Source organism: Lycorma delicatula, chromosome 4 (genome assembly GCF_047948215.1).
Source record: "Lycorma delicatula isolate Av1 chromosome 4, ASM4794821v1, whole genome shotgun sequence".
In the NCBI taxonomy this organism is placed as follows: Eukaryota; Metazoa; Arthropoda; class Insecta; order Hemiptera; family Fulgoridae; genus Lycorma; species Lycorma delicatula.
In genome coordinates, this window is record NC_134458.1 from 3392397 (window position 1) to 3851789 (window position 459393).

General features: G+C 33.5%; 2 protein-coding genes across 2 annotated transcripts; both read right to left on the minus strand.

Moving 5' to 3' along the window:
• Positions 1–386: 386 nt before the first annotated feature.
• Positions 387–281098, minus strand: FASN3 (Fatty acid synthase 3). The gene is made up of 38 exons (XM_075362162.1): positions 280995–281098; positions 273052–273250; positions 267960–268112; positions 263623–263796; positions 259068–259268; positions 234421–234659; positions 231942–232172; positions 223829–224026; positions 213827–213961; positions 203573–203803; positions 202521–202710; positions 198795–199024; positions 186958–187259; positions 184377–184638; positions 173916–174024; positions 169146–169406; positions 152123–152302; positions 148677–148831; positions 145593–145760; positions 144432–144578; positions 142596–142745; positions 139231–139433; positions 131944–132195; positions 120251–120374; positions 109666–109842; positions 103765–103944; positions 102995–103193; positions 72657–72837; positions 56140–56285; positions 52074–52321; positions 36307–36631; positions 29712–29867; positions 28041–28247; positions 22563–22739; positions 15421–15539; positions 12958–13215; positions 1643–1888; positions 387–678 (listed from the first exon to the last, which is right to left on the minus strand). The coding sequence occupies exons 2-38, from the start codon at positions 273248–273250 to the stop codon at positions 493–495; spliced, it is 7299 nt and encodes a 2432-aa protein (XP_075218277.1). The 5' UTR covers positions 280995–281098; the 3' UTR covers positions 387–492.
• Positions 281099–346538: 65440 nt separating this feature from the next.
• Hem (Nck associated protein 1 Hem) lies at positions 346539–453152 on the minus strand. Its single transcript, XM_075362164.1, has 23 exons — positions 452815–453152; positions 443889–443993; positions 442248–442391; positions 435522–435664; positions 430524–430685; positions 427650–427765; positions 426201–426411; positions 424828–424924; positions 421789–421951; positions 420040–420213; positions 405741–405945; positions 398377–398509; positions 395775–395894; positions 390897–391033; positions 387378–387625; positions 378231–378333; positions 368014–368242; positions 364674–364767; positions 361734–361888; positions 359231–359315; positions 353202–353425; positions 350951–351040; positions 346539–349112 (listed from the first exon to the last, which is right to left on the minus strand). Exons 1-23 carry the CDS (start codon positions 452923–452925, stop codon positions 348999–349001), a joined length of 3363 nt encoding a protein of 1120 aa, XP_075218279.1. The 5' UTR covers positions 452926–453152; the 3' UTR covers positions 346539–348998.
• Positions 453153–459393: the final 6241 nt, after the last annotated feature.

A 459393-nucleotide genomic window follows, 5' to 3' on the forward strand; every position in this document is an offset into this window, starting at 1 on the left:
TACTACTATAGTAATGAAATGTTCTGGTAATTTATTACAAATAAAATTATTTATGCCTAATATTTTGTTCAAGATGTACATGAAGTAACTTATTTATTTATTTCTTGAAAGTATATATTTTTTTCAAGTATGTTAAACTAAGGTTTTGCTATAAATAAACAGTAACAATGACATTATACAAAAGTATATAAAATAAGTTTACTATAGACTATGTTATGATTTTCTTTGATGTGGCGTAGTTATTTACGAAAATTATTTTTAAATAGCATGTACGCATTACTTTTGTTGCAACCAGAAGCACGTGTTCTGCATGCTGGGATATAGGAGTGGAGTAGAGGCAGCTTGTAGGGAAAACGTATCTTTTAGATTTTATATACAATACAGTATAAAATAACTGATTTCTTATTAAATTAGTTTAATGATTGGATTTCCATTATTACAGTGGTAGTATTATATTACAAACTGATCTAAAAAAAAAAAAAATTATCAGGATCATAAGTGTTTAATTTGTTGATGAAGAGACGCTATACAATCAGTAGCCTTTGACATGATTTCTTTCTTAAATCCTACAGATTCATCATCAATTAGATTATTTATAAGTTCTGCAGTCTTTTTGTTATCCAAAATTGAGACGTGATTGCCTTCCACAAATATTACTGGTACTGGTAAAAGAGTGTACTATAATAAGAAAAAAAAATTAATAGTTAAATACTACACATATATAATTTGAATACAAAATGAATTTAAATTTTGTTTGATCAGGTTTTGAATTTTTCATGAAAAATAAGTTTCTATAATATGATCTATGTAAAAGTTTTAGATTATATGCTCATATAATGATAAAAAAAAATTTATTAATAGATTTTAGTAGTAAAAAAAAAAAATTCACCATTTTATTAAAGTCATCACTATCATGTGGTTATGTCCGCATAGTATAGAATAATAAGTTGTGTTTACAAAACATTTTATTCTACACTAAAATGTGGAATACACACATTAGTGGTTGGTGTGTTTGTATCATATATATTCAAACGTAAATAATTATTTAAAAATAACAGTTGCTGAGTTACTTAATCTTATTATTAATACTAACATTATTTAAGATATGAATTTTTTTATGAACAGATCTGTTAAAACAGCATTCAAAAATAATATTGAAATGAGTACCTTCTGTCTATCTGTTACATACCATAACCCATCTCTTGTGGGTAGTCTGCCATGACCCCTAGCCATTCCTGAAAACAGCACAGTCATCTTCAGGAATAACAGGCACTGGACACTTGTCTTTTGTTTATTATTTTTGTACAGTCTCAGGTCAACCATTTCTGAGATGTGTGGTTAATTGAAACCCAACCACCAAAGAACACTGGTATTCAAATCCATGATCAAGTATTCAAATCCGTATAAATGTAACTGCCTTTACTAGGATTTGAACCTTAGAGTTCTCGACTTTAAAATCAGCTGATTTGCGAAGACGCGTTCACCATTAGACCAACCCGGTTGGTTAAGTTAAGAAATATCTAAATTTAGTTATATCTCTATCTATATCCTACAGTCATGGGTTATTTTAGTATTCTTTTACAAACAATTTTATCTTTGTATTATTACTACTAAAACCAAAAAAAATAAAAACATTTTTTACCTTCGATAATTCATAATCTTCTTCCATATTCACAGCAATATCAGAAGGCCTTATTAAAGTGATTTGAGATTTTATGGATTTACATTTAATTCCTTCATATGTAAGTATAGATTTTACTCTATGATATACAGCATTCATAAGAAGTTTTTGATACTTTTTGCTGTATTTTGTGTTATCTGGACCATTGTCGATCAGGAAGTCCAATCTTGATTTCCAGTCAGGGAGATTTTTTAATGCTTCCTTCAGCTACAAAAAAATTTAAACATATAACAGTAAAAAAAACAAAATTTCACAGGCACAAGGGGTGTGTGATAACACCCCTTTAAAGTGCCTGATGAATCAGCAGCTAAATAAAAATTCACTGGGTAGAAGATGGGTAAATGATCTACAAATTTGGCTTGTACTAAATTTGTCTTAAAAAGCTATTTGCTAATAGGGTTATAATAATTAAGCAGAATAGTCACTGATTTATAGCTGTTGATTAGTAGTTTACTTTTTTAAAAGACAAAAATATTTTAACTGATTTTTAGAATGATGGTAGTCCTAACTAAATCTAACTATAAATAACTAAGGGGGAAGCCTCCCCTCACCTCTTCTTTGTCTCTTCACTATTTTCATAATTTTTTTAATTAGAAATTAAGTAAGGCACTTTATTGTGTGCAATTAATATATTTTACATCATTATTGGTTAACATCACATAAGTAAAAATAATAAATCTACATGATAGGTGTAAAGTCATAATATACACATATAATAACACAAAACAACATTGTCACAAACTAATACCAAAATTACAGTTATAACATACACTATTTCCAAACATACTCCAGTAGCATATTAAAAATAAAGCACAACTAAAGATAATTTCTATAAGATCTAACAAATTTTACATTTATTATCCTTACTTGAGTATCTGGAAAATGATGAAGAAGATGGATAACTATCACTCATCAGACAGATGTTCACTTATTGAACAATAGAATCTGCCCACCAAAAGCCCCACGAAACTCTCCTAAATCCTTTCTGATTAACTTCAGTTTCGTATGTGGCAGCAGATTATTATAAAGATAAAATCCAGCATTACAAATTATAAAAATATAATTTTATTCATTAATATAAGATTGTAAAGAGGGTTGTCTGAAAAGTTTTGAGCTTAACATAGAAAGACATATTTTTTCTGTCAAATATAGTTTTATTTTTCAACAAAGTCTCCTTCCAAATCGATACATATTTTCCAGTGATGCTCTGACCTCTTTAACAATTCCAAATTGTAGCTGGCATGTTTCTCTGCAGTATAGATGTTTACATCTGCAATAACCTCCTAGTCTGATGAAAATCTCGTTCCTCCAAGTGAAACTTTAAGGTTAGGAAACAAGAAAGTCACTTGGGGTCAGATCTGGTGAATACAGTGAATGGTCAACCAATTCAAAGTGCAATTCATGAATTTTAGCCAAGGCGACCATTGAAGTGTGAGCAGGCGCATGTCCTGATGGAAAAGCACTTTCTTCTTCAATCGTTTTTTGCAATTTCTGCCTTCAGCTTGTCAAGTAATGATGTGTAATACTGTCCCATTAGTGTTTTTGAAGATAATCGATAAACAAAATCCTGTTGCTGTCCCAAAAAATAGTCGTCATCACCTTCCCGACTGATGGAACTGTCTTCGCCTTTTTCGGAGCAGGTTCACTCTTTCCAGTTCATATTTTGACTGTTTTGTCTCAGGAGTGTAGTGGTGGATCCACGTCTCATCTGCAGTATGAATCGATGCAAAAAATCTGACTTGCTTTGCTTAAACTGCTCCAACAGGGCCTTGGAAATGTTCACTCAAATGTGTTTTTGGTACAAAGTGAGCAAACATGTGGATTGCTCATTATATCTAATTCTTCAGTTAATATATGACAAACATGTTCTTTCGATATGCCCATAGCCTCTGCTATTTCTTTAACCTTAATTCGTCAGTCATCCAGTACCATTTGGTGAACTTTTCCAATGATATCAGTTGTGGTTACAGTTTTTGGCCATCCTGAACCCTCATTATCTACCAACCTGTGTTTGAATTCAGCTGCTCATCTTTTCATGGTGGCAAATGATGGGACAGAGTCCCCATAAACAGCGTCCAACTTGTTTTTAATTTATTGCCTTTTAAACGCAAGTATTTAATCATGGCTCGATATTCAATTTTTTCCATTTTCACAAAAACATTCTCAATAACTTACTCAAACGATTTTCAAATAAAAACTGAGCATCCAAAATGGCTGAAATTTTAGTGAGTACCTTTCAACGCATGCACAAATACATTCCCTAACTTTTGTTGACGAGTACTGCAATCTTCATGTTGAGGCTCAAACCTTTTCAGACAACCCTCGTACTTTTTTAATTTTATTATTATAAAGATATAGTCTGGTACACATTTATAGGTGGATGTTCTGTGCTTTGGATAGGATAGGACATTATGCTGAGTGTTATAAATATGAAAGTCAGAGGTGTTTCAGTTATGATAGCTTATCTTCAATATAGTATGGAAAATAGAAGTGTGAGGATTTTAAAATAGCTAAAAGAACTCTTGCATGAATCACCAGGTTTCAGTTGGCAAACCATGGGAATATTTTTTTTAATAATAAATATATTTTTGCTATCAACAGAATTCCTCCTCTATGAATCATGAGACCTTGCCGTTGGTGAGGGGGCTTGAGTGCTCAGTGATACAGAGTAGCTGGACCGAAGGTGCAACCATATCGGAAAAGTAACTGTTGAGAGCCAGACTAAGGAATGATTCCTGAAAGAGGGCAGCAGCTCTTTCAGTAGTTGTTAGGGACGTGATTCAGAACGACTTAAACGGCCATATAAACATCACTCAGTCCTCTGAGTACTGCGCAGCTGAAAGCAATGGAAAACTACAGCTGCTTTCTTTCCAAGAAAATGTAGCTCTCTGCTTTTTCATATAACAATGATGGAGGCGCCTTCCTTGGTAAAATATTCCGGAGGTAAACTAGTCCCCCGTTTGGATCTCCGGGTGGGGACTACTAAGGAAGGCGTCACCAGAAAATTAAAAAATAACATTCTACGAGTCGGAGCGTGGAATGTTAGAAGTTTAAAAAAGGTTGGTAGGCTAGAAAGTTTAAAGCGGGAAATGGATAGGATAAATGTAGATGTAGTAGGAATTAGTGAGGTTCGGTAGGAAGAGGAAAACGACTTTTGGTTAGGTGATTTTAAAATAATTAACTCAGCTTCAAATAATGGGTAGGCAGGAGTAGGTTTCGTAATGAACAAGAAGATAGGGAAGAGAGTAGAGTATTTCAAAATGCATAGCGATAGAATCATTGTAATAAGGATAAAATCAAAACCTAAACCGACAACGATTGTTAACATCTATATGCCTACAAGTGCCCATGGTGATGATGAGGTAGAGTGTGTATACGAAGAGATTGATTTAGCAATTAAACACGTAAAAGGAGATGAAAATTTAATAATAGTTGAAGATTGGAATGCAAGCATTGGAAAAGGCAAGGACGGAAATATAGTGGGTGAATACGGGCTGGGCAAAAGGAATGAAAGAGGGGACAGACTTATAGAGTTTTGCACGAAGTATAATTTAGTAATTGCCAACACCCAATTTAAAAATCATAATAGAAGAATATACACTTGGAAAAAGTCAGGCGATACTGCAAGGTATCAGATAGATTATATCATGGTTAAGCAAGATTTAGAAATCAAAATAGGCGAGGAAGCGATTGATAGATTATACAAACTGGTGTGTAATACTTATGAAAAAGGGGAACTTCCGTCAGACTTAAAAAAAAGTGTTATAGTCATGATACCAAAGAAAGCAGGGGCAGATAAATGTGAAGAATACAGAACAATTAGTTTAACTAGTCATGCATCAAAAATCTTAATTAAAATTCTATACAGAAGAATTGAGAGGAGAGTGGAAGAAGTGTTAAGAGAAGACCAATTTGGTTTCAGGAAAAGTATTGGGACAAGGGAAGCAAATCAGATTAGTAGTAGAAGGAAGATTAAAGAAAAACAAACCAACATACTTGGCGTTTAAAGACCTAGAAAAGGCATTCGATAACGTAGAGTGGAATAAAATGTTCAGCATTTAAAAAAAATTAGGGTTCAAATACAGAGATAGAAGAACAATTGCTAACATGTACAGGAACCAAACAGCAACAGTGGTAATTGAAGAACATAAGGAAGAACCCGTAATAAGAAAGGGAGTTCGACAAGGATGTTCCCTATCCCCGTTACTTTTTAATCTTTACATGGAACTGATGTTAAAGAACAATTTAGATTCGGAGTAACAGTACAAGGTGAAAAGATAAAGATGCTATGATTTGCTGATGATATAGTAATTCTAGCTGAGAGTAAAAAGGATTTAGAAGAAACAATGAATGGCATAGATAAAGTCCTATACAAGAACTATCACATGAAAATAAACAAGAACAAAACAAAAGTAATGAAATGTATTAGTAATAACAAAGATGGACCACTGAATGTGAAAATAGGAGGAGAAAAGATTATGGAGGTAGAAGAATTTTGTTATTTGGGAAGTAGAATTACTAAAGATGGACGAAGCAGGAGCGATATAAAATGCCGAATAGCACAAGCGAAACGAGCCTTCAGTCAGAAATATAATTTGTTTACATCAAAAATTAATTTAAATGCCAGGAAAAGGTTTTTGAAAGTATGTTTGGAGTATTGCTTTATATGGAAGTGAAACTTGGACGATCGGAGTATCTGAGAAGAAGCTTTTGAAATGTGGTGCTATAGGAGAATGTTAAAAATCAGATGCATGGATAAAGTGACAAATGAAGAGGTATTGCGGCAAATAGATGAAGAAAGAAGCATTTGGAAAAATATAGCAAAAAGAAGAGACTGTTTTACAGACCACATCTTAAGGCATCCTGGAATAGTCACTTTGATATTCGAGGAACAGCTAGGTGGGAAAAATCGTGCAGGCAGGCAACGTTTGGAATATGTAAAACAAATTGTTAGGGATGTAGGATGTAGGGGGTATACCGAAATAAAACGACTAGCACTAGATAGGCATCTTAGAGAGCTGCATCAAACCAGTCAAATGACTGAAGACAAAAAAAAATCAACAGAATTACCCCAAAAAATAACTCCGTAATTTAAAAGGGAATATACATAAGCGTAATACACCATCAACAGATGATCAACCTGTTCATTATATAGGATAGTGTAAGTAGAACAAAAAAGGCTTACTTAGATGACGAGACTAAACCTCACCCTTCCAAGTGTATTTTCAATCATGAGACCCAGAAAATCAGCAGAGCTTGAAAGTTTCAAGGCATCCGTAATGGAGTGTAAGTAACTTTTCCATGATTCAAATGAAACCTTATATGATTTATTGAAATTAAATGGCAAATCATTAGCCAGAAACCATTTATTCATTCTAATAAGATCCCTACTCACTAAATTATATAGATTAGAATAAGTTAAATTTGTAAAAGCCATCGTGGTATGATTAGAAAACATAATCGGCCTCAACAGATGCATCGAGTTTGGCAAGTCATTTACATAAATCAGAAATAAAGAAATAATATTTTTTATACATTTTGGCATTCCTCAGGACCTGAAAATCAATCCCTGAGGAATGCCATCAGGTACCAATTCATAGGTGCTAATACTGTTTAATAACCTGACATGAACACTCTGCCAATGGGTCTTTTAAGTAGGACTTAAGCAGAGTAAAAGCAGCTCCACAAACACCATAGAATATAAGCTTACAGAGAAGCAGTTCATGATTCCTGCCTTTGGTAAGTTACAGAAGACACAAAGAGCCAGGTGTGACTCATTAAGAGCATCAACAATATTTGTTAACAATTCATTCTCTTCTTTAATAGTATTCTTACCTTTATTGGGTATAAACCAAATTGGGTATGATGCAACAAACTATTATTTTCAAAGTAATAGAGTAGCTGGGAAACTATAGCCTTCTCAAAGACCTTTGATAATGCAGGAAGAATCACAATTGGGTGATAATTGTTTAAATCAAATTCCAAACCTTTTGAAAACTGGAATTATGTTAGCAAATTTGATCAAATCTAGAAAGATTCCTGTTTTAAATGATAAATTAATCAGACACCTTAACGGAGCATCTAAATTTACTTATCATTCAAAGAACACTGTCAATTGTATTGACAGATCCATTGTATTGTTCATCTTTAAACTGCATAACATTTGTGTCCAAGAATGCATGTATTTAATATGTATGGTGGATCGTTCATGAGATTTAATCATTCACTAATCAATTGGAAAAACCTTTATATGTTAAAAAATTGTTGTCAGAGGAAAATAACTTGCAGTAAAAACAAAATATTTTCTTGAACATTTGGAATACACAATCCATCTTCTGTTTTGCTTGTCTCCATTTGTCATTGTTCTCATATAATATGTTGCGGAAAAACATCTCTTGTCTAGATCTTTTGGAAAATCATTTGAAGTTGAAATACAAGGTGGACCACATTGAACAATTAATGTTCTCATAGGATGATTTAATATTTTTGGTTACATGGCTGGGTCATCAATTGTAAATAATTCATCTATTTCCTTTTCCTTTTGCGATCCACTTTCATGTTTTCCAGTTGTGATTGTTTGGCATTCACAAGATGATATATCAGGTTCTTCATGTTCTCTACTTATTTCAACAGATACTTCTTTGTTTTGTATTACTGGCAATTCTTGTTATCAACATCAACAGTATTCTTCACGGAAATAGATGAAATAATTGGAGATTTCTTTATACATTTATTTAAAGAATTATTTTGTTCTTTAGCTGCTTCTTTATCATGTTTTTTTTTTTAAGTTTTTCATATCCACTAGGATATTTCCTTCCGCAGTCTCTTTCATGGCTAGTCAGTCTAGGATTAAATAGCAAACAGATTACAAAATAATTTAACTAGAGTAGTAATATCAGTCTTAGTCACGAATACACAGTACCAACTACACTACATCACTAGAATGGAAGCAGAAACAGATCGGAACGTTTTTACATCAATGCTCAACATATTAAAAGTAGCAACTCAATTAAATGGCTAAATGTGTCTGTCGTAACTAGTAGATATGTACACATGGATAATGCCACACACTGCAGCATCTGCACCTGCGCAAACAGGTGTCAATCCTAGACAGAGATGTACAGACAAAATATCAACTCAACTCTCCGAATGCATGGGATGGGGCCCTATGCTGTCGTACAGTTCATTAACCCATCACGCCAGCCCTGATTTGATGGCTTTAAGGTGTGTGCAATAGATAAACTTCAGACATTTCTTTAAAGATCTCAAGAGAAACATTGGCAGTAGGAAGATATTTTAAGAGAGAACTTGCCTTGTTTATATCTGGCATCACATTAATAGTCTTACATAGTTTCTTAAATGTTGATTTAAAGAATCCAAAAGAGTGCCAATTACATCATCAATAGGCAAGATTTCCAAGAATTCATTACTGCTTTTCGAGATAACTGTCCACTTCCTCATCATTCTTTATTATTATAATACTTATAATTTGCTAAATTAATACATTTTTAAAATAACGTTTTTGTAAACAGTTACATACTTCTAAATAGAAACATCGGCAGACACCCTAAACCATTGCATGCAACTCCCCCTTCCTCACACCTTACACCTGGATCCCAGTCATTAACCAGCCCTTATCCTCATTTTTTTCATTATATTTCTTTTTAGTATTTGGAAGGGTAATATAGTTTTTAGAATTTCAAAAAAGTCTTTATAGGTGGTATCTCCTCTGATCGAAAAGTCAGTCAATATAGCGTTCCAGATTTCCTGATGCAATAACCCTCCAAGTGTATCAGTATAATTCTTGGAGAAAGGTCTTATAGTTCTTACATTCAACTGTGTCTGAATGGTTTATTTAACCCTTGGTCATCTATGGGAAAAACAGCATATTATGCTGTGTGATCAGAAAGACCATTCTGATCATGCTAAGAGTTTTTCCCAAGTCAAGGCTGACAAAGAAGTTATTAATACAAGTACGAGATTTTACTGTAATTCTTGTTGGATCAATAAATACTGGGGACCGAAGGTAAGAGTCCAATATATCCAGTAACCTATGTTTATTAGAGGATGAAAAGAATCCTAATAACTCCTTCAATTTTCTATAAACGTTTTCAAAAGCAAATTTTGTATTAACTGGGGATCTGTATAAGCATTTAAAATTATTACCTTGAAAGTTCTAACTTGGACCAGCAACATTCAAAATATCTTTCTGTATATGATTTTTCACACACTGTTAAACATTCCACCAAGGCAAAATCAGTTCATGAGATGCACACTTCATTTCTTATAGCTTAATTTCTACTATAATTGGCAACCAGCCTTGGTAAACTCTCCAAGAACAAATTTACCTCGTCAATCTTAGTGGACTGAGTAACATCCCTTACATTTAAGTGAAGGATATGTAGATAACCCCTCCTTATAATGGAATAAATTAAAGTAAATAAGTACATTTAATTGTCATTTATATAATGAACTGAATTCATAGCTTTAATGATGTAAGAAATTAAGAATTTTTTTCAGTTGGATACATTTATTGAATTAGAAAGCCTATCCCAACAAAAGTAATACATTTTTAGGGTATGAATTAAAAATAATTAAATTGTAATATTTGATCTGAAGGTGTTTTATGAGCATGAGCCTACCACTCACAACTGTGGCAAAAGTAGAGAACAATTCCTGCGGTACAGATTAAAAGTAATTATGATCCTGGGTTGAGTTTCAGTTGAATTTGTTTGCGGTTAGTAGTTAGTATAATGTATGGGCTAAATTATCCAAGAATATCAGATGGAGATTAATAAAGAAGCGGTGAAATAATCAACTTAGGAACTATAATGTGATATTAAATGGGAAATTCATTATCATATTTTTATGATGAAATTATCCTAATATTTTTATATGTTTGTTTGCAAATTTTTACCTACCACAATATTGTCATAGATGGTAGGCATTGAAACATTTTTTTTATAACCTCTTATGCTGCAGTACAATATCAATACTATTTAATTACAGTAACATTAAAAATAAACATTGTAGCAGATAATTGCTATAATACAACATAATAATGTAGACTCAATGGCGTAATGATCAGTCTGGATAGATGACACCATATTAACTTGAGGTTATCAATAATGTTCTATTTTTTATTTATAATTAAAATACATTTGATCTTTTAATCTTGTACATTTTTTTGCTGAATAACATCCAAGATATTAGATACTGTACAGAACTCTTAAATAAAAATTATGGACAGCATTGCATCCTAAACTATCTTTGGAAACTGGGTTTTAACTGATTTTCATTCTTTCATACATTATCCTGACACGATACAATTTGTTTACTGACCCCTGATTAGAACACCAAGTTTATCAGTCTTATCCCTTTCAATAATAAAGAGGACATGCAGGGTTTGCTCTTTCATAATACTAGTATTTAGTTAACACAAATTAAAGATGTAAACAAATAAAAATAATAAATATTTAAACTTGAACCAGCCCATAAATAAGAAAGAAAGAACAATACTTGAATAAAAACTGCAGTAATAATACCATATAGTAGATTATAAGGGGTAGTGAACTGTAAAACACCTTGAATTACACTACAATATTTTGTGTGCAGCCTATATATTAAGGCATATTTTGTGCATATAATATTTTTGGTGTTGATAAACATGTTTTTTCCACACAGTAATTTTGAAAATATTTATGTATAAATGTAATAACTAAATCTGATGTCCTTATAAACTGTTTAATGAAATTATTTTGAATAATTACAGCAATAAAGTGGATATAATACTTAAACTGAAACTAATAGTCAAAGTAAAGATTTTTGCAAAGGTGAAAATGGCATTATTATATTAACAATAATATGTAAATGCACTATCTAGCTGTATGACTCACTCTGGTTAAGTTGTATAGCATACAGATTTTTACTTCTGTTAACTGGGTTCAATTACAGCAACTGAATGATGATGAAGTACGTAAGTTGTTTTCAGATAAGTATTACCCACAAATAATATTCATAAAACAAATTGATCATTTAAACAAAGTTTCTTGAATGTGTTACAGAACTGTGGAATTTTAAAATTATTTTATGTGACAGAATATCTTATTTTTAATAGACTCAAAATAAAATATGACATTAATCTCAAGAAATACTTGAGATTCTTCACAATAATGATAAAAAATGAAATTAGATTGGAACAATTAGGAAAAAATTACCGATTAAATAAAATATTTATTAATCATCCTAAGCAGTTTATAATTATGACAGTTTGAGTCTGTATAATATTGAGAGTAATATCAGACTGTTACATTGACTGCTTATTTGATACAGTAAGACTTGAGATTTGTATCATATAATTTGATCAGCTACATTCAATTTATGATCATACGCAAAATTTTCTTTAGTTTTGAATTTTTACTTATTTTTTTATAATAATTTTTATTATTACTACAGCATTAATATCGAATGAAACTAAATACTATTTAAAATGTGTTTACTATAGTTTACAATTGGAGTTCAAAACAGAAGATGGTTTAAGAATTAAAAGATATCTTTTCAGTGATGAGGTCTCTTATATTACTCTATTCAGTTTGCTCATTTATTAATACTTTAATTATAAAATAAAGTGGATGCTGTGATTAAATTATTTTAAAAGCTCTTATGTAATGTATATTATAGAAATAAATAATTAAAAAAAAAAAAACTAAAATATATAATACTTTTATTAGGTTTTTCATGTGTAATTAGTTATTAGGTGTAGTGTATAAATTTGTATATTTTAATTCTAGGTTTTTTCTTTATTTTATTATTTTAAATGATGGTGGTTTTTTTAGTGTTGCTATTATTAATTGATGAAAAGTTTTTATGTGACCAATTATAACATTTTCAAATAAATTTGAAGATAATAGATCTGTACATAATCCAATACAGTTATACAGAAGAAACTTCTTTCCACATAAACACTCTTTACTATTTTAAATTCTGGTTATGTTTGAAAAAATACCTCATAAATAAACATTTTTTTAAAAGTTGAAATCACTGAGAAATAAACTGCTCTTAATTTTCAATGAATTTTTTTTGTTTTAGTCAAAGAAAAAATAATTCAAGTGGCTTCCATTTATGTGCTGTGGGTTCCCATTTTAGTAATGGCTTATTCTGTGCTAATTATTTTAATACTGAAAAGCTTTTTCCATTAGAAAAAGATTTCTGCTTGATAAATGGCTGGTTTAAAAAGCTTTTACTATTTATGTATTAACGTACGTGTAATTTCTTACCTCTGTTGTATCATGAGGGTGGATTAGAGCAACAAATCTTAATAGTAATTGTACTTGAAGATTAATCTCAGAAGTATTATTTTGGAGTGATTCAGTTGTTAATACCTTCAAGAAATCCGGTGAACTGTCAACAAGGATTGTTTTACCTGAATAACCCCTTTTTTCTAAAAGAAGTAATAACTCCATTGCTACCATACCACCAAAAGAGTAGCCAATTAAATTAAAGGTTTTCTTTGTTTTCAAGTATTGTAGAATATGCTGAAAAGTATACAACTATCATTAGTAAGCATATTTTATACAATCATAATTTCAGTATAGCAGTTGTTACCTCTAATAAACAACAGTACTGTTTAACACAATGGCCTGATCAAGAGATCAGACCATAAATCCCCTTCGGCCAAATTGAATGCCATTGATTTGAGTGAATAAAAAAACAGTTAGGTAATCTTTTTCATCAGTTTTTTACTACTGAAAGTTCAAAATTCTTTACTCAAGTCTGTAATAAGTCTACATGTAAATTCACCTCATCCCTGACTGTAAATATGACCACAGCTCATACCAGCAAATAGAATAAACATATGATACATTATTTTACTTAAATTAATCTTTTTAAGATACATATTATTCCTCTGTACTGTTAAATTATATTTTTAATTCTATAATTATAACCATCTAGAACAGAATATTGAGATTAGACACAGAAAAAAAAATAATTTTGTCATGAAAGTAGTTTTGCAGAATCTCACACCCTCAGTCATGACTGAAATATTTAATTAAATAGGATATTAAAAATGTTAAATATTTATGAGGATGTGGGGATCTCGCAAATGTATTTTCATGATAAAATTAAGGTAAGGTATGTCTTATCTCAGTATTCTGTACTAGGTGGTTTATATTAATAAAATTTAAAATATACAATACATTATCAATACATCTATTGCTGGAAATACACTAATCACACTCTCAAATAAAAATTTAAATAAAGAACAATGACTAGCTGTACAACTCAAATGTTTCTATGGCAGGCTACAGAAACTCTTCAATATTGTCTTTTTGTAACTGATCATTGATTTATATGCATATAACAATTGTACATGAAATTCCAAACTCATTACTGTCGGTCATATAATTCAGTAGAATATAGTTTCCCAATAAAACATGCACAAGCATATTATTAGCTATATTTAACAAGTAAATTATACAGATTTGAATTTTATACTGTGCGGGTTACCTAAAAGTTACAAATGTACAAAATTGTGTAGATTATCATGTTACATGTACTGTATTGTTTCTACCAAAATAGTAGCTCAAAATTTTCAATTTTCAGAGTGTCTCACAGATTTATTTCATCAGTGTCAAATGAGAAAATCAATATGAATATTTCACAATGCCACTTTATTCTATCAATCTCCCAAAAAATGTGACGAAAGAATTTCTCATATCAATTTTGAAATGTGGTGGTTGTCTTGTTGAAAGTAACACTCTTCCTTCAACAACGATTTGTTAATTGCTGGCATAACATTGTTTTGCAACACAAATAGGTATGACAACATCTATGAAAATCAAAGAAAAACTGTCTTTCTTCTGTGGAAGATAAGAAGTACCATAATTTATATTCCTTATAGATTAATTGTACGCTTTTACTACAAATGGACTTTCACTGGCCTATTACTTACAGTTATGTTGATTAACAGTATAATCATCTAAAAGTGACTTCATCAGATCAATCAATTAAGCCTTGAAAAGGGTCTCTTCCTTTACAAGATGTCATGTAATAACCCTTCACAAAACTGATGCCACCAGTGGCATCAATTTGGATCATCCTCATTTACTGAATGTAGAAGACATGAAATATGCAGTATTTAATGTCAAAAACTTCAATAAACACTAGATTAGCACACAATAGCCTCATGAGAACATCATTGTACAGATTTCTTCAGGAAATGAGTTAATGTACGTAACATTACTACAACACTTTCCAATTTTTTGAGAATTTTTTCGGTCTTCTACTCCAACCCTTTTCATATTTTGCACAGTTCAATTTACCTCAAAGTGATCACATATAATCTTGAAATCACTGCCCATGTTGTTACTAAATCTAAAGGTTTTATAATTTAAACAAAAATGAATAATGCCATTATCTTCGAACCTTCATATCAGTTTTAAAATATGGAACTTTTTCAGTAAAAATATGAGTCCTCTTTCCAGTAACACTTTAGAATTCACTTAAATGGCATTACTGTCAAATAAAGTACAGTTGTACTATTGTATGTTGGAAAACAGAACAAAGAAACAAAACAACTAAATAAAACGGGTAAACACAGAGGCTGTAATAATATTATTTGTTGTAGCATCTTATGCATACATATTTTACTGGGAATATAAATGTATTGTGATACCATAAACTACATAAAAATATAGAGAATTGTCTTATCTGAAAGAGTAATATCACTTTTAACTTACAGGCAGCAGTGATTCAGCTAAATCACCAACAGTGTCAAAAGCAACTTCGTAATTAAACTGTAAACAGAGAGCTTGCGAAAACAAATTCTTTGCTAATGATTCCATTACTGATGAAACACCTAGAAAAGATTGAAAAAATTTAAATAATTACTTACAGCCGCAGTCTTATACAACGAAATATGCTAGAACCTGTTTTAAACTATTCTCTAGTTAAATATCAAGAATGAATTGCTATCCAGGGTTACTTCTTATAAAACAATCAAATAAACATTCTGTAATGCTTAACAGAATATATTGAGTTTTTTTTGTTAAAATTAATTAATCAGTAATAATCCCTTTTTTCTTTTGTTATTTCCATTCAGTGCTTTTGGAAAACCTCTGCTTCATCAGAATAATGAATGACTTTTTTCTTATGATATTCATTGATTTGTATAATTCTCTATAAGTCTCAGATATCTACATCGGCTTTCTTGATGTGGGGCTTCTAGGAAACTGTGTTGTTTATTTGTGAATTGAATATAACTGCATTTAGTTACATTGGCCCATAGTCAGGCAAAGATATTTGTTAATTAGAGCTTGGTCTCAGTGTGGTGGTCAAAACTTCCAACACCAGTCAGTGTTGAGGAGCCATTAGCATCAAAATATAACTGTTTCTACCAAGCGTTGAACTGCAAGGCATACAGTTCTCTTTAAAAATAGTAGAGAATCTAGGAAATGTCTTTAAGATCTGAAATTCAATGAAGGGAAAATTCTTATATTCACCTCCATGTGGTAGAGGGGAGGCACAGACTTTATATATTTACAGTTCTAGTATATACAAGTGGCTAACAAATGAATGGACCAAGTTACTGCCGGTAGTAGGAGTTCTTCCATTACAAGTACCAATGGCCTCCTCAGAGTAAAGATGAATGGTAGTGGGTACTGGGCACTCTATTCCTTTGGGGGTGGGAAATTGCCCCAAAAAGTAGAGGAACTTTTTCAGGAAGTTAACAGTATTAGAATAGAGAAGGCAGAATAAAACTACTGTATTAAAGATCCTAGTGACAATTCCTTGCATTACAGTATGATGCTGGATTTTTCTTTTACATGTTCTGGAGTTAGCTTCTCATTCATATTACTAGGAGAAACAACAAATAGGTTAAAGGTCTGATTGTGTTTAGGAACCTGGAATATCAAGAGTTTTTTACAAAGTGGAAAGTTAGAGACGCTCAATAGGGAAATGAAGATAAGCAGTATATATTCATACTGAGTGAAGTAAGGTGGGAGGGACAGGGTGAAGTGAAGACTGGAGAAGTTATTCTACTCTGGAAGAAAGAAAGAAAGAGAGAAAAAGATGTGGCAATAGTTATGAGGAATAAATTAGTAAAACATATGTAGAAAGTATAATATATAAATAATAGATTAATACTGTTTAGGATTGGAATGTTACCAAAAGATTTAGTCATAGTACAAGTATATATGCCAACATCAAAAAATGAAGATGTTGAAGAGTATTGTATGAGAGTATTGAAGATGTAATAAAATCAGTAAAGGACTCCCATAAGGTGCTGGTGGGAGACTGGAGTACTGTGGTCGGAGAAGATGAAGAGGTGTGATAGGAAAATTTGGCATAGGGATAAGGAATGGAAAGGAAATCAGATTAGTAGAATTTTACTATTAGAACAAATTATTTATAACTCACACTTTGTTCAAAAATCATAGAAGGAAATATATGTGGATATTCCCTGGGACAGTGTATGCTATCAGATAGACCATATCTTAGTAGATAAAAGATATAGGAATGCTGTTAAGAAAGCTAATCTGATGCAGATATTAATCATTTGTACTACTATGAGTATCATGTAATACTTGATGAAATTGAGAATAGCTTTAAAGGAAGTGAGAACAGTGAGGAGACCTGGATAAAAATAAAAAAGGCCATAGTAAAACAGCAAAGGAAGAAGCAGGCAATAATGAGAGAAATAGAGCCAAAACAACAGAAATGCTTAAAAAATGGAAGAAAAAATGCAGTTTAAGAATAAGGGAGGAGAAAATGAAACAATTAAACAATGAATTAAGGAGGGAAACACAAAAAGCTAGGGAAAGGTGGTTGAAGGAAGAATGCAATGCTATTGAGGATCTAGAAAAGAAATGAGAGTACAATATGATGTACAGGAAGGTGAAGAGCATTACATGGGATAAATGGAAAGGGGATGGTAAAATAATTCATGAGGAGAAAGAGGAAGATGGAAGGAATACATGGAGGACTTGTATATGACAAGAGAGAAACCTGAGGAAAAGGAATGCTGAAGAGGCTAAAGGACTACTGATATTACAATATGAAGTAGAGAAAGCAATTAAAGAAATGAAGAATAAAAATCAAGTGGAGTAGGTGAACTTCCCATAAAATTTTATAAATGCTTAAAGGAGGAAGGAGTGGAAAAAATAGTTGAAATGTGTATTAGGATATAAAGTATGGGAGAATGGCCTGAGGACTGTAAAAAACACTAATGATACCTATTCTAAAGAAAACTTGTACCAGAAAATGTATAGAACACACTACAATAAGTTTAACAGCTCATGCTGCTAAAATAGTGCTAAACTGGAGATTGGTAAGAATAATGAAGGAGAATGCAGGAGAGGAACAGTTTAGCTTCAGGAAAGGGAAAGGAACTAGATGTCATTATGCTACTAAGGATGGTTGGAAAGAGATGTTTAGAGAGAGGAAGAGGAACAATTCTGTGTTTCATTGATTTAGAGTAGGCATTTTGAAGAGTTAAATGAAAGAAAATAATGGGATTTTTAAAGTGAAAAAAGTAAAATGGAAAGAAAGAAGGTTAATTAAAGAATTATATGTTCAACAAACAGTAGAGATGAAAGTAAGTAAGAAAATGGTTAGGACATGTGGTTAGGAGTGTAATCTTGACAACTGCTCTAGAAGGATCAGTTGAAGGAGAAAGGAAGTGAGGAAGAAGAACGATAAAATTAATAGATAGATGAATATTGGAAACTACAAAGGGATAAAAGAGAAGGATTAGGAAAGGGATGGATGGAGACAGTGGCATAAGAGACCTGCAGCCAGGCAGAACAGTAGATGATAATGTGAAGGTGTATAGTTAATCTAGTATTTAACTATATGTGCTGCTTTGGCACAAATATGATGATATTTGTAGTATTTATACACAAATCCAATAACTTTAAATACAGTAACGTTAAATATAATTCATTAAATAATCAGCAAAAACAATAAAAATAGTACAACTACTAGTGAGTATTATCAGCTACAAAACTTTGTACCAGACAAAACTACGTTACAGTCAGTGATAACTATTATTTACAAGAAAGTTTACAGCCAATCCTTCATCATATTATGAACCCCCCCCCCCATGCCATCCCATATTTCTAAGTTATTTTGTCATTTTTTAAGTATTTCACTTATATTTTATGCCTGTAAAAAAACAATAATCCATAGTATATGCAGAGATGGCATAGGACTTAACTATACACTATTATGTGTCATCTATATAATTTATATTGAGATCATAAACCATGCTCTGTATGAGAAACCATTCATTAATTCTAACTGTTTATCTCCCTCTATGAATCATGAGACCTTGCTGATGATGAGGGGGCTTGAGTATTCAGTGATACAAAGTAGCTGGACCGAAGGTGCAACCAAATTGGAGAGATATCTGTTGAGAGTCAGACTAAGGAATGATTCCTGAAAGAGAGCAGCAGCTCTTTCAGTAGTGGTTAAGGGCATAGGTCAGGAAGACTTAAACACCAATATCAACATCACTCAATCTTCTGAGTACTGTGCAGCTGAAAGCAAAAGAAAATTACAGCTGTTTTTTTCCAAGAAAAAATAGCTCTCTGCATTTTCATGTAACAAAGATTGAGGCACCTTCCTTGGCAAAATATTCTGGAGGTAGACCCCAGAAGTTTTTATATTAAATCCCTTGTTCGGATCTCCAAATGGACTGTTAAGGAAGGCGTCACCAGAAAATTAAAAAATAACATTCTACTAGTTGGAGCGTGAAATTTAGAAGTTTAGAAAAGGTTGGTAGGTTTGAAAGTTTAAAGCGGGAAATGGATAGGATAAATGTAGATGTAGTAGGAATTAGTGAGGTTCGGTAGGAAGAGGAAAACGACTTTTGGTTAGGTGATTTTAAAATAATTAACTCAGCTTCAAATAATGGGCAGGCAGGAGTAGGTTTCATAATGAACAAGAAGATAGGGAAGAGAGTAGAGTATTTCAAAATGCATAGCGATAGAATCATTGTAATAAGGATAAAATCAAAACCTAAACTGACAACAATTGTTAACGTCTATATTCTAGAATTTTGTGGTACATAAATTGAAATCTAATAATGTGTTAAATAAATATGGCACAGTGATTTATAATACGTAAGAAAAGTTGATAGAAAGGTGGAATATATTGAAGAGTTATATGGAGGAAATGAATTAGAAACTTGTGTTATATAGGAAGAAGAAGAAGTTGAAAAGGATGAAATGGGAGGTACAATACTGAGATCTGAGTTTAATAGAGCATTAAATGATTTGAATGGCAGAAAGGCTCCTGGACTACACAGGATACCTGAAGTACTACGCAGTGCAGGTGAGGAAGCAATAGATAGATTATGCAAACTGTTGTGTAATATTTATGAAAAAGGGGAAGTTCCATCAGATTTCAAAAAGAATGTTATTGTCATGATACCAAATTAAGCAGGAGCAGATGAATGTCAAGAATACAGAACAATTAGCTTAACTCATGCATCAAAATTCTTAACTAGAACTCTGTACGGAAGAATTGAGAGATGATTGGAAGAACTGTTAGGAAAAGATCAATTTGGTTTCAGGAAAGGTATAGGGACAAGAAAAATCAAATTTTAGCACTCAGATTAATAGTAGAAGGAAGATTAAAGAAAAACAAACCAACATACATGGAATTTATAGACGTAGAAAAGGCATTTGATATTGTAGACTGGAATAAAATATTCAGCATTTAAAAAAATTTAGGGTTCAAGTATAGAGCTAGAAGAACAATTACTTACATTTACAGGAACCAAACAGCAACAGTAATAATTGAAGAGCATAAGAAAGAAGCAGTAATAAAAAAGGGAGTCCAACAAGGATGTTCCCTATCAGAGTACCTGAGAAGAAAAGTTAGAAGCTTTTGAAATGTGGTGTTGTAGGAGAATGTTAAAAATTAGATGGCTGGATAAAGTGACAAATGAAGAGGTGTTGCAGCAAATTGATGAAGAAAGAACCATTTGGAATAATATAGCAAAAAGAAGAGACTGTTTTACAGACCACATCTTAAGGCATCCTGGAATAGTCACTTTGATATTCGAGGGACAGGTAAGTGGGAAAAATTGTGCAGGCAGGCAACGTTCGGAAATGTAAAACAAATTGTTAGGATGTATAATGTAGGGGGTGGTATACCAAAATGAAATGACTGGCACTAGATAGGGATCCTTGGAGAGCTGCATCAAACCAGTCAAATGACTGAAGACAAAAAAAGATTGTTTATAATTTAAATGGCTTTATGGGTTATTTTTTGTTTTAACCCTGCACGGAAAATTAAATGCATCCAAGCAGAATAAATATAAAAAATATATTCAAAACTTCTGATGAAACTGTTTAGATAAGCCACAAGAATACCTCATTTGTTACTATGGAGCTGCGTTCAAAGATTGATATATTTTACCGTTTATTCCAGTTATATTTATATATACTTCAAAGAATTCATTATTTGTTATCATATATAAGAAACTATCACATGATAAAATTCCTAGTCATTCTAGGGTATAAACAAATGAGAGTGAAAGAAAACATCATGTTTAAAGGTTCGATAAACCTATTTAGATTAGATAATCTACCCATCGGGTTGGTCTAGTGGTTAACGCGTCTTCCCAAATCAGCTGATTTGGAAGTCGAGAGTTACAGCGTTCAAATCCTAGTAAAGCCAGTTATTTTTACACGGATTTGAATACTAGATCGTGGATACCGGTGTTCTTTGGTTGGGTTTCAATTAACCACACATCTCAGGAATGGTCGAACTGAGAATGTACAAGACTACACTTCATTTACACTCATACATATCATCCTCATTCATCCTCTGAAGAATTATCTAAACGGTAGTTACCGGAGGCTAAACAGGAAAAAGAGAGAGAGATTAGATAATCTAAATAATGGAAGAATGATTAAAGATATAACTAACCAAATTGAATTGAAAACATTACTTAATTGGAATACTAAGCACTTGAAAAGTCTTGTAATACTTCAAGGAGTTCAGTCTCATGCAAAGCTAAAATGGTAACGACTGCTGAACATGCCTGTGATAATTTTGCTGATGATTATTGTTCTAATTCTCCTCCTGTGACTGTTAATAAACTGGTTGTCAACCACATGATCTGATTGTCCAAGAAATCTAAATTTATCAATAATTTCAAGATAAAATTTAAGGGAATTACACAGAGGAACTCAAGAAAATTCCAATATAATTACACTTTCTCTTGTAATGTTCCTGTGATATTATTGACATTTATAGAAACCTAACCTCAGTACTAAAACCAGATATATTTGGAAGTATTTTTACAGTTAAAATATTTTTTTTTAATTGTAAGATTTTTTGTACAAAATTAAGGAGGTATGAAAAAATAGAGCAAATTACATAGAGGTCAAAAAATATAAAATAAAGCAGAGTAACCAATTAAATAAATGTAAAACAGAAATAAAAGAATAAATAACTTATTTTTTTAAAAAATTCATTACTAGTAATTGTATAATGATGTATACAAAATTGATGTTTTTTTTCAAAATGGTGGGAGGGTAACATGATGTGATAAAAAGCCCTCTCAAAAGTTATTTCATTTATTATACAACTGTTTAAAATTTTTTAAAATGACAGAATTATTAATCTTCAAATATTATTCAGTTCTAGTAGCTGTCAGTTTAGTTCGTTCAGTACTTTCCTGGTTAACAGGACTTTCCTGTTAATTCCAAACTTAACAGAAGAAATTTAAACTATTTACACCAAGATGGATATAGACACCAAGGAATACACTTAGAATATTTATTATTAATGAATAATTAGATAAAACTAATTCAACATTTATTTAATCATTAAGTGTAAGAAATACAGAGTAATTTTATCTCACCTTCTATTCCAGGAATCATAAATACTGTTTCATATACAGTTGTAATTTCTTCAGTCACTGAACTGTTCGCCAATGATGGCAATCTGACAACTGGTTTTCCAGCTACAAGTTCATCTCCAATCATTCGCAAAAGGTGAGTCATTCCTTGATGAGGCAGTTCATTCTCTACTTTTTCACCTGTGATACAATAGTTCAAATAACATGACAACACTTTACTTGCTACTATTCTATCAGAACTTATGTAATAAGTATACTTTAAAATTTAGATAACAATGCACCATTTGTTGCACTATTTGTGGTATATATAATACTGGTCAATATAAAATTTGGAACTGAAGAGGGAGTAGGTATTTTATATGTTATTTTACATGTTGAATCTGAATATGTATTCCAAAACAACCCATTACATAATGTTTTTAAGTTACAACCTCTTAAATTTATTTGTTCCATAATTTGTGGAACAAACAATACAAATAAGTTAATACATCTGTAAATTTGCTTATTCACATATGATTTATATTGTGATGCATGCTGCAGACTTATATTTGATACACAACAATTGATTAATATCATTTCATTGTCAAGCCAGACATGTACAGACGTCAGTGAGTCAAGTAATGTGTAATTCAACATGATGAAATTTTCTTCAGTGTGAGTTCAGCTCTTGTTCTTTAGTTGTGGCAGTGGTTTTATCATAAAAATATTATAAAGATTTCTATACAGAACAATTTTGTTATTATTTTATTGAACATCAAGATTTGTTAAGTTGTGTGTGTTTCACGCTGTGTTTTATTGCACTCCATGGTGAAACAATTTTATGAGGTATTTTAAGTAATTAAGGATTTATAAATTAAAACTTAATTATTTTTATAATTAAGTATTTATGTAATATCTCAGTTTACTTTCATTCATTAAAACATTTTGAATTGCACAATGAATAAAAATCAGGCTTGTAAAAATTCTCCAAATATTTTTTGTTATGGTTGCAGAGAATTCACCATGAAAATTCAATGAAAACCAGTATTGAATCTGCTGAAAACTGCTTACAAATATTATTTTGACTGTCCCTTGGGAGACCAAGATAATTCCTGGGCTCCACATGTAGCATGCATCAAGTGCTACGTTAAACCAAGTGTTTGTTCAGCTATGAGACTGGTACTTCATAGTGTTGATTTACCGATTCTGATCACTCTGACTTCTTGGAAAGAAATTTCTGATTCCCCAGAAGGCTTGACTGATGAATCCTCAACGTCAATAGATATTAATTACATTCCAGAAGAATCAAATACTGAATCTCACCTCATCATACAAGCAGAGCAGAGGAACCTAATTCGTGACTTGTACTTGACACAACTTGCAGAACTCCTGGGTACACGTCTCAAAGAATGGAATTTATTAAACAGGATACCAAAATTTCAGTGTATAGAAATTGAAACGAAAATTTATTGAAATACTTTAGAAGAGATGGTTTAATTTGTTCCTGCCATGATTTTAGGGGGCTAATCTCTGAACTGGACATTGAATATGTTATTCATGATCAGCATTTATTTATAGACTCATCAAAAAGGAGCTTAAAGGCAGTGTTGTTGCATAATTTGAACAAGTTTTCTTCTATACCAGTAGCACATGTAGGAATGAAAGAAACATGAAAGTATGTCAAAAATCTAAAAAGTTATTAAGTATGATGAACACTCATTCGTGGAGAATCATCGCTGACCTGAAAGCAATAGGGCTTCTTCTCGGTCCAGAGTGGATTTACAAAATATATGTTTCTTGTGTTTGAGGGATAGTCGGGCTACAGATAAACACTTTGCAGTTAAAGACTGGCCAACAAGAAATCAGTTTATCCCAGGAAAGGAAAATGTTGTCAATATTTCCCTTTTTGAGTACAGTTTTAGTGACTGATGTTACTCTTCTCATTGGCACATCAGCTGATGTTATTATTGGTAATTTTTTTGTGTCAGGTAGACATGTATTAAAATATGGTGGGATAATGGACTGAATTTTAAATGTATCAGTTCTTTTAGTATATCACTGCTGAGTATTTTTATATTTCATAATGTTCAAATGTGTTAAGATTTTTTTTTTTAATATTTATGTTAGCGTTTGGGAAGTCACTGTGCAGTATGCTTTAGAATTACGTGGTGCATTCTGTACTTTCTGTGTTAGGTTGGTTGCCCTTTGGGTTTGTTAGGCAGTTTTAGTAATAAACCAAGACATCAGTTGTTGAATTGTGATAGATGTACTTCGTTTCATTTTGTGTTGTTTTGTTTATTGGAGTCAGCAGTTGTTAGTTGTGAGAAACATAATACTTCTTTCGGTAGAGGAATGCATTTTTCTTGTTGAGCACATCTTTCATGAAGGTGACAAGCATACTGATTTAGTGGAGCACAAATTTTCTGAAAAGTTTCTAAATGCTCCTATTCTTCACCACAATGCAGTTAACACTCTTATCAAAAAATTTCAAGCAACAGGCTCTGTTAAAGATGATAATCGAGGTGGAAGACCAGCTAAACTAAAAGAACAGAAACTGCTTGATAATTCGGATGCTATGGCTGAAAGTCCATTAAAGTCAATGTGTAAGTAAGCACAGAAGCAAGATATCAGACTTGGCCGTACATAAAGATTTAAGAAAAGAACTGAAACTATTCTCCTACAAAGTAATGTGTGTTAAAAAACTGAAACCTATAGATCATGTCAAAAGACTACATTATTGTCACTGGTTTAAATATTTTATTGACCAAAACTCTGTAGATATCCTCAACATTCCTTTTTTTACAAATGAAGCGGTTTTATCTGGAATGGTTTATTAATTCACAAAATATACGACTATGGTCAATAACTAATCCCTATGAATTACATGAACAATCTTTACACGAAACAAAAATTGGAGTCTGGGTCAGTGTGAGGAGAACATGAATTGTGGGTCCAATCTTTTCTGAAAATACAGTTATAGTGATTGTCACTGTGATGTTCTAAAAAAATTTATTAGTCAGTTAACAGAAGTGGAAATCAATCATGGTTGGTTCCAACATGATGGTGCCACAACAGATCAATGATTTTTTTACGAAATGTCTTCAGTGAACAAATCATTTTGAGGGGTTTGTGGTCATATGATCACCCAATATGACTCCTCCAGATTAATTTCTATGGGCGGCAGAAAACAAGCAGTGTATGCAACAGACTATGCACGATTGACGAACTATAAACCACAATAGTGGCACACATACAAGACATTCCAGTATATCAATGGTTAAAGTGTTTGTAAACAAATTGAAATGTGTGCTATGTTGTAATGAAGTTGGAGGAGGTCATTTTCAACACCTTTTATAAACTATTCCAGTTAATATAATAACCATTTTTATAAAACAATGAAATACAAAGTAATAATTAAGAGTTTTGTCATTACACTTCTGTAATTCTAGTGTACAGCAACTTTCTGAATGCTCTGTAGAATATCAAAATTGTTGCCGATTTCAATGAATTTATGATTTACATATATGAGATTGATAGCAACAACTTATTTGCTTCCTTTTGTTTACTCTTCTTAAAGCCACATTGTATCTACACATTTTAAGTTTGTGAGCTGTTTTCTTGAGTCTTTGTTTATGCGAAGAATGCTCTGTTTAGTTTTATTTTTATTTATTTTGTATGAGTGTGCCAATCAGTTTGCTGCTAAATCCATTCAAGTATGTTAGGTATTTTATAATGTTGAAGACAAAATGGATATGTCATGTATTCTATAGATTGTACTTCTAAAAACAGATAGCTATGGGAGGTAAAGTGCTTGTGGTGTGAATAAAGTGTCTGTCACGATTGGGTTCTGTAAACTTTGAAACTGCATTTTTGTGGTAGCTTTTAGTGATGGTGAGGTAAAAAATGTTCATTATGTTTCTATTCAGCTACATTGTTTTATCTGTGATGTATTTTGTTTATGTATGTTAATAGTTATTCTCATTGTACTGCATCACCTTGATACAATAAGATTGTATCATCATCATTATTTTGTGAGTGTGTTTCTTTGTTTATATGTGTGTTTATTTCATGAATTATAGATTTCTAAATTTCTGAAGGATGTTGAAATTAGGAGCAAAACCCTTATCTCTAAGAAATAATCATTAGTAAGAAATACCACTTCTTACTAATGAAACACTTACTGATTTTGGAAGCAGAGTCATACCTTAAAGGTGTAAACAGTTAGTTGAAATGTCATCATTTGATAAAAGAACCCCTAAAAAATATAGTTCCTTACTTCAATGTGTTGAATGTGGAACTCCTCAGAAGTGTCTTCAGTTCTTTACTCTTCTTAGTATTTGTAAAATACCACCCTCAAAATACCACTCCTCTCACTGTTATTATCCTCTTTGCAGATGATACAACTGTATCTGTGTTAGAAGATTTTACAGGATTAGAAAATCCTGTTAGGAGTTAAATAATTTTGCATCAGATGGATTGTATCTATCTTTAAATATGAATAAAACCACTGTAATTAATACTTGAGAAGCATCTCAAGTATTAATTACATGGATAGTGTTTCCAGTAATGATAATAGTAATAATTTTGTTGCCCAAGGATACAATTTCTGGATGTCTTGTTAGTTGATAAATATTTGTGTGATGATTAAATTGAGTTCTTTTGACATAAAACCAAACCATACTGTTTTGATTAACATATAAAAGATATACTAGATTAACTTAATAAAACATAAAACTTGTCATATTATTAAATGTTATTATGCATATATATATATATATATATATGTATATATATATTCTGATCTAACATAATATACCTCAAGCCTTCTTCAGAAAGTCAAAATAACGGCTACTAATTAGATAAAGCTGAATGTTTTCCACAGTTGTTTAATACTTACTTAAATATGTACTGACAAATATTTAGCAATTAATGCCTTTAAAATTGTCATTTTATTGTGTAATGATTTTATTTACTTATTCTTTGTGTAGTATATCATTATTATGTAAAATAGTTCTTTTTTATAAATTGTGAACTATAAACACTTTAATTTCTTTAAAATTTTGCATTTTGTAATGACACTGATTACAGTTCCATTTTTTATAGTTTCTTTTGAACTTTGCAGGCAAACGCTGGAGCATTCCTCATTGTTATCCAAGCAAAACTACCATCCCTGATGTCACTTACACAATGTATACGTGTATTATGAACTGATCAAAGTATTTTTTTATTTAAGGGTATTCATAGAAAGGCTACCAGGTCATATGTAATAATTATTTTGGAATACAAACTAATTTTTCTTTTTAATGATGGTTAGTACAGTTACTATTTCTGTAATGTGCCATAGTTATTCAAGTAAGTGCTAAAAATTTTATCAAATTAAATTTGGAGTCTTGAATGACAATCCAAAGTTTAGATGACGATGAAATCTGCTTGTTTTAACATTGTAAGCTATCAAACTAGCTTATAGAATAACTAGACATAAAAAGACATTAAAATGTGTACCTGACTTGGAAGGCTTTGATTCATTACTTTCTGATGCTTTAGCGACATCCTGAAGTTTAGAAAATGTCATTCCTCTGATATCCTGTGGTGTTAAAAATACTTCAAATTCTCTTTCCAGTGTCTGTTTGATTTCTACAGCCATCATTGAATCCATTCCTAGTTCTGCTAGAGTAGAATGAAGACTCACAGTCTTCAAATCTCTTAAACCTAAATGATAAGAAGTCACACAAATACAATCAGGAAAAAATTAGAAACCCTCCATTTTAATTTTAAATGGCATCAGCAACAACTGAACATATATTTATTTATACAACTAGAAAATACATGATTGGTTGTTAAGTGGCTCACTTATAAATATTTTTTGTATTTTTTTAATAAATTTGAAGTGGAGATTTTAAACAAATTACTCAAAAAAAATTCAATTAAGTGTGTAACTTTGTACTTGGGTCAAAATTCTAATAAGCACTTACCATTGTGACTTGAAAGAAACTATTTTTTTTTTTTATTTGACTGCAAAATTAGTTTTCAATGTTAACACACACTGTGCAGTAAAATTTAAACATGAAAGCCAGAAAGAGAAAGAATACAAGCTTTTACAATGCTTTACAAAGAAACAATGAAAATTAAATATCTTGAAATGATGAGGTTTCATGACATATTAGAGAAGAGATAAGTTTATGGTTGAATCTTGAAAAAAGAAAGTAGAGTCCAGCAGATCACATCAGCAATTAAAAAGAAGGTATGCTGTATGAAAAAGTCCTATCAAAATAATATAATAAAAAAATGTGCAGTTGAAATAGTTTATCTTGAGACAAACTAATTTTTCTAATAACTGCAGTTCCAAACTATAATGACTGACTGTCAAGGAAATGTAAATATTAAAAAAAATGTAGAAAAAGAAAATAACAGAAAAAAGTAAATGATGATAAAAGTTTTGTTTTTTCAAACTGAATCCCTAGTCTGTTCAATAACATTAGTTTTGGACTTCTCAGTTTATATAGTGATATGTTATGTTTTTGCCTATGATATTCACTTTAAAAAGTAAAATTTAGCAATGATAAATTACACAGTGACATTTGATTTCATTAAATGTGGATGCTATCCTCACAAATCAGATGAAATGATAATCAACATTGAAAACTACATTCACATAATTCCTGAAGAAACATTAAAGAAGGTTTTAATCAACATAAATTATGAGTTCAATTGAGGTGTATGACAGGCGTTTTCAATGTTTATCTATAAACATTTAAGTAACATTTTTAAAATGATCAATTCTTAAAGAAATAGGCTATAAAAGTCATTAATTCTTTGTTAAAAATAATGATATGTAGTCTAATTGGATCATGTTACTTTTTGGTCGACTATAACTTTGAAGGGTAAAGTTTAATTATTATTGATATCAGAAATGTAGAACAAAATATTGTTCTGAATAATATCATTAACTACCTAAATAAATCATTAATTGCATTAAATAGACATTTTATTAAACATCTATTCTTGCAACTTTCACCAGCAATTGAGATGCAGTAAAATAATAGGAAAATTTATAACATAAGGTGCTCAAATAATAATAATAATAATTATGACCAAATAATAGTAATTTTTTTGAGAAATACAATGATTGTAGATGTGTGATCAATAAAAAAATAATTAAATATTACAAATTACCTAGTATACTGACAACAGTGTCAACAATGTTTCCAGCACTGCCACCACCACTACGTTTTTCAGCAACTATCATACTTGCGACCACTGCATCATCTCCTTTGAGGAAAACATCAAGTAATTCCAAACAACTGGTTATTCGTTGCTGTAATGTTCCACCTACAAGGTTAAATAAAATTTCTGGTAGATAAGACATCCACTTTCTAAAATATTATAAATAATCAGAAATAAAACATTATTATTACAGAAAAATGGCAGATAGAAAGAGCCATAATTTTCTATGTATGATTTTGAGAATTATTGATTCCAATCTGTACTGTAGCACGGAGATGCTAACACAACGAAGGAACAAAAGATAGCGATGTCTATGTGGCTTATTATTTTTGAATGAACATCTCTAGACATAAAATACAATAACTAGTTCAGAGATTTAGCCACAAAACTTTTTATATCATGAAACAATCAAACAATAAATAAAAACTAATAATTTACTAAGAATTTGGCACTGTTGGTATTAATACAATTGTATAAAATAAAGTTCCGCTTACCAACAATTTTAAAAGTACATATTCAAGTATTTTTGGAGCTGTTACTCCATCATCAGGGATTTCTCCAAAGATGTTAATTCAAATTCAAATCTATAATTGTATTTAAATTAAAACTGTTACATTCATAATAGTCGGTTGTCAAAAAATAAAATTAAATTGTACATCAATAAGATTGTAATTAATTAAGTCGTATAAATATTAAGAACATGATGTTACGGTCTTATTGAAGTACAATTTAATTTTATATGGTAACAATTAATTACATTAATTGACAACCCGAAAAAAAGAATGAATTTTGCTGAAAAGAAAATTAAAATCTGCTCACCCGTTCGCTTGGTAGGTGCGAAAAACGTTTTTGGGTAGTACTTTTTTTAAATCTCAGTCTAACAAAAATAACTATAAAATTACATGATATTACTTCTTAAAATATTTGAAATAAACATAATCTGTGGTTATAACAGTGAAAATTATTTTTTTAAATTCCAACACAAAATTTCGCCCTTAAATATTTACAAGGATTGAAAACTTATTTTTTTTAAAATGAGGCGATGTAGCTTGTTTTTTTTTTTTTTTTAGGGTGAAAAACGGTTGAACGTTATCATCGCCCGGAAAATAAATAAATAGATAAATAAATAAAAATAATTCAAGGTTTTTAGATAAAATTAAAACTTAAAACTACTATCACAGAAAAAAATCCGGAATGGGTGTAAAAGGCCCATTCTCGGATAACAAAACCACTAATATGTAACTTAAAACTATGTTAAAAACTATCACATTAAAAATAAATAAAACTTAAAACTAAAAAAGGAGATAAAACTTAAAACTATTACGTTTACAGTCTTACAACTAATATCACAAAAATCTTACAACTAATATCACAGACGAATTTAAAAAAAAAAAACAAAAAAATATGAATATATATATAGAAAAAAAAAAAAAAAAAAAATCCGATAGGGAGTGTAAAAGGCTCCCTACTCGGATAACAAAAACAATACATAGGACAATACATACAATTACGAAAGAATACATACTTATTAAATTTTTTGCATTAACCCTATACTACGTAAAAACACAAACATCCGGTTTAAAACCTCTCCATCGTCACGCAAGACACCACGGATGTTACTAGGTAGTTCAAACCCACGACGCAATGCCGCACAACACATGCAGTCCACGAGTATGCGGCGCACAGTCACGCGGCAGCCGCATCCCGCGCACAGAGGTGGCTGTCCCCCCGCAAACAGGCACCCGCGTGCGACCCTCGCGCGTACCATCCGCAATCGACAGAGAACCACTTCCCCACGCCGGGGCCCTCCGCATGAGGAGCCCCACGGCAACACAGAATCCTCAACCTGACGGAGCCCACCATCAACGGCAGCCGTCCAATCACCCGGCCACCTTGTTCCACACAGTCAATGAAATCAGAAGTAGCAACCCGGGCGGCGAAAGGAGGCCGGCCACACGCCTCCCCGGCAGCGGAATCCGCACGCTCACCACCCGGAACCCCCACGCGGCCAGGGACCCAGCAAAAACCCAACTCTGTGCTGCGACCACTCAACCCAGCGACCGCGCTGCAAACTTCAATGACGACAGGATGCCCGGAACAAAGGTTTTCCAAGGCTTGGAGAGCACCACACGAGTCACCGCAAATAAGAATCCCTCCACATTCAGGGCCAATGATGTTCAGAGCCCCATCCACAGCGCACAGTTCAGCGGTAAACACACTCGCAACACCGGGCAGACCAAACATATAAGCCCTCCCACTAACAACAAATGCACACCCAACCGCATCACCCTGCCCCGATCCATCAGTGCATACAACCGCGTCCGGCCCCATCCCGGAGAGAACACACTGAAACACCTGCTGAAAGACAACAGACGGCGCTGACTGCCTATTGCATGCGGTCAGGTCAAAATCAAAATTCATAAGGTTCATTCTCCACGGAGGACATGAGCAAGGACACACAGGAAAGAATGACGGCTTGTCAACATCTACATGCTGCAGCAGACGCCAGGCACGGACACCCACCGGCGCAGCACGACCCGGACGGTCCCCACACTTTCCCAGACTAGGACCTCCAAAGACCGACTCAAGAGCCGGGCGACTTGGCTGTCCTCCGAGACGAGCAAAATACGACAACAAAAGCTGGTCTCGTCCATCCCAAAGTGACGGCTCACCACAGTCCACCAGCAAGCCCGCGACAGGACCAGATCCAAACGCGCCCGCGGCAAGCCGAAGGAAAACATGATGCACACCATCCAGCATCCCAAGCACGGCCCGACGAGCCGATGAGGAGGCCACACAACCGCAATCCAAACAGGAGCGAACAAAGGAATAGCAAAAACGCATCATACATGATCCATCGGCTCCCCAGCCGGTGCCAGCAAGGACTCGCACCATATCCAGAATCCTGGAACATCCCGCCCTCAACTCCCCCAAATGCCCGACCCAAGTAAGACGGCCATCAAAAATCAAACCCAAAAACCTAACGCAAGCAGAGACAGCAACAGTCTCACCGTTCAGAAAAACCCGCGGAACAGAAGTGCTTCGCAGCCGAGAAAAAACCACACATCCCGCTCCCTCGGACGAAAATGTGAAACCAGCAATCCCGGACCAAGCCTCAAGGTGATATACAGTGCTCTGCAGTAGTCTCTCCGCTGCAGGTGCCGAACGGCCCGCAATGCAGACAGCAAAGTCGCCAGCAAACAGAGAGCATGAGACAGGAGCCCGAACACATCCGGCAATACCATCCATGGCTACAGAAAATAAGGTGGCACCCAACACACTACCTTGGGGCACTCCATTCTCCAAGATGACACCATCCGAGAGCGAATCATCCACACGAACACGAGCCGCTCGGCGATTCAAGAATCCCCGGACAAAAGCAAGCATACCGCCCCCGACCCCCCGAGAGTGTCAAGAACACCACGCCGCCAGGCTGCGTCACACGCCCTTCTCACATCGAAGAAGACAGCGACGAGGCGCCGCCGACCCAGGAAAGCGCCCTGCACGGCTGCCTCCAGCGACACTAAACGGTCAACAGAAGATCGTCCCTGTCGAAACTCCTCATGGCTTTCTGTCTCCGGAGGAGACAGAAAGCCATGCCCCTCCAAGCACCATGCAAGTCTGCGGTTCACCACTCTCTCCACCATCCCACACAAAAGATGTAGCTTGTGGCACATCATTGGAAGGCCCTTTGAATGACAAGTAATTTGGTACAAATAAAATAAAAATTGGTTCACTGGTATTGAAGTTATTAAAATGTTTTTTTTTATTTAGTTTTTTTTAGGTTATGTTGGGATACAATGTTACTGACCCGAAGCATTAGGTCTGAAATCGTCTGTTCTTATTAAAAATATGGGTTTTAGGTTTCTCCAGCATTGAAAAAACGAACCAGTAAACAAAGCATTATAACATCAGTTAAACATACGAAGAAACAATAATAAGGTACCTACTTCTTTGCTGGCAGGTTATAATTTTTTTTTGTCAATTATTGAGATCTTAGTTTCTATGGTAAATTTTTGCAAATTGTTTTCTTTTTATAGAAATAATTTTTCGACAACATTGGATCTGGATCTTTTAATTGAATCATTTCTTCACATAATCTAATCCTTCTATCAACATCATCCTCATTCAGTTCTTGACGCAGTTGAATTTTTTTACGAAAACATTTCTTCAGTTTTAATATAGTGAAAACAGAAACATAAGAAACCCTAGTTTCACGGGATATTTTACGAATTAAGCTCTAAGGATTTGCTACTACATTTCCCAAGATTTCAACCAAAGTTAATTCGTCTAAAACCTGTTGTCCTGCCGTTTCTTATGACAGATCCCGTTTCTTGGAAGTTTTTTACAAGTTTTACAATGTAAGAGTGTGAAACAATTTTATTTGGATGCCGTTCATTAAACCCTTGAGCAGTTCTAGCAAAAATTTACCATAGAAACTAAGATGAAACACAAGCTACATCGTCTCATTAAAAAAAAATAAGTTTTCAACCCTTGAAAATCTTGAAAACATTTAAGGGCGAAATTTTGTGTTGGTAATTTAAAAAATAATTTTCACAGTTATAACCAACCACAGATTATGATTATTTAAAATTTTTTAAGAAATAATATCATGTAATTTTATAGTTATATAAAATAGTTATAGCTATATAGTTTTATAGTTAGTTGGACGGAAATTTAAAAAAAGTACTACCCGAAAACGTTTTTCGCACCTACCGAGCGAACGGGTGAGCAGATTTTAATTTTCTTTTCACCAAAATTCATAATTTTTTTCGGGTTGACATTAATTGTTACCATTGCTATTTAAGATTTTTTACTTCGGGTAGGTTTAGTGGAGAAGGTGGGTTCCACCCCTTTCAAAATAATTTTAAAAAGGTTCCCCCTGAGAATGGTATACATGCCTGCAAACAGAAATTCAATGGGACTGATAGCTGTTGAATAATAAATGTGGTAACTTTTCAAATGATCACCAGATATATATATATATATATATATATACATTTTTTTTCTTATCTATTTTATTCTTTTTTTTTTGAGAAAAATTGCTAGACTGAATAATAAAAAAGAAAAAATTAGTTTATCATAGTTGCATTTTAAAATTTAGAAACAACTTTTGGGGCACAGTATCAATCTATGCTAAATATGAAACATACATTTGTATAAGTAGATTTTTGTATCACTAACTTTACTGATCATTCCATGTTTATACACATTTAAAACTGTTATGCATATAAAAGCTTTAAACTTAAGATAGAATGAAGATATTCATGACATCAGAATAAAGAATAATAACTATATTCAAATCAAACCACATAGCTTAAATATGTTTTAAAAGATCTCATCAAATATGAGGGTTAAATTAATACAAAGTTTCTAAATTTATTGAAAGGCTACATAAAGGAAAATAAACTTTAATCTCTAGCCTGACTATAATATACAAGTTTTATACATAAAAATATTCTCTTATCATCTCATTTTGTTCATTGAAAAGGTAGTTAATTTTATTCAGAAAACTTTTGTTAAAAGCATAATTTTCTATAGTAAAAATATGAAAATAATCTGAAGTAGTTAAATCTCTACATAGTACACAATGTTCTGCCAGTAAAATTTATTTAAATAACAAAAGAAATAAAACAAATGTTAAATTAAAGATTTTCAGTCAATTGAATTATGTTTTCTACAAAATCATGTAGTTTAAAGTTATGAAATGTTGAAAAACACTATTAAAAAAAAAATAAAAAATAAAATATTAAAGTGTTCAAAGAAATATTAGCAAATGGGTGTATAACAATTAAAAATACTGTTGGTAGTAAGTAATAACTAAAATAAAAATAGATGATATGCGTTCCACATCTGAAAGAAGACTTACACCATGATGACTTTAGAAAAAGGAGAAGGTGAAAGGAAACAAGATGTGTGTGCTGAAATGCATTAAATTATTTATGTTAGGAAAATCATGCAAGTGGAATAAATAAGTGGCTGGAAGATCATTAAAATAAATTTTTACTGAATGTATTACATTAAACTGATGGATTCTTATTCTTAAAACTTAGTATTACTCATGCTATAAATAGGCACTAGGTCTAAGATGTATGATTACATTCTACTTCTAAATTTCTTTGATACTTTCTGTCTTTTTGTGATACACATAGCATGCTTCACTACAACTCACTAGTATGTCTGTAGTTTTTCAACAAAAGGAAGGGAGATTGAACAGGATTACACAAGATATGTTATGTACACCCGCTATTTAATGAGTAAAAAATTAGAATGGTACTAAATTATGAAACAGTGATTTCCCTGGGATAATTTCTACCACAGGAGGCACTGATTCCAAGAATATTTTGAAACTACCTTGTATCACTAGTCAACAGGGAGAAAAGTATACTGCAGTCTATAACTCAGAAAATCCAGAAGCATAAAATATTAAGTGATTCCCCAGTAAAATGTGAATAAGTATTTAAAAGGATTTTTAATAAATATTTAAAGCTTTTGGTGATTCCTTAAATAAATTTTCTACTGTATTATTAATACTTATAATTACCTATTACAAGTTCAAAATTATCTTCTTGCATTTCAGCAACTAGGCCAACATCTCCGATTGCACCCCACTGAATTGCCACAGCTGGTAAATTATCACTACGACGTAATTCACACACACGTTCCATTACTGAATTAGACATACCATAATTAGTTTGACCAGCATTTCCTCTACCACAACTGACACTAGAAAATACTACAAATTGTTGCAGATTCGGACATAATACTCTCGATAATTTATCCAGATGTATCGTTGCACATGCTTTTGGACCTGCTGATATGACAAAATCAGTTTCTGTCAGATTTTCAAACAAACCATCCTTTAAGACCTGGAATACATATATTGTTATTACGATCATAAATATTTATACAGTAATTTTCTATACATATATATTTTTACACTTATAGAACCGACACATTGAATATATAGACAGATTTATTTTTATACATTTTTAAAAATGATTCTACAATAAAACATTTTTTAATCAAAACTATTTTTATCCTTAATTATTTTTTTAAACTAAGCAGCCCCATGGTTTTAAAATGAAAATATTCAACATTTTTTAACAAAAGGAAATATTCATAACTTAAGAGCAACAGGGTGGATAATTGGTATCAATCAACCAGGGTATTCAAATAGCTTCTACACCTCAAATTATAAATTAAGTAAAGAATTGTACAGGCTATAGTATAAAGCTTATATAAAAAAAAATAGAAATTACTACCCACAGCATCACTGATATACACGCAGATGAGCAAAATCTACTTTTAGGATCATATTAAATTACTTTAGGATATTATTTTTTTTTGTTGCAATTATAGGGGTATCAACTACTTTGGTCATTAGCCCCTTTCCACACCAAAAAAAGAGAAAATATTTCTTTCTCTTCCTCGATAAACCACTAGCAACATAATAAGCAGACTAGTTTTGTCAAAACAGATCATCTAAAAATAGATTTGTTAAAAGGTTATTAAAACCCCAAAGAGAAACACAAAATGACAAGGGTGTAAAGGGCTCTTGCCACTTAAAAACACTCAACATTTTTAACAAACCTCGTCGATTCTATCAAAATCATATAGTTATTAAAAACTCATTCTTTCATTAAATTCATCATAATCTTGTAAAACTCTTCCTATTCTTATCGCCTAGGTTTGCCCTTAGGCTATCCTTTATTCTTCTTCTTTCCATCTTTCTGAAGGTTTCGATGCTAAATTCCAAGGTGTCTGAGGCCTTGGAGATGGAATCTTCTAATCCGCTGCAGTAAATTACAGAGGATGTCTTGCTGCCGGTATCTGATATTGGCTCCAATGGTGCAGTCAGCAGTGCATCTGAGTCAAGACTCGATGCACTTACTGCTAAGGCATGTGGAGCAGCTGAAATGCTCACCCTCTCATTTAAAGGCTTCTGTGCCTTTGGTGGGTCCATTGCTGGCAAGGTCAAAGTTCTCTTACAGCTTAATTTATCTAACAGCTATATTAATTTATCTTTTATGTTATCTAACAGCTTAATTCCTGGCTTCACAGATGCCTTAATGGGCATTTTCTCAATTTGCACTTTTGCATGTGTTGCTTTTGATTCAGGTTTCGTCTGTGTTTCAATCTCATTTTCTTTCTTTTTCCCACGGGTTGAAGACTCATTGCTAGTTTGTACAGAATATTTTTCTTTCGAAGCATCTCCTTCCTTTGACGTCGGATTAGGACTACTTTTCCTGGATGTTCGACTCTTCAATTTGTCATTAATGATACGTTTGATCATCTTAGCCAATGCTGCTGCTAATTCTGAGAGTATGTCCTTTGATTTAAAGGAAGCTGCAAGACTGGCCACAACTTGTGTGCATGATGCAATTTTTGGCGTTCTGCCAAACACAATTTTCCTTGTATCAAAATAGCTAAGTATTGTCTTGACCTCTTGTACAGCTATTTCTTGTTTGAAAATCAGACAGATCCTACATTTTGCAGCGTGGTGCCCATGACAGTTGACACAGACATGAGGATCACTGCATGGGTCATCAGGATGTAATGGTGAACCACATACACAGATTTGCTTCCTTGTACAACATGCTGCTGTTCTGATGTCCAAAGTAACAAACAGGAGTTGGGATAAACGAATGTACATCCAACATCTGAAATCTAGCTTTTATCTTCTCTGGACACTTTGGCTTACTAAAAGTTAACATGTACGATGCAGAGGGTTCTTCTTCAGAGGGACTTCTCCGTTGCATCAAATGTTTAAGTGATGACATGCAAAAACTCCTTGTTCCTTTGGATGTAGATGTTTACCAAGGCATTTACATAGATGGCATCCCAACGAGGCCTGGCTTATTACTGTGAGATGTTATCAGTTAGAGGGTAAAAAGACGACATCCGGTAAATCCCATCAGGGGTAGGAACGGTGAGGAGATGGTGTGGCGACTGGAATCGTCACAATTCCGGAGGTGGGTGTCTTCCTTTTCGGGGATTGGGATATTCCTTTGGATATTACACTCTGATCCCTTGGATGTGTCTAGAGTGACTGTGGCTTTACAGGCTGATATTCAGTGATTTTTGAACTTGTGGGTCGAGTGTACACCTTCCAAGGCTCGAGTCTTGCTGAGTGTTGAACTGTAGTTACGGTTTGCGCCAACTAATTTAGACGAATCACTGTCCTCTCACAGATACACAGTGTTAAGGCGATTATATGGACCTGCATCCGCTTCACAGCGGCGAAGATGTGGCAACGACTTCTGGTTATAAGTCCCTGTGACAAGGAGGTCTAACAGGGGATCACCCCTGTTAGAGTTCGTAATCTGTGGTGGTGTGTTTTACGTTCCGGTCTAATAGCGGCGAAGAGGTACTAAGTGCGACAGGAGGATAAAGGTTTCCGGCTACCCGTGCCTCGCTGTTTCGCTGTCGCACTTGTGGGCTTGCCCAAATTTTAGTAGAAGGAAGACAGCGAGAATTTATAGTTTAGTTAGTTAGGCTAGAACCCACAGGGTTGGTCTAGTGGTGAACGTGTCTTCCCAAATCAGCTGATTTGGAAGTCGGGAGTTCCAGCGTTCAAGTCCTAGTAAAGTCAGTTATTTTTACACTGATTTGAACACTAGATCGTGGATATCGGTGTTCTTTGGTGGTTGGATTTCAATTGACCACACACCTCGGGAATGGTCAAACTGAGACTGTACAAGACTACACTTCATTTACACTCTTACATATCATCCTCATTTATCCTTTGAAGTAATACCTGAACGGTAATTCCCGGAGGCTAAACAGGAAAAAGAAAGAAGAACTTAGTCAGGCTGGGGTATCTCCGGCCATGACAGACTTCGAAGTTAGGAAGTCCAGGCGGAAGAGGAGGGCGGAATGTTTTCCTTCCATCTCCTCAACTTCAGAAGGGTTCTATTTGGGTGTAGGGTCACCAAACCGGGGTTGAGAAACCTACATTGGTAGATGAAAAAGGCCAATGGCAGACCTAGCAGTTCTGTCCCAATAGTTCAGGCGGCACAAAACAGTTTAGAAAATCTTCTAACTTTTGTATAGAACCCCCGCAGCATCAACGCAGGAGTAAGGAGTCGATTTCTCCCTAGACTTTGACAGTTTCAAGATGTTCTATCTGTTTTGGTAGAAGGTTTCGAGAGTTTGGCTTCCAAGCCCGAGATCGTCAAAGTGGTTCAGGCACCCGTTCCGGCCCCAGCACAACCGAGGCGCTATGCCAAAGTTGTGTGAAGCTAGCCTAGGAAAGAAGCAACCAGAGGTTATATTTGTAAACAAAGTTGAGGGATCTACTAAGATTAGTAGGCAACTCAAGGAGGACTTCCAAGTTGCCCTTCGTGGCAACAGGAAGAACTTAAAGATTAAGGAAATCAAAGAGACCAACAAAGATCTGGTAATGGTTGCAAATGATAGGGAGACTGTCCGAGTCTCCCGCAGTTAAACAACTGGAGATTGAAATTAGATCGCAAGAGAAAACGTAGGCCCCGAGTCACTCTATATGACATTGACCAACGGCTATTCGATGAGGGGGTTCTGTCCCGTATCCGGCAACAAACACCGATTTGGATGAGGTCTCTTTTAAGCAGTTGTGTAGTATGCTCTTCAAGACAGGCAAGCGTGATGCCCAGCAGTATCACGGAATTTTCTAACTAGGCGCTGGTCTCTTTAAAAGGTTTGTTTCAGAGGGAAGGTTGTATGTTTATTTCACATCCTACCGTATCAAGAAGTATATTGACGTGCAGAGCTGCTTCAAGTGTTGTCGCTTTGCCTATAGGGCCAAATTCTGTAAGTACGCGTAGGTCAACGCGCACTGTGGCGAGGAGGGCCAGAAGCGTGAGGATTGTTCGCAAAAGACTGAGACTCCCACCTGCGTTAACTGTAAAAGGTTACGCACAGAATACAGGCACTCGGTCAACAGTATGGACTGTAGCTGTTATTTACGTGGGGTAGAATTGTATTTCAATTTCCTGGATGGCGTGGTTTGTTTAATTGATTGTTTTGTGCTTGTGTTGTTCAAGTAGAGTAAGGTGATCAATGGAGTCTCACTGCTGTTTTTCTGCAGCACCCGTTTATTGGTAAGGTTGATCTGCCAGGTTACGCGGCTGGAATAAATTGTTCATTGGATATGGCAGTAAGTCAGTCATTCTGTGCAGAAAATCATTAGATAGTTCAGTTGTTGATGCAATTGCCAAATCGCTTCTTTGGCAATGGATAAAAGCGGGGAATTCGTTGTAGAGCTCACGTCCCTGTTCATCAAGGGTGCTTTCTGCGCAGGATGATGGACGACCTACATTTCTAATATTCAGGCTTCGGTCTGAATGATCTTTGTGAGAGAACCTGGCGGAAAGAGTTTCTCCTGCGGTTATTAAAACCTCTGTTCATTCTACTCTATGAGGCACTAGTGGCTAGCTTCCTTTGTTTCTTGCCTTGCGTTGATTTGCTGAGAGGGTTGATTTTTTTAGCGTAGTACTCGAGTTGCTAGGGAGCCGTCTAGGCAGTTGATTGGCTCGAGGTAGACGCATTTGGCATCGAGCCCCGGTTAGATTAATCTAAAGTCATCAGCAGAGGTCGTGTATTATTCACGCTCCCGAGACGGGCCTTATGGTGTTAGCTGCAGCAACCTGCGATGCTACTGCGTATTGGGAAGGTGAAAGCATTGACCTTTTTCCCGTTAATGGACCAGATCAGGGTAAGTAAATATCACGGGGGACTCTGCGATGGAGCTGCGTGGGAGACAGTATGTATGTTCTCAACTCTCTGGCAGACCAGACTAGAAGTTCAGTTAAAGTAAAGTAGATTTGTTTATTGTAAACAAATTAAATTAAGGGCAAAAATAGGTCTACATTACTGTTGTTGTGAACAACAAATTTTGTGTGGTATGAGTTTTTGTGCTGAATTAGGCTCGTATCTACAAAGTTATAACATTTATGTCATATTTAGCTTGTTAATATAGTACTGAACAGGCGCGGGGTTCGCGCTTCCGTGAACACGGCTAGCTAGTTCTGATAGCAACAAAGTAGGCCATAAGATGTCCGAAAGAATCCTGCAGCGATAGTAAAGGCTGAGCGTTAAATTACTGATGTAAATGTTTACCGAGGCATTTGCATCGGTGGCATCCCAACAGTGACCGGCTGATGACTGTGAGTTATGAGAGGGCAAAAAGACGACCACCGGTAAAGCCAATCATGGCTGTGAGTGGGAGGGGGGAGGTGATAACTGAAATGCCACGAGGCGGGTGGCTTCCCTTATGGGGGTTGGAATGTTTCTGAAGTTCCTATACGATTTACTCTTTTGTTAAGTTTAGCAAATCCCTGTACACGACTTCACCCTTTGAGGTGTTCAAGGTATTACGAGGAGCAATCTCAATGTCCAAGACTTCAATCTTGTTGGCTTTGGTAGCCTTAACGACTGAACGTCGTTGACAATTTCTACAAAGTTTTTCTTGTCTCTTCAACTGGTCCTCCATCATCATCGTGATCACGAAAGGGCTAATCTTCGAGATATAGCCGTCTTTCCTCTTGATTACTAAATATTATGGTACCGAAGAGTAGCGGATTTCTTCGGTCGAAACTTGGTAGTTTCCTTCTTCTTTTCCAGATTTCTGAATTTTTCATTATCGCTGAATTCTAACTCTTCCTCCTCTTCGCTAGCAAAGACATAGGGTCTCTAAGACGAGAGTTTTACGCGAGCCCTCTGCCACGGAACTTGTGAAAGTAGAAGATTCCATAAACGTATGTTTCACCAGTCAATATGCTACAAGGTACGGGCGGAAAGACGGTTGGGCGCGCCTGGGATCATATATCCTGCCTGGGTTCCCCCAGTCAACCGCCTTCCACAGATTTAACCGGGCTGGGGAGTCAGGTATTGCCTGACTCACGATACCGACATCCTAGGGCTCGCAAGTAGCAGCCCACCCTCAACCCGGTTCCACATCCGAGAAGAGGGATGAGCACTCCCCGTCCGCACTCCTTCCAGTGCCGGCAAAAACAAATCACGATCATATCTCCCGCCCTCGCTGCAAACAGCGAAACCAAAAAGTACAACTACATCCAGCTCGGACAGTTCAAGTAAATCCTTGGGCAGAAACCTGGGCAAAACCATTGCTCAAATACCGAAGTACCGTGACGATGCCCGCCCCGAAGTTATGCGCAGATGTTTTCGTATGGACGTGGGGTTGGATTTATTCTGACTCATTATTATTATTATTTTTTGTTTATTTTATTTTTTGATACAGTGGGCATCGATTACTGTGGTTATTAGTCCTTTTTGCAAACTAAAAATTCTCCACTTTCATGAAAATAAGTGACTAGGTCAAAAGATCAGACCTGTCAAGGAGATCATCTGGAAAAACAGACTTATTATAAAACTTTAAAACCCCAGAAAAACACAAGATGACAAGGGTCGTCAGGAGGACAAGAAATGTCGTCAAATCTATCAAAAGCGGGTGTAAAGGTCCCGCAGTTATTAAAAACACATTCTTACAGAAATTTGTCATCAACACTAAAACATAAAAAAAAAACTCTCAGATAAAAAGTAACGTCAATAAATAATGTTAAGAAATAATAGTCGCTTCAATAAACCGCTTATCCTAAGAAACGATCATTTTCTTTTATTTTTTTTCATTAAACGATAATTCAATTGCCAAATTTCCGGTTAGTTTTAGCACTATTCTGAAGTCTCTGTATAACGTGCATTCTTCTATTATATGTTTCACTGTAAGGTATGTGTCGCAGCTTTCACAAATTGGTCTCAGTTCTCCTGCTAGAACGTAGGGTGTAGTAAGTTTAGTATGAACTACTCAAAGTCTTGCAACGGTTACTTGTTCTCGACGTGTTAGAGCATTTCTGTTTTAATGAGAAATGGGGTATTCTTAATAGAATTAAGCTTAGTTGTAAGTGCATCCCACTTCTTTATCCACTCCTTTCTTATGACCTGTGTGATGTAGTTTTTAAGGCCATCTAGTCGAACTAAAGTAATGTCGACTTGTTTGCTGTTTGCCGCTTGTTTGTCCGATTTATCAGCTACTTCATTACCAGGAATACCGGCGTGGCCAAGTATCTATATCAAGATGCACTGTTTACCGTTATCTTTGAGATTTTTAATTCCTGTAAATATTTCTTCAACATGTGCATCATGCTTGAACACATTCCTTAAAGCAATGATAGCACTTAAAGAATCAGAGAAGAGAAGCACTCTCTTCTCGTTGTAATGCAATACGAAAAGAGCTTGCTGAATAGCATATAACTCTACTGTATAGACACTGACTTTTTTAGATAGTCCCAAAAAGTGGGATTCGCCATATACTACTTAGGAGCTTCCAACGCCGTTCTCGGTCTTCAACCAATCGGTGAATACATGTTTGTAACTTTTATATTCTGAAATTAGCTCGAAAATCATTTTGAATACAAACGTTGGGTAATCCCTGTTCTATCTTTTTCTTCAAGTAGATGCTGCTCTCCACCGTTGACATAAACCACTATGGGACGTCTCTTTTGGAAACTGACAGAACTTCTGGCAAATTAAAACCACAGTTTCCACAGATCTCTATTCTTCTTATCCCAGCAGGTCTGGGAAGGGTGGGTTTTTTCGATACTGTTCAATCAATCAATTTTCGATACTGTATAAAAAAAGAAACAAAATTTATACAACTTGGGAAAGCCAAGACATGAGCTGCGTTTCTTAGAATTATTTTCCTTCTGTAATTCAACGGCAAAACTCCGACTTCTGACAAAATACTGTCAATCGGGCTTGTGCAGAAGGCTCTTGTAACATGCGTGGTTCTTGTATTATGGATCACGTCGAGTTTCTTTAGATGAGACTTTTGTAGAGCCAAATGCTATTGATCCGTAGTCTATTATAGATTGGACTAATACTTGTAAAGTTTCAACAATACTTCTTTATCAGAGCCCCAATTCAAGTTTGACAAACACTTGATGACATTTAGGGCTTTCTGACACTTCGTTTCTAGTTCCGTAATGTGTGCCTTGCATGAAAGGTATCTTCCATGTGAGACCCTAAGAAACAAACTGTTTCTTTATATTCAATAATGCTGTTATCCATGGTCAAAACGATTTTTTCTCAGTTGATTTTTTACTGGTGAAGGGACATGACAAACCCGTTAAACTCTGCAAGGTGGAGCGATATGCTTCGGGCTCTGGAGCATTCGTTCCACGTGCCTCCATATATCTTCAGAATGATGGACGCATACCTGAGGAACCACGGTCTCATGTACGAGACTTCGGTAAGCTAACGTCGACCCCAAACTTTGAAACGCCATCTACGACGGCCTGCTGAAGCTGGAGATGCCGGAAGGGTTGACCTTGGTTGGGTACGCCTACGACGTTGCGCTACTTGTTGCAGAACGCGACGTGGAGCCCGCCCAACTGAGGCTCAGCAGACTGATGCGATGCACAGGATCAGCGCCTGACTGTACGACCATGATCTGTTTCTAACCCTCAGCAAGTCGGAGAACGTGATTCTAACAAAGAAGCGTATTGACACCCTCCGATCCTTGCTGGTCGGAGTATTTCGGTATGATGTTTGACCGGAAACTCAGCTTTGCTGAGCAGCTAAGGAGAGCCGTCGCAAAGCCGATAGGACATCGGAGCACTGAGCCCTCACAAAGTGGTTGCGATGATGCTCCTGATCTGAGTAGCTGTGAGTGTCTGTCTTGATTCGTTGGGGGTATTCTCAAGCCCAAGAAAGGTGACCTGGATATTCCTGAGCCAGGTGCAAACTAGGTCGCGGCCTTCCCAGTTAGGATAGGAAGACTCGACCTGAAGTAATATGTAAAACAGTTTCGGGCCAACAGTTACGGGGTTTGAACACGTAAGCCGGTGGTGTTTATCACCACGCTTAGTCCGCTCATGCTGTTAGGTAAGCTCTAGGAGCTATTTAGGATATTGGTCGTTAAACTGTTTCAGGCTCAGTTGCCGTTTGTGGCACAGACATTCGGTCTGAGATGCGATAAGGAAGAGCGAAAAGTATAAATGGGAGACCCTCCAGAACAAGTTGATGAAGAACCCTGGAGAATGGGCTATAAGCTCGTGATGCGACAACTGGGAACATGACATCCAAATTCGCCAATGACACCAAAGCCCATGCAGAACATCGTGGATACACTTTTTTCCACCCAAAACAGGACAAATGAACTGACAACTATAGCAGACCTTGATGACATACTACTCTTCATAGAGGGGGAACTCAGGGAAGCAGTGAGGCAAGCAAAACAAGAAAGCGCTAGGCCTGGATGACATTCCCATAGAGGCGCTTAAATTTGTAGTGTGACACAACTCACCTGTGCTCTTTAGAATGCATAATGAGTGCTCTTCCCAAAGAGCTGGAAGATTCAAAGACTCGTACTGTTAAGCAAGGGAAAGGGAGGGCCACTTACATTATCGAGTTATCGACTCCTCTATATGCTTAATACTGCTGGGAAATTACTAGAGAGCCTCTTGAAATGAAGACTAGTAGTGATCCAGAACCCAGGGATCTCTTAGAGACAATATGGATTCAGAAGAGGCCACTCAACCGTTAACGCGATTGAAGAGGTTGTGAAAACGATCCTAGAGGCACAGAGCGGCAATCAGCATCATAGGAAGTCAACTCTATTGGTTATGCTCCATGTTAAAAATGCCTTTAACTCTGTTAGATGAACCGATATGATGGTAGCTCTGGGGAAAAATTCAGAGTATCACAATACCTGATATGAATGATAGACCTTAGCCAAAGAAAATTGGTGTACCAAACACGGAGGGATCTTTCTGGAAAGATATCACTGTGGGGGCCGCACAAGGGTCTATACTGGGCCCAGATCTGTGGAATGTGGTATATGTTGGGATCCTCCACATGGAGTTACCGCAAGACACATTCCTAATAGGATATGCGGATGATATAGCTGCTATAATAGTCGCACAGGATACAGAAGAAATTCAGATGAAACTAAACTAGCTAATGTGGAGAGTGGTATTATGGATGGAAGAACATGGCAACTGGCTATGGAAAAGACAAAGATGGTTCTACTCATCAGACAATGGATCCCAACCAATACTAAATGGAGAGGGCAGAAAGATCAAATACAAAAGCGGTTGAGTACCTGGGAGTCAGACTTGACACTAAGCTGACATTTGGAAATCAACTCAGGTCCGTCACAACTAAACCAACAAAGATATCAACAGCACTAAGCCACTTCATGGCAAATACTGGTGGATCCACACAGAGCAGAAGGTTACTAATAACCATCACCCACTCCATACTATTGTATGGTAGCGAAATATGCGCAGAGGCAATACAGAAGAAAACCTATAGGAGTCATATGACATCTGTGCAGAAGATGGAAGCGGTTGTACCATTGTACCGTACAGTGTCAGAACCAGCAACAGTGGAAATAGCGGATGTGATCCCAATTGACCTGCTGGCACTGGAGAGGACAGAGGTATATCTAAAGAGGATCGAAGAACTGAAAGATCAGCTCAGGCAACTGACCAGGATTAAGGCCATGAAGAACTGGCAAGAGAGATAGAATAATGAGAAGAGGGGCAGATAGACTGCTAGGCTGGTGGAGTACCTGGACAGTTGGTACAACCGTGAATTTGGCAAGGTATACACAGATATTTTAATAAATATCTTTTTAAGATGGACAAAAGCAATAATCCTGGGTGCCCATACGGCGATGCGAGATAAAATGACGCTGAGCACACATTTTCTTCTTTCAGAAGAAAGATCAAATACAAAAGCGGTTGAGTACCTGGGAGTCAGACTTGACACTAAGCTGACATTTGGAAATCAACTCAGGTCCGTCACAACTAAACCAACAAAGATATCAACAGCACTAAGCCACTTCATGGCAAATACTGGTGGATCCACACAGAGCAGAAGGTTACTAATAACCATCACCCACTCCATACTATTGTATGGTAGCGAAATATGCGCAGAGGCAATACAGAAGAAAACCTATAGGAGTCATATGACATCTGTGCAGAAGATGGAAGCGGTTGTACCATTGTACCGTACAGTGTCAGAACCAGCAACAGTGGAAATAGCGGATGTGATCCCAATTGACCTGCTGGCACTGGAGAGGACAGAGGTATATCTAAAGAGGATCGAAGAACTGAAAGATCAGCTCAGGCAACTGACCAGGATTAAGGCCATGAAGAACTGGCAAGAGAGATAGAATAATGAGAAGAGGGGCAGATAGACTGCTAGGCTGGTGGAGTACCTGGACAGTTGGTACAACCGTGAATTTGGCAAGGTATACACAGATATTTTAATAAATATCTTTTTAAGATGGACAAAAGCAATAATCCTGGGTGCCCATACGGCGATGCGAGATAAAATGACGCTGAGCACACATTTTCTTCTTTCAGAAGAAAGATCAAATACAAAAGCGGTTGAGTACCTGGGAGTCAGACTTGACACTAAGCTGACATTTGGAAATCAACTCAGGTCCGTCACAACTAAACCAACAAAGATATCAACAGCACTAAGCCACTTCATGGCAAATACTGGTGGATCCACACAGAGCAGAAGGTTACTAATAACCATCACCCACTCCATACTATTGTATGGTAGCGAAATATGCGCAGAGGCAATACAGAAGAAAACCTATAGGAGTCATATGACATCTGTGCAGAAGATGGAAGCGGTTGTACCATTGTACCGTACAGTGTCAGAACCAGCAACAGTGGAAATAGCGGATGTGATCCCAATTGACCTGCTGGCACTGGAGAGGACAGAGGTATATCTAAAGAGGATCGAAGAACTGAAAGATCAGCTCAGGCAACTGACCAGGATTAAGGCCATGAAGAACTGGCAAGAGAGATAGAATAATGAGAAGAGGGGCAGATAGACTGCTAGGCTGGTGGAGTACCTGGACAGTTGGTACAACCGTGAATTTGGCAAGGTATACACAGATATTTTAATAAATATCTTTTTAAGATGGACAAAAGCAATAATCCTGGGTGCCCATACGGCGATGCGAGATAAAATGACGCTGAGCACACATTTTTTGAATGCAATACACGGAGTAAAGTAAAGTAAAGTAAAATAATTACAGTCTTAAGTAATATTGCTGAAAACAAAACCAATAATTAAATCTTGTAATCTGATCAATATGTAATAATATACTTTTAAAATCAATGCAAGACAAATTATAAAAATAAAAAACTAGATTACAAGATAAAAACTAGATGTGATTAAAGTCCATATTAATTATAATTATAAACATAATTTTTGTTTTCTAACATGCAATACATGATTTTAATTTTTTTTTTGATACTGAAAATGAATATGAACTCAGAATCTTTCTATCACCCACCATTTTTGAAAAATTTTTAAATATTAATTAAAGGATTTTTTTTTTCATTTTTCAATGTATAGTTAGCATTTTAAGCACCTATATTGTATTTTGTTAGCTCATTTTTTATTGTTTAACTTTGTTAACATAATTTATAAGGCATAAATAAACAATACTAGACAAAAAATTAAATCATATCACAGTCACATATTATGACATTATATCTAATACTGAAGAGTGAGCTTTCATTGATGAGATTAAACATGTCTGTGCAAGTCAAAGCATATAGCTGAAAATACAGCTGTGTTGTTTGTATTAAGCACTGGATTTAGGAATGAATTAATTTTGTTTAGTCTTATTGCTGACTTAAGTTTGTTAACAGTGCAGAATCATAATGCCTCAAAATTGTATAAATGATGTGAATGCCTTTTGTTATGTATGTGATGAGTTTACCGTAAAATAAAATAGAAAAAACATTACAACTTTAATTAAAAAAGCATATCATTTGTACTTTCAGTGTAAAATTGGTGATCACAATAAGACGTTGGCTTCTCATATAGTATGCACTAATTGTTCTGTATATTTAAGAGGATAGCCGAAAGGTACACAAGAGGCTTTGCCATTTGGTGTACCTATGGTTTGGCGTGAACCAAAGGATCATGCAACCGATTGTTACTTTTGTTTGTGTCTGGAATTACAAAAAATCTAAATGTACTGCAAAATATCCTTAATTGCAATCTGCAATCAGGCCTGAATAATTTCACACAGTGAAATTATTCCAGTTCCTGAATCCCCTGTGAATGTATGTTTTGAAAGCATCAATAAAGAATCAGGCAGTACTGAAGAAGACAACAATGATTTTGATTTGGAATTATCTTCCAATAAGCCACATCTTATATCAGAAAGTGAATTAAATGACTTGATTTAAGTTTATTAACCATTCAAGCTGAACTGTTAGAATCAAGACTGCAAGTTGGAAGTTACTTAAAAAAAATACAAAAACTTTGGGCTTTTGAAGCCAACAAAAAGAACTTTCTTTCTCAGTACTTTATTGATGAAAAATAATTTGGTTTATTGCACAAATATTGATGAGCTTATGTTGCACTTAAGATACGTTCATAAACATGAGAATTGGCGCCTTCTCATAGTCCAAGTATAGTTTAAAAGTTGTTTTACTACACAATGGTAACAAATATCCTTTTATACCAATCACTTATGGTATTAATTTGAAAGAGACAAACGATGTGATGAAAAACGTTCTTGAAAAAATAAATTATAAAAAATTAGCTGGAACATATGTAGTGATATGAAAGTTATACTATTTTTTAGGCATGCAGTTAGGCTATACTAAGTACAAGTGTTTTCTTTGCGAATGGGACAGCCAAGCTAGGGATAAACATTATGTTAGGAGGAAACGAGACAACTTAACTCCAATTGGGAAAAATATTATTCATGAGCCCTTAGTTGAACCCAAACAAATATTTTTACCCCCTTTCCATATCAAGTTAGGACTAATGAAAAATTTTGTGAAAGCAATGAAGAAGGATAGTCCTCGATTTTTGTACATCAGGCTGAAGTTTCCGAACGTAAGTGAAGGAAAAATTAAAGAAGGAATATTTGTTGGTCCTCATATAAGAGAGCTGTTCAAAGATGATGCATTTAACTCTGTTAAATAATGTAGAAAGTGCAGCTTGGCTTCATTTAAAGACATTTGTAAAGATTTTATTGGCAAACAAAAATCTGACAATTACCATGATATTGTTAATCAACTTCTTACTTCATACAGAGCTATGGAATGTAATATGTCTTTGAAAATACATTTCCTCCATTCACATCTGGATTTTTTCCGGACCAACCTCAGAGATGTAAGTAACGATTACTGTTGGACATTAATTCAGGATTTGCCTGAGGCTATTTGTAAAAGAAATGCATCAGTGAATTCATTCTAACACAAGTGTGGCCATGCAAAATTATAAATTTTACAGATTTTAACTATATATATATATATATATATATATATATATATATATATATTTTTTTTTTGAAGTATAATTTATTTAAAACTAAGGGTGATAGAAAAGTTTTATTACAGGCTTACAGACCTGAAATGAATGTAAAAAAGAAATTCAAGAAATGATATCACACTTACAGAAACATTAAAAAAATGTTTTTTGTCAGTGGGTGTTATTTAAATATAAACACATGAAATAAATAAAAGGCAAATACATTAAATACAAAAAATACTATAAAATAATTCACAATTTAGAAGGCGATATTGATAATTACTTTTGAAAACTATTATTGAAAATTATTAATTCAAACATAGAATCTATAGACACAATCAGGTTATATGACATCATGAACTTAGTAAATTATTAAAAAAGATTAAAATTAAAACATCTAATATAGAGACATTTTATCAAAACGGTTTCATATTTAATCAATTTATTGTGAAAGATACAAATAAGGAATTAAAAAAAACTATAGATTTGTCTGCTTAAATGGTAAATACCTAGTTTTTCTTTTTGTTAAGAAATTATCGTAAATATAGTGCTGTACTTAACAAATACAGTATATAACAGGGAATTTTTCTTTCTATAACTATGAAAATCTGAAGTGTCTTGAAATCAGATGATGTGGTGGTTTGTCAGGGAATATTAAGTACAAACATTACAGCAGTGAATGCTACAATATTATCCTTTGTGATTTGCAATATTTATAAATAATAAAATAATTTTCAGATAAAAATATCTAGTGGTTTAGAGAAGTGCAACATTGCAATACACAAAGCAAACATCTTGCAACAGCAGTTGTCTCATGCTATAATTTTGATTTTGAAGACTGACAGTTTTTTGGAAATTTTCTGAAAACTAGATTAATGGCAATATATGATTAGCATATTACACAAATTATTCTTAATTTAAATATTTTGAAAAGATGGGGAAAATACTTGTAACAGTTATACATCTGTAGGCATAAATTGGCAAAATCACAGACAGATAACTTACAACAGCTAAATTAAATATTCCAGCCACCGGTCCAAAACTGTTACTATCTTTAAGCAGATTTTTTACTCCTTCTTCAGTTGTAATATCCTCAGTTGAAATCTTAACAGTCACACCATAAGATTCCCATAATCGAATTCTCATCGCCTGGTAGCCAGTCTTGACTCCTGTTCTTGATGCCAACACTAGCTTTTTAGCACCACGTAATATCATCCAATCTGCTAATTCCAAACCAAATCCTCCTAAACCACCTGAAATTGAAGGCAATTAAAATACAACTAATGGACTATTAAAGTATGAAGAATATTAATCATATCTAGAATGAAATAAAACAAAACTAACCTGAAATGGAAAACCTAAAATTGCACTGCATTGAAAATAGGCTCCCATGAAGTGAAAATTTTTATGATTCAAGAACAATATGAAAATAAATATTCCTGAGCAACTTTGCAGAATTATCTAAAAAATATTTTTTTATAGGGGTCTGGGTTCTATTTTGATGAATTTGTTATAAATTAAAGATACTTGAAATTAAAGAAAGATCTTACATTTATAAATATTTTTTTCATTAAAAGAAATTTTAACATTAAGCTCTCTGATACTGTTGAAGGAAGAAAATTTATATAGTTCTTAAAAATTGTTTAGTGTCAGGGCTATTTTTTATAAATGAGCCATATTTATAAATGATTCAGAGTAAAATAATTTGAAGGAGATTACCAGTGTGATTAATATGGTATTACATTAAATGATGATGTTGATACTAATTGTTTACAATGGCTCATTCTTTCTAGAAAAAATAAATTTATCACAGTAATATGATTTAACAAATAGTCTTTATTAATGACTATTAATATTTATTTACTGATATAGTCATTTCAGTTACTATTTTTGCAGCGGAATAATCCAGATAAGAGTCAGTATCTGACTCGTTCTGATTTTCATGCTAATACCATTGCTGATTTGGTCTTTAGTTTTATTTCTGCTTTTTCTGATAAAGAGGTATATTGTTTATGTTGTCCTTCATAAACATTGCTTTTTTGTGAATTGTTAGTAAAGATTAAAAATGCCTTGTAGTTGTGTAAATCATTTTAACAACTTTTGCTATGTATGTGGCAAATTAACTTTTAAATCTCAAAGAAGGAATATTATTCTTTCAGTAATAAAATCATGAGCTTTATTTTGGGTGAAAATAGGAGATCAGGATGAGTCTTGGGCCCAATACATCTGAACAGCTATAAATTTAGTGTAACTTTACTAAGTAGCTGACTAAGGAAACAGACAAACCCTTTTCAGTATGACATACACCTTTTGCTGTTCGTATGATGTAGAGAAAGCCCAAGAACCACTTAGCAGATTTTTATATGACAAAATTTATATTTTATAAATAATATTTTATAATATAATTTATATTTTTATATGAAAAAATTAAAGACATCAAATGTAAATTCAAGAAATCTGTAGAGTATTCCAGTCTTCCTTCAGCAATAAGATCTATTTCACACAGTGAAGATTCACCTATTCTGGTTCCATCAAAAACATGGAGCTTTGGAAAAAAAGTTGACGATGAAGAAGACTAGAGTGATTTAGAAAGTAATGAGAAAGAAGAGGATTCAGATTTCTAAGGTTAGAACACTAAATCTCACAAGATTACTCAAGCGGAACTTAATGGACTTAATTTGTCTAAAATACAATCAGAGTTGCTGGTTTCAAGGTTACAAGGCTGGAAACCTCCTTGAAAGTAGTATTAAAATATGTTTTTTCCATGTTACGCAGCAAGAATTTTAGCACCTGTTCTCCTTACAAGATAATAAAGTGTACTGCAATAATCTAAATTTTTTATTAAATTTATTAGGCAGCATCACAATCTTACACAATTGAGATTGTTTATTGATTCTTCTAAAACGAGTATGAAAGCCGTCTTTCTTTACAAAGAAATAAGAAACCATCAATTCCTGTTGTTTATTCAGCACAAGTAAAGCAGTCATAAGACAATATGAAATTTTGACTGATGATGACACAGTATGAAAAGAGTATTCTTGTCACATATGTGAAGATCTAAAGATGATTTAATGGAGGCTATTTTATTAGGACTGCAGCTTGATTATACTAAGTGCTATTATTTTTTATGTGAGTGAGGAAATAAACATAGGAAAAACAACTATATTAAAAAGGACTAACCAAAGAAAGAACACTCATAGCTGGGCAAAATAATGTTACTTGACAAAATCTTGTGAATATAAAGAATATTCATCTTATACAGGAAACTTGGTTTGATGAAAAATCTTGTCAAAGCAATGGATCATAATGACAGATTTTTTTATATCTTAAGAGCAAGTTTCCCAGGATTAGTGAGGCAAAAATCAAAGAAGGAATATTTATTGGACCACAGCTATATAATGCCTCTGTATAATGCTAATGAAGGAATCAGAATCTCAGAAAGCAGCATGCATATTACTTCAAAATATTTTTAAATCATTCCTAGGCAAAAAGGGGACAGAGCTATGTATAAATTGTGAGTGAAATTTTTGAAAACTATAAACATCTGGGATGCAATAACTCTAAAAATACACATATTGCATTCACATTTTTACTTTTTCCTCATCTAACACTGAGAATAATAGTGATGAGTACGATGAATGCTTTCACCGGCATATATTAATTACAGAAACACACTACCAGGGAAGCTGGAAGCCAGGGGAGCTGGAATATGATTACCAATTACTGATGGAGACTGTAAAGGGACATTCCAGAGTTTGAATACACAAGCCCTTACTAAAGTAAAGCAGATGTTAGGAATGATAATATCAAATTATAATCCACATAATTTCTTTTAAAAAAAAAGGTCAGGTTTTCTTTAAATCCATGTTATTAAAAATCTATGCCCTCCATTCAATTTTGGTTTGAAGATTTGAACTTAGCGCAAAAAATACTAGACACACCTTATTGAGTGAGTGCATGAATAGAAAAAAAAAATTTGTAAATCAGTGTATTTAATTTAACTATATTTGGATAGATACTATCTAGATGTAATCTAGATATAAATTACATCTGGATAGATATAATTATTTTAAAATCTGTAAAAAGATATTTTTTGAAAATAATTAAGTAGTTTTAAAATTTTACATTTTAATAATTATGAATTATGTTTTAGTGCATTTGGATTTGTTTTGTTTAACTGAAGATACTTAACAGTTCCTAAATGAATAGTTGATAATTAAAATTAATTAACATAAATTTGATACGACACATCATTACATCATGAACCTCCTGTTTATTTATTAAAAGGCACAAGCACTCAGAATTTTAATACAGAAAACTTTATTTACCTCAGTAACAGTCAACTGTATTATAGCAGTGAATGAGTGTTTATCATAGCAGAGGTTTCTCATAGTTTGGTAGAAAGGTTATTTAGATACAATAACATAAAATATTATATTTTCTTTATTTCTAGAAGAAAAAAATGGATTCTCACATCTAAAAATACTTATTAATATGTATTTCATAAACCCATACATTTGGATATGTATGCTTGTAATTATTTTGCAGTTGTGTAAAAATCATCAGAATAAAATTATTCTTACACATTTTTCATATTAACTGATATTATTTAAATAAAACTTTTTCCTGCTACTTATATGAAAAAATTAATTTTAAAATACTTACTTTGGTGACAATTTGAGTAATAGTGTGTGATAACCAATATTTCACGTTACCCATTTTTGCATTAAATAACCTTCACTGTATTTTACAAAAAAATAAAAGAAATTGGAATAAAATATTTAACTTATTTCAGTTTTAGTATTAACATAAACATTCTTTTATTTGAAAAGAAGTTGTAAACAATAAGAACAGTTTCATTCAGTTTTTAATTTAAAAAAATTCTGTGACAGAAGACTTAAAATTCGATATCTGTTAATATAAAAGGTGAAAGAAGACTTCACAGATTAAATTCATGGATGCTAATACCATCTGTGCTTTATTTGTGAGAACTATTCAATGACCTTCATAAAAATTATACAAGCTGTGTGACTTATTGGTAGCAGTTAATGTTAACCATGATATCACTGACCAATTATGATGTAAGAGCTCTTTGTATCACAATGAAAGTAAGGTTTTGCATCAAAAAGACAAGGTTTTGGCTGTAAACTTTTCTGAGGTTCTTCCTCACGTATCTGAATAAGCACTTTACCAATGTGCTTTCCTGCTGCCATGTATCTAGAAAACAGACAACAATAACAAATCAAATCAATGTTTAAATGCATAATGAACATGCACATACACACACACATACATGTAGTTGCCTCAGCGAATCTTTCCTTTCTTTTTCCTGTTTAGCCTCCGGTAATTACCTTTCAGATATTACTTCAGAGAATTAACGAGGATGATATGTATGAATGTAAATGAAGTGTAGTCTTGTACAGTCTCAGTTCGACTATTGCTAAGATAACTGAAACCCAACCACCAAAGAGCACCAGTATCGATGATCTAGTATTCAAATCCGTGTAAAAATAACTGATTTTACTAGGACTTGAATGCTGAAACTCTTGACTTCCAAATCAGCTGATTTGGGAAGACCCGTTCACCGCTAGATCAAGTCGGTAGGTTACCTCAGCGAATCTACGAGCTTGTGACATCACATTATTGTTTTCCAAAACATTATTTTTGTGGGTAATTATTATTTTTATTTCATTTTTCAACTTACAAACAATATGGGCTCCAAAACAATACATTTATGTTGTTGTACATTCAATTATTTCCACTTGAGTTGATTGCTTGTATAAAAATTCTTAATGATTCAATCTCGTAAACAATAACAATTCCTTAACCAATGACTAATGCTCTGATTGGTATTATGTATAAGCTTATAAAAATTTATACATGCAGTTAGAAATGAAGTCTTTCTAACATTAGTGATAACACAACATTCTCTTTCACAAATTTTGGAAAACTAATTACGGAGGAAATTAATTTCATGAATGAAGATGACTGGAAACCCTATTGTGAAAAACTAAAAAAATATTGAAAAAGAGTATGAAAAACTGGAACCACTGATAGATGAAATGACAGAACATTATGTTATATGTGTATACTCTGATAGTGAAAGTGAAAATGAAAGTAACAGTGATAGTGATTCATTTAGCGAGGATGGTGAACTTGCTAGAAGTTTGAATTAGATGCATGAAGAAAATTAAGTAAGCTGTTTTTTGTTTATTATTTAAAATTAATAATTTAGTACAAATAAAGGTTATAAAAGAATTAATTACGTATTGTTTCTAATTAGTAAATGTAAATATGTACCGTGTACAATATGAAATAAGTAATACTTCGATTTGATAAGCAGAATTTATGTTTTCAGGCCGTGTAGTAATACACAGCTGTTCGTGATGTTACAAGCTCGTATATTGGCGGGGTCTAGATACATATACACACATTTTTCAAACACAGTCTACCACTGTACTATATTGTTTAAATAATGCTATTTTTTATTTAAGAGTAATACAAAATCCAATTAGATATAGATGAGAACCTAGCATAAAAATATTTTTTTCAAAGAATCATTCTATTGATTTTATGTAGAAACACAAACCCAAAAAAATTACAATGAAATTGTAAACTGTAGGTAAGAGTCTCGCAGATACCATTTCACCTGTTCAAAAAACAAAAATTTCTGTAATATAAATAAAATTGTTTTTAACAAAATGATACTAATATAAAAAAAGGTAAGACACTACATTTCTATTATCAAAATCTGTTATTAATTTAGAATTTTCTTTAAAAAAAAATACATGTTAAATATATGTAATAGAAAATAGATATACAAGGATAGATAATAAACAATGTTTAAGCATTCTGTATAATAAGCAAAAAATAAAAAAAAGTTTTCATTGTAAAAAGTTAAATGTTTAGAATGAAAATGTACTTTTTTGTTTATTAATTCTTATAATGAATGATTTTTATCCTTAAATATAAAATTATTCCCATGATTACCCATATCTTTTCCTTTATTTATGTATTTTAACACATTCATGGAATTTCTAATTTCAAAATTTCAGTTTCATTTTTATTAACTGTTTGGAAATGTTGGATAAATTTGTTTTGTTGTTCTTCAAAGCACTGTAATGCTGATTATCTTTTCTTTGAATATGTAACTGCATTTATTAAATTTCTATGCATTATTCTGTATTCCTTAGTTATGTATTTAAGGATTATTATTTAATGTAAGGGTCTGTGTGTATTCCATAAGATGAACTAAAATATTCTTTTTTCGTTATCATTTGCTTTAAATATTGCATCATATACACATAATTTATCACATCAAAATTTGTTAATTTAAGTGCAGTTTTATTATTAAAATTAAGATTAATTTGGTTTTTTTTTTATGTTTGAAGTGTTGATAAATTTTATGTTTGTAACAATTTTATTCTTTATTTGGTAATTTTATTTACGTGAAAATGGTATTTGTAACTAACAGTATTTATGTGAAAGAAGTTGTTAACAGTATTGTAAAGTACAACAATTGTTATTTAAAACGGAAATTATTTTTTTCCACTCTAAAATTTGCAATCTGTGAATCATTAATCTAATAGCAGAATGTTAATTTACAATTTATGATTAGAATTTTTATCACTCTTAGATGATTTTCCAGATAAATTAAATTTTATTTAATTATTATTTTTTTAAATTTTGAAGTCTAAATAATAAGCTGATTTTCATCTTCAGTTTGATAAGTATATTTTGATTAAATCTTTGTAATAGATTAAGTGTAGAATTTTGTTAATTATTAAAATTTTCATTGCATATTATTAAGATATCATCGACTACCTTATTATACAGAAGGTTAACATTTTTATAAAAGCATACTTATTCTAGAGTCCTACCAGGCTGATTTTAATGATTTTTAGTTTGTTTGAAACGTTTTTTTAGTGTTTTTTCAGAAATTCTTAGGTCTGTCTTTTCAAAAAATTCTACTGGAAAACGGCTAAAGCCTACTAATTCCTTAACTATCCAAGATATTGAATTAGGACCTTTTTTTAATTGATTCCTCTCCCAGAAAATTAGAGACTTTTAGTATCAAAATATAAGTGTGTGAAATTTGTCATAAAATTTCTTAAACAGTGTCTTAAATCAGTAATGGCTGTTCCTGTTCCTACTTATAAAATTAAATAATCTTCGTAAATTGTATGGACCCTTTTATACTTTACTGTACCAATCAATTCCCACTGTTACAGCCAACTTTACTGATGCAGATGTCCCTCGGGGCATCTGCATCGGTGGCATCTCTGCGGGGCCTGAGCTGAACGCTGTGGTGTGCAATCAGTTTGAGGGCGAGAAGATGTTCTCCGTTAAAGCCACTACTGGCTAGGAACGGAGGGGGTGGTGTAGCGACCGGTCACGCTACAATGCGGGATCTTCTCCCCTCGGAGGAATCAAGATGTTACAGCCAACTGATGAGTTTCATAAGGGAACTAGGACTAAATTTTGTTGTTGCGATCAACATGTATGGTGGGGTATGTTGTGTTTATTGTGCCTTGAATTACAAGACATTCACGAAATTGGCTCATAAGTAGAACTAGGCGCAGGGTTCGCGCTTCCATGAGCTTGGTTCGCTAGTTCAGAGGGAGACGATGTAGGACATTCAAGATGTCTGGACGAAGCCTACAGCGAAGGCAATAAGCTGAGTTATTAAATCACCGATGCAAATGTCTACCGAGGCATTTACATCGGCGGCATCCCAATGAGGCCAAGCTTATTACTATGAGATGTAAAATGTCAGAGGACGATAGATGACTCCCGTTAAAGCTCAACAAGGCAAGGAACAGGGGGAGGGTGTTGTGGCGACCAGAACGTCACTAGGCAGGTGTCTTCCCCTACAGGGTTGGGATGTTACAGCCAACTGGTCAAGTTAATGTTAAGCCAGAGATCAAGCTGTACAGTTGTTTGTTCATTTACTTACTTTTTACTTGTATATCATATATAATATATAAATACATTTACTTTGTATTAAAAAGGAAATCAGTTCTCTGAAATTTTTTTTATCTATTCCTTTAAATACATATTTTTTAATCATAAGAAACAATTTTTTTTCAGAACTACTTTACTAAAAATACTTTAATCTTAATCTTTTTTAGCCAAGGCTTCTTTTCAGAATTTCTTTATCTATACTTAACCCCTTTCTTTATATTAAACTGTCAAGAGTGCAAAATTCCAAATGATTATGATTATAATGATTACACAGGTCAACAGTGTAAAAGTTGTTTGAAATTAATAACTGATTCTTATAGATTTTTGTGTGCTGGTTTCAGGAAAAATAGTCAAACAATTCAATCACGTACCATTTTTTCACTAAATCAATTTTTTAAATATTCTCAAAATTGATAATAATATATTTTATTTATAAAATGGTGAATAAAAAATTAGGCCTGTGTTAAATTTTTTGATATTTTATTATTAGTTTGGTTATGTGTAATGAATACAAGTAGTGTTCATAATTTTGGTTTGATACAGTAAGATGAGTGACTAATAAGATGTAATATGATTAATCAGAGTGACTTCATGAGTAATTTTTTTCTATTAGCTAAGTTGACTCACTCATTCCTACTCCCCTTCACTCGACTGAAATAAAAATTAATCAGTTGCAATCAGAACGTTGTGTTGAAAGGTTTTGCTAGTGTTAAATAGTTTTCTAAACCGTCTATAGTGTTTTAGTTTTCCTTCATTTTTTGAAATTATTTTATTTGTGCAGTCCTAGTGTTTTTATAATTCAAAATGACTTTGAGGGGTTGTCTTAATTCACCTAATAACGTCTGTCACATTTGTGGGAAGTTTGTGGTGAAGAAAAAGCAAAGAAATATTACAGACTTTGTTAAGAAAGTGTACTAGGCCCATTCTGGGGTAAAACTTGGTGACCAAGATAAAACGTGGGCCCCTCATAAAGTTTGTTATATTTGTATGGAACAGCTATACAAATGGACAAAAGGTAAGAAAAAGTCTTTTTGGTTTGGAGTACCAGTGGTCTGGAGAGAACCAGAAAATCACAGTGATGATTGCTACTTTTGTTCTTGTGATGTACAAGGGATCAGTTTAAAAAATAAGAAAGAAATTGTGTAACCAAATTGTTATTTGGCAATATGCGCTGTACCTCACAGTCCTGGTGTACCTATACCTTCAGTTCCAGAAAAACTAGAAGATATACGGAACAACTTCAAAACTGAATCGCAGGATGATAATGATAATATGATGTTGATTTTATTTCTGGTAGTTCCGAACCACAACTTTTTCCACAGCATGAACTGAATGACTTGGTCAGAGATTTAAGTCTTCCTAAAAATTCAGCAGAACTTTAAGGATCTAGATTAAAAGGAAAAAACTTACTCGCCCTTGGCACTTCTATCTCATGGTACAGAAACAGAGAAAAGTCTTTACTCCGTACTTTTCTGAAAATGGAAGATTAATTTATTGTAACAATGTTCCTGGTGCAATGGTGGAGTTGAACATAAAGTATGAGGTGAATGAATGGAGGCTGTTCATTGACTTGTCCAAAAGAAGCCTCAAAGCTGTTATTCTTCATAATGGCAACAAATATGCTTCAGTGCTGGTAGGATACTCCAAGTATTTGAAAGAATACTACAAGAATTTAGAATTAGTTCTATCTAAACTGAAATGTTGCAATCATGAATGGATAATATGTGGTGACCTAAAAGTAATTTCTATGCTTCTTGGGCAACAGGGAGGATATACCAAATATCCCTGCTTCTTGTGTGAATGGGATAGCCAAGATAAGAAGAACATTGGGCCAAAAAAGAATGGCCACGTAGAGTATTATTAGAACCTGGGAGCAAAAATATAATATGGAAAAATTTGTTTGATCCACGGAAAGTCCACCTACCTCCACTTCACATCAAACTGGGATTGATGAAACAGTTTATAAAGGCTCTATCTAAAGAAGGAGAGTGTTTTAAATACATATGCCATAAGTTTCCAGACCGGTCAGAAGCCAAAGTGAAAGAAGTCATTTTCACTGGTCCAGATATTCGTAAACTTTTTAAAGATAAAGTATTTCCAACCAAAATGGAGAACACTGAAACAGAAGAATGGAAACCATTTAAAGAAGTTGTAGAGAAATTTCTTGGGAACAATAAGGACTCAAATTTTAAGTGTATATTGGAAAACATACTAATGAAATTCCAAGACTTGGGTTGTTCGATGAGCTTGAAGGTACATTTTCTGCATTCTCATATTGATAACTTCCCCAAAAATCTTGATGCTGTAAGTGAATAACAGGGTGAAAGATTTCACCAAGATGTAAAGGAAATAGAATGCAGATATCAGGGAAGGTGCAATGTAAACATAATTGCAGACTGCTATTGGTGCATCCATAGAGATGATCCGCAAGCTGATTACAACAGAAAATGTGCCCTGAGAAGTGTTGAAAGGAAAAGAAAAAGACAGTACAAGTCTTCATAGAGGTAAGAAAATGTACAAAAACCCTTTCTTTAATTCCTATCAATTTTTTATAAACAAAATTTTCCACGCGGAATACATATACAATACATCGCTTTTCCATTTTCTTTTTTTATTATTGTGAAAATTTCTTATGTTATAGAAAAAAATGGTGGCCAAATTTGAAATCAGTGCACAAAATAAGTTAAAAATCAGTTATCAGATTACAAACAACTTTCAAATTCCTTAATTTTGTTGACCTGTCTTATTAATTATTAATGATTATAATTACCCATTATCTGAGTGAAACCAATCGCTTACTGTTTTCAGACAAAATCTTTACAAAATACATTATATATAAAATAATCTTTTAGTGTGTACAACTGATTTGTAAACAACTGTTTAATAAATTATGCATGTTTAGAAACAATAAAAACCAAAAGATATTTGAAAACCCATAACAAAATAAAAAAAAAACTATAAAAAACTAGTAATGTAAAAACGAAAATATAAAAAAAGGTAGAAATATGTCAAATAGAATCCATGTCCCTTTCTCTGGGAGGAAAGTCATCCTGGAAATATTTCCAAATTCTGCATATTAATGAAAAACGTTTCCAACAAACGTCTTTTGGAGCCTGTTGACTTCTTGTGTGATGGGTTTTATTGCTAGTTTGTTATATTAAAAAAAAAACTTTAAAAAAGTTATTAAATTTTTTATGAATTATCTCGTAATCAAATTTGTTTATAAATATTTCAGAAAATATTTATAAAAGAAAATTATCTATAGCTAAACTTCTGTTTGTTTATAAGTGATATTATTAAAAGAAAAATAAATCTGTTTTATTATAGGGTTTAAAATTATAATAATTTCTCATAATATTTTATTTATTTAAAAAAAAAATTGTTTCTTAATTCTAGTGTTTATTTAGTTGGAATGGTATTAAAAATTTCTTTAATATCATAAAATATGTATTCAAATTTATAAGTAATTTTTTTATTTTGGTTATTATTACTTCAATTGAATGTTTTAAAATAATGTATTAATTTCAAATTTTGCCCAATATCATTCCCATAAAAATGGATGGTGTGTGAGTGTTTGTTTGATGCATGTGCTCACAGTTTTATTTTAGCTGCTATTGTCACAGAGCAGATCACGTGGTACGCTCGTGATCTGCGTATGACGCTCATGGCTGCGCGCAGCGCACGACCGATTCATTCGTTCGAACGATTTATACTTCTTGATACGAAGAATTTATCTAAAATTATATTTTTGTTTTGAGGATAAAAAAAGGGATAAATCATGTAACATTTTCACAGCCAGCCATAGGCTCGCCTTTTTTCAAGTTCGTTCATAATTTTGTAATCAGTAACTTCTACAAAATAACCAAATTTTAATGGTTATCCTTTATTGTGAATTTTATGTACCTCTTGGAATTCAGGAATCTTTTGGGTAATTATTTTCATCTTGATTAAAATTTTTCTATTTTACTTTTTACTATTTTTGTGATAAAAGTACTGTATTTATTTCTAGAATCAGATGTTATTTCTTTAAAATTGTATTTTCTCAACCTTTATTAACACTATTATTATTATTATTATGTAATTATCAATTACTAATGCAATGCCTCTGAATCTTGATAAAATATCTATTATGACCTGTACTAGAAATACACTACTAATAAAATACCAACCAAAAAATATGTTGTCTTGAAACAATTTATGACTTAGGCATTACCTCAACTTTAAGCTTTTGTTTACACAACATGTAGACAGCATAACATCTAACGTGTGAGGGATTTGGCCTGCTTTTATGGGCAAGTTGTAACTTTCAGTGAATGAACACAATCTGTTATCTTTATCAAACCATTATTTGACCAGTATTAGAATATTGTTTAGTGATGGAACTGAAATAGAGAGTTCACTTATCCGAAAATTGAAGCTGTGCAAAGGAAATTTATTTGGAATCTATGGCAGCAAAGCCTAAGTAGACACCAAAGTTCATATGCAGCAGAATATAGTAAACTGGGCATTGTGTCCCTGGAATGAAGGAGGAAAATTAAAGATGTTGCGTACATTTATAAGGGAATATATGGACTTATTGATGTTGAAATCTCAGGTACAGGCATGCTTGCTAAATAATAGCAAGCATTATTTATTTAAATTTTCAAACGGAAACATCTTACCTCCAATGACTAGATTTATTGTAAGCCTTAACTTGGTTAATAATAGCAGAATAGATGTATTTCGTGAAAATCAAATTTCTTTAATCACTGATACCATGTGCAAGAGGAGACTAGAATTCTTTGGACATATCATGAGGATGCAAGACTCAAGACGTCTGAAACAGTACAGTATCGACTTGACTCAAAAAAACCAAGACAGGATGCAGATGGATCAGAGAAATAAGAGAGGATCTGAAGGAAAATGGCCTTACACCTGAAGACACCACAGATAAAATTAAACAAGAAAATCAAGAACAAAAACATTCAGAGGAAGGCCCAAACAGTCCCATTGAAGAGACTTGGATAATGGACTGACTAAAGTGATCCTATGCACTCATAAAAGATAATAATAATAATAATAATTAATAGTTCATTATTATATGTTGTTAATAATTATTTCTGTTTTAAAATATTTACTTTTATACTTGGCATTACTATTTAATTTATTTTAGATGTTATTTATTTTATGATGTTCCCCTCTATGAATCATGATACCTTGCTAATGGTAAAGAAGCTTGAGTGTTCAGTGATAGCAGCTGGACCATAGGTACAACTATATCAGAGTGGTATCTGTTGACAGCCAGTCTAAGGAATGATTATGAAAGAGGGCAGAGCTCTTTCAGTAGCAGTTAAGGGCATAGGTCAGGAAGATTTCAACAGCCATATCAACATCACTCAATCTTCTGAGTACTGTGCAGCTAAAAACAATGAAAAACTAAAGCTGTTTTTTTTCCAAAAAAAATGTAGTTTCTTCGTTTTCATATGTTAGTAGGAATTAGCAAGGTTCGGTGGAAGAGGAAAACGACTTTTGATCAGGAGATTTTAGAATAATTAACTCACCATTAAATAAAGGGCAGACAGGAGTAGGATTCATAATGAAAAAGAAGAAAGGGAAGAGAGTAGAATATTTCAAAAAGCTTAATGATCATTGTAATCATTGTAATTAGGATAATTGAATCATTGTATCATTGAATCATTGAATCATTGTAATTAGGATAAAATCAAAACCTAAGCACACAATTGTTATTGTCTACATGCCCGTGATGATGATGAGGTAGAGTGTGCATACGAAGAATTGATGAAGCAGTTAAACACATAAAAGGAGATGAAAATTTAATAATAGTTGGAGATTGGAATGCAAGCATTGGAAAAGACAAGGAAGGAAATATTGTAGGTGAATAAGGGCTGGGCAAAAGAAATGAAAGAGGAAACCAACTTATTGAGTTTTGCACGAAGATAATTTAGTAATTGCCAACACCCAGTTTAAAAATCATAATAGAAGATATATACATGGAAAAAGCAGGGTGATACAGCAAGATATCAGATAGATTATATCATGGTTAAGCAAAGATTTAGAAATCAACTCATCGACTGCAAACCATATCCAGGAGCAGACATTGACAGGAACCATAATTTAGTAATAATGAAATATAGAATGGGGTTTAAAAATCTGAAGAAAAGGTGTCAGATGAATCGGTGGAATTTAGAGAAGCTTGAGGAAGAGGAGAAAGAATATTTTTGAGGAGGACATTGCAAGAGGTCTGAGTAAAAAAGATAAGGTAGAAAATATAGAAGAACGGGAGAATGTTATAAAGGAAATTTTTAAATCAGCAGAAGCAAACTTAGGCAGAACAAAGAGAACTGGTAGAAAACCTTGGACATCAGAGGACATCATAGGCGGGACATCATAGTATTGAAGAGTTATATCAAGGAAATTAATTAGAAACTGGTGTATAGAGGATGTCAAAGAGGATGAAATGGGAGATACAATACTGAGATCTGAATTTAATAGAGCATTAAAGGATTTGAATGGGAAAAAGGTTCCTGGGATAGACTGGATGCCTGCAGAATTACTGCTCAGCGCAGCTAAGGAAGTGATAGATAGATTATACAAACTGGTGTGTAGTATTTACAAAAAAGGGGAAGTTCTGTCAGACTTCAAAAAGAGTGTTATTGTCATGATACCATTTGATAACGTAGACTGGAATAAAATGTTCAGCATTTAAAAAAATTTAGGGTTCAAGAATAGAGATAGAAGAACACTAACATCTAACAAGAACACTTTTGTTTTGTTCTTGTTTATTTTCATACGATAGTTCTTGTGTAGGACTTCATCTATGCCATTCATTGTTTCTTCTAAATCCTTTTTACTCTCGGCTAGAATTACTATATCATCAGCAAATCGTAGCATCTTTATCTTTTCACCTTGTACTGTTACTCCGAATCTAAATTGTTCTTTAACATCATTAACTGCTAGTTCCATGTAAAGATTAAAAAGTAACGGAGATAGGGAACATCCTTGTCGAACTCCCTTTCTTATTACGGCTTCTTCCTTATGTTCTTCATAAGGAAGAAGCCGTTGCTGTTTGGTTCCTGTACATGTTAGCAATCGTTCTTCTATCTCTGTATTTGAACCTTAATTTTTTAAAAAAATGCTGAACATTTTATTCCAGTCTACGTTATCGAATGCCTTTTCTAGGTCTATAAATGTCAAGTATGTTTTTCTTTAATCTTCCTTCTACTATTAATCTGAGGCCTAAAATTGCTTCCCTTGTCCCTATACTTTTCCTGAAACCAAATTGGTCTTTTCCTAACACTTCTTCCATTCTCCTCTCAATTTTCCTGTATATAATTCTAGTTAAGATTTTTGATGCATGACTAGTTAAACTAATTGTTGTGTATTCTTCACATTTATCTGTTCCTGCTTTCTTTGGTATCATGACTATAACACTTTTTTTGAAATCTGATGGAACTTCCTCTTTTTCATAAATATTACACACCAGTTTGTATAATCTATCCATTGCTTTCTCACCTGCACTGCGCAGTAATTATGCATGTATTCCGGCTATTCCAGGAGCCTTTCTGCCATTCAACTCTTTTAATGCTCTCTTAAATTCAGATCACAGTATTTTTTTTCTCCTTTCATCCTCTTAGACTTCCTATTCTTCCTCTATAACACCATTTTCTAATTCATTTCTTCCATATAACTCTTCAATATATTCCACACACCTATTGATGTTTCGTTTCGTATTATAAATCAGTGTACCATCATTGTTTAATACACTATTCAATTTTAATTTATGTACCCCAAAATTTTCCTTAACTTTCCTGTATGCTCCGTCTATTTTACCAATGTTCATTTCTCTTTCCATTTCTGAACACTATTCTTTAATCCATTCTTCTTCTGCTAGTTTGCACTTTCTGTTTATAGTATTTATTAATTGTCGATAGTTCTTTTTACTTTCTTCATCACTAGCATTCTTATATTTTCTACGTTCATCCATCAGCTGCAATATATCGTCTGAAACCCAAGGTTTTCTACCAGTTCTTTTTGTTCCGCCTAAGTTCACTTCTGCTGATTTAAGAATTTCCTTTTTAACATTCTTCCATTTTTCTTCTTCTACATTTTCTATCTTATCTTTTTTACTCAGACCTCTTGCGATTTCCTCCTCAAAAATCTTCTTTACCCTCTTCCTCAAGCTTCTCTAAATTCCACCGATTCATCTGACACCTTTTCTTCAGGTTTTTAAACCCCAATCTACATTTCATTATCACTAGATTATGGTCGCTATCAATGTCTGCTCCAGGGTAAGTGTTTTGCAGTCAACGAATTGATTTCTAAATCTTTGCTTAACCATGATATAATCTATCTGATACCTTGTAGTATCTCCTGGCGTTTTCCAAGTGTATATTCTGCTATTATGATTTTTAAACTGGGTGTTGGCAAGTAGTAAATTATACTTCATGCAAAACTCTATAAGTTGTTCCCCTCTTTTATTCGTTTTGCCCAGCCCGTATTTACCCACTATATTTCCTTCCTTGCCTTTTCCAATGCTTGCATTCCAATCTCCAACTATTATTAAATTTTCATCTCCTTTTACGTGTTTAATTGCTTCATCAATTTCATCGTATACACACTCTTCCTCATCATCATCATGGGTGCTTGTAGGCATATAGACATTAACAATCATTGTCAATTTAGGTTTTGATTTTATCCTTATTACAATGATTCTATCGGTATGCATTTTGAAATACTCTACCCTCTTCCCTATGTTCTTGTTCATTACGAAAACTACTCCTGCCTGCCCATTATTTGAAGCTGAGTTAATTATTCTAAAATCACCTGACCAAAAGTCGTTTTCTTCTTCCAATCGAACCTCACTAATTCCTACTACATCTACATTTATCCTATCCATTTCCCTCTTTAAATTTGCTAACCTACCAACCTTTTTTAAACTTCTAACATTCCACATTCCGACTCGTAGAATGTTATTTTTTAATTTTCTGGTAACCCCTTCCTTAGCAGTCCCTACCTGGAGATCCAAACGGGGGACTAGTTTACCTCTGCAATATTTTACCTAGGAAGGTGCCTCCATTGCTATATGAAAATGCAGAGAGCTACATTTTCTTGGAAAAAAAGCAGTTGTAGTTTTCCACTGCTTTCAACTGTGCACTACTCAGAGGACTGAGTGCTGTTGATATGGCCGTTTAAGTCGTACTGACCTACGCCCTTTACAACTACTGAAAGAGCTGCTGCCCTCTTTCAGGAATCACTCCTTAGTCTGGCTCTCAACAGATACCTCTCCAATATGGTTGCACCTTCGGTCCAGCTACTCTGTATCACTGAGCTCTCAAGACCCCTCACCAACGGCAAGGTCTCATGATTCATAGAGGGAGCATAGAGGGAGAAACAAATAGATGGAAAAAATTCTGCAGGCAGGCAACATTTAGAATGTGTAAAACAAATTGTTAGGGATGTTGGATGTAAGGGGTATACTGAAATAAAATGACTGGCATTAGATCTTGGAGCCATACCAAACCAGTCAAATGATGAAGACAAAAAAAAAAATCAGGTATAATTTTCATACACTTTTTGACTACGTGTAATTTGCACTGGCTGTTTATTTTAAATATTGATAACGTCAATTTTACAGTTTCTGTAGGTTTCCAATAGGATAGTGGCACATTAAGGATTTTCCTTTACCATTCTGTTACACTTACTCTTACACTTAGCTAAGACTTCGCGCTTCCAAGTTTGTAGATTAGATACATCCATGAAGACAGCAGTTAGCTATAAGGGGTAAGAGGACATCCATAAAAAGAATTATTATAGTTTTTTTTTTAGAATGTTGATTGAGAATGTCTGAATGGGAACCTTCTTTATTTTATTGAGGATATTAAAAATATAATTTTGTATGAATTTCTTATGTCTCATTCCTTTTTCCAATTTGGTGGCAAAAATAACTTTTTTTAAACTGCAACACCCTTATTTTTAATGCAACTTTTTTGGGTAAAAATATAATTTTAAAACACTTTCATTCATGAAAACTTATTTCTACACCTAACCCTTAAAGTGTTAAAGCTAATTTAAAAATTGATGTCTGTTTAAATTTGTTACTTATTAGACGCAAGGAGAAAATTTTATTTTGTGTATCTTGTGAAATCTTAATGAAAACATAATATCATAGAATATTATATCTTTTCAAATACTTTTAAATCTTAAATTATGAAACTAAATTTTTGGCCATAAATAAGGTGAAAATCACTATTTCACATGAAGTAAAAATTAAGACCGAGACCACTACTTTATAAATGTATTTATTCATAATTGTATTAAAGTGCCTTTTAAATGTGTACATTTCAATAAAAATAGTCTTAATAAAGAAAGTGGAAATCATCACAAAAATAAAATAATAAATTTAATTACTTTAAAATTAAATCAAGAAGAAAATGAGTTGTTAAATATTGGATATAAAAAATTATTTTAACACAAACATAACAGGTTGAAAAAGAAAATATAATACATTTTACATATATAATAGTCAGTCTCCTTAATACGGAATAAGAAAACTGATGATTCTGAAACTACATAAGTTGTAATTTTACAGGATTTGGTTAAACTAAGAGAAAATGTTATAATAGTAACTTTTTTAATTGTATCTGAAAGCCTGTTTACCTATTTACTTTAATCATCATCATTAACAACAAAGAACTTGTTTTCAGCTGTGATTGGCCTAAGTCTAAACATGACACATATTATTTCATACTGCACACCTATTAAATTTTTCTTATTTGTTAGGCTTTAAGAAAAATAGAAATTAAAATACAACTTAGAAGTAATCTCACATAGAATTAGCCATCTGGTGGAAAGGTGGGCACAATTCTACTTATATCAATCTATTAAATGGTACAATAATTTCAGTAACTGATAATTAGCTCTTACATCAAATTTCTAAACTATGAGTTCTAGTTTCAAGAGTTATATTAATAACAGATGAAATTATAAAAAGTCTTTATCTAATTAGTTATAAGAGTGATAATGAATATACGAGGGTTATTTTTTTCAAGGTACGATCAGTCGCGAAATTAAAACCCGCGCAAAAATCGGATGAAGCTTTGCATATGTGTTGCGCAGCATCTCTAGTATGGCCTTCAATCACGCCGCGTCATTTCGTTTAGTTCTGAACACGCAGCTAGCACGAAAACATGTCTACAACAATAGCATCTCCCGCCAAGTGTGAAGTGCGTGCCGTAATTCGATTTCTTTAGGCTGAGGAGTGTAATGCGGCTGAAATTCATCGACGAATAAGTAATGTATTCGGTGAAACTTCAGTGAGTGACAGCAAAGTGCGACAATGGTGCAGGAACTTTAAAGCAGGACGTACAGATGTTCATGATGCAGGCGGTCAGGGAAGGAAGCGAGTGCCAATCGATGATCTCGTTGAGCGAATGGTTCACAATTTCTGTATTGAGTGATTCGTTTCCTGAAATTTCAAGGTCAGCTCTCTACACCATTGTGAGTGAGAGACTTCAGTACCGCAAACTGTGTGCGAGATGGGTTCCCAAGATGCTGTCCGACCATCACAAAACAATGAGAATGGATGCCTCCCTAACGTTTCTCCAGCGCTAGCACAATGAAGGAGAAAATTTTTTTTATCAAAATTGTCACAGGGGACGAGACATGGTCCATTTCGAAACTGAAGAAATAAAAGAACAATCCAAACAGTGGATGCATTCTCATTCTCCCAGTAAACGAAAGAAGTTCAAGCGAACCTTCTCCAACAGAAAGTTAATGGCTACTGTGTTCTGGGACCGGAATGGAGTTCTCTTGGTGGAATTCATGGAACGTGGCACGACCATCACTGCAGCCTCATACTGCGTGACTCTTCAACGTCTACAATGGGCGATTCAGAATAAGCGGAGAGAAATGTTGTCATCAGGCACACTGCAGCTGTAACAAAGAAGCTCCTGCAGCATTTTCGTTGGGAAGTGTTTGTTTGATTACCCACCATACAGCCCGGACTCGGCTCCATCCGATTTTCACCTCTTTGCTCACATGTAACGCAGGCTAGGAGCACAAAATTTTGGCACAGACATTGAGCTGCAGACCAGCGTAGAAACATGGCTGAAAACAGGTGGCTCCGTTCTATGACGAGGGTATTGGAAAGTTGTACCACGCTACGACAAATGTCTAAATCGTAGTGGCGACTAAGCAGAGAAATAGCGTAACTATGTAAGTGCTTGTTACAAATAAAAAAAATGTATTTTCACTGTGGTTTTAATTTCGTGACCGATCGGACCTTGCAAAAAAAATAACCCTCGTAAAATAAATAAAACACTTACTCTAAGTAAGTGACACTTACTTAGACACTTGTAAGTAACACTTACTCTAAGTGTATGCCACTTAGAATGTATGAATATAAAATAAATATCAACTCCAAAAAGTACAAGTCCATTAACTAAATGAGTGCAGATGATGTTAATACTTAAATATATTGCCAACAACAAAAGTAAATGACAGCAATTAATATGAAACTATTACAATCATAGCTAATTAATAATCACTGTATCCTTTTTTATTCAGTCACATGAAAGAAAGTAAAGTTATATCCTATGAAATAGACAGAAAGCAATAAAATTTTACCTGAATGCTTGCTGCACCTCATTTGTAGGAAAAACTGTTCTTGTAAGGGGTTTGATTCCCCCAGTTTTCATATTATCTTTAAAAAGAGTATGAAATCGTTTTTTTTCCTCAGCAGAAGCAAAGAACATATTATCCAACAACACACCATGAAAACTCGTTTCTTTTAAGAAAGTTTCCATACCTGTGATAATAATAATAATAATAATAATAATAGTAATAATAATAATAATAATAATAATAATAATAATAATAATAATAATAATAATAATTATAATAATAATAATAATAATAATAATAATAATAATAATAATAATAATAATAATAATGCCCTGAGGTAGATAATCCCCACGTCCGGAACACAACATCCACGTTCCACGTCCAGGGCGGCAACAGCTGTACTCACGTACATTACATATAGCTAGCTAACGGGGTTCCGAGTGTTGTTTCTCGGATGTGCTTTTTTCGGCCGATTTTCAACTACAGGCCGAATTACAGGACTGGATTTCGCGGCCACCTGCAGATACGAAATTCTTAATGATTATGGAAATGGATTGATACTACCTTTAGAGCTGGCGATGTGGCGGCCACGGTCGAAGTTATTTGCAGGTGTAACGGAGACCTTTCGCTGTCCACATGCCCCCCGCGATGGCAAGCATGTAGTGTTAAGGTGCCCATGCTGTTCGGGGCATGGGAGCCCTGAAAGCCTCGGTGTGTAAGGGCCTGGAGTCAGTGCAGAGACTGCGCATCCGCTCTCTGCCAGGACATATGCCGGTTCCACCGGAGTACTGGAACGGACCTCTAGGGTTAGTAGCCCTGGAGTGGGGATGTACCCCGGCGGCTAGCCTTACTACAGAAGGGATCAACCGTTCATGAATATTGAACAACCAAACGTGGCAGAGGGTTCACGTAAACACCCTCGTCTAGAACCAACCGTTTCGCCTGAGGCAAAACGGAGAAACAGCGCAGAATCTATGAAAATTGAAGTTGAGGCTAGGAAAAGCTTGCAAAAAGCTTTCTTAAAAAGCAACGTCCCAAAGCCAAAATACTTAGTTATCACAAAAGAAGACGGTAATTTCTTGAAGGTGAGTCCATTCCTCATTGCTCGAGAAATAACAAAATGTGCTGGAGGCCCTGTTAAGAAAATTAGAAAAACTTTCACGGGACTTCATGTAGAGACTGTAAATGATATGTAGTCTCAGAAGATCCTAGGGCTGAAAAAAATTGGAGAATTGGCTGTACGTGTTGATCCCCACGGCACGCTCAACACCTCAAGGGGTGTTGTGGTCTGTCGGGATCTTCTTAACTGTACGGAGCAGGAAATTGTAGAAAAATTAGCACCGCAGGGAGTATTAGAATGTCGGAGGTTGAACATGAGAAGGAATGGCGAAGTCCTACCTTCAGCATCCCATGTTCTTACATTTAACCAGTCTACTTTGCCGGAGAAGATAAGAGCGGGCATACATCGGTTGGATGTGCGGGCATTTGTCCCGCAACCAATGCGATGCTTTAAGTGCTAACGCTTTGGACACACCGCTGTTAGGTGTGAGAGGCCGCAAATATACGTGTGCGGTGATGAAGTTCATGAAGGAGAGCCATGTAAGGAGTCTCCTACTTGTATAAACTGCAGAGGACAGCATTCCTGTAGATCCAGGAACTGTCCTGTATACAAAGTCGAAGTAGTTGTGCAGGAAGTAAAAACCCTGCAAAAGGTCAGCTACTTTGAAGCAAAGAAGATCGTAAACGCCCGCAGACCTAGAGCATCAACAACCTATGCTCAGGCTGCGGCTGCTGTTCCTGCTCATGCTCTAGTGGCTGTTGATGTGCCATCAACAAGGTGCAAGTTTGTTGATCAACAAACTTGCACCTACCTTGGCTGGCTTAATTGAGAGGATCATTGAAAATAAAATGAAGCCTCTCAGCACTAAAGAATCTGTTAAGCCAAGAATAATTGTACAGCCTCCTGAAGACACATCTCCAAAACAGAAAGTCGCTCCAGTACAGAAGAAAACAGACACTAAACCTGAAATTCAAGTCCGTCTTAGTGAGATTCTAGTTGATGAAAAGAAAGTGACAGCTACAGAGTCTGTTATGGAGGCTCCCAAGCCTCCTGTAACTGAAGTGGCCTCTAAGCCTCAGAGGCCACAAAAAATTTCACAGGGGGGACGAGTGTCCCCCTTCCACAGGCGGTGACCGGTGCGACCCCCGTGTCTGGGGTCGGCCAGGTTGCTGCCCCACAATCGGCGCCTGTAACCGGTGCCGATCCATGCCCGTCGTCGTCGGCGGCTTCGGTGGTCTCCGATTCGGAGACCGGAAGCTTTACGGGCGACGACCTTCTCCACAAACACGATGCTGTTCGTAAGATGGAGAAGAAAAGGAAAAAAGGGTGGCCGAAAGGCAAACCCAGACAATAATTTAATTAAAAATTAGCGAGTCGATTGTACAATGGAACATCAATGGATGTTTTTCAAACATCCGTGAGCTCCAACGCTTGGTACATGATGTAGACCCGATTTGTATATGTCTGCAAGAAACGCATTTCCGCCGAAATGAAAATTTTAAATTAAAAGGATTCGATATATTTCGGCGAGATCAACCGCCAAATGTAAGAGTTAGAGGTGGAGTAGCCATTTTAACATCGACCAGCGCTACCACCGAAGCGGTTGTTCTAAACACAAACCTACAAGCGGTCGCCGTTAGAATGAAGCGTCCGCTTCAGGTCACTGTCTGCAGCATATACTTGCCGAATTTTGATTGCAATAAGGATGACATAGCAAGACTAATTTCTGAGCTTCACCCACCTGTTTTACTGGTGGGTGACTTTAATACTCATAATTCTCTTTGGGGATCGGATCGAGTAGATCCCCGCGGAAGAGAACTGGAAAGGTTCCTGATGAATTCAGAACTTATTCTTTTAAACGACGGGTCAGGAACCTTTTTCAATGCCAGAGATGGATCGAAGTCCTGTATAGATCTTGCTCTAATAAGCGGATCGATAGCACCGAGGTACAGCTTCCATGTCTTAGACGATTTGCATGGAAGCGATCATTTTCCGGTGCAAATTGTAACTGATGTTACAAGGAAAATATATCCCATCTCTAAAAGATGGTTGTTTAAAAAGGCAGATTGAACGAGCTTCACAGCTAGAACGATACTCCCTGAAACAACTGGAGTTATCGGGGACGATGTCGACGCCATAACAAATGCAATACTTGAGTCGGCATCGAGATTCATTCCCAAAATATCTGGGAAACTTACGAAGAAACCCGTTCCATGATGGAACGATGAAATAAGTGAAGCTATAAAAAGAAAGAAAAAGGCGTATAACGCCTTTAAGAAGCGTCCTAGCATAGAAAATCTTGTTGCCTTTAAGAAATACAGGGCGTATGCAAAACATTTTATGATAGATTCAAAGAAACGATCCTGGCAGCAATACGTGTCATCCATCGACAAAACCACTACTGCATCAGATGTTTGGAGGAAAGTGAAGGCGATTTGTGGGCGTAATAATTTTGCTCCCATAACTAGCCTTCAAGATGAAGATGAAATAAAAGACACTCCATATGAAATTGCAGAGCTATTATCCAATCACTTCGAAAAGGCCAGCAGAACGGCCAACTACGAAGAAGATTTTCGTACCAAAAAAGAACAACTTGAAGGTCTACTAAACTTCAGAACTGAGTATAATTATTCATATAATGTATCATTTAAAATGGAAGAATTCGCGAAAGCGTTGGAAAAATCAGGCAACACAGCTGCTGGTCCGGATGAAATCCATTATAATATGATCAGGCAGCTGAATACCACTGCAAAACGCAGATTATTAGAACTTTATAATCAAATATGGTGGGATGGAATGTACCCGCAGCAGTGGAAAAAAGCTCATGTTGTTCCAGTACCAAATAAAAATAAAAATTTAACAGATCCCAATAGCTGTCGTCCTATTTCCTTGATGTGCGCTATGGGAAAAATATTTGAAAAAATGATTAATAATCGACTCGTCTGGGTTTTGGAAAAAGGAAACCTGATATCACCGTATCAAGCAGGTTTTCGGCAATACCATTCTACCACTGATCAAATGATCAACTTAGAGGACGTTATATATAACAGCTTTATTACAAGGAAACATTGTGTCGGAGTATTCTTTGATCTTCAGAAGGCTTTCGATATGACCTGGCGTCATGGTATAATGCTCCAGATACATGAATGGGGCATTCGTGGCAATCTGCCAGTCTTACTGAGCAACTACATGAATGACCGTACTTTCCAAGTACGAGTCAATAATGAATATTCATCTGTAAGAATTTTGGAAAATGGCATACCACAAGGTTCGCCGTTGAGCGGTACCTTGTTTACCATCGCCATTAATAAATTGATATTAGCCATTCCAGCAGAAATCAGCAAAAGCGTCTATGTTGATGATTTGGCAATTGTGTATGCCAGCAACAAGACTGCTATGGTGAAGTACAAATTGCAACGAGCGATCAACGCTCTAAATGAAGTTGCAAGGAATAACGGATTCCAATTCTCACCAGAAAAAACGTGCTGTGTACACTTTTGTAGGAAGAGAATTCCTCATCAAAGTCCTGCGTTAATAATTGATGATAATCCAATACAATATAAAGACAACGTAAGATATTTAGGACTAGTATTGGATAAATCCCTTACATGGAGATTACATATACAGGACTTGAGTGATAGATGCAAAAGAGCCCTAAACATTATTAAATGTTTATCGAACTTAAATTGGGGCTCAGACAAAGAGATATTATTGAGATTGTATAAAGCATTGGTTCAATCTAAACTAGACTACGGTTGTATCGTATATTCATCCGCTAGAAAGTCGCACTTAAGAAAGTTAGACGTAATTCATAATAGCGGAATAAGATATGCAACAGGCTCTTTCCGCACAAGTCCGGCGGCTAGTCTGATGTCTGAAGCCGGAATAATGCCACTACAATATAGAAGAGAGATCCTTTTACTAAGATACGCAGCAAATATATGGGCTTATCCTGCCCGTATAAATAATAAACTTTTCAACAACCATCCTATGGCTGCATTATACCAACGTCGTGCTACCTATTCCAGACCAGCCGGAATTAAGTACCACGAACTAAGAAGTAAATACGAAATTGCCATTCCAGATACATTAGCAATTTCTACTAGAGAAATACCGCCATGGCTCTTGCCAGCGGTAAATACAAGGTTGGACCTCTCTCAAGGAGAAATAAAAAAGAAACCAGCAGTGATCATCCAACAGGAATTTTTGGCAACCGTCAGTAGTTACGAAGAACATGTTAGAATTTATACTGACGGTTCTAAAATCGAACATGGTGTTGGATGCTCCATATATGTAAATGGAGAAGCCCATTTTTGGAAACTGCCAGATGTAGCCATTGTCTACACGGCAGAACTTACTGCAATTCAGCAAGCTCTACGCTCCACTGAACACTATTGCGAAGAGAGAGTACTAATATGTTCCGATTCTTTAAGTGCACTTGTCGCAACTCGGAACAAGAACATTAAGGATGTCCTAATTGCAAACATCCTGTCCATTTTATACGTTCTAAATCAACGAGGACAGCGATGCGTATTTGTATGGACTCCAGGGCATGCTGGTATTACAGGTAATGATAGCGCAGACGAAGCTGCCAGAAAGGCAACAGTCTGCGATGATTTGGATGCATTTCCTGTAAGAGTGGCAGATGTTAAAAACCGTCTAACAAACATAGTAAAAAACAAGTGGAATGCTGAATGGAGGAGTTTAACTACAAAACTAAACTCAGTAAAAACTTCTCCATATAAATGGAAAAGCGACTTTAAGTTGACTCGTCGTGAACAAGTAGCGGTGACCAGACTTAGAATCGGTCACACGCGATTAACAAATTCATATTTGTTAACCGGCGAAGTGAGACCAATGTGCGTGTTTGTAATAAAACACTGACAATCAAGCATCTAATAGAAGAGTGTACCATATATGAGGACCTCAGAAAAAGGTTCTGTCTTAGAAATAATATTACTGGTGATCTGGATAAGGGAAATGAAGAAAATATAGTTGAATTTTTACATGCCAGTGGACTTCTTAGAAGTCTGTAAAAGTGAAAAATTTAAAGCTGTGTTAAAGAATCTTTAAGAGGTAGTTTCATTTAAATGTGGAAGTCTCGAAGCGTGGCACGTGTAGTAACGGGAGGTAGCCCTCTTGCCTAGGCCATTTTGGCTCACCTGCATTCAAGAGCAGTGAGTCGGGGTGTGTCCGATGATGGCATGGGGGACCCTCAAGGGTGGATTGAGGACGCGAGGCTATGGGTATGCGCGGTGCATGCCTGTAGCCTGTTTATAAGAAGGATTCAACTGCCACGGCTCCCTGGCGCGACTGATATACTGCTCAACGGCGGTTCTGGTCGCCCCGAGGGTGCTTAAACAAACTATAAACGAGACTCGTAGAAGAAAGAAAGAAAGATATGGTATTGATAAGTTGAATTTTTAATTTCATGGTCTTTTGAGAACCTTATCTCAAATTTTAATATCGGGGCCCTTTACACCCCGTAAGTGTTGTGTGTTGTACTTGTCTTTTGTGTCTTAATGTTTTGTGTAGTTTGTGCTTTTAAATAAAATGTAAGGGCCCTTTACACCCTTACGTATGACGATCCAGATGGTGATACAAATTTCTTTTAAAGAATGTGACGAGGGCTAATGACCTTAGCAGTCGATGCCCGTAAAAATTCAGATAAAAAAAAGTAATAATAATAATGATGGTGGTGGTGGTGGTGCTAGTAATAATAATAATAATGCCCTACGGTAGATAATCCTCACATCCGGAACAAAACATCTACATTCCACATCCAGAGCAGAAACAGCTGTATATATATATATACTATTCATAATGCTGACTAATGGGGCTCCGAGTGTTTTCCCTCGCAGATGGAATTTTCTTTGGCCTGATTCCACCTACAGGCCGTAATACAAGGACTGGATTTTCAGCAGCTGTAGGTATGGAAAATTTAATGATTAAAGAAATGGATTCACACCACCTTTAGAGCTGGTGATGTGGCAGCCAGGGTTGAAGTGATTGCAGGAATAACGGAGGCCCTTCCGCTGTCCACATGTCCCCCGCGATATCAAGCATGTAATTAGGGTGCAAATGTATGTCGGTGCATGAGAGCCCTGAAAATTTTTGTGTCTAGGAGCTTGGAGTCTGTGCAGAGACTGTACATCCACTCTCTGTCAGAACATATGCCGTTTCTAACGGAGTACTGGACTGGACCTCCAGGGTTGGTAGCCCTGGAGTGGGGGTGTACCCTGCCGGCTAGCCTTGCTACAGAAAGGGATTGAACATCATGTAAATTGAAGAATCAACAAACATGACTGAGGGTTCATGAACACCCTCATCTTGATCCATCCGTTTTGCCTGAAGAAAAACGGAGGAAGAGTTATGAGATCGCAAAATTAGAGAAAGAGGTTAAAGGTATACAGAGAGCTCTGTACAAGAACAGTTTTTGTAAACCAAAATATTTGGTTATTAGTAGAGAAGAAGATAATTTTTCAAGGATAACGTCCTTTCCTTATCGCTCGGGAGATAAATAATTATGTTCGAAGCCCAGTAAAGGAAATCCATAAAATTTTTAACGGACTTCATGTAGAGATGGTTAATGACAACCAGTCACAGAAGATCCTTGGGCTAAAGAGGATAGGTGAGTTTGCTGTACGAGTTGATCCTTACAGCTCCCTCAAGAACTCAAAGGGTGTTGTGGTTTGTCGGGATCTACTCAATTGCACGGAGCAGGAAATTGTAGAAGTGTTGAGACCTCAAAAAGGGATTGAATGCCGAAGGCTGAACATGAGAAGGAACGGAAAAGTTATTCCATCTGCCTCTCATCTCTTTACTTCAACAAACCAGCCCTACTGGAGAACGTGCGTACAGGAATACACAGATTGGATGTGCGGGCTTTTGTGCCGCAACCGATGAGATGTTTCGGGTGTAAATGTTTTGGCCACACTGCTACTTGGTGCGAAAGGCCACATATATGCATGTGTGGTGAGGAAATTTATGAAGGAGAACCATGCAAGGATGGCTCCTGCATGAACCGTAAAGGACAATACTCATGTAGATCGAGGAATTGTCTTGTTTACAAAGATGAGGTAGCTGTGCAGGAAGACAAAACCCTGCAGAAGGTTAGCTACACCGAGCCGAAGAAGATTGTAAATGCCCGCAAGCCTAGAGCAGCAACAACTTATGCTCAGACTGCGGCTGCAGTTCCAGCTCCAACTGCTGTTGATGCACACCAACTTCTCAGAAAACTTACGCTTACATTGGCCACTATGATTGAGAGAATAATTGATAATAGAATGAAGTCTCTCACTCATAAGGAATTTATAAAGCCTATGATAAAGATACAGCCTCCAGCTAATACATCGACTATAAGCAAAAGCGCATCCTAATAGAAAAAGACAGCTGGTAAACCAGCAGTTCCAGCGAATCTGCACAACATTTTAGATGATGGTGGGAAAAAAGTGGTTGCTTTAGGTCTTCTAAGGATGCTCCCAAGCCTCCTCCATCTGAGGTGGTCTCCAGACCACAGAGATCACCAAAAATCACAAAGAGGGGCTTTTTTCCCACCTGTCTGAGGCGGTCCTGTTGCGGGGGTCTCCCAGGTTCCCGCCTCACAATCGGCGCCTAAACCAAGCGCCGACCCATGTCCGTTGTCGTCCACGACTTCGATGGTCTCCAATTCGGAGGCCTGGAGCTATACGGGACATGACATTCTTAACGAACACGAAGCTGTTCATAAAATGGAAAAGAAGAGGAAAAAAGGATGGCCGAAAGGCAAACCAAGAGATAAAATAATTGAAAAAATTAGCTAGTCGATAATTCAATGGAACATCAATGGATGTTTGTCAAACATCCATGAGCTTCTACGCTTGGTATATGATGTAGACCTAATTTGTATATGCCTGCAAGAAATACATTTATGCCGAAATGAAAATTTCCAATTAAGAAGATACCATACATTTCGGTGAGATCAACCTCCAAATATGAGTTTGAGGTGGAGTAGCCATATTAACATCGAGTAGAGCTACCACCGAAGCGGCTGAAATAAACACAAATCTTCAATCAGAATGAAGCGTCTGCTGCAAATCACTATCTGCAGCATATACCTGCCGAATTTTCAGTGGAAGGAAGATGAAATAACAAGTTTAATTGCTCAGCTTCCCCCACCAATACAACTAGTGGGAAACTTTAATACACACAATTCTTTTTGGTGGTCGGCTCGAGTAGATCCCCGTGGAAGAAAATTGGAAAAGTTCCTATTAAATTCTAATTTCATTACCTTAAATGACAGTTCAGGATCTTTTTGCAATGCTAGAGATGGATCGACGTATTGTATAGATTATGTTTAGCAATTATAAGCGCATCGATAGCACCGAGGTACTCTTTCCAAGATTTAGAGATCTGTATGGAAGCGATCACTTCCCGGTACAAATTGTAACTGACGTTACAAGGAAAATATATCCATCTCCAAAAGATGGATGTTTTATAAGGCAGATTGGACGAGCTTCATAGGTAGAACGATACTCACCGAAACAACTGGAGTGATCGAAGCCGATGTCGATGCTATAGCTAACGCCATATTTGAGTCGGCATCCAAATATATTCCCAGAACATCCGAGAAACCCAAGAAGCGACCCGTTCCGTAGTGGAACGATGAAATAAGCGAAGCTATTAAAAGAAAGAAAACAGCATATATTGCTTTTAAGAAACGTCTAACATTAGAAAATCTAATTGCCTTTAGAAAATACAGAGCGTATGCAAACATTTTTGATAGATGCGAAAAAACGATCCTGGCAGCAATACGTGTCTTCCATTAATAGAAGTATGACTGCATCAGACGTTTGGAAGAAAGTGAGGGCGATTTGTGGGCGTACAAACTTTACTCCCAAAACTAGCCTTCAATATGAAGATGAAATTAGAGATACTCCAAACGAAATTGCAGGGGTACTAGCCAATCATTTCGAAAAAGCCAGCAAAACGGCTAACTACGATGAATATTTTAAAACGAAAAAACAGAACTTGAGGATCTACTAAATTTCAGAACTGAAATAAATTAATCATATAATGTACCTTTCAAAATAGATGAACTTATGAAAGCGTTGGAGAAAGCCGGCAACACAGCTGCTGGTCCGGATGAAATTCATTACGACATGATCAGGCAGCTGAATACCTCTGCCAAACGTAGATAGTTAGAACTATATAATCAGATATGGCGGGATGGAATGTTCCCGGAGCAGTGAAAAAAAAACACATATTTATTCCAGTTCCAAAGAAATATAAACATCTAACAGATCCCAATCGTTACCGTCCTATTTCTTTGACGTGCGCTATGGGAAAAATATTTGAAAAAAATGATAAATAATCGACTCGTATGGATTTTAAAAAAAGAAAATTTCTTACCCTCTTATCAAGCAGGTTTCAGGCAATACCACTCAACTACTAATAAATTTATTAATTTAGAGAACATAATATATAACAGCTTCATCACAAGAAAACATTGTGTCAGAGTCTTCTTTGACCTGAAGGCATTCGATATGACCTGGCGTTATGGAATAATGCTTCAATTACATGAATGGGGCATTCGCGGCAATCTGCCAGTATTACTCAGCAACTACTGCACGCGGCCGACTGTCGCCTTACACTATTTGGTTACACCAGCTGCGTATTACTCAGCAATTATATGAATGAACGTACTTTTCAAGTACGGGTCAACAACGAATATTCAACAGAAAAAAATATTGGAAAATGGCATATCACGAGGCTCGCCGTTGAGCGGTACCGTGTTCACGATCACCATTAATAAATTGAAATTAGCCGTTCCAACAGAAATCAGCAAAGGTGTTGCCGATAATCTGGCAATTGTATATGCCAGCAACACGACAGCTATGATGAAGTACAAATTGCAACGTGCGATAAACGCTCTTAACGATGTAGCGAGGAATAATGGTTTCAAGTTTTCACCAGAGAAAATGTGCTGTGTACACTTCTGTAGGAAGAGAATTCCTCACCGAAGTCCTGTTTTGACCATCGACGACCATCCAATAAAATACAAGGATAATGTGCGATTTTTAGGTCTATTACTACATAAATTCCTTACATGGGGATTACATATACAGGACTTGATGCAAGAAAGCTCTAAACATTATTATATGTTTATCCAACATCAATTGGGGCTCAGATAAAGAAATACTACTGAGGCTATATAAAGCATTGGTTCAATTGAAACTCGACTACGGATGTATTGCATATTCATCCACTAGAAAGTCGCATTTATGAAAGTTAGAGGTAATAAATAACAGTAGAATAAGATATTCCACAAGCGCATTCCGTACAAGTCCGGCGAATCGTCTAATGTCAGAAACTGGAATAATGCCACTACATTGTAGAAGAGAGATCCTATTGCTAAGATATGCGGCAAATATATGGGCCTTTCCTACTCATATAAACAATAAAACTTTTAACAGTCATCCTTTGGCTGCATTTACGAACATCCTGCTACTTATTCCAAACCAGCCGGATAACGGTATCACGAATTAACAAGAAGATATGAAATTGCTTTATCAGAGACATTAGCAAGTTCTACAAGAGAAATACGGCCATGACTCATACCAGCGGTAAACGCAAGATTGGATCTCTACCAAGAAAAAAAAATAAAAGAGAAGCCAACAGGAATTTTTATTAACCGTTAAAGTTTTGAAGATTACATAAACATTTATATTGACGGTCTAAAGCCGAACATGGTGTTGGATGATCCATATATGCAAATGGAGAAGCCCATTTTTGGAAACTGCCAGATATGGCAGTTTATTGTTTATACAGCAGAACTTATTGCCATACAGCAATCTCTTCGCTGCTCTGAACATTTCTGCGAAGAGAGAGTGCTTATATGTTCCGACTCGTTAAGTGCACTTGCTGCAATTAAAAACAAGAACATTAAGGACGTCCTTATTGCAATCATACTGTCCATTTTATACGTTTAAAATCGACGAGGATAGCGATGTGTATTTTTATGGACTCCAGGGCATGCTGTTGCTGTTATTGCAAGAAATGAAAGCGCAGACGAAGCTGCCAGAACGGCAAGTCTGTGATAATTTGGATATAATTCTTGTACGAGTGGCCGATGTCAAACATTTTCTAACCAGTACAACAAGAAACAGATGGAGTAATGAATGGAAGAGATTAAATTCGAAACTAAACGCAGTTAAAATGGAAGAGCGAGATGAAGCTGACTCGTGGAGAACATATGGCGGTGACCAGACTTAGAATCGGTCACACACCAATAACAAATTCATATTTGTTAACCGACGAAGAAAGACCAATGTGCGGTGGTTGTAATGAAGTATTTACAGTCAAGCATCTAATGGAAGAGTGTACCATATATGAAGACCTCAGAAAGAGGTCTAAGAAATAGTATTGCTGCTGATTTGGAAAATGGAAATGAAGAAAAAATAGTTGCATATCTGCACACCAGTGGACTATTAACAAGTCTATAAGTAAATTCAAGTTGTGTTAAGAAGTCTCTAAGTGAAGTAGTTTAACTCTATGGATAAGAATTAAGAAAGCGGATTTGAATCGTGGAACGTATAGGGCAGGGAGCTAACCTTCTTTCCTAGGACGCCCGGGCTCGCCTGCATGCAAGAGTGGGGGAGTCAGGGCGTATCCGATGATGGCATGGGGGACCCTCAAGGGTGGATGGTGGGCGCGGGGCAAAAGGTATGCGCAAGGAATGCCTAGAGCCAGGTAGGTCAGGACCGGGAAGGGTACCCTTCCGACTACGGGTTCTTTGGCTGTTCTGAACAGGTGGTCGAATTGCTCTTATGACGTGGGGGGACCTCGTTGGGTTAAGTCCTACGGGACAATTTATAGAGGGGGGTAGTCTACTGCCAAGGTATCCTGAGGCGAATGATGTAATGCTTAACGGCGTTTCCGGTTGAATTGGGGGTATTTAAAAAAAAAAAAAGAAAATGGAAAAACGAGTGTTGGTATTGTCAAGACATTCTTTTTTATTTTTGTTTTATTTTTTTTCCATTTTAACATCAGGACCTTTACATACTGTAAGTGTTCTCAGTGTTTTTAATATATGATTATTTAAATGTACTGTGTTGTCAATTTTTGTGTTTTTAAATTAAATGTAAGGGTCCTTTACACCCTTACATATGACGAACCTCTTAGAGGAACCACCGTGAAAAGGCGGGACGAGGGTTTGTGTATGATAAACCAGGCCAGGAGCCTCTACATCGGGTGAGCCAACAGGGAACTCCCACAAATGATTGCAGGCCTTTATTGCTAGGTCATTAAAAAAAAAAAGTGCGCGTAGTCTCATATTGAGCGTAAAGTTGTTAAAGTTCATAAATGTATAGTCATACGGTTGTTATTCTTTTTGACCAAAATTAAATCAATTTTATTTCCTCCAATATAACACCCATACTAGTGCTTAACAAATAATTAAATATTTAGTTGGGTTGTATTTTATTCAAATCAAATGTAAAAATACAGGAACCGATATTAATTTAATCTACCCCATTATAATATCCGACAATAGTATAGATATAGATAAAATCGAATGTCCTAACGAGTGCTTAATAGCAATTGAACACATGGTTTTGTTGTATTATACTCCAAAGGTGTCCTCAACAGGAAATAGATAAGAGGCTGCTACCTAACCGGACCCTTTTCATTGTCTACGGTTAAGTTAGTGAAAGTCTTCAGTTAAATAACACAAAATAAAATAAAATATCTTTAAACCTTTTATACCAAATCCATTGACTTGGTATTTTGTTGATTCCAACCTAATTTAATAGTCACTATTAATAACGGAAACGTATCTTACCTGACCAGTGTTAACTACTAGTAAACTACTTAATTATTCAAAGTGATAAATGAAATAAATTGTTAACTTTCAAATTTTATTGGAAATATCTGAATCTAAGCCCATACTATCCTAATTAATATTTTTCAACATTATTAGGGTTTTTTGCGCACGCGCGAGCGGGAACGTTAAGAGCGATTTTGCCGCGCTTCATAAAAATTTAATAAGTAGGTAGGTTGAAACATGAGAGGTTTGTCATACTGTCCTGTACGAGGTCTGTTATATCTTTTTTGCAATGCAGAACATGCCTCTTTTTTATGTCTGTTTCAGGTGAACCAGCACAATGACGATGTCCACGCGATCCCACAAAACCCTTCCCGGACACACGTGTTTCTGAAAGCTTCCTCCAAATACTAGGGTTCCCACGGAAGGCAAATTCCTGTTTGACCGAAAGGCTCTAGCACCGAAACGACTACAGAGGACGGAATGAAGGGGAATATTGCCGGAAGTACAAAGAACATATACGCTTAGTATCCCCGTATCAGCCCCAGTCAATTGTTTCTCATTGGTCTAAGGGACCAGAACGCAAATACGAAATCCGTCCATACATAAAATAAAACAGATAAAATCTATAACCGCCACAAAACAGATGGATAACCCGCCAGATAAAATAGAAAGACAGAGCAGCAAGGGACATATTTGTCCAAGTTCTGCAATTAGTAGGGAAAAAACAAACTCCCGCTATCCTTGCGTTCCGACGAACCTGATGGTGATTTAAACTCCTTTTAAAGAATATGACGAGAGCTAATGGCCTTAGAAGTCGATACCCGTATAAAAACGTATGAGAAGTTACTGTTTAGCAACCACATTAGGCAAGTAGCGGTGGACGCCGTCTCTATTATGCACAAGCTTAGGAGGATTGCTCGAAAGGATTACGGACTGTCGGGCCGTCATTTCTACACGGTGTATCGAGGTGTCTTCGAAAATATGACCTCTTACGCGGCGTCCGTTTGAGCGCATAGGTTAGAAAGAAATCGAACACTTATTCAAAATTTAAGGAATGCCCGGCGCAGAGCCTTAATTGTATGCACTGATGTTTTTAAAATAACCTCCTACGAGATTACCACCGTATTGGGAAAGGCTCTCCCAATCGATTTAGTGGTGAAAGTTAGAGCGGCCATGTGGAAGTTGCGAAGAGGCAGGGAGCCGAAGTATTTGGGATGCAGTTTCGAGCCATGCCTTTACCGGAGCGTAAACGGTGATCGCAATGCACCGGTTCTAAATTTCAAACAGTTGCTTATCTTCCGCCTGCGGAGGAGGCTTTACAGCCTTGCGATGGAAGCATGACAGCAAGAATGGCACGCCGCGACTAAGGGAAGATCCTTGTATAAGTTTATATAGGATTTGGGGGGATGGTACGTCTCTCCATCTTTTTAAGAGCAACGGGAGCCCGAGTGCTCTCCAACCATGTAAATTTAAACCAATATTTGTTTTGGTTCCGCCTGGCAGCTGATGAGCTGTGCGTCTGCGGGGAGATCCAGTCGAACGAACACACGATGTTCAACTGCCCAGCTTCTCGTGGGGGGGGGGGAACTCAGACTACCCTGGAACTTAGAGGTCAAGGGGAAAATTGGCCACTCACAAGCGGCGAGTCAATGTGGCGAAAGCCACATTGTCGGACCGTGAGGTAGTTCCTTGAACCGACATCAGTAGTTTACCTAAGGGAAAAGACTCCTACCGCGCTACAGTAGGAAGCTAACCGAGAGATATGGCTCTGGCTACCAGCCAGATTAAGGCTTCAAACGTTTTAATGGTGGACAGGTACTTGCTGCCATTCAGCGGCCTAGGCGTAGCAGCGAATTGCTGTCTTTGACGAGATAAATTTAATTATTGATAGTGATATATGTTTTAGTAGTTCACGGGGTGCGCCTACCCATTTTAGTGATACATGACAAGTGAGCTGTGGGACACGCAAGCGAGTGGTGTATGGTACCACGCTTTTAGGTTAGCTCTAGGAGCTAGTTAGGACGCTGGTCGCTAAACTGTTTGAGGCTCAGTAGCCGTTTGTGGTACAGACATTCGGTCTCGGGGTGGTGCCGAGAGAAATGCCACAAGCAAACCGATCCCTGGTAGGATTCAGAACTTGTCTGTAGTTAATGATTACGCGAGTGAACATCGGTAATCGTTTTTGATTTGGTAGGTGGGCTGCACGATGTCTGCAGGGGGTACGTCTCTGTTCAGCAGAGGCGTTTCTTCCACAGGCGGGTGGATTGGTCCAAGTTTTCTACCATTTTTGCGGCCAGGCTACGGTTTTTTGGTCGAAGTTTGGACGAGCTCCCGTAAGAAGACCCGGCAGAGAGTGTTCAGTTTCATGTCCTCCTTATTATTTATAAACAAACTATGTAACTGTTTTCTTCTTACTTACGTCAGGCACACAGATACGTTAATCAAGTGTAGTTCAACAGCTGTTTTATAATATATATATTTCTTCTTGATAATGCTATTGTAAAAGTACTTTTCATTTAAGTTGTTATTAAAGTAAATGTTTCCCTCTTCTAAAATTTTACAGTAAAATCATTCTCTTTAAAAATGTATTAAAGAAAGTTCAATAAAATATGTCTTAAAGGTTAAATCAATGTTATTTAAAATGCAACTTAAAAATATGAATCTAAATAAATACTTCAAATATAAATATTGTACATGTATATACTGATTAATCTCAATAATATGAAACAAATGTAGCTACGAATATAATAATAAAATAAATAGTTATATATAAATCTGTAATAAAATGTATATATAATAAAAATATAATTGAATACATTAACAAAGTATTTATTGAAGATATTATTGATCCAGTGGCATAAGTTTTGAAAACTGGAAGGTGCAATTAGGCACGCTTATTCAAACAGAGGGTTTTTTCTTCTGCGATAGTTGAAGCCGCTGACAATTCCATTCCCCGAGGTACGGGTCAAGATAGAGTTGCCGGTTAGTGATCTTGGAACTTGACTACGATGAAGCGGACGTGTACCGGCTCAGGAGAGCCGCACAACGTGGGGATGATCCTGATAGGCATGCAGGATATATATCCTGCATGCCTATCGTCGGACAAGGACCGAGTATTTTCATAAGGTTAGGTCTTCTAAGCGTGATTCTTGGCGCTCTTTTGTACAACAGCAGGGAAGTAGGGATCCATGGGATGTCGTTTACACAGTTCTCGGGCATAAAAAAAAGACATTCTTCTGTCGGCTGTCTCGACCCAGGATGGAGTTATAATAGATAAAGATCGTGTCCTCAATCTTCTGATGAACGATCTGCTTTCTGATGATATTGAGGTTAATAAAACCTCATATCATCGACGTGACCGAAGGGAAGTCACAGGTTTTTGCTCTGAAATTCAGTCTTCTGAGATTACTGAGGCGGAGGTCCGTCAAGTGATCTGTAGCTTGGTTAGGAATAAAGCCCCGGTTATGATTGTATCATGGTGGAACTCCTTGTTCGCACGTTGCCAGTGATTCTTGGTCCATTAACTAGGATTTTTAACAAAATGCTTTTCGCTGGATATTTCCCAGCTTGTTAGAAAAGCGGTGAGTTGAAACTGGTCTTCGCAAGTGTTGACAAGAACCCCGCTGTAAGTTCTTCTTATCGGCCTCTGACGCTCTTGCCTGTTATAGGTAAGATTTTCGAGAAGGTCCTGTACCTCCGCATTAATAATAGACTGACATCTAATCGTTTGCTTATGGACAACCAGTATGGTCTTCGCCCTGGCAAGGGCACAGAGGACGCTATTCTTGGGGTGCAGTAAGTGCAATATGTACTCGGCGACTTTTTGGACATATCCGGGGACTTCAATAACTTGTGGTGGTTCTCTGCGTTATATCAATTACATCAGTTTGGTTGCACGCAAAATGAAATAGAGACTCTCGCAAGCTATTTCAGCAACAGAACCGTCGTCCTTCTTCACGACGGTAAGGAAATAGGAAAGGACCTGTCAAAAGTTTGCCCACACGGCAGTGTTCTCGGTCCCATCGTCTGGATTGTCGAATTTGACTATCTGATAAGGTTGAGGTTGCCCGGCGGCTGCCGCATCTTCGTTTATGCCGACGATGGGCTGCTGCTAGTCAAGGGAAACTTGCGAAACGAAATAGAGTTCAGAGCGACCCAGGCATTTTTAAGTACTAATGTTATGAAGTCTTCAGCATAAGATGGGTTTCAATGTAGAAAAAACCACTATGATGTTTCTGAAAGGTCGTCTAGCCGCGACTCGTCTTCCGTGAGTTGTGATAGCGGCATTCCCATCAGGTATGTTACCATTTAGAAGTGTCTGGGTATAATCCTCGATGAGAGACTTAAACTCAAAGAACACCTTTAGTTTGTCACAAGGAAAACTTTGTTTTGGTTCCGCCTGGTAGCTGACGAGCTGTGCGTCTGCGGAGAGGTCCAGTCAAATGAACACCTGATGTTTGATTGCCCTGCTCTTGGGGGGGGGGGGGGGGGGTCAGAGACCGGGCCACCCTGGAAAAATTGGCCACTCACGAGCGGCGAGTCAATATGGCGAGAGTCGCATTGTCGGACCTCGAGGGAGTTTCTTGATGTGGTTGCTTTGTTCAACTGACATCAGTAGTTTACCTAAGGGAAAAGACTCCTACCGCACTGCTGTGGGAAGGTAACCTAGCGGTATATATGGCTGACCACCAACCAATTAAGGCTCCAAGCGCTTTAATATGGTGGACAGGTACCTGCTGGCTTTCAGCGACCTAGGCGTGGCAGTGAATTGCTGTCTAGTCGAAATAAATTTTAATTTATGGATATCATACATATTTTTAGTAGTTGACGGGGTGCGCCTACCCATTTTAGCAAATATATGACAAGTGAGCAGTTGGGACAAGTAAGCCGGTGGTGTAAGGCACCGCGCGTAGTCCACTCACGCTGTCAGGTAAGCTCTAGGAGCTATTTAGGATACTGGTCGCTTAACTGTTCGAGGCTCAGTTGCCGTCTGTGGCACAAACATTCGGTCTTATGCTTTAGGGCGACCAAATGGAGTGTGGTGGGAGAAATGCCAAGGAACCCAATGCGCAATACCCCACTCCACCGCCCAGGAGTTAAAGTCCCCAGCTGCTACCACCACCCCAACGGCGGCAGCAAGGACAAAATCCTCCAGTACGTTAACCTTTCGGCGAAAGTCCGCTATCAAGTTATTTGGGGTGAGGTAACAACTAATAAACGTCATATGTGTCTCCACACATATGACGTATGACATATGACACATCCAATAAACTTGGATGTGTCTCCAAGTTCGTCTTATCTCCGAACTTGGGCTCTGCTGCGAACGGAATCCAAATCACGGCAATCCCGAGCGAGTCCTGGAGCCATTAAAAATCGTCACGCTCCCGGTACTGCTCGCAGATCAGCATCAAGTTGGCCTCTCTGTTCCTGGCTAGCTGTAGCAGCAGGTCATCTCCTGTTGAGATTGGCCTGCAGAACGTTGAACATTGTAACGAAGCCTTCTCTTCACCTGCTCCAGGGCTTCCTGGAAGACCTGACCCTTTCTTGTTCCGGATGCGTGGGCCAGCTGCGAGGCCTTCACGCCTTTTTCTAGGCAGAGTATGCACTGAGAAGGCGGAACACTCCTTGGCCTTGTGCTCCCCTCTCCCGTACTTATGGCAGAGCCGGCTTCTGTTGCGTCCTTACATTCAGGAGCCAGATGCTCATACCCATGGCACCTGAAACAACGAGAGACCTGTGCCCTAGACCTAATCTGGCAGTACACCAGCCAATCCTTATCTTGGATTGACTGAGTAATCTGTCAGCAGCTTTCTCTCCAATCTCTGATATTGCTACCCTCTGTACCCTGGCATTAGCATTGGTAAAGCTAACCCGGCAATCTCTTATATCTCCTAGATTTCTTCTCAGTGCTGCTTCCATATCTTCCTTATCTGTGATGCAATCTAGATCCCGGATCTCCAGGTTCTTCCGCGGTTCCAGATTGCGGACTACGGCACCTTCTCCAAGTACAGCCTTTAGGGCAGTACTAAAGGTCTGTTTGTTTCTCTGGTGGCGCTTCCGAGCTCAATCAGAACATCTCCCGCTCTGGTCTTTCTTATTGTCACTACTTCCGTCTCAGTTTTCTCCAGTTTCATCCCCTTCCCGATTTTACTGAGAGTTTCATCATAAGTCTTCTCCTCGGCCTTTTTTATGACGATTGCTTCTTTTTGATTCCCCTTTTTCTTGTTTTTGCTTTTGCTGCTCTGGGTGCTGCCTCTAGGAGGTTTTGGTTGTTCCTTTGCAACCTTCTTATCTTCAGAGCTCTGCCTCTCCTTTTTGCCCTTCTTACTTTCCACGAGTGTCCACGGTTCCACTTGTGGATGGTTTGAGGTTAGAAGGGTACCTGTTTGAGTACCGCTTGTGGGTGGTAGGTTAGGTTTTTAGTGGTAGGGGTTCTTTCTTACCACCAGAATCCCTTTTCTTCTTCAGTGCTCTGAAGAAGTTTCTACGGCTCTACAGTGCTCGTAGAAGCAACCACAGCAGCTCTCATGCAATTGATTCTTCTTTCCGCCTCGAAATTATCTAGTAAGGTAGAAAGCTTAGCAAATCCGTTCTTTATTTCCATGTATAAGTTTTTTGGTTGCTTGTAAACGGTGACCAAGTTCATAACAACTGCCTTGCATCTTTGGAGATGTTCTGCAGCTCCTCCTTCCAAGATGTTTCCGGAAGAAAAGTCCATGTTTTGGCTGTTCACCATCGCTTCGTACCCAAGAAATTATAATTTAATTTAACTAGCTTACCCGAGAAATTGTAATAAAATTTAATTTAATTACTTTAGAAAGTTTAAAAAATAAAAAAATAATTCTAAAAAACACAAAAGCACTTTTTAAAAAAAATATTACAAAGTTAAAAGTTCCAATTTAATTTATTAAACTTTAATTATTAGTTTATTTATTTAATGCTTATTAACTTATATCTAATTTAATTTATGTTATTTATATTAATTTTGTAATTAAATAGCTTGCTTTGTTATTGGGTAAATTTATTTAGTTCAATTATTTAATAAAATAATAAGGGAAATGAAAGAAAAAAGAGGTATTAATGCTTGAAAGAAATCACGTAGTATCTGTATATAATGAAAAAAAAAAAATTCTTTTGATGTAGAAAGGGGCTAATGACCAAAGTAGTCGATGCCCTTAAAACCTCAAAGAAAAGAAAATGCTCCGAACAAAATCCAACCCAACGTCCGTAAAATAACACCTACGCATACGTCCAAGGTTGGCAGTGGAATACGGGATTGGTGGACCCGAGCTGTCCGAGGTGGTTGGGGTTGTGCTTCTCGGCTTCACTATTTGCAGTTGTGGCGGTAGATATGATCATGACCTGTTTAGCCGACGCTGGGCGGAATGTAGATGGGGAGTGATCATCCCTCTTCCCGGTTGTGGAGCCGGGTTGAGAGTGAGCTGATGCGAGCAAAATTTTGGCAGAGCAAACTCTGCCAAACTCTTGCGCTGCTGTATATCAGTCACTTCGGCCCTTGACAGGGACTGTCCCATGGATAAGGTATTGGAGCCGTACTGCTAGATGCAATACTTTGGATGTTGGTATAGTGGGTCAGGCAGTACATGACTGTCTCGTCTGGGTTAAATCTGTGAGAGGCGGCTGATTGGAGGGACCCAGGCAGAATCTATGATCCGGGGCAAGTCCAACTGTCTCTTCGCCTGCACCTTGAAATATATTGACTGGTGACACTTCTTTTTCTACAGCTTCTGTGGCAGGGGGTACACATGCCACATGTCTCTACCTTAGTACTGTAGAGACTTTGTCTAAGCAAGCTTAGTGAAGAAAGAGTGTAAAGTTATGAATATAGAGAACACGATTTGAACAAAATTTTGACCCAAAGAATAATGGAATGATTCCAAAATATTTGGTGATCAGGAGAAAAGAAGAGGATTTCTCAAAGACCAGCTCTTTCATGGTAGCTGGAAGTATCACGGAAGCTGCTAAAGGACCGGTTAAAAAGACTAGAAAAGTTGCTCTTGGATTGTTTGTGGAAACCGTCAACAACGTTCAATCATCACGACTACTCAATGCCAAGAAGATGGGAGTCTTTGACCTTGAGGCTGTACCTCATAGTAACCTCAAAGGGTGCTCCCCTGTGGATACCTTGAAGGGTGTAGTCATTCGCAGGGATTTCTTGAACTGCACAGAAGAGCAGTACGTAGAAGAACTTCATGAACAAGGAATTGTCATGTGTTGTTGAATAAACGCACAACACAGTGTAGAAGTTCTACCCTGTGCGTTGCATATTTTAACTTTTAATAAGCCAAAGTCCAGAGAAAATAAAGGCTGGATTCCACAGGTTGGATGTACGCCCGTTTATGCCGACTCCTTTGTGGTGCTTTGGATATCGGAGATTCAAACACACAGCTGTACATTGCACAAGGAAACAGATCTGTTTGTGATGAGCCATTATGTTCTAATGACTCTGGCAGGAATCTACCTGTCTGTGTCCAAGGGATGTAATCTCTGAACTATCACCAGCTGTAGTGAACATGGTCGACCATATCATCAATGATAAATTGAAAAGTCGACCAGTTACGGAAACTAATCCAAAGAGGATATAAAAAAACAGATGTCTTCAAACAAATGTCTATTACAGAACCAAGGAATGAGCCTTCAACCAGTCAAAAGGTGAAGGAAAGTGAAGCTAAACTACAGAAGAAGTCTGAAAATTATGCACTGATTGTAAAATATGAAATAATGAAAATACAGGAATTTAGCAAAGAAGATGATATGATCATTGGAAAAGTGACTGTGTACAAGTATCAATGTACAAGTACCAAGCTTTCAGGGAACCCTCCCTGAAAGCTTGGAGGCCTCTAAAAGAAAGGGTAAGCTCTTTAGCAGTCCTAAACATTTTATCAGTGAGTACATCAACATTAGACTCTGATGCTATGCTCACCACATCATCTATGTCAGCATATATGATGACAACAGTAAGTTATCCTGCAAGATCTACTGTGGAGGATCAGAAGATTCTATCTCTAAAGCGTAAGACACCCAAGAAACAGAGCTGGAGGCTGTCAGGAGGATGAAGAAAAGAATGAAAAAAGGATGGTCTAAAGACCATCTATTGCAAGGAAATAGATGGTATCATTGAAATTTTTATAAGTTTTTTGACAAATTTTCATTAAGGATGAGTTTTTAAGAATTATGGGATACTTACACCTGTGTTTGTGAGATATGACAAGATTTCTTTCATAAGGAAATATGTTTTTAAGTGGCAAGGACTCTACACACCCTATCATCTTCTGTTTGTTTTGTTGGGTTTTAATATACAGTGACAAGTCTACCTCTGAATGATCAGTTTGACAAGACTAGTCTTCTGACTAGGTTGCTAGTTATTTTATCAGAAAAGAAAAGAATTTTTTTTTTGTTTGGGAAAAGGGCTGGCTAATGACCACAGAAATTGATGCCTGTAACCCCCAAAAAACTCTTATGGTCTGCATATCGCCTCTTACAACCATCCATTGAAAATTAAATTCTGGGAAACTGAAATGACCTTAACAAGGAGAAAAGTGCAACAGAACAGTGTACACCTTTATGTTCCACCAATTTTTTTTTTTTTTTTTTGTCTTCAGTCATTTGACTGGTTTGATGCAGCTCTCCAAGATTCCCTATCTAGTGCTAGTCGTTTCATTTCAGTATACCCTGTACATCCTACATCCCCAACAATTTGTTTTACATACTCCAAACGTGGCCTGCCTACACAATTTTTCCCTTCTACCTGTCCTTCCAATATTAAAGCGACTATTCCAGGATGCCTTAGTATGTGGCCTATAAGTCTGTCTCTTCTTTTAACTATATTTTTCCAAATGCTTCTTTCTTCATCTATTTGCCACAATACCTCTTCATTTGTCACTTTATCCACCCATCTGATTTTTAACATTCTCCTATAGCACCACATTTCAAAAGCTTCTAATCTTTTCTTCTCAGATACTCCGATTGTCCAAGTTTCACTTCCATATAAAGCGACACTCCAAACATACACTTTCAAAAATCTTTTCCTGACATTTAAATTAATTTTTGATGTAAACAAATTATATTTCTTACTGAAGGCTCGTTTAGCTTGTGCTATTCGGCATTTTATATCGCTCCTGCTTCGTCCATCTTTAGTAATTTTACTTCCCAAATAACAAAATTCTTCTACCTCCATAATCTTTTCTCCTCCTATTTTCACATTCAGCGGTCCATCTGTGTTATTTCTACTACATTTCATTACTATTGTTTTGTTCTTGTTTATTTTCATGCGATAGTTCTTGCGTAGGACTTCATCTATGCCGTTCATTGTTTCTTCTAAATCCTTTTTACTCTCGGCTAGAATTACTATATCATCAGCAAATCGTAGCATCTTTATCTTTTCACCTTGTACTGTTACTCCGAATCTAAATTGTTCTTTAACATCATTAACTGCTAGTTCCATGTAAAGATTAAAAAGTAACGGAGATAGGGAACATCCTTGTCGGACTCCCTTTCTTATTAGGGCTTCTTTCTTATGTTCTTCAATTGTTATTGTTGCTGTTTGGTTCCTGTACATGTTAGCAATTGTTCTTCTATCTCTGTATTTGAACCCTAATTTTTTTAAAATGCTGAACATTTTATTCCAGTCCACGTTATCAAAAGCCTTTTCTAGGTCTATAAACGCCAAGTATGTTGGTTTGTTTTTCTTTAATCTTCCTTCTACTATTAATCTGAGGCCTAAAATTGCTTCCCTTGTCCCTATACTTTTCTTGAAACCAAATTGGTCTTCTCCTAACACTTCTTCCACTCTCCTCTCAATTCTTCTGTATAAAATTCTAGTTAATATTTGATGCATGACTAGTTAAACTAATTGTTCTGTATTCTTCACATTTATCTGCCCCTGCTTTCTTTGGTATCATAACTATAACACTTTTTTTGAAGTCTGATGGAAATTCCCCATTTTCATAAATATTACACACCAGTTTGTATAATCTATCAATCGCTTCCTCACCTGCACTGCGCAGTAATTCTACAGGTATTCCGTCTATTCCAGGAGCCTTTCTGCCATTTAAATCTTTTAATGCTCTCTTAAATTCAGATCTCAGTATTGTTTCTCCCATTTCATACTCTTCAACTTCCTCTTCTTCCTCTATAACACCATTTTCTAATTCATTTCCTCCGTATAACTCTTCAATATATTCCACCCATCTATCGACTTTACCTTTCGTATTATATATTGGTGTACCATCTTTGTTTAACACATTATTAGATTTTAATTTATGTACCCCAAAATTTTCCTTAACTTTCCTGTATGCTCCATCTATTTTACCAATGTTCATTTCTCTTTCCACTTCTGAACACTTTTCTTTAATCCACTCTTCTTTCACCAGTTTGCACTTCCTGTTTATAGCATTTCTTAATTTCCGATAGTTCCTTTTACTTTCTTCATCACTAGCATTCTTATATTTTCTACGTTCATCCATCAGCTGCAATATATCGTCTGAAACCCAAGGTTTTCTACCGGTTCTCTTTATTCCGCCTAAGTTTGCTTCTGCTGATTTAAGAATTTCCTTTTTAACATTCTCCCATTCTTCTTCTACATTTTCTACCTTATATTTTTTAATCAGACCTCTTGCGATGTCCTCCTCAAAAATCTTCTTTACCTCCTCTTCCTCAAGCTTCTCTAAATTCCACCGATTCATCTGACACCTTTTCTTCAGGTTTTTAAACCCCAATCTGCATTTCATTATCACCAAATTATGGTCGCTATCAATGTCTGCTCCAGGGTAAGTTTTGCAGTCAACGAGTTGATTTCTAAATCTTTGCTTAACCATGATATAATCTATCTGATACCTTCCAGTATCGCCTGGCTTTTTCCAAGTGTATATTCTTCTATTATGATTTTTAAATTGGGTGTTGGCAATTACTAAATTATACTTCGTGCAAAATTCTATAAGTCGGTCCCCTCTTTCATTCCTTTTGCCCAGCCCGTATTCATCCACTATATTTCCTTCCTTGCCTTTTCCAATGCTTGCATTCCAATCTCCAACTATTATTAAATTTTCATCTCCTTTTACGTGTTTAATTGCTTCATCAATCTCTTCATATACACACTCTACCTCATCATCATCATCATGGGCGCTTGTAGGCATATAGACGTTAACAATCGTTGTCGGTTTAGGTTTTGATTTTATCCTTATTACAATGATTCTATCGCTATGCGTCTTGAAATACTCCACTCTCCTCCCTATCTTCTTGTTCATCATGAAACCTACTCCTGCCTGCCCATTATTTGACGCTGAGTTAATTGCTCTAAAATCACCTGACCAAAAGTCGCCTTCCTCTTCCCACCGAACCTCACTAATTCCTACTATATCCACATTTGTCCTACCCATTTCCCTTTTTAAATTTTCTAGCCTACCAACCTTTTTCAAGCTTCTAACATTCCACGCTCCGACTCGTAGAATGTTATTTTTTAATTTTCTGGTGACCCCTTCCTTAGTAGTCCCCACCCGGAGATCCGAACGGGGGACTATTTTACCTCCGGAATATTTTACCAAGGAAGGCGCCTCCATTATTGCTATGTGAAAATGCAGAGAGCCACATTTTCTTAGAAAAAAAGCAGCAGTAGTTTTCCATTGCTTTCAGCTGCGCAGTACTCAGAGGACTGAGTGATGTTGATACGGCCGTTTAAGTCGTCCTGACTCACGCCCCTAACAACTACTGAAAGAGCTGCTGCCCTCTTTCAGGAATCATTCCTTAGTCTGGCTCTCAACAGATACCTCTCCCAAGATACCTTCGGTCCAGCTACTCTGTATCCCTGAGCACTCAAGCCCCCTCACCAACGGCAAGGTCTCATGATTCATAGAGGAGGCCACCAATAATAATAATAATAAACAAATTCGTGTAAAACAGACAAGCAGTCAGTAATCATTGCAAAATAAAAAATAATAACCATAGATAATAACAATTATTTCTTGAACATGGTACCACTGATATGTTAATTAATTAAATAATATTAACAATTTATAAAATCCACCTTACCAGCACATTGAGATAAGCTCTAGATCTTTTGGCTTACTTGTAAGCCACCATCAGGAGTTAAAAATATTACATTAAAGTCAAAAATTAAAAAAAAAATCATAGGTTAAAATGTATAAACAGTCATGACTGTCCGGTCCTAATAGTGTACTGAAGAAATATATATATATATATATATATATATACTCTGGTGGATTAAAATAAATCAAACAGAACCATCTCATTGAGGAGATAATTATTAGATTACATTATTATTAATTTATATTTATATTTAGTATGTTTTTAAATAATATATCATCTTTAAATCATTTGTGTTCATTTCACCAAGAAAACGTGTAAATTGTCCCAGTACTGTGTGCAATTTAGATTTGTTTGACATGGATGATTTGAGGCGTTTAATGAATAAATTTTATGTAACCGAAAAATGGGTTCCTACTGTGAAGAGAATTATGCAAAAAACCCGTGAAAGTGAAATTAATTTCAAAGGGAATGAAAGATCTTTAAGGAGAATATTAAGTAAAATGGGATTTAGATGGAATACAAACAGAAGACAACCAGAAAATACTAATAGAACGTCATGACATTAAAATGCAAAGAATGAAATTTCTCTGTTTCGCAAAGAAGGAAGAACAATTGTATACACAGATAAAACCTACATTCACAGTAGTCATGCGACACCAAAATCATGGATAGACACAACAAACTTTCATGAGGGACTGAAAACACCAGTATCCAAGGGCTCACTATTAGTAATTGTTCATGTCAGCTGTAATAAAGGATTGATTAACAATGCTTTACTTATGTATGAGTCAAATAAGAAAGGAGATTATCGAAAATCAATGGGTTCTGAATTGTACACAAAATGATTATGGGAGACGTGTATTCCCAACTTGCCTCCTTGGTTGGTCATTGTACTAGATAATGCATTGTATCACAATATACTGCTACAACAGCAGCCAAATTCTAACTCTTTAAAAAGCGATATGATAAAGTGGTTAGCTGAACAACAAATTAACTGTTCTCCTGCTATGACAAAGACTGAATTATACGATATTATAAAATTACAAAGAAAATCAAAAGAAATTTCTAATAATGGCATTTTTGAAAATTATGGTCACACAATTCTACGGTTGCCAATTTATCACCCTGACTTAAATGCCATTGAAATGATTTGGAGTAAAGTGAAAGGGCAAGTAGCTAAAATAAATACAACTTTTAACATGTTGGACGTTCTTAAGTTAGCTGAAGAGGAATTTTATAAAGTGTCTGCAGCTGAGTGGAGCAATGTCTGCGAGCATGTTGTCAATGTTGAAAAAAAAATACATTGAAGATGAACATTTATATGATGTGCACATCGACAATTTTGTGATAAATGTGAATTCAGAATCGGACACGAGCTCTTTAAAATCTACCTACAACGACTTTGGAATTTGCAAGCTATAGCAGTAAAGTGAGTAGAAAAAATAATTATTTAAAGTAATTTAAAATAATAATATTAATTGGGATTCTAAACTAGTTTTAATTAAATAGCATCATATGTATTTTTGGTTATAAATATCATTTATATTAAACTGAAAATGTTTTCAATAGCATCATATGTATTTTTGGTTATAAATATCATTTATATTAAACTGAAAATGTTTTCAGTCAAATACAATGCCAAATGTTTGCTGATTGCTAGTATCTTTTGTGCCAACTTACGTGGCGATAGTTCTGGAAGTGTAGTCTCTATTATAAATCTATATTTTGCAGTATTCAAACACTGGTCTAACCATTGACTTTTACATATAAAGGATCGATCAAACATCTTAAAACAAATGACCAACCCATAGAAGCAGTCCAAGGTTTCTCCTTGCTTTGGGTGCTGTTCATAAAACGCATTCATTAAGTGACAGTTTGCAGTCAAATAAAACACCTAAGTCCATTACTTCTCTATGTATTTGACACTGACCAACCTCATACAAATGTTTATCAATTTCTTTCTGGAATGACACCCCTAGAATGTCTAGGAATGTCTTTTCTAGACTGAGGGGCTTCTATTAACAGACAACTGATGTATTCTATTATTATTACTCTGAAAAATGAATTGATCACTTATACATTAGTGCAAATTTTGACATCACCCACAAGCAAAAGAAGAAATAAAAATGACGATGACATTTGTGTAAGGAATGAAAAACAGAGGATCCAAATTAGAATTCTGAGACACCAGATGGAGCAGACAGCAGATGGATTTTAGAAATTCTACCCAACACCTTTAATTTAAACATCTGCTTAAATATGTAAAATTTTAACCAACTTAACATAGTACCTTATCAAAATGAGCAATTTTTTGCTGAAGTAAATCATGAGGTACCTTTTCAAGGGCCTTCTGAAGGTCAAAATATACAACATCAACTTGTTTCCTACTTCCTTTGAACTTAGGCTTATGAATGATAATATTTCATTAAAACTACTTTAGACTTTATGACAGCTGGCAGTAAGCTTCCTGGCTGTTGAGGCGGTCGGCTTGTCAAATGTAAGTGATGAGGCTCAAAGTAGTGACTCGCACAGGCACAAGTGCACACGCATATGAGACAGAATCACCCTCTGTGTACGGCACCACTCTGTCCACACACTACATTGCCTGCTGTCACCCTCTACAACAGGTGTATGTATAGCCAGCTGATTGTACACTTACTGACGTCACATGCTTGCTGGCAAATGACATGTTGTGCTACAACTGATCTGCTGCAATTATAGTGCTTACTACTTTGAAAAGGACATGTTTTCCATATTTTATTTTGTAAATGGTATGATAATACCATCAACAATGGGTTGATAATATGTGTAAAATTTATTTTTTGAAAAAAATCATATTTTTACCCAAATTGCAGCCCTGGGTCTGGGCCCATGCCTAAATTCAGCCGAGCTGGTGGGGGCACCATATTTGAAAATCATGCTAATAAAGCATGGTAGACTGCAACATGCTGTTCCTTTCATCTCTCTGATAATTCATTCACAAAAGTTAGTAGAAATGGTTTCATATTCTAGTCTTTTTTAATGTAGTAATGAAACTTAAGAGCAGGAATATTGATCTCAGTAAACAAATTATTTCTTAGGAACTGAATACTGTAGCACTTTCAGAACAGTAGCAACATTTAATTGCAGGGAGGGGTACAGGGACTTCTTGGATGTAGGGTACTTTAAAAGAGCTTTTACTGCATTTGATATAATCTAAAATAATGCTGCCTTTTAAATATTACACTATATTTTACATAAACATTTTTTAAGAATCAAATATGCCAATTTTTAAAACAACATTTATATTTAATTATCTAGACTTAATTTACTTTACTCTCTTTACTGAATATTTAATATTTTATATCTCAAGTATGGACTCAGTTCCTTATCATAAACACTAATTGCAAAGCAAAGTTAAATGAAACATACCTAAAGGATTATTATTAGCCATGTCAAATTTTCCGATTTCAAGAAACCGTCCTCCTGTAGCTAAGCAGCGTACAGAAGCTTGCAACTTCTCTTCAGCTAATGAATTCAATACTAAATCGACTCCACGACCACCAGTTTCTTTCATTATTAACTGTTCAAATGATGTATCCCTGGAGTTACCGATATGCTTTTCTGAAATCTTCATAACAAACAAGACATAGCAGAAATTGAACTAAATATTTCTGAGACATTAAAACATTTTAACATAAAGAAATTACATATTGATAAATATGGTTACAAAACCTTACCTTTACTTAAATCATACAAAAAAAAGATTCTTTTCTTAATAAAAGAGAGAACCAAATTAGCTATTAAAATAAAAATATAACTATAAACACAGCTGACATAAAAATACAGATGTGATTTTTATAAGGGCTGTGGATGATATGGACATATATTATTATATATATATATGGACATGTATAGTAAACAGAAGATAATTTCAGTAATGATTTATTTTGCACAGATTTCCTTGGTAATGATAAGAATTATGGAATTAAAACTGCTGCCATTTTTTTTTTTTAATTTTGTAACTAACCAAAATATAAATAAATTCACATGTATACTAATTTTTCTACTAAATTCACATACATTATGTAGATTTATTTCAGTCTACAACAACTGTCAGTTTCAAAATATGACAAAACTTATTTCATGAGATAGAATTAAAATTCATATTTAACATAAGTTTGTGTTATACTTGTGATTACCTGAGGAAAGTGTTTGCGAATGAATTCGACTTTTTCAGGAGTCCCAACTGTTGTGAAGACAGTACAACCAGCATGTAGGGCCAGGTTAATAGCTGCCTGTCCTACACCTCCACTGCCAGCATGAATAAGAATACTTTCTCCTTTTTTCATTCGACCACAAACTATGAGTGCCCATAATGCCTATAAAAAACAATAATCAATCAATAAAATTAATCACATATTCTGTAGCTAATTTATATATGTAGAAATGGAAGAGCACATCATGCATTAATGCCATTTTTTCAGCAAAAGTACATAATCTTTCATATGTATATAATTTTGATACACGGTTTAGAAACATTTGCACAGACAAAAATCATCTGCTGTTATACAAACGTGGTTTGTAATATGTAAAGTAAACATTGATTCAGTAAAACTAGTTTTTTTTCTCAACTCATATTTTATTCACAGAAACACACACACACACACACACACACACACACACACATATATATATATATGTATATATACACACACACAAAAGATTCATTTAGTGAAAAATTCCCAATATTGAGGTACAGGACTTTACTCAAACAGAAAAAACTATTCCTGAAATAGGTACATTCTTACACTAAATGATGCTCACAATGAAGCAAAGTTTTAAAGCCTTACTTTCACAGATCTTAAGATATATAGACAGGTTTGCTCCTCATGCAGCAGCTCATTAGATAAAAGGGCATAAATAAAAGCTTCAGAAAAATGTTTGAAATGAGCCCAAATATAAAAATTTCTCATCAAATAAAACTTACCAGATTGCAGATAGTAAAAGTGAATGTGATCTAGATTACCAAATCCATTGGGTTAGTATTCCATCTTCAACACAATGAAAGTATTTGTCTTTCAAAATGAGAGCAACTATAGGCATCATAAAAAATGCACAGTGTCATACAGTTCTGAGAATTATTTTATAAATTTCAGATTAATGTTGCAATTTTTTTATCATAAAGCAGAGCAGAATGTAATTTCTAAAAAAGCCTAATATCTTGGCATTACTGGCGTAATATAAAAATGGAACTCTCTGACAACTGAAGTATGGAAAGAACTATCTGTTGAATTAAAATCTGAAATATGACTCTCAATTTAGACTAAAATCCTATTATTTAAGCGATCATCAAGTGATACAAAAGTTATCTTACAGAATATTGTTTTGAAAGAGATCAATTTCATCTCATGATAAAATAAGTTAGTGTAACATCTTATCAAATCAAAAAAAAAAAAATATTCAAAAGAAGTTAAATAAATGTCTTAATGACTGTTACTAAAAGCAAAAAGTGAAAATTTATACCAAATACAGGACAAGGCACAAGTGCAGTTTGTCAGTAAGCAGTGTAGATTAATGTTCATTAATTTTAACTTTGGGTGAGCTGCACTGCACAACTGTCAACAAGGTGTACAATGTTTCCATTTTCGACAGATCTTTAGCCTATTTTCTGAGTTCATCTTCAAAAAAAAAACACAAAGTAATCTTTTGAAGCTTCCTACTAGTACATTTTTATTTTTAAAACTAAAAGACTTTTTTACATAAATAAAAAAAAAAAATAATCCTACATTTATTCTATTAAAAAAAGTTTACTATGAAGTATTATATGATCATCTAAGATCTGGCCAAATTTTTCATATCAGATCACTTGTTATATCAATATCCATGCCTTTTGCTTTACCACAAATTTTTACAAAGGAAATCAGATGTTGACGATTTTCTTTATAGTGTATAGACAAAATTTTTCTTTTGAGCTACAATTCTTCACGATTATAAAAAAAATATAGGCCTATGAAAAAGTGTAGAATGCCAAATGCAATTTATATTAAACTTATACAGCACAGAAAAGATTATAACTTATTAATACAAGCAAACAATAACACTAACAACAAAAGAGATGAGACGACAACATGTGAGGAGCTTGATTTCAAAAGTGAACTTATCCACTAAACATAATTTTTCAGGAGATGCAAAATACCTCTCCTCCTGCAGTAGCCTCTCTCCTGCAAAGTACCTCAGAGCTGTGTGGTTATTTTTAATTTATATTTATCTTAAGATATAAGTTTATGGCAACTATTTCAGACTCTGATTTCATTTAAAAAAATATTAATTGGTTTCAAAGTTTTCAATAAAAAATGTGCTGTTTGCTGTTTGTGGCACAGACATTCGATTTGTGACCAAATGGAGTGGTGGCAGGAGAAATGCCGAGCAAACCACTCTTAATAGTAGTAAGTAGTTGAAAACACAAAAATGACGATTTGTGGATCTGTTCAGTTTTGAAATCAAGCTTGTCAAGTACATTGAAATGGGTATTAATACCATTGATCATTTATTGTAGAGATCCTCAGTGCAAGTTTAATGCACCTATGTAAATTGGTATGATCGTACAAGTGTGTTCAAACAATGGGCAGTGGCCTGTACATTATATTTCTTATGAAATCTATACCCACTTCAACTCTCTGATCTCTATAATTTCATGTAAAAGCACTGTTTACAATAAATTACATTAAAATTTTAATACATTTAAACGCAAAATTTCTGAGTAGTTTTTAATGAAAAAACATTACATCCAAGTTAACATAACAGATAAGACTATTACAACCAAATTCCACTGTAAATATATCACAGAGAACCTCAAGGGAACATTTTTAAATGCATAATGTATGAAGTTTGAATTGTGTTACTATTGTTATTAGTGAGAGTATAATTACTTGCTATAACTGTTTTTTTAAAAATGGAAATCTAGAAAAAAAATAAATCTGACATCTCAGTATTAGTCAGTACATCTTATGACTGGCATAAACATCAAAACAGCCAAAATATTATTTAAAAGAAGGTTTGTCTACATCATAGTTGTCCAAGTGAAGCCTTTTGACAAACTTTTTAGCAAGCTGTTTTACAAAACTTACATTGTGAAAATCTGAAAATTTTTTTCTTGAATAAAAATTATTTCATGATGGATGATTACACTATGAATAATTTCAGTACATCGTTAATCTTTATGTTATTATTTCTGTCTTCTACTTATATACATGTAACAATAGAAGTTATAAGTATACTTATCACATTCATTTAAAAAAGTAGGGATATTATTTAGTAATAATTCCTTTTATACCATTGTAATGTTTTGTTTTTATCTCAGCTTATAAAATAACTTAAATTCATGTTAAAACAAGAAAATGTTATCCAAAAAGATTTTTTACATAAAAGCTTTTAATACAAAAATAAAAAATTACATCCATTATTCATATTTTCATGTTTCAAATATTACTCTTCGTTTACTAATGTGAGGTACAGTTATTGCTAACTGAAACAGGAAAATTAGGTTTATAAAACTTTTTATGATTTTTGTTGCACTTCATAAATAACTATTTAACTCTGTATTGGAATAAATTTCAAAAGTAGAAATTGAAATAAGTCATTCTTCAGAAGAATAATCTTTGTTTTCCTAGAAGGCAGCTTACTAAAGCTTCTTATTAAAAACTGTTGTTTAACAACAAATGATTAACTTGCTCAGGCATTTTATATAAAAATGAACACAACATTTATAAAGTGTAACACATCAAACTCCTAGCATTTCCATTTCTTTAGTGTTCGTCAGTAGTTTAATTAGTTTAGTACTGCAATATTGCAACTCCATATCAGTAATTCTTTTGTAACTTACTTATAAATGAACACAACATTTATAAAGTGTAACACATCAAACTCCTAGCATTTCCATTTCTTTAGTGTTCGTCAGTAGTTTAATTAGTTTAGTACTGCAATATTGCATCTCCATATCAGTAATTCTTTTGTAACTTACTTCTGGGCTGGCAAGGACTATGTAATAACATCAACCCCAATTATCATTTATATAGCCAGTAAAACACATTTTTTTAAAGAATATGAGATATTTAACAATAAATTAGAAAATCAATTTCTCATCTGAAAGATCTTGAACCACATAGCTGAAGAGATATGCTATAAGTATGAAGTATTCCAGAAGTTAGGCTGGAGTGAAGATCTGAAAAAAAAACTGTAATCAATAACGCTGGAGCTATGTGAACAAGAGTAGTATGATTGCTATAACTGGCTAAAAAAAAAAAAAATAAATAAAATGGAATATCAATCATATATCCATTATAATGAAGTCAGTAAGAAATAATTCTGACAGAATGATGTAATTAAGTTCTCCTTGTTTGATATACTAGTTTATTAATGGATAGTAATGAATATGTAAATAAGTTATTGTGTAAACCTTAGAAAGTTCTTTTTGCAGCTGCAAGAAAAGAATAAAAGAAAGGTAATATAAGATAGAAAAATTAGGTAAGTATTTGTGGCTGGGTATGGAAGCCAGAATTAAAGTTGGGAAAGATGACAGAAACTCTGCTACTGTACGTTCTAAAGATCCTAAAAAAACAAAAAAACAAAAAAAAAGTAATAAGAATAATTCATCATATACTGGGGAATATCATGAGAGGAGAAGGATTGAATAAAACATTTTTGGAAAGATCAGTAGAAGGTGCAAACAAGAGAGATCAGAAAAGATTATAGATGATTCAAAAAGATATGGGGGGTATTGAGATCTTAAAAGTTTAGCTTGTAATAGAGGAGAATGGAGATGGACAAGATGAACGGGACCTGTCTAAGAACATATAACTGTAGATTATGACTATGAATAAGTTTAATAATCTTGTAAGAGAGGGATTGTCAAGAACCATCACCAGTTGAAGAGCCCCCAAATTGAAATTAGCTTTTTATCTTCAAATCTTAGAAAATTTTTAGGTAAAAGCTGTATGAGATTTAATTCTAGTCCTTATAAATTTTCTATCAAGTAAAAAAACCAAAAACTTATTAAAGAAAAAAAATTTTTCCTTTTTTTGCCAATTTTTCATTGAAATGAGGTACTTAAACAAAGCGTTATCCAGTCTGTGTTACTTTTCAGTGAAACAAAAACTCAATAAATTTGAGACTGATTATTAGAGGCTGTTATTATTTAAACAGAAAAAAAAAATTCTTCAAAATCCATGAAAGTACTCTCTTTTACATTAACCATGAATCAAATAAAAACCAAATAATTGTAAGGGTATGAAAAATATGGCAAACTATATTCTTTTAGGTCAAATGGTTTGATAACAACCAAAAGATCTCTGAGAATAGCATCTGGAAAACAAAACTATCTGCTGAATTAAGAATCAGATCCTACTGATTAAAGTTGTACTTAATAAATGTTTCTTTATAGAAAAAGGAGTCTTCTTTAAACTTCTTAATTTTCTCTCATTCTAGTAGGAACTATTCAAAACCTAATCTAGAAACTGATTTTCTCTCCTTAATACAAGATCTCCTTTCTGTAATAATGCAACGTGACACTAATAGACTAAAATTTAAATTAAAAAAATTTCAGTACTCAAATGGACTAAAATTTACCATAATATGTAAATTGTAATAAATAACTAAAAATCAATAACTAATCGTAACTTTATAAAACTAAAAGACAACCTAAGCATAGCCAAATATATGTGCTAGAAATCCAATCCCATTCAACTTAGACAAGCAATTTTCTGGTAAAAAGTGAATATAAATTTCAAACTTTCCTTTTAAACAGATATAGATATTTTATTATATGTAGAATAACTTGTAACACCCTGAGCCCAGTACACAGACCGTGCTACAGTACTTAGTGGTCAGCAGCTTAAATATGTAAAATTTATAAAAGCAGAATAACAAGTAAATAGACATATTAATTACATATATTTTAATTAATTATGTATAATAATTTTATTACATTCTTGTTCACTAATTGAAATTATTATAACTCAACAGAGTACAACAGACTTCTTGATGTTACATACTGAATTAATACCCACAATTAATCACTGATAACAACAGATGAAATTACTTACAGTTCCATAAACTATAGGGACAGTAGCAGCATCTTCTAATGTCCAATCATCTGGTATATCCCACATTAAAAGTTTATCTCCCAGTACCACAGAACTAATAGCTTTGCTTGTTAACAGTCCCATAACCCGTCTTCCAGTAGAATCTTTACCAGAATACTCTATTCCTTGTACACATTCCTGAAACAAAATAGCATTATAGAATTGTTTTTTTTTCTAATTTGCAACCACTATCTTTCATTTATTTGCTTTTTGGTTACATATAAATTTTACTTACAGTAGATATCTATGGTGATATATATTTTCTACAGTAGGTTTTGCAATTAGATAAAAACTGACCTGAATAGAACGTTTTTTTTTGGAATAACCTGTTCTAGTTTACTAATTCATGTTTTTTCGGGGTCAGTTATTATTAATGTTTTTGTATTTAACATGAAGTTGAAGTCCTATAAAACAAATAAGCTTTTATCAAGAAATCAGTTCCTAGGAAAGATGGTAAACTGCTTCCTTACAATCTGATGGTTCTGAAACACCTGGAAAGTCTCATGGAATAGCATTCTGAAAATTGTTGAATGTTACAAAGTAATATAAAATGTCAGCAGCCAAAACAATGTTTAATAAACTGGTTTCTGTAGATCACTGAAGTTAAATGACACTGGATGTAGATAAAGCATTGACATTTATTAGTGGCTAAAAATATAAATAAATAAAATAAGAAGTTCTGTTTTATTAGTTTACACATAATAATTAATTTTTTCAGTTAAAAACAGAAGATTTTGTTTGTGGACAAAATTAGGTTACAGCATTTGATATTTGAGGTTTGGTCTACTTCAAATTAATTATTGAGCAGCTTCTGCTAGACATATAACTTTACTGTTACGTATATCTCTCATACAACCTTATATCTCATTTGAAGTGTAGTGAGATATGAGATTTTCACACCATGGGAAACCAGTTTGTGTTGTGTGACATCACACTGTCTCACAACACAAATTTGAAGAAAGTTATTCAGTAGTAAAAATTATATTGAGTTACACCATCCTTAATAAATGATTGTAATTACTTTGGAATACATTTACTGATAGGTACTTTAAAAAAGGATATTTTATTTAAATGGATATGAATGGTAGAAGTTTAATAAATTTAATATTACTCAATTTAACTTGTTTTATCTTATTACATGAGTGTTTTCACATGGCAATACTATTTCTTCAAATAAATCACAAGATTCATGCATGCATTTAGACTATAAAAAAAAAATATATATATATATTTTGTGTATATACACAGATTGAATTTAAAGAAATAATTCTAATGTAAGAATAACCTAGTTCAGAAATTTTGAAAAAAATATGAAATTTGTTCATTTAAAAGATAATATTTTATGTATATGGTTTTATTAATGTCATTTTTGTTATAACAAATATAACAATTTGCTTACTGCTAGTTTATCAGTGACTAACTGCAACAATGAAGAATGAAATATAGTTAAAGTTAAAGTACAAATGTTACATTTTAATGTAATAGATAGTCTTTTAATTTAAATTTACTTTTAATTTATGTTTTATAACTATTTAACTCATAAAAGAGTTATATTAAAGATTATTAATGTACAGTTAAATAGATGTTTTATTCTGATCGGTACATAATAATAATAATTTACACATATATACATTAGGAACAGGTAGATATGCTAATAGACAACTGAAAAAAGGAACTACCCTAGCATTTGTGTGGATGGATCAAGGGAAACTGCAGTAAAACATTTATCAGAGCAGCATCACATAATACTTTATTTAAAAAAAGATATATCTATATATATCTTAATCAATCTTAAGAGCGTATTATTATTATTATTATCTTTTATGACCACATAGGATCACTTTAGTCAGTTTATCCAAGTCTCTTTGATGGGACTATTTGGGTCTTGCAATCCTCCTTTTTATATGTTTTGTATGTAAAAGTATATATAAAATATATTTATACTATACATATATATATATAATTATTAAAATATAAACACATGAGATAAGATTTAAAATAAAGACATGAAAATACTAATCACATAAAGTAACTATGAACCTTTTTCAAGCTTATATATGCAGTGATTCAGGAGGAAAGGGAGATAATTTGGAAACTGATTCTAGAGCATGATTTAAGGAAAAGTTTACAAACATACGTCCGAGCATTGTTATCAAGTTAAGGCTAGTGAAAAAATTTGTCCAGATTTCAATTCTCCAGCTGAAATAAGGTCATACTGAAATTTTTAAGGCATTATACAAGAAGTAAAGAAGATTGTTTCTCATGTTTTTTCACCTGAAAAATCTAATAAAACAGATCCCAGAAATGTATATCCTGTAGTTTTCATGATATCTAATATAAAACAGAAAAAATCGGTGATGAAAAACACTTTTTTTTTAATGTTTTTAGTACAATAACTTTGTTTAATGGCTAATAAATGCATAAATTTTATTATGAAAGCTTAAAGAGAATCTAATTCTGAGAAAACTGATCTAATAAAATCTATGAAAAACAAAAAAAATATCAACTGTTATTATTAAAAACAAAACTCAGAAAAATATTATGAATTTGTAAAAATCAAATACAGCTGTTTTTAGTACATTGGTACTAAAAATGTGAGAATGCTACACTTCCCAACACTCATGTTTCATCTGAACATCAACCACATGGTACATGGTGATGAAAGGGAAAACATTCTTCAGGTTGCACAGCTTAGTCCTGCAATGAGCACGTGAAGAGATTCTACAGGACTCAACATTCCACGGAGTACAATATGGAGGACATTACATGCTCATAGATTGAGCCCTTATCATGAGTTAACAATAATTACCACTTAATTCCTTTCGTTTTATATTCAGACAAAGCTAATTTTATCCGTAACGGCATATACAACACACGGAATTCACGTCGGTGGTCTAAAAAACACCCACATTCTGTAGTTGAATTAAATTTCCAACAACAATTTTCAGTGAATATTTGGTATGGCATGAGCGACAACCAATTAATAGGTCCTTTCATAGTAGAACAACTTGTCACAGGGAGAAGTTATCTTGAAATTTTAAACAATGAATTTCTTACAGTGCTTGAAAATCTCTCATTAGTGAAACGAATTTAAATCTACTATCAACTTGGGGAGCACCAATACATTTCATAAAGCAAGACAATTCTTAGTTAAAAACTTTACTGGTAGATGAACTGGGCATAGAGGGCTGGTAAATTGGCCTCCCTCCTAGATCACTGGACCATACTCCCATAGATTACTTATGGGGATGGATGAAATGCGAGGTATAGAAGCAAAAGGTAGACACATGTAATGAACTGATCAATCACATTCTCAATACTGTTGCCCTCATCAAGGAACTCAAAGATATCATTAGGTTGGTGGCAGATGATATATCTCGCCAAACTGTTCATTTGATGCTATTGAGCATTACCTGGACAGTTTAATAGTGGAAGTAGGTGGACAGTTGGCAAAAACCATCTTGGTAGAAGGCAATTTCAATGCAAAAAATCCACTGTGGGGTGGAATGGTGAGTGACTGCCATGAGGTGGTCACTCACTGTTTCACCCCACAGCCTCTATGAAGCGATGGATGGGGCGGGAGTCACCTGCCTTAATCAAGGTGATGCCCCTACTTTCAACAGAGGTGAGTCTGCCTTCTACATTGTTGTAACATTTTTGAGACCCAGGAGACCAAGTGTTAACCACAAGTGGGAAGTTCTGGAGGACAAGATGCTGTCAGATCACAATGCTATTTAGTGTGCCATCAGTCTTTCAAGAGGGGCAACAGAAGGCTCCTCATCATGTAGTCAGTCAGGAGGTTTTGGCTTCCTTCCAGGCCAACCTCCTGGCACATCTCAGCGATATTAACCATACGGACCGTGAAAGTCTCTCGAGCATCGTAGTTGATACATTCAAGGAGACTCAACCGAGCGGTCAGGCAGCCTACCATAGGAAATGGGCCTATTGGTGGACTGCCGTGGTCGATAGGCTAAAACGATCTTGCATGAACGCAGGTGTAGACTGCAGAGGGCTAATAGGAGGGATGATATCGAACTCGTATCTATTGGCGGGGCAAGCTCAAAAGGACTAGGCAGGATCTGAAGTACGAGATCTCCAGGACCAAACGGCAGAAGTGGAGGGAACTCTGCAATGCCTTCGATGAGGATATATTGGGAGACGGTTACAAAGTTGTTACCAAATAATCTGGTAGGCGTCTTCTCGTAGTCGACAGGATTACTCTATTGGTTGCGCGGAGGCTCTATTTCCTAAATGTGGTGAGACAAACCGCGAGGAAATAGTTGCCATTGACATCCCTTTCGTTACCAGATAAGAACTCGTGATGGCCAGTTGTAATATGCGCGGTAAGAGCCCTGGATTAGACGTTGTGCCCTGGGAGGCGGTCGAGCTTGTTGTAAAACTCGCTCCGTGGTGCATGGTTGATGCATTCATCTACGCCATCATTCGGGAATGTTTTCCAAACTACTGAAGATCCGTCCCGCTTGTGCTCCTCAGGAAGGAGGGGAGAAAACGCAGCGAACCAGCATCCTTTAGGCCGATCAGCTTGCTCAATTACCTGAGTAATCTTTTTAAGAGGGTGGTGGTTAACAGGCTCAACCAAGAGCTAGAGGCAACTGGCGGTCTTACCGACCTCCAATTTGGCTTCCATAAGGGCAGGTAAACTGAAGATGCCATACACATAGTCATGACTAACATCCGGGAGACGTATCAAAGGTATATGGGTTTGATTTCAAGGGTGATCCTGTTTGATGTAAAAAAGGTGTTTAACAGTGTACCGTGGGGCACGATATTCCGGACACTGAAGAGTCATGGCGTCAGTCTATATCTAAGAAGGATAATCCAGTGTTACCTCTCCCAAAGATCAGGAACGGGTACTTCCGCCGAGGGAGAAGGAAGGATCAGGATGAGTTGTGGTGTTCCATAGGGTTCAGTGTTGGGGCCAACACTGTGGAATATCGCATATGATGAAGTCCTATTCGTCGTGCTTCCCGTTGGGACAACCGGGTTCGTCGACAATTTGGCACTCGTTGTGACGGCGAAGTCGGAGCGGGTGGTGATGGACACTGAGAACGAGGCGATAAACATTATTGTCTCGCACCTACAGGAGATCGAGCTTCAGCTTTCGCCGGAGAAGACCCAAATGGTCGTAGTCTTGGGTAGACGTAAGCTGAGCTCGACTTCATTTAGGATCGGTGCCACGGTAGTTCACTCTACCTTTGCAGTGAAATACCTCGGGGAGTTAATAGATAAGAACGCCAAGTTTCAGAGGCACTTAGAAGAAGTGTCGGTCAAAGCCCAAAAAACGGCTGCCACGGTCGGTCGGATAATCGCCAACATCGTGGGGCCTCGCACATCGAAGCGGAGGGTCTTGTCTCAGGTGGTGCTCTCGAAAGTACTGTATGGAGCCCCAGTCAGGCCCTTAGCGCTGCAGAGGGGGAGAGCGCATGGACAATTTTTAGCAAGGTGTACAGGGCTGGCTCCCTTTGAGTATGTTGCGGGTACAGGACCGTGTAAGGTGATGCCGCCGGCGTAGTGGCCGGAATTGTGTCCCTGGATCTCCTCGTTCGGAAGAGAGGAGTTGTACAGGGGATTGGGTAAGGCGGATGCAGAGCCATTGCTTGTCCGTAGGTGGCAGGAGAGATGGGATCAGTCGACGAAAGGTAGATATTTCAGGATCAGTCTGTAGGACCTACAGACTGATTCCGGACCTCCATAGATGGCTGTGCTGAAATCACGGGGAATTAGGGTATGAGTTGACTCAGTTCCTTACCGGTCACGTATTTTTCAAGGCATACTTATGTGCACGGATGCTGAGACCGTCCGTACATTCCGATTACTGCGGGGAGGAGGACACCGCAGAATAAACGGTGTTCGTGTGCAATCGGTTTCTGCAGCAAAGGAAATAATTCAGGAAAAACTTTGGTGTGCTTACTCCAGAGAACATCAAAGGGACTATGCTTCAGACCGAACGATCATGGGACGCATTGTCCACGATGCTAATTAAGATCATCCGAACCATGTTGACGGAAGATTTCCAGGGGTAAATAACTACATCTGAGTCTCTCTTGGAGAATGCTTCCGGCCCCAAGAGGTCGAAGTTAAAAAAAAATGCAGGAACCCAACAAGTTGGACATGGGGCCAGCAATGGAGGCACGGATGGGAACAAGAAACATGAGGTGCTGTGATAATACCGTAAGATGGGCCCAGCATCCCATGTAGTAGAGGGAGAGGGGTTTTAGTGGGTAGGCCCGAAAGGGAGAGTCCCACACTACTATGAGGTATGAGACCAAATAGTGCCTTGGTGACAGAAAGTGATGTAAGGATATGAGTGGGAAAGTGCATCGATGTGTCAATGGTGGAATTTTCAAAGATATATTGTAAATTAATACAGTATAAACTACAATAAGTAATTTTTTAAGTAATCTAAAAGTATTTTAATTTTTCAAAGGTTTAAATTCATTATACTAAAAACACCTGTTTTTAATTTTTTTAAATTCATAACATTAATCTGTTAAGTTTTATTCGATTTTGTTTTTAACAATAAAAGTTACATTTTTTGTTTCTTTTTTATAGACTTTGTTAATCAATTTTCTCAGAATTAAGTTCTCTACAAGTTTTGATAAAAACTTACTTAAAAATTTATCCATTTATTAGTCATTTAACAGTTATTGTACTTCAAATCTAAAAAAACTTCTTTTTGTCACCAAATATTTCTTTTTTACATTTGATATCATGAAAACTAGGCAGATACAGTTCTGAGGCAACATGTTTTATTTATTTTTTTATATGAAAAAACATAAAAAAGCATCCTTATACACAGTTCTCAACTTAAAAAAGATACCATCACTCAGTCGTTTCTATTAAATGCTTATATTGATGTGAGATGGGTAAAATAATGTGGAAGATATTGGTATGACGAGCTAGAATGGAGAGGACTCCTTATTGCCTGCACATTTGAGTATTGCCAGTCTGTGTCAAGAATCGGGTATTGAACAAGGTTGCATAGTCGTCGTTGTTTGTTAAAATGTGGTTAACTGTTGAAGAATGTGTGTTCATGTTGGAAACTTCTTTAGAGGCAAAATCTCATATTGTGTATTGGTGAAAGTTCAGGGAGAAGTTTGAAAAGAAAGCACCAGTGTAAAGTGTTATTCAGAAATTAGTTAAACAATTTCGTGAAACAGGTTCAGTGTTAGACTATACATGTGTCCAACACAAGTCAGTTTTAATGATGCAGGCCATACAGGATATTAAAGTAGCAAGCAGTTATCTATATCAAAGAAATGATATCTGTATCAAATGGAGGTTTTTCCATGAGCTAAATAATGCTGATTATGCTAAAAGGGTTCACCATTGTCAATGGTTCAAGAACTTCATTAGAGACAATGTTATAGCATTTTAAACACATTTTTTTCACACATGAAGTGTGGTTTCACCTTGGTGGGTATGTTAATAGTCAGAACTACCAGACCTGGGGTACTGAAAATCCACAAATTTTCTTTGAATCTCCTCTATACCCACAAAAAATAGGCGTGTGGTGTACGATTTCAAGGTGATGAGTAACAGGACTCTTGTTTTTTGAAAAAAGTGGATGCTCCAGTCTCTCAAGAAATTATCTAACAGTTCATAGCCTTACTGTATGAAGATGAGTGTGTCGCAACAGGAGAGCGCCACTTACCATACAGTTCACTCAACTTTGGAGATGCTATAGGATTTTTTCAGTGGAAGAATCATTTAAAGGATTGTGGGCACCAAGATACCCTGATGTGACTGGTCCAGACTTCTTTCTGTGTGGTTCCTTAAAAGAAATCGTTTATAGGAGTGATCTACGCACCCTGCAGGAATTGAAGATAAACATTACCAGTGCCATCTAGGAAACAGATAGCGTACAGCTAACAAGACTAGCTAAGAACATGTTCAAACATGTTGACAATTGCATATAAGTGGATGGACATCATTTTCAATGTTTTCTGTAAATTAAGTAAATGTTTGCTTATAGACTAAACTAAGTGATGGGAGCTCTTTTAAGTTGAACATTCTGTATAAAACCTTAAAAATTTCAGTATGACCTTATCCACTGTGGTAACTGAAATCTGGGCAAGATTTTTCACTATCTGTAACTCGATAACAAAGTGTTTTTAGATGTATGTTTATATGAACTTTTTTTCTTAATTCAAGCTCTAGAATCAATTACCAAATTACTTCCCTTTCCTCCTGAATCATTCTATACATATAAGTAGACATAATTAATCACAAAGGAATTAAAACTGCTGTGCAATATTGCATTCAAACCAACAGAAAAACACAGCAATTGCTCTCAAAAAGCAGTTCTTAATAATATTTTTATCACTATATCTTCTACATAAGGAAGCTACAGTGTTTTATTGTAGTTGGTTGTTAACTGAGGTGCAAGTGCACTAGTCAGAGTTGCTGTCATGAGAGTGATGATGTTCACTATACAGCCTATCTATATAATGAATAAAGTGAGTGATTGCAAACCTGAATATTTACTCCATTTCAGTGTGCTTGGCATCCTGATGCATGGCAGTATTTTTGTCTCAATGAAGATGGCAAAGGGAAAGGAAAAGGAAACCACTTCAGTCCTTACTTTCTTAAGTAAACCTGGTCCAGGATGCTTGCTATCCTGAGAATGCCAATTTGAGGAATGACTTCTTTCCCATGTTAGATTGCCTTACAACCTTTTTGTTTACGTCATCTATCATACATATATAGTGGTTGACTGAGTTTTTAATAAAGGAAAACTTCTGTATTCATTAATTTCACTCTTTCTTTTTAACAACTTATCCAAGTTTATAAACAGTGATGCTTTTGAATTGCTGTCATTTAACTGTTTATTAACTTTAAAAAATAGTTTTGATATACTAAATGGAAAAGGAGAAATAATGTTTTTAATGACCCATTATCACCATGACGTCTATAATTCTGGTGAGAGTAAAGATAAAAGTCCGAATTTAACAAACAAATAACATATTTTACAAAATTATTTTGCCAAACTAAAACTGAGAAGTTGTATTCGCAAAAAAAGTGTAAAAACTGTGTTTTTCTGAAAGTATAAATGATTAATTTCTTGTTGTGTAGACTAGTTTTGAATAAAATAATGCCAAACAAAATAGTTTTAATCTGGTATATGTTATGTATATTTTGTAACGGTTACAAAGTCATAACACCTCAAACTCAGATGTCTTGTTAGCCAGACCAATGTTGTTTTATTTTGCACCTTTGTATGTTGCTGTGTGTATGGTTTTTCTTTGGTTTTTCAGCAAAATTAAATTATTATTTAAGCCGCAGTGCAGCAATAATTCCTTGTGGTGATCAGGCAATAATAAACTTCTTGTAGTTTGCTCTAGAGATCTTAATTTTCTTCCTGTCAAACTGTTTGCCACAAATAGAATACAAATTGAAAATGTTTTTCAGATTATGCACAAGGTACATATCCTATTTTTTCAATAATTTGGTGTTTGGTCAGGAAGACTAAATGCAATTAAGGTATGTTTAATTAAGAAAATAATAAAAAAAAGAAATGAAATAATAAATTATAATACTTCTGTAACAAATAGAATTTCTCATTCATGCTTTAATAATCAGTTAATAGATCAATTTTATTATTCTCATATAAAGATCAGGCAAAAAATGAAATCAATAATTTTTTTTGAGTTCTCTTTTTCCTGTAAAATATAACCTAACTTAATATTTTTCCCAAAAATGTTTCTCAACAAAGCAATCAATTTGTTGGATTACAACATCATAAAATCGATTATTTTAAAGAAAAGGTGATTAGATAAGAAGTATTTCAGATTTTTATAGCCTCTACGGACAATGCAAACATATATGTTGGATGTTTGTCTGTGTGGGTTTATTCGTGGTGAGATTGGAGGATGTTTACGATGTATTATTGAAGAATCATGTGTTTGGGGGCATCATCTATAATTTTGTGTGTAGGAAGAATTTCATGCATCTATTTGTACTAGAAATTATTTCAGTAAAAATACTGAATATAAAGTTTGTGTGTGTGTGTTTTGTTGCACATGTAGAGTCTAGATATTCAACAACAATATTAAAAAATTAAAGTATATTTTTCAAAAAATACAGAAGAATGAAATATCTTATAGAATTAAAGATTGGCTGTTTTTTTTTGGTTTACCTTACGTGTACCTGGATTCCTTTCTTCTGTTAGCTGACATATGCTAAACACAGCATAAGTAAGTTTTGTAAGATTTTAACAAATTTACAAGTATGAAAAGTGAAATATTCTATTAAGTACTGTGAATAAAAATGAACTGATAAAATGGGAAGTGTTTTGTGTGTACTACAGTCTAGGATGAACTGGTTTGCTGAGAAGATTAAACAGGGTACATATAAAATTGGAACCAATCTTATTTTACCAAATTTTTATGAAAAGTGTAACATCCTCTGTATTCATTGATATTGTTGAATATATAATATTAAATACGCATAACAATACAGTTGGTTAATATGTCTGATAAACTTATATTTTAAAAGAATTATTACAGAATAATAACCAACCAACCTGATCGATTCTTCCCCTAACCATAATTTCATTTGCCAATTTTCCAGTAGCAGTCATTATATCACGAAAATTTAAAGCTGAATAATAAACTGATACAAGAACTTTACTTTGGGGAAGACATGTTCTGAAATAAAGAGATAGAATAAAAATGTTAATTTCAGTGGAAGGTCACATCATTATTTATTACTGTTTGCAAGACTCTAAGCTGAATAAAAGTAAAGTAATTTTGGTACCTTAATTTAATTTCTTATGTAACTAATTCACTTATTTTACTGAGAGATCTTACAACAGCAAAGGCATAAGTATTAATTTATACAAATATATATACGTATATGCATATATATTTGTATAAATTATATAAATATATATATATATATATATATATATATATATATATATATATATATATATATATAAAACCTCATATATCATCATATTGTTGTTAAATAGAAACACTAATCTAACTTAAAAACTACACATTAGTGCATTTGCACTAATTTTAATGTTAATTAAACTAAATAGTTTAATCCTTGAAAAAGTTAATTATTTTATTAACTTAATGTTTATACATGTTTTTATCAATGAGTAGCTTGGATTTTTATTGAACAATAAATATGCCTCTGAGGACAGAGGCAATAGATCTAAATATGCACTCTTCACACTCGCAAGAAGGAAATAAATAGTATATTATGTATGTTTATATGTTGCTTAGATGTATTTATCATCTTACATTCAGACTAATTAGACAAAAGTATAAAAAAACAAAGTACACATAATAAAACTTCTATTAACTGACATCTCCCAACTATAAACAACTCTAAACAGCAGGCAGTTTTGTATTTCCAATCTCTAAGAATAGGGGTTTAAATAAAATATTTTAAACAGTCTTCATTCAGATCCATGAACAAAAATTAATATGACAAAGATCATTTGTCAATTTTAATAATTATGCTTTATGAAAATACACGCGCTGTAATTGAACTGATAATATTTTTAATCAGTCTTATGTTTTCATCTCATGTGTTTTTTACCTGAAGATGCTATCTATGGAAAACAGTGAATGATATGGCTTACTTGATGTAATACATGACTATATAATACATTGATAACATGAATTATTTGCACTAAAACATTTGATAACATGAGTTACCAAACATTTGTACTCAAATGAAATTAAAATTTTTTTATAAAGCAGGGTTTCTTAAAGAAATGTAATTTCTGTGTAAACATAGTGAATGACATCAATGCTTATAAATGGGGTATGTATAAAGTTGCAACATAGAAGCAAACATGTTTGCTAACATTGACAGAAATGTCTGTATAAAAAAAATATTTATTTTAAGTTCACTAGATCAACATAACCATGAAAATAGTGACTGGAGTTTGCAGATGAAATTATGATAACGGACTGCTGTTAAATTAATTTGCTAAATGAAGTAATTCATTTATCATTCAATAAATGATAGGATCATTTACTGAAGTAAACTGACATATTTTAACTCTAAAAAGTAATTGGAACCGAAAAAGCCAAACCCAGTATAAAGACAATGATTAATATGATGTTTTATTTCTCAAATAAAAAATGATTCATTTTTTTTTCACCATAATGAAAGAAATGAATCGGGAAAAAATAAAAAATAAAATTCCACCAGAGGATTGTTAACATAGCTAATATAAGTTTAAATAGAAATAAATATGAACTGCTAAATAATGGATTAAAACATAAAATAAAAAAAATTCCAACGTCGAAAATATAGTTGAACAAGACATTATAGATAAGGGACGCAAGACATTTAGCAGCAGAATTAATAAAAAAATCAATTAAAAAAGTAACCACCAAAAACGAAATATATGTAAAAAGAGAAATATAAAAAAGAAAATAATGCTCTAATTACAAAAGCAGATAAAGAAAATGCAGTAGTTATCATTAAAAAGGAAGATTTTATAAATAAGACGCAATAGAAAATAAAAATAAAATTGAAATATATTAGAAAGTAATTATAGAAAATGACTACAAGTATATTAACATGAATCCGAGTATACCAGTTATGAGAACACAGGTTAAAATTCACAAAGAGAATTTACCGAAAAGGTCTATAATAAATTACATGAATGCGCCAGCATATAAATTAGCAAAACATTTAGCAAATACATTTAAAGATGTAAGGATATTGAAAATCAGTGCACAGTAAAAAATATAATCGAAGTCACAGAAAAATAAAAAAAATATAAGAATAACGAAAGACTGCAGGGTTTCATGTCACATGTCCTACCTAACAGAAGTTAATTTTGGCACGTAAAAATCCAATTTGATTGATTGGCCTAAAACAGCATTAAAAGAAAATAAACAGATTTTATAAAAGAAATTAAATGAGGAAAGATAAATAATAACTTGAAAATAGAAATTATTAAAACTTTAGAAACAATTCTTCAACAAAACCAACTTAAATTTAATAATAAAATATATAAAACGAAGGATGGATTAGGCATGGGCAACCCACTATCAGCGATACTGAGCAAAGTATTCCTACAGAATATGGAAGAAGAAAATATACCAGATCTCATGAAAAAGTACAATTGTTTAGAAGATATTACGTGGATGACACTCTATTAGTAATTAATACATTTTTTTTTGAGGTCGAAAAACGCCTACGCGTTATCATCGCCCGGATTTAAAAAAAAAAAAAATAAATAAAAGAAATTAAAGCTAATCTAAAAGATAAATAAAACTTACAACTAATATCACAGATAAAATCTAAAATAAAACCAAAAGTAAACAGAATTTAACAAAGTCCGAGATGGGTGTAAAGGCCCCATTCTCGGATAACAAAAACACTAACAAGAAATCTAAAAAACATAAAAGCTCTAACATAAAACTTTAAACTAGGTTAAAAACTAAAATAAAATTAAATAAAACTTAAAACTAATACAAACTATATAATAAAAAATTAAAACTAAGTTAAAAACAAAAATTAAAAAAAGTGAAATAAAACTTAAAACTAATATCATTAAAAACTTACAACAAATATCATTGAAAATCTTACAACTAATATCACAGACGGAGTCTTTAAAACATAAAAGCAAAAATAATAAAAAAAGTATATAAAATTTAACCAATTCCGATAGAGAGTGTAAAAGGCCCCTACTCGGATAACAAAATCAAAAACACAGAACCACAAAAATAAAAAAAATAAAAAACAAACTTATTAAAAACTCTTCCAACACACAAAATATACGCGACAATTCTTTGTCGCATTCTTTGACAATTTTTTGTATTAACCCAGCAAGTAATTAATAAAGAAAGACATAATAGTGAACAAAAGATTCCAGAAGAAATGAACAAATTTCAACAAACATTAAAAATACGATTGAAGAATAGAGAGACGAAACTAGTAGTTTTTTTATTCCTAAAAATAAAAAGAAATAAGAATAATCTAGATTTTCAAATGTATAGAAAGAGACTTACATAGATAACATCATAACTTACGATTTGAATCACCCAATGGAACATAAATTAGCGGCATTTAGATAAAGCTAGACTACATAAATTTCTATTAAAGAAACCGGAATATAAAATAAAGTTAAACAATATTTTTATATAGCAGAAAATAACAGGTATAAAAGACAAATGATAAAAAAAACGAATAAAAACACAAGCCTGCGATGGTTGTGGTTTATAGTTTTTGATAATTTATTCTTACGTATTTTGTAGCTGTGAATCCGAAAATTAACTTAATTTTTTTCCATCACGTCAGGAGTTTTCGCAAATCGCAAATTTCAAAATTTGTAAAAAATTGAAAAACTGCGAAAATGTGATACAATAAAATAGATATAAAAGGTTTTCTTTTTTTAATAAATTAATATAATATATTATTTTTTGGCTTATACTAAGCATTCTTATAGCTAAAACGTTGAGTGGTCTGAAGAGGAGGGCGGGGGGTGTCATTATTCTCCTTTTTTCGAAAAATTTGGAAGAAAATCTGTTTCTCTGTACCTGAACCGGGAAAATTAAGTGAAGAACCTGCTGCTAGCAGGTTCTTCTCTTTAAGCCTCGAATCAAGCAATTCTGAATTTTCTTTGATCAGATGTGTCTCGAACCGAATCGTTTACTTCATACTGTGAATAAAGCTCTGGTGCACAGCTATCTCCGGGTGCGTACTCCTCGATATTATCTTCATTTAAATCACTTATGGAACCGTCTATTTCAGGTAAATTTTCTGGTGGAATTAGCACTGGTACGTCTGGATCATGAGGAACCGGGCGTAAAGCTGATGGCATATTTGGATAGACGATTCTTTTTTTATTCTTCAAATTGAAACCGCGAACATCAGTCGAACAAAAGTAACAATCATTGGTGTGATTCGTGGCTCTCGCCACACCATTGCAACTCCAAACCTGAACGCTTCTTATTCACCCTTTGACCACCGTCTAAGTCATTCAACACATGAGTAGCAAACTTAGTGGGGCGCCCAAGTTTTGTCTTGATTTCCTATTTTCACTCCGAAATACGTAAGGTACACTTGTCGAACGAAACTTGTTATCTCATTTTTGCCTTTACACCATTAACTAACAAAAATGTAACAAAAAAATCTGCAGAATTTTTGCAGCGACTTGAAGCCGGTTTGAAAACGGAAAGATTGCTTTATGGCCTGAAAATGTATTTTCCACCGACAAAAACGCGTTTGATCACGGAGGACGGAAAAACTCGATTTACGCACGCTGATGAAACAGCACTGAAAGTAGTTGCACGGTGCATAAAAGGTGCGGATAGCTGCCAATAAATATGTCACATCTTGTTAAGTCTTGTCACAACCTTTCGGCCAAGCTCTCCCACCGCACCGTCACGTCATCTTCAACCCCTCCCATCCATTACTTAGACCACTCAACTGTTCAGCTATAAGAATGCATAGTATAAGCCAAAAAAGTGAATGTATTATATTAATTTATTATAAAAAAAAATATTTTTTTGTCTATTTTACAGTATCACATTTTTGCAATTTTTCAACTGTTACAAATTTTGAAATCTGCGATTATCGAAAAATTCTGACGTGATGGAAAAAATGGACGTTATTTTCGGATTTAGCGCAAAAAATACATAGGAATCAATTATCAAAATTTAAAAATACATTGCACATTCCAAATTTTGCAGGCTTGTGAAATAAAATAAAAGAAATGAAATTAAAACTACAAAAGATAAAGGTGCCTGTAAATAGAGTAAATTAATATTTACTGGAAAAGAAATTTGTCCAATTAAACAATTTTTTACTAAATAATACATAAAAAATGACTAGAAATACAAATAATACACAAAAAGTATTTTTAATTGTAATATAGAAGAAAAAGATATTTACAACGGTAATGGTATATACAAAATGAAATGTAAATGCAATGCAACATATATGGACAAACTGGAAGATAATTGAAATTAAGATATAATAAGCACATGAGATCTTTTAAAAATCAAAATCAAGATTCTAATTATGCAGCGCATTTAATAAAAGGACACACCCCAATGAAAATGGAAGAATCAATAAAATTAATTAACAATTGTATTAAAGGAAGAAAAATGAAAATTTTAGAAAGCCTTCTGTAACAAGAGTAAATTATTATGTAGTAAAAGTCTAGGCTGAGAGTTAAGGAAGAGGTTAGCCAAGTGTTATGAATGGAGTGTTGTTATACGGAAGTGAAGCATAGATGGTGAAGAAGAAGAGAGAGAGAAAGAGACAGAGAGAGGGACTGGATCATTGCTTTTGAGATAGGGATATGGAGAAGGATGGAGAAAGTAAAATGGAGGATGAAGTGAGAAATGAAGAAAATAAAAGAAGAAAGAGCACTTGTGCCGTAAATCCACAAAAGAAAAGGAAATCGGTTAGAATATGTGGTTAGATGAAGTGAAATGTTGACAACTACATCAGAAGGATCAGTAGAAGGAGAAAGGAAATAAGGAAGAAGTACAAAGTTAATAGATGAGGTGAAGACTGCAAACTATAAGGGGACAAAGGAAAGGAGTGGGACAGAAATGGATGGAGACAGAGGTGGCTTAAGGGACCTGCCACCAGTCAGAACACCAGATGATGATTGATCATTAAATTTATAAAATGAACAATTTTGCTGTTAATATAGCTTGGTTGAATGTACTAAAATTATTGTTTTTGGTAGTGCAATAAATATAAATTTAAATAAGTTTAAATCAAACTTTAAATAACTAATATATTTCTCATATTTCCCTAAACCGACATAATTTTGAAATTATAGTACTCCATTAATTATATATTTGTTGCCATTTTTTATTCTCTATATTTTTCCAATTGTAAGGGATTTAAATTTTTTGATATTGATTATTTCAAATATTGATGTATTTCATTCTTGAAATGTATTTTCCCTAATGCGATTAGTATAAATATATTTCTGTTTATTGTATTTAGATAATTGTAAATGTTCCTGATTTTGTTTTTAATTCTGTTTGTCTTTCTTGTGTAGAATATTTTACAATTTTCTCTCCAAATTCTATTTCATAAATATATGTTTATTAGAAATATTAAAATTGATCTATTATTAATTATTTTTAAAATTTGTTATTGTTAATTTTAAAAGCAAAAGGATTTTTATAATTAGTTAAATGATCTTTAAAGATTTATACACGTATGATTATAACTTAAAGAAATATAAAAATTATTTTTGGTCTCTTTTAATGCGGTTTCAATTTTACTATTATGTTCAAAATTACATTTATTAGTTTAGGGTCTATTAACTGTACAACAAACAGTTAATTTTTTGGTGGTGTGGATGTATTTAATTATTATTAATTGTTTATACAGAAATTACCCAAATACATCATATATTGCTTTCTCTGATCTTCCTCTCAGATTCAAAACTATCAATTGACTTATTTTTCTTCAGTGATGATTTTGTTGCCCATGATGACTAGTATTGAAAATTATACAACACAATTAATTTTAATAACAAACTCGACTTTAAACACCAAGAAATTGATCGTAGTGTTTTATTTTTAACTAAACTCATCTTATAGTACCTAAGTTTAAATTTTATATTTTATCATCAAAATTATTTATTCGATTATTACTGGTGGCTTTCAATTCTTGCAATATGACTTTCATAAGTTATTCTAAGTCCTATGCTATTGGAACATGAGAGGCTCTGAAACCAAAAAGTGTATAATTTTTGGAAGATCCTCTCTCCTAGTATACTTTCTTAATTGGTAAGCGAGATTACGACTTTTAATAAAGTCAATGATCCGGGGTAGAAGAATTATAAATTTAGTTATGTAAAGTAGCCTAAAAGTTGAGGGTGTACAGATTAATCTGTTCTTCAAAAAAGATTTCATCTTCAATAGTAAATACAAACTGATATTTTTGACCAACTTTTTTAGGATTGTGTAGCAGAAAATTTTCTTTTCCCGTCTGTGTATTTTGCTGTTCATAAAAATTATACCTGAGCCAAACAAAATTAATTTTTTTCATTAACTGATGAAAAATATTTTTGATCATAACATTTTCTATACTTTCTGTACAGGATAACAGGGGCAGAGGAGCCCGAAATCCACAGGGCTATACACAGTCAAAATCCTGCGTTGAATATGGCTGTCAAGGACTTCTTCAAGGGGTCAGGGTGATCTGGCAGTTGGGTAGCAAGAGACCCCAAAGGGCCACTGCATAATTGAGAACTTGCCAAAGATTCGGCAGGTCTTGGTAGCCAGTGGTTGGCTGTCTTTTGGGTGGGCCTCTTGCAGGGTTGTCGACCATACAGAAGTACCCCGGTGCTTCAAATGCCAAGGCTTTGGTTACACCTCACTCCGCTGTAGAGCACAGTCGGAGATGCGCTAACTGATCTAAAAAGATCGCGCCTGCAAAGTGCGCTCCCTGTGCCTTGGTGAAAAGCTTTGATGCCGGACACCGGGTCGGGGGCAAACAATGCAGATCGCATGACATAGCCCGAGCGAAGATGGTAAACAATACGGCGACGCCTGAATTTGGGGGAAGCTTTCCAGGACGGACGTCACCTTGTTGAACGATGGCGCCTGGGGCAGTTAAACCTGCATCATTCCCGGGCAGCCACCAATGAAGCCATGAGGATGTACGACCTCGAGGTCCTCTTGGTCCAGAAGCTGTACACGGTCGAGGATAGGGTGGTCAGCTCGGTCTCGTTGGGTGTCTTCTGAATGCCCCAGTTTTCTGACGATCGGTTCACCGTTGTGCGAGTTACGAAGGGTACGCTCGATTTCGTACTAGTGTCGGGATACTTCCAGCTTGGATGGAGTATCGATGATGACTTATTGGCGAAATTGGGGCGGTTTCTGGACGGTCTCCCGGTCATTAGAGTGCTGATTGCTCTGGACGGTAACGCCAAGTCTTCCGTCTGAGGTTCACCACTCACTGAATCCAGAGGCGCTGGTCTCGCACAGTTCGTTGAAGCCAGGAACCTCTACTTGCTTAATGAGGCAGAACAACTGTCGACTTTCTCTTCCGGACTGGGGGAAATCTACATCGACGTCACCTTGGTGACAGGCGATCTGCTTAGGTGTACAAGTAGTTGGACTGTATGGCCCGAGGCCAGTGTGAGTGATCATAGACTTATAACCTATGAGATCGCTTACGGTGGCGATCCAAGAGCTCCGGATTCGGGTCGCTATAACCTAAGGGGCCTAGATCAGCACAGGCTGCGGCGTGAGTGTGCGGCTGCCTTACAGGGATTAGAATGGCGCATGGAGCACAGGGAGGAGTTGGAATTGATGGCTGAACAATTCGGCCGGGCCATCAAGACGCTAGGGGAAGATACCAGCATCACCCCCTAACGAGGATTATCGTTGATGACGTGCGCGCTGAGGGTCTGCGGATCTACCGGCGCGCCCGTAATGAGTATGTTCATGCCATCAAGGAAACCAAACTCAAGTTTTGGCAAGACTCCATGCATGAGGTGCAGCGCAATCCCTGGCAGCTCGTGAAGTCATGTTACCGGCCAAAGCCATTGCACGTGCTGTCCAGTATTCGATGTGGGTTTGGTGGTCGTGACCACACTTTACCATTTGTGGCGACTTACCAGGCGCCGCAGGATTGCATCTTAAATGCGCTTGCCGAGGTGGAAGCGCCGACTGTAAACTTGTTTTGGCAATTTTTATAGACATAGAGGCAGCATTTCCTTCCTTGTGTTGGAGTTCTGTCCTCTATGAGTTGGAACGCCGCAATGTTTCTGTAGCCCTGCAGGCCATAGTACGTGACTATTTGTCTAATCGTACGGCTCTGTTTAAGGATGCGCACCTAGTTGTGGAAAAATCCGTTACATGGGGAAGTCCGCAGGGTTCCGTTCTTGGTCCCCTGCTGTGGAACAGAAGGGGTCACGGTCCAGACTTTCACCGATGGCTGTCTCCTTTTAGTTCGTGGTAATTCATGACCTCAACTAAAAGACCGGGCGCAGGCGGCCTTGTCAACTGCAGAGGGCTGGATGGACATTCAAAATTTAAAGATTTCTGTGCCCAAGACGAATTTTATTCTTCTCAAGGGTGCAGACAAATTATCATACTAACCCCCGGATTAAGTATAAAGGCTGTGTAATTAGCCGAGTTCGAGTTCATAAGTACCTAGGTGTTTTGTTTGATGAGAAGTTGCTGTTTAGAAACCACATTAGGCAAGTAGCGGCGGATGACGTCTCTGTGATGCACAAGCTTATCAGGATTGCTCGAAAGGATTACGGACTGTCGGGCCGTCATTTGTACATGATGTACTGAGGTATCTTCGAAAGTCTGACCTCTTACGCGGAGTCCGTTTGGGCGCATAGGTTAGAAAGAAATCAAGCTCTTATTTAACATTTAAGGAGTGCACAGCGCAGAGCCTTAATTGTATGCACTGGTGTTTTTAAAACAACCTCCTACAAGGCTACCACTGTATCGGGAAAAGCTCTCCCAATCAATGTAGTGGTGAAAGTTCGGGCGGCCATGTGTAAATTTCGAAGAGGCAGGGAGGCCGAGGTATTTGGGATGCGGTTTTGAGCAGGTCCTGTACCGGAGTGGAACGGTGATCTCAATGCACCAGTTCTAAATTTCAAACAGTTGCCCATCTCCCGCATGCGGAGGAGGCTTTACAGCCTCGCGATGGAAGCATGGCAGCAAGAATGGCAAGCCACGACTAAGGGTAGGTCCTTGTATAGATTTATACAGGATCTGGGAGATGGTATGCCTCTCCTTCGTTTTTAAGGGCAATGGGATCCCGAATGCTCTCCTCCAACCATGTAAATTTAAACCAATATTTGTTTCGATTCCACCTGGCAGCTGATGAGCTGTGCGTCTTCGGGGAGGTCCAGTTGAACGAACACATGATGTTCGACTACCCAGCTCTTGGGGGGGCCAGAACTCAGGCCACCCTGGAACTTAGACGTCAAGGGGAAAATTGGCCACTCACAAGCGGCGAGTCAATGTGGCCAGTGGCCAGAGCCGCATTGTTGGGCCATGTGGGATTACCTTGATGCAGTTGATTTGTTCAACCAAGATCAGTAGTTTACCTAAGGGAAAAGACTCCTACCACGCTGCTGTAGGAAGCTAACCAAGAGATAAGGCTGGCTACCAGCCAGATTAAGGCTCCAAGCGCTTTAATGGTGGACAGGTACTTGCTGGCATTCAGCGGCCTAGGCGTGGCAACGAATTGATGTCTTTGATGAGATATAATAATTATTGATAGTCATATATGTTTTAGTGGTTGATGGGGTTCACCTACCCATTTTAGTGATATATGACAAGTGGGCGGTGGGACATGCAAGTGAGTGATGTATGGTGCCACACTTATTCCGCTCACACTTTTAGGTTAGCTATAGCAGCTGGTTAGGACACTGATTGCTAAACTGTTTCATTGCTCAGTAGCCGTTTATGGCACAGACATTTGGTCTTATTATGCTTTAGGGCGACCGAATGGGGTGGTGGTGGGAGAAATGCCAAGCAAACCAATACTGTCTGTATTAAAAATCTGAAAAAAACTCATACTTCTCTTGTCACTAGTGGTACTAATACTAATAAAGCAAACATTTGTAATTTCTCCTACAAAATGATAAATGGCAGGGATTACTAATTCACTTTTTTTTTTTATATTTTTGTCTTATCAACAAAATGTTGCATTGATTTTTAACTCTGCAAAATTATATATATATGTAATTGATAAAAATCAGCTCTAGTTTAAAATGTCAAAAAAAATACTACATTAATTTTGCAGAGTTAAAAATATTATAATATATATATATATATATATATATATATATATGTAATTATACTTCTGACTGTGTATATATATATATATATTAACACAGTCTGAAGCTGCATCTTTAGCATTTACTACGGACAAAAATGAAATAAAATATAGTACAAATAAAGTTGTTTTAAATTTTCGAATGAAGCTCCATGTGTTCTAAATAAAACAGATTTTTTTTTGTAATTCTTTGGCATCCTCCCCATTGAGGATGTCAAAGGAAAAAACTTAATTACTTTCACAGAAAACATCTTTTTGAATTTATATTTACATTTCTTTTCTGGAAATAAGTAGATACTGATAATGGCACAAAACACAAAGTAATTTCCTAATTATCATATATAACATTAAATACATTATTCATTTCAGCAAAATTACACATCAATAATATTAGTAACTTAATTTAATTGCAATAGTAAATAAATATTAATAAATACTTATACTGACAGATTTGGTTTGATCGAGCCTTCACACCAAGTCAGACTTGATATATCACCACGAGTCAGTTGGTTAATATAGCTGTGATAAACTTTGATGGTTTTATTACTAGTTTTATCATCAAACAACTGTAAGTGACGGTAACTACCCCACTGGCCATTTTTGTAAACATTAACGGCTAGATCTTTTGATAATTGAGACTTGTAGGTCATATCATCGATAGAAAACCGCTTAATATTTTCATCTGTTATCAACACGCATCTGCAAAGTAATTATTCAAACAATTTTACATCTTTGAATCAATTTACATTCAAAGTATCACATAATTTTATTTCTGGTTACATACTTAACTCTCAAAGATACCACAAAAAATTAACTTATGAGATGCATGTCAAAACTAATATTATGTTATGAATGAAAGTGACTTGCCGCACAGAATCAGATCACACACACACAATTTTGATTGATTCATTAAGTGTCTGCCTGTAATTCAATTTATTAATGCAAACTGTCTTAATGCTGTTGTAATTCACCATGAATTGTATCAAATTTAGGACCTACAACAATATTTAATAAAAAAAGAAAATATTCATTTTAAGATGGGAAAGTTAAAATGAAATTTTAAGTAAGAAAAGAGGAGGAGACCTAATTACGTTTTCCGATGGATGGCCTTACTGAACCTTTGAATCTAAATGTTTTAGAAAACTGATGACTAACAATCAGTGCTCATACTATAGAATTCTTTTTAGTCATTTTATAAATTAAAGTGTGCAGAATTGTTACTGATAAACTAAATTATCATGATCTGTGTGCAAGATGATTTCTGGAAATTTTGATTCACACCTGTACTGTTTTCAGACAATTTGATAGTTTTAATAAAAAATCTTTGATTACCCTATTCACTTCCTATAACTCACCCACTATAATTACCCACTCACTTCCTATAACAGAACTAAACCAAGTGATATTCCTTCCTTCTTCTCAAGAAGCAGCTTAATTTTCAACAGTTCAATGGTTTAAATGATGAGTTGAACTGAGAAGCATAATTTTTTGCACTATGTATAAAAATTTTGTCTCTCTTTTTGAAGAGTGTTTAGAAAACAATGGTGATTACATAGAAAATGGCAGTAGATATAGATACTGAACCAGTAATTTTCTTATTTTTTATTTTGAACGACTAACTAGCCTTTATTTCACATACATCTCATAAAATAAATTTTTTTAAGCTGAAAAAAGTTACTTTGAATAATAAATAAAAATCATTTATCATCTTTAAAATACAGTAGGGTGTTGACCATAAAGTTGTCCGATTGTTCAGATCTTTCAGTTTTTCAATTATTATGTAATTTTAAAAAAGTTTAAAAAATATTTTGATAATGTGTAGTTTTAACAGGTAATCTGTTTTTAAATTGGAGTTACAATTTAAACAAAATCTTAATCACATCAGCTCTATGTTAATAACTGAAACGACGTGTTTCTGGATGTATTGACATTTTTATTCATTAAGTCAACATGTTCATAAGCATATTTATGAAATTAACTTCTAAAATGAATAATGAAAACATGTAAGTACTGTAGGATATAAACAAGTTTTATAATAAGCCAAATTTTTATACATTTGTCAAACATATGTGACATTATAACTGTTTCATTTATCAAATAAACTTTCATTAGACAATGACTGATAATACTACCATGTGATAAGTAATACTGCATTAATAATGAAATACAAATACAAATAATATTAATAAAATAATATAAATATATTAATAATTCAAATAATATTAATATTAATAATTTGAAATACAAATACAGATAATATTATTCATCAAGATACTGTAAGCCAATGCCAAAAAAAAGTTTTTTTTTTTTTACTATAAATATTGATCTCTGAAGAAGAGCTGCTCATTTTCCTCTAGGAGTGGAATTTTTTTCACAAAAAGAGGAATCATTCTGTTGATTACAGATAAACTACGAACTGTACAGAAACATTTGTTGGGAAAATATTAGTAGATAATTTCACCATCAGAATATCTACTATTTCAGACATTAAGAATAATGATGGCTCAATAAAAATGCATGTTACAGCCTGAAAAGAAAATCAAGTAAGTTTTCAGAAAGATTAAAGAAAGTATCAAATGAAAGAATTTCATACAAAAATGAATCAGTTTCAGGTTAAAAGTGTCAAAACAGCATGTGACATTGTAGGTAGTAACATAACTGAAGATTACAGATTAAATCTGATGTTAATCGACAAATAAAAAAAGAAACACTGAGCTTTTCAGTCTTCCAGTTATTCACAGTAATCAAAAGAAAGCTTGGATAACACAGTAATTTTTCCATTCGGTACAATAATTGTTTTATACTCGAGATAGAAAACACCAAAATAATTTGAGTAAAAGTGAGACCAAGCTTTAATATTCATATTAGACATTACATCTATTAGTTTTTCAACGGACTGTTTAGACTTCTATTCCCAAATGCTCTATCAATTCAAAAAAAACAAGTAGTTATCATTTCCCTGAAACATGTTTTCTGTCAAAAATTAAAGAAAATAACCATTTTTACAGGTAACAGAGGTGTGTGTGGAAAATCAAGAGGTTAATTTAAAATTTTCTGCTTGTGGTAGCTGATACATGGAAATCTGACAAAAGGCTATCACAGTTAAAAATGTGAAGTAAAATTTTAAATAGAACAATTATCAATGAAACTAATGAATCACAACATGAAGATATCAAAAATGTAAGAAAGGACTTGGATGAAATAACACGTATGGGTAGTGATTTTCACAGTGGAAATGAATGATCATCTGTATTGCTGAAAATTCTAGATAGCATATTTGTGCAATAACAAGATTGTAGAGGTCATAAAAGTAGATGATTATCAATTTTGTTTCTATAGGTCCAAGGTTGTTGCATAAAAGTGAAGGATATGTTCCGTATTGAAGCAACAGGCAAAAGCAAAAAATGGGGTTGGCTTTATTGTGGGTAAGAGATAAACGAGTGCATAGAGAGGGTGGAGATAGTAGATGATAGAATCATAAGATTAAGGCTAAGACTAGACATAAGACCAGGGATATCATACAAGTGTATGCATCACAGGTGGGATGTATTAAAGAAAATATAGGACAGTTCTTAGAGAAACTGGAAAGCTGCATGGAGAATAAGGAGACAGTAATAATAGGAGACATGAGTTCGCAGGTGAGAAAAGAGAAAATTGGAATAGAGGAGTTATGGAACCACATGTATTTGGAGGAAGAAATGGGGAAGGTGAAAAATAGTAAAACAGTTTTTTGAATGGAATAACTTTATAATAGGTTTGATAGAAGAATAGAAAGAAGGTTACAAGGTATGAATGAGGAGAGAGAATAACAAAATCGGTAATTGACTACGTGTTAGTGGTGAGAGAGAGAGAGATAAGGAAGGAACTAATGGATGTGAGGGTGGTGAATGAAGAAATAGTGGTTTGAGGAGGCCATAGGTTGGTAATGGCTAAGTTTAGATTTGGGAAAATTTCCAGTGTGAAGGTAATGAGGGAAAGAAAAATTAAAGCGTGGAAGTTGAAAAAAACCAAGATTAGGGAAGAGTTTGAAGAAGGGATAACGGAATGCTTACATAAAGGAAAAATAAGAGAGGTGGAGGAAGAGTGAAAGTGCTTCAAGAACACCATGTTGGCTATAGCAGAGTGGATATGTATAGAACCAGTGGGAAAAGAAAAGGAAAGGAAACAAAGTGGTGGGATGAAGATGTAAGGATGGTAGTTGAAAAGAAGAAGATAGCATGGAAGACATGGAGACAAAGCCATAAGGATGAAGATGAGGATAAATATAGGGAAGCAAAAAGAGAATGTAAGAAAGTTGTAACCAAAGAGATGATCAAAAATTGGAAAGAGTTCACAGAAGAGCTGGAAGGGGATTTACTAGGGAGTAAAAAAATGCTATTTGGTGTCATTAAAAATAAAAGAAAAGGGAGAGAAAGTGCAAAGTTTATTAAGAACAATCTAGCACATGTGATAGTAAGAAAGGAAGAAATACTTTGAAGAGGGAAAGAATATTTTAGTGAACTCCTAAACCCAAATTGATTGGGAGAAAAAGGACAGGACAGTGGCGAGGGGAGTGATAACAGAAGAGGGATGTTATATATTAATGAAGGAGATAGAGAATGCTTTAAAAAGAATGAAAGGAGGCAAAGCACCAGAAACTGGTGAGGTAAGCACTGAGATGGTGAAGGCTGCAGGAGTTTGTGGTTTACAGTGGCTTTACAGACTGTTCAGAAGTATATGGAAAATGAAGGTGATTCCAGAAGATTGGAAAAAGGGAATAATAATTCCCATATTTAAAAAAGGGGACAAGATGTTGTGTAGTAATTACAGAGGTAGTACACTCATTTCACACATGGTATAGCTGTTTTAAAAGGTACTGGAAAACCACATCAGAAGGAAGACTGAGGGGGGTTTGGAAGAGGGGAACAGATGGAATTCAGATATTGTAGATCTACTATGGATGGAATATTTGTGCTGAGACAAGTGAGTGAGAAGAAGTGGGATTATAATAAGAAATTAGTAATGGTGTTCCTGGACATAGTAAAGTCCTGGATAGTGTGGATAGAGAAGTTTTGTGGCAGGTGCTAGAAGAAAGAAATGTGGATAAAGCTGACATCCAGGTGGTTAAAGTTGTGTATGAGGGGACAAGACACAAGCGTTGCATCAGGACAAGACTGGGGAGGTCAAATTGGTTTGAAATAAAGAATGAATTGAGACAAGAAAGCTAGTGGATAACTCCACAAACAAAAGTGGATATCTCTACTTTTGTTTGTGATACTATGATGGAATCTTCAAGAAAGTTAAAAAGCAATATAAGAGAGTTATGTATAAAGCATACTTTGTACCAATTCTTACCTACAAGGCTGAAACCTGGGCAGGTGATAGAAAGATGGAGAGTTGAGTACAGGCAGCAGAAATGAAATTCAAGAGAAGCATCCTAGGGAAGACAAGAAGGGAGCAGGACAAGAAGGGAAGGGTAAGGAGCAGTATGATTAGAGAGGAACTGAAATTGGAAAGCCTTGTCAAGTCAATTGGAAGATCAAAGTTCATGTGGTTTGGACATATTGAAAAGATGGATGTGGAAAGATTACCAAACAGAATAATGCATGCAGAGGAAACAGGTAGAAGGTCAAGGGATAGACCAAGCATGAAATGGATAAATATGGTGATGTGGAAGTGTGCAAAAAAGGGGATATGGTGAGAATAATGTAAGAGAGATGGCTCGTGGATCGAGGCAGATGGAGCTGCCTCGATCTACGAGGCAGCCTATTCCCCAGATGGGGAATACTAAAGAATTTTTATTTAGAGTGTCAGAAAAGTCCCATACCATAGGTGAAATTCTAACATTTCTCTTTTGTTTTGTCTGGTTGAAAGAAACGATGCTGTTGCAGGAGGAATGTGTGGAAATCATCCTTTTGTGTATCTGTGAAAGTTATTTACATTGTGATGTTAATAAAGAGTTTAATAGATATCATCCTGAACACCAACTAGTATCACACAACACTTTGTGAAGATTACTTGACGAGTTTAAAGGAATGAGTAATGTTGCCGATTTGCCCTGATAGGGAAGGCCACAGACTGATGATGCAGTACAAGAACCTGTGATTGCCAAGGTAATCCAAAGAAGTCAATCTGGTGAACCGACCTGGAACTGAATGTTCCTCAATCCACAGTACACAGCATTTTGAAGAAAGAAAAATTTCACCCATTCAAACTCCTGCAGCACTTATTGGAAGATGATGCAGGATTATCTTCTGATGATTAAAATGTCTGGATGGTTTTTAGACAGGATTGAGGGGAATGTGAACTTCTTGACATCTGTACTGTTTTCTGATGGGGCTAATTTTTATGTGATAGGTGAAGTCAACAGACAAAATCTGTGCTACTGGTTATAGGAGAACCCCACTGGTAAAATCCCTGAATACAGTAGGGGTTACTCATGTAGTGGTGTTGTGTAGCATCTGAAATCATTGTAATACTGGCCCATACTTTTTTAAAGGAAATGAGGATGGTGAAAAATGCACAGAGATTAGCTAATGTCCACATAAGATATCATTGGAGAGAGTCCTGAATGGTTCATGTAAGGCAGAGCCCACCATATTATGTGAATGCTGCATGACAATGGTTGGATGAAAACTTTCCTGAACATTGGATTGGTTGTAGAAAACCTGCTGATTGGGCTCCAGTCACCTGATTTGAATCCAATGGACTTTTCATTCTGCGGTTATCAAATGACATGGGTATACAGTGTGAAGATTCACGATATGGTCCAACTACACACCAGGATTGAGGATGAATGCCATACTGTGAACAATCATTATCATCCCAAGGTGTAAAAAACCTGGAATTTTATCTACAGAACCTGTCTGGAATTCGATGCAGGACCTATTGGAACATACTGTGATTTTCTATGGTGTGAGAGTTTTTGGATACTCTATGTATATCTAAGAATATACATGATACATAATAAATATCAGTATACATATGATATATAATCATATGTATATATACATATAGTTTATGCATATATTTATGATATATGGTAAGAGATATGTGATATATATATATATCTAAGAGTAAATTAAGTTTATTACTAAGAAAAAATTAATTTGAAGTGTTAAATTAGTGATAAAAGATACATGAAAATAAAAATTAACTATTCAGAATTAAGTGACATATCTGTAAAAAAAAAAGTGAATACAACATAAATACTGTTGTATTTATGTTATAAATGTTGTTGTAATTGCTTAAAAAGTAGTATCACATTTGTAAAATAGTAGCTGATATGATAGCATTGCTAGTCAAAGTTCATTTAGTGAATGCTGTGAATAACTTGGCTTACCACCAGTTATTCACAATGGGATGAAGTTGGATACCAGGACATATAGATCTGAAAGGAGACTTTAGCCACAAGACCAGCAATTTCAATAATCTGATCAAATAATTGGGTTCATGAGAGCATGGGAGGATAAACCATTTAAGTAGGGATAATAGCTTTCAATGTCATAAAGCAGTCCTTTTGTCTGCCATCACAATTTTTTAAAATTTTCAATTTCGCTCAATTTATTAGATTAATACAAAAAGGGATGAGGTCTACTGCTTCAGACTTATAATTTTTAGTAAAAATTTTAACTATATATATGTTATTCTGCTTTTAATATATCCTTCTTATCTATAAATCACACAATGCAATGTTTTTACATCTTCTGATTGTGAATGAGAAGGGTACATAATATGCCACAATTATGAACTCACCGAGTTTTCAAACCTCCTGGTTCTTTCCTTAAACAGTTTAACAGACCCAAAAGTCCACTTAAAGGCTCATTTTGAGCGTACAAAATAATTTTTTGGTCTATAGGTGCATCATCTGTCTTAAGTGCAGCTTGAAGTGTTGGAACCCATGAAAAGTTTTCTTGGCTTATTTTGATAATGACAGGAGGTGTTTTGCTTTCTTGTACCTGAATAAAAAAATGTTTAATTAAATTTTCACTGTATTTCAGAATAGAGTTAACTATTTACTAGTAAATAGTAAAATGATACCTTCATTTTACATTTATAAATGACAGGCAATCGTCAAATCTATCTCTATGATGGTTGCTTGCTTCTTATTACTATAACAGTGCCATCCTTCCATCACGCTATCCTGAACACTTTGGACAGTAAATAAAACTTTAATGACCTAGTCTACCTGATTCATTTCCTACCTGTTCTATGACAGCTGCGTTCAGGATTTCTGTGTATAACTAAACCTGTCTTCACAGTGTTTTAAGAGTTCCTTAACTGATATATATATGATTCAAATGTTTTAATAATGAAAATGATATACATTAAATTTTATTTAAAAAGCTTTAAAAAATATAAATCATATCTATTTAGACACAGCATATTGTGTAGTAAGGTTTATAATACTGATTGAACTAAGTGACTTATTTTAATGAAAATGAAAAAAAAAACAGTCTCAAAATATTTTATTGTTTTGGATGAATGGAGCAATTGTTATTATTTATTATTAGAATTTCAAATTTATTTATTTAATAATCATTGCATAACCTCTATTACAGCTTACAGATACCATAGACAGGTGATTCTGTTACATAACAAAACATAGTTATACATTCAAAAAAAACAATGAGGTAATCATCCATTTAACATCTGTTTTGTAAATAGTTATTGTAATGTATATTTGTATTTGTTATTTGTATAGTCATTGAATGAGTTGTTTTTGACGATGATCAACCTTTGTATATTTAAATTTATCACTAGTAAAATTCTATTCCATTTCTGTAGCATTCATTTATTTATAAATCAGTGAAATTATAAAATAATTTACATGGTAAATAAAACGTTTTACAGTCCAGTAGTTAATAGTTTAATGAATATCATATTGCCTAAAGTATTTTAGTTTTATGTTGAAACTTTAGTTTTACTTCTGAAACACTGAAAAAGGCTTTGTATATTAGGAATGATGACTTTGTTTATAAAATTCTCAAAGAATATTGAATGATGAGTAGGGAAATCCATATCATGACCATATCTCTCATATGGTAATTTGTGGACATAGTTTTTATGCAAGAACACAATCAAGTTTTGTTAAATGAACTTCTTCTGTTGTCAAATAACAGAAATTTGTAAATAGATAAAGATGTTAATGCTTGTTCTTAAGTAAAGTAAGCTTCTTGAAGACTGGTCTGCAGCTATTTCTATAAGTAACTTGTTTTCTTAAACTTTTTTTCGTTAGTAAAACTTGATAAATGTAATAGCAATTATCCCCCCAAAAAATAGCCTTAAGAACCAAGGGAGTGAGCATTTATATAAAACAATGATTTTAAAATTCTCAGCTTAACAGTATCAGATAATATAATTATAGAAAAATAGGATTTTTTAACTTCTTCTCACCACATTCCATGTGCTTCTTCTCTGTTAAATTGCAAATTGCCATGGATTTACACACCCAAAATCTTAAAGTACAGAACAACATCAAAAGTGCGAGGAAGATAATAGATTAAGGTAATAGGTTCAGAAAAAGAAGAAATCTCATTGTGGTGTTAAAGTAAAGTAGGGTAAATTTTAAGCTGTAATCTTCCTGGTTAAGCCTTAAGCCATTTTCAAAGAAACTTGTGTTGATATCTTCAAATTCAATGATCAAGTTGGATGAAAAACTATTTTTAGTGTCATCTGTAATAACAAGTGATATGTCATTTCATAATCTCTTTACTAACAGAAACAAACGTAATTACTTTTGGCAAGTTATTTATACACATCAGGAAGAGCAGTAGACTCAAAATTAAACTAAGCACCCAAACACATGTCATAGTAACTGCTACGATGGGACCTGTCCTCCAGCATAATTCTTTTCTTGTGATTAATATTATGACACTTTAGAACATCTTCCTTGATATCAGAGAGCTAATATTTAGCAAAATATAAATGAATAAAATTGCCACATAATGTACACAAAACAAATTATGACTGATTCACAGCAGATGATACATGTTCTAAAAACTCATAAATTGTTAGTTGAATTTATCTGTCTTTTCTCAAAAAGCTAATTTGAAAATTGATAGTTACAGAGGAAGTTATGTTTAAAATGGTTATATAATAAACTGACTTCATTGTATAAAATTACTTTTACAAATATTTCTGAAAAGGATAACAATTTTTGACTTTTAAAGGATAAGAATGTTATCCAAGCAATCAAAAGGTAGCTGTTTGACTTCTTTTTTTCATCATGGTTAAATAAAGTTAGTAAGGCCATAATTTTAAAAACTGGTATTTTATAATGTATGAAAGTAAAAAATACAACATGAAATTAATTATTCAAATGGGAATGGACTTAATTTTTTATATTTTCCATAAAATAATAATAAAATTTTTTTCTTTTAATAAAAAATTTAATAACAATGATTTCTAATAATAATAATAATAAAATAATTAAAAATGTTTAATAAATACTCTTTCTTTTTTTCTAATAAAAATCTACTCTTAAACATAAAAAGTAAATTTTAATTTACTTCAATTTTAAATAATGTCTTTATAACAAGGGCATAGATTAAACTACTTATACTTCTTGTTTTTAATTACACATAACACTTTAGCTGAATTATAACTTTTTTTTTAAATACTTATTTGTAAATTTATAAAACAGAAGTTGTGTCTAAAACAATGGGGATTGAAGTATCACAATTTGAGATTAATTTAATTTTTTTAGATATTTTAACTTCTAATATTACAGAAAATACAACACAAATGTAAAATAATTTTAATATTACTCAATCTTTCTCTTTAAATACAAGAGGTGATCAAAAAGTAAACTGAAGGGGTATACATTTCAATAAAAAACAAGGCTGGTTGGATATTCAGCACAAATTAATCTTGTGTCATAACTAACTATTACCAGAAAGAGTGGGCTAGTTACTATTTGTAAACTCATACATATTTGTTTAAAAATAAATAAAATTTCAAGCAAATATTTTTTTAACTGTGCTAGGTAGTCGTCATATTTTTTACAATAATTAGCAGCAACAAATAAAAGAAACAAAGCCTCTGACTACAGATAGTATAAAAATATTTTTAATAAAAAGAAAAGATGAAGAGAATTCAACATCCTATTTTCCTTCTACCTTTTTTCTTAAGAGAATCAGCCTTTCACTCTGATTGAACAAATCAGCGCAAATATCCAGATCGCTAGGAATCACTATTTTTCCAACAACTTTTTCCCTTGCTAAGATAAATGCTCCATCTTTAATTGTAGCCAGTGCATTTTTCAATAACTGGAAAAAATAAATTACAGTTATTGTATCGGTAACATTTAACTTCATTAAATTACTTACAAAAGAGAAGCTGTTTAGAATTTCACATACGAAGATGACAAAATTTGTAAATCAAAATCAAAATAGTTAACTGTTAGAAGGAAGTTTAAAAATAGCATTACTATGTAATTTAATTTTAAAATTCACATTTTTATGCTACTTAAAATTTGGACATAATTACTGATATAGTAATTAGCTCGATGCAGCTAATACTACAGAAACTATAGCTACTACAGCAGCTATGGTAATTATTGTGGTAATAAACGCCAACAGTATGTCCTGAAACCATACTGGTATTGTTTAGCTTCAGTGATTTTTTAAAATTCTAATAAACTTTATTGTTTTTTAAATGAGGAAATGATTTTTAAATAATACAATATGAATCAGCTATTGCAACATCATGTAAATTTGTAATAACAATTTTTATCCGCATAGAGAAAAGGTAAGGAAATAGCAATTAGATAATAGCAGTGAAATGTCTTTTACCACCCTGAGATACATGTAAGCTTACTTCCCACAAAATAGAAGCATACTGCATTAATGCTATGTGTATATGTGTGTTTGTTCGACATGTGTGAAGAAGGAGACAATGATTTTGTTCAAATTGATACTGAAAACTCTGTTACTTTGTTTTTTGTCAATCACTTAACTGGTTTAATCAATTTCTCCATCAATGATTTCTCTGATGATTATTGAAAGTATGATGTGCCAATCAATTTTTATTGGAGTTAATAAGTTACAACATTTTCAGTTATTTGCTTTATATATTCTAATCTTTGACTCTCCTTGTAGTTATTATCTTTATACTTTCTTTCATTACAAATTAACTGATTCCATGTACATTAATGTGTGATCTACAAACAAAACCCTCCAAGAAAATATCTGTTGAAAGTTTTTTCTTTTTTTTCTTATTAGAATCTCTTTGTTAATTACTTTATCAACCTGCTTAATCTTTAATATTTTCTGTAACACTAACTCTGAAAGCTTGTATTTTTTCCCCACCTAGTTTTCCTGTTATTTACCTTTTGCTGTCATCAATTGCATAGTGTAGTCCAAACAAATAATTTTTAGAATTTTTTTAACTCTTACGTATGTTTGATACTAGTAAATTCTTTATCATATTCAAACTCACCTTTCTTTCCTTACATAATATTTATGTTTTCCTTACATCCTTACATAATTCATTCTTGTAAATTTACTGCATATGTATTAACCTTTTATAATCTTGTCTGGTTAGGTTATTTTATTAAAACATAAACACACATTAAACTGCCTTTTGACTCATTACCTATATTTTGCTCATTAAATTTCATAACCGTTATTTCCTCTAATTTATTTTCAAATTAAATTTGAAAAAATTAAAAAAAATGTGATCAATGGATCACATATAAATGATTTAAACAAGAATCACTGTCAAACTGTGAATTTAGTATAAAGTCTCCTCTGAAATCATCATCGATTTCTTTTTCCACTTTTAACACTTTGGTATAACATTTTTCCTTTCTGTATAGTATAGCTTTTCTATGTATTCCCGCCATCTATTAGCTCTCTTTTTTCTGCTAACAATAATATTCAAACTGGTACTCATATTATTACAATTTGTATCATTAAAAAAAAAAATTATTCACATAAAAAAAAATAATAGACCTCAGAACGATTCTGGACAAACAAGTTTGAAGCCACAACTAAAATCGCTGATTGATCGCAACCTAATTTTTTATCTTCAAAAGAGATATTTTGATTTGATTCAGCAATTTTTGAATTATCTAATGATGACAAAACCTGACAATCCGCCTGAAACAGTACAATAAACTAGATTAATTGGATACAAAAGAGAACATTAATTTATAAAAAGATTTTATATGAAAAATGGATCAGTTTACCACAAAAATTAACTAATTTTACAAGGAAATTTTTGAAACTAGTTTTGCAGTATAATCTAATTTTGCTAATTTTTATCACACTGGACAAAATTTTTTTCTATGATTCAAAATAATGACATAGTTTTTCATTACAAGGATGTGCAACAACCTATCTACTCAAAAAGTTTTCATGATGCACATTTCCAGCTAATTCTATGCTCATCTTTGTAGCAGGAAAGATTCATTAGTCTTATGAAAGACTAATGAAAGATCAGAGCTAAAATTCTTCCAAGCACAATTAATTTGCCCGATCTGCAATTAATTTATTGTTCTTATCAATTTTTATAAGAGTAAACTCAACTAGTCACTGTTCCATGATCTTATGCTCCTTTTTAAAAACTCTCAAACAGTAGAATGATATCTGCTTGAGAGACATAACTTTCAATAGTTTGAGATGCGATTTTCATTTTCCCAACATTTCTCAGAGCAAGAAGGCACCTGAGAATTTTACAATTATAGGAAATAAATTTATGGTTCTCCTTCATTTGACTATGCATGATCCATGCAAGAGAGAACTACAAAATCATGCTATTTCAACATGTGTAGTTGCCACGGATTTTTAGTAGATCCTACATTCAGTTGTAATTTAAACTAAATATTTTATATATGAAGGTAAGAAGAGACAAAAAAGTAGAAGGATCAGTGACAAAATCAGACTTTCAAGTGTGTATGAAAGTGTAAACTCAAAATAAAAACCCTTGGAATTGGAAATGAGAAAGAGCATTTAGTGGATCATCTGAATGGCTCAGACTCAATTAAGGCTAGATACGCAAAAAAAGGTTTTTAAGTGAATAATAAAAGGCATATTTTCTGCTTTTCTACTAAACTGAGATACCAAAAATACTGTTCACATGATATAATAAACCGGCTCATCTGAACCGCTTACCTGAATAAGTGGTAAATCACCCAGCGCTACGACAATGATTTTACTCAACAATTCACCGTCTGGATTGCAGAAAGAATCCAACACTTCTATTGTTTTCACTTTAACACTGGGGAGATTTTCAAGAACTATGTGTACATAGATGCGTACAATTACACTCAAATCCATCTCCTGTAAAATTCCAAGGAATTTATGTATGAAATTAAAAACAGAATTTTACAATTTATATAGAAATTTTATTGAGTTTTTGGAAATCAAATAAATTCATTGAGGTTAGATATTAAAAATAAATTAATATAATTCAAAATTAAAATACAATTTGAAAATTTAAGACACCAGTAAGATGATGGAAATGTGAATTCACAATATGCATTGATTAAACTTCTACTACACAAGTAAATATAAAGAGAAATCTGTGAATCAGTGATGAGCTACTTTCCAATCCTTTTACTTTACTTTTCATATTTTTAAAATTATGCTCATAAAATTTACAAATTATGCTGTACCTATAATCCTAGAAAAAACTGGACTTCATAATGAATGTTAGTAAAGTTTAAACTGTCTAATAATTGATTAGGTCCAAGTTACCTGACTCGTAAAAAAATCTCATCACATAGCTCATACATTTTTTCATCAACTTAATTGTTTTATTTTTAAAAATAAAGCTATGAAATAACTTATTTAAAGGTAGATACTTCATATGATGTTTTAAAAGTAAATTATCTTCTTTTATTAAACTTTTTTTTTTGTCTTCAGTCATTTGATTGGTTTGATGCAGCTCTCCAAGATTCCCTATCTAGTGGTAGTAGTTTCATTTCAGTATACCCTCTACATCCTACATCCCTAACAATTTGTTTTACATATTCCAAACGTGGCCTGCCTACACAATTTTTTTCTTCTACCTGTCCTTTCAATATTAAAGCGACTATTCCAGGATGCCTCAGTATGTGGCCTATAAGTCTGTCTCTTCTTTTAAATATATTTTTCCAAATGCTTCTTTCTTCATATATTTGCCGCAATACTTCTTCATTTGTCACTTTATCCACCCATCTGATTTTTAACATTCTTCTATAGCACCACATTTCAAAAGCTTCTAATCTTTTCTTCTCAGATACTCCGATTGTCCAAGTTTCACTTCCATATAAAGCGACACTCCAAACATACACTTTCAAAAATCTTTTCCTGACATTTAAATTAATTTTTGATGTAAACAAATTATATTTCTTACTGAAGGCTCGTTTAGCTTGTGCTATTCGGCATTTTATATCGCTCCTGCTTCGTCCATCTTCGTTTTATTAAACAAGCCCACAAAATTCATACATTGTTTTTAAGTGTAAAACTGATCTAATAATGAATAAAACCAAACCTTATAAACGGGGATCAGGTTGACAGTCCAGTGGCATCTATAAAAAAAACTGCAATACAATACATGTTACTGTGCACTCCTTTACACAGGAAATAGTTCAAAAATTAGATGACTAAATAAGTATTGTATGGCAAAGTTAAAAACTTACATTCATGTAGTTTCAGTAAATAAGACCTGAATCGATGATTAAAATACAATATTTTGGTTTATATTTACTGAACCATAATACTGGTTTTACAAAAATTAATGTGTTCTGAAAAATACGGGTTTTAATAAAAGGAAGTACAGTAGAACCCCATTAATTAAGATTTCACAGTGCACACTTGGTTTCAAGCCATTAAATATGTGAATTCTTAGATCTACAACACAAGATACACCAGATGTGTCACTTGTCTTCTTCCCCAACTTATTATCTTCCTTAAGGCATTATACATCATCTTTTGTGTTAAACAGGATTAGAAAATTCTATGTTAGCAGTTCAAGAAATCACTGACTGGATCGGTATCTGGTATTACTCACCGGATTGGTAGTGACTATCTAACTTTTAATGTGAATGAAACAATTACAAGTAGACATACAATTGCTAGTTGCATGGAAAATTCCATTTAATGATAAATAGTGCGTTTCAGTTACCCATGAGGTAAAATGTTTGGGCATCTTATTAGATGGTGAAATTTTATTCAATAATCAAACTGATTTCATTTGCAATAGATTAAATAATATTTTATTTTGGTATTTATTAATTGGCTGCTAACATTATCATCATTATTAACTACTTGTTACATTTACATATACACCCATCTAAAGGGTAATGTTCCATCTTGTGGCTACTTGAAAAAGTAAGAACAATTTTTCAGGGTACAGATTCAGTCACATCCATACCTACTTGTTTAGTAGTAAACAGATTTAGTCATAAATTTAGTGTTCTATATTTCCTAACAAAAAAAATTAATTCCTGAAAGTAACAAACAATATTACCATTTGTACTGAATCAGACAACAGATTATTTTTGTATTACTCAGCAAAACACTTCTGCCTGCAAAGAAGGACCTTATTATTCTTCATTTCTTATTTTTAATAAATTCGATTTAAAAGGTCTTCTGAACAATTTTTTCAAATTAAATTAAGAGATTTCCTTTTTAAAAAAAAGTTATAAATATATATATATATATATTTATATTAAATCCATTGATGGGTTTTTAAATAGTACTAATTAATGAAGCTGAATTTTATGTATACTCATTTACTGCGTATTTAAATACTTAAATATTTAGCAATTAACACCTTCAGAATTTTTATTTTATTCTGTACTTACTTTATTTATTATCTTTATGTAGCTGCTTTCCTAATAATCTGTATAACTATTATTATTACGCATTAATGCAACTGTAAAGTCTTTTCTTTAATAATCCATTAATTTTTCACGTCGGGATGATGCTATGATCAAGGATTTTCCTCAGTTTCTTTTGATCCTTCCAGGAAAATGTGGGAGCAGTTTCTTTCCATTATCCACAGATTAGTGTACCTACCATTCTTAATGCATCTATATAAAGTATATCTATATTTTGATCTGAATAAATTATTTGTTTAATTTATTATTAAAAGCATTTATTTAACCTATAAAAGCATACCATTTGTGTTTTACTTGTTTTCTTTTACACATACATTTACATGCACACATACATGCATCCATTCACACAGAAATAAAGAGATTATATCACCTGTGAATAATTAATGTAAGGAATAAATTGATATCTCTCAAGAATAGGCTCTCCTAATGGCTTTCTTCTAGATATTGCACTTGCTTTTATTCCTCGAAATTCCACTCCACCAGATTTCAGTATCCCAGATTCTTTGTATAAATACACTGGAAGTTCTTAAAAAAAAAATATATATATATATACATACATGATTATAACTGTTTTTTCTTATGACTATATTGTATGAAACTATTGCATTTAACTGCACAAACATATGGTTGAATCTTTTTTTTTAATTTATTAGGAAAACTGGAACGATAAATAAAGCAAAAAAACAACTAAATAATTATTTTAAAAACTGATTATAATTTGTTTAAAAGAAAAATCCTAAATAAAATTGAAATGCAAATGCTAAATCCAAGTAAAATTTATAATAAAATCAACATGGTGAAATCAAGTGGTTGAAAGATATAAGCCTCCTTTGTTTCCTTCTGTATGAAAGATGTTAAAACTGATTTAAGAAAAAGAATTTATTGATATCATCCTATTAACTATTATCGAATATATTACCTATTTTTTGTTGTCTACACATAACTTGAGAGCAACTAAACTGATTTAAGAAAATGTTTGTAGGTTACAGTGAGTTCTTCAAACATGGGTTTAACAGAATTGAAAGCCTTGAATTTCTCTATAAAAAAGTTAACCACATAAATTATTTACTAAAGTTTAGATTAGTTGAACAGTAGTTTCCATTACCACTAATGATAACAATTATATAAAATCAAAATGTTGAGAATAAATTTATCGATTATTAAATTATAAAGCGTAAGTGTATGAGCTAGTCAATGTGCTTGTTTGTAGGAGAAGTGAAAATATTGCAGGATGTGTCATTGCAGGAAATATTGGTTTGATATGTCAATGACACTGCAATTTCCTAACATATAAAAATAGTAAAGGATAATTCAACATGTTTTGTGATTTTCAGACATAGTGATGTTAAAATGGCTTTGCATTTACATGTTTCCAAATGGGCTATGTACTTTTGAGCCGTTGCATCGGAAAAAATTATTTACAAGTTAGATCTTGGCCAAATGCTGTGAACTTTTTAGCTTTGCTATTAACTGACCATTAATTAAAATAAATGGATTATTACAAATAAATTAACATATTTTTGCTTTATGCTTTTTTCTCAATCTTTCTGAACCCAGAAAGAAGAATTTATCAGACTGTTTTAGTGACCCTTTTAACAAATAGACAGAGGTGGCAACATAAGTATGATGGTAGGAATAACTCTGCAATAGCTTTATTTTACAAATCTACATGTATCCTCTGATGCCACTATGTTATGGTAAGAACCACTGTTAAATATGCACCACTGAGAGCAAACAGTAGATGCCTTGAAGAATGATATCCTGATGGCAAGCAAGGGTAGAAGAGCCATGATGACCTTAAAGCTTACTAAGCTTTGAGTATTACTCAGTTACAATCAAAAGAGAATTACAGCTATAGTTTTCAGCAAATTATATTCTTCTTCCTTTTTTATTAAATAAGGCGGAGTCCTCTTGAGTAAAATATTCTTGAGGAGACAGTCCCAAGATTGGATCTCTTAGCAGAAAGTAGTCAAGAGGAGGTTATAAAAAAGTAAAAGAATCATAATATTGTTCAAAGTGGAATGCAGAATGTCAGAAGTCTGAATAAAAAGGTAGATTAAATAATTTAAAATGGGAAATGGATCGGTTAAATTTAAGGATAGTAAAAACATTGAGTAATGTAAAGACAAGCAGGATTTATCATCAGAAAATTTTTTGTAAAGTAAAAAAAAGCTGGTAGAGTAATAAGTAGTAAAAATATGGGACAAATAATGTGTAATTACAAGTGATACAGTGCAAGAATGATTTTAGTTTGGATTCAAAGTCTAAGACTATAATGATATTACAGATTTAGATACCGACCTTTTTAACAGTAGATGAACAGAGAAAATATATATGTAAAAAAAATAGAAAAACCATTCAGGTATCTAAAAGGAAGTGATAGCTATGAACGACAGATTGAAATCTAGGTAGGTGAACAAGAAGGGAAAGTTTTTTGTGAGTATAGGCTAGGTCAAAGAAATGAAAGAAAAAAAAGTTTTTCTCAGTTAAAAACCAGTAATTGTAAACATCTCTTTTAAAAATCATAAAAGAAGAATATACTAGCTGAGTATGAGCTGAATATACTGGCTGAGGACAGAAAATTCGGAAGGGTATCGAATAGATTATACCATGGCTACACAGAGATTTCAGAATCAGAAAACAGACTGAAAAATATATACAGGGATAAACATTAATTCTGAATTTTATCTAGACTTCAGTGAAATATAAAATAAAGTTTTAAGAAAGTAAAGGAAATGCTGAAAACAAAGAGGTGGGGTAAAGACTTACAAAGTAAATTGATAGGAAGTTGAAATTTTAATTAAATATAAGTTCAAGAATAGAAGTTATTAAAAAAAAGTATATTTAGGAAAAAACAAATTTACAATTTTGAAAAAGCAAATAATTAAGGGAGGCGAGGAGAATTTAGGCAGAATATCACAACCTATCAAAAGCCTTAGATAGTGAAAAATATGTAAGAACTAATTTATAAAAACAGATAGGAGAAAAAAAGTTGATGAAAACAATTTCAACATGTATGAAATAAGATTAATAAAAAGAGCAAAGTAGTAAAGGAAGACTAGTTAAAGAAAATTTGATGAGGGTTGACAGTGCTGAAAAGAAAATAACTGAAGGAAACACATTGCAGCATTTAGAAAAATAAAAAGTTTTTCTATTTTATTTTGGGGAAAGAAATGAAGCCTGCACAGTTACAAAGAGAAGAGAGAAAAATAATGGTGGCAGGAAATGCAAGTAGTAGGATTGTATTTAGGTTAAAAACTACCTAATAGAATGCTAGAGCTGGAAAAAGAAACCGATGATGATTTTATGTTACAATCTAAATTTGAAAAATTCTGAAGGATTTAAACTAGAATAAAACAGTAGGATCAAATGATATATTATCTGAATTACTACACTGTGTGGAAGAAGTAGGACTCGATAAGTACTACAGATTAGTATGAAAAATTTGAGACCAGAGAAGTACATTCAGATTTCAGTAAAAGTGAACTTTTACCATATGAAAGAAAGCAGGAGCAGAAAGTATGAGAATAACTGCACGTTAAGTCTAACTTCTAATGTTTCCAAATTACTGGCTATACTTATTTGTAGAAAAGTAGAACAAAAAGAATATAATATAGGAATATTAGTGATAACATAATTCTGGAGAAGAATAATACTGGAAGAGAATAAAATGAGAAAATGAAAGAAAGCAGAGATACCTTGTTAAACAGTCATCAACGGCTTCACTTAGCATATGTATCTATGTGTTTTTTCAGACAATAATTTACAGAGTAATAACTACACGAGTTTTATAAATTTTTTAAATTTCTTTGTTACCTTTTTTATCTTCAGGTAGATTAAACAGATCATGGACATGTTTCTTGATGTTTATTGAAAGCTTTGATATAGCTGTTGGTACAAAAAGAGCCCGTGTGTCTTCCTGTAATATCTGCATTTGTAACATGCTATCCATAAATGCAACCCAGTTGTTGTTCCACGCTACTGTTCCAACAGTTCCTTAAAATAATGAAAACAATTATAAAAATTAAAAATCACGACTGCCAAAAAATAAAAAAAATAAATAAATAAATTTAACTAATAAAATGTCAATAAATCGAACTAAAAAAAAGAAAACAAGGTATGGAAATAAAGAAGTAAACATCATTATGCAGTATTTAATTAAATAAAATAATGGGGTAACCATTCAAAATTTCAGAGAGTTTTAATTTGTTTAAATAAATATTTCATGTTGTAGAAATAGCAGGGATTTAAGGTAGTCTAATGATTAAGTTTTCACCAGGTTTTATATTGATAAGAAAATTTTATTTTTCAATGAAAATATTCAAATGCAGTCGTGGGGGAGGGCTCTGAATAGTAATTGTCCTATATTAAAAAGCTCTGAATAGTAATTATTGTATATTAAAGAGCCCCTGACTGCATTTAAATAATTTTGTTGAAGGATAAAATTTTCTTATCGATGTAAGACCTGGTGAGAACTTATTCATTAGTCAACCTTTTTTTAAAGTGTTTTTATCTTTGAGAAATATAAAATATTTCAATACATCATATTTCTGTCTTCTTATCCCTACCCAAATCAGGTATCAAAAAATATAAATATATATAATTTTTCAAAAGATAATTGCTTCTGGGAATCAGTAAAATAAATGAATATTTTGAAAAATTTGTACCTCTTCACCCAGAAACAGAAACCCTCTGTTTCTGAGCACCCCATGAAATAGGAAACATTAAAATATTGTGACATTTATAACATTTATTTCAAATGTTCCAAATTTTAATTTCAAGAATAAATATGAGAAATGACATTGAATGGCTTTATAGAGATTCTTAACGAACCAAATGTTGATTGCACATCAAATGAGATGAAATCATTTCAAAAATGGTACAGCCTTTCTTAAAATAATAAAAAGCATTCTACACTGTGCTAATTAGGAAAGAAGTAGATTCCAGTTCCCTTCTTCAAGAGTTTAATTTTATTTCTGCACCATTAGGTAGCAAAGGCACTGATTTACAGATGATCTGTGTCTATATAAGTCAGTCTGACAATTTCATGTCGGTTTTAAAAAAAAACGCGTGATTTTTATGATCCTCTTTAACAATTTCAGCTATATTGCAGCTGTTTATTAACCGATTTGAATAAATTAATATTATTTTATTCACAAGAAAAACCTTAACATTTTGTCAAATAAAACGTAATTCGATAAAACTAATATTTCGAAAGTGTTAACCATTAAAAAATTTAAATGGCCGCCATTTTGAAATTTTCAAACTTATTTTATAGATGTAGTCGGGTAATTTACACTAACTTCATCAAAATATCTCAATCTTCTAAAGGTATAAATTTTTATTGAAAAAAAAAATTAAAAAGATCGTACAGAAAAAATTAAGTTAGATAGGGAGGGCATTTATCTAAATGAAGTTTTTTTGTTTATTTTCATTTCCTGAAACAGTGCTCTGAAGTTTGGCCTACACCGAGTTATACAGTCTTCTTTCGGGACATTGAATATAGTAAAAAACTAATGTTAGAAGCACTCATAATTCTATTACTGCAAGTTCTATTTTACTTTTGTTATCATTTATATATTTTTACACAACTGCCCAAAAAGGAGTGTAATGTATTTAGGTGTATGTTTGTATGTATGCACATATGTTCCACCGTAGCATCTCAACGGCTGAACCGATTTAGATGTATGACCCCGCGTTGGAATCCGTATGTTACCGGGAGTGTCATAGGCTATATATATATGTAGTAGCGGAGATTATCCGGCTGAAACACAAACTTTAATGAATTGAATTAATGAACTGTGAGCCTCTATCACTGTCTGAGCTGGGTTTGAACTGAATGATTAGAAATAATCGAATGAATAATATTACAGAAATTATAGAATTAAATTTACGTTAAATAGAATAAAATAATATTAAATAAATCTAAAAAAATTGTTTAATAAAGATTTCTGTTTCATAATAATGGATTTCCCGTGTGGGACTGTATGTGAGGCTAGAGTGGTGAGATGATGCAAGCACCTCGTTCGAGGCTAGACCAATCATCACCATCAATTGGCAACAAACGAGGTGCTTCTGGGGCGCTCTTTTGGAAGGTGCAACGGGGTGCTCTTATAATATCTCTGCAAACAATCGTCCGATTTTTAAAATTCAAACGGGGTATTTGTTAGTAGGTTAAAAGCTAATTTTTGCATGCATCAGGTACACTCTCGATCGAACAGATCACAGTTATTCGGATATGTTGTTATATCTTCACAACTAACTTACTGAGTTTCAAAATTCAAACGGGCTGTTTGCTAGTATAATACAAAGTCGGATAGTCCAAACCGTAACAAAAGAGCAATATTTGTCAACAATGTTTTTTTTCGGCAGTCGTGTTTTTTAAAAATTTATTCAAACATATATATATATATATATGTATATAAAATTTGTACAACCTATGACACTCCCGTTAACATAAGGATTCCAACGTGGGGTCATACATGTAAATCGGTTCAACCGTTGAGCTGCTACAGTGGAACAAACATATATATATATATATATATATATACCCTAAATATATTACACGCCTTTTTAGGCAGTCTCGTAAATAAAAGAAAGGGATTATTAGTTAATATTTAGCTATACATAAAACGGACCAATGTTAATGCGCCGGCGGCTGCACACGGCTCCCTCCACGATTTTCTCCTGCTAAAAGCAGTCCGTTGTCAATTAATTTACAGAATATTTAATTTAATTTCTAAGCTTGGGTTACTTTTTTTTATATCTTATATTTGTATTTTTATTAACTTATTAATTTTATTAATAAAAGGAAGAGACTATTAGTTAATATTTAGCAGTAAAACGAACGTGCTTACATGTTCGAACAAACTGCTATCAAAAAATCATAAGATTTTTTCATAAATGTTTATAAACAATAAATAAAAACAGTAATAATAATGATAAAATAAATTAATAGAATTTACTGCCGTAATTCATTCATTCAATATCGTAGCAGATCTTAAAACACAATTATTTTCGATACTAATAAATCGATACTGAAAATACTTTCAGTTACACAAGCCGGTAAATTTGGGTTTTGGAATGTTTTTTAAATTTTGATAATTGATACGTATGTATTTTTAGCGCTAAATCCGAAAATAACGTCCATTTTTTCCATCACGTCAGAATTTTTCGATAATCGCAGATTTCAAAATTTGTAACAGTTGAAAAATTGCAAAAATGTGATACTGTAAAATAGACAAAAAAATATTTTTTTTTATAATAAATTAATATAATACATTCACTTTTTTGGCTTATACTATGCATTCTTATAGCTGAACAGTTGAGTGGTCTAAGTAATGGATGGGAGGGGTTGAAGATGACGTGACGGTGCGGTGGGAGAGCTTGGCCGAAAGGTTGTGACAAGACTTAACAAGATGTGACATATTTATTGGCAGCTATCCGCACCTTTTATGCACCGTGCAACTACTTTCAGTGCTGTTTCATCAGCGTGCGTAAATCGAGTTTTTCCGTCCTCCGTGATCAAACGCGTTTTTGTCGGTGGAAAATACATTTTCAGGCCATAAAGCAATCTTTCCGTTTTCAAACCGGCTTCAAGTCGCTGCAAAAATTCTGCAGATTTTTTTGTTACATTTTTGTTAGTTAATGGTGTAAAGGCAAAAATGAGATAACAAGTTTCGTTCGACAAGTGTACCTTACGTATTTCGGAGTGAAAATAGGAAATCAAGACAAAACTTGGGCGCCCCACTAAGTTTGCTACTCATGTGTTGAATGACTTAGACGGTGGTCAAAGGGTGAATAAGAAGCGTTCAGGTTTGGAGTTGCAATGGTGTGGCGAGAGCCACGAATCACACCAATGATTGTTACTTTTGTTCGACTGATGTTCGCGGTTTCAATTTGAAGAATAAAAAAAGAATCGTCTATCCAAATATGCCATCAGCTTTACGCCCGGTTCCTCATGATCCAGACGTACCAGTGCTAATTCCACCAGAAAATTTACCTGAAATAGACGGTTCCATAAGTGATTTAAATGAAGATAATATCGAGGAGTACGCACCCGGAGATAGCTGTGCACCAGAGCTTTATTCACAGTATGAAGTAAACGATTCGGTTCGAGACACATCTGATCAAAGAAAATTCAGAATTGCTTGATTCGAGGCTTAAAGAGAAGAACCTGCTAGCAGCAGGTTCTTCACTTAATTTTCCTGGTTCAGGTACAGAGAAACAGATTTTCTTCCAAATTTTTCGAAAAAAGAAGAATAATGACACCCCCCCCGCCCTCCTCTTCAGACCACTCAACGTTTTAGCTATAAGAATGCTTAGTATAAGCCAAAAAATAATATATTATATTAATTTATTAAAAAAAGAAAACCTTTTATATCTATTTTATTGTATCACATTTTCGCAGTTTTTCAATTTTTTACAAATTTTGAAATTTGCGATTTGCGAAAACTCCTGACGTGATGGAAAAAAATTAAGTTAATTTTCGGATTCACAGCTACAAAATACGTAAGAATAAATTATCAAAAATTATAAACCACAACCATCGCAGGCTTGTGTTATCGATTTGGAGTCGTATATATGATTTTTGTGGCCTTTTAGTTCCAATTCAACATTCATATGTACATATTTATATAGCTTATGACACTCCCAGTAATGTAAGATTCCAACGGGGATCATACATCTAAATCGGTTCGGCCTTGAGCTGCTACCGTGGAACAAACATACATATACATACCCAGAAACATTACACTTCTTTTTGGGCAGTCGTGTAAAAAAACAAACATGTTAAGCGATACTAAAAAAAAAAAGCAAGCGGTAATTGATTTTTAAAATTCAGTGAATTAAAAACGGCAGAGATGAAAATTACAAAACTAATCGATACTATTTATCTTCATAAAGGCAAGGAGATAATACAGTTTGTAACCAAGTTCTTTGGGAATGAGTAGCATTTGTAAACTGAATCCATAATTCCATTATCGGATTAATACATGAGTTTGAATGTATATTTTTATTTTTCCTCTAAATCTAATTTTTTTTTTTTAGGAAGAACATGTTCTTGTAGTATTACTCTACTTTAAGTTAAATACAGTTGTACGAGTAAAAGTACAGAGTGGCACAGGGAAACAGGCCATTTTGAAAGTATTAGTGACAGCCCTGAGGAGCTTGTAGAAAGGTGGGAGAGGCATACTTCTGTGTACAACTACCTGACATTTACTTAATTGTAGACCAGTTGCTCAGTACAGAACGTGCATTTGCCGTGAAGGCATTTTACAAGAATCATGACAGTGTGCCTACTGCTGAACGGGAATTCCGACGTCATTACAATTTTGGCCGTCACGGTCGCGTTTCATCTTACCACGCCATCACGACGTGGGTTGAGGATTTCGAGGAAACGGGTTTAGCTTTAAAAAAGAAACCACCAGGAGGTCAATTTACTTCAGAAAACATTGAAGCAGTTCGGGCCTCAATTGGAAGGAGCCCACGACGATCAGCGAGGAAACACGTAGCAGCATTGAATCTAGACCGAACAACCGTCCGCCGAATATTCCACAGTGATTTGAACTTTCACCCTTACAAAATTCAACTTGTACAGAAACTGAAACCATCAGACTACGTTGTCCCATGAATTTCTATGGAAGTGTTTCAAAGTGCCGTGCGCAATCTCAGCATTCGCTTCCAGGAATGCTTATGTTCCAGTGGCCATCATCTTATGCTCATTGCTTTTAGAAACTGAAAGTTTTTGTGTTAGAACACTTAATGGCGTGATTTTTACGTTTTGTTTCCGACAATAAAACTTGTAAATTCATTTTCTTTTTTACTTTTATGAGAGTTACTTCAAATTTTTTCGTTTCCTTATGCCGCTCTGTATATATGTAAATTAATGTGAAACCTTATCGAGTTGCCTTTTGCTGAAATCCTTTTTTTTTAAATTTGTTATTTTCAGTGTAAATAGCTATATTTTAATTTTAAAACTAAATTTAAGATATTTAAAAAAGGTAAAGAATTTCATATTAAATCCTAAAGTAGAATCATTTTAATAAAATATAGTACTAACTGTTTAATTACCTTATAAATAAATACATATGTACACATACACATACATACATACATACATACATACATACATATATATATATATATATATATATATATATATACTCTCTCCATTCTGTTTACATCCGGAATCAACGCAAGGTATTACTTCAGAGGAGGAATGAGGATGATATGTATGAATGTAAATGAAGTGTAGTCTTGTACACTCTCAGGTCGACCGTTCCTGAGATATGAAGTTAATTGAAACCCAACCACCAAAGAACACCGGTATCCACGATCTGGTATTCAAATCCGTATAAAAGTAACTTTACTAGGATTTGAACCTTAGAACTCTCTACTTCGAAATCAGGTGATTTGCGATGACGAGTTAACCACTAGACCAGCACGGTGGAGTATACATATATATATATATACTGGCTCATTTTTTGTGCAGTTATAAATTAGTAATTAATTATTTTTATTAAAAGTTATTTTTTCATCTCGCATACTTTTGTTTGTTACTTGCTTCATTAACAACTTTCACAGATAGATCTTTGTATCATCGGAAATGTATGTTTTATTCTTTTTAATACGCGGTGTAAAAGCATAATTTAAAACATTAAAACTAGAGCTACGTGTATAGTATCTCAGTAATAAAATAAACATATTTATTTTTTGCTTCCTCCGGCCTGACTCCAAAGAAAGTTGTTCAGGAGGTAGAATGAAACTAGTCAATAACATATAAAGCGATTTGCGTAAGTAAAGAGAACATTAAATTATCACTGTTTACGCCGTTTAGCGTAAAGTCGTTTTTATTCCAATGAATTCAAGGTTATGGTGTTAGCTCATTTCTATCACGCATTATTTCATTGCTGTTTAATCTTAATGTATATATTAGGCTTAGTGTTTTTTTTAATTCTCAACCAATTTCAATATTGCCATAGTTCCTAGAAGTCTATTTCTCTTTGTCGGCTCTGATGTCATTTCTTCAACTTGCGTATTCAGATTATTTTTGTTATGTCTTCGGTCTCGAATTCCAACACGTTCTCTCTAATCGTTCTCGTACTAACTCTAAGACACTACTCTTGTTGCCAACACACACTCTCTCCTGTTCACTGCCTAGCCGTGGTTTCCCCCTCCTTTCGTTCACGCCATCTTTTCGGCAGATTTGACCAGACACTCACAATGTAAACACGTCTTTACGTTTCGCTCTCAAGATTTGTGCTAATCTCATCATCACCGCCATACTCGCATGCACGATGCGGTATTCCTGTGTCAAAAATATTTTCTAGTTCTACTCGTCAGTTTTTCGTGATTTCACAGTTTTTCTATGTTCGTCCAGCTTCGTTTCTTCGTTAAATTATTCTTCAAATTCACTGTATTACGTTTCTTCTGAAAGTGCTTCAATTACTACAAACTGCCATTTCTATCGACGTCGAATCTTCTCGAAACGCAGATTTACATTTTCCTCGATCCAGAATCTCCAACCTCGTTGCTACATATCTACTACGTATTAGTCTAACTCTACACCACGTCTCACCCCTGCGTTCCTGATACACCACGGCGGACTACGCTCAGGAATTTACTGTATGTATTCGTTTTACCTTCATTCACGAGTTCGTCTCTTACAAATATTTGTGTGCTACAGGCAAGTTCAGTTTATCATTATTTATTACGTTTACACAGTTATTTTATCAGTAAAAATTTGTGGAACATTCAGTTCATCGTACCTTACGCATTTTCACTTTCAAGTGTAGTTCACAAAACCATTTACTCACTTTAGTACAGTCACGACAGGTTACTTACATAAGGTTGAGTCTTTGTTCAGCTGCAACCTATTTCACGTGCTTTATTAATTTCAATTCTGTAGTTAAGATAATTAACTCTACAATTTAATCTTGTATCTCGTTAATCGCCGAGATTAATCCATTTCTATTCATGAACTGTGTTCATTACTGCTCTAAAATTAACCTAAAACAATTTGTTCCTGATGTGCAATTATGTTTTAGGACTTTATAATTTATATTTTTCAAGAAAGCTTACTAGCTTAGGAACTCTATTTATATGTTTATTAATTTCAATTGGATTATTGTAATTAACTCTTTTTGTCCTAGAATATTATTATGTCATTTTTCTACGTTAAACTAGAATTACATTTTAATATTATTTAATGCTAAGTTTGTTGGTCATAGATCAGGAAAGGCCAGTGCCAATTAAGATTTACTGTAATTTATTTTTCTAGTTAATGACATTTGTTCATTCCTAATTTTCAATATTACTGCATTTATCAGCAATGCAATAGTTTTTCAGACATACTATGTTTATTGATGTTATATTTTTCTAAATTTATAATTAAAATTAAGGTGTTTCATGTTCTCTTGTTTGCAGGCTTTGTTAAAAATGTGTATTTAAAAGTGTATATTCATGTATTTTTTCATTTAATATCATTGCTATGCTGATTTCATTTGATATTCTTATGTATCATTAAATTATGTTATTTTCATAATTTCTTTTTCGTTTTTAAGGTTATGATTTAACTTAAGTTAAGTTGTTTTTCTTTCTCATTAAAGTCCAATTTCTTTTGGCAAATACGAGCTGTGTTTTTTTTTAGTTAACTTTACCCAACAATCACATAAATAAATATAGGAGTATGCATACATTTTGTTAATAAATATGAATAATATTTTTATTATTATTCATTTATTAATTACAAATTACTAATATATACTTGACATCTGTATATAATACCTTTAAAACAAATTTCAAAGCGGATAACTTTTAGCAGGTATGTTTTATACATAATCTACCTCATTAAAGTATAATATCTGTGTGGCAGTATCTGTATTAAAGTATAATATCTGTATAATATCATCACATAATATATGTATGGTTTCATGATGAAGAAATAAAAAAAAGTGTAGTACACTTGTTGAATCCGTGTACGTTAAGTGATTAAGAATAAAGAAGGAAATATTAATTACTAGATATTTACAAATTGTGCTGGTATGATGTTTTTTAAAAATAAAGTTACTTTTGTTAAATTTCATCGCTTTTCGGATTAATTTTCATGCTACAGTAATGCAGAAAATAATAGGTTTTAAACGGTATAAAATTCATCTTTTCCATCAAGAGGTTTGTAAAATAGAACCTTCAAAAGCTAGCTTTCTTTTGTGTTGTCTACTATATAGAAAATAAATATAAATAATTTGTAATTTTTCTTAATGTAAAAATATATAAAATGAAAAAGATCTTACAAAATGTATAAACAAAGTTGTATTTTCGGTATCTCCGATCGATGCGTTTATAAATATGCGGTGTAAATAATTTTCACAATGTATTCTTAATTATGATTTAAAAAAAAAATTATTTTATTTATTTAGTATCTTCACGTATTCATTTATTACTTCATATGTTTATACTTTAAATAATTAACGTAGTTATATATATTTTTTATTTCATAATTAATTCTTTCTGTGTGCTGTAATGCTGTTCCGATCAAGCTTTTACCCAGTTATATACAATTTCTCTCGATCCATCCCAGAAAATTCCGGGGGACTTCCTCTTTTTTATCTGAGGAGTAGCATATATATCCATTTCTGATGTGATCATTATAATGTATTATTTATGACCGGAATAAAAGATTTATTTACAGAAATAACCTGTATTTATAACTTAAAAATCACGTTGACCTTTCTATTACCTTAAAGCATGCGAGTGATAGAATCTTTTACTCTACTGAATCTCTATACGAAGTCTGATAAAATTCAAATATTATAAGGGAAGCAACAGAAGGAATAAATGAAACTTTTGATGATTCAGCTGAACTCAGATTGTTTGTGTCCTAAACTTTACAACCCGTGGTACGAGTTGTGTTTGTTTATAGATCAAACCTTTATTTTTTCAAAATCTCGTAAGAGTTTTGCAAAATAATGACGTCACCACTATTAAGGCTGAAAGACCCCTAGTCTTTAGAGAACGTCAAACTGTATTACTGAGAAGCTTCTTAGATGCAAAATTCAGATGAAATTAAAATTCAACAACGGGTAAAAAATGATGACTTCTTAGGTATATTAGCGTGATATCTAAATATACAGTGATAAAAATCACTTTTACTTTTGAAGTATAAAAAACAGTGTAATTACATCGAGGAAAAAGAATCAACTATCTAAATCAATCAATAAATAACTGCTGTATTGCTCATAGTATCGACTTGAGAAGGTACAGAATAATAGCAGAAATCATGTTGATAAAAGACTTGTTGCTGAGTAATGTGATGACGGAAGGAAAAATAGGCGGTATGCACAGAAACAGTTGAAGAAGATTAACCGTGTTATTTTTAATTGTCTTTCATCTATTATTTTATCAAAAAATAAATGAAATATCAAATAATTACATTTTCATTGTTTTTTGAAACAGTAACTTACAACAATTTCCTCTATTCTACTACTACTTGGTTTTAATCTCTAAATAGTTGTGTTAAGCCAGTGATTCTCATGACCCCCAAAAATAAAAAAAATAAATAAAAAAATAATGAATGCTTTGCGACACCTCAACCACAACCCGATGAAACCTAGTTAAAACTAATTAGCTGCGTTGATAGCGATGGTATGAACATGAGCGATTTAGAGGTTTCAACTTATTGTGTGTGTACGTGCTCCTTATAATTTGGTCTGGCGAGCATTAGACACTAGTGAAGCGTCAACAAGTGCACAGATGACCGTGGTTCCGAAAATAAAGTCAAGAAAATATTCTCAAGAATACTTAAATTTTGGGTTTACCAGTACTGAAGTAAATGAAGAAGAAATACCACTGTGTGTCATTTGCTTAAAAACTTTAGCAGCAAACAGCATGAAACCTAATAAACTTAAACGACATTTGGAAACGCTTCATAGTGAGTACGTTAACAAACTCTGAGAATTCTTCGTATTAAAATTAAAATCATATGAAAAGCAAACATCATTTTTAAAAAAAAAAACTTTGTCTGTAAACGTAAAAACTTTACTTGCCTCTTACAAAGTTCATATAAAATAGCCAGATTAAAAAGCCTCACACCATTGGTGAAGAGCTTATTTTGACAGCTGCAATTGAGACTGTAGAAACTATGTTTGGAGATAATTTTGCAAAAAAAAATTGCAGTCCATACTTCTACCTATATCAGATGATACTGTTGCGCGTCTAATTGGTGATATAACTGAAGATGTACAGACATCATCAGTTTTTCGGGAAGTTGCGTGACAAATTGTTTTCAATTCAGCTTGATGAGGCAACAGATAGCAATAAAGATGCTCATCTCATTGCCTATGTTAGATTTTGTGATGGTATGTCAACAGTAAAAAAACTACTTTTCTGCAAACCGTTAAAACTCAAAGCAGTAGCGCTCGCATTATTTGCTATCTTAAATGATTTTACAAACGAGGCAAACATCGAGTTGAAAGATTGCGTCGGAATATGCACCGATGGTGCTCGTTCAAAGTCTGGAAGATTCCAAAGTATACAACACTTGTGAAACAAAAATCTCCACAGGGTGTCTGGACACATTGCATGATCCACAGAGAAGCTCTGGCTTCCAAAAAAATGAGTCCTGGTCTGAATATTGTGCTAATGACGGATGTAACCTTAGTAAATTATATAAAAATGAGACCCCTAAAATCTTTTCTGCATTTTATAAGAATCAAGAATTTTTTCTGCATTTTATAAAGGCATGGGTGCAGTACATCCTGACCCCGAAGAAGAAGACACCCGCCATATGACGGATCTAAACGCCACACCACTCCCTCCGTATCTAGCCTTGAGGAGCTTTAACGGAGGTCGTATTCAAAGGCCTCAAGACATATTCCATCTTGCCTCAGTCAGGATGCCACCGATGCGAATACCACACGTGACATTCCCATCGGTGTAAGACTTCTTTACAGATTCTACTGACCTAGTAAACCAAGTAAAACAACCTGTAAAAACCTAGTAAAACAATAACTTACAAACAACAAACACAAAAATACCTCACATTAACAAAAACAAAGTTTCAGTACATTCAACGTTACTATTTTATTGCGAGGCAAGATGGTTATCACATGGGAAATTTTTGCAACGTGTATGATTTAAGAGATGAAATCGCCATTTTTCTATAAGAGAAAAACCGACCAGAAGCCGAGACGTTTCGAGATGGTTTATTTGTTATGGAATTGAGCTCCTTGATCGACATATTTGAGAAATTAAATACTTGATTCTTAATTCTTAAACTCCAAGGAACAAATACACATATATTGGATGTAAGTGATAAAGTTAATGCTTTTTGTAGAAAATTGGAATTGTGGAGCAGAAATTTAAAGCAAAGAACCTAGAAATGATTGCAAATGTGGATGATTGTGTTAAAACTTACAAGGCTGAAGACAAAATATGTAAGTTGTTTTTGTAACCATTGAAAATCATTTGTCATACTGGCAAAGAATTTTAAAAAGTATTTTCTTGCTGACGGCAACTTGGTGTCGAGGTGGGATCTTCTCCCCTCGGGGGGGAATCGAGATGACAGCAACTTGGTGGCTAGTTATGAGTGGGTTAGGGATCCATTTCAAAATACTCCTGAAGGACTCTCAACTGCCGAAGAAGAAATCTTCATAGACTTCACAGCAAATGGCGAAATCAAAAGACAATTTAGTAGTAAATCACTCTGAATTTTGGGCAGGGGTGGATGAAGAGTTTTCTGCACTGAAAACAAGAGCATTTCATACACTATCATTTTCAGCAACATACCTTTGCGAAACTGGATTTTCTGCGGTGGCTGCATTGAAAGAAAAATATAGATCTCAGCTAAATATAGAAAAAGAATTCAGTTTCTACTTCTAATATTAAACCTTCCTTTAAAAAAACGTTGTTCTGAAAGACAGACCCAAAGGAGTCTGTCTGTTGGAGATTGGAATGCAAGCATTGGAAAAGATAAGGAAGGAAATATTGTGGGTGAATATGGGCTGGATAAGTTAATTATCTCCCTCTATGAATCATGAGACCACTAGCTGCACTGAAGGTGCAACCATATTGGAGAGATATCTGTTGAGAGCCAGACTAAGCAATGATTCCTGAAAGAGGGCAACAGCTCTTTCAGTAGTTGTTAAGGTCAGCAGGACTTAAAATGGCCACATCAAAATCACTCAATCTTCTGAGTACTGTGCATCTGAAAGCAATGAAAAACTACAGCTGCTTTTTTTCCAAGAAAATGTGATTCTCTTCATTTTCATGTAATAAAGATGGAGGCCTTTCCTTGGTAAAATATTCTGGAGGTAAACTAATCCCCCGTTTGGTTTCCAGGTGAGGGTGAGGACTACTAAGGAAGGGGTCACCAGAAAATTAAAAAATAACATTCTATGAGTCGGTGCATGGAATGTTAGCAGTCTAAAAATAGTTGGTAGGCTAGAAAATTTAAAAAGGGAAGTCTATAGATTAAATGTAGATGTAGTAGGAATTAGTGAGGTTCGGTGGGAAGACAAAAAACATTTGTGGTCAGGTGATTTTAGAATAATTAACTCAGTTTCAAATAAAGGGCAGGCAGAAGTAGATTTTGTAATGAACAAGAAGATAGGAAGAGAGTAAAGTATTTCAAAATACATAGCAATAGAATCATTGTAATAAGGATAAAATCAAAACCTAAGCCGACAACGATTGCTAACGTCTAAATAAGTACTCATGATGATGATGATGATGATGATGAGGTAGAGTGTGTATACCAAGAAATTGATGAAGCAGATACACACATAAAAGGGGATGAAAATTTAATAATAGTTGGAGATTGGAATGCAAGCATTGGAAAAGGTAAGGAAGGAAATATTGTGGGTAAATATGGGCTGGGCAATAGGAATAAAAGAGGGGATCGACTTATAGAGTTTTGTATAAAGTATAATAAGTAGTTTTAAGTACAGTTTTACAAAGTATAAATAGTTTAAAAATCATAATAGAAAAAGCACATGGAAAAAGCCAGGTGATACTACATGGTATCAGATAGATTATATCATGGTTAAGCAGAGATTTAAAATCTACTGGTTAACTGCAAAGCTTACCCTGGAGCAGAAATTGATAGCGGCCATAATTTAGTGATAATGAAATGTAAATTGAGGTTTAAAAACCTGAAGAAAAGGTGTCAGATGAGTCGGTGGAATTTAGAGAAGCTTGAGGAAAGAAAGTAAAGAAGATTTTTGAGGAGGAAATCGCAAGAGGTCTGAGTAAAAAAGATAAGGTAGAAAATGTAGAAGAAGAAAAATGGAAGAATGTTAAAAAGGAAATTCTTAAATCAGCAGAAGTGAACTTAGGCGGAACAAAAAGAACTGGTAGAAAACCTTGGGTTTCAGACGATATATTGCAGCTGATGGATGAACGTAGAAAATATAAGAATGCTAGTGATGAAGAAAGTAAAAAGAACTATCGACAATTAATAAATACTATAAACAGAAAGTGCAAACTAGCAGAAGAAGAATGTATTAAAGAATAGTGTTCAGAAATGGAAAGAGAAATGAACATTGGTAAAATAGACGGAGCATACAGGAAAGTTAAGGAAAATTTTGGGGTACATAAATTAAAATTGAATAGTGTATTAAACAATGATGGTACACTGATTTATAATACGAAACGAAACATCAATAGGTGTGTGGAATATATTGAAGAGTTATACGGAAGAAATGAATTAGAAAATGGTGTTATAGAGGAAGAATAGGAAGTCTAAGAGGATGAAAGGAGAAAAAAAATACTGTGATCTGAATTTAAGAGAGCATTAAAAGAGTTGAATGGCAGAAAGGCTCCTGGAATAGCCGGAATACATGCATAATTACTGCGCAGTGCAGGTGAGAAAGCAATGGATAGATTATACAAACTGGTGTGTAATATTTATGAAAAAGAGGAAGTTCCATCAGATTTCAAAAAAAGCGTTATAGTCATGATACCAAAGAAAGCAGGAACAGATAAATGTGAAGAATACACAACAATTAGTTTAACTAGTCATGCATCAAAAATCTTAACTAGAATTATATACAGGAAAATTGAGAGGAGAATGGAAGAAGTGTTAGGAAAAGACCAATTTGGTTTCAGGAAAAGTATAGGGACAAGGGAAGCAATTTTAGGCCTCAGATTAATAGTAGAAGGAAGATTAAAGAAAAACATACTTGACATTTATAGACCTAGAAAAGGCATTCGATAACGTAGACTGGAATAAAATGTTCAGCATTGTTTTAAAAAATTAAGGTTCAAATACAGAGATAGAAGAACAATTGCTAACATTTACAGGAACCAAACAGCAACAGTAATAATTGAAGAACATAAGAAAGAAGCCGTAATAAAAAAGGGAGTCTGACAAGGATGTTTTCTATCCCTGTTACTTTTTAATCTTTACCTTGTACAACAGCACAAGGTGAAAAGATAAAGATGCTTCAATTTGCTGATGATATAGTAATTCTAGCTGAGAGTAAACAAGATTTAGAAGAAAAAATGAACAGCATGGATAAAGTCCTACGCATGAAAATAAACAAGAACAAAATGAATGATGTACCACTGAATATAAAAATAGGAATAGAAAAGATTACAGAGGTAGAAGAATTTTGATATTTGGGAAGTAGAATTACTAAGTGGACGAAGCAGGAGCGACATAAAATACAGAATAGCAAGGCAAACGAGCTTTCAGTCAGAAATATAATTTGTTTACATCAAAAATTAATTTAAACATCAGGAAAACATTTTTGAAAGTATATGTTTGGAACATAGCTTTATACGGAAATGAAACTTGGATGATCGGATTACCTGAGAAGAAAAGATTAGAAGCTTTTGACATATGGTGCTATAAGAGAAGATAGTTTATATTTGGAAAAATATAGTTAAAAAAGAGACAAACTTATAGGCCACATATTAAGGCGTCCTGGAATAGTCACTTTAATATTGGAGGGTCAGGTAGAAGGGAAAGATTGTGCAGGCAGGCAACGTTTGTAATATGTAAAACAAACTGTTAGGAGTGTAGGATGTAGGGGATATATGGAAATGAAATGACTGGCACTAGATAGGGAATCTTGGAGAGCTGCATCAAACCAGTCAAATGACTGAAGTCAAAAATAAAAGTTAATTATTAAATGCATTGTGCAGTACTGATACAATACTATTTATAAGAGTAAATGTGTATTTTATTATTTATTATGTCAGAATATATTTTGTTTGGTTTTCCTTTCAGTAAATTAATACGTTTTTTTTAAATATTTCCTTTTCGATATGCTCGCGCCTCTCATTTAGTGTTATCACACAGGTTGAGAAACACTGTTCTAAAGGGTTATAGCAGGACGGGTGACTATTGCCTAAAGAGGCCCTTGAAGTTCTACTCTGGGTTGGAGGGGGTCATTTATCTGGTGCTGCTGTTTTTCTGAAGGTAGATTATACTTTCTCATTGTTCATCCTTTTTCATTGTACTTCTTCTTCTTCTCCAGTTTGGGTTTGAGTCACACGTACTTGTTAGGTCTACACTGAGGAAGGAACTATTGAGAAGGTGCAACTTGAGTCATCTGTTGGGGTGGTCTGCCTATGGTCAGGGACCACAGATCAGGGACTCTTTTTCCTGTCTTTCGATTGTACAATAAGCCTAATGACTGAAGCTGAAGCGCTTATCAAGTAAAGATAGGATTACTTTATTATCACCTAATAACTATTATTTGCAGATATTATTACTAAAAATAATGTGATATGAGCAATGAACTAAACTGCAGCTGCTGCTGGGTATATAAGAGTATTATTTATATGTAAGTATTTTAATATAAAAACCAAATTCACTTATTTAACAATAGATTACCTGTATTATCAGAAGAGACTAAACCACGAAACAGTCCCTTGTAGTTATAACCTCTTTGTCTAAGTTCTTTATATATATCTTTGGAATTCAACGGAAGGAGCTTAGAAGCCGAATCGGGTAGCTTGACCCGTTTTAAATCAACCATCTCTTTATTTATATCCCCAGGTGCGTAAACTCGACCGCTAACGATCGCTGCTCCTCCTTCAACGACTTCAAAGGTACCACTTCCTTTTTGAATCATTACAACAAATTCAATAGAGCCTATTAAACAAAAAAATTTAAGTAAATTAGTGTCTACAAATGAAACTTGGACTCGGTTGTTAAAAAAATTATTGTTATTAATGACTGCAATGATTAATAAACATATGAAAATAATAAAAAACATCAAAATACAATATATCAAAAGTCTGATGATTTGGCACAGGCAGGACTATAAAGTTTATTGGTGATCAGACTCTATTGTCAAACTGAGGACAACAGCTCTGGCCGCGAGGATAAATCTACAGCGGGCCAGGGGCCACTGTGTGATACAGGTAGATGATCTTGTCACACGTTATCGCTTGGTAAGAAATGACCTCTGTGCCGCTATCAAAAATTTGAAGGCGGCGGCCTGGCACAAACTCATTAAGGGGCTTGACAACAATTCATGGGAGAGGGCTTACCAAATAATGATGAAGAGGCTTGGCCGGTCCTTTCCTCGGCTGACCCGAAGGCATGCACTAAGGGCGGTTATGGATCTGTTCCTCTGTCGTGAGGAGTGTTGCACGAGAATGGAGTGTCATCATGAGAACAGATTCACGATTGGTGAGCTCATTTGGGCCGCCAGGAAGATAAATATCAAGATACTTCCGGGGCCGGGCTCCATTCCGGCAGTAATCGTCAAGAAATTTGTAGAGGAACACCCGTGGACCGTCCTTGTTGTCATGAACGGGGTCCTACGGGGGTGCTACTTTCCAGGCTGCTGGAAGGGAGCCTGGCTGGCTTTGATTCCAAAGCCAGGAGCCGGCGGCAGTGATGGTCCTAGGTAATATTTGCCTGCTAAATATCATGGGCAAACTCCTAGAAAGATTGCTTGCTGAACGAATAAGGGCCGAGGTTGACGCGTCTGGAGGTTCTCCCCCAATCAATATGGTTTTGTATGGGGGAGATCAACCACTGACGCGATCAAGCATGTTCTTGACTGGGCGAGGGACCGTGCGAGCGGCTCCAGGCGGAGGATACCTTTGGTTGTCCTCCTCGATGTCAGGGGCAAGTTCAATAGCATTTCATGTCCGTGGTAATAAACGCAATGAAAGATCGGGGAATCAGTGATTACTTAATCGCCACTATTAATGATTACCTTCACGACAGGTACGACACTTGCAACCGAAGAAGGACAGGAAGAACTAGAGGTGTTTCGAGGTGTTCCACAGCGTTCTATCTTGAGGCCGCTCCTGTGGAACCTCTCATACGAGAACCTCTTGGGAGGAGCTTCCAGGGGACGCCCATATCATCGGCTATGCGAACAACCTGGCCGTGCTGGTTGCAGCCGGTTGCAGCCAGCACAGAAGAACAGGTCTAAGAGATCGCAAATAACGCGATGGAGATGATAAATAATTTACTGGACGATAGGGGACTGAGCCTGACCCCACATAAGACTGCTGCCTTAACCTTGGTAGGTTGAAGAAGAATCCGAGATATGGTCATCACGGTTAACAGGGTAAGGGTTGCCATGTGTCAAACACCTCGGCGTGTGGTTAGCAAAATCTGGTTTGTTTAACGTTCACCTGCGGGAGGTGACCAAGAGTGGAAAGTCGGTAATGAATAACTTGAGCAGGCTTACGGGGAGGCGAATCGGTCCCAGGCAAAGTAAAAGAAGAATGATACTGTCCCTTGCACTATCTGTTGTATTGTATGCTGCACCCGTCTGGGCATATGCACTTTCCAAAAAGAGAAACGTGAGGATGCTGGCATCTCTACAGCGGTGGGCGGCCATTCAAATCGTTTCAGACTCGTTACAAAATGACTTCAACCACTGCGATAGAAGTTATCGCGGAAATTATACCCGTTCACCTGAGAGCAATGCAGTTAAAAAGAACGCATGAGGGCATGCCTAAGGGTGAGGCACGCAGATTGGCATTGGAAGAATCGCAGGCGAAGGGGGCTGAGCTCCCCTCATAGGTGAGTGTGGACCAGGAGACTGATCCCCAGAATAGGGCCATGGGTTTGGAGAAATCACGGCAAGGTGGATTAATACCTTGCCCAGTACCTTTCCGGCCATGGTGAGTTCGCCTTTTATCTGCATCATTTTCGCAGGAGGGAGTCCCCGGGGTGTATTTACTGTGGAATCGAAGGCACCCCGGAGCGTGTGCTCCGGGGTGCTTGCCGTTTTTGATTGCACCAGATGGGCTGAAATCAGGCGGGGAAACAACTTGGAGTCGCTGACTCCGGGTAACATCACTGAATTTACGCTCAAAGGAAAGCAAGAATGGGTTGCTGTAGGAAACATGGTCACGCACATTTTACGATCCAAGGAAGCTGACAGCAGGATATAGGGTGCTGATTAGACAAGCCGAAGACGAAGACCTCTAAACAAAGGACCAAGGTGAAGATTTGGGACTGGGGAGCAAGGGGGGGGGCGGACAGGTCCCTCTGGAGCCGTCGTTTGTCCGCGCTTGCGTGGATGGGCGACGGTAATGAAGCACGGGGACTCTAAATCCCCCGAGCTCAAAGGCACCTCCCGGGGCTGTGTAATGCTTAATTTTGGGTCCGGCTCCGGGAGGGGAGTTAGGTGAGGTGGTGGTTTATTTAGTATGGCGCAGGCACACATAGGCACATTAGCAAGATCTCTCGTAACCTGTTAGCCCAACACGACGCCCGTAAATGGGATTCCTCTACCTCACCTAAAAAAAGACTGTAAACTTCATTGAAAATGTTTAATATTAATGAAAAAATCTCTAAACATAGGTTTTTTTTTCTTAAATAATTGCAATTCCCGTTAAGAGTAAACTTATTGTAGTTATAAAAGCGATTAATTTAGATTGAAGCACAAAGCAGTGCCAAACATAATTAAATAGCAAACATGAGTATTAAAGCTAACAGATAAGAACGCGGTAATTTCAAAAAGTGCCTGAATCAGTGCTTTCTGTTTGTACTAGTCATTGTTAAACAAAAATATTTGTTTCATATGTTGACAGTCTTCATGATATCTCGATACTGTCGGGATTGCATTCTTGTTTCTTCTCTGAAATAGCAACAGCTATAAACGTTTCTAATGTGTATATAACACCACTGAAGTTCAAAATGTCCACCGCTGAACAAGATACAAATGAAAAAATTTGTGTTTTGCTTAAAATTAACTTCCGGAGGCATTAATGTCGCTTGAAGAAGAATATGGTGAAACGTAATGAAAAAATACATTTACGAGCGACTCAACGTTACCGTGACGGTAATTTTAGTATAGATCATGATGTTCATAGCGAGTATCGGTCTAATATGACAAAATTATGAAACGTGGAGCATATTCCAAGAATTGTTGGAAGCGGTAAAAGAAAATTTGTGGCATCAGATGTTGGTATATCAGTCGGAAGTTGTTTTTTATCTTTTTCTACTTCTTGGGGTAGGACCTGCTTTGAACACGAGCACAACCACAATGGAATCCATTTCCATTGTGGTTGTGCTACCACACAACAAAGCAAGATGAATAAGCTATGTGCTAAATTTCTATAAATTTTCATTCATAAGATACAAAGGCTTTATTGTCTGTTTTTCATATTATGTTAAGAACTGAACCGTGCACAATGCCTTTACCAGCCTTTATCTACTCAGCCGATGAATATGTAACGCTATTGTTGCAGCGACTGTCACATTTACCCCTGATCCGTAATCGATTCGTTGACGCGGCATTAAACTGCAGTGAAACCTATTTCATTACGTCCGACTACTCAGAACACGGTGCATTACAATCGATGAACTTAGGTCTGATGCGTGGAGTCACACGCATAAAATAAGTGTAAATGTAAGCAGTTTTAATATTATATAACTAAATTAAATTATAAAAGGAATTTTTATTAAGTTCAAAACAAAATTACAAGAGATTCAGAATAAAACACATCGAATGAGTAATTTTAAGTGGAGAAGCGTTTTGCTTAATGTTCTTTGCATAATGCTTAAATGGCTTTTGTCACCTGAAAAGATGGCATCGATAAACGATCGGTACAAGTACTTGTGTTTTACACTTTGTATTATTATAGATTATCTTAAAGACATGAAACTGCAGAAAATCAGTTTTAAAGATCAACACACTAACGATTAAAATAATAATGAATATTGTAAAAACACATAAAATGAAAATAAATAATAACGTTAATTATTCGCAAATCATGGTACTAAACAAAAAAAAATTGTCTAACTTAATTACTAAAATATAAAAGTGGAATAACGGGATTTTAAATATGAACAACAAACGACACAGGTCCATCGCTTATAATTAAAGACAAGAAGAAATGAAGAAGTTAAGTCAAATATTTCTTTACACAAATGTGAGAAATCAAAAAGAAATGCTCTTCTGCGAGAAATATTCTTCGCATCACGTCAGAAAGTATGTCGAAGAAAAAAAGTGCCAAATGTGCTGAACTACCGGATACCAGAATAACAGACCGTAGAAAAGACGCTATTAAGTGAAAAAATTACTGATGTGTAACAAAACAATTAAATTTAATTAAACATAAAATACGAGTAGATGAATTTTTAATGAAATAAATGATAACAACAATAAATAAACTTTCATACCGTCTTTGGGAATATTGGTTGCTCGCTGAAAACGAACATTTTCAAATACTACTGGAACTTCTGTGTACAATTCACCTCTCATCATACCAAACGTTTCCCAAACGAGAACCTTAAACACAGATAAATAAATTAAACTGTATGGATCGTTCAGAAAGATATAAAACGATAATTATATTAAAATACGGGTAAATAAAACGATAATTAAATTAAAATATTAGTAAATTAATTAAAATATTCACAGTCGAGAGCTACAATATACATCTCCTGAAAGCGAACATGTGTGCAGTTTTGGAATATTGTCGGGGACGGTAATAAAAATTTTTTTATACTATAATCCTCACAGGTAGCCGTTTTTACGGTAGGCGATTCGTCCATTCCGTATTCATTACTGGTATTAAGACGATCCTGTTAAATTAACTCCTGCGGCTAAAGTGCACTGATAACATAAGTATTCAAATCTTATCAGTAAGTGTAATTTAAATATACACGAGTACTTAACTGTTTAATCTTGATCCCTGTAGTCTTATAAAATAGTCGTAATAATAAGTAAATTGAGATGATGAATCGCCTCTATTTCTGTTAATTATAAATAATCTAATGCAAAGTCGATAAAACTTTTAATCTGTATTATGCTATTATGTATTATATGTATTATGTATTAAGCTTTGATCTAAACTGTTAAAAAATGCCAACAGCAAAGAATTACAATCAAATACAAAGAATTACCATCGATATTATCATTCTACGGGAAAAATTAATACACTGAACGTGGCTTTGGCCGTCGGGATTTTAACTTACTTCACATCCTTTTGAATGTTATTTCTTGAGATGCTCCAAGTGTTGCAGAACCGCCTGTTTGTAAGAGTCGAGATGAGTTGTAATAGTTTATGAGATTCGGTTAACCCTCTAAGCTAGGACCCTTTAATAATATTGATAACATGCCTGGTAGCGCGTTATATAATAAAATTATGCGACCGTAATCGGTAGGCCATGTTTGAAATTTTTTTTAAAGTCGTATCTGAAAATATTTGTTTAAATCTGTCATTTATCGTTATTGATCGATGTGCCGTTCATCGATATAAACTGATTTTAGTTAAATGAAGAATTAAAAATGTATATATATATATAAATATTTTTTTTTAAATTCTGTTGATGCACTTACCTACTTTTTCTAATACACAAAAAACCACAAAAAAATTAAAAAAAAACCTAATATTAACCTGATCGCACAGCGATTCGATGGAGCAATATTTACTATGAATAACCAACTCGATTCAGCGATAGGTAAAATCATATAAACTAATTTTCAATTAGATCCGTAACTATGAAATATAATTTTTCCCGAGGTATAGGATAAAGATGTCACTTATAACAGGAGAGAAACTTAAAATCGAACCACTACAGAGTAAACGCAGTTGTGATGTGTAAACTTTTTGAATGAAATAAAACAATTAAAACGTAGACTAAATTAAATTTATATTTACTTTAGCAAAGGCTTACACGTTTACCATATTTTTACAAAAGATGTTTGAAGTGAGGGCCTTGCTAAGCGATGCGCTTTCGTGCTCGAGTGATGAAATTGAGTCACCTGATGCAAAATGTTGTCGATGACGTCGATTTCTTGTCGAATGTTCGCCTTCGGTTCATCGATAATGAGAGAATTCGATTCGTAAAACCCATCCTTCAAATATCCCCGAAAGCGACTAGTTAGATCTGGGCACCGTGAAGGAAACCGCCCTATCGCGGTTGCCTCCGCGATAGGGTGGTTTGGATTGTCTGTCCTCAAGTTGTTACACGGTACGGTTTTAAATTTAAACCGTGAAGAATCTTACTCAAATATGTAAATTTTACACCGCATTATTGTAGTAATTTACGTATAGATTATTTTGGACCGGCAGAAATTCTTCTTTGAATATCCGGTACGGCCTCTGGAGTCCTAATGGAAGGTCACCTATTTCGTTTCAGGTTTGAAACCGACCCCGTTGTATGCCATCTTTTAACCGAATCATGTACGCTAGTCTTTGCTGGACATTGGCATTCGGAAATTTTTCGCGAATATTTGACGCGTTTCTTGAAAGGATCCAGAATGCACAAAAGCTTCCGCTATATCAACCGTTTATTCGATCGAATAAAAGCGTTTAGAAAAACACAACTGCAAAGAATGAAACTATACTGTACTGAAACGCGATCGGTTTACAGCTGACAATAAACGAGAATACTAACATACACAATCGATAGTGGTGGAAATAATAGCAGCGTTAAAGGTGACGCTCTAATAACTGCGGTTCGAACCGGCTCGATTCGGTTTTAAGATGCTCACCCGGTGCTTTTTTCACACACACATTTTCTAAGGATTCTTTATGTAGTTTAATTTTAAAACTAAGAAATGAATGTACACATTAATCAGAGGGTATGATAAATAGTTATCCTATTGAACATGCAAAAACCAAAAATCTGACAGAAAACATAAAGGTAAAATAAAATGCGCGAAAATGTACAAAAAATGATCACAGAGGCGATGTTTTAAAAAATGTGTGAACAAAAGTGTGGGTGCAAAATGTCCTAGTAATATAAAAAAACGTATCGCTTAAAAAATTAAGACTGAAGAGAATAATCATCCGCAATAAATCATAAAAAATCTACGGTAGATAAAAAATAAGTTTAACAAAATGAAAAATTAATTAAAAACAAAAATACTACCTCAGGAAAAAGCTACTGGGTGGGAGAAAGATGGTGATTTGTGAAAAGGTTCCAAAATATAGGAGTTAGAACTGAATAAAGCTTTACCGAACAGTAATCTTAGGCCAAATGGAAACATCAACAGGATGCGGTAGGAATTAATCTACACAGGAGGCTATTATGCCAAAACCCACATATACTCTAAGAAAGTGCTGTGTTACGTTGAATAAGTCCTAGCTTTGCAATAATTACTGCCGAGGGCAAACGTTCAACGGCCACGAAGGAGTTACCTCGATAGTGTCAAAGGCGGAAGAGCTTAGAAGTCTGAGTCTGTGAAAGAAACTAGGAGCAAGGATTCCTGAAGAAGAGCAGCACGTCTTTCAGAAATTATAGTGCGGCTAACAGAAGAAGACACCGAGTCGGTGTTATTTTTTTTAACCATAATTAAAAGTTAGAAAAAAGAATGTATATCGAATTATTGTTTACACATTATCTGCAATATTAATACTTTTTACATTATTTTGTTCAGATCTTGTTTAAACAATGAGAAAAGCGTCATTTGCATTTGCAGAGAACCAGGGGAAAACACAGTTTTTTCGCCTTTTTTCTGTATATGAAATTTCTAATCTCTGCAACTTGAACACAGCGATCGAGTAAAAGTTTTAGTTAATATAATCAAATTATGAAATTCTATCTTTACCTTAAGTTTTTAGGCTTTTTCGGTACTTTACCTCCAAATGCAGTCAGTAATCAAATAGAAATAAATTCTCAATAGCAGTAAAAAAGCTCGCAAAGAAATTCAAAATGTAGCTATTTATAAGTTTAGAATCGTATTTATCGAGATATTTAAAAAGGTATTTATAAATATTTAGTTTAATTTACGATTCACACCATTGTTCGCGCGAAGAGTGAGTGAAGTATGTTCCGCGCTTTCGTAATAATCTAGTCTATAAATACATAGTTTAAGGTAATAATCATTAATTTTCGCCTGCAACAATACATTTTTCCTTTTTACAAAAGTAATATTTAATATACTTCCGTAATATTTCATTCCGAAAACTAAAAAGTAATAATGAATGTCTGTCGACGGCAATAATGTACGCTTCGTATCGCACAGAACAAAAACGGACCTTAAATGTATTTTTAGTATCAACAAAAGTTGCATTTACTACAATTTACTATGCGACTATCGTAAATATAAGTATCAGAAGTACGATTAAAGTACTTCAATTAATGATTACATAAATGTTCTTCATAACTCATATATTTGTTGTAGAGTGCATCATTATTATTGTGCTTTTTTATTTTGTTTTAGCTTCATCGAATCGCTGTAAGTAAGTAAAATTTATTATATGTAATTATGTATTACGATTTATTTAATATATGCATTTATATATTTAATTTAATATATATTTTAATTATATAATTTAATATATGTAAAATTCATTACAATAACGTAATAACGTAGTCATTACAACGATGATGCTTGGTTGATGTTAACACAAATTTGATGACACAATTTTTGCACTGTTTTTAACACATTTTTTGCAATAGATTGTAAACAAATTATTTCTTGTTATTGTTCTTACTGTTGTTGATTACCGATCGTTGTGGCTCAGCTGGTTCCCAGGCACGTTATAAACACAAAGAACAGGAACAGGAAACTCGAGTGAGAGATCTCATAGTGTGCTACACGTGTGTTTTTCGCTCTGCTATTTTTGAGTGTTTTTTGTAGGTTTTTGGTTTTTATTTTTTTGATTTGATGTTACGGAACTGTCGGTGGAAACTTGTTGGATACGTATAATAAAATTTGGTGATTATTGGATAACGGGTTAATGTGCTATTTTAATTTTTGTGTTTATCCTATATAAAACTATAGTGAATTGGACATATTTAACCTTAAATACATGAAGAATATTTCCAAGTAAATTATCATGACCATACAGGTGAGTTATGTCACTGTTAATAACGTAAACAAGGACTTTCATAAGTTTACTCTTGAATGAATATATTCCAAGTCCAACGAGCTTTATAAGGGGGATTTGTTTTTTCCATCTATCTCCCTATCCTTTCCCTTCACAACCTTTTTCCCCCGGATCTCCATCAATCCGGGTATTCCAAAAATGTTGGTGACCCCAGGAATTTTTTTTGAACCTCCCAAAAAGGCCCTTCCCCAAGAAAGGTCATGTGAGGTATTGTTGGATGAGATTTCGTGTGCTGACTTCAAAATAAGTGTTGAAACCAAATTGGGACGTTTCTGGAAAGAGTTGGGGGAGTTTCAAAAAAGACCCCCCCAACATAGGTAAGTTGGGTATCAAATTACTGGATTTTGGGCCCTAAACTCGATTCTGATACCAGATTTGGAATACCTCCAAATCCTCCAATTCCTCTTTGTTGGAAAGAGATACAGACAAAAAAGGAATGGATCAACGATTTGATCCTTTCAAGTCCAGTAAGCCGTTAGGAAGACCGCCCACAAGAGGAGAACAAGAAATAATGAGTCCAGAGGAAGAATCTCAGGGGTTGATGACGCCATCTACCAGCATGGAGTCGGTGAACACTGCTGAAAGAATTGAAGAACGAAGAGGGCGTGAAGTCAGAAAGCGACAAAGAGCCCCAAGCACAGAAGACAGAGAACCTGAAGGATAACTAGTTGGGTTAATTACCGAACCAGAAGAGCTTGCTACTACGCTACATGGTAACATAGACAAAAATAATAAGAAGGAGGTGAAACAGATTGAGAAACAATTGTACGGCTTAGTGCGGTAGATTACGGATTTTACGTCATTGTTGAAGAAAAGGTCCGTTGAGAAAAACACAACTGAGGTAGCTACGCAGATTGATTTTCAGGAAGATCGTGAGGGTATGCAACAAATGTTAGATTAAGATCTTGGTGAGGAAGAGTTGACTGAATTGTTGCTCTGGAGGTGGCCGGCTGAGACCTATAAGTATGCGGTAGATTGTAAAGATCCATGCTTAGAAATCGAGGATGTAGATCCGGTGGTGGTTATTGGCCTTACGTCACTGGAGACGCCGTTTGTGAACAGTGTGTATAGGATGATACCTAATTTGAGATTACACTACGGTAATAAAAAACTTAAGGCAGGGCAATTGGTGGCTTTCACGCCTACCACTAAGGTGCTCATTGGTGAGGATTTGATGGAAGCTGAGAAGACGATATACGTAATAGTTGCGGATTCAGCATTAGAGGTACGTTGAGTTATAGCTGACATGACAAACTGTATTGGTAGGATTTTTCAAATGGGAGATAAGTTTGTGTTTGGATCGACTGGTGATAAGACAGGAGGATTATTAAAGAAAATGATGGAATATGTAGGCAGGAAAAAGAAAACTGCATATAGAGTATATCTTGAGATTAATCCGAGAGCGAGGTCTATGGAGAGGCCTCGTGGTGCTCCCTCAAAGACTATTGCAATCAAAGCGCAAGATAGGAGCTACGCTGACCTCTTGAAAATGTCAAGGAGGGTGTAGCGTGTGAACTGCTGGAGATCATGTCTGTAAGAAGTGGGCAGGCAGGCGTAGTTCTAGTCAAGATAAAGCACGACGGAAAGAAGGATGAGGACTTCCAAAAGAGAGTCACTGATGAGGTGGTAGGGGTTAAGATTTCCCGTTTGGACCGAGAAAGATACAAGAGGATTGTAGTAAAAGACATTGATGCGTTAGTTACTTCCGATGAGATAATTAAATCCGTGGTCACAGCTACAGGGCTGGAGGCTGAGCAGTTTCAGGGCATGACACTTTGAGAGACATATGGCAAGACAAACTCCGCTACGTTGTTGGTACCCGCTGATACGGCTGAAGCCGTTTATAAAAAGGAACGCATCAAAATTGGATGATGTTATGTAGAGTGATGTTGGGTACAGAAGTTGAAAGATGTTTCAGATGCTGGTCTATGGGGCATAGGGCGTCTAGATGTGATGATCCGGATAGGAGAAGGTCCTGTTTTGCTTGTGGTAAGGAGGGACATTTTAGGTCGACTGCCCCGAAAAGTCTAGAAAGATAACTGATAGCAGTGGAAGCATGGAGTGCTCTCAAACGCAAAATGCTTAAGATACTGCTGACTAATGCTAATAGGAGTGATCTCTCACATGTTGACATCATTGCGAGAGAGAATAAGATGGACTTCATAGTGACCACGGAGCCTAACAAGTATACTGTGGCCAGTAAATGTGTGGTGTGCTGATGCAGCGGGTGATGTGGCCGTCAAGGACGTCAATGGTAGTTATGGATGGAGTCTATTCTATGGGGATAATGGCATGGTTGCAGTTGAATTTGCTAATACGCATATAATACGCCTAATTGTCCGGATAGACAATTAGACGCAGGCAGAAGATAAAAGAGACGACCACGGGGGGGGGGGGGACAACCTGCCATGCCGGACTTTCAGCCGGTAGGTGGGGAGACCCCTTAGAGTAAATGGACACTATCCTGAGCCGAGCTTTATTTAATTGTTGTATGTCCGGCCCAGGGGAGTAGGGGGGAAAAAAAACAGGAAACTCATTGCCACAAAGCATTTCACAATCTCATCCATTGCTGTAATATTATTTTTTTATAAAAGATAACCTTTTTTGTACGGCCAACAGTATTTCATAGAATGGGATTCATATTTTATCCATTTTAATGTACAAAATATTTTAAAGATAAACGACTTCAACGTAGACTCAATAATAAGCTTGGGTAATAGAAATAATGCAAAATAAAGCTAAGTAGGTTTTGGTTTACCTAAAATTACAGCGCTTTTATTTTGCTTCCCTTTAGCAATTTTCTTTCTTTCCAGGCAGTGTAACCTATTAATTTGCCACGTTGCTCCCCATCACCGTCCGTTCTCTTCGCTAGACCGCTGTCTAGCAGTGTCTCTGCTCCCCATCACCTACTCTTATTATTTAACTATTCCCTTTTCTCTCTCCTTCTATTAGTGTTCTATTTAAATATATTATAATTTCTACTCTTTCTCACTACTTGGTTCGTTCTTCTTTCCGTTTCTTAATCACTCTTTGAGGTCAAGCACGTGGACTTTTTTTTTTCTTCTTTAGCCTCCGGGAATCATCTCAGGTATGACTTCAGAGGATGAATGAGGATGATGTGTATGAATGTATATGAACTGTATTCTTGTACAGTCTCAGGGCGACCTTACCTGAGATGTGTAGTTAATTGAAACCCAACCACCAAAGAACACAGGTAACCATGATCTAGTATTCAAATCCGCATAAAAGTAAACTGCCTTGACTAAGATTTGAATCTTAATACTCTCGACTTCGAAATCAGCTGATTTGCGTTAACAAATTAACTACTAGACCAGCCCGGTGAGGTCGTCTGTTAACCTAGTTGGTAAAATAATAATGTGTGATTCGAGGTTTGCTGTTACGGTCTTGACGTGTTAGTCGGTGGTGTAGTTCGGTAAAGCATTAGCGTCTAGCTGTCTCATGTTTATACGGCGTCAATTTTTTTTTTGATTAATTAAACAGGGCTGCGGGAGTTGAGCAATTTAAGCCTAGTCTAAATCTCTCTGGGTACGTGTTAGGGAAAGTCTGGAAAATTTTTTTTCGATTGCTGTTAAACGCTATTACTAATTCCTCCCTCGTTCTCCCACGTTCACTACCTCTTCACAAAACCTCATCTAAACTACTAAATAACCTTTTACAAAATTAAATAAAATAATTAAACATTGTAATTAAAACTATATAAAATTAACTAACTTTAAAAAAATTAATACAATTACTAAACTATTTATATTAATTTAATAAAATAAACTAAATAAAAAACAAAATTAAATAAGCTAATTAATTAAATTAACGTATATAATATTCATCATATAAATAAAATGAACTTCAGTGCTTCAGACGAGATCAGATGTGGGCGTTACCGATTAGGACTCGATACCGTTATCTCTAGCTCCTTATCGGAGTTCAAGGCCCTACACGTTTAAGTGTGGGCCAACACAAAATCAAGCAGGAGATAAAGGAAAGCAGGGCTCTCCTTCTCAAAGTGACTGATGATCGCTTGAGGAGATGGTGATGGTAGTGGAGGTCTTGTGGTGGTGGAAGCTGCCACTCAGATAAGGAAGCAGGGAAGCGACGACCTACGTTCCCTTATTTCACAGGGGATGTCAGATTACGAGGTTGTGAACCTTGTCTGTAAGAGCTGGCCAACGAATTGCTTCGAGAAGTCGGAGCTTGTGAGATGCCAAGACCATTTCCCAAGATGTGCAAGAGGGCGTCTCGCTTGCCCTTGGAGATAAAACCTTGGTGTCAGTTAAGTCCCTCTGGCTGGCTTTCGGCAATACCCAGAAGGCGACCGAGGCGCTTCTCATACGCTCCACGCAATGGGAAGGATCTAAATCGGGTGGGTCAGCTGCCGTATCGCCAGACGGAAGTGAGAATCAAAGTAATTTTGATGCTGGGATAAGGGCCACCTTGCCTCTTAAGTGCAAGGGCCCTGACCGCTCGTCGCTCTGTTTCAACTTTGGCAATGCCGGCCACAAAAAGTACAAAGATGCGCAGCCTGCGAAGCTATCAGCCACAAGACTAATAGCAAAATGCCATAAAAATAGGAAATGAAAGTTCTTCAATACAACTTAAACAGCTGTCGGAGGTCTACCAGTTGGTCTCGATTAGTTCGCAAGACGGGAAAAAGCTGATTTCACGTTGTGCAACGATCCAAATATAGCATTAGTTGCTGGTGGGCAGAGGGGTTTGCGAGGCTGACAGCAATACCACCGTTATCGAAGTCTGATGCCTTGCCAGTAATTCGTTCCCGCAGTGCCTGGCTAGAGACTTCGACAGCGCTGTAGTTTAGTTGCTAAATCTCTCCGAACCGTTCATTCGATGCTTTCGAACATTGCCTGAATGGTTTAATGGTGGAGGTAGGTAGACAGTCTGCAGAAATCGTCTTGGTTAGAGGCTTTATTCTAAAAATCCAGAGTGGAGCAGAACGGTGAATGACCGCCGCGTTCACGCTCTCTATAAAACGATGGCCGGGACGGGATTCACCGGGCTGAATCAAGGTGACGCCCATATTTTTAACAGAGGTGAGTCCGCCAACTATATTTATGTAACATTCTTGAAACCTAAGGGACCAAGAGTTAACCATGAATTGGAAGTCCTGGAGGACGAGACGCTATCAGATCCCAATCCGATTCTGTGTGATAGCAGTACTCTCAATAGGGGGTAGTAGAAGGCCCCTAGTCCTGTAGACAGTCAAGAGGTTTTGGCTTCCTTCCAGGGCAAATTCCTGGTGCATCTCGGCGATATCGAGCTCACTAAACCTGAGAGTATCAGGAAGTTTGTGCTTTTCAGGAAGGAGGGGAGGGAAGTCGAAACTCCCCTTCTAAGCCAAACAGTATCCTTTAGGCTGATCTGCTTGCTCAATTACCTCAGTAAGCTTTTCGAGAGGGTGTTGGTTAACAGGCTCAACCAAGAACTGGAGGCAACTGACAGTCTTAATATTCTCCAGTTTGGCTTTCGTAAGGGCAGATCAACTGTAGATGCCATATCTAGGGTCATGCCTAACATCTGGGAGGCCAGTTCAGGCTCAAGACATACGTGTTTGATTTTGGCAGTGATCCTGTTTGATGTGAAAAACACATTGAATAGTGCATTGTGGGGCAAATACTTTTAGGTAATGAAAAAGAAAAATGAATTTGAGAAAAGAAAATGCAATACTGATGTGTTTAATTATGATAGTATCATAAAAAAATTGTATCAAAAAATGATAGTATCTATTTTAAAAAAGAAATGAATAATAGACTTAAAACAGAATTACCAAATATCCTGTGGCCGGAAATAAATTCCTTCCATCTATAACATGGCCAGAAATAAACTCCATCTCATCATCTTTTAATGAAAAACTTATAAGTCTTTCTCCTGATTTGATTTTTTCTTGCATCCGGTATGAAGTCACATACCAATCTTCTGAATGTTCCCAGCAAATAAGGGGAGCAATCATTGGAGTTCCTCTGGATACAGGCAAAGGTACTTCAGGATACAGGTTAGAAAAGATTGGATTCAGTCCGACAGTAAAAAGTCTGTGAAAATAATCGACAAAATGATCTTTAATTGAAATATCTCCTTAAATTGACTACTTTTTCATAAATAAGCTGGTTATTGCAAATAATTAGGTCAAAATAATTTACTCTATTGAAATAAAATGAAGATTTACATACAGAAACCATTCTGTTTTCAATTCAGTATATATAGAATAAAGCATAATGATAGACTCGATTTCATAACTCTGTATTGCAAATTATCAACTAATGACAAATGTGAAGTAAATTACATCTGATAATACTCACTATAAAGTTTACAGATACAATTTGTAAATGTTCAATGTGGGCCCCCTCCTGCTGCACGGCACACATCTAAGGAGTAGCTGAACTCATCCCACATGCGAGGAAGCATATCTTATGTTACTGAGTTCGCTGATATATGGTTCTGCAGGTGAGCCAGATGTGTAGTATAGGTGATATATAAACTGCATCTTTCACAAACCCCCACAAGATAAAGAGACATGTAGTGAGATCAGGTGATCTTGGAGGCCAGAACTGAAGAGCCAGGTCTTCATTTCTGATGTATCCTATCCATAGTTGAGGTAGAGATTCATTCAGATAGTGACGAACATCTAGGTACCAATGGGGCAGAGCTCTGTCCTGTTGAAAATAAAGTCTTGTAAATCTTCATTTAGTTGAGGGAAAAGCCATTTTTCCAGCATGTCCTGATATGTATCTCAGTAACCATGAGTTCCACAAAAAAGAATGGTCCATAAATCTTCGTTTGCGATAGGGTGCAAAATAGATTAACCTTGGGGGAGTCTCTCTCATATTGCAGTGAATCATGGAGATTTTGTAGACCTCATATACAAACATTGTGTTTATTCACTTTTCTATTGTGATGGAATCTCACTTCATCGCTAAAAATTAAACACAGAAGAAAAGTGTCACCCTCAATGTTTTCAAGCATTGATCACAAAATTCAATACGCTTTAGTTTGTCACCTTCGTGAAGAACCTGTAAAAGTTGTAAGTGGTATGGCTTGGTAAATAATGCCTTAAAACACACCAGCCATTTGGTTGACATATTCCAAGTTCTCTGCTTGCTCTATGGGTTGACTTTCTTGGGCTTCGTACAAAACTTTCTTGAATTCGTCTCATGTTCTCCTCTGCCACACATGTTCAGCTTGTGCTCCTGCCTTTAAAGAGACCTCCTATATGTTGAAACTGGTGAAGCCAACGATATATGCTCTTCCTTGTTGGAGAGTCAATGTTAAATCAAAGATGAAATGCACACTGGACTGCAGTTGCTGACTGAGATTTGCCGTACTCATGAACACAGAAAACCTTGTGTTACACTATAGCCTTCTTACTCAAACTGACACGTAATGACGGCACAAGCACTCTAGCAGTTATTTATGTGACTACATGTGCTTTAGTGATGTTATTTAGAACTTTCGAACCTACTCTCTCAACTACTATGTAAATCAGTCAGATGCAACGTATAGTTCAGGAAATATAACGTTATTAAATTGAGTTAATAACTTAGGATTGCCCTATTTAATAGACAACATGCATGCATGAACATTTGGTCAACTTCCCTGATAGTAGGTTGCGCTTCTCTAAAGACCTTACCCTGTTTCACACAGCTGGTAGTTAGTAAGCTGTCAGCACCTTTTTACAAGCAGTAATTACTGTTCACAATGAATTAATTGAAAATTTAAAAAAAATCTTTAGTAATAAAACAATAGTTAAAAATTTTCTACAAAATCTGTTTCAAACTTTACATATTATTTTCACTTGAACATTTTTTTGAAATTCTCAAACAAAAGTTTCTAGAGAAGTTGTGGCATGTACACTTCTGTTACATTGTAGCAAAAGTTGTTATATATACTGATTTTTCCTTTTTTAATTTGTTGGTTTAAATGTATCCTAATATATTAAATTAAAAACATCTGAAACGGGGGAAGAGCCTCTATAAATATCTATGTTAAAATGTAACATAAACTGAATTTTAAGATTAAGATGTGAATTTTCATGTAAATATTACAGAACCTTAGCCATTCAAGAAGTGAGTTTTTAAATAGTGAAAGTTTTACAGTCAGTTGAATATTTTCTTAGGAAAACCTGGACAAATAAACAAAATGTAACCTTTTTATATTCATGAAATGACAAATAACTTTCTTTAAAATAAGATTTTAAATGGTCATAAGCAATTTTCATAAACTACTTGTTGGGAAGATTTAATTTGAACACGTGAGTTACATAGATCATATGATGCATTAATTTTATATCTGTAAGATTAAAGGAATGATAACAAATAAAGTGACTAGCAGGCTGCAAAGGTGACAAAACTTACTTTCCAAGGTTAGAAAAGAGAAATGATACATCAACATTCCCTTTTTGAGTAAGAAAAGTATTGATACAATCTTTTCCAAGAGATCGTCTTAAGATTGCCTGCAACAAAGCATGAGGGGCAATCTCAATAGTTATTGCACTCTTTGGAATGTGCCGACAACCTTCTTCAAATAAGACTGGACTTAACAAGTTGTTGGTGTGGTATTCAGCTGAAGATGTTTGAGCTATGGGCAAATTCCAGTCTGACTCTTTTACACTTGTACTGACCCATTTATTGGACCTAGGACTTGGCTTTGGTATAACCTGAAAATAACAATAAATTATTTTTTTGATTGAATTATTTTACTTTAGAAAGTTCATGCATTAAAATAAAATTTTTTTTTGTCTGTCAGTAAACCTTGCTTTTGGTTTATATATATATATATATATATATATATATATATATATAAACGATAATTGTAAAAAACAAACACCATACACAGTAATAGAGAAAAAAATCTAATAAATTACCAATTGTTAACTTTCGTGGAATCCCGCATCATCTACTGGTAATTTATTCGATTTTTCTCTATTACTGTGTATGATTTTGTTTTTTACAATTATTACTTTCTCATTAATTGGTATAGTGGTAAGTATGTTATGAAATATTTCAATTTTCAGAAACAAATAAAAGTTTACACTTTAATAAATTACAATTCAATTAAACAGTGACTTGTAGCAAAAATTAAATTCTAACTGTTTAAAAATAATAAATAAAATTGATAAAAATTTAAATATATATAAGATATGACAACAATGAGCTCCATTTTCTCAACACAGCAAAAATATTTACGATCAGCCTGTACTAGTGGTCGGCAAACCGCGGCTCGCGAGCCGCATCCGGCTCTTTGACTATATAATGAATTGTTTTATAAGTGCATCCGAAGAGGTTTTTCGAGATTTTAAGAATAAAGCAGACATTTTTAAAAAAATGCGAGAGATACCTTTGTCTGCTAAAACAGTGAAAGATAGAACAGTAAAAATGTCTGCAAACACAACAAACCGACAAATTGAAGATCTGAAATCGGCCTCAACTCTTTCAATAGCAGTTGACGAGTCTTGTGATATAAATGATACAGCGCAAGTTTCTCTTTTTGTGCGATTTATCTCCACTACAGGCCCTAAAGAGGAACTTTTGGGATTATTGCCACTCAAAGGACAAACGCGTGGAGTAGATATAGCAAATGTTGTAATTGAGTGCTTCGAAAAACATCAAATTCCATTAGAAAAAATTGTCTCGATTTCAACAGACGGAGCGAAAAGTATGACAGGTGCAAGAAATGGGTTTATCGCTATTTTGAAAGAAAAAGGTAATCACGAGATACTTACTTACCACTGTATTATTCATCAGGAAGTACTATGTGCGCAGAAATTTCCTGAAGAAATTTGCAAGGTAATGGAATTGGTGATTAAGATTATCAACTCCACTGTAGCTTAAGTTCTTTACCATTGCCAATTTAAAGAATTTATAATTGAGGTAGAGAGTAGGTATACAGATCTTCTGCTGCATAACAAGGTTCGTTGGTTATCGAGAGGAAACGTTTTAAAACGTCTCGCTTCACTGTTTACTGAAATAAAAGCATTTCTTCTTGAGAAGAGTGTTCACTATGCAGAGCTAACAAACGGTCTGTGGATCCAGAAATTTAATTTCACGGTGGATGCTACTTCTCATCTAAATCAGCTTAATCGTACGTTACAGGGAAAAGGAAACACAATTTTTTCGATGTTAGAAGATTTAATTTCATTCGAAAACAAATTGTCGCTTTTTGCCGAAGATTTTGAAAGAGAAACTCTAATTCGCTTTCCACGCCTATTGAAATATTGTCAAGAAAATAATTCTAATATTGATATTTGCTATTTCAGAACAACACTGTTAAATATGAAGGAAGCTTTTCTCAGCAGGTTCAAAGACTTTAGAAACAGCAAAGCGACGTTAGCCTTTGTTAAAAAAAACCTCTGAATGCCACGGTAACAGAAATAAATTTTTCGCCCTTTAATATTGATATTGGCAGCTTTGAAATGCAGTTGCCGGATTTAAAAAAATAAAGAATTGTGAAGCTCAAAATTCGAGCATCTTTGTACCGATTTAGAGCTACTGGAGAAAAATAAATGTGAATTAAGTTTACAGTACAAGTGGACTGCTTTGAAAGATCTGGAGAGGCAAGATATGTTTATTTTTAACACCTGGAATAGTATTCCTGACTCGTATGATCGACTGAAGAAACTAGCGTTTGCTGTTCTTTCCTTATTTAGGTCTACATATTTATGCGAACAATAATTTTAAAGCGTGAACTTTATCAAGAGTAAATTAAGAAATCAAGCCACCGGGTTGGTCTAGTGGTGAACGCGTCTTCCCAAATCAGCTGATTTGGAAGTCGAGAGTTCCAGCGTTCAAGTCCTAGTAAAGGCAGTTATTTTTACACGGATTTGAATAATAGATCGTGGATACCGGTGTTCTTTGGCGGTTGGGTTTCAATTAACCACATGGCTTATCGATGAAAACTTGGAATCGTGACTAAAATTAAAAACAACAACGTACAAAGCTGACTTACCATTACTTTCCAAGGAAATGCAAGGCCATTGTTCACATTAGTGGAGTATTTGTAGTTTTTTTAAGGATACCTTTTATATTATTTAACTTGTTATATTTTTAAATAAATATTATCTTTATATAAATATGATACCAAGTTTTATTTAATGTACCGTTAGTTAAACTAAGACATATTTAGCAAAGGCAAGCTTGAGAGTGTACTTTTGATCCTAATTATTTCCATAAAAATGTCTCTACTAAAGCAAAGTTTAAGTTTAAAAAAATGGCTCTGTCAACTTCAATTTTGTATTGTTTATATTTGGTTCTTTTGGATGACGAGTTTGCCGACCACTGGCCTATACCTTTCTAGCTAGTCAGGATATGTGAGATTTTGTGATAAATAAGCGAGGGATTTCTCATTTATATATATACTACAGATAAACATGAATTTACACACACACACACACACACACACACACACACACACACACACACACACACACACACACACACACACACACACACACACACACACACACACACACACACACACACACACACACACACACACACACACACACACACACACACACACACACACACACTCATTGTACCAGACTGGAGAACTGAATGAGGAAGTGTGCAGTGATTTGCCAAAAAAGATCTGCCTGAAATAATCAAAACTGAAGTTTTCATTTTCCAAACTGTTTTAAAAATATTTCCCATTCAGTGTTACTTTTCTTTTAAAATCTGAAAGTTTTTTTTAAAAGTTCCAGTTTCTATGATTTATGACCGTCCTCTACTGTGTTCAGTGTTGCATGCCTTTTCCAGATTTCTTGCTATGAATTTAATGGCAGAAAGGCTCCTGGAATAGACGGAATAACTGTAGAATTACTGCGCAGTGCAGCTGAGGAAGCGATTGAGAGATTATACAAACTGGTGTGTAATATTTATGAAAAAGGGGAATTTCCGTCAGACTTCAAAAAAAGTGTTATAGTCATGATACCAAAGAAAGCAGGGGCATATAAATGTGAAGAATACAGAGCAATTAGTTTAACTAGTCATGCATCAAAAATCTTAACTTGAATTCTATACAGAAGAATTGTGAGGAGAGTGGAAGAAGTGTTAGGAGAAGACCAATTTGGTTTCAGGAAAAGTATAGGAACAAGGGAAGCAATTTTAGGCCTCAGATTAATAGTAGAAGGAAGATTAAAGAAAAACAAACCAACATACTTGGCGTTTATAGACCTAGAAAAGGCATTCGATAACGTATTTAAAAAAAATTAGGGTTCAAATACAGAGATAGAAGAACAATTGCTAACATGTACAGGAACCAAACAGCAACAGTAACAATTGAAGAACATAAGAAAGAAGCCGTAATAAGAAAGGGAGTCCGACAAGGATGTTCCCTATCTCCGTTACTTTTTAATTTTTACATGGAACTAGCAGTTAATGATGTTAAAGAACAATTTAGATTCGGAGTAACAGTACAAGGTGAAAAGATAAAGATGCTACGATTTGCTGATGATATAGTAATTCTAGCCGAGAGTAAAAAGGATTTAGAAGAAACAATGAACGGCATAGATGAAGTCCTACGCAAGAACTATCGCATGAAAATAAACAAGAACAAAACAAAAGTAATGAAATGTAGTAGAAATAACAAAGATGGACCACTGAATGTGAAAATAGGAGGAGAAAAGATTATGGAGGTAGAAGAATTTTGTTATTTGGGAAGTAGAATTACTAAAGATGGACGAAGCAGGAATGATATAAAATGCCGAATAGCACAAGCTAAACGAGCCTTCAGTAAGAAATATAATTTGTTTACATCAAAAACTAATTTAAATGTCAGGAAAAGATTTTTGAAAGTGTATGTTTGGAGTGTCGCTTTATATGGAAGTGAAACTTGGACAATCGGAGTATCTGAGAAGAAAAGATTAGAAGCTTTTGAAATGTGGTGCTATAGAAGAATGTTAAAAATCAGACGGGTGGATAAAGTGACAAATGAAGAGGTATTGCGGCAAATAGATGAAGAAAGAAGCATTTGGAAAAATATATTTAAAAGAAGAGACAGACTTATAGGCCACATACTGAGGCATCCTGGAATAGTCGCTTTAATATTGGAAGGATAGGTAGAAGGAAAAAATTGTGTAGGCAGGCCACGTTTGGAATATGTAAAACAAATTGTTAGGGATGTAGGATGTAGAGGGTATACTGAAATGAAACGACTAGCACTAGATAGGGAATCTTGGAGAGCTGCATCAAACCAGTCAAATGACTGAAGACAAAAAAAAAAAAAAGAATTTAATGGGTAAGTCTTTTTACTCAGTTACTTTATTAAATGGCATATTTTTTTATTTTTCATAAATAGATGTTGGAAAAAACACCATACTTGTAATTTTTCTTCTCGATTCATTCAAATTTGAAACCTAATTTAATAATTTATTCTCTCAAAGATATAACAGCCAAAGTTAGAAACTTCTAAAACCTTAAAAAATGAAAATAAATACTAATCTCGGCGTCTATAATCTATCAAAAATTAAAATGTTAGCAAGATTAACTTCAGTTTAATCTGAGAAATTATTTTTTCTTTCCATAATATTTCACTTGATTTTTGGAAAATCAAGTAGAATTCAAAATTCCATTTGGTTTTTGACTCCTTTGTAAAAATATTTTGATGTTTACTCTCTAGATTACATTTTATAGAAAAAAAGTTAAGTAAAAATTAAATTGCTTACTGTGATGCTTAGAGAAAGATTTTTAAATTACAGAGTTCGACGTCCTTTAAGTCTGAAATGCAATTCTAGATATTGGGAAATTTAAAAAATTCTAAAACAGTACAAATTTATACTCGGTGTTTTGAAGAAAAAAATAATCTCTAAATAATGAAAGCCAGGCAGGTGAAGGTGCTCAATTTCAGAAATGTTAACAGCAAGAGGTATAATAATTTTGGGGGGTTGATCTCATGATTTTGAAATTAAGCAAGTTAGTTTCATATAAAAATAATCAATTTCATAAACTTTTGGATCAAGAAAATTGATTTTAAAGATACTGAAAGAAAAAACCTATGATCTAGGTGAAAATGTCTTTTCAATTTTTCTCTTTTATTAAAATGTAATAAAATTTAAATACTGTTTATACTAATATGTAAAAGAATAAGCTTATAAATAAATAAATAGAAAATTAAGAAATGGAAATAAGCCAAATAAAAAATATGTATGCAATAGGATCCCTAAGGTTATCGTGCTGGAAGCATAATTATTGAAAAACAACTGTAACATATCACTATATTTATTGTTACTCTACATTATAATTTAATATAAAGAATTAAATTAAATTACAATATAAAAAAAATTATAATTATTACTCTAATTTCAGAACCTTATATCTTTTTACCTTTCCTCAGAAAAGAGTAGTAACATATATAAATATATAGGTCAACAGATTAATACTTTAATGTATTTGATTAATATTATTTATCATAATAATATTAAGTGAATAAGGAAAATAATTCTATAATGGACAATTTGCACGACAGTATCAGCATATAATGTAACAAAATAACGAGAAGAAAAAATTATCTACATTTTTATTTCTCATTCCTCTATATCAAATTAAATTTAATATCCAAATCAAATTAAATTTTATGAAAATTCTTTATTTAAAAAAAAATAATAATAATTGTTTTGTGTAATTTTTTTTGGCTCAATCTCTATAGCTGTTTGTGTTTTCCTACCTGGGTTCTATCTGTTTTTTAATGGCAAAAATCCAAACAGATCATCATCATCATCATTATCATCGTCTAAATACCAAGATATAAGAATTCTGGAGTATAGATTAACAAAAACAGATATTTCACTTTATCACATCACCAGAAAAGAAAAAAACAGCCACTAAAAATACTGCATCAAGGGGTGGTGTACATAAGCACTATGGAATTTTAAAGGGACCCTGCTAAAGAGAAAATAAACTGATAAGGGTGTAAAAATTAGTCACTGAACTGAGAACCATTCAATGAATCAAGATAAAAATGAGACTGAACTCAAACATGAGAGAGAAACGTGGAAAAAATGAAAACATGGAAATCGAACTAAATGTTCAGTTTTCATGAACCAAGAATAATTTGTACGGTTATCGTGAATGCAAGAAAAACAATATCCATAAAACTACATATTGTAAGACTAAGTAGGTAATAAACTGACAGAGAAATTTTGGCAAATATTTTATTCACATTAAAATAGTTATTAGATGTTATCTAAGGCTTCAGTCTATTCAGAAAGGTATATAAACTTTTTTAATGTTATTGGTGATAATGATATTGGTGATATACCCTTAATTTTTGAAATTTGACAGTTTTAAGTGAGAATCAGGCTAAATTGAAATCAACCCACAAATTTCACAAAAACAGATAAGCTGTTTAGGAGAAATTAATAGACAGAATTTCCTTACATACTTTACATATACATTATACGTACATTATAAAGTATAAGGCTGCTATACATGAGGAAGAGTCTGAGGGAGTGGCCAGGCAACTCCCTCACACTTAAACCCAATAGAAAATTTTTGGGCAACAGTCAAAAAACAATCCAAAAATCAACTTTACCACAAAAATTACATCATTAAAGTAATAAGATCAGTATGGTTTTATGATGAAGTAAAAAAAATCTGTAGACTCTTGTTGAATTGATGTTAAATCGTGTACTTTAAGCGACTAAGAATAAAGAAATTATATTAATTACTAGATATTCACAAATTGTACATACAGATTTTCCTTATATATGTATATACTACTTGTGAAAATAATGGAAAAAGTTCATTATAAACATACGTACTAAAAGGCTTTGTTTGTGAGTTACGACTGTTGAAATATTTTGCTTGAATTTCAGCTACCCTGGTGAAATGAAGACATACTGAAATTGCTATGGCGTTAATTAAGGGACAGAATCAGTTATTTCTTATGGTTTTTGAAACCATAAATCGAAAGTTCTGAGAAATCGAATAAAATAGATTCCAGAACAGTATCTGCAGTAGTTTTTGATAAATCTGGCATGAAATCAAAAAATTGAGGTAAAAACCCCTGTTTTTTATGTTTGACGTACAATAACTTTGTTAAATTGTTGACAAACACATAAAACTTTTAAACAAAACTTGTAGAGAATTTAACTGTGAACAAAATGGTGTAAGATAAGTTGAATAAAACAAAGAAAACTTAGAAAAATTCGAATTTTATTTAAAAACAGTACACTAGACCAAAGTGCATTAAACGTTCCAGTTAATAATAAATGTTTAAAAAATGAGCCCGCCATTTTCAACACATTTCTTACCCTTCTGTACTGCTTTTTTTTCTCTTTTTAGTTCTTCAGGGCTTTAAGTTGCTTAGCTGCATCCATAATGCGGATAGTTAATTCTTCACGAGAATGTATGTTTGTTTTGTATACAATATTTTTCATCCATCTCCAGATGCAAAATTTGAAACTGTTAGATCAGGCAACCTTAGTGTGCTGGAATGTGGCCCTCCACGACCGATTTATTTCTCAGGGAAATGATGATTTAAGTCAGTGGAAACGGCTCAAATGGTGCGCCATTATGTTGGATGGCGCAAGTCCCCATACTTTGCGTCTCAGCGCTAGAGGAACATCTTCAAGCAGCTGTGGCAATTCTTCTTGAAGAAAGCGCAAGTAGACCTCACTATTTAACCGGCCAGGTAATATGAACGGTCCAAACAACTGATTGTGATTAAAGCCGCACCATACATTGACGGTAAATCAGTGTTAAAAATTGCCTTCCACCTTTACATGAGGATTTTTCTGCCCATGCTTGTTTATTGTATAAGTTGTTGACGCCATCTCGAGTGAAATTTGCCTCGTCGGTAAACAAAACATACTTGTAGATTTGTCGGTTTGTATCCACCAGTTGCAGAACTCCAAGCGAAGCGGACCGTCTCTCCTGGATGCAGATGTTAATTGGCTGATTTTGATAGAGATAAAAATTGCTTTGTTTAAGAGTCCTCCAAACCATCAAATGCGAAACTCCGATCCACTTAGAAAGGTGTACTGACGCATGGTCTGCGCTGTTCTGCATCGATAATAATTTCATCAATAACAGTATCGTTATACGTAATGTACCTTACAAAATTATTTAAACACTAACACAGCAGCGCGCATTGTTGATCAATTGTTGTTATTTTATTACCGACTTTGAAATAATACATTTTTCAAATAATTTGTTGTATTTCTGTCATTAATAACAAATCATTATTTAAGTAATTTTTATTTTACAATTGTTGGGTAATTTTTGACATTACCAAAAAAGAATTTGGTTTTTGTTTACATTAAGTAGGTACTTTTCTGAGAAATTTAGTAATATAGTGTTAGTAAATAAAATTCGAAGTTTACTAACTTTTCTTTGTTTTATTCAACTTATCTTAGACCAATTTATTTAAAACTAGCAGACCTGGCAATGCTTCGCCATTGCTAGATTTGAGTATATATATATATATATATATATATATATATATTATATGAACACAAATAAAAGTTTGATAAAACATTAAAAAACTGAACATTACGGAACTTCACAAATTTTATCCGTTCCCTTTTTCCCATTTTCGCATCTTCCCTTTTTTCCTTTCTTCCTATTTCTCTCTTTCCATTTTTCGCAAAATTATTTCTTTTCACGTAACTAATATATATTCTGAATATGAGCCAAATCCGACCACAAATGAAATTTTTTCCAAATATCTCAACCCCAGCGCCATCTAGCGGATCAAATTTTTGTAGAGGTATTTCTTTCCATGTAACACATATTCTGAATATGAGCCCAATCGGACCATAAATACAATTTTTCAAAATATCTCGACCCTAGTGCCACCTAGCGGATCCAAACTAATTCAGAAACCTTCGTGAGCGTGCGTACAACTTACCAAAGTTTCATCGCAATCGGATGAATGGTATCGGAATGCATACGGGACAAACAAACTAAACATTCATTTTTATGTATATATAAGATTACATTTTCTACAAGTTTTGTTTAAAATTTTTATGTGTGTTACTCATTTAACGAAGTTATTGTACGTCAAATATTAAAAAAACTGGGTTTTTTTTACCTACTTTATTGGTTTTCACCCCAGATTTATCAAAAAATACTGCAGATACGGTTCTGGAATCTATTTTATTCGATTTTTCAGGTCAAAAACCATAAGAAATCACCAATTCTGCCTCTTAATTAATGCCCTAAAAATTTCAGTACGACCTCATTTCTTCGGGGTAGCTAAAATCCGAGCGAAATCTTTCACTAGTCGTAACTCGCCAACGAAACATATGTATAACAGGACATTTGTTTATATAAACTTTTTCGATTATTTTTACGAGTAGAATAGGTTATGAAAGTCCCAGGAGAACATCGTGATACAATCTGTATATACTCGTGTGTGTGTATAAATAAACAAAATTATTTTATTTCAAACCTAAAAAAGTGTATTTTCCGACAAAACGTTTTCGTGTTTACCCCGTTTTTCTTAAAGCCTAAATGAGATAGAATTCTGGGACCACTTTAATTCAATTTCTTAGATCATAAACAATAAGGAAGCACCAAACGTACCCCTCTGTTAGTACCACAAGAATTTTAGTATGGTTTAATTTCACAGTGGGAGCAGAAAGCAGGGTAAATGTTTAGAGTTTCAGCTCTCGAACGAACCTTTTTCTGACCTTTGTTTATAATAGTTCCTCATACTCGTGTGTTAAAGAAAAATCTGTATATGTAAGTAGAAAATCTGACTTAGTTTAATTGTGAATCGGCTAAGTCGAAATCAACCTACAAATTCTATTAAAAACAGATTAAGCTATTTAGGAAAAATAAATAAATTTTCCTTATAAATATATATATATATATATATATATATATATATATATATATATACTTTTTTCTTTTTTTAAAAAGTGATTTTTTATTTATTTACAGTTTTTAATTGTGCTTTTGGTTATGTAATATTATTAAAGACTGATTTGCAGTAAAGTACTCTACAGTTTGGGTGAAAAGTCCCTTTACATGTAAATAGCATAGTACAGTTACATATGTAGACAAACATTGTTAAGAATATAAAAAAAAAACATTATATTTCAACGTTTATGTCTGGTTAACATTTACATTTATCGTGAGTAACATTGTTACAAAGGTTCAACGTTCATTTATTGGTACGGCTAAATGAACTGTTCATTTAGCCGTACGCGAACATTCACAGCAAAATATGGTAGAGCGCCGTCTTGTTGAAGTGTAACGATGTCAGCTATTCCTTTTGCCATTAATTCTGGAAGCAACTACGAATTAATCATGTGAAGACAGCTGTGCTAGTTCACAGAACCATCAAAGAAATGTGGTCCAAGCAGATGGTCTGCCGTTATTCCTGTCTAAATCATAACATGCAGCAGATTGTCTTTTCCTCAAAAAAAGACGTTACGATTTCGTGAGCTACGATAAATCGCACACTCGTCAGAGAACATAATGTTTTTTGATAATTTGCATGTAGGAAGGTTAAGAGCAGTATTTCACATGCATGCACACGTTCCAAGTTACGATCACTCAACTCATTCACTGAGGTTGGCCGAAAACATGGAACATTTAAGTCTTTCTGCATGTGGTCTCGCATAGTCAATCGTGGGATGCTTAATTCTGCAGATCGCTTACGGGTTGACTTCAATGGCGATCGTTCAACTGATTCCAACACAGCAACACAAGTTTTAGTGCGAGTCTTAGGCCTTCCGCTACGTGGTACATCGAGAACACTTCCCGTCGCAAAGGTTTTCTTCTCTCTTGCGAATAACGTTGGTCGTGATGGCGGCGGTTTTTCAAACTGCTCAGCGAAGTCCGTCAAAATATCTGTCATTGTGTTTTTTGTGTTCTGACGTTCGTGAACCCACACAGAAGCCACGAAACGCTCCTCAACAGTGAAAGCACTTGCATCTGCCATGGTTTAATTCGAGACTGTCCGACACTAACCAAAGTGACATGCGCAGGACTCAGCTTATGACGGGAAATAATAATAAAGAGACAATCTGCCCAACAATATTAAAAAATATACCGTTTTTTGTATTGTTTTGTATTCATAGCAATGTTTATTTGCATGGCTAATTGTACTATGCTATTAACATGTAAAGGGACTTTTCGCCCACACAGTACATATATATATATATATATATATATATATATATGTATACATATATAGTACACATGAATGACCATCAGTCATACAGCTAAAAACTTGGTTACCATACCTGCTTCAGATACTTAAGAAGTTTAGGTCCAGCTTTGGCAATGTGCTTACTATGGTATGGAATATTTGATACCTTAACTTCTCTGGCAAAAATTCCTTCAGACTGTAGTTGAGACACAAATTTTTTAATTTCCTCTACTGGACCAGAGATTGTAGAACTGTCTGGGCCATTATGGCATGCGACTTCCACTTCAGAAGGAAGACGCATTTTTACCATATTATACCCAAGTCCTGAAAAATAACCATTTAAATGAAATCAGATAACTTTATAAAGTGAAAACTTTTAGCATAACATTATTTTATATATTTTAAGTTAATTCTAGTCCAAGTTAATAGATTAGTAACTAACTTTGATTCTAGACTAATATTAGAAATTAATATTAAAATGATGAACCAGCAGCCTTAGCCATGATAATACACCAGTTTTCATTCACACTGAAATTAAGTAACAACAGATTCAATTGGAAAACTACTGTAACCATTTATAAGATATGTACTGTTGGCATCCTCTAACAGTTTGGCATCTAGAAGAGAAGATTGCCATAAGTGTTTTTTCAAATCTTCTCTGTTTATAACTGAAGGGAAAACCAGGAAAAAACAATGTAAAATAAGAACGATGGTAACTACATCAGATTATAGTTTATTAATGTAAATAACATATTACTTAAATTTAAATAAATAAAAAAATTTTAAATAAATAATTTAAATTTTAAATAAAAATAGTAAATGGAAAAAATATTTTTATAAATAATCTAGCAAGTAATTCAGATGATTATATTCCAGCTTGTGAGAACTTTTGTTACTTTCACATTGTCAGTCCATTTATTTGAAAATTCACGATTAAAAATACCAATAAGAGCTTTGTAAACTTAAAAAATATGTATTTGAACACTAAATACAGTTTAATTGAGTGAAAAAACAATAATAAAATCATATTTAACTATGATTAGATGCAGTTGTACTGTTTTGACAAAGTTCACATTGATATTTAAAGAGAATAAACTTGAAGTGTTTTTAAATAAATTAACTGTTAATGTTATAAAATAAAGTGCACAGAGCTTCTATTTCTGAGAAGTCTTTGTAATATAGTTTTGATTGTTTATAAAAAAATATTTATTTAGAAATAAATATCCACTGATCTCCTAGCAGAATCTTGGCCTTTCATCTACAGGTCCTGGGTTCGAATCCTGGTCAGGCATGGCATTTTTTGTATACTACAAATTTCCATATTCATATTCCCAAGTACAAACTTCCTTATAAGGTTCTGTGGTGAATTAATTCATCAGGCAAAAAAAAGTATATACATAAAGATTTCTTCATACATACCTGGAAATATTGAAACTTTATGGTAGATTAAACTGTGAAAATTATTTTTCTCTTAATTATAACAATGAGCTTCAATGAAGTTTATGATTTTCAGTAATTTAAATGATTAATTAAAATGGCCAAATAAATAAACTTGCATTGTTCATTCATTTGTATTATTTTTAATACAAGTGCGTATTATTTTTATTCAGTCAGGTGGAAAGGAATCACTTTAATTTAAATTAATTCCTGTGCATTATGTCAACTATGAGTATTCCTTGCTCACTTCACTCACTCTGACAAATGAAACATGGAAATTCTTTTGTGCTGTCTAACTGGAAGAGATGGATGTGGTGAATTCTATAGAATTATACAGTATTGTATAAAATGTGAAATAAGTAAATCGATTATTCATTCCATAAAATAAAACCACCATAACACTTTAACGGTCACAGAATTAGTTAATTAAAAAATATTAATGAATTTAAAATAATAGCAAAATTTTGATTTAAAATTAATTTTTTTTTAACTGAAAACAGTTGGTTTTAAGAAGTTATTTGAATTTAAATTTCAAATGGCATATTAAGTTGGAATAATAGAAGCAGGAATCTTAATTTTAATATTTTTCCTTCTTTTTCATTATTATACACATAAATTATGATAATGTGTTTTTTTGATAAGAAATAAATGCAAGACTGTTTGAATGAGTATTGTTGGCATAAAGGGAAAAATACTGTACGATATATTCTCTACTTTTGATCTCATTCGTATCATGTGACCATATTAACACCTGATCACTGCAAATGCTGGATTAGAAGAGAATAAGTAAATTCTACTTTTAAGAAATTTCTTTGAAATTACCTTTGAAATGTTTCTTTTTTAATCATTGTTTATTTTGTTTTGTCAAACATAATTTTCTCAAAATTAATCATCCTGTGCTATTTTTAGTTTTTTTTTTAAAATTAATTTGCTATTGTTTTGTAGTTTTAAAAAGTGTCCTGTCTTCTCTTTATATTTTCTTTTTACTTTTGTAAAGAGGGGTATTTTATTTCCAGCAGAAGTTTTTCAAGGTCAGTTATTTTTAATTTAATCTTAATATTTTTTAATATTTTATAAACTTATTTCTTTTTAATCTCATTATCAGGTTATTATTTAATTTCATTTTGATTTGCATCATTAAGAATTTTATTTTAGTTTTAATTTCTACATTTCCTTAGTATTCAGTATCTTAAATGTCAGTGAGGATAAATAATGACTTCATTATTTCTATTGCAGATCAATTCTCAGGGTGATATATTTTTTAAACAATTTCTTTCTCACCCTCCTTTCCTACTTTTGTCCTGTTTTTTTTTGTTTATGCATTTCCGAAACCTAAGGTTTGTCATGTTTTGTTTTCTAATACCTCTTCCTTTCTTTCTTTTTTTGTGTAACTTGGAATTCCCTTTCAGTGTACAGTATGAGTTCTCTACTTAAAATGTTTCATCCTTTTATGCTCTGAGGGACTGAAGGTTTTGCTGTTTTTTATTTATATGTTTAAAGATAGATAGAATATATATTATAATTAATTTGTGTGTGTATATATATATATATATATAAAATCGATGGGTGAAGGCTTACTCATAAAAATTCAACATAACAAAATTAAAATAAACAAATTATGTTATTTTATTTTATTTAAATTATTTAAAAAAATCACGACTACTATTTGTGTACAGAAACAGCTGTTGTGATTTACAAATTGATTTTACAAAAATCAAATAACATATTTTGTTTGTTTTCTTTTTGTTTTTGATATTTATATTTGTATAGAATACATAATACACATACAAAGCATATGCTTCTAGTATGTTGTATGCAAAATTTCTGTTTTTAATAAAGCATAAACAATTGTTGGATTATAAGTACTGGGACAGTTAAAAGTTTGGTGGCTTTAAGCAGTTTGAAGTCATTTTTTTAATTTGTTCTTCAGTTATATGGAAGCTTCCTGCATTTTTTTTTTACTTTTGGGTACTAATTACTAAAATTTTTTAATTGATTTTTCTGGAGATAAATTCTTTTATGTATTTAAAATTTAGTGGAATCTTACTTGAAACAGCACTCCTTTTAAAGTAGGTATACTCATAAAGTAGGTATTACTAAATAAGTAATAAAACTATATTGTCAATTTCCTTTATTTTCTTATGGGTTAATTTTGTTTCTCTTTTTTTCTTTCTTAACCACTTTTGATTTATTTTTCAACCAAAACTATACCAAAAATTTATTTTTATTTGTTTTTTAACTGAATATTATACTCTAGGTAATATTGATTTGTGATGACCTATTATTTATTTTTTTATTATGTTACAATCTTACAAATTCCTAATTTCCTGCTGTATAACTTACAATAACAATTTTAATTAAATATTAATTTTAACAATCTTACCTATAGCAGCCATAGCTCCTTTAATAAATTTTGTTTCAAGAGATGCCAAACCTCTATAATATGCAGAAAGTATCACTTGTTCAGCAGTAAAACAACCATCGGCATAAGCACACCCCAACTCTCCAACTGAATGTCCAATGATACGATCAGGCTCAATAGCGATAGCTTTCAAGATATCAACAAGACCTACCTGTTATATTAGAAACAGGGAATAGACTTAGAAGTTAAATCAAATGCAGAGAGAATATTGGAGTCAAACTTATGCAAACAAAAGGGAGATTTAAATCATAGGCAATCGTTAGTAAATATATATGTGAATTTCTGTGGATGTTCACTCTAACTTGTCCAACACATTATCTTGCCTATCAGAAATACTGCATTTATCATAACAGTTGAAAAAAATGTCAAATAGAATTCTAAAGATATTAACATAACATTTTGACATGACTCCAATACATCAGCCAACTTATTATTTTTAATGTCCACATTTATCTTTATATATATATATATATATATATATATATATATATATATATATATATATGCATTTTATACATTTTTTGCAAGAAACACTCATTGTTTAACCATCAACTTTAAAGTAGATGGTTCAAAATTAACATAATATGTAATCGATTATTATTACTGTTATGTTTGTAGAACATTAAAGTAATTCAAAAATATAATTTCATAAAATATAGATTGTTAACTGAGTAACAATAATATTTAAAATAATGTTAATAAAAATGTGTAAACAATATTATTACTTAATCAGTCATCAGTAAGTGCAATGAGTATACCAAATTAAAAAAGAAAGAAAAGTAGAAATAAAGTTTGGCATTAACTGTTCAAGGATTTCACAATCAACAAGAAAACAAAAATTAAAAGATTAGTAAAATCTAAAAATTATTTTGGAGTTTAAAATAGATTAGAAGATAAATAATTAATTACTTATAAAAATTGGTTATTAATAACTATTGTTTAATCTACAACACTGTAGTGTAATAAAATACCAGTCAGAATACAGTAGTTATTTATACACCTGAGTAACAAACCTGTACTGCTGCTATTCCTATGAATGAATGAAGTATATTATCGAATATTTTGGGATCTTGATCTGTAATAACTTTTATTAGATCGACGCCTTTAGGTTTAAGCAAATCATGGGATTTTTGAATTGAAGCAGCAAAAATTGGTATTTCCATAAGAGCTAATGCCATTCCTGGCCACTGCGAACCCATACCAGAAAACACGAACCATACTTCACGTTTATTTCCTGCGTAGTACTGTGAACAATATGACAATCTTTGTAACAATAATTTTGAAAATAAATAAAAACAATATATTCTCTAAGTCAATTACTTTCTAGTTTGAAGTATTTAATAATAAATTATATAAACAATGCCACTGAACTAAACAGATAACATGACATAGTGAGTGTGAGTAATTGCTAATCACCTTTGTGCAGCTACAACAACGTATGCAGCAGAGAGTGGCTGCAGATCTGCAGAAGTACACTGCATTGAAAATCCTGAAAAGTTAAGTTAATGGAGGCAGTGATACTATCATTAAGCTTATCCTACAGGCTATTTGTAATGGAAATAACTGATAAAATATAATCCACAAAAACTGTGTACAGAAGGAAAAACAACTCAGGGAGAAGAAAAATGAATAGGAAAAGCTATAAAAACAACTTGTTCTACAGTTTCAAGATATACCATAAACAATCTGAACCAGACATAAAACTCAGTTAATAGAGAAATAGTAATGGCAAAAACAAAAAAAAAAAAAAAACATTGGTTTGTGTGGAACTACATTTCGCACGAGATTTGAGCGTGACAACGTCTTGCAAAGACCGACAATGTAAATCGACCCCAAAGAGCTGAAGGCATACTAGACGATTATCAATAAACTTCGTCATAAACAGAACCTTATAGCAAACTTAAGGAGTTCGATAAAATACACAATAGCGAAATCATAAATTTACAATTTTTATTTACAAATTGTTTTTATTCCACACAACACAAATATACTGTAGAAATTTAATAATAAATCAGGCTTTTGTTGAAAAATTACTGAACTGGGACAGAGATAGTGTTTTTTAAACGGAAGTAACATATTCACTTCCGCAATTTTATATAATCACTATCAATAAGCAAATAGAAGGGTTTTTAATCTTGTGATCATCGGAAGTGGGTACTTTTCAAAAAAAGAAAAGAAGCAGTATCGGGAACAAATACTATTATATATATATATATATATAATGAAAAATTGTTATAAAATCTCGAAATTTCTTTTATAATGTTTAAGCCCTAGAATACATAAAACGCCAACCGGATATTCTGAAGAACTCTAAACTGAAAGAAAGCTATTTGACCTTCAATACTTTTCTTAAATTTTAATTTCTGGTGCTAAACACATTTGAAAAAATTTACTTTTTTCGTAAAAAAAATTTTTTTAAATGTTATCAAAATCTTACAAACTTTTTTTTAAGATGTTGATTTTAATATTTAGTATTTTCATAGAATGTATTCTGATAATTTTTTTTAAAAATCGTTTACGGGAACTAAAAAATAAGTTTGATTGTTTAATTAGCTAATGAAAAACGTTAATATTCCATTTTTCATTTCATTTAATAATAATAATAATAATTAATATTAATAATTTTTGCAAGTTTAAATTGAATGATTTATTCAAAAATAATTATGAACAATTTCTTATAGAAATAAACTTTAATCAAATCAATGTTGATAAAATGTCAATTTAAAACGATGAAATTGAAATCATAAATCAAATTCATGAAATTGCTGTTTTTGAAAAGCCCGCCAAAACCTGCTTGACATGATAGTATATTCATTCCATTGCACGACGGTTCGGCTCGGCTCAGGCGGAACGGGACAATTTTTTGTGCGTGCTGCGGCGTTCATCGATTTATAAGACGTTGTCACGTCAAAAAACCGTGAAAACTCAGTGCAATTTCAGGATTATTTTGGTTAGTATTTTGTTAAGGGTTGATTAACTGATGGATTATTACTTGTTCTAGGATTATGTAACAGTCTATGATAGAAAAGTATCAAACAATACAAATGATAGAAAATAAGTTCAAACAGCAGTAGTTATAACAACCATATTTAAAACAAATTAGAAAAATGAAATTATAAGGAAGAACAAATATTTGAAAGTTTAGCATTGTAAATAATATACTAAGCTTTTGACCTCATGCTGCTGTACAGCATGAAGTGATTACCAATTTAGAAAAATTATGTTTATATAATTATACTCTAACATTTTTGCATCAGTCATTTGGTTTTGTAAGCGAAAAACATTTTTCATAGAGGCATTTTGGTATTCAATACATTTTAATGAACATTAGTCAAACAAAATACTTAACAAAAAAATTATCACAGTTTAATTTTGTGTTCAGTTTTTAAAATAGCCACCATCTCTTTTTTCTTGTCTAAATACTAAGTAAGTGGCTTCCTGATGGGTGAGAGGAAAAAGTATAAGTGATCTTATGCTCTTGTTGGTCAGTCTTGTGCCAACCATCAATTACTCAAAATGTGTTAATACAGTATTGGTGTATACAATGTTATTACAAATTCAAATATTATAATAAAATTAGTTTACAAAATAAAATAATAAAGACTATTATTTATTTCAATGAACCAGTGAATAAAATAATACTTAGAAAATCTAAACCCAACTGAGGTATTAAACCAAATGTCTTTTTTAATTTATTATTACATTGTTTCATCATCTATGTAATATCATTGATTCATTTCACATTTAATTTACTTTGTTAATATAAGTTATTTAATACTATTATGGAATTGGAACAATTAATAAGAGAAAGAGGGTCAGTAAAGGCCTCTATAATGAGAATTCACACTTTTACTGACAAATTTGATCCCTCACAAGATGATAGAATTGACTTACAAATTAAGTTAAGGAATCTTTTTAACTTGCAAGCCAAATATGACATCAAAAATCAAAACTTAAAATGGAATTTGACGATGATGATTTATCTTTGGATTGTGAACAAGTCAAGCAAGACTTGTGCATTATAGAACGGAAATTACAACATTTAATAAATGATACTAATAATGATAAAAAAATCATCTAATAAGGAAATTAATTCAAATACAGTTATTTAAACAAACACAACTACAACCCATTAATTTACATGTATTTAGAGATAATGTGTTAGAGTTGCAGCACTATTTTGATATATTTATTTATTTGATACATAGTAGAAATGATTTAGCTAATATTAAAAAATTTCACTATCTAAATTCTTCTTGAAAGATGAAACCTTAGCTCTCATTAAAGATCTTCTAATAACTAGCAAAAATTGTATTATTGATCTAGAATTAAAGGCACGATTTGACAACAAATATATAATTGCATTTCATAATGCTGAGTGCATCTTAAGGTCAGATTCTATAAAATGAGATTCCATAGATACTTTATCCAGATTTATTAATGAAATTTCCTCAAATGTAAATTCGTTTGAAGCAATGCAACTTCTTGTAAACAACATCAAAATTGGATTACAATATTTCAAGATTATGGAATGAAAAGTTGTAAAATGAAAGATTTCCCACATTCAAAGATTTTATAGAATTTCTTAATTTGAGATGATAACTTCTCGAAAATATTAATGCATTCACTTCAAACTCTTAAGTTAAAACAGATAACGAAACCAAAGGACATCATTAAAAATTCAACCAAATCTTCAAACGCTTTACTTTAAATCCTGATAAGCAATATAAAGGATATAATACCAGCTTTTTATTCAAAATTTAATTCTAAGCAATGTTTGTTTGTAATTCAAACCATCATTTACAATAGTGTAAGACATTTTTAAATTTGTCCATCAATGAATGCAGAGATTTTTTGAGTCATAATAGCTGTTTTATTTGTTCAAATAAGGGCCATTTTATTAATGAGTGTTACTCAAAAAATTTATGTATGATTTGTACTAAAAAAAAATACACTTGTTCACATGGACTATATTCTAATTTAGATAGCAATAAGACTGAAAATAATACCTATTTTTCATTAAATAACACTGATAAACATCATTTTTGTTTCTTAACACGCAATATATGATTTTAATCTGTTTTTTTATGCTGAAAATGAATATGAACTCAAAATCTTTCTATAACCCACCATTTTTGAAAAATTTTTAAATTTTAATTAAAGGATTTTTCATTTTTGATTGTACAGTTAACATTTTAAGCTCCTATAATGTATTTTGTTTGCTCATTTTTTATTGTTTAACTCTGTTAACATAATTTGTAAGCTATAAATAAACAATACTAGACAAAGAATTAAATCATATCTTAGTCACATATCTAATACTGAAGAGTGAGCCTTCATGGAGAAGATTAATCGTGTCTGTGCAGGTCAAAACATGTAGCTGAAAACACAGCTGTGTTATTTGTATTAAGCACTGGATTTAGGAATGAATTAATTTTGTTCATTCTTAGTATTGTCTTAAGTTTGTTAACAGTGAAGTGTCATAATGCCATGAAATTGTGTAAATGATGTGAATGCCTTTTGTTATGTATGTGGTGAGTTTACCGTAAAATCAAATAGAAAACACAATATACCATTAATTAAAAAAGCATATCATTTGTACTTTTAGTGTAAAGTTGGTGAACAGGATAACACGTGGGCTCCTCATATAGTATGCACTAATTGTTATGTATATTTATGAGGATGGCTGAAATGTACACGGAAGGTTTTGCCATTTGGTGTACCTATGATTTGGAGTGAACCAAAGGATCATGTAGCCGATTGTTACTTTTGTTTAACAAGTGTGTGTGAAACTTCTAAAAAATCTAAACATACTGTAAAATATCCTTCATTGCAATCTGCAATCAGGCCTGTACCTCACAGTGAAATTATTACAGTTCTTGAGCCACCTGTGAATGTATGTTTCGAAAGCAGCGATGAAGAATCAGGCTGTACCGAAGAAGACAACAATGATTTTGATTTTTAATTATCTTCTAAGTTACATCTTATGTCATAAAGTGAATTAAATGATTTGGTTAGGGATTGATCAAAAAATCAAGCTGAACTGTAGAATCAAGACTGCAAGGTTGGAATTTAATTTAAAAAAATACAAAAATTTCGGGCTTTCGAAGCCTACAAAAAGAACTTTCTCAGTACTTTATTGATGAAAATAATTTGGTTTATTGCACAGATATTGATGAGTTTATGTTGCACTTAGGGCAAGTTCATAAACCTGAGGACTGGCACCTTTTCATAGAATCGTCCAAATATAGTTTAAAAGTAGTTCTACTACACAACGGTAACAAATATCCTTCGATACAAATCGCTTATGGTATTAATTTGAAAGAGACATACGATGTGATGAAAGACGTTCTTGAAAAAATAAATTATAAAAAACATAGCTTGAACATATGTGGTGATTTGAAAATTATAACTATTTTGTTAGGCATGCAGTTAGGGTATTCGCAAAGAATACATGTGTATTCTTTGCGAATGGGACAGCCGAGCTAGGGATAAACATTATGTTACCAAAAAATGGAAGAAACGATACAACTTAGCTCCAAATGGGAAAAATATTATTCATGAGCCCTTAGTTGAACACAAAAAAATATTTTACCTCCTCTCCATATTAAGCTAGTACTAATGAAAAAATTGTTTAAAAGCAATGAAGAAGGATAGTCCCGGATTTTTGTACATCAGGCAGAAATTTTCGAATGTAAGTGAAGGAAAAATTAAAGAAGGAATATTTGTTGGTCCTCAAATAAGAGAGTTGGTCAAAGATGATGTATTTAACTCAATGTTAAATAATGTTAAAAGTGCAGCTTGGGCTTCATTTAAAGACGTTTGCAAAATTTTTCTCGGGAAACAAAATTCCGACAATTACAACGGTATTGTTAATCAACTTCTTACTTCATACAGAGTTATGTATATCTTTGAAAATACATTTCCTCCACTCACATCTGGATTTTTTCCTGGACAATCTCGGAGACGTGTGACGAACACGGTGAACGTTTCCACCAAGACATTTCGGTGATGGAAATTATAAAGGGAAATGGAATACTAACATGCTTGCCGATTACTGTTGGATATTATTTCGGGATGTGCCTGAGGCTATTTATAAAAGAAAAGCATCAGCGAAATCATTCTAACACACGTAGGGCCATGCAAAATTATTCATTTTACAGATTTTAACTATATTTTCCCTTAATTTTTTTCTTAAGCGTAATTTATTTAAAACTAAGGGTGATAGAAAAATTGTATTTACAGATCTGTAATGCACGCAAAAAAGCAATTCAAGAAGTGGTATCACACTTATAAACATTATACATTAAAAATTTTGTTTTGTGTATCAGTGTAATCAGTCAAACGATAATACACTTTTATCAACAGCGATATGTAACACCAATGACATATATGATAATCGTCATTCATGTAGAATCTTATTAGATTCTGGTAGCCAGGTTAATTTTTGCACATATAAATTTGCCTGAAAATTAGGACTTAAACTCATTAAAACTGATTTTCACATTTCAGGCATCTCATTATCTCAATCCAAATACAGTGTTACACTTACATTACATTCTCGATATAAGAACCTTTTATTCAAAGTGCAATGTGCTATTTTATCTGATATATCAGACAACCTTCCATCAACCATTAAACCATTAACATCCATCACCCATTAGCCATTAACATTAACCATTAAACTATTAACATCCATTAACATTTCTAATCTTAATCTTCCTCGTAATATACTTCTAACAGATCCGAAGTTCAACATAGCAAATAACATTGACATACTGATTGGAGATCAATTCTATTTGACTCCTATCTTGCTTGAGAAATTCATTAGAAATTCCAGATATCCTATTGTTCAGGAAACCAAGTTAGGATACATACTTAGTGATCGCCTTCCTAGTAACGTTAGGAGCAAGAATACTGTCGCATCTTTTTTTTCCGTAACATTCATAAAATTCTTTCAACTATACTCGAGAACTTCTGAAAATTGAAGAAATTAATACTGATGCCACATTTAATGACACATCTACACGTGAAAAACATTTTCAATCCAACACTACTCGAAATAATCAAGACAAATTTGTCGTGTCGTTACCACGCAAACATTCAACTAGGCGATTCTTTTGTTAATGCTGAAAGGTTAAATCAAGAACTGAATAAGTCAGAACAGTTAAATGTAAATAATAATATAAATAAAGATGTATCTAGGGAATTAAGGATTCACTTACAGAAATTAATGTTAATAATTTGGTGAAAACGACTGTTAGTGAAATTAATCCGAAGAAATTGCACTAAGAATTTTTTTTATCTCGTAAAAATGAAAATGAACTCGATTCTTTAAAAAGTAATGAGAATAACAGTAGTATTAATATGAAATTGTATCAACAAATATTTTTTAATGATGTTAATACAGAAAAAGGATTGATAGTAACAGTAAATTAAACGAACTGCAGAATCCATAAACGTAGTGATAAAAATAAAAATGTTGATATTTCACTCAGTAAAAATAATAATGATAATAGGAATATAAAAAAGAATAAAAAGTCTTTTAGTGATATTGATTTAACTGGAAATAGTGATTACAGCAAAGTAAAAAAAAAAAACAAAATTGGATTCATCATCATCATCTTCTTGTCAGAGTAGCAGCGATACAGATTCTGGTTCAATACGGATATAAGTAAATCTACCGAAACTAACTCAAATGTTTACAGTACTAACTTAAGTATAACTCAGTACAACTCGAATTAGATACAGATTTAGATACTAAGGAGGACATACAAAAAGAAAAATGATTTGTTAGATACAAAGAATGTGAACGTGATAAAAACGGAAAGAAGATAAAAAAGAATACAAGTGCATGCATTGTAAAAAAATATTTGATAATAGAAATGAATTAGGCCAGAAAATTACAGTATGTCGTGCTAGCTATACTTATCGTTGCAAATTCTGTATAAAGAAATTTCTTTCTGGGAAACAATTACGTAACTATTACTGTCCTAAGAGAAGCTCTATGAACCATTTTATTTATAAATTTAAAAATCCTAGTTCAAAAATGATGTACACTTACAATACGTTCAGTCAAAAATATATTTGTAATTGTTGTAATAAGACATTTAAAAATTAGATATGCATATTAGTAAGCATAATAAATCAATAAAATATACTTGTGATATATGTAAAAAATTATGTGATTCATTGATTATATACAATGAGCATAAATTGTCACACAACTTGGATTATAAATGGTAAAAAATTATTTCTTGTATCATTCGTAAGTGTATAATATGCTTTCGATATAATGCAAAATGTCAGAAACAACAACTTGGTCAGTTACCATCTTACAGAGTTATTCCTTCCTTCTCTACTTGCTCAGTAGACTACGGCAGTCCAATTATGATTCTTCACGGCGGGCAGAGGTGTAAGATTTTAGTAAGTCTTATGTAGCACTTTTCATATGTCTCACTAGTAAAGCTATCCATTTAGAATTAGTATCTGATCTGACTTCACAGTCGTTTATTGCACCATTTAAAAGATTTATATCACGTAGGGGTATTCCCACTCAATTATTTTCTGATAACGGTTCCAAATTCCATTCCGTCAAAAATATACTTTATAAGTTGTATCAATTTTTAAATTCAGAAAAACTAAAATCAGACATTCAAGCGTTTACAACTACACAAGGTATAACCTGGTCATTTATTTCTCCCTCTTCACCCATTTTGAAAGCACAATCAAAAACATCAAATTTCATATGCGTCGTGTAATTGGACAAACGTTACTTAATCTTGAGGACTAACAGTTTTAACACAAATTGAAGCCTGTCTCAATTCCCGTCCTATTTTGAATAGTTCAATAGATCATAGAGACCCAGACCTCTTATCTTCAGGACTCTGTCTCATAAGATGTCCACTCAATTCTTTGCCTGAACCTAGTTACAAAAAATTAAATTAATCGCTTTGGCCTTTGGCAATTACTCCTAAAATTTATTCAATCTATCTAGAAACGATGGTCTAAGAACTATTTACATTATTTATAGCAACGCAATAAAATGGTGTTTTCCTTCCCGTAATGTTCGTCTTGGAGATTTAGTATTAGTTACCAACAAAAATTCTTCACCCATGCAATGGAAACGAAATTATCACCCAGGTTTACCCGGGTTCTGACAACCTAGTAACGGTTGTTAATTTACTTGCAATTAACGGTCCTTTAAGAAGACCTGTGCAAAGGTTATGCCTATTACTAATCTCAAACGATTGATTTAAATAGTATTTTTAAGTAATATTTTTTTATTGATTTAATTATTTTCATACTATTGTTCTTGTAATTTTATTTGATTACATTCTTATAATATGGCTGTTGTTAACATGCTCATAAATATTGTTTTAATATTTTTAACCTAATTTACATATTTGTATTAATTTAATTATGATTTCACATTTATATCATACATTATATGATTATGTATATATATATATATATATATATATATAAATCAATATTTACAATATATATATAGGTGCAATAAGACAGCAGTGATAATTGATTTGAGAATTAGGATTCCTAGATATATTTATTATTTAAGATTAATGTCAATGTAATTTCAAACCATTGTAGATTAAATAATTCAATTGTATTATTATTTATTTAGCAATATGCTGATTATTATTAATAAAAATACTATTTACAGGTTATATTTTTTATGAGCTTTTAATTAATTTATTATACATTTATATGAGTACTATTAATATTATACCACAAAAAATGTAATTACCATTTCAACTAATCATAAAAATTAACAATCTAAAAAAAAAATCACCGTATGATTTTTGGGGGGCAGTTATGTTAAAGACTCAGGGTTATTTAAATGAGGTTATTTAATTTTTAAATGAAGGTTTTTCACTTTTTCTTATTCCTTTTTAAATTTCTCACTTTTTTTTATATTCTCTAAAACTCCCACTTTTTTGTTACTCCTTTTTAAATTAATTTTTAACTATGGTCTTACGCTCTTGTTAGTCAGTCTTGCGCCTGCCGTCAATGACTTAACATGTGTTAATACAATATTGGTGTATGTAATGTTATTACAAGTTCAAATATAATAAAATTCTTTTACAATATAAAATAATAAAGACTATTATTTATTTCAATGAAACAGCAAATAAAATAATACTTAGAATAATTTAAACCCAACCAAGATATTAAAAAAAGGTGGTAAATTATTCGATACCTATGTTGGAATGAATACTGTATTAATAATTACATCATTTAATTACCTGAATATCCCTAACTTTTTTCACTGAATTTTTGTTAATTAAGGTGTATCCTCTATAAATGTGCCCAGGAATATCTTCAACATGAATTTCATGATACAATTTAACATACTCTGCATCTAATGGACGCGACTCGATCTGAAAAAGTGAAATATTTTATTAAAAAATAAAAATAAAATATTTTATTTCAACAAAGTACTTCATAAAAAAAATCAGAACAAAATGAAATGGAAATAAGTACCTGACTTCCTAGAACTCCAATGGTGTGCAGAAATTTATTTTAACCTAAAATATGTCGTGATTTTAAGAATTCACAAAATACATAATTAAATTTTTTAAATACAAATTATGTTAATGACGTACAGAATTCAGATATTACAAGAGAAAGAGACAATATCGCTGGGTACTAATACTGATTGTAATTAGGGTGAGCTTTTATTTATTCAGAATATATAATTTTAAAATAAATCTCAAGCATGTTCTAAAAGAACTTTCATATTTTAATTGTAATTGCTGGCCATGAAAAATATAATAAAATTAACTTGAAAAATATTGAAGATGTTTGACATATTGAATGTTAAATTACTAAAACGAAAAGAGGTGGTGATGATGGAGCTAAACAAAATATAAAAATATCAAGAGGTTAAAAAAGGATTGGTTGATGTTGCTTCACATGAAACAATTTTTGCACTGTTTTTAACACAAATTTTTAGTGGACTGTAAATAAATGAGTTCTTATTATGCCCTTATTGTTGTGGCCCAGTTGGTTCCACACATGTTTTAACACATAAAATTTAAACAAGCGGAATGTAGATAGTAAGCAAATAAGAGCACTTCACGATCTCATCCATGCCCCCCATCTAGAAGATGCTGCTTCAAAACACCATACAAATGTACACAAGTAATAATAAATACACGTAAATAATAATGATGACATTAACAAGTTAATGTCCAATGTTTTCTTAGAGGAAAACTGTCAATAGACGTAATTTGTGGATTGATCTCTTCAATAGACTATCTGAAGTTCCAGAAAAGTGACAACTCGAACCCTGCCATCTCTCGCTGGATGAAGCTCCACAATACGAGCCATTTTCCATTGCAAAGGGGAAAGGAGTCTTCCTTGATGATAACCATGTCACCAATTCTTAAATTAGGTGAAGAAGTGGTCCACTTCTTTTTCTGCTGTAGGCCATTGAAGTAGTCTCGAGACCAACGTGACCAGAAGTGTTGCAACAACTGTTGGATTTGTTGCCAATCAGATAGTTTATTACCTGGAAGATCAGATATGAAAGGTTCAGGATTAGTTATGAGTACATCACCGATTAAGAAGTGAGAATGAGTTAAAGGAGAAAGATCGGTTGCAATATCTGACAAAGGAACTAATGGACGTGAATTTATCCATGCCTCTACCTGTGTTAACAATGATACAAACTGAACGTAAATTAAAACTGATGTTTTCATGATATGTTTAAGTGTGTTTTGACAAGTTTGACTGATGACTCCCATAAACCTCCAAATGTGGAGCCTTGGGTGGTATGGAATGCCACGTTTTCCCTTCTTGGGATAGAGACGTTAAGATAGAACTCTTGAATTCCTCGTTCTTCTGTAACTCAGCTAGTTCTAGCAGTTCTCGCTGAGCACCAAATATCTTTGTCTTGAGATAAATCTTCGAAGCGCTGCCAAGAAAGACTCTGTAGTAAGATCTTCTACTAGTTCTAAATGTAAAGCCTTTGTACTAAAGCAAATGAAAAGTGCAATATAACATTTTACTGGTGTAGCTCCTCTTCGTTTAGTTAATTTATCATGAAATGGACCACAGTAGTCTACACCCGTGGTGTAGAAAGGACGAGGTAGTTTTTGAACTATTGATCTTGGTAAATCATCCATGACTTGTGTCTGAAATTTGGATTTACCTTGAAGCTTTTACCTTTTTTCGTGAATTCATTCACGGAAGATTTTACTAGCTAAACTCCTGCCATTGATCGGCCAATATTTTTGATGAATAATGTTTAACAATAACTGTGGCCCTGCATGAAGCGTTTTAGTGTGAAAATGTCTGGCAATAAAATTAGTAAATGTATGACTCTCTGGTAAGACGATGGGGTGGATTTGATATGGAGTTAAAATCTGAGTGCTGTAATCTTCCACCAACTCATATTACATTGTTTTTGTCTAAGAATGGACTTAGAGAAATGAGTTTGCTGGTTTTGGTTAGTGGTTTTCCTAGCTACAAATCGTTAAGTTCACTTGGAAACGATTCCCTTTGCACAATATTCACCAAAGCACGCTCTGCTAATCGAAGTTCAGAAGCTGATAATGGACCGTGAAGATGTGAATTTTGTGGTTGAGAGTTATTAATAAAGCATAAACAGTAACTCATTACATGTTGAGCCCTAGTAAAACTACAAAAATTCTTTAAATTGATCATTTCGTTTTCAGCTGTAACACATGATAACACAGTGTGACGATGCTCTGGAATTCAATTGCCAGTTGGTAGAGTAACTGGCTCTTCTGGAGATTCCTGTGACCTATACAAAAATGAAGGCCTCTTCCAATACAAGTCCGCCTTTGAAATCTCATCTGGCATTAAGCCTCTCGACAGATTGTCAGCAGAATTGTTTTGACTTTTCAAGTGCTTCCACAAACTGATGTCGGTGTTGGTTTGCATCTTAGATACCCTGTTAGCAATAAATGTTGTCCAATGAGTAGATGGAGCCTTAATCCATGCTAGTGTTATAATCAAATCAGTGTAATATGAAATTAAATCAACTTGAAGATGTAATGCATTGACAATTGATTTGCATAGTTCAGATAACAACAAAGCGCCACACAACTCTAGTCTGGGTAACAAAATTTTCTTTAATGGTGCGACATGAGATTTTGATGTGACTAAATTAACAGTGATGATTCCATCAAGGTCAATACACTTGAGATATGTTCAGGCACCATATGCGGATTCTGAAGCATCTGCGAATCCATGTATCTATAACTTCAGAACACCTTTCTGTTTAGGGACTATGCCCCTTTGGACTTGAATGTTTGATAGCATATGGAATGATTCTTGAAACTGAATCCATTCATTAAATAATTCATCAGGTACCCTTTCATCCCATCCTAGTGAAAAGGACCACAATTTTTGCACGATTAATTTTGCGGTTAAAATTACTGGACCTATGATTCCTAGGGGATTAAAAAACCTTCCGATTGCCGACAAGTGCGTTTAATTTAGTCCGAAAAGTGTGTTTAGTTGTTTTTACAGCTGTATTTTTGTCACGAAAAGAAATTTGAAATACATCTTGTCTTGAATTGCACATAAGACCCATTGTCTTAATCGTAATTTCTTGATCAATCTCGATGCAACCCTTAACCATATCTTCTAATGGAATGTCAGATAGAATGTCTGGATTGTTAGTGTTCCACTTTCTAAAATGAAAACTGCCTCGACGAAGCAGATCATTTAAATCACGCCGTAATTGTTTTGCTTCTTTTATTGTCTTGGCTCCAGTCATAACATCGTCTACATAACAATCCTCTACAACTACCTTGGATGCGACTGGAAAGAGGATTCTTCATCCAATGCTAACTGCTTTAGAGTTCTCGTTGCTAGGTAAGGAGCACTAGCAGTGCCGTAAGTGATTGTCAGCAGTTTAATTTTTTAATAGGATCTTCTGGCTGGTTTCTCCAAAAGATTTGTTGTAAATTTTGTTGAGCTGATTGGACGTAAATCTGATGATACATTTTCTCTATATCTGCTGTTACAACATATGGAGGTGTTCTGAATCTTGATACAATACTGACAAGATTTTATTGTACTGTTGGACCAATAATTGAGATGTCATTCAATGAAACACCGGAGCTTATTTTTGAGGATGCATTGAAAACTACCCGTAATTTGGTGGTTGTGGAATCTTCCCTTATCACTGCATGATGCAGAATGTAATAAGTGTTCGATGAATTGGCTTCAGCCATTGTAATTTCCTTCATATGTCCTAGCTCTTTATATTCTTTCATGAATTGGATGTATTGTGAACGCATCTCTGGGTTAACGGATAAACGCCTATTTAATGATAAAAATCTTCTGAATGCAGAATCCTTTGATTCACCAAGTTGACAAATATCACCTTTCAAGGGGATTTGCACACAGCACCTTCCAAGATCATCCCTGAAGGTTGTATTCATATATAGGTCTTTGCACAGTGTATAGTTTCCGGTGTACGACCTTTCAGAGCAACTGTCCCAAAACTTCTGTATGGTTTTGTTTATGTTGTCCAGCGTAGATAGTTGACAAACTGTAGTTATGTGCAACATAGTATTGGTTGTTACTTTGCCGGAAATGATCCAACCAAGCACTGTATTTTGAAGGGTTGGAGATGAATCATGACATTGTAGTCTTTTGTCACACAGCAAGTTGAAAAATAACTCTGCTCCAATGAGCAAGTCACTTGGCTGATTGAAATGAGGATCTGCTAATTGAACATTAAGTGGAATTTTCATGTCCAATTTCTCAATTGGCACAGTAGGTAAATGTTTGGTAATAGATGTTAGGACTACACAAACAAAAACGTGAAGGAAAATTGATTAAATCTTGAGTTAATGACAAATTGAACAACCTTAGAAGTTTTGGTAGTGGATCTTCCAGTTCCATTCACTTCTACAGATACATTTGCAAATGTCAAGCCTATTTTTCTGACCACCCTATCAGTCAAAAAATTTGACTCTGACCCTGAATCTAATAGTGACAAAGATGAGAAATACGACAAAGATGAGGAACCCCATGATGATCAAGAACAGAAACTAGGGCAGTAGACAACAACACAGAAGAAGGAACACCTTGGCATGATATACGTGATGTAGATGCAATTGATTGATTTTAACTACTGGATTCAGCCTTGGAAATTGATGTAGTTGATTCAGGATGAAATATTTATTTGTCTTTTCTGAATAATGCAATAACATATTGTAATGTTTACCACAAAGTTTGCATGAGCCTGCAGCACAATTTTTTTATTTTATGATTACCAGAAGAAAGGCAATTAAATCACAGTCCTAACTTCCACACCTCTCTTTCTCATTCATTAATGGATAATGATTTGAACTTATCACAAATATACAATGGATAGAAATTGTCACATAATGAACATTTATTTATAGAATATAAATAATTAAATGTGGATATATTATTTTTTGAATTTTGTTTGAGTTTTGATTGGAAATTTCCGGTTTGAGATTGTTTTAATAAGGGTGCTGGTTTAGATTCAACAGTTTCTATGATTCGACATCTCTTCTGTAGAAATTTCATTAAATCAGATGAAATGGGTACATTGTTAGATTCTATCTCTGATTCCCATTGACGGTGAGTAGTTTTATCCAACTTGCTGATAATCAAGTGAATTATTATTAGAGTGTTCCAATGTTCAGTGGGTTGACTTAATATATGAAGGGCATGCACATGTTTTTGTACATCGTCAATTAATTTTCTCAAATTAGAACTACATTCTTTGTCTAGTTTATTTAGATTGAATATAGCTGAGACGTGTTTGTTGATTAAATACCTTTTGTTTTGAAATCTCTCCACTAAGAGATCCCAAGCAATTTTATAATTTTTGGATGACCCTTCTAGAGATTGTAAGACACTGGCAGCACTGTCCTTTAAAGAAAATTTGAGATAGTGAAATCTCTGACAATTAGATTTGGATTGTCATGAATTAATGATTTAAAACTCTCATGGAATGATAACCACTCATCATTATCTCCTGAAAATGTGGACAGCTTGATAACTGGTAAGGAAAAAGCAGGGATAACCCCAACTTGATTCCTTATTTTCGTCAGTTGTTTCATGGTTTACACCGATATTGTCAGCCTTAGTGAGTTCCTGAATTTTAGTTTGGGCTTGTGTAGGTAATCGATAGAATGTATCTTCAAATTGAGCCCAATCATCATCATGGTTTCAGAATTGTCTAAAATGTCGATTTCAGTTTGAATTTTTTTGAAATCCGACAACAGTTCTGGATATTTAACTAACCTAAATTTAAGCTGAGTAACATCATCCGATTTACCTAAGTAACTATTGAATCTCAGCATTTGTCCCTTAACTACACCTTGTTTTTTAATTAACAGTCTTAGCTGTTCTGAATCTTCCATATTTGAATTGATAATAGTGAAGAGATGATAATTTACAAATAATTAAAAATAATTAATTTATGACTCATCTTAATTATTCTGGTCACAGGGCGTTGGTTGATGATGTCAGCATAGTCTGTACGCAGTAGCCAATGTCACTGATTATGAAATAAGTGTCGCATGTGATTAGAATAATTAAATTACAAACACACTAATTAACACAAACACATTAAATTGTGATTCACTATTTGGATCAGTGTGACCAATTTATGGGTCATGTTGCTTCATATGAAACAATTTTTACACTGTTTTTTAACACAAATTTTTAGTGGACTCTAAATAATTGAGTTCTTGTTATCCCTTATTGTTGTGGCCCAGCTTGTCCCATACACGTTTTAACACATAGAATGTAAACAAATAGAATATAAACAAACAGAATGTAAATAATAAACAAATAAGAGCACTTCACGATCTCATCCAAGGATTTTAAATGTTTTGTGAAAATTTAAAAGCCATGAATGTTCAACAGCAGAGTTGAATTTTCATCCTTTTTTTACACACAACAAAGCAAAAAAGGTTATGAAAATAATCTTGAATTTGTCAAAATAAAAAAAACTGAAAGGTAGAGTAACAGCAGCTACAGTTTTCAGCAGCTACAAAACTGTGTGTATCAGAAAATAACAGATGATAGTTTAAAATAATAGTAGTTATTTTAAAATTTTTCAGCCTGAATAAGTAAAAATGCTTCTAAAGGTAATTTCAGAGCTACAAATAAACTATATGCTTGCTCAGCAGAATTTCTGGGTAAAAAGTATGAACAGAGGATTACTTCAAATAGGAACATATTTTTAATAATAAAAGAGATAAAGAAAATTTTAATAATTTTTAAAATAAAAAAGCGATTTTCTTTTGACAGATAGTCAAGTCAAAGAGGTTATTTATTTCAAAGAATTTATTTTGATTGTGCATTTGAGGATCACGATAAAATCTGGGCCCCTCATGTTATATATCGTGCTCAGTAACTCTAATTGAATGGTTGAAGGGGAAACGACAAGCCATGCCATTTGCTATACCAATTCTTTGGTGTGAATCTAAGGACCACTTCACCAACTACTACTTTTGTGTGACAAATACATTTGGATTTTCATTCAAAAATAGAAAGTTCATAAAATATGCAGATTTATATGACCTCTAAAACCAGTGCCACACAGACAGGAGTTACCTGTACCTGTACCACCATCTAATCCGACACTGCTAAAAAAATAGAAAATGAAGCAGAAAATGTAGAGGATGATGAAAAATTTCTTCTTCTTCGATTTAAAGTTATCAAAGCAGCAAGCTGAACTTCTTGGATCTAGACTGCAACAGTGGAATCTTTTGGTGGAAAAAACATATATTATTATGTTTAGAATACAAAATAAAACTTTCAACTTATTTTACTATGAAAAATTCATTGTGCATTTGTACTGATGTCGATGACCTGGTGAAAGAGCTTGGAATTCAACATATTCCTGAAGAATGTTGTCTTTTTATTGACTCTTCTAAAGCTAACATGAAAGTAGTTTTAGTGCATAACAGTATAATCAAATAGCCATCCATTCCATTAGCTCATGCAGTCAACATGAAAGAAACATATGAAACTATGACATCAGTATTAGAAGCAATAAAATACAAAGAGCATATGTGGCAAGTTTGCAGTGATCAGAAAGTTGTTGCGTTACTTCTTGGTTTACAAGGTGGGTTTACAAAATATTGTTGTTTTCTTTGTCTTTGGGATAGTCGTAATACAAAAGGTCATTACCAAGTAAAGAACTAGCCACTGCGGCAGAACTTTGTGGCTCGTGAAAAGCATTTATCATTAATTGAGAGTGTAAAATCATACTTCTACCACTTCACATAAAACTTGGATTCATCAAAAATGTTGTAAAGGCATTAGACAAAGATGAACCAGGATTTAATCATTTAAAGCTCAAGGAGGGTATATTTATTGGGCTCTGTCAGCAATGAGCAAGGAAAGCTTTTCCATCAGGATATTCCAGCCATGGAGCATCAGTACCAAAGAAGAAGTGATCCTGGAATGATGGGGGATTATTGTTGGTTTTTGTTTACAGAAACTGATCAAGCATCATACAAGCGAAAAATTTGTCAACGTATTTTAAAAATTAAATGTAAGACAATTCCATTAATTTAAACTTTTAAAAACTGTTATTTTAAAATTATATTAATGTATTTCAATTTATTTGTGTTTGAATAAATAAAAATATAGTTGATTTAACCAAATTTTAAATGAATACACATAAAAAATAGTTTTATTTAAACACTAATTTCATATTGATCATGCATTTATTGGTAAATAAATTGTATGTCTAAATCATTTGTATCTAAAAAATGTGACGTGTTACACAAGTTCTGATAACAGTTTTGAATTCAGCATCCCAAAATTAATTAAAATCACCATGTACATTTCCAGATACAAGAAAAAATTTTTTTTGTTGACTAGTGTAATTTTAATACAAAGATAATTGTTTAGTGTTTAATAGTCTAAAGAATTTTAATCGTCAGTGCTTACAACAGCTTAAATATTGTTCAGGGTTCAAGAAATGTGTCAAAAAAAAAAACCAAGAATTCTATTTTAATTCTAAAAGATAAAGTAAGTTTAAATTTGAGCCTTCTATTCAATTTCATATAAAAATAGATATAGATGTTAAACCTCAAAAATTATACTTTTTATACAGGGGGTTAGTATATAAGCTGGCTTGATGGGAAAAATATTCTAATGTAAAAACTGTTGCAAATTATGAACAAAAAAGCTTCTACATTAAGTAAGTACATTATTTTTTTGCGGTATCTGAAGTGAGGTGTTTAAAAAAAGATTACTCCTTTACGTTTGATAGTGTATTTGCATAATTGATATTTCCTTCATTAGCAAGGGTATTAAAAAAAAGCTGACAACAAAGTTGTTATACTTTCCTGGCATTGGTAATTTATTCTTATATAATAGAAAAATGATACAGCAAAAGTTTAAAATTTTTTTAAAAATCAATATTTTTTACCTTTTTTTGCTTCCTCCCAAGAAAGTTTTTTGATCTGCTTACATTGACTGCTTTAAATGAAAAAACCTATAGTATTATTAAAAATTTTTATAAATTAAAAAAAGTTTTAAAAACTAAAAACTGCTATTTTTAAACTTTTATCAGCTGCTTCACTCCAATATTGCCCCCAAAGTACTTTTTTGGGGCCACTTGCACTATTACTCTGCTGAGAAAGACATAAAAATTTTTTTTTTAATTATTCAATAAATAAAAAGATAGCTTTTTTGATTTTTGGGGAAGGGGAAGAATTTTGGGGCAAAGTTTTGGTTAAAATGATAAGGTATGCATGTACTGAGCTTAATATAAAGTGAGGTTATGTTTGCAAAACTTTTAGAAAATTGATCCCAAAGAAACTATTTACCCAACTCATTGGAGATAATAACCCCAAACCTTTACCAACAAATTGCCTCATGTACATGAGTCTCTGTCCAAAATTTCATAAAAATTAGTCTACCCAGTCAAAAATTATTAAGTTTCAAACACACGAATATTAACCTCACACTTTTTGTTTTTTGGGGTCCCTCAGTCATGAAACATCGAGAAATGCAAAAACTCATACTCCACTTTCTGATTAATTACTATACTTTCCTTCTTGCAGCATAGCTCTAGAGCTATGATCCCAGGAACGTAAAACCTGACTCTTTTAAACATACAGTACATTAACTTTTTTTATCAGATTAATTCATCTGAAAAGTATGTTCTGAACATAACATAAAGGTATACTATTCCTGGACAAAGTGTGTTATTAGTGAACTGTGATTATTTTATAGAGGTAAGCATAATGGAAACTGACATCAGTTAAAATTTTATCCACAGCGATCTCAGTCCTCCCAGAAGTTGGAACCAATCGTGGTAATGAGTCAGCAGGTAAACCACCATTTATCTTTCCATTTTCATTCCATTTAAGCAATACATGGCAGTTTGCTCCGCCAAAACCGAATGAATTGATACCAACCATTCCTCCATTCCATAAAGTCTTACTGGTAACTACCTGGAAGAGAAACAAATTTGAAAAATAACAAATATCACAGTAATTTTAGTCTAAAAAATTTCAATCAGTCAGTCTCTATGACTCAGGGACATGGTGTAAGCCCAGAGTTCAATTTCTGGTTTAGGCTTGACATTTTTCAGATATACTTCATTAGGTTTAACCTACATCTTCCCATAAGCTTTTCAGAGGTTTGAAGATTCTTTCCCTGAAATAAAATAAGCTTACTATTCAGATGTAAAATACATACAAAGAAAATTACAGTAAGACAACTATGTATTTAAATTAGCATATAAAATCTCTGAGAAATTGATTTCATAAAAAATAAATTAAGTAATAGACTGACTCTTAATCTTTTATTAAATTGTAATCATTCAACTGAAAAAAAATCAACCATCACACAGTAGAGTAATATATTCATACATTAGTAAAGGGGAAAGGTTGAAACATTGGTCTTTCAAATAATTTTAAATCTATTATGGCTTCTATTAATGCTATTTTAAATTATTTATTTTACTTTAGCATTATCAGATACAAAAATCCTTTTTACATTATTGTACTTTTCCTTCACTAAAATTCTTCACTAAAAATGATGAAGGAAAATCTACTTTTCCTTCATCAAAATTTAAGCTTTAAATGAAGTTTTTTTTATTCATGGAGGGTGTATTATTGATTACTGCAGTGAAAAATAGCTGAAGGGATAATTACTAATTCTTGAAATGTGTTTCTGGAAAATAGAGGAGTTTCACTGATTTCTGGATAAATACTTTTTTGAAAGAATATTCATAATAGGCTAAGAAGGATTAGATGAAAATGAATTACTGTCATCTAACAATTACCTTTGAAGCAGCATGTCTGAGCCTACAATTATGAAACTACAATATTCCAAGTATCCAAATGATTTTTACCATTTTAAGATTGCCTATTCTGTGAGACACTTTCACTGATGACAAAATTTACCATTCACTCTTATATTAAAACTCTACTATTTTGGCTTGAATTATCTTTTCATTTTTTCAAATACTATTTTTCAAAGTTAACAATGGAAAAAGAGAGTCAATAGCTCTTCTATCACATCTAGTCAATAATCTGCTTGCCAACAAAATTAAGGAAAAGAAAACTCCTGACTAGGGAAATTTACATGTAGTTAAATGGAACCCCACCTACTAGTCTGACAAGAGAAAAAGTAAAGTGATGAGAGATCCAAGAAGGAAACAGTCCATCCAGTTTTCTTTTTCTTATCTCAATAATAGGGGTAGAGAGAGTGAAACATCAAAATACTTTATGCATATTACCCAATGTACATTTTCAAGTAATATCAGGTAAACTTCTTTGATGTAAATGCTCAGAGATAAGTATGAATCATTCATATTTTTATTATTGTAATTAGTATGTGTGATTGCTGTCTACCATGTCTAAAAGTTTTTATTAGACATATGATGTTCTTAATAAATCCATATTATCAATAAGTAAACTCAACTAATATTTTTTAATTACTGTATAGTTTTCTGTAATTTTTCCAAATACACTGGAACTTAATATAAATAAATTTCATTATTAATATCATAAAAGAATATGTAATAAATGATATTATTGTAAAGTATGTGTAATGAAATGTAGATAATAACAAATTTAATAAAATTACTACATAATTTTATAAATTTATTTTTTAACGTTTCCTACAAACATAGGACATAATAATAAAATTTATAAAAACCACTTACCAATAACTTTTTAATGTGTTCAAGTACTTTTGGATATCAAATCTGTCTTCAGGAAATCAAAAAACTTTATATTATTTTTATAATAAAAAAACTAAAACTCATTCATCATGTGTAAGTCGTTTCTACCGTTAAGTGGAAAGTACTTGAACACATATAAAAAAGTTATTGGCAAGTGGTTTTTATTAATTTGTATTATTGTATAATCATACCAACGGGCCATGTTTGATAAAATTATTATAGTTACATACTTATTTTAATAAACTCATAAATGGCTGAAAGCTGGAACATTTGTGATAAAAATGTTTACTACAGCCTAAGAATAGTAAAGTATAAATAAACAAGTAGCCAAAAGAAAAAATAAAGAGAAAAATATAAAATATGTGTATAATCTGTTGGTCATAAATGTTGAAGGACAATTTTATATTTTTTATTTTATCACCAACAAATTTTTTATAATTGTTATGTACTCACACAGTGAACAAAAAGTGTATACAAGAACACTAAAATTGTTTGAGTGACCTATAAAAATGTTTACACCTAAGTTAAATGTTCCAGAATTTATTAATTGCAACAGATTTCTTAACCGTATTTATTCTTAATAAACCCATATATTTCTTGTGAGATTAAGCAAACATTCACAGTTCAGAAACATGTTGCTAACCTCTCTCTCTTTCTAAGTGCAAACATCATGGTCAGTAAATTGCTGAAGATGAAGATCAGTTCTCATTATTTTAATTTTTTTTTTCTATTTATTTTTCCAACAGTTGCAGTCCAATATCATTTCACTGTTATCTATAATCAATCAAACTTAGTCCTTTTATTACAATCAGGATTTTATACAATGTTAACTTCTTGTTCAACTTAAATCTAGATATGGTTTTTATCATTTGCTTAAGGATGATTGCTTGCTGGTTTTACACCCAGGTTAATAATTTAAGAAATAACATTAACAGGTGTTATTTTCATAATGCTTTTTTAAAATACTTCATATTTACTTCATCTTCATTTCAGGTTGCTACAAAAAAGTTAATATTTAAGAAAATTAATTAGAAAAAATGATTGCTTTATATAGTATGTTACAGAAATTATTGATGATAATAGTAATTTTACTTACATTAAAAAATAATGTAGTGATGGTCTATGAAAAAATAAAAAAATATCCATCAATACTTAACACTTTTCATTGCCACTACTTTAGGGTCCCGATGATGGTCTAAGAAAAGTTAATTCCATCAAAGTTTAAATATAATGATACCACATTTAAATTACAAATGTAGGATTAATAGACTTTATCAATGAAAGTTAAAGGGTTTTCTGTAACAAATGATAATACAGTAAAGTCCTAATTATCTGAGTCTTAATCATCCGAGACTTTGGGTTAACCACGTCTCAGCTATTATTTTTCAGTTTTGAAAGATTGAAATCAAAACAACTTTTTGTGGCTTGTATGCCTCCTTTACATCTTTGTTTCTACAATGGAATTCGATTACAAAGAATGATGTGATTAAATAGAGAAAAGCTGTAATTTAGTAGTAACTATAATTTAGTTGCCAAAGTGATCAGTTTGACTTTTTCCGCTTAATATGTGATAAGGACTACGATAATAAGTAGAGTAGGGCAGAAACATGTGAAATTTGTATTTAAACAATTTTAATTACTATTTATTTATTGAGGTACACACATGAATGCTATATTATGTTATTTATTTCTCTAATGAACACTTGAATTAAAATACACAACCTATGAAATAACTTAATCAGGTATCTATGATTTATTTAATTAAATACAGGATAATTATGCATACATACATGGGTTCTATATGATAGTTTTAAGATATAATTTGATACATTCTTCCACCTTATCCGAGATACTGGTTATACAAGATAGGCTCGGTCCACATTCCCCAGATAAACAGTACTTTACTGTATTGTAATTATTTAATGCTATGAATAAATTATATATGTCTACATTATTTTTTGGATATCAGTTGCAAGGAAATGGTAAGTGGTGTTTCCTTAATTGATCAACTGATGTCTTGTACATCTCTTGATAACCATCAATATCAGCCATAAGTTAGAATTAGATACAAAATAGTAGTCTATCTACAGGCTCCATGCTTTAATATTAAAAGATTTTAGTTTTAAGCTTTACATTCAATTATAGGCTGCATAGATGGTATTCATTAAAAATAACTCTTAACTCTTGTAATAGTTGCAAATGAAAAATGGCAGTAAAGAATTTTGCAAGTTAATTTACATTAGTTTTCAGTAGCAGATCACAAAACATAAACAAAATAATATAATAAAAAATGTATAGTAATAAATGCTACACATTTCATTTTCAAAGATAAAATGTTATAATTTTTTTTTAACATGTTGTGGTTTAGAACTAAGTTTTTTAAGTAGATATAAAATGTTTGATTATATAAGAATTTTTCTTTAAAAATGTTAGTAAAGTTCTCTCTTTGAATGAGAAATATTTGTACAAACAATATAAACTGTTCTTTTTTTAGTTAATGTACTGCCGATTCAAAAGTTATGTGCTAACATAATATGTATTGTTGATTTAGGTTGTACACTAAAATTAACCCATGAATCTTTTTTTTCTGTTTAGCCTACAGAACCACCACAAGGTATTACTTCAGAGGATGAATGAGGATGATGTGTATGAATGTAAATGAAGTGCAGTCTTGTACAGTCTCAGGTCGACCAATCCTGAAATGTGTGGTTAATTGTAACCCAACCACCAAAGAATACTGGTATCCACGATCTAGTATTCAGATCTGTGTAAAAGTAACTGCCTTTACTAAGATTTGCACCTTAGAACTCTCAACTTCAAAATCAGCTGATTTGCAATGATGAGTTCACCACTCGACCAACCCAGTAAGTTAACCTACAAATCTAGTAAGGAAACTATTGGAACTTCATGCAGCAGTAGTACTGATATAATAAGAACTGTAACATTGGTTTTAGACTGGATATAGGAGAACGTGGCCTATCGGTCTGGATGAAGAGGCACACATTTAGTCAATATGTAACTCAAAATCCACTACAATTAGTTTCAACTACAGAGCAGCGGGCTTGTAGTGCTCAGCCATACTTTTATACTTCTGAGTTATAACCTCTGCAACTCAGAATGGAAGAAGTAATTATTACAGATGGAAAATATAATGGGGATGCCCTTCCGATTCATAAAGACACCCTTGAATACTTCTCCCACATTGTAGCTGAAATTGAGAAAACTGTTTTGGCTTATCTCAGCTAAGCTCCCATCCATGAACATTCCAGCAGGTAAATTTTAAAGGCTTCACTTTCAGTACCTAATAAAATTTCATAGATGATTGGACAAAGAGGATTTTGGTTTTAGACCTTCATGGCATCATCAGAAACATTAAAAGTTTCAGAAATGGGTAAGAAAGATGTCTAAAGAGCATATGTCAGTGAAGCTCTGTGTGTTCTCCTGCATGCCTATACGGCGAGGAGTGGAGGATGGACTTCATTATTTCCAGCTACCTGTTATTAACTTGACTACATTATCAATCTTGGAAAGTTAACAAGTCGGTCTATGATGGCAACATTCCATGTCTTCAAATCTAGAATTTTTTATTAGATGTTGATCACTGGTAGCGGCACTATATGGAAATGAAAATTATAATATAATTATTGTATTAATATTACTTTAATAATATAATATATTTATAATAATAAAGTACACAAAACGAAGTAAACAAGAACATGAGGAGTAAATTAGTACCAGCAGCCATAATGTACCTGTTGTACAAGGTTTACTATGGTTACACTGTAATTGATTCAGCCTGGGTTGCCACTAGTTTACAAAAGAATTTGCACTACCACTGCTTATTATCTAAGTATATAGAAACACAGGACTCAATTTTACCATAGGCTCATCACTGGGATTGATTGTGATTACTAACTGACCAAGGATAACAAAAAAATATTGTGAATATTCTTATTTATAGTACAATATGAAAATCACATGACAGCCATGATTAATTAGCCTTGTATATCAAGTATAGATATATTTACATAATATATAAAAGTGCACTCACTACTGCTAACAGATCACAGATTGACAACTAAATTCTGGGCTTCAAGCAACATTTATATTATTCAACTGGTGATTAAGTCCAAGCTGCACATTTATTTTCACCTTACATTGTGGATAACACCAAAAAGATATTTTCAAAGATTATCGGATAAAACGCAAAAAAAAAATTATATAACAAAGAACCAGGTAATACTGAACCAGACAATTCTACCAAGAATTTTATTCTAACACATTAGGTAAGACAGTTCTTACTAGTGCAGTACTCATTTTAAAAAAGGTCTAGAAAGAGCAAAATGTATCACCTAACAACAAACATGATGACCAGATTGACTTTGTTATTAAATAAAAGAAAACAGAGAAATTCTTTTTTTTGAAGCATATGAAAGCTTGTCTTCAGTGAGAAAGTAATAAAGCGAAGTCCAAGTTGGTGACCAATGGTACCTCCTAACATAAAGAATTAACACCTAAAATTCTGTGTTATGTAGCTGTACAAAATTTTTGGTTTCAAAATAATACTATGCACTATCTAGAATTAAACTGTGAAGTAAGTGACTGGTGTATACTGTCTTGGATATAAAAGCGCGATGGGTTGAAAGTAGTGTAATTAAAGAAAAAAGAAAAGGAAAAGTTGGTAAGACTGAAAGGGAAAAATTCATTCTCCTATCCATTCGAACTATCCAACTGACTTGTTAAGTAGTTGAAGGTAAAGGCATATATCAATTTTTAGCATTCAGTTTTGTCTAGCTTATGTTATTCTATTCAGTTTTCTATGCTTCTAAGGGAGAAATGAAATACTGTGATTCTGACTTAGTTTGCATTGCTGGTATTCTCTTGGTTTCACAGCATCTGACAACACATTCGTGAAGATCAAACTGACTTTCAGCTTCATATTAGGTAATTTTGCAGGATAAAGAAATCCTTGAATTCAGACACTTTACATTGGTATATTAGAATTCAGAAAAACTGGTAGCTGATCTAAGGATGATCTCTCCAAACCTCTATTGTATTTGAATAAGTTTAAATTACATTTAAAACAAAATTAAATGTTTCACCTAAAATTTAACCAAAATAGTCTAAGGCTCCTTTTTTTTATTTTTAAAAAATTTCTGGACTTGAAAACCAATATTGATGAAAAGGTTTACAATTTGATTTGTTTGTTTACGATAGTGTGAGTAAGAGAAGAGCTGTCTAAACAGACTACACAGCACCTTCATGTAACTACTGCAATGCTACATCCCGCAGCTTCACATACAGCTCCATTTAGATATCGGTGTTTGTCTTTAGTACACTCATCTGGTAAACTTTATCTTCAACTCAATGGAATTGTCTTCATCCTAAAGAGGCAGTATCCATTATTCTTCGATCTTCAACTTTATGGATAGCATTCCAAAAAGGACAACACACATATTATTTTAATAACTATTTTATCATACTGTTTCGGTAAATATAGTATACTTTGCTTCATATTTATAAATAAAAGTTTAATATAAATAAAATGTTTTTAATTACCATAAACACTTTCCAAACAAATAGCTCTCAAGTTCTTAGTACTCAGTATATTAATAATTATTGTATTTACTTAAATAATAAATCAGTTAAATATAATTTAATAATCTTTTATTAAATAATTTATTTTACCTTGAGTATCAGATGATTTAATGTATAATTATGTACTGATCTGAATAAAAAATTTATTTCACTAGAATTGGAAGAAATTTTCAGATAATTAGAAAATTTCCTTTAACCATTAATAATGAGCAACTCATAATATATACGGTAGCTGTTACATAAAACAGGCTATGCTTTTAACAGCTGTGAATATTATGGTTTTATTATCTTTTTGCATAAATGATATGTGAAAAAATGCTTGAAGTAATACTTCTCATTTCCTTAACCTGAATGATACGCTGAATTAGTTACGAGTATATCTGATGTAGCAGAGTATTTATATTTAGTGTATTTATATTAGCAATAGATTATATCAGTATAAAATGAAATTAAGATATTTGTAAAAATTTAAAAGCAAATAATTATGTTTTAATAACAACATTTATAAGATGCAATTTTTTCTATGTAAACATACTTAAAGTATATATTAAAAATATTTTGATAATGGGCTTACTGACTTTGATTTTTCCGTTTTGTAAAGCTTCAATATCAGAACGAGGAGTATTAAAATTAATATTTGGTGGTATATAACCGGTTTCCATAGCAATAATGACTTTAGTGACAGAACACAGTCCTGATGCTGGTTCTGAATGGCCGATATTGGATTTAACTGAGCCAACAAGTAATGACTCTGTCCTGCCAGGACAAAATACATTTTCTAAAGCTTTTACTTCTTCTGGATCTCCAACCTACAAATAATTAATAATTTTAATTAATGTCTATAAAAACAAACATTTAACTAATGAGAGAATAAATAAGAAATAAATCTAATTTTTTGGTCTAGATATTTTTTTTTTTTAGAAGCTAAATGAAATACCTCCAAAAAAAATTAACTTAATTTGTTTTATAACCATAAAAACAGATAATTAAATTGTACCATTGTATCTGTATTTTATATTGCAGTTTCTTCATAATTACTTTGGTATTTGAGGTGAAGTACTTTGTACTAATAAACTACCCATGTGGTTTAAAATGTACCTATTTAGTTACTTTTATGCACAGTCTTAATTTAAGATTTCCATTGGTGCAACAGCAGTCAACATCTTTTTTTTTCAGTTGATATTCTACAGTCATCGTAATATAACTACACTGAATGTAGCTTTATTTAGGTATAGTCTTTTTCTTAGGAATGTTATTGAAAATGGAGAAAAGAATTTTTTCAAATATGAAATGGGAATATTCTTCAGCTGGATTAGTGAAAAATTATTGTAGTTTTTCAGTACTACACAATAAATTAACACAGACTTAATTCACTGAAAATATGCAAACATAAATGTTTATTATTAATGACTATGTCATTAACTAATAAATTCTATGTAAAAAAATAGAAATTAAAAAAAAATCACTTTCTAAATGCTGTTTGAGGGATAATATTTTCATAAGATCATTTTAGAGCTATTGTACAACTCATCAGTGATGTGCCTGCTACTTGTAGTATTAGAAAAATTACTGTTACTTTATATTATAAAAAAAGAAAAATAAACAGATAAAGGTGGTTGTCTTCAGAACTGAATAACTTAGTGAAATATATTTTTTCCAAGTTTTGACCAGTCCTTATTACAAGAATATCTCTACTGTAAGTTAAAATTATAATTTTATTTAATTCAAACTGAAATTTAAAATCTGAAACAAGACTTTCTTCACTACACTTTCTCAGATTCATTTTTATCTGCTGCAACTTTTACTAAAATATATCGTGAGTGAAAAAAAAGTTTGGCCAGAAGGTGAGCAGACTCACATGAGTTTGATATTTAAAAAAGTGATTCTTGCAAACACAGTTAAACAATCCATGAGTTTTAAGTTCTGTTTGATTAATCTGTTTTATAAAATTTACCCTGAACAAACAGATGCTAAATATCTATTTTCACTGAAGGGAGAAGTTTATGAGAATATTTTCTGTTAAGAGAGCCGATTAATTATGTTAAAGGTTACTATAAATCATTCTGCAAGGTCTTTTAAAATGCATTTTCCTGCTCTTGTGTAATGTGTGGACAAAAGAAACAGAAGTTAAGATAATGAATGAGGGAATTTTCTTGAAAAATTACCTCATTCATTATAAACAACTGTCTTATTGTAGACCACATCGACAGCAGAATTAATTAATATTAGCAAAACATAACAGGTGCTTATTGTCTAGTAGAAGATAAAAAGAGGATAAAAATTAATAGCAGTGCATCACAATTCACTCACATACACATATTTAGGACAATCTATCTAAAAAGTGTTAAATTTGATAAAAAAATATTGAACAAAACAAGTTTTGACTGAATGTAATTTCTTGTGACACAGGTTACTAAAAGAACTGATAACTAATCTGAATAAAATGATAAATCGGTCACAGTAAACTAACCAAAAACATAATAATCACTGAAGTACATTGCACAAAGTAAATTATCTAATTCAGGAAATTTGTAGTTATTTGGTTAACAATAACTGATCTGATCAGTGAAAAGTTGACACAAAAAATTTATATCAAATTTTAATAGGAAAAAGGTAAAATAGATTCTAAAAGGCAAAACTCTTTATCTCATATTGTTCTTTTGAATTGCATACTCATTATATTTTAACAGTAGATATAAAACATGTTAAGTTTATGTAGGTGTTACATTATTCTTCATCATATTTAGAATGCATGGAGTAGCTCAGCAATAGGTGTACAATGGCTTCATTTGTATTGCTGGCAACTAACAATTACAAGCAAATGATATACTGATAATATAACTGGTCTGATAGTTTCTAACTGTTCAACTTCTGCCTGATAGGGAACTAGTAAAAACACACAAAAATTTATTCAAGTATTACTTTTTACATTACCTTTCTCCAATCTCTAACAAAGATGTATGAATTACAAAAATACAGAACAAATATACAGGAAAATTATGATAGCTCAACAGTTTCATTCCCATAAAAACAATATAACAAAAAATCTATTTATACCCTTGTTCCTGTACCATGAGCTTCAACCCAAGCTAATTTACTGGGTTCAACTTGGCATTCTTCATAAAATTCTTCAAGAAGTTTTTGTTGTAAAGGACCAGAGGGAAATGTTATGCCTTGTTCTTTAAATCCATCACAGTTTGTCTTAGCATGTACAACTGTTGCATATATTCTTCGTGCATCTTTTCTCTTTTGCACAAATACAACAGAGATTGCTTCGGAACGACAGTATCCATTTGCTAGAAAAAAAAAAAAAATAATAATAAACAATTCCAAATAAATGATTCCAATATTCTAATCTTTCTTTACTAATATAAAATAATTTTCAATCTGTCAAACAAAGCTTGACCAACAGAACAATTTTTTACGAAACTGAATTTACAAATTTATATTATACATGTGTGTGTGAGTGAGTGAGTGAGTGAGTGAGTGAGTGAGTGAGTGAGTGAGTGAGTGAGTGAGAGTGTGTGTGTGTGTGTGTGTGTGTGTGTGTGTGTGTGTGTGCGTGCGTGTGTGTGTGTGTGTGTGTGTATATATATTTATTTATTCTTTTTTTTTCTTTGTACTTAAATATCTATATATATACACTATAATATTCAGCCTCCGTAAAGCACAGAATTAGACACACACTCTTACCTTTAATTTTTTTAGTTCATCAAAATGCTTTCGAGCCTAAGCACATCCTCAGTGATAACTTTTATAAATTCTTAAACTGTTTCCAATTTACAAAATAATTCTATTAGCTTTTTACACTTTGTAAAAATTGTTTGTTTAAAATACAATAAATTAAAAAAAACTTTAAAACATTTAAAATAAATTTAGAACTTTAGAACAAATATTTGTTCAGTCAAGAATGAAAAAGAATCTCTTTACAAATTGTAGTTATTGTGTAAATTGTAACAGTTAAAGAATTTAAAAAAGATATCACTGAGGGTGGGCTTAGGGTCGAAAGCGTTTTGATGAAGTAAAAAAATGAAAGGTAAGAGTGTTTCTCTAAATCCGTGCTTTACTGAGGCTGAAATAATATTATATTTTATGTGTATATATATAATTGCCGAATGGCTTCGACGGGTCGTAATTAATAACCTTGTGGTAGACCTGAGAAAGGCGATTTTTTGCGTTAGCTCTGAGAAGAGCTGTCGGGTCCGGAAGTTGGTCTCCGGCGAAGTCGACTTGGCTGTAGTCGGGGTGTTGCGGCTCGTCCATTGAAATTAGACCGGGCTTCCCCTCAGCGGCAGTTAAGTCCCCACTACAGCGTGGCAGTGGTGGGCCCCCAGAACTCCGCAGGTCGGGCCGGCGTCGGTCGTCTTTCGCCGGCGCTGCCGAGGCGGTTCTCCTCGAGTGATCCCACGTTGGACCGGCTCCTGCTGCTGAGTCCGTCGGCCAGGGCGATTGAAGCTCGGCGAGCTTAAGCGGGAAGGTAACTTTCGCGTCCAGTGGCTCCCTTGCGGGCCGGCCAGGCCTACTGCTCCGGCGGGGATGTTGGCAACCGCCGGGAGGTCTCACGTTGAGGCGGCCAGGGAACTTCTGTCTTCTTCTTCTTCTTCTTCTTGGTCTTCTCCAGACGATTATCGACGATGAATTAAAATTCACTCTCGTGCAGGCTCTTTTATTGGAGCCTGAGAATGGTGGGACCGCAGTGCCGCTATGGTGGGTGAACTGCGCGGTCATCTGCACGACGGGAATGACGCTGCACCAGCGAGTACGTGTACTGTGCTCCCGCTGACATCTGAGCTGCTACCGTTACCGTCCGCCGATATTAAGTTAAGCATATATCTGGTGAGGGGTGATCAAAAAGTATCCAACATTGGCTCATAAAAACAAAAATAATTAACCTATTTAGTTCAGCGACTTGTCCCCTTCAAGATAGGTCCCTTCTGATGCGATGCACTTATTCCAGCAAAGTTTCTATCGCTGGATGCATTTTTCATAAACATTTTTAGTGAACATCATAAATCCTCTTGTCACATTTTTTATCTTTTTTATGTCTTCAAATCTCTTTCCTGTAAGTGGAATTTTAAGCCCAGGAGAAAGCCAAAAATTGCAGGAAGCCACGACTAGTGAGTAAGGAGCCTGGTGATCCTGTGTTTTGCCAAGAATTTCTGGATAAGTTGTGTTGCATGGGCTGGAGTGTTTAGTAATGAATTTTCATGACAGCATGGCGGTCATGCTGATAGCCTTTTTATTATCAAGCTATGGCTCATAATGAGTACGGTCCTCAAGGACAAACTCTCAATAAAGAGTACTACATATCTGTTTTTCATCAGCTAAGAGGCACTGTTCGATGCAAGGGACCACAGCTTTGGAAAAATTGCAATTCAAAAATTTCACGACAATGAAATTCATGTTCAACAAATAGAATTTGTGTTATCTTACTTATTTTTTGATAGATTTTGTGCCAACATATTACACAAAAACTATTCTTTTCCCCTTTTGATACTAATAATTAAGCTAGCCTGACCGTATGTAAAAGAAGGGTACGTCATTTTTTAAGACAAGCATAATCTTTCATGTTGCACACTATTAAAGTGTATAAAGTAACTAGTGTTGACAAATATGTGGTCATTATGCACTGAGACAATGAACAACAAAAATCTCATCAAAACAACCTTTATTTTTAGGTTTGATATAACCTTGAATATATACTAAGTAAAATTTAAAACAGGATTTGTATTATTATTATTATTATTATTGCTTCTCAGTCTCTAGCCATAGGCACACTGTCTCTTAATGATGTCCCCAAAGTGCGGTTGAAAAGTATTAAAATAATAATAATAATAATAATTAATTTTTTTTCTTTTTTACTTAATATTGAATGGCCTCCTCACATTCCTTATAGCCGCCATCTCCAACCTCCATGAAAAGAGTCCTACTCTAAATAGGAAAGCAAGAATGACCTACTCCAGCATGGAAGTAAGTGCAGTAGGACAATTATTAAAACCTTAAACGTACTGTACTTACCTTTCTGGAAAGGGGAAAACTATAATCTATAACTAACAATTACAACTTCTCAGAAGAAAGATATAACAATAAAACTTATTTTATCTAAAACCCTATTAATAAAAAACCTGTAACCAATGATGCTGCAGCATTATGTTGCTGCTTATCCAGTTTTCCATGCAACTTTATTCTTCAATTTCGATGCATTTCTTCAAGCATCCTCTTTCTAAACTCATAACTTGTTGAACCAAATACATCGATGTCATTTCTTCTGCATAAGTTGTTGAAAACTCAAACACATCTGTCTAGTGGGCTCAATCGACCAGTGTCTTCGTGAACAAACTAGTCTCTTCTCCTCACATTCACATTTGAGACTTGAATTCCTATTTTCGATCTGTCAATATCAATTTGTTTATTAAGAGCCTTATATACAAACAGCATATCGTAAATTGCTCTTCTCTTTTCTAGGGTTAAGATGTTCAAACCCTGACAATCATCCTCGTATGACTGATCTCTATAGCACAAGGTTGATAACAACGTTTTCTGGACCGCTTCTACCTTATCACTAGTATAGTCCCAATTGTAATTCCATATCGTGGAACAATACTCGAGTATGGGTATAACAATAATTTTATACAGCCTTAATATTTTATCTGCTGTATGAAATCTTCTTCCAACGTATCGAAGCAACCCAAAATTTCTTCTGTTCTTTGAAAAAATAAAATTGAATTGACCACAAAATAACAGTTTTGAATGAAAAAACACTCCTAGTTCATGTATGCTGGTCTCTCTCCTGATTTTATTACCAGCTATATTACATCCATAATGTACAGTCGTCTTTCTTGAAAATGTTACTATGACTGTTTTATCGAGAATCAATGGCATTCTACTGACAACTGACCATCATTTATCCAGTCAATATCCTGTTGCAATAACTTTCACTCTGCAACATTATTCGCATTGCCATATATCTTAATGTCATTGGTAAACATCAATATATTTTCTTAACCCTTAACCTCCCGCTTTATTTCGCGCGCGAATCGAGATTTCGGTAAACGTTTGTTTATCTCGCTATTACTGAATTGTTTTTCATCCAAAATATCTGAAAAAATTAGGGTATGTTACTAACAATGAGTTATAATTTATATTGTTTAACAAAAATTAATTTTTGTTAATATTTGATTATGTTGCACGCGCACAAATGTGGTATAAAAAAATAATTTAAAATTATTGCTTCCTTTCATAAAAGTCACGTTCACTCATTATTCTGTTGAATTTATGTTTGCATAGCAATTATATAAAAGATAACAAACCGCTAATGTATATAAGAATCAAATAAACAAAAAAATACCAAAATACTAGGACTTAAACAATGACGTCAGTGAAAAAAAAAGTACTGTGTGTTTGATCCCTGGTGAAATATCTACACAATACATGGCTGATATGCTTATTGCATTTTCTCATAATTCAATGCGTTGTGATTAAATCCATATAAAAATATTTTTTCTATGTTAAATGGTTCATGAGAAATTTGAATTTGAAAAATTGATTACCAATGGTTAATATAGTGACCAGCAGGAGACAAGGGATTAATATTGCTGGTTATACCATTAATAAATAGTATATAAAACAACAGACCAAAATTGGATTTCTGCGGGACACCAGAGGTAACATCATACTCATCTGATACTTCTCCAGCCACCTTAACTTTGAATTTTCTTCCATTCAAGTAATACCTTACCCACTTTAACATCTCTCCAGTAATACCAATTTTGAAAAGTTTCCTTACAAGGATGTTGTGTGGAACTGAATCGAAGGCCTTATGAAAATCAAAGTAAACTGTATCTACTTGTTTTCTATTTTTCACTGCAGGGGTAACAAAATAAAGCGGTTGATTCAAATTAGAAGTAGTTGACGTTTTCTTCATAAATCCATGTTGTCTGCTATCGACACTCCCCCCTCAGTATAGATGCTTGTGAACAATCTTCTCAAAACTTTTAGACACGAAACACAGCACCGATACTGGTCTATAATTGCATACACTGTGTAAATCCCCTTCTAAGGAACAGGAGGAACTACAGCAAGTTTTCAACATTCTGGAAAAATGCCATCTCTCAAACTATTGTTATATATGTGAGTGAGTACTGGAGCAATCAACTCACATCAGCCTTTAAATATATAAGGTGGAATATTATTATTACTGGCAGTAGCATAGGGCCTTAATTCACTGATGTCCTTCACTATATCTTCCACATTAACTTCCAAAATCTCAATATCCCCCTGCGGCATAAAATTCTCCAAATTTTCCAAATTGGCGTACAAGGTCTCTGCTTGGTAAACTGAATGAAAGAAGTTATCAAACTCTGTACCTATTTCTTTCGCATCAGTTATTATCTCATGTTCAGTTTTAATGGGCGAACACATTTATATTCTTTTAAATAGGAGTTGAAATATTGAAATAAGTTTTTTTCCCCCCTACTACCATGGGCCGGACATACAATTAAGTAAAACTCAGTCCAGGGGAGCGTCTTTTACCTCTAAGGGGGCCTTCCCACCTACCGGCAATAAGTCTGGCATGACAGATCAGCCCCTCGGGTTTTTATTTTTATTTGCGCCTTTTGCCTATAACCACAGGGGAGGGGGAGCTGGGCTTGACTATGTCGCCCCCGGATTCCCACCCTGTGGCCGGGTCTCGGTCTTTTGTTTTATTTTATTTTTTAATTCACCAACCTAAGGCCCCAGGAGTCCCCAGCCGTTCATTGGAACCGGCACCCCTCGGCATGCCGGCTCTCGCGAATGGGGCTGTCCGCCCTTCCCTAATCTAACACTATAAACCACGTCTGCGAATCTCTTCGTCCTTAGTGCGCAGAAATAACGTTGTAAATTCGTCAAAAGCCCTCCAATTATTTACAGATAATAACATACCGGGTACCAGTTCAGGTGGTCTTAGGACCTCTATACCCGCCTGTATTCGTATTCGCAACTCTTCCCACTCATTACATTCAAAGAAGGTATGTTCTCCCGTATCATCCCTGCTGCAATAAATACAGCACGGAGAATCGCGCCTGCCCACTATATGTAAATAATATTCAAAGATACTGCGGTCTGTAAACATCTGGGATAGTTGATAATTCACCTCACCATGGACACGTTTGATCCATACCTCTAGATCTGATGTGAGACATTTATTCCACAACGATTTGTCACCTATTGCCCGTCTTTCACCCCAAATATTGAGCATTCTACGTTAAGCATCTGATCTATCCATGCCTCCGTAAATTACTCCTTTCCTCAATCTGTAAATCTGTCGGAAGAACTGCAGCCAGCACGCATGCTGACTCGTAAGAGACAGTCCTGTAACCTTCAGTTGTGAACAGCGTGCATCTGTGGACATTCTGTCCACAGATGCACGGTGGCCCTTAAAATCAGTATTTTAAGGGCCTTAGTGGTTCTCTCTGCCTTGTCACAGCATTCAACCACATGCTGGCTAAATTTGCATGTTTTATCAATCTTTACCCCGTAGGTATTTTACACTTGCTTTGTTCTGGAGCGGCTGGTCTCCCACCCTTAAATCAATACGACCTATCTTTCTTCTGCCGGTTAACGTTGTGCATTTGTTTATGCCGGTTAACTCTCGCATTTATTCGGTGACTGTCCGTGTTCATTCAGCCACATAATTATATTTGCTAAAGTTGACTTGCCACGTATCTCTAAGTCGCCCTCCATCTTACCGATGACCAAGACGACCTAATCGTCAGCACAGGCCTAATCGTCAGCTGTGCTTAGGCGCAGGCTAAGCACTCCGTCATACACTAAGAGCCAAAGAAGCGGGCCCAACACTTATCCTGACGGTACCCCACCAAATATCTGGAATTGCAATCTCGTTCTGTACGTCTGCGGTTATCAAACGGTCCTTCCAGTATCCCCCAATCTGCCTACGTAGGTAATGTCTAATTTCTTTCGTCGTAAGGGCCGTCTTTATTGAATTCCAGGTTAAGGATCCGAACGCGATCTTGACATCCAATAATAAAAACATTTGCATAGATCTCGTTCTCCATGTGCCCTGGCGTACTTCTGCTGCTCAGTTTACGACTTTGGCAATGACTTGAACAGCCGAACGTCCGCGCCAAAATCCGAATTGATTTGCGTGGATGCTGACGCCCGCTCTTTACGCCTCCATTAGCTGAAACGCCAGCATCCTTTCAACCGCCTTTCCCATTTAGTTTATCAAGCTTAGTGGGCGGTATTCAGTGCGTAATTCTCCAATCTTCTGTTGGTAGAAAGACAAGACGTACATCTTTCCATCACCTTGGAAAGACCTTGTTATCTAGACCGTAATTTGCAGTATCAGTCATCTCCCAAGGTAACAGTTTGACCAATCCCTTCAGCACAGATGCGAGGATACCATTTGGTCACGAACTCTTTCGATCTTTTAGATTAAGAATCGCCGTGACAACCTCTTCTGTAGAGAAGCGTTTCCTCTCGCATTCAACTACTAAATCATCTCCCACAGCTTCTCTTGGGAAGAGCTTGGCAATCTGTTCCCTCGCCTGATCACCCGTGTGTACGGGTAAACGTCTCCCAAACCGTTTTTCTGCAATCTAATACGCCTGTCCCCACGGGTCTTCATCCAACTCTCCATACAAATCTCGCCACTTATTTGCCTTGGCTCGTTTTATTTCGTAATTTAATGTTCTTCTGTTTGTAACGTACTCACGAGTACGTTACATCATAGGCATCACCGCCTCTTCTTCTGAGTCGTTGAATTCGTTGCCTGGAATGCTGATGTTCTTGCCTTATGTGCGCGATTGTATCCGACTACCAATATGCAAGCCTCCTGTCAACATCTGGTTTTTGCGCTATTTCTTGTATGATGAGGTCTTGCAGGACTTCAGGTGTCAGCTGTCTCCCGTTCCATAACCTCCTTGACACGTTTGTCACATGGTCGAAATCTACCGCTGCGTCAGTCTTTGAGGTTTAAATCGATCGATTGACCGAAAGGCGGGATCTTTTATCTCGATGAGCGTGGCATGGTGATCGCTGGCTGTCTCACCTTCTAGGACCCTTCAGTTACACTGATTATAGTCCCACCTGTTCTCCAATATTATCGTCGAATACGGATGAATGGCCCCTTGCTTCGAAGGTCGGCGTTGAGTCGTTCAAGCAGTACAGCCCAGCTGTCTGCATCAGATCAGCAACAATCTCACCTCACCGATTTGTATACGAGCTGCCTACCGCAACCGCCTTGCAGTTTAGATCACCAGTTAGTATGATCTTTTTTCATGTTCTATTGATTTCATCTTGTAAACGTCCTATGTATCTCTCATAAACATACACATCACAATTTGGGTTAATATACACCCGTATTACGAGGGCTTCTACAGCTATTATCCATTGTTCTAGATGGAGCAGTTGCCACCCCAACCTGACGCTGACATTGTGTATGGCGACGTTCCCCGACTCGTCCGCACACCAGTCACTTCTTACCGCGATGTATATATTCTGTTCAGTTAATAATATATCCGCACCGATATTTCTCGCCAGCTGTCCCACTAAGTCGTGGGAGAAGGATCTACGATTGGCTTTTGAGAACACGACCATAATCATTTTTGTTTTGTTCGGACGTCGAACCTCCGATGCGATGGTGCGTGCTTCCACAGTCCAAGCACTTCATATGTTCCCTGCATTCTCGTATCTTTTGTCCGGGTCCTCAGCAATTATAACATAATTCGGTCCTGTCGGGTCCCTGACACTCGACGCTTCTGTGGCCAGAGCTCCAACATCTATAACATCTGCCTGTTTCTTCTCTAGTGTAGGCCCGACAGTGGAGCCACCTAACTCTGATGCATTCATTAACCAGTTTCAGCGCCGCCCGATGCGAAGTGATAATTGTAACGTTGCGTGTATCGCCATACGTCGGCCTAACGACGATATCCTGAATTCTTCGTTCTTGCCTATAACATCAACTATCGCGTCGCACACCTCCTTTTCCGTAGTATCAACATCGATGTCTTTTATATGGATTACAGCCCGCCTATCATCTCGTGTTCTCATGTCGACTTGTCAGCTCGCTAGCTCGGTCCCTAAGTGTAGCGGTAAATTGTTCCGCAGTTTGTTTGCCTTTAATTATAATTTGTAATTAATTTCCTCTGCTCTGCCTTACAGAGAGCACTTCACCCGCCTCTTCTTTAGTGACCGACGTCTTCATCGTACACAGCAAGTCTGCGTATGTCTTACCCTGGACGCGCACTACAACAATGCGGCTGTCTTTGACTGGAGGAGTCTACCTCTTAGCTGAAGCTGAACTTGATTTGGAGCTTTCAGGTTTTGGGAAAACCACTGATGCCGGCTCGGCATTCTTCCTGAAGATGTAAATCAGAACCTATTTGACCAATGTTCCAAGCAGGCCTCCTTGGAGAATAAATATAAAGATGCCGACTTCCCCAGCACTCGCCTCACTGTCTTCAATATGACTGCTGCAGTTTCTCGATTACCACCTACTGAATCGTAATATATGCTATATCTCCATCTCTGTTGAGATTCGGCTTCTTCCCCCATGAAAGAAAGGACTCCTCTAACGATATCACCCGGTTTATAACTTGTTGCAGCCGGCTGTTCTATTCCTGTTTCTCGGGTGCGAATAATGTCTAGCGTTTTCACCTCTATAATTCTATTTATGAACTCGTTCATACAATAAAATCAGGCAGCCATCTACGCGGAAGCTGGTCCAGTTTCTAATAAGTCAGTATCTAATAAGTCGTGCCTAAGAATCTCGTCAATTTCTGATGTCTTTTGTGGGTCTGTCTGCGTCGATTGAGTGACCAGCATAAGATTCTTCTGTATATGCCCCTGCGGAAGCGTTTGTTCGAATACGTCAGAAAATCGTGTGCCAGTAAAGCAAGTTCCTTATCCAGGAGTTTTATTTCACGCTTAGTACTCCTTTCTAAGTAGCTACTTAAATCACTGGAAGGCACCGCTAGTTTAGCAACAAGCGTGAGGAAGTAGATAGCTCCCTCTTCGTCTGATGATGCAACTCGGGCACGTTTAGCCACTTGCGTGATCCTTTCTGAGGTCGACGGTGCAGCAGTCGCACCTGGGTCTTCGGCTATCCGCAACGATGATATTGAACCATGAACTGATGGATTACCCGTAACTGGTGACCTCTCTAGTCTACTGGAAGTCTTAAAAGGGTTTTCGTCCATTCCTGGCCGTCAGGTATATTTTATCCTAAAAAGGGTCTTGAATTCTGGTTTTGGAAGAGGTTTTGTATAATTTGAGTACCCACTATGCTTTTTCTTGGGGCACTTTTTAGGGAGTAAAGTGTATTACCCCAAATCTGAGGTCGGATTTTGGAAGGTGGAGGGGGTCAGAAGGGTGCGGATGGGCGTGAAACGTGAAAAGTGTTTTTGGGGATTTTTGGGAATTTTTTGGGGGTTGGGGTTTTTCGGGTCAGGGGGTCCGGGGGAATATGATCGGTGAAGATCTGAAAGGGTAAGGGTGGATTAGGTATGGTTCAGGAGTTATTTAAGGATAAAGATTCTCCCTTATAATGAGCCTCAGGACTTCGAAAAAGCACTGGTATAGAAAGCATTACTAGTCCTTGTTTACTTACTGTATCACTGACGTCACAGCCTTGCTGAGTCGTGTTTAAAGACTTAGAAAATATTCACTCAACTAGTCTATACGTTAAACACTATATTATATGGAGAAATAACACTGTCGCTAAAACACTCCAAAAACAGTGCAATCCGTCAACCAAAAAACTCGAAACTTTAAAGACTTATCCGGTAACCTTACACCAACAATTCCTCACTACGTATCCGTTAAAATTCACCAAAAAGCCAATCCAAAAGTTATTAAACGCAGAGCTAAATATAACACGACCTCTCAGTATGAGCATCCACACTCGACTATTTAAATAAGTTAGCGGGCTTCATCTTAACTTCGTATTCAATTCAGACGTTAGCCCGTCTATGAAGGTCTTTGTTCAATATAATCTTTGCCTTCTTTTTCAACACCGCAAAAACCGCATAGTACTCTACATAAGTTTTCTTATATTTATATTTCTTATGCGCAGTGTTCTTGTTCTTCAAACAGTGTATCAGATCTGCAGAAAACCAATGAGAATATTTGCTCGTTGGCGGTCTCTTTTTGGGTATGCACACCTCTAACATACAACCAAGCATCTCAGAGAACCCAACTGCAGCCTCGTCCACAGATTCCGCATCATAGATCGTCGTCCAGTCAGCATACCTAACAGCCTCCTAGTAAAATCAATAAAAATCGCCTTTTCTATAATCCAGACCTTCTCTTACATAATCGGTAACAGCTTCTTCGAATTCTACAGTGCCCACGAGTGGATCGTACAGAGCGCTCAACTTCTACAAGCGCATCGCCAGTGTCCAACAAAGCAATGTACAAGCGCATCACCATTCACTACAAAGTTTGACAGTACTAATCAAGTATCGATTTTCCCCCTTCTTGGTTCAATATCTTTATATTGGCACAGATTCAGGTCCATAAAATCAAATATTATCGACGTCTTATTTCGAACATAGAACGGAGCGTTACCACATCTTTAGGTATATTGAAATCACACATCATAACTACTCGGCACTTTAAGTTGGATACTGCCTCTCTTATTGACTGAAAATGGTTATTAATTATATCTGGGTGGGTTACTCAGTAATAAATTACTATCATCCTTTGATTTCACCTCAACCGAAACACATTCTGCTGCAAGTTTCAAATCCTCTTTTCTTTAGCTCTGTATTCCATTTCTGATAGCCAGCAAAGAACCACCGCCACATGTTTTATTGGTAATCCCTGTTACATTCAGCGCACGACATACATTCCAGCCGCTAGGAAAATACTCAGATGTTATTGGGTTATCGTTAAACACTGTTTGTCGCAGCTACTACTCCAAATGCAGATCCAGCAACTGAAGCAAAAAATTCTTCTTGCTTAGTACGAAGATCCTGCGCATTCTGATAAAAAAATTTCATCATTTTAGAGCCCATTATACGGGGTTTCATTCTTCTTACGAAAGTAAGAAGAATGAAACCCCGTGGAAACAGTAAAAGTGGAAGTGAAAACTTCCACTTTTACTGTTTTCTTATACAAACTTTCTGGAGCCAACTTTCCATAGTACGGCAGAACAAACATTCCTCTCGGCCAAACATCAGGGGATGCTACTTTCTCATATTCTTTCGCCGGAACCAGCACATGGAATTAACTGTAACCAGTACGCCTTTTACGTAATTTAGTGCAGGTCAATCAATTTTAGCTGCTGCCTTAATAGGTTTTCAATCTCTTCACTTTTGATATTTTCCTCAAACCTCGTGACAAAAAGGGTCCTCTTACTTGGCCTCACCAAATGCATGTTCTTAGCACTCTCCAATAATAACGTTTTTTCTTCTTATTGTTACTTTTCCCTTTAGTCGGCTGATCCTGCGACTTCATGGGTGCTTTATTTTTGGATTTTCAGCTGACCACCTTGGTCCAAGCTGTGGCTTGAAAAACATAATTTATTGTTATCATTGACATCTCCCACCTTATTTTCAATCTCAGAGATGGTTGGGATTTCTGTAATTCCACCTTTAGACTGGTTTTGTTGAATCTCTTCACCTAAGTCATAGGTGGGAATTTGCACTCGGGCTTATGTTTTCCTGCTCGCCCAGCACTGCCTGAAGCAGGCTCCACCACTTTCAAATTGTTTTCAACGGTGGTTGTGGCAATCGTCAACAACTCAGCCACCTGGTCTTTTAGAATCTGATTGTCCTCTTGAAGATTCTCAATAATAGTCTTCATTGAGACAATAGTATTCACCAATTGTCCAATCATATCGTTAAAATTATCTTTACTGCTCATTAGCAAAGGTAATATTTCCTAGCAGTTGCATTTCGTCTTTATTTCGCACTTTACATCATCGTTGGACTTCCATTCGTCATGTTGGTTCTATTCTTTTTTGGCGATGAATTTCGCACTGTCATTCTTCCCAATATAGGGGTACCATCATCCTTTGGCTTCTTCGAGTAAGTCTCACACTTGTACCTCGAGTTACCCTCGCCGTCGAAGAGGAGAAGAATGAGTTCTTCATTCTTCACTCCTGCGGAAAAAGCATGGTATACTTCTTCACACATCTTACAACGGAGACGATTCTGCCGTCCGTAGATTCTACGGAGGGCAGAATGTGGGAAGATTCCCTTCCCACATTTTGGACATTTCAAAGAAACTGTGATCTGTTTTTTGCCGACGTTGGACGGAGTGCGTACGGAGGGTGCTTATCCTCCACCCGGTAGTGGAAACTAGGTTGGGGATGAGCTGATGTGAGCTTGCGCTGCTTAGGTCTTTCGCCGTTCAACGTGAGTCAATCACTTCGGCCACTGGCAGGGACTGTTTCATGGATAAGGGTACCTGAGCCTGTACTGCTACGTGCGAGCCCTAGGATGTCCGTAGAGTGGGTCAGGTAGTATCTGACTCCCCGGCCTTGGTTAAATCTGTGGGAGGTGGGTGACTGGGAAAACCCAGGCAGGATCAATGATCCGGGGGAACACCCAATTGCCTCTCCGTTCGCACCTTTTTTCCCCCTTTCCTCCTCCGGAGTGGAGCGATACAGGCACCATTCGCACCTTGTGACATTTTGAATGGAGTTTCTTCATGAATGGGAATTACTACTACTTCTACACATTTTCTGACAGAGGGTCCACATTAAAACCCTCATCCTGTAGATCTTTGTCTTCATAAACGAAGCGAAGGAAGAGTGTCGAGTTTACCGATGTAGTAAAGACGGATTGAACTAAATTTTGATCGAAGAGCAGTACATCGATTCCAAAATATTCTGTGATCAAGAGAAAAATAGGGGATTTCTCCTTTTGTGATAGTTCGAGGTATCACGGAAGCTATAGGAGGGCGGATAAAGGAAATAAAAAAGAATGGTATTGGACTGCTTATAGAAACTGTTAACGATTTAAAATCGTCATGGCTACTTAAAGCCAAACAGATTGGAGCCATTATACCGCATGGTAAGCTAAATACCTCAAAAGGAGTAGTCGTATTCAGGGACTTGTTGAACTGCACATAAGAGAATATCGTTGAAGAACTTCATGAACAAGGAGTTGTAGCATGTCGATGATTGAATACACGACCCAACGGAGAAGTTATACCCTCCGCGTCACATGTGTTGACGTTTAACAAAGCCAAGTGTCCGAAAAAATAACGTCTGGCTTTCACAGACGAGAAATTCATCTCTTCTTTCCAATTCCACCACGGTGCTTTGGATGTCAGAAATTCGGACATACAGCGGCGCAATGAACGAAGCAGCAGATCTGTGTTTATGGTGACATTGCATCCGGATGATCCGTGCAGGGATACACCTATCTGTGTCACTTGTCATGGGCATCACTCTACGAGATCTCGAAATCGCCCAATTTATAAGGAAGAAGTAGCAATTCAGGAGGTAAAGACAATACAAGAGGTCAATTATTTCGAGGCTAGGAAAATTGTGCTTAGCAGATCGCCAAGGGTTACGTCTTATGTATAGTTCACTGCGGTTCCTGCAGAGTCCGTTAAACCAAAAGCCGAAATCTCTGAACTAGCGCCAGTCTTAGCTAATACGGTCGAACGTTATCATCAATAAGAGATTGGAAAAGTCGACCAATTAGAGATAGTAGACCAAAACCAACAGAGAAAAAACAGATATCTCCACACAAAAGAGTTCTTTACAAGCTAGGAATGAGCCTTCAACTAGTTATAAGGTGAAGGGAAATGAAGTCAAAATACAGAAGATCTTAATGCACCGCAGGTCAAAGTTTAAATAGAAGAAATCCCAGTTCAGAGAATCCAGGAAGATGAGATAGTGATAATCGAAAAAGGGATGTTCACCAAGTAGCAAAGTTGTTCTCCGAAAGCACAAAGGACTCCAAAAGAGAAGACAAGCACTTAACGCCGCCTCAAAAATTTCAACGGGCAATACATTTTAGACTTGGATTAGATACTCCCCGCTCCACTTGAGCCGGTATCATCCGATAAACATCTTCCGTGGTATCAAAGATGGTTGAAGACTCCATCTCCGAGGCCTCAGACATCCTGTCATCAGAGGTGGAGACCGTCAGGAGGATGGAAAAAAGATAGAAAAACGGTTGGATTAGGCGAAAACCAAGGCGATAGATATTATGAAATTAGTTTTCTAAGTTTTTGACGAATTTTCAGTAAGAATGAGTTTTTAGTAATTGCCGGACTCTACCCCCATTTTTGATAATTTGACATTTCTTTAGATATAAATTGTATGTTTTTAAGTGGCAAGGGTCCTGTACATCCTTGTCATCTTGTGTTCTTTTGCGGTTTTAATGTATTATGACAAGTTCGTTTTCTGGATGATCTGTCGACAAAATTAGTTTCCGACTTAATTTCTTTTTTCAAGCATGTTGGGAATGTTTTAGGTTGTTCTTCGCCTTTAACATCATCCCATTAGATGACCATGTGGTCAAATATTTTCTTCGGCTTGATACAGATCTTGGAAGCGATTCCCCTTTCCTACTTACCTAAGGTCAGAGCTTTACCATTAAAAAAAATAATTGAAAAGATACGCCAAATGACTCAAAAAATTTAATTTAGTTATAGTTAGGTTTGGTTAGTTTTATTTCTTGAGAGAATGGCAACTTCTACTGTCCAGTGTGATAAGTGCACTAAAGATTGTTATAGTAAACAGAAGCGTCTTCCATGTTGTGGCCCAAGTGCAGCAATATTTCAATTGAAATGTGTGGGCATTACCAAGGAGGATTTTGAGTTTTTGACAGTTGATAAGGGAAGCAAATATATTTTTGATGAATGCTTATGTATTCCTAAAGGTGAAATACACAAATTTCTAAAGCTGAGCAAGGACGCCTGCCAGAAAGTATACGAGTAAAGCTGTTTAAATTATCAAGTATTAACTCAACTGAATTTGAAAAGCATGATGTCACCATTAAAATGAAATGTACTTGTAACGATTTAGTTCCTAAGTTGTTTGATTTCACCTTTAACTTAGGAAAAACAGATATGCCAGATGATTATAAAGATCAGCGACATATCTACTACTAATATACTGGAACTAAATGCTCAAAATAGACAACTGAAAGAAAAACTGGACTCTTTATGTAATCAGACCCAGTTGCCTCTACCTCCTGCCAATAACATAAAGTTTTATTGAAAAGGCTAAAGCAGAAAATGATGATGCTAGCAAGAAAATTAAGCAGGTTAACAGTATGATGCCTTAGTTTAGATACTTCTCAGGAAGAAAATGTTAACAATAATTAGAACGTGGTTAAATCATGAGAATGCATGAAGAAGACTAAAGGGATGAAGTAAACTAGTTACAAGAGAAAGCCTGTTTTAGGTAGTGGTGATGCTAATTTATATCTGGTCAAGCGTAGAAAGAAAGCATTGTTTGTGACTCGGTTTGAAGCTGCTACTGAGGATTCCAATGGACCGTTTAATTGTAAAAAAAAAAATTCTGAAAACTTTATAAATATTTTTTATTTCCCTTAAACTACATACATTATACTACTTCTCTATATAATCGCTACAAGAATTAAGACATTTATAGTAGCGATACACCAGCTTCAATATATCGTCGTCGTTTTCTTCTGCCGCCAGTCCATTTAGCCACTGATTAACAGCATTTTTAAGTTCATCGTCACCTGCGAATTGCTTACTACTCAAAAATCCTTTCAATTTCCCCAAAAAAATGGTAATCAGAAGGAGCTAAGTCCGGACTATATGGTGGGTGATCGTAAATTTCCCATCCAAATGTTCTCGGTAAATCACATGTCGAACCCGCAACATGTGGACGTACATTATCGTGCAGCAGGACGACGCCGTCGGTCAGCCGCCCACGACGCCGATTTTGAATGGCGCGCCGTTAAGTTTCGCAGTAGGCTTCTACATTTATAGTCTTTCGACGGGGCATAAAATCAATCAGCATTATGCCAAACCGATCCTAAAAGACTGTAGCCATCAGATTGCGTCCAAATGGCTGTACCTTGAACTTTGTCGGTCTGATTGGTGACTGAGGATGACGCCATTCACTTGACGGCCGTTTTTTCTCTGGCGTGTAATACAAAATCCATGTTTCATCGCCGGTAACAATTGAATTAAGGAACTCATCACCTTTTCCTGTGTAGCGTATAAAAAATTTCAAAGCTGATCCCATTTGGATTTTTGTGACGTCCGTCGTGCGGCACCCGACGTGCTCAAACCTTTTTGAAGCCTAAATGGTCATGAACAATGCGACCAACAACAGCTCTTGAAACATCAGGAAAGAGAAGAGCTAGGTCGGAATCGTTGAGCGACGATCTTTTCTGATTTCATCATCAACGCGTTTCAAGTCCTCTGTGATTATCGAGAGCCTTTCCTATCGTTCTTCATCATGTACAATTATTCTGTTATTTCTAAATCTTTCACACCATTTTTGGACGTCTCTTTCATTCATTACATTATCACCGTACACAGCAACCAACTGCCTATGAATTTCAGCCGACTTAACGTTTTGGTGGTTTAAAAACGTTATGACCCCATGTATTTCACAGTTGGCGGCATCATCAATTTTCCTATTAATTTTATAACGTAATAACTCATACGTTATCAAAGATACTACAACGCGACAATTTACAGACAACAATGCGGTGTGTTCATTACTAGCGTGGCCATGAACGACACAGGTTCGCTAACCTTAAGAAGAGAGTTTTTACTTTAAAGATATCCCTCGTAGTAAGAGAACCAGCACAGATAATGAAATTATTTTACTAGGCACAGCACTAAAGAAAGTGATACAGATCATTTCATGTTGCTGTATCGATTGGAGATTATTAGATGGTTGTTTCCCCTGAGGTTTGGTCAAGAGGAGTTTTGATATTACCAATTTCTGGAATGTTAAGAGATAATCAAATAATCAAAGGACCTGTTAATGAAAAGGAATCCTAGACAAGAGTATTGAAAAAAAAAACAATAATGGACTGTTACAAGCTTGGTATTTTATATCAAAATGTCAGGGGCCTGTGTTCTAAATCTGATGAATTTTGCCTCAGCTTCTTGAGTCCAACATGATATTGTGTCTATAAGTGAGGCAGATTTTAGAGAAACCATTTTGTAAAATGATTACTTTTCAAATGACTTGATAGTCTATAGAGCTGATAGGAACCATTGTGAAACTAACAAAACTCATGGAGGAGATTCCTTCACAATAGTTAGCAACAGAATAAAATGTTTTAGAAGAATGGACTTTAAATTTATTGCAGAAGGTTTGGTTTAAGATATGAATGAAAGATGATTATAATGTTTTAGTTGGTAGTCATTATTTCAGTTACAAGACTCATTTTGAAGTAGTAATTACATATTTAAATCAGTTGTGCAGTAACTTGATTTGAAAATTATAGAACTGTGATAGCTGATTTCAACTTGCCAGGAATTGATTGGAATAATAGCTCCCTTAAGACTGGTACTCATTATTATCCAAAGGAAAAAGCTGAGGTTCTTTTTGAGTTTATGGATGACAGTAAATTACACCACTGTAATTTTCATTTACTGGGAAGTTATCCTTCAATTTCAGAGCTTACATTGTGAACGTAGGAGTGGGAAACAGAATAAACCTTCTTGTTTTTACTTATGCACCTCATGATGTCTTTACAATGCGTGTTTATGTAGAAAAAGCCATACTTTCTAAATTCAATGGCAAGCTTATGATTATTCTTGAGGAGACTACCTCGGATTGTATAATAATGTTATGTACATGTTCTGGAGCATGATCTACTCTTTTCAAATATTAATGAGGCTGCCACTGCCTTTTCACATATTCTATCCAAAAGAATGAGTGAATGTAAACCTATGAAGTGTATAAGGTCAAACAAGTACTTTTCCTGCCTGGTTTACTTCAGAGTTCATGAAGTGCCTTAAGAGTAAGAAAGTAACTCATATAAATTATAAAAAATAAACTGATTTAGCTGTTTACTATGATGAGTTTGCTCTATTAAAGAAAAAAATTAATGATCTACTGAAGAGAAATGCCTTTGCGAGAGGTAGAAAGATAGAGAATGGTCTGAAAATAAAACCTGCAAACCTTTTTAATTATGTTAAAAATCCTTTATAAATGATTTTTGAGGAGTATTGAACGTCCAATTAAGATCCAAGGTTATAGTGGTTGCAAAAGAACTTAGTGAAGAATTTGGAAAATATTTCCAATCAGTCTATTAGTCTGTTAATAAGTTTTTAATAATGAAGAGAGCGATCACATTACGGAAACTGTTGGCGTTCCTTAAATCTTACTGAAAGTAATATTTTGAAATGTATTACGAGGGTTAGAGAGCAATCTGTGGCTGGTAGTGATGACAACTCATCTTTTATAATAAAAGGCACTGCAGAACTAATTTCATTTGTATTATTAGTTTAAATTTAGTCTACATCCTGGTGAATTTCCTGATTGCTGGAAGAAAGCAATAGTCTCGCCTATTCCTTAGAAAGGGAATTCTTTCCAATTATACCTATGTTTCTGTTTTAAATGTATCAGCTAATATTTTCATAAGATTGGTACATGGCAATTTAGGAAACACTATAACAATTTAGCAAATTTATTGATCAACAACAACATGGTTTTGTGGCCCAAAGATCTTCTGCCACAAATTTAAATATGTTATTTTTTGTTGCTCCGGAGGTCAAAAACCATAAACAGATTGATACCATCTTGTCCTAAGGAAGGCTTTTGATATGATTCTTCATGAAAATCTGTTAGACAAGTTAGAAATTAATGGTGTTAAGAATGCTATGCTGAGGTGGGCCTATTCGTACTTTTGCAATAGAATTTTTCAGGTTAAGGTGAATGGTGTAATCCCCAGTGAGTATGCAACAACTTTCTAGTGATCTGCAGGGTTGAATTTAGGTCCTTTCCTATTTATCAAATTTATTAATTACATCAAGAAAGGTATAAAATTGAAGATAATCAATTTGCTAATGACGCCAAAATATGTGGCAAAGTGAACTCTTTTAGAAATTTCTTATCCCTTCAAAAGGATGTATATAAGATACACAAATGGTCAACTGGGAATGAAATATTTCTTAATCTTGACAAGACCATTATGACCTATACTAGGAAAATGTAACTGGTTAGATACAAATAAAGATTAGGGTCAAAAGTAATATGACATGTAAAGACAATTTATGTGAAAGGCATTACCTTCAATGCTAAATTGCTTTTAACTCAACAGTGGACATCATTACATAAGAATACAAAGTAATCTTAGGCAACATTTTTGGGTGTCTAGGCACTTCAAACAAAATAGCATCATCAGGTACCTCTACCAAACCCATGTCAAATCAGTGTTGGAGTACTGTTCTGAGATTTGGGATTATGGTAGATTACTAGTTTAAAAATTGAGGATGTATGAAGAAAATTCCTTTGGAGGTTATGCCATTAAGGGCTGAATGCACACCAAATATCTTATGAAGTTCAATATAATCTCTTGGACATTGCTTCCTTGGAATCTAGGAGAAATAAGCAGAAAGCTACTTTTATTAATCGATAAATGAATGGATTTACCAATATTGATATTTCTAGTATAGGTATCAGGATTCCATATATGAGTAATAGAAGATAAAAAACTTAATTATTATCAACCTAGTGAACTTTTACCAATAGCTACAGATATAAATAGCCTAAATTTAATTAATGAAAGTAGAGTAGATGTGTTCAATGAGAAATTTTTTTCTATTAAGAGAAAAGTTGGGGGAATTTTACAGATAATCGAATGGTGTATGTAACACAAGGTTACCTTCTTGGTTCTGATTTACAAACATTATAATTGTTTATATCAATTTTAATCAAATAGCACTTGATATTAGATTTAGTTTAGTCATTTAACTATTTGCATTAGTTATGTACTAATGTTATGGACTATGGTAATTAGTTATAGACTGACCAAATACATTCTGTGATTGTAGTTCCTTTCATTTTTAAGGTATTGTAGTTTTAATGTTGCTAAGACCATTTATATTACATTGCCCCGATGGGTTAGTGTAGCTTAATAATGTTTTCATATACTGTTCTGCTGCACTTTTCTTTTATTTGATAGGATTTCACCGTTTCCCTGTCAACTACTAAGGTCATTAGCCCTTGTCCCAAGCTAAAATTTTCCCATTCTGATTAAAAATATTTGACAAATATAAAAATAAAATATAAATATTTGACAAATATTTGATCAAAAATACTTTTTTAAATTTTGACTTGGCCAGCAGCCAAGTCAAAATACCAGTCTTGTCAGATAGATCATCCTGAAAACAAACAAAACAAACTTTCTCATTGAAAATTAAAACCCCAAAATTGAACACAAGGGTGTGTAGGGCTCTTGACAGTTAATAACACAATCCATTTCACACACAAAAAGTTTAAAAAAATTAGCCGCTTGACATTTTCCATATCACATACATTTATTCCCTAGGTTTTTCCTTATGCTATTCGTTTTCATTTCTTTTCTGCATCATCCTGATGGCCTCCACCTCTAAAGACAGAGTGTCTGACACCTTGTAGATGGAATCTTCATTCATCTTCGATACGACTGATGGTGGTGGAGAGGATGCCCTGCAGATAGTATCAGATGACTCAGGCTCAAGTGGAGCGGGGAATATTTCATCCCAGTCTAGACTGGATGCAGTCTCCACTGAGATTGAAATGCTTGACCTCTCTCTTTTGGAGTTCTCTGTGGTTTTGGAGGTTCAATAGGTACATGTTGAACAGTTTCACTATCCAGAGCCTTCTATATGTTAACTTAGACCTGCATCACATCAGGGTCAGACTTCTTTTGAGTACTTGCCACACTTTCATTCAGTTTATGATTGGCCGAAGGAGTGTTTTTGGTCTTTTTAGAGATCTCCTTAACATCCTTATGCACAATATAGTTGCTGCAACTTTGCAGGTCTTACACGTTCTTTTGGGAGAGAAGATTTCATTATACTATCTATGATTCTCTCAATTATAGCTGCAACGCTTCACCCAAAGATCTGTATCTGTTCTGCATTAACCTTTGACGAAAAAGGTGTAGCGGTTGCTTCTGCATAAGTCAATATCAGTCAAGATGTTTGGCTGCTGACAATTTTTCTTGTTCAGGATAGCTGACCTTTTGCAGGGTTTTTACCTCCTGAACTGCAGTTTCCATTTTTGTAAATTGGACATTTCTAGAATGACAGTTGTGTTGCCCTTTACAGTTGGCACAAACTGGAGAATCTCTGCTCAATTTATCTTCATGACTTGCTTCACCACACGTGCAGATTTATTGATTTCACATCTGAATGCAGTGTATCCAAAGAGCTGACATTAAAAGTCACGCTTGTGGTATATCTTATGGCTCTTATATCTAGGTGATGTATGCCAACACACACCTTCTTGGACAAGGAAGGTCTATTGAATGTGAGCACGTGAGAAGCAGAGAGCAGAATTTCACCATCTCTTCTCATACTCAGTCTTCAACATTCAATCATACCTTAACTTATAGTTTAACTATTTCTTCTTCAGTGCAATTAAACAGATCCCCAAAAAATCCCTTTTGATGAATTAAGGGTGCAATTCAGATGAACAAGTATGGGGAACTCACCGGTCTTCTTCAACGCAAGAATTTTCTGTGTTTGGCTATCATTTACAGTTTCTATTTATAGACCATTAAAAGTTTTGCAAAGTTCTGTAATGGATTCACCAACACACCTGGTAATCTCGTGAGCAATCAAGAATGGGGTCATTTCAGAGAAGTTACCATTCTCTCTTTTTATAAAAATATACCTGGAACTGGGTGTGCTACATGCTGGGTCTTTACATGAACCCTCTGCCACATTTGGTCGTTCAAGATTTTGCATGGAGAGTTTATTCATAATTAATATGCTACTATATTTTAAATTCAACAACAATAATTTTATTAATCTCCTGAAACTGAATTTATTAATCTGAAGATGAAAGTGTGCCTTCCAAAAGCTCCTCAAAAGGGGTATAAGGCTAGCTGCCACGGTATACCCCCACTCCAGAGCTACTAACCTTGGAAGTCTAACCTGGTTCTCTGGTGGAACCAGCATGTGATCTGTTAGAGAGTGGTTGTGCAGTCTTTGTACTGACTTCAGATCCCTACTAACCAAAGCTTTCAGGGCTCCCATGCACTGACACGTGGGCACCTTACAACATGCTTACATCTTTCTTAACTACTTTCTTGACTACTTAACTACTAGGGGTTTGGGTGGTCAGCTTCCCTCAAATTTCATTTTCATTATATGCTAAAAAATTGCAATAAATGCAACTGGTTGCCTCAAATTTGAGAGAAATATTTAAAAACTACTAATCAATTTTTACAAATATTTTCTCTAATTTAAGAAAAAAAAAATATATAGAAAAGTTGTTTAGAGTATAGATTTTGTTTTTTCAGAGGAATCTTTTGTTTCAACTAATAAACAACTAATTTAATTATCATTGTCATATGCATGCAATACTTATTTCACAGACTTTTTGATAATTCAGCTATTTGTTACAAAAAAACACACATGAAATGTTTCATAAATTTTATATTCTAATCAATCAAGTACTGTATGAAAGAGTAATCATAAGGTATTTTATTATATTTATGAGGTATTGGGATATTTATCGCAATTCTTTGGAAAAATTGGTATTGTAAAAAGAATTTATTCTATCAAAATTTAAATTACTTTTAAATTTAATATTATATAATTATCGTGCTTGAATCTTAAAGATAATTAAATTACTTATAAAATGACTCATTTATCTCAATTGTTGTATATCTTATAATCACTTAAAATCATATCGCATAACTATTGGTGCTGAAATGCAAAATAATATATTTTAAATTATAACAGTTTCAGGCAACTAGAATTTGAACATTAAACCTTATTTTTACAGCCATGGAAATAAAACTTAAGAATACTTAAAAGAAATGAATTCTAATGACTAAAAGAAAAAAAAACACAGAAAAAATCTACACTTATGAGGAGTACAGACTTTAAAATGGATGAGACAAAAAGAAACAATTCTTTATATTATATTGTTCATTAACAACTTAATTGAATGTTTCTAGAATTTATTTGCCATTGCTACAGTTATAAAGTTAATTTGTCTGGTAAAATTTTGAAGATTTTTAAGAGCAGGTAGAATAACTATCCATTCTATTTAAAGATTTGAGAAAGCAGATACTTTCAAATGATCTTATTTTCTGCTCAGTTTCATCAAGCTCTTTATTCACTTTATGAATGTGAAAACATTTATATTTTGCATCTTATAAAAATAAAAAACAATGAAAAGAAGCTATTTTACCACAGATGCATTTATGCAAAAAGTTATATCCAGATCATTCTTTATCATAATAAAAATCCAAATTAAAATTAATTAAAATAATTTTATTTATTTTAAAATTAATTAAAATAATTTTATTTAGCTTCAAAAACATATAAATGTGATGTTTTTAATGAGCAGCATTTTTCAAGAACTTAATAAAAAAACCACTTTGCCTTCATCTCCCTAATCTAACACAAAAAGAAGTAAATTTTTACAGGGGATCCAGTTTTATCAAACGTATAACTTTTTTAAAACATCTGCAAATTTTTTTCGACTTTAGTTTGTTTCTTATATAATGAATTTTCATATATTTTTCTCCATTATGCAATCAAAATTCACTTAAAAAGAAATTTATCCTTACCAGCTTCATCAAAAGATTTACATCTCCCATCGAGTGACAGAACACCAAGACGTGCGAACTGCAAAGATACATAAGGATGTAAACAAAGATTACATCCTCCGACGATTGCTGAATCACAATGTCCATCTCTTATTGATTTGTATGCATGTTCAAGAGCATAAAGACTAGAAGAACAAGCTGAGTCTACAGTGTAACTTGGACCTGATGAAAATATTTAAAAAAATCAAAAAAGATAATTAAAAATGAGGGTGTTTATTTGCAGGGAAAAGCAAACAAGGGCTTTAAAAACCCTGCAGTTAGTCATTCGATTTAAAATAGCTCACAACACATCCAAGAAATTACTTAGATATCTTGCTATTAATAGAATGATAAATGAGATTTTTTTGGAAACTCAATAAAAAAAATTAACAAAAATAATATATTAAAAAAATAAATATTTTTAATTTTATAAAAATTTTTGAAGGAATTATTTCTTAAAGCCAAAAAATTATGTAATACTAAATAAAAGAATAGCTAGTATGGGGGAAATAGTCTAAATCCAACAAGAAATATTATTTTTCTTATTCATAATTAATAGGCTACTATATTTTAAATTCAACAACAATAATTTTAGTAATTTCCTGAAGCTGAATTTATTAATCTGAAGATGAAAGTGTGCCTTCCAAAAGCTCCTCAAAAGATAGTAAAAGAAAGATTCAGAACAACACAGTAATGTACGTAAAATAATATAATGTTACTCCAAAAAGAAAATTAGTATTTACTTTTTAATATTTAAAAATTATATATAGTAGAAAATGTACCCATCTACTTTTATATTTTTTATAAAAATGTTGCAGTCATATACTAAAATTTTTTCAGTTAAAACCCAGTAAATTTTCTTCTTCATTAAGCTGGGAGTCTTTCAACACTTTTATTGGTTATTAATGGGCATAATCTAATATTATCATAAATAAGTTAAATTAAAAATTTACTTTATAAAATTGGCTATAATTTTTTATAACATTTGTCAAAAACCTTTCGTATTGCACTGATACTTCTGCAGTCATTGCATGAAATACATTACTTTTTTTTTATTAAAACCATTAAAAGTTATGAAATGAATGCACAGAAAAATCATAGTGCTTTTTAGTATAGTCTAAATTGAAAGCGATTATAAGTCATCTGATTATTCTTCTGTAAATGGAATTTTATCTGTTGATTTATTATGTTTATTTTTTATATTATTATTAATTTAGTAAGATATTAAATTAGATCTATATATTTTCTGGCTCTATTATCATCAACAAAATTTAATTCTCCATTAGTTATTTTATTATAGTTGCAATTTTTAAATGCATGTGTTTTCAAATGTATGAGGTATAAAATCTATTATTTATTTTTAAATTGAACTCTTCTACTTTTCAAAACGTGAATTTATTTTTTTTAATGTGATCCATGCGGTTTGATTTTTTCTTAATATTAGTAGGCTTATAATAAGTTTTCTTTTTGAAATAAGTCTTTAAAACTTCTGTCTCTTAAACCTAAAAAATATTTACAACTGTTCTCACTGGATGTTATTTTAAAAACGCTTTATCAATAATATTAAGGTTTCTGTTGCTATTTTTGTTAATAATTTTTAATTATTTTGTTTTTAATGAAATTTTTTTGGGGGATTTGAATTATAATTATAATTATAATTATAATTATTATTATAATTATATAATTATTAAAGAATAAACCGTGTTTATTCTTTCTTTGTATTTATTTTTATCTATGTTTTTATTTATATCGTTCGTGCTTTAAACTTTATTTATTGTCATAAGCTTAAATATATTAAGTTCTTTAGTAAATTTACTGTTACTATCTCTTAAAAATATGTTGATTGTGGTGTTGTAAGTTACTATTTTATGGAGGAGAGAATGTACTGATTTCCGCATACAACGAAGGTACATGGCCACCTACATCTCCAGTATCACTTCTTTTGATTTTTTTGCTTGGAACTTATTAAAAGTTGTGTGTACCAAAGAAAAGTTTGAGATTTGGACAATTTAAAACAAAGAATTGTTGAAGCTGTAGTCTAATAATGGTGCAGATGCTTCTAAACAGCTGGCAAGAGTTAGATTATCATCTAAATGTCTGCCGAACTACAAAAGGTGTATATACTGAACTTTACTAACCTAAATTACAACTTAGTGGGTTGCTGTGTTTATTAAAAAAAAATTATAAAATTATATTAACTGATTCTCTTAATATAAGCTGTTACTTTTGGATAGCTTTAGCCTGGACACTCTGTATAGTCTAACTGATATAAATAAAATTGAATACTGCAAAGGTTGAAGAATACAATTATTGAGGCAGTAAAATTATAAAAGGTGAAGGATACCATTAAAATCAGAATTGCACCAATTGCAGCTTTTATAAAAAAAGAAGCCTCATTATATCACAAAATAGCTTCAAAAAATTTAAAAAAATGTTGTAAGATATTTCTATGGAATGCAGTGGAAAATGGTTACTAAAGAAAGACAGAAAAATAGAATGTGTGGTGTTTATTTAACTATTTTTTTAATAATACTAACACAATTTATAGTTTGACAGTTGCTACTGTTACCTGCATTTAAACATTAGATGGGTTGATAATGTACAAAGCGAAGAGATTTTATGATGAAATGAAGAATACAGTTTTATAGCAGAACTATATTAACAAAAAACAAGGTTGGTGAGCTGTATATTAAGGTAACCAGGGTTAGTGATTTCATTGTACAAAAAAAATAGAGTAAAAAACTGTAAATGAAACTAATACAAGAATATAAAAAACACAGATAAATGAAAATGTATGATTTAGTAAATATGCTGTGATTAAAAGATTGGCAGCAAACAGAAAGGAGTGGTTAAGTGATGACTAATGGCAAAAAATTAAAATTGAGTTCAATGGAGCTAGATTATTAATACAATCAGTTAATTGTCCTAAGTGAAGGGGACGAAATTTCTTCAGACATAGATAGGTAGCAGCAGATTTTAAGAAACGGTACTTTATTTTATTTAGGATGAAATAGAAGTACAAGAGAGTAGCATTAAAGTATTACTTAAAACTAAGAGAAGTAGTGGCATTAGAAGAGTAGGTATTCAATGTATAAACTGAGAATTCAGCTAGTGGGATATGATTTGCATAATAAAATAAGCATATCGTATCAAAGATTTTACAGTTTGGCCTAACAACTTGAATTTTGTGTTTATGGAGGGATGAGCCAGCTGAGCGGACAGAGATTTCAATTGAACTCCCTAGAGGAGCTAGAGATTGTACTGCTTTGGAACCGCAAGGTCAGAGGGAAGACCAACTTTTCATCAACAGCAAGGCTTTTTGGCAGGAGCTGTGTTTTGATGACATATAGGTATGCCTCAGTGAATTTATATTGATAGCTGTCATTACTGATTACTTCCAAGGATCCTCAGTATCACAGAAAAATCAAATCATTTGAACTCACATCTTTGATGTACTTTCTTTTTTCCTGTTTAGCCTCCGGTAATTACCGTTTAGATAATACTTCTGAGGATGATATGTATGAGTGTAAATGAAGTGTAGTCTTGTACAGTCTCAGTTTGACCATTCCTGAGATATGTGGTTAATTGAAACTCAACCACCAAAGAACACCAATAAACATGAGCTAGTATTCAAATCCGTGTAAAAATAACTGACTTTACTAGGACTTGAAGAACGCTGGAACTCTCGACTTTCAAACCAGCTGATTTGGGAAGACATATTCACCACTAGACCAATCCGGTGGGTTATCTATGATGTACTGGAATCATACTAATAGTAAACATATAATATGTAGAAACACAAAGTTAGGTGACAAAAAATTAGGGTAGCTTCAGCCCAAACAAAAGAACATCCACCTTTTTTACTAATAACTAAGCCAAATCTAATTCTAGATTTGAAGTGACAAAGATGCAGATGCATTACATGGTGTAGAATGAGGTAAAAATCAATCACTTCTACCTTCTATTACTTATAGGTTTGTCTTAGTTACATTTATAATCAATAGTAAAGTACTAATTCTGTATAATAGTAAGGCTCTAAAAAAAACTGTACGTGTGTGGTATTAGGTGTTCCCCAAGGAAGGTGGGAGAAGAGATTCGTACTTTTAAACCGATAAATAACCTAACCTTTGTGACATTGTGATGCAATTACTTTATTCTTATTGCAATAAATCAGAAATCTTTGCAGGAGTTTCCTTCATCATTTGATGTTCTGTGTCATTAATTTAAACTTAACAGAAATGAATTTGTGCTACAGCAACTTACAAGGACAGTGCTGAATTCATTCATATCTATTTATTAAAATCAACAGAAATGCTGTATTCAAAAAATTCAGATATAAAATACAGTACTACTGATTCAACTTTTATAAATGTATAGAAATATAATGCCATCAGAAAAATTGTAACAAAGATAAATAAATGAACCGCTCAGGGATGAAATATTACTTTTTTCATCAAAGCCAGAAAGACAGTGAAGAAAGTTATTGTAATACTAAGTCATTAGCAGAAATATCACAACAAAATTATTTGAATATTACCATTAATTCCTAGCCAGTATGATATACGATTAGCGAGCATAGCTCTTGAACATCCTGTTATACCAAATCCATTCACTTGAAGCTTCTCATAAAACCATGTCTTTTCAGATTCACTGAAACATGCTCCAATAAAGACACCAGTTTTTGTACCTCGTAATTTTCTTGGATTGTAACCTGAAAGATAAAGCAAAAATAAATTAGATACTGTAATATGCAACTTATTTATTTATGAATTAAATTCAAAAGTGATACGTCCAATTACAAGCCATTTCTCTCCATTAATGACAGTGATGATGAAAAAATGCCAGACCCTGGTTGGAAATTGAACCAGGACTGATCAAATGATAAGTCAGCATGCTTAACAATAATCATAAATGCATGTATTTATTGGATGACAAGTGTCTTGATTTTCTGCTAATATATACGTGTTTTTCTCACAATTAAAATCATAATGATTGATTTTTTTAATTATGAGACAGTTTCAGGGAGAATTTCTATTGTTGCTCATATATCTCTGTGTTTTAATGTTTGGGTATCAAGGTGTGTCTAATAATAAACTTAAGGCAAAAACATGTATAGAAATAATAATTTAATTATAAAGCAAAAATTAAGATGTATAATTTAATAAACCAGTAAAAAATGGCTGATTAATAAAATGAGACGAGATGATGAGATAATTAAATTATTTTAGGGTTTGTCAGTATTATTTTGAAACTCCCGTTTCATTTGATTGAGTAGTCCCCTGGCCTACACTGCCAGCTGTTTTTGGTCTACTAGGTTGGATTAATTATAAATGATAGTTTATGTTTTTTTTTATTTTACGTGTACAAAATACAAAACAAAATAATTACATAATGTTTCTACATAATCACAAACTGCTTTTGAAAACACATTTTTCCCACCTAATTAGAAGTTTTTATGCCTTCAATGTAAAAAGAAGAGGAGCGTATTATGAGTCAAAAGCCCACAAAGTCCTTATCCCCCATGTCATCCGTGAAATTTTGTCCCCTCAATGCCTCTCTTAGTGGTCCAAACATATGCAAATCACAAAGCAAGTGTAAACCCAGACATTTCCTACACTTTTTGTCACATTATGTTTGCCATGTGTGTGGCATTTTCATAGAAAACGCAAATTGATATCCGTAATGGGTTGTTGTTCTCTTTCGATTCAATAAACAGCTTTAACTTGTTCAATGAGTTAGCAGTATTATATCTTGTTAACTGCTCTTTGTTCATGGAGAAAATCCTGCAGAAGAAGGCCTTTGGAGTCCCAGAACACAGCGACTGGGACTTTCCCAGCAGATAACCCAGTTTTGGCCTTTGTGCCTGCAACCTCTCCTTTTTTTCTTTACTCCATACTCACCTGCTCGCTCTGCGGAATGAAGTGATGAACTAAAGTCTGCACGGGTAAGTATGCGGTCAAAAAAAATTTCCCTTTTTGAAGAAGTTGGAAGACGCCAGTCAAAACGAGCATTTCTTTGTTCACTGAGAGAAGGTGCGTGACCGACTAGCTGACAATTTCTTGTACCCGAGCTCATGAGTGATTTCTTTGATACTGTCATGACTGATTTAAAATCGAGCGGCAATTTTACCAATTGTAAAGCGCCAGTCAGTCTCCAAAAAAATCACTAACCGCACGAATGATCTCGTCCGTTAGACTTCTCCTGGGCCGATGATCATGACTCTCGTTTTCAACCCTCTTTCGTCCTTCAGAAAGTTTTATGAAAAAAGAAATAAGGGGATACGAGAGGATGGATTCTCCTGATCAGTCGCGTAATCTGCGGAGAATTTCCGCCCTCCATACCCTTCCTTTGTCAGGAATTTGGGTTATAACCCATTGAGCAACAAATGGATGCCCCTGCATGTCGCTCACCCTACTGTATATTGCCATACAAACTCGCGACGCTCTCACGCTAGGGAATGCTAGTTAATATCATCGCCGACATCACCACAAGGTTCCATCATCTACTCCAACTAAAATGAGCTTCAGGGCAAAATTCTCGGTTATATTTGATCCACCCTCGTATTATGAAAGATCATGTAATTTTTTATTCTTAAATTATATTCTCTTGTCTATAATGTGATACAAACAATTTAAAAATTTCATTAAAAATTATACAAAAATTTAAATACTTAGAAATTACAAGCACCGTAAAATATAAACCTGTTTATTTTATCAGAGGTTAAAACAAAGATCAAAATCCGGTCCAAAATGGGTATAATATTAGCTGAAGGTAAATTATTCTCTATTTCAGTATCTGCAAAATATCGAAAAAAGTATTTAAATCTTCCAAGAGAATATCCGTGCAAAAAAAAACTAATAAAAATTAAATAAGTTTGGAAGTACATATTGGAAAAAGACTCGAAAAACATATGTGACAATTCTTAACATTCAGCATTATAATTACGACTAGAATTACAACACATCGAATTACTAACACAATTGCCAGTTTCTGAAAATAAAATGTTTTATTCGACAAAACCTAGTAAAACATTACACAGCTACCGATGTGCCAAATTTAAATAAACATTACATGTGACGATATCAGTAAGTGTCATGACATCATCGTTAAAAAATAATCATTCAGAAGAATCATCGTAAAGAAAAGATGTTTATAGTCAACAGCTGTTAAGTGTAACAAAATTTAAATACAACTGAAAACTATCCGAAAACAACAGAAAGTACAATAATACGGCTATACACATTATATCACACGAGAAATGCTATGATGTACGGTAAAGGCTCTGAAAAAGCAAAATATAACTATTAAGCCGTACAATTACGGCGATACGTAAACTGTAAATGCAATCCAATAATAGTAGTTATACGCGAGTATGTGCAGTAACAGTCAATAAATACACAAATTCCTTAGAGTAATAACATCAGGATGCGATTCTCTCTGGCTGTCGCCAGAAAATAGATGCAGTGAGGGAATTACAGCCATAATTTCGGATTTTTCTCTAGATGTAAGTTATCGTAACTAAATTTAATTTGTTATTTTTTTTTGAAAACCGCCTATGAACAATATCTACAGCTGTCGTATTTTCTTTCTATCTGTAGGCAATGAATTCCACGCAAAAACTGCGGTATTTACTTGTACTTACAACACCGACAGCAAAGCAAGCTATTAAATATAAACAATATTTACGCACGATATTGTATTAAAAAAAGGAACTTAATAGTATATAGAGGCAAAATACAAACTAGATCTGTTCACGAGTGCTTAAATGAATTATTATAACATACTTTAAAGTAATTTTGTTTTCTGCATGCCCTTAAAATACTAACTACTCCTGTACGACATATTTAAAGAAATACGTAAGCGGAAAACACCGACATTATTAAATCTTTCGAAAAATTTTGCCGAAGTACTGAAAAACATTTAGAAATTCGGGAAAGTTGGTAGTAACCAAACAGAACATCTATGACTGCATACACTCGCAACCGTTTAATTGTGGAAGGCTGTTACAGCGAGCATTTTTAACTTCTTTTCGGTTACCACTTCCTTTGATCCTCACGTACCCGCATGTAGACTCTTAAAGATAGGCATCATTCGGTTGAATTTTTTTGAAGGAAATTAGATTTTCTACAATTTTAATTCTATAAAAATTTATACAGGATATTTTTTACCGATTTTTCAGTATTTTTGGGGAATTTTTCGAATGAAAATTGGTAAAAGTAATAACTCATAGAACTTCATGCAGGAATGCTATTCATGTTCCTAAAAAAAAAAACTGATGCTTGTGAACAATTTATAACGATAATATTGTTTGTAATACAGTTATCTTACTTCTTTGAAGCGAATTCACCTAGCCGAGAAGTATAAAAAAAGTGTAGGTTAAGTTATAAAACAAAACCCTATTATTTAATAAAATGACGCGACTTCTATTTCTTACCGATTACATTTAGATGAAAATAACTGAAGAGAACCGCTAGAAGAAACATAGAGTAAATAAATAAAATAAGAACGTTTTAGAGAGAAAATAAAAAGTTATAGCATAGTCTTTCGTTGAAATAGGTGTGTTTGCATACCAAGGCCGAAGATATCATAAAAAATTGCAAATTTTTGCCTCGAAGAAACTTGAATAAGCAATAATAATTGTTCTTATCTGCTGTTCTCAATTTACTGGATTAATTGTCAACAATAGTTTATAGAGTAGAATATTTTTTTTATGGTAATTCATCGTACATTTATTATTTATTTTGTTTGGTTTTTTTTTAGACGAGCACATTCATTTAATAACAATTTATCGGTTTACTTATAGTTTTTACAGATCTGTCTTAAGAAAATAAAGTAACTAGCTGTTAAAAAGCATGTAAGCTTAGTTAGAATTACCGGCATCGATAACAGCTTCGTAAGATTTTTCTAACAGCATTCTACACATCGGATCCATCGTATGCGCTTGCTTATAATGGACACCAAAAAATGCAGCATCGAATTTGCTCACTTGCAGTAACTTTCCTGTTCGCTGTGGAATTTCAGGATGTTCTGAAAAAAAAATAAAACAAAAACTGTGCTTACCATTGGTACTAAAACAATTATTTTTTAATTACAAACCGACGTTTAATATTAGATTTAGAAGTTTTGGTTACAATTTCTTCAGAGTTTCTTAGTAATTTGATCGGAGTATGTATCTAAAGGATTATTATTTTCTATTTAACCAGATTAAAATTCGGTTTGGAATTTGAATCTTATAAAAATCCTAAAAAGAAAAACCGGCTCTTTTATTAGGAGCGACTACATTCGGGAACTATTTCATAATTATAAAGAGTTAGTCATCTTGCTGATATAGACGATGAGCTAATTGTTTAAAAGAAGCCAGTCAATCACTATCGGGAAAAAATTGCCTAGTTCAACGAAGGTCTGCTCTGGGATGGTTGTAACATGACAGCGTTCCTGGAGGTCTGGAATCGGGCTCGTTAGGTCGTTAGCATGTCAGAGATTAGATGGTGATAAGGAAATATAGCCCACTCGGAATGGATTGAACTTCTCCATCGCTACTTCAAAAGGGTCCGGTTTAATCGATTCATATACTCTGTGGCTTTTAGGTATTTCAATAGCCTAGATTACCAGCAAGTTAGGTTTCATTCTGAAACACGGAAAGGACACCTAAACGAATCTTAAAGCGATTCTACAGATTTCAACTCTCAATTTCTGCGTCAAAGATATAGGAGAGAGCGATGGAAAATCATATCGAATTAATCGTAACGGATCGCTATTAAAATACCGCTTCATCATTATCAGTATACTTATCGACGCGGACGATCTTGTGACAGAATTATCAGCCTAAGAGCAGGACTGAAAAGTTAACTTCTTTCAAAGAAGTTATCATCGGAGTATTTCTTGATATCCGAGGAACATTAGATAATACCTTCTGTAGAGCCTTTTTTCCTATTTGTGTAGCTTTTAGAAGTACACCCGTAGTTACTCTTGAAACGCTGTTAGGCCTTAATGCGCTCGACCTTAGCGTTCTTGCTGAGGGGGGAACGGATACATACAGAACATTCTGTTGTGGGTTTTTGAAAAACGATCATTTTAGCGTTGATTATTTCTCGATTCAAAGCAGGCAACTGCTCAACCACTCAATATCAAACATTAAATCCGACTAAATAAAAAATGAAATTTCAATTTAGAAGTTCTCAAATTCTGAAAAATTAACCAAAACTGATAAAGAAACATTTAAATTTTTGTACGTACAGTTTACGTAACAATGGAAAATCCTGAAGCCGGTGAATACCTTTAGTTAAAGTTTAGTCAGTTTCAAAAAATATATCACAGTCTTTCAGACCGAGAAGTTCTCAGGTGCACCTGCGTATATTTAGAGATGCGATGTTATAATAAACGAACGCACAACCGTATTTTCAGTCGGATGACGCTTAGGCTCTTAACTCAGAACGGTATGAATCTATCGGTTCGGATTCGTCATAAAGCGGCTTTTCACCCATTAGCGATGTAGAATTATACTAAGATAATGAATACTCAGGAGTTGAAGATTATAAGACTTTCTGGCCGAGAAAGGTTCAAAAACCTTAATTATCGGTTCTGAACCTGCTTATCGTTAGCTTTTCGGCCGCCCAGAATAATAGTTAAACTGTGGGATTCCGATAAAACTAGAAAAATTGGAAAACTGAAATCGTTACAAAAATCCACAGGTTCATAGCTTAGAAAATGTCTAAAGACCGTTGTTATTCCTTATTAAGACCGAATAGATCAAGTCTTAGGAAAGTTGTCGGATTTCTGACCGAACGTAGAATGAAAATCCATACGGAACTATAAAGAGAAGACCCGATACAGGGATCATATACCGACACTGCGGTAAAAATGTATGCCAGGCATATTTTCCTAAAATACGAAGAGAATATAATGAAAATACAAAAGAAGTTTTCATTTTGGACCGTCACTCCTTCCAGATGTAGGATGTGAGCTCGTAAGAAAGACAAGAGATGTGCGCGCATCTCTTTCAAGACGTAAAGGTGAGAGCTTGTAGCTCATAGTAAGTAGAAGATACACAAAAGGCTTTCTGCTGAAACCAGCTGTTTAATATTACTATAGATAATACAGATCGCATCAGGGATCGTAGGCAAGCGATTCTAAGATAACAAGAAGAACCGCTTCAGTACTTGCCCGGAAGGAACAAAATAAACCATGTTTAGATGCTATATTTTAAGATTTATTTATGTATTATTACCTTTGACACTGGAGCTTTGTTGCTCTACATATTCCAGAAAATGGAACGTTTTTATATTTATTTGTAAAATTATTACTGGAATAAATTTGAATTTGAATCTGAAAACTAGATCGGAATAGCAATACAGGGTATGAGATTATAAATAAAAAATAAAGAAGTCGAAGCCCATATATTAATATTCATTAAAAAAGATAATCATTATAAGAAACAATACTAATGTATTCTTTAAAATAATAAATTCATAAAATCGGTACAGAATAAACTACTTTAATAAAATTTGAAGGCGTTAATCGGTGTAGATATATGAGTACATAATTATACATATACTGTTTTAGGATTCTTATATATTTTTAGGCGCACGTAATAGAAAATGAAGCGTAATAATACCCTTTCTCATCTCCTCTTCCTCCCTATCGTGTGTCACTCTGTGATATAAGAATAAAATATTGTTAATTTTTAATAATGTGTGATCGTAAATACAAGAGCGTGAAACTGTTTTTCGAAAGTCGGTGAACACTACTCTTATTTGTGCCGGTAACATTTGAAATAATTCCGATGTATAATTTTGTATTTTATACAGGAGAATTGGTACGATTAGAATGTACGTATCGATATCGTACAACATACGTAGTACGTCCTACGTACGTATCGATAACTCGCACAGGAATATGCCGATTTTTAAATCTACTGGACCTTTAACTAAAGTAAAAAATAAATTGAGTTACGAAACAAATTACAAATTTCATTTACGTTTAAGAAAGAAAAAAAAAACAGAAAATTCCAGCGTGTTTAGATTCCTATCTTGTTTAACTCGATACTTACACTCTGACTAGATTTCTTCTCAGAGATTCCGCTAACAAGAATCCCCGTGTTAGAAGACCCTTAATTTGTTAAAAAAAAGTAAATAAATAAAGTCGCTGTGATAAAAAAAGATCAGAGTGGTACCACAGATTCACTTATTTTCTGCACTAAAACTCTTCTCGCTCGCGTTATACAGCTTTTTATATTTATTTTTACTCGGTCAGTTCTTTGTAAATTTTCACATAGCCTCGATAACGAGGTTTTGCAGTATATCGAGATATCTGGTATCCGATGTATATTAAGGTACCTCGTTTCTTCATGCGTATCTCCTAATTATCTCTCTTTGTAACCCGTTTCATTTTATTTTGCGTTGCTCTCAAAAGAAAGCTATGTACTCTACTCGAGAAAACGAGACTGGTGTTTAAAGATAGTTAACGACTAGTATCCTCTAAACTGATCGATTCGTAAATACTTGGAACTCAGACTAGAAAAAGAATGAATATTAGGGAAGTTATATTCACCTCGCGGTTATAAAATCGACAAAAACGATTAGGCCGGTGAAAGAACATTTATTTAAAAAACAGTAAATATAAAACATAAAAGGTAATATTTAACGCGCTGTCAACTTATAACAGTTTAATCCATCCAACTCTCATTGGATTAGCACATTACTGATGCGCTATTGTTTGGGATAGTTAATCGGAAGCTCGCAGATTTATATGACGACAACGTTACATCGTATGTGATCTCATTACTGAAAAAGAGCTCAAATTGATAAGATAAATAAACCTCAAAAAAAGGATAAGAGCGAGGAGAAAAATTCAGATATATAAATATTTATGAAGTTTAGTTCCATTAAAGAAAGAGTAGGGCACAAATTCTTATCGTTCGGTTACTCCTAAAGGCAGGCCTGTCGAAGTAACTTAATAACGTAGGTAACAGGACTGAAAAATAGAGAAAACAGTGATGATGTAAACGGCATACATAATCGTATAAATAACTGAACGATCCGTTCTAGAACTCTCAAGTTGCTCTTTGATGCGTATTGAATATCAAAGATGAAACGACAGAGCCGAAGAAAAACTCGAGGAAAAAGGAAAAAGCTCTACTAAATACCTTGATGAAATTGTTCGTTTTTTGCTGAGAATAAAAATCGGTTTAAAAAATCCTGAACGGATCACGGACTCGTTTCTAAGAAAGAAATTAGATTTAAAAATAAGTAAACGTAAAAAACAAATAAAATATACGATGACTAAGAGAATTATAATGTATTAGTTATAAGACCATAGTGTTTCAGAATCCGGTGCGTTCTGTCGTTTAAATAATTAATAGGTACGATCATCAGCAGAGCGCAATGTTTCTTTTACTAGTGATAGTATACGAATTCATGATTATGGAATATACGAAGTTATACATAATTTCATTTTTTTAACCCTGATCCTAATCGTTTTAATATAGAATAGGTTATGCCTAAACCCGATTGTGTGAGCGATTTGTACTTTGTTCTGAATTTCTTTCGTAAAACATCACGCTCTGAAAGTTAGATCGTGTTAAATTTTAAAATCAGACTTTACCTCTTGCTCTATAGATAAATAAAAATCAAAAATCGTTACAAAAGTTAAGTTCTAAAATAAATAAAAAATTAATTTGTACGATGAAATAATAAATATTTTAATGTCGGGATAGCGATTTGAATTTTTTAGTGTGAGGAACGATTTGTTTCCGTCTTTAACTATAATTTTGATTTTTGAACTGAAAAGCTTAAAAAATAGGTTAGAAAAATCACTAAATAAGATTACATCTAAAAGGTCGATCCGAAACGCCATTTAAAGGTATGAGAAATTCATCGATCCGAATCGTAAAGTTTTTACGCAAATTTAAGTCTATAAGAACGAATTGTTAGGAACGGTTTAATGTTTAAAATTCATTCGGCGTTACCTAGTTTCCATCGACGGTCATCGTCCGTTATTAAATCGACCTTGTTAAAAAGTTTCTCTGCAAAGTCGGCTACGTTTTCAGAATCCGGGAAAAATCCGGCGGTTCCAGTTATCACCACTTCTTCACCGTCACCCGGGTTAGCCAACCTTCTTCCTGCTTTTAAAGCGGCAGCTGGGTTAGGAAGTACTGTCGGCACCATCTGAAAAAAAACATACACTGGTGAGAAGGAAATAAACAAACAGAAAAACTGATCGTTGACATCGCAGATCTTTCCGTTAATTTTTTAAGGCGACTGGTACATTACAGAAAGATGTTGCGATTGCAGATCGGCTAACGCATAAAAATATTTCTTTTGACAATTTTTGGGATTAAAAACAGTCAGTCGGAAATTACTAACGGTGTTTCCTGTATTTAACTATTTGTATGAGATTTATGTGAGCGAAAGATTATTTTTTTTCCGGATAGATTTCCAGTTTACGTTTGCTGGAATCTGTTTTAGTAGAATATATGAAATATTCTGTCGCATCAAAAGAATTTTATAGAAACACGGTATGATTGAAGCCGCCCATATGTGGCACATTCTTCACTATGTCTGTAACCGTTACATTAAAATTCGTATGAACATATAAAATGCAGTGCGGAATTTAACGGAGAACTTCTCTTTCCAGTGTGCTTTTGGAAGTCCCGTTCTTTCCTTACCAAAACTTGAGCAGTTTTTCAAACTACGTGAAGAAAAAGCGGAATCGCATAGAAAATCATACCTGTACTGGTTTTTTTTCATTGCAAAAATCGCAACAAAAAGACTAAAAACCCCTCAAAATTGAACATCAAAATATTTAAACATATTGTATCTTAATTTTTTTTAAATAAGTCATCATTTTACGTGATAGAATCTAGATTGAATCGCTTCTTCTTTAATTTATACAAAAATTTGCTGTCTGACAGCGACAGCAAATGTGTAAATAATTGTGATTTTTTGTCGATTTGCGTAATAAAAATTCTTTGTTTTGTAGTCTTGGTTAGAAGATGACTATTTGACACTGAAAATAAATTATTCTGAAACATTTCGTTGAATTGACATGCACAATTCCGGAAAATTGGAGTACAACGAATGAAATTTTGTTTTTTTTTAATCGGAAGTCGCTCTACTTTGATCGATTCGGTAAGAAAATCAAGATATTTCGATATATTACTTAAGAGCTCATATCGTTTGTCTTCGACTTGATACTACCCGAAGGACGTCCTGAGCTGAATATAACGTCTAGCCGGCTGGGATATACGACCTGGGATATAAACACGTGTGTAAACGCACGGTACAACACGATTTGATTTATTTATGACGGAAAAATCTTTCTGGAGACATTTTTTTCCAGTTCTTTTTCCTTCCGCTCGGAAGTCGTCGGCAGTACGATTACAAATCGCCGGTCAAGCGACTCCTCCGCCGGAGCATTTACTCCTCATTTTGAGCATATGTTCCGACCGTAAGAGTAAACTTGATGTTTGTTATTATGTTATATTACTGTGTGGTTTTCACTTCATCCCTTTTGACTTTAACTGATGTCGTCCACTATCGACTCACACGCCGATTTATTGCTAGTTTTGGTTTGTTTAATTATTATAGGCATTTATGTTTTTGCTTTCAAAGTTCTATTGCAAGTGTAAATTTTAATCTTCATAACGGAAATAAAGTGAAAAAAAAGAGAAAAACATACAAAAAAATACAGTTTTAAATGTATTTTTCAAAAGCAATAAAAAATTAAAAGTTCAGTCTTACTTCAGCCATAAAGAAAGTCGGCAAGGCAAACAGCTAAGCCAGAAGACTATTTTTCGATCGAAAAAGAATCAGGCGGCGTGAATTAAAATTATCGTATCAAACGAAAAATGTAATGTAATTAAGTCGGATATAAATTCGAAATGTTCAACCGCGATGAGTTTTACATTTCATTGTTAATGCAAAACAAACCGATTTCAACGACGATATAATGAAAAGACGACGTCAAGGAACTTTTAACGCGTAGGTACACTACTGAATAAAGAATCGACTACCACGTACGAGATCAAAGTCAAGGTCTCGTATACTATATTCCCTATCAAATCCCTAGAAACGATACGGGTTCATCTGAAACCGCGTGCGAAGGTAAATGATAGAAATCTTCTAAAATTATGGCGTACGAAAAGTAATAATAATCGTCTGAAAAAAGTAAGATATCAATTCTTATCTGCTCAAAAAAGGTTAACCGAAAAAAGCTTATATGTAGATAATAAAAAAATTAGACCGAATAAAAATAAAAATTTAATTTTCAAATATTAATTTAAATTTTATGCAAATAAAAATTTTATTTTAATCGTTAAAAGTAAACTAAAATATTTAAAAAACACAAAAATAAAGTTAAACGCACCTTAAATTACTGTACCCCTTTGAAACGCTAGAACATAAATATTTTGCATCGACGTGCTTGTTTTCGCAAATCGCGTCGACAACTGCGTGAAAACTACGAGTAACATGCAGTCAGTGCCGTAAAGATATTTTATAACAGCCTATAGGTCGTCTGACGAGAAATTCTCGTTCTGCGCGGGCGATTAACTTAGGATAATGCAACCCCGTACTCGTACTTCAGTATCTCGTGCAGATATGAGGTGAACGATGAGGATCGTATAACATCACCGTTGCGCTTCCGCTGATATACCAATACGGTTGAAAAACTAAAAGAATATTCTTAAAATAAAAAAAAATATTTTCATCAGGAAAAACATTCCAGCTTACTCACAGAATTACAAGTTATAAAATCGCCAAGTAATAATCTAATTCACTGGTAATAAAAACAGTACGATTACTAAACACAAATAAAGAAAAATATTTCGACTATTTATTTGTTTTCGATAAAAATAAGTGCTTATTAAGGATGCTAATAAGTTGCTGAAACCTATTTTTATGTTCACGATCGCGTAAGTATTGTCACACTTAATAACGGTCTAAATAAACAGTTAGATAAAATTTAAACATTTTTTTTATTTAAACTGCGACGGCATGTTCGACAATGTAGCTAGTAATAAGTAAGATTTTCTATTAGACTACATGAATGAGCGTAGATTTCTGTCAACGTAATGACGAAATATGATTTTTGTATGTTATTTTTCTTATAACTAAATAATACTCTTATTAACGGTCCTGGCGTCTTCCACACCGTCTCCCCTTTCTACGAGAAACGTAGTTTATTATACTCGGTGTTCGATTCTTATTGAATTACGTTGTAAGTTTCGAACCCGTGTCGATCAATAGCAAGAAATTATCATTTCTTTTTATCGTTGATAATTCTAGGCCTTCATTTTATATTTATTTACTACTTTTTTTTCACTTACTGTACAACACAAATTCATAGAACACTGACTGTGACTGGCAGTAACAAATTAGTGATTCAAAGCTCAGTAGATCGAGGGTATTGTGATTCTATCACCTGTGCTCCCCCACACACACATACATACACGTGTATGTTGTACGTACACTTCACTTACCTTTAAGGTTACGTTAATATAGTACTTTCGGTTATACCCTACATATTTTTTTCTAAGGTATCCTTTTTACGAAAGTAATCATTTAATCACCCGTTTACAATAAACGAATTTCGTCATAAATTTCAATAATTATTTAATTCATTATATATTCAAAAGTTTAAGTGTATTAATAATTAAATACGATTCGTTGAATGTATAATTTTTACGGCTCGGAAAAAATATATTCAATGTTAATGTTGTGACCTTTCTAAGAACTTAGGACAATGTTTCCTGTCTTGCAAAGGGGATACACAGAAATAACATAAAGCGATTCACCGGACGGTATTAGCATATATTAATTGTAATACTAGTTTTATTTTCATTATACTCGTCGGTTTATTCACACATCTAAATGCTTTCCGTTTAGGTCGATATTCGTACTAAAATGTACGAGTATCGACAGCCCGTTAGACTGATTACACATCACATAATCTTTAGATCACCGCGACCGAAAGTTTTTGAAGCAAAAATTTAATAAAAATACAAAATATTAATAATCTATTATCATATACATAAAAGTACGTATGACCTTATAGTGACATAAGGTCATATTAAACAAATGAAATAATTTTTGCCTACAATCTACGGCACTATACGTAAAAGCTTGTAGTGCCCGCAAAACCATGTTTACATTAATAATGAAACGACAGATAAATTCATATCTTTCTATTTTTATGTGTATACGTAATTTTAATCTAATTTTTTCCTGAATACTGTTCAGCCTTCTTAATGGATTTGTAATGCAGATTGGACCGACTGCTAAACGGATCACTCGGATTTTAAGTTTGTCGTAAAATTTAACTCCATACGTAAAACCTCCGCTTCACCCTACTGAGATATATGAAATTATTCTATACTTTTATTTCTTCCCTGTAGCGAATACCGTAAACCATCGTCCGTACTTACCCCCAGGAAAATTACATCTCTGTCGTGAACAGCACGTTATTAAGTTTTTCGACTTCCTCGGTCGTGATTCTCTTTCGGTAGATGTAACAGAATGCCGGTTACGGACTTTATATTTAAAAGCAGGTTTTCAAACGGCAGCTAACTTTTACACTCTGTAGTATTTGCGGTAAAAATATATAAGGATCCGTACGTTCTGGTATTTATACGAGCACTTATTGTGTACAGGTGACCTAAAACAAAGAAGAAAACACATATACACGTGAATCCAAAATCCATGCGCTTTTCTTCACCTCGAAAACCGAGCGGATCGGCCGTTGCTGACGACTAAAAAAGGTTTTGTAATTTTTTTATTCATATAATTATATAGCGGGTCGGACAGTTAATCTACATATCTTTCGCCTCTCACCCTTCCGCCGTTCTTTGGTTCTCGGTGTGCACGGATAGTTTGGTTGGACGTAAGTTTGCGCCCTCGATGTCTGAAAACCCACTTTGCGGTGTAAACCGCAAAGTGTTTTTGGTAATCAGAGACTGAATCTCTTCTTCCTTCGATCTCGAGACTTCAGTGCGTTGAGGTCTGTACCTCTATTAGATCGGGGTAACGGTATTCTAATTTAACAACGGTTCGATCGCAATATTAATCGGCCGACAGGATAAAATTCATAAAATATTAAGCGAGTTCACCGATTATGTAAAGGATCGTAACAAAATAATGTTTTTTCGTGTATTATTCGCTCGCAAGCTTCTTTAATACGTACAGCACTCAAGCGACTAACATCTTAGAGCCAGTATTTAAAAAAATAATTTACAAAACGATGTACATTTTCAAACATATGTATAAGCTACGATTTATCCAGCACGTACCAAATTCTATATTAAACGTTGCGATGTATAATAGGTATAATTACCGGTATCCAGTGGCAGCTCGTAGCCATAATTATTGGGAGTGCTACTCCAGAAAATCTTTTTCTGGGCCTTTCAAAGCCACGGTTAAAGTTTTCTGTATAATAAAAGAACCGAATAAAAGAATCAAATAGAATAGCTGGAAGCAGGATAATAATCTAATTCTACACTTTATCAGTTCAACAATACGGTACACGGGTTTTAAGCGCATCGTGCTTAAAAACCGTATTCGGTTTAACCGAATAATAAAATGTCAATACAGATAATATTATTATATAACTTAATTAAAATTAATAAAAATGTATTAAAATAACTTAATAAAATGTCCGCTTAAAAACACTGTAGTCCAGCGGTGTTTAATTTAAATTACTGCGTACGCAGAAACAAATATATAATTAGTTTTTACTAATTACCTTCTTTTTCGCCTCTCCAGCGTGTTTTTGGACAGATCTGGCGATCAAAGAGCCCTTGCTTTCCGCCATCTTCTGATCGCTACTGAAAAAACAACTAAACCGCTTTCATATTCCTTCTACTGACTAAACTACATAAGAGAACGAACAAGGAACGTTCCATGCACACGCGGAGTAAAAAAAAAACTACCTTTCACCAGCACGCCAGGGTCGGCACTGCGGAAGCGAAAGTGCTCTCTCTCTCTCCCCCTCGGAGCCTCGCGTTCAGCTTCTTATATGCGCATGCGCACAAAGCCAAACACCACGCCGCTGGAACTAAGAAGCGCACAGTTCCATACAAAGATTTCTGTATCTTTTTCATAAACTGGAGGATGGCTACTGACATTAGGCTTAACGATTATATATTGCACAAGTATAAAGAAAGAATTAAAGTAAAAAGGACTTGTTTTACTAAATGTTATCAATAATATCGATTGGAAATAGGGGGTGGTGCAGTTCCACAGTGCCTACACGCGAGCCTCCACTACCGGTATCTATAAATACAGAATGACTGTAATAAATTTAGGTCGGAAGTTAAATCGTAGACTTCGGCGGCAAGGCCAACGATAGAGTTTTTCTCTTTATAATACCAGGTTTGGATTTATTCATACAAATTTACCGAAATCATCTTTACGATGAACATTACACTGAACGACTAACTTTCATAAACGAGGAAAACCGCAGAACACCAGCCTAACATACACGTAAATTTTATTTACACGATATCAGAGCCATGTACTATTTAAAGCGCTACAGTTCGTACGAATACGGAACACCGATTTTAAACTACACGCGCTTTATCACCTCCTTGCCGTATTAATCATCGATACCTTAATAGAATAAATCTACTCGCACATCACTAAAATGTTTCTCCACGAACATACATATATTGAAATGTAATTTCTGGAGATAAATGTTGAGTTTTATTTTTATCTCGAGAGTTATTTGAAAAATTTGTTCCCCATCTATTGAAAATTTAACGGGCTTAAATAACAATTTTTTTATGTTCTAAAACCGGTAAAGACTCACCCGGATCCCCCCCCCCCCTGTAATAAATCACTCCGTACAGTAAAAGATACATAAAAACTCCTCAAACGACTGTTTTCAGCAGATCCAGCTAAAATTATTTTTAAAAATGCAATATGCTTTCTTCCTGGTAACGGTTAGTTTACATAAAAATAAATGAAGATTCGATTAGATCGCTTTTTAATAGGTTAAAAAGAGAAAATGTTAGGAGCTTCCATTTTTTTGAAACTCGAATTGTCACACACTCGATCAGAAGGTCGAAAACTATTCTCTACTCGATAACACTTCATTCGGGGATAAAAAAAATTACGAGAGGCTGGGGAAGGATAAGAAAATTGAAAGTTTTAGCTACTAAATTTTCGAAACCAGAGTGATTTAAAAAAAAAAAATAATTTTCTTTGTTATTATTCTTTTTTAAGATAAAGACATGTAATAGTAAAATTTTCACAACGTCCGAATACGTTCCTAGATATCGTACCTCTTCGATATCTCCTTTCTTCCTCATTCGACTTTTAAAAAATTTAATTTTAATATAATCAGTCCTAATACGAATGCTGTCGCACCAAAATTCACGATAATAGGTTAAACGATACCCTATGAAATTTTGTCATCCAAATTTTAGTATTTTTTTCTAAAGGGACTATAGAAATCACAGGGTCGATCGATCAATCGGTTTTTGAACAATTATTTTCAGGTCGTTACATTTATAACGGCCGAGAAAGTAAAACGATACTGACGCTTTTTATTCGGTATAAACGATATTTCCATATCATAATATCTCTGTGGTTTAAATAATACTTATCCTCAGAAATATAGTACAATTAATTCTATTAAATAAGGATGGATAATATTTTACGCGATTTACGTTGTAATTATAAACTTAAAAAGGAATGAATATCCAATCTCCTATAGTGACGTTTATATAACGTCAGAGAAATGAAAATACAGAAGTGGTTTCTTCGATTTCAGGCGGCGACGGCGGCGTAGTGTGTGGACGCCGTTAATTACAAAATACCGTGAATTAAGCTTAATCGGACTAAAACATTAAAATATTAATAAAGATCGACGAACATCGAGAAATAAAATGTACTTGTGAAATTATAAACTTACATTTGACTATTTACGATGCGACACAAACACCAAAAAAGCACAAATGTTATTACGTCGTCGAAGATATCGATTTAAACAGAATGTACGTCCTTTACGGTCCGCTAACGTTCACACTGCCGAAAAAAATTCACTACTGCCGTTCCGAAGTCACGTCGTTTAGTTTTTATCGGAAGAAGTTTCTCATATCCCTCCTTCTTCATTCTCCCCTCTCCAGAACGACAAATAATAACGACTCTTACGATCGACGGATATAAAAAATAGCCTGATATATGCGATATACCGTCGCCCGAGTCGTTAATTTTCAAAAGTAACCGTATCGCAGGAAATATCTTTGGGTCGAAACCTATTGTTTTAAACCGATTTAATAATTCAATACTTTTTTTGTCGATTACATTAACTTTTTCAAGTCTTCTTTTATAAAAAGGTTAAACATTTTATAAAGTTCATCCGATCATTAATTCTAGGAAATAAATTAAAATATTTTAACGAAATAAAAATATTACGAATCTGAAAAAACTTTTCGACGGTAAAACTAACCAAGACATCAGGAATAAGCCGTACGCTTAAAAATTAGACGTCGTTGTTCACAAAACAGGTCTTTAAATACACGGGGGTCGGTAGATTAAGAAATGACGATTTTCAGTCGCAAAACGATAAACAAGTCGTATCACGGAAGCCGACCGCGTGCAGGTATCCGGTCGAATAATTGTAATCTCTGTTTTAAGAGGTGCGTATGAATTTTTCTAACCTCGTACCGCACGACGGTGTTTACCGAGCGGCCGAAATACGTCCCAAAATACTACTTACAAAGCTCTGTATTTTTAAAAAATATGAAAAAGAATTTTAAGATATATTTAAAACCGTACGTTTTCATTTAATTCGAACGGTAAAGCCGGCGATAAGGACAATATAAGCATTAACTTTTTTCCGACCTAATTCTATTTATAAGGGCTATATTTATAAAACCGTATCTGAAAAATAAAAAATTAGGGCACTAAATCCATGAAAATGGATGTATGCTCTGAGACGCAGCAAAAAAAGCCGACTCGCAACTCCCGTAGACTACAAAACAACATGAATGTGATACTAGCGGAAAGGAATTAGATAGTTGTTAAAAAACTTTTGAGTTAAAATACCTTTGAAAAGGTATTTTAAAGTTTGTAAAAACAGATAAAGTGGGGTCTTCTGAGTTAACCGTCTTGGTCAATTTTTTGTTTAACAAATAATAATATACGCTAAACAATTTTTTAGTAGTCTGTAACTTTTTTCTATTTTTTCCTTTTTATTGTACCGAACGAGAAGGCAATTTTTCTACAAAAATGTACACATCTTTAAACGATATTTTATGAAAAAGAATTTCGGAAGTAATATATCAAAGTTACTTTTTTTAAAACGTTTTGTAAAAAAATAGTTACGAAGCGGTTTTAAAGTAAATATTCACACCTAATATTATGAATGTCGACGCAATATAATAGGCGACATAGGCGAAGCTGAAAACTTCACTTTTCACTTAACAGAGTTTTGCTTTCTGTAGGCCGTATCGATTACAACTCGTAATGCTCGGTCTGGTTTCTGGCCAAATACCCAACAGTAGCTTAAAGAATTTCAATATTCCCGGCTCCACGGCAAAATTTAAACTATACTTTTTATAACGTATTTTACTTCCAGACTCAACGGTGTAAAAATGTTCGTGCCGCCTTCCGCGCGTAGGCCCCTTAATCGCTGCCCTCCAAAAATTGAGATATACCCGTTCTAAACGTTCTTTTCAAAACGATCGTCTGCTACCTAGATACTGGTAAAACCTTAATGATGTCGTCTACGTCCCTAGGCTCCTTAAACGAAAATAAATTTGTAATCGAACCGTTCTTTTTAAAAAGAGAATCGTTTTGTAAAAAAAATACGCTTTATAAAAAAAATCTTAGCACATCACAGGCTTAACAGAACACAACGATATTCAAAGACGAAGAGATTACACAAAGAACGTTGTGCACTCGAAGGCGATCGACGGACGACTGAAATTCCAAGTCTTAATTTTAAAGTCTAAAGATCTAGCTTCGATCTCATCTCTTACGTAGAAGAGCCTACGCGTATGTGTGGAAACTCTATCTCGTGTCTGGTTCATCTTATTTATTCGTTCTGATCACTTACTTGCACAGGACGATGCTTTCCGATCGATTTTTCATCATTTTGTAATAACATAATTTTTTTAAACTACCGCTTGTTACATGTTCCTCCACTACTAACGGTCAATTTGATATTTCAAAAATTAAATTCGTGTTTGTATGTTCATGAAGATGTAAATACGGCTTTTGATGCGTTCTTAAAAACTTTTGAAATGTTAATTCACAACTCATCAAAAGTAAAAAATTATCGGGAAAATATAAAAACCGCCTCAAAATCTTGATTAAATTTTCACCTTCTAGATAAAATCGACGAGAAAAATAAATTATACAAAAAGTGAAGTAATCGACCGTATAACATTAAACGAACACAAAAAACTACGCGAACAAGTAAAATGTGAAATAGCAAATGCAAAATCTTGATTCTACAACGAAACGCTAACTAGTTTAAGGAGTAACCCGAAGGAAGGCTGGCGTATCGTTAATAAACTTATCGGTAAAAATAAACAAAGTAACGAAATAAACCAATTTAAAGGTAGCGAAGGTTGAATATCACAAAGTTTCTGCATTGCGAATGAATTAAATAATCACTTTGTGAATAGAGCCCTGCCGCTTTTATCGTACACGAATAACTGTAATGAAACCGTCCATAAACGCTATAAAACACGATTCTATTCCGAAAATGCAAGTCTGTCTTCAATGTTTTTTACGCCTACACACAAGAGAGAAATAGAAAGTATAGTAAAACCCCTTAAAGGAGAAAGGTTCACGGGCTTGATCCAATTACAGTAGATACAATAAAGGCTACAATAGAAAAAATATCTGATATACTATTCTTTCTCTTTAATTTTAGCATGACAACAGGAGCGTATCCAAGACGATGTTTATCGTTAAGTTGCCAGTGATTCTTGGTCCCATGACAAGAGTTTTTAATAGGATGCTTTTTGCTGACTATTTCCCAGCATGTTGGAAACGGGGTGAGTTGAAACTGCTCTTCAAAGGTGGCAACAAGGACCCCACTGTAAGTTCTTCTTACCGGTCTCTGACGATCTTGCCTGTAGTAGGTAAGGTGTTCGAGGTCTTGTACCTCCATATCAAGAGCAGGTTGACTTCTAATCCTATACTGATGAACGACCCTAGAAAAAGCACAGAGAACGATATTCTTAGGGTAATTGATTTGGCTTCAACCAGCGAGTGGAAATATGTACTCAGCGTCTTTTTGTATATATCCGGGACCTTCAATAACTTGTGGTGGCCCTCTGCCTTGTTTCAAATGCAGCAGCGTGGTTGCACGCAAAATGAGATTGTGACTCTCTCGAGCTATTTCAGCAACAGAACCGTCGTCCTTCGTCACGGCGGCTCGGAAGTAAAAAAGATCCTGTCAAAAGGTTTCCATAGGGCAGTGTTCTAGGTCCACTCATCTGGGTCGTTGAATTCGACTCTCTAATGCGGTTGCAGATGCCCAGTGGCTGCCGCATCGTGGCTTATGCCAACGAAGGGTTGCTGTTGATCGAGGGAAACTCGCGTGCTGAGATAGAACTCAGAGCGACACAGGCTTGTAAGGCACTAAGGTTGTGAAGTCTTCATCATAAGATCGTTTTCAGTGCGGAGAAAACCACTATGATGTTTCTTAAAGGTCGTCTAGCCGCGACCCGTCACCCGCGGGTCGTGATGGACGGCCTTCCGATTAGGTATGTCACCATTCAGAAATATCTGCGTGAGATGAGAGGCTTCAATTCAGGGAGCATCTTCAATTTGTCGTAAGGAACACTACAGTTGCCTTCTTTGGTGTCCGTAAAGTCATCCATCCTGACTGGGGACTGAATTATCGTACCATGTGTATTCTACACAAAAGTGTCTGTGAGGCCATAATGTTGTACGCTGCGCCCGTCTGGGCTCATCGTCTGCAATTCCAATGTTATAGGGATATTTTATTGCGAGCCCAGAGTTTTCTATTGTTAGCTGTTGTCGGAGGCTACAGGACTGTCTCGAGAGGCAATCTCTGAAATCGCCGGCATAAAACCCCTTGATATTCTAGTTATGGAACGTAGCAAGCGGTATGTTTCTAAGAAAAAAGGCCTTCTTACTTAACGTAGGCCTTAACGTAGCTGTTAAACGCTCGAAACGTTCAACGAGGGTGGAAGAGCCCGAAATCCTCAAAGCCATACAAAGCCAAAATCCGGTATTGGATATAATTGTCGAGGACTTCCTCAAGGGAACCAGGGTGGTCCAGCAGTTGGAGCGGAAAGAGGTCCAAAAGAGCCACTGGATAATTGAGACCTTGCCAAAGATGCGGCGGTCTTGGTGGCCAGTGGTCGGCTGTTCCATGGGTGGACCTCTTGCAGAATCGTCGACCATACAGAAGTACCCCGATGCTTCAAATGTCAAGGATTTGGTCACCCCTCTTTCCGCTGTAGAACACAGTCGGAAATCTGTGGTCATTGCCCTCTTGCTGGGCATAGGGCAGCTAACTGCCTTAATAAGACCGCGTTTGCAAAGTGTGTTGCTCGTGCCTTGGTCAAAGGCTTTGATGCCGGAAACCGGGTTGGGGGCAAACAATGCAGGTCGCACGACATAGCCCGGGCAAAGATCGTGCATAATACGCGTATGGCGACGCCTGAATTGACGGAAGCTTTAGAGAATGGGCGTGACCATATCAAACGCTTACGCCTGGGGCAGTTAAACTTGCATCATGCCCGGGCAGCTAACAATCAAGCCATGAGGATCCTTAAGGAGTATGACCTCGAGGTCCTCTTGATCCAGGAGCCGTACACGGTCAGGAATAGGGTGGTCGGCTTCCACGGGGTTGATGTTATTCATTCTCGTGAGGGACGGCCGCTCTCTGCGATCGTAGTCGGCTCGATCTCGTTAGGTGACTTCTGGATGCCCCAGTTTACTGATAAGCAGTTCACCGTCGTGTGAGTAACTAGGGTTACGCTCTATATCGTACTAGTGTCAGGATACTTCCAGCTTGGATGGAGTATTGACGACTTGCTGGCGAAGTTGGGACGGATTCTGGATGGTCTCGCGGACACCAGTGCTGGTTTCTGTGGACGCTAATGCCAACTCTTCCGCCTGGGGTTCACCACTCACTTACCCCAGAGGCGCTGGTCTTGCACAGTTCGTAGAAGCCAGGAACCTCTATTTGCTTAACGAGGCAGAACAACCGCAGACTTTCTCTAGCGAACTGGGGGAAAGTTATACCGACGTCACCTTGGTGACAGGCGATCTGCTTAGGTGTACAAGTAGTTGGACTGTCTAGCCCGAGGCCAGTATGAGCGATCATAGGCTTATAATCTATGTGATCGAACACGGTCTAAGAGCTCCAGATTCAGGTTGCTGCAACCTAAGGAACCTGGTTCACGACAGGCTGCGGCGAGAGTGTGAAGCTGCCTTACAGTGGTTGGAATGGCGCATGAAGCACAAGGAGGAGGTGGAATTGATGGCTGAGCAATTCGGCTGGGCCATCAAGACCGGCTGTGATAGGGTCCTACGATGATCACGCCCAATGGTCGGACCCTTTGGTAGTGACCAGTCCGCTAATCAGAGAGAGTCTGGAACCGTCATGACCTCTGTTTCCAAGGGGCCGTCTGTTAGTCGCAGGTGACGGCCCGAACACTTATTTTCGGGCCGCCACCCATCCATCGGAGATGGAACTGGTCTTCTGACCTGAGTGTGTTGTGCGCAGGAGTGAGATCCGCGCGTATAAGATACCGGCAAGTCCGTAGCGAATAATTTCATGTCATCAAGGAAGCCAAACTCAATTTTTGGAAAGATTTCATGCGCGAGTTGCAGCGTAACCCCTGTCAGCTGGCAAAGTCATGTTACCGTCCAAAGCCATTGCATACGCTGTCCAATGTTCGGTGCGGGTTTGGTCGTCGTGACCACACTACAATCTGTGGCGACATACCAGGCGTTCCTGGATTCTCTGTTTGCAGATGCTCTGGAGGGTGAAGCAGAAGTCGGCGTTAAAGCGAGAGTTATGCCCTTCCCTGGCGTACGGGCTATGGATCCCGTAGATATAGACCGAGTGGTTTCTCGAACGGCACTGAGAAAGGCACCGGATATTGACCAACTTGGCCCGGACATTTTTTATCATCTTTTGCCTGTCATTAGAGAGCCGCTTGGCAGACTATTCTTGGGGTGGCTTTGGAGAGGGTGCTCTTAAAATCAGGAAAGGATCCAAGTGAGGTCGGCAGTTATCGACCCATCAGCCTCTTGCCGGTAATCGGAAAGTTGCTTGAAAGGCTGATTGTGAAACAACTCTGGGAAAGTATCGATATGAACTGTTTTCTAAGTTGAGGCCAGGATGGCTTCATGGAGTTGGCACCGAGGATTGCATTTTAAATGCTCTTGCCGAGGTGAAAAGCGCCAACTGTAAACATGTTTTGGCAATTTTTATAGACATAGAGGCAGCATTTCCTTCCTTGTGTTGGAGTTCTGTCTTCTACGAGTTGGAACGCCGTAATATCCCCGTAGCCCTGCAGGCCTAGTAAAAGACTATTTTTCTAATCGTACGGTTCAATTTAGTGATGCACACCTGGCTGTGGAAGCGTATGTCACAGGGGAAACCCTCAGGGTTCCGTTTTCGGTCCCCTGCTGTGGAACCTGGTGTTTGACGGATTTTTGAGATTAACATTTCCAGAAGGGGCTACAGCGCAAGCTTTCGCTAATGACTGTCTCCTGTTAGTTCGTGGTAATTCACGACCACAGCTAGAAGATCGGACGCAGGCGGCCTTGTCAACCGCAGAGGGGTGGATGCACATACAATATTTAAAGATTTCTGTCCCCAAGTCGAAGTTTATACTTCTCAAGTGTGCAGACAAATTATCGTAGAGTCGTAACCCCCCGTATTAAGTATAAAGGCTGTGTAATCAGCCGAGTTCGAGTTCATAAGTATCTAGGTGTTTTGTTTGATGAGAAGTTGCTGTTTAGAAACCACATTAAGCAAGTAGCGGCGGACGCCGCCTCTGTTATGCACAAGCTTAGGAGAATTGCTCGAAAGGATTACGGACTGTCGGGCCGTCATTTTGTAATGAATTTGATGTATTGGTAATTCTTCTTATGTCCTAAGTAGTAATTTAGTAGAGGAATCTATCTCGTACCTATATAAGTTATATTACTTAGCCCTCAGGAATTTCTTTATTTCTTATTCCATATAAAAATTAAAAATCAAATGAATAAGCTATATTGTAGTCTCATTCTGCAGGTTGGGTAACCAAACCCATTGGGTTGGTGTAATGGTGACCTCGTCACCGCAAATCAGTTGATTCGAAGTCGAAAGTTCAAAACGTAGTAAAGACAATTAATTTTATACGGATTTGAATCCGTATCACCAGTTTCCACAGTTTAACACCACTCTCCACTAGATTGTAGAGACTGGTGTTCTTTGGTGGTTGGGTTTCAATCAACCTCACATCTCAGGAACGGTCAACCTGGGACTGTAAAAGACTACCCTTCATTTACACTGATACATATCATCCTCATTCATCCTCAGAAGTATTATCTGAACGGTAATTACCGGAGGCTAAGCAGGAAAAAAGTACATCAAAGATTTGAGTTCAAATGATTTGATTTTTCTGTGATACTGAGGATCCGTGGAAGTAATCAGTAATGACAGCTATCAATATAAATTCACTGAGGCATACCTATATGTCATCAAAACACAGCTCCTGCCAAAAAGCCTTGCTGTTGATGAAAAGTTGGTCTTCCCTCTGACCATGCGGTTCCAAGGCAGTACAATCTCTAGCTCCCCTAGAGGGTTCAATTGAAATCTCTGTCCGCTCAACCAGCTCATCCCTCCATAAACACAAAATTCAAGTTGTTAGGCCAAACTGTAAAATCTTTGACACGATATGCTTATTTTATTATGCAAATCATATCCCACTGGCTGAATTCTCAGTTTATACATTAAATAGTACTCTTCTAATGCCACTACTTCTCTTAGTTTAAAGTAATACTTTAATGCTACTCTCTTATACTTCTTAAATAAAATATCATCCTAAATAAAATAAAGTTATCTTGCTTTTATTCTTAAAATCTTCTGCTACCTATCTATGTCTGAAGAAATTTCGTCCCCTTCACTTAGAACAATTAACTTGATTGTATTAATAATCCAGCTCCATTGAACTCAATTTTAAAATTTTGGTTGGTCTAGTGCTGAACGCATCTTCCCAAATCAGCTGATTTGGAAGTTGAGAGGTCCAACGTTCAAGTCCTAGTAAAGGTAACTTTTATACGGATTTGAATACTAGATCTAGGATACCGGTGTTCTTTGGTGGTTGGGTTTCAATTAACCACACATCTCAGGAATGATCAAACTGAGACTGTACAAGACTACACTTCATTTAAACTCATATATATCATCCTCATTCATCCTCTGAAGTAATACCTGAACGGTAAATTCCCGGAGGCTAAACAGGAAAAAAGAAAGAAGTAAACGTAAAAACGTAAGTTTGTTTTCTTAAAACGGCTCTCCTAAAATCAATTGTACGTCTTAGCCGTCAAATTCAATTGTACGGCTGGTAGTCATGAAGGACTAATCAAACAGGAAAATAATTTACATTAGATTTCAGGTAGACAAATAACATTTATTATACATAAAAAAGGAATTAAACTAAAACAAATGATGTTACGCCTAAATGAACATTTCAGCAGTTAAAAAAACCGCATACATTCTGTTTCACTAAACTAAGTAGAATTTTAAGCAACCGCGTATGGCAATTAATACATTACTGGATTGTAACCGGGAACAACCATTTATTACGTACATAGCGCATTTTTTTCTATTAAAGATACATTTACTATTTTACATTGAAATTAATACACTAATTTCTGTGTATCAGATTAAATCTATCTAAAACTCAAAATGAATATGTTTTTAAACAAATCTATAGCAGTATGACAAAAATACTGAACTAAGACTTCAGAAATTAAATTTAAAAAAAAATTAATTAAACTATTATTAATTTTTCAAATAAATAAATTTTAGATATACTCTAAGAACATCGACTAGTACAGTCATTATCCATTAATGAATGCCAAAAGCATGACGTTTCCATTAGTATCGCATCGGTCATTGTCATTTATTTAATTCACAACATTTTTCTCCAATATGCTACTCGATGAGATATAAATAAATTACGCATTCATTCTAAAAACTGGAAAGAAACACCAAAAGGTAAACGATTTTTTTATGTTAAAATTATGTATTTAAATACAAAATATTATTTTATTTGCTTTAAATAATAAAATTTTTGAATTCTCTGGAAAGAAAAAAAACATTTTTATTTGCTTTAAAAAGACAAGAAATACTAATTCACTGAGAAAATCAGCCATATTGAGGTCAACCTTGCGGCCTCAACACAACTACACTCAGTAATAATGGAAGGTATCAAAAATTTGCTCTGTAGTCATAAGCTATATTAAGGTCAATAATTCTATTTTTTATAACATACTTATATAACATTTAAAAAAAAGGGGTCGTAACTTCCTCTCAAAATTAATTATAAGTATGCCACTGTTTAAGTTAAAGTTACGTAGTTATGACATTACTGTGAACAAAAATAAATAGTTTTTATAACACTGATCAAGTAAATCAATTAAAAATATGAGTGAATATATTTTCCCATTCTAAAAATGGCATAATACATGATTTAAATATAGGAGTATGTTATTAAAAAAAAAAAAAAAACAATCTTTGTTGCAGTTTTTCTGCAAATTTTTTTACAGTAAAAAAAGAAAATAAACAGTATATGTTATTAGATTTTCACAAGATTAAATTTTTATGGATGCACGTTTAAGATGATGGATTTGCATCGAGTAATGGCTTCATCCATTGATTATGTTTTACAGTATTAATAAATACAGTGAAACTTTGATCTGCAGTTTGAATTCATCAATTACATATGTTTTTATCGCTTTCTTAAATTAGCTGTTTAAATAATACAAAAAATTCACATTTAATTATACCTGCCAGAAAATAAAAACAATTGGCAGCAGTCTACTTGTTCTGAGTAGGAGAGGGAGAAATGTCATTTTAACTAATTATTAATACATTCGTAAGTATTGTATATACACATTAATTTACATCATTAATGAACATTACGTTTGCTTATATTCATAGAAGCACCGGGAAATCACAGCAGAAAGTTTTACACCTTTATTTAAATTTTTAAAAAGTAGTTTTATTGTGTATCTCGTTAATAATGAGCATAGCATGGCTTTTTTCATTTCAAACGTATAAAAAGCATGTAAAACACAAACGATTTTAGCCGCTCAGGGTTCTTAAGATTTTTTTTAATTTTAAGGAAGTAGATAAATTTTCAGAAGATTAAAAGAATTTCATTCGCTATTCTTTTATTTGTTTATAATTCTTAATATTTTTAATTTAATGCTCGGATAACATTTACTAATTTTTTGCTGTCGGTCCTGTTTTTGATTCAAATTATTTTTTTTTGTTTTCTTTTTACAGAAAATTAAACAAAATCGAACCGACAAAAGTAAACATAATATAAAATAGCCATTTATCAATGAAAATTATCCTGTCAAACAACATATAATAACAATAATAATAAAATATCCCTACAGTAGAGGCCCACACGTGTTGCCAAGTACCGACTGATCCAGAAGTCAACAGTAAGTTTTTTAATAAATTACTGTAAATTAAATATTAACCGAAAGCTGTGAGTGCGCATCACACTCTGGTAGTGAACTTACTTTTAGGCATTACACGTAAGTTAATGTTTACATCTCGGTACTATCTCTAACATTCTGTTGACCAAAAAATCCCTTTCGATACGCCGGAAGGCGGAGGGAGATTTTACCAGTGCTAAGTGGGAAATAAAGAAGATTTCCACCTTAAACTTAATAAAAACTTCAAATTTACTCAATACGACGATGGTTGCATGTGAAAAAAGTTTCACATGTTTAGCATACGATAAGCCCCATCTTCTTACAATTCCAGCAAAGGTTTTGTCATCCCTTGTCGTAAGGGTTTTTCATATCAAAAATTGTTTCAGACAAAAGTTTTAGGTAATGTTTAGAGGACTAAGGACTACTTTAAATCGATTCGATACTGTGCCTATTAAGGGAGGTATGATTTTTTTTGTCTTCGAAACCCCATTTTTTCCACCCTTTGGGCCAATGTTTGGTGACATCAAAAAGCGGTAACTGTGAGCCTGAACGTCCTCAATCTTAATCTTTTTTCAAATTGAAGTATGCTGTAAAATATGTTATATAATTAATAAAAATACAAGTTTCAAAAGTCGGAAGAATGAATTACCTGATTATTCTTCCTCAGAATCTGTAATGGCAGTAGCGTTGTTATCAGTTGTTTGGGCAACTCCATCGTACAGTGAGGATACAGTGAAGCAAGACTGGACCATAAATGATGTACTTGGGTCTTGTAGTCCCTGTATTTTCTTTTGAAAAAGAACTCTGCGAGATGCTCGTGCAAGTGGTGCTTACAATTTCCTACCGAGGAACGTTTGAACGCAATTCTCGCTACACACGCCCCATTGTCTGTGTTTGAGCTCCCGTGTCCGGATGTATGAAATTATATTTGTGGTTTATCGCTAAATGTTGGTAGCCCTCGTGTTGCAAACAATTACATGTCTTCCAGCAATCGCTAACAGTTATTGTACCGGGAAGAATATACTTTTGTATGATAGGCAATAAGGTGGCATGTTTGGTATCTGGTGTAGCAAATTCTACAAGGTATTATATTGTTAAAAGTAAAACTAAAAAAGATCTGAAACAGTAACTTGGATTTACAGAGTGTACAAAAAAGAATATCGGTACTTAACGGTTATACGGGACCCCTACTGAAATTCATTTGTTTGCGTACATAAAAATAAAATCACCTATACGTGTAACTTATTGCATATAATTTTTATTTTTAACGTTAATCAGACGAGGTTAGCAAGCAAAGCAAGCGGAGGTTATCTTTGATTAGGATTATGTTGATTCCGTGTAATGACGTATCGCGCACTATATATAGTGCGCGACCTCCTTTTACGGGCGCCAAAGCAGTGACGGTCTCGCTAACAGGTTCCACAAGCTGTTACAGAAAATGCGTATGTGTTCCTGCGCACTAACGACTAAACCTCCTAATAAACACTAATAAAGCATTACTTCAGGAAGTGGGTTAGTGGCCACACATTCAGTATATCAATATAACCTTTTTTCCTTACTCCCCTATGCTGGACCCGCAATTAAACATAGAACGGCGTAGGGGGTGTCCTTTATACTCTAACAGCCCTTCCCACCTACCGGCAGTATGCCTGGCATGTTAGGTGGGCTGCCGGTCGGATCTTTATTTTATATTATATTAGTAAGCAACCCATTAGAGTACCCCACTTACTGTGTAGTTTTTTAGCAGTGATCCTATATAAGGCTAACCCCCCCCCCCCCCCCGAATCGATAATTAAGGTTAAATCATAATTCGCTTTACAGAAAAGTAAATCGATTAATGATTTGACTATGTTATCGATACGGCCGGTGCCAAGGTCGGGATATAAGAGTGGTGAGGCGGGTAAAAAAGGAATAAAGAAATAAAGATCCTTTTTCTTCCTATTCCTATCCAAACACACGAAATACGGTCAGTACAACAATGAATGTCAAGGCATCAATAGCTAAAGAGCTCCATCGTCAAGCTCGACGAAATTTCCTTACCAGAAGAATTGAATTGAAGGGCGTAAGTGATTTATATAAAGCTGATATGGTGGAAATACTTCTATATGCTATATTTAACAAAGGTTATTAGTACATATTGACGATTATAAATTGTTTTTCGAAACAGGCTTTCGGGGTAACGGTAAAAAACAAAAGCGGTACGGAAATCGCTAAAGCCCTCAAACCTATATTGGATAAACACCCGATGCGACATTTTCAAACTGATTTGGGCAGTTTTACAATCTGTTGGTAAAACGTTATTGGATTCGTACAATATAAATCACTATTCTACACATTCGGATAAAAAGCTGCGATCGTCGGATGTTTCAGCAAACTCTGAAAACAATGATGCTGAGAAAATTTACCGAACAGGGTACTTACAAGTAGTTAGATTTTCTACCGAAATTAATTGTTAAATACAACACCCCTCACCGCACTATCGGAATGAAACCGAGATGTAAAGAAGAAAAACGAAGCTATCGTTTTAAGACGACTAAATACAGTACTTTATCGAAAGCCTACCTAACCGAAATTCAAAGTCGGTGATGGAGTACGTATAAGCAAATTAAAAAAGACGTTCCCCAAAGGATATTTACCAAATTGCACAAATGAAATATTTACTGTACAAAACGTACACGACGATACTCGTCCCTGTACTTATACGCTAATTGATATTCATGGACAAGTGTTGAGCGGTAAATTTTACGGTGAAGAGCTTATTAAAACTAAAGTTAAAAATAATTTGTATTTAGTCGGGAAAGTCTTACGAAGAAAAGGTGAAAAATTGTTTGTAAAGTGCCAAGCGTTCGACGGTAAACACAACAGTTGGTTAAATAAGGCGGATCTGGTATGATAAACACGTCAGTTATAAACATGAGGTTGGAACGTCAAGTCTGTAATATTGCGCTGCAAAATTTCGATGAATATACTGGCCGTGGTGAAGACGGTGAAGAAAAAAGACGTCACGGTCCTCTGTTACCAAACACAATCAATTTATTATTTGCGGACCATCAAATTCCGGGAAAACAAATGTTCTATTCAAGTTGTTTTCGCCCGACGGGTTGCAATTCAGAAATGTTTAGTTTTTTAAATCGTTATGCCAACCCAAATATAAATTTTTAGAACGCGTGATGACCGATATTCCGAAGATAGGTTATTCTGCGTATTCTGAAAACGACCATGTAACGGCTCTTGACGAGGCTGAGCCGAATTCGATAATGATTTTTGACGATGTAGCTTGCGAAAAGCAACATAATATTCGCAAGTACTTTTCTATGAAACGTCACAATAATATTGATGGCTTTTATCTCGGAAAACCCTATTCTAATGTGGGTAAACACTTCGTACGAGATAACGCCAACCTACTTATTTTATTCAGACAAGACGATCTTAATTTATGTCATATATATATATATATATATATATAACTATCATATAAACACCGATATGAAATTCAAACAGTTTAAAAGCCTATGTGGAGAGGCGTGGAAAACAAAACATGGATTTGTATGTGTGGATAAGGAGAGCGATATTGATAACAGTCGCCATCGAATAGGCTTTGATGTCTTTGTGAAAGAGATCAGTTGAGTTACAGCGGTGATGGTAAGCATACACAGCTACAAGGATGGTTTTCCGTATGCGAACGCGATACACGTTAAAGGAAAACTACAGAATAACCTATGCTCGAAATACTTTAGCAAAAGTGAAAAGTTTTGCAGCAACTACGTTTGTCGACGGGTAAACTACTGTGAAAATGAAGGTCGGAGGTGTTGGTGTCATGTGAAACGATTGAATCGTGACTACTTTTAGTGGTGCTGTTGATGATTACTAACGACGGAAAGATTTTCAACAAGTGAATGTGGTTAAAATTTCTAACAGACTGCAATAAATACGAACTCCCGATCTATTTGGTGATTTATGATAAAAACATGTTCAACACTACAGTTCGAAATGAATGGAATTTTATCTTAAGATTTCGACCGTCATCGCAAATATATATAAAAACCCTCTGTTGGAGCTAAGAAACCGACACGCGTCCGTGGACTATAAAAATGTCTACTGCACATGTTAGAGTATGGTAGTCGACTTAAAGGAGCAAGATGTTGTATTCTTGTAACAGAACAATACATATAAGATCGCCTAAAACTTTGTACCGTTTACCTACATCTTTTGGACGAAAATGTTTTGTCGACACAGACTACGAAGTATAGTGTACCGACGATGTACCGGAAACCTTACCACTCAGACGTGGAGGGGTGCCCTTCGACATTGTTAACAAAAAGGCTCAGGCTCTCTTTTCCAGTGATTTTCTAACAACAGCGTTACCAACCTTATAATTGTACGCCAATATATTCGGATTGAAATATAAAAATGAACGCAGTGGTGATGATCTCTTTCAGTCTAAAGCCAATATTTACTGCAAAAATGATGCGAATATGCCGCAGCAAAGCCAGATGAAATTTGGCTAATCAACAGCTACTTGTTGGATCTATATTCGCAAACATCCTATTAGAAGATTCTCCCAAAAATATATTGCGAAGACTACACAACGTGATCACTCGGTGGTTGCGAATATTCCTTTGTGGGTTGGCAACGTAAAAAGATCTATTGGGTTTAAAAATTCCAGTAAAAACCTCTCGATTCCATCTATTGATCAAGGTGTTACACAATATTACCGCAAATTCTGTAACGCAAGACGAGGACGACCTGTAAGGATGAACATCTCTCTAATCGATGTTGTTCGTTTTTTATGAAGAAATAAGAAACACGCAATGTTCTTTAGATCTGTTGAAATAAGGCGATGAGGTGAATGGGTTGTAATCAGTCGTTATTATGATGTCGATCAAGTATGATATCACACCGTCCTCCACCTCGAAAGAGGTTTTATGGAAATTGATAGAATACGAGATTCGATTAAAAGAAAACATCGTGCTATTACCCAAGAAATAATGGAGACAGATTAAGTACTACAAAAGCATTTTAAACCGATTGCCAACCTTTACGTGATCTTAAGGAAACATTTAATGAAAATATGAAGAATGAAACAAAAGAAGAACAAGAAATAAAGCAGGAGGACGAGGGTGGAGTATCTACACCGACAGTTATGAGAACACTTTTTAAAACACAACATCGTTTCGTTAAATCTGTAGACCCCTCGTCGCCGGGTAATCGTGCACAGCATTACTTGGACCTAGTCGTAACGGATAAAAGTATGAAAACCGACAATGTGTAAGGAGTGAAAAACATAAACGACATAAACGTTATGTTTTACAAAGGGTGTTATTTCTTCACAAACTCGGTTTTACAGTGGTGAATTGTAATGGCAGCAGTGGATATGTTAGACGTTGGTGAAAGTGTTTCCTACGGCAACACGATCACTCAATTTGAATATCACACCCACCTACCGTACGCTTCATTGACTTATAACAACAATGATGAAATCCGAATACCGATTCACCAACAGGACGTGTACACGTTACCGCATAAAAGTTTTTGATGGTAAAAGATACACTGACTACCAAGAACGGTGATAAGAAGGCGGTGGAATCAACACTGACCAACAACGCTGTACCGTTTCTGTTTAAGAAGATATGATATGAAATAAACGGTACGGAATTGTGTCGTGTACAAAAGTTGGGAATAACAACTACAATAAAGAATATTCTGCCGTCGTAAAAACGAGAATATTTTGGAAAACCGGTTGGCAGTTTAAAAATGCGGATAAATTTACTTTAGGTGAAAAAACGGGACGATTTTGTTTCTATGTGCCTCTGCGTATACTTATGGGTTTCACCGAAGACTACAAACATATAAACATATATTGAATGTGAAACAAAAATTGGTTTTACTTAGATCTTCCAGCGATGTAAACGCGCTTGTATCTTCGAAAGAGGCGCCCGATTCCAAGTTGAACATAATAAAAGTGGCATGGAAAATTCCATATGTTCATGTCACCGATACGATGAGCTTGCAATTGTTGAAAGTAGTAGAACGAGATAGACCATTGGCCGTTGCTTTTCGTACATGTTAGATCCATGAGTGTCCGTCTATAACGCAAACACATTCTTGGACGGTAAAAACGTGTCCGTAAACGTAGAAACTTATATGTGATATTCGGTTTACAGACCGAAAGAAAGGATAAAGCCACAAAGACACTGACCAATTTCGATATGTGCGAGTTGGTAAACGTACGACTGTATTTGAATTCGTAATACTATTCGTATCATAATCTACAGGGTGATGTAAATATGATGTATGAAATGTGTGCCAGCTTTCTCTCCTGTTATTTCAACAAGCCAGAAGATGAATATTCTGCTTACAGTTTATCAGAATTCCAAAATAATGTACCGTTGATCGTTATCGATTGTTCCAAGCAGAACGAATCGCTTAAAACGGATACCGTAGACGTACGTATCGATTTCGAAACTAAAAACAATATACCTACAAGTACGGCTCCCTACTGTCTCATTATTCACGATACTATAGTCACGTATACACCGCTTACAGGAATAGTCAAAAAGGTTATGTAATGTGGGAGACTTTTACATTTGATAATCAAAAAGGAGTAGATGAAGAAGAAAAAGTTGATAAACGTACATCAAAGTGGTGGTGGTGGTGGTCGTTTAAGTGGTGGCTGGTAACGCTAGGGGTATTTAAAACAGGTTTTTTGATTGGATTACTTGTATCAGTATTATTGAACATTTACTCGGAACCATGTCCGAAGATGAAGCCGATAAGATGTAAAGTTGTTTTTTCTTCGTCACCGGCGGGGGTTAACATTCCATTAATATGGTGCAATTCATCGGTGGTGGAATATATGACTAGTTTCTACAATTCTTTCAATACCACCATCACCACCGCTAAAAAAACAACCTATGGTAAGAAAATGGTCTTTACCAACAACAAACACTGTTAGCAGAAGACCTACAACCACTGTTAGCAGTAGGCCTACTTTAAAAGATAGAATATTCAGTAGCACATCGTCATTACCTCGATCAAGACCTACGCTGTTACCAATAAGTAACAATACTACAGCTACTGTAAATAGCACATCATCATCATTAACTTCAGCAACAGCAATGACTTTGAAGACAATTACTGTATGAGGTACACTATATAAGAGCAAAAATATTTCTTTACCAAAAAGATATTGGGATGATTATGATGAACCTACAGACTCAGAAGAAGAAGAAGAAAGTTCATCAAAAGTTCATCACCACGTCTACAGTGATATAATAAAGGACTAAGAAAGTTGCCTTAGACCTCGCATTCACAGTTGAACAGCGGTCAGGAAAGAAGTTATCGAGCATCACGGCTTCCTCAGCAACCACGGTGAGTTTATAAAGAACTCGCTGTTGTCAGTGACAGATGCTACGTGATTCTACAGTTTCGTTCACCGTACTCACTGAGTTGAAATCAAAATACAGGCGGATGGCCACTTGGTTAGAAAGAAACTTCCACAAAATAGAGTGGGATTACGGCGACGCTGTATACAAAGAAGATATTATGAAGAAGTTTTGTTCGCAGTTCTCTACAATATACACAAAGGTGTTGGAGAAATCTGAATTTCTACTTCGATATCATAACGATGTTCGAATGATAGCAGAGGACACACCAAAGCTGGGTTCGAATTACATCGTAAATTGTCCGTACCGTAACCTACATCCAGACAAAAAATGCGTATACAAACCGGATGTTTGATACAAACCGGATGTTTCTACATGGAGTGGTTAAGGTTGTGTAAAAAGCCGTTGCATCTGGTCAGAGAAGCGGATCGTTTGAAAACACAAACGTAAACAACAAAGAACTGGCCAAGAACAGGTTTTACTATTCTTTCAACGATTTGTGCATAAGATGTTGGTGCAACGAACCAATAAACTTGCACAATTTTCCACATTGTAAGAATTGCATCAAGGAAAACATTCCGCTTTTACTAGAGTCTATTGTACCTTGAAGAGGACTACCGCTGTAGAGCTCAGTGTGGTGCAAGATGCTGTTGAAGCCACATCTTTGGTTAGAGGTCTCAATTATAGTTGTAGCCTTCCATCTTGGCTTAATGCCGGGAATATTATTTATACTTGCATTGGATTACTTACAATCATTTGCAAGAAAAAGTCGTATAAGGAAAAAAACGTAAAAAGAAAAAAGATATTAATTAAAAAAATTACAAAAAAAGGAAAAAGATAAAAATAATTCGAGTGTTTTATAGTAGACCTCTTGGGGAGAGATTTCACTTATGTAAAAAAATAATCTCAACGCGATGCAGTTGCTACCTCCAGGGTGGTGTGGAAACGCAATCAATAAAATGGGTCTGATTATTGAAAGTAGTCGTCACAGTTTAACGATGGACTTTGATGTAGCCGCATCGGTATGGTTAGTTAGATTTTCCCCTATCAGTACGGAAATAGGGGTACGGCGTCAAAAATGACGTCATTCCAAGATGGCAGCCGCCCGCCATCTTGGAATCCAACATGGCGACCGTTTGCCATCTTGGCGACCATCTTGTCCGCCATTTAAAGATGGCGGCCGAGATGGTGGACAAGACGGCGGTGGTCGTTCATCTTCGATTGTGACGTGCTTTTTTTGACGACGTACCACGAGGATGATCCTGGTCGTCCAGGCGACGGCGTCGGGAGGCGCGGGTCGCAGAGAGAGGTTCTCGTCGTAGATCGTGCACCGGGAGTCGGGGGCGACGAGGGTATATACACACACACACACACACACGTGAATAAAAACATTTTGTAAACGTACTTCGAGGATGATCCCGGTCAACAAGGCGACGGCGTCGGGAGGCGTGAGCGAAGAAGAGAGAGATAGGTTCTCGTCGTAAATCGTGCACCGGGAGGCGGTGGTGTGTGCGCGTGCGTGCGTCAGCGAAGCGACGTAGAGAGAGATGTTTACAGTGCGGGATGCGGCGCTCGACTGAAGAATTGTAGGTCTGAAGTTGTCCAATCGGAGCGTCTGGAATCGGCGCGCATGCGCACTAGCCGTTAGTGTGTACGTGCGAACTGGAACGTCGTCGTCGTCGCGTTTCTAATAGATGCTATAGCAAAAGTTTTTTTTTTAAATTATCGAGTCACGTGTGTATTGTAACCGGTTAAATCCAGTTGTGTTTGGATATGAGCGAAAACGTTTTGTGTGATTTCATCTGACGTCGGAATACACCGCAACCCTTGCAACCTTCATCCAGTAATGCCGATCGACTAAATTTTATTTCTAAAAAAAATAGTCCTACATTACTGAGGGAAAACATTTTGTGTGATTTCATCATTAGCAATCCGTTATTGAAAATGAATACATCGATCGCAGAAAGATCATTATCTTTTCATCTTAATCAGCAAGGCGCAATCTGTTATTGAAAGTGAATACATTGATCGCAGAGAGATCATTATCTTTTCATATTAATTAGAAAGGTAAGTTACACTTTAATTAAATTTAAAAAAATAAATACTAATGGGATAGTATGATATTATCAAATAATTTTCACTCAAAAAATTAATATGATTTTCAATCAAATAAAATAAATAATTTAATTAAATTTAAAAAAATAAATACAATTAAAAGAATACTTTTAAAGAAATAAAATAATGAAAAAAAAATAAAATGTCTTCTTCTGTTACTCACTGAAACACAAAAAAAAACAATGTTACGATATATGTTATTTTAATTTGTTTTAGACGTTATCATCTAAAATGACATCACCGGTAGTTATCCGTGCAATAAACAATAATGTCATCCGTCTTCGATGGGATTTGTCTGGCTTTGAGGAAATGTATCTCTTTCAACCCTTCTGCGATATCAGAAGAACATCTTGAACCGTTTGAAGGAAGAAGGCAGACGTTTTGACGGCAACATAAAATGGTAATTATACATGTTTTATGTATTTTTGAAAATGTACTGTTTTTATCTTAATACATTTTTTTTCAGTTATAAAAAAAATAGTAGTCAATACGCACTAAAAGTATTCTGTTTCTACAGGTACGTTGCTGCAAACGTTGAATTAATAAAGCAGACACATCTTGAAGAGGGAGTAGAGACGACATTTCCTAATCTATATTTGCACGGGAAAACAAGAACGGTGATAAATTTGTACGAGAACACCGATGTTGTTGAAGAATCGTGGATAGAATCTGTGGAAAAGATCATACAGACACTAATCAAATTCATCAACAACGGCAGCGGATGGGTGGTGAGTAAAATAATTTATATAGATTTAAATATTACTCGTTACCGTCTGCTGCACGGTGCCTCTAGCACATTCATTGCTACACCGAAAAAACTTGTAAGAAGAGAGGCAATAATTAATGTAAAAAATCCGCGTGATGAAAAATATTTCCTATGGTCTGTGTTAGCATACCTACATCACCAACCAGGGCGTAACTATCGTCAGAGTTGGTATGCAAATTACGAACATGAAATTAACATGACCGACATATTATATCCAGTAAAAGTAAAAGACATTGATCGCTTCGAGGTGTTGAACCCCACAATAAGCATCAATGTCTACGGCTATGAGGAAAATAACGATCATGTGTACCCGGTACGTGTTACCGAAAACCGCAATCGTACTCACTGCATACACCTATTGTTGCTTGCAGGGGAGACGAGAGATAAATTCCGTTATTCCCTTATAAATACCAAACCTGGTATGAACGGGCTACCTCGTTTCCTTTCGGGTTTAACAAAGAGTCGATGCAGCAGTCAATATTGTCCGTATTGTCTGCACCGTTACAGTTCATCAGATCCACTTGTCGCTACACAAAACCTAAACAAACATTTGATCGAGTGTAAGCGACACGGTGCACAAAGGATAAGATTACCTGATCCTGTTAAAGAAAGGGAATGCGTGATGAAGTGTAGGGACTACTCGTCCACACTTCGCGTTCCGTATTAGGGTATGCGGATTTCGAATCGTTTGTTCATCCGATGGACACAGCCACCCCTAAACCTAACAAAAGTTTTACCGATAAGGTAGCCCATCACCTTCCATCCGGTTACGCCTATGTAATCGTTGATGAGGAAGGGCAGATTTGCGAAGGTCCTGTAGTCTACCAAACTAGAACCGATGGTAAAAATATCGTTGAAAAGATGCTGGATGAATTGGTCTCACACGCCGATAGATTGCACAAAATTATGATTTTCGAAAACCCGATAGTGATGACGCCCGAAGACACGGAAACATTTCAAAGAGCTACCGAGTGTTTTCTTTGTCATTGCAAGTTGAACGACGATCGTGTACGTCATCACTCGCATACCACAGGGCGGTTTCTTGGTGCATGTCATCATCAGTGCAATTTAAATTGTAAACGCACCGAGCATATTCCAGTATTTTTTCATAACCTCCGCGGTTACAATAGCCATCACATAGTCACGCTTTGGGAAAATACAAGGACGACGTAACAATAAACTGTATCGCCAACACGTCCGAGCGATTACAGTCACTGTCCGTTGGTCCATTGAGGTTCTTAGACTCTTTACAATTTCTTTCGTCGTCCCTCAAAAAACTTGTAGAAAATCTAGTAAAAGATTATCAGGACAAAGACACCTAACGCACTGTTACCTAAAGACACTTAAACGTCTCACGCACTGTTACCCACTACTCGAGAAAAGAGATTGTTTAATCCGTAAAGGCGTTTACCCGTACGAATACATGACCCATGTAAACAAGTTTTTCGAAACCCAACTTCCACAGCAGACGGCATTCTACAGCACGCTAAGAAGAGAGAGCATAACAGACGAAGATTACACCCACGCCCAAAAAGTGTGGGAAATATTTGACTGCAATACGTTAGGCGATTACCACGATCTTTATCTTCTTAGCGAGGTATTATTGTTGGCGGACGTATTTGAAAATTTCCGAAATACGTCTATGCAATATTACGGTTTAAACCCCTGTCACTTTTACTTCACCCCACATTTCACGTGGAATGCCATGTTAAAATTTATCCGTCACAAATTGGAACTGTTGACCGACATAGATATGCATCTGTTTGTTGAAAAAAGGCACACGCGGCGGTGTATCTATGATTTTAAACAGGTACGCAAAGGCGAACAACACGAATATTCCGGATCAATATGACCCATCCGAACCCACGTCCTGGATTCAATATTATGATTGCAACAACCTTTACGGGTCAGCCATGGATGAACCCTTACCAAACGCTAATTTTAGGTGGTTGATTACTGAAGATAATGACAATATCGATATTAACGGGGTTAACGATCTAGGTGAAAAGGGCTACATCTTGGAAGTGGATCTCGAGTATCCACAAGAATTGCACGATAGTCACAAGGATTACCCTCTCGCACCAGAACGATTAGTACCAACCGATGTTGGTACTAATCGGTACTAATCACCAACATTTTGTCCCCCTATTTGAAGGACATAAAGAGATGTCCCGTAAAGAAATTAATGAAAACATTGTACGACAAGGAACGATATATTTTACATTACAGAAACCTAAAGTTGTACACTCGACTAAGACTGAAAGTGAAAAACTTTCACAGAGTTCTGGAATTCTCCCAGTCGCCTTGGTTAAAACCGTACATCGACTCTAATACTGAAAAGCGTGCGCAAGCACGAAACAGGTTTGAAAAGGACTTTTTCAAGTTGATGAACAACGCGGTGTACGGCAAGTCCTTGGAAAACGTACGAAATAGAATAGACTTCCAATTGGTCACTAACGAACGTAAACTGGATAAGGTGATTGCAAAACCGATAGTTTAGGCTTGGTACATCTATAACAAGGATGTCGTCGGAGTAAGTCTGAAGAAATCGGAGATATTCGTCAATTGTCCGATCTACATCGGTTTTACCGTATTGGACATTAGCAAAATGATCATGTACGAATTCCACTATGACTACATAGTGGAAAAGTACGGTCATAATATAAATCTTCTAATGACCGATACGGACAGTCTGATGTATCATATCGTGACCGATAACGTTTACACCGATATTCGTCACGATATCGATCGGTTTGATACTTCAGATTACCCTCGCGATCACGTATGTTTTAGTAATACCAATAAGAAACGACTTTGTAAATTCAAAAACGAGATGAATGGAAAAGCTAATTGTGAATTTGTCGGACTTCGTGCTAGGATGTATAGCACTCTCGATTTCAACAAAAAGGAGAAGAATGTTGCAAAGGGTATTCCTAGAGTATCCATTGCAAAAGATTCTAGACACGATCTGTACAAAAAAGTATTTTTATGATTCCGTTACGTACACAAGCGCGTACGGAATCATAAGGACTTTGCACAATATATTTTTTATTAACAAGTAAAAGAAATCACTTTCGCCTTACGACGATAAACGATACTTATTAGAAAATAAAATCAACACAGTTACATACGGGCATTACAGTATAAACAAAAAGAAACGTAATCTCCCACCCAACAATGACGACAACACTCCGCAAAAGAGAACAAGAACCGTAAACAAAGTGCTCATAGCCCACGACCATGACTAATGTTAATTTTTTTATCATGCAGATATATATTGCCTTTCTTTTATTGAAAAAAAACCATTATGTAGTAAATTATTGATCATGCGGCTATATATTGCCTTTCTTTTATTGTAAGTGAAAAAAATTATATGAATAAAATAAAATACTTTTTTTTAAAATTACTTTGACTTTCTTTTATTTAAAAAAAACATTATGTATGTAATATAAATTAAATTATTGATCATGACCATTGTTAATTTTCTTTTATTGTAAGTGAAAAAAATTATATGTAATAATATAAATGACTTTAAAAAAAATTACTTACATCAATTACTATCGTCTCCCTCTCTAATGCTACGGTAGCCCAATACATCTCGTCGACAGACGGAACAATTTCTGCTGTACCTCGCTAATTTTCGCACACAGCCTTCTCAGAATCTATGACTGCAAACCAACAACTCGACAGTTACCGATTCTGTTAAACAGGTCGGACATCTGTCGGTTGATTAGTTTCTATCATTGACATCAACAGACTGGCTTGAATTAGCGTCGACCTGTTGTAGAATTCTATTTAGAGTTCTACAATGTGGTCGACGTGGACGTGGTGTCGAACAAACATCCACGTCTGTGACCTCCGGACGACGACACACTCGAACACGTCGACGTCGACATTGATGTCCACGACGAACACGATGATTGGTACTACTACTCTTACCATTATTATCTGGTAATGGCGATGGTGGTGGCTGATCGTCTTTGTTATTGCTGTTGTTGTCGTCGTTGTTAGTTGGATTGAAATCCGTTGTGGACCCATCGGATTCTGCCTCTTCTTCTTGATAGTTGGTGATGGTGATGATGGTGGTGGCGGAGCATTGTGGTTGAAACGAACAACTAATCGCATTGCCTGTCGTCTCGCCCTCAATATCCCATTCATCAAGTCATTCGACGCGTGTTCGACTTCATTGTGGTCATATATATTTCTCAGTATGCGATCCTTAATCTCAATTAAGTCTTGAAAGGTGCTCATCAAGTCATTTATCTCATGCTGTACTGTATAGTATGCCATTGTGAACACTTCTTCAATATGTAATGTAGTCATGTAGAATGTTGAAGTCAGAATGATACAAAATATTAAGTTAAATGCAATCTTATCAATTTAGTTTATATATATTGTTTGGTAAACTTCGTATGTAATTATTAAATAAATTAAATTTAGTAGCTTCTTTTCAAAACGCAATTATAAAAGAACATCATAATTTACTAGATAAATAATATTCGTTTTATATTCATTAACATCCATCAATTATCTAAGAGATTTATTACTACAAATAATTATTAAATAAATTAAATTTAATAGCTTCTTTTTAAAATGCAATTATAAAGCATCATTATTATTTACTGCATAAATAATATTCGTTTTATATTCATTCAAATTCGTCAATTATCTAAAAGATCTATTACCACATAAATAATACAATGTTGTTTCTATTCCAATTAAATTCTTAATAAAAAAAGATTTATGAAATGCAATTATAAAATCAAATTAGATAAAATAAATTTAAAGAAATAATTATTAAATTTTACACATCTGAAAATAGCTTTAAAAAAATATAGAAAATCGCATTTCTTTCTTTATGCAACTTATCAACGGAAGTCGCATTCAGATAAGAATAATTGGAAAATAAAACAGTTTGCATACGATAATTTAATCGGGGTTAAAAAGTCGACTTTTTATATAAATTTTATTTTCGGAACTAGCATTTAGATAAAAATAATTGGAAGATAAATCAACCAAACTTTTTATATTAATTTTTTAAGAGATAAAAAATAATATTCGAAACTTCTTTCATTCTTGCGTTAACACTCAATCATAATGGAACGTTCTTTTCATGATAGAGTACATACGTTTTACAGGGTTACTAGAAACTGTAAAAAAAATATATACACACCGTTATGGCCGCATATGAAAAATCCATTACTTTCCCCCCTGATCAAAGCTATGCATGGGTTCAGGTACGAGGGTATTGATGATACGGTCAGATGTGACCATTGTTGAATACGCTTGTGGAAGTGGGAAGAGACGGACCATCCATATGTCGAACATAAACGGTGTATGCGATCTTGTCCGTTTTTCGGGTAACCGTTTAAAATGTAAAACGGCACTTTTGAGGGCCATCCTAAACCCCCCGAATCGATCACACATTAAATCTTTAACCGAACTACACATGTCCAGTTCGTTAATAATTTATCATTGTTATCGATACGGCCGGTGCCAAGGTCGGGATATAAGAGTGGTGAGGCGGGTAAAAAAGGAATAAAGAAATTAAGATCATTTTTCTTCCTATTCCTATCCAAACACACGAAATACGGTCAGTACAACAATGAATGTCAAGGCGTCAATAGCTAAAGAGCTCTATCGTCAGGTACGTCGAAACTAGCCTACAAGACGCATTGAACTTAGAAGTATTTCAGACCTATATCAAGCTGACCTTGTTGAGATGATACCGTATGCTAAATCGAACAAAGGTTATCGTTACATACTGACGATGATAAATTGTTTTTCTAAACTAGCATTCGCCGTACCGGTTAAAACCAAAACCGGTACGGAGATCGCTAAAGCCCTCAAACCTATTTTGGATAAACACAAGATGCGTCATTTTCAAACCGATTTGGGTAAAGAGTTTTACAATCCGTCGGTTAAACGACTATTACATTCGTACAATATAAATCACTATTCCACACATTCGGATAAAAAAGCGTCGATAGTCGAACGATTTAATCAAACACTGAAAACGATGATGTGGAGAAAAGTTACCGAACAAGGAACTTACATGTGGTTAGAATAACTACCAAAATTGATCACAAAATACAACACCAGTCATCGCACTATCGGAATGAAACCGAAAGATGTAAATAAACGAAACCAAGCCGCAGTTTTACAGCGATTGAAGACGGTACTCTATCGAAAGCCTACTTTACCAAATTTCAATGTCGGCGATCGAGTGCGTATAAACAAATTTAAAAAAGCATTTGCCAAAGGATATTTACCGAATTGGTCAAACGAAATATTTATCGTATATAAGGTACACGATAATACGCGTCCGTGTACTTACATGTTGATCGATGTTCACGATGAGGTGGTGAGCGGTAAATTTTACGCTGAAGAGCTCACTAAAACTAACGTTACAAATAATGTGTATTTAGTCGAGAAAGTCTTACGAAGAAAAGGCGATAAGCTATTTGTAAAGTGGCAAGGGTTCGACGGAAAACACAACAGTTGGATACATAAGGCGGATTTAATGGGGTGAATTGATCAGTCATAAACATTAAGTTGGAACATCAACAGGTTGGTAATATTACGCTTGAAAACTTCGACGAATATACAGGACCCGGGAGCGGAGAGGGAAAAAGGACTCGTTATGAACCTCTTCTACCGAATACAATCTGCGGACCGTCTAATTGCGGAAAAACAAATGTTTTATTCAACTTGTTCTCCCCCGACTGATTAAGATTCAAAAATATTTACGTGTTTTCCAAATCGCTTTACTAACCGAAATATAAATTTCTAGAACAAGTCATGACTGGTGTTCCGGAGATCGGCTATTTTGCCTTTTCTGAAAACGATCATGTGATGGCGCCTGACGAAGCGGAACCGAACTCGATAATGATTTTCGACGATGTAACTTGCGAAAAGCAACATAATATTCGCAAGTACTTTGCGATGGGACGACACAACACAGCTTTTATTTGACACGGACATATTCCAGTGCCGGGAAGCACCTTGTACGGGACAACGCAAATCTCCTTCTTATATTCAAACAAGACGATCTCAACTTACGTCACATATATCAAGATCATGTAAATACCGATATGAAATTCGATCCGTTTTAAAGTTTGTGCGGTGTTGCATGGAGAAAACGCCATAGATTTTGGTTATGGATAAGGAGAGCGATATCAATAGCGGACGATATAGAGTAGGCTTCGATGTTTTTGTAAAAGAGATCAGTCGATAACCGCTAACAATGGCAAGCATACACACCTACGAGGACGGTATACCGTACACTAAAGCGATACGTTTTAGACATTAACCGCAAAACAACTTGTGTTCAAATATTTTAGCGATCGTCAGAAGTTTTGCGGCAACTACGTTTGTCGTAAAGTGAACTAATGTGAAAATAAAAACCGACGATGCTGGCGACATGTAAAAAGAATGAATCGTGACTATCCGCTAGTTGTTCTGTTCATGATTACTAGCGAAGGCAAGATTTTCAATAAGCGTATATGGTTAAAGTTTTAGAAGAATGCGACAAGTAAGAGATGCCTATCGAACTGGTGATCTACGATAAAAACATGTTCAACACAACGGTCCGACACGGATGGAACTTTATTTCAAGATTTAGACCCTCTCCGCTCGTGTAAAAAAAGCCTTTATTGGAACTTCGAAACCGTCATGCATCTATGGACTACACAAACGTTTACATACACATGTTGGAATACGGTAGTCGTCTAGAAGAAGCGAGATGCTGTAGTGATCACGGAACGAACTATTCCGATCAGATCGCCCAAAACGTTGTATCGCTTAGCGTTATCATTCGGGAATAGGTGGTAAGAATAAAAAAAACACCATCGTCGTCGTCATCTCCGATAAAGGGAATACCAGTGCGACCGCTATCGAATGTCGAAGTGGAGTGATGTACGCGAAAAAAAATTTAAAAATAAAAGATATTCGAGGAGTATTCATTTTGGATGCATTACCCAAACAACCATACACTAACGAGTCAGCAATAGTTAATCTTGATCGTAACACCGGACACGGAACACATTGGGTATGTTATCGAAAACAAGGACGATTGGTAGACTATTTCGACAGTTTGTGTAATTTGCCTCCACCCAACGAGTTGATGCGTTATTTTCCATCCAACTAGATTATCAATTATAATTATGAAAACAGACAGCGTATAAATACGGTTATATGTGGTCATTTATGTCTTCAGTTCCTCAGTCGTGGATCATCCGCATACCACTAAAGATCATAATGTTCTGCATAAGTGGACATTCGTCGTTATTACACACTACATTCTTCCCGGGTTTAGATCTAACTGATGGTGATTGGGAATTGGCGTTGATAAACCTAACCACGTACAACTCGATACCGAATGTGGAAGAGGGGATCAACAACTCGTTTTCCGTTTAACCAATTAAACAAAACAAAAAAATATATATCAAGCTGACACTACCGACTGGATCGTATGAGGTAGACGATATCGCTTAAACAATAAGCGTTGAATTAAAAATCAAACACGATATAACTTTAGTTATGCGACCGAATAACAACACGCTAAAAAGTGAAGTTAAATGTGACGCCAAGATTGACCTAACATCGAAGCACAGCTTGGCACCACTGTTGGGGTTTGAACAAGCGTGTCTAGTGGAGAATATATGGCACATGTCATCAAAACCGGTAGCCATTAACAACGTGAACGCCGTGCGTTTCGAATGCAGTCTTATACTAGGCTCCTATACTAACGGATCAGAAGGTCATGTGTTACACGAATTTACACTAAGCGTACCGCCAGGTTTCAAAATAATAGAATCGCCAAAGAATATAATATACTTACCGGTAAATACAAGGAATATAAACGAAATCACTTTAAGGTTTACCAATGAGAACGGAAAATTGATAAATTTCCGCGGAGAGACAATAACCGTGAGAATACATTTAAGACGAAGATTAGAAAATGGGACTAATATACAATAGTGGTGGTACGGTACGCAAACCGATCAGTCGATCTTTGAACGCCAGACGGTTAACATCGTGGAACGTGTTGTTTCTTCGCAAATTCGGCTTTACGGTGGTGAATCGTAATGATGGCAACAGCAGATATGTTAGACATTGGTGAAAGTGTTTCATATGATAACACAATAACTCAATTAGAGTACCACACCCATTTACCGTATGCATCGTCGACTTATAACAACAACAATGAGATCCGGATACCGATTCACCAACAAGACGTATACACATTACCGCATAAAAGTTTTTTGATGGTCGAAGGTACATATTAACTACTAAAAATGGAGATAAAAAGCGGTGAATCAACATTTACCAACAACGCGGTTCCGTTTCTGTTTGAAGAGATACGGTATGAAATAAATGGTACGGAATTATGTCTTGCAAAAGTTGGGAATTACAACTACAATAAAAAATATTTTGTCGTTACGTAAAAGCGAGGAAAATAGTTTGGAAAACTTCGGTTGGAAGTTTAATCTGACGGATAAATTTACTTTAGATGAAAAAACGGGACGATTTTGCTTCTATGTGCCTTTGCGTATGCTTATGGGTTTCGCCGAAGACTATAAACACATAATATTGAACGTGAAACAAGAATTGGTCTTACTTAGATCTTCCAGCGACGTAAACGCGCTTGTATCTACGAAAGATGCGCCTGGTTCTAAGTTAAAGGTGATTAAGGTGGCGTGGAAAATTCCATATGTTCACGTAACCGATACGAGGCGAATGTAGTTGTTAAAGGTTCTAGAACGAGATAGACCGTTGGCAATCGCTTTTCGTACATGGCAGATACACGAGTATCCGGCTCTACCGCAAACAAACATTCACTCTTGGACGGTAAAAACGTAAATGTGTCAACAAACGTAGGAACCGACATATGTAATATTCGGTTTACAAACAGATAGAAAAGATAAAGCAACAAAAATTTTGACTAATTTCGATTTGTGTGAGTTGGTAAACGTACGACTGTATTTGAATTCACAATACTATCCCTACGATAACCTGCAGAGTGATATAAATATGATGTATGAAATGTTTGCCAGCTTTCACTCAGGTTATTACAACAAGTCAGAGGATGAATGTCCTGCTTACAGTTTGACAAATTTCCAAAATAATGTGCCGTTGATCGTTATCGATTGTTCCAAGCAGAAGGAATCACTTAAAACAGGAAAAGTTGATGTACATATAGATTTTGAAACTAAAAATAATATACCTGCGAATACGGCTGCCTACTGTCTCATTATTCACGATACTATCGTCACGTACACACCGCTTACGGCGATAGTGAGGAAGCTTACGTAATGTTGGAAAAGTTTACACTTATTGATCAAAAAGAAGACGGAGATGAAAAATTAAATAAAAGTACAAGTACGCCGTCATGGTGGTAGTGCTGGTGGTCGTGTAAGTGGTGGTTGGTAACTTTGGGCGTATTTAAAACAGGCTTTTTGATCAGATTACTTTTATCTGTTTTATTCGGTATCTATTCAGAACCCTTGCCACAATGTTCGACGATGAAAGCGGTAAGGTGTAAAATTGTTTTTTCACCGGAAAATCTTCCGCTAGTATGGTGCAATTCGTCGGCGGTTGAGACAAATTTTTCATCAAATACCGCCGTTAATATAACACCTCTGGTAAAAAACTGGTCGTTATCAACAACAACAGCTATTAATATTGTATCTACTTTAAAAGATAATGTATTCAGTAGCACGTCATTAATATCAATCAGTAATAATATTACAACCACCAATGAAAATGGTACTCTGTCATCATTACCTTCAACAACAGCTAAGAAATCTACTGTAAGAAGTACGCCAGAAACTGCGGAGGATTATGACTTTGGATTAACAGATGAAGATGAAAACAATTCATCAAAAGTGGAGGGAGTAACACTAAACAAATCATAAAGCAGTAAGAACAATGTCTCAAACCTCAATCACAGTTGAGCAGCGGTCATGGAAGAAACTTCTTCTTCACAGAACTAAAACACCGACCAATCGTCAATGATTGCGAAGGAAACGTTAGTAGAGAAAAAGAAGAAGAATAGTAGTAAAAGGAAGTTGAAGACCGCAGTACGAAGAAAGTCATGTGTGGAAAAAAAGAAGAATATTAAAAATAGATTGAATACCGAAGAACGAAAAAAAAATCGCATAAATTACCAATGGATAAGAAAGAATTAAGCAAAGAAGATATTTGTTGTGATGATGGTGGGGGTAAATTTAATGTGATATATAAAGAGAAAGACACGTCAGAATTATTCGCAGTTGAGTGCTCTTCATGGAAAATGTAATCGAGTATCACGGCTTCCACGATAATCACAATGAGTTTATAGTTAAAGAACTCGCTGCCGTTGGAGATGGGCATTATATGATTCTTCATTTTCGTTCACCGTACGCGAGGTCCGAGTTAAAATCAAAATACCGGCGAATGGCTTTATGGTTGGAGCGAAATTTTCACAAAATCGATTGGGATTACGGTGAGGCCGTATACAGCGATGATATTATGAAGAAGCTTTGTTCTCAATTTGCTACAATATATACCAAGGGATTGGAGAAATGTGAATTCCTTCGTCGATTTCATAACGATGTACGGACGATACCGTAAGGCACACCGAAACCGAGTTCAAATTACATCGTAAATTGTCCGTATCACAAACTTCACACCAGTGGGAAATGTGAGTTGTAAATTGGATGTTTTTACTCAGAATGGTTAAAGCTATGTATAAATCTGTTGGATCTGGTCAGAGAAGCGGATCGTTTGCGATCGTTTGAAAATACTAACGCAGAAAAAAAAGAAGAATTGGCCAAGAATGGTTATTACTATTCGTTCAACGACTTGTTCGTAAAATTTTGTTGGTGCAACGAACCGATTAACTCGCATGGATTACAACGTTGTAAAGATTGCATCAAGGAAAACATTCCGCTTTCATTCGACTCTATTGTGCCTCAAAGACTATCTCTGTAGTGCTCAGTCAATATGCTGTTGAATATACGTCTTTGGTTATAGAATTTGCAAGAAAAAAAACAAAAAAATAGATATAAGAAAATTCGAGTGTTTTATAGTAGGCCACTGGGGTAGAAATTTCACTCATGTAAAAAAATCTCAACGCGCCGTGGTTGCTACCTTCAGGGTGGTGTGGAAACGCAACCTATAAAAAGGGTCTGATGATTTAGTGTATTAACAGTTTAGCGATGGTTGTTGATATTGCCGCATCGGTGTGGTTAATTAAATTTTTCCCCCATCGTCGTATAAGAACATTGCGACATCTTATGAAAATTGTGAATGCAGCGTTTCCGCAAGCTTTAAACACAAATATTGATTTGAATCGTGTCAATACGGTTAGAGTAGTTTTCAATTATAACGCCACTTATGATGAAATTCATAGTCGCTTGCAAGAATATCTTGATAGCTTAAACATCGATACTGTTGACGGTGCGTGTAACGGTTGTAGTGGTGGTGGTAAGACATACTAAATAAAGTACAGTTTTTATCTATTATCAAATGGTTATCACAAAAAAACACTTTTACTGATTTGGTTAACGAATTGAAATTGGTTGCATCGTACGTATGTAAAAATTGTTTTATGATGCTTGTTGAACACTGTAACGATGGTCAAAGTCATGCAATCGATTGTAAAAAATTCGACTATAGCGGACGTGGGTTACCCGAATACTTGTGCTCGTGCGAACTGATTATGGGAAACGTGAATAAACTTATAGCGCTGTTGTGTGAAAACAAATTTCAATTACTGTGGGACAATCCTCCGCCATTTGGGTGTAGAGTTATCGATGAAAACGAACTCTACCGGTTGTTTTGTAAACTTACCGAAAAAAGTGGGAGAAAGGAATACGATATAAATATCTACATGGTACCGACGGCATTGGACAATCATTCAAGTACAAGTGCTGCAACTGCAATGACGTCGATGGACGCTATATCGTTCATTAATATTTTCAACGACCACCAGGATTTTAAGCTACCGTTGAGAACGTTGACCGATATTAGTGTCGGTGGAGTATACATATTATTAGATATGAGTATTTACAGAAAATGGTGAGATTCGCATTTGCGCAATATTATATGAACGTGATTTTTTGGACACAGAATTATGTTGCCTTCAATTATATTTACCAAAGAACCATACAAACAAATTCACCGATGATGAACTGAGTGTCGTAAAACGCCATCCGATGAAGCTACGGTTTAAAAGACGATGGTATCACTGAAGACTTAAAATTAAGTTTGTAAAAGCATCAGTTTTCATGTTCAAGGTCATTCGTAATCAGTATTTTAGAAGCAGACGATGTGAACTTGTCTGATTTTGATTGTGGACTTTGAAGTGTTAACAATGTTGTTGTCATTCTTCTACTATGTGCTATGGAGTTAATTAAACAGGTAGATGTTACGGTTGGTAAACAACATTTAACACCAATGTCTTTCAAATTAAAATACAGTTATATATACATTGTTGATGTTAACGATCATGTATTTTATAAAGATGGTGATAATGTAATTATAAAGATGATTTTCGATCTGATGAAAAATGAAAAAGTTTTTTGTGACTTTGAATGTGGGAACAAAACGATTGGACTTACCGGCAGTAGAGAAATAGTATTTTCTGGTTTCCAAGGCGATAATGATAACCGTGTAAAAGCTTTTAAGTTACACGATTCTTTGAACATGAATTTAAATACGATTACGTTAAAAAAACTAACTACAACTTGTTTAAAAAATAACGTTCTTGCTGTTAACTTGTACACCGCAAAAGAAAGAAGAATCAACACTGTCAACACATCACGTGTTGTGTACGATGGATGGAAAGGCTGTGATGAAACGGATTACATTCCTCTTTGTGATATACAACAAATGGAACCAGTGCTTGTTGCATAAGATACTGAAGAGAATTCCGAAATTAATTATGATGAAAGTAATCAGTACGAAAGGGGACTCCGTTTGCGTCGATTTATTTCATAATGTACAAGAATCATATACAACGTGGTGAAGTTTTATCGAATAGAAGAATATTTCATTGATAATCTATATTGAACAGAACTACAGCAATTTACACATACAAAACACACACACACACACACACACACACACACACACACACACAAAACAAAAACACTGTAAACCCCCATACAATAATGTACGACACTATTAAATTTTAATAAACTCTTACATTATTGAAAGAAGTGGTTCCAAGGCCCGTTATATGATTTGATATTGGATTTATCCACCGTCAATTTTGTATTGGATTTATCCACTGTCAAATTATATTACAAATGGTGAGGACAGTGTTTAATACATTAAGTTCTTTTTTTAGGTTATTATTAGTATTGACGCGTTGCGGTTCAAAATTGAAAAGGTTTTTTAATTCGGTGATAAGGTTTCTTAATATGAGAGTTGCATCATATTTAATAATGTGTACGTGACTGAATACACATAGACAAGGTAACATAAAGAATTTTAATAGTCGTTTTTTTCCATGTTCGAGGTCAAGTTGATGTAATAAATAATATGTTGTACACGTGATTGGATACACATAGACGAGATAACGTACAGGCTTTTAATAATCGTTTTTTCTTGTTCGAGGTCAAGAGGTTGCTATCGATCACGTGGCTTGGGTGTTGGTACTTCGTGCACGTGTGATAATTGCCGTGTTTCTATTGGTAGAGATGACGTAATCGTTTTTTCCTGTTCAAACATGTTTGAGGTCACGGGGCTTGCTTGTGGTACTTTTTGCACGTGTGAACAATTAAATGATAACTGCTGTGTTTCTATTGGTCGAGATGATGGCAATGTCTGAGTGAGTGGTGGGAAGAAGAGATATATATAAAGCGTTGTACATACTGTTTAACTCATTCACTTGTTGTATCTCGTGGACTGTATCTCGTTGTATCTCGCTACTCGCTACTATACTTTACAATGGCAGAAGGTTTCGTTACAAGATTAAATAATATAACGGCAGCGTCAAATGTAATAACAAAAAGTGACGGTGATTTAGTAACCGGCAAAAAATACAAAATTAAAATTATGGATTTGACAAACACAAAGTATTGGAAGGCCATTTTGTGTATGCCGGAGTGTGAGGGTGAGGTATGTAAAGTGTTTCTACCAAAGAGGTTTGTCAAAGCGATGACCGAAGAGGAGATGAAGAAGGTAGTGGAGATGCGATTACATCTAATATATAAAGGTAACGTTGGAAAAACTTACAATGTAGTTTTCGAATAGACTACAGTAACAATTTAAAAAAGTCCTTTTCAGGACTACAACATATTACACATACAACACATAAACACATAATTACACAAAACAAAAACACTTTAAACCCCCATACAATAATAATTGTTATTGTATGTACGGTTCCAAGGCCCGTGACATGATCTGATATTAGATTTATCTACTAGCTGATTGTGTTACAAATAGTGAGGAAAGTGTTAACATAATTCACATTACACATTCAACACAACAGAGATGACGGCAATGTGTGAGTGGTGGAAAGAAAATTATAATGGTAAAAAGTTTCGTTACTAGATTAAACAATATATAGGTGGTGTCAAATATTATAACTTAAAACGTCGGTGATTTATTAAATTTAATGTATGGATTTAACAGACAGAAAGTTTGGGAAGGCTGTTTGTGTATGCTGAAGTGTGAAGGCGATGTATATAAAGTGTTTTTTACCAAAAATGTTTGCCAAAGTGATGACTGAAGAGGAGATGCAGAAAGTTTCGTTACTAGATTAAACAATATAACTACAAGTGTCGGTGATTTAAATCTATACCAAAACGGTTTGTCACAGCTATGACCGAAGAGGTGATGAAGAAGGTAGTGGAGATGCAATTAAATTTAATGGCAGAAAGTTTCGTTACTAGGTTGAAAAATAATACGGTGGCGTCAAATATTATTACTAAAAGTGTTGGTGATTAAAAATATGAAATTAAATCTATGGATTTAACAGACACAAAGTTTAGGAAGACTGTTTTGTGTATGATGAACTGTTTTTTACCGAAACGATTTGGCAAAGCGATGACCGAAGAGAAGATGCAAGACCTAGTTTTTGAATAGACTACATCATATATACACAAAAAAAACATGTTAAACCCCCATAAAATAATAATTATTATTGTATGTACGGTTCCAAGGCCCGTGACATGGTCTGATATTAGATTTATCTACTATCTGATTGTGTTACAAATGGTGAGGAAAGTGTTAACAAAATTAAAATACTTTTCAAGATTACAACAGGTTGTAGTACACTTATGTATGCGAAACTAGTAGCCAAGCAGTAGTAGTAGTAGTAGAAGTACAAGTAGTAGTAGAAACGAGTTTTGGATACATAAGTGGGTTTCCTGTGAAAAGTCTTGCTAATTATTATTTACTATTTTTAACCAATTTCCTCCCATGGTTGGATAAATTTTCTTGTGCAAGTTTATCAGTATCCATTATCTGCATTTGTTGTTCATTACTCATGATATCATGGTTTTGTAAAAAAGTATCATGAAGATGTTTCCATGTTCTACTATTGCTTGGTAAAACACTTTAAATCCCCATACAATAATGATTGTAATTGTATGGACGGTTCGAAGGCCTGTATTATAATTGATATTGGATTTATCCACTGTCGAATTATATTACAAATGGTGAGGAGAGTGTTTAAGATTTTATTAATGAAGATAAACTTAATGCGCCGCGGTTGCTACCTCCGTATTTACGTACATTTTTTTATACGCAGAATACAAGTCTCTCTTTATTTTTGTTCGGAGTAATTTTTATAGTATCCAACTTAATTTTTTTTGTACGAGTGTTTTGTAGGCCTATCGGGGAGAGATTTCACTCAAAAAAAAATCTCAACGCACCGCGGTTGCTACCTCTTGGGTGGTGTGAAAATTCAACAACAACTCTAAACCCCTCCCTCACCAGTAATGTAAGACCATTTTTTTAGAAATAAAATAGTCAATCGGCATTACTGGATGAAGGTTCCAAGGCTTGCGGTGTATTCCGACATCAGATGAAATCTCACAAAATGTTTTCGCTCATATCCAAACACAACTAGATTTAACCGGTTACAACACACACGTGACTCGATAATTATCAAAAACAATTTTCCTTATAGCATCTATTAGAAACGCGACGACGACGACGACGTTCCAGTTCGCACGTACACACTAACGGCTAGTGCGCATGCGCGCCGATTCCAGACGCTGCGATTGGACAACTTCAGACCTGCAATTCTTCAGTCGAGCGCCGCGTCCCGCACTGTAAACATCTCTCTCTACGTCGCTTCGCTGACGTGCACACACCGCCGCCTCCCGGTGCACGATCTACGACGAGAACCTCTCTCTCTTCTTCGCACACGCCTCCCGACGCCGTCGCCTGGGCGGCCAGGATCATTCTCGAGGTACGTCTAAAAATTGTTTTTATTCACGTGTGTGTGTGTGTGTGTGTGTGTGTGTGTGTGTGTGTGTGTGTGTGTGTGTGTGTGTGTAAGTACCCTTGTCGCCGCCGCCTCCCGGTGCACGATCTACAACGAGAACCTCTCTCTGTGACGCGCGCCTCCCGACGCCGTCGCCTGGACGACCAGGATCATCCTCGAGGTACGTCGTCAAAAAAACACGTCACAATCCAAGATGACCGACCACCGACATCTTGGTCGCCATCTTAAAATGGCGGACAAGATGGCCGACGGTCGCCATCTTGGAATGACGTCATTTTTCGCCGTACCCCTATATCCGTACTACTCCTATCGTCGTGTAAGGACGTTGCGACATCTGACTAAAATTGTGAACGCTGGGTTCCCACACGCTTTAATAAAAACTATTGATTTAGATCATTTCAATACGATTAGAGTGGTTTTTACGTATAACGCAACCTACGATGAAATTCACAGTCGGTTGAAGGAATATCTCGATAGTTTGAAGATCGATACTGTTGATAGTATGTGTAAACGTTGTATTGGTTGTGGTTGAGGTGGTGGTGGGGATAAGGTATATTAAAAAACAGTTATGCAGCTGACCTTCATTCAAGGTGAGACGATGGAAGTGTCCACATGGTTGGTATCTTTCTTACCAGGCGGACCGATAACGGACCTAAACCATATAAAGGATATTCTAAATGTACTGTTCCCGACTTCAACAATCAAAGCAACCGATACTTTACCGAATACACTACTCTTAGGTATACCATATAAGACGAACATAGAAGATATCGAATACGAAATACCGGGCATCATCGATTGGATTGTGGTGAGCGAGTGTGATATCCGTAAATTTCTGGAAGTTAAACAAGTTAAACGATAGAATCGTAAAGACGAATCGTGCGTTGGACGGTTACAAAGACGTATTGGTTTTGTGCAAAAAGGTATCGGATTTATAGAAATGGTTATCAGAAAGACGTTTACCGATTTGTTTAACGAATTGAGATTGGTTACATAGTACATGTGTAAACATTGTTTTATTATGCTTGTCGAGAACTGTGATGATGATGACAAATATGTCAGTCATTCGTGCGTGAGCACTGCCGGTGTGATGATGGACGCCTTACCATTTATTAACGTTTCCAACGATCAAGACTTTTCTCAAAACGGTTAGCATTCAAGAGGTTGACCAATCTTCATATCGGTATTGACTACGTATAATTGGATATGAGGAAGATATATACACCATACGGTTTGGTTCGCATTTGCGTCACCTTAAACGACACTGATTCTTCAACGAATCGTATTGCTTTCAGCTATTATTATCAAGGTGGTATACAAACTGATTTACTGAAGACGAAATGAACGTTGTACGACGTCATGTGATGAAGCTAACTTATTACAGTTTAAAAAAAGATGGTATCACCGAAGATTTAAAATTAAGTTTATAAAAGAAAATAGTTTTCTTTCATGTACTTTGCAACAGAACGTACCGTTTCCGGTTGATAAGAATTATTTTAAGCTATTAAAGCGGATATGTGTAGGCGTTTCTTAGAATTACTTGATAAACTTGTTCGGACATGTTCAAGGTTGCTTGTAACTGATAACAGTTTATTATAGAGGTTGTAAATTTTCTCATTACTATTGAACACTTTGAAGTGTTAACATCGTCGTCTTTGTCGTTGTGATACTTGTGTTATGGAGCTAATTAAGAAGGTAGATATGCGGTTGGTAAACGACATTTGTCACTATTGTGTTTTAAATTAAAGTACAGTTTATGTATACTTGTTGATCTTCGCAGTGATGTATTTGATAAAGACGGTGATAATGTAATATAAAAATGTTCTTCGATCCGATGGATAATGAGAAATTTTATGGTGATTGAATGTGGGGAAAATTCGATTGGTCTTATCGACAGTAAAGAAATAGTATTTTCTGATTTCCATGTTGAGAAAGATAAACGGGTAAATGCCTTTAAGTTAAATGATCCATTGAACATGCAGATGGATACGATTACGTTAAATAGGCTAACTACGTCTTGTCTAAAAAATAAAATAATGTTCTTACTGTTAACGTATATATCGCATAGGAAAGGGGATTCACCATTTCTCGTATTGCAACCGACAGATGGAGAGCTTGTGATGAAACTGATTACTTTTCTGATAATGTACAACATCAAAAATCCGCAATCATTGCTTGTTGCATATGATACGGAAGATTCTGAAATAAATTACCGTGAAAGTGATCAGTATGAAAGGGGACGTCCGTTAGCATCACTCTATTTCATAATGTACAAAGACTATTTAAAACGTGAATTACATTCAATTTCATCAAAGAGAATATTTCATTCACAATATAAATAAACAGTCCTTTTCAGGACTATATCACCTTACACATACAACACAAAATTACAAAGACACACACACAAGACAAAAAACACTTTCAGGGCCATATTATACACAGTAAGACTTTTATGTGGATCATGTGTATACATATTATACAAATGAGACCCAGTTCACCAGACCAGCTCATAATCTTAAAAAAATTACCCTGGGCCCAAGCAAAGTTTTTTCAAATACAAGCAATATTGATGTAAGTTAAGTAGTTTGATGTACTTAAAATTACATTTTAATCAATTTAAGTCCAGTTTTAATGCGTGTATAAAATATATACATGTGGTCTGTGGAGAAAAATTGGTAAATGGTCCATAAATATAGCAGGGTACTTGTAAATTTAAGAACATAAGTATGCTGGTTTCTACAACACAATTATGTTTAATATTCTTCCCTAATGTAAAAATACAAAAACTGATACAACTAATGACAAAGGCCAACTATCCTACAGTTTTAAGTTTTTTATTCTATTACTTTCACTGTTTATAGTCTAAAGTTCACTGCTTCTCAAGAAAAACAAATTATTAGGATTACAAATTATTAAATAACAAGCAATATTATAGGCCTATCAATGTACCATGGCGTATCAACAAAACGCAACATACAGTATTTTAATTCAAACTATTAATTTTTACTGTTTATGATTGGTAGTCGACTGATTCTCTGAAAAATACAAATTATAAGTTACCCTAAAGTGCTTTAGAAGTTACTTTATTAGTTATTGCTTCTACTATAATTGGCAGTAGACTGCTGCTATAAAAAAATACAAATTATTAAGAAATGCTGTAGGCCTAACTATTCTAAAGTATAAGTGTTACTTTAGTCTATTATTTATGGTATTTACAATGTGAAGTTCACTGCTTCTTTATACACTTATGGATTTAAAAAAAAATACTGCATACACATAAATTTTTCCTCACAACATAAACATTTAAGAGTAACTTGCAGTGTCTTCTTAGCAGCAGTATTTCTATCAAATATTTTAGCAAAATGTGCATAACACATTACACACCTTCCTCTTTTATTAATTTGTACAAGTTGATGGTCAGCTGGAACTATATTTGGTGGTTCCTGTGTATTATTTTGAGGTTTTAGATTGAAAATTAGAAGAGTTGCTAACATCTCTCTCAGGAAGTTCAAACTGTTCAAAAACATCACATTCACTTTCTAAATCACTAGACTCACTTTCAGCATTGTTAATATCAAATATTGGGTCATCAGAGTCTGAGATATCAGCAAATTTACTCAAGTCACTATCACTATTATTATTTAAGAAGTTCATAATGTCTTGAGAATTCATTATCGATTATTTGCATTAACAGCAACACACAAGCTACAAAACAACAATCATAACTACAAAATTTTACTAGCGATGCTAAACACATGGACTCAAAAAGTCAGCTGATTTTGTGTAGCTGATAGGGCTACCAATGTGTTAAATCTTACAACCCAAACGCATAAAACTTTTACCCCAGCACAGACCTACACATTAACCCACACAAATCATTGCTAGCGTGCAGAATATTGATACACAACCTTCTCAAATTGGACAACACATGTGAGACAATATGATACACACGGCCTGGGGTGAAACTGTGACTGTGTATATCATTGATACACATGGTCTGGTGAAAAAAAGAAGGGAAATCTATCGTGGGCTACTGCAATAACACTGCCATATATGCCTGGCGCTGAAAGTGTTTAAATCCCCATACAGTATTGTACGACTATTATTTTATTTAAGATAATAGTTTGTACAGTTACTATACTCAGAGGTTTCCAGGAACGTAACATGATCTGATATTATATTTATGTACTATCAGATTATGTTACAAATGGTGAGGAGTGTTTAATAAATTAGTTTATGTTTTTAGGATGTTATTAACTCAACGCACTGAGGTTGCTACCTCTGTAGTGGTGTGGAAACTCAACCATTAAAAATAGAAAATATTTCTTAGTTGTTAAGGGTTCTTAAGAGAAGCATACTACTTCTCTAAACCTCTCACCTTGTGACGTACCCTTACCTGAGAGGACTTTGTACTAATAGGGTTAAGTCCTTATGGTGTTACATTTCTTTTCATACTTAATATTTTTTCTTCTTTGGTGGTGTTTCTGATCTGACGTTTTCTTTACCGTCGATTTCGATTAATTGCACATCAAATTCTTCGTGGCTAAACAGATCCATGTCACAACAGGAATGAATGCATTTCTATTCTATGTTAATATTCGGGTTGCATCATATTTGATAACGTGTGATATTAACAGTTAGTCGTCGTATGTTGCATACGTGACCGGATGCATATAGCCGTTGCTACCAGGCAAGTGGCTTCAACGGTGTGGGTGTGGTACTTTAGGCGGTCATGTGTACAAATAAATCGTAGCTGTGTACCTATTGGTCGCGATGTGTGTGACGTCAAGGTCACTAGAAATAAACGTTGTTTGCGTGTGGGAGTTTTCCTGTTCAAACATGCTCGAGGTTGATTGGATGCGTAGGCATTGTAGGAGGGGATGTTAAGGCCTTGTAGGAAGAGACGGGATACGTCTTAGATCGTTTGCTTCTTCATTCCGTCACTGCCTATTGACTTGAACGCATACATATCGTCGTTGTCGTTATCATCAATATATCATAAACATTTATTCAAAAGATAAATGCAAAGACCGCACTAAGCCACTTAACTCAGGTCATAAGTGTTGGTGAATTACTTATTGAGAAGAGGTACGACATTATATCAATGAACAGATTAGGTACTAAATAAGGTGCTTCTGTCATATGCACCCTTCAGCGTGAAGGTGTGGATGAACAGCGTAAAGTATTTCTACCAAAGCGGTTCGCCGAACGCTTAGACAACGATGAGATAAACTAGCTGGTGGCAAGGAAGACGAAATTAATATTCAAGGGATTGTAGGGAAAACCTACAGTGTCATCTTCTAATGAACGTAATTCAAAAGGAGAAGACCATGAAGTATAAAAAATAGTTCTTTTCAGGACTACATCACCTGACACATACAAATTAATACACAAAACAAAAACACTTTAAATCTTCATACAGTAATGTACGACTATTGTTTTATTTAAAATAATAGTTTTTACAGTTACTATATGTAGTGGTCCCAAGGCCCGCGACATGATCTGATATTAGATCCATCCATTGTCAGATTATGTTGCAAATGGTGAGGAAAGTGTTTAACACAATTTCATTTTTTTTTAAAAAGTACTTTACAGGACTACAACAAGAAGTGGAACTTTATTTATGTATGCGAAACTCACAGAACCAAGCAGTAGTAGAATATGGAAACATCTTCATGATACTTCTATACAAAACCATAATATCATGAGTAATGAACAACAAACGCAGACGATGGATATTGATAAACTTACATAAAAAAACGAGTTTCGCATATATAGGTAGTTCAATAACCAATTCCTCCTCCCTCAGATAGATATGTTTTCTTGTGTAAGTTTATCAATATTCATCGTCTGCGATTATTGTTCATTACTCATGACATCATGGTTTTGTAGAGAAGTATCATGAAGATGTTTCCATGTTCTACTACTGCTTGACAAAACAAAAAAAAAACACTTTAAGCCCCCCATCCAATAATGTGAAAGATTATTGTATAATAATATAATAGTCATTAACATTACTGGATGAATGTTCCAAGCCGCGTGTTCGCCGGCTGTTCTTCCCACTCGCGTGCCACAACTCGCACCGTCAATATCTCGCTGCTCTGTTGACGCACGCACGCGAACACACACGCATATAGTCTCCCGGTGCGGTGGCCACAACCACCAGGATCGTCCTCGAGGTACGTCCATACTTTATTTTTAACATATATTTTAAAAGTTCTTCAGAAGACGTTTTTCTTGAGAGATTTTTCTTAAGACATACATCTTGTGACATCACAACATGGCGGATCCAAGATGAGCTGCGACACTAGCGCTCACAGGTCGCACGTACGCACACTTGTATAATGGCAGCGGCAACAGCCGTAACGTTCCCGATGTTGCGCTTGCGCGACGCTTTGAATCCTAGCGCTGCGATTGGTCGGTAGGGCGTGGCGCCTTTCGTGAATACCACTGTAACGGCTGTTCAAAATAAGACGCTCAAACTTAGGCTGTGTGTCAGCTGTTCTTCAGTCGCGCGCCAGACCTCACACTGTCAACATCCCGCGCTGCTACTTCGACGCACGCGCGCGAACATACGCAACCACCGCCTCCCGGTGCTCGACTTATGACGGGATCCTCGCACACTCACAGTGACGCTTCCCGGTGCTACCGTCACGATGACCAGGAACATCCTCGAGATACGTCTAAATCTTTATTCATTCACAAACACCATCTCCCGACAGGAAAAATTGACGGGAAGGTCATACTTATGACATTTTTTTTTTATTAAGTCGCCAATAGGACGCTAGGCTGCGCGGAGCTGTGATTGTGACGTTTCTTCATGACGATGGCAGCTTTAGCAGGTACTAAAATTAAATTCTTAGTTATACAGAACAGATTTCACTCGGTATGTCGGAGAGCAACTGTAGTCGATTGGCTTAAGGCGAAAGTCAACCGACCAGTCGACCAAACGTCGCCGGTTCCAAACCTAGCAACCAGTTTTTTTTCACTGTAAATATTATTTATTTAATTGTACGAGGCAAAAATCATAGGGGTACAGTCTTCTGAAATAACGTCATCCAAGATGGCCTACCACCAACGTTGGGGCCGGAAGTAGACGTGGTCGACCACCATATTGTGACGTCATAAGAAAATGTCTTAAGACATACATCTTGTGACGTCACTTCCGGTCGCCATCTTGGATGACGACATTTCCGGCGGCCTTACTCCTATTTTCGTACTGCTTCCAGCCAACACGTCTATTGGCCCTCTGTAATTTCCTCCTGTCCGAAAACACAGCAGTTCATTTCTCAGCAGTCACTGAACCACCAATATACTCGATGTCTACGAGAATTATTTAGCGTCCCACCACGTCGACATTCTTCAGTAACAGCTTCCGATAGGCTCTCAGGTGTAATTGGGTTGTTCGTTCGAAACTTTGCAGCAATCCTATCGACAACTCGGGCGGCCTGAAATTCATTCAGTTTCCAACGCTAAGGACGCACCATACGTCCAGGCAACTCAGTTTGGAACTCGAAGATAATCGCTAGATGGTCACTTGCGATTTCATCAGAAAGAAGCTTCCAGTCTCGAATCCTAAGTGTTATCTGCTCGGAGGACGCCGTAAGGTTCACTACCGACCCACGCCCCCTACCAGCATAAGTACGTAAAAAGCGCTCATTATGGACAACAAGCCCAAGTGCTGAGAACAATGCTGCCAAAATATAACCTAACCAAACACAACCTACGCTCGCTAACTTCGTCTAATTAACATTAAATATACAAATTATACATATATTTTACCTATTTAGGTGGCCATTAGACAGCTTCACTGTATCCTAAATATATGATGGAGTTGCCCAAAACAGCAGATAACAACACCAATGCCATTACAGATTCTGAGTAAGAATACTAGAAAATTTCATTCTTTTCACTTTTGAAACCTGTATTTTTATTAATTATATAACATATTTTTCAACATACTTCAATTTGAAAAAGATTAAGGTTGAGGACGTTCAGGCTCACAATTACCCAAAAAGCTTTACTTACATAAGTTTTAGGCCCTTGTCCAAAGAATAGTAGGAACTTTAAACGAATCTGATGATTTACTTAATAGGAAAGTTATAGCGATATTTTGTTTTTTCAAAAAAGCCTCTGATTTCCACCCCGAAAGTCCGATTTTGCCCATTAACAAACGTAACAGAGATTTTGGGTCGTTATATTTTATGTATAAATTTGAAAGTGATTCCCGGAAAATCACGGCAGTTATCGTGTCCACAAGAAAGTAAAATATATATAAAATTTTGAACTGTCGGTGGTTTTGGGGTCTAGGGGATGTGAAACGCGAAGATATGTAAAAAATTAACGGAAGTTGATTCACTGTACCCATTACAATAAGTAGTTTTCTTATGAAATCTACCTACAACTCTTGGGTCAGTTCTGTACAATATTTTTTTTTTTTTTTTTTCAATATAATGGAGCCCGTAGTACTCCTGAAGTGCATAGCTCTGCATAAAACTAAGGGATTATTGTATTAAATTTAGCTGTTAGAAAATAACTTCTTTTTTAATATCATTACTTCAAATTAAGAACATTTTAACCGACTCTGGTCACTTGTCCAATTTACTTATACAGTGTTGAAATACTTCTTCAGGATTTATTTCATGTAGTAATAAAAATAATATTAATAAATATTAATTTGCTTTATTTTATTTATTATATATTATTATTTAATTTTTATTTAATTTAATAATATATAATATTTAATAATATAATATATAATAATTTTTATTTTTTATTTAATTATTATTTATTATAATTTTTTTTTAATTCAATTTGCTTTATTAAATAACTAAAAAGAGAAAAATCTTCTGTTACATATTTACAACAGTTTAAACACATATTGTAAAATCTGTAAGCCCATTACAAAAGTGGAATTCCTGTACAAATGAAATTGACTTCATAATCTGGAAAACTTTAAACAATATAGTCAATTAAATACAAAATGAGATATTACCTGAAAAATAAAATTGCATGATTAATTAGCATTAATCATGCTAATTATTCATCTAATTTTACATAAAATTGCAATGACATAAATATTTTAAAAATTCAATTTGACAACAGAGAGGTCAGGGAAACAAAATCAAATTTTTGAATATAAAACAAATTTTAAAGAACTCTCTTTCAAAATATGTGGAACTGTACTTTCCAAAGCTTCTACATCAGCAGATTTGCTACCAGGACTACTGTAAATTTAACCTGTCTTGGAGGGGTCAAGAAAGCGCTTTAGTATGGGATTAAATAATATATTTGAGGCTGTTTAAATTTGTCCATTTTAACGTATTGGTTTTGTCAAATTTAGTTTCTGTTAAATGTGTATCTTTGAGTGTTTTGCGATTCAAACTTTTACAATGATTAAGACCTGCATATTATGAACAGTATCTTTGCATGTTTGTCTTCTTTTCAAGAAACGATTTATAAAGATCGATTCCAATATGTATTATGCTAATGTCAGTTCTTTAGCGATCGAATGAGTTCTGCCTACCTGATAAGACTGGCATCAATTTATGATCAAAACTGCTAATGTTTTTTTTTAATTTGTTATATCTAAAGCTATAACGATAATAATTCTTTACTTACAGAGCAAAAACTATTTTTACTTTTTTTAAAGGTAATTTCTAACAGTTTCTTAGTTACATTAATGATTTATGCACCTACTGCCAACTCGCATTCTTACTTCACTATGCACTGAAATTTTTTGTTATGAAAATAGTTAACAAGAGCTAATTGTCGGTTGAATATCAAATTAATAACATTAACAGATATTTCTCTCTTTCATTAAAATTTCTTTTTGATTCCATCAAAAATTAAAACAATGATTCATCACTTACACTATTAATGGCGTGGAAATAAAGGCTTGTTAACAATGAAAATTGAACGTAAACCAAACATGAATATAACAATGCATCTATGTTATTCACTATGAATTATACTAGTGTAACTTTAATCTTAATCATGAGACAACAGAGAAAAGTTTGCAAACTTCAAACTGCAATGTTTTTGTTTAAACAGTTTAAAACAAAACACAGTTAAAGAGATCCGATCTTTCAATCCTTCTCTAGTGCTACTGTCGTGACATTACTTTCTTAGACAAAGACCCAATAGACTATGTTTATGAAACTCTCTGATTCAAGAAGTACAAAAGAAATTTTCATACTTGAAGGTTGATCTGTGTTTAAAGAACAGGACTAATCTTGAGCTCGTGACAACCACTGATAAGTTAGGAACACTGATGAAGAAAGGATGGTATCTTTACCATGAGGAAATTCTCCATCGGGTGTTAATATCAGTAAAAAAATTAATTATAACTATTTTTAATATAGACTCACTTTTTGCTGTTTTTCAATCATCATGCACATTCCTGCTTTTATAGTGATCGCCGTTTCATTAAATGAGTTTATTAAAGGAAAATTTAATCTAATATTTAAAAAGATTATTACAATAATACAAAAGAGTATCTAGGTTCTTCCAATCATTTAGCAAAACTGGACACTTATCGCATGAGTTTCAAACAGCGGTAGAGATTAGAATTACAATTTTGGTGATTTATCTGAATGTAATTTAAACACAAAGCGAGCGATTAAGAACTTTTGTTATTTACTGTAATTTTTATATAATTAGGAAATAATTTATTTTTGTATACTCTATCAAATTTATTTTTTAATGTAAATAAACGTGATATCTTTTAATTCATTGTTAATGAATAACAATTAGTTTACTCATATTAATAACTAATGATTAGTTTTCAAATGACTGAAAAAAACAATGTGTCCTTAAGTTAATTTTTTTTTTAAATAACAATTTTAATGAATTTTTAAAAATAACCACACAAATGATGTTGCAACTGATAGGAAAGTCTTCTTGAGTGAATATGAAAATACGGCAGTGAGGTAAGTCAATATAAAAAAATCGGGTGGGGCTGTCAGAGCGTACGACCGTTGGTTTAACGTGAAACATTACAGACCTTGGATCAAGTTCCTCCGAGCTACAAACCGACCAATTATCTGTAGAGTTAAAGTCAAGATCGTATTTTCTGAACAAAACAGAAAATCTCCAATCAAAAATCCTAGTTCCTTCATTTGGCCAACTCTACACATAAATTGGTCAGTCTGTATGTCAGCGAGTCAGTTATAGTGTATTGGATTGAAATAAAAACGACACATTGACTGCATACAAAATTTAGTTTTAACATAAAAAAAGGCACTACATGATATATAATATTAATTTTGTTCAACATTTGTCTGCGATATGTGAAGCAAGAGACATAAGGCATAACATCAACCTGGTGACCTGTGCCTGGACGTACAATCGGTAGTCGTGTTGTTAAAATGCGACAACATTTTCACCGGGGAATTTAATCTGAAGAAGAGGAATGTTGCAAGCTTTCGCCTGTTTTAAATCTCTATCGAACCAAAGTCGATCAAAACGGATTGTTTTCAAGTGTTTGTCCGCTGCACGCCAATGGTCCTGCATCATATCAATTTGACTGATGTTTATATCCATCAGCCCGGGAACGTTGTCGAAGATGTACGGGTGTTAGGATGTTATCTTCATTCGTATTTATTTATTTTTTAGTTCGGGTACAGCAGCAGTAGAGGTGCTCGCGCCATGCCAGCATTGCGACGCTCCCAAAATAGTCTCGCTTGCTCGGCACTGGACACTGGGTTACCTGTGCATGGCCCACAACCTCTCCTTTCCAACGACATGCGTAATTTACATTTGCGGCTGGCTTTTGCGTGAGCTGAGGCTGACATATTGAATTTCTATATTTTTTTACTTTTAATTTTTTATACATAAATATTGTCCAAAATACTTATTATTATTTAAATCTATCTATCTCGACAAAATCTAAACACAAACACACCAATTACCACACTATCATGTCTAAGTCGTGAGCTACATTGAATGGAAAAGAGCAAGAGCGCCAGTTTTGGCCGATCTGCGCTGTGCCCACTCCCAGCCAACTCGCTTGCCAGTGACGCAAACTCAAAGTCGTATCGGCGATCTGGCCATGTAAGTTATAAAATGGCACCGTATTTACGTCTCTGACACTAATAATTAGGGAGTTATTAAGGCAGGACGATACAGACCTTTTCGTTACGCTAATAACTTCTGTTCTGGTACCGGTATGATTTTAAAGACATTTCATGTCAAAAAATGTTATATGAAATCCACATTTTCTCTTTTGACAATCATATGAAGAATAAAATATGTGGGAATAATGTATAGGCCATGTAACGGCATGTTTAACAGAACAGCCACAAAACAACATAAAATAAACTGTGATATATTAAATTGTTAATATTATGAATTTAATGAACTCGGTTTCCAAGTCAATAAAATACAAATTTAGTATAAATATAACCAAGAAATTATTGTGCAGTTTGTACTTTTACTTTATCGCTTCTAGTTTATTTACAATTTAAATAAATAAATATTTTTGTGTCTGTGAACAATTAACAACAAAAGTACATCATCCAATTAAACGTAACGACAAACAAGCTTTTAGTACAAATGATAAAAAAACAGATAATTTTTATTCAAATTATTATAGAATTAAATACGATTGTAAACCATTGTTACTAATAAACTACATTACGAGGGTGAATCAAATATAAACAGTAATTTTTTTTGTTGAATTTATCGATTAATAACACACAATTGACTTATCTATACAGTCCCCTGAACGATCTACACACTTTTGCCAACGATTTGGAAGCTTGAATATCCCTTGTTCATTACAAGTTTGAGGACAAGTTGTCAACAAATTGCGCGTGCGCTCCTCGACGTCTTCATCGTTTTCGAATCGTCCCCCCCCCCCACCCAAGCGATTCTTACAAGGGCTAAAACAAAAAATTGACATACGGGGACAAATCTGGACTGTAGGGAGTTTCCCAGTGAATTTTCCAAGTTTATCCCTTGTCAACATCACGGTATGTGGCCTGGCGTTGTCTTTGAGAAAGATTACGTCTCTGTTGGGCATACCCCATCTTTTGTTTCGGTATGTGGGTTTTGTTGACTGTAGCAGCTGGCAATAGCAAAGTCGCATTCACCGTTCGTTGATCGTGGAGAAAATCAACGAGTAGAACTGCCCTTGAGTAAAAAAAAAAAATCGTTGCAAGAACTTTCCCACCTAATAGACGGGTTTCGGCCTTCACTGGGCAGCCCTCATCCTTCCTTTGCCATTTTTGGCTCCGTTGGGTAATGATGTACCCATGTCTCATCACACGTGCCAATGCGCATAAAAAATCATCCCCTTCTACCGGAAATCGATTCAGAAGTCTTTCACAGATCTCTAACCTGATCTGTTTTTGATCGTGAACCTCGGAACCCATAGAGCACTAAATTTTCTAAATCCAAGATGATCAACGATAATGGATTGAACACTCGTAAATGATAACCACTTCTGACGCTATTTCTTCAACAGTGAACCGGCGATCAACTTGCATGAATGTTGCTAGCTATGAGAAAACGTTTTTTCCTGTTTAGCCTCCGGGTATTCTCGTCAGGTATTCATTCAGATCATATGTATGAATGTAAGTGAAGTCTGTACAGTAGTCTTGTACAGTCTCAGGTTGACCATTTCTGACATGTGTGGTTAATTGAAACCAAACTTACTTCTGACAGTCAGAGGCTATTTACTAATTATTATTTATCCCAGCTAATAATAACTCCCACATGATGAAGAGCTAGTAGCTCTTCATCATGTGGGAACCCCAAAATCCATGAAATATTAGAATAATTATTTTTCACCTTATTTTCTACATTCTGGGAAAAGTAATTAACAAAAATTTAATACTCCAATATTCAAACCCCAGCCATTAAAACTTATTTTGCATTTGAGGGAAAATAAAAACTAAATAGCGTCATTGAATGCAAGCTTCTTTGGACCTTCAATCCACCCTAGTTCTCTTAAACCTCCTTTATATAACAAAAATTGAAATATTTAAACAATTCTTTTTCAAAATGCTTTCTATCCAGCAGGGGCAAAAAAAACTTAATGGATTTGAAGAGATCAGGAACCCCTGTCCAAAAAAAGCTCAGTTAACAATTTAGATACTGCAACAATTAAAGCATTTAAAAAAATGTATTTTTTCTATTTCTAGTGACGTAAAGTATAAAACTTTAGCATAGAGTTTGGGCCTAAATCAAGTTTGGAACTAAAAAACTTAGTGTAAGTTTTAATTTTATTTCAATTTTGTATACATATTAAGAAGATAATTAACAGTTATTGAAATTTTATAAATATTTAAAAGAATTAAATATTATTAAAATAATAAGATTAATTTTATGAAGGATTTATATGTATTAAAATAAAATAATTATTTGAATAAAATAAAAATAAATGTTAAACTAAAATAAACGTAGAAGAATTAACTTATATCATGAAGTGAAATAATTTGATCTACTCTGTTATATTTAAAAATTAGCACAATGTTAAAACATAACGTTAAGAGGATGTATGAAAATATGTAAGGAGATACTTTCACAGCAGTACAACAAAGATTTGTCACGTACATTAGGTAATAATACCAAGGCTACATTACAGTGAAAAAACTATTTACAAAATATAATATAATATGTTAGAAAATAATATTAATGCAAGAATTAAAATCAGGAAGAAATATATAACTTATGCACCCAATATAATTATTTTAAATAAATGTATTAATATGAATAAGCATTATTATGAAGTTTATTTGCGAGTATTTTGTTATATATTAATAATGAAGAAATATTATGTATATTTTCAGAAGGAATTACTATACAAATAATTCATTTTTTTTTTTTAACTGAAGAGAATGATGCTACAGTTGTGAATGGCATTGAAAATGTCTAGGTCTACATCAAGATTAAGTACATTAATAGAATACATACATCAAATGCTTAAATGATTTAAATGTTGTGAATAATGTAAAAATATTTTATTTATTGAACTAATAAACTTCATTATGCAGATTTATTAAAATAATTTAACTGACGTTTTAAATTTAGAAAGGGATAATATAACTGGAATTTAAAACAAATAGATATAATTATGAAACAGCTTATAAAAAAAAAAAGGAAAGAAGAATAAAATATACCAATATCAGATGATCCAATTAATTATAATAAAAATCAAATAATATTAAAACTAGTTAGAAATAACCCAAATATAAAATATAGATTGTATTCTGAAGATAATTTTCTGAATAATTTACAATTGAAAAATAATTATATTTGTAATGTAACATACACAATAATTTAATATTATTATTAAAGGGAATGAATGAAGTTATTTGCAGGTCAAATACAGCCTGCAGTTGTTCAATGCACATTATCTAAGAAAAATGAAAAGAAAAAGAAAAAAGAAAAGCCTTACATAGTACCAGATAAATAACTAAACCGGTATATTAAACAGATTATAACTAGGGCAGTAAAGTAAAGTAAGTAAATGAATATATATAATTGAAATAAAATAAAGTACACACATGAATTTAACATTAGCAGAATATTTTAAGGTAGCCGACTAAAACCATTTAAATGTGATAATAGATTATTAGATATTAATAATAATGATGACAAACAAGAAATAACAAATAATTATCATGTAAGAAAAGCAAATCATTGTGGAGAATACAAGAGAATGTAAATGACACGGAATTATATAAACAAATGCAGAACGAAATAATTATATTTAGTAATTTAATAGTAAAGATATTTTATGAATTATAAATGAAGTTTTAGGGTAGGCGAGACTAAAAGATAATAATAATTTATATTACAATAATACACAATGAAAAAAAAAAAAATATATATATATATATATATGTATATGATTGAAATAAAATAATATACAGTTACATATAATTAATTTAAATCCTGTTGCAGATACATCCTCATATCCTTAATCGAGCTTAATTCCAGATCCCCGCTGATAAAAGCAACAGAAATATAAAAATGTTATAATAAATTTTGTCCAAAGACAATCTTGATCAGTATTGGACCTGACATTTGTCGTAGAGGAGCAGGTCAATAATTACTGCAATTGGAGATTGCTTGAGGAGGAGAGCAAATCGGATCATAGACTTATCAGGATCGACTATTTCCATATTGCAGACCAGATCCCCAGAGTAAGTTGGCCAAAAACAAAGGGAGAAGGCTGGTCAGAACCACATCCCCCAATCAATTGAAACTGTGACCGATGAGTATAGAAGATCAAGAGTCACATATGAGCTCACAACAAGAAATCATGCGTACTGGTGGTGCGCAGACATAGAGACACTGCACAAAGAAGCCCTTGCCAAGAGAAGGATTTATAAGAGATTCAACCGCAGAAGAATTTTGAGATGTACTGCAGATGCGTACCTGGCATACACAGTGTCCATGGCCACCCTCAGGGATGCAATAAAACAAGCTAAAAGGAAGTGTTGGCTAGAGCTGTGCAATGAGGTGGACAAAGACCTATGGGGCTGAGGGTGTAGGCTGGTGATGAGAAGGCTCCGCATGTCTCTTCCCACCCTTACTGAGAGCCAAGTGTGCGAAAATGTGAGTACATTGTTCCCAGTTCACGAGGAATACTGAGAAGAGGGAATAATAGCAGAGGAATACCACCCTTCCAGGTTGACAAGCTCCTGAGTGCATGCAAGAGAACATGTTTCGTAAAAGCTTGGGTCACGATCTACCAGGACTCTGTCCTGGTAGAGATCGTGAGAATCTTGGTCGAGTGCGCCCCTATTAAAGTGTTACAAGATTTCAATCAGATATTGAATGATGGAGACATCCCAGAAGTTTTGAAAAGGGCAAGGCTGATTTTTATACAAAAGCCAGAGTCAGCAGGTGGACAGATGGCATACAGACCGATTTACCAGGTCAATAATGTCTGTAAACGTCTGGAGAGGATGGTTGAGGCAAGACTAAAAAAGAGATCAATGCGAGAGGTGGACTCCAGGATAGTCAATATGGGTTCAGAGTTGGAAGGTTCACATTGAATCCAGTAAAGAAGGTGGTGAGGCATGCGGATTGTGCCGCTGCAGGCACTTGGAGGACCAGGAGAATCCCAGTTGTGGTTCTCCTGGATGTTTCTAATGCATTTAACTCTCTCAACTGGAAGGTTACCTTCCGGGTGCTCAGGGGGTGGAACAACAGTGCATATCTGAGACAACTGCTGCAGAATTACCTCAGCAAGAAGAATCTGATATATTGACTTGGAGAGGATGAGCAATGGTTAAATTCTACGAGTGGGGTGCCCCAGGACTCTGTCCTCAGTCCCATGCTCTGGAACACTGTACTTGATGAGATTCTGGTTCTACAATACCTGAAGGAGGTCACCCCATTGGAATACGCTAATGATTTAGCCCTTGTGATAATGGCAAACACCGAGAATGAAGTGGCTGCAGCCGCCAATAATACGATCATTACAACAGAAGACTGGATGGGAACGGGCTTCAGCTCTCAAAAAAATATACAGAAATAGAAATCTATATATTTGGACAAAAAAAGTCCAAATACATAATAATGGTGGTACGCAGACCTATCACACCTCTCCACATTAAAATTGGTGAGGTAGAAATACTACAGCAGGACATGTTAAAATATCTAAGAATAAATGCTATACTGGAGACGGAGGTTTACCCCTCATGTGAAGTAGGTATGTGAGGCGGCATGGAGGTTGAATCAAGAATTTAACTAGGTTGCTAGCAAACAAGGGAGGCATGCGTGTATCCAAAAAGAAACTTTATGTCCATGTCGCCGACTCAATTTTGTTGTACAGAGCCCCTGTTTGGATTTCAGCAGCAGAGGTGGGAAGGAACAGGAGAGCACTAGAAAGAGTACAGAGGAAGATGGTGCTGAGGGTGGCAACAGCTTACTCCTCAGTTTCAACCAACACAATTATGGTGGTAGTGGGCATGCCACCATTGCATCTTTTAGCAAGGGCTCAGTCTAGAGTGTACAAGGGGGAGGATAAGAATGATGTTCATGCAGCCATGATGACAGACTGGCAAGCCAAATGGGATACGTTTGTCAAAGGTAGGTGGATACATCGCCTGAAGCGAATAGAGCCGTGGGGCAGAAGGGGATTTGGCAAGCAGAATTTTTGGCTCACCCAGTTCCTGAATGGCCACAGTGGATTCCGGGATTACCTTCACTAAAGGGAGAGAGCTGTGGATCCCTTCTGTACATACTGTGGCGATCTGAATACACCGGAGCGCATTATATTCTAGTGTGTAAGATGGGAGAGTCAGTGCCAGGAGTGTGCGATGACAGTGAATATCGCAACTGCAGAGGACATCATCAAAACCATGCTCGAAAACAAGAACTGTAGTACTATTTCACTGTTTATTTCAAGAATACTGCAGACTAAAGACAGAGAACAGAGAAACAGGTCCAAATGACATGGAACAGGCTGCTGAGAGGGGGGTGAAGGACAGCCCTCTGCGGAGCTGTCATTTGTCCGTGCTTGCGCGGGTGGGTGGCAGTGATGTGCCATAGGGACTCTGGATCCCTCTCAGTTGAAGGCACCTCCAAGGGCCTCGTGATGCTCAATTGTAGGCCTGGCCTCAAGGGAGCGGTGAGGTGGAGATTTAGCTGGTAGGGCGCAGGCATACATACGCACTTTAATAACATCTTGCAGAACCTGTTAGTGAGTCCAAACTCAGTGTGTAAATGGCGTTCCTCCCCTCATCAAGAAAAAAAAAGCTAGAGAATATATATCGCATTTTTATACATTACTATGATTTGAGTAAGTTATTTAATAATATTGAGAGTATGAATAATATTTGTATGAATGAATTAAAAAATATTAATAAAAAAGAATTATACAATATTAAGTAGTAAAAAAGATTTTGTTACAAAAAATAGCAGTAAATACAGAGATATAAATAATTATATAAAGTTCTATAATCACCCTAGACTTGTAATAGAAGGAAAATTAGAAATAATATTTAAGTGGTAATAATAATAACTGGCATAGAAAAAACATAGTATAATAAATGGCTTAGGTTCAATTGTAAAAATGATTACTGGTAACATGGACGCTAACGATGAGATGATATTAAATTAAATAAGTATAAGCAGAATAACATAATTGATCAAATAAATAATCAATATACTGTACCAGGTGTGTAAATAGGAAACCAGAATTTGCCCATAGATGGCCCTAGCTGTCAATATAGTTACCGTCAAACCCCATCATTGGCACCATTTTCTTTCTTCAACAGCTGACAAAGATTTTCAACTCACAAGAATACAAGTTTCATACAACAGCATAGTTTTAATTATCATTGAACATATTGAGTTTTATTCCTACAAACTACGATTTGAGGACAGCATTGATTTTCTGTTACAATTTAAAGAAAACTGCTGCAGAATCGCATCAAATGTTTGTTGAAGCTTATAGTGAGTATGCTCTTGGTAAATCACAGTGCTTTGTGTGGTTTAAAAAATTCAAAAGTTGTGATTTTGACATGAGAAACGTAGAATTTGGAAGACCATTGAAAAAGTTTGAGGATAGCGAATTGTAAACATTGTTGGATGAGGATGATGGTCAAACGCAACAATTCGCAGATCAATCAAATGTAACACAAAAAGCCATCTCCATATGTTTGAAAGATTCAGATGGGAAAATGGATTCCGCAGAAACTGAATGAAAGACAGCAAGAAAACCAAATAACCACTTCCAAAGTGCTGCTTGCCAGGTACAAACGAAAGTCAGATCTCCATTGAATTGTGACAGGTGATGAAAAGTGGATATATTTTGAGAATCCTAAGCGTAAAAGATCATGGGTAACTCCAGGCAAACCATCGACATCGATTTCAAGGCCAAATCACTATGGAAAGAAAACAAAGCTCTGTGTTTTATGGGATCAGAACGGTGTGATCTATTATGAGCTGCTAAAACCTGGCGAAACCGTTAATACTAAATGCTTCCAAGAAAAAATGATCGATTTGAATCGAGCATTGCATGAAAAAGGACCAGAATATCAAAAAAGGCAACACAAAGTGATTTTGCTTCATGATAATGCACCATCACACACAGAAAAACTGGTCAAGGAAATGAACGAGGCATTCAGTTGGGAAATACTTTCGGATGCGCTTACCAGACTTGGCTCCATCTGACTACTATTTATTTGCATCGATGGGATACGCATTTGCTGAGCAGCACTTTACTTATTATGAAAATGTACAAAAATGGCCCGATGACTGGTTTGCCTCAAAAAAGCAACAGTTTTTTTGGCGTGGCAATCATAAATTGTCAGAGAAATAGGAAAAATATATAGCTAATGATGGACAATATTTCAAATAAAATATTTTTTATCATTTTCATACAATAAACATGTATTTTCTATTCAAAAAATTCTTGTTTCATATTTACACACCTGATAAATGTAGATATTATAAGTGAAATAATAAAATAGTAAAGATAATTGAAGATAATTTTAACAAATTTAAAAATAAAATATTGTTAATGAATAGAAATGTAAATGATTTTATAGAATTAGTAAAGATAAGAGATTTTCTGAATCAATTAAATATATTGTATAACATTATGTTAAGCCTTGTAAGACAGAGAATAATTTAACATTTTGTAAGCTAGGAATGCTACATCCAAGTATTATATCCATAAAGGAATTGTTTAATGAAATAATGAAAATATCCAAATATTTCAATAATAGAATACCATTAGAACCTAAACTAAATAAAATAAAAGAGTTGAAAATATGATAAGAATTAACTGTAAGATTTGCAAAAATAATATTATGTACTTTCTTGAATTACTGATTGTAGAAGAAACAAATTATAATTTATACAAGTTTGTATCCATTCCTACCAGAAAAGACTTATACTATGTAACTATTATATCAAAGGTAAAATATATGTTAAAATCAGATGAATCAAAAGTCATAGGGTTAAGTGATAAATGTAATAGTAATAATAGATATAAATATTTGTGTTCAAGTAAATTAATAACCCATGAAAATATTGATTGTGAAAAATATATTGTATTAAATAGTAAAATAAATATATGTTAGATGTAAAAGAAAATACGATAAAATGGATACGTTACAATATTTTTTGGCCATAATGCCACATAAAGAAAAAATAATGATCGTAAATGTAAAGAAACTATAACTAAAATGGTACAAGGAATATATATAATAAATTCAAATAGTAGTATGATATTGTATAAGGACAGCCCATTGCAATATATGAGTAAGAGTAATGGGCATCCTAAATTTACTGATGTAAATGAACTGAATGTGGACAAAGTGCAACATTCTGAATTATCAAATGATTTAAAGACTTTAGAGTTAGAGAAAATAAACTTAAATAATTTATTGATGGTCAGGAAAAATAATATGGTCACAGGTGACATATCAATATGGGTCATAATATTGTATTGTAAATTAAATGTAATTGTTAACAGTGTATTATGTATTTAAAATAATAGGAAAACACCTGTGGCTGATACTAATCAACCCCACGTTGTTTTATTTGGGGATGGGGGAGTTATGTTACAGTAAAATCCTGACGAATTGCATTCCATAGGCCACGGGTGCTTCACATCACTTAATACTAAGAAATCCACCAGATGATGGAATGCAATGCAGGTGCATCTTGTACCAAGTGTACAGAATAATTATTCAGTTCCAGACAGACTCTCATGGGGTAAAGAAGTCTTTGTCCTGGACTCATTCAATTCGCATCATCCTATTGAAGTTCTAGTCAGACGTTCATACAGTAAAGTTCTATTAGACAGAACTCGTTCGATGCACTCATCTTCCTATTCAATTCATCATGAGCATGTACGCATGCTCAATTAACAATGTTGTTAACAGTTAATTATTTAAGATTGCATATAATATTAATTGTACAAATAAAGTTTATTTTTTTAAAAAACAGAACCCGTTGAGTCACAAACTTATATGAATCACATCCCAGTTTTTTAAAAGTTTTCAAGAAGTTCCCTGATCAATTCTGCACAGTTCTTAGCCCTCTTTCTGGCCAGGAATAATTCAACAATATTTTGAAATAATACCCATGCTGCTTTCTCAGATTCATTCAAACTTGTCTCCAAGAAAAAATCCATCATTACCTTATGTGTCTGTGGTCCAACAAATATTCCTTCTTTGGTTTAACCTCATTGATCCTGGGAAACTTGCTTTTAAGACGTAAGGCTTTACAGCCATATCAAAATTTTTCAATAATATTTTAATGACAAAATTTTTCATCAAACCAAGTTGTGTAATAGTGAAAATTTACACATTCTTAGAATTAACAAGAGCTTAACAGATAAAATTTTTCTAGTGCCTGTCTTTTTGGCACTAATGCCAAAAATCTTCCTAAATGTAATGGTTTTTCCTTTCCCTACTATCCTGCTTGAATAAGAAGCAATAATACTTCCGAGCTGGTGTCCTAACAAAATGGCTATCACCTTGTATGGAAATGTGTGGTTTCCTTGTATGTGTCAAGAATAGTTTTCTTACTGTAGCATCTTCAGTAAAAATTTCACATTGTCATATATCTCCTTTATTTGTGCTGCATATGATAGTTTCTCATTTCCACTAAGATGCCTTCTAAACTTTTTATAGAGGAATCAATAAACAAGTGCCATTCTGCAGGATTTTGTGATGCTGTCCTTGTAAATTCAATAATTAATATACACTATTACAGTACACTACACCATCTTGTACTAATATTCTTGCTGGCTATCATGGAAAAAACATATTTTAGTGTTACTTTCGAGGAGGTTCTAGCCTTTTGATCTTGAAACCATTAAAGCAGACTACATTTTAGACAAATTAAGATCACAAACCACATCATTAAGCTCTATTTGAGTAATTCTGTCAGGTTCAGTGCTCTTGCCTTGGAAAACTGTATCCTCTTCTTTATTACTTTCTAAATCACCATAACCTTCTTAATCATCAATATTTTCTTCTAAACATCATTTTCTGGAGGAACTAGATCAAGTAATTCTTCATTGCATGGAATGTCACGAGTGAAGGAAGTCTAGAATATATGAGGTGCTACCCAAAAGTTCGGGGGATTTGAATTTTGCACACGAACCATTGCTGGTTCGACCTGCTGCTGCTAGATGTGGCTAACAGTACTCTTTGTGAATCAGTGTTCCAACAGCTGTGATGGTGAGAGGCTGCATTGTTGACTTTCGTGTGGTTGTGTAACGCTGTGTTTTACTGCTTCGGCGAGGTTCTAAATGGCAGATCTTAAAGAGCAAAAAACCTGCATCAAATTTTCTTCATGCTTAAAAAAACTGGTGCAGAAACCCATCGCATGCTTGTGAAAGCATTTGGTGACAATGCTATGAGTAAAAGTAAAACTTTTTTGTGGTACAAACGATTCAAAGATGGCCAAACAACAGTCGATGACAATGAGCGTTCAGGATGACCATCAACAAGCGCAACACCGGAAAACATTGCGAAAGTGCGAGAGGCTGTTGTTGCAGACCGTAGACAAACAATCCATGATGTTTGTGCAATCGTACAAATGTCATATGGGTCCGTGCAACGCATCTTATTGGACAGTTTGAACATGAGACGCATTGCTACAAAATTCGTACCGAGACTGTTGAACAGCTACCAGAAACAAAATCATGTAGGTCTGTAGTGAATTGAAAAATTCAGCAAGAGACGACCCTAACTTCATCTCCAACATCATAACTGGTGATAAGACATGGGTGTATGGGTATGACCGTGAAACTAAGCAGCAGTCGCCGCAGTGGAAGTCGCCAAGTTCGCAGCAACGTGAAGTCCATGATGATTGTTTTTTCGACAACAAAGGTATTATCCATACGGAATTTGTTCCTCTTGGTCAAACTGTCAATGGGATGTTCTATTGTGAAGTTTTGAAGCAGTTACATGAAAGCATTAGCTGCAAACGTTCAGATCTGTGGGGTAACAACTGATCAGCTGGGTTCTGCACTATGACAACGCACCCGCGCACACATCGCTAGCCGTTCGGAATTTCTTGGCTTCCAAAAAGACGATAGTGATTCTCCACCCACCCTATTCGCCTGACCTTGCCCAGTGCGACTTTTTTCTCTTTCTGAAAATAAAATTTCAATTGAAAGGCCGTCGTTTTAACACAATTGAGGAGATTCAGGAAGAAATGCAGAACGTGCTTCGAACACTTACACCTGCAGACTACCAGGGATGCATGGAATCATGGGAAAAACGCTGGGATCACTGTATCAATGCCCACGGGGATTATTTTGAAGGAAACAATGGAAATTATAAGTTATGGTAAGCTATTTTATTTTTATGGTAAAATTCCTTGAACTTTTGGACAGCACCTCGTACAACAGATTTCTTGAATTACTTGTGATGCCTTTGATTTCTGTGATATAAAAATAAGTCTGTCTCGTAGTTTTAAGGCTCTTTCCATACTAGAGTAACAACAAAAGGCATATGTCATGGCTTCTCACTTAGCCAGCTGATCAGTAAAGTTATACAAGGATGTCAACAAATATGAGGTGCCCAACACTTGTCCTGAACTCCTATTTTATATCCAAAATAAAGTTCATATTATTTTTGTAACCCAAGGAATAATATTTCTTCATTGAGATTTAAAAGTTATTTCACCATGCAAATAAAAAAAATTGTTAGGATGATTTATAAAACTAAGAGGCACTTTTATTTTTTATTAAAAATAAACAAAAAAAACGATGTGTATGAAGCACAACAAAAACAATACATATCTGTATCAGACAAAAGTAGGAATAAAACAAAAGACCAAATCAGTGATGGTAATCATGTGAAAACCAGAATGATACCAATTCTCTTATCTGGGTTACTCCATAGTAAAAATAGTGATTGAAATGACATCAATTATGATGTCATTAATAGACTCTTAATTAAATCTTATTACAGTGGTAAATTATTTTTCCTAGAAGGAATGAGTCATAGTAGTTAGTATTGACGTCATTCTGTAACTAATATGGTAATACCATATTAGTTACACCATTCATTCCTCCAGATTATTCCACTCTGAGACATTCATAAATATGTTTCATTTATAAATAAATTAAGGAAGAAGAGGAAGTTGAGGAGGATGAAATGGGAGAAACAATACTGAGATCTGAATTTAAGAGAGCATTAAAAGATTTAAATGGCAGAAAGGCTCCTGGAATAGACGGAATACCTGTAGAATTACTGCGCAGTGCAGGTGAGGAAGCGATTGATAGATTATACAAACTGGTGTGTAATATTTATGAAAATGGGGAATTTCCATCAGACTTCAAAAAAAGTGTTATAATTATGATACCAAAGAAAGCAGGGGCAGATAAATGTGAAGAATACAGAACAATTAGTTTAACTAGTCATGCATCAAAAATCTTAACTAGAATTTTATACAGAAGAATTGAGAGGAGAGTGGAAGAAGTGTTAGGAGAAGACCAATTTGGTTTCAGGAAAAGTATAGGGACAAGGGAAGCAATTTTAGGCCTCAGATTAATAGTAGAAGGAAGATTAAAGAAAAACAAACCAACATACTTGGCGTTTATAGACCTAGAAAAGGCTTTCGATAACGTAGACTGGAATAAAATGTTCAGCATTTTAAAAAAATTAGGGTTCAAATACAGAGATAGAAGAACAATTGCTAACATGTACAGGAACCAAACAGCAACAATAACAATTGAAGAACATAAGAAAGAAGCCCTAATAAGAAAGGGAGTCCGACAAGGATGTTCCCTATCTCCGTTACTTTTTAATCTTTACATGGAACTAGCAGTTAATGATGTTAAAGAACAATTTAGATTCGGAGTAACAGTACAAGGTGAAAAGATAAAGATGCTACGATTTGCTGATGATATAGTAATTCTAGCCGAGAGTAAAAAGGATTTAGAAGAAACAATGAACGGCATAGATGAAGTCCTACGCAAGAACTATCGCATGAAAATAAACAAGAACAAAACAAAAGTAATGAAATGTAGTAGAAATAACAAAGATGGACCGCTGAATGTGAAAATAGGAGGAGAAAAGATTATGGAGGTAGAAGAATTTTGTTATTTGGGAAGTAAAATTACTAAAGATGGACGAAGCAGGAGCGATATAAAATGCCGAATAGCACAAGCTAAACGAGCCTTCAGTAAGAAATATAATTTGTTTACATCAAAAATTAATTTAAATGTCAGGAAAAGATTTTTGAAAGTGTATGTTTGGAGCGTCGCTTTATATGGAAGTGAAACTTGGACAATCGGAGTATCTGAGAAGAAAAGATTAGAAGCTTTTGAAATGTGGTGTTATAGGAGAATGTTAAAAATCAGATGGGTGGATAAAGTGACAAATGAAGAGGTATTGCGGCAAATAGATGAAGAAAGAAGCATTTGGAAAAATATAGTTAAAAGAAGAGACAGACTTATAGGCCACATACTAAGGCATCCTGGAATAGTCGCTTTAATATTGGAAGGACAGGTAGAAGGGAAAAATTGTGTAGGCAGGCCACGTTTGGAGTATGTAAAACAAATTGTTGGGGATGTAGGATGTAGAGGGTATACTGAAATGAAACGACTGGCACTAGATAGGGAATCTTGGAGAGCTGCATCAAACCAGTCAAAAGACTGAAGACAAAAAAAAAAAATAATAAATAAATTCAGGTACTCATAATTCATTATTAATATAAACCTCGCACACAACAAATCTTTACAAGTTTTTAGTCTTAATAGAGAAAATAAATTATTTTAACAATTTTCATTTTTTTATGAGTGACAAATGCAAAAAAATAAGCTCTTAAAACAAATTTGAATTTAGACTAAAAAAATAAATAATACTAAGCCAAAATTACATGTGTAACAAAACTGTTGTAGATTAGTACAATCAGTGGAAGTTGTACTAGCCATGTTCTGCTGATAAACACTTTCCCAGATTTTGTGATATAATCATCAAAAAAAAATATCTAAAAATTTACACAAATGTTTACAGTATTATTTCTACAAATGGTTGTAAATTTAAGGGGAAAAAATGATTCACCTGGTGTGAACAGATTCAGGTAAACAGTATTAGCCAAATTTCAATTGGAACAAAAATTACATAAATATTTAACATAAATTTCTTTTATTATAATAAGAACAAAATAAATACATAAATAAATTAAAGCTAAGTCTTAGGGAATGAAATGGAGAAAAATAAAAAAAGATTAAAATGTACAATTAACACAACAGAAAATATTTTAATCATAATTAATAAACTGTTAAGTTGACTTTGAAAAACGTTTTTAAAAAGCAGACAAAATTTATATGAAGAGCAAATAATCATATTGATGCATCTCCTTGAACACTGGGTAACTTATAGACGTAATCAGGACGACTGAACAGAGAATGAACATTCACCAGTCCATATAATAAGTAAGCATTACATGTGTTCATAATATTTTTTTTAGTTTCATCTGCAGGTAAACTTTTATTTTTGCTCTCAATTTTTTGGTTGAAGATAAAAGGTGCAGTTTTTAAGTTTAATAAATAGTCTTTTAGGAAAGCCTTACTTAAGCCTTAATTTTTGTCCATTAATAACAAATATGTATAATTTTATGGGATATCTTATAGCGTTACTTTAATTTAACTACTTTATTGTCTAATACATACACTGACACACCTACATTAGAAAAAGATTCATAAGACATATTGACAACGATAAAGAACAGATCATCTGGTGCAAATTTTGTGGAAAAAGTAAAAAACCATTTTTAACTATAAAAAGGAGACATCCCATGCACAATGTTTTTTAATCCTACATTTTTCTCACAATTACGCTTTGCGACAGAGACAGTAAAAATTTCTTTGAAATTGATTAACTGGTTCTCATAATCCAATATAAAAAGACAGATTAAAATTCTACAAATGATGAATGCCACTGCTATGTGAAAAGGATATCTCTCAAAAATTTAAATGTATATTACTTTTCTGGAAATTCAGGTTATTCTAGTCAACTCATTCATTTTAGATTAAGTTTAAGTTCCATAACAAACTTAATTCTTAATACTGACTACAACTTACAGCATTGTCACTGGTTTTGTTTACGTGCTGTATGTAGAAGTATTAATTGGTTTTTGAGCTCTATTAGAATTTTGAGAATTTATTTTCTTAGTTAAAATCTTACATAACATTGAAAATATACTATCATTACATTAAAAAAAGTTTTGAATATATTTACATGGTACTCATTAATATTTACATTAAAATAAATGCAATCTGTTCAAAAACAAAACCGTAAGAATGATCTGCCAAAATTTGAATATCAGGATTTTTGGAATTACAATAGCTAGCTAGTCTTCAATATTGATCGCTGTAAAGGGAATAAGAGCAAAGATCATGTTATACACTTGGCAATTACTGAGAATGCTAATACAATTTTTACATATAACACTAATGTTTGAAGACTACATTGATAAGACTGGTTTTTCCTAAAAAAAAAAATGTTTTAAACTTAGCAGATAATGTCTTCCAGCTTTCCTTGTTACAGTACTTTTACTGTATTGAACTCTAGACTTTTAATTTATTTTAATAATTATAATTAATTTATTTAAGTTTACGGTAATATCTAGTATTCTGAAAACTATAATGATGAAAATCTGGTCTGTAGAGCATCAGAATGATCCTATTTCAACCGGTTCGATAAGAGTTCAAAAATAATTAAAAATTTTTTTTGGTCCCTTTGACTGAATTCTACCCCCCTTCTCAAGGGGTGGGGGGGTCAAAGGGAGAATTCAAAGGAATTATCCCTTTGACTGAATTAACTGAATTCTACTGAATAAAGAAAATAATAAGATGAAGTTAATCAAATTTAAAAACCAGGAATTAAATACACATTAAACGTAGATATTTTAGTAGATATTTTAGTATTTTATTAAAGTAGATATTTTAAAATTGTCAGATCTTTCCATTGTAAGGAATTTAAAACCATTTATAAAAACAGTCTTAAAGTTTATTCTACTTTCAATTTAATAATTTTTTTATTATTGAAAAATTGGCACTGTGACCAAGGTCTTATTGACCTGAACGTTAATAAAAATTAACTGATCAATTTATTATATTGTCTCTAATGGTTTTACACTTTACTTTTGGCTGAACATATTATTGACTCAAAAAATTTTATTCAGGATTAAATTTTCAACAGAATTCAAAATAGTTTACAAAAGATCTCATATTAACCAGGAGAGAGAAAAGTTAAAATTGTTGAATACCTGTTTTCTGATAGAAAACATTAGTTTGATCGTCGTACTTCATAGAAGTTACTTCTGCAATGAAATGAGCCTGTAACTTTTATAGCTACGGGGAACAAGAGTACTGAAACCGCTTGACGGATGAATATGACAAGGGTGCTCATTAATTTCCAATGAATTACAGGCGTACAAGATGATATAAAATTTATGTTATAAAACAAAATTGTACAATGATGGGAAAAAGATAAATAATTGAAACCCAGACATCCGGACAAGTTACAGAAAAGATCCAATATTTCTATTTAATAATTTAATGTCTTGTAAGAATGCTTGACAAAATTATGTTTGTGAATGTTCCTGTTTGTAAACAGCATGGTATGCATTACGAATCAATGCGTATGGAAAGCATGATTCCAACAGATCCATGGTAAGAAATGGAGATTCCTGAACAATCTGAAAAAAATGAAGTCGATATCATTAGTAAAATGTATAAAATTTACAGAAAATAGCACTGTCATAAAAAATTAAAATGCTACAATTTAACAAGTAAACATACCTGAAAAATTCTCCACAAACAAAATGAACATACAGAAGATACACAGTCAATAATTTTCATCTGTATAATACATCTAACTGACTCTAAATAAGACTAAATTCAACAACTGATAACTATTGAAGTGATTACTGTTTTATAAATCAATATTTTTTTTTTTTAGATTACAGCAAAATAACAGAAAAAACATTATAAGATAAAAGTAAGGCAGTAAATATGTAGATTAACTCAAATTTCATTTTAATGGACTTTTTTCTATGTAAATGGGTCTAGATTATACTTTTTTTAGACAAGAGGTGACACACTATTGATTAATATTTTTTGAGAAAGGCCTCAATTTCTGATGTCATTCTTCAGACTACTTGATAACTGACCGATTTTCATAGAGAACCTTCTTTAAACTTCCTTCTCACTATAACACACCCGTCCTAATCTGAATTGCTCAGTCAAACTGACAACTATGCCTATTAAAAATTATTATTAGTAAATAAATACATCGATAAGGTCATACAAATACATCGAATAAAAGTATAATTATTATAAATATATTAAAAACAGCTTACAATATATTATTTGATTTCCTCAAATGTCTTCGGCTAGTCTGCCACCTTCAGGAGGAATTTATAATAATTTAGAATTAATATAAATAAAAAATAAAATTCACATGATAAAACATGACATAACAATTGATTGTCATGAGGTACAAATTTTGTAAATGTCATAAGTTAAATTAAAATGATTACATCTGTATCGTAAGTGTCACAATCGTTACGAAAGAATTGTGAAATTTAAGATAACAATTGTGACCTACAAAACGGATATAATTACTTCAATTTAACTTATGACTAATATACCAAATAATATATTGGTGAGCTGTTTTTAATATTATATTTTACCAATGGTACCATGCTTGAAAAATTTAATTTAAAAGGATATTATATTACGTACTATTTTATAATGACCAATGAAAATCAAATCCATGTTATACACAATGAGTATAACAAGTGTATTTCAAGGGACATAAAAAAACTGCAAAATATTTCACCGCCTCCAGCACGTACAGATATTGATAGTACACTGTTTTGTTATCTTTTGTAAGCCTTCCTTCTGATCCACAACAAAGAAAAAATGATGACTAATCATTGGTAATACAGGAAATTAAAAAAATAGTAGTTAGCTCCTTGGTATCGCTATCAGTAGTAAAATTTATATCAGTATCACTAAAATGTGGTAACAATGTGATCCTACTATTTATATTTGTAAAATAAAGGTAAAAATTATATGATTAACTCACTTAAATTATTCTAAGTAACATCAACCATATTTTATTGTGATTTCATTGTAATTCAACTAATTCACCATGACAGCAGACAATACTGTTGGCATTTTATTTTCCAAACAGGGAAGTTGATTTATAAGTCTGTTTTTTACTCTCTGCATCTAGCCAATAGAGTACATAAAATAAAATATATAAAATTCTTTGATTCCAAAATCTGCCATTACAAAAGAGTTGTCTGCATTTGGAGGTACCCACCAAGACAATTTTCAATGGATTCAGTTCACAATATTACATGATTAAAGCAAAAACACAAATTAAACAACCTCTTATCAACAATTAATCTCCTAACTACTGCTTACATCTGATATCTGTATACCTCTTATATAATTCTTCTTTCCTGCATTAACATAAAAATATAAATCAAGAATAACAAATTCATAAATATTCTATACTGTATACCTGATCGAGTAGCAAATATACAGATTCTCTGTTTTTTATCATTTCTCGGTCTGCTTCCTGTCCTAACCGAAGTAAACTTGAAGATGCCAGCTAAAAAATGGATAATTCATGTTGTATAACAATAGATAATCTAAATGAAAAAATAAATCTACAATTATCAGTAAAATGCCAACCACTGATTATATAAATAGTAAGCATAAATAACAAAACTAACTATGCTACAGATCTAAGAATTGACATTTTCCCATTTGTTTTGCTATAATTGTAATTTTCTGTAGTCATCATATTCTATTGTTTAACAAGCAAAACTAAATCATAAATACTATGACATGAAATGTTCTCATTAGCATTACAGAAAATACAATGGCAGTAGGATCAATGGGCTTCAATGCAGTAACTGTCTGATATTTCATAAGGATGTGCTGTATCATTACAAAGATACAAAAAAATGAAAATATTGTCCAGTATCAGAGGATTGTCCAACAGCAGCATTTAGGCTTTGTAAAAAATGATTGAGAATTTTAAGTTATATACGAGTAAGCATAGCACACAAGGTATGATAAAAAAATATGGTAAATGTTTAAATAAAAAAATCTATTACATTAAAAAATACATTATTCCCCTCAAGATAATCTCCCTTTGTTTTAAACACACCTATCCCATCATTCTTGCCATCTTTCAAAGCAGCTTTAAAAAGTCCTATTTCATGAGTGTCTGTAGTTACATTTTGTGGCTTCCTTGACATCCTAAATCAATTCAAAACATTTATCTCTCATGCTCATTTTGACTTCAGGGAAGGCCCAGTCACAAAGTACCAAATGAATAAAATGGATGAGGAAACACTGTAATGGTTTTATGTAACAGAAATTGCAGCACTAAAAAGTACTGCAATTTTTGTCACACATCGCTTTTGTGATGTGCGACATAAAATGATATCATGATGGAGGATGAAATTGTTGGCCATTACTCAATTATTCTCTATACTCATTGTTTCATAAACACCCAATATACCCTTATATTAATCAGAGTTAGATGGAGTCAAATAACTCCATCTAAAATGCAAAGACTTCCTACTCTAACAGAATGCAATGAAAATTGTACGTTATTTCAAAGAATACTGACCCACTGATAACAAGGTCAATAGTTAAGTAGTCCCACTGATAGTCAAGGTTTAATAGTTTGGTTTAAAACCAGTATTTTTAATTTCAGTCGACATCCAAAAAGTTATTTTTATATTTATTTTACATATAAAGAGTATACATACATTAATGAAATTCCTGTCTTTACTTTGAAAGGCTCTCCCTCTTACATATTTAATATCCCAATGGGATAATTTCCAAATTAAAACTAAAGATGAGTTTGAACTAAAGGGGTAAGTTGCACCTTAAAACTTCTATTGTTATCCCCCCTTCAAATGCGTATCATATGTGTCTGTGTGACTCTAATCACACAGTAATTTCATTTGTTACTTTTAAACCAATTTCACTTTCACTATATTTTTAAAATTGTTTGAAAAAGGTATGCACAACAGACTAAAAATTTCTTGAAAATATTGGTCCACGGTTTTTTTATTCATGGATCTTTGTTTGGGCATGCGTAGTCCTTCCTAACATTATCAATATAATGTACTAGTACAGTATAATTACATATCCATCTGATTAAGATATTTAAATTTATTACTGTTCAGCAGGTGTGGTAAAACTATGCTAACAATCCGTTGTTAGCATATTGTTTCTGAAAAACAATCTGTTAACAAACTCTGTTTTTGAAATTATCTGAACCAAACTGTAATAACTCTAACACTACTTGACTTAGCATAATTCTTTCCATCACTTTCCATCCTGTTTGAGGTAGTTTGCTCAGGCCATTTGTTAAAAAGAAGGAAACACAAGTGATGCCATGGGAATAACTTTTTCACTGAATATTTTTCATCAATACTATCAGTTTTTAAGCCGATATATTATAACAAAGTTTTTGTACAGATTCATTTTTAATTATTTTGGCCATCAGAGATGGACTGCAAAATGGCACACTACATGTTACAACTGAAGAAGAAAGAAATGCTTTCCAGCTGATTCTCTATCGTATATGAAGTCTGTTTAAATTCTAATAATTTAAGATGGAGACTATACTTTAAATGTATAGATTTTAACTGCATGTTTTAGTTTGGAAATTCAGTTATGAAATTAAATGAATCAGAACTTTATGTTTTAATAATATACTGTTGCACTCTTAAAATAAAAATATTTACCGCAAGGAATTCTTTCATTCTGTCTTCTATATCTCCTTGGCCACAAATTGTAAATAGAGCACCAAATATATTATTAATCGCTGCAGCCATACAATGAATATTATTTGAGTGTCCTTCCAATGATGCTCTATAAAATGAATTTTCATTTCGAGCCAACTTGGGAATTGAAACTGCTACAAATACCATTAATAAACATGCTAGTAAATGTTCATCTTCATCAGTCTCTGTAAAATTAAAAACATAATAAAAATAGCTGTATAAATGTAAATATTTTTCTATACGAAACACAACATCCCTAGAATGAAGAGTATTTATACTTAAAATATTTTAGTTGAATATCAAAGTTTTTCAAGAGATTAACTTTGATACTATGTCTGAGAATTGCTTCACTTACACGGTTCTCAGACGTTAATGCACATAATGGAAACTTTTGCTGAAATTTTCACTTTAGAAATCTAAAAAACATTAATATAAAAAATTTAATGTTTTCAAAAAAATATAGTTATATGTACTCATCAGTTACACAACAAAAGGTTCAAATATTATCTTTTTATTTTCTGTTAAGCTCCCCAAAATTACTAGCAAGGGTCTGGCAATTTTTCATATCACTTATTCATTAAAATATGAAGATAGCATTTCTGAGCAGTAATACTGAAATAAATTCAAAAAATTTGAACATATAACAAACAGACCATGCACAGATCATTAATCTAAAATTCTATCTGCACATAAAATAGATTTTACATAAAATAAGAAGAAATTATCATACAATATGAAGCTCTAACTTCCCCTATTGCTGTATTCCTGTAATAAGTATAAAAAATCTATTATACAGGTTATTTTAAAGAGATAGGGACCATGTAATGAGAATTATATATAGATAACTCCATAATAAAATCATTTATATCAATGTGTTTATCAATGATTATTTCTAATGATTATAAAAATTAACTCTGTACTTACAAATCGTTAATGTAACTAACTGGTAATAATGTACTTCAAAAAACAACATCAGTTTTGTCTCGTATTTTATCTACAACAACTACCTGAACTGATGCAAAAAATGACAATGACAGAAAGATTCCTCCCAACAGTTATAAAATGTTCAAATATTGGTGTTAATTCAATAGATATATCATGAAAATTTGCAATCTGAAATCAATTAAAAATGACAATCGATTTTTCCCACAAGGTATACTAACTAAAAATATAAAGCACATTAAAAATGTGTACAAATAAACAACAATGAAAAATATTCTTCAAACCACAACTGTTCTGACAGTGTGCCAAAAAAATTTCAATAGGATTAAAATTATATAACTAGTATGAACTAGTTTTCTGTTAAATAAAGATTCTATAAATTCCTATTCATAGTATAAGAATAACTGATAGCTATTTTTAATTTGTATTACAATCAGCGATTGTATAATAAAAGTGGAGAATGAAGAAATGAGGAGAAGTGGAGAATGAGGATGTAGCTTCAGCCTGTCCCCATTACATCCTAATTTTTAAGTGGAGTAGGCAATAAAAGAATTAAAAGAGACTTGAGTAGAATAACAATCCAGAGAAAAAATTAATATTATTGATTTACTGATAAGACTATTATTTCTGCTGAACCTAGGATAAGCTATCAGTAATGAATGAAATGAATTCATTGTCTGGGTGGAGGAGTTTAACGCTAAATGAAAAAGAAGAGTAAAGAAGTGAAGAGTAAAATGGTAATGAAATGCTACAGAAAGGAGGTTAATAGGGGAGAGAGTCAAATAAAAAAAGGAGAACATACCAAACAAGAAGTCATAAAATTTTTTTTTAGGTGATAAAATTTGCAGAATATACTGCAAGAAAAGTTATAACAGAGATATAACAAAAGCTAGCTTGCAAAATGTTGGAGAGCTTTTATGCAGAAAATAAGTCTGCCAGTATGAAAGGTACATTTAGGAACCAACTGAATCAGAGAGTGTATCTCAAGTCAGTCAGGATATCGACTGATAACTAGTCAATAGAACTTTAATAATAAAAACTTGAAGTGTTAGGATATGCCAGACTTTGAGTACAGCATGGCTGAAACTAATGAAAAACTACAGCCATACTTTAAAAGGAATTGAAGGAATCCTCTTTATTCATCTTCTCTTTTAGTGAAACACAATGGCCTCCTCTTGGATAAAATATTCCAGTAGTAAAACTAGATCCTTGATTGCAAACCACAAAACACGTCTAGCAAAACATAATAATCATAACATTCTCAGAAAGAATGTGTGCAAAAGATCGAGAGTCTGTTCTGAAGAACTGTTATGATATTAAATCGGTATGACCAATAAATAAAAGAAAATAAAAACATACAAATTTAAAAAAAAGTGTTGAGGGTTACACAGCCGATCAGGTCCTAATAACACTTTATGTCTGCTACTGTAACATTCTAAATGATAGTAACTCTCATCTACTAAACTTAAAGAGACTAAAACTATTATATAAAGTAACTCTGGGATAAACTCCCCTCATTAGGTGGAGTGGTCGAGAGCTGCATCTGTTCGAACCACAAGTTGAGCTGCTCATTTATGCTAATAAGCATCAGCGTTCCAAAAACAATAAAATCTGTTTTGTCAAGATTTTATCTACTTTCCACAGCAGGAGAGGCATTCCCCAACACTAGTTGAATGATCATAGTTAAGCTTCACAAACTCATGGAATAATTTATACGCCATCCAACAATTTGGATTATGCCATAGCACCTATCGAAGGCTACTTTTCTCCTGATGTTGAAGTTTCAGAAATAAGTAAACAGAATTTTATATTTAATATTTTAAAATTTAAGGAAGGTATATGGTAACATACAGGTAAATAAAATTCAGCAAGCTTTGAGCATATGTGGCATAAGTCCTGGCTCAATAAGGCTATTAAAATTTTCAGCAGAATAGAAGCCACATCAAAACTGAAAGGGTGTTATCAGATTTCTATGTCGGCAACAAACTAACTTTTCTATTGTGCTAACTGTTTTCAAAATTTGTATACGGTATACATTGAAAGAATCAGTGTACATATGAGGGTTGTCTGAAAAGTTTTGAGCCTGACATAAAAGACATATTTTTTCTGTCAAATATAATTTTATTTTTCAACAAAGTCTCCTTTCAAGTTGATACGTTTTTCCAGCGATGCTCTAACCTCTTTTGACTGTTGTTTTGTCTCAGAAGTGTAGTGGTGGATCCACGTTTCATCTACAATGAATCAATGCAAAAATCTGACTTGTTTTGTTTAAACTGCTCCAGCAGAGCCTTGAAAATGCCCATTCGAATGTGTTTTTGGTCCAAATTGAGCAAACACATGGATAGCTTACGCACATCCAATTCTTCAGTTAATATATGACAAACATGTTCTTTCGATTTGCTCATAGCCTCTGCTATCTCTCTAACCTTAATTCGTTGGTTATCCAGTACCATTTGCTGAACTTTTTCAATGATATCAGTGGTATTTGCAGTTTTTGACTATCCTGAATGCTCATCATCAACCAAGCTGGTATGACCATGTTTAAATTCTGCTGCCCATCTTTTCACGGTGGCAAATGATGGGACAGAGCCCCCGTAAACAGCATCCAGCTCAATTTTAATTTACGTAGGCGTATTGCCTTTCAAATCCAAGTATTTAATCACGGCATGATATTCAAATTTTTTCATTCTCACAAAAATACTTACAATGACCCTTACTTAAACAATTATCAAACAACTGAACATCCAAAATGGCTGAAATTTTAGTGAGTACCTTTCAACGCATGTGCAAATACATTCCCTAACTTTTGCTGAAGAGTGCTGCCATCTTCATGTTGAGGATCAAAACTTTTCAGACAACCCTCATAATGCACAGAAAAATGGTGATGGTACATATACTTTTATTTGCTGGTGGTTAGTGCAGGCAGAAGAAAATGATGATGTTGATATTACTTACAATAATGATAATTTGATAAAAGAATATGGAAAGCCGGTTTTAGAAGTAAATGTAGCAAGCCCCAGTTTCTGGTGTTAAGATGAAGATGCAGTAAGATTTATTGATTATGATCGCATACATTCACTTTGAAAACCAATGTTTATATATGAGAAGGAATTTTGCTTTTGATGGACATGATGTATCCGAATTTAAATTGTATATAAAAAATATCCACTATAAAATTTTTTATTTTACAATCCCGGTCAGCTCTAATTTCTTGTTTAGATTGCATCTTCAATGGTTTCGCACACAATAATAAGGTTTACAGTCAGTAACAGGGTTACAGGTATACAGTCACACTAATGTTTTTACCTGACGTTAACATAGAGAGTCTAAAGCTTGAACACTTAAAGAATATTTAGCCTTCACTCAGGCTATTGATCAGGTCAATCAGGAAACAATTGTCAATTAAATTGTTCTCAGTTTATCACTAATCTTTTTTTTTGATTGGTTTGTAGTCTTAGTGATATTAATTTAAAAAAAATAAATTAAAAACAATAATAGTTAAAAAAATAAACTGTAATAGTACATCAATGAACTAAAAAAAAATTATACGAGATAACCTTTTCTTTTATGATTTTAATATTCTCAGTCTAAAAGCTATCTGGCAAATGGCTTTAAGTAATTATGAATAAAGGTGATGCATTCATTCACTAATAACAACAGTCTCTGATTTATACAATAATTTTGTATAAATCCTTTTGCAAGTATTGTGCCCAGCATTAGTAACATTGAAAAGGTAACAGCAGTAATCGAAAAATAAATAAAATATAGATTGTAAAACAATGTAACACACGCATTTGACTGGACTCCTGCTGGTCAAAGTGATGTAAAAATTGATAACCAGTCACTTAAACTAAAAGTCTTTTGGTTTTAATCAATTTTCAAACTACTTCATTAAAAGAATAGTCTTTTTGTCATCTCCTTTATTTAATCTTACTAATACACTTTTTCCTCAAGCACTTTGCCCTCATTGAGCTTAAAACATAAAAGATATTTATAAAAATTAAGAAAGGATAGAACCTAACAGCTAACAACCTTTTTTCTCATTTAAAAAAATATTTTTTAATTTAATATATAAACAAATTAATTACAAGTTATTTTTGTAAGTACAACCTATTTGTATTCAAAATTAAAGCATTCATTTCGTGTGGCTTATAAAAGACTGCTGATATCGAGTTTTATAAGTTACCACAAAGAAACCTTGTAGCTTTGATAAATACTATAAATGCTTGAATGGAGAATATGGGCCATACATTTTTATTGTGTCTCCGTGACAGAAAGCAAGTAACTTGCCAGTAATAACATTTGTTTTGACCTAGTGATCATTAAGTAGTGTTATTCTTTCTACAATAGAATTGTATCTTTATTTGTTAAAGAATACATCACTAAACAACTTAAGAGAATAACTGCAACAAACAATGTAATACTTTCATTTGAAGCAGCAAAGGGAAACAATCTTCAAGTATCTGTACATTACTGTTGAACTACTTGTGTTCATCATCGACGAGTCACTTTGAGTTTCATTTATCTAAATTTAACCTATCATTTTAGGGCAAACAAGAAAGTAAATTTTACAAACTCAATTGCATATCTTAAAAAAAAAACTACAGTTCAGAGAGATGAATCCATGCTCTAATTTACAGCGCAGAGAGATGAATTCATTATTTATTATTCCCTAATTTACTTTATCACAAAAAAAAAACAACAGTGCTTGAAACATGAAAAACAACAGGGCTTTTGGTGGCTTAAAGATCAACTACATATCTTTCACTTTTGTAAACATATGTATTCCAAAAGATATTTACATTGCCCATTTTTTAAAAGTAAATTTCTATGAATATAATGTGTAGGCTTGTATGAGAAGGGTGTCACAGACCGGTGTATCAATTACCAAGTAAAGATAATACTGTTTATCATTTAGAATAAAATAAATTTTACACTTTTTAATTTTACTGGCAGATACTAGGTGAATCAGTGAATTCAAAAACAATATAAAAGAAATCAGTAAGCATTAACATTTGATAGAATAAAAGGAATATGATAATCATTACCATTCTTTTGGTTTCGAAGGGCTGCTGCTAAAGTCGGATCAACCTTACACGGCAAGCCAGCTGCAGATGCCATTTCACTGACGACCTGTAAGAACCAAAACAACATAAATAACTGAAAAAAAACCACTAAGAATAAAGTAAAACAAAAAATATGTAAATTTTTTTATATCTAATAAACAAACAACAGCATTTGGAACATATGTATAAGTAGACTTTAGGTAAAAAAAAAATTATAAGATAAAACAAAAATAAACTTATCTGCTGAAGCTCAAATTATAAAAATCTTATTACCATCCTATCTTGAAATCAGTGCTGAAAACTCACACTAGTTCCATATCATTACAAACTATATACTTCACAATAACACCTGTAATATGTATCTGGTTACTATCTGTTCAATTTCTAACCAAATAGCTTATAAGTTTATTCAGTTTGCTTAAGTTTTAGCTCACTTTAAAATAATTTTTCCATAATCATACGAATCCTTTTGCACATACCAAATCTGAAAGAAATGACACAGTTTTCATAAATTTTAAGAACAATTTAAACCCTAGTATGTAGATTTTCTTTTTCATAAAATATTTTAGATATTAAAAAGTTTAACTGATTATTGAATATGTGAAACAGCTAAGAGGATAACAAATACATCTCCCTCCATTCAATGAACACCAAACACAACAATACTACTGACGCTAACATTATTACTAGTAATTTCAAAAAAGATTTATAAATTAGTTTATTAGACTGCATTTTAACCCTCCCCCAAAATTTTTACAAGTCTTAGGTTATTTATATTACATACAAAAATTGTAATTTCTATGACAAAGATAATGAATAAACAAAAATATTACGGATTTGCACTGACAAGAAAATAAATTCACAAACAATTTAATTTGATCCTTTGTAGATTATTAATTATTAAATATTACATTTGGAACTGTTTTTCAATTTAATATGGCTATTTACTCCCCTGTTGGATTAAAACAGTGTATATAACATGTTGTTTCACTACAGAAATGGATATATTAGTCTGTTACTTTATAAAATCTTTCCCAATCTCTTTTATAAACTGTGATGTATAAAAGTACCTGAAGTTCAAGAGGCACTAATGAGAATTGCTTTATCTAAAAGTAATGATGTTTATTATACAACCTTGTCTTTGTGGTAAACAAAATGAAGGTGTCACCTGATAGACTGAATATCATGTACATTTTAGTGGGCTTGGCTGCTGATAGGTGACTGTGTATTTGGTTCAATAAAGAAGTCAATGAAAAACATCCCGCACCTCACTTTCCCTAGTTCACCTGGTACGAGATGCTTGTTTTTGTTAAAGATGGTTATGTTATCTTGGAAGAGAATTGTGACCCATCTCAGGTCACCCACAACTGTTAGGTTACGATACTTATACGTACATACATACATTCACTCACCACTATATATAATATTTGGCTGCACTTTTTGCTTTTTAAGAACCTATACAAATTATAATCACTAATGCCAGTTAGTATTACAAGTATGAAAATCATGAAATAGCAAAATGAGAAAAACTTTTTTGTATATTTTCCTCATGCAAAATATTCTTAATATTATGCATATCTGCATTAAACTCCAAATACTTATGCTAAACATCAAGCTTTGTTGCTAATGATTAAAACATTTTTTTCATTTAATAACTGCATAAAGTTACATAAAAAAAACGTAAAACCCTAACAGCAAAACCATCACCTTTATTAAATGCTCAGAACATAACCTGCTGTTAACAAGCTATGAATGCGCCAATGTGTAGTGATGACTGCTATTACCATTGCCAACTCATACAAAGACAAAAATGTAATTTTTTACTCAAAATTTTTCATTCTTACATTTCTTTTCCATTAATGAAAAACTGAATATGAACATCAATAATAAAAAATTTTAAAAAACCATTTTTATAGATTTTTTCAATGGAGTTAAAATTAACAATACTGTTACAAAAATGAAATTTTAACATTTTTCTTATAGGCTTTGGCAGAATAAACCAAAAATGGTGTTACAAGCAGGAAAATATTAAAACCAGTAATAATTGAAAATAAGTTTTACTATTTCTTTCTTTCTTTTTTTATCTTGTGTATGAAATAAATAAAATAATTTGATCATTAATTCATTTACTTTTTATTAATACTCATATAAAGCTTTAAAACATCACATCCTCACCAGTCCCACTCTAAAATAAAACCTGGATTTATTATGCTAAAATTTAGTTTCTTATAAACTTGGTTGCCTTCAGACTGCATTTTAGTACAGTTAATTTTCAAGAGATTAATAATTTTAAATCATTCTAGTTAATTTTTCAGTCAGCCTTTAACCAACAGAAATTGTAAAATAAAAAAATAACACCTCAAATCATAAAAGAATTTTTCTTACATCTGACATAAAGCATCCAAAATATTAAAACTATAAATAAAACTTATAAATAAAAATGAAACATATTAAAACTTTAAAAAAAATTCTGTTAGTAAATTACCATAGGATCACCCGCATGATGACGAAAATCTAAAATTGAGCTAAGAAGGAATGGAATTCTCTCTTCAAGAACATCTACCAGAGCACCCTGCGCCAATTGACGAAAGCTCAGTATCACACCAACAATAGTCATACGCTGCAAAACATTATCTACATCTGAAAAAAGTTTTTACATGTCATGTAGTAAAATTTAAAAGATTTCCTCAGAAATCAAATTGTTTAAAATAGAATATAAATATACGATATCAAGAAATACAAATAAAAGTAAACTTAAAAGAAATTACAAGTTCATGCAATGGGAAGGAAAGAAGAAGAGACCTTAAGCTGAAGGTATGACTAACAATCACCATGTAATTTAGTCAGTTTCAATCCATTTCATTCATTTACATAGCCAAAGCATAATTTCATACAAAAATTCATTCTGGTTTATGTTGACATTAACTTCTTGGTTTGTTCTTCACAGCTAATCATTATTTGTATCACTTAATATTAACTTTGATGCTTCTACTTAATGTAAATAGATTATTTTTCTGAAAATTAAATAGACAGAGCGCTCCTATTTTGATATCTTTTATTGGTTGAAGCATACAAAGTCACAAAAAATATCTTGGCTACTTTTTAACATACAGACATTATGAGTTAATTAACAGGCTGCTGCATATGATCCACTGAGTTGAAAAAGCCAACATAATCAATTCTCTTTGATAAGTAAAGATGCAATAAATTTCTGTATGTTTGTTCAGTAAGTCGACACAAGGTGTAGCTTACTCTTAGATGCCAGGACTGATTCATTAATTGTCTTAAATGAGGATGTGAAATTAATGACTAATAATGATATAATATTACACACCTAATTAGTTTTACTACAGACAATCTAAGGCAGAATTTTAATAAACTATCATTAAAAGCAAGGCAAATTTTACATTATTTATAATCCACTACGGCATCCTTCATGCCATTGCTAATGGTCTACTCTTTCTTTCAAAACTTTACATCTAAATCTTACCTCTTTCTCATAGCTCAACCTCTGGTTTTCTCATTCTATACAGTCATACAAGGAGTAACTATTGTTTACTATTAAAGATTAAGAAGGTGGTGATTTTAGCTCACACTTTAAATGGCAAAGAAGCAAAATGTTTGAAATTGCATACTATTGGTAAAAAATAGCCCTCTTTGTAGTTGGAATTCTCTTTTAAACTTTAAATTTATTGATTTACAATTGATTTTTTTTATCAATTCTAAGTTCTTAGGTATGTAGTACCTAATTAATATGGGAGTTTATTTGAGGAATCACACAGTGTTCTTATAATGATTGTTATAATGAATAAATAAATATTGAGTTCAATCACTATTTTTGACTTCTTTGTAATCATTTTTAAGATACAGGAATCTAACCAGTTATTTCCTGTCTTATGACACGTAGGTAATACCTCTATATGTTTGAAAAATACACTATAAATAAATAGTTTTAGGTTTATACTCCATGAGTAATCACATTCATTACCCCAAGAACATTTACTGATCTTCATTATAAGAGATAAAATCAATAAAACAAAAAATATAACCACTTCTATAATATGCTGTATTGGCCTGAATATTATGTAACTTTTTTTTTTGTTGGAAAATTGTTATATAATATTAAGTCTATTTAGTTTGAAATTGTTCAGGAACAATTTTTCTGGAAAAATTATTCTGAAATTAAATTTTATATTCAAGGCCATTTTATTTACAAAAATAATTGTTAGATATAAGTGTTAATTTAACAGCCAGTCATAGAAAATATAAAAAAAGAGAAATTGTATGTGGTATAAGAGAATTTATTAATACTCATCAATATATTTTCAAGCCACTGAAAATGTACAGTTAACTTATAAAGTCATTTTGTAGTTGGTATCACATACAGTGAAATCGGACCAGAAAGATCAAAGACCATTTCCCTCATTGATTCTTTTATGCAACGAATTTGAACAACACTTCCTTTTCATAAAAGAATTGACTTCCTGGTCCGTAAACTAAACATGATACTACTTTCAATAGTAAAATTTTTACACAAATGTTGCAACCTTCCACCTTTTAAAACTCTTTACTGGGCTGTGAAGGAACATTATCTATAACATAAGCTTTCTTTGGCAGGCTTCTTTATCTGAGACAGTGTAATAATAATTGTCAGACTAGTTGCTTCTTTTCCTTTGAAGGATCTCAGTTTTTAATTTTACCTATCACTAGTAATTTCAGTTTGTGTGTTCCTGGTTGTTAGAGCAATGTATCAGTCGGATGTTTCTTTACACAATTTATAACCAGATGCACAAATTTAATTTGTGCATCTACTGTTCAGCTCAATAAAGATCATGGTCTCATCAAGTCTGTAAATTTTTTTCTCAGATACAAGTAGATTTTCTCCATAAAATGAAAAATAGATTCAAAAAATTTTATAATAGATTCTTAAATTCTATAATTCTACAATTTTAAGAAATAGATTCTTAAAATTCTATTATATAAACACTGCAAACATAAATAGCTATCTTTATTTTGCAATGATTAATTTTCAAGAATTTTCATTATCATATGACCCACCACAGTTAACCTGAAAACTGTTTCCTGGTTAATCAATAGTTGGGTATTCATATAATTCTCTTTATATTTAAGAATTTAGAATACCTTAAAACTCATTTGAACATGTTTCTAAACAAACACGTTTACATCACAGGAAAGAATAGTTAAAGTCAATTAATTTAAAAAGTTGTTTAAGTTTCACAGAAAAACGTCGATTAGGCTTCACAACAACACCAGTCATTTTTAATTGTTTTTTGTGAGGACTGTTCATTTGTTCTTATAATAGATTGTAAACTTCTTAAAATACAATTTCACATCCGGCCGCACAAAAAAAATTAATCTATTAATCTACAGTAAAAGATATGATGTCCATAAGTGAACTACTCACGCTGCAACTTTTTAAATTGTTCTTTCATAATTTCTGGTTTATCAAAATTTGTTCTCAGGGCGACTAGAACTTCCTTATTACCAGCAACTAATTTCTGAAAAAAAAAGGAAAGAACAAGATTATAATAATGGCTCGTATAAAAATTTTAAAAAATGGAATTAATATAGTGCAACTACAAAGAGTAGAAAATGGGGGATGCCGTATCAGAAATTCTTACACACATGTTTTTCCATCTAGGATCAAAATATGCTCCCATTCATTATATAATAATATTTATAATAAGAGATAATCATCAACAAAAAAAAATTATTTTTGTGTAAGGACAAGAACATATTTTGTTATATTCATTTCAGCTTCAAATACAAAAATTAAAGAACAGACTTTAGAGAAAACACTGTTTCTTTTTTATATGTATATCTGAGATAATATATATACCTAGAAATCAAGAAAAAATCTGCAACGAGAAATAGATTTATTTCCAATATTTACTTAATTTTTAGATTAACATCACAATTATTCATTTTTTAAAAATTAATTCTTCAATGAGAGAAATAAATTCTTGATATTTGTTTGCAAATGTCAAGAGCTAGATATCAAACATATAGATAATATTTTGATGTACGAAGTATACAAAAAAAGAATATTGAGGTTTTAAAGTATTTAATATCTCTCAATTTTAACTTACAGCAATGAATTGCAAATGAAGGAGTAACTGTTACAGTTTTTCCCTACAAACATTCAATGTGAGCATCTTTCGTCACACGGCACACATCCTACTGAAAGGAGAATTTCTCGTGGTACTTTAATCAGCATGTCTGGAATAACAAAAGTGACACCTTCTTCAATCCTTTTCCTTAAATTGTGTAGATCAGAAGGTATTGGAAATAAATACACAAGATCATTTATAAAGCATTAAAGGAAAAAACCACATGGGATCATATCGGGTGACCTTGGAGGCCACAGCAAATAAGCAGTCATCGAATTCATGCCAACCAGTCCAGCAGTTGGGGAAATATGGGGGCTTTATATGCAGCATATAAAGCAAATAAGCGACTCCTGTTATCCTGTTATGCCTGCACTGGTGAAAATGAACAACATATATAAACTTACTGTCAACATACTGCACAGAAAACACTTAATTTTGAGGAGTCCCTTTCACACTGTAAGAATTCATAGAGATTTTCAGACCCCCAAATATAGACATTATGTGCGTTCAACTTTTCCACTAAGATGAAGCTAAACTCATCACTAAACAAAGTAAGATCAAGAAAGTCGGCATGCAAGCATATCCAATAAGCTTCAAAGTCTGAAACAACTGTAAATGGTATGAATGCGTTTCCTCAAAACATTCCATACTCATCACTGGCATTGCTAGTTGGCGGCTGGTCTTTCCTAAAGTTTTTTCAGATTACCCTGGAAAAACTCCCAGACACATCCAACATTTTCTTTAGCTGCCCTTGGTCATCCTGTACTCTTCCCTTTACACAGACATTTAATCATTTCAAACTGATTATTCTAACAATGAATGTTATTGTCATTTGAGGATCACAATTAAACTATCTTTGTAATGCACGTCGAACTGTAACTATGCATTTAGCAAACTGCAAAACACAGAAGACTTTCTGTACAGGAGTCATCTTTGCTAGTGGAACTGGCTAGTAGAAAAATAGGGAATCAATCTATGGCCATTTGCGCAACAAAAACTGTCCTTTTTGCTCTTTGATTCTAGGCTTAAATCAACATTGTTCACCTCATCCAAAAGATATAACAAATTAAAACCCTGATTTTTTTTTTTGTATATCCAGTATTAATAAAAAAAATATGTAATATAATTCTTCCTGTTGAAACACTTTATAATTATTAAAAATATTAAAATTTATGCATTTAAAAGACAGAAAAATCTGTAATGCTCTATCAACAGTGTTCAATTTAGAACAAATTCCCAGTTATCAAATAAACTCTCTTACTAATGCGATAATTTTGTTTAACCTATAAATTATTAGTAACACTTTGTTTAGTAAAAATGAACTTAATATTAAATTTGATAAATAATTTATCTAAGCTCATTATGATTATCAAAATTGAACTGTTCATTAATTATAGTGTTATTCATTTTCAGAGTTATATGAAGTACAAATTTATTCTTCTAGTCACTTCTGGGTCAGGATCGTGTCCAGCTGCCACCATTTTTCTTCTGTCCATCCACATCTCTTCATTGAAAACTTTAACTAATAGCCTCTTTTAATCATGTCTTCCACTATCTTGTCTTCTATCTCTTCCAAAAGTTAGGTCTAACTTTTGGTTGCTTTTCTGGTATTTTAAGATTATTATGATTAATTAATTTTTTATGATCATTAATTTTTAATAAAAAAAGATGTTTATTTTTGTATTCTTGAAAGATTTTTATAAACTTGTGATTCTGTTTTTACTAATATAATTTTTTTGCAATTTTATCCATCACGTTCTATTTTATGTAAATCAGTTTTAATATAAATGTTATTGTTGCTAGTTTTAGTTCATTAACTCTTATAACACGGGCTGTATAATGAACATCATTACTGTCAAAGAAGGCAACTATACAATGTTTTGAATTTTGATTTTAACAGTATTTATATAAACAGTAGGTACATACTGTTTATTGCTGTGTTGTAATTGTGTTATAATTATTATTTATTGCTACGTAACATTATTAAATTCTTTAATTACTTCTTATTTATATAACTTAAAGCATTGTTGATTATAGACATTATAAGTTGTTACTTTTTTGTCATAATAACATTTGTTTTTTGTACATGCACAATAATTTACATGTATTTCCCTTATTGATTTAAAAACCTGTGTACATAATGCACTGTTTCAAAGCAGAAAGGAATAGACAAATTTGTTGCTTTACACTAACTGTCCCAGTCTTTCTTACAGTTGCAATCTATATAAAGTACCTAAGGTACAATCAGCCCTAGTCAAAGTTGCCTTCTTTGAGAGTAATGATGTTCATGATACAGCCAATCCCTGCAAGACCGGTTAAGTTGTCATAGGAATGAAACATTTGCATTTCAATGGAATTGCATGCCTATATGCAACAATAGGTTTCAATCAGTGAAAAAGGCCGGGAAAGATCAATGGTTTGTATCAGATTACCTATAATCATTATGAATATGGTACTTAACAGATGATGTTACATCTCATTTTGCTAATAAGCAATATATTTTTTTGTTACATCAATATAATAAAACATACTCTGAAAAACTGGGCTTATCATTATTATAAAATTAATAAAGAAGTTTACTAATAAAACTTCTGTATAAATATAGCCCACGAGTAATTAAAGTATTTTAATTACCTTTAACTCTTGCACTTGACTCGCAATGTGCCACATTAGAGTCTCATTTAATAGTTTCATTCCATAAGGTCCTATCAACTCAGCAAGAGCTCGCAGCTCATTGATATCAGAAAATTCTTCAGCATTGAATGGTATAGCACCTTCTGCAGTAAGACTGACAAATGCTCTTTGGTTCATTGAAAAGCATATATTACCTGCACTTACTCTGCGCAGGAGTACCTCTGAATACCTATGAACAGAAACAGTTATTCCTGCAAAAATTATCTAAACTATAATCTAGTCTGTAAATTGAAAATGTTATACTTCTCATGAATTTTTAACTGTTTTTGAATTTTTTCCAATCCCATTTTATATTCCAACTCATCTCAAAAGAGAGAAGAAAAAGAAAGAAGAAATTGTTATTAGAAAACATAACACAACTAGAATAGAAAATAATACAAAGACCATATAAATAAACCACAATACCAGAAATCGATTGTCTGAAAAAGCATTGATTAATAAATTGAAAAAAAAAGTATAAATTAATAATCCACCAAAGAGAAAATAGATTATGATGACATGTATAAACTAGAAAAACTACGCTTATAATACAAGTCAGTTTATTTTAATCAATGATTTCGACCTGAATCTGGCCGTGAATGGTTTCACTTAACAAGATTTTCACCAAACTATTTTACTGTATGTATATTTCTTAAAAATGATATCAATGATATAACGAAGAAAGCACTATTCATATTTATTAATATAAATTAATTTTTTGATTACATACTATATATGTAGCGTTAATAAAGTTCTGAAACCCTTAGATAATCTTTCAACAGTTAAACATAGAAAAATGAAATTTATCAAATGCTCCAAACTCAAAAAAATGTATTTTTGAGTATGAAACCATCACATTCCAAGCGCTTAGGGGAGCAATCTCAAAAGTTTTTATGTAAAAAAAAATATTTGGGAACACAATTTAAACCAAAACAGAGGTCATTTAATGTGTTTCACAACTAGTTTCAGAAGCAGCCTATAGAACCTCTTAAATAACTGCTTGATAGTGAAACATAAAAAAAGCTTACAAATGCTGATACCTCAAATGATGTATTCAATTTACACAATAAGATATAATCCTCTCATTTATTTATTTTTATTTAATTACACACAGATAATTTATTTTTAAATAAATTTTTCAGAAACCGTAAAAAAAAAATTATTTAAAAAAACCTATACATATAAAAGCTTTTACTTTGTTTAGGTATTTAAGAAAATATTTAAAAGTAAAATTTCAGAAAAAATTCTACAAAATATTTACCATAAAAGCCCTCAAATATTTAATAGAAATTTAAAATATTGAATAAAAAGAGATAAAACTTTGAAATTTCAAATCCTATTAATATTTACAGTACATATTTCAGTTTAATTGGGGAAGGAGGAGAACTGGGAAGTTTATTATTAAATATTTAAAGCAAATCACAGGGGACCTCAAAGAACCACAGTAAAAGCCAACAAATCTTATAGCAACCATGTAGTGTTACTAACAAAATATAATATACTGTGTAGTTAACACAAACAATCATGATTTATTGAAAACTACAAGTTACAGACCACAATGTTTCATTACAGTATGGTATCATGACAGTCGCTGGAATAGCGACTGACTGGAATAGTCAGTGCAATATTAATAATATGTAATATAATATATAATAAATGTAATATAATCTAGTACAACAAACCTAGTTTTACAAGGAATGGAATTCATTAACCGATCAGTATCCACTATCAATTTAAAATATTTTTAATCGAATCCCGATGAATGATGGGGTAATTTTGAAATAACATTAAATTATGTTGTTCAACTAAATAATGCCCTTATTTCTTATATTATTAAACTATCATATGGAAACATAACAATAAAATTGAAAGTATATATATATACTTTCAATTTAACATAATTTTACTTTCAATTTGTGTAGTTATATATAAATTAATTTATTATATTAGATTTTTTGTAGTCCATATTTCATATTTCCTCTGCATGTAAATTCTAGCTAGCTAATAATATAATATAAGCTTATTTATCCACACCACGAAGTACAGAATTAAAGAACACTCATCTTGGGCGCTTTCACTGTCACGTTTAAACTTGGCCACCCATTTCTTCATGGTGAAAATTGAAGAAGTCACCATAAACATTTACGATCCTCAAATGAATTTCGATCAGCATCAAACTTTCCTTTATAAATGAATAATTCCTTTACAAATAAATGACGGTCGTCGTCAAACCTTCTTTTACAAAGAATTTTATCACTACACGATACTTGATTTTCTCCATTTCCAACAACAGACACACCGCACCTGATTCAGACAGCTGCCTACAGCCAACTGCTGGATGGAATGAATTGCAATTTCACATGGCGCCTTGTAACAGTTGTACAAACATACAGGTAAAAAATTATGCGACTTGTGTTATGATTTATGGAGAAGGTCAAGAACTTTTCAGACTACCCTAATAAAAACAATATACTAAACTTTAAAACATAATTGAAATGTTCAGTAAAGTAATCAGTCCATGGATATACTGAACGGTTGAAATGTACTGTTCACAATTCATGTAGTTTTTAGAAGTTTAGCTTTAATCTGCTGCACCTTGGTGACATACAACTAAGTATTATCGATGACATTTTGTGACATTAAAACAATAGTTTTTAGATACGGTTGCAACAAGCTAGTTAAAATTATTTTCATGAATAATGTATTAAATAAAATCAATTTAAGAAGCCACTCCTCTTCAGTGCTGAATAACCCCTCCAATTAACACATTTCTCCTAGCTTTTTTTCAATTTCTGTAGAAAATATCCCTTATTTCATGATAATCCCACATTCCTGCAAAGGAAACTTAGTAAAATAATATGAAACATTCTAAACTGCCAGTGAATCTAACTTTCCAGTATATGTACAATTTGATACTACCTCAAGATAAATCAATAAGTGAAAATCATGATAAAAGATATGGTAAATGATTATAAGCAAATATTAATTAATGGTGCTTTTCACAAGATATGAAACCTATAACATAAACTAATTATAAATTATCAGTGACAGCTGGCTTATTTGCAACCACATTATATAATGATAAGAATCATCCATCATTAGTTCCCTTCACCTGATTACTATCGGCTTGTGTTGTAGATCATGGTCTAGCACTTCACTCTGTCTCTTTACCATTACACTTTATAAATTTTCTCTATTTCAATTTTCTTTTTCAGGTCTTCCTTTACACAATTTAAACATCACTTTCTTGGTTTTCTTATTTTATTTAAATAAAAAATTTCTTTTGCTACTCTTCCCCTCAGCATTCTTTATAAATGACGAATTACCTTAGTCTTGGCTGTTCAATTCTCTATTGTAGTGTTTTACCTTTTAAGTCTTCTCTTATTACAGTATTTCTTACCAGATATTTTCTCATCTTTCTTATAGAGATTCTACAAAACTTTATCTCAGTCTCCAGTATTTTACTGCCTTCTCCACTTGAAGTCAATCAAGAATTTCAACACTTTGTTAGAATGGGGCAAAGTAACTCATGACTATAATCTTTTTTACAATTCACTGGTAATTACTTATCCCATAATAAATTTCTACCATACTAAAATCTTCCTTTCAAGTGTATTCTAATACTAATTTCCCAACTGGTCTTTCCGTCCTCATATATTTTACACCATAATTACCAAACATTTTAACCATCTTTGGTGCGTTTTTCCATTTTGACCAGTTACTATCAATGTCTTGCTTTTCTCTATGTTTATTTTCATCCAACTCAAGCAGTAAGAAGACTCTAGATTACATCTAAATTTCTTCCAAAATAACATCAACAGCAAGTAACCATGCTCTTTCTTGGTTTCTATTTACCTTTTCACTTTCCTACAGGTCTCATCTGAAAATCAAATATAAATAACAAAGGTGAGAATAAACTGCTTCATCTTAAGCCGGTTTCAAACACAAAACTTTCAATCTCTCCCACTGTGATCCTTAATGTGTTTTAACAATATTTTTGTACATCCATTTAACATTTCTATACTTTTTTGGAACACTTCTTTTCTCCTTAATACTATCCACATGTCTTTTATGGTATACTATTGTAGGCTTTTATCATTTATAAAAGTTATAATCTGGTCATTCTCAAAATTCCAACTTTTCTCAATCTACCACATTGTAAAGATCAACTTAATCAGTAATCTTCTCTTCTGGAAATCTGTACTGTTCTTCCTTTTACCAGTATTCCACTTTTTCTCTTATTCTCTTTTAAAATACCGTTCAAAAATTATTGGCAGCACTCAACTATAATATTTATTATATCTATAAGTAATTTATTATTATCTAACTATAAATTCTAACAAAATAATACCTTACAGCCATTCTTCTGGCATTTACTTTGTTTTCTATCCAGCTTTTGCTGACTCAACTAACATAGGCAACCTGCTTGCCTAGCTGCCTTGTAACAGCTTATTGTTATGTCTTGTATAATTTAATTAATCACTTCCTAAAGCTTTCACTATAGCCTCTTCTACTTAACCTGTGGAACCATCTTAACTTTCACACTTGTACTCGGCTTTTTATTTTTTTTCGTTATCAGTGTTGCAGAGAAATACCATTTATGTACCCCCAAGTGGAGGAGTGTCGGACTCGCACGGGTTCAGCTAAGTGTTGTTATAAGAGCCTATGTGTGCCTGCACCCTACTGACTAAAACTCCTATTTCACTGTTTCTCCCCACCAAGGGTCGAATCAGAAATTAAGTATAGCTCAACCCCGGGGGTACCTTTGAACTCAGAGGTTCAAGAGTACCTGTATTTCATCACCGTTTCCCACCCGCTCAAGCACAGAGGAATGATGTCTCCACAGAGGTCTGTCTTTCCTCCCTTCACTCTCTGATCGATTCTTCACCAATTATCTCAGGTCTTTTGTTACAGCAATTTGTGTCTTCTAGTAGTGCCTGTCTTGGGTCTCAGTCTTTTACTTTATCACCATTACCTTCTTTTATTTGGACTCAACCTGGTCTACTTTATTACCACCTTTCTCTATTATCTCTAATAATACCTGTCTCGGTTCACAATCTTCATTCTTCTATTTTGACGCATTATATATCCAACCTAACGAACCCCTGGAATCCCCAGCCACTCATTGAAAACGGCACACCTAAGCATGCCGGCCCTCATGACTAGGGCTATCTACCCTTTCCTACTCTATTACTTTTGTTTTAAAACCCTGGTAATGAATTTGGACACAGCCAAAAATGTATACACATCAGTTAACATCATGTGGACCCCATTATCTGGATCAATCAGACCTGTTACCGCAGTACACTGTCTTCTCTCATTCTCCCATCTATAACATTTGAAGAAAACATGTTTCGCTGTTTCCCATTGGTCGCAATAAAGACAAATTGGGCTATCTGCCCTATTCCTTCAAAACTACAGATATGCCCAGAATGAAATGTGGCCGGTCAGGAACTGGGAAAGCCAGAAACTGAGCTTACCAAATCCCCTCCCAAGCCACAGTCTGATCTTGCCTATAAGTCGATGAGTCCACTCCCCTTTCCTGGAGGTCATCTACCTATTTTGCCATTCTTCTATAAGCTCTCGATTAGCATCTTCTCTACTCATCCCCTTGGAAACTTTTATTCTTGCTCTCGCCATCTGTTGTACTGGGGGGACCCCAGCAACCACCAGGAGTGCCTCGGTGGACACCGAGGAGTATGCTGACGCTATCTTCAAGGCAATTTTCCATTGGACCCCTGCCAAATGCTGCAGATTTCTATCACTGTTCAGTGCCCTATGTCATACTGCTATACCATATAGTAATACAGAGTTTATCACATATGAGTATATCAGTCGTCTGATTGATGCTCTCTGTTCAATCGTTGCTTTTAATAACACACTCAAGTGTTTGGTAATTTTTCCTGTATTCATGCAGGTCTCCTTAATGTGGTGAGTAAATGATCTTTGGTGGTCTAACCCCATTCCAAGGTACTTAAGATTTTCTACAGAGTGAATGAGGCCTTCTTCACTTCTAATAGAAATATCTTCGATTCTTCTCCTTCCTGTCATCGGTATCATCACTACTTTGTTATAAGATATACTAAGACCTTTCATTTTCATCCATTCATATAACATAATTGAATGCTGCATTTGCGGCTGATGTCACATCCTCCTCTTTCCTCACAGTAAACACTAAGGCTAGGTTGTCCACAAAAGCTATGGGTTTTACCCCATCTGGATAAGATAACCCTAAAACCTCATCAAAAACGAGGTTCCAGAGAGTCAGGCCCAAAACTGAGTCCTGAGAGACGCCACTCGAGGTTGTGAACTTCAGATCACCACAGCCCATAAGGTAAATCATTCCCTCTCTTGGAGGTACCTCTGAATCATTCTTTGTATGTAATCAGGTATTTTCCTCTCTTTCAATGCTTTAAAAATAGCTCCCCAACCAAGGGAATTAAATGCATTTTTAACATCTATTAATATAACCACAGGAATATTGCGCATTCTCCAAGTTCCTGCTGTGATGGTATCTACGATACGCATCACCTTTTTCACCACGTCTGTCGTAGACTTCCCAGAGTATTTCAACAATAATAGCAAATATTAGATTTTGTAATTATCAAAAACTTTACATGACTTCATAAAATAACCAATCATCTATATAGCTTATTGTGATTGCAAATTGATAATTATTGATGTTGTTATTTCATGTTGTTTGTCATATTTCATTATTGTATACAAAAAAAAAATCATCTGATTTTGACGAGCAGTACTTTAAGACTCATGTCTCATCTCCTCTTTTTTATGTTGTAAAAGTAAATAAATATATAATCTGTATAGTTCTTCTTACTTATTGCAAAATTAATGAATTTGTCTGTATTCAGCTAACCTTGTTATCAGCTGATATTTTATATTAATAATATAACAATGTAACTATTTTTGTATTGTTCAGTCGACATACAGTGCTCATACAGTCAAAACGACACTTACTTTAAACCATATATTTCATTAACAATGTAATAAAATTATGGAAACATTAAAGATCATATATAAATAAAAATTGATAAAGTCTCAGTTTATTAGTCTTGAACCAGTGAATTAATCTTAGAATAACAGAACCAGGATGGTTTGTTATTTAATGAACATCATCAATAGCCCTTTTTTATTTATATTGCCATAGGACCCCATAATCAGCTTTTCACATTTTTCCTTTTCTAATCTGACCATTAACATCACCAGTTTATTTGTTATTTGTTCCTCTGAGTTAAAAAAAAAAGTTACTTATATCAAAATCAATCTTTTACAAGTCCTGGAAGTAAACAAAATACACTGTTTTTTAACTTTAATTTAACCTACTTCAATTTTTACAAGAAGCATCATTACTGTAAAGTAAGTTGTAATTCCTGTCTTCAGTTATCCTCTGATTCACAAAAGCATTCTAATGAAAAGTTCCTGATTAATTAAATTTGTCATTTTTTCATTACCTTGGCCATTAAACTTTTTTTATTTTCCTAATATTATTTTTCTTCTTATCTGTATATTATTTTTTATACATTCCTGATGACTAAACTAAGTAAAACGTAAACCAAATTCCAAACCTACAACCAATTATACTTGTAATTAGGGAGGGAACCAATCCTTTGAAGTTAAAAACTATTTTCAGTTAAAAATAGCTAGTCTTTATCTAAAGTATTTGTATTATTACAAGTATTACTACTTTCATATAGTAATTCCTCCTTGAAATTTGAAACTATATAAGTTGGCTTAAATTCAAGTAATGTTCTAAAATATGAGAGGTTATCTAAAGTAAAGACCATTTCATTATAAAAATATTTATTCTGTAAACTTTATAAATTTTTATTTTATCTTTATAACTACATACCTTATACTACTTCTCTATATAATCGCCGCATGAATTAAGACATTTATCGTAGAGATACACCAGCTTCAATATACCCTCATCATATACTTCTGCCACCAGTCCATTTAGCCACTGATTAATAGCATTTTTAAGTTCACCCGCGAATTTCTTACCGCTCAAAAATTCTTTGAATTTCCCAAACAAATGGTAATCAGGAGCTAAGTCTGACAATATGTTGGATCTAATGCCCATGTGAAACAAAACTACTTGGCTTTTTCTGTAATCTGAATTAAATTCTAAATGTGTAACAAATAAAAAATAGCTATTTATATTAACAGCAACATCAATGAGGTTTGCTTACAAGCAGTAAATTCATAGATCCAATTCTTTTACTTTCCTGGCCAAATAGCATTAGAGATATGCTGCAAGAAGGAAAATATGGTAATCAGCCAAAAGATAGGGTACAGGTTTTGCATTTCTAGTCATTTCATGACCCAGGGACTTCAAAAAAACAAAAATAAGTAGGGGATAATGTTCATACATATGTATGTACACGTGTTGAAGCTTAATAACTTCTGACAGGATAAACCAATTTTGATGAAGTACAGAGACTTGTGTATATGGGTAGACTTGTTAGTAAAAGTTTGGGTTCAATATCTCCAGGAGGTGGGGTAGAAACGAGAGGTTATCTCTAAAGACTGTTTCATCATAAAAAAATTTATCCTGAAAACTTTGTACGTATTTTTTATTTCTCTTAAACTACATACCTTATACTACTTCACTACATAATCACCACATGAATTAAGACGTTTATCCTAGCGATACACCAGTTTCAATATACCCTAGTTGTATTATTCTGCCGCCAGCCATTTAGCCACTGATTAACAGCATTTTTAAGTTCATTGCAACCCATGAATTGCTTATCACTCAAAAATTCTTTCAATTTCCCATCCAAATGTTCTCAGTAAATCATGTGTCAGACCCGCAACATGTGGACGTGCATTATTGTGCAGCAGGATAAAGCCATCAATCAGCCGCCCATGTCACTAATTTTGAATGGCACGCTGTAACTTACATAGAGTTTCACAGGAGGCTTCTGAATATATAGTCGTTCCACATGGCATGAAATCAATCAGCAGTGTGCCAAACCGATCCCAAAAGACTGTGGCCATCAGTTTGCATCCAAATAGCTGTGGCTTCCCTTTTGTTGGTCTGATTGGTGATTGAGGATGATGCCACTCACTTGACTGCCGTTTTCTCTCTGGCATGTAATACAAAATCCATGTTTCATTGCCAGTAACAACTGAATTAAGGAACTCATCACCTTTTTCTATCATCAAAAATTCCAAAGCAGATCCCGTTCGGATTGTTTTGTGACGTTCCGTTAAGACATACAGCACCCAACCTTTCTGAAGCCTAAATGGTCATGAACGATGCGACCAATAACAGCTCTTGAAACATCAGGAAAATGAAGGGCTAGGTTAGAATTCGTTGAGCGACGATCTTTTCTGATTTCATCATCGATGCGTTTCAAGTCCTCAGTGATTATCGAGGGCCTTTCGTATTGTTCTTCATCATGCACAATTATTCTGTTATTTCTAAATCTTTCACACAATTTTTGGATGTCTCTTTTATTCATTACATTATCGCCATACACAGCAACCAACTGGCTATGAATTTCAGCTGGCTTAACGTTTTGGTGGTTTAAAAACGTTATGACCCCGTGTATTTCACAGTTGGTGGCAACATCAATTTTCCTATTCATTTTATAACATATTAACTCACATGTAATCAAAGAAACTACAACGCAACAACTTATACTGAATTGCATTAAGTTGTCTGCAACTTAAACGGATAACAATGCAGCGTGTATATTAGTAGGGTGGCCATGAATGACAGGTTCGCCAATCTTATGGAGAGAAATCTCCCAGCGGCCTTTACTTTAGAGATCCCATGTATAAAAAAAAAAATAAGAGGTTAATTTTATTTTTATACTGTAAAATTTGTTATTCCAACATAAACACAAATCTTATTTTACATAGTGAATGTTTTCAATGAAAACTGAAATTTCTCAATGCATTTACAAACTCATCTATTCATCCAGTAAATGCATTACTGAATTTTGCATTTACATCCTATAACAAAAATTAGTAAGTGTTCATCTTTTAATTTTTTATCGCTTTGGCAAATGCCCAAGTATCATTTCAGAATATTAAATTTTACAATATATCAACACTTCTTGTTTATACATTTACTTCATTTATGTATAAATAGAGAAACTTAAAATAAAGTTTTTACTTTATAATTTATATGTATAATTTTATATACTGACCATTGTGTATAAAGTGCAGCAACAGTTTTGTCTCCATGACTATCAACTTGCTGTGTCTGCTGCAGTAACGCATTGTTGAAAACTCGTGTTATATCAATATGCACTAGAAAAAACCAAAGAAAAATACAGATTTTTTTATTATTAAAAAAAAGATCATAAACTTTTATTATCAAGCATACAACCCCAGAATTCAGAAGTGTACTTCAGTAAGGAAGACATATTAAACAGCAAATATAGAAATATCATATTTCTAAAGATGTATCAGTTTATATATTTAGTAAATTTATTTTTGGTATAAATAACAAATTTGCACACCTCAGGATCACGCACGCACGCACTTTGGAGCAAGCTCCTTGACTGCAACCCACTGATTTGAATGATTTCAATCAGTAGTGATGTTTTCAAATTTCATTAGCCGTTACAAAAATTGTATGAAAATTCTTCTCAATTGTACTGAAACCTCACACCTGCTAAGTAATGTTAACTGGTTCATGCTGTTGACAAATTCTGAATGATTCAGTTTTTGCATATGTAAATACATAACAATGACTAAGATTGCCATCTTTTGACTTTGCACAGACTTATCAAAACCTCTCATATAAAACATTATTTTATAACAAGAACCATTTGCCTCAGCAAATTATTTAAAAAAAAAAAAATTTTTCCTTTATTATGTGAATATTATAATGGAATAACTTAAAATTTGGAAGAAGATTGTAGTTTGGTGCTACCAGTTTTTTAAAATTTGACAAGAAATTGACTGAACAGACATAAATTACATAAACAAACATTTTTGTTTCTTAAAATGTGATAAGTGAATTTAACTTATTTTTAATGCTGAAAATGAATATGATATGGAATTTTTCATTGTTCTTAAATTTTGAAATCCTTTTTTTATAATTTTATAATTATTTAATAATTTTAATTATTCTTAAACATTACAGATGAATAAGCAAAAACTTTTAATAAGAAAGTTTACCATTTGTGATAAAATAAACATCATGTACTTCCAAACACAGCATCTATGAACAAATTTGAGAATTTTTATACACCTTAAAGATATACAAACTGATTTTCTTTGTTATTACTTTTTTATATTTTTTATGTAGTCAAGTGATAGTTGCAGTTAAGTGGAATTCAGAAACAAGTGAAGAGTAAAATCTTATATCTCATAAAACTTAACATCTTCAGAAAACTTTTAATTTGAAAATAATGATCAGGACAAAGCGAGGTTTACGGAGAACAATAACGACTAAAATAAAACAAAATTGGTGGAATTTAGAGCTAGTGAGGTCTGTATTTTTGATGAGATGGTAGATGATGAAATGAAGCAATGCTGTGTTCTTCTTGAATCGTTATATTTTATTTCTTGTCACCCTTGACATTTTGATTGAATTACAATAGTTACATTAAACTTAAGAATGTATGACACTTTAGTCATAATTGAACTTGATAATTGAACATTATCAAGAAACTATGAGTCCCCTTGGACTGAAATGAAAACACAACCTCACTGCACGGGATTCTAACGTAGAATGCTTGTACAAGAATAACTCGCCGGCCAGCACTAGTAGATGCTAGAGTGCAGCACCAACTGGCTCAACATGGAACGGAACAACAATAATTTAAAAACTTGAAACTTAAGGTCATTATTCTATTTATTTATTATTTAATAAAAAATGATGAGTTTAAAATTGTATATAACACTATCAAAACACCTCAATCCATTTCTGAAGTAGGATTAAAAAAAATCATAACAGATAAAAATTTAAATGCGTTTTGACATGTGTTTATATTTATTTATTTTTTCTTTATTTTAAATAAACAATAATTTTTTACAGTTTGGTTACATAGTTTTGAAACATCCTTACAATTATAAATAATAAACAAAATAATCAGTATTTTATCAGAAAATATTTTTGAAAAATTTAGTTCTGATATTTTGTAAGATAGGGCTGGACTTACTGTGCTTGTTTTTGCAGTCAGCTTTCTTGTATTTTAATAGATTTCAGATGAGTCTTTCACAATGATTATATGTAAAACAAACAAATAATTTAATAGGATTGAGTGTACAGTTATAATTAGGTTTTTTTTAAATGATAATTATGGTCAATGTTCAGTGGACCAAGTTTGATTTTGGTGTGTATAAATTTTTAATTCTATCGATATAAACCACTTAAAATTAGTTTCCTGAAAACATGCAGCAAACCAAAACATAACGGTATGATAACTTTAATTTAATTTAGCATAATCCATCCAAGAAAAAAAAATACTTCTCTTTACTTTTAACAAAAAAATGAAGTAAAAATAACTTTTAATATAAAAATTAGAAAATTGTGATAAAAGGATATATTTATCTTAATAAAAATTCTAGGACATGCTTTTTTCTTCTTTAATTACATGTTGAATACATTTTTTCAAATATTTGCATTTACTATATAACACCTTTTATCAATAGATTTTTTACATCGCTTAACTTAAACATTGTATTATTATTACCAATATAGCCTTTGATTTACGCCCATATCAATTCTATCAGGTTAAAATTGCAATGGTATGGAGGAAGACGCAACATGACACAATTGTTTATTTTGCTATTTCACCTACATAATGAATATATTTTTGTTTAACTGATTTTATTAATCTTTAAACTCTACTTTTAACATGTCTATGGTGTATGCGATTTTAATCATTTGGCGATTTCTGATTTTCAGGTCAAAGCATTTGGAATTTTTTCCAGTTTACAGGCAATGGTATTAACCATTACTGTGACAGATCCTTCCACAACAATCTTTTTAATCCGCTGCGTAAAATTATCACCATTCATTTCATCATAATAGTCTTAGGAAAAGTATTCTGAAATACCCATAAATCACATTCAAAAACCCATTTTCACTTTCTACATATATTACTATTGTTACATTTTCCAGCCAGGGTTTTCACCCCAGTTGACATACTTTTCATAGAAGTGCCTTATGCGCTCTTTATTTCTTTATCCACCCATACCTTTTCCTATACATGTCCTGCATTAACCCAAGTTTCATTTAGATAATCAATTGTTTTACCCTTTCACAAATTGCTTAATTTCTCTTAAATATTCCCTATGCTATGAAATAATATCTTCATGTTCGATCGATGAAGAATTATTTTTTCTGGACATGAAACAAAAATTCATTGATTTTAAAACACGAAGTGATGTAATTCTAGAAAAATTTGGCCGGTCAAAATCGGTATTCGATGGATTTAATATTTTGTTCGAGTTAGGAAGGTCATTATTGAAATAAAATTAATGAACTTTTTTTCTGATAGTGGTTTCAGTAAAATCATCCGACTTTTCAATCGATTTCACATGTTTTCAAATCTTTTTAGGGCTAATATGTTTATCATCAATATTGTGTTTACAATACAATAAACACAATTTTTTTTTTTTTTTTTTTTTTTTTCTGAAGACAAAAAAAAAAAAAATTGTGTTTATTGTATTAAAAACTGTTCTTTCATTAACATCTGTCGCATTACTTGCTTTCCAAACAATGTCTCTCTTTTTTGGTGGTATTATAAGCCCCCCCAAGGTAACTGGTCCAGCAATTAAGCACATGCAGTTACCTTAGGATGCCGTAGCAGCAGTCTCTGCCATCTCTGTCTACCCCAATTAACAGGGTGTCCCACGGGGTCCCTTCAGCCTTACAGGAACTTGCCAACCTCCTCTTCTAGATGGTTGACCCGCCCTCCATTGAAGGGTTACCCTCCCCAGCCATAACCTAACAGCACCAGGCAGGCACCCTCCCTTTGCTAGCGCAACCCTCTCCCACCTCAAGGGTCCCTCATGCGATCATCAGGGAGCTCCGATCCACCCACTCTTTTGTGTGTGGGTAGACCAAAACACCCTAGACATGAGGGCTGCCTTCTGTGCTCTATTTGTCGCCATGTTTCATCCCGGGTTATTTTATTTAATTTATTTTTTCTAAAAATTCCATTTTCTCCCCTTGTATTCAACAGTAAAAGGCCTTGTGAAAAACAACAACCCTCCTCGCAGTAGTCTTCCACATCACACATTCTACCCAATCAGGTTATCATTGCTGCCGCGACTGTCATCAATGCAAGATTTATCTAAAAAGCACAGTCTTCTTCTTTACCTCAGCCTTCCATTAAAATTGACCTTGTTACCATCTGAGGTTACATACACAAATTCTAATACTATCACCTTAAACTATGAGAATATTTACAAATTCATACAAGAAATATAACTGTTTCAGCATCGTTGCCGTTTAACCATAAAAGGCACAGCAGCTTATAAAATAAACAGCGTACATTGGACAGAGATCAGAACAGTATTTAACCTAGAACTAAATACTACACAAGAATCATAATAATTAACACAGCACCATAACTGTACAGCAATGAAAAGGCCCAACATTTCAGGCAAAACATAGTTACAAACAAAATATCTGATAAACATAAAACATCTTAATCTTAATAACTAGACCAGTCATTACTCTCTGCTGCATAACTTAAGACAGAGGACAGTATAGTATCTAATCAACTAACAATATATTATACAATAAACACAGTTACAAAGAAGGTAATGAATCTTATAGTTATAAACTATATTATATATAAATATATTATAACTATACTTTATCATCAACTACTCTTCATAATAATCTTTCAACAATACTTCAATATACAGAGGTCAGCACAATAATTAATCAGCCAAAACAATTCTATACAAAACATAGCTTATTCAAAATGATACGTACAAATCAGTAAATGGAAGTACATAATACAATGTTAACAACCTAACTACCAAGTTATCTCATTCTTTAGTTAATTTCATCAATTTAGGAAAACCTTAATACAATACAGAATTTTTGAAATAGAACATATCCATAATATCTGATTACATATAAAAACAGAAAACACATCAAATAACTATAATGGCAATAAATAATCTAGAATTACACCACATTCTGAAATACCCTCAAGCTACTTAACCAGTAGCTGTGGCTGCAGATGGGCCATCACCAACAAGTTCAATAGTGCCTAATCTGTACCCTACTCTGTGTAGTCAAATTCCTTTCGTTTTAGGATGACAGCTGCCAGTCCTGTGACTGTCCTCCAGTTTTCAGCATTTCACAATATATACAACACCATAGTTACTGGTGTGAGCCGCCCAAAACCTGCATGCTCCTTGACTTTGTCCCAACTTGGGCACTCGAAGAAGGTGTGCTTGGTTGTGTTCACGAGTCTACAGTAAATGCAGTTGGGAAATTCCTTCATGAGGGCTGCAGAGCCCCTTTTTGTCATTCCCTCATAATCTCTTTAGCTGTAGGGCCCGCAGACGATTCAGTGGAACCCCCTCCTGGACACTCGCTGCCTCCCTTGACACTGTTCTGTAGGCTGCATGATTTTGATAGCAGCTCTTCTCTGCATGGAGGCCAGCCGATCTTCATTCCTTTATATATGCAGGGCTCAAACCAGACTGGTACAAAACCATACAAGACCACTGATGTCGCAGCCACTATTAGGAGCTTTCGTTCTGCCATTCATGGCTCATCCCTGGTTCCCATCAATCTGCCCAGGGAAGTAATAGCTCGTTCTGCCTTCACAGTAACTTCACTCAGGTGCTTGGTGTATCGACCAGACCTCTCCAGCCATAGCCCAAAGTATTTAATGAATGGAGATGCCATCATCCAAAATCCCCTGGCCGTGATGCCAATATCAAAAACCTGAAGCCTGCCCATCACTGCGACCATCTGCATCTTTTCTATTGCCAACTCTAGACCCTGTGCTTGCAGCCACTCATCGACCTGGCCGACTACTGAGGTTGCAAGCACCTCGATTTCCCATTTAGTGCAACCACTCACCATCAGCGTCAAGTTATCTGCATAGGCTACCATCGATATGCCTCTCCAGAACCCCGGCTGCAGAACCCCATCAAACGCCGGGTTCCACATCAGAGGCCCTTGAGCAACGTCTCTGACTGCAGTTTCAAGGTTATCTTGTTTTAAGGTTATATATAGGAGGTGTGTTCAAAATGTAACAAGAATTTTTGTTTTTTGGAAAGAATTTTATTTATTCATCTACATTAATGTTATCACCTTCAAAATAATCCCCATTAGATATTATATACTTATGCCAGCGCTTTTTCCAATCCCCAAAACACTTCTGGAATCTGATCTTTTGAATAGTGTTTAGCTCTTTCAGCTATTCGCTTTTAATCTCATCTATGCTTGTAAATCGATGGCCCTTTAAAGTTCTCTTTATTTTTGCGAATAGAAAAAAGTCACATGGGGCCATGTCTGGCATAAGCTGGGTTATCATTATACTGTTGTTTTTGGCTAAAAATTGACAAACAAACAATGAAATGTAAGCAGGCGCATTATCGTGGTGTAAAAGTCATGAATTGTTTTGTCACAAATCCAGGTGTTTTTTTTTGGACTGCTTCATGCAAACAACGTTGAACTTGTAGATAATACTCCTTATTGATCATTTGACCTTGTGGCAAGAACTCATGTAGAGTATACCGTTAAAATTGAAAAACATGGTGAGCATAACCTTCACATTTGACCGTACTTGTCAAGCTCTTTTCGGTTTTGGTGATCCAGAATGCCTCCACTGGGACAATTGAGCCTTAGTTTCAACACAATATCCATAAACCCATGTTTCATCACCTGTTATGACACGTTTCAGAAGTTGACTTCACGCATCGTTGTTGACTTCATTTAGCAACTCCTGAGCAACTTCCATTCACCACTGTTTTTGTTTGAAATCCAACAATTGTAGAACAAATTTTGCTGTCACATGTTTCATACTTAAACATCTGAAAAAATTTCATGGCACGAGCTAGTTGATATCCCAACATCAGCGACTTCTCTGATTGTAGTACAGCGATCATTCATAATCATTTCTTTCACTTTTTCCATGTTTTCATCGGTTGATGTGCGGGGCATCCGAGGTGCTTGTCATTTTCAACGTCTTCATGATCTTCTTAGAAATGCTTATACCATTCATAAACCCTTGCTTTAATCATAGCAGACTCACCAAAAGTAATATTTAACAGTATTAAAAGATTGCTACACTTCATTCCATTCTTATAACAAAATTTAATACAAATTCTGTGATCCATAATTTATACAAATAAAAAATCGCCCATCATACCAATACACATGTTATAATTTTCTGGCAACAGACTAAACATCCAATATGGCTAAAAACGCACATATATTTTTCAGACATGTTTACCAATACAACAACAAAAAAAATCCTGAAAATCAGACTAATACAACCTGCAAAATTTCAAAATTCTTGTTACCTTTTGAACACACCTTGTATGTTGCTGATTATTTATTTTTTTTAAGCTACTTAACGGTTTTCCTTGTTTATGTTTCACAACAGAATTATTCATTGTTAAAATAATGATAAATCAAATTTTAAATAATTTTAAATAAACCCTATCAATAAAATTGGAACTTCAATGTTAGTTAACTCAACTGCCTTTTTTTTAATTTTTTTTACCCCCCAGCAGTTGTTTCTCTCTAATAATATACATTCTAATAATCCTTATAGAACATTCATGAAATTTTTGTCAAAAAGATAGCCCTTCACATGTCTTGAAAATTAATAACAAATTAGCATTTTGTGGTATGGTTACTTTCTTTGATGTGCTTTTTATTTTTATTTATTTTCTTTCATCAATTTAATTTAAATATATAATTAACTGTTAACAATTAATTCTTTAAACCGAAGAATTTTTATATGGTGAAATCAATGTTATTGACTTAAATATAAATAATTTTCTTACCAGGTATAAACTGCGTAGAATTTGTTTTGTTTTATAAAAAAATAATGAAAAAATACCAACAAAAAACTGAAGAATGTTATCATTAAATGAACCAAGAAGTAAATTCGGTACCATAAACCCTAACTGAATTTAAAATTTTATCTTCAAACTGACATATTAAATGTTGATGAAAAATTCAGTTACGAGATTTTTAAAAAGTGCTTGTGTGACCCTAATTAAGTAATTGCTGATTCTAGGCAAAACTATTTTCCTCTAAATTAACCTTATAACATTTATCTATTTTATAACTATGAAATTTACCCGACTAGCATTCTATATTTTTTTTCAAATTGCTTTTGTAATATATACTACTACTTCTTCTTCAGTAAAAATATCAATTATATAATACTTTTTTATTGCAGAAGTATTAAAATTAATAAATTAAAACCAGAAACCATAACCACTCAATAAATATTTACATTAAAGTGCATCTAGATATCTGTCTACAAACAGATGCATTTTTAAACTAGTCTAACAAAATTTATAATCTCTTGTTTTATTTACATATCAGTTATTATTTACAACATAAAAATAATATGAAATAAAAATGCATTTCAACTTTTTCCTTTTCATATAAAGAATCTAAGAATTCAACTAACTTTAATTTAGTTCAACAGCATAAATGAATGTTAATCTGAAGGTTCAAATTTGCTTCATGGTAAAGATTTAAATGTTCAATGAGAGATAAAGCTGCATTTAAAGATCCACTGTTAATAAAAATATACAAGAAAGAAGACAGTAAATACGCTGTATAAAAAAATAAAAGAAAAACGTTTTGACTGAGGAAATTATACAACCCAGTCGACTAAGCAAAAGAAAAAAATAATCTGATTTAGAATTTCCATTGTACTTTCATAATAAAGCGTAAGTAGATTTAATAAAAAAAAAAACTTTCATCAAGAATACGAATAAGGAAAATTTTTATACAAGTACAGAATTATATCAATCCCTAACTTATTAACTGAATTTAACAATTTACATACTAACAAATAAATTGTTTCTTTATGAGAAAATTACATTAAGTTTTTTCATATACCACATCTATCAGTTTACCATCTTATGTGACATTTTTAAAATACAAAGGCGGACATATACTCTGTTTATAAAATGAAATACAGGGTTCTCAAATTAATTTTAAAAAAACCAACATTCATGACTTGAGAACTTCAGTCTGTGTTTAGGCATTTTTATAACAAATTTTAATGAAATCTTTTAACACTATTTATAACTTTAGCATCCCTTAAGTATCATAACTTATGACCTCTAACGCTCTAAAGTACCACAAAAAACATCAATTAATTATTTACCATAATTTTCAACTGTTTGTAAAACATTCATGTACGCTCGTACACTGGCAAGCAACTCAGAAGGCTTGGCAATTTCACTAGTATCTTGATTAAACATGACCATTCCGACTAGCGCTCGAGCAAATCTATTTTCAAGATGCTGATGCAAATACTCCCGTGGTGCAAATGTATACTCCCAGACATTTATAGTAGAACAATAATTTAAAGCAAAACATAGCTCAGTGAGAGCCATGTGAAGTTTATCCATCCTGTAAACACAGACACAAAAGTAAACAATTTACAAAAAAAAAAATATATATATGTCATTAACATAAATCATAGATCCTTATGAAGATGTTGAAACATTATGATCTATGGTTCCAGTATAACTGAAGTATTCAAGAAGCATCTTTAAAAATAAAAAGTACATGAGAAATCAGACTGCCAACAGATTAAGATCACTTGGTTTTATTTATTCAATAAATGGTTGCCTATACATTTTACTGTTAGTAAACCATACCTTCCAAAGATAAACTTTTTATCAAATTTTTCAAAACACCTAGTCTGAAGTTAGAATTCAGTTTGAAAAATTTTACGACTGCTGTTTACTTTGTTAATAATATTAAGATAAAAATCAGCACGAAATCCTAAAAGAGTATCCTCCAATTCATACTCAGCATTAGCAAACATTAATGGAATTAGCAAACTCATTCTGAAATTTTTGATTTTGTAAACCATCTCAAAAGTTTTTCTAATCACCATTTGTTTTATTATTAAAATATATATCATGGTTTCTGTGTGTCGACCAATCCAATCCAATCCATTTACATTAACTAAACAACATTTGCTGCATCTTAGATGCAAATCATTCACATTAATAGTAGTCTTTCTTATGATAAATGTACAAAACTATTACAAATTAAATCATACTTAAAAGCTAAGATTAACTTATTATATTAGCATATAATATGATACTTAAGAAAGTTTGAAGTCTGAAGTATTTCTTGGCCTAACGTTTAGCTACATCATTAAGGTTAAACAAACTACAAAACAATTACTACATTACTTCACCCCCTAATAAACTTTCAACAACATCGACAAACCCCAACCAAATTTCACAAATCCCACGGCCCTCAGTTCTTTACTTCGATTTCTGAAAAAATATTAACTCTTTCAGAAATATTCTCCATGAACATTACAACTTGATGAATATCTGTTTCATAAACCATCTTGAGGTTTCCTTTTATCTTAATTAAACATAGACAAAAGTTACTTTTTGGACTTTTATTTTGCATCTAATGTACTTCACATTCCTCTAAAATGTGACTTAATAGATAGTCCTGCATAAAGTTTAGATTTTGTTCTTCAATGCCTACTCAATGAGAAATACCATCTAAGTCAGCGAGTGAATGGGATCTATTCTGTCTCAAGACCAAAATATCTGTTGGTACGTAACAGTTTACTATTCATTATTACCAAAAATCATCAGATTTTATCATCTGGTCATTGCTTTTCTACATTTAACTCGCTTGAATATTTTTATTTCATTTATAATGAATTTAAAATTAACCTTAACAATGTTATTTGATGAATGAATACATGAAGCAATCAACCATATTCATCATTCAATGCATTTTCAACATCATTATTAACCTCAACCTTGACTAATGCATAAAGCAATAATACCTGCTTATGAAGATTACTTTACTGTACCTTGAAAAATGAAATCACTTATCAAACGAATGAAAAATAACAACACTTCTAATAATTTCAATACACGTTTTACAATTTCTATCATAAATCATTCTAATCTTCAGTAATGTGATGCAGACAATAGCAAACTAACAAATATTATACTTCTGCCAGAATCTACACGTTTTTACAAGTTTAAGGAATCATGAAATAATCATCGTGACAAAACTGGTTTTGAACATATTTTCTAAGCCACAAAAAATGTTTGAGGTTATGAGTAAACTTGTGCATGCTGTCACCTAAATAAAAGCTGTAGTCTGACTACTTTATAAAGATCCTCGATTGCTGTAATACTGATTCTAAGAAGACTTTGCTGGCCAATGATTCTCTTAAGGTTGTTATATTCAGTTTCATTTAAAAAAAAAAAAAAAAAAAAAAAAAAAAAAAAAAAAAAAAAAAAAAGAGTGTATAAATGATTTTTACAAATTGACAAATTGGAACAGAGATATAGGGGATTACCTTAATAATTTTATCTTCACTATGAAATTACCAAGATCAGATTTAATAACTGCAATTTAAATCCCAACTGGAAATGAACTATGATTTAATGAACTGCAAGTTGAAGCAGATTCTTTAAAATCTGATTCATAACTCTATTGAATTTTAATGTAATTTAAACAACAGGACTACTGAGTGGTGGATTTAGATAAAAAGACTACATCTTTAATCTTTTAAGAATTACACATATATATGTATGTATATATAAAGCATCATTAAACATTTAATATATATATAAATGTTAGCTATTTTTAGCACTGTAAATATATACACAATGTTAAACAACATTTCAAATACTACATCATTCAAGTACTGCACAGTAGAATTTGCATGTTCATTGAAAATAATTTTTCTTCATTTTCAAAAAAACAAATTAGCAAATCATAAATAAATATATTTTATGTAATAATAGAATTTAATAACAGCTGAAGATGTGGGATCCCACAAAAATCAATTCTTGGGATTAATATGGTAAATTTACCTTATCTATTACTGCGTCTTGGTAGTTTACATTTCATTTAACATTAAATTTTATCAGCATAGGGGTCAATATGAGAATGAATTATTTGAATTTGAAAAAAATATAGATATAATTTTAAAATTGTACATACATACAAAAAATAACAACTTAACCACCAAAACAAAGTAACAGAAAAACCAAAAAACTAATACCAATACTTGACTTTTGCGGGATCCCATATCATCAGTTGGTACTTCTACAATTACATCAAACAAATTAACAAAAAAGAAATAAAATCTTAAAAATTTAGAAAACATTCCAGTAATGGCAGTGGAGTTGTGATGTTATTACAAATTTTATGGTTGTTAGAGTGTTTATGTTTTCTAAATTTTTATTTCTTTTTTGTTTGATATAATTATAGAACTGTGTACCGATTGATGATGCAGGATCCCACAAAAGTCGACTATTGGTATTAGTTTTTTTAGGTTTTTCCGTTACTGTGTTTTGGTGATAAAGTTATTTTTTCAATTTAATTAGCTAATTCTGTTAATTAATAATGACTGATCTAATTCATATTAGGTCCAGTCAATATGTTGATGAATTATCTGAAACTTAAAAAAATATATATATTTGTAAAGTATAGAAAATGTAATACAAATATACTGTTCATATATATGTTGCTCAAACAGGTTATATAGACAACATTTAACTTGGATCTTCACAACTTCAATATTTTACACTTATACTTAATTTGAAATAAACTGAATTAGGTGAGATAAAGTTATCATTTGAAAAATTTACTTATATTTTTATTTAATGTAAATACTTACGTCGTAAGATCTTCTCGTGTCTTTCTGTAACTCTCAATGCCTGGCTTCGCGATTTCTGGAGTAGTTTTTTTATTTTTATCTTTCTTTTTTCTATTAACAACTTGAGAAATAAGCATGGCACAATGCTTTGGTAACAACTGCAACAAGCAAAATTAATTCTTTTTTTTTATGCATGGGATATGGAAATGGAATTTTGAAGCATATGAAAAATGCCATGTCTGACCAGGATTCAAACCTGGGACCTCCAGATGGAAGTCTAAGACGCTACTACTCTGCCTAGAGATCGGCAATTATATTTTGTTTATAACAATTGTAAACAAAAAGAAATATGCTGTATCCTTAAAACTTAAGACAAAGACCTGATCCGGTATTCACTTCGAAAGGAAGTGAAACAATGAGAAAACTGATCAGAATCTGTCCACTAAAAGTTTGATCAGAATCTGTACAAACACTGTAGTCACAAAATAGATTCAGTTAACGTTCATAGTAAATAAAAAATATATGGAGTAATAAGAAAGCAAATACAAAAACATACTAAATAAATGAAATCAATAAAACATTAAAAAAATGTTGAAGTTAATTAAAATTATTTGAGTACAAATTATTAACCAACATTAATTAAACAGGAGCACATAAATTGCAAGTTTTTTTTAAAACTGTTATTAAACTAAAAAACAAGAAAAACTCAAAAAACTCTTACTTAAAATCTAAAACCAGATGTATACTATTTTCCTATAACTAATGATGATGATCATTTAGCGATCAAACATGGCAATCAACATCAGTAGTTACTGCAGAAATACCATACATTTAAAATATAAATAAAAAACTCATAACTCCAACTTGACGGGCTACCACAACCTAAAGCATCCCTATTATAAAGACTGACTAAATTACAACCATATCTAAAGGAAAGTTATTATAAAGATTAAACCAATCAGACAGATATCTCTTGAAATGAACAAAATTTATGGAAGAATATAATGGAAGCCATTCAAGGGGCTCTCACTGGGACCATATCTTGATATGTGATATTCTATTGTACAACAATATAAACAAAATTTATTAACAGTTCTGTATTTAATACTAGCGCAAAAATCTCATTAATTTAGTAAAAAAACAACATGTTGAACTTATTTTATATAAAAACATTTCTCATGAACTATATCAATGATAATTTGTAATGACTTAAAATCTTTTAGACTTACTTTCAATGTGACCAAACATCAATATGCTACTTTTTTTTTATAGTCAGCATTTTTATGAAAAATAAAATTTTGTTGATCCAATAACAATTAGTGTATTCATACATGATTCATAAAAAAATTAACGAATATCTATCCATATTGACTCAAAATGCACGCTGACCTTCAATTTTTTAAGAACAAGTTTCTCTCTACACAAACAATCCAAAATTGTTTAACGCTCTTTTAAAATCTTGTTGGCTTTAGTAGAAGCAAACAATATGGTTACAGCTGTTTCACGACAGCATTCTTCATAATATATGTTTTACAAAAACAACTTGCCAGTCCTATGAAAATTCATCATCTAAGATACCCAAAATTTTTACACTAACAGCAGCAGAAGTACAACTTTTATTGATGATAATAATACTAATCACACAACTAGAAATGTTATATTTTCCTGAGAAATATGGTTTTATCCATATTTCTTTAATATGGATGTATTAATTATTTAAATATTTATCATTTTTATCCATATTTATTTAAATACACATTTCAAGTTTATAACAGTATAGTAATCTTGCATAATGTTTTGTATACTTATCGATGACTCACTGTAATATTAAAGTCAAAGCACGATTAAGTTGATATTAAAAGATCATAATTCTTCTATACAACAAACATAAGATTTTTATACATAAAAATAACTAATTTGTTAGTTTCAAGCAAATCATAGCTCTATATCTACATATATTTATTATATTTTCAACTGACTATTGATCTTGATATATATTTATAGCAATAAGCTGCAGCTCATGATGTCACTGAATGTGCTCATAATACAAACAAAATCCGTTCAAAATTTAAAAACTTACCTTTTCAATTTTTGTTCATAATACAATTTTAATTCTACTCACTACCAAACTTTTTTATATCTGTTATAAGACTGTTTTCCACAGTTAAAAAATAATTTTATTTTTTATGTGAAGTGAATTGTACATATTTACTTACATTATAATTTACAAAAGCATACGTGCTTTTTTGGATGTGTCTGCTTCCTAATAGTACAAATTTAACAGATAAAATTAAAATAAAAAAGAATATTTACTTAAAACTACAATTTCAAAAATTACAGGTAAAATAAATCAATATTTTTTTACTTAGTTACATTGACCTGATTTTATACTTATTACTTATTTTAATTGTTTTTTAGGTATATTTTATAACCATTTATTTATTTATTTTTGTATTTTTTTCTTTAAAACTTCTTTATTTGTGTGCTGTTAACTAATTTATGCAGCTTAAAACTATATTTTGCTAATTTCTTTGGCTATTACAGGTATTTTAAACAGATTTATTGTTAGATTATAGTGCACATCCATGACATATGGTTTCTATTTTTTGTTTTTGATTACAGTTAATATAGTATGTTAATACAATTATTATGGTTATTTACACAAATTAAAGAGTGATATCACAAATTCCAAAATGGCCAAATACCTATCAAAAGTGACAAACATTCTGGAAGACCTTCGACCATCAAAAATTCCTAAAAACTTGAGTGAGTTCAACAGACAGTGATGAATAATCATCAAATAAAAATTAAAGAACTTGAAGTAGGAATTTTGTTTGGCTCAGTGCAATCAATTTTAACAGAAGATCTCAGGCACATAAAAAAAAATTTCTCCATAAGTTCTCACTCATGGACAAAGGAAAACCAATTGTACGTCGCATAAGACATGTTGAAATGTGTTAATAATGATCCAGATTTTATGAAAAAAATAACCATAGATGAGACATGGATCTATGGCTATGACCCCGAGACCAAGGCACAATCATCCATTGGGAAACTCCAAGTTCTGCACAGCAAAAGAAAGCCACACAATCATGTAGCAGTGTGAGATCATGCTGACAGTTATTTTTATCAAAACATATTTCATCACAAGTACAAGGTTTGATAAAACAATATGAAACATATTTTTAATTTCCTAGGCTGTATAAGTCCAACTGTCACAATTTTGTATTGATGTGTTGGTACACTTGTCCCTAACATATACTGACATTGGTAGCCATATTGGATGCTTTGTTTATTATTGGCTATTGAAAAGGTTACACATGCTTTGGTTGGTGGGTGATTTTTAACTTGTGGAAATAATGGAACAAAGAATTTTCTTTAAAAATGGAATAAAGTGCAGCACTGCATTGGAAATGCTGATAAAAGCATTTCCAATGCTTTTATCAGCATTTCCATGTTCATGTGTTTTCTTTACGAATGGGACAGCCGAACTAGAGATAAACATTATCTTACCAAAAAGTGGAAGAAACGTGTCAACTTAACTCCAAATGGGAAAAATATTATTTATGAGCCCTTAGTTGAAGCCAAAAAAATATTTCTACCCCCTCACCATATCAAGGTAGGACTTATGAAAAATTTTGTAAAAACAATGAAGGATAGTCCTGGATTTTTGTACTTCAGGCAGAAAATTCTGTATTTAAGTGAAGGAAAAATTAAAGAAGGAATAGTTGATAGTTCTCAAATAAGAGAGTTGATCAAAGATGATGTATTTAACTCAATGTTAAATAATGTAGAAAGTGCAGCTTGGGCTTCATTTAAAGACATTTGTAAAATTTTTCTCAGCAAACAAAAATTTGACAATTACCGTGATATTGGTAATAAACTTCTTACTTCATACAGAGCTATTGGATGTAATATGTCTTTGAAAATACATTTCCTCCACTCACATCTGGATTATTTCCCAGACAACCTCGTAGACATAAGTGATGAACATGGTGAACGTTTCCACCAAGATATTTCAGTGATGGAAAGCTGCTATAAATTGAAATGGAATACTAACATGCTAGCCAATTACTGTTGGACATTAATTCAGGATGTACCTGAGGCTATTTATAAAAGAAAAGCATTAGCGAAATCATTTTAACACAGGTATGGCCATGCAAAATTATAAATTTTTCAGATTTTAACTGTATTTTCCCTTAATTATTTTTGAAGCATAATTTATTTAAATAAAACTACGGGCGATAGAAAAATTGTATTTACAGATCTGTAATGTACACAAAATAGCAATTCAAGAAATGGTATCACACTTAGAGAAACATTAAAATTTTTTTTTGTATATCAGTATTATTTGTCTTCAAACACAACAGCAACTAAAAACATAAAAATAACGAAAAGTTTGAATAATTATAGTCTTAAAAAATCAACACTAGCATTTTATTACAGCACCATAAAAGTAATAATGCTAATATATCAAATGACAATCAGTAATAGCATAGTTACAGATGATTAGCAAACCCAGTTCTCAATAGACAGCTTAAATTATTTTATATATAAAAATATTGCAACAAGACCTAGACAACAGACCTCGGTAACGGATTCCTTCCAATTACGAAGAAAGCATAAGAGAATAATCATGAAAGGAATCCAGAAGAGTACTAAAAGGATCCTTTCAGGCTAATAGGTTCGTTTAACAATTGTTCTTTGTAATACTGTCAACAGCACACCTCCAACTGCTATTTATAATCACACCTATTTAGTATTTAATTTATTTATTATTATTATTATTATTATTATTATTTATGTTCTTAGAGTAATAGATCATATTTATATAAACATTTGTATTTGTTAGTGTCTCAATATCCTGGTCAAGCTGCGAACACATGACAATATCATTACCTTATCACTCATTGTACATTGTTCATCACATATAGTAGTTATAATATTTTTAGCTTCTTTAGCCATCTCATCCAAAAACATATTAACAACAGACAAACTTCTTTCTCTGATGTGATGTCTCTGAAAAATAAAATGAAAAATTAGTTAACATAACTAGAACATTAATTAAATAAAGTTTTGATCAAACAGGCTGTAAATCTCATAAAGCAAATGTGGCTTGCAACCAAAATTATGTACATTCATTTAAGCCTTACAATTTGGTAGTCATAGGATGCTCATGACATTTTTTTGCTCTTATCCATAATACATCCCTTATTTTGCAGGATGAACTCGAACGATGCAAGCAAGCGATTTTCAAATGTCTCCCTGCAATCCAAATTCAACCCTAAGTAACTACTACATCATCTTAACTGAAATAAAGGTCTGCCTGGGTGACTGACACTTTGACACAACAAAGTGCTCATGTATAGAGTTAATAACTGGCCGGGCAGACTTCTTCAATGAGAGTCTGAAAAAGCTGGTGTCAGTGCAATAAACAGTTGAAAACTATGTTGAAAATTAATGAAGATAAGGTAACTTATGTATAAAATACCAGCTTTTTACCATCCAATACAGAGTCAATTTTTGAAATCATATTATTTTGTATTACAGCCACAGTATCATGCTCACAATTTTGAACAACACAAGAGAAGAATTCAGAATTAGATACCTTAACTTACACTATTTGATTTAATTAAATACAAAGTTTAGAACGACAATAATTTAACAATATTTTTTCAACTTTATTTATTAGATAACAATCATACAAGATTATTCAATATCAGTACTGATTCAACCAATAGCTGCTGCTATAACAATCAGTAAGAGTTTCACTGATATTAATATTCCAGTTTGATTAGATCTATCAATTAAATAAATTGGTCTCTTAAACTTGGGCTTTATTTAAGTGAACAAAGCTGAGAAGCTTTAATTTTAATCTCCTCTATACATTTATATAAAGAGTAGCACTCATTTTTCTATTGTATAAAAAAAAACTTCACTTAATTTTAAAAAACAGGTACTTACCTGGTTTTTAACCTAAGAACCTCCTCTACTTACCCTTATTTATAGAGGTAAATATAATCTAACTAGAAGAAACAAATTTGTCTCACTCATGTTATAAAAATATTAATTCAATAAATTTTTAGTGCTATATTACCCAATAATCACAACATTTATCAGCATTTTTTGGCAAGGTTTACACTCAAAACACCACTACAGTTGAAAAACTTTTAAGGAAGAGAAAATGTCCATAAATCATTTCTTTATGATCAGGAAATAGTAAATCTTCCAAGTCAATATCATTTCTAAAATAAATCAATTCTCAATAGTTAATGTACAAGAATCAGGTTCATTTCTACCTTCCTGATATTATTTTCCATTCCATATTCTATATTCCTCAATTACAATTCAATTCTTCAATTACACAGTCACCTTTAAGTTACTGTAACATATAACTTATTTAAGTTATTGTAACATATAACAAACACAAATAATATTATTCACATCATTCACTATCGGCCTGCAGTGCCAACAACAGCTATTTATTTAGAGTCGATCATCAAAAAATACGTATAATACCTATTTTGACGTGTAAATTATTTTTTTTTATTTTTTGGTGATCGACTGTTATGAACACAACAATTTTAATTTAAAGGGCCGATACCCTGAAAATGAGTAAATATTCCACTGTAATTAATGGCAATCGATAGATATATTCTGTACATAAGGGTTATGCAATATTACCCATAATTGCACTCAATGTGCAGGACGTGTTTGACTAAAAATTTGTTACATTAACCTGAAAAAAGGTAAATTTAACGTAAATATTGTTTTGGTGTTGTCAAGTGTGAAATCATATTTCAAGATTTTCTCACTTACAAATGACACCATGCAATAAAGCATTGTTATCATGCAAGTGCTTAAAACTGCAGTGAAAATATGTAGACTTCTCTAATTACAAAACTATACTGGTGAAAATCTATACACATATTAAAGTGTAAGTTCATGCTTTTTTACTTTTTATCTTACAGATTCAACGCAAATTTAAAATCCTAATATCTCTGAATTAAAGTTAGGGTTATTTTATTAAACTAGCACCTGCTAAATCAAGTCTGCTATTTATAAAAAGCCAATGAAATCTACATGTTTTAATGTCTCTCACATAACAAAAAAATCTACGGAAAACTTGATATGTAGTGTCCTAGTAATACGTGACACATTTTTTATCTTCAGGTTTAAAAAAAATATAAAGTTAATTATTAAAATTATTGAATTTATTATATCTCCCACTTCTGGTGACACATGTTCACCATTAATGCTTAAAATCTAATTAGACCTTCATACCCACTAGAAAATGTACTAAACATCATTCAAATCAATTAATCTCTAATAGAGCTATCGCTCAGCCATTTTATGAAAGAATTGGTCCCAATGGACTTTTAATTACTAAAATGCATATCATTAAACAAAATGGCAATAATAAAAATATTTAAGGTAACAATGTTTTTTTTTTAAAAAAAATGAGTTAAAATAATGAATAAATAAAAACAAAATGACTTGCCTCTTCAGGACACAGCTCATGCGTACAACTTTGAAAATGATTACAAATAAGAGGAAAAGCAACTATGTAACGATTTTGAGCAGGAAATTCTAGGCACATATGAAACTGGTCTTCAAATATTTTGCTGTAAAAACTGGAATTAGAAAAAAAACAATAATAAGCATCAATTTTCAAGAAATCTATTTAACAGCATTATTTGAAATAAATACATAATAATAATGCTATATATATATATATATATATATATATATATATATATATAACATTAATTTAATAAGATAAGAGCTTTTATTGATTCTGTACTTTGGTGAATTGTGCTGAATTTTGTTTATGCTTTTGGAATTAATTAGTACAGAGGAAGGTATGGACAAAAAAGAATTTATTTTATTTTATTACTTTTCTTTTCTATATATCAAAAGCACTTTTGAGGAAATTTCTCATCATCAGCTAATTAAAATTAAAAATTAATTACATATTAAAGCATTAATAAAACACTGAACATAATATTATTGCATAATGATATAATATATGCAGTCAAATAATTAATTAAAAACCTTAAAAAATTATTTTTTTTTAAACATGTTTGTGGTCATCCACTAAATACAGCACTGTACTAATATAATATAGACTTTACCTATTATTAACAAAATATTTGGAACAAAAAACATTTTACAAAAATATCATATATATAAATATAAACAGAAATTCAGCTTAATCAATCTATAGACAGAATTTGATAATGACACTCTTATCAACGCTGCTATAGGTAGCAGCACTTTTGTTAATATTAGGTAAGGTTTACATTATATTAGTACAGTGCTGTATTTAGTAGCTGGCCATAAACATGTTTAAAAAAAATGTTATGTTTTATATTAAAAGATTTTTAATTAATTATTTGAGTGTATATATTACATCATATGTGTAATAATATTATTTCAGTGTTTTATTAATGGTTAATTAATTTTTAATCAACTGATGATGATGAAGAATTTCCTCAAAAGCGCTTTTGATATATAGAGAAGAAAAAGAAAAAAATAATAAGATAAGGTAAGAGCTCATATTGATTCTGTACTTTGGTGGAATGTACTGAATTTTGTTCATGCTCTTTGTATATATATATATATATATATATATATATATATTTTTTTTTTCAATATTAACAAATTAACCACCAACACACAGTAACAGGTAAAGCCTTAAAAAAGTAATATCAATAGTCAACTTTCAAAGGATCCTGCATTATCAGTTTGTAAACAAATTCTATAATTACATTAAAAAATGTTAGAAAACTTAAAATTTGGAAAACATAAAACATTATTAATAACCATCAAATCTGTATGAACAAAAAAATTCAATTATCATTACTGGAATGATGTTTTTATATTTTAAGTTTTTTAATATTTATGTAATTATAAAATTTATGTACCGACTGATAATGTAGGATCTCACAAAAGTTGAAATTGGTGTTAGTTTTTTTTAGGTCTTATCTGTTACTGTGTTTTGGTGGTTAAGTTGTTAACACTGAATTTAATTAACGCAGTGGTCAATATGTTGAATTATTTGAATTTTCAAGACATATATAAATTTAGATGTATCACAAAGTTCTCCCAGGATTTTCATAACCCTATTCTACTCATGAAAATAATGAAATAAATTCAGATAAATACATATACTAAAATGCTTCGTTTGTGAGTTACGGCTTGTGAAAAATTTTGCTTGGATTTCAGCTACTCCGGTGAAATGAGATCATACTGAAATTTTTAAGACCTAAATTAAGGTAAAGAATTAGTGATTTCTTATGGTTTTTGACCTGAAAAATCGAATAAAATAGGTCCCAGAACCAGAATCATATCTGCAGTAATTATTTAAAAAACTGGGATTAAAATCAATAAATTGGGGTAAAAACCCTATTTTTTAAGTTTGATGTACAATAACTTAAACAGTTAATAAACACAAAACTTTTAAGCAAAACTTGTAATTCTGAACAAAATCGTGTAAGCTGAATAAAAGAAAGAAAGATTGGAATTTTATTTAGAAACAGTACATTACTACATTTATCAGAAAAGTACTTATTTAATGTAAACAAAAACCAAATTCTTTTTTGCTAGACCAAAGAACATTATATGTACCAGTTTACAATAATGTTCAAAAGTGAGCCCGCCATTTTCAACACATTTCTTGTCATGCTTCTGTTCTGTTTTTGTTGCCCTTTTTAATTCTTCAGGGCTGTCCTTAAGTTGCTCAGCTGCATCAATAATGCAGACAATTAATTCCTCACAAGAATGTACTATTGTTTTATATACAATATTTTTCATCCATCCCCAGATGCAAAAATCTAAAGGTGATTAGGTGATCTTGGTGGCCAGGAATGTGGACCACCACGACCAATCTACTTACTACTCATGGAAATTATGAGTTAAGTGAGTGGAAATGCCACAAGAGAAGTGGGGAGGTGCACCATTGTGCTGGAAGTATTCTTTGCGTCTCAGAGCTAAAGGAACATATTCAAGCACCTGTAGCAATTCTTCTTGAAGAAAGTGTAAGTAGACCTGACCATTTAAGTAGCCAGTTAATATGAAAGGCCAGGTAATAATACAAAGGCCTCACCGTATATTGACGCTAAATTGGTGTTGAAAATTGCCTTCCATTTTCATAAGGATTTACTTCTGCCCATATAGCTCATTGGGTAAGTTGTTGACACCATCTCAAGTGAAATTTACTTTGTCAGTAAACAAAACATATTTGTAGAGTTGTTGATTTGTATTCTACCAGTTACAGAACTCCAGGAGTTGAGTTGGAGATCCCGAGCTGTTAAGAAGTGTTTTCTGTGCTCTGCATTCTGTATTGTTTTGGATGGTTTTACGGTTATTTTTTTTTGGTTCTGGACATTTGGACATTGTGGTTTAGTGATTGTGGAAGGATACAGACATCTTTTTTGAGTTTTGGTTAATGGATTTATTGGTGTTTTTTACTGTTACGGAGGTTTTTTTGCCGTCTTTTGGACTCACCACAGATGTTGTTTTTTCTGGGTAACAGTGCCTGACTTCTTGTGACAGTTAAGGTCTAAGTAAATGTGATATTGTATTTATTTTTTATTAGCATACTTTGGTTAACATAAAATAAAGGTTTGTGAAATTATTCTAAATCATGCGAGCAAGCTGGATCAGGTGAGTGACGTCATTGTTATGTCACCACAAGTTATAAATGACTTAGAGATTTTTCGTTTCTATTGAGAAGCACCGGTAAATTTTTCTAAGTCATTGAAGAGATCATAAGGGCACCCAAACCAGAAACAGTTTGGATTCTGTGCAAATTGAGGGTTTTCCTTCCCATTACACTGCCCCCCCCCCCAATTTTAAATCCCTTTTTTGGACTAATTTCCCTCCACAATTGCCCCCCCCATTTTTTTGAGCATGTGAGTACTCTACAAACTCATAATTAAGAGTAGAAGGTGTTCCAGATATTGATTTCAAAATATCTAAATCGAGTTCATCAAAAGAAGAGGGAATGGATATTGAGTCTCCTTCCCAACGAAGCCAAAAGACAACTAGGTTGCCTAGGTCGACACCGCATCTAGTATGATGGAACTAACAGTTAGAAGTGAGGACACAGTGGAGAGGGCTCGTAAGAGGAAGATAGAGGCCATTCAAAGTTGCAGTGATGTGAACCCGACAGAGGGGACAGATATGGACCACCTCCTGGAGGCCATTCATAAACTGGTGGACCCCTTTACCGCAGGCATGTAAACTCAAAAAAAGAGATTAAGGAGTGTGCGGTTTTGGTCAGCAAGAGAGAAAGGGATGTGGAAATTGTGATGAAAGAGTTGTACGAATTATCACATCTCACACTTACAGGGGCACACAGTAGCGGTGGACCGATGATGGATGTGGCCACACAAACGAAGAGAGCCGTCAACAGAGAGCTGTTGGCCAGATAGAGGAGGGTGTTCCAGATGAGGAAGTCCCAGACTTAGTTCTCAGAAGGTGGTTGTGGGAGTGCTTTCAACATTGTGAGGAGGTCAAGGGGTCTATTTTTGATGCTAGTGGTGACATTCTAGTCACATATGACCTAGCGGAGGATAGCAGGACAAGCCACAACAGGAAACTACTGGATAGGGTCGTACCATGCATAGGCTGACAAGGTAATCTAAGCTAAAGAGGGGTCAGCTAGTTGTAGAACAAAGCCTAGTAGAAGTGCTGACAGGTGACATTGAAGAGGATATCCAGGATATGGTGTACACCGTGGTAGTGGACACTAAGGCTGGAGAGAGAGTAGTCACAGAGGATTTACACAGAGCAGTAGAGAAAATGCAGGAGTTTCAAACAGACGTCAATTATGGCTCAGTGGTGAACAAGGTAGGCATACTTCTTAAAAAAAACTTAATCGTACCAAAAGAAGTGGAGGTAACAGGGTGGTGTACCTGAAAGAGGCAAAAGTGAAAAGGGTGGCAAGCAAATGGTTGCAGCAGCCGACAAAGCCTACCAGCACAATATTGATTAAGTCAGAGGGGGCTACATATGCAGACCTCCTTAAAAAAGTCAAGAAGGGTGTGAGAAAGGGGATAGGGGATATACTATCCATCAGGAGAGGAAGCGGGGAGTCCCTGCACATGAAAGTGAGAGCTAACAAACAAGAAGCTATAGAGGTCCAGAAGAAAACATCGAGCAAACTGGAGGGTGTGAGTATCACAAGTGGGTCATGCAGGAGAGGCCTTATTATCGTTAAAGACCATGAGGAAGAAGTGACAGAGGTGGAGCTCCTAAACTCCATCAGTGAGGCCATCGAGAACAGTGGAAAAATGGAAGATATGAGGGTGACCTCTCTATATCCCCAGCCTTTGGTGGCACAAAGAAAGCCACAGTCACGATGTCAGCATTGTTGCAGCAGCGTTAGCAGCTAGGAGGAGAATCTGGTTGGTATAGATCCACTGCAGGGTGACCCTGAGCACAGAGGAGCCATGGTACTACAGGCGCTTTGAGTTGGGGCATACGGCGGCCAGATGTGGTGGCCCTAATAGGTCGGCCATGTGTCATAATTGCGGTAAGGAGGGGCACCAGGACAAAGTGTGCAAAAGCCATGGCAAAATGTTTGAGGTGTGGTGGAACTGGGCATCGGTCTGGTATCATCCTTTACAAGAGAAATGCCTAGATTCCTGGAGTTAAATACAAACAGGTGCATGGCATCACATGATGAGCTTCTGGAACTGGGAAGGACAAAGGGCGCAGACCTTCTGCTGGCCGGCAGAAAGCGACTCACCCCCATCAAGCTTCAGGTAAAAGGGGTCATCATTGAGCCAGTCAGTAGAGCCAAATAACTAGGGGTATGACTCAACAGCCAGAGAGCCTTTTAGGACCATGTCAAGGAAGTAGTTGACAAGGCAAGTAGAACCATGTCAGCTGTCCCAAGCTCATGAGCGAGATTCATGGGCCAAGTTCATCAAAGAGGAGGATGCTGGCGGCGGTGGCTTGGTCTGTCGGCTTGTATGCTGTGCCAGTGTGGAGGAGGGTGCTGAGCAGAAAAGTGGCCATTCGGTGGCTGAAAGGGCTGCGGTGCTGACTGGCAATCGGTGTTGCTAGGGCCTACTGGATCGTCTCTACAGAGCCAGTTCTGGTGATTGCCTCGATCCCCATGAAGCTTCTGGCGGAAGAGCGGGTCAGAAGAAAAGAAGGGGTAATGAAGGGCATGGCCAGGAAGGAAATAACAGAGCACTGGCAGGAGAGATGGGCTGGATCAGAGTTAAGCCTCTGAACAAGGAGGCTGATTCCAGACATCAGGCCTTGGCTCAAGTGTGAACACAGGGAACTCACATTTGAGCTAATCCATTTCCTATCAAAGCATGGTAGCTTTAACAGATACCTATGGGGCAGGAGGAGGCAGTCATCTGAGAGCTGTCAGTACTGTGGAGAGCAGGACAACGCAGAACATACTGTCTTCCAGTGCCCAAGGTGGAAACAGGAGTGTGATGCGAACGCGGCCAGGGGAGGTTACTGCATACAACATAGTGGAGGCGATGCTCCATGGTAAGTGAAACTGAAGAATAAATCAGCGAGGTGTAAGGAGCATCATCTGGAAAAAGACACTGGAAGAAGTGGAAGATGGGTGATGGGTTGTTAGCATTAGGGCAGGACAGACAACCCTGTTCAGGAGGGGTGGGATGCTCCGGTGTCCCACCTTCAATGACTGAACGGGGACTCCTGGGGTCCTTAGATGGGCAAAACAAAAGACTGAGTCCTGGTCTGAGGGACCTCAGTATGGGGAACCCTGGCCTGTGGTTGTCCCCCATATGAGTCCCAGTCTCTGGGTGGGTGATGCTGTCAGGAATGGTATAGCCGGGCCTGAAATGACCACCCAGGGGATTAGAGGCAACTGGCACCCTCAAGGCTGCATTATACGAGAACATGGGTCTGGCCTTGAGGGGAAAGAAACAAAAAAAAAAGTTGCAGAACTACAAAGTTCCAGTCTCTCCTGGATGTAGATGTTGAACTGGCTGTTTATGATAAGGACACAACTTGTTTTGTTTAAGTGTCCTTTCACATCAGAAAAATAATTTGGTTTTTGTTTACATTAAATATGTACTTTTCTAACAACAGTAGTAATGTAGTGATACTAAATAAAATTTGAATTTTTCTAACTTTTCTTTTATTCAACTTATCTTACACCAATTTATTAAAAATCAAATTCTCCACAAGTTTTGTTTAAAAGTTTTATGTATTTATTACCCATTTAACAGAGTTATTCTACGTCAAACATAGAAACAGGGTTGTTTACCCCAATTAATTGGTTTTCACACGAGAATTCTCAAAGACCATTCCACATACTATTTTATTTGATTTTTCTTGTCGAAAACCGTAAGAAATCACTAATTCTGCCCCTTAATTAACACTCCAAAGATTTCAGTACTTCATTTCACCAGGGTAGCTGAAATCTGAGTAAAATCTTTCACTAGCCGCAACTTACAAATAAAGCATTTTAGGACATATGTTTATATGAACTTTTCCATTATTTTTACAAGTAGAATAGGTTATGAAAGTCCCAGGAGAACTTTGTAGTATATTCTGTATATATAATTCAATTCCAGAAGATTGCAATTGATATGTGCAATAAAATAGTCCAAAGATAACTATTTTGAATTCAAATGACTTGAGTGTAACACTACATGATGTCACAATTAAAAATTATGTTTAAGAATTAAAATGCATTAGAGCCCCTTTACTATATATTTAGTAGTAGCATTAACAAGAATTATAAGTAAAACCAAACAACAGAAAAAAGATAGATGGTTTCTAAATAAATACATCAATTTATAATAAACTTTCATAGATAAGAGAAACTTTTGTACTGCAAGTATGCACAAAACAACTAACCAGAATATAGATAAATCAGAAGTTTCAACCATTATCTCATCAAGATAATCGACCATTTTCGTATGAAAAATAACAGTGTCAAGTAGTGAAGCTAAATCTCTATTTTCTGACAGAACTAAAGGTGACTTGCTGACTGATGTGTAAGCTTGCAAACGGAACCAGTCAATTCTAAGAGCACGGAAATCAAACAAATCATTGTCTTCCACTGAAACAACAGACAAAACTGCTTTAAAAAATATATCCATAAAAACATAACATTAAACACAGAATTTATTAATAAAAATACAACTGTAAAAAAATCAAAAACAGGCAATGCCATCATGACTTTATTTACATTATTAAAAAATTATCACAAAACCTCTGGGAACAACTAAAGTAAGCCTAAAGAATATTCTCAGGGGAAGAATAAGATTGGGTTATACGATAAGAAAGAAACTATAATATTCTGATAGTTATCAATGGAACAGCAAAGTTTATAATGTGCACATATATAAATGTAATATCATACATATTAAAGGAGTCACAAAAAATAAATAAAAACGCCAAAACAAATTAATAATCACCTAAAACAAAATATCCTAATAATGAATATATCATTTTAGAAAAGGAAACATTTGAAAACTATTATTAAACTGACGCTATGGTAACACACACAAACACATAAATAAATTTTTAGACATTTTAGAAAAATATTATATATACAAATATAGACAAAAGTTCAGCTTGATTAATCTTCAAATAGTCTGATTATCGAAGCTGCTATAGATAGCAGCACCTTTGTAAATATTAAGTAAAATTCATAAAATATTAATATAGTACTGTAAGTAGAGGCTGGCCACAGTCATGTGTAGGAAATAAAAAAAAAATTGATGTTATTAAGAATGTTTAACATTTAATTTTAATTTTTGACTGCATATTTTACACTGTATATGTGATAATTTTAATTTTTAATGTTTAGTTTTTTAATGTGTAATATAAAGTTTTTAATTTTTTATCAACTGATAATGAGGGAAAATCCTTGAAAGCACTTTTGATGTACAAATGAAGAAATAATAATTAGGTAAGAAATATTATTAGATTTTGTACTGTAGTGGATTGCTGAATTTTACGTTTAATCTTTAATATATATATATATATTTTTTTTTTTTTGAAAATTCAAATAATTCAATAACAAATTGACCAAAAAATTTAAGTTAAATAAAATATAAATCACCAAACACAGTACAGAGATAAGTTAAACTTACCATATTAATTCTAAGAATTGATTTTCACAGGATCCCGCATATTCAGTTGTTGCATAATTACATTAAAAAATATTTATTTACAATTTGCTCATTTGTCAAAATTGTTTTATTTTTTGAAAATTTTGAAATCTATTATGGATGAATACGCAAATTCTGCTGTCCAGTACTGGAATAAATACTGCAATTTGCCTTGTACAAGTGCATGGGCTACGCTGAATCACACGATATTCATCATTAACACGATTTATTTGGTGTTCAACAGAAAACAAAAATGCCAGAAATGACCCTTTCTTTGCTAACTGCTGATACACTGAAGAATGTTTATTAGGTACAGAAAGAATAATAAGTTTTTCTGTTAATTTTTTGTCTGTTCTGTTTCAATAAAAAACAAATTTTTAAAAGTTTTTATTTACTTTTTATCAGCTGAATTTAAAATAATTTTTTTCAGAATTAAATTCTCTACAAGTTTTATTACTAAATCTTAACGCATTATTAATCAGTTAACAAAGCTATTGTACTACAAAGCTAAAATAAAATTGTTTTTTGACAATGAATTTTGTTTTACATCGGATATCTTAAAAAACTACTGAAGTTAAAAGTTCCGGGACCTGCTTTATCCTATTTCCCAACTCAAATTACATAAGAAACCATAACTTTACTTCTTAATTTGGGTCCCAAAAATTACAGTAGGGCTTCTTTTTATTAGAAGAGTTGAAATCCAGGCGAAATCTTTCACTAGTAGTAACTCAAAAACAAAGCATTTCTAGACCTATGTCTATATAAACTTTTATCATTATTTTCACCAGTAGAACATGTCCTGAAAGTTTCTCAATTTCTTCGTGAGACATTACACGTGTGCACGCTGTGTGTGTGTGGATGCATGTGGGTGTGTGTGTGTGTGTGTGTGTGTGTGTGTGTGTGTGTATAAGCTGATATTTAAAAAAGTCCACAATAATATGTTAAATACATATTTTACAGAATTTTTTTTTATCTGCCTTAAGGTACTCTTTTTCCCGTTTAGCCTCCGGTAACTACCGTTTAGATAATTCTTCAGAGGATGAATGAGGATGATATGTATGAGTGTAAATGAAGTGTAGTCTTGTACATTCTCAGGTCGACCATTCCTGAGATGTGTGGTTAATGGAAACCCAACCACCAAAGAACACCGGTATCTACGATCTAGTATTCAAATCCGTGTAAAAATAACTGGCTTTACTAGGACTTGAACGCTGTAACTCTCGACTTTCCAAATCAGCTGATTTGGGAAGACGCGTGGGAACCACTAGACCAACCCGATGGGTTTGCCTTAAGGTACTATTTTGCTGAAACTGCCCTCAACAATGGTTGATAACGACTGACCATGATGGTTGAACTATTTTGCTCAAACTGCTAGCCATCATTACCAGTCTTTCACCTCTAGTTCACCCTGAGATCTAGCAGTATATGGAGTGATATATAATTCATGTGTGTGCTGGAAAAATGAAATTCAATGCACTGGTTGCACTTATAGTTGATGAAGAAGAAGAAGAAGAAGCAGTAAAATTGATTCCATTAGCAAAGTCAAATAAAATTTTATAAAAGAAGTAAAAATAAAGCATACGAAACTAGGGTGAACAATTTATTTTGGGTACATTCTGATTTATTTTTAGTCACTGTTCAGATCTATACACTTAGCCCAGTATTCCACAAGAGTACTTATGCCAGTTTGGTACATTGATTTATCCAATTCCTTAAAATAACCATCTATGGCAGCAATAACATCATTACTGGTCAAAAATTTCTTCCCTCCAAACCATTTTGTTATGTTAAGAAACAAGTGATAGTCACTTGGAGCCAGATCAGGTAAATACAGAGGAGTGTTTAAGCAATTAAAACCGTAATTTGTTGAATTTTTGCCATTGCAATGACTGAAGTGTGAGCTGGAGAGCATTGTCTTGATGGAAAAGCACTTTATTTTTTGCCAAATGCAGTTGTTTTTCCTTAATTTTATCACTGAGATGCTGCAATAGGGTTGTATAATATTTTCCATTTACTGTTTCACCCTTTCTAAGATAATCAATGAAAATTATTCCATGTGCATCCCAAAAAACAGTTGCCATAACTTTTTCTCTCGAAGGTCTCATCAACCGTCATAAATCAATGTAAAAATTCCTCTGCATTGCAACAAAATGTTTTTCTTGGCACTGTTTTTGGTCAGGTGTAAGCACATGCAGACATCATTTAACACACAGCTTGCTCATGCCAAATGTTTGTGCAAAATATTCCACACGCACTCTGTTGACATGCCTATGGACTCTGCTAACTCATTCACTGTCACTCACCGATCTACCAAAACGATTTTATGCACTTTTTCTATCATTTCTGGCATAGCCACTTCAGAAGGGCATCCACTGCATGGTTAGTCGCCAGAGCATGTTTAACCCATTTTAAATTCTGTGACCTAGTGTTTAACTGTTGTATTTGATGGAGAAGAGTTTACCAATGTCACGTAAAGCTCTTCTTTAATTTCCTTTGCATTTAAGCCTTTCATAAAAAAAAGTATTTAATCACGACATGGATTTCCAGATTTTTCCATTTTCCAAAAATGCCCAAATTCTCCACCTTGATGAACTGTAAATATTATACTAAGTGATGCAGTGACTTGAAATTCTTATAGTAAACTAATGAAGAATGGAATCATGTGACGCCATAAGAAATTAAACATACTAATGCCATCTCTGTGTGAGTCCCGGAACTTTCACCCCACCCATATATATTGCAACACCGATTAATAATCATCTGAAAACTGATATGGAGATGTTCCAGAAGTTCTTTGAATTAAACCCATCTCAATTTAATTTTGTCTTCAGCTTGGGGAGAACTAGTCAAGAAATATGCAAAGAAATATACAAATGCAAAGCAAGACCCGATTCACACAAAGTAAAGATTAGCAATTGCATTAAGATAAGTTGCATAATTTTGTAATTACATAAAGGGGTAAAGCAATTGCTCATTATGTCATTAGAACAGAAAAGAAACAAAATTTTATTACGTGCAAGATAAACAATAAAACAGAAAAATAAACATTCTAAAATTAAAATTTCAAACTTGTAATGTCTAGTTTCTTAATAAAATACTCAACTTTCCTATTTTTTAGTTTTCTAATTAATGTTTGTTTATCTTTTTGTAGTTCATTTTGTTTCTCATTAATGACTATTAAGGAACTTTTGTGAATACAGTACACTGACATGATTTTAAATGACAATGTTAATAAACAACATTTAATTAATAAGAACAATACAATTTTATTAAAAAATGCATAAATTTTACATGTAATAACTTTATTAAATATGCAATATAAATTAATAAAATGAAATTATTTAAATTTATGAAAACATATTTTTACATATAAAATTTTTAAAAAGATAAATAATAATTACAGGAAATTGGTCAATAACACATAAACAAATTCAACTTCACATTCTTCAGATTGATTTAAATCTCCCAAAATCCCTTCATTTACAGGCTTGATAGAAATACTGCCACAGTGGGAGGAAATCAGAAGTTGGACCTAAACTTGTGACAGCAATTTGTGATACAAATGCATGTGCTTTGAACTGGACAACAGTTGATAAGATTTCCAGTTTTGCCCACGAAATAAAACAAGGAGGCAATCTTTTCATGGGTATAGCGACAATTTTCATAAATAAAACAATGTTGTCTTCTGCTGTTTCTTTTTTCTGAGCAATCTACTAAAGCAGCTCCGAATGCTTCTTGCTCATTTCACTTAATTCTTCAATATGACTTGCTTTTGTCATCCTTGACTAGATCCATTATGTAGACCAGTGTTTCTCAACACAACTGATACTACAGACCAATAAAAATTTTAAACTTGTATTGCGACCACAAAATGAATTACATACCAAATTGAAGAAAGTGCAGGTTTTTATTTTTTAGTAATTCGCAGACTGATAACCTAAAAAGTTCTGACAGTATTCTAAACTTAAAGTTGTATGGTAAGCAGTGATCGGTTTTCTCAGCTGTGTGCATTATTATTGCCATTAAAAAAAGAGTAATAATGCATTTTAACCTCCTCTATGAATCATGAGACCTTGCCGTTGGTGAGGGGGCTTGAGTGCTCAGGGATACAGAGTAGCTGGACCGAAGGTGCAACCATATCGGAGAGGTATGTGTTGAGAGCCAGACTAAGGAATGATTCCTGAAAGAGGGCAGCAGCTCTTTCAGTAGTTGTTAGGGGCGTGAGTCAGGACGACTTAAACGGCCGTATCAACATCACTCAGTCCTCTGAGTGCTGCGCAGCTGAAAGCAATGGAAAACTACAGCTGCTTTTTTTCCAAGAAAATGTGGCTCTCTGCATTTTCACATAGCAATAATGGAGGCGCCTTCCTTGGTAAAATATTCCGGAGGTAAAATAGTCCCCCCGTTCGGAGACTACTAAGGAAGGGGTCACCAGAAAATTAAAAAATAACATTCTACGAGTCGGAGCGTGGAATGTTAGAAGCTTGAAAAAGGTTGGTAGGCTAGAAAATTTAAAAAGGGAAATGGGTAGGACAAATGTGGATATAGTAGGAATTAGTGAGGTTCGGTGGGAAGAGGAAGGCGACTTTTGGTCAGGTGATTTTAGAGTAATTAACTCAGCGTCAAATAATGGGCAGGCAGGAGTAGGTTTCGTGATGAACAAGAAGATAGGGAGGAGAGTGGAGTATTTCAAAACGCATAGCGATAGAATCATTGTAATAAGGATAAAATCAAAACCTAAACCGACAACGATTGTTAACGTCTATATGCCTACAAGCGCCCATGATGATGATGAGGTAGAGTGTGTATACGAAGAGATTGATGAAGCAATTAAACACGTAAAAGGAGATGAAAATTTAATAATAGTTGGAGATTGGAATGCAAGCATTGGAAAAGGCAAGGAAGGAAATATAGTGGGTGAATACGGGCTGGGCAAAAGGAATGAAAGAGGGGACCGACTTATAGAATTTTGCACGAAGTATAATTTAGTAATTGCCAACACCCAATTTAAAAATCATAATAGAAGAATATACACTTGGAAAAAGCCAGGCGATACTGGAAGGTATCAAATAGATTATATCATGGTTAAGCAAAGATTTAGAAATCAACTCGTTGACTGCAAAACTTACCCTGGAGCAGACATTGATAGCGACCATAATTTGGTGATAATGAAATGTAGATTGGGGTTTAAAAACCTGAAGAAAAGGTGTCAAATGAATCGGTGGAATTTAGAGAAGCTTGAGGAAGAGGAGGTAAAGAAGATTTTTGAGGAGGACATCGCAAGAGGTCTGAGTAAAAAAGATAAGGTAGAAAATGTAGAAGAAGAATGGGAGAATGTTAAAAAGGAAATTCTTAAATCAGCAGAAGCAAATTTAGGCGGAATAAAAAGAACCGGTAGAAAACCTTGGGTTTCAGACGATATATTGCAGCTGATGGATGAACGTAGAAAATATAAGAATGCTAGTAATGAAGAAAGTAAAAGGAACTATCGGAAATTAAGAAATGCTATAAACAGGAGTGAAAGAAGAGTGGATTAAAGAAAAGTGTTCAGATGTGGAAAGAGAAATGAACATTGGTAAAATAGACGGAGCATACAGGAAAGTTAAGGAAAATTTTGGGGTACATAAATTAAAATCTAATAATGTGTTAAACAAAGATGGTACACCAATATATAATATGAAAGGTAAAGTCGATAGATGGGTGGAATATATTGAAGAGTTATACGGAGGAAATGAATTAGAAAATGGTGTTATAGAGGAAGAAGAGGAAGTTGAGGAGGATGAAATGGGAGAAACAATACTGAGATCTGAATTTAAGAGAGCATTAAAAGATTTAAATGGAAGAAAGGCTCCTGGAATAGACGGAATACCTGTAGAATTACTGCGCAGTGCAGGTGAGGAAGCGATTGATAGATTATACAAACTGGTGTGTAATATTTATGAAAATGGGGAATTTCCATCAGACTTCAAAAAAAGTGTTATAGGTATGATACCAAAGAAAGCAGGGGCAGATAAATGTGAAGAATACAGAACAATTAGTTTAACTAGTCATGCATCAAAAATCTTAACTAGAATTTTATACAGAAGAATTGAGAGGAGAGTGGAAGAAGTGTTAGGAGAAGACCAATTTGGTTTCAGGAAAAGTATAGGGACAAGGGAAGCAATTTTAGGCCTCAGATTAATAGTAGAAGGAAGATTAAAGAAAAACAAACCAACATACTTGGCGTTTATAGACCTAGAAAAGGCTTTCGATAACGTAGACTGGAATAAAATGTTCAGCATTTTAAAAAAATTAGGGTTCAAATACAGAGATAGAAGAACAATTGCTAACATGTACAGGAACCAAACAGCAACAATAACAATTGAAGAACATAAGAAAGAAGCCCTAATAAGAAAGGGAGTCCGACAAGGATGTTCCCTATCTCCGTTACTTTTTAATCTTTACATGGAACTAGCAGTTAATGATGTTATAGAACAATTTAGATTCGGAGTAACAGTACAAGGTGAAAAGATAAAGATGCTACGATTTGCTGATGATATAGTAATTCTAGCCGAGAGTAAAAAGGATTTAGAAGAAACAATGAACGGCATAGATGAAGTCCTACGCAAGAACTATCGCATGAAAATAAACAAGAACAAAACAAAAGTAATGAAATGTAGTAGAAATAACAAAGATGGACCGCTGAATGTGAAAATAGGAGGAGAAAAGATTATGGAGGTAGAACAATTTTGTTATTTGGGAAGTAAAATTACTAAAGATGGACGAAGCAGGAGCGATATAAAATGCCGAATAGCACAAGCTAAACGAGCCTTCAGTAAGAAATATAATTTGTTTACATCAAAAATTAATTTAAATGTCAGGAAAAGATTTTTGAAAGTGTATGTTTGGAGTGTCGCTTTATATGGAAGTGAAACTTGGACAATCGGAGTATCTGAGAAGAAAAGATTAGAAGCTTTTGAAATGTGGTGCTGTAGGAGAATGTTAAAAATCAGATGGGTGGATAAAGTGACAAATGAAGAGGTATTGCGGCAAATAGATGAAGAAAGAAGAATTTGGAAAAATATAGTTAAAAGAAGAGACAGACTTATAGGCCACATACTAAGGCATCCTGGAATAGTCGCTTTAATATTGGAAGGACAGGTAGAAGGGAAAAATTGTGTAGGCAGGCCACGTTTGGAGTATGTAAAACATATTGTTGGGGATGTAGGATGTAGAGGGTATACTGAAATGAAACGACTAGCACTAGATAGGGAATCTTGGAGAGCTGCATCAAACCAGTCAAATGACTGAAGACAAAAAAAAAAAATGCATTTAAAGGTTGTAAAATTATGTAATAAATATAAAGAAGTTGAGAGACTACTAAAATTTTTCTGTGGACCACCGGTTCAGAAACAGTGATGTAGACCAGATACTTGTAGTGTCACTTTCTGGGGTCAACAGGTTATTGGCATTGGAAGTAAGTCCCAAAAATTATTACGTTTGAAGTATGACTACCTTCCACCTCCTTAAAAAAATTGCCTTCAAGGTTGCCAGAATCATTTGCTGATATATTACAAAAGGAATCTCATTAACGGTTGACATTGTTTAAGAACTGGAGCCTCTCAAACGGTGGACATTTATTTATTGGTAAAGGTGTTGCAGAGCCAATAGCCAACTTACTCTTTCTTACGATCTTGAAGTAATTGTCATGTATATCCTTTTATCACTTTTTACAAAAACTGAAACAAACAGAGAAAATCTAAATCTTAATTATGACAAGATTTCCTGGTTAATTTTTTTTCTCACCTGACTCACAACACTAACAAGTAGTTTTTTATTTCAAAATACACTGTTATTCATCATTTACTTTTATGCCGAAGTTGTTTTTTTATTAACTTTTTCTTTGTTTCAGGTACTTAGCTACAGCAGACAATTTTACATTCCCTGCATTTAGTTTCCAAATCTTTCCCAGTTATATGAGCTTCGTTGGTGAGTGCTATACTGGAGCACTCCAGTAGTTGGAGAAAATACTGGAAGTGCTATGCAAGTACTTGGCACCTATTTTCTTGCCCTGAGCGCTCATGAATCTTTCAACAAAAATGCAGAGGAATTCTATAAAATGTAGAACTTTGCCAACTGTTGTGCAGTTGGAGAATAGATTGGCAATAGATGGAGAACACATTAAATAATTTATTCTGGAAAGAGTGGTTCTCTATTTTGGAACTATAAAGATTTCTCTATAGTTCTTTTGGCAATGATCAATGCAAAGTGTAAATTTGTAGATATTTCATATCATATGGAAAGGAAGGTCATAGTGAAATTTTCAACAAGTCCACGATAGGAAAACAGTAGTTAAAGTAAATTTTTTTCTCCAGGTAACAATTTCCTTCATCCAAAGGGACACTATCTATGGTTGTAAATGTTGATGAAGCCTTTAAGTTACACAGTGTCTGAAACATATTTGGACTTCTATATCAGTTTTACCATATGATCTATATCATAAAAGCTGTAAACCAGAGATGAGTGACAACCTTATCAGAGCTTGCTGCTGCTGCTGCACATTCTTCTCAGATACATATTTAAAAAAACAATAACATACATTTTACAAATTTGATCAGGAAATGAAAATGTCACTGAATATGACTGCTCTAGTCAACCTGGAGGGTTCTCACAGGCAGAAGGTTTTGAAATAAGAGATGCTTTCAAGAAGTATTTCAATAAGAATGATAAATCAAAAGCTTTTTCAGAAATGATGAAAATCAGAACATATGTAGTAAAAATACAGCATTTTAATTTTAATAAATATTTATGTCATAAAATATGCATTAAACAATAATTTAAAAAAAAGATTTCGTAAAAAAAATTGTAAAATTTACTCAAATTTGAAAAATAAATATTGCAAATATTAAGTATGAAGTTGCTTGCACTCTCTCTTAATGTAATACAACACAAATGGAAAAGGGCAAGTCATTTTATTTTTCTGTTCAAATCACTTTCAATACAATTATTACACACTGTAGCACTTGATTATTACTCTACAAAAAATTTTCCTTTTGGATTTTTAATCAAAATGAAAATACTTAAAACATTTTTAAGATAATCCATTATCCATAATGTCAAAGGAAGACACATCACTCTTTCCCAGTTACATGTCTGCATAATAAAAAAAGAAAATTTTAACTGTAAAAATAATAAATTACAAAGGTAATTAAATATAAACATACTTACCATCTTTTCCTATTACAGCTGCAAATTTTTTTCACATGCTGTATATAATTTTATGTTGCGGAAGTCTTTAAGTAAGTTAGTGATGTAAACTGTACACATATGTGTACAACACATATGTCAAAACCTCTTCAAAAAGTTTTTCATATTTTTCATGGCATGACATAAGAGAATAACAAATTAACCACGTTTAGATAGGATCAAACTTTGGTCTCAACCGCCACGTTTAACAGTTCGACTGATCTCCGAAAGGTCAAGCTGCAGCAGTCAACAATCAGATTCTATGACATTCACAGCCATCAGTGGCACAGCAGTTTCTACAAATATCTTATACTTGTCATCACTTAAACATCTAGGCGACTAACCATTAAAACTAGTACCCACTGCTAAATTGTTTAACCAGTAAACTACCTACCGGTAAACTAGTACCAACCATTGTAACAAGCTATTTCAGCAAAATAGTATCTTTAAAGAGCTTAGTAATTGCATCAACAAAAAAGATTATAAAAACCATATTTAACCTTTCATTAACCCATCACATGCCAACGTGGTGGCTCTAATACATCCATCTATGTTAGCGGCCAGTGTATCAATCCCGATACATCAACAGATGTTTTTTCTATCATCTGTCCAAAGAGCAGAACTACTCAGATATGTTTTATTTTACTAGTGGCCATTAATAAAGTGTTTATTATCCTAGTTTCTAAATCAGACTACATTTTGTTTATGTCATTATGGAACATTTTTTGCTCACATTCTGCTCCTATTGTGCCTGTTTTTATATAATAGTTTTACTTTTTTTAACAAACAATTAAGTTTTATATATTTAATCATTTTCTGTGTAGTGTTTTCATAAATACTTTTTAATATTTAGCAAATTTTTTTGTGTAAAATATTGGTATTGTACCCCAAGCACTCGCTCTCCATCTGAGTTTCAGATGAAGAAATATCACAAATCTTGCATGATTTAGTAGAAAGTGATGGTCAAGATAATTATTCGGCTTCTTCAGAATTGGAAAGCAATATATCACATTCCACATATGAATACGATACTACTCAGGATGAGACACCAGCCCCACATTTTTTTCTCAGTCTGTAGATAATAATTTGTTACCTTCTAATGATAATTCTTTGAACTATGGTAGTGAATGGAGTGATACAGAAAGTTTAAGAATAATAAATTTTTTAGCTGTCCCAAGTTTTCAAGCTGGGTCGTCTACTACAGACAACAGAACCAATCGATTTTTTTAGTTTATTTTTCTCAGACAAATTTTTAGACAAAACTGTGCAAGATAATCTCTATGCTGAATCCATGTTTTTTTCTTCAGGGCCAACTGAACATTCAAGAATTACTGTATGGAAACCAGTAACCCAGGAAGAATTAAAAAAATTTTTGGGTATTATTTTTCATATTTTTTTTTAATTTTCTGGTTTTAGATTTTTGAAAGTGTATGTTTGGAGTGTCGCTTTATATGGAAGTGAAACTTGGACAATCGGAGTATCTGAGAAGAAAAGATTAGAAGCTTTTGAAATGTGGTGCTGTAGGAGAATGTTAAAAATCAGATGGGTGGATAAAGTGACAAATGAAGAGGTATTGCGGCAAATACATGAAGAAAGAAGAATTTGGAAAAATATAGTTAAAAGAAGAGACAGACTTATAGGCCACATACTAAGGCATCCTGGAATAGTCGCTTTAATATTGGAAGGACAGGTAGAAGGGAAAAATTGTGTAGGCAGGCCACGTTTGGAGTATGTAAAACAAATTGTTGGGGATGTAGGATGTAGAGGGTATACTGAAATGAAACGACTAGCACTAGATAGGGAATCTTGGAGAGCTGCATCAAACCAGTCAAATGACTGAAGACAAAAAAAAAAAAAAAAAAAAAAAAAAAAAAAAAAAAAAAAAATTTCATATAGGGAATATTAAAATTAATAGGCTCAATGATTATTGGAAACAGTCACCAATTTTTAAGGATACCTAAATTTAATAAGTCGATGGGCAGAAACCATTTTTATTTATTTTTACGATGCCTCCAATTTTCATATATCAATATTCAAGGCAAGTTATATAAAATTAAACCTGTAATTAACTATTTCAACTACACAATGAAAAGCATACATTACCCAGGCAAACGACTGTGTATCGATGAAAGCAAAATACTTAGGCTTGGTCATCTTATTTTTAGACAATATATTAAAAATAAGCATCACAAATACAGAATGAAATTACATTTGTTGCCAGAACCTACGGTAATGGTACATAAACCTTTTGTATATGCTGGTGCAAATGATATTGCTTTAGCAGGAAAAAATCATGCACAAAAAGTTGTATTGAATTTAATGGAAGAAAAATTAAAAATTAAATAAAGGATATTCCCTTTATTTAAATAATTATTATAACAGATATTTGGCAGAAAATCTACTGTAATTAGGAATGTATTGTATAAGTGCATTATGAATGAATAGAACTGGCCTTCCAAAAGCTGTGACTGAATTAAAATTATGCAAAGGACAAATCAGTTACAAATATTCTACTACAGAAATTTGTGTTTGGAAATGGCAGGATAAACAAGATCTTCTATCAATCTTTTCTGAACACAAATTCATTTTGGTCGAAGTACCTACTAACAGAGGTAATATTTTGAAACCGATTGCAGTGAAAGAATATAATAATTAAATGGGTGGAGTACACATTCAAGACCAAATGATGTTGTACTACTTGTATGAGCAAAAAACTTTGTTATAAAAAATTAGCCTTACATTATATTTCAAATAATGTTACTAAATTCATTTTACCTTCACTGCAGATATACCAATGGACGAAACCTTAATTTTTATGATTTTAGAATGGCTATTAAAAATTTGGCTACAAGTTTATTAAAAATTCCTGAATGTAAAAAAATTTGATTCTGAAGAATCTAACAGACCATAAAACAAAGAAAATTGAAAAAAGAAATGGAAAGGAAGAAATTTCACATAGGAAATGTCAATATTGTTCACAGCACGGGAAACAAATTTTAGGTATTTATTACTGTCCTCAGTGTCCAAATAAGCCTGCACTATGTGCACTGTTTTAATAAATACCATGTTAATTAGAAAATAAAAACCGGATAATTTTTTCAATATTATTCCTTGTTACGTTAACTTTTTATTTATGTATTTGTATGTATACATTTAAAAATTTTATCACATTTTATCTATCTTTATAATTATATTAATTACAGTTTTTTGTTTTAATTACTAACTTAACAGTTAACCAGCTATTTTAACAAATATTTTTATAAAAATTTAACTAAATATATATATATATAGTGTGTGCTTAAAAATAAATTACAAAAATATTCTACATTAATTCTGTCTTGTTTTATTAAATATACATTATATTTTGGTGCACAACTTTTTAAAAAGTAAACAAACAAATACAATAAAATTAAGTTTATATAAACTAAAAATTATTTACTTATTTACTTCACTTGCACACCAGCAGCATTATGGCTCCACAATGTCAGACAGCATGACCTTGAACAAGGCCCAACCGCTGCATAAATACTCAGTTACTGCACTGGGACAAAATTGGTTAAGTAGCCATACTGTTATCTTCTACGTATCCTAAACTAAAGAAAATGGTATTTACATCCTTTTTTTAACCATAATACCTAAATTATTATGGCCAAAAAAAGTAGTAGTAATAATAATAATAATAATAATAATAATAATAATAATAATAATAGAGGTTAAATAGAACATATTTAGAACACCATTTAAATAATTAAAAATCTACAATCATCAATTATCACACAACTAATTACGTTAAAAAATATAACAAAAATTACCTTGTTTAACTGAAAGATTAGCGATGGTGTTGCATAATGATGAAAGAATAATACTTTCATCTTCCGGACAAATGGCTAGATTCTGCATCATCTGATTCAATGCAACAGCATCAAATCCTGATAAGTACTGGACATAATACCGCTGAATTACTTGACTATATTTTCTCACCAAAACTGAAATACAAATAAACTCATACTTTAAAGAACAAAATTTATCATAAAATATTAATTTTTTTAACATACCTTAAGAGTCAAACACCTATTAAACCAAATCTTAATCCAACCACTTTTATGCAGAACTGTTTGCTTAAACAGATCTGATAATTTTAAAAGGGTTTGGACTAAGATTCATTAAAAAAAGTTTTTTTAAACACTATTCAGTTGAATAATTGTGCATGTTATACAATTCTGAAGATAATGAAGCTGTTCCTCTAGAAATCATATACTGTTTCTCAGATATCTCCTTAATTTCTGGAAAATACACTATTTCTGATGCAGTACATATTTAAACTGATTAACACAGAACTGCTGGTCAGTAGTGTTCTGGTCCTATCTGGGTTGAATGCCCTGATCTCCCAAGAGACTGTGAGCAGGATATCCACTGTCTGGAGAAAGCAGTGGGACTCTCCCTATCCTACCGATATGCTTTTGTATGGAAGATCACCTTTTCATAAAACCCACCCACACTTCCTTATCTTTTCTCACTAATTTTTGTTCTATGGATACAGGTATAACAAAGTAAATGAGGAGATAGAGACCAACTCATCCTTCTAGATCAGGTCAGGGATGTTTTTAAAACTGGCACAAGGATGCCTTTCATCTCCTCTTCAGTGGCTGCATATCAAGCCCAAAGGCCAAAGTGCCTATTCAGTAATGATAGGCCTCCTGATACCTCTCAAAATGCAAATACAGTCTACTGCTTTCATTGTGATTTTTTTAATTGTAATTTTTGTCTTCAAAAAGTTAAAAAATATTTATTTTTAGATTATAAGTCTTAAGTCAAAATAATCAGAGAGCTTAACAAAAAGAAAAAATAAATTTTCTTGTTATTATATCAGTAGTAATAGTTCCAAATGAATATTTTTTCTTTAATTCCAGCTGCTGTGCATGCAAAATATAGATAACTCAAGATCAATATAAATTTCACCAAATATATCCCCTACCAGTAGAATAAATTAATATTTTTAAATATTATATTTGCTGTAAACTTTTTTTACATAAATTTTTGTAGTAACTACATTAATAGCCTCGGTAGAAAGCAATTCCAAACATTATTTGTTAAAAATTATAAAATTTAATTTTATAAGACAAAAATAAAAAAAATCTTGTTGTGTTTTCTTGACCGAGACACAGCATGTTTCCATGTAACAAAAACTCTGAAAAGCACAAACACCAATATCCGTCAGAGCCAATGATAAAGAAAGAATATAGAGTAGTTTTAACAAATATAATTTCACAATATTCCTTTATTTTTTTCACAAAATTATAATGCACAAATTTATTACAAATCTATGGACTAATTTTTCAAAAAGACCACTACAGCTGAAGAATCTTATGTATTAGCTTATAAAGTAAGCTACCATTACACAATAAAAATTAAAGTAAACAATTATTTAACATAGACATAGACACACACATGCACACTGTTTATTTAAGATTAAAAATTATAGAAGAGATATAAAGTAATCAAATTTGACTGAAAACAGCTTAATAACCAACCAAGAGGTAAAGATACTGAAGGCAACTGACCTCGCAATTCTTCCATATGGAACAATAATTCTGGTAACTGTCTATCAACTAGATCCTCAGCAGCTTTTCCTTTATTTTTTTGCTGAGGATGATTAGCATTGTGCCGTAACAACCAGTAAACTTCATCTCGAGCAAAACACAATCCAACAAAGATCAAAAGAGCCTAAAAAATAAAAATAATTATAAAAATGATTAACACCTAATTTGTGTTTGACAACAAAGCTACTCGATTACATAGATTTTAAATTTTATGTGAATATAGTTTTAGATGATCTCTTTTAGTCTCCCACATGAAAATCTAACCAGGAAATTATGGCTAATACACACATTCCAAATCCATTTTTTTCGTTTGGCCTCTCCACAAATATCCACACTAATTGTGACAACACCTACAGTATGGGTTCTCTTCTCAAACATACTGCTACAACAAAAACAATCTCACGATTCCTAAAAGAGAATATGAGGCAGTAGGTAAGGCAAACATAAATGTAAATATATCAGATAAATTACATAACGATCAGGTAGAGATTTCATCATCAGGTATCAAATTGTAAAATGTAACCAGGAGCAGAAACAGATACAGATTATAATTTAATAATAAGAAAATGAACATTAAAGTTTAAGAAATTAAACAAGAAACTGGGAAAAAAGGTGGAATTAATATTATAATATTATAAAACTGTGAGACTCAGATTAAAAATAATATAAAAGAAGAGCTGTAGATAAATTTTAAAATGTAAAATTTAAGGCAAAAGAAAATTTAGGAAAATACACAGCAGGTGCTAGAAGACCTAAGATTACAAAAGATATACTATTACAGTTGAATGAGCATAAAAAGTATACACATGTAAAAGAGTGACAAGAAGATTAACTGCTTTTGTAAAATAATGTAAAAAGATAGTGTACAGACACAAGAAAATTAGTTCAAAAAGAAATATACTTTACCGTGCAAAAAAAACATTCCGAAGGTACAAATAGTATATAAAAAGCATTTCAGAGAAATGAATCCTGAAGGAATTAGTATCACAAATACAGATGGAAAACCAATCTTTTCATAACATAAAGAGAAAGCTAATACACAACAAGAATACTAGGACTATTAAGAGAGGAAAACTAACTAATATGTTATGCAAGGAGAAAGAAATTGACAATACATTTAGAGGAAATTACATAAGATGATCTGAATTTGATAGAGCTCCTAATAATATCAATAAGAACAGGGCAGATAGCAGATTATGCTGTGCAAATTGCTATGTTATGTAGGTCAATATAATTGAATAAGGTTGGTAAGTTAACAAAAATGTATGAAACCAGAAATTTCTGGTTTCTGATAGTAGATTGTGAGAATACCACACCATCAGTCTCATATTTCACATTTCATGCAAGCAAAACAATAACAATAATTTATTGATGAACAAAATGAAAAGTTCTATTAAACAATTAGACTTATCAGATTGGAACCTTAAAGGTATTAGGCAAATAAATTACACACTGTTTCAGTTTACACAAATATAATTTACTGAATTTTTTGGCTTTGACAAAGACAATGGCAAGAAGGTATGTTCTGGTCATTATTCATGATATATATCACATAAGTAAAAAATTTAGTTAATTTTATATAAATCTATTATTTTATCTGTCTTGTAGGATAAACAATTTACCTTTTTTGTAGGATAGAAGAATTTGGAATATAAAGGTGGAGTTTTTCAAAACTCTTGTCTTTTTACATAAACTTGATGACAGACAATATTCAAATTTTTTTTAAGTAATTTTGTATCAAAAAAGGAAACTTAACTTATATAAAAAAATTACTTCCTTAAGACAAATATGAAAAGTATATATGGACAAATTCTGCTGTAATAGCACAGCATTTACAAAATAATTTTTGTTTTTATTTTTAAGAATCATTTTTAATTCCATTTATAAATAAGAAATCAATTTTTACATTTTTGGAGTTTAACTACCAGAAACCATTAAACCTTTATATTTAGGAATATAAGTTTTACAATTTTGAAAAATCCCAAGCCTCACCAGAATCTGAACCCACAACCTTCTTGAAGACAGGTAAATATGATCTCCAATCACCATGGAGAGTGTTTTCTTTTATTAGTTTATACATGACTTTAGTTTGTAAGATAAGTTTTTTTTACATTTTATATAAACTACTTTTTATATCATTTTAGTACCTTTTGACAGATCGGTTCCTCAAAGTTTTGGAAAAATCATAAGTGTTTGCTTTCCTTGAAATCATGATAGTAATGTAATAGGACTTCCAATATAAATTATTTTGAAAAAAAACTATAGTTTTGAACACTACTATTTAACCTTATGATTTCTAATATGTTTTGAACTTATAAGTTTCTAATATGATTTCTAATATGTTTTACAATTTTCATACGCTCGACCTCATGCAATTATTTCATAATTACTTATATTTCTGAAAAGAACATTGTAACCTGTCAAGTGATTTCAAAAACATGATCTTTTTTGTTTAATTTATTAAATACAAATAATAAAAGACACTGAGGTTTTTACTCTCGTAATTAGCATGTTTATCCAATCTCATATAATAGTCAAACCATATTCTCAAATACTTTTGACTCATAATCCTTTTATTATAATCATCTAAAATTAAACAATATCCATCCTAAAACTACCGAAAACATTGGCAACACACTCAAAGACTTTTTACAAATAAACAGTTTTGTGAATGATGTTTGATTGCTTTCTTGTTTGTAAATCAATTCATTAACAATTTAGTGTTTTTCTTTCTAATGTTTTAATTAAACTGCTAAATATAAATTCTTTAACCAATCTGTTTTAACAATAGGTTCTCAACATTTTAATTGACTTTATTGACACTCCTTTAACAGAAGTAAAAGAAATCATTATGCCAGAAAGATTTCAAATGAAATTTTAAGTAGAAAAAAACATCATGCAAGTAATTCATAAACACTACCATGAAAATTAGACATAATTATGTATACACATAATATCATAACTTCCAACACAACTATAGTAATAGATAATACTACATACCTTAGGGCCCAGAAGACCAGGCTGGTCTGTGAAAATTAAACCAAGTTCTTTTAAAGCGGTTCTTAGAAATTTTCTCCTCTCTCTATGTCTATATGTTCTAAAAAGATAACAAAAATGAGAAATCAGTATTATTAGAACAATTTATGAATTAATAAAAGTAAATGAAATAAAAAAAAAATTAATATATTTTGGGTCATAGCATAATCTCAGATGTGTTCAAAGCTTTTCTTAACCAAACATTTGCCTCATTTATGCTATACTTTCTTGAAGCTTTGCAGTTTCTAAATTTATCTGATTTTTTTTTATCACCTTTAGTTTTTCACAAACTACATACACCTTCTTTTTTTTTTGATAATTCATAATTTGAGTATATAAAATATTATACAAATAAACTAGATCATACAAATCAGAGACAAAATTAAAACAAACAAGGTCACTTTAAAGAATACAATCAGTTGCAAGACCCATTATCAGCTGCGTGAAGTAAAAGAGGTGTGATTCAACAAATTACTATAACCATAACTGAACCTTTAATTAAGCGCATAAATTTATTTGATTTATGTGATTTTGGTTTCATAGTCTTAATGTTTATATTATTGAATCCTGCTCAGAAAACAAGGCACCATAAGTTAGTAATTTTCAAATGACTAATGTTCATATCATCCATACTGATGAGATGTATTTTATCACACATCAATTTTAAAGAATAATTTGATCACTATCATAAAAAAATTGGAGTCTTTTTTTCCAGCTAATGAGACTGAACATTTTTAATTATTTTAATTTTCAAAAATAATCATTCCACAAGAAAGTAGTAATTACATAGTAAACAACCAATAACCAAATGTTAGTCAAAACTACTGAAATTGAGCAGTTTCAGAAAATTCTGTTAGTAACAGCAATAACTTAGAAATATTTTTAGAAAGTTTGTGGTGAACTTTATGAGAGTATGAAGTCAAATTCTGCCAAAAAATAATCAAGAAAGGGAACTTATCTAGTTATTACATTTTTTGATGTCAAATTTCAGTAAAAAGATTAAGTGGTGCATACTAGCAAAAAAACTGACAGAACGGATAGGAGAACTGAGACCTCTGTTGATTTTTAGCATCATCATGAAAGAAGTTACTAAGCTATAAACCCACTGCTTGAGTAGTAAAAAATCTAGTATAAAAAGGAGAGGATGGGAAAGTGCTTTGTCTTACACTAAATTGTAAAATAGTAATGTCTTAATTCTCTAATCTTCTTTTAAAAAAAGAATTGGACATATAAAAACATGGGTTATTTACATCTTGTATTTGAAAATGTTTGTTGTAAGTTTATATACAACATATTTATTATAACATTTCTATCCTCTAGTAACAGTTTATACTTACGCTTTCTGAATTGCTTGGTTATAACAATCTTTAACTTCCGAAACACGTTTTCCATACCCCTTGATACCATCAAACAGATTCTGAATATACGCATGAATATAAATGACTTCATCACGAAATAAAGCAATTACCCAACTCGATTCAAGCGCACTCAGCCATAATTTATTTGGCTGATCTTGGCTCAGAACTTGATGACATAACATAAAACCAACTGCAACAATAAATCAATTACAGTAATTAAAATCAGTTACAGTAATTAAACTTTAATAATTATGAAACTGAGCGAGATAAAATGATCAGTTACTTAATCAGCTTTAGTAATAGAAAAATAGACAATAATAAAACAGAGGAATTTAGAAGTAAGTTCAAGAAAATTATTTTTATTTCTTGATAATTAATAACATTTTCTTAACTGACATTATACACGCCCATATAAAAATAAACTCTCAAAAATTAATAAAATATATATTAATAAAACCTTTCAATGAGAATCAAAGCCCTCATGTAAAAATATTTACATGAAATTTTTGTTTACTTATTTATTTTTAATTAACATGAACAGCAGTGAACTTTTACAAGCAAATTTACAAACAAAAATGACGTTTGAAATTTTCTCAAGTTTATATTTATTTTTTATATATTCAAGAATGAATTTAACTGAAAAATGAATTTAACTAATAATTTGTTAACTAAAATAGTAACATGTTTAAAACAATCATTTATTCAACAATTCATAGTAATTACAGACATAGTTTTGACTGCTTTTATTTTAAAATACAAAATTACATTCATCACTAACACACATAAATATTTTATTCTGATGAGTGCATAACAATACATTACAAAGATCATGTCAGGAGTGAGAAGGTGTGCTATTCCACAGACAAAAAAAGAAACTGCCCCATGATTCGCCAAGAAGGTTCAAGGGAAACTGTGATAAAACCTTGATCAGAGCACAATCATAAAATATATAATTAATTTTAAAATAAAAATAGATGTGATTAAAGCTGAATTAATTATTTAAAATATAAGCACATGAAATAATTTTGAGTAAAAACATGAAGATATTAAATGCAAAAAGAAAACTAAAAAATAATTTTCAGTTCAGAAAGCATTATTGAAAATTATTTGAGCATGTACTTATGAACACATTAAATAGAAATGCAAGGTTTCCTTTTTTTAGCATTATTAAAAATTCATCAATACAGTAATAATGTTGCTTCCATACAATAAATGGAAGGATGTACAAATGTCAGTATTATCTGAGACCATTTTTATTGAATCTAAGAAGAGATTTTTAACATTACTAAGCACTTGCCTAAACATAATATTTAGCTTGTATAGAACCTATGTACATGTAAACAAATCCAAGGACGCCCTCAATAAATTACAAATCACTTATGTATATTTCAGTAATACTCAAATAATTACACTCCATTAAATACTCACAAATTATCCATCTTTCCATTGATTCAAGTGAGAGATATTCACATGACATAGTATCAGTTTGAGAGGGCTTCAAAAGCTGACCAGGATTGCCAACTAAACTCAATTTCTGGTCAGATCTGCAATAAATAAATAAATAAATACATACAAATATAATTCACAAATATAAAGTAATTCTAACAACAACCAGTACGCAATCATATAAACAACAGAAATTTCACTATTTCTAGGATGCCTCCTCCATCACACCATAAGCTTAAAGTTAGTCCACAGTAGGTAGTAAAAAGAACAAAGCAAAACATCCCTACATTCTTGACAGTCAAATGACAGCATAATCACGATTGCTAAGAAACCAACCTTTCATGAAAGAAACAACAAACAAAGGTGGTACTAACCAAAAAAGAGCTGATGTAAGTTTTTAAAGCAACAGATTAGAAGACCAATAAAATCATGGAAATTGATCTGGATAACAAATATATTAACATAATAAAAAAAAACCAGTATACCTATAAAGAAATAAAGAAAAATAAATAAATAAAATTTTTTTTTTTTTAACATTATTAACCCAAAATTATATGGTTGCAATGAAATAGAATCATGCTACTTTTTTTTTTTAATTTGTCATCTTTTTTATAACTACATAGACTTTTTCTATATAATAGACTTTTTCTTACAAGAATTTTTTATTTGTGCTAAGCTGTAATTTTTTGAAATGAGCTTGCTTTAGTAATAATTTAATGATATTAACGAATCACTGCAAATGCAATGCAGTGATCCACTGAATCTGTTAATAGTAACTTATAACGCAACTGATTTTTCAATTGTTTATAGCATAGATATTTTAAAATCATAACATTTTAGTTGAGGAATAAATTCGTCTGCACTGCACAGAGCTTATTGTAAGTTCTGTGCAGTGCAGAAAAATGATTGTCATTTTTCTACTACATTTTTGTTATTTGTTATGTTGTACTTGTATTTATCAATTAAAGGTGAATTATTAATTTTACCTTATTCCACAAAATGCATTTACTGTGAGAAGTGAGGTACAACTGTAATTTCTTAACCTTTTCAGATCAAGTAGTCTTGGAACTGGTTATGTACAGCGTCAGTTTTAAAACGCTGTTACAAAATAATTTTATATGGCATCTAAGTCAGTTATTTTGTTTTATATTCACAAAGGAATCAGTTTTGTTACACAATTTGAACGACGTGTATACGATGTAAAATGTTTTATTTAGACTAGAAAGAATATGACCATTTTTCTCAGAAATGTGCTTGTGTGTGTGTGACTTGTGTATTATAATTGCTATGACGATTATGGATTTATTTATTTTTTACAAAAATAGCTTATCTTACTAGCAGCATATCGATGTATTGAAACACATAATAAATTATGATATATGGCACACAAAAAAAGAAGGAATTTGTGTTCATAAATATGTCACTTTTACTTGAGGTCTATAAATATCTTTTCAGACAAATGATATTGGTAAACATGTAACACATATCGATTCGTAATGAATAACAGTATACAGTAAAAATTGTTTTTTGTCAATCTGAAGAGCCTTTTGAGTGGTGGAGATTTTTATAAAACGTAGTTTTCTGAATCTACTTTCACTTATACTAATATATGTTCCTAATCTGTGATTTATGACACAGGTTTTTCATTATATTTTGCCCAATTTTCAACCAATTTGCTTGAAAGTATTATTTATAAAATCAGCAAACTATGTTTCATAAACAGAAAGCAAAAAAAAAATTTTGCTAATAAAAAACGCAGTAGATGCGCAAAAAAATTTCTGCAATTAAATTATCGTAATTTTTGTACAGTTTCAATTTTTTTTTTGTTACAGGCATAAAAAATATCTAATCATAACGTTTTTTTTTTTTGTCAGAATCTGTTAAATCTCTTTAATATACTGTAATTTTTTTCACAAGAAAAAAAACCTGATTGCCTCCCTTCATAAGACTATGAAGGGAGGCAATCAGATATCAATATATTTTCGCGGAGCACTAATCAAGTGCAGATGATTGTGATGGGAGAAGGTTAAGTGGTATTAAGCATAAAGACATTTTTTCATTAAACATATTTTTGAATTGCGCATACATCTTGCTTGTGTAGGCCAAGAGATTAGCATATAACTAAAACAATATAATCGGTACCAAAAGCCTTTAAAAAATAATACAGACTTAAATTTTAACTTGATCATGTTGCAATAAATAATTTTCCATTATCAAAACTTTACATAACAATATGACTTGTTAATATCAACTAGTTTTTATTTTTTATTTGGTTCAAAATTGAAAAGTTTCAGAAAAACAGGTCTCCTTACAACTCACTTCTTAATTTACTTTTTAACAGTAACAAATAAAATATCCTACTCACTAAAACAAGAAATAAGAAATATCAGTAAAACCCAGGACTGTTAAAATGAGATATAATATTAATAGTTGTTTCTCATCAAAATAATCATAAATTAGAAATCACTTACAAAGTAGAAAAATTTCAGTTATGTTGCACAAAGAAAATCTTCCAAACTTCATAAAGGATCATTAAAAGTTCCATAATAAATAGAAAATATTAAAAAATTTTAATTTTTTTATCATATTTAATCACAGTATTTTTATGAACTAACTTTTTCTGGAGACCATTTGTTCAATATGTAACTCCTCATTGTAGTAAAAAAAAAAAAATATATAAAACACTATACTGGCTTGCTACACAAAGATCAATAGCTAAAAACAAATGTTTAAACAAAAAAATAATCAAAAAGCACTACACTTAAAAAATATTCAGACTACTCATTTGAGATTAACAGTACAATACAATTAAAATAAAAATAGCAAGATTAATAGACAAATAATATAAATTCTTACCTCCACTTATCCGCAGAAAGATTTCGGGAAAGAAACACCGGCCATAGCGACATAAGAGCAGAAAATAAAAGTTTAGAATGTGGTACAAACTCCTCAGAAAGCTTTTTAACAGGAGGGTCATAATCCATAATCATTTGACCAAGCCGAGGAAAACTCAGATCACTAAAATAAAAATTAAGCTAAATAGTAACATTTCAATAAATTTCCTTAACAATAAACATAATTATAGTATAACTCTTTTTAACACTCTCAATAGAATTATCAAAAATCAATGTATTTACAGATGTGTGTGAAAAAGGGTTTGTTAAAATTTATAAAAGAAAAATAATATAAACTGGAATATCATCACTTTCCTTTGTCTATACTTATATTGTATACGACCTTTGTACATAAACAACTCAAAAATTGCGGCTTAAATAAATTCATTCATTGAAGTATACCACTACAAGTTTTAAGAAGTCAATACTTTTCCCAACATCTACAGCATAGCCATCTGATCTTCCAAGTCAGCCTGCCTCAAAACATCACATCAGTTTTCCTTCTATTTTTTAGTGTTGTCTTTTGCTGTATTATATTCAACACAATCTAATGAATGCTGAAAATGAGGAAATAACCTGTGGGAAGTATATTATACTAAACATTAAAAAAAAAATACATTGTCCATTATAAAATTTTTTTCATTTGATAAAGTTTCTTCATGTTTTATCCCAAACGGTTACATAATTATCTAAGATTATTTATTATCAGCCATGACTCCCAAAAAAGGATTTAACTGATCGATTACACAGTAATTACATTAAATGAAATAAAGTAAATTAGTTTCTCTTGTTAAAGACTGCGCTTTATTAATATTTATAAGCATTTTATTTTTATGCTACACAATAATACATGATACGTTGTTACAGAAACTGATGATCAAATAAACTAGAGACTGATAGATAAGTAATTTTAATGTTGATTTTGATCTGCCAATTGCATTTTAATGCTGTACTGACATCATTAATAAAATACAAAACAAGTAACAGTCCCACATTCAATTGAGATATACCAGACCTAGAAAAAGGATCATATGATGTGGTACTCCCATTTCTAACTGTGAAAGATCCTACATCCTAATATGAAAGTTATAGTTAAATGGACCTCATGTCAAGTTCTACATAAAAATATTTCACATAACAGAGGGATTCTGTATTCTTAATATGGATTGGCTGAATAAAATTAAAAAGTACAAGATTTTCAACAGATTTATTTGTACCAGCTACACACTACTACTATCTCAGCGGGAAAATATATGGGTACCTGAGAACTGCAAAAATGTTAATATTTATTACACAATAATAAATTTTAATATTTATTGCTACTGTCAATAACTTTTAACAAAATGAAAATAAATAATTAAATTTTTTTAATTTAAAAATAAATTTGTAGAAAAAAATTTATTATCATCCATAAAATTTATTGTGCTTATAAGTGCATAAATTTACTTAATGTACATATATGTATTAAAATGTAATTTATTTAATTAATACAAGGGCTGTCCAGGAAGTGATTTACATTTTGGTAAAAAAAAAAAAAAAAAAAAAAACAGCTGTTGAAAAAAGAATTTATTACATATAATTTGAAAATACACAAACTACTTTTGTATGTAGTCACCAAATAAATTGAGACACTTGCCATATCTTTGGATGAGTTTTTGTATCCCTTCAACAAAAGATTTGGCCACCTGGGTTTTCAGCCACTTTTTGGAACCCACTGAGCGCAAAACTTATAGGAACACAACATTTTTTCACAGCTTTATACAAAAGGTTAAGTGAAATTTTCAGAAACTGAAATGAAAGTTATGTATGGAACAGTGCAAATTACGGCAAATCTTTTCATCAATTTTCACTATCAGTTCATCACTAGACAGAACACTAGGCCAGCTACATCGTTTTTTGTGAACATTTGAGAGGAATTTTTATACATGATACACCACTGCCTCACTGTACAATCACTTTTGAAAATTAGAGGGATTTTCTATACGGCACACATTTTAAACACTTGTAAAATAACAACAAGATGCATCATGGTCCTTCATAGCTCAGCCCGACACACACAGAGTTATGGTAGCAAAGACCAACAAGGTGGTCACCATTACCACTACTGCTTTGCAAAAAACACTGAAACCTAAATTACTTTCTGGATAACCCTCACGTGTTTATATATATATATATATATATAGGTTAGATTTTATGTATATGTGTGTGTGTGTATATTAAAATTCTATTAAATAAACCACCTAGTATAGAATACTGAGATAAGACATATCTTACCTTAATTTTTCATGAGAGTATTGTGTTTCAAAATGAATAACGGGATTTTAAAACTACGTAATATTTCTCAAGTTTCATATACATTGATTAATTATACATGAAATGAAAAAGCAACTCTAACAGTTTTAGCTGTGCGCAAGCTCATACACTGTTTCCTGTACCTTCTGCTTGAAAGTGCTAGTAGCAAAGATGATGACCCCTCTGCAACAGAAAGCGTTCTGTGTTTTGTACTTTGCAAAGTGTGAATCTGTAATTACCATACAATGTGTGTTCCAATTGAAGTTCCACTGTGATTCCTTGAGTTAATAACATTTGTATATGGCATAAAAAATTTAAAGCCACTGGCTGTATTTGCAAAGGAAAGAGTACAGGATGACCAAGTATGTCCGATCTTGAACGTGTAAGAGTCTATTGTGTGTAGTCTTAGGAATCGTAGGAAATCCGTTAAGAAGGCTAGCTGCAAATTAACAATTCAAGTGATGTCTGTGTGGAGGGTTTTAAGGAAACACTTAAAACTGCATCTATATTATTTACAGCTGTTACAAGCTCTAAAGCCTACAAACTACAGTTTGTGAGCTAGCTTCGCAAATGATGCACTATGCCAATGAAGACTTTCTTTATCGTGTTACATTCAATGACGAATCAACATTTCATGTTAATGGAAAAGTAAACATCCATAATGTGCATATCTAAGAATCAGAAAATCCTCACAAAATATTCCAGTGTGAACAAGACTCCCCAAAATTGAATGTTTTTTTGTGCAATATCCTGATGGAAGGTTTACAGGCAGTTCTTTTTTGAGGAAACAAGTGTGTCTGTAATGAACTACCTTGATATGCTATAACTATGGCTCTTTCCTCGACTGCAATCCAAACCAGAGAACTTTATTTGGCAACAAGATGGTATGCCTCCTCACTGGCATAACACTGTACGTGATTGGTTGAATGAAATTTTCCCTAACCACTGGATTGGTCACCCGGGACCAGATGACAGGGCTTGTTTACCACGGCCTCCACATTCGCCCAATGTACAATTTTTTTCATTGGGGTTTATAAAGGATCAAGTGTATATGACACCATTACCAGCTGACCAACACCACTTGAGACACAGGACCGAAGCAGCTGTCACATCAATTACTCCAGACTTGCTGATTAAAGTACGAGATGAATCTCCTATCAGCTAGATGTGGGCCATGTGAAGAATGGTGTTCATATTGAACACTTATAGGAAAACTGTTTAAGTTGCTCTTGCATTTATCAAGGTAAAATTTAATATCACATAACTTTAAAAAACCAATATTCAATCTAAAACACAAGGAAGGTTTGCAGGATCCCGCATACTCGGTCATGATTAAAATAATTTCATTATTCCATAATAAAAATATCAAAATAGAAATATTAAAATGATAATTGCGTATTAATTTAAATGAGTGCTGCTTTCTGTTGCAATTTTTATAAGAATGTCTCCCTGAAACACTGTCTGAGGCTTAATCAATGAAAATTTTGTTTGTATTTATACATGATATATTTTTCTAAAACATTTAATTTTATGTCATCTTTATTAATTTCTAAATTTTTGTCAATATCAGGTGTAAAATATTTATTGTTTATTAGATGGTCTGCCATATTAGGAAAACCTAATTTATTATTTTTGTAATTTCTACAATGTTCAAGAAAGCTAGTTTTAATAGAAATATTTGTTTTTTTATATAAATACCATCATAGTCATTGCATTTGATTTTATAAATCCTGCACATATTGTTTATTTTATTGTTATTATTTTTGTTTTTTAAATATTCTATTATGCAGTTATTAGGTTAGTAGCAGTCTAAATATTTCTTTATTCTAAGTTTTCACTTTTTGGTGTCTTATTACGTATTAGTTCTAAGGAAGTTGTTTTGTTAGTGTTAGTTGTTTATAAATACTACTGATTAAAATAATATTTTATCCATTTTCAACCACTGTATGTTTTATGATGATTATTTCATTATTTAACTTCTCTTTGTTGTGGATTTGATTGCTCTATTAATCATATTTGTATAATTGTTAATTTTATGACACCAAGGATGATTTGATTTTTTTTTAATTGTTATATTAATAGATGTAGATTTTCTATACAGCATTTGAGAGAGACGGTTTTAAAAACTGCAACAGATAGCAGCACTTGTGTAAATTAATGCACAATTTCATTATTTTAGTATTTTCATTTAAAATTTTTATTATGCAATAATGGAATTATTTCAATCGTTATTGAGGATGCAAAATCCTGTGAAAGTACTACAGGAAAAATTAAGGTAAAATATTTCTTATTTCAATATTCTGCACTAGGTGGTTTATATAATAGAATTTAAAATATAATTTAGCAATAATATGAATCATAAAAAGTTTACTTTCAGTAAAATAACAAATATATATATATAATATTTTTTCAGCCTCCGCAAAGTGCAGGAATTAGAGAACAGTCTTACTTTTTTTTTACGTAAAGGTAAGTGATCTCTAATTCTGCACTTTGGGGAGGCTGAAAAAATATTAGATATAGTTATTTAATTTACAGAGGAAAAGGAAAAAATGGATTACAGAAAATTTAATCTACATATATATATATATATATATATATATATATATCTTAGAAATGTTTTTTATTTATAAAAAGGTTGAAAACAGCAACTAATTTTATAACACCCTACCTATGATTATGCACCATTTCATGAGCAGCATTGAAAAGACCTAGAACAGCTTTCCTGTCATCTACTCTTGACAACAGAATCATCAACGTAACATAAGTCACGACTAAATCCAGATACGCTTTGGTCAACTCAAAATTTAATGTCTGAAATAATGCATAAATAAATAAATAGCATAAATTGGAAAATACATTTTCATTTTTGAATACAATAATGACCAACTATTAATAATTAAAAACCGCCACAAAAATTGTCCCTCATAAGAAAATTAAAAGGGGATTATTTGAGGTCACTGTAGTAAAATAATAATCCCATACAAAAGAGTCAAGAAAACAGAACATTTTACTATGAAAACTATGAATTAAAGCCAAACAGTAATTAACAGCAGCATGAATTGAAAAATAATATCCTATTCAAGACAAATGATTTTAGCAATATACCTTAAGTCAGAGGCACATGATATTCAACACAGTTAATACAAATTTTCTTCAAAACATAAATAATTAATAGCATTATTAAATAATACAACTAGCCTATGAATAACCAAATCATGGGACCTTCATGATAAATTCATTCTCCATGTACATACATCATTAGAGATATCATATATACCATATATTAAAAACTTAACGTTACAGCATTTATTACAAAGCTTATGAATATTTATTTTACTGTTTTAATTGACTTTTATCAGTTTACAATAAGTGTACTATTTATTGTTTTTAATAAGTTGCTGTATTCAAGTCGCCACAGTTATTTCAATTTTGTTACAGCTAATTTATTTTTTAAATGTTACAAAATATTGATTCGTTTTCAAATGACACAAAATGGTTTTTCTAAAAGATTTTTTCAGATAGTCAAATAATATATTTGACCTATGTTGATTTTTTCATTTAAAATGTTTTTAATAAAGTAAATATTTACCATAATTTCTGGCAAAGCATGGCTTTGATGCCATTAAGCAAATATTTATTAAAAAATGCTGCTTTTTCTCAATTCAGTATGTGAAAATTTCATATTGTTCAAACGCGTTAAAAATTTTTCCTTTATGCAATACGTAAAATTCTGCATGGAGTGGTGGTCAATTTTTGTGTGTGTGTCTCATTTTGTAAGAGTTGTTTTGCAAAGATCGATCATGCTATTGTATCTAGTACCTTTGTGTTGTTCAAATCTGTAAGCGAATGGTTATTCAGTCTGATATAACATTTTGAGCAGTTGTTGCTTTGTTATGTCATGTGATCTTGTGTACTTTGTTACCAGTTTTGAAGTTAAAACAATAACTTTTTTCCCAGTAAATGTCGGGATCTTTTAATGTTTGCTGGTTTACATCTATGAAAGACATTAGATATTTTGTCTTTACACATGTGTTTTTGATCTTGATTTTTATTTTACGTAACACGTTATTATCTATAAGAGTAGACGGGTAAGAGAATCAACCTCTGTAAATCACCTCATAAAAATAAGATATTAACATGGAAATTTTACAAATAACATAAATTATAAGATTTCAGCATGCCTAAACAATATGAGATTAAGAAACACATTAAGTTTGATAACAATAATATATTAAACTAATATATATATAGATTACAATAATACATTACACACAACAAAAATCAAATGCACTATTTGATTACAATATGCTGAAGAGAATCTTCTTATCTGCCTTAAGATGGTCACAGTAACAATGTACCAGTAATTCCACTAAAGAAAGGAAAAGTAACATTCATGTTATTTGAAAATGAGTCATTGAGATTTGTATAGTTCTGTTACAATCAGTCATGCTGATGAACAAGATTAATCTCTTTATTTGCTGTTTTCTAGTTTGCACTTGCAGCAAACATTCTGAATAAACATCTTCCAAAAAAGTTTTGAACATTGAGGAAAGTGTCAAAACTAGGCACAGTGAGTCTCAAGTATTATACTAATAGGTAGATTAATGTTATAAACAAACTTGAACAATAGTTTTGTTTTAACAACTGAATATTTTATGAACAAACATTTTAGTACCAACTGGACCTCAAAAAATACAAATTACCACTTATTTCCTGAAACAAAATGGATAAAAAAGCAATAACAAAAATGGATAAATATGATCGCAATGTTTATAATATATGTCTGTTCTTTGTCCGTGAGTAACATACAATGTTCAACATTTAGAAATCACAGTGGTGAATATCATTAGTTCTGATGCATTCACATTCTACAACTTTTCACACTACTTTGAAAAAATAAAGCAGTATTGCACCAACAGGCATCCAAAAAAAATATCCAGAGCAGACATCCCCGATCTCAAAAGAAACCGGGTAAGACAGAAATCCATAACTTAGCTCAAGAACAGCCCTTCAAGCAGGTTTGAAAATGCAACATTTTCCATTTTTTCACAAGACTTTCTATTTTTATGGACAGTTCCTTTCTCATTATCTGCTCTGTTCCCATATCTTTAATCCCTTCTTCCTGAGGATGTTCTGCAAGTTCATGCTATAACCCACAGAAATTAAGGTTAAGGTTTTAGGAATCTAAGTTATTTTTTTCCTGCATGTTTGCTTGTTTTGTTACGGGCAGTTCTGCCTGTAGACCTACCCAGAGGCTCTGCTTACTACCTTGTTATCAAATGAAAAGCTCAACCTATGACTGAGCTGCTTATCAGGTAAAGCCAGACCTCTTTAATCCTTTCCAATACATAAATATACATTCACAACAAAACCAACTGTAACAACCAGCTTTTAAATGTTATAATCAACTGACACTAAACATGTAAAAAATATCATATTACAAAACAAGCTATTTTAAATGTACGAGGGCTATTCAGAAAGTAAGGAACGTTTTGGAATTTTAAAAAACCAAGTACAAGAAAAACTTTTTATTATATACATGTGAAAGAGGGGCTAAAATACTACTTTTCAACATAATCACCATACAAATTCAGGCACTTATCATAGCAGTGGACAAGCTTTGAAATTCCTGTGTCATAGAATTCTGCCGCCTGTGATCTCAATCACTCAGTGACGCGTACTTGGAGCTCCATCTTGCACAAAATTTGTGGTAGCCTAGCTTCTGTGAAACAATTTCAAACAATAAAATCTGTGAAACATAGAGAAAGCTCAGTTATTGTGAAACGGCGGTTTTCACAAATCTTTTCGTCAACTTTGGAGACCAGATCGTCAGTCACAATGCTCGGACGTCCACTCTTCTCTTTATCGTGAACGTTTGTTCGGCCATTATTAAACTGAATGCACCACTTCCTGACAGAACTTTCATTCATTACCTTGTTCCTGTACACTTCACACAGTTCCCGATGAATTTCGATTGGTTTTAAGTTATTTGCCAACAAAAAATGAATCGCAGACCACACCTCACAACTGGCGGGATTTTCGACTGCAGCACACATTTCAAATTTGTATATAAAAAAAAGGGGCAGTGCAGAGATGTTCCCATTGTCACCGCTGGATGCTGACTGAGGTGCCGAGCACCAGCACACCAATATATATGCGATTGGCATGCACCTGGCGGAAACATACCTTACTTTCTGAATAGCCCTCGTATGTAATTAGTATTTTGGTTAAGTCTCACTAGTGTATGTCCTTGAAAAATGTTGGGATAATGTACTGTACCCTTAATGCACATCAGCTGCCTTTTTACAGTCTATTCTACATAAAAAGTATTGCTTTGATTTTAAACAAATAGAATTATGAATATCGTTATTCCAGTTATATCAATCTAGATCAATTTAAAAAAAAAAAGAAAAAAAAAGTAAATAAGATCACATAAAGGTAGATAAGATATAAGGTCATATAAAGGTCAGTAAACCATGCCATTAATAATACATGCACATTGTGCATTATATATATATTATTCATAATTAATTTTCATACATGTCGGTAAAATAAACTGTATGAGTGACCGCAGATCATGTATAGCAGTTATCACTTTTTGGCTTTTTCATTTATCTACATGGTTTTATAAATTAAATAAATGCATAAGTACCTTCTCTGCAGAGTCAAATTTCATTGCCAAGTCTACCATCTAGATCAGTGATTCTCAACCATTTTAGCACCACCACCCCCAAAAAGTATATAACGAATATTTTGTGAACCCCCCTTAATCCCAACTAAATGAAACCTAATAGAAAACTATTTAGCTGCATTGATAGCGATGGATATGGACATGCATGTATGAAGTGTACAAACATGAATAATTTACAGGTTCCAACTTGATGTGTACATGCTCCTTGTAATTTGGTCTGCTTGCACAATATTCACTGTAAGATTGTCATGTTCGAATATTCAGATGATATGTTTGAACACATTGCGCTTTCAGTAGTATAAAGGAGGCATAAGGAATTGCAGAATGTCAGTTTAGTTTCGAATACGAAGCGTGCATCTGGTGCCTTTATTTAAGTTTTTAAAAGTGTAGTTTCACTGAAAATAATAATAATTGAGGTTTAGTACGCAGGCAAATGGTGTAACTGTTTTTTCCAATTATATTCTTATGCAAAATGAATAAATTTGTGCAACAAGCTTATATTTGTAAATCAAACTATACTGATAAAAGAACACTTGAATCCTCTTATCTCATAACATTAAGAGTAGCTATGATGTCCAAACCCCATACAATCACAGAAAACCTCATACTGTCTGACGCATATGATCAGTGTTTGAATAATGTGAAAGAGGCAAAAGAATTTTAAAAAATCCTGCTTTCTAAAGACATACACAGCTGCCAATGTTCACGATCAGAATACACAAGTGAGTTTAAGTGAAATTTTTGAGTTTAAGTGAATTTCAATTTGATGAATCAACAGATGTGCCAAACATTTCCCAGTTCTTGTTTTGTGAGATATGAATGCGACAGGGACAGATAAATCAAAGAAAATATGTTGTTTTGCAAATCAATACCTAGTCATGCAAGAGGACAATTCTTTTTAATGTTTTTTATGAAGTTACTACAAACTATAACATAGACTGAACAAAATGTAATCATGGTGCTAAGGTGATAACAGGAAAGAGCAGTGGATTTATGAAAAAATTAAAAGATCCTCTTACACAAAGGGTGGAATGCACAAACTGCTTCCTTCATAGACATAATCTTGCCACAAAGAATATGCGAGAAAATCTCAAACAATTCTTTGTAAAGCTGTAAAAATGGTTAATTTTATTACAGGTCAACCATTACAGAATAGACTGTTTGCTAACTATGCAATGAAATGGGCAAAAAAAAATTCTTTTCCATACAGAAGTCAGATGGTTATCCTGGGAGAAAGTGTTAGCATGGTTATTGGAATTGCAAGATGAATTAATATTTTTTCAGGAAAAACAAATGTCATTCTCAATGTTTTTACAGAATAATGAGCATATGTTGCTGTTGGCTAACTTAGCTTATGTATTTTTGTATTTTAACGACTTGAATGTGAATTTAGAAGGATATAATAAAACCATTTTATTAATGACAAAGTTCATGGTTTCATTAAGAAACTTGATATCTGGATTATTCGCCTTCAATGCAAAAATTTTGTTGTTTCCACTCACTTCCAATTACACTGAGAAAAATTTGGTTGCAGAAAACACTCTATTCACCACAGTTTGGATGGATAACATGAAGATGCATTTACATGAGCTAAAAATTCAGTTGGTGGAGTATTTACAGGAAGATAAAGTGATTTCTTGAATGATGGGTACTGAATCAATTTAAAGAAAACGTTGTTACAGCTGCTAAGTTACCAGTTGAGATTCACGACTAGCTCACTGAAAAGTCTGCCAATAAAATGTTACAACTGCAATTCACATCCTGAAGATTTAGATACATTTGGCTTGCTCGTTAAAAGTAAAGATGGAGATTTAGTCACAGAAGCATTGAAAATACTAATCCCTTTCACTACGTCTTCTGTTAAGTTTTTCATCAATGGTTGCGTTAAAAAAAAAATATAGGTATTGTCTTTCATCACTTGAAAGCAATTCGTCTTAGTGTGTTTCTAACATAGATCCACGTATTGAGAAACTTTAAAATGAAAAACAAATGCAACCATCTCATAAATCTATTTTCTTTACTTGTGTACTTATAAATGTAAGTAAAATGTTTATAAAAAATGATTTTTTCTCATAAAATGATTTCATTATTGTTTACATGTAACATTGTAGGCTAATTTCGCAACTTTAATATTAAATATTAATATTACCGTGACCCCCAAGTTGAGTAACACTGATCTAGATGTTATGCATTAATTACATTACAAAAATAACAAAATAAAATTATAACTTAGCCTTGTCCAAATGCAAAATAAATTATAACAGAAATATATATGTTTTTATGTACAATATTTCTAAATAAATTTGTAAAAAATTCAATTTTTTTTTAATACTGTAAAACAAGATTAATTATATATGTTATAAGATAATAGTATTTATAAGAAAAATTTATAAATAAAAATGCGCAAATTTTATCCGATACAACTGAACTATATTGATCAATCAGAAAATGAAATCACTTCAACTGTTTATGCTAAATATAGTAAATTTTGAAGAAAAAATTATATATTAACTATAATTCGTATTTCACAGGAATAAGCTAAGCAATGTTGAATAACAAATGTGTCCCGTTATGTACATTGCTAGAATTCAGTTCACCCGGCGAAGAACCAATTAGAGAATGAACCCATAACTGAAAAGCTGAACAATCACTACAACAAAAGCTTTACAAACTTAAGGCTAATTAAAGATTAATAAAACTTACAATATCGAGGTGAACTTGACATGCATCCATAGTAGTAAGAAGCTCACAAACATTATCTTTAAAATCTAATAAATCAACAAATGTATAATAATACAGTGATAATGACTTTATTATTTCTGCTCTAATATGATGAATAGCTTGAAGCTGAAAAAAATAATAACAGTTAAAGAAAATTATTGAAAACATCTTATAATCTGACATAAAACACTTATAACAATTCTACTACTACAGTTGACTGAAACATAATATTATTCAAATCAATGAATCCAAATAAGCAGTAAAATGTACCAAAATTAAAAACCTGCAATTATAAAAGCTGCATTAGCATATCAAATCCTTCCATGAAATGGGAAATTTTTCTATTTGCCCACACATAGCACAGGTATGGTATTCCATAAAGTTGTATTTCTATTTTTTTATTTTGCTCATTTACATTATTCAAATTTGTCATAGTGAATAATATATTTCTTATTTTTTTAAAATAATAATACATATTTATTGATTTTCAGTGTTTCATCACTGAAAGCGATTTCAGGATTAGTTATATTATTTTATATTAAGAAATGTTTTATTGTTTAAAAAAAAAGAAGAAAGAAACCTCTTTACACATTAGGAAAATGGTGACACCACATGAAAAACCTAATAACCTTAAAAGAAAGCAAAACTAAATTTACACTTTAACTAAATATTACATAAAATGCAGGTTTGCTAGCTAGTCATCTAGTCGATTAAACACTGTGTGGTCATAAATGTTAAGCAGTCTTTGTTTTAACTGTGCGATCATAACAGTTAAGGAATCATTCTTTTTTCTATTCTCTATACAGGTTCCTGCTCATTATGGTCATCTACAGCTGCTTCTAAAAGGCATGCAAGTCCTGTGTGAGAGATACCTTAATATATTTACAGAAAGGCAATACGCTTAAGCAGTACAGTGTTCTTATCTGCTCTGTAGTACGTTTTAGCTGTACTTCCTCCTTAACTTTAGACACTACTAACTACCACACCAAAGCACTGCCATCACACTTCCATAGATGCGCATTCAGACTGCTTCTTACTTAATCACACTAACAGCCTCTCTCCTATTTGTGACCTAAGATGTTTCCTGTTCCACAGTTAGGTTTACAATCCATAAGACAGGGTTGATGGAGATCGTGGATACCGGTGTTCTTCGATGGTTGAGTTTCAATTAACCACACATCTCAGGAATGGTCGAACTGAGAGTGTACAAGACTACACTTCATTTACACTCATACATATCATCCTCATTCATCCTCTGAAGTAATACCTGAATGGTAATTCCCAGAGGCTAAATAGGAAAAAAAAAGGACAGGGCTGATGGGTACTGTTCACATAACTAAGCCCTACTTAACCCTCCTGTGTGAAGCCCAATTTATAAATTAACAAATGCAAAAGAAATAAATTTAATTAGTAACCTAACATTCTCAAACAAGTAAAAAAATAAAATGTTACTTCATGTACAACTTGTGATTTATACAACTTTACTTACAACAATTTCCGTTTTTTAGTTTAATCAAATAGCTGTTTAGTAGTTTTAATATTTTCTCTAAATAATAAATAAGAAATTGTTTGATCAATATTATACATTAATTCAAATAATGCTCTGCAATAATCGTTACATACCCCTTTTGGATCCACATTTGGAAATCTTCTTGTTATATACTTTATGTAAGAGTCAAGATTCTTATCAGAAAGAAAACCAGGCTTTGATTTTGCATCTCCACAAGCCTACAAAATACACACAAAAAAAAAAACAAGAATAAAATATGATTATGAAAATTGAAATACAACAATTACATAATTTACAAATAAACATATGTTCCACAGGTAATGTATAACAGCAAAAGGTTTATAAGATTGTTATTTATTTACATAGAAAGATAGTTTTTTTTACAGGAAAAAAATAGTTTTATATACCAGAGTAAGTTTGTTTTGATGTGCACTCCATTAATTACTTTACAGATATCAAACAGGTATTCAGTTTTAGTCTAAATTCCCTCAATAACATAAACAGTAATAGTCACAACAGCACTGGTTTTAAGATTTGCCAAGTTTTCTGCATGACAACTTGTTTGTGAGTACACTATGATTTTAATGTATACCAAAAGAAAAAGTCCAATAATGTTACATCTGAACCTCTAGCAAGCAAACCTCCAATGCATTGATCCTCTCCTACTGATGATATATCACCAAATTTTTCATTCAGTCCATCTTAACATTTAAATTGAAATGTGATGTTGCTCCATCATGTGAGAATATAATATGGAAATTAATTTCCTTCTTAATTCACACAATTTATGGAGGAAAAAGTGCTCCATCATATCGTATCTACCAGTTACTTGTGACAATGAAAAAATGGACTAACATTCACATTATAATTCACACCATAAAATCTGAGAGACGGTCAGTGATCGGTGTCTGTGACCCATACTCCAATATCTGACCAGCTTGTTCAAATGACAAAAATTTAGTTGTTACGCTGACCAACATAACCACCGATGTAAAACAGTTTCATAAGCATACTAACAGAAAAGTCTACATGTTTCAGGTTATCTTAACATTTAATTTTATGAAGTGATTTTGCAACTACTTTATGGACATCAATATACAAAGTGTTCTTAAGAAATGTGTACATGAAATAGTGTTATAGATAGAGTGTATTTGTTTACAATTCCATTTATTTGTGTTCATAATTACATGTTTAATGTTAATATTTTTTTTTCTTTTTTTAATTTTGTCTAGGATCAGATTTTGTTAATATTATTTTTGTTAATGCATTCATTAACTTTGTTATGCAGTAATTCATTATGTAGTCATTATATAGAATGATTGTAGGTACCATTTTCTACTTCAGTGTAGGTTACTGACAACAACCAAGTACACTTTTTCTACTAAACATGGAAGCAGAACCTAGTGTTGTTTCTTAGGAATAAATCTTTCTTAGTTGTTTTGTAGCTGAATGCAACCACAGATATACACTTCCTTTTTACAATGAACTACAGACCGTATTTCTTTTCTGTAATCTGAGTTTATGGAGTAATTTGGTTCATAATGAAAAAATATCTTATAAAAAAGGAATATCAGAGTTATGAACAATATCGGCAGCAGGCCCATCAAGCAGCCTTATCCCAAGGACTATTTAAGATCTTGCCTCGCTCTCTGTACTTAACATTTATCTGTTGGCTCTCTTTAAACATTTCATTTTTTCATATGTAAAATCTCTCACTAAATGTTTATAGATGTAGGTTCATAAAAACATTTTTACCAATTTTTAAATAAACAATGTACTCAAAATGTTTTGTTTATTATAAGAAAACTGGTATTTATCTATAATCTAAAATACTTATATAGTTATGTATGATTTTTATGTACAGACTTAAATTTTAATAGAACTGAAAAATACACAAAGTTGTACAACATTTATATCTAATGCTGGTTTTCACAAATTTGAAATAACCAGATATTTTGTCATACCTTACTTAATTTCAAATATAAGAGTCAAATGTAAAATAAAATTAAAGAGGATAACTTATAAGAATAAACTGAATGAGTTTTCATCTTGAACATATTAACTACGAAAAATCAGGGAAGTTGATGATATTTTTTTAAAAGTAAAAGAAGAAAAAAGAAATAATTAAAAATCTTCAGTCACCCAAATATTTGCCGGATCATAATAAAAAACTTAGGGATAATTAAATAGGTTTAAACAAATATAAGTGACATTTTCCTCAAAAAGCTGCAGTATATTTTTCAATATATTTGAAAAACAGACATTAATTTCTTTTTTCACTTCCACGATAAAATAGATTTTTAAATTTTTGTAACATTTTCTTTTCAATGCAACTAAACACATTACCAAATTCTCATCCATCCCATGTTTTTTTTTCTATTTTGTTGTAATCTATTTCTTCTATATTATAGTCTGATATATATTTATATATCATTGATATATATTTATATACCGTTAAAATTTTGTTCAATAACTTTTTTTTGAGAATCCTGTTCATTTCACAATAAATGAGCACTAAACAAATGAAATCTGAAGGAAAGAAAGAACAAATAAAATATGTGATTTTTACTTTTAAAAATAAAATATCTAAATTATAAATCCAGTTCTAATAACATACTGAACATAAACATGCATGTAACAATCAGTTTTTATATTAACATAAACATACATTTTCTGATAATGTAACAAAGTTATCAGACACTTAAACTGTTATTAAATCACAATTAAATTATACCCTTAACATACAACTTTTATCCGAGTAGGGAAAGATGAAAGTGAAGTGGTTACAATGAATACAAGTACATCAAAATTAATTAAAATCAATGCTGTTACAATTGATAATGCAAATTCAAATTTGTTTAAATTTTGAGAATCAAAAATTATGTAATAGAGTTGTTACTCATCACTCAATATCTGCAAATGTGTCATTTCCTGACCGATTGAAAAATATGTTTGTACAAATACAGCCTTGATACTATTATTTTTATAGAGATTAATTTGCTGAAAAATAATGATAATAAGAAAATGAATAATAAATATACAAACCCAGTAGATTTAGACAATATGTAAGTAAACTAACTAGAGTAAGAAAAGATACATATATAAAGTTTGAAGAGAATTCTTTTCTATTGCCATTTTATTTTTCATTACTGTGTTTTCTTCATCAGTAAAAATTAACTGACTTTCAGGTAATTACAATCATTAATCTTGATGAGTTTGAGCAAAAATCACTCTACAACACACAGAGGAAGTAAGTATTTTTACAAGTGACGTTCACTGTGGATGACTATGATGTTCGTTGACTGTTTTCATTAAAGAAGAAAATAATTTTTTTAACTTAAAATAAGAATGTATCTGTTGAAAATGTATCACAACTTGCTTGCTCATCAACCTTCAATATCTTAAAATACTGATAAATCTAAAGCTGTATCATCATAAAAACAATATAGTAAACCGCTAACATCCAGATAAGTTATTTACTTTAATCAAAATTAATACAGAATCAGTATTCCTATAAAAGATTGTGAACTGATTCCAGTCTTTCTATTTGCTTCTTCATCAATGAGAGAATAATTTGTATTTTTAGATGGTTTGTAAATAGTTTATTTGGAATTGACTGTCATTTGTTTTTTTAAAAATATAAATGAAGAATGCCGATAAGTTTTTCTGATTTATCATTCCCATTCTTCTGCATGACTTTAAAAAATATATGCTAGATGTATAAGCAAATCTATCTGGACTGGAATCTGTACTGATTTTTTTTTAAATTATTTATTTTTTCCAGGAATTTAGGATAACACTTTGATGCATAAATTTTAAAGAGTAATTAAGACTCACCAGAGCTGTGGACCAAACATTTTACACAGCTAACAGGCAGTAAAAGTCTCCCCGACACAGACCATACAGCATCTAAAGGTCCCCATGTCTTTAGCATGGATACAGTAAACGACTAGCATAAATCAACTGCATCACAGAAAGGAAGGGATCAAGGTTTAAAAAATAGGTATAGTAAAAAAGGGACATCTAACTACATTAGGAGCCACAAAATGAAACAAACAATCCTATCTAAAAGAGTGCTTTAAGGCCCTCTTCAGATTGTGGCCATCTATCCAATAATATAAATGGGCATGGTGAACCCTCAAAATTTGAGTCAAATAAACTGTTAATATTGAAATTTAAAAGTGAAAGTTTAATTTTATTCTGCAGCTAAAAGAGTATGTTTACAGTTTTTAAAGTTCAGGTGAGGATGTCAACACACTGCAGGATTAATTAACAAGGAAAAAATTTATACATCACAAATAGTCAATAAGACGTTATCAGTAATAGGGTTGCTACTAAAAACAGCAACAGTGTCTTACATATTTGTCTGACTGCACTCAAAGCAGGCAACAAAAGTGATTAGTGTCTACAGATAGAAACTGTTCTTGGATTATGCAATATTAGGTAACAGAATTGCTACAAAGGACAAAACAATATTCAGATTAAAATGGTCATACAAATTATGTAAATAAATTGCAGCTGTAAAATGTAATGACATAAAGTACTCTTCACCAGTTCTGGAAAATTACTTCATCAGTGCTGCAGTAACGCATCAGTATGATATATCACTATATAATTCATGACCCAGTGGCCACACCCATAAAATAGTTACTTTAATTGATCATGAACATACTGTGCTCAGTTTGAAGGAAAATAAGAATTCTGAAAAAAAAAACAAATGCAAATGTCCCAATTCATCTGAGAAACCTACGATAGATTGAATATAAGTCATACAACTTTTCCTTTTTAAGTATAATACTACGGCAAGATCTATTTAAGTGGTCATTCTTCATTCTCAACAAAAGAAGACATTCTACAAATATCATTTAAATCAAATGGAGAAACGTAATATCAAAATTAAACTGAAATTATGCAAACCGTAATTAAAATGTATAAAGTGCCTTCTGCCATTGTTACAGGCTGATAGAGACAGTGCTTAGAAATAGCTAGTAGATTTCCTGTTATACTGCTAGCTACACTGTACACAGTATAGTGTTACTAACACTTATGATAATATCATTCACTAACATAGCTAAAAATGTATCATATTTTATAAAATTTATTGAAAATTATAATCTGCAGTATTTACTGATGATCATATGTCAAAATTCAAACCTTGCAGTATACCCAGCTTTAAAATTAGTAATTTAACAGCAATCACGAAACTTTACCAAACTTTGATAAAATTAAATTATTCCAATAATTTACTAATTAAAATGAACTTAAAAAACTGTGAAGTACTCAATCGAATTAAGCCTCAAGTATATTTTTGTTATCCATTTTCTTTTAATTATAGTTATTATCATATATAAGTAAACAGTTTATTATGATAATTTACTAGTATATTTTCATAATTTTGTTAATGTAATAAATACAATTAAGAAATTGCTAGCTAACCTTTCCATTTCTGATGCCATGCTAACAAAACAAAGAATTACACTGCACTTTTATTGAATAAACAAAATTTAACAATTATGAAAATATATTTCATGTAGGCCATTTACTCTGAAATTGTTACAAACATGCAATTCAAGCAAAATTATAAGAAGGGTGTATATTTTTCTACTTCATATTTTCAACCCCTTGAAAAATGAATAGTCTCATGATAAGTAATACATATAGATGAATTCAACAGACTTAATTAGCTTAACTGTTTTGCAGTTTTCTGAAAACAAGCAATTTCCAACTTCAAGAACATGTTACTGTTTTACAGGGAAAATTTTGGACAAATATAGTTTGATAAAACTACGTATTTACATTATTTTGAGCTCAACTGGATTTCTGTTCAAAAAAAAAGAAGAAAAATGTTCAAATATTCCATACAAAAATTTTCAGACCTACTTTTCTGATGGAGTTTAGTTCCCCTACCCCCAAAGAATTACTATTTAGTATTCCCCAAAGAATTACTATTGTATACATATTATTGACCCGATTTATTTTTTTTCTTTTCATGGATTTAAATTTTGATTAATTTTTTTCATTATTCAAAGAACGCCATAAATCATAAAAAGTTGCAAAAATATAACAATCCAGAACATATGACCGATAAGACAATAACTTGTTTCTTTTAAAGCAGGATGAAGTAGTACAACACTTTCAGCTTGGAAACTATAACAATTATAGATTGTAATCTATAATAAATGTAATCTATCATGCATAATTTTAATTACACTGTACATACGGACACACAACAAATCTATTTAATTATTTTTAACTTCCACCATCCATATATTCTCGTAATATCTCAATTTTTATTTTTTATAGGAAATAAATAATGCAACTATGTAATAAACAGATATACAAAACTCATATTCTAAACTAATACAAGTGATGTTAATGTACTGCGCTGAAGGTATGTATGGTCATCTCTTAATGGAGGTTCGGTAGAGAAGGAACAAATAAAATCTCTTTAAGCCTCTTTTCAGCTACCTAGACTGTTACCTGATGCTTTTTGGGATATTAAACAAGGAGAATTATCCCAACTACCAAATTTTTAAAAGCATAATTGTTTGGTAATTAATTCTACTTAAGATGTGTTTGTGTTTGGACACATCCTAAAAATGTGTTGTAACTGATTACCTAACTTAATTGATTGAAGAAAATGTTTTCCAACTTGTGTTATTTTCTTGTCCTTCTTAGGAAAAAAACTGATAGAAAGAATGGATCTCTGGAAATTAAATAAGTGTAATAAAGTGAATAAAAATATATACACTGCTTACAAATTTCTACTTATTATTAAATAATATAAAAATAAATAATAGTTTATTTTAACAAAAATATATTAGACAAGACAAAATACAAATTACTAATAAAATTTATTAGTACTTTAATAGAAGAGATACATATCTTTTACCATTGTTCAATTTGCTTTTATAAAACTTTCAAGATCCAAATATGGCTAGTAAGAACTGCAATAAAAAAGTACAACACATTATTTAAAACCAGCTGGAACTTGTATTTTCTGAGTAGTTAATTTATCTGACACTACTGGAACTCTCTTACTAGAGTGTGAATTCTTCATAATATATGCCTGAGAGTCCTCAGAAGGTATACTTCTGCTAGTGATTATTCTGAATTAGATGCATTAGAAATGGTCTTAAGCTATTCAACTCTTAATGAAATTAAGGCTGTATATATTTTTATGAGGGAATGCCTACAATCAATTCTTATTTCTTGAACCATAAATTCTTCCTTGGATTGGAACCATGAAATTGAGTTGGCCACTGCAAATGACTATATCAGAAAAAATTTGTTAACTTGATTTCATTTCTAGAGTTATATAAAAAGTATAATTCTGAGCAATGTCTTGATCAGCTTCAATTTTGTTCACACTTCAATTTACCATAGTAGATATACTTAGAATCAGGAAAACACAAGATCTAAATGTCAGAAAGCAGATTTGGATAGTGGGAGACCCATGCAAGGTCAGAGTCCATGCCACATTATGAGTACTCTAGTCAATTAGCTATCAGTTTTATGAGTTACTGAGACCTGTTCAGATTCAGATGCTAATCTGTTCTGTGGTGAGAGGTTAAGATTACAGTTAAGAGTTAAGATTAGACTTTTGTGGATAGAGGTTGGGGTTAAATTACCAAGGTATGGCAATATTCGACACTTGGCAGAATTTATATACAAACAAAAATATAGTCACTACAGAGAGAAACTACACCATGTTCCATGACATTACTTATCTATATGACAGATAATCACCATCAGTAATCTTCAACAACTTACTCCGAGTCCACTCTGACAACTATTAAGATTAGTTTATTAGTTAGATTAGAGAATTTCTCTCTATAAAATTCTAATGTCAAGTTTAACCCTAACCTCTCTCCATAGAATGAATTAGCATCTGAACAAGTCACATAACTCATAAAACTGATTGCTAATTTACTAAAGTACTGATGCTAGAGCGGACTTTGACCTTGCATGAATCACCCAATGTTCAAACCTGCTTTCCAACATTTAGATTTTGTGTTTTCCTGATCCTAAGCATATCTATTGTGGTATATTAAAGTACGAAAAATTTTTAAGACGATCAAGTAATTGTTAAGAATTAGCAAAACCTTAACTAGTAACTGAAATGAATATCTTTAAAACAGGGTACTAATGCTCCTAAAATTTAAATCTAGATATCATAAGAAAGGTCTACTGGAAGTTATTTACATCAAATGAAAATTACTTATAAATATTCTAAATCTTAAAATAACTAGTTTCTGTTTACAAATCAATTTAAAAACATTAACTAATTTATCATTCTGATAATCTAGAAATGATAGCCCATTTGGAAGGTGTGAAAACAAGAGATCAGTCATTTTAAGGAACAAATAGAAAATAAAATCCAAGCTATAAAACCACACATTCATAAAGGCAGCTGCATAATAAAAGTGATAGCTGGATTAGATTACACAATATATTAATAAGAAAAGGTTTCCACTACGATAACACAATTAGTAAAGTTTGAACGTTACGGGTGATTCATTTAAATTTATTTTTGGTTTTCATCACAGTTCAAAATAATGTATTCGCAACATATTTACTAATCCTTCAATTAAAATCTTCAAACAGCAATTCAAGGAATTTTAATTTCTTTCACTTCATGTCAAAAAATTTCTAATTCAGCTATACGTATAAAATGAAAATTACTTGTCTATGGTCAGTTAAACATAATAGGAGCAAACAATTTTTTTCATTGCATAATTGATTAATATCAATTAAATACAACCATAATGATTATCATTCAATTAATTTAATAATTATATTTAATTATAATTAAATAATAGTTTCGGACAATAAATTTCTAACGTTTTTCTGTTTACAGTACAAGCCGCTTAAAAATCGTCTGATCGGCCTAATACACATACATTTGTGACAGAATAACGATAATATGGTCACTACTAAAGGTTCTGTTCATGAAAACAAGTATTTTATGATACTGATCATTACGTCATTATAGCAATAATCCTGAAAAAACCAAAAAATTAAGAAACGCTAACGAACCTTCTTTATATTGTAAATTCTAGTCAGCATCCCAATTCCTCTATCATTGATAAGACAAAGTTTCTCGGCCAGCTTCTGCTGAGTAGGAACAAGAGGTCTTGCCATGTTCATTAAACGGAAATTGCAACCGTTATTTATCCAAACTTCATAAAAACAATCAGAGGATTAGCTTTTTAACTACTTTTAAAAGTCTCACTGGAGTGTTATAGTTCATTATCCTTATCACAAAAACAACAGAAAAAAACAAATGCCAAATATAACATGTAATAACACACGCACAAAACTCGAACAACATAACCCAACAACACAATGACTTAATACACCCAGAGTACTACCGATTCTCTCCGAAAACACAGTGCTACCAATGTAGCACTATAAAAAACAGTACCTACTATTTGTTTACTCTCAGTTAATATAATACTACATCCATAAACTCGTAAAGGTAAGAATAGTATCCTAGCATATGTTCACTTGTTTTTCATATACATGAATGATTTTTTTCTGAGGTAATATTAAATTAAAAGAAAACTTTTTATAAAGATCGGGAATGGACAATAAAAGTTTGTAATGCAGCGTGCAGTGACAATGCTTTTACAGTAAATTATTAAGGTAATGTAACTTAATTTACACTAAAAAAAATAAGAAACAGATAAAACAAAAGTGCGTATTCAGAATTCCAAACTGATAACAAATATATAAGATTTAATACATGAAGTTTCAATGAGATACCTATTTTTTTATGTGATTCATCCCGTTTGTTTCAGCCGTAACAAAAATAGCAACGTTCCTAGTGAAAAAATAAAAAAAGATATCTGCCTAAAATCGGTATCCTCTGACTGCAGTAGGTATATCTTAAAATTCTGTTCGACAGTGTATTATTCCGCTGTCATAAATATGAACGGACTATAGAAATGGCGTATTTTTTAAATAGGATCTTATGAGTCATATATTTATTTGTTTGCTCATGTATCACACGTAGTACAGCACAAATATTCTGATATAGCGGGTGGCGTTAGCTGGACATTTTGCGTGCGAGAGAGATAGATTGATGGACGGGTGGAACAGTTAGATAGTCAATCCTTTACGAAAACATCTCGTATAGCCCCGTATACTTACATAGACGCAGTACATTGTCAGGATAGTTAATAACACGGTAAGCCAACCTCAGCCTATGTGCACAGCAATACACCCTATGCTCTGTCCGCTATACACCCAAAGAGATTGAGGGCTTCTATTTCTCTCAGCTCGGTTAACATTATTAACGTCCTCATGTTTTATTCGTTCAACTAAACATAAAGATTTTAAACAAATGAATAGTCATTGAAAAATTATAAATGATAATTCTTGTAATTATTTTAGTTATTGTAGAAAAATAAATTCAACCTTTTTTTTTCTGTTGACCAACCAGTGGAATGCAATTTCATTATTAAAATTAATTTTCAAACATTTTTTAAAACATATTCTTTCTGCCTACTTTCTAAGCTTATTCAAGTAAATTTATTGGATGTAAAGTCATTTGCACCCACGTACAAATTAACTCTCAAATTGTTTCTCTAGTCCTCGCAAATTTTGGGGGTTTTGAACTAACAGTTTCCCGGTTCTTTTAAATTAATATGTAACTAATATTTTGAAAAAGATTAATTTTTTTTATCGTGATTCTTCTTGCCTCCTCTATGAATCATGAGACCTTTCCTTGGTAAGGGGGTATGAGTGTTCAGTGATACAGAGTCGCTGGACCGAAGGTGCAACCATATCGGAGAGGTATCTGTTGAGAGCCAGACTAAGGAATGATTCCTGAAAGAGGGCAGCAGCTCTTTCAGTAGTTGTTAAGGGAGTAAGTCAGGACGACTTAAACGGCCATATCAACAGCACTCAGTCCTCTGAGTACTGCACAGCTGAAAGCAATGGAAAACTACAGCTGCTTTTTTTCCAAGAAAATGTAGCTCTCTGCATTTTCATATAGCAATGATGGAGGTGCCTTCCTTGGTAAAATATTCCGGAGGTAAACTAGTCCCCCGTTCGGATCTCCGGTTGGGGACTACTAAGAAAGGAGTCACCAGAAAATTAAAAAATAACGTTCTACGAGTCGGAGCGTGGAATGTTAGAAGTTTAAAAAAGGTTGGTAGGTATATATTAGAAAATGTAAAAAGGGAAATGGATAGGATAAATGTAGATGTAGTAGGAATTAGTGAGGTTTGGTGGGAAGAGGAAGGCGACTTTTGGTCAGGTGATTTTAGAATAATTAACTCAGCTTCAAATAATGGGCAGGCAGGAGTAGGATTCGTAATGAACAAGAAGATAGGGAAGAGAGTATTTATTTCAAAATGCATAGCGATAGAATCATTGTAATAAGGATTAAATCAAAACCTAAACCGACAACGATTGTTAACATCTATATGACAAGCGCCCATGATGATGATGAGGTAGAGTGTGTATACGAAGAGATTGATGAAGCAATTAAACACGTAAAAGGAGATAATTTAATAATAGTTGGAGATTGGAATGCAAGCATTGGAAAAGGCAAGGAAGGAAATATAGTGGATGAATACGGGCTGGGCAAAAGGAATGAAAGAGGGGACCTACTTATAGAGTTTTGCACGAAGTGTAATTTAGTAATTGCCAACACCCAATTTAAAAATCATAATAGAAGAATATACACTTGGAAAAAGCCAGGCGATACTGCAAGGTATCAGATAGATTATATCATGGTTAAGCAAAGATTTAGAAATCAACTCGTTGATTGCAAAACTTACCCAGGAGCGGACATTGATAGCGACCATAATTTAGTGATAATGAAATGTAGATTGGGGTTTAAAAACCTGAAGAAAAGGTGTCAAATGAATCGGTGGAATTTAGAGAAGCTTGAGGAAGAGGAGGTAAAGAAGATTTTTGAGGAGGACATCGCAAGAGGTCTGAGTAAAAAAGATAAGGTAGAAAATGTAGAAGAAGAATGGGAGAATGTTAAAAAGGAAATTCTTAAATCACCAGAAGCAAACTTAGGCGGAACAAAAAGAATTGGTAGAAAACCTTCGGTTTCAGACGATATATTGCAGCTGATGGATGAACGTAGAAAATATAAGAATGCTAGTAATGAAGAAAGTAAAAGGAATTACCGACAATTAAGAAATGCTATAAACAGGAAGTGCAAACTAGCGAAAGAAGAGTGGATTAAAGAAAAGTGGAAAGAGAAAAGAACATTGGTAAAATAGATGGAGCGTACAGGAAAGTTTAAAAAATTTTGGGATACATAAATTAAAATCTAATATTGTGTTAAACAAAGATGGTACACCGATTTATAATATGAAAGGTAAAGTCGATAGGTGGGTGGAATATATTGAAGAGTTATACGGAGGAAATGAATTAGAAAATGGTGTTATAGAGGAAGAAGAGAAAGTTGAAGAGGATGAAATGGGAGAAACAATACTGAGATCTGAATTTAAAGAGCATTAAAAGATTTGAATGGCAGAAAAGCTCCTGGAATAGACGGAATACCTGTAGAATTACTGCGCAGTGCAGGTGAGGAAGCAATTGACAGATTATACAAACTGGTGTGTAATATTTATGAAAAGGGGGAAGCTCCGTCAGACTTCAAAAAAAGTGTGATAGTCATGATACCAAAGAAAGCAGGGGCAGATAAATGTGAAGAATACAGAACAATTAGTTTTACTAGCCATGCATAAAAAATCTTAACTAGAATTCTATACAGAAGAATTGAGAGGAGAGTGGAAGAAGTGTTAGGAGAAGACCAATTTGGTTTCAGGAAAAGTATAGGGACAAGGGAAGCAATTTTAGGCCTCAGATTAATAGTGGAAGGAAGATTAATGAAAAACAAACCAACATACTTGGCATTTATAGATCTAGAAAAGGCATTCGATAACGTAGACTGGAATAAAATGTTCAACATTTAAAAAAAATTAGGGTTCAAATACAGAGATAGAAGAACAATTGCTAACATTTACAGGAACCAAACAGCAACAGTAATAATTGAAGAACATAAGAAAGAAGCCCTAATAAGAAAGGGAGTCCGACAAGGATGTTCCCTATCTCCGTTACTTTTTAATCTTTACATGGAACTAGCAGTTAATGATGTTAAAGAACAATTTAGATTTAGGCCACGTTTGGAATATGTAAAACAAATTGTTAGGGATGTAGGATGTAGGGGGTATGCCAAAATGAAACGACTAGCACTAGATAGGGAATCTTGGAGAGCTGCATCAAACCAGTCAGATGACAAGACAAAAAAAAAGAAAAGATTCTTCTTGCTTTTTACTCTTTTAAAGAAATATGATATTATGTTAAACTTTGAATTAATACATTTTTTTTTCCAAATCAGTATAAAAACATAACATTCAATGCCACAATGAGTCTCATTCAACATCATTAAATTACTAGAACATTGTGATGGTATTAGTAGTTTTGCATTTTACTATAGTATTTAGATAATTACACTTACACATTTTTTGACGTCACCAACAAAATACAAAAAAAAAATACAAAAATAATTTTTATTTGACATACAAACAAAATTAAAAATAAGGGTACTCTTCACGAACATGTTTCCAAATATAAACAAACGGATTTTCACCATACAATTTGCGTTACATAAACTCAAACATTTACAACTGGAGTAGTACTCTGTGTGTGTGTCATATTGTTCATTATGCTATGCTTGGCTTTTTATCATGTGAATTCTATTTGATTTGTGCCTGCACCTGCTGTTGGGTTGATAAAATTTTCTGAATTGTTGATAATAGGATGCATGTATCCGAGATCAAAATGTTAATAAATGCCTTCCACAGATTAGATACAACAATGGACCCTTCCAAAATGTAATCTTTCAGCATTGATAAAAGTGTACTCCTGACCGATCTTTCACCGATAACCAGTGGTGACTTGCAGTTAAATTAGTGGGAGTGCTGTTCCAGAAAACTTTTTTCTGGGCCTTTTCAAGGCCATCGTTAAAGTTTTCTGTCATGGTAAAGAACCAAAAAAAATGAATCAAATAGAACAGCTGGAAGCAGGAATTCTACACTTTATCACATTCAAGAATATGTTACACAATTTTTAAGCACATTGTGCTTAAAAACCATATTTGCTTTAACCGAATAAATAATAAAATGTCAATACACATAATATGTTTTAGTATTAAACTTAATAAAATGTCTGCTTAAAAACAATATAGTCCAGTGGTGGTTAATTTAAATTTCTATGTACACAGAAACAAATACATAATTATTTTTTACTAATTACCTTTTCTTTCACCCATCCAGCGTGTTTTGGACACATTTGGCAATCAAACAACCCTTGATTTCTGCCATCTTCTGATCACTACTGAAAAAACAAGTAACCACCTTCATATTCCTTTTACTGACTAAACTAGAATTGGGAACGAACCCATAGATCCCATAGTTCCACACAAAGATTTTTGTATCTTTTACATAAACTGGGGGATGGTTACTGACACTGAGAAGGATTATATATTGTACAAGTATAAAGAAAGAATTAAAGGAAAAAGGACTCATTATATTAAACATTATCGATATCAACTGGAAATAGGGGATGCTGCATTTCCACAGCACCTACACGCAAGTCGCCACTGCTGATAACATGAAACAATGATTAGTACAAAACTCCTTCCCCAAATACCCACTGCTGCTGCACAACATGACCAACATTATATTTCTGATGCAATAATAAAGTCTTAGCAATTTCAACATGGATACCAGGGTCTCAATGGAGGTCTAAGCAAATGCTACTCACAAATATGGACAAAACGTTTTACATGCTAAGTAGTGCATGTGTTACATGTTAAGTAGTTTATGTAAGTTACATGTTACTTGCTAAGTAGTTTTACACTGCTAAGTAGTGAATTTTCACTGCCCAGTTGAAACTGTAAAAATTCTTAATAAACAAGAATTTTTACAGTTTCAACTTGGCAGTGAAAATTCAAAAAGACCTCACGTGTCAAAAATAAAAGAGTTGAAGAATTTGAGAAATGGACAGTTTTAATCCTTCAAAAAATGTGTCCACCCTGGATCCATACCCTTAACAGCCCTTTGAATCAGAGTAACAAAAATGCAGACCATCAAAAGACTTGCATTTTGGTTTTACATCCACATCGGTTTTTTATATGTTTTTAACTTTGCATGTCCGTTCTTTGAAAAATAAACCACGGTTTTGTAACCATTCCAAGCAGATTCCGTTATCTTTAGTAATCTAATACAAATTTCATAAACAAAATTGTTGAAATTCCTTAAGAAATCAACCATCAAAACTGTACTCATTTATGTAACAAAACTGACCAAAAAATATAAGAAATAACACAAAATAGGTTAAAAGATAGAGTGCAAAAATAAATAAGAAACAGATAACAATGTACAGTACAAAAGAATACAAAAATAGATAAGAAGTGGAAAATGGAGTACTGTAATACTTTAACGTAGACATTATCACTCTTAACAGACATCAGAAAAAACGTTAGGCATACTCATCTAAATAAGCGGCTTTACTATTAGTAGATGGAATTCTGTCTATAATCTTAATTTATTTGAATGTGTTAAAGATTGGAATTATTGGACT

Excerpts from the sequence above, each read along its gene's own strand:
- FASN3 (XM_075362162.1), bottom strand. The coding sequence starts at position 273,250 with ATGGTGCCGACAGTACTTCCTAACCCAGCTGCCGCTTTAAAAGCAGGA. Across the intron at positions 174,025-184,376 it reads TTCCGGCCACAGGATATTTG|GTTCTCGTTTGGGAAACGTT; the intron begins GTAATTCTGTTT and ends TCTGTGTTTAAG. Across the intron at positions 144,579-145,592 it reads GTGATTTACCACTTATTCAG|GCGGATTGTCAGGTTTTGTC; the intron begins GTAAGCGGTTCA and ends GTACTGTTTCAG.
- Hem (XM_075362164.1), bottom strand. The coding sequence starts at position 452,925 with ATGAACATGGCAAGACCTCTTGTTCCTACTCAGCAGAAGCTGGCCGAG. Across the intron at positions 405,946-420,039 it reads TAATCTTTCAGTTAAACAAG|TGGAAGACAATGATTTGTTT; the intron begins GTAATTTTTGTT and ends CTGTTGTTTCAG. Across the intron at positions 361,889-364,673 it reads ACAATTTAAAAAGTTGCAGC|ATGTAGATAATGTTTTGCAG; the intron begins GTGAGTAGTTCA and ends AACTTTTTTCAG.